The sequence below is a fragment of the Lonchura striata genome, chromosome 12 (assembly GCF_050655825.1).
Source record: "Lonchura striata isolate lonStrDom1 chromosome 12, ASM5065582v1, whole genome shotgun sequence".
Taxonomy (NCBI): Eukaryota; Metazoa; Chordata; class Aves; order Passeriformes; family Estrildidae; genus Lonchura; species Lonchura striata.
Genome location: NC_140714.1, coordinates 1,680,947 through 2,257,662, shown reverse-complemented (window position 1 = coordinate 2,257,662; position 576,716 = coordinate 1,680,947). Strand labels below are relative to the sequence as shown.

General features: G+C 44.7%; 4 protein-coding genes and 3 long non-coding RNA genes across 22 annotated transcripts; 4 read left to right on the top strand and 3 right to left on the bottom strand.

Moving 5' to 3' along the window:
* Positions 1–103,303: 103,303 nt before the first annotated feature.
* Positions 103,304–379,780, top strand: LOC110469855 (contactin-4). 7 transcript variants are annotated; one of them, XM_085590263.1, is made up of 25 exons: positions 103,842–103,913; positions 130,288–130,366; positions 143,529–143,573; positions 246,508–246,642; positions 276,319–276,445; positions 277,746–277,921; positions 293,958–294,053; positions 311,501–311,704; positions 315,663–315,765; positions 316,366–316,550; positions 326,643–326,779; positions 328,550–328,679; positions 332,670–332,820; positions 348,070–348,197; positions 365,860–366,035; positions 367,053–367,173; positions 368,309–368,467; positions 369,782–369,931; positions 370,296–370,366; positions 372,372–372,606; positions 373,998–374,113; positions 374,593–374,779; positions 375,261–375,373; positions 376,946–377,114; positions 378,031–379,780. In XM_085590263.1, exons 4-25 carry the CDS (start codon positions 246,588–246,590, stop codon positions 378,129–378,131), a joined length of 3,090 nt encoding a protein of 1,029 aa, XP_085446389.1. In that variant the 5' UTR covers positions 103,842–103,913; positions 130,288–130,366; positions 143,529–143,573; positions 246,508–246,587; the 3' UTR covers positions 378,132–379,780. The 7 variants fall into 7 exon arrangements, with proteins under 7 accessions (XP_021384686.3, XP_021384691.3, XP_021384685.3 ...); XM_021529011.3 differs by lacking the exons at positions 103,842–103,913; positions 130,288–130,366 and adding an exon at positions 103,304–103,405; XM_021529016.3 differs by lacking the exon at positions 130,288–130,366 and having other exon boundaries at positions 103,785–103,913; positions 367,056–367,173.
* On the bottom strand, positions 376,663–401,053 carry IL5RA (interleukin 5 receptor subunit alpha). Of its 5 annotated transcripts, none has more exons than XM_085590271.1 (11): positions 398,600–401,052; positions 396,194–396,327; positions 394,919–395,064; positions 394,161–394,299; positions 393,198–393,330; positions 392,932–393,122; positions 391,810–391,955; positions 391,280–391,418; positions 389,902–389,998; positions 385,049–385,130; positions 376,663–382,813 (listed from the first exon to the last, which is right to left on the bottom strand). In XM_085590271.1, the coding sequence occupies exons 2-11, from the start codon at positions 396,261–396,263 to the stop codon at positions 382,721–382,723; spliced, it is 1,236 nt and encodes a 411-aa protein (XP_085446397.1). In that variant the 5' UTR covers positions 396,264–396,327; positions 398,600–401,052; the 3' UTR covers positions 376,663–382,720. The 5 variants fall into 5 exon arrangements, with proteins under 5 accessions (XP_085446397.1, XP_085446398.1, XP_085446399.1 ...); XM_085590272.1 differs by having other exon boundaries at positions 398,475–398,608; XM_085590273.1 differs by lacking the exons at positions 376,663–382,813; positions 385,049–385,130 and adding an exon at positions 385,390–388,057 and having other exon boundaries at positions 398,600–401,053.
* Positions 388,010–391,816, top strand: LOC146766219 (uncharacterized). Its single transcript, XR_014958095.1, has 3 exons — positions 388,010–388,536; positions 388,831–391,522; positions 391,621–391,816. It is a non-coding gene; the product is annotated as an uncharacterized LOC146766219 (long non-coding RNA).
* Positions 401,054–401,611: 558 nt separating the features above from the next.
* On the top strand, positions 401,612–406,335 carry TRNT1 (tRNA nucleotidyl transferase 1). Its single transcript, XM_021529009.4, has 7 exons — positions 401,612–401,786; positions 402,516–402,709; positions 403,244–403,382; positions 403,589–403,715; positions 403,894–404,087; positions 404,256–404,506; positions 405,200–406,335. The coding sequence occupies exons 1-7, from the start codon at positions 401,648–401,650 to the stop codon at positions 405,446–405,448; spliced, it is 1,293 nt and encodes a 430-aa protein (XP_021384684.3). The 5' UTR covers positions 401,612–401,647; the 3' UTR covers positions 405,449–406,335.
* A 692-nt stretch (positions 406,336–407,027) lies between these two features.
* CRBN (cereblon) lies at positions 407,028–449,660 on the bottom strand. Of its 6 annotated transcripts, none has more exons than XM_085590270.1 (11): positions 449,518–449,660; positions 422,562–422,674; positions 421,387–421,589; positions 420,394–420,543; positions 418,870–419,032; positions 417,508–417,570; positions 417,008–417,092; positions 416,743–416,858; positions 413,670–413,734; positions 412,380–412,511; positions 407,028–410,824 (listed from the first exon to the last, which is right to left on the bottom strand). In XM_085590270.1, the coding sequence occupies exons 2-11, from the start codon at positions 422,643–422,645 to the stop codon at positions 410,641–410,643; spliced, it is 1,245 nt and encodes a 414-aa protein (XP_085446396.1). In that variant the 5' UTR covers positions 422,646–422,674; positions 449,518–449,660; the 3' UTR covers positions 407,028–410,640. The 6 variants fall into 6 exon arrangements, with proteins under 6 accessions (XP_085446396.1, XP_085446392.1, XP_085446393.1 ...); XM_085590266.1 differs by lacking the exon at positions 449,518–449,660 and adding an exon at positions 425,850–426,024; XM_085590267.1 differs by lacking the exon at positions 449,518–449,660 and adding an exon at positions 425,850–426,024 and having other exon boundaries at positions 422,562–422,671.
* On the top strand, positions 431,346–436,895 carry LOC144246985 (uncharacterized). The gene is made up of 2 exons (XR_013340702.2): positions 431,346–434,987; positions 435,923–436,895. It is a non-coding gene; the product is annotated as an uncharacterized LOC144246985 (long non-coding RNA).
* Positions 449,661–458,560: 8,900 nt separating the features above from the next.
* LOC144247000 (uncharacterized) lies at positions 458,561–576,007 on the bottom strand. The gene is made up of 15 exons (XR_013340719.2): positions 575,119–576,007; positions 536,437–536,591; positions 513,126–513,256; positions 512,114–512,278; positions 499,343–499,654; positions 498,289–498,427; positions 497,836–497,950; positions 484,430–484,534; positions 476,660–482,900; positions 471,125–471,246; positions 469,439–469,653; positions 467,193–467,433; positions 466,152–466,316; positions 465,293–465,390; positions 458,561–463,790 (listed from the first exon to the last, which is right to left on the bottom strand). It is a non-coding gene; the product is annotated as an uncharacterized LOC144247000 (long non-coding RNA).
* Between the last annotated feature and the right edge of the window lie 709 nt (positions 576,008–576,716).

Here is a 576,716-nt window from a genome sequence, read left to right as displayed (position 1 = left end):
TCAGAACTGCAAGAGATTGCAGAGTGAAAAAATCCCCTTTGAATAAGATTTAAAATAATATTTTTCATTTTTAACTGTTGCCCAAAAGAGGCACAAGGAGTCCAGCCCTTGTGGCTTTGGCTCCAACAGCTTGTGGAGCTTCCCACTCCAATCCTGCAGGCTGATCTGAGCATTAAACTTCACGTCCGTGAACTCTTTCTCCAGATGCAGGTTTTTCCCCTGGCAAACCTCCCTTTTTCTTCCTCTCACATTAAATCTGGGATTTTCTGGATGTAAAAGGGAAGCTAAAGTTCCTTAACCTGCAGCTGGCAGCAGCTAGGGAGGAGTATTTGCAGGAGGAAGGAGGCAAACCTGGAATAAACCACACACAGATTTAAAAAAACCCTCAAATCTGCATTTTGAGAGGGAGCAGCATCCCCCCCCACCAAGGATGGAGCATCAAACTCATGTCTAATTTACCACAAAAATTCAGGAAGTCTCCTGCTGTACATCAATAAGGGATGGTGTTGGCTTTTTGTCTACCTATCCTGTCCCACTGCTCCCGAGTCTGAGACTTGCAGGAACCAAGGAACCATTTACCAGTTTCTTTAACCTGCAAATATATTAATGCCTGCTGTTTTTATACCCTCATTATCCATTTATTGCGAGGTGAACCACTCCGAGTTCATTAGGATAAGCTGTCTAAACTATTTCTGAGCTGCTGCGGATGCTTTAATGGCTTTTGTTGAGTTCATCCATTATCCTTTGTGCTTTATAAACATGAGCTCCCTCTGTGAAACTCTCTCCTGCTCTCTCTCCCCCTGCCCTGATGTCTGTGTGTGTGTATTTGGCTGATTTGCCAGCTCTGCTTTCAGCTGGCCTAATGGCTAAATCAGACACAGAACCGAGGGGTGGAAGCCACAGTTATGTTCTTCCTTTTAAAGCCAGTTCAACTCGAATAAACATCAAATCTACCTGACTGCATCTGCCTGTCAAGTAGGTGAACGTCTAAAACCCAGAGCCTCCACGTATGAAGTGCTGAGACTCAAAATCAGCAATCTGGGCAACAGCTCTTCAAAAACTCCCTTGACACGAGGTCTGTGCAGCAGAACTGTGGGAAACGCAGGGGAAAAAATATTAACAATTGCAAAGAATGAGATGCTACCACACTTTAGAATGTCCTTCACTCTCCCAGTCCTCACCCGGCAGCAGCAGATTGCTCTCAGAAATTCCATCCCATCGCAGTGAAATAAATAACGCTCTCTTCTCCGAGTTTCTTACCCCAAATGCCCGGGATAGGTCAGCAGCAGCAAAGTGCCCCCAGCCCCTGCTGCCAGTGAATGAAAGCTCTGCCAGCAGCCAAGTTAGCACCACAGCTGATCTGATTTGGGGTGAGGCAGCAGCCCTGGCCCCGAGCAGCAGGACCCAGTTTAATGTCACCACTCCGGCGCAGCCACTGTTGCGAGTTCCTCAGCACAGTACAGAACAAGCCCTGCAGAAAGGCAGTGGCAGCAGCAATCTGTCAGCTATTTACTGAGCCTTTCCCTAATTCCCTCCCTCGCTGCTGTCCCTGGCATCTGTCCGTGGAATATGGATTTGGGCTCTGCTATACCCACGTACAGGGCTTCCCTCCTTTTCTATCCTATAGAAAGAGATTTTCTCAGCTCCCAGGCTTCCTTTGCGTGCTGAGCACCCCCTGATCTCCAAAAGAAATACTGAGATCAAGCTGAGGGGAAAAGAAAGTCACTAAACTGTGTTTATTTCTGTTTCTGTGTACAAAAAGCTGCTTTTCTGAGCTGGCTTTGAGGACTTGGATGTGCAATCTGGCTCACCTGAGCACCTCATTGCTTACATCTCCTATGGCAAAATCAGGAGGCACGTCCTCAAAATGGACATTTCATGGTGATTCAATTGAAGTTAGGAGCTGAAAGTGTTGTTTTTATGTGGAATATTCAGAGTCCTAAATAACCAAAAGGGAGATGGGGCTGATCTGAGTAAACATGATTTTTCAGCCCTTACCTAAGACAGCTGTCAAATGGCAAAAGGATCTATTGGCAATATGGCCACTGTTGAGTTAGCTACAATATTCCTCTCTCCCTATAATTTTCCTTTTCACCTGCCAAACCTACCCATTTATATGCTTATATCCTGTTATTATATAAAATCCAGATGACAAATCGTGTGTCTGCAGCCCTCTTTGTTCCCATTCTCCAGCCCAGTGAACACTCCTGGTGTACATCAGTTTTATGTGAATGCAGGATGTTTGGGGTTTGTGAAAAATGTTGCTCTGCATGATTCATTTTACTGCAGCTAATGCCAGGGAAAAGAAAAAAAAAAATATACACACAACACCTCTATTGAAAATAATGGCCTGCTTCTTGGACTTTGCACATATATTTCTTTTGTCTGCTTGTTCTTTTGTTTAAGCCACTATCCAGGTGGAATAATCAGGTCTCTGCAAGCAGGAGCCTATCAGCTCTGGCATTATAGATCATGGTTCCCAAGCATCAGCCTCTGGTGTCAGCCCAGGCTCTGATTTATTTTCAGGTTCCCAAAGCTGAGCCCATCCAGGGGCTGCTTTGGAGTGCAGAGGGGTCACAGGTGTTGGAACTCTGCTCAATGAGAATTTCAGACTTTCTGTGCTGCCAGGCACTGACCCCCAGGAGAACTCTCCAATGACCTGAGGCCGTGGAGAAGCTTCCAAAATGGAACGGCAAAACTGGGATTGTGGCTGTGGAGTTTGAATAAAAGTGTGTGATATCACAGGGTGAGAAACTTAGGGTTTAAAGTTTTAGAATGTAGTAATTAATATATATAAGGCAAGACAGGCTCTAGGGCAGAGGCTGATCCTTCTTCTTCACCTCCTTCTCCATGGGCTTGGGTGGTTTTGTGTTATGGGATAAAAAATTCCACATGGTAGGCACAAGTTATTGGGTTAAAAGTGAAAATAATTTAGGTGTCATTTCTTAATTGGACAGTTTATCCTTAGAAGGCCTTGTGGAGAGAGAGATGGGGCTCCATTTTTAATTTGAGTGAAGTGCAGTAGAACTCAGGGTTTGTGAGACTGTGACGTAGAAAAGAACGGATAAACAACTGAGTCCCACCAAGAAATTCCATCTCACGCATTTAATCCTTGGAAGGAAAAAGCAGCAGAGGATCAGCACACAGGGTGGGCTCTGAGGAGGAGGCAGAGCAGGGTCCTTGCACTCATCCCCTCGCAGTGCCACGGGAGGGGCTGGAGCCCTCAGCCCGAGCTCAGCCTCAGCAGCAGCTGTAAAAAAGAGGAGATGAAACCTTGGTTCCACTCGCGTCGGGCGTAAAACTCTCATCGACTCCAGCGGGGACAGGGTTTTATTCCTGATATGAATTTTCTCTGTCAGACAATTTAAAGATGCTTTTACGAGGAAAGGAATCTCGCCATCTAAAATAGCATGTTTGCAATTCTGGAAATGTCTGACATATGTTTTAAGAGTGTGTCATATTTCCTACCAGGAGACTTTACGATCCCATCGTTTTGTTGGGAGATACCTTCACAGGGGCTGTGATAAAGCAGCTGAGATATTCTGTGGTGCTGCTGGAGGTCATTTTAAAGTTACAGCTTTTTCTTTTTTAGCCAACTTCCTAAACCTCACTGTGGTGTGAAAGTACCAAGAAATAAAAACGACCCAAAAAATTATTGATGTTTTACTTTAGGCCTCTTTCAGTCAGATTTGGTGCTGAGAGTAGCTGTACTTGGCTTTTCATTGTCATAGAATTCCAGAATTGTTTGGGTTGGAAAGGGAATGAAAGATTTTGTTTTACTCCTTTGCCATGGGCAGGGATACCTCCCACTGTCCTGGGCTTCTCCAAAGCCCTGTCCAGCCTGACCTTGGACAATTCCAGGGATCCAGGGGCAGCCCCAGCTGCTCTGGGAATCTATGCCAGGACCTCCCCACCCTCTCAGGGAACAATTCCTTCCCAATATCCCATCTAAGCCTCCTTTCATTCAGTTTGAAGCCATTTTCTCTTGTCCTGTCACTACAATGCCTGTTGATTTTTGTGACTATTTTATTTTATTACTTCAATAACACACCAAACACCTGATCCAAAATCCTTTCAAAGCAGTACATGGATTTCTCTTTGCTTTCAGAGGAGCCTGAATCATTAACACGAAGAATAAATGCTTTTTTATTTTTGTTTGCAAGTGCCACAAGTATTCACGTGCTCCTACATCTTTGTCTGTAATTGAAAAGAGCCCACTTTACATCAGCTTTGTTTCTTTGCTGAAGTTCCCCTGTCGTGTTCCAAGTGTGCAGTTATCAGCAGAATCCCATGCAGGATTTTGTGGGAACACGGTGCCTATCTCGTGTCACTGCTCTCCGTGAGTTTAGCACAAAATATAACCCTATTAAAATTACAATGCATTTATCACCTCACTCAGTTCAAAGAACTCACGAGCTGCAAAGAATTTAATTAAAACATGATGATTTAATAGGCAGGCTCCATCTATTGTTTACTCAGGAGGTTGAGATTCTGTTTAAAATTAGTTCCCAAATTAAATTTAGGCTTCCACCAACCTTGTCATAGAAATGAGACTCCTGGAGAAGTTGCAGACAGTGAAAGCAAAACAGTTTGGAAACTTGAAGATGATGGGGTCTGTATTTCTTTCCTATGAGGATCATGAGGAAAAAAAGAAGGCTCTGAGGAACAAAGTGCTTTTTTTTATAGGATCATAGAATGGTTTGTTCAGGAAGGGAACTTAAATCTCATTTCATTATCCCCCTGCCACTTTCCACTATCCCAGGTTTCTCCAAGCGCCATCCCTCATGCACCCAAGGATTCACAAAGATATTTTCTCACCTGCTTATCATCACCACAGAGGTTGGTATAACCCTGCCCACAGTCCCATTGCTTTAGTTTTATTTTTCAATCATGCAAAGCAGCCAGGAGTGGGCAGCTAGGCCTGTAGGATGGCACAGGGTTTGGGGGCAGCACGTTTCACACTCTCCTCTTTCCAAGGCAAACCCGCCTTGATCCAGATGGATCTTGGTGTGACTCAAGCAAGATCTTGTACAAGATTTCTATACAGAGAAAGAAAAAAATAAAGTACAAATCCTTCCACAAAATGCATGATTTAATGTATATATAAGAAAAGGCACGGTGCCAGGTTCTCAGTTTCTGTCACAGTTTTAATGAAAAGTGATTTCAGCATTTGAAAAACCTCAAAAGATGTCCCAGCTAAATGCCATGTTTCTATATATTCTAAGCTGTACATCTGAAATTGAGTAGGATAGTCCTTACAGCAATTTATAAAAGCAGCATTTAATAACTCCTCACTACAAAATTAATTCTTATTTATTGTAGCCACAGCTATACAATGAAACATTTTAGGGAAATTTCCTCTATGTAGCAAAATGATCCATGGGAAAAAGATCTTAATTCAGTTTCTTTGCACAAAACCATCATGTACTCCTTGCTAATGCACTGCAATTTTAATTCAGTGGATCCAGAATCTGCTTGGATAGTCAGGACATGTGTTTTCTCACCAGAGAGCCCAGCTTTACCAGCCATACCTTGACTCTGAGCAGAAAATTGAAGCTGCAATGCCTGCTGTGTTTTGCATATCAGCAACCCAGATTATTCAAACTCCCAGCTCTGCAGCAACCAGTGCCCATCTGGCTTTGGAAAATCGAGGATTCTGCCCTGCCCTGGGAGCAGGGAGGGTTCTGGTCTGACACACCCAGGCTGGGGGTGCTCCTGGGGGCTGGCTGGGGTGTGGAGGTGCCCACATTTGGGGCTATCTTTGGGGTAAAAGATTCTTTCCTCATGTTCAAAAAGCTCCATTTTTTACCCGTGAGCTTGGCTGGTGACCCCACAGCCACCACGCAGCAGCTCCTGAGCATCACAGCCTGCCCAGGTGTTCTCATCACCCCCAGGCTCAGATCTCAAATTTCCTGTCACCAGCGGGTTTTACCACTGTCTGTAGGGTTTCACTGTGATTTTAGCAGAACTTGGCCAGGTCTTGCTGCCTCAGCCTTGCTGGGCCCTGCTCTGCTGAGAATTGCAGCCTGTTCCTGCTGAGCAGAGCCATAAATTATTGACGTTGCCTTCATATAGCAACTTATTGACTACAGCATTGTAAAGTACCCTATTAATGTTTTAAGCATTTCACTTTATTTTAATACAAGTAAATTATTTAGGAAATGTTAAAATGCTTTATGCTTTGACTAATGAGAGTGAAAAGTGTACACAGCATCTTATTTTAATTGGATGTTTACCCTATCCTGTAGAAATCAGGCATTTATTATTTCATCCTTAATTAACTGAGCGTGCAATCCCTGATGGATACACGTTCAGTTTCTTCCACATGATCGAGTAATTAAGAGGCATAAATGTGCAGATTATTTTTTTATTTGGAAATATGAATTCTGGTTTTCAGTTTCCTTGGTTGCCCTGTAAAGAAGCAGTTGCTCCACACAGGGATGTGTTGGTTGCCTAAATTAATGTGAGCGCCGTACATGAAATTTGGGATAATGTAAATTGATTCGAGAGGTGCAAAAGCCAGCCAGCCTGAAAGGAGGGATGGCTTTGAGCCTCTCTTTTATCTTTGTTAGCACAGCAATAGTCTGCAAGATCATTTCTGTTATGTCATAGTGCATTAGAGTAATTTTTAGGAATAGTGCAGAGCTGTGTGTGGAAGGAGCGTTTATGGTATTTCTAAATTTTCTGGATGAGGACATGGAACATCCACTTTTGTTCTAGGCTATGTCTTTGCATGACAAACAGGGCACATCTGTATGTTTAGGTGGGATAAAGAGCCTAGCAATACACTCAATTTTGTTTTATCCCCCACCTCACCACAGGAGGTTTTCTTTAGAGCAATCAGACTTAAATCTGTGAAAAAAAACAGCAGAATCACTTAAAAAATTGCCCCTACCCTATTCTGAGGACAAAGCAGCCCGTGGCTGGAGGCAAAACTCACTTTTAGCTTGATTTTGTTATTTCTCTTCCCCCTGTTTCTATTTTGTGCCGTAGCTCTGAAAAGTCCTGATTAACAGAGATTTAAGCTGATGCCTGATCCTGAGCCAGCCTGGGAGTCAGGAGCAGCTGAGTGCTGGGAGTGTTTGAGGCCAGGCCTTTGACAGACAAGCCCTGTAATGTGCTGTAATGTTGTACCACAGCAGAGGAGCCTTGGCTGATGACTCCAGGAAAAAACAGAGCTATAAGAGAGCAGGCAGCAGATTCTTCCTTATGTATATTTGATCAGCCAGCTGTTGTGGCTGAGCTTTCTTACAGTGGTCATGTTTTCTTCTAAAATAAAGCACTTCAGCCTTCAGCTGCAGCAGAGGCTGATCAGCAAGAGCAGGTGGAAGAAAAAGGAAAAGGAAAAGTGTAATAGGAAGGTGTCAGTGAGGCAGAACTGCTGAGGAAGCATCCATGGATTGTGAGGATGAGGATTGCAGAAAACTTCCACAGAAAACCAGTGATGGTCCATGCAGTGAGGATGGAGTTGCTGTGGATTTGTATTTGAATTGAACTGTAATAGATTTCCAGGCTGGTTTGGGCTGAAAGGGACCTTAAAACTCATCCCATCCCACCCTTGCCGTGGCAGGGACACTTTCCACTGTCCCAGGATTCTCCAGCCTGGTCTTGGACACTTCCAGGCAGCCACAGCTCTTCTGGGCGTCCATCCATCCCTCCATTCATCCATCCATCCCTCCATCCATCATCCATCCATCCATCCATCATCCATCCATCCATCCATCCATCCATCCATCCATCATCCCTCCATCCATCATCCATCCATCCATCCATCCATCCATCCATCCATCCATCCATCCATCCCTGCCCTCTGGCAGTGGAAGCCATTCCCTGTGTCCTGTCCCTCCATCCTTTGTCCCCAGTCCCTCTCCATCTCTCTTGGAGCCCCTTCAGGCCCTTGGAAGGTCCCTGGAGCCTTCTCCTCTCCAGAAGAACATTCCCAGCTCTCTCAGCCTGGCTTCAGAGCAGAGGAGCTCCTGTCTGAGCATCAAAACCAGCAGGGATAAAACAAAGTGATTTTCTCTGATTTTCCAGCCATTAAGCACCACCCATCAGATCATCACCCATCAGATCACTCCATGCTCAGATGAAGGGGAGGTCAAGGCAGTAAGAGCAATTCCACAATGTTGGGTCACAGAAATTAAAACAAATGAGTTTTCCCCAGCCTGCAATACCACAGCAATATTCTTCACACCATCCTTTTAAGAAGTTATCACAGACACTCCATGAACAATTACAAGAGTGCAAACAAACCCCATCGCTGATGAGCTAATTCCCCTCCAAGCTCCTGAACTTTTGGGTTGCCTTTGTGGTGCAAAACTGAGGCTCGGGAGTGATTACTGCTGCAACTTTTACTCGTGTGCAAATTGTAAATGCGCCACTTCTTGTCTGTCTGTAACCAATTCTGTCCCCGTGGTAGCTGAGTTTTAGAAGTCTCCCAGATATTTCCAAATATTCTACTTTTTTTTTCTGTGGAGAAACACATTTCTCCTTCTGAGCAGTTATGAAATATGCTATTAGCCCAGATAGCATTGTTGGCAATAAGGCCTCCTGCAGAGCTTTCAGCACCAGTTTGATAGGAAGAAATGCATGCCTGTGATAAAGACTAAAATAAAAAGCTACATGGAGTGTTTAGCTCAGAAAGAGAGGACAGATATTTCCGTGCTAGCAACCTGTTTATTCCAGAGGTGAAGCTGGAAAAACCCTGCACTGAACACTGGTACAGTGGGATAAACTTGGCTGCTCATTTCGTGCCTTTCAGCAGGAGAAAATGGGGATTTTGTGAGGCCTGTATGAGGAGATGCTGAAATAAGAATGTTTCTAGTTAAATACTAGACTGAAAGAGGGGAGATGTAGGTTGGATGTTGGGAAGGAATCGTTCCCTGTGAGGATGGAATTCCCAGAATAGCTGTGGCTGCCCCTGGATCCCAGGCTGGACAGGGCTTGGAGCAGCCTGGGATGGTAGAAGGTGTCCCCAGATGATCTTTAGTCTCCACCTCACACCAGTCTGGGATTCCATAGCATTTCTACTTCTTTCATTTGCATTTCAGGACTTTTGATCCCTCTTGTGCCTCTGGATTCATCGCTTCCCTGCCTCTTCACATTCCGTGGGTAAATAAGCCTGAAAATGCATTAATTGTGCATGAACCCTTCCAATGGCCCTCTCCCACCCCACTGATTTCCTGGTGTGCAGGAGGCAGGGAGACATCCAGCTTTCAGAATCGTTCCTAACTCATTTTTACACCCTTGTAAAGCTGCTGCAGGGTAAAGAATCACATCTCTGTTCTGCTGTATTGGCCCTTTGCAGGCAGCTCCTCCAAGCAGCATTCCATGCTACAGATACCATGGAAAAGGTGCCAAGAGGAAAACTGCTCCCTTTCTACAGATGGAAATAAAAGTCATGCTCAGCTGGGATGAGCTCTTCTCTCCTGTTCTCTTTTGTTGGGGATTTCCCCCCCCAACAAAATGCAGATTTATTGTTAGAACTCTGTTCCAGACCTGAGCTTCTTTCCTTCTCATCCACAAAATAACATCCCAGAATTTCTGTGCAGCCAAAACTTTTCCTGATCTCACCCAGGCAACTTCTGAAAGAGCCTTCCTGTTTGTTTTCAGAAATACTGAAAAATGGAGACATAAAGAAAAGAACATATTATCTGTTTTTATCGCTTAAGCCATTTCAGTCCAAACTGACTTTTTGGAGATGAAAACCCAGCAATGGAGATACAGATGGATAAGGAAAAAAAAAACCCCTCTGCCCCAGCAATTCTTTATGTATTGAGATGTCAACAGGTTTATCATCCCTGCTGGGGATGGAGTGCCCTGAAATAAGAAGGGAAAAGGGTTTCCTCAAAGAGTCACAGAATTATGGCTGAGATACTTCATCAAGATCACTGCAACTGCAGCAAATGCTGGCAGAGGGGTCTCAAAAAGCCATTTATTTCCTATCCCAAAGATAGGATTAACCACGTCATCCCTATCCTTAGAAATTTCCACTGGTAGAGATACCACAGCTTGAGAATGGGAATATTATATTGCTTAATGGGTTTCCCTGTTAAAATATCTTTCTTTTTTTTTTTTTTTTTTTCTTTTCCTTTTGTTCATCCTTCATCTTTCTCCCAGATATTTCTATGGCAGAGTGACGAAGAATTTGTCTTTGAAGTCTGCCAATGCCTTAAGTCTGTTCTTCCTTATTTACACCCCAACAAGACCGGGTTTCTAGTTGGAAATGTCATTTTAGATTGATAAAATTGGTGAAATCCTCCATTGTGGATTGCATTTTTTCCTGTTTCTAATAGGTGCTTTTATACATAAACCAAAACCAAAAAAAAGGGATGGGAGGACATTCACATTATTTATAGCAACATATATACACAAAGGTTTAATTATTTATAATGGTGAAGACACCCAATTCTGTTCATTATAATGTCATTTTCAGGAGCTATTTTTTACAGCAGCCATATGGAGCTGTGAGGGATGGCTGAGCTGGCTGCCTTGTTCACAGTTTACCATGGAAGTGCTGCAGATTCTGGATTTTACAGGGAAAAAAGCTCCCTCTGGGTGGAGGCAGGGCAGAGCTGCTGGCTGGTGCCCCTCTGGATGCCCCTTTGGACAGGACACAGAGGGGAGGAGAACATGGATGGATGAGGCAGAGGGAAAAACCCCTGGGAAGGGCTCTGGGTGTGCTGGCAGGAGGGAGGAGGTTGGTGCAGATGGGACAGAAGCAGGTTGGGGTTTGCAGGGCCTGGGGTGGGTTCTGGGAGCTGGTTGGAGCCAGAAGCTGTGAAATTGCTGGGTGGCAAGGCAAGGATGCAGGGAACCAGCAGGACCTCACTCAGCACTCTGGGTTTTCCTTGATGCCTCAGGTTTTAGCTTTATATTTTTCAGGTTCTGTGCTGCTTTAGTGTGTGGGTCTGGGATTTATACCAGGGCACGGTGAGCTCTCTGCACAGAGCAGGGAGACAAAACAATTCCTGCTCCAGCTGGGCACCAAGGACAAATGATCCAAACCTCAGCCCAGGAGCACAAACAGCGTGGGCTGGAGAGAGAAAAACCAGCAGGATGGGACTGATGGGCTGGAGCTGGAATGGGACAATGAACTCCAAGGTGCCAATGGAGCAGAACTGATCCCAGGGAGAGCCCCGGGAGCGCTCGTGCATTTTGGGACCATTTTGGTTCATTTGGGTTCATTTTGGGACCATTTTGGTTCATCTTTGGTGCAGCCCTGGCTGGGCTCTGGTGCTGCCCAAGGTGGATCCATGGAGGAGATCCTTGAATAAATCCCTGCTTTATTCTGTGACTCTGCCCAGCCTCTGCTCTAGGGCAGCCTGCACAAGGCATCATCCTCAGTTCTAGAACTCCTCGCTGCTCTCTGAAAAGTAACCCATCCAAAATTTCGGTGCCCCTCAGCACCCTGAGCATTTATCAGGAGTTTCTGTGCAGAGAACATGGAGGTAAGGAAGGAGAAAGAGGGAGGACAGGGCAGGCCCAAATCCCAAATCCATCTTAAAACCTCTGACCCCCATGTACAAAACCAAAACCCCCCTGTACAGCACTCAAAAATTCTTCCCTCTACTTTGTGACTACTTCTACTCTAATATCTAAACTTTTGTGACTTCTTGTTATCCCTGCAAGGTTGGTAAATCATTCCATGGTTCAAACCCAAAATCACAGCTGTTTGCAGCTGCCTCCAGGGTCTCAAATGCTTCTGACCTGGGCCCGGAACCTCCAAAAATGTCTGAGGGACATTTTGAGTTCCGACACCCTCAGAGCAGCCTTTGGGAACCCTAAACTGATTTCAGAAGTGTCTCCTTTGAAGGAGAAAGTGCCTCAGAGCATGTTTTACACAGCGAGCAGAGCCGAGCGCAGACACAGCTCCAGACGAAGGAAATGAGTGCTTTGTTTATGACAGATTTCTGTTTTTATTCCCAAGGTTCAGAAGTAAATTACTACAAAAATGCAGACAGAACCTGCAATGTTTGGCTCGGCATTATTCATCCAGCAATCTGGGAGCTGCAGATCAGTGTGTGAGAGACAGCAGCTAAAATATGGGGCTGCTCCAGCCTCTTCTGCACTGGTGTAAATCAAGAGTAACTCTCAGCAAAACCAATGGAGCATAAAATTGGTGTAAGTGAGAATCAGTACTATCTCCTGTACCTATACGTCAGGGAATCTATTTGTTTAAAGTGTTTATAGACCCTGCTAGCATAAATAGCTTATTTTCTTACACATTAAAAAGATCAAAGGTAGCCAGAGTAATTTTCTAGCACGAGTAAAACAAACATGTATATTTATTGCCACATAACTTGCGGGAGTCACACTCTCGTTGAGTCTGAAGCCAAAAATAGTGATTGATTTTTTTTTTCCCTGGGTTTAATAAAAGGCATCACGGCACTCTATGAAAACATGCATTCATTTCATTTGATTGGCACCTTCAATTTTGGATGTATATCCTAACTAATGGAATGAATATTGCCGTGCACGAATCAATTATATTTGTTCAGTTGTCAGGTTTGTAAAGTGAGAAGTGTTCAAATTATATATCATCCAGCTGTCTATACATTAGGCTGTCTTTACAGACAATACTATCATCAATACATTTGTTTTAATGAGGAGCTTATCAGCATCCCCAGCTCATCTCTCAGCCACTGCTATTTAAGGAAGCAATGGAGTTTTAGCCTCAAAATAAAACATTTCTCACTTAAACACCAGCAGAATACAGCTGATGAAGGAAGATTTGCTGCTGTAATTAACATCACTTATCATTACTGAAATCACTGGTTTACAGCCCTTACTATTTATAATATTTTCACAGAGTATTTTGCTGTAGATTTTAGGCAATATTCTCAAAATACTCAAGTCTTAATGCTGGTTAAACTCCAAAATTATTTTAGTATGGACTTAAAGCACCCTAGCAATCATTTTGAGACTGTAATTCAGCAAAGGAATGGCCCTTTGAGGAATCAGGACTAGGAACAATATTGCAGACTTGCATTTGATATAATTTTCCCCTTTCTTGACCTTTCCTATGATTTAGCAATTTGATATTTATTAAGTGTTTAGAAAGAATTAGCTGGTGAAGCAAGAATTGGCTGCAGAAGTCATTAGCCAAACAAGGAATCCATGTTTCCTTCTAAAAAGTGAAAGGATACATCAACTGGTATTTTACAGGAGTAGTATTCAATATTTTTATTAAGTATCTGGATGGTTGAATACAAAACTTCCAAATTTGTATATTTGGAAGAACTGGCACTACTTTGAAGGATAAAAGTTGAATTTGAGATTACCTTGATTTCATACTCAGCCTTTATTTTCTGAAATTGTATTATGGCCTGTATGTATTTATCTTTCTTTTTTTTTTTTTTTTTTTTTCAGATTACGTTAACCATTTCTATAATGCAAATAATGAAAATGGCAAAAGCATTACCAATCAGCCCAAGAAATATCTTCAAGAAGCTGGGTAAGTTCTCAGTTCTGTAATTAGAGTTACTTCCGATTCGCAGAGGATTTGAAGAACTGAATTTGGTAGAAAAAGGATGAATTTTTGTTTGGAAAGAGTTTGAAAAGTCTGCTGGAAGTTGGAACTAGATGGCCTTTAAGGTCCCTTCCACCTTTATCATGTAGCACTTATAATTCACAGATCACAGAGCACTTATTGCTCCTAAAAGATCAGGAAAAAAAAAATGAAACTAACATTCTCTTAGTGCTCAGGCTGGGGCTGTTTCCCCTTTTCCAGTCCTTGTCACCATCCCTCTTGTTACTATCGGACATGTGAAAGTGTGATGTGAATTGTTGTTATGGTAAAGGTGAAAAAGATGAAGTTTATTTTCTTGACTTTAGTATTTATACTTTTCTAAAGGTGACAGTGGATTGGAGGGTGAATGTGCCACATCTCCAATGACACTGGACAAACTATTAGTACATTAAATTTCTCTGCTTCTGTGGAGGAATGCAAAATAATAGATAGTTTATAGAAAGTTGTGTGAGAAAGTTCTCTATAAGAATGTAAACTTAGAAGTTTAGAACTTAGAATGTAAACTTTAGAAAATCTTAAGAATCAGGACAACACCCTCTGTCCCTGACACTAAATCTACTCTGAACCTTCAATCAAGGTTCTGCCAGCGGGGCTGAAATAGGATAATTCCTAGAGTATAAACTTCCCTGGTAATCAGCCTCTAATTCCAGCAGAAAAGAGGGATATTGCCATGGGAGCACGCCCTCCTGGCACCTGGAAACACATTTTGCCAGGTTTTGTTCTGGTCTCTGCCATGGAGGGGACATGGGGGGATTTGAAACGTGGATGAAAAATCAAACCCCACAGTTACAATAAAGATTTGTAGGGAATGGGTTTGTTTATTCAGACGCAGGTCGGGACTCATTGCCCTTCAATGGACATGCGTTCCTCTGAGAACTCCCGATGCTTTTTTATTACCCTGACTAATTTCCATATGCATAGAATTTCACAGTAAGTTGATGCATATTCTTTCTGCTGATTTCACATTACACCTACAGCTAGTTGCACTTGTACTCAGTTTTTGTCATAAAGTACAGAAAGAACTCCTGGGTCACTCTGCCCTGTCTGTTTTAAGGTCCAAAGAATCTTTCTTATCTCTTATCTTTCAGTGTGGAAATTTGCATTCTTTCTCCTTAGCTGGGTTAGTTCTGCTAGGGCTGCAGTCACCCGATTAAACAACATATTTAACAAGCTCAAAGTGGCACATTTTACCTAAATCCAAATGGATTCTATCCTGTTAAATTTTCACTCTGTCTCAGATTGGCCCCTTGGCAGATCCTGTGCTTGGAAGCACATTCAGAGCCCCTTTTCCAGCTGGAAAACGCTGCACTCTGGGCTCAGGGTTCCCCTTGCAGGACCCAGATGTGGAAAATGGATTTATAGAAGATTCTCCAAGCCTGACAGAATGCTCACACAGTGTGTGCATCTGTATGCAAACCTTGAGATGAGAAATGCTGATTTAGAAATGCCATGGGACAGGACGGACATGACTGAGGAAGAAATAGAACTAGAAATGAGTTTCAAAGAGTAGCCTTACAAATAAGAGTAGATACTTTGGAGAAGTAGAACTAGGAAAGATGCACTGTAGTGGGAGTCACGAGGGGTAATTTTGGATTATTGGCTTTAAGGCATTAGCAGCATGGTGTGGCTAAAGCTGATAAACCAAGAAACACTTACAATGTTTTGTAATTAGGAAATAGCTGGCTCCTGATTGGATGGCGTGAATTATAACACCTGTATTGTCTCACCCTGCTCATGAGACTGAAAATGGAATAAAAGTTTTTGTAACAGCTCCCAGTTGCCCCATGTCTGGGTCAGAAAAGGACTTAATCCAGCACCCAGATCTGCTCACAGGGATGGGGACAGGATGGGGACCCAGCCCTGCCTCCCTGGCTCTGCACTCCTGCAGCACCTCATAACCACAGCATCCAAAGGGACCTGTGCTCTCTGTTCCCTGGGATCAGCTGCTCTCCAGGGAGCCCAGGGCAGGAGTGTCCGTGCTGCTGTGCCACCAGCCACTCGTTTTAACTCTGCTGGAAGTCTGAGGAAATGTTCTTTTCTGAGGCACGGGCTGCTGTCTGAACTCAGCCTGCTCCGTGGCTGGGAATGTTAATTCACACGTGAGGGACTCCTGTGACTGATTCAAAGCCTTTCCTAAACCTGCAGGTGCCCAAGAGAGCTGAAGTGATGTTTGTGGAGGGGAAAATATGCAGGAATTATGCTGGAAATGCCTTTTTTTTGTAACACTGCCACTTTTTCACTTTGGGAACTCACAAATGGAAGAGGAACATTCATCTGTCTTGAGGTTGAGGGGGTTTTTTTCACTCCTGTGATGGTCTTGACAGTATTCTCAGGATACTATTTTGTTATTTTTAATGATAATTCTCTGTCCACATGAGAACAGACATAGATCACACCCAGCCACGCACATACACTGCACTTGCCTGCATCAAATATTTATGCATCATTATTGGCATTAGGGATATCTGAAACCCAAATTTGTAGGAGGCAATTTTGTAGAAAATGAAATTATGGAATATTTATTCACCCAGTAAGCTGCCCTGAGCCTGTGTCTCCTGCAGAATTAGGGAGTTATTTATTTATGAGCTGCTCTCCTGCTCTCTCCCTCAAAGAGAGCCCAGGTTGAGCAGGATGTTTGTTTACAAATTGGCCAGAGAGAGCATTGTTCTCGGCTTGATTTGTGATGACTAATGAGCAACGTTATTTTTAATCACAGCTTTTCCAGCCTGCCACGCTGACAGGCACGTCCTGCCTCAGTGGCACAGCACGGGCAGGCTGGGGGAGCAAAAAGCACTGGGAGACAGATCAGTGTTCCAGGAGAGAAAACACTTTCCCAGCGAGCATTTTTCATTGCAGGGTTTCCCAGGGTGTGTTTTTAGCCTGTGTGTGCAGCAAATGTGGGTCCTCAGGTCGGGCTGCGGAAGGAAATCAGTTTGTCTGAGCTAATGAATCAAAGCCTGGCAGTCACCAGGGGTAAATAGAGCATGAGATCTCAGCATGGGGAGTTCTGCAGGAGGGCTCTGGAGACGCCCCTGCCTCTACAACAGGGCAAGGCTGGAAGCAAATTGACGTTGACAAAGCTTTTAAGATTCCTCTCGCCGTGGGCTGGGAGCTGGACATGACAGATGCTCATGGGTTCTGCCACCTTCTGCAGAGAGAGCCTGGCTGTGACCCCTTCTTCTGCATCCCAGGGGATCCCAGGGGTGCCTGGAGAAGCTCCCTGGAACAGAGAATGGGCAGAGTTAAAGGAATGAAGTGGGATTTATTAACAGGCCTTCAAAGGATGCACCTTGGGCAGAACAAGAGCCCAGCCGTGGCTACACCCAAGATGAACCCCAAGATGGGTGACAGGTCATGAGTTTTGACATTTTTATAAGTTTTAGTCCATTTCCATATTGGGTTCATTGTCCAATTCCAGCTCCAGGTGCTGCAGTCCCACCCTCCCAGGTTGCTTTCCTCCATTCCCTGTTTGCACTTTTTGGGTTGAAGCTGCAGCAGTGTCCTTGGTTCTGGGCTGGAAAAGGATTGTTCTGTGTGCCTGAGCTGGTTCAGGGCTGGAAAAGGATTGTTCTGTGTGCCTGAGCTGTGAGGAGAGCTGCTGGCACTTTATCTGGAGTTCAGAGTCACACCAGTGCAGTGCAGAACTGGGAAATATGAAAGCTCAAACTGAAGGCATCTCCAGGAACTGCTCTGCCTGAGGATGCCCAGATTTTCACAACATCTCCAAACCAGCCGCCTCAAGGAGCTTGGCAACCTCCCCCTTCCCTCCCTGGAATCTAGAATCACCAAAACTGACTTCAGCTCCCACATCCAAAAATGGATTTTGGAAGGTGAAAAATGGGAGAGGATAGGGCAGAACAAGGGTGCCAAAACACATCCTCAGCAGGTCCGAGTGCCAACACTGGGCTTGTCCCCTTCCTGTGTGTGTGTCCCCCGTGTCCCCTGCCTGCCTGTGCAGCCTCGGGGGTCCCCTCTTGTCACCCTCAAAGAGTTATTATTAATAATAATAACAATATCCAGATAGATACACACCATTCTTCCCTGATAAACCCGTGTTTGAGTGAACATTAAGGTGGTTTCTCTAACACCCAGATAACAAAGCCCTTCCAAACGAGCTGTTTTGGCTTGAAAGGGCTTTTTATCCACTTTTTTTCCTAGTAACAAAGAGCCTCTTTAAAGTGGAGATGACTCTGATAGCACCGGAGATATTAACACATGTTGTTGCCGCAACCCCTTTAACACTTCCCGGAATTAAATTTTAATTAATTACTTTGTAGTGAGAAGGGAGAAAGTGAGAAACGGATCACCTGCTTTTCTGGGGAAGAAAAGCAAAGTTCGAGGCTTCTCGAAAGACTTAGTGAAAGGGAAAACAAGACTGCTACATTTTCTGCTGCGGATTTAAGGCTGGAAGATACTTTGCATCACATTATCAGCTCATTTTTGCATTTTAATCTCCATAAATCCCAGCGGCGTGTGCCAAGTGCTGCGAGTGCTCCTCTGCTGCCACTTCTCTGACCATGGACCACAGGAAAATTTCCCTGCTATGGCAGCAAACCAAGAATATGGAATAACGACACGGGATTCAGCCAGGAGCCCTCATAAGGCAAAATTAAAGGTGTACCAGCTAAAAACTTGGGGTTTAAATGGGCTGGGTGTCCTCGTTTTGGCAGCTTTAATGGAGGAGGGCTGTAATGGTTTTTGACACGTGTTAATGGTGTGTGTCACGTTCTTTATCTTTTTACGAGGACACGGCTAATTTCTGACGGCATGTGTCACATTGCATATGTTGGTGAAATATAGGTCACAAGCTAAAAATATGCACAACATTAACAAAATCTATATGATAACGACTGCGTAGATGTCCCTTATCGCAGCAGCCACGACTGATCAGGAATCTGACTCTGGGAAAATGGGTTTTAAGCTCTGTCTTGGAAGATGATGTTGAACAGTGAGGCTTTGGTGGGGCTGCAGCTGAGGAGAAGGAGGAATTCTGAATCTCTGGAGATGTTCCCAGAGATGGGGGCAGGAAGCTGAGAAATGCTGATCTGTGCATGTGGCAGCCGCTGATTTATGTGTTTTGGCAAAGGCTGGGAGCAGCTCCTGGGGGAAGGGCGATGGGAGAGCCCCGTTTGTGGATATCCTCGGGAAAAGCTGCTGGGAATTCTCCTGCCCTCCTGCCACCCCACTGGCACCTCCAGGGAGGAGCAGCAGCAGCAAGGACCCACTCTCCAGGTCCTACAGGACTGTGACACACAGCCAGAGCTGCTGCAGAGGCAGCAGGCGACCATCCCTGGGCTTGTTGTCCCCTTAATTAATTAATTTTTGTGATTAACTAATCTTGCTTTCCTCACCTGACAGGCAAAAATGTCAGGTAGTACCTTCAAGTGAGTCTTGATACTTGGTACTTGAAGGTACCAAGTGCCCTCACGTGAGTCTTACAGTGCCCAGTCCAAATTCTTCCAACATTCCAATTTAATGCTTTGCCTCACTAGCCCAATCTGACAGCACATCTTGATCTTGGGGCATTTTTCTTTGCAAAAAATAAAATTGACAGAAGGAATAAATGAATCCTAAATAGTCTTCATATAGAAGTATATTAATTTATGGGCAGGATGATGGGCACGTATCTTTTAATAAGAGATGATCTGATATTCTCATTTGAGAAAGCTCATGGTTACTTTTCTTTTGGCAACTACAAAACAAGGTTGTGTTGCTTTTCTAGCATTCAAATTCCACTCTGCTTCTCCACAACTGCTTTTATTGTAATGAAATAAAACTTCTCCAGGTGAAGCTGTGGGACTGGTGTGAGCTGAGTGATGCTGTCAGTGTGAGTGGGAGGGAAATGGGAGTTCAGCTTGCTTTTCCTGGCTAAGGAGAATTAGATACCCTAATGGACTCACGAGTGGTACCGAGAAATGAATATGAAAAATAGATAAAGTCAGCTCTAAAAGCCAGGTGATGGAGATCTAGAGATGGAGAGAGACAGAATATCTGCATGTCCAGTGCAGCCAAGCTTTGAGTGAAGGAAATATGAGAAGAGATTGGAAGGAAAACCATTTCATCCCAGTCAGTGCCCATCTAATCCCACTTTAATTTGATGGTCAACAATTGGAAATGAAATAGGATCCTTGCAAACAGCTGAGCCTTCAAAGGGCTTCTACAATTTCACCTTGATTCCATCAGAAATGAGGCATCAGGGAAGAAAGTTCATCTCAGCCAAGACACTTCCTGAACTTGGATATTTTACTCCAAAAGAGTTTTAAGTTATGAATCGTTTAAATTACAACCCTCCTCATGTCTTACCTGCTTCTGCCTGTGCCTGCACCACCTCAGCTCTGGCCAACACCTCCTGGTTTGCTCCAGCTGGTAATTTTTCTGGGTATTCCAGGGATTAGGCTTTGCTCTCCCACCCATCAGCTCCAGCATTCCCTCCGTGCTCCCTCCCACTGTGTCAGCTCCTCCTGTGGGAAAAGCCCATTTTTCCACGGGTGTTTGCCAACCTTTGAGAGGGGAATTTCTGGCTGAGGGTTGCTGCACCAAAGGCAATTAAAATCTGCAGCTTTTGCATGATGAAATAGACTCCGTAATCCTCCCTGAAATGAAGATGTCACTAAGAACAGCCCATGAGGATGCTGAGCCACAGGAAGCATGACAATAGATAATTTCAAATCCAGCCAAGCTTGAAGGAAGCTCCACCTTCCCTGAAGTTCAGGAGAAAGAGCTGTAAAATCTCCTCACCTGAGCAAACAGCCCTCACTCCACTCTGTGCTAGCCTCAGTTTTACACCACTCATGAGAGAACATTTTGTTCAGTTTGAGATACAGCAATTATTAATCAGCTAATAATGAAGAGAGAGAAGATACCTGCACTATGGACTAACAAAGAGTTTCCTCTTCTGCCCTATTTCTACAGGAATAATGTCCCAGTGCCATCATGGGAAGAAAAATAATAAATCACTGCTGAGAAATCAGAGTCACATCCTCTAAACTATTTCACTGATAGCATGGAGTTCTGTTTTATCTGAAGGTATTGATACATTTTCCCCTTAAAGGTCAGATGATTTCAAGAGGAAAATGCTGAAGACATTGTGTTTAAATATCTTCTTGGCTTTTGTAAGTTCTGGATGAGTGACATGAAGGATGTTTTGTTTCTACTACATAAAGTTATCTGTGATCAAGACAAAGAATTCAGGAGTTTGTTTCCTATTCCTCTGCAATATTTTGGACATGATTGATGCACTTTTTGCATCGATCCCACAAATCACATTTTGCCTGTAAAGCAGAATGGGGGACAGGAGATTCCTGTGTGAATGTTGCTACGAGGTTTATTTGTGTAAGGAGAAGCTGCTAAAACCTGGATGGGGTCGCTGGGAGGATAAAGGAGGAGCACAGACCATTGCAGGGAGGTGTCAAACCCAGGCAGGAGAAAGCAGGGGCTGGGTTGTCCTGTCACTGTTGGACATGAAATGAGTACACAGAAGTTTGGTAAGTTCAAAGGAGAAAAAAAGCCAATTTTATGTCTGACCTTGCAATATATAGAGTTCCAAAAGTGACAGATGGCATTGCCACCTCTCCAACCACACTGGTCAAACCAACAGTCCATCAGTTCTCTCCTCCCACAAAGAAGAATGCAAAACAATCATTATTTACATGAACAGTGAGTGAGAACTCCAGCAGAAATATGTAAACATCAGCAGGCATAGAAAACTTCTTAAAGAACTTTAAAACTTTCAAAAGAACTATAAAAGAAAACTTAACACTTTTAAAAATCAGAGCAACATTGTCCCTGCCTGGGGTCCCTTTGTGACATCACTGCTGTTCTGCCTCGTTCCTTCTTCACCTGTGGATGAGGCTGAAGGACACCCCAGGACAGTCCTCCTCATGTTCTGGAACTACTGTGCAGGTTTTATGTCAGATAAGCTCTGCTTTATGTCAGTAATGTTGAGACAGAGAGCATTGCCTTAAGGGGGAAGAAAAATCCAACCCCACATGAGAAAATAAGAAAAAAAAAATGCAGACTATAAGAAGCCTGGGAAACCTGAGGTTTTATTTTACTAGGGAGCCATCAACACAAACAAAAGAAACTAATTATTTTCAAAAGTTCAGATATTGAACTCAGGAAGCAACTCCAAACTGCTTTCCCTGCTGTTCTTTTCAATATTCCGTTCGTGTTTGATTTGGAAGGTAGATTCATCCCCACTCTGAGATGTGCTCCACTTTTATCTGAAGTGTTGCTGGCTCCAAAGGAACAAAGACTATTTCTTATCGGCGTCTTCCGGCTGCACTTCCTAATGCATTTCATTCCCAGCTATTAACCTGCAGCTCTGTGCTCACAATCACTTTGTGGTTTCCCAGACCCTTCAGGTTTAGGGAAGTGTGTGGACATTCTTATAAAGATTATGGCTTTGTTTTGTACTCAGCAGTTTGCCAATATCCTCTTGGCTCGTGGCTGGGAGAGCGGCGAGTCAAGCCCCGGCACAGCTCCTTGTTCTGCTTGCAGCTCTGGTTGTGCTCAGTGAACCCCTCAAAATGCAGAGTTTTGGTCATTTGAAAGCAGAAATATCACTGTGTTGTCCTCACACCAACAGAGATATTCACAAGGAGTTATTAAAATATTCTGGTGAATATAAAATCATTAAGGTTGGAAAAGAGCTGTAAGATTGTTGAGTCCAAGCCTTAACCCCTATAATTGCAAATAATTGCCAGGATTCTCTCAAATCCTTCTGTGTAATAGGCATATTTTTCTCTCTTTTAGGATTCTTTATAGAGGAGCACAGAGGAAAGAAAGATAAAACAATTTCTATTTCGGCTCCTTGTTTTTCCCTATGTGGAATGTGTCTGGAGAATTGTTTCCCTGGGGTGATGGCTTGGTTGGATTCTGGCAAGGATTGTTTGAGCTGATGGCCAACCCAACCCACCTGGGGCTGGACTTGGGAAAGAGTTACAAGTTGTGAGTGAGTTAGATATGGTAGTTAGAAAAAGTAGGTTTGTAGTTTTAGTTTCTCCTTTAAATAATATATTAATGTATTATAGTATAGGTACAATAAACTGGAGTCAGACGTCATCATTTCTTCCCACCGGGTTCACCTGATTTACAATGAAACTGATTTAGAAGTAAAAGCTCTCCTGATTCTCCTGAGTCATGTCTGAAACCTGCTGGAATTAGTGGTGCCATGGTGGGAGTGGGGTCAGAGCCCAACCAAACGCCCTCAGGAAGGACAATTGGGTCATAAGAATGGCTGGATTTGGGGACCATAAATCCTGGAGCCAGCCCAGAGCCCCAGCTCCCCCTGCTCTCCACAACATCCCCCCAGTGCTTCTGGAAACTTCAGTTAAGACTAGAATATTTCAAGTAAAAGTTGGTAAAGGCTGCTTTTCTGTCACAAGCTAATTCACATCTTGTTTCAAACCATTTGCAAAGTTCATTATGAACTTTAAAATCACATTTCAGTGCTTTCTTTGAACTGGTAAATCATCAGTTTAATGGAATGGTGTTCCTTTGCTTTTTTCAACCACTCATCTCAAATATCCGTGGACTAAAGAAACTTTGTGTCATAAAAGTTTATTTATCTATTAGCACACTCACAGACCAAACACATTTGGGATTTGAGGGAGTCTCTCTTTCTTGGTACATGGGTTTAGATTAAATTTCTGATTGTTTCCCCCATAAATATCGTTACAATCCTTTAGTAAACCTTGGAATCCTGGCAAAGCATTCAGTAAACTTTAGAATCTGAAAATTGGGCAACAAGTACCCCCAGCCTCATTTGGAGTGCATCTATTGAAACTGGCACAATTCCAATCAGCTTATTAGCTTTATAGGTTTGAATTCTCCAGGTACAATATCAGAAATACCTCAAAGTTTCACACCTAGCAGCATTTCTGCCTAGAGGTAGTCAATCAAGTCATCATTTGCATTTAAAACTGGTATAAATATCCACATTTTCTTCTTCCAGATCCCTGCCTCTGTGCATTAGTGCCTTTTATGCATAACTTGCATGAACTCTCTGTGCACAATCATGTGAAGATTATGTTTAAATCAATGAGGAAAATATGTGAAACATCTGGAAGTGTTCACATTCCCATAAAAATCCTTTATCTGCACAGCCCATTATGTTGAAACCACGGGAAAAGTAATTTACCTCTCCAGCTATTAAGTCTGTACAGTTCTAAAACCTTATCAAAAGAAAAAGTCCATTTTCTTATCTACAGAAATTCCATAAGCAGCCCATAATTATTTACCATATTTTGCTGTTATTAGCATTTGCAATAGAAAAATAAAGAATATTCTGGGTTAATTACTTTATGTCTAATTTTCTGTTGCTAAATACAGGCTGGCCTACAATGAATGCTGGGCTGTGGGAAGCTGAGAGGAAGGAAGGAGAATTCTTTCAGCACATCTGATTTCTGCTGCTCTTGGCACCACGTGGAGGACCCTGGGTGGCTGCACACACCTTGTCCTTAGGTTTAAGAAGTGGAAAAAGAAATTTTCCTCTGCCCATCATTCCCCTGACACCCCCTGGGTTTCTCTGTCCTGGACTGTGGCTGTGATTTGGGGTTTTGTGACTATTGGGAAAAGTTTCCTCATGGAAAGGGGGGTCAGGCTCTGACACAGCTGCCCAGGGCAGTGGGGACCCATCCCTGGAAGTGTCCAAAGGGGAGTGGATTTGGCACTGGGATGAACATTAAAGACTGGGCTCAATCTCAGAGCTCTTTTCCACCCTTGATGGTTCCATGGCCCTGCAAAACTTCAGGAGCAGCTCTGAGAATTGCCCTCACTGGTTTTCTCGCCCTTCTGCACTCACAGATTTGGGGCAAACCCCCCCTGTTTAATTAATGATTTAATAATTAATTCCCTGATGGGAATTAATGTCCCATTAACCCCCCACATAGTTCAGTCCTTTACTAATTATTGCTTTTCTTTCCCAGGGGCAGTGGCAGATGAAGAATTCCCCATGATGGGAGCTGTGCAAGGAGCACCCAGCTACAGGAAAGTGCATCTTTGACCAAAAATCTTCTTTCCTGACACAGCCAACAGGCACATCCTGACTGGAAGCACAGGGAAGGGTACAGGTAAGTTGAGCAGCAGCTCAGCACATGGGATGCCTGATCTGGAGCCTGTTTCCTTCTGTTTTCTGGAGTGCAACCCACAAACCAAGCTGGAGATCCTCAGCAGCATTAAATAAACACACAGCAAGACACTCAGACAATCCTGCCCTCCCTGGGCTGTTCTGAGAGAGCATTTCTCCCTCTTATATCTATATCTCTATATCTATATCTATATTTATATATATATCATATATCTATATCTAATCTATATCTATATCTATATCTATATCATCTATATCTATCTATATCTATATCTATATCTATATCTATATCTATATCTATATCTATATCTATATCTATATCTATATCTATATCTATCTATATAATTTCTATCTATCTCTTATATTTTTATTCTCTATGTTTATTTCTCCAGGTGTGTGGTTCCTCACAGCAACTCCATTCACACACAAAATCCCTTTCCTGACAGCATTAGGAGCATCAGCAGGAGCAAACAGCAAACTCAAGTTTGTGCTCAGTTCCTGTCAGGAGAAACACTTGAAGCGAGGCCAAAATTTGTTCCCCAACACTTTCAAGCGGGGAGAAATCTGTTTTCACCTGTTGGAACAGAAAAAATCCCCCCAAATCCTCCCTGTGCCTGGTTTGGGAACGACTTCAGCAGCTGCACTGCTGAAAAATGCTCTCGGTGTGCTGCTGGAAGATTAGTGGCCACTTTCCCCAGTGTGAAAAATGCATATTTTATGATTGGTTTTTCACAAATATTACTATGAATATTATATGTGTAATGTTAGAAAGTTATGCTGTATTAATTCTCTTAAGTAGTGTGTTAAATGTAGTTTTAAGTTATAACATAATGTTAAAATAAAGACTATGGATGTGGGGGAAGTTTTTTTATAGGAATGAGATACTCACTTTGAGGAACACCTAAATCTTCCAAAGGAGAGGAATTTATGGATTCTTATCAGAAGAAGCTAATTTCTTCAGGCCTTGCTCAGACTCGAAGACCCCATGGGGATTAAAGGAAACAGTTGACATACAACAGAGTGTCTTGTTTTAAATAGAATGTATGCATAACCATGAAGGATATATGAATATGCAACAAGTGTATTGGTTTAAGGGTGATTCCTTTGTTCACCAGGGATGCTTTTTGTGACTGAGTGTCCAAGAGCATCCGGACATCCATAATTCTTTGCTTTTTATTGTCTTGTAATTGTCCTAATCCTAAACTTCATTACTCGAATTGCATTACTATTGTTAGAACCATTTGATTATTATTAAACTTTTAACATTTTTAAAAACCAAGCGACTGGCGTTTTTCACACCCAGCCTGTGAACTCCAGATAAATCCCAGAAGAGCAGCAGGAAGGAAGCAACATAAGCTGCAGCAGAAGGTCTCCGTTTATTGGAACTCCTCCTCGGGCAGCTCCAGGGTGACAAACTGCTCCACCTGCCTCCCCAAAGCTGCAGCATCACCAAAGCAGCTGCTGCCCTCGCCTCCCTGCACTGCATTTGTGCTGCTCTGCTGCTTTGGAGCTAGCTGTGCCCCAGCTGTACCGCTGTGGCGAGCACATTTCTCTCCCTCTCAGGATTTTTCATAGAGGTGCACAGTCCTCCCATCAACAGAGATATTCACAAGGAGTTATTAAAATATTCTGGTGAATATAAAATCATAAAATCATTAAGGTTGGAAAAAAGCTGTAGGATTGCTGTGTCCAAGCCTTAACCCCTATAATTGCAAATAATTGCCAGAATTCTCTCAAATCCTTCTGTGTAGTAGGCACATTTTTCTCTCTTTTAGCATTTTTCATAGAGGAGCACAGAGAGAAATGAAAGAGAAAACAATTTCTATTTCTGCTCCTTGCTTTTCCCATATGGAATGTATTTGGAGAATTGTTTCCCTGGGGTGTTGCTTGGTTGGATTCTGGTGAGGATTGTTTGAGCTGGTGGCCAATCCAACCCACCTGGGGCTGGACTCAGAGAGGGTCACGAGCTGTGTTAAAGAAAGTAGTATGTAGTTTTAGTATCCTCCTTTTATATAGTATATGAATGTATTTTAGCATAGTTATAATAAAAAAATCATTCGGCCTTCTGAGTTGAGTCAGACATCATAATTTCTTCCCATTGGGTTCACCTGCATTTACAATACACACTGCATTTATTATTCCTCTTTAATCCCGTTGCTTGTCTGTGGTTGGGGATTCTGTCAGATTTCAGTGTTCTTGTATTCCCATTATAGGAAGCTGGAATTTCTTAGCAATTTTTTAATTTTTTAGCATTTAAGAAAAGAATTTTTTTAGCATTAATTTTTAGCATTTAGCATTTTTAGTATTAAGAATTTTTTAGTGTTAGGAAAATAATTTTAGCATTAAGATTTAAGCATTAAGATAATTTAAGCATTAAGAGAAAATAATTTTAGCATTAAGAAAATAGAATTTTTTAGCATTAAGAAAAAAAATTCTTAATTTTTTAGCAGCTGGGACCTGCTGCTGGTGTCACTGGTCTCCACTTCCAGTCCAAAGGTAGCCCAGATCTTCCCAACACCCCCAGTGGAAATTTTGGCACAGCCTGGACATGCATTTATTCCACACTACTTATCAAGGTGTCTTAAATAATAATAATAATAATAATAATAATAATAATAATAATAATAATAATAATAATAATAATAATAATAATAATAAAATAATAATAAGAAAAATAAGAATAAGAATAAGAATAAGAATAAGAATAAGAATAAGAATAAGAATAAGAATAAGAATAGTATTGTTGTTGTTATCATCATTGTTATCATCATTATTATTACTATTATTATTATTATTATTTTGTCATTTTTAAATTATTTTATAATTTTTTATTATTTTATTGTTTTATTATTTTATTATTTTTAAGCCAGGCTAGGAGGGAATGGAAGAAGCAGGGAGCTGTGGGTTCAGGGAGCTGCCAGTGTGGTTTTGATTTTCAGAGTTAGGAGGGAGTGTCCCCTCCTCCACAGCCTGGCCTGATCTCTTTGGGGACATTTGTGGGCTGCAGAATTCAGCCAAATTTCCAAGAAATTTGGGCTGCAAAGGAAAGTTTTATCTGTGTTTTATCACTTCCTTCTGATCCTGATACAGATACAGCCCTGAAAAGTGATTATGCCTCAACACTGCCCAATACCTGGAAAAAATTCCCACAAAATCTTGACAGATCAGAACCTGAGCCCTGTCCCTGGCCAGAATTGATTTCACCCCCTGATTTTAAATCTCCTTCCAGCCCATCAAAGGCACCCACTCAGGATGCACCTAAATTATTTCAGTTCAAAGCTGTATTTTCAGGAGACCTTTCCAAGGTCTCTGATGTCCTGGCCAAAATTTCTCCACCCCTGCCCTGCTGCTCTGTGTCAATGGCCATGAGTGTGCTCTGTCCATCTCCTGAATCTTAAAATTCCATGGACTCCTAAACACTAAAACTTCATTATTTAACACAGCCCAGTTCCGCCATCATGAAAACACATATTCTTTACTCAGATATTTTAAAAATATTTATGTGCACCTCTGCAATTTTCTTCATTGGAAACACTACATATTTTGAATATTTTTATTTTTCTTATTTTCTTCATATTTTGATTTTTTTTTTTTTTATTTTTCCTTGTAGCAATTCTCTGGTTGTAAAGATTGTTTCTTAGGAAGATGAATGATATCTGTGAAGACACTGGTTCCTCCATTCATTAGGATTTCCTATTTTAAAGTCATCTTGAAAACAAAATGCTTTAAGAAACCAGTGGCAGAAAATTGGATGTTTTTTACTGGGTTAACTTCCTTTACTAAAAATTGCTGTAAAAATGGCTTCACTCTTTTATAAATGATACAGCTGCTGACACAAGAGACCTGTGCACAGGCTCAAATTAAATGCTGTAAAATTGAAGCAATCAAAATAAGACATCAATCACATTAAGATGTTAATTAGCAGACCTTGATATTTTCAACCTTACATTTAGCTGGCTTACAGAGGGTAAAAGGATCAGCTAACACATATTAAATAATACAGTGCCTGAAACGTGGATTCCAGGTGATTTATATTTTTGTCACATTTAAGAAACTTCAGGAATGATCCATCCATTACCAACACTGAGAGTGCGACTCCATTGAAAGGGAACGAGTTCAGGGATAGCGAAAAGTGGCTCCTTGTTCTCAGAAATGCTCCTTTGGAAAGGATTTGTACCAATCCTTTCCAAAACCACACGTTCATGAGCCTCTGTCCTATCTGCCTGTGCTATCAGGGCATTTCTTCTTCCCTTTGGCTTATCAGCTTCCACGGGGTTGGTTTAGATTTCTGATTTTACAAGACAACTGATGTAAGAGATAAACATCTCCTGTGTCTTTACCTAACGTGTAATTAGACCAGCAAGGGTCTGAGTCTTACAACAAAGCCTTAAAAGTGATAACTTGCTTCCCAGTATGTGACTGAGAGATTTAAATCTTCTCTTGAGGGAAAGTGGAAAGTACCAGTCCAGATATTTGAAGATGAACAGCATGAAAATACGTCAAATTCACTCAGGTAAGGTGCAGGGATTGTGCTGTTATTAATTTTCAAACCTGCAATGGGACTTCTATAACGATAAATTCAGGACAAAAGAGGCCAGCTATCAAACTTCCACAGGTTAGCAAAGCTCTCTTTGGGAGGCAGTGGGAGGATTAGAGATGTGTCTGGAAAAAAAATAAAAAGAGCTGAAGGAAGGCTTGGAAACATAATTTTATTTTTATTATTTCCCCCATGCTATTCTTTTTCCTGTTGCTTTTCCTTATTTATTGATAAGCTCAGATTCTTGTGCAAAAGAATTGAGGTTTTTTTCTCAATCTTTCTTGTCCAGACAGGAGGAAGGAGGGGAGGTAAATCCTAGAGGGAGTGTAGGAATTCACAATGAGAGCAGACACAAAAGTGGGATGGATCCTGAGCTCCACATTTTCTGAACCCACTCCTGGGATTGCAGGAAGGGATTTATTGGTGCCATTGAAAAGTTGGACCTGTGAACACATCAGGATCAAATTCTGCAGCTGGGACCCTGCCCGGGGCTGCTTCTTGCCCCAGTTCTTTGTGGGGTTACAAATTCCACTTGGATTGAGCCAGAAACCTGCAGCAACTTCCAAACACACCAGTTTGGAAAAACACACATCCCCTGCTGCTATCCCAGGAACCAGGGAATTTTCTGAGTGCAGTCAAAAATGACTCCACAAAATTGGCTAATGATGGATTTGCTGCTCCCGAGCCAGGCCACCCCACAGGAGCTGCAAGGTCAGTGACTTCCACGCGATTTTGGTTCCAATTCCAGGTGCTGCTGCATGAGCTTGATGAATTCTGGTCTCAGTTGCAGAGCAGAACCAGCCCCCTGCAATTTTCTGGGCAGCTCAGAACCCAGAGCTGCCCAGCAGAGCCAGAGGCAGAGCGGAGTCAGAAATCACAGGAGGAGAGTCTGTTCTGCACTTTTCCTGCTCTCTGTTGGCACAGAAAGTTCATTAATTGTGTGTCGTGCCAGGCTCTTCATCCTGCCCATGACAGCCTTTTCTTTCCCATGTGGCTCAGTGTGTTTGTCCCAATCAATTCATTATTCAGCCCCCAAAATTGGACATGCAGCAGAGGGGTGCTTCAGGAGGAATTCAGTGCATTGTGACAAAGTATTTTTTGTGCATTGCTGGGAAATATCCCAAAGTTACTAGAAATATAAAAATAAATTAAAAATAAATATAGAAATAAAAATAAATTAAAAATAAATATAAAACCAAATATAAATATATAAATATATAAATATATAAATATATAAATATATAATGAATATTAAAAAATAAAAATAAAAATAAAAATAAAAATAAATATAAATAATAGAAATATAAAACCATAGATATAATGATAAATACAAACATAAATTAAATTATAACTATACATATCTATAAGTATATTTATAAAAATATATGTATATATACATACGTATTTCCAGTCTCTGAGCTTTAACAATGCTTTTGTATTGGCAAAAACACCCCAAAATCAAAGCTTCTGCTGGTCATGATGGCACAAAGGAGGACATTCCCTCCCTTCATCTTTCCATGTAGGAATTCAGATAGACAATAAACAGCAGCAACATAAATTTACCTTGGTATTTTAAATATTTCTGTGTATATATATAAAAAAATTGACTTTTCCATTTATCATCTTAGTTTGAAGATGCTGAAAACAGGAGCTGGAGGCTGAGCTTTTATCTGTTCTTCTGAGATCTCTGGCTTGGCTCTTGAACTCCTGCTCCCTTCTGTTCAGACAAGGGCCAAGATTTCTCCTGCCTGCCATGGGAACAGGGCTGGGCAGTGGATGTGTGTTTGACACAGCAAAGCACACTAATTGAAGTAAAAATGGTTCGAGAGGCCTGGTTGGGTTGATTTTAATGAGGATTTTTAAAGCTGTCATCCTTCTCATGTGGTTGTTTTTTTTGTTTTTTTTTTTCATTCTGGGAGTTTTTTCCTTAGCAGCGATGCGAGTTATAAAGTGTTTAACCAGCCTTTTGTGTTTCCCCAACAGCACAGAATCTGTGCAGCTCACCAACTCTAAAAATAAATACAAATGAAAGCCAAACCCTTTCTCTTTCCCTTCCTTTAATCACATCCCTCCACGAGCAGGGAGTGCACTTTGCCCAGCTGAATTTCCCTTCCTTCTAAACCCCATGAAAAGCAAACAGTGGTGGAGATGCATCTCCATGGCACACAGGACTCACTTTGAAATTCAAGTGACTGCACACAGCATTTTTTTTTTTTTTTTCAGGTCTCTTTTGCAGCAGCAAGGCAGCTTTTAAATGGCATCAGTGGCAACTGTTCAATAACCGAAATTACAACGGCCAAATTCCATTCTGATAATTGCAAAATGAACTCGTGTCGCTGTTTCAAGAGGGTGTTTCCCCCTGGGAAGAGGGCTGAGCCAGGTATGGGCATCTAGACCACCTTTCATTTAGCAGAATATATCAGTTTGATTAAAGTTAATAAAGCAAGAAGAGATTTAGCAAATGGAACTAATGTTCGGAGAGCATTTCAGTTGGAATAAATGAACAAGAGATGGGGAGAAGTAATTACAGGAATTTGCTGAAGACCTCTAGGGTGAAATGCACATGGCCACAGCACATTGTGTGAGGGAACAGAATAAAAACTAAACACAGCAATAGGATCCTTCAGTTATCCAGAAGGAAATTGGGAATAGGCCGTGGTGATGCTGCCACTGGGTTTGGAAGAATGCAGAGGATTTGAGAGAACCTGGGGGTGAGATTTTGGGGGGAAATCCAGGAGAAGAGTTATTGCCACGGTCACTCTGCTCCTCACACAAAGCTGGAGCAGCAAATTTGATTTTCTGAGGGAGAGATCACCCAACACCAATACTGATCCAGTCACAGAATGGAATCCCACAGTCCTTAAGGTGGGAAAACTCCCCCAGGACCAAGTCCAACCTTTCACCCATCACTACCTTGTCAGCACTAAAAACCACGTGCAGTCATGGAGAACTTGCTGCACCTCTTGTGGTTTTACTTCATTTCCTAGAATACTGAATTAATTTGCCTCTAGAGTTGTTTTTTAGAAGGAAAAAATGATGATAAGCAGAAGGGGTTTATGCCATAAAGCAATTTTTTTAACTTTTACTCCTATTTGGCTGCTGTGGGTTACGACACAGTGGCACTTGTTTACTCTGATGAACTCTGACTTTGAAAGACTCTGACAGGACTTAGCTGCACTCTTTTAATCTAAGAGCATAACCTGTAATCAATAAGCAAGGCTTTTAAAACCATCAATAATTTATTCAAAATTATTCCGTTTTCCAGCCTTCCAGGAACACCGCTCGCGCCCCGACGTCATCCCCGCATAAATAACACGTTAATTTTACCCTTCCCCAACGCCAACGTGGTTGCAGCAGTATGAATTAATCCTGAAAAGCCACAATTCATTGTGCTGGATGAAATATTCAGAGCCTGCTGGATGTTGAGCGCTGCTCGTGGCACTTTGGCAGGTTCTGGGGCAGCTCTGACCCAGCAGCTCTCAGCACATCCCCTGCAGGAAGGGGCTCCCTGCAGATTTTGCAGCTCCTGAGCTCTGGGAAATGCTGCTCTCACCTGGAAAGGGGCTGTGAGAAGCTGTGGGCGCTGAGGTTTGTGTCTGGCTGGTGCCTGAACAGATATGCTCAATTTGTAATTCAAGGTTGTTCCCTCCACAGCCACACTCAGCAAATTCAGCCTCAGATCGGTGCTTCAGGCTCATTCCTTCCATCCTCATTTCAATCCTTCTTTTCACTGCTTTACCTACATTCACACACGCGCTCAGATGTATTTTTATACCTTAAAAAAAAAAAAAAAATCTTTGTGTTTCCAACAAGAGTTGCTGTGGTTAATTTACAAAGCAGGATCCAGCTGCAAGGAATCACTGCAAATTTCCCATGTACAGGGAATTTCTGTAGATCCAGCATTATTTTAGCAAGGTTCATTTGTCTGGCTGACATTTTAAAATAGATGTATAAGCAGATATCATGGGCTACTCTTGTAACAAGCATAAAAAAATCTATTCTGTACTTAGTAGGAACTTGATTAAAAATAGAAGGGAATATAGCCAGGTGAGTGGAGAACTGCTGTGTGAACACACATGGAAGGTGATGTCCTCAAAGGAGCAGGTGAGCACTAAAGCACAAAATTCCTTAATTTTTATGCTGTGGATGCTGGTCTGATAAATCTTGGTCACAATAGCAGTATCTGAGTAAGAAGCACAGGTGGCTGCCTCTCTTTCCAGTACTGGCCTCTTTTGACACCGTTTCACCTTAAGGCTGCATTTTCACCCCACTCTTCAGCTAAAATAAAAATATCGGATGGGTTGCAACATTTTGGGGCGAACCCAAGCTCAGTGCTCTGCAGGATGTCACTCCTGCTTTGGTGCCACCAAACCTCAGCCCACCCAACAGGCTCAGCAAGGACTGAAATCCATTTCCTCTGCTGGGAGCTGGGGTTGCTGTGGCCATCCTGCTGGTGCTGAGCCCTGGGGCTGCTCTTGTCCTGCTGCTGCTGGTGGATTTACACCTCTGGTGCTGCTGGCAGGGCTGGAGCTCCCCAGCACCTCAAACCCTGTGGGAGTCCAGAGCTTCCCTCTGGCTGCCCTGGGACCCTGGCAGGGGTCAGGAACCCCCCTGGACAGAGCCCCCAGAGACACTGGCTGTGATCTCTGCCCATGGAAAAGAGTTTTCAATCTTACAGGATGAATTACCAGCTCTGAGTGTTTGATATGAGTAATAATTAAGTGTGGCACAGGTGCAAAAGTAAAATTTTAGGATTCTAGATGAGGGGTCCAAAGGGGACAAGATGGAGGAAATTGGGTGTGCCTTGTCCTTTTTCTCCTTCTTCATGCCCTCCATGTCTCACTGTGGTGTTGGCATTTTTCTGTTGGTTCAGGCTGGGGACACACTGTCCAACGTAGGTGACAGATATTGGCACGTTCTTGTAAATCCAGCCCAGGGAGTTTCTGGTATTTAATGTTTGTCACATCCCACTGAGGGCAGAGCCCCACACGCTGCCCTGCAGGACAGAGCTGGGCAGGGCAGCAGAACATGTGAGAGATAAACAGAATAAACAACCTGGAAACCAGCACAGACCAATTATGGCTTCTGCTTTGGCAGTGGGGTGACAGACAGAGACTTTTTACAATCTTGGGATCACCAATACCACAGATTCCAACAAAACCCCACCTGGAAAAACACCCCAGCCAGGGATCCTCCTCCCTGCAGGCCACATCTGCTCCTGCACCACCAAATCCAGTCAAGGACAGGGGGCAGGAGCTTTAGTCCCAAAATATCAGACAAAACTGAGCTCACAGATACAACCACAGCAAGTTTTCCTTCCCCAGGGGCTGCAGTGAGAACAGTGATCTGTGTAAAAGGGAATTTTGGGGGATTTTAGCTTGCTATTGTCTTCTTGTTTTGCTTTAACCTGCAAAACTTCTCTGCTTTCTTCTTTCTCTTGTGTGGATTACACAATTAAGTGACAAAGGCATGTTTTTGACATCTGTCTGATTTCCATGACAACAGATTATGAAACCAGGTGTAGTGAGCATGCGAGAGAAAACCTGAGAAAAATGATGAAGCTAAATGAAGATTTAATCAATGTGAAGAGCATCAACAAAGCAGGAGGGGGAGGAAAGACAAAAGTATTTCTTTTACGGAAGATATGTATTTTTATATTTCCTTTATAAAATAAATGTATTTTTCTATCTCCTTTCTGCTATCCAAACATTATAGGATAAAGGAACAACCTGTACTCATTAGGGAAAGGCAACTGGAGCATATTTTGGAAGGAAAGGATCAACCTGTGCCTTTACTGAGCAGGCCTGGGTCCTTCCTGCAGGAAGGGGACGATGGTGCCAACCACCAAAATTTTCCTTCCTCCTCTTCCTCTTATGGAAAACAGGACAGATGGAAAGAACCAGGAGCTTTTTGGTCAGGATGAGTTTCAAAAGGCTAAAATGTAATTTCTGGGAGGAGGTTAGGCTGCTTTCCCTGCCTGCTGTGGGCTGGACAAAGCAGCCATGAACCCAAATTCAATCAGAGTTATTTATGTTTTTAAGGAAAAAATCTCTATATTTTGGAAAGGCGGTTGCTGGGAAAAAAGGTGCAAAGGGAATTTGTGGACTCTCCATAACAGCAGATAAGAACAGGTCAGGGAAGCACCTGTCCAGCCTGGTCCAGGGAGAGCTGCTCCTCCCTGGGGATGGGAAGGATTCCATGGCTTTCCCAAATCTCTCCAAGCCTGCTTTTCTGCTGTGCTCAGCCCACGAGCTCTGAAAACCCCTCAGTTGTTCAGGCCCTGATTTCAGCTCCAGCAGCTTGTAGCACTGGCTTAAGTTCATAAACCATGTCATAACAGGCTAAGCTGGACATCTTGAAGGACTGCCAGAAAAAAAAGGGCAAGCAAAGAAAATAACTGTAATCCACAGCTTTTTGAAAAGAAGAGGCATAAATAAGTTTTAAAGCCATGAGCACACAGAGGAAGAAATCATAGGAAGAGCCCTGAGTGACTGAGCAAAGAATTGGTATTTAGGCTCTGTGTTGGCATTCCAGAGGCAGACAGTGAATAATAAGGGAGATACTGATGCTGCCTGATTTTTAAGGATAGCTCACATCTGTTTCCATGAGCACACCTGGATTTCCTGCTGGAATTCTCTTTCTGCAGGTGAGGGGGTGGCTCGGCAGGGCTGGAAGCAGCTCTGGGAAGTGTAATTCACTGGCTTGACTTGCAGTGGGGACTGGGAGAGCGGTCAGGGAGAAATCCATGGGAATTTTGGAGCATTTGTCAACAGTGTTAGGAGTTCAATTTGGCACAGGCAGGGACATAATAATGCTGGAGTTACTTTGGGGCCCTTGCAGGTTGCAGCATAAATCTTACAGTAGCTCGATTTGTGTTCATTTTATGTGTGAAACATTAATAGATTTTTAATATACTGGCACAAGATAAAATGAACTTCAGTGACATCAAAAAGAAAAATCGACTTTGCACAATGCACAGGGAAATACACTGGTGGTGTTTTACACTCTGCTGGGAAGTTGTGTGAGGGTCAGGGTGGGTGAAACACAGGTTACACAGCCTTGAAGATTTGTTAGCTGTAGTAAAAGGTTGTTTAGAGGAGTAGACACCAAGAAGTGCAGGTTTATGTGCAGCTGAAACATGCCAGGGCTTCCAAAGCACCTTAAAACCAGCCTGCACTGACTACATTCGTTCTGTCTCCAGCATTTAATCCAAATTAATTCCAAATCTCCCATTTTCTATGCTGGGTTATTGTTGTAGCTAACTGGGAAGTTAAAACCATCAGCTGAGTCACTCAGCTTGATTTTTAAAGGTCTGAAATCCCTCCCAAAATTGGAGATGGGGAATGGTCTCCTGGAACCTGCTGTAAACTTTGTCCATCAATGGGGAATTGACAGAGGGGAAGATTTCCTCCATAGGGAGAGGTGTGCTTATGGACTGTGAAAATCTATAGGACCTGTGGACAAAATTAAAGGTGAAAACTGGATATTGGAGCACTGGATCTGGGCACTTTCCATTAGCTGGATAGTCAGCTGAGTCCCAGATTTATCTGGATAAACAAAAGAGGGGTTTCTCCATGTTTCTTCTCCTACCACTGCCATCACTTGGCTCATAAATATTTCACATTTTTTGTCTGCAAGCTCCACTCTCTTGGTTTCTACGCTGCCCAACCAACTCTCCGTCCCGAGGGCTGATGCTGAAATATTAAAAAGCTGAAGTTCTCTGCTCTTCCCAGTGCCCAGGAGCTGCTCCCACCTCTGGAAGAGCAGGAGCAGCAGGGCCACGGCTCGGGGTTCACTCCCGGCCCCAGCGTTATTTTGGTGCTTCACATGCAAAGCGCATCGCAAACGTTACATGGAGTTATAAAGTTAATATCAAAAGCAGATGGAGAGGAATTAAAAGAGATAGTCAGGGGAGAAGAGATGAGATATAAAAATAGATGGAACTGGTGAAGCATGGAAGTTGCAGAAAAGCTGTTCCAGATGCCAGGAACTACTCCAGAGAGGTCTCGTCCAGTGACAGGGAGTGGTTGGGAAGCACACTGAGCAATTTAAGGGATAAAGGGAAGAATATGCAAAAGTCCTTTCACTTTTGCCTCAAAAACTGTCAAATACTGCTTTGAATTCTCATGTCTCATGAATTATCTCACAAACTTGAAAGAAGCAAGTTTGTGAGATAATTCAATATCAGCTCTCTCAACTGCTCAATATCAGCAGTTGGACTAAAGTTGGACTAAATTTAAATTGAACTAAATTTCACACCTTATTTATTAATATTTTATCTGGGAAATATAGAAAAGTATTTGTAATTTAAAGTCAGCAAGCAAAAGGTGTACGTACTTCATTCTGCACCCAGAGAAGCTCTTTAAATTTGATTAATTTGTTAAAGGCTTAGCACATACCCAAGTTTATCTCAGAATCCATTGATTTGGCCAGCTCTGGGGTTAAATTGTGTGGTCCCTGCATTGCACCTGCTGAGTGAAGCACTCTCCCTGCAGAACTTCTGGATGGAAAAACAAGGCTCCGTGCTTTGATACAAACATTAATTCCATTATTATTTTTATCCACATTTCCTGTCAGAATCTGAGGTATTGATGATTCTGAGATTGTAGAAAGTCTCTGTCTGTCAGCCCCCTGCCAAAGCAGAAGCCATAATTGGTCTGTGCTGGTTTCCAGGTTGTTTATTCTGTTGATCTCTCACATGTTCTGCTGCCCTGCCCAGCTCTGTCCTGCAGGGCAGCGTGTGGGGCTCTGCCCTCAGTGGGATGTGACAAACATTAAATACCAGAAACTCCCTGGGCTGCATTTACAAGAACGTGCCAATATCTGTCACCTACGTTGGACAGTGTGTCCCCAGCCTGAACCAACAGAAAAATGCCAACACCACAGTGAGACATGGAGGGCATGAAGAAGGAGAAAAAGGACAAGACACACCCAATTTCCTCCAGCTTGTCCCCTTTGGACCCCTCATCTAGAATCCTAAAATTTTACTTTTGCACCCGTGCCACACTTAATTATTACTGATATCAAACACTCAGAGCTCATAATTCATCCTGTAAGATTGAAAACTCTTTTCTATGGCCAGAGATCACAGCCAGTGTCTCTGGGGGCTCTGTCCAGGTGGTTCCTGACCCTGCCAGGGTCCCAGGGCAGCCAGAGGGATGCTCTGGATTCCCACAATTTCCAACCCTCCTCTCTAGCAGAAGTGGTTAGTGAGGGTGGGACAGGGAAATGTGTCATTCTCCTCCCAGCTCGTTGGTGACACTGATGAGCACAACTTCATTAGGGGGAGCAGATGCTGTTATACACCCCGGAGCTGTCTCTGACAAGGAATGTCACTGTCAGAATTTGCTGACAAATATTATCCAACTTTTCAGCCTCAGCACCAGCCTCGTGCTCTCTCTCTCAGTCCTGAGCCTGCCTGTGATCTCAGCACTGTCCCTGTCACAGCTCGAGCCACCTCAGCTTCACCAGCTCCACAAACCCTTCTGGGGTTTGTCTCTCCTTCAGGGCTTTGCAGCACGAGGTGATCGCAGGGAATGTGTTGGGTTGGAGAGTGTTACTTTGATTTTTAAAAGTGCTAAGTTTTCTTTTATAGCTCTTTTGAAAGTTTTAAAGTTCTCATAAAACTTCTTTAACCTTCTAATAATGTTTACATATTTCTACTAAAGTTCTCACACACTGTTCATATAAACAATGATTGTTTTGCATTCTTCTTTGTGAGAAGAGAGAATTGATGGGCTGTTGGTTTGACCAGTGTGGTTGGAGAGGTAATAATTTCATCCTCCAATCCAGTATCGCTTTTGGAATTCTATACATTACAAAGTCTGAAATTAAATTGAGTCTTTTTCTCTCTTGAACTCACCAAATTTCTGTGTACTCATTTTGTATCTAATAACGACAGGAGGGACCTTAAAGCTCATCCCACCCCATCCATGGCAGGGACACCTCCCACTGTCCCAGGTGTCCCCAAGCCCTGTCCAGCCTGACCTTGGACACTTCAGGGATCCAGGGGCAGCCCCAGCTGCTCTGGGCTCCCTGTGCCAGGGCTGCCCACCGTGCCAGGGAACAATTCCTGCCCAGTATCCCATCTAAATCTACCCTTTTCCACCTTACAGCCATCCCCCCTTGTTCTATCACTCCACACCCTTCTGCAAAGTCCCTCTCCATCTTTCTTGCAATCCCCTTTCCCTACTGGAAGGCAGATATCCTGCCTGGAATGCTTCATTTCCAGGCTGAGATGTGGTACATTCCTTGGGAGCCAAATTGCTTCCCAGAAGATTTTTTAGGCTGGAGAGGCTCTCTGGAGCAGTCTCCCCATCAATACCAGGCTCAGACAAAGCAAGAATGTAGCAATTAGATGACATTTGTGGCCATTACCATCAAAGAACAGTATATTAATGATGTTCTACACAACCATTTCCCAGTATTTCCTTAGAAACTCTTGTTGGGTCTACCCATAAATGTCTCATAAAAGCTATAAATATTCAAGAAAGGAAGTCAGTTACATATAAAGACCTCTAATAGGCACTATGAATGAGTTCTGAACCGTATAATAGCCAGGCACCTGTGAAAAATGGCAAGAGGATGTGATCTATACATTATATATGAGGCACTTTGCTACAGCTGCGAAGATTTCGAGTTATTCAGCGGGGCTAGAAAATTAAAACAAGAGAATAGAACAAGAAAGGCATTTGAATTAAGTCTTGTGCAGTGCTGCTTCTTACTCAGCCATCATTATAATAATTTGTTTTGCACCAAATAGATTTATAAAAGCTCATAAATTCTGCTTAAATGCAAATTCGCGTTGCTGGTATTTATTTAACTTTCTGCAAGTTGCTCACAATGGGTTTGTGACCAGAGTAGAGGAATCACTCCAGTCAAATGCAACAGGCAGAGCTGGACACTGAGATATCACTGAGCCATATTTTGGTTATTTTGTGTGCATTTTTAATACACAGCAAATAAAATCACTGCAAAAATGTATTTAACATACTGAACTTTTGAGGTTTTTCTCTTCTTCTACCATTCTTTTCCTTTTAATCAGCAGCCTCAGCCAAACTTGCTGCAGGTCCTGGGCTTCCATGGACACCAATAAAAAATTGTCATGAGCACTGAGGAAAGAAATTCCTGGCTGGAAAGGGCTGGGTGTGGGGGGAGCTGCCTGACATAACCTGCAGATTTACAGGATATTGGGGCACAGGGAGCCTTTCGGGGCTGAGGAACCCACAGAAAATCACCCAGACTGAAAACAGGCCTCCTGAACAAGAGGTTTGCTCAGGGGTGACACAAGATCTGCAGGTGAGGAACCACCTGGAGCAGCTCCTTGCTGGAGCTCGTTGCTCAGGGCCTCCAGGAATGGAGCTGCACAAAAAAAGGGCTGATCCATCCCGGTGGGATGCTCCAATTTTGGGATTCTGTGACACTCCAGGGAGCAGCCACCCCCTGAGCCAGCTGTGCATGGACATGGAGCAATCCCTGCTGGGCAGCTGGTGAAGCTTCAGCCTGCAAAATATGCCTGGGAAGATAAAAATGGGGACTGCATTTTCTTCCTTTCTCTCCCAGATCTGCCCTAGGTAGGCTGAGAAAAAGCAGCTGTGAGAAAGTCTGTTCTCCACTCCACAACAGCGTGCCAGCGCTGAGAGTGAAATTCCACAATCAAAGCAGAGAAGCAGCTGGAGATTCCACACTTCTCTGGGCATTTCCCTTAAAGCCTGACATGACATCTCTGTAAGAAGCTTCGGTCCCTGCTGTGCCTGGGTAGACTCGAGGCACCTGAGGTGTCTCTGGCCAGAGCAGTGACCAGACAAGTTCCTTGTCCTGCAGCAGCTCCCACTGTGTGGCACAAACCCCTCCTGCCCTCCTGGCCACTGGTGCCTCTCTGTCACAGGCACACTCTTCTCCCTCTCAGGATTTTTCATAGAGGAGCACAGAGAGAAATGAAAGAGAAAACAATTTCTATTTCTGCTCCTTGTTTTCCCATGTGGAATGTGTTTGGAGAATTGTTTACCTGGGGTGATGCTTGGTTGGATTCTGGTGAGGATTGTTTGAGCTGGTGGCCAATCCAACCCACCTGGGGCTGGACTCAGAGAGGGTCAGGAGTTGTGAGGAGTTAGATATGGGAGTTAGAACAAGTAGGTTTGTAGTTTTAGTATCTCCTTTCAATAGTATATTAATGTATTTTAGCATAGTTATAATAAAGAAATCATTCAGCCTTCTGAACTGGAGTCAGACATCAGCATTTCTTCTCACTGGGTTAACCTGCATTTACAATACCTCTCTTTTTGGGAGATCCCTGGGATTTCTCTTGGAGGAATCCTTGTGCAGCTCTTCCTACACTCGAGCATTGACTGAGTGGGAGAAAAGCTCTGAGCACCCTCAGAATTCACTTCAGCATCAATGAGAATTCCAGCACTTGCTACGGAGCCTTCCACTTCCTCAGAAGTGCTGGATTGGTTTTATTCATTGGTGTTTTCAGCCCTTCTCACCTGGCAGGGTGGGATTTTGCAGAGATGAGGAGGATATCCCATTTATATGCTCTGGAGGTACGAGGAAACCGTGTAGCAGCACTGGGAAACAAGAGCCACAAGCAGAGGTCACAGTCATCAGGGTGTGTTTGAGTCGTGCCTAATGAGTAATTCTCCTTGCTAAAATAAATAATTAACGCATGCATTTATTGAAGGCAAACGCTGTCATGATCTTCAGGCACCGAAGCTGAAAAAACTACACAAGAGGATGTGAGCAGAGCATCGTTAAAAATGTTCTTTCAAATGTTTGTGCCACTGGAAGCAACAGCTGCATGCAAACAGTGCTGGGCTTTTTGGTGGTGAAGAGACTTCCCAAAACATCAGCTCCTTTTTCACCCTTTGGGAATGAAAGATTTTCTTTTATTATTGCAAGAATCTGTGGGTCTGCATGGGCACAAGTTACCTACAAAAACTGCCCGTGACCAGGAAAAACATTTTCATTTCCAGTGCACCTGAATAATTTCCACAGTTTGGCTTTTCTGGATGCCTCAGTGACTCAGAGTGGCCCCTTGGCTGTTCTTGTTCTTTCTTAATAGATTATTCATCTGCCTTGCAATCTGAGCAGAAGCACAACTGCATCAGAGCTGCTCCACCAGACCCTTCACCAGCCACAGACACACAGCATTGCCCAAGGACCACCCTCTGTGGAGAAAGAAATAAAAACCCACTGCAAAACATGAATATTTATCGTATTTCCATCTCTTCTTCTATTGCTGAACTAAAAAAGGGCCAATAATTCCCTTCTCGTGCCAGTGGGAAGAACATGCACTGGTGGAAGCTCTGGATTCACCCCAAGGAGCAGCACTGGGAGTTGAAGTTCTGGGGAAACCCTCTGCGGGATTTCTGGGGTGGCACCTGGGGTCAATCCTCACCTTGAGGAGTCCCCAGCAGCCCAGGAACCAAGCTGAAGCCTTGGCTGGTGTAAATCAGCTGAAATTTGCTCGGATTGGAGCCCCTGTGGCTGAGAATGCAGCAGAGTGTGGCAGCCTGGCCTTGGGAAGGTCCCTCCAGGCTGTGGAGATGTTTCTCCACGCTTTGGAGAGGAGTAACGAGCGCTCGGGGAGGAATAGAAGGAGAGCTGAGTTCATTTTCAGATTTGCAGGAGTCCTTTATCATCCAAACTCGGATGGAAATGATCTCCTGAAAGAGTGCAGCACTCAGACAGAAGCCAGGCACGGCCTGGCTCTTAATCGCTCTCCAAATTGATATAAAATACAGTGCAGGAGCTACAATATTAAAAATAAAAAGCTTCATAAGAAGCTCATTCTTAAGCATTTTCAGCTTTGATGTAAGGAAGATATTTTATGTGTCAAAAGAGTCTCCAGTGCTGGCTCTTGGCAGCAGCTTTGAGGGAAGGGATTATTCCATGGCTGTGGTTGTACATCACCTGCTGAAGGGAAGACCAAAGCTATAATTAGGTCTCTCCCAGTGCCATCATGTTGGGTATCTTTGGATAATTGTTGCAGCCCACATGCCTGTCCATATGTTTTTCCGTGGAGGATGATTAATTCTCCTCTTCTTCAACACAATATGTGCTTTGTGCAGGGGATATATCTTCACGAGCAGGAGAATTCCTATGTAACAGGAAAATAAAGCTCCTAATCCTGCCATTCCCCTGGGGGAAATCCAGCCCAGCAAATGGCATCGAGGTCTTAATTCTCAGGAGTTGTTTATGGTGAGAGGAGCACCCCAGATAAGGCAGGGCTGCTCAACATCTGCCACTGGCCAGGCAGCAGAGCCTGGCTTGGGAAGTTTTAAACTGGCATTGTTTTAAAACCTGGATTTTCCCTCGTGCATTAATACATTTTGGAGAGAGAGAACATCCCCCAGTTGCTGTGGGCACTGCACACAGAGCCTGGCAAAAAAAACTGGCACAGCTCTGCCAGAAGCACCTGAGAATTCAGGACTGGGAAGGTGGGGAAAGAATTCCCAGTGTTCTTTAAGTAGGGGAGCACAGGAGCAACCTCTAACTTATTGAGTCCTCCAAAGCTGTGTTTGCTCCTGAGGGATGCACAAATCGCTTGTTTAAAACCTCAGCCTGTTCTTTCTGAGGTGACAATTCTGTGCTCTCCCTGACCAGCCCACACCTCCACCTGCCCCGATGTTTCTCCAGCAGGGAAAACAGCTAAAAATTACAGTTATTAGTCAGTATTCTCCCCTTCTTCTGAGTCATTAACATCAATTACTAACCACTGCATTGTCAATTAAGACTATCACTTGCTGCTATTCACTGCTAATGTGTTAATTGTCATCAATTTACTGCCTCAATTATGTGGTCATACACTTGCCTCGAGGTATAGAGATGTGATATAAGGATCTGGGGGAGAAACGAGCAGGTTTTAACGCAGATAGGAAATCTGAACGTGGATGGAGTTGCAGAATTCTCCTAGAGAAAAATTATTCTAACACACACATGATGGGAAGGGAAACAAAAGCTGCAATTTAAGCTGAGTGTTTTACAAGACCCCTTTTTTATTCCTGACCCTTCCACTGAAAATGTGACATTATTTCCCCCGCAATGGATTTGTGGATCATGTTCACTCTGTAATCATGTATATATTTTTGCCTAATTATATCTGATTGCTTACTGCATGTTGTACTTTCTAATGAGCATTGAATTATTAATCTGCTGCCGAGCCTTTCTCAGCATACAAAAGGGAAAGATGTCTGGTGTCATTGAACACAGCCTATTGTGTTCCCTTCAAGCAGCAGCAGCAGCAAACTTTAGGATTCAGCAGTGTGCCAGATTCTCACTACAGACACAGCCGAGTTCTCTTTGACAGGTTTTAAATAATATGTTTTTGGTATGCTTTATCTGACACTAAGCTGCCCTGAAAATAGTAGAGAAAGTCTGCTAGTGAGAATAAAATCAGACAAACCCCTAAAAAAAAAAAAAATCCCTCCTGCCTCTATTTTTCAGTCCTTAGGCAAATAACCTTGTAGGCTGTATGGAAGGGTTTGATTTCTTTCATGCAGTTGCTCAGCAAACCAAGGAAATAAAGCAGAGATGCTTATCCAGAGCAAGGGTCCAGGGAAAATGATGGATCTTTTTCCCGGCAAAGGAATTGGGATTTTTATTTTTTGCCTAAAATCGTGATGGGCACTTGCTTTCCATGTGCAATATTTATCTGTGATGGGGTGCTGGGGGTGAAATATTTCAAATCTTCCTGGATCCCTGGCAGTGCCCAAGGCCAGGTTGGACAGGGCTTGGAGCAGCCTGGGACAGTGGAAGATGTCCCTGCCATGGCAGGGAGGAAAAGATGAACTTTAAGGTCCCTTCCCACCCAACCCATTCCATAATTGCAGGATGAATCTATAATTTGATCCCAATAAACCCTCTCTTTGCAGGTGCTGTGCCCCACACCGAGGGCACCCACCTGTGGGCAGGTAGGTCCCAAAGGAGGGGTCTTGGATGGAGGGGGGACACACCCAGGGCAGACTTTGGGCTGAAATCCTTTTAAAATGGTGTTCCCTGCAGAGCAGTGTCCCCCAGCTGAGGTTTGGGGGTTCTCCTGCTCCTCCCGGGGTGAAATCAAGTAAAATTTAACAGGGTAGAAAATTCATCTAGATTTAAGTAAGGTGTACTGCGTAGTAGCTTGCTAACATGAGTGAAATATGCAGTTTAGTCTGTTAACTCTGCTGTGCTTGTAAAACTGTCCCAGCCAAGGAAAAAAGAATATAATCTCTAAGGTGAAGAGATAAAAACGGCCCCTTGAACTCTGAAACTAAGAAAAGAAAAAGCCTGCAAGAATAAACAAAGGGATTAGAGAGGTCTCTGTACAAAAGGCCAACTATATATTATAACTCGAAATCAACAAAATGAATATGCATGAACCTGTTGTAAGATTTTATACACAGGACAGGGGGAACGCTGGCCATTTGTCCTAGGCCAGGCTCTCCTCAGCTCTGTGAAACCTCTGGGCTTCTCTCCCTCGTGGCATCAGCTCCTCTGGCATCTCCTGCCCTTCCCTTCCCAGCTGGATTCCTGCTCTGTGTGTGCTCAAACCTTGCAGCATCTCCTTGGCTGTGCTGGGGTGTGCAAGCCCAACCTCAGCTGGTGTTTTATTAGGTGTGAGAGTGTGGGGATCCTTAAAATCAGAGGGTTTTGGGAAAGCTTCAAAAGGCAGACCTTAGGAACAGCAGAACTGTGATCAGAGCTAAGCAGTTGCCATAAGATTTGTCAGCAGAAATTTTATACAAGAAGTAGGAGAGTAAGGACAAATAGAACAATGGTCTGTGTATTAGTGCTTGGCCAGAATAACACCCTAAATTATATAAAAGCATATCTAGTGAGATATTAGGAAGTTCTAAGCTTAATAATGGAGCTGTGTGCATTGTGTTTTAAGGCTTACAAGCAGGTATTGTATTGGAAAGAAGCGAGCGTTGTTTTAACCAAAGGTATTTGTGCTTAAAGGGATTGGATAAATCTACTGTCAATAATCTTTTGCTTTGTGTGAGTGGTCAAAAAGCTTTTAAAGTGAGTTGTAGCATCAAGTTCTTGGTCTGCTGCCGGGGATGGGAGCTGCTGGCACCTTCCCATTGTCACAACCATGGAACGAGGCTGATGCTGGAAAATAAAACAGCTGGAGCTGCGTTCCTCAGCAGCCCCGTCCTGTGGGTGGTTTGTACATGGAGCCTTGGCTGGCACTATGAGAGGAGGGCTTTGCTTTTGAAGGTTGAAATCTTTTATTTGCTCCCTAAATCCCTTAACCCCTGCTCGTGCTGGACAGTGCAAGTGGCAGCTTTGGCAGTCGGCATCGTGGCTCTCTGGTGATTGTTCCTATCTGATGCTAAAGCTGATTTTTGTCTCTGAAGATATTCCAGGCTCAGTGCATTAACTTAGATTTTGACAAAAAGTAATGAAACCAATGTAAGAAATTAATATTTGTGTTAGTTTGTTTAGAAACTTTTTAGATCAGCTTGAGGAAAATTCAGGGAAGAGAGATGAGGTTCAAATGGTTCATAATTTTGGGGTGAAACATTTCTTTGGCTCTGTCTGACTGAAATATTGGCTTCATTTGATCAGGGTGGCATCAATTTGGGGTATTTTTTCCATACCTAGATTTTTCTTTTGGTTTTGCTTCTTTATTCTCTTATTTTTGCTCCCTGACAAAAATTTCTGGAGAAGAACAACCCAACAGAGGCTGCAGCTTCCACACATTTTAACTGCTGCTTGTTGAAATTAGTTTAATACAATAATTACTTCTTTTTCCAAATATGCTCTTTATGTGAAGTGATTCAGGAATGCAGTTGTCAAAGGGGAGGTGGGGAGGAGGAGGAGGAGGGAATCACTGAATAATGAGGTGGGAATGAGTCAGTGTGTGAGGGCAGCACTCCCAATCTCCCCTGTGCCCCCCAGTCACACAGTGCCAATAAAAATGCTCATCCCAGTGTCCTTGTCCCAGCTGGGGTGGTGGTGATGAGCTGGGACATCAGGACAGGCTCCAACCTTGAAAATGCAGCTTAGAAAGTCAAAGCAGAGCAGCCTGGCACAGCCCAAGGGAACTTCCCAGATCTTTAACAAGAATTAAAGACTTTGTTGATGTATAAACATCTCCCAGACTCCCTAAACTGACTCTGTAAAATTTCATGGCTGTGGTCTGAATTCTCACTTTCTGGCACTGGGGAGAATCCCAGAATGGTTTGGGTGGAAAGGGACCTTAAATCCCACCCAGTGCCACCCCTGCCATGGCAGGGACACTTCCACTGTCCCAGGCTGCTCCAAACCCCATCCAACCTGGCCTTGAGCACTGCCAGGGATCCAGGAGCTTCTCTGGGCACTCTGTGCCAGGCCTGCCACCCTCCCAGGGAAAAATTCCTTCCTAATACTTTCAAATCCTTCATGGCTGGATGCAGGGAATTGCAGCCAGCTGAGGTGGCAGGGTGTGTTTCAGCGTGACAAATCTCCAGACATCAGTTCTCCTCCTGATTTTGCTCTCCCAGCTGTAAAGTCCTGCTCCAGGTGTAAGAGAGCTCCTCCTTTCCACCCCCACCTGAATGCCAATGAAGATGTTGATTTATTGGAACTGTAGCAATAAAAGTGGTGGCACTCCTTTATTAATGCCAGGCAAGGGGAGAGATAAGCAGCTCATAAATTACATCAGCATCAGATGCTCAGTGGGAAACTTTGGGTAGATCTCGAAAGACAGAGGGAAAATCAGCTACTGTGGTTAAAAAGGAGCTGGGAATTGCTGGTTAATTCAGACACATAAATAATAAAAAGTTGCCAAAGTCCAAGCTTAGTTTTTGGGTTTAGTTTGACGGTTTTTTTGTGGGGAGGGAGAGCTTTTCATCCTCAAACCACCTGCTCTAGACCTAGAAAATACTTCAAGAAGTTGAATACATCTCTTTTTCCTCTTGAAAACTTCCATCCAGTTTTATTATTTGGGTAGGTAATACCACAAATACAGATGGCATTTACCCTTGCCTTGTCTCCTCCCAATCTGTTCTCTTTTCTGGGTTAATACCTTCTCCCACTCTGCTCTTCTATTTCAATGCAGTGTTTAAAAATAAAATGGCAGATTTCTCTTTGCTTTTCCTCTCTGTTTCTTCACATTTATATTTTGACTTTGTTACCTTTGGCTCACCTCATCTGCCTACATAAAAAGCTTTTTTTGTTTGTTTGTCAAATTCTTCTACATAACTTTTCCTAAAACTCAGAGTAAGCCCTGCTTAAAGAACAACTTTCATGCCTCATGCCTTTCAACCCAATTCATTTTCTCTTAGTACATTTTATTCTTTATAATTTCAAGATTTATGATTTACAAACATCACAGAAGTGAGGAGTTAAGGGAGACAAAAACAGAAGTGAGGGGAAAATAAAATCCGTATTTTAGTTTGGGTTTCTGCCTAAAAGGATGACACTGGGTCCATTTTTCTCCAATACAATGGAAGGTATTGAATTTGGAGATTCATGCATGAACTAAAAATTGGCAGGAAAAAAATCAGTTTAGTGAAATTCAAAGCAAGTTCCTACAATGAAACTGTGTGGGGAGTGGGGGTGTCAGGATGAACTTTAATAGAAATTTTTCCCTTGAATTTTTTATGACAGTATTTTATTAAAACCCTACAAGCATTTCAAGAAGAAAATATTGTTCACAGTGTAAAAGTTTGAACGTAGCACTTTGAAAACAGGAGTGAAACTCTTCTGTCTCCTTCCACACATCATCCTTCATTTTGGAAGTGCTCCAAAAGAAATCATCTCAGCCTTTCAAATCGACTTGTTTCACTTTCTTCTTGTTCTAAAGCCATTCTTTAAGCCAGGCTCTATTTTGAACACCTTCATTCTCCCTAATAATCCTCTCCTTGATGGCTTTACCACAACTAGAGGAAAATACACAATTTTCAGCTGCAATTGTGATGCTTCCCTGTCCCAAGAACATAAAGAAAGGTTCCTGCCAACCCGTGCTGTCATTTGCAAACTCTTTGTCACATTTTGTCACAGCAGGGATCAATATTTGCCACGGTGCCAAGGCAGTAGCTCCATATGCTGCCTCTTTTCGAGGAGGACATGCCAAAAATAACACTGTGGTGCAGCTCCTGGGGGAGGTGGTGCCGTGGACATGGACAAATGGAGCTGATCTCCTGTTAAAGCATCCATGGTCACACTTCTGTTGGTCCAAGAGGCAGCCAGAGCTTTGCCGGGGCGATTTGGGCTGCGAGGACGCGCTGTGGGTCTCGGCAGGAACTGGGTGTGTGTTTGGGTGCTTAACACCACTCCAGCATTTCTGCAGGCTGATTAATCCACAGCAAGCTTGTAATTATCCCAGTGTTTCCCTCTGGACTCCTTAGCATGTGTTGGTGTCTGGCTGTCTGTTTGTAGCACATTCTCCCTCTCCAAACCCATCCCGGAGCGCGTCCGCGGGGTCGGGGCCACGCAGCCACTGAGGCCCTGCAATGTGGCCTCTGCTCATCCTGGTGCTGGGTGAGTTGCGGGGTGACAGTGCCATGGCAACAGGAGGCTGTGCACGCACTGATTACCAGACAACATTTGCTAATTAAAGACAGCTCGGCGCTCATCTCTCACCGCTTTGGCAGCGCAGAGGCGAGAGGCGCGGTGCGGGTTTGTCACCGAGGTGTGGCAGGAGATGCTCGGTGCTCCTGCTGCTCCGTTCCACTGCTGTCACCCTTCCAGCTGTCCTTTCACCCTTCTGAGGACCCAAAATGAGGCACAAGCACTCCCCGTGACCCAAGGAATCTCATGCACCTGTATATCTCGAAAAAAGATATACACCATTGTGACCAGAAAGGAATTTTATTCACGTACCAGTTGGCACAAGGTGTTTTCTCGTGGCTGTGGGTGCTGCTTTGATTTCTACCCACTAATTTAAAAGAATATTGAATTTCCAACTGCAGCTATTTTCTTGTATTGAAAGAATCTGAGGTGTTCATGTTCTGATGAAGTTTTGGGTTCTTTTTTTGACAGACAGTTGCCGGCTTCTTCTCTTCCTTAGACCATTTTGATGACCTTGTGACACTTTTGGAAATTACCCCAGTCACGGCATATCTATAAAATGTCTTTTCTTTCTCTCCTTTCCACACCCTGTGATTCTCAATAAGATGTGGTCAGACTTGGCTTCCCAGCCAACCACACACATCCAGCCACAGCATCCTCCAGGGAAGGACTTTTCTCCTTGGGTCCCTCATGGACCATGATTTTCCTAGGAGCAGAGGACAGGATTCTATAGGAATTCCATAGAAGGGAGCTGAGAACTGTGGTTGGTAGGTTCTGAACACAACCCATCCCTCCTTATTGCTGCAGCACATCTCCTCTGTCCCTCACGACTTCCTTTTCCTCCTTAAAGAAGGTGCCAAATGTGCACAAGCAGAGCCAAGAGCTGAATTCCTCACCCCAAAACTCCTTGGAGAGCAGATTGTCCTGGGAGCTGTTCCCCTTGGGAATGGGGTTTAGCTCTTCCCAGGCAAAGGAGGAAAGAATTGATGGTGATTCTCATACTGAGGGCAGGATCTCACCAAGTCATCATTTCCCTTCTATATATTTGTGGTTCCAACCTTTAGCTTTCTCAACCTTTTTCCTTATAAAGTGTTTTTCACCGTATATTGTTTTATATCCCAAATATACTTCATTTTCTCTATAATAACTTCCCAGCTTTCCACAAAGCAGTGGTCTGAGAATCTTTGACCTCTGGAAATCCCTTCAGGAGAGATTATTCTGCAATTGTAAGCTGGGATCCAGAGCCAAACCTCTCTGTGCACGCAGGGAGCTGCATCATCTGTGATGTATTTGATGTGATTTGATGCCATCATTTAAGCAACTGGAGATGCAGATGTGGAAGAATACGTGCAGACAGAAAATTAAATTGTATAGATCATGAGCATCTCAGGGTTGATTAAATGAAATGAGAGTGCATTTCCTCTTTCATACGGAAAGAGGCTTAACATTAAAAAAAAAAACCTTAATCTTTTCTAAGATAAAGTTCATTAACACAATGATTATTCATTTGGCTTTTATAATGATACTGCTGCTTAATCACCAGAACATTGCTTCCTGTGCTCTAGGAGAACCAGCAGGAAGCATTTGAAGAGACAGAGCTGGTGCTAATGCAGCAGCAGCCAGGATGGAATCTCAGTGCCTTTCATTTGAAAAGTGAATTCCTGCTCAGGTTTCTAAAACCCCACCCATCAAACAGCAGGAGCTTTAAACCCAGCATTAAATTTATACAGCAATGAAGCCTCAGGTTTCCTGTTTCTACACAGTTAACATCTAAGTTTCCTCCTGGGTCCATTTCCATTATTTATTATATTATTTGCCTAGAGTAGCACCCCAGAGGAGCATTGTAATCAGGAACTGAGCTTGTGTTGGGAGAAATACAGTGCAGTCACTCCAGAGCTGGCCTGGCCTCTTGAGTTTATAATCCTAATAAACAAGGCAAACAGTAATAGAGATAGATAAACAAATGCTGGAGGAAGCTGTCTGCTTAATGACTTCCTCTCCCTGCAGCTTCCATCACCACCTCATACTCCTGCACGGTTCCAAACCTTTCTCCCACACTCTGAAACTCCAGAGTTCCTTCCTCTCCTGCTGCAGGGCTTTATTTCACCTTTCCCCTCACCTTTGTTCACCGTTCCTGCTTTTTGTTGTTGTCTTCCTCTGTGGGAATCCAGAGCATCCCTCTGGCTGCCCTGGCAGGTCTGGGACCCTGGCAGGGGTCAGGAACCCCCCTGGACAGAGCCCCCAGAGACACTGGCTGTGATCTCTGGCCATGGAAAAGAGTTTTTAATCTTACAGGATCAATTACCAGCTCTGAGTGTTTGATAGAATTAATAATTAAGTGTGGCACGGGTGCAAAAGTAAAATTTTAGGATTCTAGATGAGGGGTCCAAAGGGGACAAGCTGGAGGAAATTGGGTGTGCCTTGTCCTTTTTCTCCTTCTTCATGCCCTCCATGTCTCACTGTGGTGTTGGCATTTTTCTGTTGGTTCAGGCTGGGGACACACTGTCCAACGCAGGTGACAGATATTGGCACGTTACTGTAAATGCAGCCCAGGGAGTTTCTGGTATTTAATGTTTGTCACATCCCACTGAGGGCAGAGCCCCACACGCTGCCCTGCAGGACAGAGCTGGGCAGGGCAGCAGAACATGTGAGAGATAAACAGAATAAACAACCTGGAAACCAGTACAGACCAATTATGGCTTCTGCTTTGGCAGGGGGCTGACAGACAGAGACTTTCTACAATCTCAGAATCATCAATAGCTCAGATTCTGACATTCCTCCACCTCCCTCTCCCAGCAGCTCCTCTGTGCTGGTGACCAGGCTGTGACGGTCCCTGTGGCATCAGGGTCAGGCTGATCTCCTGATGCCACCTCAGATGCCACCAGGCAGTGGCACTGCCTCTTCTCCTACCTGGCAATGTTTGAGGGCAGGAATTGGAATCACTGAACCCCTCTGTCTTTTCCTGGAGTATTTTTCCTCTAAGAAACAGGGTGGAGTGTGTGTGGGAGTGTGGAGGAATGAAGGAAGGAATTGGGGGATGCCGCCAAAGAAAGAGTGAATATTTGGGAGGCAGTCACAGGGGGTTTTAGGATCTGTTGATGTTGAAAATGTTGGGCACTTTAATTTCTACCCATTAATTTAAATTAATATTGAATTTTCAACTGCAGCTATTTTCTTGTATTGAAGCCACGTTGGAATCTGAGGTGTTCATGTTCTGGTGAAGTTTTTTTGGGTTCTTTTTTCCTGACAAGAAATGAAGGACAGATGTTTGCTGGATTCTTCTGCTCCTTAGACCACTTTGATGACCTTGTGTTTTCACTTTTGTCCCTGCATATCTATATATATTTTTTTTATAACAATGTTTGCAGGCAGCCCTTTTGTCCACAGTGAAAGCAAATGCCCCAGGAGTCAGCACAGGCTTCCACTCACCAGCAGCAGGGTTCAGAAAACACTCTGTTGTTCTTCAGGCTGCTGCTCACGGGCATTTGTTCCCTTAATTTTCACTTCTGCAAGGAAGGGAAGTCCTAGAGAGAGCATCATTCTTGTTCACAAATCCAGGGATGGGGAACACGGAACAGACCTGAGCATCTGCACCTTGCTGAGAGGGCTGGAGAGGAGAAGCTCCCTGGGCAGCCCTGCCCAGCCTGGCATGCTCTGAGCAGGCTCCCAGGCTGCCTTCTGCTTGATCATCTTCTTTTTGGCCAAGAGCAAGAGCTCACCAAGCTTCCCCAAGCCCCTGATTAGTGCTGAGCTGTCTCTGGGCTGCTCAGCGCTGCTCTGATGCAGGGTGGGACAGACAAAATCCCTTCTCATCAATCTGGGGTCCTGCTGCTTTCCTCAAGAGTCTGTTGGATGTAGCATGCACCAGAAGGGGGGTTAGGAAGGGGTTGGTTTTGCCTAAAAATTTCTAAAGCAACTCACATCCCGTCTGTGCCATCCACCCTTAATTCCCTGGGGATAATTTTGTTGGTCTCAGAAGGAGCAGCGAGTCCTTTTCTTTCTCCTGCCTGCTCAGTGCAGCAGAGGGAAACCTGGATAAAAACAATCAGCGAAAATATAGCAACACTTCTGCTCTAGCAGGAGCTGTTCTGATCCAAATTAGGTGATAAAAGCATTCTTGAGAGTGATTTGGGATTGAAGCCCACAAAAAAATGGTGAAAAGGTTATATCTGAAAACAGAACTTTTGAGTACAAATTGTTGCTGCAGAACTGCATCTGGGAAGATCAGGTTTAACACTCTGCCTTGTTCTTCCCATTTCTCTCTCAGATCCTTTAGTATCCATCTTTTAAAGTGTCAAAGGAATGTGGCAGCATTTTCAAATTAAGCTCAGGTGTGCAAACAGCTCTGATCCTTCTGCCAGGAACATGCATAAAGAAATGGGAAAAAAAAATATTTACTAAAGGTCATTGTTTCTGCATTTAATTTTGTATTTATTTGTTTGATAAGACTCCCCAGTCAGATGCTCTGGGCACTCCTGGCTATTAATTGCAAACTCAGCATGCCATGCAATTAAGGGAAACAAAACAAGACTGAAAAGCTTAAGAAAATAGGAAAATCATGACAGCAAATAGGAAAATCACAATGTCTGTCTACAAAACCTGCAGAAGTCACCACACTCGTGTGTTGGCACAGGAGGTGAGCTGTGAGGGCAGGATGGGGCAGGGAGGACACTCCTTCCTCAGGGCAAGAGGAGGAAGGAGAGGGGAGCAGGCAGCACCAAAGCACAAATGTTCTCCCAACCCAAACAACCCGCTCTCAGCTTCAATGAGAATTTTGCTCACAGGCAACATTCGCTCCCAAGACATCTCTTCCATAGTTCTTACAGCATAAATAGCCCCTCATTGTTCAGTTTTAAAGGAAATAAATGATGCTTTCAGCCCAGTCCTTTTCATTGCCTGTGACTGATATCAGCGAAGCACTGGTGCTGGTTATGTCTATGGAGATAGAGCCTTGCAGTGCAGATGTGTTATTTAAATTACAATGCTGGGAATACATTTGTGTCAGTAGCTTTCCATCTCCTGCACGGAGCATTGAAGTTCTGAGGGGAAGAAAGCCCTGTTTTTTCCTGAGCACCACTGTATTTTCCTCTTTTCACAAGTCAGTTTGTTACATCTGAAGAGCTTACTCATGCATCCCCATCCAGTTCATTTTTATTACAGCTCTGTGTTCGTTATAGATAAGCTCCAAGGATGCAGCTGAAAGCTGGGCTCTTTCCAGTTTCCATGTATTTTTTTTTCCTCCCAAGGTTTTAATCGTTATATAACATTGTGTTATGACACAACCTCCCTCTCGCTGAAGGAAAATTGCTAAACTCGGTTTATCGAATGTTTCAAGGGTACAAAGTTCAGACAAGAAAAGTTGAGATAGTCATCACAAATGTCAGTGAGAATTATAAGTTTCTGGAAGTATAAAAGGGTGTTTCTTATACTTCTTTCCTCTTTTCCTCCTTTTTCCTTACAGTATTCCTTTTTCCCAAATACTCAATATTTGGGGAAATCTCTTTTTCATGGACTGTTCCTCTTTTCCATCCCTTTTAAGGTAAAACCTGGCAGGTTCATGTTCTGTAGGAGCAGCCAGTGGTCATTTTTTGAGTGGCAATTTTTTGCACCTGCCCTTGGTGGCAGCTCCTGAGTGCCCCAGTTTGAGTTTCTTGCAGAAGACAAGGAATGCTTGGCCCAGCAGCCTGGTGAGTGACACCAGAGCACAAGGGCAGGTTCCTTTCTCGGAGGCACAGACCCAAAGGGAAGCCAAAAAAAGCCACAGGGAAATGCTTGTTAAATATTAGGGGGAAAACAACCTTTGCAATGAAGGTATTGTGCACTAGGACAGGCTGCCTCGAGGGGATGTGAGCATTCTGCAGCTAAAAATGATCAGAATTCAGCCCAAACTCAAGCTGGCCCTTCTCTGTGTGGTTGGGATGGACCAGAAGACCCCAAGGTCCCTTTCAACCAAAATTACCCCACGGTTTTAATGCCTGGTGGGTTTCTCTCCAATTATTTAGCACCCACAGAACACAATATTGCTAATTTCAATCCCTTTTTTCCTCCTTCTGCACCTTTTTCATCTACACAGTCATTCTTTCAGATCAATCATGTCTTGTTGTCACAGGAGACAATCATTGTAATCATTTACAGAAAGAATCAGCATAATTCTGAATGTTTCACACCCTAAAAAAGGGGAGGATGACAAAGTTGTTCTTCTGTCCTAGGATTGAACTGCCACTCTTGCCAAATCTCACCCACGGGCAATTAAGGATTCATCAAACACTCACATTCCTTTGGGGTTCGAAGTGAATTAGTAAAATGTGGATGTCATGGTGCCTGTCAAAGATGGGAGAAGGGATTGTGGGATTATGGGTGAGTGATGGAATCAAGAACCAGTTCTTCAGAATTTCCCTCCTGCTGATTAACTGGATTATCCCTGGTGCCACTCTGTGGGATGGTGGCACTGAAATGGTCTCAGGATACGCTGGAAGAAAAGCTCAGGTGCTCAGAAGGGATGAAGGAAAAAAGGTTTGAGGTGATATTCCCCAGCTGGTCTCATCCACTGGGTGTTACAGCCAAAAAAACATCCAAAGGGCCAGACAGCAAATGTCCTGTGTGCTGGAAATCTTCATTTCTCTGCATGTGATGAGATTGTTGGCAAAATCTCCTGGATCAGATACACTGATTGCATTTACTTAGCCTGCAGGGGTCAGCCAGAAAACAGGAAAATAGGGAACAAAATCTGCAGGTGGTTGTGGACACCCCTCAGATCCCATCCCTTTCACTGAGCAGTTGGAATGTAAATGCTGGGATTCCTTAGACAGGTATTTTTTTTAAATTACAAGTAGCCAAGGAATGGATGTAATTATGCCTAGATATCTGATATTTTACTGGAATGCCACTGTCCAAGCTGGTTGTTCATCAGCAGGGAGGAGTGATGGCTAAAATTTGGTGCCAGACTTTGAGCCAGAGAAGGAATTCTCTGAATGTGACCCCCTGGATATTTTAGCCCTCCCAGTCTGACTTCTGTAGTGTAACAGGACCAAGTGAAAGGCCAAGAAATGGATATATCAATATTTCCTTACTGCCATGCTCATTTTAGCCAGGACAACACTAAATTTTGGCTTTCTTCTTCTCATCCCAGCTTCTTCTATGTTTTACTCCTTTTCCTCCTCTTTCTTTTCTTTGTTGAGTCTAAGAGGATGAATAAAAGATAGGTGAGAAGAAGGAAAAGGAGAATTATCCCATAATATCAAGACATTCTGAGACTCTGTGACTTTGGTTCCTATTTTCACCCTTTGTAGTCTGCAATCCAGTGGTTGAAACCCAGCTGAAGAACAGAATTCAAGGAGAAGCTGAGATTATTCCTGTTCTTCTTCTATTATTCATGAATTCTTCAGTGGTAAATTGACTGAAAAAATGGGTAAAACAAATTTGATAATTATAAGTTAATAAAACCTCCACGCTGCTTACCCAGAAGTTGGTAACCATAGATCTGCTCTGTTTAAGCAGTTTAAACACATAAAACTGTTAATTACTAATGCAAATTCATAGTGGAGGAAATGATGTTGCACTCACACCGGGAGAATAAACGTTACATTTCTCCTGCAAATAATTTTAGTTCTGTAATTTTAAGAAAGTCCAATTTTGAGCTGTGCAAAGTCATTATGGGGGTCTTTTGTATGTAGAGTTGAGAGCTGAAAACCAGTTATGTAAAGATTTTTTTGGACTGGAAAGGAGGATTAATTAGAGCCTTAATAAGGCACAGGGTGAGAATTGTGACAAATTACCAGAAAAATTGCACTGAGCCCTGAGGCAGAGGCTAAAGCAGGCTCAAGACACATATTTATTTTTAATGGATATTGAAATTTTTCATATATACTTAATATATTTATTCTTAGATATATATTTTATAGATATAGAAGAATAAATAAATAAATAAATAAATAAATAAATATATATATATATATATATATATATATATATATAAGAATAAATAAATTGGTTTTCCAGGTGACTTGAGGATGAACTTAAAATATCTTGGTGGTCGAGGATCAGAGGCAAGCATTTGCTCTATCATAAAAAGTGGGGCTGGAATCTCTGCAGACAGGAGAACAAATTCCTGCAGCTCCTCAATTCTCCCCTAAATCTTGCTCAGATTTCAGGGTGATATCCCAAATCTGCCTCCCAGCCTCACTGCATTTCACCGAGTTTACACACAGCCAAAATTAAAATGTTACAAGAGGATGAAAGAAACAAAGTGAACTTCTAGGCCTGAATATTTGATATCCTAATATTCATTAAGAGGCAGTAATTATCTGATTGCATCTATTAATTCTGGCACATTACATTGCTTCAGTCTTTAAACTCTACATAAATTTTATGCCAATTAATTAAAATAAAAGGAAATGGATTTTATACACCTTCTTTATTCTTAATCCTTTGTTCCTCCTACCTGAGTGTGTCCCTTTCAGGCAGGGGGCTGTGAATTATTTTGAATCAGGCAACTCCCAAGTTGGATGAACTCTTGGGAAAATGAGCCAAAAAAAAAATAAACAGAAAATGAAAATATGACATGTCTCCCTTTCATCTTCAGTGTGCTGATATTAATAAGTGAGCTCCAAAAAAGAAACACCTGCATCCTGAAATTAAGGATTTGAGGCATCTCTGATAATCCAGGTCACCTGTGGTAGGAAGTGGAAAGGAAAAGGCAGCTTGGAAATGATCCTGGAGAGATTTCTTCAGTTCATGATGTTGTCTTTGAACCAGGAGAATCCAAAGAAAAGCAAATGAAAGTCAGGGTTTCCCAGGGAAACCGCTGCAAACTGGATTCAACTCTGTGCAAAACCAATGTGGAACATTTCAACCAAAATATTTATAATAATTATATGTATGAATGTAGATGTCTATAAATCCCTGCACATAATGATTCATTTCAGACTAATTAGTTCATATAGAAAGATCTGAGATTTCTGGTCTGAGTTCCCACATGGATTAAACAGGGATAATAATTCTTTTGTGCTAATTGTAGCGAGCATTGGAAGAGAGCCATGGAATTGTGAGTTATTATTTATTATTTTCTAGGAATCTTGGCTGTCCCTGAAGTTCAGCCACCAAAGGGGCAGAAATGTGGTGGGAAACATTTTTTTGTCTTCAGCTCTACCTGACACATTTCAGATAAGGGCAAGGCATCCAAAAAAACATCCTCATTTTCCTGTTAAACCTCAGGGGGAAAAATAGATAAGAAAACTGTCAGATCTGTGTTTATCAAGGGCTAAATGTGATTGCTGTCCTTACATATAATTTGTTCCTTTATGTCACAACCTGCTGGACAAATATGTAATTTCATTTCATATTATCGTTGTCACATACATTGAATAGGTCTCAATAATTTAGCATTTTTGCAAGGTCTCTATATATTTTATTTATATATTTATTTATACATTTATGTATATATTTGTTTATATATTTATTTTATTAATTTATTTTAATGTTTTATTTACATGTTTTATTTATATCTTAGAAATTACAGAATGGGTCAGTGAAAAATCTCTGAAAGGGAGATGTAATCTGTGCTCTAATATTTATATCAGAATCAGGAAATCAGCTTCACTTTCAGAAATACTTTGGATGTCTTTTTGAACACAGGTGAAGTGATAATCAGTGAATTTTATTTCCAAGATCTGTGAGCTTTAGTGAGCTGAATTCCAACTGTGTCCATGTGTACACTGCCTGGGTTGGGCTCCAATTTGGATTGCTTGGCAGCAGCTCATTTTTAATTCATTTGCTCTTTGTTCTGACTAAAAATCCTTACAAATATTCATATTTACAGTGGAATTTAGGACTCACAGTGAAGGAGTAATACCAGATCTGCTTGCCAGCCAATGGAACCCCATGGAAGGAAATCCTGCCACATCAGAGCTTTTTTTTTTTTTTGCCTTGCTCTTTCAGCTACAAACCTGCTGTGTAGCCCTTCCAGTGGAAAAGCAGGAAATAACCTTTTTATGGGAATGTTTTTAGGAGTTGCCCATCAAAAAGATGGAGAGAAGGAGGATTATAACAAACCTCCCCTGGCACTTAAATCCAAACAGAGCTGTGGTTAAGTCAGTCAATAACACTTGGAAAGAACAAGAGGAAACCTCCCTGGAAGGAGCATTAATCCCCCTGGAAGTGACCCTGTTTTGCCATTTATTTTTCGATTTGGAGATTAAACATGAGAACACCCAAACAGATAAAATTGAGACAAAGAGAACAGGGAGGAAAGAGAGCAGGAAAGAGAGGCAGGGGTGTGAGGGGAGCACCACGTAGCTCATTCCCTTTGTTTGCACAAGTCAATTCTTTCCCTTTCCAACTGCACACAAAAGAAGTCGCAGGAGCCTTAAATTACTTTCCCAGTCTTTACAGAGCACCTCTGCAAAAGCAAAATGAATGAGGTCTGCTGGGCAGCCAAAAGGAAAAGCCCATCTCAACACGTTTTGTTCTGCTCAAGACAAAATACCCTGATCCCAACTCAACCCTTGGGCAGTGCTGCTCCAGCCTGGCAGGAGATTTAGAGCTGAGAGAGGGAGAGGATGGGTGTGGGAACTCAAAATGTCCCTCAGACATTTTTGGATGTTCTGGACCCAGGACAGAAGCATTTGAGACCCTGGCAGGCAGCTGCAAACAGCTGTGATTTTGGGTTTGAACATGGAATGATTTACCAACCTTGCAGGGAGAACAAGAAGTCACAAAAGTTTAGATATTAGAGTAGAAGTAGTCACAAAGTAAAGGGAAGAATTTGTGAGTGCTGTACAGGGGGGTTTGATTTTGTACATGGGGGTCAGAGGTTTTAAGATGGATTTGGGATTTGGGCCTGCCCTGTCCTCCCTCTTTCTCCTTCCTCACCTCCATGTTCTTGGTGATGTTGGCACTCCCAGATTGGTTTAGAGTAGAAAGGCACCATTTAATATAGGTAATAGGCATTGTGGAAAAACTGCAAACATGGAACACGTAATGTACCATATAAAAGATAGAAAATCACCATTTAATATAGGCAATAGGCATTGGGGAAAATCTGTAAATATGTAACACGTAATGTACCATATAAAAGATAGAAAATCACCATTTAATATAGGTAACAGGCATTGCAAAAAACTGTAAACATGTAAAACATGCAGCAGCCCTGGGTGGGAGAGAAGAAGCAGTCGGGGTCAGAGAGGATGTCAGGGTGTGTGTGTGCCTCTGCCTGAGCTGTGAGCAAACCACAGCAGCCCCAGGAGAAAATCTTTGAGATAACTTGCAATAAACTGCCTTGAGACTGGACAACAGAAGACTGCTGAGCTTTTTTTTTGGAAAGGAGGAGAGACTTTTCCAGCACACGGAGCCACCCCCAACCTGGGTGAGCTCCAGCAGCTCGGCAGCTCCTGGGGAAAGCAGGCCAGGCTGGGCTTTGGGAAGGAGCAGCTGGTGGGAAAAATGGGATTCTGGCTCCAGCTGCAGGGGATCCTCACCCCAGTGCAACCCAAGGTGTCAAGGGCGATGGATTCGCTCTCAACTTATGATGGACAGTCACAGGGGAAAACAAAATTGATCCAAACAGAGAGGAGTGAGTTGGGTGGGCAACAGTGAAATCCTGTAAGCCCTGCCTTTTTCTTTCCTGTTAGAATCCATGCTGTCTTGGTCTGGCAGCTCAGTTTAGAGCATTGCATAAACAGCCAGACTTGCGTTAATGGTTTTGAATCTTAATCTGTAAAAAAAAAAATTAAAAATCTAAAGCAACCAAAAAACCCCCACCAAAACTCAACAAAAATCCCCACTCCAAACAGCACATTTCTGAATGGATGGACCAGATTCACAATCATTTTTATTGGATTTGTTTCAATTTTCTTCAAAGACCAACTAAACTCAGCTGTAGTACCTCTGGGCTTCAGAAGCCCAAACAAGAAGTCCAAAGAATCACTGGTATAACAACTCAGAAGTCACCAAAACCCAGGTTTCTGTGACCTCAAATACACCCACATCCAAGAAGTCCTCTGAGAGACAGTGACAAAGGTGCCACTTTAAAATTTAAAACAATCTATGATTTTCTGATTCTCAAATCAAAAGACAAGTGACCTCATTGCTGCTGACTTTTCCCCCAAGGGTGAAACCATCACTAAATGGTTTCTAGAGGTGTGGCTGGAAGCTCAGGAAGGTCAGCTGCCAGGTCAGGAAAGCACAATTTCCCTTAGAAAATAAAAATTTTGCTGAGTACTGCTGTGCACTGAGAAGGACAAGTCCATACAACTAAAAGTAGTGCAGTGAGACAGTCCAGGCAGAACTCAATGAAATAAAGATGAGCTGAGCTGCAGTTACTCATTTTTACTGGAGGCTTCAGAAATAGGACCTCATCTAGAGAACAAATCAACTTTCTGCATGAATTTTAGATTAAATTTTATCAATTAATGACATTTCTTTTTTTTCCTTATTTTGCCAAGGACCAACTGAGCGGAATTTTACAGGAGTCCCCAAGCTACCTTTTTAATCCTGTAGAAATAGAGAAAATCAGGAAACACGGGCTTCTTTTAATTGTTAAGCAACACTTTTAAAGGCACAGAAGTGGCTGAATGGGAGGTATTTCATCTCTTCCAAATCCAGTGTGTAATTCCTTATCCTAAGGCTCAGTATCCTTGGACTGGTCAGCTCAGAGCAGCCAGGGGAGGCAGTGCAGTTCCAATAATTGCTTCTTTGAGTGAAGCTGGTGGCTGGGAATCTTTAACTTGCCATTTAGAGAACAGATAAAACCATTCCTGCACAGCTCCCGCTCTCTAATCTGCTCCATTTCCGTGCTGGCTCCTGGTTTTTCAGCTGAGCCTTTGAACCTGGGTGTGAGAGGGACAGAAAGTGCCCTGTGCAGGGATGCTCTGCTGGCAAGGAGGAGGGACAGGGCTGATTCCTTTTCTTTCCATCCTTTGAGTGTGGGATGCTCTGTGCTGACCTTGCTGGTCCTCCCTCAGTCTGGGATTCCCATGGCAGGACATGATCCCTGTGGTGCTCCCGATTCCTGCTCAGCCCTGCCCATCAAATGTGGAGATTCTGTGAGGATGAGAGAGTGGTTTCCATGGAGGAAAGCATTCCCTGGAAGGCAGGGACTGGAGCTGAGGTGAAATCAGGGCAGGGCCAGGACTGCTGGGGATGAGCTGCTGGAACCTCTCTCCAACCTTGCCGGAACTCACCCTGGATCAGGGTGGCTCCGTGTGCTGGAAAAGTCTCTCCTCCAACCCGAGCTTCCAAAGAAAGACTCAGTATTCTTCTGTTGTCTGGTCTCAAGGCAGTTTATTGCAAGTTATCTCAAAGATTTTCTCCTGGGGCTGCTGTGGTTTGCTCACAGCTCAGGCAGAGGCACACACACACCCTGACATCCTCTCTGACCCCGACTGCTTCTTCTCTCCCCGCCAGGGCTGCTGCTGTCTTTGATATGGGACATTACGTGTGACATGGTTACAGTTTTCCCCAATGCCTATTACCTATATTAAATGGTGATTTTCTATCTTTTATATGGTACATTACGTGTTACATGTTTACAGTTTTTCCCAATGCCTATTACCTATATTAAATGGTGATTTTATATCTTTTATATGGTACATTACGTGTTACATGGTTACAGTTTTTCCCCAATGCCTATTACCTATATTAAATGGTGATTTTCTATCTTTTCTATGGTACATTACGTGTTACATGTTCACAGTTTTCCCCAATGCCTATTACCTATATTAAATGGTGCCTTTCTACTCTAAACCAATCTGGGAGTGCCAACATCACCAAGAACATGGAGGTAAGGAAGGAGAAAGAGGGAGGACAGGGCAGGCCCAAATCCCAAATTCATCTTAAAACCTCTGACCCCCATGTACAAAACCAAAACCCCTGTACAGCACTCAGAAATTCTTCCCTATACTTTGTGACTACTTCTACTCTAATATCTAAACTTTTGTGACTTCTTGTTCTCCCTGCAAGATTGGTAAATCATTCCATGGTTCAAACCCAAAATCACAGCTGTTTGCAGCTGCCTGCCAGGGCCTCAAATGCTTCTGACCTGGGCCTGGAACATCCAAAAATGTCTGAGGGACATTTTGAGTTCCGACACAACTCCAGCACCTGAAGGAGAGTTTGGGGACCCGAGAGTTTTGGGACCCAAGTGTCTGATGTGATGACAAAGTGACCACTTCCCACATGGCTGTGATGCTCTCAGTTTGAGCTTTCATATTTCCCAGTTCTGCACTGCACTGGTGTGACTCTGAACTCCAGATAAAGTGCCAGCAGCTCTCCTCACAGCTCAGGCACACAGAACAATCCTGAACCAGCCCCAGAACCAAGGACACTGCTGCAGCTTCAGCCCAAAAAGTGCAAACAGGGAATGGAGGAAAGCAACCTGGGAGGGTGGGACTGCATCACCTGGAACTGGAATTGGACAATGAACCCAATATGGAAAATGACTAAAACTTATAAAAGTGTGAGAACTCGTGACTCTGAGTCCTCCTTGGGTGTAGCCACAGCCAGGCTCTTGTGCTGCCCAAGGTGCATCCTTTGAGGCCTTTTAATAAATCCCCACTTTATTCCTTTAATTCTGCCCATTCTCTGTTCCAGGGAGCCTCTCAGGGCATAATTTGTGCCTGTCATTTCCACCTGCAAAATTTTTATAGAGTTTCATGAGGGTTTTTTCCCCTAAATGTAATAATTCATGGTCTGCTTGCCTAGGTCAGGTGGAACAATACACCAAAATACCCCAGAATCTCAAGGGGAAAAAAAAAATCAGTAACATTTCAACCTGCTCTTCAAATATCTCTCCATCTTCTTACTTCCCTTGGATTGGATAATTCTGATTTTCATACAAGACAAATTTGGTTCTCACCATGAGGATCATGGAAAAAGCTCTTCTACAGAGGGGTTTTAGTTTTGGAAGGAAACACAAGGAGTTGTGACAACTGTCAAAGGTCCATGCAGAGAGACAGATGCTTTCAATTCAGTTGCTCTGAATTTTTTATATTTCCCTTTCACTGCTTCAGGTGCCTGGATGGAAGGCACTTTTCCCACTGGAGTTTTGGTGCCAATGTGATAAAAACATTGGCACCAAAATGACTGATCATGTACACTTTCCTCATCATTTATTTATAACCACTTAATTAAGTTATTATGGACTCTTCTTTTTTCTTGCTGGCAGTGAGGTTGAAATTAATTTTCTTAGCCTTTCCTGTGTAGCCAGGATCTCTGACTTACCATTTCTCTGCTAAAACTGCTCTTTTTCAAAGGGCATTGTATTATCCACAAGAAATTCTGGGATGACCAATTCAAAACCCACCTCAGGTAAAGCTGCACCTGTAACAAAGCTTCTTTTTTTAATTTATATTAAATTCCTCTGGCAATATCCCTGCTGTATGTCCTTGCTGCTTCTCCTTTATGTATTGCAAGACAGGAAAAAAAACCAAACAAACTCATTTTTTGTTTTTGCTTTCTTTTCCTTGTGTGTCTCTTACCTGTATTAAGTCTCCCTTTAAGACTTTTTCTCCCAAGATCTTTTTCCTAATTATTGCCAATTATGGATCAAAAAGTAAAGGAGGCACCTCCTCTGCCAAAAAAACTGTCTTGAGAATGACAGAAACCCTTGGATTTGCTTCTTTGGACTCCCCTACCCACATGGAAAACATCATCCAGCAGCTAAATATGATAAAAAAAAGAGAAACATCTGAGTTCTGGAGAAAACAGGAGAGTTACCATTCACACAATACTTTAATGCCTCATTTATTCTGAATAAGACTCCTCAGACACTGCCAAGAAAGATTTCCAGGTTTTTGGGCTAATATTTACAGGTTTTCCATTTCCTTTCCACAGTATTTATCTAAAAGCAAGGATTCCCTCTGGGTTTCCCAGATTTCTCCATCCATTTGCTCTCTGTTACATCATTCCACCCACCTCAGTGTGGTTCTGTTTTCCTCCCTTGCCCCAGCTGGGCTCAGATTAAGCCATCCATCAGTTTATGTTCTGTTTGGCAAAACCACCAGGCTTCTTAAAATATTTGTTCAATACCACAGCAAGAGGAGGTTCATAATCCTCTGACCTGCCTTGTGAAATATTAATAAGAGAAATCACTTTGTAAAGGGTGAAAGCTGTTTTTTTTTATTTTTTTTTTTTTTTTCACTCAGTGAGGTCTCCCAAGAACAGCAGAAAATAGAAATTTCGTCTCTCCCAACCTGACAAAACCCAGCAACCAGCAGGGACCTTTTTTCCTGCAAAACACTCAGAATTCATCCACCTACAGCAAATAAAGTAACAACAAGTGTCTTGCAAATAGAGTGTTTAAACCCTTCAAGTACAGAGAGCATAAAGCCAGTTCCCACTGCCTCGTTTGGAAATTCTGCTTTGGTTGGAAAGCCAGACTAAAACACTCCAGATTATCAAAGTAACAGACACTCCTATTATTTAATTTCCTGTAATCTCAGCTCTGTGTGTTCAGTTTATTTTCCCCACAACCTCTTTTTTATTTTCTCCTCAATCTCAAGTTCATAAATAGATTTTTACCTCTGCAGGTCTTGTGGATGTTAAATGCCTCAAGGTGATGCCACCATAACTTAACACTTGATTTTAAAAGTAGGATTGTGCTTAAAAGTAATCTTGATCATTGTTTTCATTGAAAATATACAAGTATTAATGAAAAATACACTTAGTGAAAATATTTAACACTGAAACACTGGAAATGAGATGTTGAATGAACGGCAAATGTCTATTTTTTTTTTTAATTCAAATATGTTTGCTGAGTTTCTACAAAATATATTTATTGGCCAAACCTCCCTTTCCACATGTTGCCAGGTCACCAGAATCCTGCTGCTTCCCCTGGTGCTGTTTTGGGGAGATACACCCAAAAAAACCCCAAAAATTCTCAGCAGAGAAGGAACAAGGGGAAAGGTTTCCTTACAACTCACTGTGGGCTTTGCAGGCTGATTGCCTTAATGGCACTCTCAGGAAAAGTTCTTTCTGGGAAATGCTGTTTTCCTCCTTTTTTGGAATTCTCTGCATTAATAATTAGCAGCTCCTTTGGAAAGTTATTTATGGGAAGTGTTGCTCTGCTGTCACTCCACGCCAGACAAGACAGAAGTGCTCCACATGTGTATGCAGTGAGATTTTATTTTTATTATCCTTTAATAATAAAAAATAAAGAATGAAATCCCAGATAAATGCCAGAATTCCAGCAGTGAAATGAGTGACACTGGCTGTACCTGAGTGCAGGAAGGGAATTCTCCTCCCAGGCTTTCAGAGTTTTCCTGAATCTCGGAAAAAACTCTCTGACCTCTCCCCATCCTGCAAAAAAGCTTTGTTTTCCTGCACAGTTGGTCTGGCCTCTTTCTTTAAGCACAAATGAATATAAAAATTAAAAATATGAGGTTTAGCTCATTAAGCTGGTGCCAGGAGAAGGAGAAGGAGAAGGAGAAGGAGAAGGAGAAGGAGAAGGAGAAGGAGAAGGAGAAGGAAAAGGAAAAGGAAAAGGAAAAGGAAAAGGAAAAGGAAAAGGAAAAGGAAAAGGAAAAGGAAAAGGAAAAGGAAAAGGAAAAGGAAAAGGAAAAGGAAAAGGAAAAGGAAAGGGAAAGACACAAAAGCTTTTAATTCCATCCTGAAAGAGGCCAAGGTGCTTCCAGGGGAGCAACCTCTGTGCCTCCTCCTAGACACAGTCACACAGAACAAAGAGAAGGAAGAGCTTGATAATAATAAGTAATTATAATTATAATTAGCACATATTTAGTGCTTTTCATTTCCAAGGCACTGTACAAATATTAGCTAATGAATATTTGGTAAGTAAACATGTTGAGCTTCTGGAAGGATTATTAGAAACCATGAAGAAAATACTTTACAATATTTGGCTGGCTTTTTTTCCCTGCTACATTTGCAAGTTTATTATTTGCTACACCTGTAACTTAATCATGGCAAGACATTTTTTTATTAGGTTTTTATATAGTATTTAAATCCTGGTGTCTCTGATTAGACTTTAAGAATTTGGAGGGTGCAGAAATAAGCTCTTTAAAGCATTTTTACAAGAAATTAGTGTGAGCAATGTGGACAACACATTGATTTTGTGGGGGCAGATATTTTGCCTACACTTTCCCCATTTGTTTTAGTGGGAATATGACCAGCTTTGGGTCTGGACTGATCCCCTCATGTTGTGCTTGTGCTTCCCTGTGGAATAACCAATATCCTGATGTTTTGCCTCAGGGGTCTCCAATCAATCCCATATTTGGCAATTTTGGGGATGCTGAGCAGCCATTTAGGGCACCTGCTTTGGTTAGAGAGCCCATCCCGTGGTTGGATTCCTGGGATTCCCACTGGGAGGCTGCAAAAGGTGGAATGGACCCATTCAAAGCAGATATTTGTAGAGATATCCCAAATCTTGGGGCAGATACTTCTCTTTTATCATGGATGGAATTGTTTGTGCTCCACGGTGCTGGTGATGCACAGGCACAGTGACTGCACCCAAACCTCTCAGAAGATCCAAGAGCTCTTTGAAGCTCAACCACCAAGTGTTCCCTAAGCCAAACCCTCAGATTTAAACACTGCTGTGTACAGCCAAGCCCTTCTAATGAGCTTTTCTTGATGCCTGTAATTGGTCCCATCCTTCCTTGTCTTTGTCCTTGACTTTGAAGTTTGAAGCCATCACCTCCTGCAAATTCTCTTTTGCAACACAATTCCACGCCAGAGATTCCTGTTTGTACCCACAGTGCCTTTGTAAAGCTCACACACTCTTATCTTTTGATAATCAATTTCCAAATATCCCCACTTTTGGCATTGCAAACGTTCCTCACACGAAGTCATTTGTGTTCAGCTCTCTCTCTTTCTTCCCTCACCTTGTCAGCTCTAGTTTGTGCTTTCAGCAGCAGCTGGCCACTGGATGTACCTTGCTCCTCAAATTCTGCAGATTTTGTGTGATCCCTGTATTAGTTTCCCTTCCAATTGCTTCTCCTTGCACAATATGCACTCAGCAGCTGCTTCTGCCACTGCCTCTGAAGGCAGAAGTGATTTCTCCTGCCAATTTTCCACTTTCCTCTCCTCTCAAGGCTTGATCTTGTTGTGTGCTTTAAAGTCAGTAATAATACAGTGCGTGTGGCACGTCACTGAACTGGGGATGAAACGAGGAACACGGAGAGAGCAGCCAAAATATTTAAGAACAAACTGTAATATGCACTGGGCTTGGCAGCCCAGGGAAATCCACACTGCTGGAAACAACACCCAGCTCTGCCAAGAGGCACTCCAGGCAGAAAGGGATTGGATGTGGAACCAAGCACAGAGGTGGATCTAGTTTTGTGACTTTTCACAATTTTTTCTGGTTGACCAGAAGTTTGGTTATCGGCAATTACCACTGCATAGAAAAGTGATTTCCACATATTTTTAATAGAAAATCTGTTCTAAATTGCAGGGATGTTTGATATTAGAAAATTCAGTGCCTTGGATCTTTGCTTCCCATCTCACAGGGGTTTGACACATTTGGAGCGGACAGTTGAAATATTTTAACTCCTGTTTAGAGTGGAAACTTTTCTGACTGGGACAGCTTCTACTCCTCATGGGGAAAACCAAGAATCCATTGGGATTTATGTTATTTAATGGCAATATGTAGGTTTAGAGTAGATTTTAAAGAAATTCTTCCCTGTGAGGATGGGTAGCCCTGGCACAGGTGCCCAGAGCAGCTGGGGCTGCCCCTGGATCCCTGGAAGTGCCCAAGGCCAGGTCGGACCAACCTGGGGTAGTGGCAGGGGTGGAATGGAATGAGTTTTGAGATCCCTTCCAACCCAATCCATTCTCAATTCTATATTGTGTAAAGACAAGGCACACATAGGATGGGAACTGATTTTCTCTCTGACTTGACTCTACATTTAAGGTTTACCTCATAGAAAAATTAGTTTATTCAGTGCCTGGCATAGCGAATCCCCAGTTTGATGTAAAAGCTTTCAGGCTCTATACTGCTACAAATAATCTGTCACAAACAACTGAACAATTTATTTTCTATAGGGATAGAACTGAATGTGAACAAAAAAAATGTAGCTAACCAAAAATCAGAGTGAAAAATCAAACCTAAGTGGTGTGTGTGGCTTTTATGGCTGTTTTAACACACAGATTAATATTTCTCAATATTGTCCTTTTCCTGGATGTCATGAATGTCCACACTATGCAAAAAGGTCAACCGAAATTAAAGCAGGGATCATCCTTGCTGTATTTCCAGTTCATGGGGAATATAAAGCACTGTGTGTTGCAGAATTTCTGAGAGAGAGAGGGCATGATTTATGTCTGGATTGAGAATTGAGCTACCCCTCAGACTGGGCCCCTGATGAGCAGCTTTGGTGGGGCCTAGGAGCCTTTGACACAGTAAGAATTTATTTGTGGCGCAGTTAGAAATGATGTTAAGGTAACTACAAAGTAATGAGCTGAGTGTGAATTAGGGTAGAGCTGCAGTGTGAAAATACTGATCACCTTAAGGCAAAGGTAAACAATGTTAGCTTGCCAATCAGAGTGCCTTTGTAAACTGTAAACTATATAGAAGTGTATATAAAAACTGCCATCTTATCATGAATAAAGGGAGAACGTTGCATTAACCATATTGGTTGGATGTGCATTCTGTCCTGTCCAGCTTTCCCATCTTATGAGGTTCCCGGTCGCAACTGTGAGTGTGAGAGCTTAATCAAAAGAGACTTTTCTGAGTGACTTTTGGAGGTCTTGAGGAGCTCTGCAAGTTCCCAGCTCCTGAGAGCTCCGTGTCTGCAGCTTCACTCCCCACCCAGCAGCAGCAGCTCCGGGTGATGACAGCTTCCCGCAGGATCCCAAAGGATCTGTGCTCCAAGGGCTGGGAGTGGAAACCCAGGGAGAGCCACACATGGCAAACAGATTTCCTTCCTTCTGCCAGGAGCCGGGGGCAGGTTCAGCCTGGAGCCTTTCAGAACCTGACAAAAAGGCAAACTTGATTCTTGAACCTGCTGAAAAAGTCCTAAACTGTTTAGATGGTGGGGATCATCAGGCTGCTGCTCAGCAGGGAGCTCTGATTCATCAGCATCAGGGTTTCCCCTCAGCTTTCTGCCTACATCTTCTACTTAGCTTGGCAGGGACATTGTCAGAGAATAAAAGGCTTCTTCCTCGTGTCAAAGGGCTGGCATTCATCAAAATGATAATACTTTTTACCTAGAGCACCTTTTAGATGAGGTTCATGAAGCCTGTAAAGATGATGATAAAGAGAAAAATGTTGCAGGATTTTTTATTATATTTTCGGCACTAAAACTGCTGCTACATGAAATGGGAGATTTTTCTTTTGTAAGTCTCCTTTGGCTTTAACTTTATAAATATTTCTTGGTTAAGTCAGTGGACTGCTTTTCACACAAAGCCTAATCCAAAGCTTGCTAAGGTCAACAGAAAGCTGCTTATTAATTTCAGCAGACTTTTGAATCAAGCTCCAAGTGCAAAACTTGCTCCCTGAATCAAACAAAAAGTTTCTGGAACACAAAAGAGAAATTCATACCTTCTAGGATCAAGCAGTTCATTATGAGGGTAGTTTAAATTCCAGTAAATCTTCTGGGAATTTATCTACTGATTTTGGAAATGTGGTGTGTCCAGTCTGAAATATTGAGGCTTTTCTCTGACCAGTGCTGGGCCCTTTCACCTCCAGGGAAAATGGGAAAGGTGTGATACCCTAAAAAGGGGAATCCCCAACCCTCCTGGGATCACTCCACATCCTAATGCTGGAGTGATTAATTGCAGAAAGAACAGAGAGCGAAGTTTAGGCACAGCTGAACTTGTTCCACTGCCTGGAAGCAGCCACCAGAGAGAGCAGAAGAAATTTTGGATGGTGGTGGAGGCAGCAAGAGCCAGTAGTGCTCAAACCAAGCTGTTCTGGAGAATGACCCTGAATTTCCTAGCAGGGAGCAGGGTGGGTGCCAAGGCCAGGAGATGGAGGGTGGGAGGGGCTGGAGCTGCACCCCAGCCCATGGATTTGGGGTCTGAGGACAGATGGGAGATTTTCCTTCAACATCCTGGTCAGGTGCATTCCAGGCTGATTCAGGGAAAGCTGGAGAGCTTCTGGTTGGGCTCAGTTATTCATATTTTTCAGTGGCAAGCATGTAAACATTGCTCCAGAAAAAACCCAGCCTAAAAAAAAACATAGATTTATAGGGAAGCTTTGACAAAGGGGGGAAAGTGATGTGCAGGAAAGATTAATTTTTCCAATATTTTTCACTGGTAAAGGTGTTCATTTCTCAGCAGCAGGGAGAAAGCTCATGGAATATCTCTGCCAAACTGGACAGGGCTGGCTGAGTCCTCTCCATTGGGCAAGAGCAGCAACAGAAAGAGAAATTAGGGGTTTTCAGTGATTTCTGCCCCACCTGTGCTCCCAGATCTGCTACTCCTGCTGCAATCCAACACATCCCCTCTTCCATCCACTCCTCCTCCTTGCATGGCCAAGATAATGAGAACTTGGACTTTCTAAATGAGCAGAGATTTCAATGAGGGTTTAGAGGGCAGCAAAACCTTTCATGGGCAAATGTCTCATTTGCATTTTCTAAGCTCACCTCAGAACCTTGGATCTCTGCTCTCTGCAGGCCAAAGCCACAAAGCAGAGCAGGGGGTCGCTGGATGCCAAAATGCACAGAATTGTCAATTATCCAACTGTGGCTCACAAGTTTGGTGTCCACACAAGCCCCTGAATCGCTCTCCCTGGGCTTGCTGTAAATATAATTCCCCATGAAGCTGGTTTGTAAACCCCAGGGAGGTTGGAATTGAGATGATCTTTAAGGTCCCTTCCAACCCAAACTATTCTCTGATTCCATAATCCCCACAGTCACTGGGATTCACTCCTGGCCCATCCCATCCTAAAAAGCACAACCTTGCAGGGACAATATTGGGAAAGCTGATTAAAACACCCATTAGCTTAAACTTCCTTAAATACAGAGCTGTTTGCTTTTAATTAGCTCTTTGTATGCCTGCCCACATTTGCAAAGACACAGAGGGCAGTGTCTGCTGAGGTTTTGAAAAATGGCACAAAAATAAAGAATAAAAGACACAATTAGTCCCACTAAAGATGGATCTCGTGCCCCAGCTCCTGCCTGTGAGCTCCCCAAGCTCTCCCAGGCTGTGTGGGGAAGGGATGTGCTCTGAAAGTGAGGATTTCCAGGGAATATGTCCTTACCAGCTGAAGGAATGAGTTCATCCTTCCCAAAGACAAGAATTGCTTCTCAGCAGAAGGTGGAGGACACTAATAAATAACACCAAAGGAACACTAATAAATAACAGCAAAAGAGCCACAGTTGGAGTGTGCAGAACTCTCTTCCTTGAAAAACACCTGGGGAATCCAGGAGTTGGAGAGCATAAAGCTGGTCTGAAGTTTATCCTGTAGTTTATCCCCCAAACCTTGTCCTCCAGAGGGAAAAACCTGTGATAGAATTACCTGGATGAGCTCCTTGATCTTTCTTGGCTTCCTTCAGCACAGCCTTGTGAACCTTGGCTAAGACTGCCAAGGGAACAGCATGAGAGAGGGCTCAGCTTCTCTAAGGGGAAGTATATCTGCATTTCCTTCGCTTCTAAATCATTCAGGAAAGGCAAATTATCTGCTCTGTCACATATCTCCCACTCTTCATGAGGAGATATTCACGCAAAAGTATTTTAAAATTTAATTTTTCAGTTGCTTTCTTTAATACAGCTTAGAACTACAAATATTTGTTGCTTCACTCACTCCACTCAGCGTCTGACATTTTTCCTGCAGTTTTGTTTTTCTGACTTCCCTGCTTCTCCCAACCCAGCCTGTCACTGGGCAGCCAGTGAAAATCATGGGATAAAGTGAAATAAAGTGAAATGCAGTGCTGTTGTTTGGGGAAGGAAGCTTAAAAGCTTTCCAAACCCAGCAGCCCGGTGCCTCGGCGGATGAACGCTGGCATTTGGCACTTTGTAATGGGTTAGGAGCCTCGAAATTTATTGTAAACTTAATGCTGGTTTACAGCCTATCTTCAAAACATTTACACAGACAGTAAAAGATGATGGATATTTTCAGAGCACTCCTCTTCCCCAGCAGTTCCTGTTGCTGTAACCCTGCAGGAGCAGCTGTGATTTGAAATATGTTATTGATGTATCTTTGAAGATTTGCTATCTGATCCCTCATGTTTATTGCTGTGATGCAACTGGCTCCTAAGTGTCCTCTTCTTGAGGCAGGGGTGAGGAGATAGGATCAGGGTGATTGTTATTTGTGTTATTTGTGTTATTGGTGTTGTGGTGGAAGAGGCAGCAGCCCAGCAGGGCTCCATTGATTCAGATCCCAGACAAAGGCTCAGGATAACAGAGTAGCTGCTCTTTGCATTTTACTTTTTAAGTAAAACAGGGAAGCAAGAGCAGAAAGAAAGCGATACAGGAGATAAACAAGCAGCAGAGAATGAGGCTGGGGAGAGATAGATGTGTGTCTGTACCTGTAGAGATAATGAGAACCATACTTTGCATTTAATGGCAGCCTCTCAATTGACTCCTCAGTGATGGAAGGTTGGAGAGGTGAATGAAGAGCCACGTAATTAGATACCCGTGCAGAAATCCAGCTTGGGAAGGTGGGCAGAGTTACAGGAAGGTTGTATCTTTTATGACTATTGGATCCTGGATGTTTTGCTACTCCACACCTTCAATCTGGTTTCACCCAAAATGTGTTTTATGGATTATGCAGGCAGACGCTCTGACCTTATTTATTCCCCCTAAAGCCAAGAGCTGGATCAACCTCCAGTGCAAAGCAGTGTGGGTTTGCTGTTAGTGCTGGTTTTAGCAGAAGCCCAGGGTGTTCCCCCAGCCCAGCTGGAGGTGAGCAGGCTTTACCCCTGCAGGGGCTGCTGAGGGACAGCAGAGTGAGAACAGAACAGATCCTCTCATCCCAGAATGAGCTGCGAGAAGGAGACCCCCGAAATGCTCGGAGAGAGCAGCCAGAGCAGGGGCTGCTGCCTTTGCATGGAAAAAATCTCAATTCTGCCTTTGCAAGGCAACTCCACGGGAGAGGGCGACTTTACAAAGCCAGCGGATCCAGCTGATCCGTCCCAATTTTCTTGCTCATTCTGGAGAGTTCTTCACGCCCCCAAACTCTACCTGTGCTTTCAGCTCTTGCCAATTTGCTCAGCAGTCCTCAATTCAGGCAATTTCCAGCACTTAGTGCAGGTGCAGGAGCAGCTTTCAGCACCCTGAACTGCTGGAGACGCTCACTGGAGCAGCTCAGCACTGGCCCAGCCCATCCACAGCCCCGTGCTGGAAATCAGACAAATTCCAAAAAGCAGTTCTGTGCCTTGTCTGCACCTGCAGAGCTGCAAATATGATGAGAACAGGACATGCTCAGCTTTCACAGGGAGCTCTGCTCAGCAGGGAAATAAATTCTTTCATAGAAAAAAATAATGCATCTAAGGTTAATAAATAAATGGTTAAACCATTAACCTTATTAACCTGAAAATTTAAGGCCAATAAATTATATTAATAAAAAATTAATAAATGTTAATTAAAATGTTAATTAAAAACATTAATAAATGTATTTTTTGTTTGTCCCCATCCCTTGAAGTGCCCAAAGCCGGACAGGGCTTGGAGAAACCTGGGACAGTGGAAGGTGTCCCTGCCATGGCTGCGGGTGGAACAAAATGTTTTTCAATGTCCCTTCTAACCCAAACAATTTTATGATTCTGAGATCCTCGTCTATTGGGAGTATCTGCTGTATTTATGTGCAGAAATGCACTGTCATGTTTTCCAACCCTCTGTGCAGTGCAGGCCACAGTAAGGCTCCTTGGAGCTCTCCCTCAGGCTTTCCACAGCATTTCCAGCCCTTCTCCTCGCTGTAGGTTTCTATATTTATCAGCATTTCAAAGCATGGGCATTACAAATCTCAGACATCCCAAAACGATGCTGCAGCCTTTATGTTCCCAGACATAGATTAATCATACCTATATATAACCTGAATTATATCTGGGTAGGATATATATATTTATATATATATATAGGTATATCTGACAATGCTCTGTGTTAAAATTAAAAAGCCCTTCATTTTATGATTCCTTAGAAGAGTTTGGGTTGGGAGGGACCTTAAATCCCACCCAGTGCCACCCCTGCCATGGCAGGGACACCTCCCACTGTCCCAGTCTGCTCCAAACCCTGTCCAGCCTGGCCTTGGGCACTGCCAGGGATCCAGGGCTGCTCTGGGCACCTGTGCCAGGGCTGCCCACCCTCCCAGGGAACAATTCCTTCCCAAAATCCCATCTAAAGCCACTCTCTGTCAATTTGAACCCCTTCTCCCTTGTCCTGTCACTCCAGATCTTGATGAACACTCTCCTCCAGCTGCCTTGTAGCTCCCTTTCAAATCCTGGAATGCTGCCACTCCTTCCTTTATTACATTTTGTCATTTCTTTTTTATACATTCACATCTTTAGAACCAATACCAAACATCTCCGCTTCTGGGCATTTTTATTCTATTTACCCCCAAGAGGTGACATTTGAATTTTGGCTTTAATTGTGGCCCTTTGTGCTCTCAGAGCTGCCAGGGTTCCTGGCTGAGCTGCACAGGCCACCATGCTCCACCAACACCCCAGAGCTGTCAGGACACACCTGGATTTTGCAGAAAATCACTTTTCAGGCACAGCAATCACACCCTCAGGCTTTGGGATACTTGGAATTTAATTCACAAATTGGAATTTAGTTCAGGCCACAACCACGTGCCTAATAAATATATTTATGTTGGAGATTACTACCACAAGGTGATACATTAAAATAATAATCACACAAGAAATTAAAATTCAGTCTGGTTCTATACATTTGCAGGGTGGAATCCATAAGCTTGTATGCAGATCTGTTTGTGCATAAATTCTGTCCCAAATTAGATCTGATTTTCAGCATGTCTTTACCATTCCTGGGCTATTTTTAGCTCACTGAGTGCTGTAGAAATAGGGATGCATTTAAAATATGATGTTAAAAACTGCAATTATGCCTTAGCCACCATCGAAGTTCATAATTTTTTTCTAATTGCTTTGAATTTTAGAAAAATATTTAATGTTCAGTGGTGGAGCAGATGGAGCTGTGAACACTTTGCTTCACAATAATACACTTTGGTTCTGGCTGATGCTGGTGCTTTGTTTCTTTGTTATCTCATTAAACAAACCTCAGGCTGGAAAAAAAAAGAACTTTACTATTTTCCAAGAATTTCAGGCTCTGAGGCAGGCTAAGCACTATTCAGGGACAGGTGTAGAGGAATTATGGACAATCTGGGATTATTCTGCAGTGCTGTTTTAAGGAATAATGCCTGACATGAGCAATGGGTTTGAAATTCAAAGTCACCTAAAAGTAGATTTTCTATTTGGTCCTATTTTTCTTGTTGGTGAGTACAGAGAGTTTTGCTAATTTTGTATTAAATCTGGGAATTTTTTATTGAGAAAAGACAGTTAAGATCACCTAACTTGATTTTTATTTCAAATAACAATGGCTGTGGTTACTTTAATGTCATTACCTGGGCAATTTTTATCCTCTTTTGCAAGTCTGGTAATTCCTATGGTACCTACTGGGCCTCTGCACGTTTGAATGCATGAAATTCAAATTAAAAAAAAAATCATAGGATGCCATAAAATACACCAGAACACTGTTTCTCATAAGCCATTGATCTATGGCAGAGGACTTTGTGTGTTTATTTAAAACTCCTCAACAGTTATGAATTTCTGCCACAAATTCCTGCCAGGAGCTCTGTGGAGACAAGAGACAGAGATTTTCATCTACCAACTGGACGAGTTTCTTTATCCCATTCCACGGATTTCGGAAATAAGGGAAACATTTCCAAGTGTGAGCTTCAGTTTTAGGGATAAAAGCATCGATTACCCACCAGATGGGCACTGGTTTGGTTTTAAACTGGGAAGAAAACCTGTGGATAAATTTGCTTTTGTTTCTCCCAGTAGAAACTTTGGGCTGTTTAATTAAAGGCCTCATTGCCCCATCATTAAATTCAAAGAAGCAGATCTAATGCAAGCACTTAAATGTAATGTCACTTATTAGTCTTTAATGACAAGAAACATCCTTTCTCCAAAGAACAGCTGTAGGAATAGTGCCCATGTCACCCACAAAATTATAGATTATGGAGAGCAATAGTGTGCATTTAATGACTGTGAAAATATTCCTTTCTGGAAAGGGCTGTGTTCTTCCTTGTTCAGCTCCACTCGTGAGGGAGGTTAATTAAAGCCAGAACATCACAAAATTCTGTAGCACTCCAGGTCATTCATCTGTACCAAAGTGGAACAGAATTCTGCAAAATCTCCCTGCCAGGGATGACATAAAACTGTCTGCTCCACTGCCTGGGAGAGATCCTGGGCTGGGAGCTCTGCTCAGGCTGGCAGGATCCAAATCTCCAATTAGACATGAGGTTTATCAAACCTTTTCCAGATTATTCTTTGTAAATATATCTATATATGTAGATAGAGATATAGGAAGAGTTTCTGTGTTGCTGGGGATGAAAAAGAACTGTGAGATGGCCAAGCAACCACAATTTGGAGATTTTTGGGGCCCCTCGGGTGGGTGGCAAAACATCCCAAAGGTCAGAGAACAAAGGGAGAGCTGGGCTGGCCAAGGGATGGGGGAAACCAAAGGAAATGCAGCAACTTCCATTTCTGGGTTATTTTGTGAATCAAAGATGGCCACAAATTCAAAGCAAGTTCTCACTCACAGTGCCCTGCGAAGAGCTTTGAGGTTTATGAATGGAAAATATTAAATAAAGCTAAATAATACATATTTTAATATGGATATATATTTAGACAATATGGAAATGAGGGGGGAGAGTAGAAAATGTGACGGCTGAGCAGATAAACACGGACTTGTGTTTTCATTTCCAAAGACCTCTGGTATATAAATGCTAATTTTTGCTTGTGTTGTGAGGCTGTGAATTCCAAAGAGAGATTTCAGCAGTCTGGTGGATTATCCCAGTGTCTTAATGGGCTGTGTCAAGTGTTTCCACAGACAGCTGCACATCCCAGAGCTGCCCAGCTCACCTGAGATGCCAAGTGGCATCAACCAGGGCATCCCCAGGCAGCACTGGACACAATCCCCAGCACACCATGACCTCACAAGCCAGGATTGTTTTATCACAGGTGAACAAATCTGTTTCCTCCACGATATTCCCATCAAAATCCAGGATTGCAACCATTCTTATTTTATTTACCTCCATAAAAGCTTGCCTGAAGTGGAGTTGTAAAGGCTGCAGTGTTTGCTAAAGCAGCTGTACCCTACTAAAGACACATCAAGGGGCTTACAGCTTCTTGTAGCTCATTCCTTTCTGTTCTTTTCTTACCTGCAGCTTTTCTTAAATCACTGCTGGGAAAGAAAGGCCCTGAGAAAAAAGTTCTAGGGATGGATGGATGGATGGATGGATGGATGGATGGATGGATGATGGATGGATGGATGGATGGATGGATGGATGGATGGATGGATGGATGGATGGATGGATAGATGGATAGATGGATGGATGGATTCATGGATTCATGGATTCATGGATTCATGGATTCATGGATTCATGGATTCATGGATGAATGGATGGATGATGGATGGATGGATGGATGGATGGATGGATGGATGATGGGTGGATGGAGCAGGGGTGCAACATTTCCTCTCCCCCTGGATTATGTTGGGATCACACACAGGGACAGAGTGCAGGACACTCAGAGGGGACATTTATACCTCACACCAAATGGGACAGACACATTGCAGCTCTTTGTCAATGGAAGTTCTTCTTTTCCCTTTTTCCCCATTGCCAAATTTCCCCCGTCTCTTTTATTTAAATTCAATTTTGTTTACATCTTTGTGTGTCTCGTATCTTAAGTGAGCAATGAAAGCACAAAGTTGTCAGGCAGGATATGAGCTACTGAAATAAAGGGTTTTCTTAGGGAAAACCCAATGTGCAAAGCCAGTCTCCCTGGAATTCCTCCTTCCTTAGGCAGCTCTGATGGATGAAGAGGAATGGATGTCAGTCATTATTTGGCTTTTGAATATTTAAGTGGAGCAGGAAGAGCAGGGTTTGCTCCTGAATGAAGGAAATCCCCACTTTCCTGGATGTTGTCTCACAATCTGTGCAGCTGCCCCAGGCCTGCAGAGCTGGTGCTTGGCTCTGCCCAGGATTCCCTGCCTGGAAATGCCAGGGAGTGATGACATCATGGATTGGAACAAATCCTGCGGTTCAGAATGGATTTGGCTGATCCCAAAGCCCTCTCAGTGATGTTATCAGACCCAAAACTCTCCCTCTGCCCTGCAGACTCAGCCCTCAGGCTCTGGGAAGAACTTCAGTGGCTGCAATAATGCCACTGATCACCTTTCTCTTTTCAGCGCTTTCAGTTCCGTGGGTTTTTTGTGATGTAAAATTAAAAGAAGGTTTTCAACATCTGCTCATAAAAAGCCCTCTGGGTCTGTTCTGGCTTCTGCAGGAGTGTGACTGAAGGCTTATTTTTCCACTCTGTTATATCACTCCCTCTCTAAAACCTCTTCCCCAAAATTTCTCATTTTTGTCTCATCCTTACCCTGCTTTACTCATCTTTAAAATTCATTCTGTATAAGCCTTTCTGCCAGTCCCCACTCTGGATTTTTGCCTTGTGCCTGATCCCTCAATAACTTCTTGGGTTATGAGAGTTTTCTTTGCTCATCTGTTGGCTTTTAATTGTGGATTCAGAGAGAGCAATAATGAGGTGCTGCCTCTGAACTACCCAGTGGTGAGTTCATCAGCTGCTTTCCTGATGTCCTGGAGGGTGTTTGCATTCAGCATTTTCCACGTTGTAAAACTCAGCCCTGGTTAATAGGAAAATTGTGTCTCGAGTTGTAGAGCTGCTAATGGAAATGGCATCGCTTGCCACGAGATATTCTAATTTATGACTCTCTTTAAAGAACATACTTGCCAATTAGTGTCTTTATTAGAATACTTACTTTTATCATTTGAAAATATGGCTCTTAATTGGGACCAGCTTTGCCTAAGGGAGAAACAATTGTTAATAAATAAATGAATAAACCAACCCTCTCCATCAGTAGCCGTGGAGGGGACCAGCTCATCCCATATAGGCACACTTATAGATCACATTACTGATTATTCCTAAACTCCTTCAATTATTGAGAAAGACAATTTCATCTAACTTTATATTGTCTTCCTGGGAAAAATATAGGCAGGATATTGGAATCTGCTTGTTTATTAAAGCAAGTAGCTCATTAGGCATAATTAAGACCGAATAAACAAGAGCATTAAATTTTTATACCACACCATCAGCCCAATAGCTCTAGGAAAGGCAAAAGCACCAGAGCTGCTCCATGAGTAAATTGATCAGGTCAGTGTAATTAAGGTGCCAATTTTGTTAAATCTGAACAGAAGATGAGGATGTTAAGTTGGTTTTCACTTCAAAAATGTAGTAAGGAAACTGATTAAGAAATAGAATTGAACAGGACTGAAAAGGCCCCTGTTGAGTGAAGGGACAGATCTGAACCAGGGTAGTAAAGTGGGGACATGAGTGTCCTGTGCTTGTCACATTGTCAGCATTCAGGAACACACACAATCACAGGATATGATTATCTGCAGGTGCAGATAATCTGACTCCGACATGGCTTTCGACCTGAACATATTTTATATTCTCATTATTTATATTATCATTATATAACTTACATATTAATTATTAAACATATATTGTTCTATTGTATACATTGACATGAGTTTCTCATGATCTTTCTTAGGCCCCTGACCACAGTTTCTCATGATTATTCTTACAATTAAACAGTAATTATATTTTATTAGTAAACAATCATCACGTCTAACAATTATATCATTTATCATGTACTAGCTACACAGGTGCAGTTCTAACAAGGTACAAGGTCTTCATGTACTTAGGGTATTTATTTTTCTTTTCAGGGTCCACTAAGCTTAATTTTCCTTTTAACCCTAAATCCCCATGATTTTAAAACCCTTTTACTATCCACATCTCTGTCATTGTCACTCCTTCACCAGTGGATGGTGACAAGCCAGAGCAGGGGAGTTACAGCAAAATAAAGAGAATAAAGTGAGGGGTTGTCCTGATGTGTGCTGGACTCACCTCGAGTCCTGGAGCACCCCAATAAAAGATCTAAAGCTGAGGGTTGGGTGCAGAGGAGGGACACGGTGTTTAACCACAAACACCTGTTTGCCTGACACCCAAAGCTGGCTATTTGAAAAAAAGGAATAAATAAAAGCCAGCAAATTCGGTGAGCAGTCAGAGTCACCACAGCAGCAGCGCTGGTTTCTGAGCACAGGGCTTTGTGCCTCCCAAATTATCTCCCAGTCCCAGCTGCTCTCATCTCTCCAGCCCTGCCATCCTCCCTCCCGTGATTGCTCCACAGAAAAGAAACAGATGGGACAGAGGAAAATCCAGAGGAATAAATGGGGTAGAAAGTGCCTCCAGCCTTTTTGAGCAGCATCAGGGCATCCTTTCTCTTTTCAAGGATTTTCCTTTTTCCCCTGTTTGAAAAATAAACCTGCTGGAACACGAGATGTGAGCGGGATTAATTCCCAGCTCCAGGAAAACACAAATATGCTCCAGATGCTTTTGGGCAGAGGCTCAGCTCCTTTGCTGCTGCTTTTAATCTGCTAATTGCCTGATCAATATCACTATTTGAAACTTATATGAAAATGCAGGGAACTTTCTCCACGTAGGGAACGTATGGCTCCTTTTGCTGTGCTGCAGGACTCGGCAGCAGTAATTTCAGTAATTAGGCTGCTTTTCAAATAAAGGCCAGTTCCATGGATACAGGACTAAGATAAATTATGCCCAGGACAAGCTTATATTTTGCTGTGTGCACTTGCCCTTTCTGTGCTGGTGTAAGGAAAGCCTGAATAAACATCTTTTCTCCTCCTCCTCCCACCCCATGACACATCTGCATCCTCTCTAAAGCTCTTCCCTTCCCTTAGCACTCCATCCCCTCCATCAGAGGTGACCTTACTTTTGTCCTTTGGAAATTACTTTCTTCTTGTCGATGCTTTTCTTCATTTGTGGATTAGTTTACAGAATGAAATTAGGCAAAAAAAGCAGAGGAAAAAAAAAATCATGATTTTCCAGTGAATGTAATCCCCCAGAAAGCAAGATATGAATAAAAGCAAGCAATATCAAGAAAAGAATGCCCTTGAATTTATTTTTTAGCCTTTTCAGTTATTTTAGAACATCTTATTAGAGCTTATTCTAATAATTTCTTGTCAATGAAGAGAAAGAGAATACAGAAAAATGAAGGATTTATTTATGATATAATTACGTGGCTATCTCAAAAAAGCACCATCGCTGCCAGAGATATGCAGCTCATCAGCAGGAATTTGAGCAGAGAAATGGAATATTTTTATATTTTTTGTGGACTTGGGTGCCAGCAGAGCCCACGTCATTGACTTTAGGCTTGCCAGTGCCATGGCTGAACTTGGGCAACAAAATCTGAGTCACACCAAGCATGGAAAATTGTCCCAGGATCAGCTCCGTGAGGGGCACAAGGAGGGGCAGGCAGGGAGCTGAAGTTTTGCCTCTCATCTGCCTGCAGCTGGGTCAGCAATTGTGACAGGGGGAAAATCCCAGAGATCTTGTGCAGGATGAGGCACAAAATCCTTGTGTTGGTTTTGGGAGAGCCCCTGTGGGCAAAGGGACAGGGCAGGGACAGGGCTTGGAGCAGCTGGGACTGTGGAAGGTGGCACTGGATGGTCCTGGAGGTCCTGGAGGGCCTGGAGGTCCTGAAGGTCCTGAAGGTCCTGGAGGTCCTGAAAATCTTGGAGGTCCTGAAGGTCCTGGAAGTCCTGGAGATCCTGGATATCCTGAAGGTCCTGAAGGTCCTGGGGGTCCTGGAGGTCCTGGAGGTCCTGAAAGTCCTGGAGGTCCTGGAGGTTCTGGAGGTCCTGAAGGTCCTGGAGATCCTTAAAGTCATGGAGGTCCTGAAGGTCCTGGAGGTCCTGGAGGTTCTGGAGGTCCTGGAGATCCTGAAGGTCCTGGAGGTCCTGGAGGTCCTGAAGGTCCTGGAGGTCCTGGAGGTTCTGGAGGTCCTGAAGATCCTGGATGTCCTGAAGGTCCTGAAGGTCCTGGAGGTCCTGGAGGTCCTTCCCACCCCATCCCATCCTGTGAGAGTCTGGTTTTTACTGAGGAGCTGTCACAGTATCCTGGGGCTGGAAGTTGTGCTGACATGGAGATGTTTGGCTCCTTCTGCTCCCCAGCTGAGCCCAAAGCAAGCTCAGCGTGCAAAAACCCCCAAAGCTCTCCTGCTTGTCACCAAATTGCCACCACAAACAGTGGAAAGTGTGCTGGGAAAGTTTAACTCGGAAATCAGGGGGAGGCTCACCTGGAGGTTCAGCTGAATATTCAGCAGCAATCAGTGCTGCTGACAAAATTCCACATGAAGATCTGCCTGGAGAAAAAAAATTCCCAATTTCCTGGGAATTGGGTGGAGCCCAGCCCTGTCTCTGTCTCTTCAGGCTCCTCCTGTTCATGTGCTTTTTTTTCATAAATATTATTTAATACAAACCGCATATATACATATAATTTAATATATACAAACCACATTCGTACATATAATTTAATACCAACCGCATTCATAAATATAATTCAGCACAAACCACAAAAATCCTCGATAGAGACACTCATGGGCTTTGTTTTAAAAATCAGTTTCCTACACTTGCTCATAATCCTTGTTGCTTTATGTTTTCCATAAAATATCAAGTTTCAGGGAGAGAAAGGAGTGGTTATGACGGGGTCTGACCACTGTGTGTGACCAGAGATTCAGTACAGGTGAATGCATGAGGGTCTCAGTCTTACAGTGAGGGTCTCACAGTTCCCAAAATCCCTTTAATTTCAAAATATGCCAAATATTTCCTTTTATTGGAGATCTTTATATCTGAATTTTTTGTTGTTGTTGCTTTCTATTTTAACCCCATGACTTTATGGAATGAGTCTTTTCGAAATAAACCCCAGAAAAATGAGTGAAAGCTAAAAGTGACAAATGATGTTGATCCTTTTCAGCTTTCAAGGGTTTGAATCAGAAGCTGCCACACAGCTCTGTTCAAGGTCCAGCTGTATTTTTGATAGGAAATGTGTTTTGGTTCGGGAATTATTTGTAGGCTTCATTAAAATGTAAATTGCACCATGAAGAAATCCAAAAGAGATTGAGTCCAAAGATATGTAAATATTCAAATGTAATTGGGGTTCAAACCCTACATCTCTATTTCTGCCTGAACAGTTCAAACAGAGAAGAAGGTTTTCCATCCTTCTCCTTGAAATCCAGCAAAATTTCTCACAGACTCCTTGAATGGTTTGGGTTGGAAGGGACCTAAAAGATCATCCAACCCCCCTGGGTTTGCCTCCAAAGCAGTCCTGAGGCATGAAATTCAAGAAATCATCCTAAATTAGCAGGCTTGGAGGACTGGAAGAGCAGGGATAGGAGGAATAGATTCAGATAAATCAAGATATAAATCAAGATGTGCTTTTATGGACCCATCCCCAGTGCCTGCTGGGCTAAAGGAACATTTGTGAGGTTCCTTCTCTTTGTGCCCATCTCCAGAGGCAGGATTGCCAACCTGGGCTGGTCCCTGCTCTCCCCATGCCATCCCTGCAGCTCAGATGCCACCAGAGCAGCAGGGATGGAGGCTTTGGCACCCAGGATCCCTTCCTGCCTCCCTTCCCCAGCTGAACCTTTGCAAATTATTTCAAATGCTGCCTTTCAATTCCCCATCTGTACGCTGGGCAGAAATACTCCTTGCAGGGATGGATAAAAAGGGTCTGTGTAAAAAGAGTCTTCATGGTTGGGGTGTGTTTGGACACATTCCTGCCAGCAGAAATGGCCTGGTGGAAGATGTATCTCCTTCTAAATTGCTTCTCTGACTGTTGGATGTGAAATCCCAGGCACAGCCCCTCAGTCCCTGCCTGCAGCAGCTCCCAGGGCCAGCCCAGCGTGGATGGACACAGAAAAACCCACTGCCATCCTTGGAAATCTGCTCCAGACTTCTGTAACACAGTGACACATGTTACACATGTTGTTTAGTAGCTTCTGAATGATTTTCAGCTGTTTCTAGTCTCGTGTATCAGTAATTTCCTGTTATTAATGTGTGATGAATCCAGCGCTGGAAGGTGAAATCCACGCAATCCAAACAGGAGCTGTTTCATCCTGCACAGCGCTGTCACTTCTACAACATAAAAAATATCTGAGTAATTATAAAACATAAATTAATATAATGACAGGTCTTGCTTATAGCCAGGATACTATTGAGGAACAGACTTCCAATAATCACCTTTTACACAGTGCTTTCCCCAGAAATATCTTATGAGCTTAATCAGGGCAGGCAGTGAAAAGATCACCTCCAATCCATTGCAGAAACATGAAAGATCAATAAAGGGGTTGTTGTTTGAACTCCTCCATCACCACCTGAGCCTTCCAGATGAGCACCACCCCCCTCCTAAGGTGCACCAAATCAACACTTCAGGGGGAGCCTGAGAGAAAGCAGAGTTGTGCTGGGAGAACAACCTGCCCTCTAAGAGCAGGGAGCTGCTGCTAAAATAATAATAATAATAATAAGGCAGTGTTGTAACGCTTCTTGCAGTGCCTGGAGAGTGGGGGAATGAGTTGCCCAGGTGAAGTGGTGACAGGCTGCTGTCAGGTGCCAGGGCTGCTGCTCTGATGGAGCCACTGCAGCTCCCTGTGATGCTCCAACCCCCCCAGCCAGCCAAGGTCACTCAGCCCTTGGGTTATGTGCTGAGGAAGTGCTGGTGGAGCAAACAAAAGGAGTTTGGAGTGCGTTCACCAGATGCACCCCATTTATCTTGGAGTTCTGCACCTTCCCTCCCGAGCGCTGCGCTTTGGGGACACCTTGGAACAGGAGGAATTCCCAGCAAGGCAGGTGCAAGGGAGAGCTGCTGGGAGGGGAGGAAGGAGCCTGGGAGAGGAAACTCAGAGAGCAAACTGTGCTTGGATGTCGGAGCCCACCCTAGTTCAGGGCGACTCCATGTGCTGGAAAAGTCTCTCCTCTAGCCCGAGCTTCCAAAGAAAGGCTCAGCAGTCTCTGTTGTTGGTCTCAAGGCAGTTTATTGCAAGTTATCTCAAAGATTTTTTCCTGGGGCTGCTGTGGTTTGCTCACAGCTCAGGCAGAGGCACACACACACCCTGACATCCTCTCTGACCCCGACTGCTTCTTCTCTCCCCACCAGGGCTGCTGCTGTCTTTTGTATGGGACATTACATGTTACATGTTTGCAGTTTTCCCCCAATGCCTATTACGTATATTAAATGGGGATTTTCTATCTTTTATATGGTACATTACGTGTTACATGTTTACAGTTTTTCCCCAATGCCTATTACCTATATTAAATGGTGATTTTCTACTCTAAACCAATCTGTGAGTGCCAACAGCACCAAGAACATGGAGGTGAGGAAGGAGAAAGAGGGAGGACAGGGCAGGCCCAAATCCCAAATCCATCTTAAAACCTCTGACCCCCATGTACAAAACCAAAACGCCCCGTACAGCACTCAAAAATTCTTCCCTCTACTTTGTGACTACTTCTACTCTAATATCTAAACTTTTGTGACTTCTTGTTCTCCCTGCAAGGTTGGTAAATCGTTCCATGGTTCAAACCCAAAATCACAGCTGTTTGCAGCTGCCTGCCAGGGTCTCAAATGCTTCTGACCTGGGCCCGGAACATCCAAAAATGTCTGAGGGACATTTTGAGTTCCAACATTTGGATAACTAAAGAAAGGCTGGACACACTGGTGAAGCTGCTTTCTCTGCAAAACCCAGAATGGGGAGGTTCTTGAGCCAGGGAATTACCTGGGTGTGTATTTGTCAGCAAGGAAATCAGGCTGGGGATTAGAAGGCACCTAAGCTTTGTAGGAACGAGGTTCTGGGGCAATCAGGGATGAGATCCACCTGATTTCCAGGAAAACCACAGTGTGAGGAGGTTCCTGGGGGTGTCAGAGCTGAGGAAGCCACAGCAGAGGAAGGTTCCAAGGCTCCTTCCTGCCCCAGAGCTCAAGAGGAACCACAGAAAGGCAAAGCCATGCAGGGAAGTTAATGAGAAGCCAAGGCAGTGGCTTTCCCAACAAGTCTGAAGTAGAATTTGAGTATTTGGTGGCAGAAGAGAACAGGATTTTGATGGTCCTGCTGGAGAGGAAAAGCAAAGGCTGATGTGGAAAATGGTAACAGGGAAAATTTGATTGTCCACTTTCCTACCTGGTACCTGGAGCTGTTGCAAAGGCTGCAAAGAGTCCCTGTAGGGTGAAAAATGGGCAAAACACCCTCTCAAAGAGACTTCATAGAGACTTGGACCATCCAGGACATTCTAAACTTGTCTGTCCATTTTTCAGAAAGCTTTCCCTAATTCCATTACGAGATATTCATAGGGACATTAAAAATAGATATCACTCCCTGAAGAAGGAGATTCTTCAGGTGAGGTCTCTCTGTCTCCAAAGCCTGTCTACAGCAGGTCATTCCTTTATCACCTCATCTTAAATTTCAAATTTAAAATATTTTAAATAATTTTAAAACACCTGCACACGCCCAGCCTGCCCAGGACAGTGCAGGCAACAATTTCAGCCCTCGGGGCTGCGTGAGGAGAACACCCAAATGAAAAAAGGATAATGAGGTCTGAAACAAAGTGCTGGCAGCTCCTTGTTAATTGCAGCTAATTTTAGGGGCATTGTTTGGATGCTGATCGGAGGCTGTAACTCTGCTGTTGTTAACTGATGTGTCAGCCCTCCAGAGCTGCACATTGCCATTATTTTATTAATCACCACCAATAAACTGAATTTCTGTGGGATTTAATTACTGGTGCCATTTGTTTTCTTTACTCGTGTTTGGGGGGCAAGGTTTTTGAGGAGGATGAGAGTTGTTCGTTACTCATGGCATATGTTTTTCTTTAGGATCGGAATTGGGCAAATTTCATTAGAGCATTGTTGCAGTATTCACGTCAATCAAGTTTCCACTTAGACTGAATTAAATTGTCATTGTGTGGGTCTTTGGGTTTTATAAAGAAATCGGGTAAAATTCACTAATTTGATGGAATTTTTTAAGGAGACAGTGGGGAGAGGAGCAAGAAATTCCGCATAAAATGCAAGGGAGAATCAAAACAAAAGCTTGGCTATGTGTCTTTGATATGTTGACAATTCCCATAGCTCAAGGTAACCTTTCTCTGCAACACTCCAGGGTTTCCCTTTATTACTGTCTTTTTTAATACAAGACCAGTTTTATGCTTCAAGTGCCTTTTCTGGTGAGCAAAAACACAAAGAGCAAAAGAAACGAAGGAATATAATGAGCTGGGGAAAGACAAGCAGCAAAAAGCAGATCCTCCCACCACGATGGAGACCCAAGGAAGGTGACAGTGGCACTGAAGCCCTGCCTGGGGTTATCCAGGCTGGCATTCCAAGCTGGGTGATGGACAGGAAGGGATTTGCTCTTTCCCAGCAGTTGTATTCTCTGGCTGTGTCAAGTTTCTATGGAGATACTTGGGCTGCCATTTTGATATTTTAGTGTCTGGATTCCCCTTGCTTGGCCTGAAAACCAAATCTGTATTTTACACCCAGAAATGTCCATGCTAATCCATTCTTGATGCACCAAGCAGGTCAGTTGGAAGGCCTAGAGGATTTAATCTCATGACTGCCCACATCTCAAAATAAATAGTGTTCAGGTTTATTAGGAAGTTTCCAAGGAGAGGTTGGTCAGGCTGGAAATACCCTGGGACAGTGGAAGGTGTCCCTGCCCATGGCAGGGGTGGCACTGGGTGGGTTTAAGGTCCTTCCCAACCCAAAACATTCAGTGATTCTATGAATAGCAACCAGAACCACCAAGAGGAGGTTGAAAGACTTGGAACAAAGCCATGAGCCCTCTGTTTCCCAGCTTTCTGGACTCCTTGCACTCCATGGAGTTCTTGACTGTTCTGACTCTTAGCTGGTTTATTTTTACAGCCCAAACTTCCCCCACATTTTTAGGAGGCATTTGCAGACAGACCAAGGAACTTGTAGCTGCTCTCAGTGTAATAAATCGTTCCCAGGTACTCCGGACACAATCGACTTCTGACAGAGACAGATTGGTTTCTTGGATTTTAGGAGGCAGGGGGATTTTTGTTCCAGTGCAGAGCAAAAGCAGGTCTTGAAAGGTTTGCAAGGCAGAAGTGTTGCCAGCTGAGCACCTGAAGGGGTTTTGTTTCAACTGCAGTGACTTTGTAAGGTTTGGCCATACAAACACAGCCACAGGTGATGGGCAGGTGAGCATGGAAACAATGCCTGCCTGGCCTTTCTGTTTTGTTTTTGTGCTGTCTCTGGGCTGATGCCTTTTAACAAAGTAAAAAACAAAACCCAAAACCAATAGATGTTACCAATAAAAACAGCAGCAGCAGCTGAAAGGAGAAATATCCTCACCCAGGCTTTGAGCTCAGAATTCCTGTGCCAATCCAGGTAAAGAATTTTGGAGGTGTTGTTCCCAGAGTCACTGGTGTGCTGGCCCCTGTGTCACAGATACAGATAATCCAAAGCTCAACAGTCCTTGCAGTAATGGCAGGGTTTGCTGTGCTCACTGACCCTCACTACTTCTTGTTTCTGGCTGATGGTGTGACAGTGGGAAGTGGGTCCAGTGAGCTGAAGTGGAAAAGCTGGGAAGGTACTAATTCAGGACCCTAAAAGGTGTCCTAGGAAATGTAAAATCAACAGAAAATAATTCCCAAAGGAATGCAGCCTTCCTGTTTCCCTTGTATCTCTTCCCTTTACTGCTGTATGTTCTGCTCAAAGCATAAAGCAGAGCAAACATATGTTGAGAGATGCTGCCTATTTATAAAGTAAACACTGACAACAAGCAGAAAACAAAAGATAAATGAAGAACATGTGTTGCACACTAATCAAGTTGTCTTAGTTGAGAAAGTGGAGAATAGACAGCAGCACAAAGTTTTTTAAGGTCCAGCCAAGGTATAGGAAGGGGATTCTGCCCCTCCCAGGTGAGCCCCACCTGCAGAGCTGCCCCAGCCCTGCCCAGCCCAGGGAGGAGCTGGAGCTGCTGGAGGAGCCCAGAGGAGGCTCCAGGGGATCAGAGGATGGAGCAGCTCTGCTGGCAGGAAAGGCTGGCACAGCTGGGATTGTTCACCTGGGCAGGAGAAGCTTTGGGGTGACCCCAGGGTGGATTTCCAGAACCTGAAGGGGCTGCAGGAAACATGGAGAGAGACAAATGACAAGGAATGAGGGATAGGACAGAGGGAATGGTTTAAACTGGCAGAGGGCAGGGCTGGACGGGATATTGGGAATAAATCCTTCCCTGGGAGGGTGGCACAGGGTGCCAGAGCAGCTGGGGCTGCCCCTGGATCCCTGGCAGTGCCCCGGGTCAGGTTGGACACTGGGGCTGGAGCAGCCTGGGACAGTGGGAGGTGTCCCTGCCATGGCAGGGGTGGCCCTGGGTGGGATTTAAGATCCCTCCCAGCCCAAACCATTGTGTAATTCCATTATTCAATTGTTCCCCACATTTCAAATATCTCTGTATTATTGCTCCAGACACATCTTGGGAGAGGACCTAGCACAGTTTTTAATGTTGGTACCTGAACTGAAAAACAAGGCATCACTAGAGAAAAGAAAAGGCATTAGCACCTTCCCAGAAAATCCAGTTTTAACTTGAAATAAGTCTTTAATAAAACAAAGTGAGCAGTGTCCATGCATATTGCTGGGCACACTTTAAGCCAGCCTAGTGATTCAGAGCAGCTTGAGCAAAACACTCATTCGTGGAGGTCACCCCAGGCTCAGCCGACGTGTCAGGGAGGTTAGAGATGAAAAGTTCTCTTCATCTGCTTTCTTCACTCCAATTACAAATATCAGCAGTGCTGGAATTCACCTTTGGCTGCACACCTCCTGCTGCCTCGCCGCTGTGGCAGGAGGGTTCACAGGCAGTGTCACCACCGTGGATGTGTGTCATCAAAAATGAAAGCCCCTGAAATGCAGCCCTGGCTGAGGTGCTTATTTCAGCGAGATATCCTTCTTCAAATAGGGCTCTCAATAAAAATACTACAGATAGTAGTTTAAATTCCACTGCTGTTTGGAGTGTGTGCTGGGCAAAATGACAGGAGAGATCCGAGCTGTTCTGATCTGATTGTGAATATCAGGCTGTAAAAGTCGGGAGATATGAGAGAGTGACATGGCTCTCTTATTTTATTTTGCCTTCATTGAGACAGCTTCACTTTCACTTGTGGGAGGTTATTGTTGAAGGCACAACAGCAGATTCCAAGTGGGGGAAGTCAGACTTTCCCAAGGATTACTCCTCCTTATGAATTCCTAGGGCATCCATGGGGGAAGGAAGAGTGGAGATGAGCCAGAGCAGCCCTGCTGACCTCCCTGTGTGAGCAGAGAGCAGCGTGTGGCTCCTGAGCTCTGCACAGCCAGGAGTGAGCCCAGCTCAACAGCCCAGCTCAGCCCAGCCCAGCACAACTCAGCCCAGCTCAGCTCAGCCCAGCCCAATCCAGCCCAGCCCAGACCAGCCCAGCCCAGCCCAGCCCAGTCAAACCCAGCCCAGCCCAGCCAAACCCAGCGTGGAAAAGGAAAATCTTCCAGGGCTGTGAAATCTCTGCAGCTCGGGGTGAGGGGGTGGAAGTGAAGATGTACAATATGTTGTCAGCAAGTGGCGTTATTTTTTTTAGTCCCAGCCCCTCCTGTCCTGCTCTGTTTCATAAATCCACAATGCTTAAAAATACCAGGGTGAGTGCCTGTGTCTGCACCCCCAGGGTTAAGTGGAGCAGAGCTGACCTGGGACTGCACTGACTGACTTCAATTCCATTTAAAACATAGCTGGTTGGGGTTATTTTATTTCATTTAATTTCATTTTTTTTTATACTGCTTGCCACCCATAAGTGTTCAGTTGTTCACAAGTGTTGTATTTCTATAGAATCATAAATGCCAAAATCGTCTGGGTTGGAAGAGACCTTAAAGCTCATCCAAGCCAGGGCAGGGACACCTCCCACTGTCCCAGGTGCTCCAGCCCCATCCAGCCTGGCCTTGGGCACTGCCAGGGATCCAGGGGCAGCCCCAGATGTGCCAGGGCCTGCCCACCCTCCTTCCCAAAATCCCACCTAAAGCTGCCTTCAAGCAATTTAAAGCCAGCTTGGAGACATTTCACTGATTCAGCTTCCCAGTCTAAAGCTCAAAAATAGGATATGGTCCTTCACTGGCTTTTGGACTGGGAATAAATTATTTCCATGGAATGCAATGCATGGTTTTTACTCATTTATGGTCTCTGCCTCTCTCCATGTGAAACAAAGCCTCTGTGATGTGCTTACAGCAAAGGTACATTATTAAAGCCCGTGTAAGTGGTAGTTGGGGAAGAGTGTAAACAGGTTTTGACACTGATTTCCAACAGATTAACATGCAGGAATAAGAAGGAAAGGGAGAGGGAGGAAGGAAAGCCAGGCTGATGTGACAGCCATAACTGAGCCATAATTGCCTGTAAAATCAGAAGGGAGTTGAGTTTCGAGACAAATGTCATGAATATTACCAAAGCATTAAAAAATATCCAGCTGCTCGCCTTGTCTGCAGCCTGCCCGTGCTCAGGTGCACCTGGGCTCCACGTGATGGGTGCCAGGTGGACGTTCCATGGGAACATCCAGAACTTGGGAGACTTGTGGAAAGCTCAGGAGGATGGGGTTGTTCAATATGAGAAAAATCATCCCTGTATCAAACAGCACTGGACTCTCATTCATGTAAAATTCTTATCTCTATGGGATTCTTTTACTTGGTGCCTGTTCCTGAATCCCTGGCAGTGCCCAAGGCCAGGTTGGGCAGGGTTTGGAGCAGCCTGGGGCAGTGGAAGGTGTCCCTGCCATGGCAGGGGTGGCACTGGGTGGGTTTTGCCCTTCCAACCCAGACCATTCTGTGATTCTATGGCAGCAAATTAATTATCACTGAATTTATCCCCATCAATACCACAGGGCAGCAAATACTTATTAAAGAGACCCATGACTGCAGCTGGGGCTGCAGGCAGCACAGTGCCTGTGTGTAAAAATAAAATTGAAACCTGCTCAGGTTACCCAAACAAAGGATGGAGTCCCAGATCAGAGCTGGGTTTGTGGCACAAGCCAAGCCCTGCTGGAGCTCAGCCTCCAGCAAGCCAGAAAGACAACTTGAGAATGCCTGGTAAAGAACAACCCCAGCTAGGCACAGCTAATTGCTGAGCATTCCTCAGATCTAAAAATAATCCAGAGAGGAAGATGCCAGAGAGACAAACCACACTGAGCTACGCAGGAGGCACAGCAAAGGAGCCTGCAGCAGGCATCAAACATTCCTACAAGGCTGAATCAGCTGGGTGGCTCTGCAGGAGAGGAAAGGCTGGCATCCTTTGTTCCTGCAGCCTTCTTTCCCTCTTCCTTCCCTTTAGTTATCATCTGTCATTTTCCACCAAGACAAGGAGCAGGTATCCCAAAAGGAGTGAAGGACACTCATTCTTCACCCCGAATGCCTCCCGGACACAGCACAGGGATCAGCTCTCCCTGTCACATTGAGGCACACGTCAAGACAGGGATGTTCAGAAGGGAAAGCTCCTCTCTGATAAGGATGCCTTGGATCAGCTCTTTTGTGCCATCTTTTGTCTCCCTGCAGGGGTTCTGCTGAAGGTGGAGAGAACAGGAAACCCTGCTTTGTTCAGGCAGGATTTAACTGGTGTAAAACCCAGCCAGGACCTTTCTCCTGGGACTGTTTGAGCTCCGAATCCCACAAGCACCGAGTTTCAGAATCAGAAAGTTCTGATCAGCCAAGACAACATCCTTTTTGTTCCCTGGGCTGAGCTGACCCGGGTGGCACAGCCTGAGCCCTGGCACACTCCCAGCCCCTCAGGGGAGTCTCTCCCAGAACACTGGAGATGTCCCCTGTGCCCTTCCCAAGCGCTTGGTGAGCAGGCAGAGCAGTCCCGAGGAGTTTTGGCAGATAATGGCTCTGAGGGAGGAGCCCTGGGGTGGCACTCAGGGACTCCTTCTCCTTGGGGAAAAACGAGTTCTTGGGGGGGATGGATGTGCAAATCAAGCCCAGCCCCCATTTTACAATTAAACAGCCAGCCTTGGAGGAGATGTTTCTCCAGAGACCCCAGGATTATCACATCCTTGCACATGGGGATGTTTCTCCAGAGACCCTAGGATTATCACATCCTTGCACAGCTCCTCTCTGAGAGGATCAGTGGTGCCAGCCCCTGGCAGGGAGGGGATGGGAGAGGAGTTTCCTTCAGCACCTCAGCACAGAGGTTTGCTGATCCTACACTTCCCTCTCTTGGGATGTCTGAGCTTCCACAATGCTGCTTGCTCCCACTGATCACCAGATCCAGGCTTCTTCCCACACCTCAGGAGGAACTGGTGTGCTGGGATGACAGATTTCCTCTTTGCTTCAGAAAAACTGGGATTGAGCACAGTGATCATCAACAGAACCATTCCCATTTGGAGTTCCCACCCCTGTGCCCAACGCAGCAGAATGCTGCCCTATTTCTGATGTCAGAATCATAGAATTTGGGGTTGGAAGTTCATCTTCTTCCAATCCTATGTCATCCACATTTCCATTATCCCAGGTTGCTCCGAGCACCTTCCAACCTGGTCCTGGACACTTCCAGGGATTCAGGGGCAGCTCCAGCTGCTCTGAGCAATCTGTGACAGCTTCTCTCTGCCCTGCAGGTCAGATACAAGCCTGTTCTTCTCTCAGAGAGAGCATCCTCAAAGCCAAACCCCACCACAGTTCAAGGAGCAGTGCAGGTATTTAAAGGGCAGCTCCTCATCCTGACAGGAAGCTTTCCCTGGTCCCTGACTCCCTGCCCTGGGCTACCCCTGGAATTTCTCTGCCTCCTGATGAGCTGCTGCTCTAAATCTGTCGAGATGCAGCACAAAAGGGTTTTTTACTAATGTGCAACCCCTCTGTTTGTCGTGGCCAGTGCTATCCATCTTCCCTCACCCCTGTGCATTAGCTGGCGATCATTTCCACGGGCTGGAGCTCCCACTTGGGGCTTTAAAGCCTCTCCCTTGGTGCTGCTGCCTCCTTCTCAGCAGGCTTGATGCTCCATAGATCACATTCCTATGGCTGCAGAGGGGCTCAATCTCCTCGTTCAGCACCAAGGTGCTTTTCTGTTTTCCACACTCATGTGGGCGTGCTTGAATTATTCACTCCGTTTCTCAGAAGCAGGCATTAAGAATGTAATCTTCTGTTCATAAATCCATTGGAAGACTCTTAATAATGTAAGCCTTGGTGGAACCTCCCAGCCCTGCAAAAGGAGGAGAGAGCTTTTCCTCAGGGTTTCCAGTCGCCTCCCCTGTGGCAGAGAGAAATCCGTTCCCCAGAGGGAAAACAACTCTGAGCTTTTGAAAGATTTCAAATGTTCTCTTCTTCTTCTTCCTTGTAATGAATGATCAGCCCTGTGTCACTGCAGGAAGGTTCACAAAGCTTGCAGAATGCACAAAAGCCAAATTCAGGACCATTTATGCTCATCAGTTAACAGTAATGCATAGCCTGATCCCCATGCAAAGAAGTTTTTATTCAAGAACTCTCTGGACAGCACAGGGGTTAATTTTGATGAGATATGTGATTACAGAACTACTTATTTTTGCGACAAAAATCATATTTATAAACTACTAGAATTCCAGCAAATTGTTAGTTCAACAAATGGCAACATTTCAGGTGGTATCTCTCCACCATCAGGCAGCAGAAGACATTAATAGTCTGCTCTAATTTGGGTGGTTAGAGCAGCTCCACAACTCCTCCTTTACAAGTAGTTCAACAAGTGATGGTGATTCCCCACAAGTGAAGGAAATGAAGTGTCATTTACAAGTTTGGGAGGTATGGAGGTGTAGATTAGTAAAATAAACCTTAGGACCTATGGAATGTCTCATGGACTTGGTGGTCCAGCACTTTGAACCCTCTACAAGGTGTTAACACTGATCTGAATTTTTCTGGCCTCATCACAGATCTAAAACCTCTCCTGTGTTTATATAAATATCATAAATACATTTGGGCCTGAGCTGTTTGGGTTTGTTTTCTCCCTCAGGATGGATCCAATTCAGGATATTGTTCTCAGAAAATGACTTAAATAGAAATATTCGTGCTCCTCCACTGCTAACACGGCTTCCATAATAACTTGATCCTTTTTAGAAATTATATATGCACAATCTGTGCCTCGGTGACTGCTGTGTAAAGCTAAAACTCCAAAAGTGACAGTTAATAACTTATCTGTCCAACGTACCCAACTGTCCTCAGGAAAAAAATAATTGTTTCAATTAAAAAAAAAATAAGAGTCAGCTTTGTTTTATTCTTCTAACAGCCATGAAAGTATTTGTCTTTATCTTTATTATTGGCAGGCCACTATTCTTCAAATACAAACGTACCCTATCATTACTGGAATAAACTTTATCTGTTATTCATAAGCTGCAGAGAGATGTTTTCCCTCACCCTCTTTTTTTTTGCCACTCTCTGCTGTTTTTAATGGATTTCTATAGAAATCTTTCAAATAAAAATTTGTATGACTTTCTCCTTCCTCGGCACAAATATATTTCCCCCCGTATTTCTGTGCTGAAATTAATACAGTTCTATTTTTGGCCTTCCTTATCTGTACATTAACAATAGGCTGTGTCTTGCTCAGAATTGTCTCCGTGGCTCCCATTCTGGTGGAAATCTTAAAGCCTTTCCTGTTCTCATTACTGGGAAGAGCAATTCCTATTTTGAAGGGGTTTTCATGAGCTCCCAGTGACTTTCATCCAGCCCAAGCCCCACAGGTGGTGTTTGGAGAGATCACATCAAGCCCACGCCGCTGCTCCGGAACCGGCGGCTCCGCTGTGGCAGGGGCAGCTCTTCCCTGTGTTTGTGGCAGATAAAAGTACAAAAGTGCCATTGCAGTTCCTGAATTTGGGAGTTTTAATCTAACAGATGTTGCAAAAAGTTTCCTCTGGGCGGTTATTCCCAAAAGTTCTCCCATTCCCTGGTGCCATGGCGGTGCTGCTGGCAGTGGGGTTCATGGGCTGACACAAAAGGATCAAATCTCATACTCTTGGATTTCTGCCTTCCCCATGTCCCAGAAGAAGGAGACAATTCTCACTCCTTTCCCTGGAATAAGTCCTGACAACCATGATTTCAGGCAAGATGTTGGATAAGCCAGACCAGGGTTTGATTTGATAACTCTTGTCTCGTGACGTTAACTCCTGAATGCCTCGAGTTGATTTTCTCGGGATACTCGGAATTTTATCTGGCTTGGAGAGCCTGTCTTCCCTGAGAGGGAAAGCTGTCACTTATTCCCAGATCACATCTCATGGAGGATCATGCAGAGGTTTCTTGGAATATGTGGGGCTGATTGAAGCTGGAGTGGCTTCATTGTAAAAACACGGAATCCTGGGATGGTTTGGGTGGGAAAAGACCCTAAAGGTTGTCTCATTCCACCCCCTCCCATGGCAGGGACACCTTCCACTGTCCCAGGTGCTCCAAGCCCCATCCAGCCTGGCCTTGGGCACTGCCAGGGATCCAGGAGCACCGACAAATTCTCTGGGCACCCTGTGCCAGGGCTGCCCACCCTCACAGGGAAGAATTCCTTTCCAATATCCCATAAAAACCTACTCCCACTGTTGAAGCTTGAAGTGCAGATTCTTCCCCAAAAGCCAAAGTTTTCAGAGAAATATTTACAGCAGAGAGCACCTGGGAGTGCTTGGGAATCCTGGGTACCTTTGGAAGAAGAATCAGCCCCACAGCTGATGAGGCCACAGATTGAGGTTCCTCCATCCAAAATCCATTGTGGTCTTTAGGAAGATCCTGCCTGAACACAACCAAAATTATTGTTATAAAGTCCTGCCTAAAGGATCTGAGGGAATGTTGGAGTTATCGGCACCAAGTGCCATCTTTTGAAGGACTCCAAAAGGCAACAGGGAGGGCATTTTATTCCATGTTTATCAGGTGATGGATGATTAATAGGTCTGAGCACACAATGAATGTGTATCTCCCTTCACATGCTAATCACATGGCATTTATAAATGTCACCACCTTATCGTGGAGACACACTCGGAATTCTGGGGGCTCTCAAAGTATTTATTCTTACCATTTTTAATGTGGGCATTATTAAGGTTGTGTCATTGGAAACGTCCCTTTGGCCGTGCTTGAGGAATATGGAGTGATTTTATTTGGATTTTGGAGGTAATTGAATTATTGCATTTTAAATCTACTCGCAAAAATATTCACTGCAGATAAGCTTATCTTGTGTTTCTTCAACTACTAAAATGTAGCAGCGCCTATCACCTTAGAATTTTAATAACCAAAAAAATAATTTATAATTATTAGACTGAGAAGCTTCAGGCTTCTCCTATTCTGCTTTTTCTTTGCTTTGCAACCTAAGGCCTTAATTTAGAGTTATAAATTACTATTTTACCATTGGGGAATCACATAATTTTCATTTAAAAAATTCCGAATTCCACAATTTGGTCATAAAAAATGTGCATTATTATTAACTGTTATTAGGAAGTTTGAGCCTTAAGGAAATTCTATAAAGGTTCAGAAAGAGTTTGGGTACAGAAAGTCCAAGGAAAAACATGGAAAGATTCTGGACTCAGTCTCTACTTAAACTGAGTTTTTTAAACTATGAAAGACTTTCCCAGCTATGATGTTTAGGTCCTTTGCTGCGCTCCTTGATTCAGACAGAACTGCTGTTGTCATCCAGAGACTTTATAGACCAGAAGAATTTGGAATTAAACTAAAGAAATTAAGATACCTTTAGGAATCTGTGCCTTAAAAGCTGTTTTTTGTGCTTGGACGGTGAAGTTTGTGAGTTTAGATCTTTGCTTCTCAATTATTTGTCAGTGCTAAATATCCATATTTTCAAAATATCCTGTTGAAATTAGCACTAGCTGGAATATTTGGCCAAAAAGGGAGGAGCAAATACGGAATGTGGAGCTCTGAAACAGTCACTGATTTATGCTGGCACAACACCAAGGGTTTGCTTCAGTTTTTTCTCTGCTCCCAAGCAGGACATCAGCCTTCAGGGCCATTTATGCACCACTTTTCCACTTCAACCTTGTGGAAAGGATTTATTTCCCTACAAATCCCCACCTGTGGTGTCACAAAGCTGTGGACTCAAGATTATTTACAGATCCCACCCACAAATAATTCTCAACCGTTTGCTGATGACACTTTTCTTACTGCATCACATACAAAATTACCAATTTGATGCATTGTCCTAAAATGAAACTCATACAATGCAAAGCTGGTGATGATAAAAAAAGGGCAGATTTCTCCAAAATTCCTTGTGAGCTGCATTGCTCCCTGAGATATCACCGAGATACAAGCAGGACTTCGACAAAACCTCAGAGGACTTTACAAATAGCCATCACCAAGTGAAAAGAGCCTTGGTATTTTAATTAAAGGTCAGACAAAACCCCAGTGCAAGCCTTGGGGATGTTTTGCAGCAGTCATTTAAAGCAGAATTGCTTACCAAACTCTTACTGTATCAGTAACACCGTGCCCAAACCTTTCCTAAGATTTACACAAACTGCAGCCTAAACACAGGAGCCTCTGCCAAGTTCAGGCTGCGAGTTCAGCAGCCATAAATCACAGCCTGTGCCTGCTCCACCTCTACTCCTGGTTGTAGCAGCGCTGCAGGGCTGTGCAGGGCTGTGTTTACTCCTCTGTGCAGGCACACATGGGGTTCAGCCTGGGGGAAGCCTATTTGGGATTGCCTAAAAACAGAGGCCAGACAAAATTAAGGGAATAAAAAGTTGTTCTATTTATTGAAGGGTTTCAGGTACATTTAGGATAGCCCCAGGGGCTACACCCAGGGTTTTCACACTTTTATAAATTTGGTCCATTTGGATATTGGGGGTGAATCTGCCAATTCCAGCTGCAGGTAATGAAGTCACTGACCCCAGGTTTGCTCCCCCAACTCACTTTTGTTCCCATCTCTCTGGCCTGAGGCAGTGAGGGGTCCTTGACTGCCAGGCCTGGAGAGGAATTGTTGTGTCTGCCCCAAATGGGGAAGCAGCAGCTCACACTGAGTGTGGAGTTTGGAGTTACACCCTGAAGAACCGCAGGGTGACAAATAGATGGAAAATAGAAAAGCTGAAATTTTAAGGCACCATGGGGACTCTCCGTGATGGTGTCCCAGGGCAGGACTTGGGGCCAGCTCTGCCTCCTGCGTGGCTCTGTGCACACACACACACACCAAACACACACGTGGCAGCCTCCACGGCAATTCAGAGTGGTTTGTTTGTGCCTAATTAACACGGGCGTGCTAAATGTCCCGGTGATGCTCCTGCTGTCAGTCACGTCGGGGCAAGAGTTTCTGAAGGTCGCTCTGTAAGGCTTGATTCAAAGTGTCAGCTCTGCTGCTCCAACCCAGCTTAAAAACCCGCCAGGCACTTTTCCTTGCCAGATATATGAAGTATTTGAGATTATTTGTTCAAGAGAATATGTCTGAATTTTCAACGGGAGGCGTTGATTGCTGACTCTTATACCTTTGGCCTTATTTGCAGATTTGTTGGGGATAAAAAAAATCAAAAAGCCGGTGACCTGGTTTGCTTGTTCACTCAAGGGTGAGTTAAAGGTGTGCAGGGAAGGTGGCACAAGCAAAAGGCTTTCCAGGGAAGCCATCTGTCTGCTCCCACCGCCGCCCTGCCTTCACCTTTCAGCTCTCATTTGCTGGCTTGCCACCCAGCCGAGGGTGGGAGATGTTTCTCCCCGCTGCCTGCGAGGACGTTGCACGCTCAGCTGGGTTGTGATGATGATGGTGATGCATTCAATGCATGCTCCCTTTGACAAATTCGGCAGCGTTTCCAGCCTGATTTCCCTCCAGAGCCATTACACCCCACGCAGATTGGCAGCGCCGTGCCACGGCGCCGGGATTGATGAGGTGACCTTGGAGACACAGGCGCTCCCAAATTGAAAACACTTGGCGCTCAACTTTATTTTGGATTGCTGAGCAGGCTCCCCTCCTGTATAAATCAGGAGGAGATTACACAAATAATACACAACATTTATATAGCATTTCAAACCACCAGGGGATTCCTCCATGCGTGGCTCAAGTGCAGCACTCCTGCCTCCTCTAGACTTCGATTCGCTCTTGGGCCCAGCCTGAAACTCTCAGTAGGACCCAGCAAAGGCAGCACCAGCCCCTCCTGCTCTCTCCAGGAGCACTGAGCTGTGTGGAGGGCCATCCTCCATCACCAAGGTTGGATGATCTTGGAGGTCCATCCTAACCATGATTCCATGACAAAGGAGCTGAGCATTCCCAGGACAACAGAGGTACCCAAGGACTGCTCAGGATTGTGCCAGCCACAGCTGGTCCATCAGCCTGGAGGTGCTCCAGGTGCTCTCACAGCTCCACGAAGGGCTCACAGCCCCTTGGACCTGCAGAGCTGACCCTTGTGTGAGGTTCAGCCTCACTCCTGAGCTGCCCAAAGAGGCTCTGATAGGTGGTGAGGAATCACCCGAGTGCAGGCACGTCAAGGAGGAACCTGTGAGCAGCAGCAAACCCCAACCCAACTGCACTAACGTTAATTGTCATTCCGTTTCTATCGACATGCAGTTTATTAAACCATAAAGCAAGGCAGCAAGCACAGAGAGCAACTCCAGAGATAATTAAACATAATAAGGGTTTCACTTAATCCCTCAAAACCCAGGGGAGGCACAGTTAAGACTGAATACGCTCTTTGCACTGCGAGGCTTTTTTTTGCACAGGCATTTAAGAGTGCTTCCCAGGACAGGATTTTGGGACGGGGGAAAGGTAGGTCCCACATTCACTTCTGAATATTTTTTTTCCCCCCTTTCTGTGCGCCTTCACATTATGCTGCTTATTAAGCCTGAACTCATGACTTTCAAAGCAGTTTGTGGCTCATCGTTTGCACTGCAGCAGCAAGCAGAGACCCCGATGAGGGATCCTGAGGAAGGTGTGGGAGCATCCCTGGGCACAGGGAGGTCAGCAGAGCTTGGGAGCAGCCGGGCTGGTACCCAGGTGTGCTGTGCTCCTCATCTCCCTGCACTGCACACGCATTTCTTGGACGAGGAGGAGCGGGAAGGGGATGGAAGGAGACGGTGAGGGCTGAGCGAGAGGCTGGCAGAGCAGGCGGGTGAGGAGAGGCTCCCTGTAAAGAGCGAAATAATTACGGCAAATCTGGGATTAAAGCCGGAGGGTAACGCGCCTAGGGGGAAGTAAATAAATAAACAAAAGCCGCGAGCGGAAATTTGGACTTCTGTGGTCTCCTTTAGGGGGACCAGGGCTGGTCGGGGATGGGGAAAAGCGGCGAGCGCGACTGGAACGGGCTCGGAGCTGCCCGGGGTGCGGGTGGAGCCGCACCTGGGCTGCAGCAAAGCGAGCCGGGGGCAGGGCAGGGGATGGGGCTGAGCACCGAGCGCTGCCGCATCCCTGAGTGGGAGCCGGAGCATCCCTGGGTCAGAGCGGGCACATCCCTGAGTGAGTGCGGGCACATCCCTGAGTGGGAGCCGGAGCATCCCTGGGTCAGAGCGGACACATCCCTGAGTGAGTGCGGGCACATCCCTGAGTGAGTGCGGGCACATCCCTGAATGAGAGCAGGAGCATCCCTGAGTCAGAGCGGACACATCCCTGAGTGAGTGCGGGCACATCCCTGAGTGGGAGCCGGAGCATCCCTGTGTCAGAGCGGGCACATCCCTGAGTGAGTGCGGGCACATCCCTGAGTGAGTGCGGGCACATCCCTGAGTGGGAGCAGGAGCATCCCTGAGTAAGTGTGGGCACATCCCTGAGTGGGAGCCGGAGCATCCCTGAATGAGAGCGGCCACATCCCTGAGTCAGAGCGGGCGCATCCCCGAGTGAGTGCGGGCACATCCCTGAGTGGGAGCCGGAGCATCCCTGAGTAAGTGCGGGCACATCCCTGAGTGGGAGCCGGAGCATCCCTGAGTAAGTGCGGGCACATTCCTGAGTGGGAGCCGGAGCATCCCTGAGTAAGTGCAGGCACATCCCTGAATGAGAGCAGGAGCATCCCTGAGTAAGTGCAGGCACATCCCTGAATGAGAGCAGGAGCATCCCTGAGTAAGTGCGGGCGCATCCCTGAGTGAGATCCGGAGCATCCCCGAGTAGGAGCCGGAGCATCCCGGCAGGCGGATGCGGGGATGCTCCCCCCAGGCTGCTCCAGGCGCACCGGGCGGCCACCGGCGGGGCAGGAAGGGTTAAAGCGGCCGCCGCCGCTCCGCCGCCCGCCCCCCGCGCACGGCGGGGCCGGGGGTGGGGTCTGCGCGGAGCCCGCCCGGCTCCCGCCGCTGCCGCTCAATGCTGCGGCCGCGGGGCTGCGGAGCCGCGCTCGGGGCTGCGCCCGCACCCGCGGAGCCGCGCCGGGCCGGGCATGTCCCCCCCTCCCCGCCCAGGTAAGCGCGGCTCGGCACGGCACGGAGAGGAGGGAGGCAGGTTTAAAACGGGGGGGAAAAAAGAAAAATAAAAAAAAAAAAAAAGAGAAATGGGGAGTAAATAAGGGATTTTTAAGCAAGGCTGCGGCGCGGGGGAAGGAGAGCGCGGGCGGGATGCGGAGCCGGCAGAAGGGAGCGCGGTGCCCGCCGGGGTCCCCCCGGTGCCCTCGGAGCGCGGAGCTGCCGCGGGGCGCGGAGCGGTGCGCGGGGTCGCGCAGAGCCCCCCGGGTGGGGTGGCCGCGGAGCACCGGACCCAGAGCGGGCGCATCCCTGAGTGGGAGCCGGAGCATCCCTGAGTGGGAGCCGGAGCATCCCTCAGCCCGAGCATCCCCGAGTGGGAGCCCGAGCATCCCCGAGTGGGAGCCGGAGCATCCCTCAGCCGGAGCATCCCTGGGTGGGAGCCGGAGCATCCCTGAGTGGGAGCCGGAGCATCCCTCAGCCGGAGCATCCCTGAGTGGGAGCCGGAGCATCCCCGAGTGGGAGCCGGAGCATCCCCGAGTGGGAGCCGGGGCATCCCTGAGTGGGAGCCGGAGCATCCCTGGGTGAGAGCCGGAGCATCCCTGAGTGGGAGCCGGAGCATCCCTCAGCCGGAGCATCCCTGAGTGGGAGCCGGAGCATCCCCGAGTGGGAGCCGGAGCATCCCTGAGTGGAACCCGGAGCATCCCCGAGTGAGAGCGGGCGCATCCCGGAACGCGGACGCAGGGATGCTCCCTCTAGGCTGCTCCAGGCGCTCGCAGAACTTTTTGCCGGCTCCAGCCGCGTTCCCGGCTGGAGTTGAAGCTCCTTTTGCTTTCCCCAGGCTGCTGCTGCTCCCGTGTCGTGAGCAACATACCGCAGCGTGTTGTTTTATTTATCCCAGACAGGAACGGCTTGCGCTCGAAACTACAAATTAAAGGATGCTGCTTGCATAACAAGTGGCAATAGTTTGTATCTTACATACTAATTACCCGTCACCTTAATTTAGGCTAAGCCAAAGAAGGGTTTTTTCCCCGAGGAGGGCTCGTTCGATAGAGCAGCCTGGTGTCGTGGAGCCACGTATTCCTCTCCCCTGGCTGGATGAATAATGTGGGCAGAGGATTAAGAGCCAGCACGCTGATGAGGCACCCTGGGGTGCGGGGAAGAAGGGGGCGTTTGGCTGGAGGCAGAAGTCAGTTTTTGTGGCTGTGTTCGTCCATCCTCCGGTTTCCATGGCTCGGTTCGGGACCTGCATCCCAGCGGTCAAACCACCGAGGTGGGAGCGGGGACTGGTGGCAGCTCCTCTTGCGATGGTCGCGATGCTCCGGAGCTCCTTTCCGACATCCAGCACCCCCTGCCCCGCAGTGGGTGGGTGGCTGGCTGTGCCCCCGTGCTGGCAGCGTGCCCAGGGGTGCCGTGACCCATCCCCGTGGCTGTCGGAGCCCCTTCCCTGTCCCTGTGGCTCCCGCAGCAGCTCCAGCCCAGGTGTGCAGGTCATGCTGCAGCCGGGCTCCACAGCCAGCACCGAGCGTGGGGAGCAGGATGATGGTGGGGGGCTGCACTTAACGGGGTCCCCTAGAAGCTTTTTCTGGCTGGGAAACTGAATTTTGCTTCTTTTCTGGACCTGAGGGAGCTGCGTTTTTACCCTGCGTTTGTAAGTCCCTGAAAACTGCTTAAATGGCTCTTGAATAATCCTTCAAAGTCACCTCCCCTCTTTAATCTAATACCAAAAGGACTTCGTTTACAGGGCTAATCCCTCTTTCCTTGCTGTACAGCCTCATTTAGAGGTGTGCACACTGCTAATTTCCCCTTGGCAGCCTGCTGGAGACAATGGCTTCCACTGGCGAGCAGCAACCTCTCCCTCCCGTGCTGAACTCTGGGCACAGCTGAACCCCTCTGACAAGAATTTAGGGGATTTTAGGAAGCCTCCCTTCGCGGGAAGCCACCCCAAACTCTGGGTGTGTTTCTCAACACCACTGAGGTGTTTAGAGGCTCTGAGGGTCTCCTGCCTCAAAACCCCACAGTGCTGGGTGGTGGGAGTGGAGCGGGGTGTGCCTGCAGGTAGTTGGAGTTGAATGATCCTGGCAAACCTCTGGAACTGGAAGGATTTTCCCATCCTTTTGCAGTGGAGCTGAGCTCTCTCCCAGCCCGTCTGGCGCTCCCAGAATTTTAAGCTCGTTCTGCTCTGCACAATGACAAAACGTGTGTAGGGAATGTGAATGACAGCAGAGGAGCAGCTCACCTGTGCAGGCAGCCTCCTGGAAAACGGGCTGAGACGCTGCAGCCTCCAAAGCCTGGCTCTCCATGGGTTAACAGGGATGCCTGAGCTCACCCGGGATGCTGAGGAGGGCAGGCGTGCCTGGGAGGGGTGAGTGTCCTCTGCCCTGGGCCACAAGGACACGTCTGCCCCTGGGGTGGTTCCCTGAGACCTCAGCCATCCTCCCCCAGGGGTCCTGCCTTGATTTTCCAGTGTTAATCCCTGCAGTGCTTGATTCCTGAGTGCTGATTTCCAGCCCTTGGCTGAGGAGCTTTGTTCCAGAGGGAAGGACAGCAGCCAGCGAGCAGAGCCCACCTTGGGTCCCAAACTTGGATCTCTTCATGCATGAAAGGCTTTCTTGTTACTGTCCAGGTCTTTATTTACTGGAATTAACATTTCCTTGGTTTCAAACTCACTCCTGTGTTGCCCCATCAGGGACAGCTGGAAATCAGGAGTGAGCTCACATAAAATTTCTCCCAGAGATGCAAAATTTCAGAGTAACTTTGTAAATATTCTGATGCCACCTGATTTATTTACCTTGGCTTCAGGAGTTGACTTTGCCTGACAGTTCTGTGGAGTTGATTTAAAAAAAAAAATATATTTGAAACTCAGGGGTAAAGATGAGGCAGAGTGAAGGAAGGATAATACCCATGAGACAAATAGAACACTGCCTTTTTATTTGCTCTTGTGGTCTTGTTTAATTCTGTTTGGTGAGCATCCTGGAGGGGCTGGTTCCCATCAGGGCAGGGTGGACACAGCCCTGGCGCCGAGCAGGCAGCTCCCGGGATGCAGACGGAGCAGGAGAAACTGCTGCTGCTTAAAAACCCTCTGCTGCCTTTGAAAGTTCATAAATCATCACAGGTCTATTTTTAGCCCTGTTAGAATAGAGCAAGTCTGGGGTTTCTTCCCACAGCCGCCCTGTGTGGCCTGGAGTGACCTGGGGAAGTCTCTGCAGGAGCAGTTCTCTCTCTGCTCTGATGTGCTGCTGACCCGGGGCTCACACGGAGGGTTCAGCTCTCTTTGAAGAGCCTTTGGTGCAACAAGTGGGAATTTTCCTTCCTTTTGGGAGCCCGTGCTGCTTGCTGGGTGAGAGATGTGCAGCCCCTGGCAGGGAGGTAACCACAAGCACAGCGAAGTGCCGTGAATCACCCTGTTATAAATGAAAATTTGTCCAGCCAAATTAATGTGAAAAAGTAAAATATTTATTTTGCAACCAAATTCTATCCAGCCAGCCACAAGGAAAGAACAGAGCCGAGCCCGGGGTCGGCCCTGGGTGTGCAACGAGGAGTCAGCCTCAGCAGAGGTTTTCCTCTATGCCCACACACCTCCATCCCGGCACAAGCAGTTTTTATAGGGAAAATTCCACCTGAGGCCAAGATTTCAGCAGTCAGTCTTTTCTTCCATTCAGAGTCCATAGGTTAATGACATTTTCTTTTTTGGTGATTAAGAAGAACAATTCAGTGTCTGGAGTTGGTGAATCTCTTGATGAAGTTTACAGGAACGCTTCATTCACATGTATCTGACCGAGGACTTCCATGATATCCATCTCAGGTCCATGATATCCATCCCAGGTCCATGATATCCATCTCAGGTCCATGATATCCATCCCGGGTCCATGAGATCCATCCCAGGTCCATGATATCCATCTCGGGTCCATGATATCCATCTCAGGTCCATGAGATCCATCCCAGGTCCATGATATCCATCTCGGGTTGTTCACAAGATGATCAGGCCTGGGGTCCTGTATCTCTCCAGCCATGGCCCATCTCCTGGTGTCCCCATATCTCATGTTCCATCTCCTGGTGTCCCTGTTTCTCTCCAGCCATGGCCCATCTCCTGGTGTCCCTGTATCTCATGTTCCATCTCCTGGTGTCCCTGTTTCTCTCCAGCCATGGCCCATCTCCTGGTGTCCCCATATCTCATGTTCCATCTCCTGGTGTCCCTGTTTCTCTCCAGCCATGGTCCATCTCCTGACCCAGCCATATCCTTTTACATGTAAATCGGGTTTTAACATACACCAGTTTTCGCCTGCGAGGGTGGGGGCGAGTCCTAATACAAACGTGTATACTCCAACAAATATTCAATATCACATCTATCATACTAGAAATGGTGTAAATTATATCTACTACACATAACAACCCCAAATCCACAAATGTCAGCTGCCAGCCGCCGGGGCCGAGCCTTGCGCTCGTCTTCACCACGCTCTGCCACTGCGGTTACTTGAGTGCAGATATGGAGATCATGGCAGGAGTGATTCATTCCTTTGATTATTAGCCAAGCAAATCCATAATGATGGCACCCTGCTGATTTAGTGCTTCACGCCAGTGCACAACTCTCCCCTGCCTCCTCCTCCCTGCAGCCACCAAATCTGGGGATGCTCGAAGGAAATGTGTCAAATCTGTGTCAAATCTGCTTCTCTTCCTAACACAAATGAGCTTCACACTCCTTATCAACCAAGAGAGCAGTGTTTCCTGCACTAAACAGGGTTCTGAATGTGTGGATGTTGGGAAATAACTCCATTCTTTGCTATTCCCTGGGTGCACTCTCAGATTGAGATTTTATCTCGATCTGCAGGGTAAAGATCTATCCCGACCCAGCACCAAGAAAAAGAACGAGTTGTTGGGGTGTCTTTAATTGCTGGGTTAAATCAATGAAAATCCAGGCCTCAGAAAACTCAGGGTCAAAGCATTTTGAAAACAATCTGGTGGCTGTCACGGGCAGAGTTCAGCTTTAGGAGGGTGGAGCAGAAAGGGGAAGTTTTTCCCTCTGCAACATAAATTGGGATTTTTGCTTGGGGTCATCATCACAGCACAGATGTATCAGCATGTGGCCTCCAGTGAGGTAAGTGATGTACTTATTGCACTTCAGAAGGACTCAAAAAAAAAAAAAATCATCTGCAGTCAAATTTTCAAAATTGCAGAGATTTATTTAAAAAATTGTGTTAAAGGTTTAAAAAACAAGGTTCTGCCACGTTTGTTGCTTCTATTAATCCTTCCTCAAGCTGGAAGCAGCTTAGTTGTTCAGCTGTTGATGCTGCATTCCTTGAGGACTTGCTGGAGATGCCTCAGATCTGGCCAGACATCCTCATTCATGTTCTGATCTAGCCAGTACCCAGTTCTGCTGAGATAAGTGATAATAACGACAAAAGAAAAGCACCAGGATGGTTCTTCCCCACCTTTTGTCCTCTTTGGGTTTTGGATTCAATGACACTCAACCCTCTCTTGTGGACTTTCCCCAATTCTTGTTGAGAGCAAGACGTGCTTGAAAGGCCCAACAGTTCATCTTGGTTTTCTCCAGATTTCCAGGAGACCCTGAGCTGAGCTGCTCCTAGCTCCAGACTGATCTGCTTTTCCAGCAGTTCTGACAGTGTTGTATCTTTGTTGGCCTCAGGCGAAATCCGTGTTTATCATTTATTTATATAAATGTTTAGCCGGGGAAGGGATGTGGTGTTTAAGGCCAATTTACATTAGGCTTAGAAGGGCATTGCATTTGATTAGAGCCTAAGAAGGGAACAAAGGACATCCCGAGTGATCGTGGTGCAAAAACCTCTCTTGTGGAGGGTGATTTAATGTCAGTGGTGCTGCAGCAATGACCTACCTGATTTTAACCCGTCTGTAAGTGTATTGTTTATTAAACTCCTTTTATTCAGACCACAGGGAACACTTCCAGACAACAAAACACATTTGTATCTCTGTGCTCCCAGTGATGGGAGTGTGGAGACCCAAAAAGCCATCGGGGAGAGCCCCAGGGCTGCTGGGGCTGCTCAGGGCAGAGCTTTTCCCTTTTAACAGCTCCTGTTAATGATTCATATCGCTCATTTTTGCTCATTTTGGCACCTTTCCAGCTAGAGCTGGAGCAAAGATCTCTGTCCAGGTGGATCCATGGCCATGGTTTGGGTGATCTCTGCAGAGTGCAGGGGGTTCTTCACCTCACACAAACAGCACTGATAAGCAAATAAGAACTTTTTATTCACTGCTACTTTGCTCAGTGGTCAAAGCTCTCTCCTCTTGTCATGAATGAATGGATGAATCTTTTTGGGTTTTGTCTCCCAGTCCTGAAAAATAAGAAAAAAAAAGAAACCCCCTCTGAACAGCACTCAGCTCCCAGCTTTTTAGAGGTTTACTTAGCAGAAGAGCAGAACATTTGCCTAAGAGGGTTTCAGTCTAAGAACGACTTTTCATATTTAATTGATCTGTATTGTTCAATTAGGGAGATGTATCATGCCCTCTGTTGTGCATGTATAGCTGGAAGCAGAAATGAATGAAATATGAAGCACAGGAGTGATTTCAGCCTGGATGTGCTGTTAGTGATGCACAGAGCAGGATTTCCACCCGGCCTGGATCTGTGTGAGTAAACAGGGATTGTGTCAATTCATCAGTTACCTTTGCCTTACAAATGAGCCTGAATCGTAACATCTGTTCTTATTCTGCTCAGAACTCAGTCACCTCTTTGTTCTAAATCCTATTTATAAACATCCCCAGCTCCTGAATTAGCTGTCAGGATTATCCCGGTGCGTTGTGCTTGTCTGGGAGCAGCTGGATTGCTCCTCTGAGCCCTGCCAGCTCCCCAGGCTCAGGTGTGTGCTGAGTGGAGGGACACGGGACCCACAGGGTGGCAGCACAGCCCACAGCGCGGATCCCACGGAGCATCCCGGGGCTCTGGGCAGGGCTCCGTGGGCTGGGGAAAGGCAGGAATCAGGGAACACCCTGATCCATGGGCTGGGGTAAGGCAGTGCCCAGGAAAACCCTGATTCATGGGATGGGGTAAGGCAGGAATCAGGAACACCCTGATTCATGGGCTGGGGTAAGGCAAGGCTCAGGGAACACCCTACTCCATCCCCTGGGATAAGTCAGGACTTGGAGAACATCCTGATCCACGGTCTGGGATAAGGCAGAGCCCAGGAACACCCTGCTCCATCCCCTGGGATAAAGCAGAGCCCAGGAACACCCTGATCCATCCCCTGGGATAAGGCAGAGCCCAGGAACACCCTGCTCCATCCCCTGGGATAAGGCAGAGCCCAGGAACACCCTGCTCCATCCCCTGGAATAAGGCAGAGCCCAGGAACACCCTACTCCATCCCCTGGGATAAGGCAGAGCCCAGGAACACCCTGCTCCATCCCCTGGGATAAGGCAGGACTCAGGAACACCCTGCTCCATCCCCTGGAATAAGGCAGAGCCCAGGAACACCCTGCTCCATCCCCTGGGATAAGGCAGAGCCCAGGAACACCCTGCTCCATCCCCTGGAATAAGGCAGGACTCAGGAACACCCTGCTCCATCCCCTGGAATAAGGCAGGAGAAGACTTTAGCTGGGATGGGGATTTAACACCTCTAACCCCAATTGCTGCACTATAATTTTCTCAGCGTTTCTAATTCTGAGGAATTGACACAAAAATTCATCTAAATTCTCCTTGGGATACTGTCGTTGGCAGGCTCAGTGTCCCCCTTGCTTCCCCCGGGCTGTTTTCCCTCTTTCCTGCTGCTCCCAGGTTTGGCTGGCAGGTCTGGCTGGCTCAGCATCACCCTCTGCCTGCTCCTCCCCAGCTCCTTTGATTTCCTCACAAAATGAACCAGAGGATTCCCGTGCTGCACCCAGCACATTCCAAGTCACTGGCAGAAAGTGCTGAGGAATGACTTTAACCCCTGCAGGGCTGCCTGTCCTGGGAGTTCTTGGCACAAGGGATCACTGCTCCGTGCCACTCTGCTGCCTGGGGACATGAAAAAACTTCCTAGGGGTGTACACTTGTCTTAGAAGGGGAGCTTGGTGTTAATCCAGTTCCTAAATCCACGTGCTGAGTTTTGTGGGTCAGGCTGTGGGCAGGGATGATGGGAGGAACTGAGCATCCTTCCCTCTCTGCCCCGGGGCCCTCAGCACAGAAAAGCCATGGAGCTGCTGCAGCAAATCCAGAGGAGGTCATGGAGCTGCTGGAGCCCCTCTGGAGCCAGGCTGGGAGAGCTGGGGGTGCTCCCCTGGAGGGGAGAAGCTCCAGGGAGAGGGACTGGGGACAAGGCATGGAGGGACAGGACACAGGGAATGGCTCCCACTGCCAGAGGGCAGGGATGGATGGGATACTGGGAATAAATCTGAGGGGTGGGGAGGGGCTGGAATTCCCAGAGAAGCTGTGGCTGCCCTGGAAGTCTCCAAGGAGCAGGCTGTGACAGTGGAAGGTGTCCCTGCCCAGAGCAGGGGTGGGATGGCATGAGATTTAATGCCCCTTTCAAGCCAAACAATTCCATGATTCCATGATGATCTCTGCTGCCACAACAAAATTTCCATGTTGTTTCCCAACCCTTCCCACAGAATATGAAATGATCACATCCCACATTGTTCCCTTGTGGGAAAAGCAGGTGTGGAGCAACACCAGGAGCGAGGCTGGGGCTCTCCCAGGGAGCAGCAGCCAGGAGCTGGATGAGCCAAAGAATTCCTTGGGTGAAATCAGTGCTTAATGGGTCTCTTCTAATTGCAGATTTAGGAAAGAAACACTGCTCAAATACATCTGAGAAGGGAGAGTGCAGGACATGGCTTGACTCAATATTTTCTCTAGTCAAGTGGAAAAAAGGAAGCCTCATATGAAAAAGCTGGAAAGGTCAAACTAATTTGTACTTGTGTGATAATGGGTAATACCTCTATTGTTTATGAAGCCTGCAGAACCCTTCCCGTGCTAAGCACTGTCATCTATCTGATGGTGATTTGGAGAAATTAAAAATGAAGTAGCAATTGTTCCACCCTCTGCGTCCCTTAATCTGCTTTGGGCGAGGATTCCTTTGAACAGTTCCGTGCTCTTTATAAACGAGTTGAGGTGGGATTTGCTCACTTCTTTTGACTGCTGTGGCTCAAGGAAGGGGATGGTTTCAAACAACAAAAAAATAAAAAACCAAAAAACCCAAAAAGATTGATACTGAGGTTGAGAAGAGCCAGACTGAAACCCAGCCTGTGTCTTGCTGCTTAAGCATTCTGCCCATGTTCCCCTGGTTCTTTATTTTGCTGCAGTGTTTTCTGTTTATTTACTAGGGTAAGTGGGAATTTGATATGCATGTCCATCTCCTGCTATTAAAACTGGGATTGGTGAGCTCCTAATGCCCCACAGTGCCGCCTCGCTTATCCAGGTGGATTTGCAGCTCCTTGTAGCAGCCACTGGAAGTCGTGTGAATTTTCCTGGGATTCTGGTTCCTTTCCAGGGATAATTTCCTGGAAATTGCATCATTTCCCGGGGAGCTGTGAGGGGAGTCCCTCCTGCCTCGTGCTCTGCACCAAGTGTAAGCTCCAGAGGAATTCATTTGCCAGGCTTATCGCTGAGACATTTAATATCTGGGATGATTTAGGAGATCAAATTCTGGAGTTCTGGGCTGGCTGTAGCTGCATCTGTCATTGTTGCAGAACCTTGACAGTGAACAAAAGGTGCTGCAGGGAACCATAACTCACCCAGCAAATTAATGGGTTCCCAGCCTTGCTTGCTCAGCTAAATGGAGCTTGGGAGCTGTGTGGTCTCACTGGCCAAGGGTTTTCCACAAGAACTGTGTGGCTTTGGAGCAGGAATTCCAGAGGGATGGAGAGAGCACAGCCCTCCTGCCAGCTGGCTGGGATTGCTGCTTTCCACTCCTGCTGAAAGTGGGGATAAAACCCTTGCAGCTCCCTGTCAGCTCTTCTGAGAACATGATGCAATTGTTTGAAAGGAATTTTTTTCATGGGGGTCCACAAAAAAAGGGTTTGGTTGAGGAAATGTCATCAGATTTGATGGTGTCACGCTGTGAGGGATGCTCACAGGTCACCAACCACCAGTGGTCGTTTTTGCCACTGGGAAGGAAGATGCACTGTGAGGAGATGTTTGATCACCTTCCAATTAGCAGCAAGGGCTGGAACATCCCTGGAGGGGTTTAAAAGCTGTGTGGATGTGGCACTTGGGGACAGGGGTGAGTGGTGGCCTTGGCTGTACTGGGATATGGTTGGACTTTGTGGTTTTGGAGGGTTTTTCCAAGTGGAATTCCATGGTAGGTCATCTCCCTGGCCAGCATTTTGCTCTTACTCTTTTTTCCTGATCCTGCCTCTCTTGCTGGAGGATGATCCCAGCTCCTGAGAAGGTTCCAGTCCTCTCTGAGTTGCCAAATTCCTTGGCCTGGAGGTGGGCAGGGCATAGCTGAGGAATTTGGGATGAGGAGAGATGATGCTCTGGCCTCACACTTGGGCTGGCAGGGTGACCTTATTTACCAGCAGCTCCTGGAACTTGGATTTTGGGAATTATTACCAAGCCCTTCATGGTGTAATTGGTACATTTGGTAATTGGCCTGATCACCCTGCAGGGCTTGGAGGTTAAAGGGGTGGGTGGGGTCCCCAGGGGGTTGGAGGCACCAAAAGGGGTCCAGAAAATGTGCAGAGCTGCTCAGCACCACCCTGCAGGGTTTGGCCACATCAGCAGCTCTGTGAGCCCTGGACTCACACTTCTGGAGCTTAAAATGCCTCTGCAGCACTTGGCAGACCCAGGCCTGGAGAAGTCAGGAAGTTCAGAGGTTTCTGGTGTAAATCTGTAATTCTGTGGCCCAGCCAATGCTCCCAGTCATTCCCGGTTTATCCCCAGACTGCTCCCATAGCCAGCCTGCCATCAGCACTCACTCTATCTCAGAGCCTTTTTATTATTAAGATTATTATTGTATTTTCGAACCATTACCTAAAATATGGAACCACCGCCCCTAGAAAAGTGGATTATCCTTTCCTCGATAACTAATTTTATTTCACTCAGGAAAATCTGATTCAGATTTCTGAAACATTGCCACTAAGCAGCTTTCTAAGCAGAGTTGCAGTGCATGACCGAATTAAATCCGTGTAGGGAGAAGGGAAATGTTGTTGTTGCAAGTGTCCAAAGGGGTTGGAATGAAAAATAATCTTATAGATCAAACTTAAATTGAGTTGAGATATTATGGAGGGAGCTCAGCTCTCTACCTGGAAAATCCCATCTGCCAAAAATGAACTTTGGGGTCACATTTTAAAATGGCATTTCTAGTGCTGGACCATGGAGCTGCTCTCCCTGGGATGCCAGCCCTGCGTGAGGCACAGATCTTGCACAGGAGTTTAAACTGTGTGAATCTGCTCCATAAAAACAAACAAAACCATTTGAAAAGAAGGTGGGGGAATGCTCTTTGGGGATTTATAAATCCCTCCCCAAGCTGCACCAGCCTGAGGGGGCAGATCCTGACTCTGAGTGAATTTTTGGCCTAAATTCTGTCCAAACTCAGAGTCTCCAGGAGAAAACAGCGTGGGAATTCTGCAGTTTGAGGCAGCAGCAGTTGGAAGCAAATGGAGAATGGTTTGACCCTTACTGTAGGCTCCGAATGAACTTTAAATTCCAGGTTTTGATGGCCCCTGTGGAGTTCTGAGCTGGTTCTGTGCTGTTCTCCTGCAATAAAGAACTGAGCTGCACAGGAGACACCGAGAGATTGAAGTACTGGAATTTCTAGAAAGTTCTACCCAAATTCTTTGGGTTTTAGGGTACTGAGCAATTGGAAGAAATAAGTTTATGGCAGAGGAGGAATTTCAGCACTGACTTCTTTCCTTCTCCCCTGCGGATTGCATCATAACTCTGATGCTTAAAAGATTTAATTATTTTTGCACCTGTGGTTTTGCTTTAGATCAGCCTTTCCCAACTCATGGGATTCAGGGTCTCACTGAATTCTTCCTTTCAAATAACAAATATCTAGGACTGAAAGTGTTTTGTTTTTTTTTAATGCAATCAAATATGATTTAGCTGACTAAAACATTATGAATAGACCCAAGCATTCACACAGAAATACTTGACAATATCTGTACGAAGGTAATGTCATCCATTAGCATTGTGTGAAATATAAAATATCACCCAATATTTAAATCCAACTGCAGTGAATCCTCTGTAACTTTACTGACAGAACCTAAATTTAGGAACTAATTAAATTCCATGGAACAGAAGAATGCATTTCTCCCCTTCTTGTAAGGACAAAGATTTGGAGTGTTAGCTATACTTCTATTTTTATATCATTGAGTAGACTTTTATATAGACATAACCATATACCTGGGGTTTTACTTTAAATTTCTACATCTGTATTTCAGGATCTCTGCTGAGAAGGCCCCAGAGTCCAGCTCAGACCCCTCAGTGAGGGAGCTGCTGATGGAGGTGGTTGAGCTCAGGGAGTGAAGGGATAATTCCCTGCCCAGCCAGCTCTGGATCCACCCCCACCATCTGCTCAACACATCCAAAATAACTCATTTCACCCCAAAAGTCAATCCAGGCCTTTTCTTTCCCAGCCATTTCCCTGTCCCAGCCTCTAGCTGTAGAAGATTCCAGCTTTAAGGCTGTGGTGAAATTAAGTGTGGAGCCAGGATCAGGGCCAAACACTTTAAATAATTGATGGACAGCTTGATTTCTTTAGCCTTGCTAAAGTAAACCGAGTTTCAGATGAACAGGAGCTGACTTAGGTGTTTAGTTGTGGGGAAAAAGCCTTTTGAATTCCACTGATTTCCCCCAGGATTAACTCAGCACTAGGAAAGATGACTTGAGAGGATCTCAGAATGGTTTGTGTTGAACTGGACCATAAAGATCATCTGATTTCAGGGACAGGCCCATGGCAGGGACACCTCCCACTGCCCCAGCCTGCTCCAACCTGGCCTTGGGCACTGCCAGGGATCCAGGGGCAGCCCCAGCTGCTCTGGGAATTCCAGCCCAGCCCCTCCCCACCCTCAGAGGGAAGGATTCCATCCCAAAATCCCATCTCCTGCTGCCCTCTGGCAGTGGGAAACCATTCCCCCTTGTCCTGCCAATCCAAGCCCTTTTTATTCTGTTCAAGATTTTTGGATTCTTTTCTAGGCTAAAAAAGAGGAATCTGTCTTTAATGAAATTCACAATCTGAAAAGGAGAAAGCAGGAAAGTTGTCATGTGAGCTGAAGGTGGTCAAGTATCCAAAGGCTGTTTGGACTTTTGTGTCACTTTTGTAAAATTTTATAAATAAATTACACGACTGGAATAGCTGCACTTCCCATAACACCTGCCAGGGTGTGTGAGACAATGCAAGAGACAAAGAATTCCAAGTTGCTGACCCAAAAAATGTGCAAGTTGAAAAAAAAAGGCAAAGAGAGACCAAACAAGCAAACAGCAGAAGGAGAAGCAGCTAATGAGCATCCATGGTTTGATTGCTTAATGGGGCTGTGGTCTGAGGCTGGTGTGGAGGAAGGATGTCCTTGGGACAGGCAGGATGTGCAGGGAAGTGGAATTAGTGCTGCAGGAGGAGCAGGAAATCAGGAAATCAGGAAATGTGTCTGTGCTGGAGGGCTCCTCATGTTCCACTCCTGCAAACGGCTCCATCTATTAGCTGGAAATTGCAGCGTGGCAGAGTTAGGCTGGGCTTAGCAGGGATGTGCTGGACTCCAGAGGAATTTTCAGCTTTCTGGAAACCTCCCGTGGAGCAGTTCCTTTCGTTGGTGGAATATCAGTGAAACAGGACACTCCTGAGAATTCATTTATGGGACTGTTTGTTTTCACTAATGACACAAGATACCAGATTCTTAAAAATTCTCAGAGCTACGAAAGCGGTCAGAGCAGCAAATATGCTTTGATCCCAAATGCCTTTTCCCCCTTCTCTCTATTTTTTATAATCCTTTTGCTCATATTACAAATTTAAACACTTCCTTATCCTTTTCTGGATCTGAACTTGTTTAGAAATCATAAAACTGCCTTTGAGGTGGCTCTGATGGCTTTGGGGGTGATGCTGTGGCGCTGGAATGGCTGGGCTGGCTCCAGGGGAGCCTTTCCAGCTCCCAAACCCGCTGGCAAAATTGGCACCAGCCCCTGGGAATCCTTCAAACCCCTCCTGGTGCTCCCAGCTAGCAGAAACACAAAAGCACGGGGAGGGTTTTTTTTCCAAGCCCGATATTCCTGGCTGGAAATGAATTGCTGCTGTTGTCACCTCATTCATTATCCTCTTCATGAAGGAAGAGGTGATGCAGCTCCTGCTCCCAAGGTCCCCGCTGTGCTCATCTCCTCAGCCACTGTCACTCATCCCCTTCCTTTCTGAACCTTATCATTCTGCATTCCAGGTGCTGGGTTTGATCCATCCATCACCTGCCAGGGACTTGTCACAGACCCTGGGCACTTCCAGATGCATTTTCCGTGCAGGTCCTGCCAGAGGAGACGAATATTAAGCAGGGAGGGTTGGGCAAATCACACACTTGCTCTGTTTTTTGCTGTACTTCATCTTCAGGTTTGCCCTTTTTCAGCGTTTCCCCCCGCCCAAAAGAGAAGCTGGGAATTTGTAATGGGTGATTTGGGATTTGTGAGGAGTTTGTGGGTTTATTCCTGCGGATTGACAACCACTCCTGTCTCACACTTTTAAAAAAACACTCAGGGAGAGCTCTGCCCCCATTATCCAGATAAAAGGAGGGTAAAACTTTGCACACTTCTTCAGTTGAACTTGATCGAGCTCAGAGAGAGGTTTCCATGGTGCACAGTTTCCTTTTTCCAAGGAAAACTGTTTCCCTTTGTGTAATTGCTGCTATTGTGTTTAATGGTCACTGTTGTGCAGGTTTAACAGTCGCTCCCCGCACCTTGGAGCTTGTGAATGAATTTGCATATCTTAAATCAACATTAGCAGGGAAAAATCCAGTATTTGCTCAAGGCTGTTTATGATTTTTTTTTCATTTTTTAATACTGAAATGCAGGTTTGCTGCAGGATCTGGTCTGTTCTAGCAGTCAGCTGTGTTGTTTGATTACTTGGGTATTGATTCCTTACATCACCTGCTCCTTATTCACTGATTATATTTCATTTCTGTTCCCTCTTCTTTTGTAGAAGTGCAAAATGAAAACCTGGTAGCAGTTTCTGGCTTTATTAATTTTCCTCTTCCCTGGTGGAGCCTCATGGATTACATTCCTTGTCTGTTTACCAAGCACTTTTTTCTATGCCTTTCTTCTTGAACAGGAAGATTCGGACTTGGAAAAGCTGAACTTTTAGTGGGGATTATTTAATAATTTAATAAGGCCACACTTGTTGCTCCATCCCTGGAAGTGCCCAAGGCCAGGCTTGGAACACCCTGGGTTGGTGGGAGATGTTCCCTGCCCATGGCAGGAGGTGGAATGACACAGCCTTTAAGATCCCTTCCAACGCAAACCATCCCATAATCCCACGACCTATTAAATGGTGCCTTTCTACTCTAAACCAATCTGGGAGTGCCAACATCACCAAGAACATGGAGGTGAGGAAGGAGAAAGAGGGAGGACAGGGCAGGCCCAAATCCCAAATCCATCTTAAACCCTCTGACCCCCATGTACAAAACCAAACCCCCTGTACAGCACTCAGAAATTCTTCCCTCTACTTGTGACTACTTCTACTCTAATATCTAAACTTTTGTGACTTCTTTTTCTTCCTGCAAGGTTGGTAAATCATTCCATGGTTCAAACCCAAATCACAGCTGTTTCCAGCTGCCTGCCAGGGTCTCAAATGCTTCTGACCTGGGCCCGGAACATCCAAAAATGTCTGAGGGACATTTTGAGTTCTGACACCTGCCAGGATCCACCTCCTCCCAGTTTGGCACCTTGTCCTTTCCATTCCCTCAGGAGGGAGAAGGTCAGGGTGTCATCCCAAAATCCTGTTCCTCCTCCAAGACTCCTCCAGGTCATTTCTGGGAGATTGAGCCCAAGGATCTGCTCCTCCCTGACCCTCACTGCTCTCCACTCCTTCTGGAACGCCCTCAATTATTGCTTCTTGCATTGTTTCATTTTTGCCCTGTGCTGAAATCCTCCTCTCTTCTTCTATCTGAAGTAATTAATTAGTCCAATTTCCATTTTTACATTTAACTCGAGCTCAGGAAAAAAAATTTTCCAGCCCTGCCAAAGTGCTGACATGTGTTTTATCAGAGATTTGTTAGGGAAGTCTTTAAAAATAATTCCCAGATAAAAGTCAAGTGCAGTGAACGAAATGCTCGGGAAAAATCTGAAGTGGCCCTGAATATTTAGTTTGTGTCAATGAATAATGGAGAACGTGTTCTGGAAGGAAACAAGATGCAAGATTATTATTATTTATTATTGTTAATTTTCCTTAAACCTCTTGGGTTTGGCCTTGCTGCAGGAGATGCTTAACATCTCTCAAAGCAGTGAGGTCTGGAGGTGAGATTTTGTTAAACATCTCAGCTCCTGGTGACCTCACACCTTTGCTGAGCTGGCACCTCAGGGGATGTCACCCCTGGAGAGGGCACAGGTCACTGACCATGGGTTTATCCACTTACATCACCACTTGCTGTGGCGAAATAAGGGAAAAGTGTGAAAGATCAAGAAGGAAATGACATTCCCAACCTCTGTGTTTAATCTGTAGGTGGCTCCATCCAGAGTCCTTCCACGCTGGCCTCGTTAGAGCTGTCCCTTTAAATGACTGTCACAATGCCCTGACAACACTTCAACCATTGCCTCGTTAAAAATTGCCTGCTTAAAACACATCTCGGGGTGATGTGACAAATGGCTTTCTTCAGTTTAATGTGGAAGAGGAGCTAAATGAGTTAGGAAATGTTAATGTGGCCATGTTCTTCCCAGATAACCAGTTGCCCTTGGGACAGTATCAATAAGTGGCATTTATGGGATATTATGGATGTGTTAATTATGCGTAGACAAAGTAATGAGTAAGCAAAGGTCAAGGACAAACTCAGCTCCCCCAGAAACACGCATCAAAGAGCTTCTAATATTTAAGTCATTTCCATTATTGAATATTCAGTGTCATTTAAATTATGTGCATCTTTTTCACTGCTTATTTTTCAGGCCACAAACTGAGCAACTTCAAGGGCTGCGCAAATGTTTTGTGCCAAAACTCAGCACAAATCCAGCAGTAGCTGGGCTGGTTTCCTCCATAGCCTGGTGAACTGCCAGGTGGAATTTGGGATTGATTTCCTTTTGGAGATGTAACCTAGTGATGCTTTGTGCTCGAAATTTGAAATGAAGGAAATGAAAATGTGGCCGTGCTGGCTGTTAAACTGTTGAACCTTGAAACTCGATGCAAATCAAAACAAAATGCTCTGGAGACTGTAAATACCCAACTTTGCCCCAGTTCACTGCTCTGCTCCTTATCAATGTGCTTTAAAAAAGAATGGGCTGCAGAGTTCACCCTTTGCTTTTTACCCCCAGCCAGGTGGATAAAGCACTTTTTTGCAGGGAATCTTCTGAAATGCAGTGGGTTTTGTGACATGAGGCAAAGCTGAACTTAGCTGATCAATACAGCCATGAATTACAATTAAAGGCTCAGCCATGATTTTTACTTTTACATATTGACATCTGGCAAAACAGTTAAAAAGCCAATAAGGGTCTAAAAGTTACTCTCAGGTTACTCAGTGAGGAACAGCAGTGAAGCCTCCTCCATCTCCCACAGGTGTCTGGAAAAATCTCCCTCCCAAACAAGATGCTGTTCATGTATGAAATATTCATGTTATGACATCAAACCATACTGCACATTATTTCGGTGCAGTAGGCCAAAATTAGATTCACATTTTATTTTACTTATAAATGCCTGTCAGAGTTGCTAAATCAGTTTGTCTTTGCTGTCTTGAAATGATGTCAGTTTGAATTTCCTTCACGCTGCATATTGTTTTGGGCAAAGGCAAAATTCCTTCTCCATCCGAGATAGAGTGCCTTGTGCTCTTGAAAGAAAGCTGGGAAAGCCCAGTAATTAAGATTATTTTTAAAAACCCTCTCTGGGGTGGCAGCTTGACCTTTTGTAAGGTGATAGAGAAGCTACCAAATGCTGATGCATTGTGATATTTGATTTTCCCCATGTGCAAGTAGCACTTTCTGGGTTATTTAATGGTTGTAGGGTATATAACAGGGCATCCTGGACTCTTGCACTGATGCAAGTGGAGAAAAGCTTTGAGCAGCAGATTCTGAGTTCCTCAGTGCAGCTGAGGAAGAGTCAGACGATTCAGTGGTTGTAACTACGCTGGTCCAGGGGGGATCTGCATCCTTCAGGCTGGACCAGTGGGGCTGAGGAGGAATTAGGGCAGGACGGAGGAATTAGGGATTTGTCTGAGCTGTCTTAAGGTACAAACCCCAGTGAGCAGCCCTCAGCTGGGACCTCATCCTTTAACTCAGCAGGCAGGGGAATTCATTCACTCTTATCTTTTTTGGGGCTGTGATATCTCATTCATGCATAAATAATCTCATTTTAGTTATCCTGACGCTAAACAAAAAAAAAATTTAAAAGCTGCAGTCCCCAGTCTGTCAGATATTTACATTAGAAATATCCCACCAGAGGAGCTGGAAACATCCATTATTTCCCCCCTGTCCCCTGGGTTCCTGTCTCCAGCCTGTGCCTGAGGCTCCATCCCTGCAGGCAGCTCTCCCAGCTGTGCCCCAGCTGCTCCAGCCCCAGGGTCTGCCATGGAAGGAGCACAGATCCCCTCACCAACCACTTGGGTGGATGTTTACACATTTCCTATTATTTAAAACCACCTTGTGAAACTTTACCCTTCCTGCTTTTCTGCTCTAGCCTAGTGTGCTGCTGAAGGTTTGCACGCAAAAGCACCGCTGCCTTGTGGTGTTTTTGATTTCCCTGGATTTCCCTTGGTCTTTTAGCAGAATTCTCTTGAGTTAATACCAGCAGATTTGGTGAAGTAGGGGTAAATAGTTTGTGTAAAGTAAAGGTGTGTTGTTTGTGTCAAGTAGGAGTGCAAGGTTTGCTGATGCTGCTGCTTTCATACTTTGAATAACATCACTATAATCCATAATATAACTATGTATAATTGATTTCATGGCATATGATCCAAACAAATGTAGTAACTGGGGTATAAATCCTTGGGGTTACCCTCAGCAGAGGCTGGGGATGTCCTGCAGGTCCAGCAAGGAGCAGAGGCTGGATGAGCGCTGCTCCACAGCAGGAACTGCTGAGGAGCTGCAGCTCCTGCACCCCTGCTCAGCTCAGCTCTCCTCCTCTGCCTCCTCCTTTGGAGATGCCTGAAGTGCCCCTATGCCTCCTTGACGTGCTCCCAGTTGTTTTCCAGGACCTGTTTTTAAGCTAAAATCTCTCTGCAAAGCTCCCCCAACCCCAGCCAAGCCCCTGCAGCTCCTCCCGAAAAACAAGGACTTTGTGATGAGCTCCTGCATTTTCCATTAGGAAAAACCTTCCAAAAAGACTTTTTTTCCTGAGCGATTTCTTGATAGCTGGCAATCTCCTGAATCATTTCTTACACAGAAATTTTTCTTGGAGGTGTTTTGCTCTGGTAGCAGCAGCCCTGGAGCAGGTTTGTCACCATTTCCAGCCTGAGGGCTGGTGTTGCATTTCTTGCTCAGGTCACCTCCTTTTTTGTGTGTCTCTGCATTCTCCTGCCTGCCTTTGTGGGTTTTTTTGGTCTATTCCTTTGGGGTTTGAGAGTCTTTGAGCTTGAACAACATGACTGATCTGAGCTGTGTTTTAATCCAATGATAAATAGTTAATTTTGGAGGCTTAAGTTGACAGCAAAGCCACCTTGGAGTGTCAGGCTGTGAGACTTCAGTTTCCTTCTCTGATCAGATAAGGAGCAGATATTTCCTGTAAATCCTCCCCCAGTGCTCCACTCCTGCCATTAGAGCATTAAGTCAGATACACGACACCCAATTTCACAGTAATTCCTGAGGAAAAAAGCACATTATATTTTTTTAATGGGCTTCCCAGGACTTACTTTGTTTCTTCCTGATGAATATGAATTCCAGCAAGTTCACCGAATTCTGACCTTCAGATGCCCAAAGGTCTGGGGCTTCTGACACCAGAATATGGTCTTTAAAATTGTGTGTTCTGCTGTCTTCTGTTCCCATGAAATCCCTGTGGAGTGCAGGGATAAAACTGCTTGAAGTGCTCCAAAATTCATCCGTGTGTTTATTACAAGCCACTTACAGCTCGTAGAAATAGTATTTGTGTCGACATGACCTGTGCCAACCTTTTCCTCTCCAAATGCCTTTGTTTGGATTGTGTGCTGCCTGTAGGATCATCGCTTCCCTTCATCTCCTTTCCTTCTGATTGCCAAGAAACGCCAGGCAGATCCCAGAAACTTCTCCTAATGTGCTGTTCCAGGCCTTCCCAAGCAACCTGGCTGAATAAATATCCATTGAATAACTGGAGAATGCATTCAGATCCTTTTTATTTTGATTTATGTTCTATCTTCCTACCTGTGCATCTCCCAGAGTAATTGCCAGTTTTCACCTCCTACAGAGAGATATAATAGAGCTGAAGAATGAGGAAAATGTGCTCTGTTTCTCTCTCTCTCTCCCTTTTGTAAGGGAGCCTTTATATTCTCACGCTCACAATTTGCAAACTGAAAATCAGCACCTCTCTCCCAGCTGGCCTTGCTGGAAGGAGCTGTTTGGGTGCCTCCTGTGTCCCCTGTCCTGGTGCCACTGCCAGCACAGGGACACGTGGGCACGCAGCTCAGTCCCCCGTGTGGCATCTGTGTGTCCCAAATGAACAGGGAGCTGGGAGCCAGTGTGCTCCCCATCCCATGGCTGGTGTCCCCTGTCCCTGAGCTTGTGTTCCTTGTCCTGATCTCTTGTCCTGCATCCCAGAACTGTCCCAGAGCTGGTGTCCCCTGTCCCTGAGCTCATGTCCCCTGTCCTGAACTGGTGTCCTCTGTCCCTGAGCTCGTGTCTGCTGTCTCAGAGCTGTCCCAGAGCTCATGTCCCCTATCCCAGGCCCTCTGTCCCCTGTCCCAGACCTGGTGTCCCCTGTCTCTGAGCTGGTGTCCCCTGTCTCAGAGCTGTCCCAGAGCTCATGTCCCCTATCCCAGAGCTCATGTTCCCTGTCTCAGAGCTGTCCTAGAGCTCCTGTCCCCTATCCCAGAGCTCATGTTCCCTGTCCCAGAACTGGTGTCCCCTCTCTCAGAACTGGTGTCCCCTGTCCCACAGCTGTCCCAGAGCTCATGTCCCCTATCCCAGACCTGGTGTTCCCTGTCCCAGAGCTGTCCCAGGGCTCCTGTCCCCTGTCCTAGAGCTGTCCCAGAGCTGTCCAAGAGCTGGTGTCCCCTGTCCCGGAGCTGGTGTTGCCATGCTGTGCCAGCAGCCCCGGTCACTGCCAGCACTCAGCTCCCCCCGATCACGGTGCCGTGTCCCTGGGATGGGTGGCAGGGTCCCCTCTGTCACCTGGCAGGGGGTGCAGGGTGGTGGCTGCTGTGTGGAGCAGCTCAGTGTGCTGGGGAAGGGCTGTGTGAGATCTGAGAGCCTCCTGAAGCGCTGCTGTCACTGCTCTGCAGGGACCTTTGCTTAATCCCAACAATAATAATGTCACCGGGATGCAACGGGAGCTTTCCATCAATTAGTGCAGTCATGCTTCTAACGAGCCATGGCTAATCACACGTGTTTAACCCCCAGGTGACACAGCCCATCTAGCTGTGTGACCTGCAGGTCCCAGACACAATCCTGTTGCATTTTGTAAGCAAAAAATGTAATATTAATAGACACTTCCAGTCGAGTGGCCCTGTCTTCTGCACTCGGGTTCTTCCCTGGGTCGAAAAATTGCACAAGGACAGCGCTGGAGGTCTGCAGTGTCTGGGTAGGAGGGGACTTTCAAGCCCCTCCAGTGCCACCCCTGCCATGGGCAGGGACACCTTCCATTGTCCCAGGCTGCTCCAAGCCCTGTCCAGCCTGGCCCTCATCTTCCAGCTGATCCCTCTGGTGCCTCAGGGTTTAGCTTTTATATTCTTCAGGTTCTGTGCTGCTTTAGTGTGTGAGTCTGGGCTTCATATCAAGGTATGGTGAGCTCTGTGCACAGAGCAGGGAGACAAAACAATTCCTGCTCCAGCTGGGCACCAAGGACAAATGATCCAAACCTCAGCCCAGGAGCACAAACACCGTGGGCTGGAGAGAGAAAAACAAGCAGGATGGGACTGATGGGCTGGAGCTGGAATGGGACAATGAACTCCAAGGTGCCAATGGAGCAGAAACTATAAAGTTCTTATAAAAGTGAGATTGGTTGTGACTGGTTGTCCATTTTGGGACCATTTTGGTTCATCTTGGATTCATTTTGTGCCATTTTGGTTCATTTGGGTGCAGCCCTGGCTGGGCTCTGGTGCTGCCCAAGGTGGATCCATGGAGGAGATCCTTGAATAAATCCCTGCTTTATTCTGTGACTCTGCCCAGCCTTTGCTCTAGGGCAGCCTTCACCTCAAGGAAATCAGACTTTTTCTTGTGATCCTTCCCTTCCTATTGGAGCAAAACTCAAGCTCCAGTTGAGCTCTTGTGCTGCTCATTTTGGGGTTCCTCAAATCTCTCCTTCCCTGTGGTCATGACCACGGGCTGGGGACTCTCACTGCCATGTCTGTGACCCCTCTCTCTCTGCTGGGTTAGTTTAGACTTTGAATTTAATCTCAGTTCAGTCCTCTGCAGTATCAAGACCCAGCCTGAGCTGTGCACCTTTGATGACCCTTCCAGCTAAGGAAGTTCTGTGAAGATCCCCCAGGCTTAGGCTGGGAAGAGTGTGGTGGTAAAACACAGGGAATACACAGAGAAAAACACATAAATGGCACATAAATACACAGGGGAAAGTATTCACATGCCAGAAAAGATTTTTAAAGCTACTGGAGTGTTTGGTTTGGATTTATAAATTACTGACAAAAAAAGAGAAAAACAAAAAAGAGTAATACGGTTATAAGTTTGAAATAATAACTTTTCTCCTGCCAAAATGGCATGTTATGTGAGCCCACGATAATCCTGCATCATTGTGGCTCCCAGCAGGAAAAAAATTACTTATAAAATTACCATTCTGCTTGAAATTCACTCTCTGAACATCCTGAAAATCCTCAAGATCTCATGTAGGGATGCATCCAGTGCTGCTTGAGAGAGATTCCTCAAGGTTGTCCAGTCTTTGAGCACTTTCCATTGGATCTATCTGTATGTCATTGCAAGGTGTAAAAACCTCAGAAACAATTAAGACCTCTGTTTCTAATAAACCTTCTGGCACCATTTATACCTTTATCAAGGAAATAATAAAAAAAATAGCCATTTAGGCTACCAAATTGGCCTCTTTTTGCACGGTGCAGCTGTAGTTTTAGTCAGTACATGCCTTTACAACCCTAGGAGGAATTCATTATTTCTGTAGCCACAGCATGGTGTCCTTTCTCCTGCCACTTAGACTACATTTCTTGCCATTTTGAGGATAAAGTTTGAGCAGTTTAATTATGGAATGAAAAAAAAAGGGTCATAAAGCAGAAAGAAAAAAAAAAAAACCCTCAAGTCTTGCAGATTTATGTTATAAATGGTGGAGGATGGCCACGATGTTCTGAGGGATTGTATGAAGGGACAAGATGCTGCTCTCTTCCTGCATTGTACTGCCACATAAGTGCCTAATTTGGCATTAATTAAGTGTTAATTTCTCTGCAGGAGATTTGGCTTTTAGGTCAGGTGCATTTAAGCCAAACTCTCCCCTCATCAGTGGTGACAGCAGAGCTCAAACCAAGCCTTGAGTCAGGATTAGTGACCACAAAGCCGAGCCTAGGAACTGCTCCACATCATCCCAAATCAGCCCGAGAGCCACGGAATGAGTAATAAAACCCATCCTCAATGCCAGGAGAAACAAACATCATCACAAGGTCAGCGCTGCTAAATTGCTCTCCTCGCTGTATTATCAGAAAGTAATGAGAAGCACCTTCAGCCACAGAGAGGAGTCAATAGGAAATCAGCAAGCAGCCACTGCAGACATCCTTTTATTCCAGTTTTTATTCCAGCGGCAGCCAGGGACGAGCTCCGGGATATCCCAAACCCCCCCAGGCACGCACAACCTTTGGGGAAAGGACAAACACAACCCAGCCACCAGCCAAGCCACCCACTGCTGTTATGAATAGATGGTAGATTTGCCTTCTGCGTGTTGGTGAAACAATGAAAAAAAACCCCAGGATCTGGAAGGCGTAAAATTGCAGAACATTTCTGCTCCCAGCCGAGGCGGCCGCACCAGGGGCGGATGGAGCTCCAAGGAGAGGGAGTGAGGAACGGAGAGAAGGGTGTGGAAATCCCTCTCTCCAGAGCTACTCACAACTCCCTGTCCTGTTCCCAGCAGCAGGGAGAGTGTTCCAGGATGGGAGTGAGAGGATAACGATGCTGGAAATTGTCGGAACTCAAAATGTCCCTCAGACAGTTTTGGATGTTCCTGGCCCAGGTCAGAAGCATTTGAGACCCTGGCAGGCAGCTGCAAACAGCTGTGATTTTGGGTTTGAGCCATGGAACGATTTACCAACCTTGCAGGAGGAACAAGAAGTCACAAAAGTTTAGATATTAGAGTAGAAGTAGTCACAAAGTAAAGGGAAGAATTTCTGAGTGCTGTACAGGGGGGTTTTGGTTTTGTACATGGGGGTCAGAGGGTTTAAGATGGATTTGGGATTTGGGCCTGCCCTGTCCTCCCTCTTTCTCCTTCCTTACCTCCATGTTCTTGGTGATGTTGGCACACACAGATTGGTTTAGAGTAGAAAGGCACCATTTAATATAGGTAATAGGCATTGGGGAAAAACTGTAAACATGTAACACGTAATGTCCCATATAAAAGATAGAAAATCACCATTTAATATAGGTAATAGGCATTGGGAAAAACTGTAACCATGTAACACGTAATGTACCATATAAAAGATAGAAAATCACCATTTAATATAGGTAATAGGCATTGGGAAAAACTGTGAACATGTCACACGTAATGTACCATATCAAAGAGAGCAGCAGCCCTGGGTGGGAGAGAAGAAGCAGTCGGGGTCAGAGAGGATGTCAGGGTGTGTGTGTGCCTCTGCCTGAGCTCTGAGCAAACCACAGCAGCCCCAGGAGAAAATCTTTGAGATAACTTGCAATAAACTGCCTTGAGACCAACAACAGAGACTGCTGAGCCTTTCTGTGGAAGCTCGGGTTGGAGGAGAGACTTTTCCAGCACACGGAGCCTCTGAAGCAGGCCTGGGCTCCGTCAGGAAATCACAGCCAAGGAGGCGTGTGGAGAAGAGGAGGCTCAGGGGTGACCTCAGTGCTCTCCACCACTCCCTAAGGGAGGTTCAGACAGGTGGGGTTGGTCTCTTCCATCAGGCAGCGCTGACAGAACCAGAGGACACAGTCTCAGCTACGGCAGGGAAGGTTTAGGTTGGATATTAGTGTCAGCATTCAGGAACACACATAATCCTGGGATATGATTATCTGCAGGTGCTTTTATTGAGAACTTGGGGAATCAGGGGTACAGACCCAAATTTGACTCCAACATGGCTTTTGAGCTGAATGTATTTTATATTCTCTCTTTATATAACTTACATATTCATTATGAAATTTATATTGTTCTATTGTATACACTGACTTTATTCAAGCATGAGTTTCTCATGATCTTTCTTAGGCCCCTGACCACAGTTTCTCATGATTATTCTTACAATCAAACAGTAACTATATTTAATTACTAAACAATCATCACATCTTACAATTATCATTTACCATGTACTAGTTACACATGTGTAATTCTAGGAAGGTACAAAGCCTGCATGTACCCAGGGTATTCTTCTTTTTTAGGGCCTACTAAGCTTAATTTTCCTTTTAACCCTAAATCCCTATGATCTTAAAACCCTTTTACTATCATTAGGAAAAAAATGTAGCCAAAACAATAATGAAGCACTTGAATTGTCTTCCAGCCCTGAATGTGTTTAAAAAAAGACTGGACATGGCACTTGGTGCTATAGTCTCGTTGAGGTGTTAGGGTAGAGGTTGGACTTGATGATCTTAGAGGTCTCTTCCAACCTCATTATTCTGTGATTCTGTGATTCTGTGATTCTGTAATTCTGTAATTCTGTGATTCTGTGATTCTGTGACTCTCTGTGCTGCCTCAGAGTGCTGTCACCCCCTGCCATCTCACACAGAGCTTTACCCACTGATGAGGGGGAAAACTCGGGGATTAACTCTTGGCCAATCGAGCATTCCAAGTGTAATCGCCCTAATTTGCAATGGTAAACCTCCTGTTATCCATTAATTTACATTGTACAAAGAACTATCTGATTATCTTTGCGCAGCGCTGTATTTACGCTCGAGATTTGATTGAGTAATTAGCTCGTAATTGCGGAGGGTTATTTATAGCCAAGAAAGGGGTACATTTATGTATACTTAAAATAATTGCAGCCTTTTGAGAGTGAATCTTTTGACTTTTTTCCTCCTTTTGGATGTGTCTAACAGTTTATCTGGCCAAAATTGTTGTCTGGGCTGTCGCTATAGGACACGTGAAAGCACAACGCAAGCCACTGCTATTTGCAAGGTAAAGAAGAAGAAGCTTTATTTTCTGACTCTAACTTTTATACTTTTCTAAAGGTGACAGTGGATTGGAGACTGAATGCACTACTTCTTCAAAGACATTGGACAAACTACTAGTACATCAAGTTTCTCCGCCCCTATGAAGGAATGCAAAACAATATGTTTATAGAAAATTGTGTGAGAAAGTTTTCTAACAGAATGTAAACTCAGAAGGTTTTAGAAAATCTTAAGAATCAGGGTGACACTGGGCGAAGCTGGCACTGCTTGGGTTGGGTTTGCTTAACTTACATTTACCATTTAAAAACATTTCCTCAGCCTCCCAATCACAAACTTCTTTAAGAAGGGGATTTAAGCAGGGCTGGGTGTGTGTGGAGGATAAATCCCGGTGAGCCGGTGACCTCCGTGCCTGGCATGGATGAACGCTCCCCGTGTAGCAGCTCCAGCACAAAATATTACCCCATTAGAGTAATTCCTGCTCGGGCTGTGCTTTATGAATGCCATCAAGGGCAATGGGGGCTTTCATGTCCAGCGCTGGTGATGATGGTTTTATTCCCCTTGCTGCCATCCTCAGCCCTCCATCACCCTCTTAGGCTCCACTTCACAGCCACAGCTTTGTCCTGCTAAAAGAAATGCGGTTTTTTTCTGTGCTAGTATTGCAGAGGAGCTCTGATTTCCAGCCCAGGGGTTCTGTCCTCGCTGGGAAAGGCTGTGGTGTGTCTGCTGGGGAGGGATGGGATGGAGATGCCTCAGGATTTCAGCTTTTCTATTTTCCATCTGTTTGTAACCTTGCAGTTCTTTAGGGTGTAACTCCAAACTCCACACTCAGTGTGAGCTGCTGCTTCCCCATTTGGAGCAGACACAACAATTCCTCTCCAGGCCTGGCAATCAAGGACCCCTCACTGCCTCAGGCCAGAGAGATGGGAACAAAAGTGAGTTGGGGGAGCAAACCTGGGGTCAGTGACTTCATTACCTGCAGCTGGAATTGGCAGATTCACCCCCAATATACAAACAGTCCAAAACTTATCAAAACGTGCAAACCTGTGACCCATCATCCATTTTTGGGTGCAGCCCCTGGGGCTGTTCTAAATGTACCTGAAAGCCCTTCAATAAATAAACTGCTTTTTATTCCCTTCATTCTGTCTGGCCTCTGCTTTAGGAAGCCCCAGAAAAAGGTTAAATCAGAGAAGGGAGATGTCCCATGCTGCTGCCTGCTCCAGGGCACTCCATCTGTAGTTGGGGCTCTCTAATGGGAAGATCTGGGAGGATATTTGGGATTCTGAGTAGCACCAAGGAGCTCTCGTGGGATAGTCCCTGTCTCTTGTTTGGGGTCTGGGTTAGGAGGGGCTTTGCTATGCTGAGACCCCAGAACTCAGGAGGATTTCCTCTCTGGTCTAACAAGAGCATCTTTGCACTGCTCACTGCTGCTCCTGCATTCAGCAGGAGAGCCCCAGGCACGGCACTGGCAGATTTGTGCAGATTTGGGATGCCATGGGATCATCTCCTTGGAGCTGAGGGAGCAGCTCTGGGAGCTCTCCCATCCCACCCCAGCCACCAGTGGGAATCAAAGCCACATCTCCACTCGTTTTGTTCCTCATGGAGCTTTTCCCTGCCCCAGCATTTCCCAGCCAGGTGCTATGGGTTGTTCATGGTGCAGCTGGGCAGGGCTGGGGGGGCGGGCACCCACCTGGGCCAGGGGAGGAGCTGGGGCTGCAGGTGCTCCTTATGGGAGGTGCAGGTGGAGAACCCCAAACTCTGCTGGGCTGAGCCCTGGGGTGGAGCAGAAAGGGCTCCCAGGACCTGTCCCTGCCTTGGTGAGTTGAAGGCACCTCTCAGGAGGTGCTGGGTGGCTTTAGGGAGTTGAGGAAGGTGGTGGAGTGAGAATTTTGCTTGAAGAGAGCACCTTTCTGAGGAATAGGGCTGGATAATTGTTCAGAGGGTCAGGCTCTGTGATTGTTTGTGCCTCTGGTGAGCTCTGTGTTTATTTTCCCTACCCTGATGCCTCCTGTGCTTCACCTCCCTTGGTAAAACTCATGTTATTATGTAGAAAATACTTTGGTTTCTTGAAAGTGAGGCTCCTGTGGAACATCTTTGTGTGCTGTTGGCCCCTGAAAGGTGACTCTAATGTCTACTGGTTTTCTTGTGGTTGAAAATAATAAGGATTATTTTGTATTGAGAACCATCTTGGGTCTGGCTAAGTGGGAACAGCTTTAGGATTTATTTGCAAACCATGAGTAGCCCATAGTGGTCAGCTCAGTTTTAAAGCTGGTCAGAACCCTGGAGGATATTTTAGTGAGCTCCTGATCAAACTACAGAAACACAATGAGGTGTTTTCCATTGCTGGGCTGTAGAAGCTGTACCTAAAGAAGATTTATCCTATGCCATGCAGCTTTACATTGTTTTTCCTTGGAGCTTTTGCTCCATATGTCGTTCCTGTATCTCCCTTTTGTGGTGTTTACTGGTTAATTCCTTCCATTCTATTCCATATATTTATGTATTTATATTTTTATATTTCTATGCATTTTATTAAGCCTATGAAAAGAGCACTGAAAAGAAAAAAGAGCAGCTTATCTTTCTTAAATAGCAACTTCTTTTAGACACTGGAGCTGTTTCCTGTGACTTGATCTGTTGCTCAGAGCTCTGGGGATGATGAGCCAGGAGCTTTTTCCCCAAAGAATCCCTGACACTCCGACTTGGAGAGGGCCCAACCTAAACCATGAGCTGCTCTGCCCGTGAGGCTTGAGCAACACCCCTAACATGGTGCAGAATTGATCCAATTCGAGTTACCAGTGCTTTTACACAGATGTGTAAACAGCGTGTGGGGGAAAATTTGGGGTTTGCTCATCAGAACAGGCCGAAAATGGTCACAAATGGAGCTGAGCCTCGGGCTGGTGGCTCCGAGCAGAGCCCGTGTGAATCCCCGAGTGCTGGCTCAGGCTGAGCTCTCTGCGTATTATTAGGGAGTTTATGACCCGTATAAAAACGTCAAGTCAAACAGCTGCCTGCTAAATAATTCAGCATATTGATAGAATGATGACTTTGAAGATGGGGATGTTGGAATTAACTCTTTCAGGAGGGGCACTTGGCTGGGTCCTGGCAGGAGCTCTGTTGTTTCCAGGCACCTTTGAGCAGGAGGTTCAAGGAGAGCTAAAAGAGATAAAACAGACTTGACACTGATGGGAATTTAAAATTAGAAGTATTTTTTTTAGTAGAACTGGTTAAAGGACCTCAAAATCCTAGGGAAAAAAAAAAAAAAACAAGGGTTTGCTTGCCAGATCCTCTAACTTTTTAGCTTTGAAAAGGAAAAATCAAAACCAACTGATTTTTTTTTGGGTAAAGCAAAAACACTTGTAAAAATCTTGAAGAATTTATCAATCTCCAAAATCTTGAATCTTGGCGATTTTATCAGTCTTCATTCTCCTTAAGACATTTGTAGAAATATATTGAGCTGCCTTGTTTTTTTTTTTTTTTTCTCTTGACCACTTTTTAGCCAGCTTTGTTACAGTAATAGAGACTTCAGACCTAAAGTCAATCTGATTTATTTAGATGTAACAAAAGTGTTTGAGGATTTTCTGCTTTACCTCGAAGCTTCACTTGACCCCAGGCTTTAGTTAAATATGTTATTAAAAAATAAAAGGGACAAAGGGGAAAAAACCTTAATTATTGGAAGTTTCCAGTGTCTGAGTGTTTTTCTTGATAGAGCTGAATGTCTCAGCTTATTTAATGTGGGACATTATATATTTATTTATATATATTTATAAAGATATACACAACACATTTATACTTGTGAAATATAAAAAATAGATTTATACCATCTCATTGCTTTATGAAACAACTTATTTGCTTAACTGCATTCTTGGATAAGCTTATACTTTCTGTAGACCCCTTGAACAGCAGAATTCCTCTTTCTTAGTAAGAAATAAATTTCAACTTTGTGCTAAAACAAGCAGCTTTGAAGTTTGGTTGTTTTAATTTGGATTTTTTTTTTTTTTAATTGGTTTCCTTTATTTTGAGAACCCTGGTGTTTTGCCAGTATTGACAGCCCTGTAAGGTGATTTCTATGGGCAGCTTGGATCCCCTGGACATCAGTGGGAATTTTGGAATCGGTTTTGGGGTGGAGCAGGTCCAGAAGGTTTTGGGGTGGAGCAGCTCCAGAAGGTTTTGGGGTGGAGCCGCCCCAGAAGGTTTTGGAACCACTACAGAAGGTTTGGGCATGAGCTGCACCTGAAGGTTTTGGGGTGGAGCCGCTCCAGAAGGTCCCTTCCAGCCCAGCCCATCCTGTGTTCCTGTGCTCAGGTTTCTCCTGGAGGAACTCTTGCCCACACAATGAGGTTGGCTGAGTCTTTTATCCTCATTTTTGGACTCTCAGTTGCCAAGTTTCCATTCTGACCTCCACGAGTGGGATTTTGGCTGCTCTGGAGGGGTTTTTGTGATCCTCAAACAAATCTGGGTGTGATTCCCAGCCCTGTTCCTTCCCTGTGATCCCAGGGAAGCTGCAGGGAGCATCACCCCAGCAAAGTGAAGCTGCCGAGAGCCTTGGCAGAGCCTGGCACCCTCATTGTGTTCTTCCTGCTGAAATTGTTGAGTTTCAGCACTGGGTGCCAGAGGGTCAAGGCAGGAGTGCCAGGCACTGGAAACAGAAAGGAGCTGAGCAGCTAAAAACCCAAAAATCCTGGGCTTCTAAAATGGCTTTAAATGGTGTAGTGCTAAAACAAGCTGAGGATTTGGAATTGTGGAAATCCTGAGGTGGAAGGGAGAGTGAGGATCATCAAATCCAACTCCTGAAGAAGCCCAGGAATGTCCCAGCCTGGTTCCTCTGCAGCAGCTTTAGCCCCATGGGAGGTGCTGATTTAGCCCCTCAGAGTGCAAACACACCTGGGCTCCTTCCAAATAATCCAAATAATCCCAAAGAATCTCTGTCCCTATGGCCAAACCCAAGGGGAAATTGTTGACCTGATCTCTCGGTGAAACACAATGAAGGGGGAAAAGAGTAATTTATACATATATTAAAAAAAAGAAAAAGAAAAAAAAGGAAGGGATTTTGGCAAATCCTATGCTAATTATATTCCACCTTTATTTTCTCAAATTTTCCCTGAAAATAATGCTTCTTATTCATGATGCTGTTGCAATAATTGAACTCCTGGAGGGAGAGGAGTGGGGGAAAAATCTCCCCATACAAATTATTGCTTGAGACCTGTTTTGTTTTGACAGATGTCAGGGCTGGGGAGCTGAGCTTGGTCTGGAAGGGCTCAGAATCACTGGGGTGCAGGTGCTGTGCCTCTCAAAGTGGACAGATTACATTCCAACCCAGTTTTTTCTTGATTTTTTCCTTCCCCTAGTCATAACCTACTCGTTCTGATGGAATAAATAGGGAAAATATTTTATTCCTCATCCCTGGTTCTTCTGCAATGTTGCTGCAGGAGTGGGAATTGAAACGAGGGAACTTCCTGCAGGACAAAAATTCCTCCAGGTATTTCAGTGTTCCTGTGGAAATTCAGGAGAACAATGAGTTAAATTAGAAGAAATGTGAAGGGAGCAATTGAAGCTCCTCTAATTTTACAGTTTATAATATTTAATAACTATAATATTTAAACATTTAAATAATATTTAACTGTTAATATTAACTTACAGTTAATATTTAGAGTATGCTGTTGTGGGTGATAAATACACGTGGCCTTCACTAAAATGTCTTGACTTTAGTGAGTGTTTACAAAGTATTTTAGACTCATTGTTCAGGATTGGCCTATTTTTTGTAAAATTATGGGATTTGTGCATTAAATAGATGGTGCTAAACTATATAAATTGATTTTTTTGTCCTGATGTGCTGCTTACACTTGTCACACATGGGGGGCAGTCCCATCTTTATGGCTTATTTCAGTTAGGGTGGTGGAAATAACAGAGAAAAAAAACTTCCTTTTTGGGTTTTTTCCTCCTTGTTGGGCTTGAACTCACTGTTAGTTGCTGTCTGTTGCTCCTAAATAATGAGATTTTTGGATGTATCAATGACTTAATTTATAAACCATAATTCAGAAGGAACTTACCTTAGAAAAGGTTGTATTTCATTGCCAGTTTTTCAATATTTTTGGGCGTTTTATGAATCTTCTGGAAGAAATATTTGACTGAGACCAAATTTCCTAGCATGGATTGCTGATTAGTGATGGAATTGCTGTGCCCAAGAAGCCCTGGATGTATTTTGCAGAGAAGGGAAGTTTATTGTACCCCTGTCACTATTGACATTCTCCTGCTTTTGGGAATGTTTTTGGGAAGCTTTTGCTGATGCCATGCCAATTTTATTATACTTGCTTGCTTTCCTTTTTGTTCACTGCCTCGAGCAGCTGAATACGGGGAAAATATTGATATTTTTGGTAGTTCATGTATGATTTTCCTGGTCTCAAAATCCTGGGTTTTATCACTTTTTCCAGCTGGCTCTTAATGCCAAAGTGGCTTTTTTCCAGGTTTCCTTAGTGACATCCAGGACTTGCTAAATAATTGTCTTAAAAATGATAATGCAACAGTCCTGTTAAGGTATAATTCAGAATTTTTAACAATAAGAGTTTTTTCCAAGTTGGAGTAGAGGTTTTCTTGGATATCCACTGCCTTTCCAGGGGGACATTTCCTCTCCTGGCTGTACCCAGGGGTCTCACCAAGAGCAGGAGCAGAGTTCGTGTGGCTCTGCTGGTTTTCAGAGCATGAATAAATAGGAATACAACAGTGAAACTTCAGCTCCACCCCTTTGTTCCCCAAGATGATGGGTTAAAAATATATAAAACTTAAAAAGAAAAACGCTGCTTGTGTTGAGGCATTGTTGGTGTGAGCAGGCTCAGCTGGCCCCAGGTTATGCTGAGAACCTGCAAATCTTTGGGACTTTCTCTCCAGCATTTCAAGCTTTGCTTTTCATATTTTTGGTGTTATCATTGTCACATCTCTGCTTTTTGATCCATGCTGGTGGAACAGAGCAACACAAAATGACACCTCTTACCCATCCTGTTGCTTTTTCCATGTGAAAGAGTGGGGGGTGAGCACCTGGAAATGTCTTTTTTTTTTTTTTGTGGCTGATGTGGCCACATGAAACTTCAAACCCCTCTGCAGCCTCCTGTGTCTCTGCACTGCCTGACCTACTTGTGCAACTTCTTAGCAATTCCTCAAAGAAAGCAGCTTGGAAGGCAGAAGACCTTGTTTTTCTGGAGAGCATGGTGCTGAGGGAGGGTGTGGGCGATCTGAAATGTCTTCGGGTTTGCAAGGACAAGGAACAAATTAAGAAGAAGCAAAACAAACAATTTAATGGTGATGGAGCTGTAGCTCCAGCGAGGAGAGGCCGTGGGCGTGCATCCATTTTATCTCGCTGCACAAGATGATTCCTCACCACAGAAGGTCATAAAAAACCTCACTGCTCAGTGCTGGAAGATAGTTTTACTAAAAGTTGGAAATGTTTGATTAGCAGTAAATATTTAAGGCCTTTGTTTGCAGCAAGTCCATACCTTGGCAAATAAGCGCTGAATTGTGACCTCAGATAAAAACCAATGGTAGAGCACTGGCAATGAATTCTCAGGGCTGGTAATTATGATGTGTTGTGCAGACATTCATTACTCACTGCCTGATTTGGTTTTTTATCGGTGACCTTTGCTGTTTGGTGCTTTGTAATTGGTTGCAGGTGATTAGGGAGCTTTCTGATCACCCACAATTTTTGCTTCTGGCACTGCAATTCCAGTAGGAAAACATTTAATATAATGGAGTGGTGGGAATGAGGAATGAAGGGGAGCTGGTGGTGCCCTCCCTGCCCTGGCAGGTGTAGCTGGTTGAGTTGTGCTGAAGCTCTCATGCCAAAATGTGACATGGGGCTCTCCTGCTCTGTGCCATCAGCTGAGACAGACTTTGTCCCAGTAGAAAGTGCAGGAAAACAGAAATTTTAGGAGATCCCATCAGTTTTTGTCGAGCTATGGTGGGATTGTCTCAGAGCATGAGCTTGGGGAGCTCACAAAGCCTCAGCTCCCTGAGTGAAGTTGGGTTTTGTGCATCTTTAGGGCTGCTCCACTGACACTTCATTAAAATTAGGATTATAAACCTGCAGTTTATGGTGATGGTGACTGAAATGTGTTTGTTTCCTTGAGAGGAGCTGGTACAACCCATCCCCTTGTGCTGCTTGGAGAATGAAATGAAGATGTTTCATGTTGGTAGGGAGAAGCCACAAGCCCAAAATGCGACTGTGTCAGAATTGTGCCTTTGTGTCACCAAAGCCTGACAGATTCAGCTGCAATAACCTCTGGGAATTTGATGGGCTCTATGCAAATTTGAGGAGGATCTCTTAATCAGCAGTTTGGAGAGACAGAGGCATCACTCAGACAAGGAAAACCAATTTAATTTGTGTCATTACTTTGCATTTCAAGTAGGAAGGCGATGAACACTTCATCCCCTCCCAGTGCAGCTCCTGGAGCCATCCTGGGCTTTTTCCTGACCCATGGACTCTCCACCTGAATCCCTGTGGGAAAACACCTTTGGGAGAACATCCTTCAAACAGGAGCTTCTTCTCTGTGTAGTCAGCAAAAGTTATTTTACAGTCAAAGTTTTTTTGATGGAGCAGGAAAACCCATTTTAAGAAGCAGAGACAATTTTAAGGGTTATGAACCTTACAAGTTCAATTGAGGAATCAGAATCCCTTTGACCTGCATGGCTGCATATTGATACTCTCTCCCAACAATTGTTGTGACTATATTTATTATCAGAGAAAATTCAGCGTTTTTTTCATTTGTGAAGCAAATGACAACCAACAAATAGAATTGTAAACCTGAAAATCCAATATAAATTTGTAACGCTCATCCCCACTTGATGAGACCAAATAAGAGTTTGACTTTTTTTTTTTTTTTTGGCACTTCTTTTTAGTTAGAATAAATCACATGAGCTCTCTATTCTTGACAGCATTTTGCTTGGAAGTGAAAACCCTCAGTCCCTGGGAGAGCTGTGCTGGGGATTAGGCTGCTGGAGCTTTTCCTTCAGGAGACAGATGACACTTGCAGAATGATTTTGGCTGACTCACTAAACAGTGTTTAAATGCACAGGAAATGCTTCTGCACATGGGATTTATATTTCAGCTCCAGAAAACTCTGTCTGCTCCTTTGAGCTCCCACAATCAATCCAGAGCTGAAATTGGTGAGCAGGAGGAAGGCCAGGGGTGCTGGGCTGTGGCTGGGGGGTGATGCTGATCCAGGTGGTGAAAATTCAGAGTTCACACCCTCTGGCTTTGTTTGGAGAAGCAGCAGAGGCAGGATTAGGGCAGAGCTGGGTGGGAATGGATTTTGTCCAGGGAATATCCTCTTGGAGGAGGAATAGGAGTGGGAACAGAGCAGATTTCCTCCTGAGGGCTGCTGGAAATGAAGACGAGCAAGAGCAGCTTCAGGTACACTTGATTATTTATTAATGAGCCCATAGTCCACAGATTTGTGGTTCTCATGCTTCTTTAGCCTAACTGAGGAATATTGTGGGGAAGGTTTGGAAGCTCATGTTAGAAAACAGGAGCAGGAAAATGTCTTTGCATTGTACAGGGGGGTTGAGATAAAGACAAATCTTCAGTCTGAGGGCTCCTGGAGCATCTAGTTTGAGATTAGAGTGAAGCAAAGATGCAAAATCTCATAGTTTTATTTAATCTCGGTTAAAAACAGAATTTGGAAGATGGGACAAGTCTATGGTTTGGCAGGTGATGCAAAACAGTGCCAGAGGAGGCTGATTCCATAAACCTAAACCCACAACAGTGCCAGGGACAGGAAAAAAAGATAAAAATAATCAGCAAATGAGTTACTGTGTGCTTGCAGTGACCAAGGGAGAATTCTGGGGTGAGGAATCAGCCTGGTGCTCAGCAATGTCCCTGTGCTGGGCCAGGTTTGATTTCCTCCCCTGGGGAAACACCCTCACCCCTTCCCTGCAGCCTGGTCTCCAGGTGCTCTGAGGAAAGATGCATTAGGAGTGGCAGGATCTGCAAATTATGCTACAAAACTTCCAGGTGGCAAATGCCCCTTGGGTTTCCCTGGGAGTGCTGCTTTCAGCCCTGTCTGCATCAGTTTGTGTCAGTATAAACTCGGGGAAATGTATGGATTTCTGCTGGCAGCAGATGAGATCAGCACTTCTCCAGGCTCTCATCAGTGCTCCCTCTTGCCAGCTCCCAGAGAACTGCCTCCACAAAAAAAAAAGTGGATTTTTTCTGTGCAAATACACAGTATTACTGTGAAATGAATCCTCTCTATTTTTATTTTCTCTCCTTAAGTCGTTTTTTTCTCCCTCTTGAAGGATGTGCTGTTCCTTTACATGAAATGAGGCTTGCACAAAACTGAGTTTCTTCTTGGGTTTTTTTGGAAGCTACAGCTTCAAAAATGACTGCAGTGGTGACTGGGGAGCTGCACTAAAAGAGTTTGTTGCCTTTTCCTTTGGAGACAACTTCCTCTCCATGTTCTGAAGTTTTTTTTTTCAAAGGCTTCTGTTGACAAGGGATGCAGAAAATACTGAACCTGCTAAATTCAGATTTTGGTGTGCTGTCTTCATAGTGTCACCTGAGGGAGCGAGCACAGTCTGTGCCCCTCAGTTCCTGCTCCAGGTTGTTTTTCACCTGGGATGAAGGTGTGGGTTTGAATTCCTGGCCAAACCTTCCAGGCTAGGGGAGGTTTCTTTATTATTTATCAAAATTGCTTGGGCTCTGCTGATGTTTGGGGGGAATATAATTGAAAATATTTAGGTTTTCCAGACTGGAAGTTCAGGTTCAGTGCAGCTGGTGAGGATAATGTACAATTAATTTAATCACCATCTCCATTTAAAGGTGGGAAAAGCCCTCTGAGAGGAGTCCAAACATTAACCCAGCACTGCCATGTCACCACCTGAGCACCAAATCTGCAGGTTTTATCAGGAGTATCTTGCAGTTCCTGTGGGGTTAAATCCTGTGCTGAAAGAGAATATTCTGAACATGCCTCCTCCCTGGTTTGAGTCAACATCTCTCTGCCAAGGCAGAGTGTTTAAGAAATTGCCCATGGAAGTGTTCCTGTTGTTGGAACCTGCAATTTCTGAAGGGTTTGAGTGGATGAATGCTGCTGGCTTGAGCTGCTCAGCAGACAGAATCAAAATGCAGAGGTTTTTCAACCAGTCACCTGTTCCTTCTGGCCCAAAATGAAGTATCCCAAGTGCTGGATGGGCATATGGGAGGTGAGGTTTGGTCCCCAGTGAGTTCCCACCCGACATGAGCAGCTCCAGCAGGAGAAAGCAGTAATGAGCTTTATAGTAACTGCACTTGCTGGGGGTGTGGGGGAAGAGGAAAAAAATGAAGATTTCATCCAGAGTCTCCCACGTAAGCTCCAAAAAAAGCCACCCGCGCTTGGTTCTGCGCTCAGGCGTGACGGGGATGGAGAAACAAAAGCCCAAAGCGTGGTGAGGTGCAGCTCTGGAGGTTGGTGTGGCAGGTGTTCTGTGAGACACCTCTTGTGCCTTGGCTCCAGGCCCTGCGTGCCCACGGGGTTCAGGGGTGTCTGGGAGCCTGGTGGCAGCTCCAAATCTCGCTGTACTAAGCCAAAACTGCAGGGTTTGTTTTTTTTTTTTGCTTTGTTTTCAGCAGCCACGGCTTTGTAGCGTCTAAAAATACGCGGCGACGTTGGTGGTGGAACGTTGCTTAACTTGTGCGAGTTGTTCTCCCAAACTTTGCCTGAGTGAAGTGATAAGTTGAACAGTTACAGTAAATAGAGTAATATTTTGATGGGTACAGAAACTTTCATTTCTTCTCTGTGTCTAATTAGCGTAGCTCTGAATGTCAAATATTTACCCGCTCTCCCCAGTGCTGTGCTCACTTCGGTGGGCTCCATCTGGCTCTGCCTGCCTCGAGCCTGCTCCTCATGGAAAAGCTTCCCCAGACCCAGGGCTGGTGCTGGATCCCACCTGTTCCCCTGGACTGGGAGGGAGCTCTTCCCTCCAGCAAATTCAGGTGGATTTGCTGTATTTCAGGAAAACAGAGCTGTGGAAGCTGCTGGTCCATGATGGGAGATGTCAGGCCACGTCCTTGCTGAAAGCTGCTGAGGGATGGGAGTGGTACATCCATGGTAAAGGAAGGCAAAATATCCCTTTAGGCTACCAGGGGTGCAATTCCCCAGTGCAGAATGGGGTTAGCAGCTTTTTCTATCTATAGAATCCCAGAAAGGTTTGGGTTGGAAGGGATTTTAAAGCCCATCCAGTGCCACCCCTGCCATGGGCACACAATGGGCCCCAAATTCCAATGTCCAACCTGGCCTTGGACACTTCCAGGGATCCAGGGGCAGCCACAGCTGTTCTAGGAATTCCATGCCAGCCCCTCCCCACCCTCACAGGGAGGAATTTCTTCTCAATATCTAATTTTCAGGGACTCTCAGGGGCTTCAGTAGCAATCCCATTACAGGAGCAGGGCTGTCCTCTGGCTCTGACTTCTCATATCGAATTGGAATTGGAGCTACAGCCCAGGAGATGGGTGCTTATCTTCAGGCAAAATGTCAGACTTCTTTTTCTGCCTCTCCTATCTGGGATGTGTTGATAGTGCAAAAAAAAAAAAAAGCTTATATTTCCTTATATTATACAATTTTTTCTGCATTTCTGGTGCCCACTGAGTTCTAGTTTCATAAACATCATCTCCATTTGCCATATGTTCTCTGTGTGACCCGTACCTTGCTACCAAACATGTGAAGCTTTAGGTTTAAACCATGTGCTGAACAAATTTCCTGTTTGCTTTTTTTTTATTTTTTCAAATTTTATTAGCATGTGGTTTGGATGATCTAATGGGGCATGGCTCTGCTTCAGCCTCTTTCTGTGGGATTTAGGTTGGTTTGTTGTCAGCTGAGAGCTGCACTGAGTTATCAGTGGAAGTGTTTCAGCCTTTAGTGAAGTCAGAGGTGGAAAAATTAAGGTTGAAAGGTGGAAAGGTTGAACCCCAGGGCAGTGTTTAGGGTTTGGGGGTATTGGAGGAGAGACATCATGGACTGGGGGAAGCTGAATCAAGCACTGGAAAGGACTGAGCAAGTTACTGCTGTTGTCTCATGGCACTTTGAAAATAGCAAAAAAAAAAAAAAATCATCCAAGACAGCCTCTCTTTCTGCAAAACAAATTGACAATAACAAGAATTAATTTAGTGTCTTAAAATATCAGCATAACTAACATTCCATTTGAATTTCTTCTTTCAGATATTGGAAATTTGACTGAAGGCTACATATCATGCACTGGAGAAGGTAACAGTTCTTTAATCCTAATTCTGATGTGTTGGTGTTAATTTCTCTTTATTCTTAACATCATTGCATTGAATGTCAGAGTCTCCTTTGTGTTGTTTGTGCTTTAAAGAATTTGCCCTGGAGTTTCTCTGTGCCCTGACAGGGGGTTTTGATTTCCCTTTTTAAAAGAACATATAAATCTGCATTTAAGTTCCTAGGTATGTATATGTTGCATTTTTGCAATTCTACATTGGAAGGTTTACAGGAAATGTGAAACAGTTTGCCTTCAGCTATTATTGCAAATAGAAATTTGTAAATGATGTATATTTAACAGGATGTATGGAAGCTATAGAATGAGTCTTTTTCAAAAGGATATTGATATTTTGCTATCGATAATGTTTCAGCTGGTTTTTTCTCTGGTTAGGCTCTTATTGTTCTTGTCAAGAGATTTTTAGAATTGGTGTTTAATTAATCATTGAATGATTGACTCTGCAATTGGATTAGTCAAAAAAACCTGTGGTGTTTCTGAAACTCAAATTTTCTTAATGGCCTCTCAGTTTGCATGTCAAAGGGAATCAATCTTGTTAGTGGAAAGGTGGGTTTTGTTCTACAGACCCTGAAATTATCTTGAGGGGGTTTTTCCCAACATGCTTTTAAGTCTGATTTATGTTGTTTCCAAAGGAGAACAAGATGTTTTCAGAGCTTACAATTATTTGGAAAATGAATGTTGTCTTAGTTTTAGATGTTACTACTGTATCTGTTCAGAGAGACTACAGATGGTTTCTGACAAAAATATTTAATTTCTTAATTCTTGGGAGTTTCTCCTTAGTCCTGGGTGGTGTTCACAATGGAAACTGGAGATGGAGATCAAGCAAATATTCTCATTCAGCCCGGCTCTTTTGGAATGTGCTGTCTTGGTGTGAGGTTTTCAAAGCCAGCATGATAAATCCTGTGATAGATCACTTTCTAGTCTTTCTAGTGCTCTGAAAGGAAAAGCTTATTTCTTAATATGAAAGATAACTTTGAATAATGGACTCCTCATCCCTTTGGACAGTACTCCTAAATTAGCCTGAGAGCTCCTTCTCAGGTGAAATCTCATTTCCAGGTTCCCCACAGTAAAAAGGAGACGCTGATCCCCATTTCATGTGGGAAGTGTTTTCAATCTGCTGATGAAAAGTACTTCTGAAGAGTTAGGCAACCTTGATTAATTGAGCCTGAATAAGAAGTGCAGGATCAAATCTCAGGATATTATTTTTAGGCTGCAGCCTTGTGTTCTGCATTCCAAATCCTTAAATGCCAGTGTGATAGGAAGTGTGGAGGACTGGAGCAGACAGTTCTGGGCAGGCTGGTAATGGTTTGCAAATGCTGACACCACCCCAGCCAGGAGGATGGAAATTGCTTTGTGTTTACAGAGCCTTTAACTCTTGGGTAAACACTCCTCATTAGTGAGGATGTGACTGGAATTTGGGTTAAAGGCCTCCATTCTGGTGATGCCTTAGGATTTCAGTTTTTCTATTTTCCATCTGTTTGTCACCCTGCGGTTCTTCAGTGTGTAACTCCAAACTCCACACTCAGTGTGAGCTGCTGCTTCCCCATTTGGGGCAGACACAACAATTCCTCTCCAGGCCTGGCAGTCAAGGACCCCTCACTGCCTCAGGCCAGAGAGATGGGAACAAAAGTGAGTTGGGGGAGCAAACCTGGGGTCAGTGACTTCATTACCTGCAACTGGAATTGGCAGATTCACCCTCAATAGTCAAATGGACCAAAATTATCAAAATGTGAAAACCTGTGACCCATCATCCATTTTTGGGTGTAGCCCCTGGGGGGTTTCATCTGCCCTAAATGTACCTGAAACCCTTCAATAAATAGAACAGCTTTTTATTCCCTTAATTCTGTCTGGCCTCTGTTTTTAGATGGCCCAAAAGGCATTAGTGGCTTTGGGAGTGAAAGGGTATTTGAAATAAAACTGGTGTGGGGAAACATTTGGTGAACGTGAGCCATTAGAAAGTCAGCAGTGCCCTGTGGGGTGTTTTGGTCTGGGAATGGCCCCACAAGGCAGAATTGGGTTTTTGGGGAGTGGGAACAGCAGTGTCAAACAAGCTGCTGAGATATCCTGAAAAGTGAATTTTGTGTGCCCAAAGTCTGTCCCTGCCCCAGTGGCAGCGAGCCTCGGGATGCAGGGCCGTGCTCTCCAGGAGCAAGCACAGCGTGGTTTTTAGGGAAAAGTGGTCACACACTCTGCTGTACTCGACAAAATGACACATTTGAGGACTGCAGATTCAGCTTTTCTACATATTTCATCTCTGGGGGAGGGCAGGAGTTTCTATCCCGCGCTCCTCAGCAGCACATCAGCCCTGCTGAGTCAAAGCCAGGCCTGAGGGAGCCAAGTTTGGGCTTTTGCTTCTGGTCTTGTGGCTCAAACCTGGCTGTGGTTGACCAAAGTGACTCCAGAAGTAGGGATCTGAAAGGAAACATTTGTGCTCTGTAGTGGTATAATTACAAAATTCTACTTGATTACCTGTCAAGCTAATTAAAACAGTGACAGGCCAGCAGTCCTCTTAGAATTTGTAGCATCTGTGCTTTGTATCCCACAACCAGGCTTAGTGTAAATTTAATTAGTATTATTACCAGCAGACAATGCAGAGTTTTGCTGGAGAAATGTCCTAAAACTGAATGCTCTGGGAAAGGAGATTGTGGTGGGCAGAGTCTGAAGAGCAGCTGGTTTTGGGGCATGGTTTGACAAGATTGGGACTGGTTTTGTCCACTGGCAGCTTCCCCTTTGCCTGGTGTGTCACTGTTTGTGCCTGGCAGCTCTTGGCTCAGCTGGAAGTGCTGGGGGTCAGGGTGTAAGAGGATTACTTGGATGGACACTGAACTGCCTCCAACAGGCAATTTTTAGATCCCTCCTTCAAAGAAAAGGGTTGTTTGTGATCTCCAGGCATCCTTCTGCTTCCCAGGATCTGTCCTCCTTCCCTGGCTCCTCACTGTCAGATGTGTTTGCCACCATGCCCTCCTACTCTTCTCCTAATTCTGTGAAAATCTGCTGTGTCCTTTCTTTTCCTCTTTATTATCTCCTGCTTCCAGCCCGATTCCCTTCTCCTGCTTTTCACCTTCTGTGCCTCTCTGCCATCCCTTTCCTTGGCTGCTTCCTTCTCCCCTTATCACTTGGGTTCCTCGTGCCACACAAAAACCCCCAAAAATTAAAACAGGGTCAGTTGTTCTAAAGTAATTTGATTAAACTGAATCACCAACACTGCCACTTTATGGTGCATTATTGTGATTTTTAGAGGATGAGCTGGGAGGGAACACCCTGACTTTGCAGCAGAGTGAAATGGCAGCTTTTTAATACAACCCTGCTTGTAAGGAGTTATTGCAGAGTCTGCATTTTGCTTGAAATTTGGAGTATTTTTCTTTTTTTAACTTGAGTAATATTTAGGATAGAGTCCTCATGACTTGACTTTTCACCCTAAAATGATGATAAATACTTGAACAGAACTTAGGCTGAAGTTGTGTTCAGCCACAGGTACCTGGCCAGAGCTTTTCCTCACAAAGAGATTTTGGAAGAACAGGTGATAGCTCAAGGGAAGTGCTTCATTCCAGCATTTCAGAGTATTTTCTTTCACAATATGTGTGAGATGTGCTGTCTGTGTTCCCTGAGTGGGAATATGGGGCTGCAATGACACCAAGGAATGTCTGGAAAGGCAATAAGGCTGTTAAATCCAAAATCTGTCACAAGGCATATTTTGGCACAAAGCAAGTCTGCCCTTCTGCACCTTTTTGATATTATAAAAGAGATTATTGTGGCCTTACAAGAAGGTTAAGATGTCATGAAGTTTAATCTACTCTGGAAATAGTCCTGCTAAAGCCACTGCTGCTCGTGATTGATGAGGCAGGTTATGATGGGAGCTCTCAATCTCGTGTTTGTGTGTGCAAATTGCCATTTCCCAGCCTTTTCAAGGTTGCTAACTTTATCTTGTGGTGCAGCCCATATTTAAGGATTTCATGTTGAATTAGCCTTTGATTAAGGGCAAAGGAGCTTTGATGATAAAATGCCACTACCAGTGGTTCTGTGGACTGGCTTGGAATAACTTATCAATCACTCCATGACTGAGAACACGTTGTGGACATGAGGGTCACCCTTTGAGGATTAATTTTTCTGAGATAAACAGCTCATGGCTGTTGGATGATTATGGTCAGAAGCAATTATGGTGGCTTTAAACTGCTCGTTACTACAATAAAGAATTACTAGACTGAGTTTTGAGCCTCTGCCTAAATAGCTGGGTCAAGATGTGTCAGCCTGGATTCCAAGGTGTTATTAAATGATAGGAGTTGCTGGGAGTTCTGGCACTGGGGGGTCCTGGCAGTTTGTTTTCCCTATTATTTTTTCCCTATTAACTGAATTTCTGCACTTTTTAGGTGAGTAACTCAAACAGGTAGCTGGCAGTTCTGTGGAGTCCCCTGTAAATAGCAAACATGTATTTTCCAGGTATTCTGAAGAGTGTTTCACAGCTGGTTTAGGTTCCAGGTGTCACTGCCTGTTTCTGATCCTCTGAGCTCCAGATTTCCATGTTTCTGTTTCTTTTTTAAATTCCTGCAAAGCTGTCATCAGCTCAGCTGAGAGACTGGATGAGTGCAGTGTGAGAAGCAGCAGGACATGAGGTTTCTCATGGCTGGAAAAGTGGTGGGGCCTGAAAGCCAAAGCGTGTCTGAGATAAATTCCTGTTTAATTAAAAAAAAAAGAGAGAGCCCCAAACACCGGCGATATGGGAAGCTGCTGTCATGAGCACGGCTTGAAAGGGATGAGAAACTGTCTTATGGAGGGATTAGTGTAGTGAGGAATAAACTGCTGAATCACTGGGAGCAAGGAGGAAATAGAGAGTGGAGAGGCTGTGGAAAAAAAATAAAATGGCTGCTGGAATTCAATTAAAATCACAGTAGGATTTGCTGCTGGAGATGGAACATCCATCAGCCTGGATCTGGTGGTGGCTGCTGCCTCGAGGGGTGCTTAAGTGAGTGTAGAGCTCCTGAAAAATGCTGGAGTGGCAGTGCTGCAGCAGGAGAGTCCCCATTTCCTCCCAGACGGATGTGTTTTCCCCAGCACAACTCGCAGTTTGGATTGCTGCTCACTCCTCAGCCTCTGACACTTTGCCATAGATTATCCGAGGCCAGAGTTGGAGTTTATCCCACAGGCTGGAAGAGCAGCTCCCTGTGGGAATGCTCCTTGGGCTGCGGGGCTGCAAATCAATTTGGGCATTTATGATGGTTTTTTTCTTGAAATTATTTTGATTATTTAATAATTTTGGTTATTTGAGGATGATTATTTAAGGATGTGCTCATGAGGAGCTGAGTGGCTTGAGTCTTCATCATCAGTAATGTCCACACTGCAAATCCAAAAAACCCTAAAATACTCCTAAAAGCAGCTCTGTCCTTGAGTGAAGGACACAAAATCAGGTTGTAGATGGTTGGATTTTAGTCAGATTAATTTCCCCTATTTCACTTAGTTTTCAGTGACTGTTTCCTCCTGCAGGTGGGACAGGAGGGATGGCTGTGGCTCTGATTATTACTGAAATGGCTCCTTTGCTATCAAATCTTGTGTTAATCATTTGAAATGCCTTCAATGTGCCCTCAGCGATTTGAAATAGCATCAATTAACATTTAGGAAATTAATTTCCGACTCCTGGAATATTAAACATTTACTTTACAGATGGAAATGAGGTGTACTGACTGTGCATCTCTCGTGCCCCTTTTAACCCACAGCCTCATAACGTAAAAAAATTGCTAAATTGGCAAACACAAAGGTTTGGTTTGGTGCTGGAATTGTGGCACGTGGAATTATTGCTGCCAGGTTTGATACTGCACCAGTGGCATTAAATTCTTTGCTCGGATTCCAGGCCAGGTTGGACAGGGCTTGGAGCAATCTGGGATAGTGGAAGATGCCAGGGGTGGAACTGAATGAGCTCTAAGGTCCCTCCCAACCCAAACTAGTCTGGAATTCTGAGAAATGTGACTAAAACCCCCAAACTAAAGCAAAGTCTGCATGAAACACATGATGCTGCCAACCCCTCGTGGCTCACTGGCACACTTTGATTTTACTCCTCCTTTTTGAAATAATTAATACCTCAAAATAAGCAACTCAAACAGAAACAAAGGTTCTTCAGGAAATCTATAATTCAGATTAATCTTTGTGGATACAAATATTCAGTCTAATCTTTGCTAGAACTGATTTTGTCACCTTTTTAGTTATCAGTAAAAATATTATAGATCTGATTCTGCACAAAGGTGTTGGAGTGTGAGTCACTCAAGAAGTTTTTCCCTGGTTTCTCTGTCTTTATGTTGGTCCTGGGTGAAAATTTGCATCCCCTGGAAGTGTTTGGCAAAATGGATTCCTTGCTTCGAAGCATCAATCTGCGAACTGAAGGGAGGAGAAATACTCCTTAGGGTCAGTTTTGAACTTTTGTCCTTTGCATTTGGATCTTAGTTTCTCAGGTTGACAGTTGTCCTTATTGAGAAGGAAAACAAGATGGTTTTCGTTTATTTAATTCGTTCAAATTGATCATTGCTCCTGTTTATACCATTTTAATAACAGCATCTTTATCACCTTACTTGCAAATACATATTTTGTTTGATTTCTCCTAATGTTCTTTTTAAATGAATAATCTGCCTATACCATGTTGCAAATTCTGGTGGTTTTAGTTTGATTTGGAAGGGGTCTGTAGAGGTGAAGTAGTGCAACATCCCTGCTCAAAGTTTTGTAGTAAAATGTTATTTTAGGATTTATTGAGTGGCAGGTGTCCTCAATACACCATGTGGCACAAAGGAGGAGTTGGAATATGACTCACTTTTTGTCTCCAGTCTGTAATTCCTTCTGCTCTTTCCTTATCACTTCACCTCCCTCACCACTTCTGAATCTTTTAGGAGTTATCACTTCAGTCTCTCAGCCACTGTTCTCATTCCTCCTCACACCAAAGAGCTCCTGGCCATCAGTTCTTCCCTGTGTGCCTGCTCCTATTAAATCTGTATTTTCCTTTGTGCTGCTGACTCACTGCCAGCTCTGAGCGTGTCCCTGCCTGTAGTCTCTGCATTTCCAGAGTTTAACTGCCCACTATTGGAATCTCCAGAACATGGAGCCATGCAGGCAGTAAACTGCATTTCATGCACTGCTGAAGTTAATGGGAATTTGGATCAGCTTTTTGGTGCCCTATTTCAAAGCAGTTCAAAGATCTCTTATTTCTTCATTTTCCTCTTAATCTTTGTTCCTCTCATTCCACAAGAATTATCACAATTCTACTGTATCACCTGCTTTGATACAGGAGATCTTATCTTCAGCACAGTCCTTGAAATCTTTTTTCTTCCATAGGAAACAGACGGGGGAAAAAAATGTTTTCATGCTGAACAGATGTGTCCTGATTCTCTTTGTTTTTATTTAGGCTTTGCCACAGTCTGTTATCCTAGAATTAAAGCACCTCGTCAGAAGATGATGATTAGAGCCACCTTTGGTTTTTCCCCCTGCTTTAAAATGTCACTGGAGCATCTCTTTCACTTTTTCTTAGTGACTCCTTTGGCAGCCCCGAAGCTGCAGTGGGTTGTGCTTTGTTACACCCCTGAACTCGAGCCCCAGCTATTGACAATCTCATATTGGAAATTCCTTTTGGTACAGCTACAGGAATTTATTGTTCATAATTTCTTTCTATGCATCAAGACTTTAAACTGTCTGACCTTCAGCTTTCCAGCATTCCAAATGCCTTGGGTGTGCTTGGGGCTGCCTGGCTCTGATGTCAGTGGAAGATTGGTCGATTAGGGAGAAATTCTTCTCTGTGAGGATGGTGAGGCCCTGGCACTGAGGAAATGGGGCTGCTCCTGGATCCCTGAAGTGCCCAAGGCCAGGTTGGACTGGGCTTGGAGCAGTCTGGGAAGTGGAAGGTGTCCCTGCCATGGCACTGGGTGACTGGGTGACCTTTGAGGTCCCTTCCAACCCAAACCTTTCTGCAGGTGTTGTCCAGATGCTGTTGCCTGATTACATTTCACCTGCTGGTTTTCAATTAATTATTTTAGTCTGAACTCTATTGCAAACCAAGGTGTAAGTGGTTTATTTCAGAGGGTCTCTGCCCATATTTCTGTCCCGAGTTGTGAACCTGGGCTCTCTCTGAGCTGCCAGCAGCTCAGGACCACGAGGCAGCATCACCACCAGCCTCAGGCAGGTGCTGAGCTGTTTGTCTCTCACGGAGAGCTCCCAGCTCTGGGCTTTGCTGTGGTTCTGAGCTGGGCTCAGCCTGGCTCCCTGTGCTGTGCTCTGTGCAGTCCCAGCTCTGTGTGGCTCTCACACCCAGCACAGGGCTCGCTGGCTTTGGGCTTTGCACAGGAATCTGCCCAGGAGCTCCTCTCGTCTCTCCTTTCCATCTCTCTGTCTTCAGAGTTTCCTGCAACTTGCTGCAAATCACAAATTGTCTCTGCTGGTTATGCTGCCTCTGGCCAGGGTCCTGCACTTTGGGTTGGCTTTTGTGACCTTTCTCCCCGCTTCTCCTCACACCCTCTGTTTACCATTTCAATACATTTCAAGTATTTTTATAACACTTCATACCATTTTTTCAGCTTGGTTAATTGCACTAAAGTTGGCTTTCTGCAATAATACAAAATGCTTGCAGTCTTTTTTGTTCCGTTCCAGCCTGTAGCAGGAAAAATCACCCATTTGCAGATGACTTTCATTTTCCTTCCTAAGCCATTTTCGTGTAATTCCGCATTCCGACGCGCTCTCGGCACTAAAGCTCTTTATGCTGTGGTGTATTTTTAACTAATGATGTGTCACTGTACCAGCTTGGCTTTTCTTGTATCTATTCTGTAAACAACTAAAGTTCCTTTTGAGGGGGAGGAGGAGGAGAAGAAACGGTGCCAGAGAGTTGCAAGTCGTGCTCCTCTTCGTGCAAGCACAAGAGATCAGACTGGCCTAGGACCAAATTAATTAAATGTTCCATTTAGTGGAAGATGTCAGTGAGGAATAGATAATTCTTCCCATCTGAAGTGCTTGGCTGGAGATGAGGAACATCGCTGTGTGAGCAAGAGGCCTCTGAATGTTACACAAATGTCAAAGCAGGAGGAGGAAAAGTTCTAAGGTTGAGCCTCTGTTGGGGAATTTTGTCTCCTGGCTGGGTTTTCAGCTCCCACATCGCCTTTACGAGGGGCAGCAGCAGGACTGGGGCTTGCAGGAGCCAAAAGGACCAGAGCATCAGAGGAGTTATTCCTGTTAGAGGATTGCAGTGCCAGGTCCAGCAGGGATGGGAGAACATATGGATTTAAAGGATAAATGGACAGACTTGCTGGTATATTTGTATTTCATGAGCTGCTAATTTGAGGGGAGAAGGGTAAACCCTCTGAGATTAAAGGGACTTGGTCAAAGTAAAAAAATATGCATTGACAAGAAGGTTTTTTATTCTTAGCAAAGTGTAGGAGGAGGCTGCAGTGTTCTCCTGTCTATAATTTTCTGTCGTAATTGAATATAGCTGTAGTTTCAGAAACTTTATATATCCATAAAATCAGTTACCTGGAATATGTCTGTTAAATTGCAGTGCTGTAATCTCACATGCTGTGGAGCAGGTAACTTTAATAACCATTTCCTGATGTAATACTGCCCTCTGCTTAAAGAATGCCAAACTTCATTGCAACTTCATTGTACATTTAAACCTAAACATACCTGAGCAAAAAATATACGTGGTTTTTATCCAGGATTTTGTGTTATTGGGCCTGGAAGGGATTTGTGGGATGCCAAATGTGAGCACTCACTGGAGCAACCCAGGTGTATCATTTTACACCATTTCTGGTGGTATAGGATTCTCATTAGAGCTGTAAAAATATTGTGATTTTTTTTTTTTCGCTATTCTGCTGTAAAATGTTTCTGTGAATTTCACTTATTATCAGGATCTTGAATAGTGATTGTTTGATAAGAGCTAAACTAATTTAGGTAGCCATGAAAATCAAAATGGGGCATTTTGATTAATCTGCTTGAAATAAATGCCTGAAAGGTGAAAAATTATTTGCTTGTCATGTGAAGTGACTTAGTGCACTTCATCCTGCCACTGTACATCAGACATGGCTTTGCTCACAGCCCCTGTAAGCATATTTCCTGTGGGACAGCAGTATCTTAAATTACTCTTCTCACAGAGGATGCAGGGAAGCAGTTGCCCATTTCACTTGATTTCTTTATCAGTTTATGGTCCACTTCACAGACTGGTTTACACTGATCTTGGCTATCTACACAGCACTGCTTTAAGTCGATATTTTGGTTGGGATTTAACTGTACAAACCTCAGCACAGTTAAACCTTCCCAGGATTTGACCACCTTGATGGTGCTTTCTGTGATGCTCTTGGCACGTGGGGCAGCCAAAACTTGACAGAATAAATACAGGGGAGATGCCTCAAGTAGGTTATAAATGCAGAGGGAGGGCTTGAAGCACAATCACCACAGCACAGGAGATGTCTGGCAGGGTTTCTGCTTCCCAACATGAGTGAGAAATATCCACAGCACAAACGTCATCAGCAGTTTTGGGTTGTTTTTTTCTCTCAGATCACCACATCACTCTCGGCTCCCTTGGTGGAGCCTCAGCTTGTGAGCACTCAGGCATGAATCAGCCTTAACCAAGGAATGAAACCAGCTGGGCTGGGAGAGATCAAAATATTAACAAGAGAATAATCAAGATATTGAGTACCTGACAGCTGTCTGATACAGGTTATCACCTCCTGCCCGCAGAGGGGAAGGGGCTGCTCTGGGCAGGAGATGGGTGAGATCACAGAGCCTCATCATGCAGGAGACATTTAAATTGGATGTTGGGCAAGAATTATTCCCTGGGAAGGTGGGCAAGCCCTGGCACAGGTGCCCAGAGCAGCTGTGGCTGCCTCTGGATCCCTGGAAGTATCCAAGTCCAGGCTGGATGGGGCTTGGAGAACCATGGGATGGTGGAACATGTCCCTGCTGATTCCAAATTCCTTTCTCAAACTCTGGAGTTGGTGACACAACACTCAAAGCTTGGCCTTCTACATAAATATTAGATGTGATGTGTTCTGCTTTATTAAGGAAATCTGTTTGGCATTCTGGTACAGGGGAACTAATTGGGTCCATAGTGAGTGCATAAATTAGTGCTGCCGTATGCAGCACAACTAATTTATGCACACGGAGGTTTGAAAATGTTCTAGACACCTTGTGAGAAGAGTTGTGTGGTTTTGGTAAGTTAAAAAATGGCAAAATAACTAAAGAATGCACATCTATTGGAATCTTCTTCCCAGAGGATTCCATGCAATTGTACTGCAAGTAGAATACTGAGAAATATGAAGTATTTAAGGTCAAGAGTACTTCAAGCTCTCATCTGTCAGACCTGACCAGATAATTCACAGTTTGTAATTACTGAGCTAATTTAGCAAGATTCCCTTATAATGGAATGTGTGAGGATTAATATCTGGTATTTTCAAAATAAATTGGTGAACATTTGTCTCCATAAAGATACAAAAGAAAGCAGTGAGATGTGAAAAGGTGCCAGGGGCGAGTGTGATGTCCTGTCCTCTGGAATACAGAAAGGATAACACGGAATTGGTGTGTACCAAGTGTATGAGGATGACTGCTAATGGAGTCTGGGACCAAAAGGTTTATTTTTATTTCCACTGAAGTGATATCAGCCAAGTAAGATGCCAAGACTGCCAGTTTTGTAGTCTGGGTGGGATTTATTTGGGGTGCCCCAACTGCTCATGTTTGAAGCACTTTTTTTTTCAGGGAGCAGAGCTGTAGATGGATTTGGAACTTCCACACCAAGTCTCAGTGACTGCCTCCAAGGCATGCTGTTCTCTAGACTGATTTGAACTGGGGAATTAATGCTTCCATCATCTATGAGCACTCTTTTTTTCCCACAAACATAGTTTAGGTTTACAGAGGTGTTCTCAATATATAATAACAGCATGTCTAAAACACACCCTTTAATTAAAAGAAAGCAGCTTGAGAAGAATGAAATAAATCCACCTCTAAAATGAGTAAGTGCTCACAAGGCTTCCATTTAATCAATAGCAATGTCGGCAGTGATTGCGAAAACTTGAGCGCCGTGTTTTAATCAGGGATGTTTTTCCTGGCACGGGGGTGGAAAATACACTGATTAATTAATTTCTATTCCTGGAACGAGCCAGCCTCCCAGCAGAGCTAACCTGAGCAGCTTGGTGAATAGGGCAGGACACACAGAAAATGTAAAAATTAAGAGGTGCCTGTGTTGATGCCGTCAGAGCCGAGGCAGAACCCACGGCCAGAGCTGATTAACGACTCCAAAAGAACAAGTAGCAAAACTTGAGTGCTGGGATAACCCGGTGCTGCTTTTGATGTGGAGGGTTTATTCAACTTTTCTTTTTTATTTTGCCTGGCTGGGAGCTATTTTACAACTCTTCCAAGGAGTGGTTTTGATGTTGGGGCTGCTGTAGACTAAGGAGTTTTGCTGTTTGGTTTGTGGCTCCGCAGCCTGTCCTTGGCTCAGCACAGGATCCTGGTTTGCTGTGCCCACAGGAGATGGGAAAGGTAACCAGCTTCCTTCTAGGAGCTATTGATGCACTAGTTGCATATAATTAGGGATGTTAACAAGGGCATTATTGTGCTAATTATTATGCCTAATTACAGGGAAAAAACTAGAAAATTTCATGGCCACTTTCTGCTAGACAGAACTTAGAAGCTTTCCAGAGACTAAATACATTAATTAATCTACTGTGCTTGTTTAAATAGAAGAATGTACTAAAATATTTTCTGTTTCTTGGGGGAAAAAGGAGAAATAAGAGTAAGTGACCTTTCTGGAGAAGCAACCTATTTAAATAAGTAAAGCTAAATAAATATCATCAGAGAAATGTTGTTTTTAATGATCCACTTGATGAAACAGCCCAACAAAAACTGCTGTAGGAAAATAGGATCTGAATTGGAATATAGGGAAGAAGAATGAAGAGGGGGAGAGGAGACAGAAGGATTTTGTATTGGCTTTGGTGGCAAAACATTTTTTGTGTTGGCTTTTTGTGGCTGATTTTGGAACTCTGAGGTGTACAAGGGTGGGCTGGGAAGGACTCAGAAACCACCCTTGGAATATCCCATGGAGAGAAGTTCCCCTGGCACTTTGTGTTGAGAGGTGGCCAATTCCAGAGTGCCAGGGCTGAAACCACTCAGCAGGAATTTAGGTGAGGGGGATGATGCCTACGGAGCATCCCCCAGGGTCTGTGTGTGGTTAGAACCTGTTAGGGACCTCTGGGGTCTGATCCCAAATTTTCACACTGCCAGAGGGTGTACTGGCACGAAGTTCCACTGCTAAAGTGAAGGTGTCTGAAAGCCCCCAAAATCTCCCTAAACCAGTTCAGCACTTTGCTGGAACCAGATGTTTGGTACCGTCGCTTGACATGCTGAGGATTTTGTGGGGTGCACAAACAGAAATGCTTTTGTTGGACAGCTGCAGTTTGCCCTTTAGTCATTAAAACCCAGGGATGGATGCTGTGATCCACTGAGAGTGAGAGGAGCTGTGAAGAGCTTCCACTGTGGGACCTGGTTATTGCAAACTCTGACTCTGCTTCCCCTTAGCGCCGCTCCCGATGTCGCCGGGTTCACGACTTCACCATGCTGTGAATCAAGGCAGATTTAAGAGGACAAGAACTCCTTAATTTCTTTTTCTCTGCGTTTATTTGCACAAGAGGGTAAGAGTTCCAGCCTGTCTGTATTATTTGAAGGAGTTGGAACAGTTGGATCATTTATTTGATGGGAACTTTGAGCGGTGTCATTGAAGTAAGAACAATTTGTACTTCACAGAGCTACTCCGGGTAGAACTTCACCCATTTCCACCCTTTTCAGCCCTGTCAGGATTGCTGTTTTCCAAGAGATCAGTGCTGTGTATTGCAGGGAAATCATCGAGTCGAGAAGATCCTGTGCACCAGCCGCCTCCAAAGCTGAGCACTCCAATCACTTTGCTCAAATATTCATTAGGAGAGCAAACCCCTGCTGATTGTAATGAGAATTTTGTCTGCAGAAAGCTTTTGTGACTTGGTCTCGAGTGGTGCTTTAGACTTCTGAAGAGTCTTTCAGAATCTTGGCTTTAAGATAATCTTTCCTAAAAATAATGCAAATTGCTCTAAAAATCTCCTTCCAAATTGGTGGTATTTTTTCAGCGGGTCAAATGGACTTTGGACCAAGACAGGAAACTTTATTTTCTAAGGGTTTTTTTTTAGGATAAATACATTTTTGTATTTGCAGCTGTACTGCATAAATAGTCTTTGAATCATGCAGGATTAATTAGGGCAGCCATGTTCTGACTAAATTAATTGGATCGCCTAAAAATTTACCCCTTTTTCTTGAAAGCCATTCCGAAAAAGTAGAGTTTGCAGAATATGTAATTCAGTCTGGAGGCAAAACGTTGCACAGAGAGAGGGAGGCTGCAGTGAGCACTTTCTTGTTTGACTGCCTTAGAAAAGCTGTCACTTAAAAGGCCCAGAAGCTGCCAAGAAAAGTTTGTGGAATCTCCAGTCTCACTTTTTTTTTTGTCTCAAAAAGGGCTTTGAATAAGCCTTAACTTTTTCTGACAGTGACATTTTTGTGACTGTGACATTTTCTGGGAGCTCTTCTGGAGTGAATCTCCCCAAGGGATGGGTGAGCACCCGGGGACAAGACCAAAGGCTAATGATGCAGATCATAATTAGAGCTAATTAGAGAGTGGGACTGCAGATGAAGGAAAGAAGAGAAGCTAAAAATTTGGGGGTTGTGTCTATCTCAAAATCCCAATGAAGTCAAAGGTCTGGAAGAGGCAGGAATGACCCCTGGGGCTCCCACCTCCACATCTCGGTGGCACTGTGGGGAAATGTTGCTAAAAATAATAATAATTATAATAATTGCGCTGGTTGTGATAAAAAGTGTAGGAATGGTGGTCGTTGTCCGTGCCAGCAATCTCCATTTTTAGCTTGAAAAAAAGATAATTGGCACTGCCAGGATGTTCCTGTCGATTGCAAGGTTTTGAAAGGAAGTGGAAGTTTTCATTGCTGAACAGAAATAATAAAATTTCTGGAATAAGAGAATTCCTACATGTGAGATGTGTTTCACCTACTGGGAATAGTGTTGGGCTCCCCAGGACTGGATATTTCTCCTGGCTGATAATCTGGGACTGTGTTCATGGACTGGAGCCTTGCTGAAAGAAGCAAAATTTCCAACTGGCCTCTTTGTAATATTTGGTTTGCAAGTTAAAATAGGACATTTTGAGTTTTATTTTGGCTTTGGAAAAGCTCAGCAACTGCTAAAACTCATGGCATTAAGGGCCTGAAATGTTTCTTTGCTAATGTATTTTAAGACTAATGCCTGGAAATGTCTGTAATTCTGTGATAAGTTTTAAAGGAAATGAAGGTATTAACAAAAAAAAAAAAAAAAAGGGAAAGCAGTGTCCTTTACTTGTATAATGCAGAAGTGTCAATTAAAAAATGGCAGCTTCTGGAATGAGAATGACATTGCCAAGAATTTTTATAACTTACTGTATTAGTGAGGGCTCAGAAAGCATTTGTCTAAAAACGATGAGCTGTACATGAAAGCTTTCTGGGAAACGTGAGGCTTTTCCATTCTATTAAATACCTTTTAGAAGGGATGAGTGCCTCGAAATGTTTGTCCTCTCAGTGCTTAAAAGGCTCAGCACATCCCATAAGTTGCTGTGTTTTATGTTATTTGTGTGTGTGCATCCCTCTCTCTGCTTTTCCTGAAATTATGCCTATTTGTGTCCATAAACCTCTGCTGCACTTGTGCTCTAATGAACAAAAAACTTCATGCAGTGCTCCATGAGTTAGAAAATCCCCTTTTTAGTCAATTATCATAGCAAGGGTTTGATGTGGTTTTTTTTTCTGGTTTTTTTTTTTTTTTTTTTTTTGTTGTTGTTTCTTTATTAGTTACAGAAATGCATTTGCAATGGCTTGAAAATAAAATATTAATCCATTTTCTTTTAAACCTGTAGCCCTCTAGTCTGGTGCAGCCCAACGTTCATTACTAATAATTTGGATATAAATGGGATTGTACCAGAATTCAGCTCAGAGCAGTAATTACAAATAAAAGCTTTGGTTACACTCAGTGCTGGAGCAGTTGTTAAAACCAGAGCGTTGCCAATCCCCAGCATTAGCAGGGATATTATTAAAGCACATTAAAGTTTATTTCAAGGAAGTTCTGGCTCAAGACCGAGATCTGGAAACAGCAATGAAAAGGCTGAACTTGAATTATTCAGAATGAAGAGCAGGGAGAAAAAACCTAATATTTGACAGGATTTTTTCAGGAGGGTTTGTTAAAAATGAGGCAAAAAGGACAAAAATTTCTTGGCATCACTATGGGTTTGTAGTTTATATATATTTATATCTGTGTGTTTTGTATTTTTATATTATTTTGTATTAAATTAATTTATTATATTTTTATAGTATTTTTTATATTTTTTTGTCTCTATACTTAGAATTTTGCTTCGATAGCAGAGTATATTTGTAATCCAGCATGTGAAGAAGTGAGGAAAGGAAATAATCCAGTTTTTTGTATATATTTGTGCACACGGACCAAACACTGAACCATCCAAAGTAGTTTATTGACACAGCTGGAAGAAGCCAATAAATAGTTTAAATTTTGTGCCTATTGAGCAAAAATTCTGAGTCACTCTCTGGAAATACTTCATAAAAATGTGGAAAATAGAGACTGTCACTCCCATCAGTGCTTCCAGGCTTGTTCCAGCATGCTTTAATGTGCATTTTTCTTATTTAAAGTTATTTTCTTGAACTTAAAATAGAGCCTTTTTCCCCTGTTTATCACCATTCCAGCCCAGGCAAATCTTCACTCTGAATTTTGGTATTTATGGCCATTGTTTCGGCAAGTAGCAGGGTTGTATTCCCAAAAGAATCTGCAAAGGATCTTTGGAGAAGCCTTTATCCTTCCATTTTGGGGCATAAAAGTTCACAGAGGAGATAACGCTGCGCCTGAACTCAATTCTGGGCTGTATTTTCACAGGGAAAGAAAATCTGTGTAAATAAGCACTAATTACCCCCCTGACAGGCAGAAAACCCCAAATCTGTATCCATTTAGGCTTTCTGTAAGCTGTTTTTTTTCTGAATAATCCATTTTCCGCATTTATTAACCTATAAATACATTTTTATAAATCTTGATGACATTTGGGTATTTTATTAACCACAATAAATGCCAGGGAAAATTGAATTAAGAAAGCTTGTAATGTGCTTTACTACCAGTTTTCAAATTTTGCTGAGCTGTAAATGGTCCTGCTTTATATCCAGGATAAATCTGTTTGAGGACTACAGGAATAATTCTCTTTGTTGCCAGAGGCCCTGACCTTTAGGTTGATGGGTGGTTTTTTAACAGCTTCACCTCTGTCTTATTTTCTCTGATTGTGGAGTAATTTGATTATCTGCCTCCAGCAGTGTCCCAGCAGATGTGAAACACTTTAGGTGATGGTACAAAATATCTCGGAGTGCTTGGAGGGTGTTGGACAAAGCTGGGACCACCATGGTCCCACAAACACCTTGCAAAACACAGATTTTTCCCTTGTGTTTATCCTGTTCTTTCAACCACAATCTCAAAACAGATATTAATTGTCCCCAAAATGTGGGGAGGAGACAATATCTGGTCCCAAAAGTTGGATTTCCTCCAGGTGGGAACCTTCCCTTTCATTTGCGGAATAAAGTTTTTAATTTGAACAATTTGCAGTGGATGGATGAAACCAAATTTTTCTGGGTGAAGTTCTGGTTTGCTCTGTGCTTGCTGAAGATGCTGCTCCAGGAGTTCCTTCTTTCCTCTTCATCCTCCTTTCTTACATCTCCTGCCCAGCTCTGAGCTTGCACTGTTTGTTTTCATGGCTCCCATGCTCTTGGCTGCTAGGGATGGTGTTCCCTTCCTTAAGTGTATTTTTTTCCCCCCAAATATTTGATTATCAGAAAGGCAAAGCTGGGCTTACCACAGTGTGGCTTTTCTTGTGAACCCAATTAATTTATTCTCACTTAATGAAGTACAATAACCTCATTATTTCAGAAAACCACTCCATTTTTAGGGTAGCAAAACCAGTGCCTGAGTTGTAATTAAAATTGGTGGAGCATCTTTCTTTCTGAAGGCACTGATTTAACTAATTCTGGATTAACTTTTGGTTCCACGATCCCTCCTTGGGCTTAATCACATGGCTAAAGCACCTTTTTCCTCTGGGTTGGGCTGGAGGAGATGAGGAGCTCTGTGAAGCTGAGAGCAGAATGGTAATTTTGTGCTCTAGAGGTGTTCCATGGTGGTCCAGGGGGGCTTTTCTGGTGTTCCTGCTGCTTCCAGGTGCAGCTGCAGGATGCTCAGGCTCTGGGTCCCACTCAGAGACCAGATCAGCCCTGAGCATCAGCTCAACAGGAAGAGGAATAAAGAGTGTTCAGGTGAATTCATCATGTGGGGTCCAAAATGTAGAGTGGAAAGCACTCTAAGCGATTATTAGTGAAAAATCTAGGTGTTTTTTCTTTCTTTTTTGCCCAGATCCCAGGGCACACCAGGAGCCTCTGCAGTGACTGGGACACCATGAGCAGCAGCTCCAGTAAACCAGAACAGCTCCATTGATCTGCAAGTGTTCATAAATACAGACTGCAGGCAATTAAGCAGGCCAGGAGGATGGGAGAGGCAAGGGCTCAGAATAAAAATATCTGGATTCATTCATTTATATATTTATCTTTGTCTCTGAAGTACAGAAAGGCCACGCCATTTGTTTGTATTGACTTAAAGGTCTCATCTGAGGAGGCACTGACCACCTCATTCATTTATAAATCCTTCTTTATCTGTTATTTCCCATGGGTGGGGGAGAAATAATGCATTTAACAGCAAGATCAGTGGCACTGAACATCCTGGGAGAGGGAGCTGTTCAGAGCTCCACTGGATTGTTCTGTTGGTTAGGAATAGTGCAAATGGAGTTTATTTGCATTAAATATTTTCCCTGCTATTTACTGGGCTGGAAGGTGGGCCAAGGGTTGGAAATAGCCTCTTGCTTTTTATTACAGCAGAATTTAACTCTTGCAGGAGTGGCCCTGGCAGCTGGGGAAATGTGAGCTGGTGAAGCCAGGCATGATTTGACCCGTAGAATTATCTTGTGTGACATTTTGATGTGTTTGCAGAGAAACGTGCTGGGGAGGGGTTGTGTTTGGAGATCAGCTTGGAATAAAGACCCTCCTTAGAATGCCCAGAGCTCTCAATATTGATGCCTTTCTCCAGGGAGTCTTCCCCATTTATTTAGAGCATTTGCATGGAAAAGCAGAGAATGAAAAGCCATTTCATAAAGGCACTGCAGCTCCAGGGCAGTTTTAGGACTGTTTTCTTGTTTGGAGAACCTGGGTTATCTCCTTAAAGATCTGAACAATGAGGGATGACAGCAAACAGCCCGGGTGTGTTTGCTGTGTGTTTTATTTTGGGCTGAGGAGGAGGCTGGCTGCAGACAGACACATCTGTCATCTCAGTTCTGGTGAGCACACATGAACTTCTTAGCCTAAAAACGTGGTTTGTCTTGTCTTATTTTATGAGTCTTCTCAGAAGTGTTGTAGGTGTGAGGAGCTTATTTTGGTTTAAGCACTTATGCTGCTCCGCAGAGCAGTTCAGCAAAGAAATCACCTTCGTTCCTGGCAGGACGTGGCATGTCCATCATTCAGCATTGCTGTGAGTAATGTCCTCGATGATTTAAAATGCTTTTATAGGCACATTTATCTCCAGGAAAGAGCAGCCATTGACCACTTGCATACTGCATTGCCCCAGAAACCAAAGAACAGCTGAATGTTCTTGTCAGACTCTGTTTTATTGGTTTATTTTTTTATTTTTAGAGACATGACTGACAGGACCTCCCTAACATTTGCCATTCCTTCTGTCTTTCCCCTGCCCCTGGTGTTGGTAGCACTCACCAGTCTCGTTCTGCTGAGCAGCAGAATCTCTTCAGAGCACTTTCATGTTCCAGGATTTATTCAGAGGGAGAATAGAGCAGAGGCAGTGTGAGTGAAGTTTGCTTTATGGATGTACGTGCTCATCTTGAAATGAGATTGCTCTGGGATTTTCAAAGAGTCCTTTTGGCTTTGAACCCCTCGTGGGAGGAATCCCAGCACCTGCCTGTTTGGAGCCATGCAGGAGGGAAATCCTCTAAATGCTGCTGCAGGCCAGTCTCCAACACCATGGCATTTTCAACGGAAGATTTAAAGGGCTTAAGGAAAAAAAAAATCAGCTCCAATTGAAGGTCAGAACAACTGAAATGGAAGTACTTTGAGTGTGATAATCTCTGCTGGTATTTTATGAACTGTAGCTTTGTATCCCCGGGTCACTGTTTTCTAGCATTGATCACTGTAATCCGAAATCATTTCCCTTCTATAAAATGTGCTGCCTGTCTGGAGTGCTGATCCTGGCAGGGAGAGACCAGAGGGAGGCATGCAGGAGCATCCCCAGCCCTCTCTGAGGGCAGAGATCCCTCCCTACCTGGGCCAGGTGTCCACCCTGCCCTGTCCCCCCGTGCACACCAGCTGAGCTCATGAAATACTTCAGCTCCCATCAGACAACTTGTAAGACTTCAAAAGAAAAAATGCTTCTGGGCTAATCCAACACACTTTGATTGGAAATAATTGCTTTCCTGGTAGTTTTTGTAATGTTCATCATGCTCTTATTCTATCTTCCTTACTCCCCCGGCCTATAATTATGTTTTGAAACAGACAATTTGTACCAAGACGACGAGTACAAGTGTACAGCTGTTCCTTTAGTCCCTAAATCTATGGAACACCATTTATTGAGCTGCACCCTCATTAGCAGAGCTGCTGGTGTGAGTGCTGGGCCCAGTGCAGACTGGTTCAGCTCCATTTTGTTGGTTTGTTTGGAGCAGTGAAAGCAGCAGGAAACGGGGACAGATTCCAGCAGCCACTTGAGGTTTGCAGAAATTATTGACTGAAGCACGGGAGATCTGTGAATGCTTGCAGCTGACTTTGCTTGCTTCCATTTACGTGCAGTGCTGATATCCCTCCTTGGAATCACTTGGTGGGTAATGAGTGGCCCAGAGAAGCTGTGGCTGCTCTGGAATGTCCCACACCAGGTTGGGCAGGGCTTGGAGCACCCTGGGACAGTGGAAGGTGTCCTTGCCCATGGCAGGGGGTAGAATGAAATGAGCTTTAAGGTCCTTTCCAACCCAAACCATTCTGTGATTATAGGAAAAGCTAGAAATAAGGTGGTGAGCTGAAAATATCCACAAAGATGTTGTGTAATTGTTAACACCACCCAAAGAGCTCCATGAAACCCATCCAGGCCATGGGAGATGCTGAATTACCTTCCTGTGACCACTCCTGGTAAAGGGTTGGCACTGCAGGGGTGCACAGCAGTGATGTGGGGGGAACTAGAAATGGGAGAAGAATTTTCAGTGTGAAACCAAAAGCAGCCTTGCTTCTAAAATGAAAGTCTGACTGGAATTGAGGACAAACAGGGATTTCTCCTGCATTCCCCTCTGTTCTCTCTTGCAGCTTGAATGAGCCACAAGCAGTGCTTGAAGCCAGAGATAACTCAGGGTTTTGTTAATTATAAATTGTATGTTTGATTTGAACCACTCTTGCCTTTCTCATCTAAAATCAGCTGCTTAACATTACTTGGAGTATTCAGTTTGTACAGACCAGGGTGCTCTATCTAATGTATAATTGAAGTATTTGAACATTCTACAAGTTGCTGAGCCTTTGTGAGGTGCAGGTTAACTTCCAAATGCTGTTCTGCTCCCTCACCTCTCCCTTATTTACGACACAGAAATTAATCTTTTCTTTACAATTAAGAAATCTCATTATTTAGGAAAAAACCTGAACACTCCAGGCAAAAGAGAGAACCTCGAAAGTCAGTTGTTGGATTAATATTTGTGATTCAGTGTGGGATTGGGAGTCTCCCTGCTGGCTTGGAGGGCTGAAGTATGGAAGGTTTCTCCTCTTTCTGCTGCCTTGTAAAAGTCAAATCCCTGGGAGGTTTGGAGCACCTCTTCCCTCAAAAGATGCTGTGGTTTGACTCTGGTGTTTACTTTGCTAATGAAGGACCGGAGTCTTCCCAGAAATTGGAGTGACCAGGACTTGGGCTCAGTTTGGAGCTGTAGAAATGCAGCTGGTTCATTAAAATACCCATTTTGCCTGTGCTTGGAAGAGCTGTGCTGCCCAGCCAGGCCTTTGGAATGGCCCTGGAGCTCTTGTCCCACCCGTTTCCAGAAGACATCAGAGCTTTCTCCACCTGCCTCTGTCAGGGCTCCCAAAAATCACTGGTTTAGTCACTGCTTTTTTATAAAGGGCTGATGAAATCACACTTTTTGGCAATTTCACAGGAATGGAGCCTACAAATGGATTATTACAATTTTTATCCCAATGACTAAATTATGAGCTGTTAAAAAACCCATTTTTATGTTATCTTCAATTTAATGCAGGCTGAAGTTGCAAATCTTGATGGAGAGAGCTGTTTACAAAGGCATGTAGCAACAGGACAAGTGGGGATGGCTTCCCACTGACAGAGAGCAGGGTTAGGTGGAATATTGGGATGAAATTTTTCCCTAAGAGGGTGGGGAGGCCCTGGCACATGGGACCCAGAGCAGCTTGGGCTGCCCCGGATCCCTGGAAGTGTCCAGGTTGGACATTGGGTCTTGGAGCAGCCTGGGACAGTGGAAGGTGTCCCTGCCCATGGGACCCATGGCACCGGATTGTCAGAACTCGGAATGTCCCTCAGACATTTTTGGATGTTCCGGGCCCAGGTCAGAAGCATTTGAGACCCTGGCAGGCAGCTGCAAACAGCTGTGATTTTGGGTTTGAACCATGGAATGATTTACCAACCTTGCAGGGAGAACAAGAAGTCACAAAAGTTTCGATATTAGAGTAGAAGTAGTCACAAAGTAGAGGGAAGAATTTCTGAGTGCTGTACAGGGGGGTTTGGTTTTGTACATGGGGGTCAGAGGTTTTAAGATGGATTTGGGATTTGGGCCTGCCCTGTCCTCCCTCTTTCTCCTTCCTCACCTCCATGTTCTTGGTGATGTTGGCACTCCCAGATTGGTTTAGAGTAGAAAGGCACCATTTAATATAGGTAATAGGCATTGGGGAAAAACTGTAACCATGTAACACGTAATGTACCATATAAAAGATAGAAAATCACCATTTAATATAGGTAATAGGCATTGGGAAAAACTGTAAACATGTAACACGTAATGTACCATATAAAAGATAGAAAATCACCATTTAATATAGGTAATAGGCATTGGGAAAAACTGTAAACATGTAACACGTAGTGTACCATATAAAAGATAGAAAAGCACCATTTAATATAGGTAATAGGCATTGGGAAAAACTGTAACCATGTCACACGTAATGTACCATATAAAAGACAGCAGCAGCCCTGGGTGGGAGAGAAGAAGCAGTCGGGGTCAGAGAGGATGTCAGGGTGTGTGTGTGCCTCTGCCTGAGCTGTGAGCAAACCACAGCAGCCCCAGGAGAAAATCTTTTAGATAACTTGCAATTAACTGCCTTGAGACCAACAGCAGAGACTGCTGAGCCTTTCTCTGGAAGCTCGGGTTGGAGGAGAGACTTTGCCACAACACAGAGCCACCCCGAACTAGAATGAGCTCCGGCACTGGATGGGCTTTGAGGTCCTTTCCAGCCCAAATCAATCTTGGATTCTATGGTATCCCATTCTGGAATTCTGGATTCTCAGTGTGGGGGATGACCAAGCATTTCTTTTTTCATAAACAAACCATAAAACCCTTTTATCTTGTCATCTCTTGCCAACCCACCAGAGCGCACTGGAGCAGCGGTGGGGCACGTTCTGCTGAGCCTGGAAGAATTCTGCGATGAGTTTAAAATGTTTGAGACATCAATTTGTCCTTTTAATGAAGGCAGAGCAAGACAAATAAGGCGTGTATGCAGATGTCAGTGGCACTTAGGCATGTGCATGTCAGCGTTGATAAAGCACTGAACTTCCAGGGCTGGGGCTGGGTTAGCGCCCGTCTCCTCAGCCGAGCGAGGGCCTCATTTAGCACAGCATCATCAATTTTTGTTAGGGCCAGATATGGTTTTTTTGGGGTTTTTTTGCCTTCTTGAAGCTGGTTGGGCTTGAGAATTCATCAAAATAGAAGTGCCCACAGCCCAAAGAAATTCAATGTGTTTGTTCTCTCCGTGGCACTTGTAGTTCGGGTGGGGAGGCAGGAGGGTTAAGTGAGCTGCAGGAGTGCTTTCGGCTGAGGGAAAAAATTGCTTTTTTTGCTTTTTTTTTTTTAAAGTGTATTATAATGAAATGGACTCTTGTTGCATTTGATCACAAAAGCGCTTCTTAACACGATACTCAGGAACATCATTTTCTTCTCTGGGGCAGCCATAGTTCACAGTTGCTTTGGCAGCTACATTCTATTTAATCTGTCAATTCTTCTCACATGGTGTAGCTGCTGTGAGAGAAATTGGAGCTGTTATAGTCTGTGCTTTGATACAGTCTGGGAAACGCAAGGTGGGAGACAGCAAAGCAAACACAGCACGCCAGTAATTCCCTGAAAATCGCTGCTGTTCCAGCACGGCCATTTCCCATCCTGGGGAGCTGTCACTGCTCCTCCTGCAAGGAGATGCCGTTGTTTGGATCCTTCTTTTTAATTTGTTTTGGTGCTGCCTATTAAATGTGCTCCACAGGGCTTGCAGTTTTTCCCCAGGTTTTTTGGGGTGTTTTTTTTTGTTTTTGGGAGTTTTTTGGGTTGTTTTGTTGTTTTTTTTTTTTTTTTGTTGTTGTTTGGGGTTTTTTGTTGGTTTTTTTGTTCTTTTTTAATGATTCTCTGTTCTGTTTCTAATGATACTTTCTGACCTCCACATCCTGATTTTGAGCATCCTGTTGTATGGAAGGTGTTTGAGCACCCATGGAGGGGTGGAACTGGATAAGCTTTAGGGTCTTCTCCATCCCAAACCATTCTGATTTGGATGAAATCACAAATCAAACTCCTCTCTTCAAATCAAACAGCTTCCATTGATCTTGGAGATATTCCTGATGTCTGGATGGAGCCCTTAAAGTATTTCTGGGTGACAGCAAATTCTCTTTAATTCTCTAAATGAAAGCAAAAATGAGGCAAGGAGCTGCCTCATTCCATGATTCTGAAGGGTTTTCATCCCACAGATGAGAATATCTCTTCATAGAATATTTATTTCCTGTTCTCTTTCTCCAAAAAGCAACTCAGTGAACCAAAAATGGTTCCTCTATGGAAGTGTGAAGTGACTTAAGCAGGGAAAGGTGATGGCCACTCGTGGCCATTGGATTTCAAGGAGAAATAGGATTTTCAGATGGTCTTTTGGAGGACTTGCTTATATTTTTAAGAAATTTCAGTGATGGAATAATAGAAGAATAGGTATATATAACATAGATAGTGGTTTATATTTTAGGAAACACTTGGTTGCTTTTTAGAATAATTAATAAACCTGCTTTACTTTAAACACATTTAGTATTGTAATTTTTCCTGTGCTTCCAAATCCAAAAAAAGTGACTTTTGCAACAACTCAGTAAAAATGTGGTAAAACCAAGGCAGCAGCAAGCAGTAAATCCTGTGCATTTATTCAGGGTACATTGCACAGAACTGGTGCCAAATTCAGCATCTCTGGTGGAGCCTGATGCAATTTCCCTGAAGTTAATGGGATTACCCAGGTCAGGATCTCACTTCTGCTCTCTCTCTGTGACCCCTTGCTTGTCTTTGCTCCAAAACTTCCCCACTGCTGTTTCCAGGTGATTTCACATGTCTGAAACTGGGGTGGATCCAGGGATTTTTGGGTCTTGCTGCTGACCTTCCCAGTGCACTTCTGTTGATGTCCTGAAGTGTAGTGGTAGGTTAATTGGATGCAAATTCTATTTCTAATTTGCAGTATTATTATCTGTTAGTATTACACTCCTCCTGTAGCACCTACTGGCATAAATCACACCGAAGCAATTAGCAGTAGGAATTCAGCTGTGCTCACACCACAGTCTTTTCAAATTGTCAGTGAAGAAATTGGCACTTAATTTGCCCTTTTTGCAGGATATTCTGGGTGTGCTTTTATTAAAAGGGCACTAAACATCCCCGCTGACTAGACAAGATCATGATCTACTGACTTGTCCTGCAGGAATGGGAGGTTTTCCCCTCCTTAAAGGGGGCACAAAGAAGGGTCAGGATAACATTGAAAGATTTACAAAACCAGATAGATGAAAACTTTTGCCTGTTTAAGTTGCAGCATATTTGGGCCAGGTAAACCAGTCTGTAATTACATATTTTCTGTGGACTTGTCACTTTGGATATTCCTGCTGTGCAAGCTCTGCTTGTGTTCGTGTTCTCACAAGGGTTGCTCCAGCTAGGTTTGGAGCTTGAGATTTTGTATTGTTTTATTCTGCTGCTGCCACATTCCAACAGGTTTAATTTGTACCTGATCTGGAGTGGGGAGAGCAGAGAGGGCAAGAAATGCCCTGAGCTCAGAGGGGAGGGTGAGGCTGAAGGCAGGAATCAGATCCCAGGGGATGCCAGCACATTTTGCCTCCCATCCCCTCTGTGGCTCAGGAGTGGCTGCTGCTCTGGGCTGGGCAGCTCTTCTGGAAGCTCCAGTGGCTGTCAGGAAGAGCAGTGTGCAGGGGAAATCAGATTTTCTGTTCTGACCTCACATCAGGCTGTGATTATTCCAGCTGAGGGGCTGGTGAGAGCAGCCCCAGCAGCGCTGGCTGGGCCCCAGCTCCAGGAGGAAGGGGCAGAGTGAGCACAGAAGCAAATGCAGAGTGTCTGAATGAGGCTGCTGTGATGCCTCCTCACCCTGAGGAGCTCCTCAGCGTGGCTGAGGAGAGGAGAAGGGCTCTGCTGCTGCCCACTGCTCCTTTCAGCACTTTTCTCCAAACCCACGAGGCATTTTCCATGGGTGGTCACAGGAGGATGGCACCAGGTTGTCCCCAGGGACCCCAGCAGCCTCAGGTTCCCAAGGACCTCTGCTGCAAGTGGAGCTCTGGTCCTTGGTTTGCACAGCGTGGATTAAAGGGATTAAAAGGAATGTTGGGATATGGGCTGCAGCTGTTGAGAGGGAAGTTTAAAGGTCCCCATATGGAAATTTTGTGGTCCCAGTGTGACATGTAATCCTCCTACTCTCACACGTATTAAATTGTCGTCAGGCACGGATTGATCCCGGCTGCTGGGGGTTTAATCTTGGCATTTACATGGAATTCTTTGTGCTGTTTATGCCATAATGTCCCCAGATCCTCGCAGATTCCTCCATGGAATGCTGCTCATCATCTCCTGCCACCATGGGAGCTTTTGTGCATTTTCACTTCTAACACAATATTAAGATCTATATAATCAGGAAATATTGTCTATTCTTCTCTTAAGCCCTTCTTTCTAAAGGAGAGAAGTGATATCCAGGGTTGCAGGATAAAGGAACTGGTCCTGATGAATTGAATTTTAATTTGTAGTTCCCTGATAATGATCTTGTGAAGAGCTACTGATACACTTCTGGTATAATATCTATAATAAAAGCTCCAAGAAAGAAGTCATTTGATGCATATCCAGGCAGCCCTGTTACAATGCTCCAAGTCCCAGGATGTTTCAAATAAATAAATAAATAAATAAACTCCAAGATGAATCTATTAAGTGAAATGAATTCAGCACAGAAGGAGTTGCTGCACACCCTGGGCCTGCTCGCTCTGTTACAGCTGTGACATGGCTTCCCAGATGGCACAATTATCTTCCTAAAATATTGTGGAAAACTTCCATTTGTCATTTGGATTAGTGCAGTGAGCTTTCCCTAAACACAGGCAGAGAGCTCTGCCTCTCTGTGTTCTTCATGGCAGTAATTAGCAATAATTCACTTGGAATCAGAAAAACACTTTACAGGAACAGGGAACAAGCCAACTTCTTGCATTTCCATTTCTGAAATCGCTGTCCTGCGTGGCTGTATCTCAAATCTTTGACATCAAACCAGACCTTTACATGGTTTTCCTTTCCTGAGGAGTATTTTATGTTCTCCTAATTGGACTGTCGAGGATTTCAGATGGTGAGCATGTTTTCAACGTGCACTGGGCTGCAATATTTGCACTAATCTGGGATGATAAAAATAAGGCTGTTTATTCTTTTATCAATCAGGCAACTGTAGGAGATGATATACCTATAGTACAGCCAGCATCAGGCTTCTTTTGGATGTTATTTATGAAATTATAGAGATGTCTAGTCATGCCTGAAGTATAAATGATGTTCCAATCCTAAAATATTAAGCTGTTTACATTTTTTGAAGGAGGGGAAAAAAAGTGCTGAAAATAAAGGTGTAGGGCTAGAAAAAGCTTCCTTTTAGGAAGAGATTAAAAAATCTCTTCCTAAAGAGAATCAAAAAAAATCAATTAATTTGAGATAATAATAAGAGAATCAAAAAATCAGTTTGTTTGTTGTTTTATCAAATCTACTATATATATATATATTTTTTTTTTCAGACTTAATCCTTGCAAACCTAAATTTGAGGAAAGAAAAAAAAATCTATAATAATGGAGCATTGAATGATAATCTGGCAAGTGATCCTTAGGAGGAATTTGGGGTTTGTTGAAATTTGCTTGCTACCTGTTGAAAAAAATCAAGCTGTTTTTTTGTTACATGATTATTATTGCTCAATTATCGTGTCCCCAATTAAAACATCTCCATAACTGTGGGAAGTGATGTCTTCCCACATCCAGCAGTGATGTGACAAAAAAGTGTGGGAGAAAATAGGCTATGAATTTAAGGCCTTTTATTTAGAGAGACTCTGCTGATGAATGGAATCTGGTTTTGCTTTTCTTCTGTATTTTTAGGAATAAAAAAGTCTCCCTGCAGCTACAGGAGGGGATGTCAGGATGGTGGGTTTATTATTGGAGGGATAAATATATATATTTATATATTTTTTATACATTATGTTTTTATCTATTTATATATATATAAAGACAAATAAAATAAAGCATTTGTAACTAAGAGGAAAGTCAGTCCCAGCAGAGCTCTGGGAAGGGAATGAACCCTCTGGGAGAGAGGAGAGAGGGCAGAGCTCTGCAGGGAATTCTGCCTCTGGACAGGCAGGAGCTCGAGTGCTGAGGAGAGGAGATGATGAAGCAGAATCCTCTTGACCAGATAGACACACTTGACATTTTGTTGAGTAAAATAGAGCTGGTAGGACAAAATAGCACCCACTGTGTCGGAGTTATCCAATCCTTAAATTTGATTTTGAGTCTGGCAAGGAACTGAAGGCACTGAATTAGGTTGTTTTCTTTCTGTGCTGAGCCTGGAATCACAAGGGGAGAGAAAAGGCCTGGCTGAATGTTGCATAAAGGTAAAGATATTATAAAAGGAAAGCCTTATAAAATATAGTTTAAGCGCTACTACTCTTGCTAAACTAGCAGCTAGCTTGTAAATTCCCATGTGAAAAAATGACAGAATAAAAAACAGCACAACAAACTATTCTAGTAACAGAACTATACACACCTACAAAACCAAGAAAACTATCCCATGAGAATCAGTAAAAAAAAAGTCAACAGTCTAGAAATTGAGAGATTTAATAAATTTGCAAAATGCCATTTACCTACCAATGAACTAAGTGCCAATATATTATTAACCAGTTAAATCTAACACGGTGCCTTCTAAAAATCCTATAAAATATGAGCTATGTAAATAAAAAAAATTAGTTTTTCTGCATCAAGAATCAAAATTCTCATCTGTTTGTATTAAGACAACTGAACGCCTCAATTTATACTTGAATATCTGGGACTGGGAACTCTTTGGGAGTGTTTTTCATTTAGAAAAACAAATTAATCAATATGAAATTACTTCCTCCCCTCCCTCAGCACACATACTTTGGTTTTCAGTGGGAAAAATATTTTTGAAGGATATTAAAGAATGGCTGGAACTGGTGAAGACCCTCAGAGATCTTCCAGTCAGAGCTGGGGCAGGGTGGCCAGGCTGTGTCCAGTGGGAGTTGAGCATCTCCAAGGATGGAGAGCCACAGTCTCTCTGGGCAGCCTCTTCCAGTGCTGTGCCAGCCCTGGCCAGGCTCTTTGCTGGCCTTGAGCCCCTGTTTCCACCTCCATGCAAAGTTCTTTGGGTTAATCAGGAGCAAAAGCTGCATGAATGTGGGATTCTGGAACAGATAACCTTCATTCACTGGCAGGAACCTTCCTGGAGGGGAAGGTCGTCCCAAGGCAGGCTGGGTTTATTTTTGGAGCCTGGGGATGTGTTGGTAGGAGTTGGTTCCTTTTGGAACTGGACAGGAAAACCATTCCACATCCAAACTTATTTATATCCTGATTGCAGGAGGGTTAGGAAATGACACCCTTGCAAAGACCTCTGAGTCAAATATGGTGATAAAATTTGTGAGGACTTAATTTTTCCTTATCCACGAGGCCATCCTTTATTCCTATCATTCTTTTTTTTTTGCTGGATTTTTTTTTCTTTTTGATGATCTGATACAACTTCATCCTCCCTGCAAGTGGTTCTATCTCAACCAATTAGTGGAGCTCATGGGAAGAGGAGATTAAATGTTGTGCCAGCTCATTTCTCTGTGTCCTGGGCAGTTTTAGCTTTGGGGGGGTCACTTCAGTGTCCAGGTGGTCACCCCAAGAACACGTGTCATGAGCTCACCCCCTGCTTTGCCACACACAGCTCTCAGCTGCCAATTCCACACTCAGGAACAATAAACACAGGTTTTTCATCCCTGTAATGAGTTTCCTGCAGCAGAGTGCAAACTCCAGGGTTTCTTGTTATCAGCAGATAATCATATTCTGGCAGTGGTTCTTATCTCACACGATAGATAAATGTCCTGAGGATGTGATTATCTCCTGATACCTCTCCAGCCTGCTCAGCTTTGTTGTTTCCTCACAGAGCAGGCAGTCCCTGAGGTTGATTTTATCGTGGCACTGAAGGAATTAAAGTGACCATTTACTTGTTGGAATCAGGCAGCTGCATTAAAGCCCCAAACACCTTGAACCAGGTATTGCAGAAAAGTGAGTGTATTTAAAAGCCTTCTCCTTCAGCTTGTGTTTCAATAGCTCCCAGGGTGCAGGTGGAGTGAGGCAAAGCTAGCAGGAATTCTGGAAGAAAAAAGACTTTATTTATATCCAAATAATCTCTCCTTCCCATTGAAAACTTAGATTGGTTCTTTTAAACCTTTATGACACCACTGGATTTCCTGAAGGTGCCTGGAATTTAAGGTGACAATGGAGTTTTAACAGCTCCATGAAAAGTTGTGTGCTTGAGTAATTAATTGCATTTCCAGATTATCTTTGAGAAAATTTGGGTCTCACTGAGCTGGCTGTGACTAATGACAGTGTGTTAATTACTCTATGATGAACAGTTTAAAAAAAAACATTCGAGGATTAAGCTCAGTCTAAGGGTGGATGCACAGTGCTTGGCAAAGCACAAAAATACAGTGGTCAGCAGTATGGAAATTTGGGGTTATGCTGGAGAAAGACAGTTATTTTTTAGAGAAAAGGATAGGAAAAAAGTTGTGAAAGTCATGCAGCAATTGGTGGTTGCAGTAAATGAAATTTAATGTATATTCAATGTATATTCAAGCATACACATGTATATAGAAACTGATGTGTTGAGTCAATAAATTATTAATACTTTTGGATAGCCATAAATGTGCAAATGCTGCAGAGGAGTGCATGGAGGGTTAACATGTTCATTTTTAGAGGGGTTAGAGAGGTTTTTGTGCAGGAAGTTTAGGTTTGGGACACTCTCATCTCTCTGTTTTGTGCACTGTATCAATATAAAGTGGGTAGAGGCAATGAGAAGTTTAACCTCCAGCATGTATGAGATGTATTTGAATAACACAAGCACTGAAGTGATGAAATTTCAATCACTTAAAGAACATTGTTTGAAGGAGAAAAGTGTAGACATTTCCTCATTACACTAAACAGATTTTTTATTCATTCCATAAGAAGCCATTCTGTGCTCAAAATATCACTTTTTAAAATTGTTCATTTTATTGTTCTCAACATGAGGTTTGATGTCCAGATCTGGGGACATAAAGGCCTGGCCACAGTTTTAGAAAACAGAGGTTAGCTCTTCTTGCCAACATTTATTTTTTGGCTTCTCAGACCTTTTTGCTGAGGCAGCACATTCCCTGCTGAGTTGTTGAGATCTCTGATAAATACCTGGTCCTCGGGGCTTCCTTGAAGGTCAGCCCACATGTGGAATTTGTTGTGCATGGAACCTGCTTGGTTACGGGGTAGGAAAAGTCACCTGCTCCCTCTGGGACCTTCCCCAGGGATGGGAATTGTTGCTTGGAAGAACCTGGATCCCAAATAACGCTGCTGTGCTGCAGGATTTATGGGATTGACATCCAGGTTTATGGGATGTAGCAGGCAAACCCATCCGTGTGTTGTTTGGAAAGGAGCTCCTGTGCTGGTGTTGGGAGGGGTGGAAGCAAAGTATAGCCAGAAAAAGTGAATTTTAGCTTGAAGATCCCCACCACTGGAAGACTTAATGACAAAAATATCAACTGGCCAGAAAGATCAAAGTCATCAGGCTTTGTCATCAGCGAAAGAATTAGTTAATGAACCAGGGTGATCAGGGATGGGTGATCTTTGGAGATAACACCTCCCCAGGATCAGCTCAAACCCTTTTCCTTTTGACCAAAGACCCAGCTTTGAAAGTGAGATCAGATTCTGTGCACATACAAAATGGGGAGGGAGCTCTATTAAATCTACCCAGGTATTCGGTGTGTAAAACAAATAATAAAAAAGAAATCAATAGTTGGAGCTGTCTCTCCTTTGGCAGACAGGGGTTCTTATTACCAGAGATGCCGTGGATCAGACGTCAGCTGGGGCAGGGAGGGGGATGAAGAAGATGCTCTGCTGTCAGAGGAGACCTTGTGCTTTTAAGCTTCAATTCTATTATTGATTACAACATCTCTGTAATAAATCAGGTACAAGTTTGCATTTAATTTTCAAAGCCTGCAGATTCCGTTTGTTCTACAACTTCTGAGTGACAGAAATCTTTTAATGAATGTTAAAAGAATTGTTTCTTGGGTAGTAACCACTCATTCTTAATTGTCCACGGAATTCATTTGTGTTTAGAACATATCTTGGGTTGGATTAATATAAATTTCTCAGTTGTCAATATTTTTTTTCCACACGTTTTTCTTTTTTTTTAACCAAGATGTAGAAAAACTGATTCAAAGTTTTATTAAGTGCTTGTTTGTCATAGTGGGCACCTTATCCTGGCGTTGTTTTATAGACTGGGGGGATTTACAGAACAGTCAACCTGGATTTCCAAACTGGTTGAGAAGACTTCTCTAGCTGCATTTGATAGAAGAAAAAATGCCTGATTTTCTTCTACCTCATTGTGCATTTTGATGGAGTAGGCTTGTATCCATTGGTGCATTTTGATTGGAGAAACCAAGTGGCCAAAACCAATGTGTCCACCCGTCCTCTTTCCATAAAATTCTGGGGAGAAATAAAACTTGCTAGGTAGTACATCCTTGCAGGACACACCCATCCCATGGATCCTGTGGGAAGGGTGACCTGGTGCTCAGGCCCAGGGAGTTCAGCTGTGGTGTGTAGAGGAAGCAGTGGATGTTCCAGTAGCAGGAGACACAATTCCAGTTGTGTGGGTTGGGAAAGGAGCTCCCAGCCTCCCTCACTTCTGCTCAGAGCTGATGTGTGGTGGAGTGGGAACGTGTTGGGAACGAAGCTCAGTGTTTAAAATGAGATGGAGCTCTAATTGTTCTTCCAATTATTCCTCACTCTGAAAAGAGCTTGTTACCTTTCATAACTGAAAAAAGAGATATTTAAATTTTTCACTGTTTATTTTTCTTCTTCATCATCTACTTCATCTTCTTCATCCACTCTTTGATGGAGCAGGAGGCATCACAAGGGTCTTCCAAAATATCTCATAATGGGTAAACAATGGAACTGGAGCTCTAGATTCCCTTTTCTAGAGGAGCTTCTTGGCTCCTGTGAAGTTAAATGTCCATCTTCTTTAATTAATGCCATCTTTGCCCCACAGTGATTGCTTCAACTGCACCTTGTTTGTCACCGAGCCTCACGTTTGGGAAGTGCCTGATGATGTGATAGCAGAGCCTTTTTAATGAATGCCACTTAACGGGGTGAAGCAGTTTGGGCTAGGCATGATTAAGTTTGTGATCAAGAGCTTGACGAAGAATTTGATAGTTGATGTTGATTAAGAATATTGGATGGTAATTAATGCATAACTCCTGTCTTTTACGTGTCTGGAGAATCAAAGCAGCTGAGAGCAGCAATGGGGATCAGTGGCACTGCCAGCTCATGTGGGGCTTTTAGCAATTTATCCCACTCCTAAATTGCCTGTGGACAGCAGCAGGAGAGGGGTCCGTTGGTTAAGTCCATCTCTGTTAATTATCACAGGGGCCAGAAATCCCAGGAGGCTGAGGTGGCTCAAACGTCTCCAGGATTCAATTTATTTCTTGAATAAATATTATAATGCAACACTTCAACAACCTCTTCTCTCTGTAATTTCTAGTACTGGCAGAGCAAAAGTTTGGGATCACAATGTGTCTCTTGTCACTTCCAGTTGGCACTTGAGGTCTGCAGTGTAATTAAACTTGAGTTCCTTCAGGATCTTCATTTAATTTTAGAGAGAAAGGACCTTGCTCCATATCCCTGGTATAGATGAAAACAGCCCTTGGAGTTAAGAGAGTTTAGATAATGCATCTTTTGGGGTTTATTTTGTCTAATCTTTTTAATTTAAAACATATCCCATTCTTATTTCCACCACAGAAGAAAAGGAGTAACATGAGACCTACAGAAATACTGAACAGATTTCAAGTGACTGTTTGCCCAAAGAGTCTAAGTTTAAAATAGTGTAAATTAAGTATTTGAAAAAGAAGCAGATTTCCATTGTAAGGGAAATTCTGGCAGTCCAAATTCTTGCTTTTCAACTAAATGAAACCAAATCTGAAATAACTCTTAACATAAGAGTTCTCCACATGGCTGCAGAAGCTTCATATTTTTTCCTCTAGATAAATTAAAAATACAAAGCCTTATTATGTGTTGCACTAAAGAGGAATGAAAACAATATTTTATGCAAATGTAAAGCTGACATAATTGAAGTGAAATAACTACAGACATTAATTTTACTCTGTTTTAATTTCACAGAAATCACACTTATCAAAACCATACACTTTGAAACAATGAACCTCTTCTATCAAATTAAAAATGAACAGCTTTTACATAGCACCAAGTCACTTGATTTGGCTCCAAGGCAAGAGTTCATAGCTGAAGAGGGGAGAAAACAATGTATTTTTAAAATCAGAAGCTTGTAGGGATTTTTGTGGAGAGGGGAATGAATCCACAGTTGTGTTTTTATGGAGAAGGGAATGACTCTATAGAGATGTGCTAAAGCACCCTGTGAGCACAGTGCCTGCTGGCTTAGTCCATGCCCAAGTAACAGTTTGGTGAGGTGAGTTGGGGGGCAAACGATCCCAAATCTCCTCTAAAATAACACTGGAATGATGTAATCATTGAATCATTAAATGGTTTGGGTTGGAAGGGGTTTTAAATACCATCTTGCCCCACGCCCATGTGTGAGGACACCTTCCACCAGACCAGGAAATGGGATCAGCCCTGGTGTTTGCTCCACAGCCAAGGAGGATGGTGCTGGTCTGCCAGGCGTGAGGCCAGCTCCATTCCCTGTGCCACACCTGCTCGTTCCCAGCTGGATATCAGCAGGACTGGGAGATGGGTGCTCAGAGAGCTCCCCCTCTCTCTGGGGAGCCCAAATCTGTCACCTCCATATTCAGCAGGGAGATGACAGAGAGGAGAGCGATGAGCAGTGAAAGGTGAAAACAAAGCCGTGGCCTGGCTGCTCCCATAGGGCAGGAACATGGAGTTATTCCCAGTTAGCTGTTAGTTATTCCCAGTTAGTTATTCCCAGTTATTCCACACTTCCTGGCACGCAGCCTCCCAGTGCCCTGCCCTGGGTCCGTGCTGCTGCCTCCTCCCCGCTGCTGTCTGGGGGATGTTACAGCAGAGTGAGAATTGATGTGGCATCCTGAATGCATAAAGAGCTCTTGAGACACATCCAAAGATCATTTTCCTGGGCCTGCTCTGGGGCTGACTTTGGCTCTTGGCACAGAAGATGTCCCTGGCATGACTCGTGTCCTGCCGGGCTTAGCGTGACTTGTGTGGAAAGGCAGGGAGGGATGTTTGACACGGGTCTGACATGACAGGGCATGGCTTCCCACTGACAGATGGGATTTTGGAAGGAATTGTTCCCTGTGGGGGTGATGAGGGAATTCCCAGAGAAGCTGTGGTTGCCCTTTTATCCCTGAAGTGTCCAAGGTCAGGTTGGACAGGGCTTGGAGCACCTGGGATAGTGGAAGGTGTCCCTGCCATGGCAGGGGTGAAATGGGATGGGCTTTAAGGTCCTCCCAACCAAAACCAGTCTGGGAGGAATCTTTGTGTAGTCTCAGATAAGGTACAAATTAAAATGCCCTTGAGTTCTCCACTGCTGAGAACTCTGAACCTCTGATATTGCAGAGGAATTTTCTCTCCAATCTTTAAGTCTCCAATTCTGTATTTTTTTCCCCCCTCTGGATTGTAAGGACTGTAAAACCACCATATAAAGTATATAAAATGTCAGAGCAGTATTGCCACCTCACAAAGCAGCCTTGATGCTGATGAACCATATGCTCCTTGCCCTGATTTTCTCATATTTGTCTACAACAAATTTACATATGGAGCCTTTGAGAGGAAATGAGGACCAAAAACATTGTGCAAGTTGATTGTGTAGAAGTTCAGCTTTCTGAGGCTTTCATGTATTCCTGACTACTCTGAAACATCAAGTGTTGGAAGTACAAGATTGGTGCTTTTGTGGCCTAATCAACAGCTGTGTATTCCCCCTCCCCTTATTTTCCTCTCTCCCTTTAGACTTATGAATTAGTTTTCCCCTTCAGCAGATTGTTTTTTCTTTATCTTGCCTACTTAGATACTGTAAAAAGTAATTAAGATAATCTTATCAAAGGAACATGAAACAGAAATTTAACTGATTAAATTTCAGACCAATTAGTCATACAGACGCCTTTGTGTAGACCTTCTGTGGATTTTGCATCGCTTGTACTTTCCATTTCCTATTTTACAACCGCATGAAGTTAGGAAATTGCATTCCATGGAGATGGTAATTAACTTTGGTAATTAAAATACCACCTTCGTAGCAGATAACCAGTCAGCTTCAGGTCAATGACAATTTTTGATGTGACACATTTAATCTTATGGAAGATTGAAATGTAAGAAATAACAGGAGTAATTTTTGGGGGGAAGGAGAGGGGGCATCTCTTCATGACGAAGTACCCTACAACTTCACCAAAATGGTGGAACAGAGGAAAAGGGGAGTTGAATTTCTGTCTAGGATTTATTAGGTAGATCTGGAATATTGTATTTTAATCTGCCAAAAAGAGCTTGGGAGGGGGACCTTGTGGCTCTGCGCAACTCTATGACAGGAGAGGGGGTCAGGCTCTGCTCCCAGGGGACAGGAGGAGAAGGAACAGCCTCAGGCTGGGCTGGGGAGTCTCAGGGCACCAGCAGGATTTTCCTCATTGGAAAGGTGATCAGGAATTGGAATTCCCCAGGGAGGTTTGGAGTGCACATCCCTGGAGGTGTCCAAGGAATTCCTGGATGTGGCACTCAGTGCCCTGGGGTGGGGACAAGGTGGGGGTCAAGCACAACTTGGACTCGATAACAAGTTCCTGTTCTAATACCACAAATATTGCAGGGTGAAAGAAAAACTTGTCCCAGTATGGCGAAGTGGTAAAAAAAAAGTCAGAGTGAAATAAAATGGAAAAAAAATCTGAAAAAATCTTTCAACTCCATGATGTAGAGGATTTTTTGTCAGCAGGCACAGAGAAATGGTGAGGAGGGGTAAAGGGTCTGCTGAACATTAATATCAGCATGGATCTGTAGTTATTTGGGAGTCAGACTAAAACTTTTCATATAAAAATTGCAATTAAATATTTTCTCAGATGTCATTATTTTCTACAGATGTCTGCTCACTCTCTAACTTTAGAGCCTCCTTTGAAATAAAAGAGAGATTAGTAATGAGATGAAAGTTGACTTTAAAATAAAAAGGAAGATTAGTAATGAGATGAAAGTTGGCTTTAACTAAAAAGAAATTAGGCCCTTAAAAGGAGATTATTAATTACAGCTGTCTTCAAATAAGACAGAAACAAGCCTTGAGGAAGCAGATTATCAGTGTTTGTAATAACTGAGCCCAAGGTATGTGCACAAAGCTTTCAAAGCCCTGCAAACCAAGTGCTGGAAGAGCAGGTGGGGTGATGCAGCTGGGGAATAATCCTCTTAACCTCATCAATACTCACCCAGGGTACAAATGAGGGCAGGGGGGATGAAAGCCAGTGTTGTCAATGGCAATGGAACAAAAGGAGATCAAAGCTGCTGGAGCTGGAAGTTGGAAGTTGGCTGTGCCCAGTGCAAACAGCTCTGCTCCCGAAATTAGTTGAGAGATTCACTGGAATGTCTTGATCAGGGCAGAATAAGGAATGAGCAGATTATTCAATATTTTAAGGGACAAAATATTTAGACTGTGGTTCAAAGGTTTTTTTTATCAGTGCTAAATCAGCAGGGACTGGAAGTTCAGAGTGTGATTTGTCATCCAGGAGAGGCTGAGTGGAATTCTATCCCTGCTCAGCGCCTGGGATAGGCACTCGGGAAAAACATGGCTTGGAAAGGAGCTGGATTTAGTCTCTGGTGAAGCAGCGTGTCCTCATCAGAAGGACCCTTTGGGGCAGTGGGGGAAGAGCAGCTGGATGATGCACAGCATCCTGGGGATCTGGGCTCTCATCCCAGGCCGTGTCCTGCCTGGATGCACCCCTGGATCTCTGCAGGCAGCACATCCTCATCCCACCCTGGACCTGGCACTGCAGGGCCAGGCCAGTCAAACAAATCCATTTTTAGGCTGATGTCCCTAAATATAGAACACTACTGGGCTCGTGCCAGTTTCTTCCCTCCAAGCCCAAATAATTTTTTTTTCCCCTAATCTTTGCTAACAAATTACTTCACCTCCAGAAAGAAATACAATTTTCTGACTCCACTGGAGGAGAGCTGTCAACGACACTTATTCCCATCTGCTTTTCATCTCCCTTCAAACGCTTACGACCTGTTTGAGTGGGACGTTTTAATCGGAGTAACTCGTGACTGGATTTTTTTGAACCTTGGGTTCCTGCTGTGAGGAGCCCTCTCTGGAAGGGGGGTTACCTGCTCCCAGGTGTTTGGGGAAAGAAGCTTCAGTGTGAAACCCTGCCTGCTCTGGCAAAAGGAGTCAGACTTCAAAGGCAGCTGCTGCTTGATTTATGTTCAGAGCTGAACTTTTCCTTGCTGATGCCCCACAGGAGTTCCTGGCCATCCCTAGAAGGAGGGTAAAATCCCAAATTGGGCAAACCTGGAATGGCACACTCCTACCTCACCTTTCTCACTTTTAAAGATGCTTTCTTCCAATGAAAGGCGTGGGATTGCATGGACAGTGCTTTCATACCACTTCTCTGCTGAGTTTCTGCTCTGCACAAAAGTTATCTGTTATGAAAAATAGGGAAGGAAATTGCAATTAGTGGCCAGATGAATGAGGGATTTGACTCGTGCTTATTACCCAGACAGGGTTCAAGGTAAATGACGTAGCCCAAGACAAGGAGAAAAGTTAAGCTGAATACAAGTCATTGTGACAAAATCAAGAGGTTTTAGAAAATTATTAAACCTTTCTGCAAGTGGAAGTTCGGGGCTGTCACAGTGAATATTAATGTCTCCCATAAAAGAGGTTTTTGTTCGTCAAGTCCAAGATCATACAATCAGCAGAAATTCAAAATTAATCTTTATAGTATGATAAAGGACCAAGGGAAGATAAAAGAAGGGATGTATCTGAAGGGAAAAGTCAGCCAGGGAAATAATGCTATCATATAAAAATATTCAAATATCTACGGCCCCTGCTGAAATCTGCTCTCTGTATAATGTTTTACTTACCAGGATTGGGAGGGGGTTTATGATTTTTATTTGGTGAATAGAAATGCATGGAATCCTTAATGATGGTTTCCCTTGTTTTCCTTGCACGTGGCCTTGACCCACAGTAGAGAGTTTGCAAACCTCAAGTCATGGAATGATTTGGGGGTATCAAACAGACAAGTCAGGTTAAATAATGAAGTCATTGGGGATGATTTCAGAGTGAACCTGGACGGTCCAGAGCCCAAATAAAACATTGAGTAACATTAGGAATCTCACAGTGATGTTCCCCTGGCTTGGTGCTCTCTCAGCCATCACCAAGCCACCCCGGCAGTTTTCTGGGTGCTTTCATACTTTTTGTGGGGGTCTTTTCCCTTCCTTTCTAGGTCCAAACCCCCCAGATGACTTCTGATCTTTCTGGCTTTGTGCCTAGAAATGTCCATCCTGGTGCCATTATGTGCCATCACAGCCTCCTGGTCCAATGGTCCCTGTTTTGGCATGGAAATTCCCATATCCCAGATGAGTTTCAGCTTCCTCAGCAGGCAGCAGCAATGCCTTGATCTCAGAGTTTTATTTTTCCAAACCTATCCAAGCTCTTCTGATGGGAATATGTCCAGAAAAATTGGCACCAATAAATATCAGCATAGCAGGGTGAGGTGGATCCTGATGATCAGCATCTCCTGAAAACAGCAAATATATTTGTTCTTAATTCTGTACTTGAGCTCTCAAGCTGGTAACACCACAACAGATTATTTATTTGCAGTGCTGGGTGATCAATCCCTTCCAGCCTGGCCTGATAAAGAGGGGAGGGAGTTTGAGCAGTGGAGTAGAGCTCCCAGAAACAATCCGTTCTGTACCATTTAATTTGGTAATAACCAGTAATTTACAGCTGGGCTCTATTGCCTTAATAGGAATCCTAATGAAATGGAGGCTCTTCTGGCTGAATTTAGGAAGGTCACTGCTGAGAGTTTTGCTATCAAGTGCCTACTCTGTGTTTTTGGCGGGGATGATGTCAATAAACTTAGGATGGACTTTTTATTAGTCTGGTCTGAAGTTCAAACTAATGTAGGTTGTACTTCATATATTGCTTACAAAGCTTCTGGACAAATCCTCCTGCATAGATGTAGAATGTTTTGAATCATGTTGTGATGAAATGACTCTGGATGAATCCTGGCAGCAGATTTCATGGCAGTGAAGAACTGAATCTGGCCTTGTGGGTTTTTTTGTTTCCCCTACTTGTTTGCACTGGCTGAAAATTCAGCCTGAATTAATGTTTTGATGTAACTGAAGCAGAGTTCAGTAGTAAGAAACCTCCTTTCACACCATAATGTTTTCATATTTGAACTCCAGAAATTTATTTTCTTCTTTTTCATATTTTGCAACCTGATAATTTTTTAAATGTGGACAGTTTTCCTTCCCCAGCCACTTGAGCTTAGGGCTCTTCCAAATCTAATGGGGTGTTTTGGGGTGTTCAGGAGCAAAGGGAGAGACCTTAGAAATACCTACTCACCCCATCACCTGCAGAGCTGAAAACATTAAAACACTAAAAGCAAAGTATTTTTCATGATTTGTAAAACAATTTTTGCAGGTAAAACATAAAAAAATCAGGGAAAAACTCCAATTCTGCAGCGTTGTAGTTGTGTTTCCAACCAGAATCAACTGGATAACTTAGAATAAAACAGCTTTGCCCTCCTCCATCTTACCGTAAATCACAAATAAGTCTCTGAGGAGCCCCATCTGACTGTGAGAGCACTCTCCATGTGCTTCCAGAAAATCCCTCGTGGGAGCCTTTGGTGGCCGTGGCCTCCGGGAGAAGGCCGGGAGTGAAACAGCTGGATTGTTTCCAGCTGCCTCCATTCCCGTCCCTGTGGCTGTGTGAGGGAAGCCTTGGGGAGAGGCAGCTGGAGGAAGAGGAGAATGTAATCATCTGTGCCCACGGGAGGTGGGAGAGCAAAGAGCTCGGGGCCAGCGAGGTGCCACGGAGACAACGCCGCATTTGTCCTCCTCGAACAATTCCCCGCATCCAGGTTTTTGTAGTGAGCAGTAGGTGCAGGAAGGGTTATTTACTGGAACAGTGATAATCCAGCAGGATGGGTGTTTAATGAAGGGCGTTCCTCCGTGTGGAGTTGAGGGCTCGTGGATTATTCAACTCGTGTGCCAAAGGCCGCGTGTGGTACCAGAATGAGCGGCACGGTCCCTCGGGATGGGATGTTCAGCCAGCCTTTGTTTCTCCCTGGAAAAGTCTCTGAAAAAATGATAAAACATAATTGAGATGTGCACATGTCTAATGTAGGGCCAGAGCACACACACAGCACTAAAACTACTTATAGTGCAGCTCTGTCTTTGTGGAGATGAAAATCCCAGCCCCTGTACACAAATTTCTGTGCCTAGATGAGGTCCAAGTCTGCTGGGAAGTGAGGATATCTGCATGGCATTCCCTCTTTGGAGTTTTGTTCAGACCTCTTAATCTAACATTATACAATCAACCTTTTTTTTTTGTTAAATGCTTGGTGAAAACTCGAGGTGCTGTTGTGTCCAAGTGCCAGAGCTGATCTGGTAATGTGGTTGTTGGTCCTTCCTGAAATAATCCCCATGTGAAAATGAGCACAGAAGGGTCAATGAATAAATATGAGAATGATCACATGGGTTTTCTTGCATTTTTTTTTAAGACATGGAGATCTCATCCCTCTGATATTCTGGCCAGACTTCCAGAAAAAATTGTGTGCTGTGGGTGTAAGGAGAAAAAAATAAAAAGGAATAAATAAATAAAAAGGAAGATCTGGGATGTAAGAGTTAAGTGCCTACCATGGCAGGGCTGTCAGGTAGGGCAGAGATAGGTGAAGTCCAGATGGTTTAGAATGTAACAAATCCAGCATCAATTTCATGCTGCTTTCCACAGCAAAAATAGCCCAGCTGTTTCTCTTTAGATTTTGCACAGATTTCAGCCATAAACTTGGTAGAAATCCTTCTGAAAAATTAAACACAGGAATAGTAATTTTGCTGTGAGTGAATGCCTCATGTAATTATTGTTTATTAATATGAAACCAGTGCAGTAATGGTGCTAACAAGTCATACACCTGAGTTAGCTGCAGGGAGACATTGGATGAGTGATGTGGGAGAGACTAGTGCAGCATCTGGAGAGAAATGGGTAATTTTTATTTAGATTTTTATGAATTCCTGAGCATCTTCCTTGGTGATGAGAGCTGAGGGCTGTTGTCACCTCTCAGGACCGAGTCCTGTGTACCCATGAGCGAGCTCTTTCCGAGCAGATTAGTGCAAATCTTGCAGCCCTGAACATCACGGGTCAGGAGCACAGCAGATGCTGTGATGTTCAGATATGTTCCAATATAGTCACTTCTAATGACATTTGAAAGAGATAAGTGGTCCGAGGACACGATGGGGTGACATATGGCACAGCAGATATGGTTTTACCTCCCACAGCTTGTCTTCGTCTTTGACCTGAGCAGAGGAGAAGGGAACCTGCCTGGGAGGAACATTTGAGTCTGTCTTTTTGCATTTTCATTTCATCTGGGGACAGCATTTTCTTAGAGTGCTGATCCCTGCTGAAAATTGTTATTTTTTTTAAATGTCATTGGAGCAACAGTGTTGGGAATAAACCTTGAGTTGTGAATAACTCAATGTGTGAGATGCTCAGCACCAGTCCTTATCTGAAGGTTTGAATCCAAACTCTGCCCAGAACATGAGAGGATTTGAAGGCAAGAAGCACTGCCAGTGTTTCTGTTGATACTTACCCCTTTTACAATAAACAACGGAAATTGTGAGGAAATTTTATCTGGTATCTTTATTCATATATAGAATCACAGAATCCCAGAATGGTTTGGGTTGGAAGGGACATAATTCCCATCCTGTTCCACCCCCCTGCCATGGGCAGGGACACTTTCCACCATCCCTGGCTGCTCCAATCCCTGTCCAACCTGGCCTTGGACACTTCCAGGGATGGTGGAAAAGTTCAGCTAGCCCAACCTCCAGTATTAATATCATTGTCTAATTATGCACTCATTTTAATGAAGTAATGGAAATTGGAAACTGGAGATCCTAATTACATCTGAGTCTCTGCTGAGGAATGTGTGCTGCTCTGTGTGTGGAAGGGGGATCATGAGGATTCTGGCTCCTGGCAAAAATATCACGGCTGAAGAACGGCATCCTGGAGAAAGCATAAATTCTGGAGGCTTTTAGTTTCTCAGTGATAACCTGTAAACACGTATGAAAACTCTGTCTGTGTATACATTTCCAAAATTGGCCTTTCCCCCCCTCCCCCCACATCTTTTTCCATTATAAAAAGCTGTAAAAAGCTGATGGAAAAGCCGGATGACAGCAAATAACCAATTCTCAATATCACTTTATGTTGCTGTAACACCCAGACACCAAAGGAGCTGTATAAACACCTCGGAAAGCACAATCTGTCTTGAACAGCTTACAAGTAAAAGGGGATTTTTTTTTTTAAAGACATAAAAGGTAAATTGGTGTTCTGCTCTTGCCGAAAATCACCGAGCGCCTCGATTGTCGAAAATCCCACCCAAAGCCCCTCTCACTTTGTGTGAAACAACTGAAATGTGCAGTAAAATATCTGACAGCTCCTTTTCCCCAACTGTTTTCTTTATAAGTCACTAATCTGCCTTCTTAAAGATTATATGTGATACTGAAAACATATTAGTGGGTGGGTCACAGACCAGAGGACTTGTAAAAAAAGAAGGAAAAGGGGAAAAGGCTGCGGCCGGCTGGTTTCCATCTCCTCCCTGGCTGAATGAAGAAAGATGTTTTTCTCCCCACTGCTCCTCTATCTCCCTCCTTTCCATTTTCTGCATTATGTTTCCTCCTCCAGACTGTGGCAATGGAGCTGAATGCTGATGAGACCATCGGCAGCCTGTCCCCAGACAGAACTTTTGAAGGTCATTTCTCCTGGTTCTCAATTGCTTGACCTGCTCATTCCTCTTCCCCAACCATGGGAGGCTGCCCAATTACACACTGTTATTTTTACGATACTTGCTTTTCCTTCCCAGCCTTAATCTTCCTTTATTGCCAGGAACACTCACAGTCTCTGTAGTCCAGTTAGAGCTAAAGTTGGTAAGGGAGAGGTTTTAAATTGACAGTTTCAAATGAACTGGAGGAGGTTTTCTGTGGTGAAAGCAAGTGATGAGCTGCTCCGTGTGCAGGTGAGCACAGCTGGCAGAGCTGGAGGATTCCTTGGGATGAGAGTGACCTTTGGAAGGGAAGGCTGCACGTACCTGCATGTAGCTGTCAGCCTGGGCAGGGCTCTGTTGGGTTTATAATGCTGAAGCTGTGTGTACAAGGAATATTTTTAAGGCTCAGCCTCTTGTTTGCTTGTTCTTCATTGCAGAAAAGGTCTGGTGTTTGTTAGTGTGTGTTGTTCATTTTATTCCAAATTCTACGGCCCTTCTGGACACAGTCACTTGCTGAAGTTCATCAATTATTTATTGTCTGGCTGGTCACAGGGATTGTGCAGTGGTCACTTGGAAGAAGAGGTGGAGGCAGAGATGGCAGCCCTGAGCATTGAAACATGAGCTCTGTTATCCTCTGACGTGGGAGGTCCACACTCTGTGAAACAGCATCATAAACTGCTGAAATAAATTCCCTCAGCTCAAATTCACTTCCTTGTTCCAGCAAGGACAAGCTCAACATCAATAAAAGGAAATTGCTCTGAGAGACAATCTGCAAGTTATCTGTGTGGATGTGTTAGTGTTCTGCAGGGTGAGATTGGACGTTAGGATGAAATTCTTTCCTGTGTGAGGGTGGTGAGGGGCTGGGATGGAATTCCCCTGGATCCCTGGCAGTGCCCAAGGCCAGGCTGGACAGGGCTTGGAGCACCTGGGACAGTGAAAGGTGTCCCTGCCATGGGAGCTTTAAGGTCCCTTCTATCCCAAACTATTTTGTCATTCTGTGAACTTCCCCTCTGCTGCTGCAGCGATGCCCCTTCAGCCCCATTTCCCATTTGCTCATCCCAATTAGCCCTTGCTGCAGCTCCTGCTGGATTTCACAGCCCTTCCAAAGCGCAGCCAAGCTCCAAATCCCCCCCAGGCCTCCGAGGAGGCAGAAGGGATGAAATTCCTCCAAGGCCTGGCTGGCCTGGTCCCAGCAGAGCTGCAGGACCGGTGGAATTGGCCCCAGCTCTGTGTTTCGAAGCTTTCAGCAAACAGGAATGTGAATGAATCAGACTTTAAGTATTTACAATTCTCAAATGCCTGAGAAGCTTTTTAAAGGTCAATCTAATTAAGACAAAGTTTGTTTGTACCAATATAAAGTAGGTACTATTATTGGAAATTCATTCCAAGGCAATATATGGCATTTTACTTACAGTTTAATTTTTAGTTTTCTATTCTTAATTTGGAAAGAGCAGAAATGGTCTTTTGGTTCCATAATGTCTTACTTAAAATGACATTTTAATCTATAATGATTTTTTTTTGCTACAATTAAAAAGAGATTCTTTCTTCCTGATGCAAAATAATTAATCAAAGTTTTTGCATAAGTAGGATTCTTTTGTATTGGAAGCAAAATTGCCCAGACTCATAGCAGCCACATTATTTAGTGGGTCTGGTTTTGATTGCCATCTTATGGGAACAAAAGCCTTTTTTCTATAATTTAAGGATGCATTTAAATTCAGTTTGAAAGACTGAATTTCATGATGTGTTGCCCTTAAAGGCTATAAAAACTGAGATCTATTTGTGTGTCTCCATAAGAATATCAAAGTGAGAAGTAAATCAGTTTTTCTTTGAGTTTCTTTTCATATTTGAGTAGTTCTGCCCTTGTGTCTCCTTCAGACAACTCTGCTTTCCTAAACTTTGTCCGAGTGAGGGAAACACAGAGTTTCCAGTCCTTAGCAGGCTAAGTGTCTTAATTTTTAGAAGATATGAAAGGAGGGAAGGAGACAGGGAGGAGATAATCACTATTATTCCATAGACTGCTTCCTTTTTAATGGTTGTCTTGTAATCCAAAAACTCAGAGTCAATTGTTCAAAACATGAGTGAATTTTGTGCTCTTGTTGAGTGGGCAAGGGGGAAACTGGGGCAAAGTATTTACAGTTAAAAAAACCCAAACAAATCCAACCCTCGCCAGTCGAGTGTTGCCAGGATTTTTTCCAGTGTGGGGAGATGCCTCACTCTGCTGTTGTCCTACACAGGAGGAGCTGCTGCCTCCTCATAAATCATAAAAAATCATGGAATGGCCCAGGGTTGGAAGGGACATCAAAGTTTCTCCAGCTCCAACCTCCAGCTGCCCATTTTTGTTATGTGCTCCGCTCTAAGAACTTTGATGGATGGACTATATAAGTTTATTCCTATTTGTAAGCCCATGTTCAGTGATTCCATCATTTTAAAAACAACAATAATAAATAAATCTCCTTTAAAATACCTAAGACTTGGAGATGTCAGATATTTTCCTGTCAGTGTTTCATCCGGCAGAGCTGGAGTGACTCAAAAACTCAGATTCCAGATCTGCTCTGTCGCAGGCATTACAGAGCAGATAAAGATTACACGGAGCAGATAAAGATCCCCCGATAGCTGCGTTATCTGATAGGCACCAAATGGGGCTGCTGCCCTTATCAGAGCATCAGGGACACCAACACCGCTGTGAGGAGCACAAAGGACACTAATGGGATGCTGAGTGTCTGTTCAAAGCCATCCTACTGTGTTTGCGAGGTCTGAAGTGAGGGTTTTGCTCCAAATTCCACCCCAGGACCAGCTAGGATCCTGTGCAGCCCCAAGAATTGGGAATTAAACCCATGGCACCTTGCTGAATGAACACCCAGCCTAAGGAGCCCCATGTAAATCTGGCTCCTGTGAATGGAGCATCATCAGATGCATAAAATAGGTCAGAAATAATCATAGGGGAGCTCAGAGCTATTGCCTTTGTTAGCTTGTGTAGCTTCTGAAAGAGTAAGTGCTGTGTGGATTGTAGTACAAGAGTAAAAGTGCTGTTGAAAGGCTCTTTGTCACTGGTAACTTGTTTGTTGTTAATTTACTTCGTTTTGACACTGATGTGAGGGAGGTTTGTGCAAGAAAATCCAATTCCTGTGTGTCTGCTGTCCTGGAGGGCTGCTGGGCAGGGATGGGAGTGGGAACAGCCCCAGTGCTGGCATTTGCAGCAGCAGTTTGTGTGCAGCTGCTGCTAGCAAGCTTCCTCTCATTTCAGAGAGACTGACCATGGCACACAACCCAGGATCTCTTCCTGACATCCCAAATTCTGTCTCCTGCAGCAGAGGGAAGTCTGGGGAACAGAATATACTCCCTGCAATGGCTCTGGAGAGAAGGAAGAGGCTTGAGAAGGCTCTAGAGAGAACTTAAGAGTATTTCCCATTGCCTAAAGGGGCTCCAAGAGAGCTGGAGAGGGGCTTGGGACAAGGCATGGAGGGGCAGGACACAGGGGGTGGCTCCCACTGCCAGGGGCAGGATGGATGGGAGATTGGGAATTGTTCCATGTGAGCGTGGTGAGGGGCTGGAATGGAATTCCCAGAGCAGCTGTGGCTGCCCCTGGATCCCTGGCAGTGCCCAAGGCCAGGTCAGGGCTTGGAGCAGCCTGGGACAGTGGAAGATGTCCCTGCCCATGGCAGGGTGGGATGAGATGAGCTTTAAGGTCCCTTCCAACATTCTGTGATACTGGTTCAGATAAACCATTTCTGTCTGAAGCATTTCCTCATAATGATGTTAATCACCCAAACAAGAATATGAGTTCAAAACCCTTAATGTTTAAAAGAAGCATCAGAAGATCTGTACTAATTTCTGTCAGTGTCCTGATTTTCTGATCAAGTGCACAGAAAGGAAGGAATTGCTTTCCTGTAGCAGGGCCCTGGTTTCCAAAACACTCTGCAGCAGGGACGATGACAGGAATTGCTTTTGAGTTGTTCTGGTAATAATGACTGGAGATCAAATTATAATAAGGTCAATCTCTCAACCATTTCACTTTAAAAAAATCAAAATGAAATCCACTTTTCTCTTTGGACATACGTTTCAGCTCTGTGGCATGGCATTTATGTGGAAAATGATACAAGGTAAGACATGGAGTGCTGTTTAGAGGAAACATTGGAGATTATAAATAGATTAAAGATTCATCTGACAGAGGAAATTTTCAGTGCACATTTCAAACTGGATGTGGCTTTTTGCCAGTCTGCCTAATGCTCTCTGAGCACTAGCGGAGTCAACTGACGGACAGCTCTACCTGGATTTTTAGAGTTTATGCTCAAGATGCTACTGGAGGCTTCTTAGACTTGGAGCAAAGCAAAAACTGGGAGTTAGCAGCAACTTTGAGCAATTGGTACACATGCAAAAATATCTGGGTTCAGGGAGCAAAGTTACAGCAGTGCAGCTGCACCTCTGCCAGAGCCTGCAGCTGGAAAAGATGTGCCGCTTGTCGTGTCCTTACTCTAAAAGAGCTAAGTTTTATTTCAGCTGGAGATTTGAGGGACTTTTGAGCAAGCTGGCCTCAGGGAAGGTGTGTGTGGATGTTAACGGGCCTTATGGGTTTCCTCCTGTCTTCATTTTTCTGCACTATTCTGTTTTCATAGGGAAAAGACAAAAAAACCACATTTTAATGGTTTGAGGAATGTCAGCTGTGTTTTAAAATTGACATCTTTTTTTTTTTTTTTTTTTTTTTTTTTTTTGCATTCCCTCTTCTGACTTTGCTTTTACATTCTTACTGAAAATGAATATTATTGCTCTGGTTTGCTGCGCTGATTTATTTAGCCAATACAAACAACAATTGTGTTAGAGCAAGATTTTTTTTAAGCTTAAATAATAATTCATTTGAAAATGATCAGAGATTTGTCACAACTGTTGCAGAAAGTACAAAACCCTATTTCCAGAAGTTTCTGATGGCATTTTAAACTGCAGTTTTAATGGTGTGATTTATGGCAATACCTGTAAGCTACTGAAGTTGTTTTAGGGGGCTGGCATTTACATACGTTGTATTTGTTATTTAGGATGTTCTTTTTCATGCTGAGAGCCTTGCTTGGTTTTAGTGCTGGCTTTTAAGACTTTGGGATAAATTAAAATAACTGGATGACACCAGAAATGTTCAGAGGTGCTTCAGCACAGCGGAGGGTTCTGTCAAGTGATTTTTGGGCTGCTCAGGTGCTTCTTGGGAGCTCAATGAGAGCCTAACAGCTTGGAAAAAATTAATTTTTTAAAATGGAAATGTTTGTTTTTAACTTCCAGATCATGTGTCTGGCTCATCTTGAGGAGAGGCTTCTTTTATGTGACTGGTGGATTAAGAAATTGTGCACAGTCCAAGGCGCAGGGTGTTTGTACAGGCTGATCAAATCAAAGGCTTAGATGTGGGAATCCAGAGCATCCCTCTGGCTGCCCTGGGACCCTGGCAGGGGTCAGGAACCCCCTGGACAGAGCCCCCAGAGACACTGGCTGTGATCTCTGGCCATGGAAAAGAGTTTTCAATCTTACAGGATGAATTACCAGCTCTGAGTGTTTGATATCAGTAATAATTAAGTGTGGCATGGGTGCAAAAGTAAAATTTTAGGATTCTAGATGAGGGGTCCAAAGGGGACAAGCTGGAGGAAATTGGGTGTGCCTTGTCCTTTTTCTCCTTCTTCATGCCCTCCATGTCTCACTGTGGTGTTGGCATTTTTCTGTTGGTTCAGGCTGGGGACACACTGTCCAACGTAGGTGACAGATATTGGCACGTTATTGTAAATCCAGCCCAGGGAGTTTCTGGTGTTTAATGTTTGTCACATCCCACTGAGGGCAGAGCCCCACACGCTGCCCTGCAGGACAGAGCTGGGCAGGGCAGCAGAACATGTGAGAGATAAACAGAATAAACAACCTGGAAACAGCACAGACCAATTCTGGCTTCTGCTTTGGCAGGGGGCAGACAGACAGAGACTTTTACAATCTCAGAATCATCAATACCCCAGATTCTGACACTTAGAGATGCTCTTAACCCACACAGCTGCATCTTTGCAGTGATCCTTTGTGCATCTTTCATCCCACTGAGCGGGGCCAAGTGCAGTTGCAAAGCTCCTGATCAGGGCCCTGAGAAGCGAGAGCGCGGCCGGCCTCGAGTGCGCGGCAGAAAAAACAGGGATAAACAAAACTGCCAGCGAAAAGAAACAGCCTTTGATAGAATTCTGCATCAAAATTCACCTCGGATTACAGTGGTTGAGGCTCGGGTGGCTGGAGCTCAGTGAAGGAGGGGTTTCTGCCATTCCTCTTGTGAAAAATGCCAATCGCTTGGTTTTTTTAGAATTTTAAAAGCTTAATAATAATAAAATGGTTATAAAAATAATAATATCATTAGAGTAATAAAGTTTAGAGTTAGGACAATTACAAGACAATAAAAAGCAAAGAATTGCAGACATCCAGATGCTCTCGGACACTGAGTCATGAAAAGCATCCCTGGTGAACAAAGGAATCACCCTTAAACCAACACACTTGTTGAATATTCATATATCCTTCATGGTTATGCATACATTCTATTTAAAATAAGAAACTCTGTCTGTTGTATGTCAGCTGTTTCCTTTAATCCCCTGGTATCTTCGAGTCTGAGTAAGGCTTGAAGAAATTAGCTTCTTCTGATAAGAAAACCATAAATTCTTTTTTTTTTTGGAAGATTTAGGTGCTCCTCAAAGTGAGTATCTCATTCCAAAAAAAACCTCCCCCCCACATATATAGTCTCTATTTTAACATTATATTGGAACCTAAAACTATATGTAACACACTACTTAAGAGAATTAATACAGCATAACTTTCTAACATTACACATATAATATTAATTGTAATATTTGCGAAAAGCCAATCATAAAATATGCATTTTTCACACTCTCTATCAGAACTCTCTCCATTAAACTGTGCTTTGAGCCTTTCCAGGAGACACCAACGAGGTCTCAGCTTCCTCAGGAGTAAATAAACAGGGCTGATTTTCAAGCTGCTTTGTGGCAAGTGAGCACTTGGCCAGCTGCTCTCCGGAGCGGCTCTCTGGTGTGAGCAGAGCAGTCCCTGGCTGGCCAAACAGGGCGTGGGGATTTCATTCAACAGCTTGATCTGTTCACTGAAGTGCCCCGGAGTGCTGAATATTTCCAGGAGCTGAAAGTTGTTGACTCGTCTTAGTGTCAACAAACAATTTCCATTTGAAATGTACCTTTTAGCGACAAATCAAATGGTTTGCTATCAAAATAATAGCTCCAAGAGAGAACTTAAGCTCTTTGAATGAACTCCTCACAGTCTCACTTGTTTGTTTTTAACACAAAACAATGTCTGTGACATCCACTTCTGCTCATTCCCACTTCCAGACTCTAACATTTGGAGTTTACACGCCTGTTTTGCTGTTAAAATCATAAAATAATGTTGCTGGAGGGAATCTGGATGTCATCTGCTCCATCTTCCTGTTCCAAGCAGGACAGGTTGCTCAGACACTTTTCCATTTTGAGTTTGGAGCATCCTCAAGGACTCCACAACCTCTATGGACAACCCACTGCAGGATTTTACCATCCACTGTGGCAAATAAAAACAAAAAACAAAAGTAAAAATATTAATCAGTCTAGTACAATAATTAGTCAACCTTGGAGAGGATTCAGAGATTGGGATTGTTCAGGCTGGGGAAGAGAAGCTTTGGAGTCAATTAATGCAGCTTTTCCAGGACTTTAAGGGAGGTGACAAGAAACAGGGAGAGAGACTTCACAAGTGCCAGGACAAGGGGGAAAGGCAGAGTTAGATGGGATATTGGGAAGAAATTCTTCCTGTGAGGGTGGCAAGGGCCTGGGATGGAATTCCCAGAGCAGCTGTGGTTCCTCTTGGATCCCTGGAAGTGCCCAAGGCCAGGCTGGCTGGGTAGTGGAAGGTGCCCCTGCCATGGCAGGGGTGGCACTGGATGGGATTTAAAGATCCCAACTCATTCCATGGCACTCCAAATAATGTTCTCATGCTCTCATCTTCAGTGTAAAGTGGAGTAAATTATTATCAGGGTTAACACCTGGAGCAGTTGTCTCTGGTAGATCCTCAGAGTTGTCTTCCAAGACATCATTTTGGAGTATTTTGGATCATTTTGCTTTGCAGCAGAACAATCTGCTGGGATACCTTTTAGCTGCTGTTTGCATTGAAGGAGACTTGTGGGTGTAAATATTTCTGTGTAATGTGGCCAACCATGGGCAGCTCCAAAATCCTGCATTATCTGCTTAAATAACTTCCTATCACGAGATGTTGGAGCTGAAGTAAGATGCAATTAGATAGTGGTAATGAAAAACTGCTAGATTATCATGTGTGATACGGAATGAACAATTTTCAAAGTAACTTAGGCTTTTAGGAAGCTCAACTTCAATTTAAGACCTAATTATTTCCACAGTTATGAAAATTTTGCCCTTACACATTTTCCTGAAAACCAAAGCAAATAAGTTTCTTTCTTCTTGGCACCATTAAAAAAAAAATTGTTTTATTCTTTAAAAGATGAAACAGTCTAGCTACATTAATTAAGGTTTTCTGAGGTTTTTATTTGGGTTATGCAATAGTAAGGAATTCCACGGCCCCTCTGAGTATGGCCATCTCCTCAGCTGCTGTCTCAGGATGAAATGTTTTAAATAAAAAGTCAATTAAAGGCCACATTGGACTAAAAACTTCTGAAAGCCCCTGGATATTCCTGTACCTGTAGATTACTCCTCTATTTGTGTTTTTTGGAGCTGTGTCCTTATCCTGTAGAACATTTTGAAGCCCTTTTGAAAACATCAGCTTAGGTTGTGCTTGGCAAATTGAGAAATAAATTGTTTTGTGAATCATCTTTTGGTTTTTATTTTTTTCTTCCCCCTGGAAGAAATAACAAAACTGGATTCCTTTACTGATCCTTGTCTTTAGGTGGATCTTGTTCTGTACATGGATCAATAAAAATGTCTTTAACAATGAGAGGATAAAGCTACAAGGGGCAGAAAAATGAGTCCATTCATCAAGGGCAGCATGGAAGGAGGGCTGCTCTAAAGATGTTACAAATATTAATGTGTTGTGTTGCACTCCCAGGGCACTCAAGTCCCATTAGTGATAAATATTTCCAGTTTTAAATATCACCAATTTTAGTAGCTGCAGAAGCTATTTTTATATCATAAAATGAATGTATGTTCAGAAATGTTCTCCATGTTCTCGTCTCCCAAGAAGCATTTTTATATCCTGCTCCATCCATCTTTTCTGAGTACAGAACAGTTTAATTTGCAACCTGAAGTGTTAAGTTTTAATTTTTTCCCTTTGCTCAGTCTCCTACTTAGTTATACATAAATCAGAGGAATTTGAAAGAACTGGTAAAAATGGCTGGATCCTTCTTGAGCTGTAATTTGGCTCCATGAATTATTAATTACCAGCCCAGGATAGCACCAGCTTTTTCAGAAGTCACTTTAAATGTACAAGACTCACCTTATCAGCCAAGATCTAAGCAGTGGCAGTAATGCAATTCTCCCCATTTAGCACTTTGTGGTACGTTGAGAAGGAATTGGATATTAGATCATTTAAACTCTCTGAAATACAACACAAAGCAAGGAAGTGGATTGGTTTTTTTCTCCTTTTTTCTTTTCTTTTCTTTTTTTTTTGGCCCCTGTGACAATTTCAAAGCAATGAACACACGTGGATTTCTCAGGGGCTTGGGCTGCTGGAGATGTTGAAGCTGCATCACTGTGAGGGAGACCAGCAGCTCAAAGAGCTTGGAAGGGAAAGGTTTTAGAAGAACAGAAGGAATCTGTGGTGGCTTGAAACTAAACTCAAATGGATGCAAGGTAGCATTGGCCAAATACAAAGGAAGCTGGCATTGTAAGTAAATTTTATTTCCTAAATAACAGAGCTCTCCAGGTACTTATTGCAGCACCACTTAAACCAGGTTTTAATTTATTTGACGACCCTCATCTTTTCCCCTAATTTAGCTTCTCTCTCCAAATAAAAACTAGTATTTTTGTCCCTTGTCTTAAATGATTTCATGTTTGACGTAGTGCTAAAGGTTCTTTTTACAACTTTGCCCTTCTCTGATTTAATCTGCCTTTGGCAATTGCAGAGTCGAGGGTGGCAGCTGATTTAATTGAATCCCATCTTGCAAAATTTAAGGGTATGCAATGGAAAGTTGAAATATTTCAGGACTTTGCTAATTCTGAAATTTCGTTGGAACGTTTTTAGTATTTTGGCAGTGCCGTTCTCCGTCCCTGAAGATAAGTTATTAAAATAAGGAGTGTCTCTTGCAATATATCATCTATTTTTAAAGATATTTTTAGACTTCTAAACAAATGAGGAGAGGGTGTGAAGGAAGTGATTAGATCTCATTTTGTGTGGAAGTTTTTAGGAACCATTACACTGCAAAATTGATGTAAAGCAATATTTCAGGGAGAAATCCTAACGAGATTCTAATGTGAGCTGTACCTGAGATTGTTTCCCAGAACTGAGATAATCTCGCTGCTGTCACTGGGCTCTGATTTACAGAAGTCATTTTGCTCCCATCTGTTGATGTGCCAGACAAGGCAGGGTTAGGAATGAGCAGTTCAGCGACTCTGCTTGCAGGAAAGTAATTAGTCTAAAAAAAGTCAGATTAAATGTGGCAATTCCCACCCTGGTTCTTCTTTTGGTGCCCAAGGCAAGGAATTTGGTTGGTGACACTGCAAAACAAAGTTGGAAACCTTCCCTTAATTTTCTTCTTCCTTTTTGCTGTCGTTTTACCGTGGAAAACAAGTGGATGTGGCACTGCCCAAAGTGGTTCAGTGGGCACGGGGGATTCAAAGGATGGATTTCATGATCTTGGAGGTCTTTTCCAACCTCATTGAGTCAGATTCTGCACATGGAGCTCAGCAGTGAGGGAGCAAGGCCTCGTTTGATCAGCATGGGTTGGGTAAAAGGTGGCTGCTTTTCATGCTAAGCTTTATCACATCCACTTTTTGGCTGGGTTTTGAAGCTTTCCTGTAAAATCTGGCACCTGAGGGGGTTTGTAACCAAGCCTGGGAGCTGGGGGTGGAGCAGGGCAGTGAGGAGGGAGGAATGGGTGCTTAGGGGGTCACCAAGTGCACCTACAAGTGAAAACATGACAAATAATTGTGCTTAGATGGATGTTAAACCCCACCGATCAAACATTTCAGGCAGGTCTTGCTGTAGTCTCAGGTTTGCAGTCTTATTCTGCATTTGGAGCTAGAAGTTCATATTTCAAGTGGCACAAAACGTGACAAAACACTTATTGCTGGGAGTGGAAGTACAACAGGAAATATATGGCCATTACCCAGCTGCAAGTTTCTCCATTTAAATGCAAACAAAACAGGAAAATGAAATGCAATTTTTAGTTTAATCAACTTTCATGAGTCTTCTGGGAAGCCCAGAAGGATCTGAAAGGAGCCGCTGGGACCTGTTGGCTTTAAATATGAATTTTTGCTCGGTAATAGGGGGTTATACTGGGCTTGGCTTAAAAATTAAGTTTTGCCAGTGACAGCTGGGCCTAACTGGGGGCAAAGCCAGTCAAATTAACTTTCATTTCAAAGGGGGATTAAACCATTATTTTGCTAAAAATGTGTCTGATGTAACAACTCTGTTCTACAAATAATAACAAATTTATCCACTGTATTTGCACTCATTCTCTTTATTTTAGTACAGGAGAGATTATAAAAATACACAACTGGCTCCAGTACTGGAGAGTTCCCCCACAGGAGAGCTTGCAAAAAGTTAAACTCCATGAAAATGCGTCTTGTTATTCTGCCCTTAAAAATAATTAAAGGTGGGAGGGATTAGTAGTTATTTAAGTATTTGATATCACCACATCAAACACCTGATACAGCTGTTACACCCATAAGAAAATACAAAAAGTGTGTGTTACAATAATTTAAAAAAAAAAATCAGTGTTAGAACTGAGGAGTGCAAGAGGCTGAGTGAACTGGATTTTTTTAATTTTTTCCAGTCACTGGGGCGTTTCTGCATCGATGTCCTCAGTGTTAGGTTTCTCTGGAGACCAATTACAATGGTTCACAAGGTTGTTTTTATTTTCCTTGCTCTTGATGTCTTTTTAATGAGGCCTCCTAGTAAACAGCAAGCATTATGCTTTCCTGTTGGATTCCTGTCTGCCGCCTTGAAACATTTATTACTAATACATGTGGGAAATGATGTATAAATTAAATATTAGGAAAATGTACTTTTAAAAAACAGAAGTACTTGGGGGGAGATATCTTATAATTGTCACTGGAGGAGTGGGAGAGGAAGTCGTGCCAATATTTTGCTAATGGAAGCAGAGTGAAAGGGACTGTTAAAGCATCCTTGTGGTTTTATGTAATAAATAGAGCTGATAGATGCATGGAGCTCTCAGTGCTCGTCTCTGGGCTTGTGGGTTGGTGTGAGAGAATCTGAAGGATGGGAAAAAACATTTTTTAAAAGGCTGTTCTGCTCTGCTCCAGCCCTGCCACATCCTGGTGCCCGCAGCATCCCCTCGGATCGCTCCTGCCGGCACCAGCTCCTGCCCTGCACCTCCCTCTGCTGCTTCACCTCGTCAGCCACTGGATCTTCCAGATTCAAGTGATGCTCACAAAATATTCTCTAATCACCAACACCAGCTAATCAAGCTTAATACCAAATTATTGTGAGCGACAGAGCCCTGTGTGGAGTCTGCACCGCGCTGAACGCTCTGTTGGGACTCTGCCTGCTGCAGTATTGCTGCCTTAGAAACACCCAAGTCAAGTACAAATTCCATAATTGCTTAAAGATGTTGTATCTCTGAATTTTTGCTGGATGCTTAGTTCCTATATTGGCAAAGGCTGCTTGCTTTAAATCCTGACTTTGAATCCTTGCTGGGACACCAGGATTTTTTCACCGGGGTTTGGAGAACCTGTCCTGCTCTTCCATGCTCTGGTGCCAGATTGGCAGCAAGGTTTGTGGTGAGCAGATGCAAATCTGGACTTGGTTTGGGTTTTTTTTTTTTTTTTTTTTTGGTGTTTGATTGGGTTTTTTGGAGGGGTGGGCTGCATTGGGGGTTTTTTGGCAGAACTCCTGGCATTTTCTCTTCTCCAGGTGGGCTGCTGTGGGTGATGTCTGCTGATTCCCAGGGGCTGCATCTCACCCATCCTCCTTCCACACTTTTCACATCTCTGGTAGCTTTTGTGGGGGGAAATAGATGAGTACATTGGTAAAGCTCCTCTGTGTCCATGTGTGTGTGGATATGTGCATCAATCCAAAATTTGTCGCAGTAACCGATGCATTTCTGGCAGGTTTGTGTTTGGGCAGGTTTCTCACCATTTCCTGGTCCTCTCCTTGCTCTGGTGGCTCAGAGCAGGGTTGGAAGGTGAGGATGAGGATGCAGATGTTCAAGGACTCGTTTCAATCCTACTTTCGATTCCTCTGGGTCTGGAAGTTGGTTGTGGGTACTCCAAGGAGAGGGGTGCAGAAAGCGCTTACTCAGCGTGTTCCTCAGTGTCTCTTTAACAGATTTTTTGCTGCTTTTCTTGAATTTGCATCTGCGATTGCAACCACTCCTGTGTGCTGCAAATGCAGCTCCTTCCTCCCATTCCACCCTTGGAGTGTCTGCTGAATCCTCATGTGGGTGGGAGCTGGCACTCGCTCCCGGAGCCCTGGCACATCCCTGGAGGCACACAGGGAATTCAGCTGTGAATTCGCTGTCTCTCAGCTACATCATCCCTCCAAAAAGCCTGGAAAGGCTTTTTGGAGGGATGATGTAGCTGAGAGACAGCAAAAAAAAATTCTTTCCAGGCTTTTTCCTCTGTTGGAGGAGAGGCTCACTTGTCCTTTCCTGCTGCACTGGAAGGTGTTTACTTCCCGGGAGTGTCAGGCTGGTGGCACTTCTCTAAAAGAAACGTTCAGAGAATATGAAACAGGACTTTGATGGCTTTCATCTTTTATCTTTTAAGTAGCTGATTTCATTCTTGCATGGAGGCAGTTGGCTCGGAGAGCTAATCAGGCTGCATAATGATGAAAAGGTCAAAATGAAATGGGGGGGAACTACCATGATTCACAGCAAAGGCTGGGTTCAGACCATTGTCAGAGCACAAACTCATCTCTATTTTACAAAAAGAAACTTGGTTCCTGCTTTTTCCTGTCCTTTTTCACTGTGAAATCATGTTCTTACCCAGGGGTAAGAAGAAAAAATAAGAGGAGTGTCCAGAGAAAAATAAGAAGAGTGAGTAGCTGATACCTCCTGTGAGGAAAAATTACCCTGAGAACAGAGAGGTCTCCAATTATATTGAAGTAAAGCTGCAAGGGGGATGTGCTCCAGAGCAGTTTTCCATTCTCCAGGCAAGGCTGGCACCAGCCTGGCCAGAATGCAAACTGTCTTCAGATTTCATTTTGCAAGGGGATTGTGGTGTCACATCCATCTGAACCCACCACATCAGGTAGTGAAAATAGAAAATGAATCACATTAATCCTTGCTGGATGGTTTATTCTCTTTACAGTGACCCTTTTGAGCCATTTGGAAGATCTTCTGTTGTATCTCCTGTGATCTGTGATGATGATGATGGATGTGGTGCCCCTGCTTGAAGCAGGAGGTTGGAACTTGGTCTTTAAGGTCCCTTCCGACACAAATATTCTGATTTTAGAAACCCCTGTCCAAGGTGCTGAGCTGGTGCTCGGGGAGTTAAAGCAAGCACTGGGCTGGAGTGGATGCCCCTCTGAAAAGTCCAGTCTGGAACGAGAAGTGCCTTGGCTGAGCTGGGATCTCCCCAGACTCTTCAGAGATGTGGGGCTGGCATCAGCCAGGTGCTCACAGGGACCTGTGCTAGAGTTTATTTGGCAAGGCATTTATCTTTTGCTTCTGCTGGTGGGATTTCTTTTTAGTGTAACTAATCAAATGAGTGCAGAATGAACCTTTTCAGGAGCAGAAGTAGCTTGATTTATTAAGTGGAATCGTAATCCAACATGAAGCATTTGATTACTCCTCGCATGCACTAATCCTTTTTTTATGAGATCAATTTGCCCCAAATATCTGTACATGGTATTTTTTTGGCAGCCTTTTTCCTTAAGACCTCAAAATGGTATAAATGATGAGCTCCAGCTGTTTCTCATTGTGTGGTTTATTTTCTGACACACAAGGTACTGGATTTTAAGCTTCTCAGATTTTTCCCCAGTAAGTATTATTTAATAGCTATTGCTGCATGAACATTGATTATAATTTTACCAGAATAAGTGCATTAAAATGTTTACAAGTTGTTATTTATTACCAGCTGCTTCACGAACACTGGAGCTGGTGGTTTTATTTATTTCTGGCTATGGCATAATTAACTCCCCGTGCTTATCTGGAGACTTTCTTGTCAGTTATTCATAGCCTGACTACTTTGTCTGCAATCTTCAAACCATTTACTCTGTGATGTGAAATATTTCAGGGTGTTCTTGCTTTAATATTTAGAATAATGCCTGGTGGTATTTATAGCAGCTGCTGCACCACCTTTTATCCTCAGCCTAGGGAAGATTGGCTTTATTCACCTTGGGGAATCAGTTTAACTCACCCCCCTGCCATGGTGGTCTCGTAAATACAACAAAAAGTTGCATATCATGAATTATGTATCTGGTGAAATGAATTTGCCCCAATTGTGGGTGTATCTGTGTGTGGGTATCTCCTTGGTGTGAGTGAGAACATGCTCCATCTCCATGCTGAGGTTGGGTTATGAAAGCTCAAAATTAAATCAAAATTATTTAAAGTCAGCAAAAGACTTTTTTCAGCTTGGTCCTTATATGTGCTTACAGTTTATAATTGAGTATGTGGCAATTCCACTGTTTAATCCATTTCTGCACGGATATCAGCCACTTCAGATATTTTGGAGTTTATCAAAATCATTGTGTATCCACCTTAAAGTATTTCCAACAAGGAGAAGAAAAAAGAAATACCACAGTTCACTGCTGATTATTTTTTCTTATTTCTTGATTGTTGCCAGTACTTGTCATACATTAACCAAATGAAGAAATGAAATGAAACCTGGGGAAATCAGTTTCTTTAGCACTGAAGAGAATCCTGTTTAGGATCCATCCTTTCCTCCCGAGCCAGGTTCCTCCCCGGGTTTACCCCAGCCCTGTGCAGCACAGGCATGCAGCACACAGATGTTTTTCTGTCTCATGCATTCCCAAACATCCCCAAGAAGTTTAATTCTCAAAATTCAAGGCCAGCAGGGTTTGAGCAGCCTGAGCTGAGCCTGAGCAGAGCCCACAGGGTTTGTCCATCACCATCTCCAGCTGCTGATCAAGGTAATGAGCTGGGACAGCACCGAGGGCATCCCAAGCTCAGCTGGGAGGGAGGAAAGGCCTCCCAGCCCTGCCTCAAGGAAATTCGATTAATGACATGGACAGTCAGACTTCAGAAAGGCTGAAAAGAACAAATCAAACCTTCTCCCTTCAGCTGTTGTAGGGAGGGGGAGATATTTCCCCCTGCTGTGTCCAAACACCCCATGGCAAACCCCACCAGCTGCTTTCCCTGTGCTTGAGGATTCTTTCCCAAATCCCAAATATGGGTCATTTTCTGTGTGTTTGTTTGGGTTTTGGTTTTTGGTTTTTTTTTTGCAATTAGAAGATGTTTTGAGATGTCACGGCAGTTTGAGCTGGTTTTTCATGTAGGAGTAGTGAGAGGAAACTTGTTGGTGCATGTTTTGATCTGCTTTGCTTCCTCCCTAAAATGAAACTTGGCAATGTGATACTTGGAGCTGATGGGAAAGAAATTCCTTCTGGTTATTCTAATCCATTGTGCAGACTGTGAGGAATGTCCTACCAGGATTCCCTCACGCTTTTGACGTCATAACAGAGAAAAATGCTCCCCGAGAAAACTTGTCACCCCAAAATCTACCTCAGTGGTAAATATTATAAAAATACATGAAAACTTTCAAGTGAATTTCAGAGGAATTCAGGGGCAGGGATCATCCAGGGAAGGAGGTTGTGGGATAACCTGAAATGCCTTTGGAGAAGCCTTCCAGAAGGATTTGTCTCTCTGAGACCAATCCTAAAGCTTGCATTGATCCTTCTCTCATGGAGAAGGGCACCACACCCACACACCTGTAAAAATTCAGGAAATCATGTCCTAGAAAGTGTATTCCATCCTGAGTGCTGGGATTTTCTGGGATTGGATGGGATTTTAGCAGGGGGTGAGCAGCACCTGGATTCTCTCTCCTGTTCTAGAACTGGGGGCTGGATTCAGGTGTGCTTCCCATGGGATGCTGTCCCACCAAAGCAATGCCTGTTTCTTCATCTACTTACTGAAAGAAAGACACAAATGTGATTTTATTTCATATTTCTGATGAATTAATGTAGTTAAGCAGTGGTTCCAGCTCACACAAGCATTCCCACTCAGAAGAATTTCCTGCCTGGCATTTCTTTCATAACTCTGTTCCAAAGCCACCTTACTGAGAAGGTTATTCTGGTAATTTCTTTTCTTTCTCTTTTTTTTTTTCTTTTTTTTTTTTCCTTCTGCAAATAAACTATTTCTGAAAAACAGCTCCTTCCTAAGGGCAGCCAAGTGTCAAAGGCAGAGTTATGGATGGTGTCAGCTGCGTGTGGAAGCACACGCTCCATTTCCTCATTCCAGCTGTGGGAGCTTGGCTGTGCAAACGCCGGGTGCTGCTCGTGTACCTGTCACTGCAGAGCTTTTAATGAACATTGATCATGTTCAGCCAGACGTTGATTTGAATCAAGTGGATGGAAAGTCATTTTTAAAAGCACGCCGTGAAGTTTTTGTGTTCTAGTGGTGTAGAGTGTTTAGGATGAACCTGAAAAAAAAACCAAAAAACATCATCCCGGCTTTGAAAAGTTATTGCTGGATGAGAGAGGATCTGCACATTCAGCTTGGTCATCTCAGAAGGTTCATTTATAATTTAAAGTAATTTTTCAGCACAGTGTGTATTTATATTTACTTTTACAGAGAGAATTATTAAGGTTGGAAAAGACCTCCAAGATCAAGACCAAGACTTTTAATTAGTTTTATAAACCCAGCAGTTTAAAATTGCCTTTAAATATTCCCTTTGGGAAAACAGCTCTGGTTGTTTATGCAGAACTGGGTTACATAATTTGGGGAAATAACCTTTATCTCCTTGCTTGGCTGAGCAGCCTGGCCCACCAGACTCCTCCTGCTGCTGCAGGTGATGGAAAATGTGAAATGCAGAAGTTCTGGGCTGCCAAATTCCTCCTGGGAGGGCTGGATCTGGAGAGTTGTGCCCTGGAGCACTGGGAGGAGACAGATGGGACCCATTTAATGCCCAGCACGGTTCCACCTCCCAGGAGCTGCTCCCTCCTTTGTAGGGCACAGTTGGCTCCAGGTGTCCCATGGGAAGGACAAAGTGACCCCAGGGTGGGACCACAGCAGAGATTTTGGGAAACCCACAGCCAACAAGTGATTTTTGGGAATCCCAGGGAGAAGGAATCCATTGTATGGTGTAAAATTGCCATGTTTATTTTGGGGTTCATTTCATTAAATGTCCATATCTGTGTGGGCTGTTTGGGTGAAAGTGCCTAAAATAGAAGTGGTTGCTTAAAAGCCTTATTTTATTGCAGTTATAGAGAAAAAAAAAAAAAAAACCATAAATAAAATCTTTCTAACCAAAGTCAGTGCTAGTTTCTTAATTGAAAGAAACACCTTATTGCAGAAGGGGGAAAATATTGAGTATTTTTATTGTAGTCAAAACTTCACAACGCTTAGCTTAAAACAAAGACTCCGGTGAAGTCTGCAAGCAAACAAATTGATCTGCAGGCTTGGCAATTGTGGTGAGCAGAGTAAAAAGAAAGAAATCCATAGGTCATTTCTGTAAGAATAAAGCTAATATTAGCCTAGGAGTCACTCTTAAATGTTGTTTACATAATGATCTTGGAAGGTGCTGAGCTTTACAATTGTGCATTTGAAGGTAGAATCCTTACAAAATAGATGGTTCCATTTAGGGACAAAGAATACAATGTAAGAGAGTCTAAGCTTGGGGGTTTTCCCCCCTCATTTTCCTTTTCAAATTATTTTAACAATAATCCTTTGACTCTGGAATGTGTGGAAGACAGGGAATATCAAAGAAGAGCAATCAGGTGATAATCCTGCCTAACCAACCTTTGACTTGCAGCATCTGCTGTATTTTTAGTCTGATAGGAGCAGAATTATCATTCCCAGTAATTTGATAAGTGTTGTCATTTTCCTTTGAAGAGCTTATTTTAATATTTTTTTTATCAGCACACCTGCTCCCTCGAGAGTAAACCAGCAAGTAATTTATGCAGTGCAAATCCTTGCCAGTTTTTAAGTGAGAATAAATATTTCTGAGATGCTCATGGTTATAAAACTTGATGGTTTGCCCACAGATCTCCTCTTTTCACTGTTGTGCAGTGGTGTCAGTTTGAGATGTGATAGCCGGATCTTTGGGATTTTTCCAAAGAATCCTTAACAAAAGTTCAGCAAATTGAAGTTCAGCTCTTCCTTAGTTTTGAGCTGTTGTTGTGTGGGTTTTTGGGCTCCCATTGCTGATGGGAAAAGCAGGATAAAGCTGCCCTGGTGCTGGTCATGCCCGAGATCACTGGAGTGGGGAATCTTCCCAGTTCCAGGAGACACCTCATGGAATGTTGTGGGGATGTGTGGAAATCCTGTCCTGCTTCAGAGCCTTTGGTTTCCACCTGGGAACTCAGCACAGCAGTTTCTTGTCCTTTCTTTGCTTTCCCTTTGTTCCATAATAATTCCTGAATGCCTTCAGCAACCCCCACACAAAAGTGAGGGGCAAAAGTCCCCTGAGAGTCTCTTGCAGTAGTGATTATCTGATCTCTGAGGATGACCAACCAAATCTACAGCTTTTTAATTCTGACAAAAAAAAACCCACTTTATTTTTGTGCTCATTTGCTTTGCTGCCATGAGAACGAGCTGCCCTTCCCCTTTGGGGGACAGATTTATGGAAAGGTTTTTTGACAGAACCAGTGCTGCGAAGGAGAATTTCATCCCTGGAATGTTCTGTGTCGGAAACCCACGTGGAGCTATTTGTGTGAAGGAAGCCAGCAGGGAGGGGCAGGATCTGAAATGGTCTCTGGGAAGGGGATGGCTGCTCAGTGAGGCAGAGAATTGCAGGTTATCCATGGGTTGGTGGCACAGGTGAGGACTGAGAACATCAGGCTTGAGTTGGGCTGTGTGTGGAGCAAAATCCCTGCTGCAGGCAGAGGGGTCTGCTCAAAGCATCCCCCAGTGCAGGCAGAGAACGGTGCTTGCTCAGGAATGTGAAGTTTTTACTGTCCTTTTCCTCTTCTATTTTCTATTCCTTATTCTCTTTCCTCCTCTCCCCCCCATCCATGAAATCTGTTAATGCCATGCTGGATTTTTTGTGTCTTTGGAAACAAGAAGCTGTGCCCACAACTTCCCTGAAATGCCCTACAAATCATAACCACAGCAATCACTTCAGCCTCTCTCCTCACGGCATTTCCAAATTCAAATTATCTTGCAGAACTGTTATTTAACGTGGAATTTGGGCAGTTATTTAACATGGAATTTGGCACTGTAGGATGTCCCCGAGTGGGAAGCCAGGGGAGAGGAGGAGGTTGGATGGGTTTTGTCTCCTGCAGTGGTGCAGCTGATTAAGGGTTTTGTCATCCCCAAAAACCCCTGGGGCTCAGACTGACAGGGCTTGGCTTGTTTTGTGTTCTGCTCCTCTGCACTCGTGTGTTCCTCCCCTGGTTATATTCAGTGAGAGAGAAGAATATTAAACATCAAAAAAATGAGCTGGGCCACGTGTGCGGTGTTCAACACACAGATTTTTGAGGGAAAGCTTTGTTGTTATATAAAATAAAAGTAAATATTCTGCCCAACTCTCCAGATTTTCCCAGAAGGTTGGAAGGGAGGCAGAGATCAATCATTGATAAAGATGGCCTGTGGCAGTGGGTAGATGGGACTGTCAAAGCAATAAAACACACAAAACTGCTAAAATATTGTCATTCTTGGAGATTTCTGCTTAAAAATCTTTGATTTCTGAACCCTCAGGCTTCTAGTTCTTCTGTAGCCCGGAGAGGTCTCAGACCCTGAGAGCATTTTTTAATGCCTTGTAGTTTTTTGTAGAAAACAGGTTGGGAAAAGAGCCTGTGAAGAGGAAGAACCTTCCCTTTCTTCTTCCTTGACTTTCTGTGCCTGTTGCCAGAGGGGAAAGGGCTTTTAGGAAGATCCTATAGCAGTGGGTAAATGAAATTATCAATAAAGTATAGAGCAAAGTACATTCAAATATTTAATATTGGATTCATGAGGATTGAAATCACGTTTTCCTCCCAAAACGTGATTTTTTTGTGGTTGGGATTGGAAGAATGCAGGGGTGCTCAGCTGGCCTGAGCAGCACCACAGCCAGGGCCTTAAAAAAGAGAAATTCCCAGGTTTCCTTTGCCTTGCTGGGAATTTCAGGAGTCTCGTGGAGAGCTGCAGAACCAATTGCCCAGATGATGTGTCCATGTGTGAGATATTCCATGTGGCATTCCTTACCTGACCAACAGAGAGCTGAGAGAGCCCTGAAATGTAAATAAGATTTTGGGTGTCCTCCCAAGTCCCCAGATGTTCGTGGGGGTATCCCTGAAGTTCACAACACAGGGTTTATTTTCTGTTTGATTTTCTTCCTAAATCCCAAAGGAATTAAAAGCTACCCCACTGCTAAGACGAATGGGGAGTCACCAGTGCAGGCACCACGTGAAATACAATTTTTATTTAAATGTTTTCCTCCAATGAGCTGCTGAAGCAATTTATTTGCCTAAGTTATAAAGCAGTGGAAATAGAAATGACAAACTATTGGTACAGCACAGAGCAAATGTTATTTTGGAGTCCTCCACTTCCTAGAGTTGATTTATGGGCTCCTTTCTGGCTACTGGGGTGGCCCATCCTAAAGACAGGAGGAAATGGTCCAAGAAATGGTTGAATTTGTAACAGGAGCCTGAAATTTCTATGATATCCTACTCCCAACCATCCATCCTTCTCTCCCCTCCACTGAGTTTTTGGAGTAGGGAAGGAATTTGGAGAGACAAAATTCGGAGGTAAATGATGATTTTACAAACTCCCTGTGTGATGCTTAAGTGGTGCTTCTTGTACTTAAAAATGAAATGGTGCAGTGAGGAGCTGGCTTCAAGAGAAATAATAAATCAAAGTAAATAAAAAAATTAAACTGCCTTATGCCTGGCTGTCAAAAGTTTTGAGTGAATAAATCAGTTTTAATATCGTTAAATGCAGTTCATGGCATCTTTCCTGTGAAGTGCTGCTTAAAACAAACAGTTTTTCACTGACGGCACAAAAATTGTTTCCCTAACATGCCCAGAGGTGAAATGACTGCCTGGAGGAAATAAAGCTGGCAGATTTTTTCTCTCCAAGTGCAGAAAGTCTTGGGGCTGTAAAAGCTGTTGTGTGGTTTAACTAATTTCCTTTAAACTGACAGGAACAGCAAAGCAGAGGATGTATTTTCCCTGGTGAGCTGGTATTTGGGGTTGTTTATGAGCTCCTGCAAATTGTCACTTCAGGAAAGCAAAACAGGAGGAGGACGTGCAGGGGAGCAGAGATCAGCTGGGTGTGTAAACTGCATTTTGTAGGGCCTAAAAATACTTGTAAGGCAGTGTGGGAGTGGCATTTTTGCTAGGGCTGAATGAACTATCCCAAAAAAAAAAAAAATAAAAAAAGAAAAAAGCCATCCTTGAGCTCTTTCTCTTTCCTGCTCTTTGCTCCATCCCTGGAGCGTTTTCCCTCCTCTCTGCAGCAGCACCAGGTGAGGTTCTCGTGGTGAACAAGTGAGGGAGGGATTTTTATTTCCCCAGGTGCCAGCAGGAATTAGAATTGGAAATCAGTGAACAACGAGAGACCAGACTCTCCCGAATGAGTAAAACCAGAACCCAGAAAATACCCAAAATACCCAAATATCCCAAGAGCTGCCCTGTTCATCCTTCCTCTGCTTGAATGGAGAGGGGCTGATGTTGAACTTGCACCCAGGAGTGTGACCCTGATTAAAAAAGAAGTGGGAATTATTAATTCTTGGCTGCAGCATCTGCCTGGATCCTGCTCCCTGAGCTGGACCAGGGGAGGAAGGGCAGAGCATTCCCACCCTCCTCGTTCCTTAACCCCTGTCTGAAATCTCTTTTATCACTTTGGCATGAGATCTGGGTGTTTGGAGGTCATTAAGGGAGGTGACACAACTTCAGAAGTCACCCTGATCTTTTTCTTGAGCTGCTGGTGAATGGTCTTGGACAGGAGAAAAAGGAATTTAAGGTCTGGTGGTCTTTATAGGGATTTAACATGAGGATTGTGTGTTCCCAAGGAATATTGAGGAGGTGAAGGCTGGAGCTCTGTGAATCCAAGAGAATTTGGGAATTTGGTGTGCTGTGGCAGCACTGAAATAATCAGTGAGGAGAATCAGCAGTGTTCTGCTGGGAGAATATTCTGGGAGGATGCTTAATCTCAGGAATGACCACTGAATAATTTATTCACCTGATTTACAAATATTTGTATGGAAAACACTTGAGGTTTTAATCAGGCACTCCATAAACAATTTGTGTGTCCCAGTGCTGAGGAGTTTAATGGAAATCTGGGCATTTGGGAATATTTTATTCACATTTAGGAGCTATTTCCACTCTTTGAGCACCTGCACTGCTGCTGGGAAAGGAAAGTGGGGACCCCCCCTGCCTGACCCCTTTTTCTTCATGGAGAGCTTGAAGTGGATATTTATTTTAAATTTTATTTAAATCACTGTTGAGATTCTGTGTGTTTGAACATGGCACAATCTTAATGGGGTGTTCTGACATTACTTGATTCTTAAACGCATTTCCAAATTTTAAAGGATTTTTAAAACCTTTCCAGAAGGTTTTAGATGCAATGCAGGTGATCCTGCCTGAGGTTGTCCATTCCCTGCTCTTCCAAGAGTTTTCAGTCTTCCCAAAGAAACCAAAGTTTCAGTGAAGTAAATCCCCAGTTTCCAAGGAACTGCTCCAAAATTCTCTTTATTGTTTGTTCTGCCTCTCCCAACACACACTGGTAGGTGCTATATAAATGCACAGTTATCTTTGCCAATGAGGGAAAACAAAATCAGTTTGTTGGAATTTGTGGAGAAAAATAATTGTATAGAAATAAAATATTACCCTCAGATAATTTTTTTTTCCCTTTCCCCTTCCATAGCATCTTTTTTTTTTTCTCCTGGTCTTCCATGCAAGAGAATAATTGGGATTTGAGATGAGTTGTGACTGTGTTGTTCCATTCTGGATTTTCATTTAGGTATCTCATAAAATCCCTGTAGGTTGTTCCAGTTTCTTGCCCTTTTCTATGCTAATAATAGGAGGGGAGAAAATAAACAATTAAGACAAATGAATTAATTCCTGTCTCAATACTGTGTACTAGGAAAACAGTTCAGGGGAACAAATGTACATAGATTTGAAATTTTGAATAAATATTAATAATAGTTACAGCAACAATAAAGAAAAAACCGAGAGTAAGGGAATTAAAGTGACCTTGAATGCAGGTAGATTATTACTGTATGGACACTGATTTTAATTTGTATTAATGTAGATAATGGCTTACATGGGCCTTATGGCTGCATTACCAGTGCTCTAAAATTTAATTAGATTTTTAGAGCAGCTGTTAATGTCTTCTCTAGGATTATATCATTCCGGGGAGTGTCAGAAAACTTCAGCCATTTCTTTAGGCTCAGAAGAAACTGAAATGAGGTATTTTGCCCACAAAACTACCCTGAATTCCTGAGTCTTTCTCATAACAAGCCATTGAAATTGCATTTATTTTATCCTTGCACTGCAGGGGATGGATAACACACTGAACCACAGAGAGAAAAAGGCTGGCTGGGAAATATTATAAAAAGGTTTTTAGGATTTGGAGGTTTGCTTCTCGCTTTGGCAGACCCAAGATTCAGAGTCAGTGATAATAACGTGGAAGAAGCCCATTTTTAAATGAACACAAGGCAGGAATAAATGTCCCCACCACGGTGGAATGTAAATGAAAGTGTTTTATTTTCATGACCAAAGAAAGAAAGAAAGAGTTGTGATTTTTTATTGTTCTGTCCACCAAAAATATAATTAAGAAAGAAATGCAGCAGGATCTGTATTTTTGTAGCTAACTCCAAGAGAAGAAAGAGAACAATGTGCCTGCCACAGCTTGGTTCTCACATCATTCCACGTGGAGGCTTTGACTCTGCCAAGGAATTTATCCTTTAAAAAACGTTGAATCAACCACCTGAGATGCCCAAGGCATTGGGAGAGGTGGGGACAGAAATGTTGTGTTCATTCCGAGGCGAGTGCAGCAATGTGAGCTGCTCCTCCTCACTTAGGGTTGACAGATTCATTGAATAATTCTTAAAAATTTAATCTCCAGTGCTTGGAAAATCGGGAATTTCTTGGATACTTTTGCTTTAGGTACTCATGGATTTTCATTTTCTGTGACCACCCCCAGCTGAGCCTGAGGAGGTTTGGTGTAAATGGATTAAGGGATTTCTGTAGCTGCAGGGTGAGCCCCGTCCATAAATAGATCCAACACCTCTGGAAAGGGTCCCTCACCCCTGAGGGCCTTTCCTGCATTTCAAATGTAAATAAAAATCACTTTAAAATCAAAGAATTCTTCTCTGTAGTTAGCAGAATTTCCAAAAACATGGTTAATCCAAAAGAGCTTTTCTATTTGATGTTTAATAGAGCTGAGTTAATAATTCATAATTTAATGTATCTGATTAATTTTGCCTCTTTTTCTCAGAATGTCTTCAAAGCACATAACAATTATCTCAAATGTACTTATTCAAAATGACTCGGTGACCTCTCTTTCTAGATCACTTATTCCTGATTCAATTTCTCATAGCAGTGCACAATTCCTATTGGCTATCATTCATTATTTCTCCGCTAATTGAGTAATCACAAATCCAGTTAAAAAAATAAATAAGGAACAACCCTCTGGCAAGAAGAAATACTAAAAATTGATTAAAAATTCCTTTTGTCCAAGGCCTTGCTGCCTTGGTAAAACCTTCCTCCAGCTGAGGAAGACCCAGTGTTCATTTAAGAAAAACAACTGATGAAATCCAGGTGTCCTGGGAATTTGCAGTGCTTTTTTTATCCAAGTGATGATCTAACTCTATAAACTGTATAAAGATAATTAACCTGTGCCAGCAGATGCAAAGCTCTTAATATCTTAATAGATTTGCATAATATATTGCTAAGTGCATGTGTTTATTTCAGTAAAGTTCAGGAATTACACTGGAATTACACCAGGGCTGAGCTGTCCAACAGTGCCTGTGACTCATTAGGGGCAGATTTTTCCCTTTTATTTCAGAGTTATTCTTATTTTTAAAATATAAAAAAAAACCCTTAGTAGTTAACTAGAGGCTTTAATGTGCTGGATTCATTAAAATTAAGGATTTTATTTGGCTGTTATCTCCCTTCCCCTCTCCCTGCCAGCCTGTGGTGTCATTTGAGGTGGCCATGCCAGCCCAGCAAAGCACTTTGTTAATGAATTCCCCACAAATTAATTTCCTCCATTACCACAGCCTCGATAAACATGAGCAATTATTTAATGTGGACCAAAAATAAAAGAGATAATAAGAACTTACTGGACTTCAGTTTGTGGAATTAAAAGTACTTGTCTTTTGACCTTTTTGCATTAGGGGCTCTTCTAAATTATTGCAAATAAAGGAATGGGGGACAGCAGGAATTGCTGGATACAGCAATTTTAGGGAGTAAAGGAAGGGGGGAAAGCAGAATTGCCAGATACAGCAATTTTAGATTTTGGCTGCTGATTTATCCTAATTTTGCTCCCACATAACACTGAATTTTGTTGTATTAGATCTATTGATATCTTTAGGTGGCTTTTTTCCCTGGTTCTTTGTAGTCACATATTAATATTTTTTTCCAAAAAGAAGCTTTTTGTCTCCAAGTGAAGCAACTCAAAGGTATCAGCACCAAATCTGATAAATGAATACCCCATGGGTCAGGAAATTATATTGGCTTAATACCTCAGGCAAGTGAGATGCAATCTCAGCAACAGAATCCACAAGGAGCAGGATTAACATTTGAGGAAAAAAGGGATTAACACTTTTCCTGTAGTTCTTGGGGGCATAGAATTTTCTTCAGTGCCTTTATGGAGGTTCAAAACCCTGTGTGAGGTGGTTTTTTTTTTAGTGTGCATTTCAGGAATATTTTTTATTTATAGAAATTAATAGAGTCAAAGTTTATTAGTTCATGTGGCTTTAAGGGAAAATTTGGATCATGGAATCACAGAATGCTTTGGGTTGGAAGGGAATTTAAATGTCAGGGACATCCTCCACTATTCCAGGTTATTCCAAACCCTGTCCAGACTGGCCTTGGGCACTGCCAGGATCCAGGGGCAGCCACAGCTGCTCTGGGCACCCTGTACCAGCTTAAATCTCTATTTTTGTCAGCTTCCCCAAGGTTTTACACAGTGGCAGAGGTAGAGTGATTCTTCCTAGGAATTTTAATTTGGTTTTAATTTAACAACCTTCAGAATGTAACAGTAAATAAAAAGACAAACTTGGTGGCTGAGCTTTATCTGTGGATTTTAGGTTGGGTATTAATGGATGTAGGAAGAATCAGGGAATCACAGAATCAGAATGGTTTGGGTTGGAAGGGTCCCTAAAGGTAATTTATTTCCAACCCTATCCATGGCAGGGACACCTCCCACTGTCCCAGGTGTCCCCAAGCCCTGTCCAGCCTGGCCTTGGACACTTCAGGGATCCAGGGCTGCTCTGGGCTCCTGTGCCAGGGCTGCCCACCCTGCCAGGGAACAATTCCTGCCCAAAATCCCAGCCAGCCCTGCCCTAGAAGTGATGAAGTGCTGGGTAGAGCAGCCCGGGCTGTCTTTGCCTGCCTTGTTCAGGTGTTTGGCTCTGGTGCTGTGTGTTTGGTGTCACAAATCCACAACGTCCCTCGTGCTCTGCTGGGAGCTGTGGCAGCACTTGGAGTGACCTGTGGACCTTGGGCACTGTCCCCACGGCCACCCCTGTCCAGGATTTTGGGATGTCCCTGCCCAGAGGAGAGAGCAGTGCCTTCTGCTGAGCCCCAGCCCTGCTCTCCTGCCTCTGCTGCACAAAGAATACAGGTTTTGAGCACAGAATTTGGAATATTAACCCCAAAGACATGTAGATCTAGAAATAACCCCCCCTCTTTCCTCTGTGTGATTTTGAGAAATATAAGAAATTCCATAAGGGATCATAAAGCTATTTTTACATTAAATCTAACTGCAATAACTTCAGGTGTAATTGGATCATCTGCCGAAGGACTTCTTGGTGTTGTTTTTATTTATTTTAGGCAGCCTTCTTTAGGAAATGCTGTTCACAAAAGGCAGTGTCACGTAATGTTAAACAGAAAATAAATTTTCTGCGTTCACCTTGAGGGATTTTGGAAGTTCCAAATTATAAAAGCTGTAATAACTTCCATTTAGAAGGCTTTTGACAGGAGGGAAATGAAAAACGAGGAATGCTTCCACAGAAAGTTATTCCGGCTCATTTTTATAAACAAAACACACCAACTGTGTAAACCAGAAATAGCAACGTTTTCTTTGACTGCTTTTTCTGAGTGCCTGGCTTCAAAATAATGAAGGACTTGTGGAGATGATATGCTCAAAGAAATTCCAGGAGCCCACACAGCTCCCATCTGCTTGGAGCAGAAGCACAGCCTGCATCAGACATTAATAACAATGTTTAGCTGGGGGGAAGAAGGGAGGATATTTTGGGCCAGTTTAGGCTGAAACTGTGGCTTAATTTGGCACTGAGTGTGAATTTGGTTATTTGGAAAAATTTCTGGCTGGTGAAAAGTGAATTTTGCTTTGAGTGGGATATTTTTTTTTTTTTTTTTTGGCGGGGAGGTTGGTTTGGTTTTTATTTTTGGTTGTTGCTGTTTTGTTTTGGGGCTTTTTGTTGTTTTCTGTTTGTTTTTTTGGAGGGGGCGAGATTTGAGGCTTTTTTTGGGTGCATTTAAAGAAATTATTTGTGATACTTTCATTCCAGTAGAGCCAGAGTAAGTGGGATAGAAGGATTTAAAGCAACTAGTATATGTTTAAGAGGCTAATTACAATAATCCTACTGTAAACTTCCTAATACTCTTTGGAGGGAGGAGTTTTCTGCCTTTTTGCTGCAAACTTTCACCATTTGAGAGTGCCTCAGCCCATCAGCCCCGATATTGTTCTGGGCAAGGTCAGGAGCATCAAGTGTGCAGGTAGTTTGTAATTGGCTGTCTGCAGAAAACAGCAGGGAATTCAATCTATTCCCTGCACTTGGATGAGCTAAACCAACACTCCACGGAGCCACTGGAGCATGGAAAGGTTGCTAATTTCTCTGCAGTAATTATTGCAGGTGTGCCCCGCTCCTATCAGAGGGGACACTCGGCGCTTGATGAACTTAAATGTTGCTAATGGCTTTTTTCCCCGATTAATAAACCCCATTTTGACATCCAGAGACTTTGCTTTACACCAGGGGGAGGACAGCTTGGAAAATCTCAACAAAGTTATTCTGATAATCAGTGGTGTTCTTGGGAGCTGGGGAATTCCAGCAAAACTGCCTGAAATGTGTCAGGTTTGTTCAGGGTAGTTGTGCTCTTACCCTGTCGGTGGGAGAGGGAGTAAAGACGTGGACAGCTGCAAATCCAGAGTTTGAAGGTGCTTGGAATTCATGTGGTTTGAGAGAAAGAGTCACTTCCACTCTGCTAATAGAAAATGATTGCTCCTGAGAAACTGAAATGCCAGAGAATTCAGATTTTGGTGCATGAGGAGGAGAGGGAAGCCGAGGCACAGCGTTGTCTCTTTTGGGATTAATTTTTAATCTGCTAGCCATCATTTCCTGGGTGAAATCTCTTCCCTCAAACCATTGTTTCTAATTTTCAGAGTACTTTGCATTTGATACTCTGGTAATACCCCTCTTTCCTTCCTACAGATGACACTATCAATTCCATCAAGTTATATTGAATCATGGCAAATTCTCTCCATCCCAGGCATAAATTAATGGCTGTATTTTCCTCATGTAATGGAACATAAAGAGGAAATCAGCTGTAATCTACTTATGTGATGTAACCTGTTCAGAGGTCTTGCTTTTTTATACATATTTTCAGATAAACCAGTGGCAGCTGATGAACTGGAATTGCTGTCCTGAGATTTTGTCGTCTACACCAGCTCCATTACCTGAAAAATATTCATTAACTGTGACTTTGCATCTTTGAGTTCTTCTTTTAGGTGTAGAACATCAAATTGAGAGACCTTTACACACTTCAGCAAATAGAGACAAGGAGATGTTTTGTGCTTTGTGGGGTGTGTTTAGGTGGGATTTGTGTTGGTTCCTCAGTTTATCCAGGCTTAAATGTGGTTTCCAGAAGTTCCAAGGGCTGGCAGCTCCCTGGCTTTGTGCTCCCTGTCCAGGGCCAGGCAGGTGACAGAGGTGACACAGTTTGCCCTGAAATAATCTGGTTTCTTGGTGTTTGAGGTTCAGACATGTAATAAAACTATTTAAAATGCTTGGCAGTGTAGTATTAGAACATGCTCAGTGCCCTTAATGTGGCAGCAGCTCTGGCTGTGTTTGTAACTCACGGCTGCTTTAACTGACTTTATTTTGTGTTGGAGAAACTGTGGGCAGGGCAAGATCTAAAACAGCTTTCAGGAAGCTTTCTCAGCCTCTGGAAGGGGTTAATTCTCCGTGGCCTTTGCACAAGGACTGAGCATTGCTGGTTCTTAGCTCCCCACCAACATTTCTATCAGAGCTCCACTGCTTTCCTTGGAGCCTCCGAGGTGTCCCTTGGCAACCTGCAAAATGAGCTCTGGAGGGGCTGGGAGTGGGTGGTGGCACGGGGTGAGTGTAGCTGGGGAAAAAAGCTGTGAAAATTCACAGCAGGAGCAGCCTGGAGGTACCAGAAATCCTAATTTGAGCCGTGTGCTTGTGTAGCCCAAGCTGCTGATCCTGGCCTGGCTCAGGGGGTTAAACCCAGACTCAAGAGGCTTCATCTGGGTCTGAAGCCCCAAGCCACGCAGGTGAAGTTTGACCTAAGGCTGTGACAAGAATTACCATAATTTAACCCCAAAATAATGTTTTTAGCATCTATTTATAGCCTGGTTTAGTGTTACCAGGTTTAAACCACTGATGCTTCCACAGGGAATCAGCTTCAAGGTGAGAATTTCAGCTCTGCCACAGGCAAAAAGTGACCAAGGCTCAAAATCTTTTCTGAGTCATTGGCTGCAAACAAAATGTCCAGGTAGGACAAGTGAGAAATCGCTGTGCTGTTTGATGTCAAAAGGCACAAGCAGGGAGTGTCTGAGTGGTGCTGGCTGGGATTTCATGCTTTGTTGTTCCTCAGCCTGCTGAGTTTCCAGGGAAAATGTGGGAGCCCAGCACATCCCCCTGGCTGTCCCCAGACCCTGGCAGGGGGCTCGGAGACCCTGGCACCAAGTCACAAACACCTGTGGCTTCAATTCTAACCTATGGAAAAAGCTGCCAACTCTGTGTGAGGAATTACAAACCACAATGGTTTGAGCAGTGTGGGAGTTGAGTTAACACAGGGTAAAAAAGTAGAATTTTGGGGTTTTTAGAATGGGATTCAGGGGATAAGATGGAGGGATTTGGGTGTGTCCTGACCTTCTTCTCCTTCTCCTTGCCCTCCCTGCCTTGCTGTGCTGGTGACACTTTTCTGTTGGTTTAAGGCACAGACACACTGTCCAACAGAAATGACAGATATTGGCACGTTATTGCAAACATGGCACAGGCAGTTTTTGGTATAAAATGCAAACACCCCTGAGGGCAGACAGAATGCCATGGCCGAGCTGCTGGCCAGAGCTCAGCAGGGCAGAGAGAGAATGTTCTGGAGAAGGGAAAATGAACAGCTTGAGAAGCTGATCCTGCACACTCAGACTGCTCCTCTGGCTGCAGGGCTGGGAGAAGGAGGATTTCACACTCCTGGGGTCATCCCAACACCCAGACCCCAAGAGAAAAAGGCACTTTCCATTCTCCTTAGCTCTGCCAATGCTCCGAGCTCCAGCTGGGACCTCTCTGGTGTCTCCACTTCCATCAGCAATAAAGAATCCACAGGGCAAAGCCAACCTTAGTTCCACCTGGGAGCCCCCTGGGGTGCCAGGGGTTCCAGGCAGCCCCTCTGACCCTCAGGACAGGAGAGCTGCAGGCTGGGAAAGGCTCCATGGAGCCTGGGACAGAGAGGAGGAGAGCTGAGCAGGATGTGCAAAATGTGGCAGTGGAGGAGAGAGATTTTGGAGAATGAGATGTGCAGGACCACAGGATGTTACCTCGAGGAAGGGAGACAGGTCCAGTGCTTGGGTATTTTCAGGGAAAGACTGGTAAGGAGTTGCCACCCATCATAGCTGGAGATAATTGAGGGATTTGGGGAGTAATGATTGGGGAAATGGCCACAGGCTTACAACATTTGAGATTTTACTTTTTTTAAAAAATAGGACAGCTCTTTGTTCCCCTTTGTTTGGTGTTCCCACAGGATATTCCAACATTCCTGCAGCTCATCAGAAGTGCAGCAGGATAAATCCTAAGTTATATCCCCTGTCCCATCCCAGTAATTCAACACAATTTACCTCACGTCTTCTCCAGCTGCAATTCCTGCAGCTTTGCATCATCCCACTGGGATAAAATCAGGAGAACCGAGCATGCACTTTGTAACACTTCCATCAGCCCTGAACGTGTTCCTTCATTACAAATCTCAGTATTACAATGCAAATTAGCACCGTAATTAGTTTTGTTATGTGTGTCTCTGGCAAACAGAGAAACAAAAAAATAGAACCTGGAAACATATTTATAAATTGAAATTGTGAGCTGATATGGTTTTTTTAAATGCTAAATTTTTTCACAAGATCCACTTTGTGCTCTGGGTGATTAAAGGTTATTTTGCAGCAAGTCCAGTGATGTATTTCATCAGCAGAATTTTATTTATTTATTTCATTTCCTTTCCCTTTGCCACTGGGGAGGAAGGCTCAGAAAGGAGAGGGATGTGCAAACCAGTCTGAGGGATTTCTGCACGGTTCCCTCTCTGTGGGTAAAAGGAGAATTTGTGTTTCACATCTGCCAATCTGACTTATTTCAGGAGCTTTAAATATCTCTAATAACTTCTGGGGATGGGAGATTTGTGGATTTTTATGAGTACTAGGAGAGAGTTGTCTGAATCAATGACAAAGGCAGCTCCAGCTGCTCTCTGGACTTGTTTCAGGAGGCAAACTCTGTAATTTTTACTCCAAATTTGTTGCTGTTTAGGAAAACTTGCAGGTGTGGATGCTCTGCAGGCTGTTGCTTTTCCACACTGCCCTGACTCCAAGCCGTAGGTCTGGGAACTTCCCTTCCCAGAGGATTCAAGGCAGGGCCAGAGGAGGTGACCATGGCTCAGTGGCAATGTCCCTGCAGGAATTCACCTCTGCAGAGCACACAGGGCTGCAAAGAACACACACAGGAGTGCTTTCCCAGGAATTTCTCCCCTGCAAAGAGGAGCTGTGGAGATAGGCACAGGTCAGGTCTTTGGAGATGTCACCTCCTTTTATCCTGCTGTGGTCCCTAAGGAATGACCCCAAAACACAGAGAGGCAACTCAGGCGTGGAATTTTAGAGGCTTCAGTTCCCTCCTCACCCCTGGACTTTGGCAATGCAAAGACCTGAAGCAATTAAAGTGTCTGTAATTACCCACAATAGCACATGGAGCAATCACTTACCCCTCAAACACTGCAATCAGCAATTTCCTCGTGTGCAGAGGCTGAACAATTCATGTCCCAAGGTCTTGTTGGCCTGGAAAAGTGAGCAGAAGCTGTTCCATAGGAGGTCACCATGGACCAGTTCACAGTCCCTGCACAGCCCTGGTGGGTGGGGGGCAGCAGCAATCCTGGCTGTGACCCCAGGGCTTTAACAGCAGCTTCCCTGGAAATGCCTTTTAGGGGTGATGGAACACCTGAGTGTCACAATATCATAGGAGTGGGGCGTGGGCACCACCTCTGGGAATTGATAGCTTGGGATTCTTGGAGAAAAAGGCACAATCAATAATAGAAAAGGGACCAATCATTCAAATTTCACGTTTTGAGGTTTGCTGGCTTGCAGGAGCTGTTCCTTTGGCTTTGCACAGCTCATTTATTCTCTGTTCTGAAATATTTGCAGACTGACAAACTGCACTGTTTGGTGTGGTGGAGTGATGAACCTGTTCTCCCAGCAGTTCAATATTTTGTGATCATCTCAGGAATGTGTTTTGTTGGGGTTTTAATGGCAGAGAAATACAGGCAGCATTAAGAGGATGAGCTGCACTGAGCATCCCTGCTCTGCCTTTGATGACTGATCCATTTGGGAAGTCAACAAAGATGGAAGAGAGAATAAATCTGCCCTTCCATGGCCGTCTTTATACAGTCTAAAATAACACATAGGGTAATTTTCCTTCTTTTTCTGAAGCTAAGTGCTTTTTTGTGGATCTCCAGCCTGAGTTTTTCACTCCTGCAGTACATACTTGGAGCTGATAGCTCTCATCTTTTATGGCAGAAATTGCTGAAGCTGAGTAATTAAAGTTATTCTTGACTTCTCTTATTTACTGGAAACGACTGAGCTGAATCATAAAAGACTGAGGATTGTACTTTCAATGGTTTCCTGGATACTTTGCTCCTAGCAAGTAATTCCTTAATGGCAAATCCACAACAACAACAACAACAACAAATGTTCTGGAATGGAATCTGACACTTGTGCTCTTTATTCCCTGCAGTGATCCCTGGTGGATGCACACCAAGGAAGTGCTGCTTTGCCAGGGTGCTGTCCAAACCTTTTCCACCTATTTGGTTTTCTAAATATTATTTAAAATCTACTTTTGTCATTTTAAAAAAATAGAGTTTTGCCTTCTGTAACCACCTCATCCTCCTTTTTTTTTTTTTTCTTTTTTTTTGTGCACTCCACAGCTTCACCTTCCCATCTTTTGCAGGCTGGAGGAGGTGCAGTGTGAGAGCATCACCTAACAGGCAGCACAGTCATTCCCTGGGGTGGCAGATACGAAATGAAATTCACAAATATGGGTGACTAAATTAAAAAAAAATATATATTTTCCTGAAGTGGGGTCCCTCCAAACTGTCCCCCTCATTTTGGCTGAGGTGGCTTAGTTTGTGTCCAAGAAATAAAGGAGCTTATTGTTGAAAAAAAAAAAAAAAAAAAAAAAAGATATTTTCTGTCCAAACTGAACTTTTGTGAAAAACCAGTTTTCTGTGAGCTCATCCTGGAGGATGTTGAGCCATTTAGAAAAGCACAACCACAGATTGTGATGCTCTGTATAATTTATTAATCACAGAGGTGTTTTATTTTTTTCCGCACTTATTTTTCAGACTCTCAGAAGGGTTTGGGTTGGAAGGGACCTTAAAGATTATTGAGTTCCAACTGGATATACACCAAGTCCCAGACTGGTGTCATTTATTAATCACAGAATCAGCTTTTCCTCACCTGGATTCCTTAATTATTTTTGTTTTAATTTCCTCACTGTAAGAGTTTCCAGGAGTACAGGCTCCTTCAGGCAAGGACAGAAATGTCACTGCAAAGCTGATTTGCTCCCAACTGGAAAATCTACCCTTGATCACGGAGACAAAAACTGAAAAACAAGAATTTGGAAAAACACGACAGTTTTAGCAAAGTTTGCTGTTTGTAAAGTTGCTTTTAGGGGAGGGTTTTACTTTTAGGAAAGGAATTATTTTGCTTTATACAGGAGGGGTGTGGGAGGGAGCACACCCAGGGTGATGCTGCCCAGAGAAAGAAGCAGCTCCTTGAGAGCTGTCCCCAGTTTCGTGGTGTTTGTGTTAATATAAATAATTCCTGTCTCCCTCTCAGCCTCCCCAGGCATTGCCACAGTTCTCCAATATTGGGAACATCCATTGTTTTTACCCAGCTTTACAAAATAAGGACTTTAAAACGTTGTTAGATGAGATTGCTGTGGTTTGTTCAGTGGCTTCAGCGTTTCCTTTTGCATCCCTTAATGCAGTTTTTTCCCTGTTTTCTCCCTCCTCTCACAGTGTTCTCTATCACAGGATCCATCAGCTCCCATTTTGGTGATGGTCTTTATACATATGGAATGATTTATTGATGACTCCCTGCTCTCTTTGCAATAACATCTCCTGAATTCCACCTTAAAGGAGCCATTGAGACATCACACCATTTAAAGGTCCATGTTTTCCTGCCTTTGATGGGCTGTTTCCAGGGGGATCCATCCCACCAGGGACAGACAGAGCTGGAAGGAATCCTGTTTGCTAATTACTGCCACCATTGAGAAACAAATCCGAGTCACAGGGCAGCACAGTGAGTCCAACCCAAGGAACAATAAAATCTCAGTCTCTGGAATTGCTAAGGAAATGAAGACTGAGTAGAACTTGAAGGCAATTAAAGCTTTTATTTCCATTTTATTATGGAATAAATACTCCAGGATATTTTCATTTGCTTCACTTTTTGTTTGCTCACGGGCTGTGCTTGTTAATGTGACTGGGATGTATGAGAACTCCTTAATTAACCTGTTTTTGTGGGCATCTCATGGTTTCTATGAAATGTGTGTGCTGACAGCTCTGGAACAATAGTCCAAATAGAAATGACAGATTTGTAAGCATCGGCCAACTAAAAACTGTTCAAGAAATGCAGTTTTTGAATTATTGGACCAGGCTTCTCTGCAAATTGGAATTCAATTCAGTTAATTGAATTTACTGGATCTATGGCAATTTGCATAAAGTTATAATAACAGCGTGGTTATCATTGTAAAAGCTGCAGTTTTGGAATCCTACATTAAAAATGGAATAATAGAAATTTTTATTTTGTAATAGCCAAACGCAGAAATATCTAAATGACATGGGGACAAAACTGAAATACATATTTTGCTCTCAATTACAAAGAAGCTCATATTCAACAGTCCTGGGCAGCCCCTTGTGGAGGCTGTGGATTGGATGGAGGTGGGATGTTGCTCTGTTGGTCCATCACACTCACTCCTGTCCTGTAGCTTTGCTTTATTCCAGTTTATGTTGCATAAAGTAAAGAGAGCTTTTGCTGAAGGCCTGGAAGCAATTCTTAAAGCAGGGATTTCCTCTGTGCTGAGTCTGGGATCCGTGTCCTTGGGCATCCTCTGGATTGGGGATGAGCTCTGCAGGTGTTCTGCGGGTATTTCCTGCAGCAAACCCCCTGCCAGACCTTTCCTCCCCCATTTCTCCTGCCTGATGAAGCTGTTGGGGCACATCCATGGCAATAAACTCAGTGCCTCCACTCCCAGTGCTTTGTGTCACTCCTGGGGCTGTGCAGGGGTTCACAAGGACCCCGGGGAAAGAATCTGTTTGCTTAAAGATAAAATATTTGTTATTAAATATTTGTTACGTTGACCTTAGGAACTGATGAATGTGATAAATGTCTGTACAGCAATAAACATGCAGGCTAGGGAGGAGGAAACATTTGTACATCTGCCCTCACTACAAGAAAACCCTGAGAAAATGGTTTCTGTTGGGGTCTTTGAAGTGGAGACTTCAAGAAGAGACTGCTCTACAAAGTTTAAACAGAGATGAAGTAAAGGTTTAGGCAGAGGGAGACAAGGTGATGTATTGGAGTCCAGCACATCCCTCTGGCTGCCCTGGCTGTCCCCAGACCCTGGCAGGGGCTCAGAGACCCTGGCACAAAGTCACAAACACCTGTGCCTTCCATTTTAGCCTGTGGAAAAAGCTGCCAACTTTGTGTGAGGAATTACAAGCCACAAGGGTTTGAGTAGTGTGGTAGTTGAGTTAACACAGGGTGGAAAAGTAGAATTTTGGGGTTTTTAGAATGGGGTTCAGGGGATAAGATGGAGGGGTTTGGGTGTGTCCTGACCTTCTCATTCTTCTCGCCCTCCATGTCTTGCTGTGATGGTGACACTTTTCTGTTGGTTCAAGGTAGAGATTCACTCTAACATAGATGATGGGAATTGGTGAATAATTGTAAACACAGACACGTAGTTTTGAGTCTATAAGGTGGGAGCTGCCCAAGGCTCACAGCAGAATGCCATGGCCTCCTTGCTAGCCAGAGCTCAGCAGGTCACAGAAAGAATGTTCAGATAAGAAGAAATAAGCAACCTTGAAAGCACAATTGGAGCATTCCAGGCTCCTTCTTTGGCTGCATTCGGGCTAGGGAAGCAAAGACTTTTTTCAGTCTCAGGGTTACCCTGACCTTCTGAACCCCGAGAGAGAAACCCACGGTGGTGCTTCAGTTCCAGCCCTGCTTCCCTGGGCAGCCCTCAGCACAGGCAGCATCCTGCTTCATGGCAGGCTTCTCCACCCATCTCCTGTGGAGCCAGGAAAGGAGGCTGTGAGCAGGGCCCCTTCTGCCCTTTGCCTTCCCTGGGTGTTGGTGCCTGGCAGTGAGGATGCTCCCCTTGGCAGGAGGTGCTGCTCCCTCCCTCCAGCACGGCTCAGCTGCTGCTGCTGCTCCCCAGGGATGCAGGGAGAAGCCTCCTGCACATCCCAGCTGAGGGCACAGCAGCAGGGACGTGCAGGCAGCAGCTCCTGCATCCCTGGTGCCACCCAAGGGGTTCTGCTGTCTCTCAGAGCATCCCTGGACACCCCAACTCTCCTCCCCTGGCTGCTCCTGGCATTCTGTCCTCTCTCTGCTGCTGAGACAGAATCCTCTGCTCAGAGCTCAGCAGTTCTGGGCTTTTCTTTTAGAGGCACAGCATTGATTCTTTAAGGAAATTGCCTCTCCTTGGGACCAAACCGTTTGTGCAGGAGTCAAAGATCTCCCCGTGCAGGATGGCACAGCGTCACCTCGGAGCCAAGCAGCAGTAAAACTCTCCAGGAGGAGCAGGAGCAGCTCAGCCAGGTATAGCAGGGACAAAAAGAGGAAAAACTATCTGGCATAAATAGAATTTATCTGGCTAGTTAATTGTCTGGTAGAATATAGAAATTATTTGTGGAGAGAGCAGCTTTCATTAATGGGTGGGACAGTGCCTGATGCCTTTCACCGTGCTTTCAAACTTGTGAGCTTTGTGGCTTTAATATTAATTTCTTTCATTTAAATGCTGACAAGTGAGTTCAGAGAAGGATGTGCTTTGCCCAGGAAGACTTTTCACATTGCTTCCTTGGAGTGTTATGAAAGCAGAAATCAGAGTTGTGGGTTAAATGGTTGAAACCTTTAAGTATTTGCTTTTATTCTTAAAAATACTTCAAAAATCGATGTCTGGGGGCTGCAGCACTCCCTTCTCCCTTGATCCACATGCTGATCCTTCCTGCAGCCTCCTGGATCCCTCTGGCCAGGAGCAGCAGTCGATAGCTCTAAAACCAGCCTCACATTTTGGGTCTTGCCCTGGTTTTTGCAAGGCCTTGCAGTTCCTGAGTGCTTGCTGTGACATTGAGGATTGATAACAGTGAGAATTCGGGGCAATGGATTTTTGGGGACATTGTGTGGCCTTGGGAAATGCCACTCTGCAGTTCCATGTGCCTGTCACTCACTGGGTTCAACGCTCTGTCCCTGGATTTTGGGCTCTTCTGGCTAAAGCTCAAAACCTTGGAGCTGGAATTGCTTTGATTTGAGGAGCAGGGGAGCTGCACGAGCTGCAGGAAATCCTGCAGATGATTTCTCTGCAGGCAGTTTTTGTCCTGGGCAGGCACTAGGTGAAAGCAGAGAAAAGCACAGCATGGCAACGTCCCAGGGTGAGGTCAGGAAATGTTCTCCTTGGGTTTGGCTGGGGAGAGCATCCCAGGAAAAAAGAACAGCAATGACTTTTGTGCTTCCAATGTTCTGAGGGGTGGAATGAGGGAGATTGAGCAGAGATGGTGGAATTTCCATGGATTGTCTCACCTGGGCCTCAGGACTGGGCACCCTGCCCTGCCCAGGCACCTGGGGGTGGAGGGGAAGCTCTCAGAGTTAGTGGGAGCCATAAGAGGCAGGTTTTTTCCAGAGTTTTTTTCCCTCCTGGAAAGCAGAATTTGCCCTCATTTCAGAATAAAAGACATCCCCAGTGAGCACCAGTGAAAGGGCTGATAGGAGCACTATGGAAATAATTAATATTCTTAGGAATGTTGTAATTTCAGAGTTTCTGTAATGATCAGAGGTAGGGCTTCAGCACAAATCACGGTACCAAAACCCAGGGTTCTCAGTAAGGCTTCTGAAAATATACACATTTTCCTTTCAAATGATAAATATCTATGTATTTAAATATACATATCTCTTTTCCCTGAAAATAATAAACCCACACTGAGGTCTTGCTTCTACATTAAGAGCTCCACAGCTCTTAAATTAAGAGGAGTTTTTATCTTTTTTGCTGAAACTTGACCCCACTGCCAAACTCTCCTAGCCCCACTAAGCAAAACTTGACCACTGTAATATGAATTTCCTAAATAATGTTTTTATGCTTGCCAAAATCCAACCTGGCCTTGGGCACTTCCAGGGGCAGCCACAGCTGCTCTGGGCACCCTGTGCCTCATGAACTCCACAGGGAGAATTTTAAAACAACAACAACAATAATAATAATAATAACTACTATTATTATTTTATTGTTGTTGTTGTTATAAATAGTAATAATCTGAACCCATTCCCCCTTTCCCTGCCATTCCAAGCCCTCGTAAATAGTCTCTCTCCATCTCTCTTCTTTTTCAGTGGCAGAGGGGAGAGGTGGGGACAGGAGCCCCCAGCAGGTGGAATAAAATAGCAGATTATCAGCTTTACTCTCACAGAGCTGTAAAAATTATTAAATGAAAGGTTTCTTTACCAATTTCATAAAGAAATCCCTGGTATTCTTAAACCCCTGAGGAATGTAGCAGAAAACAGTATTTTCTGTATCCTTTAAATGCTTTATTGCACATCATTTGAAGCCCTTTATTGCTGAGCGCAACAGATACCACCTCAGATTTTCCCTGCTTTACTTTTGGTAATGTCATTTCTGATTAAACTTGGAGGGTTTTGTATATTGAACCATGAAATAGTTAAATTTTTTATGAGAGTGATGAAAATCCTATTGCTTTTGGGTTTCAGAGTATCAATAGCCTGAGCTGAACAAGTCAGACCTCATTCCCAGAAGCACCAGTGCAGGATCTGCCCTTCTCTGTGGTGTCTTTCCCATCCTGGGAAAGGCTGAAGGATAGCTTTATTAAAACTATGCTATATTACATTAATATACTATTTAAAGAGATAATATCCTCTTCTACATACTTCTTATTTACCCACCTGACTAACTCAAACTTTCCCATCCTGGGAAAGCAGGTTCCTTTTAAAGAAAAGCATCTTTGCACCTTTCCAGCCACCCAGGCTCTGGGGCCATGGTGGGAACTTGGATTTCTTGGAGCTGTTAATTCCTGAGCTGCAGTTTTACCTCTTGGCTCCAGCAACGCCGTGCATTTGGCTCAGAACCAGGAATAAATCAGAATTTGGACAGTTCAGCTCAGCAGTGCTCAGTCCACAGTGGTGCAGCAGAAGTTCTGTGGCACAGGAAGAGCCCAGCTCTGCATCCCAGGTAAGATTTGCCTGAATTTATTGCCCTGAAAAGCTTTCTTAGAGCTCTGCTACCACAATTAAAAGCTCCATATTCTCAAGGAGCCCATAAAGCCATTCTCTTACACAGCAAAGGGCTGCACCATTACCAACCTGGATTTGAGCATGGAAAAATGGTGATTTAAACTCAGAGAGAAGCATCAGGAGGAGACCAAAGGAATAAAGTGTCTCATGGCAAGATACCAAATGCAGCAGTGCAGATTTTTAAGGAGAGGGCAGAATGAGTGTCCCAGGCAGTTGGCAAATGGACTGAAGAAAGCAAATTTAGGGCTTGCCAGAAGGAAACTCTGTGCCAGGGGATGGAATTCGAGTGCTCTGCAAAGGAAATGTAAATAAGGCAACCTGGGTCCACAGGAGCAGCTTCGTGCTGAGGATGTGGATGTGTCGTGTGTGGGGAAATATCAAGTGTGAGGCCACTGGGAGGAATTTGGGAACAGCTGCCACATGCACTGGTGAGTTACTGTGGAAAGGATTATAAAACCTCAGTGGTTTATAGTGAGATGTTTAAGAGGAAATTAATTGCCTTTAGCTGCTTTTTGGTGTTTAAATGTGTTTAAAACTATCTGTATAAGCTAAAAACTAGACTAAAAAGTAGATCCTGCAGGCTGGAGATGAGAGGTACCATTCCAAAGGTGTGGGGGAGTTTGCCTGTGGAAAGGGCTGGATCTTGGCTGCTTTCTGGGCAGCCTTTGGTGGAGATCAGTGAGAAAAAATGATGCACATGAAGTACACAGTGGATGTTACGGGGATTTTTGAAGGAATTTTGAATGAGTTAAGAGACAGGACCTCTGAGTTTTTTAGATGATGCAGTTTATTGTTCTTATCTTCTACACAGGCAGGAAGGGTGAGTTCTGCTCACATCTCACAGCATGGTTCAGAAGGCCACATGACCCTTAGTTACACGACCTTTTAAGGGTTTATTTACCAGTAAAACCCTGCTAACAAGGATATTTGTGCTTTTTGACTCGATCATTAAATATTTCATCTTATGGACCTGTGCTACAGTGGGTAGCCAATCTTAGCCAATCATGCTTTGACACACAAACCTCCAGTACTGCATTTTAAACTTCTTGTTTACCTCTGTAACTACTTTTATTTTTTTCTGTATCTTAAGATCTAAAACTCTAAACTTTCCCCTTCTTACCTTAACATGTCTCTGCTTTAGGCTACAAATCCACATTCTGGCTTTTAGCACCTCAGTTTAGAAGCCTTTTCCAAGGTCTCAGATCTAATCCTGTGCTTAATTCTAAGCTTTGGCTTACAAGCCCAAAGTTCTGAGAGTTCCTTACACTTTGGATTCCAATGAATGTGAGGGATGTGTGGAGTCCTTTTAGGGGAGAAGGGCTTGGTGGTGTGGGTGATGCCCTCACAGATTGGGGTAAATGTCTTTAGTGACGAGACCTTGTGCTTCAGTAGAGCCCAAACTATCTAATTATCTTTCTGGGAGCTGTGGGCAATGTGTTTAATGCCAGGTTTCTCCTGCAGCAGGTACCTGATCAGCTCTAGTGCATCAGAAATCAGGCGACCCCAACAGGGAGAATTGATGATGTCTGGTTCTAGATCAGAAGGCTGAATGATAGCTTTATTAAAACTATGCTGTATTACATTAATATACTATTTAAAGAGATACTATACTATTCTACATACTTCTTTTACCCATATATCTAACTCAAACTTATGACTGTGCTGAGAGCCCGAGCCACAGCTGGACTCATTGGTCACTGACCCCAAACAGCTTCACCAGAATCCAGCCCAGCATCACTGCAGGTGAACAATCTCTGGTTATTGACCCCAAACAACTTCACCAGAATCCAGCCCAGCATCCCTGCAGGTGAACAATCCCCACACCACATTGCACATGGGCAGAACCAAGGAGCAGAGATAAAGATTGTTTCTTCTTCTTCTCTCTGTGCTTCTCCTGAGAGACAGAATTGTGTCTCTCTGCCCAAAGAACGTGGCTGTCACAGCAGTGCTGGTGAAGCCATGCCCTGGCAGCTCTGCTGGAGGTGCAGATGTGCTGGAGTGCTGTTTGTGCCAGCTCTGGGCTGGGATGTTTGTGCCAGCTCTGGGCTGTTACTGGGACAGGAGCTGGGATGCTCAGGGGATGCTGGGGAGGCACCTGCTGTGCCCTGTTCCCTCAGGGAAACATGGCCTGTTGTTGTTTCAAGCCTTTTCCAAAGAAAACACCTGCTGTGCCAAGCTCAGGGAGTACCAAAGTACCAAACCCCTCAAAATAAACACATTTTGCAGGTGAAATCGTGCTACTGAGGGGAAAAGCAAACTGGTATTAAAGTAATGAAAAGCCACACGAGCTACATCTCAACAAACAGCTCTGAGAGCAGGTGTCATGTTGCATTTGTGCTAAGAGATGTTATAAAACTACTCTGGCTCTCTGCAGCTTTCATCTGTATGGATTATTGTGTGAGATTTGTGACAAAACTCAAGTCCCAGCTGAGATTTTCCTCAGGAACCTGAGTACAGATATTGCTGTCCTGGAACTTGTGGCAGAGCAGAACTGGTGTCCTGCCTAGATAAAATCCCTGAATTCTCTGCCTGGTGAAACCAAGCCGCTGCAGTTCACAAAAACCTCTGGGTTGTGCCACAATTTCTTGGGAGTGTTTGTGACATTGCAGGGGGCAGGAGGGGACAGCAGCTGAGCTGGGCAGGGGCAGCAGCACCTTGAGCATCTCTGCTTTGGGCAGGAAAAGAAAACTCGAGCCAAAAACCAGGCTGGATTAGGCTACACTGATAATTCTTCATGTGTTAAAAAGCTGAGTTGAAATGACTGTGAACTGTGGGATTTAGGCAGCATGGGAATTGAAACTTAGGTTGTGTCACGTGTTTATTTAAACACAATTTCATTTATCTTCCTAACGTGACAGGTGCACTGATTTGGGCAGGAAGCTTCTATTTTTAGCTAAAAAGCCAGGGGATGTGGCTCAGTGAATTGCTCTGATGCCTGTTATGTGTTACATGCTAATTGTTATGATGCTCTGGGATGCTGAGTTTATTTGCTATAGCCCTTCAACTGTGAAGTTAATTTGTCCAGTCTTCCTGAAGGTGTATAAAAGGATTATTTGACAGTTTTTCCAAAGCTGAGCTTTGAAAAAATTAATCTATTAAAGAGCAAAGGGCTGCACACAGTGCTTCGGTTTGGCACAAGTTGGTTTCAGGTTCAGTTCCTGGGCACCAATTTAAAATACTACTTGTTTAGAACTTTCTTCACCTCTCACGGATTTCATAAATAATTCTGGAAGGATCTCTGAAGTCTTGCAAGTGGGGCATGAGAAGCTAATGAGGTTAGGTGGCTGATGAACCTCCTTGCCCATAAATTATGGATTTGAGGAGATGTGATGAAGTTGTGTGTCTCTGTGTGTGTGTGTGTGTGTGCTCACCATCTGCTCCCAGGAGAGGGAGGGTGGAGGAGCATTAAACCATAATGGGGTTTAGTAGGGTGGAAGCAGCAGAGACAGCTTGGTGACCACATCCCAGATGGAAGGAACAGGAAACAATTATTTTTTTTTTTAAACCCTCTGCAGAGCTGGGAGGGCTGAACACCACAGGGAGCAGCTCCTAATGCAGGGATGTGCTGCAGCCTCAGAGGAAAACAGCTGGAGAAATCAGGAATATTATATATAATATAATATTATATAATAACTGTAAAAGTTATTTCTCATTTGACACCTTCCAGCTTCCTGTGGATGAGCAAGAGAGGCAAGGAGGCCAGGGAGAAATCCCCAGCTGGTTTATGAGAGTTGGGATTGCAGCCTGTACTGTTTAATATGAAAATGCACTGTATGGCTGGTTCTTAGTAGGTTAAAAACTCCTGATTATACTGAAAATCTCCTTCCCAGTATCAAATAGAGGCAGCATTTTCAAGTTAAAGACCGATACAAGGGGGTTAACAAGGTTTTTGCATTTTCCAGACATGCTAACACTGTTGCAGCCTTAAATGTCAATTGATTTAGAATATCTTTTAACCTTATGTCAATACTGGGGTTTAGTGTAATTTTCCCACAAGAAATCTCCAGAGGGATCTCTGTGCTTGCTATTAGAGTTTCCTTTGAGCCTGTTACTGCCTTAAATGCTGGTTTTTGCCAGGCACTGCCCGGGTGTTACACGTGTGGAGTTGTGTAAGCACCGGCACTGTCGCTTTTCATTGCGAGCTGCTGTGCAGCATCACTCTCCGAGCAGCAGCCAGCACGTCAGGAAACATCTTTGAAGCCTTTTTCCTCTGGCACTACAACCAAAAACTTGTATTTCCTACCCCTTTATAGCAAATTACTTGGATCTGTCCCCAGGCTGAGGCTGGTGATTATAGCTGAGCGTTGTGACAGGTTTGAGTGGGCTGCTCCGGGCCGTGCTCTGGAAATGAACATTTTTTGGGAAATGCATCGAGGCAGACTCTCAGGATGGTTGTATTCAGTTCCTTTCTGTTTGAAAGGTGTGTTTGGGGTCACGTCTGGGCTGAGCATTGGAGGCATCTCCAGCTCTGCAGCCCCAAAATATCAAGAGGTGCTTGAGAGAGTCCAGGAGAGACCACGGAGGTGCTCCAAGGGCTGGAGCCAGGCTGGGGGAGCTGGGGGTGGAGAGGAGAAGCTCCAGGGAGACCTCTGAGACCTTCCAGGACCTAAAGGGGCTCCAGGAGAGCTGGAGAGGGACTGGGGACAAGGGATGGAGGGACAGGACACAGGAAATGGCTTTAAACTTAAGGAGAGTTTAGATGGAGTATTTAGGAAAAAGGTATTTATTGCAAGGGTGGGCAGGCTGTGGCACAGAGCAGCTGGGGCTGCCCTGGATCCCTGGCAGTGCCCAAGGCCAGGCTGGAGCAGCCTGGGACAGTGGAAGGTGTCCTTGCCCATGGCTGGGGTGGCACTGGATGAGCTCTAAGGTCTTTTCCAGCTCCATCATTCCGAGGTGATTCCCAGCATCAGAGATGTGCCAGTTCCCCCAGGCCTGGCACGAGCAGTGACTGTCACAGCAGCCCCCCGTGCTCCTGAGCCACCACCTCAGCCCAGACCCCAGCCAGCTGCTCCAGGCAGGAGGCAATCTTCCTGATGGAGTTTTTGCAATAATTTTCAAATGTAGGTCAGGATTCGTGGAAATTGCCTGAATTTTTAACTGCATTCAAATTAACCCCCATGTGGATTTTTTAACGGTGCCTCTGAACTTCCTGCTTAGCTGGAGGAACATTTCTCTGAAGGAAAATGTGGGAACAGCCAATGGTCACGTCCTCATCAGAATAAAATGGAATCGTTTCACATCTGGGTTTAAAGGCAGACTGAGCTTTCTAAAAGTAATTGATCTTTGTATAAAGTTTAATATCTTTACAACCTCCGAGTCTGAGGGCTGCTGGGCTTGAGAACTTGTGCAGAAGGGAGCAGGCAGAAGGAACAGACAGATAAACTGAGGGACATTTAAAACCCAGCAACTTTGTAGGCTGAAATTAAACATTTTTATGTCTCCCAACTCAAAACAATTCAGTTTTCACTGCCTGCTGTGCCTTTACTGGGAGGTTCTCTCTTGTGCAGTGATTTAAAAAGATAATTAAGAGGAAGAAATAATTCTCTCAATGAAAGACTTGTTTTTCCTTTTTTATCTATAACTTCCTGCTTACTTTGGGTATTTTATGGAGTTCCCCTTGATAAAGTGGCAGTCATAAAATACAGGGGAATGTAATCATTGTGCTTTAATTAAAATAAAATTTTAAAAGGGCTTCTGGTTAAATGTTGGCCAAGGTTTATCACGTGTGTAGTTCTTTTTCAATGGGTATTCTAACCCTAGTATTGATTTAACTGATAAATTACATGATGCGGATATTGATAAGTTGGGGGATTTTTTTGTCCATCTGGTGATATTTCTATTATTTCCAGTATGGTCTAATCCAAAGCCCCTTGGAATTAATAGGGGCCATAAATTGGGTGATTTCTGCTCTCTGGTTTAGCTCCCAGTCATTGCTTTAACTGTGTGAACAGGACATAAATTAACACACTACTGCTGTAACTTCAATTGTACAATCGAAGTTTTACTGCATGCAGTAAATTCTTACCTAGCCAGCCAAAAATTCCCTGTAATTCCATGGCAGGGGATGACTGTGACTGGGTGTGGGGCTGTTCCCCTTGTTCCCAGCTGGAATCTCACTCCACCCCCTGGTGCCTTTGGAGTCTCCTGGCAGCTGTAGGGTGGCAAACTCTTATTTTATCTTCAATACAAGATGTTACAATTAAAAAAGAAAGAAAGAAAGAAAGAAATTGTCCCAGAATCACCCATACATCACGAAGAAATTTTGCCAAATATTTGATGTATTAAACTTGAGCTGACAGCTCCATCTATGCAGAAGGAAAAGTGGAAAATACCAACATGGCCGGAAATAAGTTGGCATCTAAAGTTAAGATGCAGATAGGAGTTGAAATGTTGGCAATTAGCATTTTTAGGGGTATTAAAATGGGGTTGAACTGGCTGGTTTGACCCAGCTCTGGGACGTGTGGCTTTGATGGCTGGAAGCTGTGCCTCTCTGCAGCCTGGATGGGGATGAATTCCCAAAATCAAGAATGGTTTGGGTTGGAAGGGACCTTAAAGCTCAGCTCCTTTCAGCTTCTCTTGACTTGGTTGCTCCAAGCCCAATTTGGCCTTGGGCACTTCCAAGGATGGAGCATCCAAAGCCTCTCTGGGCACCCTGTGCCAGGTCCTCCCCACCCTGGAGCCAAGAATTCCTGCTCAGCTTTGGAGAACTGGCTGAATTTAATGTGAACTCCCCTCTTTATCCATCCAGACTCAACCCATGCAAGGTGGGAGAAGAATCTGCTGCTGAATCAGGGCTTTAAGCAGGGAAGGACTTTAAAAATCCACAGGTGGCTTTGGTGCTGGTGCACATCCAGACCAAACTCAGGACACTCCTGGCTCCTCTCCTCTCCTCCTGTGCCTTTTGAGGAGCTGTTGGCAGCTCCTGGGCTGGCAGAGGCAGCAGGAGCAGGCTCTGCTCATCCCACCCCATGCCAGGCTCTGCTGCTCACAGGGTGGAGGGACAGGCAGAGCCCTCAGCCAGGGCTAACAGCAGAAAACCTTTCTGTTCACACCTTTTGAAGCCGTTACACACAAATCAATGTTTGCAAGCCTTGTTTCCTTTCATCTGCTGTCTATCATAAGCAAACCAAGGGCTTCATGTGATCTCTCAATAAATCCTGGTGCAGCCATCCCTGAGATGCCGTGGAGCTGGGCTCATTATCTGCTGTGGAGATGATCCTTGTTTTGTCTGGCCAGGGGCTTGATTCCTTCAATAATTGATATTCCAGATTGAAAACAAAGCTGTGTGCAGCACCCCTTCCTTGGCTACCTCTGCCAGCTGCTCAGCACATTCCAGCTGGAGAGCCCCTGGCAATGAAGGAGCTCACAGGAGCTTTATTTATTTATTTTTCCTACGCTTAGTTGCAAGGATGTTTTAAAAAAATACACTCCTTCTATAAAAGATGGCAGAGGCAGGAAGAGGCAGTAATTTCATGTAATCTGCATAGTCAGTGTGGGGAAATGCCAGTTTTCCTCTAACAGGGGTTGTAAACAGGCAGTTTATGGTGCTCTGCTGGAGAACCACTCCCATCAATTACACCCAGAGCAATTTCTTTGTTTTCATCCCCAAATTTGATTTCCTTTTATGTTTAGTAATTAAATCAGAGCGGGAGGATTGTGTTGCGTGCTCCAAACAGCAGCAGGGATTACAGGGAGGTGGCACCAGAGTCACTTTGTTGTGCTGTCAGTCACAGGTCATGGCACGGGGATGGGTCACCTCCCCTGGGACAGCCAGGAGCTCCTGCCCTGCTCCCATCTCAGAGGCTCCAGCCACAGGTTTCAAACCATTTCTCACACAGATTTGTTGGCCCAGCATCTCCAAGGAGCTCCCAGGTGCAAAGCCCCCGTGGCCATGGGCAGGTGGCTCTTGGTGGCCAAAATCTGCCGCTGCTGTGCCCGTGGCAGCCTCCAGCTGCAGTTCTGAGGGTGTGGAGCTGCTGACAAAGGTGCTGTGTGCTCAGACACCAGGTTGTGCTCTGCTGGAGCCTATTTATGCCCTGAATGCCAACCCAGAATAACCCAAAGCACATCACTGCCTGAGCAGCAGAGCTGCTTCTCTTTCCACACCAAACCCCAAAAAATCTGCTGCTCTGTCTGAGCTGCACTCAAGGGAGCAGATGCCTCCACTGGCATCTGTTGGCTGCTTGGCTTCATTTTGGAGGATTTGCTCTCCCAGTGGGAGGGAAAACTTTGTGTTCAGGCCACGCTGAAGACTTGAGCAGCTCAGTGAACTGATGTCAGGGCTAAATGAATCTGTTCTGGAGGGCCATGGTCAAGGCTAGACCTCCACAGCATTGATTCCCTATCAGTTTTTGTGGGGATATTTAATCAAAATAACACATTTAAGTGCAAACCCAGACTATTTCACAGCAAAATATCACCAACTGGATCTTGACTCAGCTGTGTCTTTAGTTTAGATTTGCTAGGAAACAGTGACCTCACCATTTGTGCAGTCAGAAAAACCCCAGAGGATGCTCGAGAGCGGCGCTGCGCCTTCACTTGAAATCCCAGGAGTGATCCTGGCCTCACTGCTGGAAATAATCCACAGATAATGGGAGGAAAAGCAGGCTGGGAGCCTGAACATTCTGTGTTTGGCTGTGCTGTCTCCCTGGGTGGGTTCTGCAGTTTCACAGCAGCAGCTGAGCTGATGGGCTTTGCACCGTGAGCTGCTCCAGCTCCGCGTGGAAGTGGAGAGAGATGAGAACCCAGAGCAGGCTGTGGGCAGGAGAGCTGCTGAGAGCAGCAGGGCTGGAGGCAGGGACCTTCCAGCACGCACAAAAAAAGGGATTTAATTGTAAAGAGGATGGCAGGCAGGTGGGAGGTGTGGCTGGGAGTGGTCTGAGCTTTTCCTGGGCAACCTGTGTGTCAGAATCTGTGGTATTGATGATTCTGAGATTCCCTGCTCCTCTCCTCGCTCAGCCTCCCCAGCTCCCTCAGTTCCAGGCAATCTTTGAAGGGGAAACAAAACACTAAATAATCACATAACAGGGATATCAAAATGATTGGTGAGGGTCATTTTTTCCCCTCCCTAGATGATTTTTGGATTTAACAAAGCAGTTAAAAACATTTGAGGTCCAAGCATCTCAATTATCTGGGTTGGAAGCTTTCTGCCAGTAATAGGTGATGAGGGAATTGTTGTTTTGATAGCCTCTGTTCCCAGGAATACACAGAGAGCTGGGTTCTCACCAGCTTTTCAAAGTTAATAAACTCGCTTGTTGTTTTTCTTCTCCAAGTTCCATTTTATGCTCTTAAGAAAGCTCCAATTTGTACCTCTGAAGGAAGGCAAAGCATTCTTCAGTGTAAGTGTGTGTGTGTGTCCTCTGGACTGGGAACTCCCTGAAGAGCTCCTGTGGAGAAAACTCTCCTTTTGTCTTTGAAATCAGAGGGATTATTCTGTAAACTCCAGAAGTGAAAGGTAAAATGTCATTAAGATGCTGATTTTGGAGATGATATGGAAACATCTTCAACATTTTCACATCATATTTTTTTTTGTCTCCTGGACAAGATGCTGCTGTCTGATAATGTGGATTTTGGGAACTGGACTTATCCAAAAGGGAATGATAGCTTTGAATGTTGCTTATCTAAATTTGTTTGGAGATTTGACTTGATTCCTTATCTGAAAGCAGTGATTTAGGGATAACAGGAGCTCCCTTGGCAGAGTCCTGGGAGCTTGTGGTGCAGCATTCTCTCCAAGTGAGACAGAGCTGAATTAACCCTTATTTCTGCAGGAAATGTCTGCTCAAAAGTCAGCTGGAGTTTGATATTCCAGTCTGACAACTTCTTTTTGCATTCAGGGGATTGCCAGTGTGGCTGTGCTCTCAGAGGCTGCTTGGAGACCAGGAGGGGCTGGGCTGGCTGAGCTCTGGTTCACAGCTCTCTGCTGGCAGAAAAAAAGCAAAATTTGACATATAATTATCTTCTGCTGATGGTGGACTGGTGATGATGTGGTTAGGAGAGAAGAAGTGGACGTAGGAAATACCAACTCAAATATTTTTTGCTGTTTTGATTTGAGTTACTCTCCCCAAAGCTGGTTTCTTTTGAGGTTTATAATTTATTGCTTGGCTATAAATAGCCCCTCGTTTTAATCTCCCAAAACACTGCACTGAAAATGTCACTTGGTGTGAAGGTGGAAATTGGCTTTAAATTGGTGAGTTTTAAGGTAACTGATCCAGACACTCTTTAGTAAAAGTCTCTCTAAAAGAGGATAAATTCTAATTTGTGGAAAAGGCCAGGCTAGGAAGTACCACTGCTTGTAGTTTTTTATTATGATAATGTTGCTCCTTCTTGGAATGAAGCTCCTCAGAATTTGTGGCTGTTTGTGTGTGGATGCTCTCTGAGAGCTGCTGCCTCAGGTGAGCATCTCCCAATTCATCCCTTGATGGAGGTTGAACAATAAACAGTGAGCCCTAATTAACACCCACAGCCTTAATTTAGACTTGTGTCCAGCCACCCTCTCTCCTTGCATGATGATTTATCCTTGCATTATCCAGGTTTTCCAGGGCAATTCTGAGTTTCCTGAGGGTGAGAGACACAGAGTGAGGGGTGTGATGGTGCAGTTAGTGGCTGGTGATTAAAAACATTTAATTACTATTTTTTTTCCTGTGGAAAACTGTGATTCAAGGAACTTGTGGCTCAGCTAGAAATATCAGTATTTAGGGTGGATTGCTGCTTCCAAGGAGCTTTCAGTAGTGACCCAGGTGTGCAGGTGACACTGGATGTTAAAGGTATAATCCAGTCCCTCTAAATCAGGTTTTAAGCTGTGGTTTTAGGTTCTGCATAAAGATAAACTGGGAATGTTGCTTCCAGAGCGAGTCAGCAAGGGAAGGTGTTGCTGAGAGGGATTTCCATCTGTAATTCCAGCAGCAGAGAAGCCTCTCCCTGTGTGCCCCACTGCTGGCAGAGCTGCCCCACAGCTGGGTTATTGGGAATATGTGGGGTGAGCATGAATCAGGCAGCACTTACACCCAAAAAACCCTCATGGAACAAACAGAATTTAAACTGCAGAGGCTGTGATTGGTGGCAGTGGCGCTTCCTGAATGATTCCATCAGGAATCCTTGCTCGTGCTGCTGGAATTCCGTCTGTTGGGTGGGATGGATGCAGCTGTGTGGCAGCCAGGACGTGGCTGGGGCACAGCTCACCAAAGGCCTGACAAGTACAAATGGCTGGGCTGAGCTGGGAAATTCTGTCTGTGGAGCTGCTGGAACTTCCCTGCTCTGGGGAAATGAGATCTCTATCCAGGGAATGGGAATGAGAGCCCAGAGGGGAGCACAGTGTAAAATCTCACTTTGTTTTCTCAGACAATTAATTTCTGGGGCAACCAGACTGGATTTTGCCTGGAATTCAGAATGGCAGGGGAAGCCCAGAATGGATTTTACCATTTGGAAAACACTCTTGGGGACAGAGTGGGATTACTGGGGCCTTGGTGATCCTTGTGGGTCCCTTCCAGCTCGGGATATTTTGTGATTCCCATTTATCCAGGCACCTGCTGCATGTGTGCTGCTGTTTTATCAGGCACAGTGTGCCTGTACCTTTCCCACAGTGTGGGAATTGTGTGCAGGCACAACTCCAGGAGGGATCATTTCAGATCTGAGCTAGACCAGGATCTGACATGTGCTGTGAGAGTGAGGAGAGCTCAGGGGGAGCTGCCCTTCATCTCTCCCACCTTTCTTTTCAAAATCCCCTTTGGTTTTTTTGGTTTTTTTCCTTACACAAAAGAGAAAGTTATTTTTTATCTAAGAAGTTACAACCACCAAAGGAAAAAAAAAAAAAAACCACAAAAATGAACACAAAAAAACCCCAAAAACCAGAACTCCCACAGAAAAAAAACAAAAAAAACAAGATTTTTTTTTTTTTGAGTGCTGAAAAAAAAAGAAAAATCAATGTGTATGCATCAAAGAAGTATTGCTGTGAATTTTGCAATTCTGGGGACACTTCTTTCAGGCAATTTCTATTTTTGGCTGCTCAGTTGGAGGGTCACTGATGGCAGGTGCTGGAGAGAGCCTGGGCCTCTCCTGGCGCAGGCCCGGATCTGGGTTAGAAAGCTGCTCTCCCTTCTGCAGCCAAGCCTGAAGATTATTTTTATGATTCTCCACTCCTGTTTCAAAAGCTGGATGCTGCCAAGGAGGTTTTGGCAGCATGGATGAATGTCAGCTGGAGGGAAGCCGTGAATTCCTGCTCCTGCCCTCACCTCCAGCATCACCTCCAGCCTCACAAGTGCCCCATTAGTGCCCAGTGCTTTGTGCTCTCCCCCAGCTCCTCCTCGGCCGAGGTGATTAAAAGATGCCTGTTGGTTCTGTGTGTGCAGCACGCTTCATTAGCAGTGATTTATTTGGGGGCTGAGCAGGGCTGCAGCACACCAGTGGGCAGCAGCAAAATGGGAGCTGAGTGCTAAGGATGCTCCTTGCTGCTGCTGCTGCTCTTCAGGGGTTGTGGAAAACGCCAATCACTTGGTTTTTAAAAATGTTAAATGTTTAATAATAATCAAATGGTTAATACAATTAGAGGAATAAAGTTTAGAGTTTGGATAATTACAAGACAAGAAAAAGCAAAAAATTATGGACATCCAGATGCTCTCAGACACTGAGTCATGAAAAGCATCCCTGGTGAACAAAGGAATCACCCTTAAACCAACACACTTGTTGCATATCCATATATCCTTCATAGTTATGCATACATTCTATTTAAAACAAGAAACTCTCTCTGTTGTATGTCAACTGTTTCCTTTAATCCCCATGGGGTCTTTGAGTCTGAGCAAGGCCTGAAGAAATCAGTTTATTCTGATAAGAATCCATAAATTCCTCTCCTTTGGAAGATTTAGGTGCTCCTCGAAGCGAGTATCTCATTCCAAAAAAAAAAAAAAAAAACTTCCACCACATCCATAGTCTCTATTTTAACATTATGTTGGAACCTAAAACTGCATTTAACACACTATGTAAGAGAATTAATACAGCATAACTTTCTAACATTACACATATAATATTCATTGTAATATTTGCAAAAAGCCAATCATAAAATATGCATTTTTCACAGTGGTCTTGATGCCTTTTTGGGATTATCTAAAAACAGAGGTGAAACAAAATTAAGAGAATAAAAAGCTGTTCTATTTATTGAAGGGCCTTCAGGTACATTTAGGGAAGTTTAAACTCCCCCAGGGGCTATACCCAAAAATGGATGATGGGTCATGGGTTTTCACACTTTGATAAGTTTGGTTCATTTGCATATTGGGGGTGAATCTGCCAATTCCAGCTGCAGGTAATGAAGTCACTGACCCCAGGTTTGCTCCCCCAACTCACTTTTGTTCCCATCTCTCTGTCCTGAGGCAGTGAGGGGTCCTTGACTGCCAGGCCTGGAGAGGAATTGTTGTGTCTGCCCCAAATGGGGAAGCAGCAGCTCACACTGAGTGTGGAGTTTGGAGTTACACACTAAAGAACTGAAGGAGTACAAACAGATGGAAAATATCAAAGCTGAAATCCTAAGGCATCAACCTCAGGTGTGTTCTGCAGCTTTTCCTTCAGAATATTCACAAAACTGAGAGGTCACGTGGTGCAAATTTATCTTAAAAAGTATTTTTCACATTCTGAATGCACCCATAGATATATCAGCCTCAGGATTTTAATTTCTATTTTGCTCTTACAGAAGTTCTAATCATGAAACACCCAAGCAAAATTACTCACACATCCATGCCCACAAATGCAGAAAAATTCACAAATATTTCTATTCCACGCTTTTTTTTCCCCCCTCCTACCTACCTGCAGTCAGAGCTCTTGGAGTCAAGTTTCTTTGGCAGAATCCAATTAGGAGCAAAGGTGCCTTTCAAAAGAATTTGCAATGGCTGCATTGCCAGAAGTGAAGTTAAAAAGACATCTGCACACGTGTGGTGGCACTGGGGTTTCTAATGGGCTGCGCTTCCAGACTGAAGCTCAGCAATCTCATTTTCATCTCGAAAAAATAACCTGTGTTCTGCTGAAACTGCCTCTGCTTCCTTCTGGAAATGAAATATTAAACTTTGTGAGTTTTCAGGCCTTCAGCAGCAGCAGCACAAAGTCCCCTGGGATTTTGTAGTCAGGAAACATTTAGGGTTGGGAAGGATCTTTTCAATTATGCACCTTTTGCTCGTGCACAAATGTTGCTTTTCCTAAAGCTGTTGCCATAAAAAGTCGATGTGTTTGAACAGTTCTTGCAGAGCTCTGAACAAAGGCCCTGCTGATGTGAACAGCAGAAATATTTACAGGGAAACATTTGGAGAATTGGACTCATTCACATGTGAAATAGGGAACTATCACGAGAAATGGAATTGCGGCCGTGGCTTGAGAGCCACCATCATTTAACCTTAGAAAAATATTGAGTGGTAATCATCTAATTTGCTTTTCAGAGCTGTTTATGCCAAGACAGGCATCATTTCTCTTTGGGGGGAACTTTCTGTCCTGCATTGCCCTGTGCAGACATCAGGGAGTGGAAACTTTGCTTTGAGGCATGCACACCTCTGGTGTCTGCTGCTTCTCTGGAACAGCTGCTGAATAACTGAATAACAAAAAATTTCAGCTTTTTCACTGGAGTTAAAATATATTTATTGCCCAGAGCAGCTGTGGCTGCCCCTGGATCCCTGGCAGTGCCCAAGGCCAGGTTGGACACTGGGGCTGGAGCACCTGGGACAGTGGGAGGTGTTCCTGCCATGGCAGGGGTAGCACTGGGTGGGATTCAAGGTCCCTTCCAACCCAAACCATTCTACAATTCTATATTTTTAGCATAAATTGTGCTTTTGACTGGAATTGAGAACCAGTGATTGTGTCAAAACTTGATGGAAGAACAGAGCTTGCTACTTTTAATATCTTTGTAAGCTAGAAATTAATTTACATTAGTCACTTTGAAATGCTTTGTATCAGTGTTTAAAATGCTGAGAGAAGAATTATTTCCTGAGTAGAAAAAAAACCAAAATGAGTTTGCAAACCCTCACAGCAGCCAGAACTTTCCCCACATGGGTCAGGGAATCCATTTCCCACAGCTGGGTCAGGGCAGCTGTGGCAAGAGCTGAAGTTTTTTTTTTAAATTTATGGAAAAGAAGGGAATGTTGTTTTGCTTTGTTTTGTTTTTTTGTTAGTCCTTTGTGCACTCTAGCAGATCCCTGTCCGTGGGTGATTCCCAGGAGCTCCTGGCAGTAGGTTAAGTTGATAAATGCTTATCAACCTCTTGTGTTTTTAATGAGGTATCAAATACTTTGAGTGATTGCTCTGCTCATTGCAGGAAGAGAGGGAAATAATTGCAAAGCATCTCCGGGCAGGGTAAGGAAGAGAAAATTTGTAGGGCTTTATTGATGAGGATGATTAGTGGGAAAACAAGAACAGGGAAGAGTTTCAACAGCTGCTGAAATCCAAGATTTATCTCAAATGTCATTTAAATTGGTGTAAAATTCGTAGAAATCCCTTGTGTAGCTGCTGTTATAATCAAGAGAATTTGGTACTTGGAGGAAAATTAATATTTTTCCACAGGTCAAGACTCTTTAGGGTGAAAAAAAAAAAACATTTCTGGAGTTCACTATAAACAGTGTAACTTCTTCACCATGTCAATCAATATAGACATTTTCCTTCCAAAATTAATAATTAATACTCTAATCATTGCCTTAAATAGTTTAGTATTCATTGATTGGCCATTCCTGCTGCCCCCAGCACACCCCATCAGTCTGTGTGAGAACAGACAAATTTATGCAATTAATCTCTTCCTGCTTCAAAGCTGCATCTTCAGATCAGAGGCTAAAGATCCTCAACCTTCCCAGCGCATTGAACCTGACTTTATTAAAAGAATTCTCCCAGTTTTAGCTCACAAAAGCAGGCAGAGATCTCTCTTGTTATTACTCACACAGTTTGTCTTGTAAGCACGAAGGCCCCTGAACTTCCAGTCCTCACCGAGATGAATAAATTATAAGAATGTGTGTCTGACCTGATTTATTTATTTTTAATATTTAAATGCCTGCTCTGGAACGGTTCCTTTCATAAATGAAGGCATTTTTTCCCCCTTGGGTTGCATGGAGGGGGATGGTGGAAGTTCGCAGTGATCAGCTGAGGAAGTCTCAAATATCTCTCAAATTCCAATTATTTACAGGTTGTAATAGGGGGCAAGGGGAAGATCAGGTTTTGCCTGCAGATGTTGTAAGGTGGATTTTTAAACAGAATTTTAGAGCTGTGAGGGTGGAGGTGGAATGGGGAAAAAAAAATCCCCTTCCTTGAGCAGTGTGGGAAGCTTTCCTGCAAAGTGTTGCCTTGCAGAGATGGTGTCCTTTGTGTGCTGGATGATGTTTGCACAGAAAAGTTACAGAATAGAGAATTATTCTAATTGTCACTTTAATCTACAGAGTTCACTCATTACACCAGCTCACCCCAGGGAGGAAAGGAGTGAATTTCCTGAGGGCAAAATTAGGAGACAGCAGAAGTTCCACAGCTCCAGGTTACAACTCTTAATCCTCACCTGCCACCCAGACACCTGAAATGGTCACAAATCACTGCTGGGAATGATTTGAAAGTCAATATTTACAGAAGTTTCTTTGCTGATCCTCAGATACATCTCTGCTGGAAAGGGAGAACAAGCTGTCAGGAGCAGCAAGCCTAAATGTCCTTGCAATGTGTTTTGTTTTACAGATTGAAGCTGGCCTGAGGTCTCCAAGGAGCCCCGTTCTGCTCTGCAATCCCTGGGCTGGTCTCTGCCCCCAGAGCTGAAGATGAGGTTGCTATGGGAGCTGCTGGTGCTGCACTCGGTCATGCTGTGCCTGGCAGGTGAGGTGCCCTCTTCACATTTGGGAATTCACACCCCCCTGCTTTTCCCACTGATGCCCCATGGTTCATGTGCCAGGATGAAATGCCCACATCAATCCCTGCATGTGCCAGGGATGAAATGTTCACATCAATCTCTGCTTTTCCCAGTGATGCCACAGTGCCCAGGGTTCATGTCCTAGGGATGAAATGCCCATGTCAATCCCTCCATGTGCCAGGGATGAAATGCCCACATCAATCCCTGCATGTGCCAGGGATGCCACAGTGCCCCATGGTTCATGTTCCAGGGATGAAATGCCCACATCAATCCCTGTTTGTGGCCATTGTTACTGATGAAATGCCCACATCAATCCCTCCGTGTGCCAGGGATGAAATGCCCACATCAATCCCTGTTCGTGGCTGTTGTTACTGAACTCATCAAGGTGAAGCTCATTTTATTCTTGATCTGTGTCTCCCAGCCCAAGCAGAGTTTCTCAGAGGTCTGCTCTGCTCCTTTCCTCTTCAAAGCTGCTGGTGGTGGAAGTTGTTTTCCCTCATTCTGTGTTAAGCTTTCCCTGCTCAATTAAACCTTCGTGGAGTGGAGCTTTAAATCCCATTAAAGTGGTGTTGTGTTACAGCTGAGCCCTCGCTCCATTTAACAAATAATTAGAATAACATATTCCAGCCATACAACCATCTCCTGCAAGTGCCCTTGTTTAACCTTTCCAGCCCAAGCTGCGATGTTCAGAGCATTCCTGGAGAAATTCCCAGAGATTTTTTGAGGGATGTGCCTTTTTCCTGGAGCTGAAACTGTTCTTGAGAGCATTTTGGGTTTGCAGAGGCTCAGCAGAGCTGGTTCCAAAGCCTGCCTGGTCAGTGGTTGTAGGAGCCCCTGTCCTGGAGCACACCAGGACTGCCCAGGGCTGTCCTGAGTCTCTCTCTCTGCCAAATCCTTGATTAATCCCTCCTTACCCTGCCATGATTTTTCTCTCACATGTGTATTGTTCTGGGGGAGGGTGTCAGCCTTTAATTAATGTTTGTGTCACCCTGGTGTTAGCCTAGATTGCTCTAATTTACCTGCTGCTCGCTCAGACTGGTTTACTGTCTTATTTATTAACTTGATTTCTCCCCTTTTCTTTGTGTTCACTGTCAGGTTATCTTTCCAGCATTTTAGATAATAACAAAGTACTTAGAGCAGTGCTCACTTTTTTTCTGCTTAGCTCTACTGAACACAAAGCGACTTTTCTTCCGGTTCTTAGGGGTACCTATTTTTGAAATTTGGTTCCAAGTCTTTCTAAATGTGCTTTGACAGTTTCTGAGCTGGCAGAAAATTGGATGCAGAGAGATTCTGCAATGCAGAGCCCCCACGTGTTTTGGGAATTGCAACCCCAGGGAAGCTGGGCTGGGGGAACACAGCGAGGATGAGCCTTTATTTCAAGCAAATAAATAAAAGACTGGAAAAACAAAGCATGGAAAATATTTTTACTGTAATTTCTCTTCTTGAAATACCTATTGCAAACTGCGTAGGGTCAGCAAAATAAAGTTTCAGGGGGATGTGTTTGGGGGGGTTGCCTTGATCAGTGTTTAATGAAAATACATCTCTGCAGCACTGGCTTCCCCCCATTATTCTGCAGCAGCATTTCCCCCACTCTTTATTTTTTATATTTATTTAACTCTATTTATTATATAAATGCAGTGCACTGCATTTCCTCAGGTCTCAGATTCTCTGTCCTGCTGAGGGAGATTTAACAGATGTGTGGGGAGAGCAGTGCCACAAGTTTTGTGTGAGTTTTCGAGCAGGTGCTGAGTGAGGAAATGGTTTCTTTAGGCTGCAGGACACACTCTGGGCCGGTTTCTTTGGGCAGGTTTTAAATCTGGAATTTTCTGCGGCTGCCTGCAGCATTGTCTGAACTGGCTGGAGGCAGGGAAGTGCTTGTGCTGTGGGAATGTTGGTGTTGCCGTGAGCAGGGCTCCCTCATTTGGGCTCTTTTTAAGGGATGCACTTGGATTGCTTCCCAGAGCCGTGGGAGTGTTTTGTGTCGTGCTCTGGTGTTATGAACACACGCACAGGTGGCTGTTCAATATTCTGAAGTGAAGGGGGAAATTTGCATTTTCATGTTGAGCAAACCATTTTCCACCCTTGTGAAAGAAAAATATTAATAACTGAGTTATAAAATAGTAAAAAAAAAGTAGTCTGCAGAAAGTTGTCTACCAACCCTCCACAGTGCCTTGTGGACTAGGAAAGTTAAGCTCAATTCTTCCACCTGAAGATGGACTTTTTGGGCTGAAGTTGCAGAGGTGTCCTTGGTTCTGGGCTGGAAAAGGATTGTTCTGTGTGCCTGAGCTGTGAGGAGAGCTGCTGGCACTTTTTGTGGAGTTCAGAGTTCAGTGCAGAACTGGGAAATATGAAAGCTGAAACTGAGGGCATCAGTGGAAACAAAAGGCATTGGTTGCACGGGGTGAGCCAAAGGGAGATGTGACTTTGTGTGCCTGCAATGCTCTGGGCAAGTCTGAAAGTTGAATTTTCTGTGTTTCTGGGACTTCTGTGCCGTCCTCTGCCTCATTAACCTCCTGCAGCAGAGAGTTTCTCTGCTGAAGTTGTATTTGCATATTAATGAGCTGCAGTGGCACCGACATATTAATGTCTGAGTGTCCATATGCATATTTTATGGTGGGATTTAACTATTCACCTTCTGGCTGTGCTGTGGGTTAAACCCAGTTTAGCCCACCCAGCTTCTCACTCACCTGCCTCCACCCCAGTGCAATGGGGAGGAGAACCAAAATTAAAACATGCAGGTCAAGATAGGAACAATTTAATAATTGAAATAAAATAAAATATAATAATAAATATAATGATAAGCATAATCTTATGCTAAATAATATAAAGTAAATAACAGTATTAGTTACTTTATAATATTAATAGTAAATAATAATATAAAGTAATAAACCAAGTGATGCACAATAAAACTGTTCAACACCCACTGACCCATGGCAGATCCTGCCCTGAATCCTGACCAGCCCCTTCCAGCTGCAAACACCACACAAATACAGGAGCTTTAAGAGATTAATTTTTCCTGGAGTTTGGTTTGGTTTGGTTTTGTTGTTTTGGTTTGGTTTTGTTTGGGTTTTTTGTCTTGCTTCATTTTGGAGTTTTTGTTTGGTTGTTTGAGTTTTTTGTTTGGTTTGGTTGGGTTTTTTGTTTGTTTGTTTTTCCTGTAGCTGTTTTTTTTGGTTGTTTTGTTGTTTTTTTTTTTTTAGTGGTGGTTTTGGGGTTTTCCCCAAAACATTTTTTAACAGGAAAATATTCTCAGAAACGCCTGTCCAGGCATTCTCTATCCTTTGATCTCATGCTGACCCAGCACAGCAATACCCCAGCAGTGCTTCAGACCAGAGTGTTTAGAGCACAGCTGTGCAACTCAGGGGAGGGGAAAAAATGCAATAAAGAGTCAAATGTTTCCCACTGTGAGGCAAACCCCCCATCATTTATATCAATACATTCCAGTGAAATCAGGCACCCAGCTCTGTTAAAAATCAAACCTCAGAATTCACAGAGAGATGAAGATTTGAATTCATGCTGCTCTCCAAGCAGCTGCAGGTTTCGTACCAGAGAAATTCAGCTAATTTCATGTCTGAATATAAATAATTAAAGCTGGGAGCCCTGTTGTACATATTAAATTATGGTCTCCTCTAAACGAGGCCGCAGTTCAATTTGTTCAGTGTGGCTCTTTTTCCTTTTTTTCTGCTGCTGTGTAGCTCCCTCTGCACTTTGATGTGAGCAGGAAGCTGGGAAATGATTCATCTCCTGTGGCCCCACAATTAATTAATTAATATTTTGGTCAGCTCTGCAGCACTTTGCATTTCTGGTTGCTTAATTTATGTTTGCACAGCAGAGGAGGCAGGGAGTGACTCCTGATACTCCTCAAACACTGGGCACCACTGGAGAAGGGTTTGCAAATCAGATATGCCTTGCCTTCATACTTTAAGTGGGATTATTATTATTATTATTATTATTATTATTATTATTATTATTATCATCATCATCATTATTATTATTATTATTATGTGACTTTTCATTTCATTTCCAACTCCTGGATTTGGAAATCCCTCAGGAAGAGGTGTGTCCCCCCTCCCAGCAGCAGCATCTTGCAGGCGAGTTTTGAGTGAGTAGGACTTGGATCCACATCTCTTGACTGAGATGAGAATGGTTAAACCTGGACAAAATTTACTTTAAACTGAAGCTGATGCCTCAGGTTTGAGCTTTTATATTTTTCAGGTTCTGTGCTGCTTTAGTGTGTGGGTCTGGGATTTATATCAGGGGATGGTGAGCTCTGTGCACAGAGCAGGGACACAAAACAATTCCTGCTCCAGCTGGGCACCAAGGACAAATGATCCAAACCTCAGCCAGGAGCACAAACACCGTGGGCTGGAGAGAGAAAAACAAGCAGGGTGGGACTGATGGGCTGGAGCTGGAATGGGACAATGAACTCCAAGGTGCCAATGGAGCAGAACTGATCCCAGGGAGAGCCCCGGGAGCGCTCGTGCATTTTGGGACCATTTTGGTTCATCTTGGGTTCATTTTGTGCCATTTTGGTTCATTTGGGTGCAGCCCTGGCTGGGCTCTGGTGCTGCCCAAGGTGGATCCATGGAGGAGATCCTTGAATAAATCCCTGCTTTATTCTGTGACTCTGCCCAGCCTCTGCTCTAGGACAGCCTGCACAAGGCAGCAAAGCCAGAAGACTTTTGGCTGCCCAGGTGGGGCTCTGCAGCATTGCTCAGCTGTACAGAAAGGAGAGCTAAAAAAATGTAATTTATGCTTATTTAGAGATTATGTGGCATGTTTTTCTGTGATTGAAGAAGATTTGAGTCAGCCTCAGTACCCATTTCCCTTCCTGATCTGCCAGCAGCCCTTGCTGGATGTGACCTGATTGATTTAGGCCATCAATTCCCAAATTAGGAAATCAGAGGCCATATCAATGCCATCTCCTCATTTTTTCTATACAGATGATTAGGTATATGATGTTTTTCTCTGTTTAACTCTCAAGTCCATCTGGGCAAATTGAATTGCCTCCTTCTCAAAAGTTAAGAAGGTGAGATGGTGCACTTTAAATAAACCAGGGAGTAGACAGACATTTTTCTAAGCAGATGTTCCAACTCTCTGGCTGTGTATTGATCCCCTGTGTGTTTTATGTGATGCCCCTTTTCAATTTAGCTCCTTTGCATTTGAATTAGTGTGTAGGTATTGAAATTAAATCTCATTTAGGGACTTACAGAAATACCCACTTTTCCACGCATCTATCAAATTAGGGAGGATATGGACCCAAACTGATTATTTATTGCCAGTAAAAATGGGTTTTATGGCAAAATTGGAGGTGATTAGTGGGATGTTTTACAGGTAAAACACTGTGTGATGCTTAGAAAATCTAAATGTTATTGGAAGGGGGCTTAATTTTGTAAAGCTTGGGTGGTCATGGGGAAGAAGAGGAGGTGAGGGATGTGGTGCAGTGGGAATCCTGCTGGGAGCTCGTGTTGGGTGCAGGGCAAAGCCTGGCTTAGCTGGTCAAAAACCTTCTGGTGGGGATTTCCTCCCTGCCAGGGCACAAAATCTCTGCTCCTTCTCCCCACGCTTTGGAATTTTCATCCTTTAGGACACGGGGGGAACCAGAAGTTCCCAGAGAGATTTTTGGGGTGAAATCCCTGGGTTTTGCTGCAGCCCTTGGAGCTGACATGGCTGGAAATGCTGTTGGCAGCGATCATTTTCACTTGGGAAAGGAATAAAATTCAATCCAGGCTGGATGACAAAGTGCCAGGAATGAGGGCAGCCCCAGAATCATTGCACATGGGCTGGCCATGAAAAAAATTATTGCACATGGGCTGGCCACAGAAAATGAGTCTCCTCACCACCCCAGCCTGATTTTGTAGGGTAAAATATAATTATAAATACAATAACATTATCATAAAGAACATAGTAAATAATACTATAAAGTAAATAATACTATTCTTTACTTTATAATAATACCAGTAAATAATAATATAAAGTAATAAACCAAGTGATGCACAATAAAACTGTTCAACACCCACTGACCCATGGCAGGTCCTGCCTTGAATCCTGACCAGTCCCTTCCAGCTGCAAACACCACACAAATACAGGAGCTTTAAGAGATTAATTTCTCCTGGAGCACATGGTTTGGAAAACATTATATAAACACTCTACTATTTATACTATTTTATATATTATTATATAATACATATAAATGTATATTAAATTATTAGATAATATAATATAATATAATATAATATAATATAATATAATATAATATAATATAATATAATATAATATAATATAATATAATATATTTATCATATTTTATATATCAGATATTATATATTTATTATATATATTATAAATGTTATAATATATATTATTTTATTTATATTTTATATATTATATCTTTTATAATATATATATTCTGTTCTATTCTATTCCATTCTATTCTATTATAGTATAGTATATGACAGTATATTATATTATATTATAGTATATTATATGACAGTATATTATATTACAGTATATTATAATATTTAGTATAATATATATTATACTATAATATATTATATTATACTGTAGTATATTGAAACATTATATTATATTCAAACACTATATTATTTATTCTAATATTATTTTATTTATAATTATATTTTACCCCACCTCCCAGAAATTCCTGCTCCCTCCTTCAGCCAGACCTGCTTGCCACGAGGACTGCAGTTTTCCAGGGTTGGGGCCATTAAACAGAAGAGGTGCTGATGTGTTTTTGCAGTTCATGCTCAAAGTCAGTCCATGGCAAATCCACGGCTGCTCCCAGTTAAATGCTGTGACAGGTCGTGCTCTGAAATTAAGAAAATGCTACTTCCAGGCTGCACTGACTCATTACTGCAAGTTTTAGGAAAGATTTCCTGTGCATTCCAATGAAAAAAACAAAATTTTCCTGTTGTCCCCCCAGTGCTTCAGCCTGATGTGGTGTGCCTGATGCGTTTGGGTTTTTTATTTTGCAGTAAAATACACATATTCAGCTTCATAAATCAAGCTAAAACACCATTGTTAAATAGTCTATATCATATTAATTACTGTGTAAAGCAAGGCAAGCATTGCAACCATTTATAATCCACTACTGGAGAAGCTGCTAATGAATGAGACAGGTAACTAATTAGCCAGCCAGCAGCCAGCATCTCCAGCTGAAGCTGGCGACTTTAAACTTCATTAAACTTCCCAGGTGTTGGGGAAAGTATGAAAAATACAGCTGTCTTAATAGGTTGATGTGTCTTAATTCCAATTTTCTGAGTTGAAATGGCTGAAGGTTGCATCTGTTTTAAGGGATGTTGTAATTTATAAAGATTCCCATGGCTGTCTTGCACGGCTGAAAAGAAAATAAGCAGTTTGTGTGAGAAAGTTTTGAGTTTGTCCAGTGCATGTTGGGAACAGCATAGACTGAGATGTGGCTAAAATTCCTCTTATCCAAATAATTTGTACATTTGTACCTTCTTAATTTGTACTTTTTAAATTTGTACCTCCTGCCTTGCCCTTAATATATAAGGTGGGGTTTTTTTCTGATTATTTAGGGGGTGCTTTTTATATTAATTTCCATTTCCTGGATTTAGAATCTGCAATGTAGATCCCTGACAGAATTCTGAATACGATCATTGTTTTTATTTATGAAACAGGGATAATGCAATGGATGATCAGTGAGACTTGGAAGAAACTATTTTTTTTCTTTTTCTTTTTTTTTTTTCTTTTCTCTCTGTCTGGATTTCATCATCCCTTTGAATGCCTAACACAGATCTGATGCCCATTTTGTGCATCCAGGTTTCCAGCCTGCTTTTTTTGGTTGGTTTGTGACCAAACTCAAAAAAAAAACCAGTACAGGCAACTCTGAAACTGTAGATATTATTGTAATGGATGAAACTTAGTGCAATTCAAATTTAAAAAGGAGGAAGAGAGACAAGCTTTGGCCTTGTGCTTTTCTTCCTGAGGGAAGGAGCAGCTTTGGGAAGAGATGTGGGAGCAGAGCTCAGGCAGAGTGTTGGATCTGCCAGCATGGAAATGGTGACTAAGGAATAATGGAAAGAGACTCCCAAAAAATCTCTTCTGGACCTCAAAAAGAGGAGAGCTGGAGCAGGGAGGGCCTGAGGAGGCCGTGAAGGACAGCAGGAGAAGTGACCTGATGGGTGAGAGGGATCTGGAAATGCTTTTGCCATTGGGGGTGTTTGGTGTCTCCAGCCCCCGTGGGTTGGGCACATGGAAGCATTTAAGGAGAGGAACAAGTTTGAGAGGTGGAGCAGCTCCTGACCAGGCTGTTAGTGGAAGATTCATTCCTCAGCTGGCTCTGAGGAATAAAAAGCTCTCTGTGGCAATCTCGTGGTGCCTCTTTTGAGCTGGGAAGCCCAGCCATGGTTCTCCAGTCAAGTGGCCAAGAATTGTTATCAGGAATGGCTGCATCTCATTTTAGGAACTGGGAAAACTCTGCTGGCTTGTCGGAATCTGTGGTATTGAGATGATTCTGAGATTGTGGAAAGTCTCTCTCTTTCTGCCCCCTGCCAAAGCAGAAGCCATAATTGGTCTGTGCTGGTTTCCAGGTTGTTTATTCTGTTTATCTCTCACATGTTCTGCTGCCCTGCCCAGCTCTGTCCTGCAGGGCAGCGTGTGGGGCTCTGCCCTCAGTGGGATGTGACAAACATTAAATACCAGAAACTCCCTGGGCTGGATTTACAATAACGTGCCAATATCTGTCACCTACGTTGGACAGTGTGTCCCCAGCCTGAACCAACAGAAAAATGCCAACACCACAGTGAGACATGGAGGGCATGAAGAAGGAGAAAAAGGACAAGACACACCCAATTTCCTCCAGCTTGTCCCCTTTGGACCCCTCATCTAGAATCATGAAATTTTACTTTTGCACCCGAGCCACACTTAATTATTCCTTATATCAAACACTCAGAGCTGGTAATTGATCCTGTAAGATTGAAAACTCTTTTCCATGGACAGAGATCACAGCCAGTGTCTCTGGGGGCTCTGTCCAGGGGGGTTCCTGACCCCTGCCAGGGTCCCAGGGCAGCCAGAGGGAAGCCCTGGATTCCCACACTGGCTCTCAGTTTTTTCGTAGCTGATATTAAATAATAGTACTGGGTGGTGGGGGGTGTGCTGGGCTCCCCACTCCCTTCCCAGACAGGCAGGACAAGCTCTGGCTCCTCAGTAACCTCACAAAAGGGAGATGGCCATTGCAAACAGGGTCATGAATTCCCCCCATGTCTCACGTACACCTGCCAGGCATTGCCTTGTCTTCCTTACAGCACTGAAATAATGTGGGGTTATTTAAATAGGCTCTAAAGGCTGTGTCCTTTTTCCTCTGTGAAAAGCAGAGCTTCCCTGAGTGTTTTCCCACTTGTTATAAAATAACACTCTACAAACAACTCATTGCTAAATAATCTGCAATGAATTTCCAGTATTTATCCATACTGACTTTGTTTTATCAAGTGTAGCAGTCACATTTATTGACCTCTGCTGCATTCCTGAGCAAACTTGAATGCTCTCTTTTTTTGTGTGTGGTTTTTTTTTTTTTTTTGGAATTTGTTGGTATATTAGGATGGACTATGGAATTTATCCCCTAATGAAAGGCGGGGGAGAGATGCCATCAGTCAGTGGGAGGAGAGAGAACCCAGTGCTCTCCCATGTAAATTATGTGAGTTCTGGAAGGGAGCCAGGCATTCATTTTGTTAAAATGGGGTCTGATAATTGAAACTAATTTAACATCGACCCCATTAAGTTGCATTTTATTGCTCATTTAATCCGCTTGTCTCACGAGCTCCCAGGACTGGGAAGAGGCTTTGGAATGGTTTTGGTTCATCAAAGCTGCAGTGAGTGCTGAGCTTGTCCTGTGGGGTCAGCACCGGGGTGGGGTCAGCACTGGGGTGGGGGTTCAGCTTTGGGCAGGTTTTTTGGGAAGATGCTTTGTCTGGAGTGCAGCTCATGGATGGTCCCTCCTCAGCCCTGTGGCCTGGCAGAGCCTTTCCCTGCAGAATTCTGCATCCCTCTGTGTGATCCTGCATCACACCTTGTAACAAATCATCCCAGCCCTGCACCAGTGCAGCTCAAAATCACGGAATGGGTTGGGTTGGAAGGGACTTTAAAAATCATCCAGTGCCACCCCTGCCATGGCAGGGACACTTCCCACTGTCCCAGCTCCAAGCCCCAATGTCCAACCTGGACTTGGGCTCTGCCAGGGATCCAGGGGCAGCCCCAGCTGCTCTGAGCAGCCTGTTTTAGAGCACATTTATTTATTTCTGTCAAAAATCTCCATTTTAAGCTGCCAAGGAAATGGATCCATTAGTTTTTAATTACAAGGGATTCCCATCTTCTCCTGCCCTGCTTGTGCTTTCCTCTGTCTCACTGTTGTTTCACACGATCTCTCTATTTCACCCGTGCTGCTTATGACTCATTAAATAATCTCATAATTGGTTCTCAGCCTCTGGGTGCTAATTGCAGCGAGGCACTGGGTGATGGTTGCAGACACAGAGCTGCATTTATCCAAAATCAGGGAGCAGGAGAAGGTGCAAGGACAAGGAGGTGCAGCCACGGTGGGTGTTTGTTTGCAAACACCTTCTCCTGGGGCTGCTACTGTGGGGATGGGGAATTGCTGGAGCTCTCCCTTGGGAAGAGGCAGCAGGAGAGGAGCAGGTGAGGAGCAGGCTAAGAGTGTGCCTGGCTTGCATCAGGGGCCCTGGGGACAGGGAGCTGCACCCTGCTCTTCCTGGGCATGCTGCAGTCCTGACCAGAGGGGCTGGGAAGGGCAGTGCAGGTAAAAAGTGCAGTTTAAACCACTCCAGGAATCACAGAGTCACACAGGGTCACAGAATCAGAGAATAAGAGAATCACATAATCACTGAATCCCAGAATCACAGGGTCACAGAATCAGAGAATCACATAATCACTGAATCCCAGAACCACAGAGTCACAGAGTCACAGAATCACTGAATCCCAGAATTACTGAATCACAGGGTCACAGAATCACTGAATCCCAGAATTACTGAATCACAGGGTCACAGAATCACTGAATCACAGAGTTACAGAATCTCTAGGCTGGAAGAGACCTTTATGATCATCCAACCCAGCCCTGACACCTCAACTAAACCCTGGCACCCAGTGCCACATCCAGTCTTGTTTTAAACACATCCCCAGGCAGAACATTCCAGAACTTTTTCAGGTGTGTTGTACAAACCAGGAGGGAATGTCTAGAACTATTGAAAGTTGAATCCATGGCTGAGAAGCACAAGGAAAATCCAACAGGAGTTCGAATTCAGTGATCCCTGTGGGTGCTTTCCCATTCAGGATTGATTCTACACTGATTTAGCTGCTGATTCAGGATGCAGATCATATTTTGACACATGGGTAATGGCTTTGTTTTTAAATCTATACACACATGAACGTGAAGAGAAAGAACATAAAATGTGTTCTTTCAAACCCAGCTCTCACCCATCTTGAATCAGCATCACTTCAGGCATTGCTCAACACAGAACCTACAAATTAAAATTTAAAATTAAAACACTACAGAGAGCAGGAAAGGGCAACCTTTGCCTTTTATACTGGTGAAGGATTTACAGCTGCTTTGTACAACCAAAAAGCTTCTGGGGCAGGAGTTGACACAGAGAATTGACTGAATTTTGGTGCTGGATTGCTGAGTCTTCTCACCATCCTGTTCCCATCCCTGGTCAGGGACACCTTCCCCATGGCCAGGCTGCCCAGGGGCTGTTCAGCACTGCTTGGAAACTTTGGGAAAATCAGGAACTGCCCAACCAAGCTGAAAAAAAAGCACAGGAGATGGGAACCTGACCTGGGAATCCAGCACGAGAAATCTCCCCCTTAACCTTGGGATAGTGGGAGTAATTCCTGGAACAACCATGTCACTGCAGTAATGGTCTGAATGCTGTGTCCTCCCTTTTTTTTTTGTTTGTTTGTTGGTTGGTTGGTCGGGGTTTGTTTGTTTGTTGGTTGGTTTTTTGTTGTTTTTTTTTTATTTTGGGGTTTTTTTTTGTTTGTTTGCGTCACTATTGGACACAAAATGAGTACACAGAAGCTTGGTAAGTTCAAAAGAGAAAAAAAGCCAGTTTTATTCCAACATCTGGTATTTACATAATTCTAAAGGTGGCTGTGGATTGGAGGATGGAATTACAACCTCTCCAACCACACTGGTCGAAGATCAATCAATCCTTTCTCTCCACCCACAGAGAAATATGTAAACTATTCTATTTATACATGAAATTGTGTGGGAACTCTGACTCTCAAATATATAGACATTATCAGAAGGCTAAAGAAGTTTTATGAGAACTTTAAGATTTTCAAAAGAACTATAAAAGAAAACACTTTTAAAAATCAGAGCAACATGTTGGTTGTTTTTTGTTTGGTTGGTTGCTTGCTTTTTGAGCAGTATATCAAACTTTAAAAACGTTACACAATTTCAGTGTGTTCCCACACAGAAATTCAGGGTTTTAAGCTCGGGTGTGGCTGTGCTGGTTTGGAAAGTGCTGGCTGGGTAGAAAATGTGCTTACAGCGTGGGTTTTTTTGGGGGGTGCAGCGCAATGTGCCTGTCAGGGCTGAGCAGGATGGATCCGTGCGAGGCTGTGAGCTCTGACACCTCCTGCAAGGTGCTGTGTTCTTCCAAAACTCCTCAAAATCTTCTTTATCGTGACTTTCTCTAACATCAATTTCTCTCTCTCTCAATTACCGCTAAAACTTCACCTCCCCTTCTTATTTTTTAAGTGGAGGCATTCTCTGGCATTTTGCTGCTGTCTTTTAAAAGCGTTTAGGGGATGTATGAAAACGAAGCAGTGAGCAAGGGTTTTGGTATTCAAAAGATGTCATAATAGCTTTTGGGTTTTTTTTTTTTAAAGCTCATTTTTAAGGTGTGTCAGCTGATAAAACCGTCACTCCCAATCAGTGAGGTGAGGGTTGACACAAGAATAAATTCCAGCTAGAAAAACCCCTTCCCATGCACTGGTTTGCACCTGAGAGCTCCCTTGGTGGAGGAAAAGAGAGAAATTTTTGAGAAATTTAGAGAAAAGAACACCAAATTTTCCACCAGTTGCTCAGTGGTGCTGGAGGACAGCAAAAAAAGCATTACTGATGTGTTTGTCCCTTCCAATCATGTTTTTTTTTTTTTTTTCAGCAAGCAGGAGTTTAAAAACTTTAAGTTGTTCCTGAAGATGTCAGATCTCCTATAAATTCAGGAGTTACTGTGCAGCTGCCCAGAGAGCATTTAAAATAAAACCAAAAATGGATCGGTTTGAGTGTACAAATGTATTGGCAGCCAGTCTGGCCTTAAAGAAAAAACAGATTTGCTAAACCTTATAAAGTGTCACCAGTGACTCTGGAGATGTGGAATTCTCACCTTGAGCTATCCCCCAGTCAATCTAAAATATACAATAAAGGCTGCAAATAAATCCCACTACAGAGTTTAAGTGACAAAAATCCCTCCTCTGTGTGCAGCAATTTTCTGCATTTCTTTTCAGTATATATTTCAATGTATAAAGTGCAAGGGTAATGCACCTCTTTCTTTATTAATACAATTTAAAATAGGCAGTAAAGGCTGCAAAACCTCTTTATATACAGACTAAAAGTGACAAAAAACCTCCTCTGTGTTCACCAAATTTCTGCCTCTGGTGCACATTTAATTTTTTAACAACTTTTCAATGTTTTTCAGGTTTTTTTTCATGTAGGTCGAATTTAATTTTCTGTAATAACAACACCTTGCTTTCCGTAAGCTGACCTCAATACTTGCTTGCTGTACATTAACATTACATTGGAACACATTTTTCATGCTTTTTGCTCTGGATTGTTTTGCCCAATGTGAACCCAGGAACCAGATTTAGATGATAAAATTCAACGTACAGTCAGCGAAAATGAGTGATTGGGGTCCTTTATCAAGGATGGCACATGGACACTAATTATGGTCTCAGCTGTTCTGTATCTTAATCAATTCCAGTGATCTTGTTTGTAATTTTTACTGCTCCTGACAAGGAGCTGCTCAAAGAAATAAATTGGCCATCAGTGTAATTTGCTTCTTGGACACAAAAAGCTCCCAGATTAACAGGCTTTTTCCCCCTGGAGAGATCTCCCTCATCCACTCTTGGCTTGTGCTAATTATTCCTTTGTCCCTTTTTGTTTTCTAAAGGGCTGGGGATGTGCAGGCAGCAGCTCCCAGAGCCCACTGCTGCTGTGACCCAGCACATCCTCTGCTTCTCTGGGCTCAGGCAGGAGAATAACCCTGGACCAGCTCAAAAAAGTCAGGATTTGTGACCAGCATCACCTCATCTTCCCAGGACCCAGCCTGTTTTGTTTGTTCCTGGGGTAAAAACAGAGGCAGTGTTTGAAAACTTCTAATGAAATTTGGGGAGGCAGGGAACAGAGCAGGGTGCCCATGGCAAAGGGATCTTGATAAAATCTTCAAAACATCTCGTTTGATTAGTGCTGAAACCAGCACCTCCTCCAGATCCAGCCCTTCCCCTTTGTTGTGCTACAGGTGGTTTTGAAAACAATTTACAAAGAGGCTTTTTTGTCTTTTTCATGCTGTTAAAGCAAATTGGTATGTAATTAGATTTATATAGTGAATAATCTTATTTGCATATCCAATTAATTCTTCCTGTTTTAATTTGCTAGGGTTGGATTCACATTGGTAGTAAAAAAATAACACTTAAATTATCAAGCATTCAAATTTTCTTCTGCTGTTATTTTGTTCAAGGTCTTCCATTAAAATTTGGTTCTGGGCATCGTCTTCCTTTTAAAAGCTGTTAAATAATATGGAAATAGGCCATAAAAAACCCAACTGACGTGACTTGTGCTGTAAAAACATTAAGGGTCTCTTTAAGCTGGTCAGGGGGAATGCAGTGTGAATTTAGACTTTTCAAGTATCTTTTTAACATAGAATATTTTGGGTAGGCCTCAGGTTTGAGCTTTTATATTTTTCAGATTCTGAGCTGCTTTAGTGTGTGGGTCTGGGATTTATATCAGGGGATGCTGAGCTCTGTGCACAGAGCAGGGAGACAAAACAATTCCTGCTCCAGCTGGGCACCAAGGACAAATGATCCAAACCTCAGCCCAGGAGCACAAACACCGTGGGCTGGAGAGAGAAAAACAAGCAGGGTGGGACTGATGGGCTGGAGCTGGAATGGGACAATGAACTCCAAGGTGCCAATGGAGCAGAACTGATCCCAGGGAGAGCCCCGGGAGCGCTCGTGCATTTTGGGACCATTTTGGTTCATCTTGGGTTCATTTTGTGCCATTTTGGTTCATTTGGGTGCAGCCCTGGCTGGGCTCTGGTGCTGCCCAAGGTGGATCCATGGAGGAGATCCTTGAATAAATCCCTGCTTTATTCTGTGACTCTGCCCAGCCTCTGCTCTAGGCCAGCCTGCACAAGGCATCAGGAAGGGACCTCAAAGATGATCCAGTCCCATGGCAGGGACACCTCCCACTGTCCCAGGCTGCTCCAACCTGGCCTTGGACATTCCCGTGGATCCAGGGGAATTCCATCCCAGCCCCTCCCCAGTCTCACAGCCAGGATTTCCTTCTCCATCTCCACCCCTGATTCTAGGGATGGATTTTACAGGGGCTGAACGGTTCGTTCAGGAGGCTTTAGCAAAAATGGTGCCAGGGAAAGGGAGATGGACTGACAATGGATGTTCTCATGTAGGTCCATGGAGCTGCTTCAAAGTGAGCAGAGGACACTGTGGAGGGAGAGGTTAAGAGCTGAAAATTAAAACAGCAATATCTTTAAAAAATTTAATAAATGAGGCAAATGCGTTGCATAATTGTGTCGCAATCATTTGAAATAGGTCCTAAGGAAAATTGCTTTGAATCCTAATTAGTAACTAATGGTTATTAGCTAAATCCAGTGCCGGAGAGGAAATAAATAGGTGAAATAAATAGGAAGGTATTGCTTCCACCTCCAGCCACCACAGCTGTTGTCCCAATTTTGGGCTATTTTTACCTAAAAGCTGAAGTGGCTGCAGCAGATCCCATGCAGGTCCCCGAGAACACCTGGGCTGTGTTGCTGCCAGCCAGGATGAAGTACAAATGAGGTGAAAATTGGTGGCAAAGCAATTTCTGTGGACAGGTTTTATCTCCTGAGCAACAACCGTGCTGTTCCGTTTAGTCAGAAAAATAAACTGTGCTGGGTCCTGTGCCCCGAGGAGCTCTCTGTGGTTTGAGGTGGGAATAGGTGTTCAGGTAATGCATTCCCACTCTCTTTTCTCTTGGATTCATCCTCTGCCTGCTTTGTAAACTGTTCTGCACCGAGCTCCAATCTGCTTTTAGCTTCCCAGGGCAGGAAAAGACACTGCACGTCCCAGAGTGTCAGAAAACTCAGGGAAAATGACCTCCAGCTCTCAGGCACTTATTGCAAACCTATTTTAAATTGAATACACAAGCCAAGATAATACAGGCTGTTTGATAAGAAACATTAGAGAAATCCATAACACGAGGCTTTTTATTATGGGTTTATTACATCAATCTCTCCAGTGGGTAATGGAACTTGTAAATATACTCTTATGTAGGAGTCTCCTTGCGGGCTTTTTATTCATGCTGAAGTAAGCACAGCAAACTTATTTGCTGTCAGGGTACATTGAATTTAAGATTAGTATTTATTTTGGTTCTAAAGAGGTTCTGCTTTTGTGGATTGGAAGTCGGAGCAGCTGTAAGAGAGGAGGTGGGAGCTGCAGGGGGGCTTTGGGGGGAAAATGAGTTTTTCCAGGCAAACTGCTGGTCCCTGTATGGGATACATGGAATGTGCCCATTAAGGGCTGTGGGTCGTGTGCTCAGAGCTCCTTCAGGAGGGAAAACTCGCTTTGTTTAAGCAGGAGCTTGCTGTGTGTTCATTGACTAAGCCCAGCAAGATGAAAAATCATCCATGGGATTAGAGAAATATTTAAGGGTTATATTGCCTGCATTACTGTGCAGTACAAACATGGGCACGGCGCTCTCTGCACTGTAAACATTTGTTCTTTACTGGGAAAATGCTTGTAATTCTCTTCCAGAGGTAAACAAAGTAATGCTGCTGCAGCAGGAACCCAGCAGGTTTTTTGCTTACTTGGGAGAAGCTGAGGGGACGTTTGTGGGGACGTTTGTGCTGAGTAAAGAGTCAAGGAAAAGTTTACAGAGAAGTTCAAAAAGGAGTTCAAATCGTGGCACTGCTGACAAAAGCCAAGAACGGCTCACAATTTTTGAGTAGATTTGTTGGAGGACTTAATATAGGAAAAACAATCCTTAATTAGAGGATGTTAATTGGACAGACAGACCAGAAGCCTGCTGAGGTGACAGCAAAGTTGGCTTTAACTCAGGATTTTAACAGGTTTTTTAGGGTTCCCCATCCCTGGCAGTGTCCAAGGCCAGGTTGGACATTGGGGCTTGGAGAGTGGAAGGTGTCCCTGCCCTGGTGGCACTGGATGGGGTTAAGGTCCATTCTGGATGGGGTTAAGGTCCATTCTGGATGGGGTTAAGGTCCACTCCCACCCAAACCCCAGAACAAAGCAGGCAGGATGTACCTTACACTGCAGAATAATCACAACCAGGATCGAGTGATGTCTGCATTTCCAACAATGACAAAACGCTTTTCTGCTGCTTGAGACCAATGATGAGTGAAGAATGAAGGACGTGCGTGTTCATTTAAGGTCTGAGGGTCACAAATGAGCCATAAAACCACACCTGTGTCAAACCCACCTGAAAGAAACCACCCTTCACCTGCCTGGGCACTTCCTCCTGGGCTGGGGCAGCTCCTCGAATGCATCAGCAGAAAGCTCAGCACTAATTGTGATGTCTGTTCTCCCATGTGTTAATTACATAATATCATCTCCATCCCTTGCACCTTAAAAAAGACAAGTTTTTAAGAAAGATATTTGTTCTCATGTCTTTATGTTTCTTTTTATGTCTTCATGTTTGTTTTCTTGTTTTTATGTATCTTTGTTTTCATGTCTTTATGGTTATTTTCACGTCTCCATGTGTGTTTCCATGTCTTTATGTTGTTTTCATATTTTTCTGTATGTTTGTTTTCATGTCTGTATGTTTATTTCCATGTTTATGTTTATTTTCATGTCTTCATGTTTGCTTTCATGTCTTTATGTTTCTTTTTATGTCTTCATGTTTGTTTTCATGTCTTTCTGTATGTTTCTTTTCATGTGTTTGTTTTCATGTCCTTATGTTTGTTTTATTATATTTCTATGTTTGTTTTCATGTCTTTAAGTTTGTTTCATATCTTTATGATTGTTTTCATGATTTTATGTTTGTTTTCAGCTCTTTATGACTGTTTCCATGTCTTTATGTATATTTTCACATCTTCAAGTTTATTTTCATGTATTTATGGTTGGTTTCATATTTTTCTGTATGTTTGTTTCCATGTCTTTATGTTTGTTTCCATGTGTTTATGTATGTTTTCCTATCTTTGGGTATGTTTGCTTTAATGTCTTTATGGTTATTTTCATATCTTTCTGTATGTTTGTTTTCATGTCTTTATTTTCATGTCTTTATGTTTCTTTTTATGTCTTCATGCTTGTTTTCATGTCTTTCTGTGTTTCTCTTCATGTGTTTATTTTCATGTCTTCAGGTTTGTTTCCCTATCTTTCTATTTATTTGTTTTTATGTATTTATGTATGTTTTCATGTCTTTATGTTTATTTTCATATCTTCACATTTGTTTTCATGTATTTGTTTTCATATCTTTCTGTATGTTTGTTTTCGTGTGTTTATGTATGTTTTCATATCTTTATGTTTGTTTTCATGTCTTTATGTTTGTTTTCACGTGTTTATATTTGTTTTAATCTCTTTCTGTATGTCTGTTTTCATGTATGTTTGTTTTCATGTCTTTGAGCTGCTTTTGGCCACTTCCTCCGTGCTATTACAAACCTCCCTGCAGCCACAGGGTGCTGAAACTCTCTCAGAAATGATGGCTGGAGCAGCAAATGCCTCAGGAGGAGCTTTGTGGCTTTGAATTCTTGCTGCCTGCAGAACAACGCCCTGCCCAGACAGCAGTGATCCATAAAGAATTATTCCCTGTTTAATTACTGTGCCTGCACTTTTCTCCTTATGGAGTGTGCTGCTGTGCTTACTGGAGAAAAGTTAAAGCCCAAACTCTCTGTCCCAGATAAAAGACTGCTTAGAGAAATTTTTATTTGTCTTTGAGGCTTCTGGAAATAAAAATAATTAGGTTTTTAGTGTGTTCTCAATCCAGTATAATCCTTAATTTTCAAAACCCAGAAAGCCTTTTTTTTTTTTGCAATTGTAATGAAAAAATTGCTGAAGCAGTGCACATTATTTCGATTGCCCATTAAGCCTTCTCTGCTCTAGAATGAAATTACGTGATTTTTGTTAATTTTCTTGCTTTTAACTTCTGACTTGTAATTTACCAAAAAGAGAAAAACAAACCACTGCAACTCTGCTGGTCTCTCATTACTCCCAAAACAAATAATGCAATCAGCTCCTATTTTGGCACCTTTCTGATATTTTGGACTTTTCATACTAAAATACTGGCAGGAGGAACATTTAATTTGCCCCATGGTTCTGATCTATGACTTCCATAAGGCTTCAGCATTATATTGGCTTGGCACAAATGGACTTTGCATAGTGAGTGATTTGTTTCACTTTATTTCATTTCATGTTGATCATATCAACTCAGTAAACCATAATTTCTTGGTGAACAATGAAATAAATTTGGGTTTTAATTATAAAGTAGTAAGTCTTTATCAGAGGAAGAAAATACATGTGATCCCCCTCAATTTAGCTCTTGCCTCACTCTCCTCATCAATCTTGCATTTGCATTTTGCATAATGTTGCATCTCATTGCTCTCTAGGTGAGGAACCAAAGCCTTCATAAGTAAAGAAAAAACTAAATTTTACCCTTGCAAAGGCTCTGTTGGGAAACTGAGGCTCTTGGATGTCACAGAATCATGGAATTGTTGAGGAAAAGCCCTCTGAGAGCATTGAGTCCTGTCATTCCCCAGCACTGCCAAACCCACCTCCACCATGTCCCCAAATGTCACATCCACACCCTCCTGAACACTCCAGGGGTGGTGACTCCCCTGCAGAGCCTGTTCCAATGCCTGACCACCCTTTCAGTGAAGATATTTTCCCAAATATCCCATCCAAACCTGCCCTGGCACAACTTAAGGCCATTTCCTTGTCTTGCATTCAAGATTCTCCTTCCAGGAGCAGCTTTCTCCTGGTATTGAAACACCACAAAAAGGAGCTTTTCTTCCCAGAGCTGAGCTGGGCTGGGCAGTTTGAAATGAACCACTGGAGGTGAATTCTGCCTCTGGGGCATCCCCATCGTGCTGCTCTTTAGAGGTGAGCCAGGAGTGTGTGAAAGCTTCACCTGCTGGTGTGACACCAGGGGGAAGAAAGGCTCTCCTGACAAATGCCATCCCTCAAGCAGGCTTGGAGAGTGCTAAATTGCAGTGTCACAAGTCATAAGTCAGGGTTTTGACAGCTATTACTGATCTCTTTTCCCTGCTGTGTTGCCTGAAAGTTCATAACGTTTAAAGAAATTAAAGGAATGCATGTTATCCGTGGGCAGATTGTACAACCTGAACTCCTGGCTGCTCCTTTGATGCTTTGCTGATTGAACTCTGAGAACTTTTATTTAAGTCTCTCTCAGTCTGGCATTTGGTGGCGTTGATTTTAAGGCTGGGTTTGTGTGTTTGTGCATCTGTGTTTGCACAGAGGGTCTGGTTCACTCTGCAGGGATGAGCCAGCAGAGAAATGGGGATAAATGGGGACTTTTTAGGGTTGGGGAGTGCCCGTGGTGGGGTGGGCAGTGCTGGTGTGTCCCAGCTTCCACAGCCACAGCAGGAACCCTGTGTTCTCCAATTTCCCACTGGGTACTGGGATTAGTTTTGTTCCTGCTCTGCTGAGATTTGTAGAAACATTTTGAAGAAAACTGAAGGGCAACTCCTCAAATGTGCCCTGAATTGGAGCAATTCCAGCCACTCCAACGAAGTTACAGAGAGTGAGAGCAGCTGAGCTGCCAGCCCAGTGCCCGACAGCAGACTTCAAATGCCTTAAATCCATTTATGGAACAGAACCACCTGCAGATTACAGCCTTGGATCCTGTTTGCAGGATTATTAAACACTTTCTTGCTTTAGCAGCAGTGAAAAGTGAGGGAGGTTTTCCTGTCCAGGGTCAGGAGCCTGCCCAGCTTTGGACTGGGCAGTGCCTGACAAGGAAGGGCTTGGATTTACCTCTCTATGTAACTCCAAACTCTCTTTTCCTAAATATCTTGATTAATTTTAAACCTCAGAATGCCAGCAGTCTTGCATTGGAAGCTGATGCTTAAACTTTTTCACTAAAAATGTAAATTTGTAACATGATAAACATGAGGTTTCCTTCCTCACCATTCTTTCAGTTACCTTTTAATTTCTTACATTGAAATATTGTCCTTTCTTCTTAAGGCAAGGGCTGACCAATTTCAAAACAGGAAGAAAATTGCAGAGGGTAATATTTGTAATGGGGCAGATGCTTAAAACTTGCCTGTGCCAGTGCTCTGTGATAGACAGGAATGTCTTTGTAGTTTAATTCTACTTGGATTTTTTTTTTCCCAAAATAAGGAGAAAACAAACATCCATCAGGTGGAGATGACAAAATTTTGTCACACATGTCCAGTTGCAGCATTGTCTCAGGGACATGGAAATGTTCCAGAATTGCCAAAACCAAACAGCCAAGGAGAAATTCCCTGCTGTGGACTGAGGTGTTTTATTCTCTGCTTTGTGCAGAGAATAAAGCATGCAAATAATAAACAGCTCTTTGTTTGTGCACAGAATAAACCGTGTGTGGTTTGGAAGTTCTGTGCCCATTGGTTGGAATTCCTGATGGATTTTTCCTGTGCCCAGCCCTTGCCTTAATTGCAGATTGTGTGCAGATTTCCCCTTGGCAGGCTGAACCACCCCAGTGCCATGGTGTAAATTACCTTAGAGGTTTTGGCTCTGTCAGGAAAATTAACCCACAAACATCAGAGCTTTATGTCCAAAAAGGAGACAGAGGAGTCTTTTTATGTTTTTTGAATAAGGGGAGAGGCCATTGCCCATTTCCCTGGGGTCTCTCCAATTTTTGGAGCACGCAGCCTCCTTTATATCCCAATTTCCCGGCCATATTTCCCTTCTCTCTTTCCCCCTTGCCTGAGGGACTTGAGAGGTTCAGACGTCCTGATACCAAAGATTTCCCTCTAATGTATAACCCTCCCTTTAACTTTTAATTTTTACAGGACTTAGAGTTTTTCCCCATTGTTTCTTTCATCTTTCAATGTCTAATTTAATTTAGCAGCAAACTTTGTAAAAGCAAACAAACTTTATCCATTCATCAATCAATGGAAACCTTCCCATTGTTTCTTTTATCTCTCAGTGCTGGTTTTATCCACCAGCAGACCCCCAGCTTGTTTGGAAAGACAAATTCCTCTCAGCTCTGAGTGTGCCAGGCTGATCATCACTTCCCCTTCCCAGCGAGCTCCTCAGCCCCTGGTAATTCCATCTGCTTATTCACAAATATTTGAGAGGGGAATCCATGGCCTAAACCGCTCTGTAAATAGATGGATAATAATAAAAATAAAAAAAAAAAATTAAAAAAAAAAAAAAAAAGCTGGCAGGGATCAGCTGTCCTTTGGCAGTGGCTGATGTACCTAAAGCTGGGGAGAGAAAAGAAGCTTCACCTTGAAGCCAGGCAGCAGAGAGCTCCTTTCACCTTGAAGCTTTCTGCAGGGTTTGGCTCCTCAATCAGCTGAGAGCCCGGACAGCTGCCAGAGCTGTCTTTGTTTTTGCAGCAAGAGATGAGGCAGAGATTATAGATTACTGCCCCAGGGACTTGTCCTTTCTGAGGTTTTGGGATTTTGGAGGAAAGAGGATTTTTCACTGCATAACTCTGCCTGTCTGCTGCTGGATGGGGAGGGTGGCATTTGTGAACCTGGCTTTTCCACACCTTCCTGATTGCATCAGAGATTCAGATCAATTGAAGGCCAGGGAGGTGCTGTGGGAAGGAAATATGTGGCTTTAAAATATGCACATGTAACCAACTACTTCTGCTTTTTTGATATATCCACTTTACAGTCCCTGTTATACTCAAGACAGCTGAAAGTTTTACAATAATGATGTGTATTCCTGGCAGACAGCACCTTACATTTTACTAATAAATCAATAAATAATTAGCACAGGTCTTGGAAACATTTCTATTCCTAAATAGTTCTATGCAAGAACACCCAGCACTGGTGGTATAGCACCATTAGCACTGCATTAATCTGATTTTTACTAAAGTTTTACACTCACAGCTCTGTCCTAGGTTGATATTGTCCTCAATAGGGCACTGTGAGTTCCTCTGTTTATTTTCCTGCTACTGGCTGTGGTGACTCAGGGAAGAGGCTGCGGGGTGAGGAAATCTGTGATTTCCTGCAGTACTGGAGCAATGTGCTTTTGTGGGATACTGAAGGGGACAAGTGTGATGATGATCAGGTTGTTGACCTGCTAGGAGAACACAAATTGCATCCTGGTAAATGAGGGTTTTGTTGGAGGACAGGTCACCCTTGTGCTGTGATGGGAATGGCCTCTGCCAGTGGTCTGGAGCCAGGAGAGGAGGCCCAGGGAAAATCCACCTTTGTGTGTAGGATATCCACATGTGAATATCCACATTTGTGTGTATGGTATTCACATACAAATATCCACATTTGTGTGTAGGATATCCACATACAAATGTCCACATTTGTGTGTATGGTATTCACATATGAATATCCACATTTGTGTGTATGATATCCACATACAAATATCCACATTTGTGTGTAGGATATCCACATGTGAATATCCACATTTGTGTGTATGATATCAGCATTTGTGTGTAGGATATCCACGTGTGAATATCTACATTTGTGTGTAGGATATCCACACCTGAATATCCACATTTGTGTTTAGGACATCCACATACGAATATCCACATTTGTGCGTATGGTATTCACATACAAATATCCACATTTGTGTGTAAGATAGCCACATACAAATATCCACATTTATATGTAGGATATCAACATTTGTGTGTAGGATATCCACATACAAATACCCACATTTGTGTGTATGGTATTCACACCTGAATATCAACATTTGTGTGTAGGATATCCACATACAAATATCCACAATTGTGCCTATGACATCCCTACACAAATTTCCACATTTGTGTGTCTGATCAGAGCTCAGGACACACTGCTGAGTTTAACCCTGCCTTTCATGCTCCAGAGCCCCAGGCCACTCCTCAGTGGAGCTGTCAGAATCCATCTTCAATGCTGGAGCTCTTCCACCCCTGCCTTTACCAGAGGGGAGATTTTTTCCTTCCTTGGCTTCCTCCTGGGCTCCTGTGGTCTCTGGGGAATATCTGACCCTGCTTTGGTGTGGCACCTCACAGGCAGGGCTGTACCCTGGGCTTGGGACAGGAGGAGAAAAGGGGACAACAGGAGAAAATGGGACAGCAGGAGGCTCACAGCACCTGTTGGGCACCTGTAGGTACCACAAAAGAAGCCCAGACTTGTATTAAGGTGCTGTCCCCAAAGATGCAGAGCTACGAGGCCCTTCCCTGGAAAACAGCACTTCATTCACTTTTACAATATCTGGATTTTATCCTTTTTTTTTTTTTTCATTTCCTTTTGGACAGTAAGCACCCTTAGTGGGTCTTGCTCATTGAGAAGTCTACAGAATTAGTCACATATGGTGTAAAATATCCTCCGTTTGAATTCCAAAGCCAAGTGCAGTTGATGTGAGCAGGAGTGAGAGGTGAAAATGAAGGAGTGAGGCGTGCAGTGGAGCCCTTTCATGCTCAGGAGGATGGAGTGCAGCTGCTCACCTTGCAGAGCAGGCTGCTGTGCAGCCTGCCCTTGAGCTGTCCCATCCATTCCACTTCCCCCTTTTCTGAAGAGCTGCTCTTCCCAAGGTGCAGTTTTGTCTTGAAGAAATACCAGCTTGTGGCAGTGTATGAAACCAGCCCAGCACTCAGAGCAGGGAGCAATTCCCTCAGCAGCAAACAAGGAAAGGATTTCTCTCATTTACCCTGGATATACTCCAAGAATTCTCTGTTCAGTTTAGTTATTATCTTTCCCTACGGTGTGGAATATTCAATTAAACTTTCTCTCAAATTGGCCATAACTTTCAATGGAAATTAAAGCAGTTCTATTTAGGTACCATATTTGTCACCAGGCTTAATGTTCAGAGAGAATAGGAGTGGTTCCACCTGTTTGGTGTGAATTAACCTCAGCTGACATTCCTCATGTTTCAAGTCCTCAAAAGCAGGGGAAGATGACAGAATTTAGCATCCAACTGCATGTGCTGGCTCTCAGCTTTGGGGTACTGGAGGGACACAGCAAATATACTCTTCATTTGGAATGTATTCCAATTAATCTGGCTTTTTTTTTTTTTCTTTTAATAGGTTTTGTAATTCACGAAGGGGAAAAATATACATCGAGCAGAATGTTCTTTGAAATGATCTATCACTTTCCATCCAACACCATATGGACACACACCTCCTTCTGTGGTTAAAATGCTTCTTTTATTGTCAGATCCACTGAAATTTCCTAGATCCTGCCTCTAACTGAAAGAAACACACTTCTGTCAGAGGAGGCAGACCCAGAGCAGGAGTACATTTGTTTTATCTGACAAGGAGGGGGAAAAATGTTTTTTGGAAGCCAATCTTGTTTGCAGGTTGTCTTAAGCTGAGGGCGGCTCGTGTTCGTTCTGGTTTTACTCATTTTTGGGCTCTTCAAAAGAAATGTTACTCAGAAAAATAAAATCTGCCCCTGGGAGTGTCTCACCAGTGAGTTTGGCTGGGAAGGTTATTTATTTTATTGCCCTGGGGCAGTGGGAAATGTGTGAGGAGTGGCAGCAGCTGCTGAATGGTGTAAAAGGGAAGTGGGCTAAAATAACTGAGCACTTCCAGGTGTGTGCACACAGATATGCACTGCTTCTTGTTCTGTTTTTGATGAAATGACCAAAAAAGAGTCTATTAGACACAATCTGATGAGAAGGGTGAGGGAAAAAGCCTCTAAGCACAGCAAAGAGCCTCCTCCTGGCCTCAGTGGTTTCTGGGGATTGAGCTGCTCAAAGTGTTCACCAGTGATAAGCCAAAATTGTGTTATCACTGTTGGAGTGCACGTCCCTGGACAGTGCTGCGACAGAAAGAATGTTACCACTTTGAATGTATTAAAAAAAGTGTACAATTTGCATTTCAGAGTTATCCAAACAGCAAAACTTTGCTCCCACAAAAGCAGACACTTCAGTGGAGCAAACGCCTTTGGCTGTGCTGACAATAAACATCTGAGTAACACATCTTAGTCAAAAATGGGCTTTTTTTTTTTTTTTCTGGTGCAGGCACTTGTAGTTTCCTGTCTGCAAGAATCTAGATGGCAGCTTGTTTTATTTACTAGTGACTCTTTAGTGCTCTGTGAAGCAAATCCTCCTCCTGTGTCAGGTTCTGTGGCTCAGCCCTTATCACCCAGGGCTGGGATCTGGGCTGCAGTGATTTCAATCACACAATGATTTCAATCTCACATTAAGGCTGCAGCAAAGCAGCTCCACGGGATGAAGATTAAATAGTTTGGACTCGCTTATCTTGGTTATACACAGGCTGCAATAAGAGGAAGAAGAAAGACACTCAAAATAATTTTATCTAGGCAGTGTTGAGAGGTTTTTCCTGCTCCCCTGTTCCCCTGACAGGCTGCAGCTGCTTCACAGCTTCTCCCTCTGCTTGAAAATCGCTCCAGGATTTTTCCCCTTGCTGCCCAACAGGAAGGGCAGGGGTTTTTTTTGCCATATAAAAGTTAAATTGAACGGTGTCAGTGGCAGGTGGAATATTTGGAAGTGTTTTCATTGGATCTTTCATGAGTTTCTACTTGAGCTTGAGTAAATTGAATATTCAGCAGAGAAATGCAGCGTTTTCACCTATTTGTCACTATTTCTACCTTTAGTTCTCTATCTCCAATCTGTGCTTTTTAAGTTGTTAATTGCTCACTAATTAATTACACAGACAGGATGGGATGGTTCCAGCTTGGTGCAGGCCAGTTTCATTAACCCTTGAAGACCAGGATGCTGCAGGCTCACCTCTGCCCCTGCAGCCAGGTGATGTCCTGGAGGTGTGGGGACACTTTTGGAGCCTCAGATTTGTTCCTGTTTCCCACCTCAAGCAGCTGAACCGTTCACTTTTAATGCAAGCTGCATTTTTCTGGGATGGGAGGAGGACCAGAGTCAGACCTCTGGTGTGATGTGATATAAATTGACATTCTCTAATTGAAGTAACAGCAGATGACAGCCCAGAGAGGGGTGTGAGGCAGGTGACAGAAGCAATCCAACACATCCCTGAGTCAGCAGCTCCTTAACTGGATTATCTGGGATGCTCTGGCTCCTGCCACCACCAGGCTCTGTGCTCCTGGGATTTGAAGCAACTCTTACACAGGACCTGAGCACTTGTGTGTTTTCCAGTGAGAAAACTGGATAAATTCAAATATATTTTAAATCTCTTGCTTTCAAAGCCACTCGTACACTTCTCAGAGCTATAATCCTTCTGGGCCAGGCTATAATATCCTTTCTTAGGGTGAATGAGGCTGCTCAGGGAGTGCAGGGTCTCAGGAACAAGTTTGGATGCCATAATCCAGTCCCTTATGCTTTATGGTTATGATTATCTTTTCCCACCAGCAACATGAGTTGCACACAGGTGTAATTTAAAGCTAGAGATGATGTGAAATGTGTTGTGAATAACAGATGAGCTTCAGTCAGGTATTGTTAACATATAATTAAAAATAAAGATAAATACAAGGGCTGTGACTGTGCTTGTGATGGGGCCTGAAGGAGGGGACATAGGGGAGAGGCAGTTCCTTTCTAATCTTCCTGGAGAGTCTCTGTGAAATAATTCCGTGGAGATGACAGAATTTGCTCTGAAGTGTTGTTCTGTCCTTAGTAAATCCAGCTGATTTCCCAGAGTCAGGCTATGTCAGGGTTATTCCCATTCATTCTCACCTTCCTTCCATCTGGAAGATCCATCATCTTCTGTTCATTCTTTTTTTTTTTTCCCCTACATTTTTTGTACATCCCATCATCTCTAAATTTTATTTATTCATTTTCCCTTGACCTCCTATACCCACAAATTTCCTGTATCCCCATCTGGGTGGGCTTCCAGCAGCCTGACTAAAGTGAATTCCTTGTTCACATCCCTGCAAGTCCCTGCACGCTGAAAGAACAGAGTCAGCAGGGCAGCAAAAGATTGGAAAATGATTTAAAAATGTTAAATCAAGGTTCCTTCCAGTCAGCTGGAAGATTTTCTGACTGTGAGCACTTCCACCGTGTCCTTACTTACTCTGAACTCAGAGGAGCAGCCAGACATTGACACTGATGAGAGGAAAAGTCTCGGTGAAATCAAGATAGCTGATCTTTTCAGGCAGGAAAAGTTGGTTTCTTTTGTGTTCTGAACAGCCACTGTGGAGATAAAACTGATACAAACGGGATGGAGAGCAGGGAATTTGGTCAGGGCTTTCTGTGGGTGTTTTGAGCAGGGTCAGTGAATTCCCTGAAATTCTCTGCTCGCTGCAGAGCGGTGGGCAGGGAAGAGCTGAGCAGAGATGGGCTTTGAGCATCTCCCAGGTCTGAGAGAGGAGAAGTTGATAAGGTGAAAGCAGAAAGTGGCTGAGGAGAGAGTGTGGCAAGCACATTTCTTTCCCTCTGAGGATTTTTCATAGAGGTGCACAGAGAGAAATGAAAGAGAAAACAATTTCTATTTCTGCTCCTTGTTTTTCCCATGTGGAATGTGTTTGGAGAATTGTTTACCTGGGGTGATGCTTGGTTGGATTCTGGTGAGGATTGTTTGAGCTGGTGGCCAATCCAACCCACCTGGGGCTGGGCTCTCGGAGAGGGTCACGAGTTGTGTTAGAGTCAGAGAAAGTAGTATGTAGTTTTAGTATCCTCCCTTTATATAGGATATTAATGTATTTTAGCATAGCTATAATAAAGAAATAATTCAGCCTTCTGACTTGAGTCAGACATCGTCATTTCTTCCCATTGAGTTCGCCTGCATTAACAATAAGAGAGGAAAGGAGAAAGGGAGGACTTAACAGCTCAAAAAACCAAAGTGTATTTTTAAAATGAAGGAGGAAAGTCAGCACAAGGGAGGCTCCCGTCAGTAATCACCAACCTCAGAGTGCTGGACTGCTGGGAAATGACTCCTGAGCTCCTTGAAGGTCGTGTCAGCTTGTTTTGCCAAAATATTTTCCCTCTTCTACCTATACCTAGTGTGGGTTTTTAATGCTCTGAAGGGCACAAGAGGGGAATGTCCTTGTCAGGGCTGGGAGCCTCATTCCTGGGGAGGTGTGGGGCTGGTGCCAGGGCATTGTGGTTTGAACTGAGCTTTGCTGTGACAGCAGAGTCTGTTCCCACTGTTTGAGCATTGGGTGAGATTTCATTCCCTGTTCAGTGTAGGACATTTTCATGACTCCGTGTGAGGTTCAGTGGCTTTTGGGGGAAAAAAAAATCTGCTGTTATAAACTAGATAAAGTGACACCAGGTCTTCTCGAAGGTGAATGGCACACAGCCTCTTGCTGCTGAGACTCTGGTTTGTATTTTAAGGCTGGAGGATGGAGATTCCATGAGTGACCTGTCCCTTTTCCCTGTCCCTGCAGATGACAACACCCTGCACGGGCCGGTGTTCCTCCAGGAGCCTGACAGCCTCATCTTCCCCTTGGGCTCGGAGGAGAAGAAAGTGAAGCTGAGCTGTGAAGTGAAAGGAAATCCCAGACCAACCATTGGGTTTGTTCAGTGTTTGATTGTTCTTGGAGCCACCACACATGAGCCTTTCTGTTGTGTGTATGTCATGTCCCTGGAGGCTTCCACAGCACTGATCCCAAAATAATCCACAGGGGCAGCTCTGATCCCTGCTCTGTCACCAGGGACAGCATCCAGGGAGGGGCTGGAGCTGGGCCAGGGAGGTTCAGCTTGGATTTTAGGGAAAGGTTCTTCCCCCAGAGGGTGCTGGCACTGCCCAGGCTCCCCAGGGAATGGGCACAGAGGCTGCCAGAGCTCCAGGAGGGTTTGGAAATCCCTCCCAGGGATGCCCAGGGTGGGATTTGGGGTGTCCCAGCCAGGAGCTGGACTTTGATGGTCCTTGTGGGTCCCTTCCAGCTCAGGATGTTCTGTGATCCTGGGGCGTTAGGAACAGAGGGAATGATATCAGGAAATCTCCAGGTATTGCAACTCAATTCCAAAACTTGGACAGGAGCTCTGAAATGTTACAAAAGGATTATAAATAGCCCTGGCTCTCAGGTTAACCATCCTTTCCCATCAACGTGGACAAAACTCCTCATTCTCTTCAGCTTTAGTAGCTGCTTTGGGATCCTTGGAGGAAGGTGCTGTCCTCCTGCAGTGGTGCTGCTGCTGTAAATCATTGGTGCTGCTCTTCTCTTCCCTTTTATTTATTCATTTTCCCCTGGAAATCGTTGGTGCTGCTCTTCTCTTCCCTTTGGTGCCTCTCACTCTGCTCACCAGTAAATGCCACTCTGAAACCAGTTAGAGCCACCAGGCCTCTGGCTCCTGGCACAGCCAGCTCTTTAGTGCCATGAAAGCCACGGGTTCATGGTGCAAGCACAGCTCCAGAGTGCACAGAGAAACTGGGAGGAGCTGGAATTCCGCAGTGCCCCACCTTGTGACAACATCTGCTGGGAGGGAATTTTCTTAAATTTATAAACCAACAAGCAGCAAGTCAGGAGAGGAGAAAAAAAAATATCCTCAGTGGAGTTGAATGGGTTAGAGATCCTGTCCCAGGGACTTCCCCTTGCCAAGTGATTAATTCCAAAGAGCAGCAACACCAGCAACTACAGAAGCATTAATCATTTCAGAGACTGAAATATATGTCAAGGATATTGCTCTTTCAGTTAAATACTGGAATATTTCAATACCGCTCAGGAAATTTGCATTTTTGCACCATCTTTTCTTTTATTATTTTATTTTTAATAAGTAGCCAGAGCTGTTCTAAATCTTTACTTACTTCACGCTGTGTTTTCAACCACACAGGAGCATCAGCAGAGTTTAACTTTGGCATTCTGTGCTCCAGGTGGAAGTTAAATGGAAGCAGTATCGACGTGGGCATGGATTACCGCTACAGCCTGCTGGAAGGAGACCTGCTGATCAATAATCCCAATAAAAGCCAGGATGCTGGGATGTACCAGTGTGTAGCAACAAACCCCTTCGGAACCATTGTCAGCAGAGAAGCACAGCTGCAGTTTGCCTGTGAGTAAGAAGGCAGCCTCTGTTCCTGTGCTGGAAAAATTGGGAGCTGGGTGTGTTCTCCCAACTTTTCCTGGTGGGTTATGGGGTGTTCTCATAATTCATGGAGAGAGGGAAAGGGGAAATGTGAATAAGGAATACAGGTCTTGAATTATCAATATTTAGCTGGAATTGTATGGATTATATGGGATAAAATGTCCTATTTCTTGAGGAAGAGGTAACCTAGGAAAGGATCTGCCAAATGGATCTCACCATTGATCCATTCCTTGGGGAATTAAAGCTTCCCAATGTTCAAAAGGAGCATAATCTCCACAAGGGGTGAATTCATAGTGATGGATTTCACAAGTCCTGGGTTTCAGTGGTACATCAGGTGTGGGCACTCTGAGGGAAAAAAGGCAAAATGGGCAGCTCTGTGTTTATTTTGGGTTAAAGCAGAGTTGCAGCCAATATCTGTCACCTACGTTGGACAGTGTGTCCCCAGCCTGAACCAACAGAAAAATGCCAACACCACAGTGAGACATGGAGGGCGTGAAGAAGGAGAAAAAGGACAAGGCACACCCAATTTCCTCCATCTTGTCCCCTTTGGACCCCTCATCTAGAATCCTAAAATTTTACTTTTGCACCTGTGCCACACTTAATTATTATTTATATCAAACACTCAGAGCTGGTAATTCATCCTGTAAGATTGAAAACTCTTTTCCATGGGCAGAGATCACAGGCAGTGTCTCTGGGGGCTCTGTCCAGGGGTTCCTGACCCCTGCCAGGCTCCCAGACCTGCCAGGGCAGCCAGAGGGAAGCTTTGGATTCCCACACTGGCTCTGACTGGTTCCTGCCTGGGAAAACTGGATTTAAAAACAAAGCTTGCTCCTTTCCAGTAATGGTGGGGAACTCAGATAAATGGATACATTTTTGACTCCTGGATTACATTTATTTTGCTAAAACAGCATGATCAGCTTAGAAACATTTGGAGTAAAGAAAAAAAAATATAAGGTTTCTCAAGGTGGGCTTTGACAAAACAATTTTTTTGTCTTCTCTAATCAAAGGGATTGCAAGCAGAATTAGCTGAACTAGGAAACACAGAGTGATTTAACTTTACTACAAAGGCTCTGCCTCTAAGAAACTAAAAAAGAGCATGTGAAGCTTCACCCTTCATCTGAGCAATCCCTTGCTTTCCATCCTTACCTTGTGTTGTGTGGTTTTAGTTTTATCTCATTTTTATTTCTGAGGAAATGACTGTTGGCGGTTTTTTTGAGACTGATGGGTGAGATTTGAGGGTTTTTTCTCCCCTCCTTTCAAGAGTTAAATTGTGAGTCTTGGGGCATCAGTAAAGTGTGTTGTTCTTCAAGGGCTGTGATATTCTTCTGTAGCCTTTTCAGGGAAGATTAAGCTGTGATTGAGCCATTCAGCCTCCTGTGGAGGGCAGACAGGGTCAGCAATTTCTTCCTTGAAATATGTATTTAGGTTACAAACTCATTATGATAAAAGTGCTAATATTTCCCCCGAATACTTGCTTTTTGATATGGCATTTTCATTTCAGGTTTGTCCTTTTTTATTTTTTCTTCCTCCCTCTTTTTCCCTTTCTCTTCCCCCCCTTTTTATCTTTTATTTTCCACGCTAGTTGTCTCTAAAATTGAACATATTTTCACCGAGTGAGGAATCTGCTGTGCCACAGTAACAGAATATGGATTAATGATACCCTAAGCCCTGTGCTTATAGCAACACAGGCTTTCAGGAAATAAAAAAGCTTTAAACTCTTGAGTATGGATCTAATAATGGCTTTTCCACAAAGATCTACAGAAACACAGCTGAACTAGATTAAATGATGGGCTTTTTATTTTATAGGCTGGGGCATAGCTTGATGATTTTATTCACTGTGCTATGGTTTCTGCTGGGGAATAACCCTGGAATCAAGCAGGAGTAGTGGCTGGGAGGCGACACTTTGGGGCTGAGCCCACCCCTTCCAACACGTGACCCAAGTTGGTTTTTGTGGCCCGGATCCTGAGGATGGAGATAAAGCTCCCATTGATTTCCAGTGGCACCAGAGTTGGCCCACAGCCCGCCCAAAGTGATGAATTTGCAGCTTTTTCCTCCTGCTCAGCTCCTGTCCCCTTGGCAGGACAGGGAGGATGAGCTCCCAGCGTGTCCTTGCCAAAGGATTAAATCACAGAATCCCAGAGCCACACAATCCCAGGATCAGTGGGTTGGAAAAGACCTTCAGGATCGAGTCCAGCCCAGCCCCAACACCTCAACTCAGCCCTGGCACCCAGAGCCACATCCAGGGTCTGTTAAACACACCCAGGGATGGGGACTCCACCACCTCCCTGGGCAGAGCATTCCAGAACTTTATCACCTTTCTGTAAAAAACCTTTTCCCAATATCCAACCTAAATTTCTCTTGGTGCAGCTCAAGGCTTTGTGGTCTGGTTCTGTCAGTGCTGCCTGGAGAAAGAGCCCAACCCCACCTGACTACAACAACCCTTCAGGAGCTGTGGGGAGTGACAAGGTCACCCCTGAGTCTCCTTTTCTCCAGGCTGGACATCCCCAGCTCCCTCAGGGGTTCCTCACAGGATTTGTGTTCCCAGCCCTCTCCAGCCTTGCTGCCTCCTCTGGACACACTCAAGCTGACCATGGAATATTTACAGAATGGAACATCTCACAGGTGCTGGCAGTTGTTCTGTCACTCTCCAAAATTCCCTGGAGGGAGGTGGTGGCAAGGTGAGGGTTGGTCTCTTCTCTGAGGAAACAAGTGGTAGGACAAAAGGAAATGGCCTCAAGTTGTGGCAGGGGAGGATATCAGGAAAAGTTTCCTTGCTGAAGTGTGGTTAAGCATTGGAAGAGGCTGCCCAGGGCAGTGGTGGAGTCCCCATCCCTGGAATTGCTCAGATGTGAGCAGATGTGGCACTTTGTGACATGGTTTGTGGCTCTGGTGTCTTCCCAAAGGTTGGGCTTGATCTTGGGGGTTGTTTCCAACCTTAATGTCTGATTTATATTTATACCCGCACCTCCATAGTCATCAGATCACCATGGAAAGTTCTCAAAATCACCCCTGGAGAAGCTCCTGCTGTGCCCAGCCCTTGCAAACCCTTCTCAGGGCTGGGCATTTGGAGATCTGGGTATTCAGATTTATTTTCATTTGGTGGTGCTGATCTTCCAGCCTGTTCCAGCTGGGCAGCACTGCTGGCAGGGGCTCCAGAGGAAATGGGACAGTGCAGGGTTTCCCTCTGGTTTAACTCTTGGATGTCCAGGTTGTTTATGATCACAGTGGGGTGATCAGAGCGAGGCAGGACAATTCCTGCTGATTGATGAGCTCCTACAGGGCAGCATCTCTAATTAGAGAGAACTCTGGATTTATTTTACCTTGCTGAGGCTGCAGTTTGTGTTTTACTGCCAAAGCTTTGGAACCAAATCTCCATTACCCCCCACCCCAGGGGTCTCCAGGCTGTGTTTGCTCCATCTCCACCAGCAGCAGCAGGCACAGGACCAAGCCTCTCCCAAGAGATGACCCCTCTCTCCTCTCATGGAGCCATCCCCAATGCTCACAGATGAAATATTCTCTCCCTGCTGTGATAACTTGACTCAATTTAGCCCTAAACTCCTCAGCAAGATTTAGTTTAACGTGAAAATTCACAAAGCTGCTGCCAGCTGCAGGATGCTGGTTTGGAAATGAACCCTCTGGGAGCTGTGCAGGAGCTGCTGCCTTTCTCCTCAGCACTGCTGTTTGTCACACGCTGTTGATTTGGAAATGGGCATCCAAAGAGGAAAATCAAGTTTGAATCAGAGCTGGTTTTCAGTCATATCATTGTTTTGCCCCCTGTTGTTACAAAACTGCCTGAAAATGATGTCTGTGAAACAGGAGTTGTTAGAGAAATGGGATCTACTTTTCAGGAGGTTTTATTTGTGGGCCCCCATGGGGGCAGGATGGCTGATGACCTTCCCTCTGCTCTGTGCTCAGAGGCCTCTCTGAAATTCCCTTTCCAACCCATGGCCATTTCCCAGGAAGGAGTTTCCCTTGAATCTCTAATTTAGCAGATCCATGCTGATGCTGTGGATGTTTTCTGCAGTTAGCCAAAATGTCCAGGGGGCTGAGGGCCCAATTTCAGACCAGAAATGAGGCCCCAGGGGGCAGAGGATAATGAGTCTGAAGGGAGATCTCCTCTGAGGATGCTGGAGCTGGGCTGGAGCATCACTGTGCTGCCCCAGGAGGTTAAAAAGAAGGGGAAAGATCTCCTTGTTCTCTTCCTCCTCCTCCTCATACTGCAGATGTCCCCAGACAGGTGAAATGTCTGATTTTCTGGGTGGAATTGAGCCTGAACTGGTTCACTGTGTCCTCAGTGCCCAAAGAATGGGGTTGGAGGTTGGCTGTTTCCACCTCTGAGCAGGGCAGCAGCCCCACCTTGCCTTTGGTACCTTTCCCATTGGATTACTTGTCTCTGTCGAGGCAGGACAGGAATGAGAAGACTGATCAGAAGCTGCTGAGAGTAAAACTCCAATTTATTCAAAATACACTGCTCTTTTATCAGAGCTTCGTGAGGACCAACTCCATTGGTTCTGAAGTGAAAACAACCCACAGCATTGGTGCAAAGTGCTTGACGCACAGTGATAGAACTTAACTATAAACAGTGTGAAAAACAAGAAAGACAGAGAATTATTTACATTCTTCTCCAGCTCTTTCCCAGGCTTCTGCCTGGCTAAAAACTCGCATTTCTCTCTTTGACTGAATCTGAGTCCCACATTACTCATGAGGGTTGATCCCTGGGGGTCCCTTCCTGCTCAGGATATTCTGATTCTATTCTAGGAACTCTTTACTTTCTTCCCTGTTACCATGAACCTCCTCTGAAGTGAAGGGAATCATGCTGTTGTTTCTAAAAACTCTTCCCTACACGCACTTTATTAAAATAATTCATTTTATAGAAAGGTTGTTTTTTTTTTTTCCTTCAAAAATAATTATTAAACATGAATTAGCATCCAGGACCCAGCACTGCACAGGGCAAAGAGTGGCAGAAAATCCTGCAATAATGTGGTTGCAATGAGAATACTTTGGAGCTTTGACCTACCATCCCAAAATAATTTCACTGTGGTGGTAGAAAGAGAAAATTACTCCCAGCATCCTACTGAAAAGGGCTTTTTTCCAATATCCCCATTGCCAGAATGTTTGCTGTTATATCTTTTACACAAGTAAATCCCATAATTTTCACTGTTAGTTGCTAAGGAACACATTGTAATGGCTGCTCAAAGTCTTTACTGGTGAACCCTCATTGCCCTCCAATGCATTCATTTTATCTTTTGGAGACTAAATTGTCAAGGAAGTCACTCTTTCAAGAACAATTAATAATGAAAATGTTTTTTGTTTTGTTTTGTTTTTTTTGGCGGGGGGGGGGGGGGGAGGGGGGTGGTCTACTGAATTCCAAACAACCAAAACCACAATCCCAGAGATTGATCCATGTGTTCAGCAGGCAAATGGAAAAAATTCCACAGGGATCACTGAAATCTGAGGGGTTGATAAGAGATGATGTGTTTTAAACCTTCTGGAAATGCAGGAGCCAGAGGGTTTGAAATGGAAATTCAGGAGCCAGAGGGTTTGAGCTGGAAATGTAGGAGCCAGATGCCCCTTCTGTTTTTTCACAACCTGGACTTCAAATCCCCAGCTTTTCCCACATTTTCTTTCCCTTTTTCCCTTTCTTTCCCTTTTCCCTGGCATGTCCTGGTGTGGCTGCCTCCCAGGCAGAACCACAGTTCAGAGATAACACTGCCAGCCAGCCATGGCAGCTTGATGACACCAAGGGCACACAAATCTGCTTTAAATCATTTCATTTTCTTAGCTTTTCTTACATCTTACAGCAATTGATTTTTTAACATGACCCAATTTCCCCTGCATCCCCCACCTCACTCTTTTTCTCACCGAAGCCTCTGTGCATTTGAAGGGTTTTGTTGTGACATGAAACTCTGTAAACAAACATCATTTTGGAGCTGGAACATCCAGTTCTTCCCCCTGCAAAGACCCCGTTGTCCCAGGTGTCCCCAAGGGAAAAATGGGAATTTCATCCCTGTTTTTCTCCTGCAGCTGCCAGCTGGTGAGAGCAGCCTGGCTGGGGTGCTCCCAGTTCTTAAATTGGGTGGTTTCCTACCAAGTGTCAAACCCCTGATTCCTCCTCTATTGTAAATGCAGGTGAACCCAATGGGAAGAAATTATGATGTCTGACTCAACTCAGAAGGCTGAATGATTTCTTTATTATAACTATGCTAAAACACATTAATATATATAATATATATTCAATATATATCCATATATAATTATTAATATATAATATATTAATATTATCTATAAATATTATAGATAAATAAATATTTATATATATATAATTATTAATATATATAATACATAAAAGGAGGACACTAAAACTACATACTACTTTCTCTGACTCTAACACAACTCATGACCCTCTCTGAGAGTCCAGCCCCAGGTGGGTTGGATTGGCCACCAGCTCAAACAATCCTCACAGAATCCAACCAAGAACTCATGCCAAGTAAACAATTCTCCAAACATATTCCACATGGAAAAACAAGGAGCAGAAATAGAAATTGTTTTCTCTTTCTTTCCTCTGTGCCCCTCTATGAATAACCTTGAGAGGGAGAGAAATGTGCTTGCCACATTCCTCCAGTGCCTTTTCAAGGAAAAATGCCATTTATATCAACCTCAGCCTTGCTGCCTTACCCAAAATCAGCCTCTCCACCTGCCTACCCCCCAGGACTGGGGCTGGTGTGACCTTAACTCAGGAATGAGGGCGTTTATTTGCATTTTCCCACATGTTCCCACACCCCAGGGCTTCTCTTTGCTGAAATCCTGGCTGAGCTGTGCACAGGCCATCAGTGTTAGCGATGAGCTCCCAACCTCTGCTCCTTCCCCACAGTCCCTGCTGGGTGGAAAACTAGGCTAAGCCTCACGTAAGCTCCTCTTTTTTCCCTTTCCTTTCCTTTTTTATTTTTTTTTTATTATTCTTGATGAATAGGACCAACAGGGAGTTCACAGCAGAGGATGGATCTATAACCTACTTTACTTTCATCTGGGATAGGAGGATCCTGAAGTCAGAGCAGAAATGGAGGTTTTTTACCTGCTTTGTTTCCCCCCCAGGGTTATAAATAAGCTGAATTCATTATTACTTAAAGCAGTGGCACTTGGAAATTATCAATGCACGTTGGCCTAAAGCTGGGAATCTCCTAAGCCTGCAGTGTTTCTTGGGAAATTATTTTGCTTTCTGGCTGGAAGGAGTTCTGGAGAGGGCAGGGAGTTGCATGGGAGGTGTTGGAGCCAGCTGAGGTCACTCACAAGACCACAGTTCCTCTTCTGCTTGAGAAATTCAGGAAAAAGCAAGACACAGGCTTGACATTTCCCCCCATCTCTCTTCCTATTTATTCATTTTGCCTTTAATATGAAAAAAAAATATTTAAAATGCAGATATTTATTTTATCTAGGGGCTTTACTCTTAAAAACTATATGATGATGTAGGTGTTTGTTGTTTTTTTTTTTTTTTAATGGATTTACAAATCTATTGTAAAAACTGATTTTAGAGTAGTAAACATCTGCAGAGCTGTTGAGCTGTGTTTTCATGGAATGTTCTAATCAGTTTTCATGGTTTGTGTGGCTGGAGAACAGCACAAGAAACCAGGAGGTTGTGTTATTTGCTGTGTAATTAGGAAACTTCTCGTGACACCTCTCCTTTTGCCTCTAAACCTCCTGGTCTGTGACTGAAATAATGCTCTTGACCTAGCTGAAGAAATAATTCTGCTCCTTAGATGCTCCCTAGGGGTTCTGTATCAATGCAAATCAGTATTTTCCCTAAATGTGTGGAAGTAGCAGTTCCAGGACCCAAGCACAGACCTGGCAAAGGCCAGGGCTGGATTCTGCAGGAAAATTTCTGTTTCTGTTGATGGGATGCAAGGGCAGCGCAGAACAACTTTATCCCAGCGGCTGCTTTATCTTTATTTGGGTTTTTCTTTCCTGCTTTCCCTCTGGAAAGCAAAGCCAGGAGTCAGCATTGGCATGTGGAGGATGGAGGAGGTTTAAATGTGTTTGTGGAAAGCTGACCCACGTTGGTGTCCCTGTCTGCAGAAACATGACTGGCATTTCATCCTTCATCAGACTGAGAGGGGAGCAGAAAGGGAAAATGTCGGAACTCAAAATGTCCCTCAGACATTTTTGGATGTTCCTGGCCCAGGTCAGGAGCATTTGAGACCCTGGCAGGCAGCTGCAAACAGCTGTGATTTTGGATTTGAGCCATGGAACGATTTACCAACCTTGCAGGGAGAACAAGAAGTCACAAAAGTTTAGATATTACAGTAGAAGTAGTCACAAAGTAGAGGGAAGAATTTTTGAGTGCTGTACAGGGGGTTTTGGTTTTGTACATGGGGGTCAGAGGGTTTAAGATGAATTTGGGATTTGGGCCTGCCCTGTCCTCCCTCTTTCTCCTTCCTCACCTCCATGTTCTTGGTGATGTTGGCACTCACAGATTGGTTTAGAGTAGAAAATCACCATTTAATATAGGTAATAGGCATTGGGAAAAACTGTAACCATGTAACACGTAATGTACCATATAAAAGATAGAAAATCACCATTTAATATAGGTAATAGGCATTGGGAAAAACTGTGAACATGTAACACGTAATGTACCATATAAAAGACAGCAGCAGCCCTGGGTGGGAGAGAAGAAGCAGTCGGGGTCAGAGAGGATGTCAGGGTGTGTGTGTGCCTCTGCCTGAGCTGTGAGCAAACCACAGCAGCCCCAGGAGAAAATCTTTTAGATAACTCACAATAAACTGCCTTGAGACCAACAACAGAGACTGCTGAGCCTTTCTTGAGAAGCTCAGGCTGGAGGAGAGACTTTTCCACCACACGGAGCCACCCCAACCTAGGGGTGAGCTCTGGCAGGAAAATATCAGCACTCTGAAATGCTGCTGAGCCCCAAAATGTGAATTTCCACAGGGAGATGGAACCAGCAGGCACCTCTGACGGTCAGGAGTGGGTTTTTAGCAAGTAAAGGGAAATTTTCCTTTGAAACTTCCTGCTGAGTGAGCTTGAGTCACGTTATCCCGAAAATCTGGGGCTGCCCCTGGATCCCTGTCAGTGCCCAAGGCCAGGCTGGATTTTGGGGCTGGCAGCAGCCTGGGACAGTGGGAGGTGTCCCTGCCATGGGACTGGATGGGCTTTAATGAATTCTGTGGCTCAGTGATTGTATTTTACATTACTTTGGGTCTGAATTTGCATTCCTGCCACTGCCCAGAGTGGGAAGGGGCAGAAGGGCACATGGGGAATACATGAGGCACCTGCAATGCCCAGACATCCCCTGAAAGAGGGGTGAAACACCCCCTGTGCCCATAGAAACTGCTCTCTGCTCACTGCAAAGTCATCTGTGCTGCAAGAAAGTGCAAACAGAGCTCTTTTTTTTTTTTTTTTTTTTTTTTCCATCTAGGAAAAGATAAAAAACTTCTGAGAGTGAAATAACCCTATTCGAGCCAACCCAAGGGGAAATGTCTACCCAGATTTTCTAGATTAAAGTAATAAAATTTTCAGAGTCCTCAGCATTTTGTCTCAAGCAGAGGAGCTGCTTCAAAATAAATGTTTGAAATATTTGCTGTCGAAAGAAGGCAAACTTTTTTATGAAGTGGAACATGAAGACAAGGAGGATTTTTTTTTTTCATAATGTCATAGAGAAGAGTGGTTTGATTTGGAAAATAAAAATGGGTGGCTTGCAGGAATCTCTCAGAGCTCCTGCTTCCCTGTAAGATCAGTGGTGTGAAGGAAGGCAGAATTGCCCTGGGGCTGCCTTGCAGCCGGTTTGGAAGCAAGGATCAAACCCCAGTGAGGTGGAATTTCAGCCATGTGGGTTCAGAAATCAGCCTGGCTTTAACAGATGGGGTCAGAAAGACTTGGGGAAAATCCAAAGAGTCTCAACACAGAACTCACACAGAGATGTCCAGGATGAGAGATCAGAGATGGGGCTGGTAAAGTTGATGCCTTGTCAATGGCCACAGTAATGAAGTCCAAGGGAAAATATTTTCCAACAGGAATAGGGGTGGGGGGAATGCCAAGATATTTACCTCTAAAACTTCTTTTTCCTTTATTTTCTCCTCGGCAAAGTAGAAATCCCAGTGAAATTTCTGCTCTAAAGGTCAAATTAGAAAGCTTTCATCCCCAGACTTGTAAACTATTTCTCAAATCAGTGACTCTCAAAATTATTCATTAGAACACCAGCTCTTAAACTAAAATTCTATTAAGCTCTGTATCAAAGGGGTTTTATTCCAACCCACACAGCTCTCTGGGTAGTCCTGACACACCAGCAAGGACACAGCCTGAAGAACTCCATCTCTGTGAGTTGGTGAAAGGGATGGCAGAAAACCAGCTCTGAAAATCAGGTGCACTTTTATAGAGACACTGTTTGGGGATGGTGGGGCCATAAATATCAGCAGGCAAATCTTGTTTGTTGTGGGTGCCAGTTAGGAGCTTCCTTCCTCCTTTCCCTTTCCCTTTCCCTTTCCCTTTCCCTTTCCCTTTCCCTTTCCCTTTCCCTTTCCCTTTCCCTTTCCCTTTCCCTTTCCCTTCCCTCTTCTCCCTTCTCCCTTCCTTTTTTTCATCCCCCTTCCACTTTCCCTCATGGATTGACATGCACTGGAATCCCCTCTCCAAGACTGGTTTTGTATTTTTAATTCTTTTTCATATATTTTTAAACACCCACAGCTTGTAGCCAACAGCCAGTGGAGTGGGATTATCTTGCCAATGCCTCCCCTGTCCACTTGGCTGTGAGTTTTGTCCACGACACCAGCCTAATCAGATTCCCCTGGGATGAGTGGTGTGCTCTTTAATAAAGGCAATAATCTCATAGTCTTCAATGCAAGGACTGCATATGACCTTAAACATCACCCTAAATTTTAGATTGCTGGGATTATTTTAAAATTATAGAAGGGGTTTGAGAAGGCAAAGCCCATTATGATCTGTAAATCTCTTTAAATCATGCTTAAAAATTGGCTTTGGGTGTTTTGGCTGTACCCAAGGGGACTGGGCATTTCACATATAAGAAAGGTAATTACTCCTTACCTATATCATTATTTCCTGTTGTGTGGGTGCTTTAAAGTTCATTTAATATTAGTAAAGGTGGTATTTTGTTCACTTCAGAATACTCAAAATTGCCGGCGAATGTGTGTTAGCTTTCTAATTTATCAGTTCCTAAATTATCATTTATTTTTAACCATTCTGTTTTCCTGTGCTCAAGTACAACCAAGTCTTAGGGTTAACTACCAATCCAACCCCCTCATAAAACACAGACTTGCTAAAAGAACTCCTGAAGTGCTGATCCAAGGATTTGTTGTTCATCTAAGTGAAATAAGAGTGCCCAAAATTTATCATTAGTACAGTGGGAATGGCACTAAGGCAGTGCTAATACCCAGAAATTCCCAGATTTTTCTGTAAAACTCTGCCTTAATGTTCAGTGCCACAACATGGGCAGGTACTGGGAAGTGATGCCACAGATCCCAGATCCCCCAAAATTTGCTCTAAAGCCCAGCAGCAGCTGTCAGCCCACCAGCTCCTCACTTTGGGCAGGGGTTTATTGTGTTTTGGGGTTTAATAAAAGCTTCAGCAATCTGAAATAACCCACACCCCCTCCAGACTGAGTCGTTTGTCTCAATAAATGGCATTTGGAAACTTTAATCAAACCCATATGGCTTTGCACAGATGTGTGGGTATCACCCACCCTGCTCCCTCCCTGTGCTGCTGCTGGGCACAAACTCTGGGTTCCCCCTGCCCAGGCCCCTTGGATGTCTCATTTTGTAGGAATATTGATCCCGAGGGATGCTGCTCCTGTGCTCTGGGGGCTCCTTGCCGATAACACCAACTCAGCTGAGTGATATCAACGATGTGTTATCAAATTTGCTTTGCAAAACTCTCTAGACAAAGACTTTTTAGTAAAACCCACTGACATTTTTTGTTTTTCTGAGCCTATTAGCCGTGCTTTTCTTTGGCAATTAAAACCCACTGATGTATAAAGCAGTGATTGATGTGTGTACATTTTTGTTGGAATATAGGAGAAGCAGAAATCATTTCATACCAGTTAAACAGGAATAATAGGTGAAAATAGCACTGACACTGCTTTTCTAATCATTAGGAAAAGAATCCCTGAACTGTAATGACAAAGGGCTCACTAATGGTGAGGTTTTGACAGCATGTCATTCAAGGCACTTCACAGCAGAGCTGCCTCCCACACGACACAGACACAGAAATTTGCTTTCCAAAGGACATGCAGACACCTGCCACCACCAATCTGCATCACTGACTCTTCATCTCATTTTCTAAGATATTTTTTGGGTGGTTTTTAATAGCTCTTGCACAGAGGGGTCTCTCCTAATTGCAGCACTGGTGTAATTACGAAGCATTTTGTGTTCTAAAAATAGGCACGTGTGGAAAAAAATCAAAGCAAAACATGGGAAGGCTCCTCGGGCAAAGAAAGCCAGCAAAACAGAGCTCAGCTTTCACAAAAAATAGGGATCTCTGTCACATCCCCAGTGCCCTTAGACTGGCAGGCTCCTGAGGGAAGTCTTGCTGTTCCAGTCGGGTTCCTGGGGCATGCTGAGTTCAGGAATTCTGTTATTTCCATATTTTCTGTTATTCCCATTATTTATTTCTGTTATTCCCATTATTTATTACTGATATTCTCATAATTTCTGTTATTCTCATAATTTCTGTTATTCCCATTATTTCTATTATTCCCTTCATTTCTGTTATTCCCATTGTTTATTTCTGTTATTCCAATTATTTCCGTTATTTCCATCATTTCTGTTATTCCCATCATTTCTGTTATTCCCATTATTTCTGTTATTTCTATAATTTCTGTTATTCCCATTATTTATTTCTGCTATTCCCATCATTTCTGTTATTCCCATTATTTGTTATTCCCATTATTCCTGTTATTTCCATTATTTATTTATTTCTGTTATTCCCATTCTTTATTTCTGTTATTCCCATCATTCCTGCTGTTGCTGCAGCCGTTGATGGGAGCAGAGGGGCTCTGCTGGGGTAGAATCCCACCACAGGGACCATCAGTGGAGCTGGAAATGATGAGGGATGTAAATACAGAAATCTGAGGCCCAATTTCACACTGACCCCAGCAGCAGCAGCTGATGGGACTTTGTTTGTTTGCCCATCCTTTGGTGCCACCCAGGGAATATTTTTAAATATCTTTAAACCTTTGCCTAGGAGTCACTTAGAAAAAGAATTGCCACATTTCATAAAGTCCAAACCCAAGCAGGTCCTAAGAAGGGAGAAAAGGCTGCAGTTCCTTTTGTTTTGTTTATAATTGAATCTTCTTTGCTATAAAGATTGATTTTTATAGGCAATATTTGGGGAAAACTTTCATTACTCTGGACAACTTGGGTAATTGTTGGTATGCAAAGCCATATGGGTTTGATTAAAGTTTCCAAATGCCATTTACTGAGACAAACAACCCAGTCTGGAGGGGCTGTGGATCATTTCAGATTTCTTAATCTTTTATTAAACCACAAAACAGGTCATTCCACACAATAAACCCTGCCCAAAGTGAGGAGCTGGTGGGCTGACAGCTGCTGCTGGGCTTTGGAGCAATTTTTGGGGATCTGGGATCTGTGGCATCACCTCCCAGTACCTGCCCATGTTGTGGCACTGAACATTAAGGCAGAGTTTTGCAGAAAAAATCTCATTATGCCAGCAAAGCCATTCAAGTCCCCATTAAGGGCTGGGTGTTGGTGTGTGCATTGCACTCCAGTGCATTTCAGAAGCAGATGTCAAGGCTCTGTGCAAATATTAGCTAATTAAACCTCTTCTGAGAGACACAGCTGAAGGACTTGTCCTCAGAGATGTGCAAACTTTGTCACCGAGAGCTGAAGTGACTTTCCCAAAGTCATGCAGCTGCTTTTAAATACATCCAGCTGAAATTAAATAATGCATGCAACTTTCTGTGAGTCTGTGCAGCTTGATTTAGAATTGATACTGTCCAAAAAGTGTTTAAAAGGCACCTTAACTCATTAAATGAGGTGCAAGTAGCTGTTACTCACAATAACCTGTCTCCATTCCTATTACACCCCCCTGTTGTGTTCTCTTCTTGAAATCATTACTAATTGCTAATTACTAATCTTTATTTAATGCTGGGGCTACTTCATCTCACACAATATTTTTCTATGCTCATTGGAGCCCTTGGTTGGTATTGTGAGAATTGCTGGCAGCACACTGATCTCCGGAATTGCAAGTGTTAATATTTTCTTCCTCAGTTTTTCCTTTTAATCTGGTGGGTTTGTTTGTTGGGTTTGGGTTTTTTTATGGGCAAATAAGAACAAAAATCCTCCTCTGCTGCCCAGGGTTTTTAGGTTTGAGGACAAAGGGAGGTGGAATTCGGTGGTGTTGTCACCATGAGGCTGAACCCTCCACTCTGCAATTCCAAGATTGCAAGGTGGATCCTAAATGAAGCTCCCTCACTAATAAAATTTCATTATATCGTTGTTCATTCCAATTTAGGTGTTGCAAAAATAAATCTGTGGCCTTCAGAAAGCGCAATCAGCCTGATGGCTTTGATGAGGCCTTTCTTATAATTATCTCAGTCTTGTTATTTTACTCAGAAACAGATTTGAAGTGCTTGCATGAGGCTTTGCAGAACCTGATGGTTTGCAGTGCAAGCAACAGTGATGAATGCTCTGCTTTATTCGCTGATTTTGACCATCCTTGCAGCATTTCCTAGATGTTCACTCAAGCAGAGTCTGCTTTTCCTGGTAGCAATACTTTCCTTGTCAATATTGATGTAAAAAATAGCTCATTTATTCCTGCAGGCATTCTTTGGGCTTTAGGCTGTTACTCCTCCTGCAGCTGTCCTCAGAGAGGATGGGATCCAGCCTTGTGTCCATGTGCAGTCAAAATATATAAAAATCTGTGCACTGGCAGGTGGCCAGAGGAATGTTACAGTGATTCTTGTACAATTAAAAAAAAAAATAAATAAAAACAAACTAAAAAAAAAAAACTTGTAAATTTTATAGAATTTAGGAATGAAAAATTGTATCTCTCTAATTGATATTTTTTCCTGTTTTCATTTTGTCCTAAATCAGAAGAGAGAAAAGCCCATAGAGGTTTCTTTCCTAAAGAGGAAAATGAAGCAGTGACAACTTTGGATTTTATTTATTTAAATTTTTCTTAATTATGTGTGCAGAAAACATTTTTAAGAGAGGATAAAAACCAAGGCTCAGTTTTCCATCCTCGTAACCTCATAATGATGCTCCTACCAGTTCCTGCTGATAAATATTTATCACCTCTGTGTTTTCTCTGGTGCCCAACTGCACTGACAACAGGTTTGTGATTGCCAAACCAAGGCTCAGCTACACTGGGAACAAGGGAAAAACATGAAAATTGAAATGCAGGGAATTGTTAAAGATCAGAGGCTGCCAAAGTGATTCCATGTCTTGGTGCTCCCACGAAGCAGCTGCTGGTGACAGTCCTGGTGCCACTGCTCAGCTCAGAGTCACCTCCTCACTTCACTGAAAATCTCCTGAATTCCGTGTGCAAGGAGAGCAGGGGGAGTTGTATTTTTGCAGTGCACAGGCCCTGAGGAGAGGAAAAAAAAGAGAGGTGGAAGGAGGAATTGAATTGAATTTAATTTAATTAAAGCACTCTGTGGCTAAACATGCAGCTGGTGCAAGAGGCTTCCACGTGGGGAAGGAAGGGTCTCCACACATGGGATGGGAGGGCAGCAGCAGTGAGGGAAAACAGCCTGGAATTGCTTATTTAAGGCAGTAATTCTTCCTGAATTCATACAACAAGCATTACAGGTGCTGGGGTTTTCTCCAGCTGTGTCAGCCTCTGTGGGTGAGGCAGCACCTTCTCCCCCTTTCCAGCCTGGGGAAAGCATTTCCCAATCCTTTTGTTGATGCTCCTGCTGCCTCACAGATCCCACCGGCCCACCCTCCAAGCTGATATTTGCTTTATTTCATCATTCTCCTTTAGTGATCAGCCTTTAACTGAATTCTTTCTCTCCTGGCAGACCTTGAGAACTTCAAGACCAGGACGAGGAGCACGGTGTCCGTCCGCCAGGGCCAGGGCATGGTGCTGCTCTGTGGGCCCCCGCCCCACTCCGGAGGTAAAGAGCTTTCCTCCTCTTGATTTCAGTGCCTGTGGGATATCAGAATCTGTGGCATTGATGATTCTGAGATTGTAAAAGTCTCTGTCTGTCAGCCCCGCTGCCAAAGCAGAAGCCCTAATTGGTCTGTGCTGGTTTCCAGGTTGTTTATTCTGTTTTTCTCTCACATGTTCTGCTGCCCTGCCCAGCTCTGTCCTGCAGGGCAGCGTGTGGGGCTCTGCCCTCAGTGGGATGTGACAAACATTAAATACCAGAAACTCCCTGGGCTGCATTTACAAGAACGTGCCAATATCTGTCACCTACGTTGGACAGTGTGTCCCCAGCCTGAACCAACAGAAAAATGCCAACACCACAGTGAGACATGGAGGGCATGAAGAAGGAGAAAAAGGACAAGGCACACCCAATTTCCTCCATCTTGTCCCCTTTGGACCTCTCATCTAGAATCCTAAAATTTTACTTTTGCACCCGTGCCACACTTAATTATTACTCATATCAAACACTCAGAGCTGGTAATTCATCCTGTAAGATTGAAAACTCTTTTCCATGGCCAGAGATCACAGCCAGTGTCTCTGGGGGCTCTGTCCAGGGGGGTTCCTGACCCCTGCCAGGGTCCCAGGGCAGCCAGAGGGATGCTCTGGATTCCCACAGTGGGGTTTCCCTTCTCAGGGAAGAGAATTCTCAGGATTCTCAGGAAGTTTGAAGCAGTCACCTGCAAGGACAGGGCTGTGGCAGGGCCACCCTGGTTGAGAGAGTCCTGGTGACTGGGGAAGCTCCAGTGGAGGACAAATGCAGAGAAAGAGATTTTATTAATATGAGCATAAAATTCAGAGATGAACTGATGCAAACTAAAGCAATGTGTTCATATCCTGAAGGTGTGGCCAAGACCTTGTGCAGCCTTTCTGGTTTGTGGCCTGGGTGTGTCTCCTGATAAAAAGTTGAAGCTTTTTGACAGAGCCACTTTTGTGCATCACCTTTTCATTATCTTCTCTTTTTCAAACACTGTTGGCACTATTTTTTTGTATCCTGGGTACTCAGGATGTGTGCAGATGTCACAGGGCTTGCTGTTTGCTTCAAAGAGGGCGGTATAAATGTTTAGAAAACAGTCAACAATTCTTTCAGTTTAGCACAACCTCATTTTAACTGTGCCAGTTTGTGGCTTCCTGAGCGTGTGTGTTGCCCTGCTCTGTTTAAAATCTGTTGGAGAGGGAGTGGTTCTGTGAGAATCCCTGCTGGGACTCTCGGTGTGCCTGACAAGCCCCATGTGTGTGTCCCTCCCCACCAGGACCCACACCAGCCACTGCAGCTGGCTCTTCATCCGGAGCTGCTCGCTCCGTCAAAACAACCCAACGTCTTCCACAGATCTGCGGCCCTTTTAAAGAAATTTGCAATCCTGCTTTGAGGTCTGTCTGGCCTCATCAGCTGGATGGGAATTGCCCCGTGGACCATGTGCTGTCGGGCTGAGCTTATTGCTGGGCTCGTGGCAGAGCAGCTGGCAGAGCTGCCCAGGGGCTTTGTGCCACTGGGACCCTTCCCAGCCAGCAGCACCGACCCCACAGCACTGCCCACTCATGGGGATGATGCCTCAGCTTCATAAAAGCTTTTAAAAAGCTTTTTTTTTGAGCTTTTATGTTTTTCACATTCTGTGCTCCTTTAGTGTGTGGGTCTGAGCTTCATATCAGGGCATGGTGAGCTCTCTGCACAGAGCAGGGAGACAAAACAATTCCTTCTCCAGCTGGGCACCAAATGACCCAAATCTCAGCCCCAAGAGCACAAACAATTTGGGGGAAGCTGCTGCTCATTGGGAAGTGCCACATTCCGCAGGCAGCCCCATCCCAGGGCCCTGGCAGTGTTGGCAAAGCTGAGCTGGGGGATCAGCTCCCTGCAGCCCCCCAGAGTAACACTGCCCGTGTTTAACTGTGGTGCAACAGGAAAAGCCTCCTCGGCTTCCAAGTGAAAAATAATCCAGCTCATTGGAAGCGCGAGTGGTAATAAGGGGAGAAAATGCAATTACTTATTTGAGAATCTGATTAGGGCAGCGAACCCAACTTCGTCATCCTTGCAAAAAGTGCCTGGTGGCATTAATGACCACTGCTGCGACATAGGACTAATTGTGGGGAAAAAATACACTTTTGCGTTTTTTTGTTTTTTTTTTTTTGTTACTTAGTTTCATACATGCATTGAGAATGAAATCTGAAAAAGCAGAACTATTCAATCTGAGAACTGTTGCTTTGCTGATGAGGGTATTCACTGGAATAGTAGAAGCCTGAAAAAAACATCCTGGCCAGGCGCTGAGATTTTTGGGAAAAGAAAAACAGTAAATGGGAAAGGAATTATTTCCTGTCAGCCATTGTGTCACTGGTTGTCTTGGGCTTAAAAATTGTGACATTATTAAAAAGATGCTGATTAGAGTCCAGACCATTAACCTTTTATCTGTTGTTCACTCTAATACTTTGCCACTTGGAAATATCCCTTTTTGAGGAGCTGTCAGCTAAAAGTGAAGTTATGTTGGCCTACATACATTAGTTGTTGAGGCTTTCTTTTTATTTTTTCCTGTTAATGATGCCCAATAAAGAGTTTCCTACTGTTCAAACGTTACAGGAAATTCATCCTGAAAATGAGTCCACATGATGAACAAGTCCTTCCAGCATCAACAAATGGGCTGTGTACAGCTCGCACGGAACAGTTTGGGCATTGCCGTGCATTGTCCCAGTTTTTGGTTGGAAATGAGGTGGAAATTCAGGCACATGGATCTCAGCCCATCCCCCAGACCCCAAATGGAGACGGAAGGCGCGCTCCGTGCGGCGGGGAGCCGCTGTTTGTCAGGTCACTGCCTTGTGCTGGTACATTCTGTTAAGCAGCATAATGATGTGATGGCCTCCTCTGATGAAGTGCATGCTGAGTGCTGGAGATTTGGAAAATAAATGTTCATCTGCGGCTCGGGAAGTGGCTGGGCTGGAAAGCGGAATAAATGCAAATCAAACATTTGCTTCTGCCGCGTTTTCCGCGCTTGCAGCAGCGGATTCCCAACCCCCCGAGGCCAGTTCTGCTGTATTGATGACCCCTTTGTCTGCTAGAAGTTCCAGTTCTTTTCCTCTCCTTTTTTATTTTGCCATCTCCATTTGTTCCTAATGGACTGGTAGAAACCTGCCTTCGTTGTTAGGATTTTTCTGTGATAATTACCCTGTGTGTGAAGGGTGTTCCCTCATTATTTCTGCAGCTTGTTCAATCAAAAGCCCAGCAATTGTCTTGTGTCAACCACTCTGCCCTGAAACTCCACAGGAGAAATCACTGAAGAGTAAATATTGCTCTGGGAACGTGGCACTGGGGCCTGGGTAACAGCATGATGAGCTGCTGTTGGTGTTTAAGTGGACAAGAGGAAATAGTCAAAAATCCTAAAAGTGTGGAGCTTACATTTGGCTTTGGTTTTGGTGCAGAACACTGGGGGCCTCATTGTGGCCACGTTATGAACTGGGCAGTGCCCAGTGATGGAGTTAGAAACTGGTTTGGACATTGTGGTGGCATCAAAGAGCTCCTGTGACTTCTTTGTTGAGTCTCATTTAGGTGCCCCAGCCTGTCTTAGGATGAGTTCTGGAATTTGGACAGAAGACAAAGCTCTCCTGCTTTGTATTTTCAGAGCCCTGTGAGATCAACCATTGGCTCACAGAATGGTTTGGGTGGGCACGGACCACCCAGTGCCACCCCTGCCATGGCAGGGACAGCTCCCACTGTCCCAGGTGTTCCCAAACCCTGTCCAGCCTGGCTTTGGCACTGCCAGGATCCAGGGACAGCCACAGCCACCCCTGTGCCAGGGCTGCCCACCCTGCCAGGAACAATTCCTGCCCAAAATCCTATCCATCCCTGCCCTTGGGCAGTGCTCAGGGTGAGCTGTCACGGGAGCAGAGGGGAAGAATCCCCTACCTTCACCATCTGGAGCATTTCGAGCCTCAACAGGGAAAATATCACCAAAACAATCTTTGTTTTTTCATTCTGTTGCATTTTTAAGCCATTTAGAAGCCATAAACAGTTTCAAAGTGTACAATAGTGTTCAAGCTAAGCTCTTCATGGAAATGTTTTCCTTCTGAGGAGCTCTGCAGGGGGAAACACCTTTCCTTGTTTGCTTTTCTTGGTGTTGTTAATCAAATTTGGCAAGATACATTTCTTGTTGAGATAAACCTAATTGAAACAAACAGAAAGCTCCAAAATCCAAAGCAAACACTCACTTGTGTTTCTCAGGGCTTTGAATCTAAGCTGTGTTCCAAAGGGGATATGCCTGGGAAGTATTTGGAGGTCACTGTCCCTTTAACTTTATCTCCAAATTTTAAGATAAAATATTCTTTTGTGCCAAATAGTCTTTTAATTTAACTTCGTGGGAGCTGAGACATTCAGCTGCCACTTTTATTAGATTTATTTGATAGTCGGGGCAGGGTTAGTTAATATTTTAACAACTACAGTTTTCAAATTCCTTCTAACATCCCTGGCATTTTATTGTGAGTCCAGAGGCTAAAATAATACAGACTTAGAAAGGATTTTCTACTTGACAGGCTGGTAGCACACCCTTCCTCATGCAGAACAAACGGATCTGGAAATCCTTCCCCTCCCTTCTCTGGGAAGATAAATGAACTTGTCTTTAGGATTTCTCTCCCCCCTCTTCCTGTGAGTTTCTCGTGGTTCATCTTTAGAGGGATCTATAACCATGTTCTCATGACATTTGCCTTGCAGCCCTCGTGGGAAAAGCCTGTGGAGATGGAGCTCTCCAAGTGCTGTGAGAAATGCTGAGTGTTCACAGAGGGCTGCTGAAAATGATCTCTCCATCACTTGATTATTTGAATTCCGTGCTGTCGCTGCAGTCCCTGGTGGTGTGTCCTGTTCTGAGAGCGCTCTGTGCTCCTCTCACCACAGCTGGAGCACATCTGTTCTCACTCCCAATCTAGCTCAGGAATCTGGGCAAGAAATCAGCCAGCTGATGGCTTTTTTAGACAGCAAAGTGCTCAGCTGGGCAGGTGGAGCCCACTGGTGTTCTGTAGGATGTGTCTGCTCCTGTAGACACATCCTCAAAAGTTCCTGCTGACCCTGGAAATGAATCTCCCAACAATTCCTCACTCTGAACCTCGATTCCTCAGCCACTTTGTCCCTCTGCTCCTTTCTGGCCTTCCTGGGCATCTGGGAGCTGTGTCCCCTTGAGTGAACAAAGGCAGGATTTCAAGGAAAATCCGTTTTCTGTCTCTGCAGTGCCCACGTTCTCAATGCGCTTGGAAAATTCCATTTTCCTGAAGAGGAGGAGATTCATTAAAGCTCAGTTGTTCCCATAATTCTTTCCTATCTGATGCCATCACTCCTGATGGAAACACAGCCATGGATGGGAACACATCCGTGTCCGTGAGCTGAGCTGTTGACAGAGAATTATTCCCAAATCTTTTCACAGATTGGGTGCATTCAGGTTTTCTCATTCTCTCCTGCCTTTCTTTCCCTGCCAGTATCCAGGAAAAGTTTTAGTTCTGTTGCACAGCTTAATCAAGTAGAACTAACTAAATTTTAGCATTTGACAGAGGAGATGGCAATTCTGATCCCATCTCAATCTCAGCCTTTCATGCTGCACGGACAGGAGTGAAGTGTGGACCCCAAACGTGTTTGCAGAAAGCATTTTACAAATCCCAGTGCTGCTAAAACCACTCCTGGGCACAAAATCATTAGTGGCTGCTCACTTTTTCTCTCCTTTTATTATTATTTTTTTGAAGAGATGACGGACACTTCATGGGCTGGGAGCAGTGAGGATTTTTGGGCTGTCGGTGTGGCTGATGGCCTCTGGTGGGATGAATGGTTTGGGGGGTTTGTCTTGTAAATAATCCATCCCACAAGTCATGTCTCATGCTTGTACAGCCCCCACCAGGCAGTGCAGCGAGGAAGGGGAGCAAACCTGGGAAAAAATCAGGAGGAAAAAGGCAATTATCAGGCATTTTTATACCATGATCAGCAAATGGAGCATAGCAGGAATCCCAGAGCTTTTAATGTCCTCACTCCACTACAGTAACTTTAACACTCAGCCTTTATTTTCCTGTTTCTTTCAGTGGGGGATGCTTAGAGCTTTTGAGAAATGTGAATTTTATAGAACCTCTATTCCCAGTTCCCCCTTGCCAGGCAGGTTGTCAAAGGGCTGAGCTACCCCTGTTATTCCTTATTAAAGAATTGATAGTTTCTCCTCTTTCTCTCCTGTCTTAATGTCTTTGGAAGCCTTTGCTGCTTGGTCAGATTTGGTTCCAATTAATGAGGAGCTAATTTAGAGAGAAGCCTCGCACACATGGGTGGGCACCACGGTTGTAAAAGTTCCATTTCCCCAGGAAACCAAGCAAAAAATCTGCTAAGCTGGTTGGAAGTTGGTTCAGCTATTTGTCAGGAGGCTGCAGGGTTACTGAGCAGCCTGTCATGGATCACTCCCAAGGCTGGAGGGAAAATCTGAGCAGGTAAACTCTCCCTTGGGGCTGGGAAAAGCAAAGAAAAAGGAGGCAGGGAAATATTTTCCCATTAGGGACAGTCACTGATGGATTTTGATGTACTGGACTGTGATTTTGGGGTGGTGTTGGCAGACCTGGAGCATCAGGAGGGGTTGCAAACTTGCCTGGGTTGTGGGGCAGGTGTTAAAATTTGTTTTCCATGGATAATTCTGCTTGGAGGATGCAGGGAAGGACAGAGGGCAGGCTCAGTTTCCAAACAGGGAAATGCCCCAGCAGGGTTTTCTGGGGCAAAAAACAACCAGTTTCCATGAGCTGGGGCTCCACAGCTCACAGCTGACTTTCCTGGAATGGGAAGAGGTGAAATTCCAGCAGGATTTTCAGGAATTCCCAGGAGATGGATGTAGGATGAGTGCTGGAGATGTGTGGGAGATGGAGGAGACCATGAGGAGAGCAAAGGATGCAGAAAAATACCTGAATTTGTACCAGTTTTTCCTCTTAATAGTTACTTCCACTCCCATGTCCCCAAAAGCAGGAAAATTCCCCTGTCAGAAGTGTCAGCATCCTAAAAGTGTTTTCCAGAGCATGAACAGCTGAGCTCAAAAACCCTTTAAGTGATTGATCTCAGGCCAAGATCCAGAAAACAACTTCCCAAAGCTTCCAACAAACTGCTGCAGTTTGTCTCCTGCTCCTCAAAGCTGCATCTGAGCAGCCTGGCAGCATTTCTGCCAAAAAATTCCCTCAAAATTCAGCCCAAGTTTCCCTCCAGGTGTCTCCTTCCATCACAGGGAGTAGGTGAATCACACACTGGGTTTCTGTAATTCGTCTGTGTCTGGCTCCATGTGATGGAGATTATTACAGTTCAGCAAAAATGGGGTTCATTAAACTTAAAATCAGGCATATGAAACTCTCATTTAAATAAAAAGTGATTGAGAATGGTAACTTCCATTTAAAGTGCATCTCCCATCATTTATTTTTTATGCTCTGCCACAGTCACCGTTTAAATTATTAAAAGCAAGAAGTAAAAAGTTTCTCAGGAGATAGAAATGGATTAGATTAAAATTAATCTGACATAATCCTTTCTGTGAAACTGCTGATTCAGTTTGTGCACAAGTTTATCAACATATTTGAGGATGAAGGATAAGGATAAATTCTCCTCTCATTTGGGAGTGCTTTGGCTTGATATTTCTGACAGCACAGGGAACACACAGAGCTCTCTTAATTGAGAGATTTATGAAATTACAGATATTTCTTACAGCACAAATGCCAAGCTCATCACAGATTTACCCTCATTTAAGCACCTGAGGGGGTGAGTGTGATCTGCCTCATTGCAGCTGGGATGAATTTTGAGGTGCAAAAACCAGGGGCTCGGACAAGAACAGCCCCAGATTTTCAGCTGGCACGTGTCACTTGTCCCCTGCAGCATCAGCACCCCCAGCATTCCTGTTTTTGTGCCCCAGGTGGGTGGCAAGGACACAGGAGGAGCTCTGGGGTCTGTAGCTGGAAGGGAAGAGGCTCAGCCCTGCACTAAAGGCTTTGGAAACAGTGGAATAATAAGGAACACGATGTTAATGGATTTTTTATTTATCAGTGACAGCTCGTGACATCTTTAAAAAGAAATCATCTACGAGGCAGTGGTGTGGTTTATTCCCTCTTTGGCTGCAGTCAGCACTAAATGAAGATTGAAATGGGATTGAGAGAGGGTAGGGCCGGCAGGGTTTGGCTAAAGATGAGTGAAACCTGTCGTCTGACAGAACCCAGTCAATAGCATTTATGGGGAGCTGGAACATCTTGTGATGTCTTTATGAACTAAATTAGAGAGCAGAGTCCTGCTCCCAGGCTCTGCTAACCCTTTCCCTCCACATCCAGCTCTGCTGGCCTCTGCCAAGCCCTCGGAAGCAGCAGGGTACAGAATGTGTGCAGTGACACAAACGCAGCCCTGATGTGTCAAATTTGGGGTTCCACAGCCCTGGGTGCACATTCTGCTTTGTTCAAGTCAGCAGTCCTGGCTCTGGGAGCTCCCATTCCTATGGGGCTGATGTTTTGTTGTTGAAAAATCAATAGGGGTATTGGCTTGGGCATTTCCTGTTGCCTCATGCTCATGGTCGCACCTAAAAATGTAACCATGGTGTGTTTAAATATAATAAATGTGCAACCATGATGATGTTTTCAGGTGGTAGGTATCAAAGAACTTTGTTATGACACTAAACACTGATTATCTATCAAATAAACCAAGATAATATTTCCTTACTGTGTGCTACAGGCAAGTGCCCTGCAGGCCATACCCCCTCAGGCTGTTTGGGCAGGTATTTCAGCCTTGGATTGGATCATAATTTTAATTCCTTGCAGTAAGAAAATTCCTCTGCAACCAACTTTTTTTTTTTTTTTTTTAGAGGTTTGATCTAATCTCTTACAACTACAGATCAAAGGTAGTGAAAGCTGGTATTAAAGGATTAGCTAGGTCACATTGAAATATGTTTTAAAACAAGCCCAGGGACCTTTAACTTTTCTGAAGCAAGTGCACACACTAAAAAGGATTTTTAGGCTAACTCTCTGTGACTTTAAACAGAAAACAAACGGATGGATTAAATCTGTGAGTCATTCCTTCAGGTGATGGGGGGAGCACTTTATGTAACACAAGCCTGGAGAACATCAGCAGTGACTGAATCTCTCACAGCACAAATCCAGAGCAGAGGTTAAATTCAGTGTAGTGCACGTGCCCAGCTTCCCGTGTTTTTATTCTCTTTGGATGATTGCTCATAAGAAATTATCAGCTTCAGCCCAGGCTCCTTTTTATCCTTTTCTCTGGCTGATCTCTCCTGTTCCCATGTGGCACAGGGCTGCTTTCTCTCTGGCTGTCAGGTGAAGATGAGTGCTCCTTTGCAAAGATGTTGAGGCCAATCTCTGGATCTTATCAAGCCATTATTCCTTATTTAGGACCAGAATTTCCTCACTGAAATGAGAGATCCACTCTCTGGATCTTATCAAGCCATTATTCCTTTTTTTAGGACCAGAATTTCCTCACTGAAATGAGAGATCCACTCTCTGGATCTTATCAAGCCATTATTCCTTTTTTTAGGACCAGAATTTCCTCACTGAAATGAGAGATCCACTCTCTGGATCTTATCAAGCCATTATTCCTTTTTTTAGGACCAGAATTTCCTCACTGAAATGAACTTAGAAAGAGAATCACCCAGCTGATCACTGCTGGGGTGAGCCTGACTCCAGAAATTTCATTTTAAATGAGAAGGGCTTGGAAGCATCATCAAATCCAGTCCTGAGTGAGCACCAAACCTGCTCCAGGAGGTATCAGAGTGATAAACTCAGCTTGGCTTGGTGGGTGGCTTTTCCTTCCAGGCAAGACTGGCTGGAAATGTCTGCAGGAGAAATTTGAAAAGCCTGTCAGACCAAAACCATCAAGTTTCTCCCCAAAGCAGCCAGGCTGTCTCGATGGGAGGATGTCAGTGCCCAGCTGATGCTGTTGAAATAGTTTTGGTATTGAAGTGGAGCAAATGCCCCCAGTGCAGGACCTCATCTGATGATGTTTTCTGTTCAGCACAGATAAAGATTTGTGTGGATTTTCCCCTTTTTGGGTTCAGATTGCCCAGTGCAGTCATGGTTGGTGCTCAGAGCCATCCACGGGGGCTGAGCTGCTGGCAGAGATAAGCCAGGCCAGCTGTGTGCACCCAAATATTTAATTGCTTTACACACCCACAGGCTGGAGATGCACCAGATACAGGGGATATTGATTAGGCTTCAGCTAATGAACACCTCTTGCCCTTTTAATTACCCAGAGCTGGGCAGTCAAGGGGCTGGGAGGCAAACACAGCACTGAAAATTGTTGTGAGAATGAATCTAACACGGAAATTGGGTAATTTTGTGCATTTTTCTTGTTTTTATAAACTTCTGACAGCACATTTCTCTGTTGCCTGGCTGCTGAGTAACTGTGACCTCAGATTTGGCATAGCTGAGGGTTCATCCAAACGTGTTTTATTAAATTTAGATTAATCTTGTTCATAATTTATCATTCTTTTTATTAAAACCTGCATTTGAGGCCCAGAGATGTGGTGTGATGTAGCTGGGCAGCAGAGCTCAGGCTCCAAAGGAGAATTACCAGGTGATACTTTTGTCCAGGCTGATTTCCTTAAATTGTTCTGTAATTATTTAAGACTGGAAGATAAAAAATTGATCCAGTGGTGCAGGCAGGGCAATGGAACTGTCTGTAGGCCCACAGAAACAAAAGGGGCAGTGCATAATTCATGAAGCTTTAACATTAAAATAAAAGTGTGAAAGAGAAAAATGGCAAAAATGGCCAAAGCTCAGGAATTGCAGAGGACTGGTGTGTGTGGAGAGGAGCCTGGCAGGGCTGGGCAGGGCCATGACCATGGAGTGTCGTGCCAGGGGTTTGTCTTTCCTGGATAATTCCCTTTTTTCCTTTCCCAGGCCACTCTGCCAGGCTCTGGTTCATGGGTGTTGGCTGCTGAATCAAATCACAGTGAAATTTGCACTTATGAAATTGGAATTATGAATATCCCCTACAAGCAGCTGGCAGATTTTAATAAGCAAATTAAGAATACAGCTCAGGTTCACAGGACACTCCTCAGATAATCACTTCAGCTTTAGTTTGCCCAAATTTGCTGTAACCTTCACTTATGAGCAGTTTGAACAGCAAGGAATGGAAGCAGTCAGAGAAAAAAAAAACCCAGCAGTCTGCAAATTATCCACCAAAAATCACTTTTCTATGAAGTTTATACAACAACACTGGGTATCGCTGGGGGCTGTACCACAAAATGTTATTATAGCATTTGGATATAATTAAAAAAAAAGAGTAGGTGGGAATGTTTGGCACAGGAACACACCCAGAGCCAAGAAGTTTGTCAGTGCTAAATCGCCAAAAATCAAAGTACTGGGTGCATTTCCTCCTGACCATCACCTGCACTGCAAAGGTTGAGGGAACAGCTTCTCTCCAGGAAAAACTTCACTGCTGCTGTTGGCTCTGCCTGGGAATGGCAAAGAGCAAAATATACAGAAAAACTCCAGCACTTCCCATCCCGCAAAAAAGAAATTAATTTTGAAAAAAAATTAAAACAGCCATAAATTTACAAAAGTGCCAACCAAAAACTCGGAGCTGTGTTCACTCCATCTGGATTTGAATTGTTTATAGCAGGGGATGAGCCTCACCTCTCCTTTCAAATTGTCTGAAAATTAATTAATGTTTCAGTTATAGTTGGGGTTGTTTGGGACAGTTTAAAGGGAGGATTTCATAATTTCCTTAATTTGATATTTTTCTCTTAGAATTTGTAATGAAATGTCATTTTTTGTGCATCATGATTTACAGAAAACCTTCTCATTTTCACTGAAAATCTGTTCCCACCTGTCCAGCTTGAGAGTGACAGAGTGGGTGATAAGGTAGGAATTATAGCAATCATTGAAGATTGGATTAATCTCTGCAACTTTCAGCAAAGCCTATAAAAATAATAGTGTATTGTACCCACACTGTTCTTATTAAAAATGATAAATGACCCCCATTTTTTTGGCTAATACTGATCCCAAAATTTCACCCTTCTTCTCAGCTTAATGGCTGCCATAATCTTGATATTTTAATAGCTTTTCCCGTAATAGCTCCAAAGACCCTTTTAAGTGGCAGCCCTGATTTTATGGAAGTGACTTAAAAAAAAAAAAAAATCAAGAAGAGTTTCTTCTGCTTAAAGGCAGAACCAAAATATCTGCACGTCCCAAGAGGGGAAAGCAGAGAAATGTTATTTTGGCAAACCACAGGCCTAAGTTAATAATTATTCAGAATTTCTGTGCAGTTTTCACTATAGAAGAGATAATGGAAATGAAGAAAAATAAGTCTGAATAAAATGGGTCTGTGCAGGGGATGACCAGGCAGGTGCTCAGGGGCTGCTCTGGGATTGACACTCGTGGAGTTTCTCCTTTCCTTTAAAATCAGCAAATACAGGTCAGAAATTCAGAAATTGAGTCATATTCTGTGTTTGAGAGATCTGCTTTAAAGGGAAAATGAACAGCATGGGAAATTAGGCAAAAATCACATGGAAAGGTGTCGGAATTCAAAATGTCCCTCAGACAGTTTTGGATGTTCCAGGCCCAGGTCAGAAGCATTTGAGACCCTGGCAGGCAGCTGCAAACAGCTGTGATTTTGGGTTTGAACCATGGAATGATTTACCAACCTTGCAGGGAGAACAAGAAGTCACAAAAGTTTAGATATTAGAGTAGAAGTAGTCACAAAGTAAAGGGAAGAATTTCTGAGTGCTGTACAGGGGGTTTTGGTTTTGTACATGGGGGTCAGAGGTTTTAAGATGGATTTGGGATTTGGGCCTGCCCTGTCCTCCCTCTTTCTCCTTCCTCACCTCCATGTTCTTGGTGATGTTGGCACTCCCAGATTGGTTTAGAGTAGAAAAGCACCATTTAATATAGGTAATAGGCATTGGGAAAAACTGTGAACATGTAAATGTAATGTACCATATAAAAGATAGAAAATCACCATTTAATATAGGTAATAGGCATTGGGGAAAACTGCAAACATGTAACACGTAATGTACCATATAAAAGATAGAAAATCACCATTTAATATAGGTAATAGGCATTGGGATAAACTGTAACCATGTAACACATAATGTACCATATAAAAGATAGAAAAGCACCATTTAATATAGGTAATAGGCATTGGGAAAAACTGTAACCATGTCACACGTAATGTCCCATATAAAAGACAGCAGCAGCCCTGGGTGGGAGAGAAGAAGCAGTCGGGGTCAGAGAGGATGTCAGGGTGTGTGTGTGCCTCTGCCTGAGCTGTGAGCAAACCACAGCAGCCCCAGGAGAAAATCTTTGAGATAACTTGCAATAAACTGCCTTGAGACCAACAACAGAGACTGCTGAGCCTTTCTGTGGAAGCTCGGGCTGGAGGAGAGACTTTTCCAGCACACGGAGCCACCCTGAGCCAGGGTGGTCTTCGACAGAAAGAGCCCTGAATTAGACAGGAGACATTTGTCATGAATCCCTCAAGGAATCAGAGCCTGGTGTGTGATTAGAGAAGCACGGATTGCCTGTTGCTGCTGCTTCCTTGTGCTCCAAGGCTCGTGTTGGTGACTTTGGGAAACGCTTCCATCACCAGGAGCCGCCCCGGGCTGTGTTTGAAGTGTCTGCTGGCTCAGGAGCTACGAATTGCCTGTGGGGTGTGAGCTGCCTGTCACTTCCAGAGCAATTAGAGAGGCAGACCTTATCAAAAGGAATCCTTCAGCTTGGAGAAGCCATAAATATTGCACCAGGATCTTGCAGGAAATCAAAGGCAGATGGAGGGAGCATTTATTTACATGCTGCTACACAGCAGAACCACTTTGAGATGCTCCAGTCTGTGCTGCTCCCTGGGCTCCATATCCCATTAGTCCCGTGAGGTTGGGGAGAGGGAGAGAGAAAAAATTAGCCAGTTTTAAATGTTACAGAGCAATAATGGACTGTAAAAAATTAATATCCAATTCTGTGCATTTTGGGCAGCTGGTTTTCTCTGGCATTGATAGGAAGGCAGAGCTGCATCTTCAAATCTTTACTGGGTTCCAAATTAACAGAGTTTGAAGGTGGCTTTGGGGGAGGTTTGAATGTTTTGCCCTCTAGAAATGGGTCTCCTTCAGTCCCCCCTGCACTGGAGGGATTTTTGGAGGGATCCCAACTCATCCATTGGCTCCTGTCTTTGATCAGATCTCTTCCTCCTGCCCAGCCTCCTGTGCCCTGCTTACCCAGGGCTTCCAACCCTTCAATATTATATTGCAGTATATTTTAAAGGTCTTTAAATTTTCTGTGGCAATAATGGACTGCTCCTAATGTCCAATTCTGTGTCATTTGGGCAGCTGGATCTCCCTGGCACTGATAGGAAGGCAGAGCTGCAGCTTCAGATCTTTACTGTGTCCCTGAGTTTTATGCAGCCAAATTAACAGAGTTTGAAGGTGGCTGTGGGGGGTGATTTTCAATGTTTTGCCCTCTAGAAATGGGTCTCATTCAATTCCTTCCACCATTTTGGAGGGATTCCAGCTCATCCTTTTGCTTCTCTTTTTGGTCAGACCTCTTCTTCTTGCCCAGCCTCCTCTTCTTGCCCAGCTCCCAGCCTGGCCCTCAGCTCCAGTGACAGAATTATCCCAGACTTTTCAACTGAGGCAGAGCCTGGGGAAAGCTCCTACCACGATTATAGGGTTGGAAAGTCTTGAAAATGCCAGCACAAGGGCTCTCAATGGCTCTCACCAGCAAAGAGATGAGAACTCCTTAAGCCAAAAGCATCATTAGCCCACAAGCACAGAATCATGGACCACAATGAAAATATTTAACCTGGAAATTAGAAGGGTTTTAGCAATTAAAGTGATGCTGCCTCACAGAGAATAGCAGGAGCCCTTGCTGGGGTGCAATTATACCTATGAGACCTCCTGGGGGAGGGTGGGAGGGACAGGGATTGATCCAGGAATTCCCTCCCCACTGTTTGTCTGTGGCCAGGTCACCATTCCCACAGTCAGAGCAGAACTCAGAGCTCAGGGCTCTGGTGGAAACCTTGGTGTGAAGAGTCACTCCAATTTCAACAGCTCTGTGCATCCCAGGGCAGGGATGTTTATTTGCCTGGTGCTGGCTGGTTCTGCAGGAGGAAGATAATTGTTCACTGAGAATAAATTAAAAAAAAACAAACAAACAAAAAAAAAAAAAAAAAACAAAACAAAAAAAAAAAAACAACAAACTTAACTACTTGCAGAAAATAATAAGCTAGCTGAGAAGTGGTACCTTGTTTGCTCTGAGTATCCTCTTGACATCAGCATGAGGTTCCTTCTAATGAGATGCACATGTGCAAATATGATGATTAGATATTCCCTCATAAACAGAATTATCATATTTTCCTAGAAGCCTAAGCAGGCATTTTCCTGTTGTTACAAATAAATAAATAAAGGCCAAAAGGCTGCATTCAGCCTCTTCTGGCTGGGAACAGTGGGACGTGAGGGCAGAATGTATTTTCCAAAGTACCTAATGGTAGTTGAGGTCAATAACAGACACAACTCATTAGAGTATTAGAATAAGAAGGTGATTTTTAGTATAATTAGTGTTCCTTTAGAAAACTGCAGCAGTCTTGTATCCACTTCAGGCTCTTTGAGTGTGTTTGGGCATTTGGCTCAGGCAGATATAACAGGGTTAGGCTGCATTAACCTCACTCACAGCCTCTGCAACATCTCTCACTTCTTCTTTATGGCTCAAATAACTTCCAAAGACGCTTTATAAAACACAGAGCCCTGTCTAATTAGTCACAGAGAAGATTACAGCTGCTTAATTTAGTGTTCAGTTTTCTGCTGATTCAGAAATTCCTGAGGAATTAAGAATCCAGTGGGTGATAACACAACTCGGCAGATCCTTCTCACAACTGGCTTTAAGGGGGGAAAAAAATTAATTAGTGGGGATGAAAGCAAAGCCACGGGCAGGCTGGAATGATCACGGCAAAAAGGTGAGATTCCTGTGAAATTCATTTTATTCTGGATGAAGCTGAAGGAGTAGCAGGAATATCAGATCCAAGTGTGGGATTAGAAGCATCACAGGTGGAAATTTGCATTTGGAGTGATGCCTTTTTCTCTGATCCTAAAAATATGAGCCAGACACAGTTAGGGTGATAAAAGGAGCACCTTTATGAAAGGACCCTTAAATGCATGAATTTTCCAGGTGGAAAAGGCTGAGGATGCACCCTGCTCATGATTTATGTACAATTTTTATAGATTCTGCAAATTAGCATATCTGACAAGAACGCCCCAATTAGGAACCTGCCCAGAAAATTAATCCCCCCAGTTCTGGTACCTTCTAAATTCTCCCTCCTCAGATGAGATCCAGGACCTGTTTACAAAAATATGTTTTGAAAAGGCTGTTTTCAGCCTTGGTTTCTAAGGAGAGCCAAGACAGCAGAGGGATCCTGGAATTTGTTTTGTCTTTCTGCCTAGGAAAATGTTGAAGCTAAGCTATGATAAAAAACTAAAAATATAGAGAATACAGAGAATATAGGAAAGAAAAAAAGGTAGAAAACAAAATGGCATAAGAGAATATATGAAGGAAAAAAAGTTAAAAACCAAAAGGGCAATAGAGAATGTAAAGAAGAAAAAAAGGTAAAAACCAAAAGGGCATTAGAGAATATATGAAGGAAAAAAAGGTAAAACCTAAAACAGAGCATATAAAAAAACCAAACCCAAAACCAAACATATATATCAGAGAATATATAAAAGAAAAAAGGTAAAAAACCAAAAGGGCATCAGGGTATACAGAGAAGATAAAAGGGTAACACCATCAGGGAATATAGAGAGGAAAAAAAGGCAAAAACCAAAATGGCAACAGGGTATGTAGAGAAGATAAAAAGGTAAAAACCAAAATGGCATCAGAGAATATATGAAGGGAAAAAAGGTAAAAACCAAAATGGCATCGGGGAATGCAGAGAAGAAAAAGGGTAAAAACCAAAATGTCATCAGAGAATATATGAAGGGAAAAAAGGTAAAAACCAAAAATGGCATCAGGGAATATATGAAGGGAAAAAAGGTAAAAACCAAAATTGCATCAGGGAATATAGAGAAGATAAAAAGGTAAAAACCAAAATGGCATCAGGGAATATAGAGAAGATAAAAAGGTAAAAACCAAAACAGCATCAGGGAATACAGAGAAGAAAAAAAGCAAAAACCAAAATGGCATCAGGGTATGTAGAAAAGATAAAAAGGTAAAAATCAAAATTACAACAGGGAATATAGAGAAGAAAAAAGGGTAAAACCAAAATGGCATCAGGGAATATAGAGAAGAAAAAAGGGTAAAACCAAAATGGCATCAGGGAATCTAGAGAAGATGAGAAGGTAAAACCAAAATGGCATCAGGGAATACAGAGAAGATGAGAAGGTAAAACCCAGCAGGGCATCAGCAGCCGTGGGGCCACCCCAGGGGCTGTGACATCTCCATTTTCCCCTGCTGACAGCGGGTCCCCTGTGCTTGCAGAGCTGACCTACGCCTGGATCTTCAACGAGTACCCGTCGTTCGTGCACCAGGACAGCCGGCGCTTCGTGTCGCAGGAGACGGGCAACCTGTACATCGCCAAGGTGGAGACCTCGGACGTGGGCAACTACACCTGCGTGGTGACCAACACCGTCACCAACAGCAAGGTCCTGGGGCCACCCACGCCCCTCGTCCTCAGGAACGACGGTAGGAGCCTCCCAAGCTGCCCTTTGCTGTGTTTGCGTGGCTGGATGTTGCCCAAAAAAGTAAAAAGTGGGTGAAATGTTTCTTTTAGAGCGAAGGGTTTTTTGGAGATGCTAGAGCTGGGGTTCAAACTCATGGACAGGCAAAGTCGCTCTCGCCACTGCTGCAGCGACTCTGAGAGTCAGGCAGTAATTACAAAAGAAAAATCCACTGGGAGCTGGGCAAAGACAGGAAACAAAATAGATTTTAGAGCCTGGACGTAGCAGTTTTTCTCATTTTCTGCAGCCCAAAAGTGAACAAAGGCACTTTGTTGTTTCGGTAAGTGTTAGCTCAGCCTGTGTTTCCCAGCAGAATTAGTGCTATTATTAGTGGTCTGTGGAATAACACAAAAAAGGGAAGAATAAAGCAGAAGAGGATTTCTAAATTTATACAGACAATTGATCTGTACCCGTCGTCATTTTGGAGCAGATAAGAAAAATGCATTTACATGTTAATTTCCAACTAAAATTAATTAAAACATCTCTGTTTAAAGGCTAATAGTTGGGACATTTGTTCCAGGAATAGAAAGGCAATGTTAACAACTTTTCTTGGATGAAGATCCACTTTCACCTCCTGGGATTTGACAAAAATTCCTTGCTTGGAAAATGCAGGCTCCTTTCTGCAGCCTCCTGCCCATCAGCTTGACACAAGCCCTGTGGAAGGAGTGGGAAATGCTGCTTGTGAAAAACACCAGTCACTTGGATTTTAAAATTTTAAAAGTTTAATAATAATAAAATGGTTATAAAAATAATAATACAATTAGATTAATAAAGTTTAGAGTTAGGACAATTACAAGACAATAAAAAGCAAAAAATTATGGACATCTGGATGCTCTCAGACACTGAGTCACGAAAAGCATCCCTTGTGAACAAAGGAATCACCCTTAAAAAAATACACTTGTTGCATATCCATATATCCTTCATGGTTATGCATACATTCTATTTAAAACAAGAAACTCTCTCTGTTGTATGTCAGCTATTTCCTTTAATCCCCATGGGGTCTTTGAGTCTGAGCAAGGCCTGAAGAAATTAGTTTCTTCTGATAAGAATCCATAAATTCCTCTCCTTTGGAAGATTTAGGTGTTCCTCAAAGTGAGTATCTCATCCCTAAAAAAACAAAAACTCCCCCCACATCCATAGTCTTTATTTTAACATTATGTTGGAACCTAAAACTACATTTAACACAATACGTAACAATTAATACAGCATAACTTTCTAACATTACACATATAATATTCATTGTAATAGTTGTGAAAAGCCAATCATAAAATACGCATTTTTCACACTGCTGGTGATGAGGAATTGTCACAGCTGGGCTGGAAGGGGTGGAGGTGCTGCTTTTCCAGCTGTGCCCCATACCTGCCCTCCCTTTTGGGGAATTCTGTGTTCCCATAAACACAGCAGCAGCAAATCCATCCCTCGGCGTGCACAGGGAGTCGTGGCACGGATGACAAAGAGCAAAGCTTAAATTTCCCTCGTGCTGACAATTGCAGTGCTGAAATAACCTTTTTAAATATTCCAATAACAGGATTTTTTTTTTTTTTACAAACCCCACTGGAAGATGTTGAGAGGGACTTGGTAGAAGGGTGTGCAGTGGTGGAACAAGGGGCTTTAAGCTGATGGGGCAGGGATAAATAGGGAAGGAATTGTTCTCTGTGAGGGTGGGGAGGTTCTGGCACAGTTGTGGCTGCCCCATCCCACTCCAAAGCCTGCTGGGACCATCCAGGTGTTGAGAGCTACTGCTTCCCTATTTCTCTTTAAAATGTGGGATTTGCCATGCCAGGATTGAAGCAGTAACAGTGGGAAAGGACCAAAATAGTCCTGGAATAAAATTGCCATCAGCAGCAGCTGTATGGGCCAATTAAACTGCAATGTTTCACAGGTGTTGTCAGGAAATGCATATCAAATCCTCAGACAAATTAGCCTCCTCCTGAATTCCTGGGATTTTCAGCCCAAAAATCGTTTTTAAGCTTTGAAATTGGAAGAAAGACACAAAAGCCTCTGAAATGCCACCACGTGGAACATCTGATGTGCCCTGACACTGGGACTGCTCTCCAAGCCACAAACACAGGGTCTCTTTTAATCCTTTATTTCCTCCTCCATCCCTGCCACCTGCACAGCTAAGTCAGATGTTAAATCACCCAGGAACAGCAGGAAAAATGAGGATTTTCTGCGTGGAAATGATCTTGGATTCAGGATGGAGATGTCTCAGCTGCTTGGATGTTGTTCCTATAAAGAGGAGACAGCAGGACTCACTTCACACCCTGTATGTATTTATGGAGATAGGCAGGGTGGCATTGCAGCAGGAGCCTTGTGGCTTTTCCAGGTGCAAATCCTGATTTTTCCAGGTACAAATCTTGTTTTTTTTGGTGGTTGGAGCTCTCAGTGAGGCTGGGAGAGGCCAGAGCTTCAGGGCTAAGGGGGGTGGTGGCTGTAGCTGATGTCCCACAGCCCCAGGGAAACATTCCCACCCCACTGGGGGGTTTTATCCCACTGGAATTTCATCTCTCCAGGCCCAGCCCAAGACAAAGAAATGGGAATAAATAAAAACTGAGTGAAGAGAAGGAGGAAAAGATCTCCACAAATTCTATCAGCTGCTGCTTTGGAGACCACGGGGCTGCTCTTGGCTTGATTGAAGCTCACTCAGCAAATATTCAGCACAGATTTTGGAGAAATTTAGGCAAGATTGCAAAGATTTGGCAGGTCCCAGGAGGGAAAACAGGATTTTGAGCTTTTGGAGGGTGTATTGTTAACATGCAGAGGGCTAATGAGTGACATGCCACGTCATTCTTGTTTGTATGGTTTGTAAATGCTGGAATGTCATCAGGGAATCCCAGATTTCCTGTTTCATGTACCAGGCAGGGCACAAATATGAGGAGAGTATCCATGTTTTTAATAAGTGCATTTAATTTTGACAACTGGGGCCGTGCAGCAGCTTTGTTGAACATTTATTTGCAATAATGTGCTGGAAGAAAGATGGCATAACCTGCTGCTGCATCAGAGCAGGTCAGCAAGCAGAGGTGGACGTGGTGTCAGCCTCACACTGAGCATTTCCAGCTTTATCACTGGAAAACTGAAGGAAAAAACAAGATTTTCTTGCATCCAATGTGAAAAGCAAGAGCAGGGAGCAATCACAGACCAACCTCAGCAGCTCTGATGTGCCCCAATGTCACTGCAGGCTCCTGCTGGCTCATTTCTGTATTTTTGGGATTCTCCAGGGCTGACCCAGCTCCTCTCCTGCCTTGGCCACAGTCCAGGAAGTGCTGCACTGTTGAGTTTGGAACTGCAATCATCAATTAGCTGATAATCACTATTGGTGGAATTATATGTGCTGGGTTTAAGACGGTGCAGTGGCTGGAAACGGAGCCATTTGTCAGGGGTATAATGGCCTTTTTATGTGCACAAATTTTTAAACACAATTTCATAAAGAGGCTGCCACGCTCCGTGATTTACTGGGGCAGTAAAAAATAAAGAAATTACCGAGGAGTGGAAGATCTCTGTGCATTGAAATCCTGGAAGTTAATAGAAATATCTCTGTTAACTCCAGGGATTTTAAAACTTTTTCCTAATGGCTGTTTGTTGCACGTTTCATTTGTAGAAGATGCTGAACCTCCCTGATTATTGCTCCCCTTATCTCACAAGTTACCTGCAAAAATCCTGCATATTCAAAAGCAAAAAGTAACAGGGCCATGAAGAGATTTTAATCTTTGGCAGATGGTGTGGAGAGTTGGTTCAGCTTCTCCTCTGGCAGTAAATGGGAAAAGAGCCCACACTCCACGGCTGTTAGGAACAAGCCGTGTTTAAAATGAATGGATTAATTGGGCAAGTAATGATGTATAGAACAGCTCTGTGCTAGCACAGGAGCACTTGTGAATTTACTGCTGAAATTCAACCAAACCTTAGCATCTCCTTTATGTTCCCAGGGGTGATGGGAGAGTATGAGCCCAAAATAGAAGTGCAGTTCCCAGAAACTGTTCCATCTGCGAAAGGAACCACGGTGAAACTGGAGTGCTTTGCCTTGGGCAAGTAAGTTTGGATCCATTATTGTCATTAATTATCATTCCTGCAGCTTCTCAGGTTCGTGGTGCTGGGTTTGCAGCAGTTCCTGATGATCCACTTCCCTCAGCAGGAGTTACCTGTGGCCAGTTTTCAGAGCAGCCACAAGGCTTGGGGACTCTGGTTTCTGGAGTAAACACTGGCAACACTTCCAAAATGTTGGGACTGGTAGGAAAATCATCACAAAATGGATTATTTGGGTTGGAAGGGACCTTGAATCCCATCCAGTGCCACCCCTGCTGTGGGCAGGGACACCTTCCACCATCCCAGGGTGCTCCAAGCCCTGATTTTTGGACACTTTTAGAGCAGCCACAGCTTCTCTGCACAACCTCTGCCAGGGCCTCCCCACCTTAAAAGGGATGTGTTTTTACCCCAGATTCAGCTGGGTCCAAACAGCATTTTAATAATAAAATGTCTCCTATTTATACGCCGCGATAAACACATTTAGATTTATATTCCACATAACCCACCCGTAATAAAACTCCTCTGGACCCTGTGCCAGGCTCCTCACGCTGACCATGCCTTCCTCTGCCACTTTTTTGGTGTTATTATTTCCTTTCCCTTTCTCAGCCCAGTGCCCACGATCAGCTGGAGGAGGGCGGATGGGAAGCAGCTGCCCAGGAAAGCCCGGAGGCACCGATCCAGCGGGCTCCTCGAAATCCCCAATTTCCAGCAGGAGGATGCTGGACTCTATGAATGCGTGGCTGAAAATGTGAGAGGGAAAAACGTGGCACGAGGACAACTGACATTTTATGGTAAGCAGGCTGCCTGCTTTCAGGGCTTTTTTTTTTTTTTTTTTTATTGCAGTCGGTGCAATCTGCAGTAAATATTTTGTGAGGACGTAATTTTGCGAGGATATTTTTTGAAATGACTTTCTTTTCAAACGGCACATCTCTTGAAATAAAACCTGGCTGAATGGTGCATATTAATTGAGAATCAGAGCAGCTGGAACAAAAACACATCCGCAGAAGGACATTGGCATGGAAACGTGCTGGAAACATGTTTGGAAAAGTCTTTTTTCCTTCTTGTGGCTGGGAGGGTAAGGCAGGAAATCTGAGGGAGCATCCTCTCGTGCTACAGCTTGGGATTTGTGATGTATGGGTTGCCCCAGCTTTTGGGGATAAGTGTTAATTGCTGATAACCAATTAAGAAGAGCTTTCAGGAGGATCAGTGATTAAGCAATGAGGGGAGTTGGGATTTAAAGTGTCAGGGCAGAGCCCTCTCCCCTCAAAGGCTTTCTGCTCCTGCTCTTCCCTCATGCAATCACAGTCCTTGAGCCAGGCACTGCGAAATGTCAAATTTCAGCTTCCTGGGCCTGCTCTGTTAAATAGAAGATGCATTTATCCCTCTGATCCCTGCATTTCTGCTGGGAACAGCCCCAGAGAGCAAAGTGAAAGAGTGGCTTTACCTGTGTGCAGGTGAGTGAGAGCTGCAGGGAGGGGATTTAGGGGCACAAGGGGATGGCTTTGGTACCAAGGTTCTGTTGGAGATGTTTTGGAGAGGAGAATCTGCAGGTTCCACCTGCTGTGCAGAGACCTCCACAGCATCAAAAAAATCCTGGTTTTGTTGGCTCCCCTGTTCCCATCCCATGTTGTTTTCAGAGAAAATACGGACAAAAATTCAGAGTTTTCTCCTCCATATATTTCTGAGGGCTCAGCTCCTGTCAGCAGGGAAGACTGGGTTGAGCTCCAGAGATTAGGAGAATGGTTTTTGATTTATAATAATTCTGCCACAGAAAAAGAGTTTGGGAACCAACCCTTCTGGCAAAACTGAATTGAGTTTGGTGAGCAATGTAGGGTTTTTTTTAAAGTAGGGATGCTTTCAAATTGGAAATATTTCTGAAAGACATTTCATTTAGAGATCACAACTTTGGGGGCTTCCATTTCAAATGAACATTTCTCCTTTTAAAACTGAGGGGAAATATATAATGAGTAAACATGAAAAAGGAGTGAAAGAGCAAGAACAAAGTGAAATCTTTCATGTTAAGGAAAGAATCTGGGGTTGATTTGAACAGGTTTTAATTTTTTTATTCAATGATTTAAAGATTCTTTTTTTCTGTGTTGTTTCTCCTGATTTTTCCCATATGAAGAATAAATTAAAAGACTCATCAGTTGTGCAGTTTTGCTGTACCCACAGCCAAGGCTGCCTTCCTTGGAAAGCAGTAAATGGAGCCTTTGGAACGCTCCCACCATAGCATATATTGAGTTATAATCTCATTATTGTAATGAATGTACTGCTCTGGATCCTACACAAAAGCTGCCACGGTGGCTCGTGCTGCTTTTCACACCCATCGTGGCATTCCAGCAGAGAAGCTCAAGGTTTTTTAGGAAGAGGAGTGTCCTGCTGTCAGTCTGTCATGCTGGGAACTCTTTCCATCTCTTCCCTGGGAGTGGAGGAATTCCCAGTGGAGAGGTGGCAGACAGGCGCCTCCCCTGCTGCAGGTTTTAAAGATAATTCACTAAAATATCATCCTTGTTGTCTTGAGGATGGTGATTTTCCAAGGAACTGGTTGGGTTTTTTAGGGTAACTTGTGTTTTGCAGCCAGTACTTAAAATAGAGCTCTTAAAAAAAATAAAAGAAATAAAAAAACCAACCTGCATTCTGTACTCTGGGCTCTGGAGTTTTGCGTGGCACCAAAATTTTACAGGTGAAAGTAACTTACTGTAAACTTTTATATAAATAGTTGGGAAAATGAATATAATTTTCCTTAATAATTGGGGTTTTTTTAAAGCTGAGAAATGTTGTTTCATTACTGAAATATATCTGTAGTGGTGTCAGAGCTTCCAAGTTGCTTTTGGAAGGTCAGGGCTGGTGCTTGGAGAGGGAAACGCCCTGGAGGTGCAGGTTTGAATGGATTTGAGGAAGAAATTTTTTATCATCAGAGTGGGCAGCCCTGGCACAGGTGCCCAGGGCCAGGTTGGAATTTGGGGTTTGGAGCAGCTGGGACAGTGAGAGGTGTCCCTGCCATGGCAGGGGTGACACTGATGGGATTTGGGGTCCCTTCAGCCCAAGGTGGTGCTCAGTGTGCTCTGGGCTGTCAGAGGTGCTGCCCACGTGCTCTGCAGGTCACAGTGAGGCTCTGGCAGCTCCACTCCTTTAAACCCAGTTATCAGCCTCTGTGCATGGCATAAAATAAGAAAATAGAAGAAAAAGAAATTCAAATTTGCCTGCTTGTTGTAGATAACCCAGCCTTGTCAGCTTCTCTGGGTGCTGCTGGAAGCTGTCAGGGAGGGTTGACTTCTGCCGTGTTTCACTCTTGTATCAGTGTTTATTTTCTCCTCCGTTGGCATATCAGTGACACTGAGGTTGTTTGACACCCTTGTTGCAGCAGAAAAGGTTAATTAAACGTGCAGGATCCATCCTTGCTGCCTTTCCTGTGCTCTGAGCCCCTCCCTGCACCAGGCTGTGTTTCCCTGCTCTCCACAAACCCTTCTGCCAGGGCTGGGTCCCCCTTGATGGATCGACCTTCCCATGGAAACGTGCTCCTGTTAATGCAATTACAGCAGCCAACTCCTGCTTCCTTGGCTGATGGAACTCTGAATGACACATTTCCTTGCTGATGGAACTCTGAATGACACATTTCTCTTGTTCTCCCTGCTGTCCCAGCCTCAGGTTAATTCCTGCAAAAGCTCCTGCTGGGATTCTTGGGGCGGTCCCATGCAGGGCCAACAGCTGCGCTTGATCCTTGTGGGTTTCTACCAACTCAGAATATTCCCTGATCCTGAATTATCAAATTAGACTGCACAGCCTCTTCTTTTCCACCTTTTAGCAGCTCAGAGTGCTGGTGCTGCCTTCCTGAGCTGGCAGCTTGTTCCCTGTGCCAGCTGAATCCCGTGGCTGAGGCAGGTGAGGTCCCCAGCAGGACACAGGGTTCCCTTCTCCCAGTTTCTCCCAGTTTCTCCGGGGCCCTCCACACCCTCAGCTGTGTGTTTTGGGATGCACTCCTATTGACCTGATTGTATTTTTAATCTGGCTGCTCATAAATTTTACATTTGCTAACCCTCCGCAGGGCTAAGATTTATATCCTGAGCAAACAGCAATGCCAACAATTATTTTTTTCCTGGCAGAAGTACAGTAAACAGATTACCTTAACCAGCTAATTTAGAAAGAAATTGCCTTTTTTTGTTCATAAAGCCAGCATCGAGGAGACGCTTATTTATTATTGATGTTTAATTCGTGGCAACTTTAGATGCTGTTTCAGCCCAATCTTCTTTTGTTGATATTTGAGACCCCAAGGCTGCTCATCCCTGGGTTTGAGCTCCTTGGGCTCTGCTTCCCTATGTTGACTCTGATCAGTCAATGCAACATCTTGATGTCCCCCTTCCCAACAAAATATTTCACCTGAATAACAGAAAATATGAAAAATAGCTGCTGGTTGAGGTGATATGGACGTGCTCAGTGGGGCTGGGAGTGACAGCACAGGGAGCTGCACCACCACTGAGAACATTGTACTGAGAACGTTTGTGTGCTGGGATTTGACACAAAACCTGGGATTTGTCCCTGCTTTTCCAGTCAGATCCACACTGGGAAATATCCAAGCCCCAAAGCAGCTCCCAGCACTGTGCAGGTGCTGCCTCAGCATCACCTGTGTTGCTCCAGCATCTCCCATCCTCTCCTGCTCTGGCAAGCCAAGGAAAGGAGGAAAAATTTGCAGCTCAAATGCTTTCCAAAAGTGTCAGCACAGCAGCATCTGCATTAGCAGACAGACAGACTTCTCTGTCACTAATTACAGTTCTGTGAGATATTCAGCAAAACCCATTTAATTGTCTGGGCCCCTTTTCAGATTAAATCCTTCTCAAATCTAAGGAATTTGTGAGGCTCCTTAATTTTGCAGTGAAAAGAGTCCTCCTTTCATCAGCAAGCCTGTGTTTTATTTGGGAAAAATCTACTTTATGCCACTCTGTAAAACAGCCTCAGATGTAAATCAGATTATTCTCTTCATTATGGCCAGAGGTCTAAAAAGGAAGTTTGCACAAGTGAAAATAAGGCAGTTTTATGTCTGCTCAGTTTAGGTCCCAAATCACAAATAATTTGCTGAAAATTTGAATAAAGTGAGTTTCTGGACTGATAAAAAAGACAAGAAAATTTCTGTACATAGGGCAAGTGCATGATGGTATTATTACTATATTATTATTAATTATCTTTCACATCACTCACTAGAAAACCCTGTTGTCACCTTTTACACAGGTAAAAGTTAATACAGTGAGGAGTAACTCTGAGTTTTGAGTTCTTTTCTGCCCAAGGGAGCTCTTGCATCCAGAGCAACTTCCTGCACAGAGCACAGACATGCTTCTCATCAGCTTTTCCTTTTCCAAGGGATTGCTGGAACCCTGCTTACAGAGAAACCCAATTTTTGGAGATTCAGAAAAAGTCTCGTGTTATTATCATTGTTGCTTGGAGAATCATCTCTCCAGCAGGAGAAGCAAAAATACAAATAGGGTGAAACACAAATAGGAATTAAATGAGTGAAGGCTGCTCATGGAACACCCTACACCTCCCTTACACCCCTGAGCAGCTGCAGTTTAGTGCCAGGATAAAAAAGCAACTAAACCCAGGAGGATGGGTCCCTGTGGGTGTGCCTGTAACACCCACAGCCTACAAAAATTGGGAACAAAATCCTGCAGTGGTACAGAACATGAGGTAAATGTGAGGAAGGGATGACTGAAGTGGTTTTATCAGCTGGGTTAAGTCCTTCAGATTTTTCTCTGTTTCTTTTCCTCTGGTGTTTAATATTTTAGTGCCAAGCAGAACTGCCAGGCTGGGTTAGTAAGGTCAGTCTCGTAGAGTTTCCAAAGACTCAGCCAAATGGAGATTTATTTATTTTTTTTTTAGGCACAGCATTCCAGCAGATTGGTTTGGTGCAGGATTTGCACACCTTGAGGTTGTACAGGTATCAAACAGTCCTTGACTGGCAGCAGAGGTCAGGAGGGAGGACAGGAAGAGAGAGGAGAAGGGGCAATCCCACACTGGAGGTCTGGTTCCACACCCCTGTGATCTTTGGGAAGAAACAAATCCGGATCTGTGGGGTTTGTGCACAGGAGCTGTGTCCCCATTCGGGGCAGGATGGGCACATTTCTGCACAAGCCTTACACACTGCCTGCACTCTTTATTTCCAGTTACTCATCTGCTTTTCCCATCTGGTTGTTTTTATTTTTTTTCTTTTTTTACTTCTTACACTTGGATTTCTGGTCTTTAGACCGCTCTGATCCTGGGCTCAGTCTCAATCTCCTTAGAATAGAGATGGTAATGGACAACTCATTCAGCCTTTCATCTGCCATTAATGATGAATTACACAGCCTGCACCAGGTCATCAGCTGCTAGAAATTGGCTTAGGAACACTGAAATCAATACACAGCAGCTGAGAATTGGATTCTGGATATGTATTAGCACCTCATTTGCTTGAGCCTTTTTGGTTGTTTTGAACTCACAGATGATTGCAGTGTCCTACAGGTTTATTTCTTGTTTATTTCTGATATTTCTCCTTTACTTCTGGGGGTTTGTTACTCATTTCTGAGGTGATGCATCATCACCTGCCACATGATTTCATTTTCAAATATCTTTTAGGACATGATTTCCAGTTCCTATTTTTGCCTTTTAATTTATTACAGTGAAGGACAGACTGCCCCTGGACTTTTTTGTCTTAGAGAAGTAGGAATATATTTGGGCACATTTACCTGGTTTTAACTGTCCCACTTTGTGCTGGTGAAGACTGAAAGGTGATCAAAGGTAAACAGGGTTTCTTTCTCACTATTTCCATCACTTTTCTTCAGTCTCCCTGAGTACAAACTCCAGAAATCTCCTAGGAGGGGAAGATTTTTCTTTAAAGCAATCCTTATGTAAGAGTCATGCTTATATCTATTAGCTTTTTCTTTCACTTTATAGATTTAGCATATGAATTTTGCTTGCAACTCAGATGAATTCTTAATCAGCTTCCAGATTTTTCCTCCAGGATGTTTCCAAGGCCAGTACTATCTTAAGTACTCCAAGCAGGACCAAAATATCTCCTGTAAAATAATTTCTCTTTGGTCAGCGTCGCTGAAACAATCCAAAGGACATTTTTTTAGACCAGTCACGAATTAAACCTTGTCATTATCTCCAAGAACATCACTACACCAGAAAATGTTGCAGAGAGGAGCTGGTTTCATCCCATTATCCGAATTATTTTAATTATCATGCCTGAAATCTCGTGTCCTGTTACCTTGGCCTGATCCCCAGTGGGCGCCTGTCAAACTCCATTAGGTTGTGGCCACTCTGCTTTGGTGGCTCACCGATATTTGCAGCGTGAGCCAACCCCTGAGTATTCCCCAAGATGAAGCCAAGAGCTTCTCTCTGCACTGAACTGTTGAGAGGAGAGCTTGACCTAATTAGAAAAAGCTCCCAAAGAGCAGCAGAGAACGAATTCCTGCCGAACAAACGGCTCAGAGCTTTTCACCGAGATGATTTCCTGACCTGTGCTGCTCGCTCTGTGACAGAGCCCAGGCCTGGTTCGGGGCTCCGTGTGCTGGAAAAATCCTTACTCCAGCCCGAGCTTCCACAGAAAGGCTCAGCAGTCTCTGTTGTTGGTCTCAAGGCAGTTTATTGCAAGTTATCTCAAAGATTTTCTCCTGGGGCTGCTGTGGTTTGCTCACAGCTCAGGCAGAGGCACACACACACCCTGACATCCTCTCTGACCCCGACTGCTTCTTCTCTCCCACCCAGGGCTGCTGCTGTCTTTGATATGGGACATTACGTGTGACATGGTTACAGTTTATCCCAATGCCTATTACCTATATTAAATGGTGATTTTTCTATCTTTTATATGGTACATTACGTGTTACATGGTTACAGTTTCCCCCCAATGCCTATTACCTATATTAAATGGTTCCTTTCTACTCTAAACCAATCTGGGAGTGCCAACATCACCAAGAACATGGAGGTGAGGAAGGAGAAAGAGGGAGGACAGGGCAGGCCCAAATCCCAAATCCATCTTAAAACCTCTGACCCCCATGTACAAAACCAAAACCCCCTGTACAGCACTCAAAAATTCTTCCCTCTACTTTGTGACTACTTCTACTCTAATATCTAAACTTTTGTGACTTCTGGTTCTCCCTGCAAGGTTGGTAAATCATTCCATGGCTCAAACCCAAAATCACAGCTGTTTGCAGCTGCCTGCCAGGGTCTCAAATGCTTCTGACCTGGGCCCAGAACATCCAAAAATGTCTGAGGGACATTTTGAGTTCCGACAGCTCTGGAGTTGTGTGCACCATAAATGGCTTTGGAATTTGGAATTTTAACCAGTTCAGATCTCTGGAGGGGGTTAGGGTGGTGTGGGGTGGGGGCTGTGGCTCGTGGGTGCTGCACCCCAGAGGGTGACGTGAATTTGGGGTGGCAGCTTCCAGCACTGCACGTCTCAGTCTCAGCACTCAGGGCAGGAGCTGGGATGAACAACCCACAAACCACCCCCAAAAATGCCTTTTGGAAAGAATTTCCGTATTTGGGGAAAATTATTATTTCCCTTATTTGGGGAGTCTGTATGAAATGAGGATGAATTCTGAATTTTCTCTCCTCCTCTCCACGGGAGTTATCTTTGTTTTTCCATAGCACACACTCAGGTTATAGAGCTCAGCTTACCATTCATGGCTTTTCTTGATTTGCAGACTAATTCCAGTTGTTTTGTCTGGGTGGGTTTTTTTTTGTTTAGATTTGTTTTCATGTGGGAAATCTGTAAAACAGCGCAGCAAAAATAAAAAAGGCAAATGCATGTGTGTGGGTTTTATAGAGCTCCTTTCATGGGATCATAAAATTCCCTTCAAAATGATGAGTTAGATGCTGTTAGAATAGTAAATATGTAAATTCATGGGTAATTTGCAAATGTCCTTGAGCCACTGAACCCATTGCAATTGCTCAGCTCGATGGAATTGTTCAAGTTCTTACTCCAGATGACAGAACTGACTTTCATCTTCCTATATTTAAAGGCTTTCCCTTTCCTGTCTCTTTAGATACTGACAATAAACAAGCTTAAAATTTTACAGGGGCAGGAGGGGCAGCCAGAGAAATAAACACCATTCACTTTTCCTTTCCCTTCTGCATTGCCAGGATGCTCAGTTCACCTTTTGTTTTTTTTTTTTTGGAATTCCCTTGGAGCTGAGGTGCTGTGGAAAACTCTCCACCTCATCTCTGCTTTGTAGGCACGTTCAGGGTGCCAGGGGTGGGGTTAAACACAACCCGAGCTCTCTGAATTTGGATTTCCAGCATCCCATCATCACAGACATACCCCTCTTTTGGGTTTAATCCTATCAATTTGCCCTTTTGATGTGGTATTTTAAAATTTAGCCTTTCAAGCCAATCTCTGGGCCCCGTCCCCATCCAAAGATGTGTAAAGTTGTTACCTGGCTTTGAGGAATCTTTTTTTTTTTTTCTTTTATCTGATTACACAGGGAAAAGTATTAATCAGGTTCTTGGAGACCTCTGCTGGTAATACCATCCTGCTAAGTCAGATGCTCTTGTATCAAAATAGGGTAAATGCCCATTAAAAAATCAGAAATCTATTGTTTACTGGGACTTTCTGGAAAGTATTATAGATATAATATTTTAATATACTATTACTAATAAGATCTTAAATAGACAGCATTGCATATTGTAAATATATGTGGATAACAACAACAAAAGGCAAGTCTTAAGTCTGTGGTTTTGGGTGGTCTTCAAAACCATGTGGCAATTTTAGTGGAATTTAGTGGAATCTGGCTAAACTCAAATTCTATTAAGAAAAAAGCCAACAAACTGATAAAATTATGTGAAACGCCATTAAAAATACAATCCCACAAGTGATTTGAAACTGCCAGTGCTAGTTTTCACCAAATTCTACCAAAACGTGTCTCCAATATCTGCTTGTGGCCCTTCTGGATTTATTAAGTGTCATTAACACAATAATTGGGTCCAAAGATTTTTCTTTTCTGTGGCAATATATGGAGATCTGGCCTTAATCAAGACGGAGAGCCTGGACCTGAAGTAGTGCCTGTAACCATGCAGAGTAACTGGAATAACCTCAATTTCAATGCAGAACTAGTTCTAAATTACATGTTTTGAATTCTGCAGCTAAATTTTAGAGCTTTGAAGCCTAAGTTTATTGAGACCCTGAGGAGGGAAAAGTCTCTATTTGAAAGACCAGGTGCATAACTACTGCTTTGTTTTTGCAGGATGAGCAGGGCTTCTGAAGCTACTCTTTTTCTTTAAGGGTTTTTACTACAAATAAAATAAAAGTAGCTTCTGATCTTGGCCTGTGCCACCTTCAGAAAGCAGCACTGGACTCAAGGAAGAACAGTAATTATTGGCAGTTCTTATGATGCCTTTTTGGGGCTACTTAAAAACAGAGGCCAGGCAGAATTAAGGGAATAAAAAGCTGTTCTATTTATTGAAGGGCCTTCAGGTACATTTAGGGTAGACAAAGCCCCCAGGTGCTACACCCAAAAATGGATGATGGGTCACAGGTTTGCACACTTTGATAAGTTTGGTCCATTTGTATATTGGGGGTGAATCTTCCAGCTGCAGGTAATGAAGTCACTGACCCCAGGTTTGCTCCCCCAACTCACTTTTGTTCCCATCTCTCTGGCCTGAGGCAGTGAGGGGTCCTTGACTGCCAGGCCTGGAGAGGAATTGTTGTGTCTGCCCCAAATGGGGAAGCAGCAGCTCACACTGTGTGTGGAGTTTGGAGTTACACCCTGAAGAACCGCAGGGTGACAAATAGACGGGAAATAGTAAATCTAAAACCCCAATGTTGCCAAGCTCCATGTTCTGCTAAGAAACGTCTGCTTGGCAGCACAGAGCTGCTGCTCCCAGGCTCGAGGCTTGCCTCCCTGCTTGCCTTGCAGCCCAGCCCAGCTGGACGCAGCAGATCAGCGACGTGCACACGGCCATCGAGGAGCGCGTGTCCTGGGAGTGCCGCGCCAGCGGCCGCCCCAAGCCCTCCTACCGCTGGCTCAAGGACGGGGAGCCCCTGCAGCCACAGGTAGGCACTGCTGGAACCCCCTGGGGATGGGAGCTGGGGGTGCTGGGCTGTTCTGCCAGCTCCCTGATCTCTGGGCGTTGGTTTTGGGGTGGGGAGGATGGAGGTGCTGTGGAATCACGGAATTGGGTTGGAAGGGACCTTCAAGATCATCTCCTTCCACCCCCTGCCACCTCCCACTGTCCCAGGCTGCTCCAAGCTTTGTCCAGCCTGGTCTTGGACACTGCCAGGGATCCAGGGGCAGCCACAGCTGCTCTGGGCACCCTGTGCCACCCCTGTTGCTTCCTGTGCCTGGTGGCACCTCCCTACAGCTCCAGGAGCTGCTGCCAGGGACAAGCAGGACACACAACAGCTCTACGTTCAGAGCTCTCCTCCCCAACATGAAGAATCCACAATGCAAACCTAAGGCTAGAAAGAAGGAGGAATGGCTGAATGGGGCTTTGGATCAGTCACTAGAGAATGATCATCCTAAAACAATTATTTTAATTTAGGATGTTTAGGTGAACTTCAGGTGATAATGAAACCTCGTGATCCCTGCTGGTGTTTGATGGATTTCCTACTCCTCCTGCTGAGCTGTGTCCCTGTGCAGGAGCTGTGGAACTACACCCTCCCACCAGCCCAACCTCTCCTGGGGGGGTCATCACCCAGTCCATGATCCCACCTTGCCACCACAAGCTCTGCCAAGTCACCAAAGCTTTGGTTTCACAGTAGCCAGCACTTCTTCCCCTTCACTTATTGTGAAAGAACATGGCAGCCCCAATTTGATCAAACCCTGATAAAAATTGCACAAACATTAAATTTCTGCCCTAAGGCCAAGTAGAAAACCAAAAGCTCTTTATTTTAGATTTTTTTTTTTTAATGTCAAACTCCTGGGGAGGGAGGGAACACTTTGCTGGACTTATTAGAATTGATAACTCGAGCTCCATATCCTCAGGCTGACAAATGATAGCCTGGTCTTTCACTCCACACACTAATTCTGGTTGCTTCACGCTGGTCACTGGCAGATGGTCTTATTCTTAAATCATGTTAGTGGCTGATACGAAGTAAAGGATCATTAAATTATTGTCATTTACATTGTTTTCAGTAAACCGCAGAAGATTTTGAATGTTTCTCTCTGTGCTGGCTGAGATGGCAACCAGTCTTAGCAGCCTGCATTGGCAAATCACTCCAAATGGCCTCAAGATGTGCCAGGAGAGGGTCAGGTTGGGCATCAGGAGGAATTTCTCCATGGAAAGGGTGAATTTCTCCATTGGAACTGCCAAGGGAGGTGTCCAAGAAACATCTGCATGTGCTGTAGCTCAGTTGCTATGGTGGTGTTTGGTCAAAGGTTGGACACAGTGATGCTGGAGGTCTTTTTCAACCTTAATGACTCTGTGATTCCATGGAAATGCCATTGTTCTAAATGTTTCTGAGGATGGGCTTGGCTGTGATGTGCCACTGTGGAACAGAAGTACATTTCTTGCTTCAAGCTTATCTCCTTGAAAGGGATATTAATCTAAATGCTTTGGGTATTAAATCAATGAGGGGTCAAGGGAAAGTCCTCCAATTTAAATTGCATTTACCAGCTCCTATATTGGTTTCACCATTTAGTCTCTAGCCTGACATAAATTTGGCTGGCAGACAAATAAATCGCAGCATGCAAATTCCTCCCGTTGCCGCTACTTCGTTTTGCCCACCTTGCTATAAAATACAGCAGGACAACCTCTGGGTGCTGTCCTGAGGAGGCTCGTTGGTGTTCTCGTTCATTTTGGAGTTTGTTTCGCTGTTCCCCAGGGCAGGCTGCAGCTGGAGCAGGGTTCTCTCACCATTCCCAACGTGAGCCTCTCGGACGCGGGGATGTACCAGTGCGTGGCGGAGAACAGGCACGGCGTCATCTTCGCCAGCGCGGAGCTCAGTGTCATCGGTGAGTGTCGCCCTGATTCTTAAGATTTTCTAAAGCCTGCTGAGTTTACATTCTCTCAGAGAACTTTCTCACACAACTTTCTGTGAACAACCTATTGTTTTGCATTCCTTCATAGAGGCGGAGAAACTAGTGGTTTGTCCAATGTCATTGGAGAGGTGGCACGTTCACCCTCCAATCCACTGGCACCTTTGGAAAAGTATAAATGCTGGAGTCAGAAAAGAAACTCTCTGTTTTTCACCTTGCAATAGCAGTGACTCGTGTCGTGCTTTCACGTGTCCTATAGCGACAGGTGAGTGCACGTCCCCTGCACTGCCAACCTCCCAAATCCACAGCAGCCCCTGCCCGAGCTCCCTCTGCCAAGCAGAAGAGCATCTTTGACCATTTGTTCCTAAGGAAGGTGTGAAATGAAAACTTGAAGCAGTGGAGAGCAGAGAACAGATGTTTTTTACTTCATCCCACATTCCCACCTTCCTCCAGGAGCTGGCAGGTCCATTCACTCTCCCGCTGCTTAAAGTTATTTCTGGAGAAACCTGAGCATTCAGAACATCCAGGGCTATAAGTGCCCGGTCCTGGCTGCAGAGGTGACTCTGCTCAGGACACGGTGACAAACCTCCTGGCTGAAGAGGCCATTCAGCAATCTAACTGCAAACAAAATTCCCCCATCCCAAAGAAAAGCATCTTCCACCCCACAGCTCTGTGCACAGCTGCTCTGCTCCTCCCAGATAAAATCAGAAGAAGCTCATGTGAATCTGAGTGGGGAAACACCTGAGGGGAGGGAACGGAGATTACAGAGCCAGGATCTTCTCAGAGGTGCCCGTGCCAGGACAGGAGGCAATGGCCACAAACTGAAACATGGAAATACCACTTAAAATAAGAAAAACTTTATTTTAAGGTTGGTTGGACACTAGAATTGTCCAGATATATGGTGGCATCCTTGTCCTTGGAGATGCTCAACATCCAACTGGCCACGGCTCTGGGCAGCCTCCTGTGGCTGCTCTGGGTGAGCAGGGGTGGGGTGGGACCATCCCAGATGTCCCTGCCAGCTTTAACTCAATCCCAAACCATGTTCTTGAATGAAAGGCAGCCCTGCTCAGCATAGGGATGTATTTTCAAAGGGTTCAACACAATTCCTGATTACAAAATAAGTTTCATTGCTCTCAAACCAAAAGTTCACTAGCTGCGTTCTCTGATTTATCTTGAAGAACAAAGTATGAGGTTTTTTCCAGCTATGGGATTTTCAATTATTGGTCATTTTTTATCATTAGTGATAGATGCCTGCATAGAAAAAAAATTCATTTGAAGGATTGTCTGTGTTGCTGTTGGAGAAAAGTACAATAATGCTCAATAAATTAGGCTTCACAATGCTGAGATTTATTGGACATGAAAGAAATCGAAATAAACCCATTGATGCTTTTCTTGTCTACTTAAAACCTGGTAAAAATTGAAGGAGGAAGATGTTTGGGAAGGAGGAAGATGTTTTCAGAGGAGAGAGGTTTAATCCTTGGTGGGGACTCCCAGGGTGTCCCCATGCCCAGCAGCTCCTCGTGTCGACACAAAAACCAAATTTTGGAGTGTCTGGTGTGAGAAACCTGGCAAGGAATATTTATTTGGCCAATTTCTCACTTGGGTTCTGCAGCTCTGTTTCTGTCTGTCACAGGAAAAGCACCCAAATGGTGTCCTGCAGATAAATTCCTGTGCATCTGTGATTTAACTTGGCACATTTTGAAAGGAAAGCAGCAGGTTTGCCTTTTCACTGGAGTTTCAAAGCAGGGCAACATTCTGAGCCCTCCCTGGGAAATTTTAGCTTTTAACCAGATCTGAGTGTTAAAATGGTTGTTTTAAAAGGTCCTGAAGTTAAGCACTTGCTACTGATGTTGTTTAATCATCTCAAGTGAGACTTACACCAAAATTAAGTGAAAGGGAGAAATGGAAAATTACAGACCGAGCTTTTCTCAGAGTGATTCTTCTCAATTATTGTTGCCAATTATCTTGCCCGGAGTAATTAAATAAAAGCATAATCCAGTGGTGCTGGACGTTGTAGAAGACATGTTTCGAGATGCAGTCTTGTCTTAGAGAGTTTTCAGGCTAAATGTTTAAAAAACAAATTGGAAAAATGAAATGTGGGCTAGAGTGGGAAACAAAGTTCATTAAAATCCCCGCTTGACAAACAAAAGGTGTGAATAAATTCATTACTCCTGAAGTGGCCCAGGGAAGCTGTGGCAGTGCTGAGAAATGAGCCCAGAGTTTCTAAATGTCAAATGACGACATTTTGAACGTCACAGAACAAAACCCGTGGTGTGTCTCACACAGGAGCAAGAAAATTCAGCAAATGACTCACAAAAAAGCAGTCTAAACTGTTTATTACAGAGGTGGGAGTAACAGGATTATTCAAAAAACCTCTTTTGCTTATAAATTTGGGACAATCATCTGAGAAATTTGTTTCAGAAGTGATGATATATTAATAATGATATAAATAATAATGCATTAGGCTCTGAATGCATTGGTCAGAAATGTCTTCAGGATGTCTCCTTTAATTCTGGAGTGTTTTACAAAGCCAGTGCTGGTTTCAGGGCTCTTTTAATTTTAATATCACACCTGTGTTTCTGAGTGCCACAATTAAGTCCCTGCCTGTGATTAGACATGGAAAACAAAACAGCTCAGAGATCACTGAACTCTGCTGCAGGAACTTGAAGCACTATTGGATGATAAAGCCCATCCCATTTTCAGTGTGGGGTTGTGATTTATTCACCTCTTGGGCAGCAGGAATGATAGCTAAAAAGGGTTAAAAAAAAAGGAGAAAAAAGGAATTTGCTGGGTTTTGTCTCCCACCTCTCCTGCAGGTGAGTTTTGGATCCTGCCATGGGGCATCGAGGTGATGCAGAGCAGGGAGATCTCAGCTCTGATCTCCCAGGGGCAGCAATGAGGGAGCCAAGGACAGTGCAGAGAGCTGAGGGATCCAGGGATGGAGCAGGAGGGATCCAGGGATGGAGCAGGAGGGATCCAGGGATGGAACAGGAGGGATGTCAGGATGGAGCAGGAGGGATCCGGGGATGGAGCAGGAGGGATCCAGGGATGGAGCAGGAGGGATCTGGGAATGGAGCAGGGAGGATGGAGAGAGCAGACATTGCTGCCACTCTTCCCATCAGCAGGAGTTGTTCCTAAGCCCTTCAGCTGCCTCACCTTTTGCTCTGGGCTGCCTACCTTAAGAAAATGAATGGTTCTGTTTGGTATCAGTGAAACTCCTGGTTGTCTCGGGGGGTTTCGGTGCCAGAGCTGCCTCAGAGCCCAGCAAAGGGATCACAAAAAAGCCTTTGAGGCAGGAATCAGAAGCCCAGGCATCTCCTGGCTCCCCGGGCTGCAGAGAGGCTGCAGGGCTTTGGGGGTCACCTCAGTGGATATCTGAGTGTTTGTCACAAAACAAGGAGTGTGCCCTGGGGGCAGGAAAAGATGATTCTTTGTGCCCTGGAGCCAACAAGTCTTGCTTGGTTCAGGACCTGGCTGTGTCAGTGTCTCCCACCTTTATAGAATTTAAATAAATAACCCAGTTTATGCAATAATAATGAATAGGAAGCATAAAAGCGTCAACTTTTCTGGAAATATGAACATTTCTGATTAATTATATGGCTTCTGTGTTTGTGAGAACCTCCCTGCCTGAGAGAAGGATGATCCTGACACAGAAAAGGAAACACTTTATACTCCTCATGCACGAGGTTCCAGTGCTGTCCCAGTAAGATGTGCATGGTGGCGTTACTGGTTTCTCAGGTTTTTAGCTGAACACACATTTTTTAACAAATCAAGTATTGTTTTTTTGCAGTGAAAGAAGCACTCAGGTGCCTTTTCACCCCATCCAGACTTCACTAGTTCATAAAGTCCAATCATTTAGGAACTGTAAGTGAGAAACAACCCTGGGATTTTGTAAGGTTCAAATGAATCTGGCTTTGTTTTTTCCTGAGGGAATTCTGATCTGGTTTGTGTCGATTTTGCTTTCAGCCATCGGGCCAGACTTTTCCAAAACCCTGCTGAAGAAGTTAACTCTTGTTAAAGTGGGTGGTGAAGTCATCATTGAGTGCAAGCCCAAAGCCTCCCCCAGACCTACTTATTCTTGGAAGAAAGGAAAAGACATCCTGAGAGAAAATGAGAGGTAATGTCTTGAAGTAACCATTTCTTTCATTAACTAACCCAGGGACTTTCAGCAATCAAAGCTAAATTTGTCATTAATAGCTTTGCAAAATTGACTTGCAAATACATGAGGAAACAGCCTGTGTTCAATCCCAAGGAGCTGGAGGTGAGATTCCTATTCCCATGGTGCCCATCCCATCTCTGTCTGCTATTAAATCATCCCTGCCAAGAAGCTGATAAAGATGCACACACACAAAAAAAAAAAAAAAAAAGACAAATATATTCCCAGGAGATAAAAGTCTGCACTGCAAAATGCACAGCTCTGGTACATTACTCAGTGTCCTGCAAGCAGGAATTATGTGGGGGCAATAATTTATTTGACAGTTCAGTTTGGAGTCCAGCTCCAATATCTTCCTACACCCCCAGCTGTGTGTGGACTTCAAACAAAAACTTTTTTGGCTGTTGGGAAAAAAATCTGTTGAAACCTAGGAAGAAAGATGCCAGGAAAAGCTGCTGCTGGCATCTCTTCATCTAGGACAAGACACAGAACTTTTAGACAGGTGTGGGAGAAGAAACTTAAATGAAATCTCTGCTTAAATTGACGTTCAAGGGTCCTGTGAGTGCCAGAAGGCACCTGAACATCTGGATCCTGCAGGCTGATCACGTGAAGGTTAATCAATATAGATGATCCTTCCAATTCCAGGTGGAGTTAAAAGCAGCACTGTGTCAGGGCTTGCTTTGAATGCTGATGCTCAGCCTGTTGGCTGCCATGGCAATCACTTCAGAGTTTCTCCTGGGGCTTTTGTGGCTTTTCAGCCGGTGTGTGATGTTCAATTCCTTGCTGGAGACACCATGCATGGGTTTTGCTACTGAGACTCCAGCTCTGGAGGCTCCTACTGTCCAGGAGGCAAAACAAAATGTGTTCTTCAATGTTTGCCCGGAGAGCAGAGACTACCACAGTGAAAAAGAAAAAAAGAAAAAAAAAAAAAAAAAAAAGGAGCTTTATCGGTTTAGGTTTCACTTTCTTCTCTGGAGGCTGAGGTAATGTGTGCTGCACCTCTAATGAATCACACGGCCTGAGGGCATCTCTTACTGGTGGTTGAGAACTGTGCAATTGTGTTATTAGGAATTCGCCCTGGGGTACAATTATATTATTGCAGTCATTAAAGGCACTTCATCTCCATAATAATGGAAATCCTGCCTTGGAGGCCTAACTGAGTCAAAATGATGTTGGGGGCCTGACTGCAGAAGGTAAATTTTATATAGGAACAGCTCTAGCACAGATATAGATGAATTGCAAACGCTGTTTGGAAACAAAGACTTGTTTCTGTGTGTGGAAAGTGCAGGGATCATTTTCCATCCTTGATGTTCCACTCACATTCCAGTGCCAAGTGCTCCCCTCCCTGGGAAAGATCTTTACTCCTGGCAATGCTGAGCCACTGGGAGAGCAGGAACAGGTGAGACAATCAAAATCCATCTATTCCCAGGAAAGCCTGGCTTGGGAGCAGGGGGTGCCTTTCTGGTGGCCCCTGGGTTTGCCATAGCCCACCAGTGAGGAAGGTTGGTGTCCCAGCAAACCCCCAGGGCTTGGCTGTGGGAGCACAGGGGTTTCTCACCTGGGCTGGTGTGGAATCCCTGTGCCAACAAACCGGGGCTTTCTGCCCCTCCCCTGCACAGAGGGAAGTGGCTTTCAGTAACTTGGCACCAGAGGCTGTTCAGATAGAGCATCTTAAGGAGATTCCTCATGGAATTGGTCAAGGGGTGTGTGTTCCTTGTTGGTGTGGAGTGATTTTGCCGGAGCAGCCTGGGCGTACTCCTGAATCGTGCACTCTAGGGGGACCTGCCTGAGCAGGGGGGTTGGATGTGATGACCTGCAGAGATCCTTTCCAGCCTGAGCCATTCTGGGAGCAGTGTTGGAAGGGGCTGCTCAGCCCTGCAGGGTCTGCATCGCTTCCCCTGCCCGTCTGCCCTCTTCTCTCAGGTCTTGCTTTGGGTCTAGGCAAAGGGGTTTTCATTTTTCATGTAATAATCACAATAATTCCACTTATTATTCCTCACAGAGTGAGACAGGGACATTTCTCAGAGGTAAAGCTGTAGCATTGTGTGGTTCAAGAGCAGAATCCCATTTCTCTTGTTCCTCCACAGCTTCCCACTTTTCCCCTTCTCCTTGACTCCCCAACAGCAAAAAAGAGTGCAGGAAAAGCAAGAAAACTTTTATTTAAAACATGTACACAAACAGTCTTAATTCCTAATGTTCTCCAAGAGCTACTGGAAGTCATATTTACCCTGCCAGCAGAAACGTGCTCAGGCTGGGACAGAAAAATAATTGTACTTTTAAGCCCCAAAACAAATTGCTCTTCTCTCATTCTTCTTCATTTAAAGCCCCTACATCATTAGAGCTGTTTCTTTTCCAGGAAAGTACAATGCCTGCATTGTTTATAAAGTTTAATTGTAAAGAAAAAAATGCATAAAAGAACAAATGATGTTCTGTGCTGGTAGCAAAGAATATGAAAGTGTCCAATTAAACAACCATTGCCTATGACTTGTGTAATGGCAACATCTGTTATCCTAATGAAACAAGTTTGTGTATAAAGGGACCCTCTTGGTGCACTTTGTTGGAGCAGGATCTGACCCAGATACTCCAGGCACGCTCAGGATCCTCGTGGAAATCCTCCCAGCTGGTGCCATTGATGTGTGAGCTTGCACACGCACGGCCAGAGCGCTTCCAGCAGGAACATTGCTCTTTTTTGTAGCTGAAAGCCAACAAAAGCACAGGAAGGCAGCACATGGTGCCACTTTTCCAGCAAGTTCAGCCACGGAAGGGTTTGGAAGTGTGAGGAGTGCCTGGCGAACTCAGTCCGTGTCAAACAACGCTGGGGACAGAGAACTGCACCCCCAAGAGCTGCTGTGGTTTGTTACCCAAACTGCCCTGTCTGCTCCAAGATTTCAGTACTTTGGTCCAGATTTTCCCAGCTATTTCACTGTTCTCTCCACCACAGGACAGTCCAGGAGGATAATTCAGTTTGCAAAGTCCTGAATCCCAGAATGGTTTGGTTTGGAAGAGACCTTAAAACTCATCTGGTGTGGATGCCGTGGGCAGGGACACCTTTCACTATCCCAGGGTGCTCCAAGGCCAATCCAGCCTGGCCTTGGACATTCCCAGGGATGTCAGGCAGCCACAGGTGATGTCCTGAACAGAAGGTGAGGGCTTGAGACTGGCAGGGAGCAGCAGGAATGGGACAGAGCTCGGGGCTGTTCACCCTTCCCTCAGTGCAAACCCAGCCAGAGCTCCCCGAAATCCCAGCCTCCTCGGGAGGAAGGACACCAGGCAGCTGGAGCTGGGAAGCCTCTTGGATATGTTAATTCACAGCTGTGCCTCCAGGCCCATTAATTTGGCAGGGAATGTTAATTTGTTGGTAAAGAAGAGCATCATCCAGCACCTGCAGCTGCTTTGGAGAGGAGCTGAGGGGACTCCGAGCTGCTCCCTCCTGTCCTCGGAGCCACTGGGAACCACCAGGCAGAGCTGAAGCTGTGATTCCCTTCTCCAGGAGCTGGAGTGATTCTGGCCAAGGAAAAGCAGAAAACTCTCACCTGATTTTTTTGCTGTCCTCTGCACTTCAAAGCTGTTCAGTAACTCTTGTCTCCCTGAAAGAGTTCAGCCACGGTTTTCTCCAGAGTTCGTCCTCAGGACCTCCTCACAAAGGTTGTCCAGTTATGGATCTCCTCCTACAGATAATATTTTATAATAGGAATTTTAAAGTATCCATGTTGATGCTGCATCATTTTGAGCAGGAAAAATGATAAAATCAAACCAGAAAATCTTCCCCCCCCCATTCTTCCAGTATGTCTTGAGTACAAAAAGTTGTATAAATTCCAGTTTTATATTTGTTGCTCAAACTTTCTAATTAGTGCTTAATTACTTTAAACAGCCAGAAAGAAACAGCAAGAGGACAGACAGCACATCTTTCTTTCCCAGGCTGGTGCCAGGGTACAAACCCTGGTGATATTTTTATCCTGATTACTTGAGAGATGAATTGCCAGCAGTGTCTTTTGGACACACAGCCTAGTGACACTTCAGCAGAAAAGAAAACCTCAAAGGATGCTTCCCATCATTGCTTCGCATTAATTGTGTTGACTCTTTGTATTTCTTTTTTTACATAAAGCACCTGGGCAATTTCTTGAAGGCAGACAGGTAACCAAACCATCAATAACTTGTCGGGTTTTCATTACATCCTGCCCGGGCAAAATGAAAAATGACACCCTGCAAATGGCTTTCTGAAGTTTGGATCGACAGCGCAGCATTCATCTCACTTTGCAAAGACTGTGGCATGAGATGGCTCTACTTCATTGCAACATCTGAAAGAACTGACTTGTCCACTCATTTTAAACAATTTTCTGCAGAAAGAGAAGAAAATGAACCAGGCAGCCCCTGGATTTGGTGGTCAGAAGCCTTGGAAATCCGTTGTCCTTGATGGCCTCCTGTTCATAAGCTGTTTGCCATCAGGGCTGGCTGCAGCTCTGTGTTGATCTGGAAGTGCCCAAGGCCAGGCTGGATTGGGATTTGGAGCACCCTGGACTAGGGAAGGTGTCCCTGCCCACAGGAGGTGGGACTGGATGAGCTTTAGGGTCCTTCCCACCCCGACCCATCCTGTGATTTCATGATCACACTGTGTTTTAGCACTGGAAGGGCTGCCCAGCCCAGGGCAGTGGTGGAGTCCCCATCCCTGGAGGATTAAAAAGATGTGGCACTTGGGGACAGGGGCTAGTGGTGGCCTTGGCAGTGCCAGGTTAACAGTTGGAGTCAATGTTCTTCGAGGGCATTACCTAAAAATGATTTTATGATTCTATAAATGTTTCCAGCTGAAGGTTACCTGAGGAGGATTAGAGACTTGTGTAGAATCCAGGTTTGGTGCTGGTTTATTTTGTATGCATCAGTAATTAGGCTGATCCCTAAAATTTCCATTCCATCCATCTGCTCCCGTAGAAGCAGGAAACAATTCCCTGTTCCCAGCCACAAACTGCTGCCGAATGCTCTGACGAGTGCAGTCCCAGCCTGTGCCAAGTTTCAGCTGGCAGACCTGGAATGAGCCTCTCCCTCATGCCGTGGCACAGCCTCCTGGAACATCAGCAATCTGTTCCTGTGTCCCCAGCAGATTATTTGCAGCGTGGTGGTGTTGTAGTGCTCTGTGAAACACGTGTAGGACATCCCTGCTGCCTGTGCTGCTGCTGGAGCTGGCTCAGAACCGTGCTGGGCCAAACCTGCAGGGCTGCTGTGCCCCAAGGGCTAAGAGAAGTCAAAGGGCTTTCACTTGATGACCATGTGTTAATTTTAAAAGCACAGCTCTGCTTGCAGATGTGGAGAGGGTGAAGTATCCAGAGCTCTGGATCTGACCTCCAGAGCACAGTGAGATGTGTCCTGTTAAAAGCAAGATGAAGATATCCTAAAGAGAAATGTGTCACAGGGGGCCAAGAGCAATCATCAGGCTTTCACCTCGGTGCTTGTGGATTAATTTTAAAAGCAGAGCTCTGCTTGCAGAGGTAGAGAGGGTGAAGGATCCAGAGCTCTGTCCCAGAGGCATCTGACCTGTGGAGTGCAGCCAGACGCATCCTGTGTTGACATCCTTAAAAGCAGGATGAAGATATCCTAAGAGAAACCTGTCACAAGGGGTCAAGAGCAATCATCAGGCTTTCACCTCGGTGCTTGTGGATTAATTTTAAAAGCAGCATTCTGCTTGCAGAGGTGGAGGGGGTGAAGGATCCAGAGCTCTGTCCCTGAGGCATCCAACCTCCGCATCACAGCCAGACGTGTCCCATGTTGGCATCCTTAAAAGAAATGTGTCACTCGCTGCTGTTCCTGCTTGAGGTTTCTCATGGCTTCACGATTATTAAATTCATCTCTGGGTGCTGAACACACAGCTACAAATTGTTCCTCCCTCTGTGTAAAGCTGCCCCAGGAAGGAGCCAGTCCCTCCCCACAGTGTCGGAGGGAGCAGGATGGGGTTTGCTCCGTGGTGAGCACACGCTGCAGCCACTGCTTCCCAAGGAAATGCCTGGCATCACCCTCCTCAATGCACTTTGGAATTGGTGTGCAGCTTCCTGCTTCTCCTCCAGCTGAAGAAAGCAGTGATAATGATTTTAGTTTGCCTGTAGCATTTTGAAGGAAAAAATTATGATCAGATGTTTCTTCTCTTGGGTGTTTTTATGGTGAAGAGCAAGCAGGCAATGATTTTACAGTTAGGGCCATGCTTTGAGATGCACTTTTAGAACCCAAGGAAATCATTACACGTCTAAAGGGGAAGAAGCATTCTTAATGAACATTTCAGATTTGGTGATATTTTTGATGGCTACTCAAACATCATTTTGAAGTGATGTAATTGTGTCCTTGGATCTCACAAACCTGTTAATGTCCATTACAAGCCAAGTGAGTAATTTCTCTTTGTACTTTGGGCATTTTTTGTTGGAACCAGAGGGAAAGATGTGTTATCTTTGAAAGGCTGTGCCTTTGGGCTTGAATTCGGGTGGTATCAGCTGGAACAAATGAGCTGAGAATGCATTTGCTGCCTCTGCTCTGATATCACAAACGCTCCCAGAAACGCTTTGTGTCAGCAGCTGATGCACTGAAAATCTTGCATGGATCTTTTTTTCTCATAAGAGAATAATTTTTACGAGCTCCAGTGGAGTTCCTGTTGATTGTTATTCTCTACAAACCTCCACAGTGTTTGCTGTAGGTAGAGAGTGGTGGCTTGTCCTTTTCAGGAAGGCGTTTTTGGCTGGATGCTGCACTCCAAACACGATTCCTTGGATTTCCACTGTCCCTCTCCATGGACTGGAAGTCATTTCATTCCCATGCCTTGGGCTATAGCCAGTGCCCTGGAAGAATGAGCACAGCAAATATTTCACTGAACATTAGCTAGAGTGAGAGCAGGGGTGGCTTTGCAGCCTCTGCTGCTGCCCAGACAGGATTTTCCTCGCTTGCGAGCGCAGGAGGATGAGTGTGGGGAGCTGTGTCTCTGCTGGCTAATTGTGCAGAAAGGGAGGCTTCAGCTTCTCATGAGATGCTTCTCAGTGTGATTTACCCCTCCACTGCCACCAGAAGAGCTGGTCCATGTCCTGAGCCTTTTGTTTGGGGTGTGGAGCGTGCCTGTCCCTCGTGGTGCCATCACAGTGTTTGTGGCTTAGCAGATAGGTTTGTCTGCAAACAAACTGCCAGTTGGAGGGGCTGTGGCAAAAGGGCCATTTCCCTGGGGGATGGTCTTCAATTCCCACCAAAAACAATGGAAAATTGGCTTTTTGCACTGTCAGACCCTTCTGGATTTGCAGAATCTTCCCATATCAAATTGTCACTGCCTCACATCTCAGGAATGAAAGCTGTTGCAAAAACAAAGCTTTCCTTTGCTTTACTCAAATCTGCTTGCTCAAATATTTATTTTGATGGCATGGGCTTTCTGACTGTATTTATTTTAATTTTGTGCGTAGTAAAAAAGAAAAAGTGCTTGGAGAGAGAAAGCAAAAATGTTTCTATTATTTGAAATTCTCCACAACCCCCTCGCTCCCTTCAGGGTCCCTCACAGTTCTTGTGTTTGGTTTTCATTTGTTTCCTCCCATTACCAGCATCCCTTAAGAAAGATATTTTCCAGAGAACTGTTCTTCTTAGATAACCTAAGGATATTTTTGTATTTGAATTACAACTCCAGGCATCTCTGAACAATCTACATGAAGTCTCTCATAGCTATAAATGCTCCCTTCCTTTCCTCCTGCCTCCCTGCTCCATCAGGATGAGGAGGTTCTGTCACTTCAGACTTCTCTTAAGTATGCACAGACTGAAGGGAAGATGATGACAAACCACAGCTTTTGTGTTTATAGATATTAATAATGGCTGGATGCAGCATTATTGCTTTGGACTGCTCCGTCACTGCAGATAAACAATTGGTGGAAAAAGAAAATTGTGGGCAAACGGAGGATGCCAGCTCCATGCTGGTTTAAGCTGATGCTGAATTCAGTGGTGGTGTGCTGTTGGATATTTCCAAAGAGGCCAGTACTATAATATCAAAACTGGTTATCTGAGCAAAAGATTTTCTCTTTTTTCTTTCTCTTTAGAATATTATTTAGAGGTTTTTATGGTCAGTACTAAAAGAGGGGGAGTGACTTTTTCCATGGACAGGCAGTGCCAGGACAAGAGGGAATGGCTTCGCACATTGGGAAGTGGGAGATGTTCTACCAAACTCAATGCAACAGGATTTTACCTCAGTTTATTTAGAGCAAATATAGTTCTTACCTGGAAATTAATTATAGAGGGGCTGCTGTTAAGAGGCCTGTCAGTTGTCATGGATAAGGCAGGAGTTATCTACTGCTGCCTTCACTGAGAGAGAGACGTGCACTAAATTAAATGGGCTTTGACGGAGGCTCTGAATTATCTCAGGCTCTTCTGTGAACCATGAAAAGACAGGTCCTTACAGACAAATAAACACTGGAGCAGCTCTGGGGGTTGGGTGAGGCACAGCCAGCAGGGCAGGAAGGTGCAGCTGTGCAGGAGGCAGCGTGCACAGCAGGAGAGTCCACTCAGGTGGGAGTTTAGATGGAAATCAAATGGAAAACTTGTGCTGCTCCAGCAGGTGGGATCATCCTGCCTTTCCCTTGGATTTACCCTGACAGCTCTAGAACAGACCCAACTTGTCTCCTCCTTGCTCACTATTGGACATGAAATGAGTGCACAGAAGCTCGGTAAGTTCAAAAGAGAAAAAGAGCCAGTTTTATTCCAACATCTGATATTTATAGAATTCCAAAGGTGACCGTGGTTTGGAGGATGGAATTACCACCTCTCCAACCACACTGGTCCAAAGATCAATCAATCATTTCTCTCCACCCACAGAGAAATATGTAAACTATTCTATTTATACATGAAATTGTGTGGGAACTCTGACTCTCAAATATATAAACATTAACAGAAGGCTAAAGAAGTTTTATGAGAACTTAAAACTTTCGAAAGAACTACAAAGAAAAGTAACACGTTTAAATCTCAGGGCAACGCTCAGGTTGTTGTTCTGAGCCCTCAGGCTGTGTCGATGTCCCACCCTGGTGGTGGTGTGGACACCATCCCTTTCTCCTCCCTGCTCAGGAACATCTGAGGAGCCAGGACAAGGATGAAGCCCCAGCCTGGAAAGCCCTGCCTGCCTGCTGAGGGTTTGGGCTGGTGTTGGTGAAGGGTGGGAAGTCCCAGTGAGGTGACAGGGTGCTGGGTGGGGTTTAGGGTCAGGGCTCTCTCCAAATGTGCACCGTCAGAGCTGTGAGCCCCAGGAGCCTGGCTTGGACCCCGGGGTGTTTGAATGGAGATGAAGGTAGGAACAGAACACTCTGACCTGGCTGTTGGTTATTTATGCAACACAAAGGTGGAGTCAAACTGGGGACAACATCCCAGGGCCACAGGAGTTATTACCTGTGGGCTATACCCTGAACCAACCCATTCTTCAAGTGATGAGCAGGTACTCATGAGCTGTGTCCCTGATTTTGGGTGGGCTGTGCTCTGAGCAGTAAAACCTGTGAGGTTTTACTTCACTGTTTACCCAAAATAGCCTAATGGCCAGGACCACATCCATGAGATCATTTTAATAACCCCCACTGCATGGCAAGCATTATTTAAAAGGTGATGGACGGCTACAAAGATGTCTGATAGAAATAGAAATAATTTGATAAATAATGCAATTGCCCAGAGCTGTGGCATGAGGCAAAGTTGCTGTTAGGCTAAAAATTGCTCTAGATATTCCTGCTAAGGAACTCTGGGAAAAGAGGGAACAAATACACTGCTGAGACTGCAGTCAGGGCTGCCTGGTGCTTCTGCTTCCAGCCCCCCAGCCCAGGCAGGCCAGCGAGGATAACAATAGGCCATTCATCATGTCAGCTGAAATACACTGTTTTTCACAGGTACGTTTAACCTAAATCCTCTCTCAGAAGACGGATTATCTCTTAGAAGAACTCTGGCACCAGTGTCTCTTTTCAATAGCCACGTCACCACTGCCACAAAGGCTGTACATGAAGGGATCAATGGTAGTTTTATCTGAAATTGCACTCAGTGTGTGTTTCTTCCAGCTGACATTCATTTAAATGCTTGCTCTAAGACATCTTTTCTCCCTGTAATAGAAAAAGGATCGGACATCCTAAGCATTGTTTTGCAGGGGGAAGGATATTTAAAATATTCACTTGGCTAAGCATGAAATATTTAATCTACGTGTGTTTAATCAAGAGTGAAAGCAAGCGTAGTTATGCTTGTATTTCATAAATTAAAATGCTAAAATGATTAGATAAGAAAACAAAATACCTCATGCCATTGCAGCAGTGCTAATGAAACCATTTTGGGGGGGTGGTGGGCAAGGAAAGCTAAAAGTGACTTTGTCATTCTTTTGCTCCGAAGAGGCACGGAGCTGCAATCTGCAGCCCTCGGGAAGGGGATGCACGCCCAGGCTGCCAGATGCACTGCATTTGTACTCCATTCATATTCCATTCATATTCCATTCTTATCCCACGTGTTCCCACCTGCTGAACAGAAAAACAGAGGGCAAGCTGTGAGGAATGCATTGAGGGATAGCTCCCCGGTGGTGCTGCAGGACTGGGGAATTGTTCCTGCTGGGAAGGTCGGGGCTGGCCCTGCTCCTCACCCTGCCCAGGTGCAGCTGAGCTCCAAGCACCCCGGGCTCTGCAGTGCTGCTGCTTTGCTCCTGGAGCCACAGGGGTTTTCTTAATTAAACTCCAGAGCAAGATGTTCTGGTGGATGCTCGAAGTCTGGGATTTTAAGCTCTGCTTTCTGTCAAAGCTCAGCAGCAGGCACATTTTGGGGGATGCAGGTGATGCAGCCAAGCACCCAGAGGTGAGATTTCCATGGAGGTGCTTACTGACACTCCAGGACTTGGGCAGATTTCCTGATTTCCTCTCTCTATTCCAAGTAAGGGCTTGATCTCATTTTCACAAAGTCATGATAAAACTCTTCCTGAGCTCGACAGGACAATTTCTATCTCTATGCATATGTTACTGCCTGAGGAATATTTATCTGCTCCTGGGAGTGCTGCAGTGGGCTCCATGAATGACACCTGGGGTGGAGGTAACACACTTGTGCTGGGGGATTTCCAGATCTGGCAGGGGGATCATGAGCTGGGAATAAGCACCAACAGATCAGAGCACAGGGATTCTGCACTGCTCCTCCTCCTGACACTGCCCAGGTGTGCCTGAACTGTGAATCTCTGCCTTAAACCAACAGAAAAGTGTCACCAGCACAGCAAGACATGGAGGGCAAGGAGAAGGAGAAGAAGGTCAGGACATGCCCAAATCCCTCCATCTTGTCCCCTTGAATCCCATTCTAAAAATCCCAAAATTCTACTTTTTCACCCTCTGTTACTTCAAATATCACACTACTCAAGCCCTTGTGGTTTGTAATTCCTCATATACAATTGACAGCTCTTTCCACAGGCTAAAATCAAAGCCACAGGTGTTTTTGACTTTGTGCCAAGGTCTCTGAGCCCCTGCCAGGGTCTGGGGACAGCCAGGGCAGCCAGAGGGATGTGCTGGACAATCTCTCCCATTTGCTGCTGCAGTGGCAATGGAAGTGGCTGAGGCAGGCTGCATTTCTAGATGTTCTTTGCAGGATTTCTGGAGTTCCTTTGTCCCCAGCAGAGTTTTGATCAGAACACTGACAAGGTCAGCTCTTGCAGCAGTAGAACCCAGTGCTTCAGTTTAGGAAACGAGCAATGCTTTTATCTCCTAATCTCAGACCTGAAATCTCCAGCTGACAACACAGACCTCTTAAACAAATGCTTTGTTTAAGACAGATGACCTTTCTTCCTATAAGGATGCTAAACTATCTTAAATTGCCTTTTTTTTTTCTTTTCCAGATGGATATTTTTATCTTCTTTGATTTTTCTCTGATTAGCAGTGACGCTAGCAGCAGAACAGTTCATTAACCTGTGCAAGAAGATATCTATATTTTTATTTATTGTTACCACTGCTGTTAGTAGAGTCAGGGAACCCAGAACATTTAATAGCAAGTCAGCAGCTCCTTTTTTGAGTTTGTAGTGGTCTGAAGAGGTGCAGCAGCCAACACTTTGTTTGATGTGCGTGTTTATGGGAAATGTGGTTTGGTTTTATGTCTTCCCAGGCATCTGGTTAGAAAACATTTTGAGTGTGTATTTCAGAGGAGAGAGCACACTGAGCAGTGCTTCGTTCACTTTGAACTTTGTGTCTTGGAAGAACTTTTTCACCCAAACTGCTGCAAGTTGTGGCTGAAGAGTTGTTTGATTTCCAGGCAATTAGCAGTTTGAGAACCTCAGTGGCCTGAAATGAGCCTCTCAACTCATTTAATGCAGATAGGTCTGCAAAGAAAATTTGGGAAGTGGCAATATCAGTGAGAGGCCTTCCTCCTTTCTCAACTAACTGTAACAAATTTCCAAGTGTTCAAATAATTATTTGTTAACTTTTGGCACATCGGATTCAGATTAGAGGACAAAACATTCACTGCAGAAAAGCAGCTTCAGCAAAAAGAGCCACATAACCATAAGGCCTCCTAATCAATGAGTCGCAGAGAGGTTTTAATGGTCTGATTTATTTGGAAAAAAACAGTTAACTTGTACAGTTATCTGTCACTTTTAATGCTGCTGGTTTCCAGGAGTGTGGAGGGAGTTTCTGAGAGACCAGATGAGGATTAAACATTCCTGGGGGATCTCTGGGGAAGGGCTTTGGAGAACTCAGGGCAGGTCCCCCCTGAGCTCTTTGCAAACCTTCCTGGGGCTAAAGGATGTCCGTGGGCTCAGGCTGTAAAGCCTGGGAGCACGGTCTCAGCTTAGGAAGGGATGGAAATAAAGACAGCACAGGCTCCCTGAGGTGTGCCAGAGCTGGATTGTCTGTCCTGATCCAAAGGTGTCCCCAGGGCTTTCCAGTCCTCATCAACTAAAAACCAGTCTGACACTGGCAACAAAGACAACTGAGAAGGAAACCAATAGCAGGAGAAAGACAGAGACAGAAAAGGCATTAGAATTTGAAATTAAATCCAGCCTCATCAACAGACACAATTAAAATGATCCATGGAAGAGATTAGCCAGTAAATAGCTTTCAGCCATATGGCTGAAAATAAAGCCTAAATAACTAAAAATAAAACCTCAACTGTACAGAAATAATCTAAAACCCCACTTTTTCTGCATTTCCTGGGGTGGCAGAAGTGGAGGGAGGGAGGGAAGGAGGGCAGAGCCTGGTGGGGCAGTGCTGGAGCGCCGTGGTCCTTGAGCTGGAGCACAACGCTGAGCTTGTCTCAGTTTACACTGATTGGAATTTTAATGCTTGCCAAGGGCACCTTCAGCTTTCAGAAAGGCCCCGTTGTTCCTGAAGATCTGGAATTGATAAGAGCAGCAAATAATTCCTGGGGAGCTGCTGGTGCTGCCCAGCTCCTGCTGGAGGCCAAGGTGGCCACTCCAGCCCTGGTTTGATGCAGCACGAGCACTGATCTGTGCCCACGGAGTGCTGGAGATGAGAGAAGCCTCTCTCCACTCTCTCCACTGCTCCCTTCCAATTACTGAGCTGCAGCCACTGCCACAGAAGCAAATCCGTGGCACTGGAGTCCCTCAGAAATAAATGACAGCAGTGAGCGTTACTGACTGCAGCAATTTGGAGACCATGAGGCAGCTGAGAAGCTCCTATTAATATCACTGCTGCTGATGGGTGAAATATCACCCCTGTCCCCTGGCAGATGCTCTCTGCCAGCTGGCCTCTGGCTTTTGGGCTGCTGCAGGGACAGGTCAGGCAGAGGTGAGCCAGGACAGAGACGGGTGACTGTTCTCAGAGCATCCTCCTCCTCCTCGCTTGGCACAGCCACTCAAACTGTGCCATGTGTGGAAGCAGGTCTGTGAATGGGGGCTCTGTAGCTCGTGTGTGCCCACCAAGAGCCTGTGGAATGGCAAAGGTGACCCTCAGCAGCTCCCTGGGCCAGCTGAGCCCTCCTGAGCGTCACTGGACACCTCGCCCAACCAACTGGTTGGTCTCCAGCTGGTCCCACTGGGGACCAACCCCGTGGCTGCAGCTGGCAGGAGCCAGGGAGCTCCAGGGTGGTTGAGTTTGTGCCCTGGCTCAAGCTGGGCCTTTGTTCAGCTGTGCCAAGGCTCCAGGTGATTCCCTAAAGCCTCAGGAGGGAAGTGCCTCCTGAGCCCTCCTGCAGTGCTGCTGCTGCTGAGGTTCTTTCCTCCTGATTTCTCAGTCCACCTGTGCAGAGCTCTGCTGGCATTAAGGATGCAGGAAGGCTTCTTCTTTTTAGCGAAACTGGGAAATAACTGAGCAGGGCAAGGCAGGAATTAATACAAGATTTTCCGTGCAGCTCTGCAAGTGGATGAAGGTGAGAAGGCAGATTGTGCTGCAGGATGTGATTCTGAGGAGGAAAAATGTTGTGAAAAGAGGTGATTTTAGGGTGGGAGAAAGGCTTTTCTGGAGTCTCCTTAGGGTGGTGCCTCCACAGGGCAGAAGTCATTCATGTTCCAATGGGATTTACTGGGCAAAATCAGGTTTTCTATGTTCACCGACTTAGAGCAGAAAAAATAACAACCATAACAGGAGGAAAAGCTCACTGAGAGAACATGGGGGACCTGAAGTGCTCTTGTGCAATAGGGTCAGGAGCCCCCAGAGACACTGGCTGTGATCTCTGTCCATGGAAAAGAGTTTCCAATCCTACAGGATGAATTACCAGCTCTGAGTGTTTGATATAAGGAATAATTAAGTGTGGCACGGGTGCAAAAGTAAAATTTTACGATTCTAGATGAGGGGTCCAAAGGGGACAGGATGGAGGAAATTGGGTGTGCCTTGTCCTTTTTCTCCTTCTTCATGCCCTCCATGTCTCACTGTGGTGTTGGCATTTTTCTGTTGGTTCAGGCTGGGGACACACTGTCCAACGTAGGTGACAGATATTGGCACGTTCTTGTAAATCCAGCCCAGGGAGTTTCTGGTATTTAATGTTTGTCACATCCCACTGAGGGCAGAGCCCCACACGCTGCCCTGCAGGACAGAGCTGGGCAGGGCAGCAGAACATGTGAGAGATAAACAGAATAAACAACCTGGAAACCAGCACAATTATACCAGAACCAATTATGGCTTCTTCATCAATAGCTCAGATTCCGACAGCGCGTTGCCTCGGCTCCCATGTGGGGCAGGGCTGGCTGCTGCTGCACCATCCACAACTGGTGCACGCCCAGCAGGGTTTGATGGAGGCTTCAAAGAAAGGGAGGTAAAGCTCCTGTGCCTGCTGTCTTTGCAGAATCACCGTTCTGGATGACGGGAGCCTGCGGATCGTCAACGTCACCAAGTCGGACGCGGGAAGTTACACCTGCGTGGCCACCAACCACTTTGGGACAGCGAGCAGCACGGGCAGCCTGGTGGTGAAAGGTGACTAAAACCATTCTTGTTGTGGCTGGCTGGGGCACAAGCTCCCATTTCTTTTCATTATTCCTCCCCCAGGGCCGAATTTCAGCATTTCAGGGATTCCAAGTGTCTTTTCACGTTCTGTCAAATGTTGTTTTCAAAAGTAAAAGCTGTAGTTGGACCAATATATTTAAAGGAATAACCTGACAAAGTTATTTAAAGGAATAATTTGATAAACAATGAGATGAACTGACAAATGTGTTGGATTAATTTTTGCCCTGCTGATGAGTAGTCCAGTGTCTGATTAATTATTATAGGCCACAAACACAGATTATTACCCTTACACTCACTCTCTATCTCTTTCTTATTTGGGGAAAAATCTATATTGGCTAGCAAATCAAGAAACATTGATTACAAAGTAATAGATCAATCAAAAATCTCTAATGCTGTCAGTTTTAATTCTCCCACACATTTGCATTGATGGGTCATACTCAGAGGCTCTCCTTATCAATTGTGTCTGTGGCATACAAGAAATGCTTTAAATGTTTCAATGTGGGTTTTAATCCGTGTTTTTTATCATTGGAACATATCCAGATGTCCCTTTTAACCCTAACCAGTCTGGGATTTTCTGATCCTTGTAGGGAAGCATGTGGACCCCAACAATTCTTCAAGTCTGGGGTTGTTTTGAGTCCTTTGTGTGGCATTTGCCAATGTCGATCCCTGAAAACAAGAACAGAGACAAGATAAGACCAGAGCTAGGTCTTTCTAGGAGATTAATCTCTTTTTTCCTAATCTGGGTTGTCCTAAAAGGCATCTGCAGCAAACAACCAGGAAAGGGCTGTTCAGGGATTAAAGATTTTATCCATTACCAAAATTATGGAAGGGACCTTAAAGCCCATCCTATCCCACCCCCTGCTATGGGCAGGGAGATCTTCCACCATCCCAGGGTGTTCCAAACCCCGTCCAGCCTGTCCTTGAACAGGGATCCAGGGGCATTCCCTGGGCAGCCTGTGATCGGCCTCTGTCTGTCCCAGGGCAAAACTGGGGAGAAAAATGGAAAATCCAGCCCCAATCCCTTCCCAGGGATGGCAGCAGGGTGGGATTCCAGCCCCAGGGATGGCAGCAGGGTGGGATTCCAGCCCCAGGGATGGCAGCAGGGTGGGGTTCCAGCCCCAATCCCTTCCCAGGGATGGCAGCAGGGTGGGATTCCAGCCCCAGGGATGGCAGCAGGGTGGGGTTCCAGCTGTCCAGCTCCAGCTTGGCCTCATCTGGGGCTGTCCTGGTTTTCCATGGTTTTCCTGCTTTTCTCCCCAGGGGGAGAATCAGGAGCTGCAGTTCAGGGACAGCTTCTCCCACCATAAAAAAGCCAATTGTTGGAAGCAGGAGTGACTGGGCTCTGTTATTCCAGAGTCTTGGTTTTGTAGCTCCTGGCTTATCCTTCCTCCCTCCCAGGGCACAAGGAATATCCTGCAACTCACAGGAAAACCTTGGCATTATTGTACCTGATCTCTGCGTTCCTGTGCTCCACAAATCACTCTTCTTCCCACTGAGGCTATAAAGGATTAGTGAGGGCTTTTTCCCCCTCAGTGCTCTGTTTTGACTCCATTCCATTTGCATTAATGGCAGCGACACATGTGCATGAAGCAGAGAATAAACTCTTTAGCCCGAGATGTGGATATTAACAGCAAACTGAGAAATGCAATTTCGAAGTCTGGCCCATAAAAAGTATAAAAGAGCAGAAACTATTCTGAACTCCAAATGAACTGTGTAAAATATTGTATTATAGAGTGAAATGCTTGAGTCTCTCTGCCCTAAGTAAAACACATGGGAGTTTGGACAGAAATATATGTGAATTCCTTATTTTAACTCAATTTTGTGGTGTACAAAAAGACTAATTTAACAGCTGATGTGGTTTTTGACTTTAAGATATGCTTGCATTCTTTTCTAACTCTTCTTATGTCACTGAGTAAAAAACTGTGAAGGTCAAGACATTTTTTCTAACCTTCCTGTGTTCTTCCATTAATATTGCAGGCTATCCTTATTTTTTTTTTTTTTTAATTTCCTTTCTCAGGGAGAGATGCCTACAGTGTCAGAGACAGTGCAGGCAAGGATGGGAGGAGGAGGGGAACATGTTACACCAGAAGCAAGGAGCTTAAAATAACTCCCTGGCAAACAACCAGAGAAAGATGAATAAATATTCATTTTATGCATGAGTAGACAGTTTAAAAAATATCAAATCCTGACAGGTGCCCATAGGGCTGGGTATTAACATTCTGTTGTCAGGCTGGGTGAACCCCAGTGGTTTTCTGAACCAGTGCAGTTGTGCTTTGGGTTTGTTCTGTTGGCTGATGTTAAATGAGAACCTCTTGGCCTCCAAAACCTGAAATCTTAGAAACTTGCTTGTACAGCTTGACCTTTAAATTAAAAAGCAGGATTGAGTTTGTAAGGCTGGAGAAGCAGCTTCTTCTAAGGCAGTGTTCAGAGCTCTGTAAAACACGGAGTGTGTTTCCATGTATTATAGAAATATTAATTTTCCATCTTGTTCCCTCAATTCTTCCTGCACTTGAGGCGAAATGTTCAATTCTTGCAACGCACAGAAAGATTAGAGGCTGTCTGAGTAGCAGGGAATTAAATGACAAACAGAGCAAACAGGCACAGTACAATATGAGTTTATTTGTATTTAATGCAGAGAGATCAACAGGCTGGTACAGGAGCAGGGAGCCCATTGCAGGCATTGCAAGAAAAGCTGCGGGTTGGGAAGCAGCAGGAGAGGCTCCTGTGCTGAGAGCCCAGCTGCAGCAGGCGGGGTGGTGTCCAAGACCACCCTGGTTTGGGGTGGCTCCGTGTGATGGAAAAGTCTCTCCTCCAGCCCAAGCTTCCACAGAAAGGCTCAGCAGTCTCTGTTGTTGGTCTCAAGGCAGTTTATTGCAAGTTATCTCAAAGATTTTCTCCTTGGGCTGCTGTGGTTTGCTCACAGCTCAGGCAGAGGCACACACACACCCTGACATCCTCTCTGACCCCGACTGCTTCTTCTCTCCCACCCAGGGCTGCTGCTGTCTTTGATATGGGACATTACGTGTGACATGGTTACAGTTTTTCCCCAATGCCTATTACCTATATTAAATGGTGATTTTTCTATCTTTTATATGGTACATTACGTGTTACATGGTTACAGTTTCCCCCCAATGCCTATTACCTATATTAAATGGTGATTTTTCTATCTTTTATATGGTACATTACGTGTTACATGGTTACAGTTTTTCCCAATGCCTATTACCTATATTAAATGGTGATTTTCTACTCTAAACCAATCTGGGAGTGCCAACATCACCAAGAACATGGAGGTGAGGAAGGAGAAAGAGGGAGGACAGGGCAGGCCCAAATCCCAAATCCATCTTAAAACCTCTGACCCCCATGTACAAAACCAAAACCCCCTGTACAGCACTCAAAAATTCTTCCCTCTACTTTGTGACTACTTCTACTCTAATATCTAAACTTTTGTGACTTCTTGTTCTCCCTGCAAGGTTGGTAAATCGTTCCATGGCTCAAACCCAAAATCACAGCTGTTTGCAGCTGCCTGCCAGGGTCTCAAATGCTTCTGACCTGGGCCTGGAACATCCAAAAATGTCTGAGGGATGTTTTGAGTTCCCACAAGTGTTGGCACCCCTTCCCAAACATCTGCTTTGGGCTCAGCTGGAAATCCATCTCTAGGTCTAAAGACATAGATTTAAATACATTTCAATTGAAATTGATCTCTGAATGCTTGGTAGAGTTGGTGCCTGGCTGCTCCCCTTGGGGAGTGCAGCAATTCTGGTCACGTTGGTGCATCCCTGACAAGGGCAGCTTCCAATGGCTTTATTTGCCTCTTTAATTATGATGCACCTTTAACATTTTCCTGCTGCTGTGAGCTCCTCTCATTTGGGCTGTCACGGGAGGGCTCAAGGCAGTAAAAGCAGGAGAACTTTTGCTGGCTCGAATCTGTATCATTTTAGCAGGAAAAGAACACAAAGATAATGTCAGGAGGTTATTTTTCCCTCATGCTTGAATAGACTGATAGTCTTGATTTTGTCCAGCACAGTGATTCAAATTATTTCTTATAAAAAAACCACATTTTTCATTCCCAGCCTATTCCTCTGTGTGAAAGTAGAAGTGCTGCATTGCAGTTAAAATTGATTAAATACTGTAAATTCTGGCCCATTAGCGAGTAACTTTTCAGAGACTTCAGATGTTGCTGCCTTTAAATCTGGAATTCTTGCTGTGTTTGCTCCAGTCCTTTGGGACACAGCATTTGCCATCTGCAGAAAGTGGCAGTGGGGTGTGATGGTCCCCTCTTGCCACCCGTGGTTGTCTCTGTTTCAACATCACTCAATCAGAATTGAAATTTCATTGTTTGGAATTTGTGTTGTGCTTGCCTCGTGTCCGTGGGGTTCGGTTTAGGTTTTGGGGTTTTTCATCAGTGAATTCAGTAAATGTGAATTCTACCAGCTGTTCTCAGTTCTGTTTGCAGTGACTTTGGAGTAAGTGGGATATCAATTCCTTGGAGCAGGGCTTTAACTTTTTCCCAAGAGGAAGAATAAACCACACATTAAGATGCTGAGGGTTTTTTTTGTTTTTTTTTTTTTAACATGAACCAAGGGACAATTACAGCAGCTACTGAAATCTATTGACCTGTTTCAGCACTGTCCACATTCCCAGACCTCCCTGATCTCCCCCTTTTGCTGCTGCTTTGCTCCTGTGGAAAAGATGTCCCAGAAAGGTGCTGCAGGCATTTTCCATCCCACCCACCCATATTCTGGGTTTAGTGCTTTATTCTGGGTCATTTTGCAACACGAGTGGTCCCTCTGTCTCTCAACTCTGCCTTCTTCCTGCAGTGTTTAAGGGCATGCAAATTCTTTATTTTTTATCTCCTTACCATTCCACACAATCCTAAATTCATGTTGGTTACGCCTCAGGCCTTAAAAAAGGGACCTGGTTAAGCGATACCTGCTGTTGAAAGCACAAAATATAATTTAAAAAAGAAAGGCAGAGTTTGAAGGAATAATCCAGGAGCAGCACTGGAGGGTTGTCCATATTTTCTGGGCTGTTTATAATTTTCCTGGGTAGCACATGAGGTTTGTGTTCAGCTGGTGTCAAAACCAAGATAAAGACTCAACTCTGAAACCATCAGAAGAAATTTCCTTATTCTTAAATTTTGTTTTAGCATTTGCTGAACACAATTTTTATATGTAGTTCAGCCATGAATGACTATTCCTTATCAGGTGTAATGTGTTTCTTTTTTTTTAAATTTCATGGAAGAAAAGTCAATTTAGAGTATGAACTTGTACTCTAGAATCTCTAAATCAGGAACTCGCAGGCAAAAAAAGCTCAGAGAGTGCCATGGAGTTATGCAGGCTCTGATTTATTCATGAGAACATGTTATGCATGCTCATGTGTAAGAAACAAAACTTATTTCTAAGTTAGGGAAAACCTTTCTTGACTCCTGAGTCACAACCAGCAGCGAAGGCTTGATTTCCACAATTGACAAGCAAAGCCGTAATCTTTGCCCGTGAAATTGCAAAGGGAAATATTCCTCTCTAATTGGACTATTTCCACTGACACCAATTATTTCTAGGACACAATTAAGGCTCTTTTGCTGGGTTTAAGTGAAATGATGACCCAGAGCACTGGGAAAGGCTCGGTTATAGATGGGAGCTGTGCCTGCCCCTCCCTGCCTCAGCCCTGGCAGGGCTTCAGCTGCACTTCCCTGCATCTCCTTCTCTTCTTAACTCCTTCTCCCTGGCTGGGAAATCCCAAAGCAGAGGCTGAAGATGGAATCCAGCAGCTCCCTCGGGGTCCTGGCAGCCTGCAAGAGCTCTTCTCCACGTGGCACTTGGAACACAAGTTTTAATCAAGGCTTTTAGACTTTGGGGCAGCTTCCCTGTCCATTCTGCCAGGCAGACGAGGTTGCTGTGTGGTGCTGACCTGTGGCAAGCACATTTCTCTCCCTCTCAGGATTTTTCATAGAGGTGCACAGAGAGAAATGAAAGAGAAAACAATTTCTATTTCTGCTCCTTGTTTTTCCTATGTAGAATTTGGAGAATTGTTTACCTGGGGTGAGTACTTGATTGAATTCACAGAATCACAGAATAATGAGGTTGGAAGAGACCTCTGAGATCATCAAGTCCACCCTGTGCCCTGACACCTCATCTAGACCATAGCACCAAGTGCCAGGTCCAGTCTTTCTTTAAACATATCCAGAGATGGTGATTCCACCACCTCCCTGGGAAGGCAATTCCAGTATTTTATTATTCTTTCAGTGAAAAAAAATTTCCTAATATCCAACCTAAACCTTCCCTGATGTAGCTTGAGACTGGTGAGGATTGTTTGAGCTGTTGGCCAATCCAACCCACCTGGGGCTGGGCTCAGAGAGGGTTGTGTTAGAGTCAGAGAAAGTAGTATGTAGTTTTAGTATCCTCCTTTTATATAGTATATTAATGTATTTTAGCATAGTTATAATAAAGAAATCATTCAGCCTTGTGAATTGAGTCAGACATCAGCATTTTTCCCATTAGGTTTGCCTACATTTACAATACTGACCCACATCCCCCTGTGCAGCTGGGAGGGGCTCGGGTTGATTTTCAGCCCTGGCAGGTTCATCCCCTCCAAGCTGTTATACCTAGGACTGGGAAAGTCTGGTTTTCCTCCCAGCCCTGCTCAGGTGAGGACCTGAGGTCATCAGAACAATCATGTCAGCCCCAGAGCACCCCAAGGAAGATGAAATTGTTGTGAATCCTATCAGCATCCCTGTTTTTCTGACAGTTAACTGGAGCAAAAAGGTTGTGATTATTCTGAGGTGACAGAAGTGGCAAAATGAGAAGCAGATGCTTCCTGTGCTGTTGAGCTTTCCCCAAAGCCTCCCCTCCCTGAGCTGCTCAGAGGCAAGACTGGCTTCTGATTTTCTGCATGTGAGCTTGTCAAACTCAGCTGATCCCTGCTCTGTGACAGGGACAGGACCCAGGGAACGGCTGGAGCTGGGCCAGGGAGGTTCAGCTTGGATTTTAGGGAAAGGTTCTTCCCCCAGAGGGTGCTGGCACTGCCCAGGCTCCCCAGGGAATGGGCACAAAGGCTGCCAGAGCTCCAGGAGAGTTTGGAAATCCCTCCCAGGGATGCCCAGGGAGGGATTTGGGGTGTCCCAGCCCGTGGGTCCCTTCAGCTCAGGGTGTTCCATGGCTCTGTGGCTCCAGAGCTGCTGTGATCCGTGAGCAGGGAAGGGTCGGTGACACCCTGAGGATGAGGATGAGGATGATGCTGAGGGTCAGAGTGAGCAGCCCTGGCCCCTCTGGGGACGTGTCCTGTCACAGCTTTGTGGCCAAACAGTGGAGCAGGACTCGATCTGTGAATGAACAGCACAGCCAGAGCTCTCAGCTTTGTACTGGGGAAAGAAAAAACCCAGTCAGCTGCTAAGGACAGAACCAGTGAGAGGCAGAGAGATGTAAATGAAATCAAATCCACTAATAAAATCAAACACCAGTGGGTTGCTCTTAGGGCTGCCTGAATGAAGTCAGTTCAGAGTTTCTCTTGTAAGCACTTACTGCTCATAACAAATAAAACTTGTAAACATAACACAAGTGTTAAGCTTCATTAAATTTGCAGCAGACAATTAATTTTTTTTTTTTCAGGCAATTCAGAGGTTCTTCTGTAGTACTGATTTAGTTTAATTGAACATATTACCACAAGCAGACAATAAGAAATATATTGAAGATATCCATCTGGCTCCCACTGCAAACCTCGTGTGTCGTTTGCTGGGGCTGTCACAGCCCTTACTAATTGCCTCATTTTGGCTCTTTCACAATCAGTGTGATTTAGCCATTAACATGATAGAAGTCGTCTTGGTGAAGAGCTTGATATTAAAAAGCATAGATCTCCTGCCTTGCTCTGGTGCCAGTTGTGGACTAATCTCCAGCCTTATTGGAGTGATATTTTTCAAAGCAGAAATTCAAATTCCCACGGAGCAGCTTCTCCAGGTACTGTGTGCTTGGGATGGGAGGGGTGCAGCTGTTTGAAATGTTCCCTCTGGATTTGGGAAATGCCTCTCACCACCTTCTCCTTCCCCCTCACTGTCCCTCCAAGCCCCAGCCAACCTTCAGGCACATCAAGGCTCTTAGAACTGATAATTGCTCAGGTAAGTAATGGAATCAACACTACAGCAAGTGCTGGTGCTTATGGGTACACCTGATTCAGCACACAAAGTGGGAAAAAATTGTATTTTTAGAAAAGTTCAACCATTTTGTCTGAATAAACTGTAGAGAAAAAAAAAAAACAGTATTTTTGTTCTGTATGGTTATCTTAAACCCACAATATATTGCAGGGTCAGCATTATTGCAACCTCTCCCACCACAGGAAAAAAAAAAAATAAGAATAATGCCTTTATAAGCTCAGCACTTTTGTTTTAGGAAATTTTCTGACCTCTCCCAAAGAAGCAGGCAGTTCAGGAGTTCTCCATCATCAATAAAAGACTGGGTTGTTTGGCTCATCACTGAAGATCAGATCATACATCAGCTGGGAGAGGAGACGACCTATGGGTTAAACACAGACTCTTAATGAGAAAAAAGCAGGTTAATTAACAGTTTTCATCAACTTGCTTCTATTTATTTTAACATGCTGCATTTCAGAAAGGTTAAAATATTTGTCAGTTTCTGAAAACAAATGAAAGCCCAGTGTGGCTAAAACAAAGCCATAGATCACATTTAAATTTGAGTAAATGCAGTGTGTTTGACTGAGTTTGTGTGTGTCATTGGACATAAATCATAATTAACAAATTATTTTGCAGCGAGGCCCTGGCACAGGGTGCCCAGAGAAGCTGTGGATGCTCCATTCCTGGAAGTGGATTGATTTTGCCAGAATTTACATTTTACAATTGTCTCTTTTTTTGCCAGAATTTACAGTATTTAATCAATTTAAACTGCATTGCAGCACTTCAGCGTTCACACTGAGGCAAAGGCTGGGATTGAAAACTGTGCTATTTTATAAGAAATATAAAATTTTTGATTTGGCTGGACAAAATCAAGACCAAGGCCAGGTTGGACAGGGCTGGGAGCAAAGTGGGACAGTGGAAGGTGATCCCTTCCCACTCAGGATTATGGCCAGCCCTGGTACTTGAGAGATCAGGGACAAATCCGAGTTCCTGCAGCTCTGTGTGCCTCTGCAGGGGAGTCACCAGGAATTTCAGGCAGTGCAAGGTCTGTCTCCTTGAGTTTTGGTTCCTTGGAGCTCCTCTGGTTGGCAGAAAATGGAACATGACAGTTGCACTGAACATTTTAAGCTGAGTTTAGGCTTACAGGGGATGCAGTCCCATGTCCCCTCCTGGCTTCTGAGCCTGCACCGTGCACTGAGGGATGAATTTGGCTTTTATCCCTGAGGAAGGCACAGAGAGCTTGTCCTTCTTCCAAAGCATGCTTTGGGAAAAATATTTTCACCCAAAGAATAATAAATTACTGGAATTGTCTTCCCAGGGAGGTGGTGGAATCACCATCTCTGGATTTAAAAGAAGACTGGACATGGCACTTGGTGCTATGGTCTATTGAGGTGTGAGGGCATGGGTTGGACTTGATGATCTCAGAGGTCTCTTCCAACCTCATAATTCTGTAACTCTGTGATTTAGTGATTCAGTGATTCTGTGATTCAGGGATTCTGTGATTCACGTATGAGCTTCCAGGCAGGATTTCCATGGGAAAACAAACCCTGGGTGAATCAGGGGGATGCTCAAAGGCAAAGGAGTTCAGGGTGACTGGGATGGGGGAGATGATGATCTGAACATGGCTGGAGAGCTCTGCTTCAGGTGGGGATTGTGGGAATCCAGGGCTTCCCTCTGGCTGCCCTGGCAGGTCTGGGACCCTGGCAGGGGTCAGGAACCCCCTGGACAGAGCCCCCAGAGACACTGGCTGTGATCTCTGGCCATGGAAAAGAGTTTTCAATCTTACAGGATCAATTACCAGCTCTGAGTGTTTGATATCAGTAATAATTAAGTGTGGCACGGGTGCAAAAGTAAAATTTTAGGATTCTAGATTAGGGGTCCAAAGGGGACAAGATGGAGGAAATTGGGTGTGCCTTGTCCTTTTTCTCCTTCTTCATGCCCTCCATGTCTCACTGTGGTGTTGGCATTTTTCTGTTGGTTCAGGCTGGGGACACACTGTCCAACGTAGGTGACAGATATTGGCACCTTATTGTAAATGCAGCCCAGGGAGTTTCTGGTATTTAATGTTTGTCACATCCCACTGAGGGCAGAGCCCCACACGCTGCCCTGCAGGACAGAGCTGGGCAGGGCAGCAGAACATGTGAGAGATAAACAGAATAAACAACCTGGAAACCAGCACAGACCAATTATGGCTTCTGCTTTGGCAGGGGGCTGACAGACAGAGACTTTCTACAATCTTGGGATCATCAATACCTCAGATTCTGACAAGGATGAAGGAAGCAGCGTGGGAGGATAAAGAAAAGGAAATTTATACCCTTGAAATCAGTGGCTCAGAGCAGACTAGCCTGAGGGTGATGTTTTTAACATCAAAGGGACAGAGGAAGTGTTTAGAGAGCACATTTTCTGTGCTAGGTGGAGGAAGTGTGAGAGGGTTGCAGGCAAGAATCTGGGACAGTGTTTGGGGAAATCCCAGTCCTGTTGTGCATTTTCTCAGGAGCACTTTTGGAAGCAGCTTAGCAGAGCCAAACACCCGAAGATTTGAGGTGATGGGAGTTTTCTCCCTGAGCCTGGATTGCCAACAGGTTACCCAGATGGTTATTATTAGCTGATAATAACCATCAGAATTATTATCAGGTAATTAAAGCCAGGGGACACCTAGAAAAGGACTGGCAGATCAGGGGGCATCTCCTGAAAGAGAGGGAGGAGGTGCTTCAACATTAGGGACTCCTGCCACCTGAATTTGCTTTTTTTTTTAGGCAAGATTTGAGCAATCCCATCAGAGATCACGTGCAGACAGGAGTCTCTTGCCTTTATCCCAAAATACCAATGTTCCTGACTCAGAAGCAGGTGAACTCTGAAATACGTGGAATTTTGTCACTGAACTGGCTTGCCATGGCTTGGGTTGGTTGTCTCTGTCAGTCACACACACACCTTGAGTATGAATTTTGCTTTCATTTTGAAGTTTTTAAGTGGGCCATGAAGAACCAATCCAATTTGTAGGGTTTAGCATTGTTTTCTTCCTGGTTCATTGTGACTATATATGAATACAGAGTTTATTTAGGAAATCAGCAGCATTTCAGCAGTGAAAATTTCAGTTCCCATCCTAGGGGCACAGTAAAAAGCCTCTGTGAAAATCCATTAGTGCTGGGAGCTAAACTGAGCAGTTGACAATGAAATCATTCCCTGCAGGAGAGAGCCACGAGTGGAAATGTTTGGGAGAAAACTCCAGGCAGTGACTGAAGCCAGGCTGAAAGGAGAGGTGGAGCTGCTGCTCCTCCACTTCCCTGTGTGTGTGTCTTTGCAGGCTGGATCTCCATCCTGGCCTTGGAATTATTTATATAAGAAAAAATTTGTGGCTAATTTGAGGCAAAATGCCATGGAATAAAATGTCAGGGACGCTTTTTAATGATGCTCTGCGGGGAAGGTTTAGTCAGCAGAGGAGACGCTGAGGATTCGGAGCAAGTTCTAATGAGGAATGGTCTTGGGGGCTGTTATTTTCATTTCACCTGTGCTCCTGCCCCTGACATCAGCACCAGGCAGCAAAGCAGGAGCACAGCCCTCAGAAAGTCAGGTTTGTCTTCTCTGTGTGCCACTAATTAGAATGAGTCACTTCCTTAGGAGGGAGCACAGGGCACCCTGAGCCAATCTCATCTTCGCCAGGAAACAAATGAGACCTTTTTGGCCCAGGGAATTTGGTTGCTCAGTGTTTGTTTGGTTGGTTCTGCTCTCCCTGTCATGGGGTTTGTTCAGTAATGGGTGTTTGGGCGTCAGGCTTGCTCACGCCGCTGTGAGCAAGTAGAAGTTCATCTTAAATAAAAATATCTGCTGTGCACTGTGGTACAGGGAGACAAAACAGTTTCTAATGAAGGCCTGATCCATTTTATAGGCTGGGCAAATAAGGCAGCAGAGACTTTTAATGACTTGCTCAAGGTCAGACAGAAAGTGAGGAGGAAAACTCATTTTGTTCCCAATTACTCCAAGTCTGTGCCCACGCTGGAGCAACCTTCCTCTTCATTTGGTGCTCTTCCTCCTCTTTTGCTTATCTAATTCTCTTTTTGGTGGAGCTGTTGAGCTTAATTGTTGCCATCTGGCTGAGACTCAAAGTCTCAATGTTCAGACTGGTGTTTGAGGGGCTGGGTCCCTGCTGTGCTCCCCGTGGGCAGCTGGGACACACTCCCTGTGGGCACAGAGCTAAAATCACCCCCTGCTTTTGCTTTCTGTGCCTGGCTCAGCTCCTTGGAGCATCCTGAGGTTTGCAGCTCTTGTGCTTCCTTTGACTTTAACTCTTTGATAATGCGTATTTGTCACGAGTGAAAAGGGAATAGAAAAAAAAACAGTAGGAAAATAATAAAACTTGTCCTGTTTTTAGGTGCTCCCCTCCAGTTCCCATTCCACAATGGCACATGGGAAGATGAATGTCTTGGGCTTGATCAATGTCCTGGGCACCAAACCTGGCTTTTCCCAAGGCAGGGATGACACAGCCAAGCCTTGATCTGCATGACATTAAGGATGGTTAAGCTGTGGATCATTCACTGGGAAGCTGGAAAGTCCAGCCAGGGATTTTCTGGCTGCTCCCTAAGTTTGACATCTCAAGAGGCATCTGCTCCTAATGACTCTTAATTTGGGATTTATTCTGGCACGACAGCTAATTCCAAATATCTTGGTGCTGATGAGGAGGGTGGGTAAGAGGCAGAGAATTCACGTGGGAAAGGCCTAAAAAACACACTTGTGCCTTAAAAACGCAAAGACTGTGGCAGTCACTCTGTGATTTTGCAGTTTGAGTGCCTGGATGTATTTCAGCTGCTCTGCTGCCTCCTGAAGTTTTTATCACCATTAAAAACCTGTAAAAACACCATAAACCAGCCAGCTCCAGAGGGTGAGCTGCTCCAGGGGGCACAACGTTGTTGGGCTCCGTGTCCATGGGCACTGTGGAATTACATCTGCACAATTCCCCTGGTTCAAGGAGAGCAGTGACTGATCCCTGAGCGACTTGCAATTGATCTCAGATTAGACTTGATTTCTGCTGTATCTGATTAACCTTCTCTGCCATCATTTCTGCAATGACAGTAGATTATTCCATACTTGAAAAGACGGATATCAGCTCGTCGCAATCGATAGCCCACAAAAGGTGACACCCTGAATTCCCCAGGTTACCCACAAAGATTGTCACCAGCACCTGGATCGTTTGTCAGAGATCTCACTTGAGGCAGCTCTGGAGTGAAGTGGGTTTTATTTTAGTCTGCAGAGCAGGAGAAGGATGTTTGAAGTTCCTGCCGTAATCAGGCTCTGTTGCATCCTGCTGCAAAGAGCAAGAACAAATTTCCCTGAGTGAGGGATTTGATTGTCATCTCCAGAGCCCATTACGTGTGATTTGCTTGGTGACAATTGTATGGAGAGAGCCTGATTTGATCAGATTGCATTGCACTGGGTAAAATGGAGGGTAAAGTGGAGTATTGGGTGCTCTCGTCACTCCCTGCACTCTCACTGGAGTGCATGTATTTTCAGATGTTTTGTCTTTGAATTTGCTCTAATGGCACTCCTTTCTCCAGCATCCCCCTGTGCAGTTCCATTCTTAATGTGCTTTGATTTAAATTAACCTCCATTTATTATTCAGCCACGCAAAAATGCAGATTGGGGTGTGCAGAACGCTATCCCCTGACTGAGTGCCCGCTCCCTTCTGGGCACTGGGAGCATTCAATCCTGCCATCAGCCTTGGAGAGTTTTCCTTCTGTGGGAAGTTCTCCAGTGGAGCTGAGGAGGAAACTGCTGCTCTTGGAAGGGGCAGATCACAGGGAGCACCAGCCAAAGTCTCCTCTTGTCCATCCTCACAGAAAATTCCTGACAAAGGGGCTCAGGCTCCCAGCTAAAAGCAGCCCCATGTGCCCACACTGCTGTGGGGAGATTTCAGCCAAACAAGTGGCAAGATAAGGATCCTCCTTCAGCAAAGCAATTTTGGCATGAATGGAGCCTGTGCCCTGCCAGGAAAGGTCAGATGCTCCCCTGATCCCTGCTGAATACAGGCCAAGGCTCACTGCAGACATCACTGCCTGATGGCATGGAAAGCTCTAATCACTAATCACAAATATTTCTGAAATCAGAGCTAAGTGACTTTAGTCCCAGGTCTAAAGTCCCTTTTCAAAACTGATAGTGTCTCCTTTTAATAGGATTATATTTTATTAGGCTGAACTGCCATAATACCCACCAGAGGGTGGAAATGCTGCAGAATCTTCTGTTAAGGATGTGTGTAATAGGTGATTGCAGAGGAAAAAAGGGATCAATTGGCATAAAAGCCAAGTGCCTGCTCCTGAAAGCATCCGTGTGACTCATCACAGCTCACAGGTGGGATATTTTAAAGACCAAATACTGTAAATACTTAACCTTTTTCCCCAATTCTTTTTCATCTCAATTTTGGCCATGCCCCATGAAGTACTCAGTCCATTCAGCTGTAATTTGCTCTGCTAATTCCTCTATGTGTTCAGTCATTCACTGGGTTTTAATCTCTTTAATTCAGAGTTGTATTTTCCTCTCTCCTGCACTCTTTTCCTCTTTCCTCTCTCAGATGACAGAGCACTCAAAGCTCCCAAAAGTTTCACCAGTCAGGTCTCAGAGGCTTTTGACTTTATGGTCCTGGATAAATATTTCATTCACAAACAGAAAGGAAAAAAAGAGAGCACATTTATGTATTTTCATGTATTGGACTTTGATTCTTTGGTTGCTCATAGAAACCACCTCCTCCAGGATTGATTTTTATTATCTCCAGACATGATTTGCCTTGGAATCAATACAATAATGTAAAATGTCATTGCAAATAGAGGACATTGATCTGAGATGCATTTATTAACTCCTGCTGATAAAAGCCAAAATGGAATTGGTACACATGCTGGTATTCAAAAAAAAAAAAAAAAAGATGCTTGAGTTAGGTTAGAGTTCATCCACAAGAAAAACACAAATTAAAATCTTCTACAGGAAAGGATTTATGCAGATAAGGAGAAATCTATCTGGATCTTTAACACTGTAATACTAATCTGAAAGAATTAGGTAATTAGCTGGTTAATCAAACTGGAATTTGCTGCTGTGGTTTGCTCCAGCTGGGACCATCCCTAGGAGCTCTCGGGCTGCTCCGAGCCTCTGGAAAAACCAGGGAAAATTGGGAAGTGCTGCCTCTGTCCCACAGAGAGCATCTTGTGTGGAAGGCAGGCAGGGAAGGAGCTCTGCTGTTCCCGAGCCTTCAGTGACACCTACAGACTGTGTTTATCAATTCTAGGATTATATAAATCCTAGAATTCCATTATATTTAACACTCTCTGTGCTTATGTAAACCTATATTATTCTAACTATATTATAGAATATAAATATTCCATAAAGAATATTTAATATAAATCTGTTAGATATAATTCTATAAAGATAAAATTCTATAAGTGTAACTGTATAGAATTCTGGAATACAAATTACATACAAGAATTCTACATTCTAGAATCTTACCTATATTCTAAAATTCTGTACAATTATATCTTCTATTCTATATATTTATAGTCCTTATATTCTTCATTCCTTTCATGTTTATAAACACCTGAGAAATATTTAATGTATTAATTAATTGATTAATTGTCATAACAGTTATTCTAAGAGTTCCTCTGCTTGGTCAGAATTGAACACAAAATACAGATGAATTAAATTGCTTGAAGATAATACAGCCAAGTCCCTGAGGACCTGATCTGAAATCTCTACAGACAGCAACAAAATCTTTCTCACCACCTCCTGTAGATTTTGATAAGGCTGAAAATCCAGGAACAGCTTTGCATCCCCTGGATTTCCGTGAGCAGTTCTGCCCCGTCCATATCTGTGCTGCTCTATCTTTATGATTTCAGCAGAGAATTAAGCAGTAATAGGCAACAGGCTCAGGAAGAAGTTGTTAAGATTTTGGTGTCATGTACCAGAAACTGAATAATGCTGGTATTATTTTAGCAGGACGGCCGTGCAGAATAGATTTTTTGGAATAAGCAAAAATATCTATCTCTGTATGATTTTCAGACTTTTGGTCTCATTGTTAAGCAATATTTTTTCTCCTTTTCATTTCCTCTGAGGCTCTGTAGAAAAAATCGCTGCGTTTTTGTCAACAGAAATGGAAGAGAAATGTTAACTTTAGAGGCAGAGGGAATTCACAGGCACAGAGGAGCTGGAGTCTGCATAATGTGTCGTGGCTCATCTCTCTGTGCCACCACTCTGCTCACACTGAGGTGAAAAATAAGACAATTAAAGCAGTGGGGAAGGAGCTGTGCAGCTCCAGAGAAGGGGATGAGCTCTGGATGAGGGTGGAGCTGCTGCCTGTGTTTGACAGGGATTCTGCTATTTGGGGCTTCCCTTTGGAAATGTCCTGGTATTCAAAAAAAAAAAAAAAAAAAAAAGGAAAAATGAGTCCCAGATGCTCGAGTTAGAGTTCATCTACAAGAAAAACACATCTTAAAATCTCGTGCAGGAAATGGTTTATGCAGATAAGGAGAAATAGTTTAGGGCACCCCCTTCTGCTCCAGCTCCCAGGAATGCTCCTCACAGAGGGTTTGGGTTCCGTGCTGGGCCAGGTTCTGTTGGCACCACTCATCATTTATCTGTGCTCTCTGTGGGGCTCTCCTTGCCCAAGGAAAGGGTTTGAGATGTGAAGCATCTGTCACCCTGTTCTTTAAAAAGTTTTAAAGTTATTTTAAAGTTATTTTAAAGTTTTCTATGCTTTCTGGTGTTTACATGTTTCTACTGCAGTTTTCACACATGTTCATGTAAGTGATTGTTTTGCATTCTTCTTTGTAAGGAGAGAGAATTGATGGGCTGTTGGTTTGACCAGAGTGGTTGGAGAGGTGGCAATTCCATCCTCCAATCCACTGTCACTTTTAGAATTCTATCTATTGCAAAGTCAGAAATAAAAGTTGCTTCTTTTTCTTCTTTTAGATTTTAGAATACATTAGTTATTTCATGTTGTAGTATGACATCCATCCATCAGAGAGTGTGGCCAGTTCTCAGTAAATATAATAACAATAATCTCAGCCTGATCTTTGCCTTTCCAGGTATGGCCAGATCAAAAAATCCTGGTTCTAATACATCCTTTTTATTCCAGTTTTGGGGGTTTTACATTTAATTTAGGAACAACAGAACAGTTTAACCATGGTGAGCAATGTATGTGCGAAACAACTCTTTGAAGTGAGAAGATTCAAATAAGAGAATCTCTGATAAAAAGTTTTAATCGAGCCTTTCAGATCTGCTGCACTCTTTTCCAGCCTTTTCTTTTCTCCTTCTTCAGCAGGATGGTGACTGGAAGGGGATTCTGGAGGGTTTATTAAGTGTTTTAATCCAGCAACTAGAGAAAGGATAAACCCAAACATGGAATAATTCACTTGTTGATTTAAGGACCTCCTTAAAGGATCACTGTTTGGGATCTCTCTCAGCCCTACAATGTCTCTGCTCCTCAGGAGAGCAAGAACAATCTTTTTTCTTTTTTTTTTCCCTTTTCTTTGTTGTTTGTAGATCCAACCCGGGTCATGGTGTCCCCTTTCAGCATGGATGTCACAGTTGGAGAGAGCATTGTCCTGCCTTGCCAGGTGTCCCACGACCACTCCCTGGACATCGTGTTCACCTGGTCATTCAACGGGCACCTGATAGACTTTGAGAAAGATGGGGATCACTTTGAAAGGGTTGGAGGGGTAAGTATTAAATCTGACAAAGTGGGTCATGCCGAAAAGGCTGCCAACAGAAGGAATTGGATGGAGGCAGCAAGAAGAAGGAGGAAAGAAATGCAAAATTTTCAGCAGAGGTAGAAAACTGGGAAGGGTTTTTGCATGTTGCTCTGAGTGAGGTTTTAGAGAGCATGGTGACAGTTCTTGTTGACATTTGTCAGGAGTGAAATTTAATGCTGAAAGGAAAAGCAAATACAATTTCCAAGCCTTGCTCTTATCCCTTAAAAAAAAAAAAATCATTAAAAAATGAACTCTGATGCACAGGGCTCACAGCAGCAGCAATGGCTTTTTGGGGTGACTGCTCCTGGTTTGGCCCACAGAGCTAAAATTACAAACTTCATTAATATTCCTCCGTCCAAAGGCCACAACCACGAGGTTTCTCTGAGATTTCCAATGTATTGAATGCTTTGTGTCTGGAGAGAAATTGAGAGAGGTTCTCAGCATCCAATGCATCCAGAAACCTAATTAGTTCTATTCAACAGTTAATCAGACATGCAATTGGCGTTTGGAAAACAAATTATTGCTGCTGTGTGATGCAAGATTTCCTCAGAGAGTGCTGTTCTCGTGATCTTTAGCACAAACACCCTGAAACTACTGCTGATATCTCCAAATTTGGGCTGGGCTTGCCTTGCAGGAGAGATGGAGACACCACCTGGGCCTCTGGATGGCAGAGAGGGTAAAACTGGGATATCCAGAGAGAAAAAGGAGCAATCAGAGAGAACCTGTCCTGCATTCTCACGCTGTTTTAATGGAGAAATGCTTAACAGCCCCCAACTCGGTCCTTGGAGGAACCAGAATTTTAGGAATGCTCCCTCTCTTACCTTCCAGGCAAACTCCCATCATTTCAACAAGCCATGGCTTGTATTGCTGATGTTTTCACCAGCCAGCATAAAGTAAATCCATTAGTCACAGTGTCCTTCATGTGATAATGATGTTTAGGGCTCATTAAAAAGTAATTGTAACCACTTTTCCCTACTCTATCAGCAGGATTCAGCTGGTGATTTGATGATCAGGAGCATCCAGCTGAAGCATGCAGGGAAATACGTCTGCATGGTGCAAACAAGTGTGGACAAGCTCTCAGCTGCTGCAGACCTGATTGTAAGAGGTATTTGAATTTTGCTACTGTTGTTGGTGATGTTGTAGAATTTATTTTTTTTTTCTCTGCCTCCTTCAGTCCCTGGGCTCAGAGACAGCCCAGCATCTTGTAATTAATCTGAGAAAAAAGCTCTGAGTGCACGCTGGGGTGCAGATGCTCCCAGAACAGACCCAGCCCACACAGCCCTGGAACCTGTTCATGTCCTGAATGAACCCCCTGAGCTCCTTTGTGCAGCAGGAGCAGCATCCAGCTATTGGCAGCATTTCTGCCAAGCAACGTTATTCTTTTTTAGAATAAACATGATTTAGTGGCTTCACTGATATATTGAGATCTCTTCATTGCCACGCACAGGTGATGTGTAAGTTTGACTTTAACTGAGCTGTAATGAATTACCCTGAGTCTGTGTCCTTATGAGAAATATGATTTATATTTTCCTGCTTGTTAACTATGGGGAAGGCAAACTTGGGTGCTGCTCTGTCCCTGCTACCCTTGGTTCTCATAAACAGGAGGAATATTAAATTCTCACAGGGAAATGACTCTTGATGGTGATAAAAGTATTGATCCTGTCACTCCCTAAAAACACCAGGGGTGCTCCCTGCAGAGCTGCAGGGTTCCAAACACCCCAACATCCTGCTCTGTCCCCCCAGTGCATCCCCCAGTGCCTCCCATCCCGGCCAGGCCAGCAGAGCTGCAGGGTTCCAAACACCCTGACTCTGTTGAGGCAGGATGGGAATGAAATGGCTCTGTTCAGAAGGCTGTAAATAGAACTCTGATTTATTTCAAAATTGATGTTTTATACAGAGCTTCATTCAGGCCAACTCTAATGGTCCTGAAGTGAAAACACCTCAAACTATTGGTGTGCAGTGAATGACGCACAGTAGCAAAACCTAACTATAAACAGTGTGAACAACAAGAGATAAAGAACATTCTTCTCAACAGTTTCTGCCTGTTTAGAAACTTTCCATTTTCTCTTTGACTGAATCTGAGACCCACAACATCCTGCTCTGTGCCCCCAGTGCATCCCCCCAGTGCCTCCCATCCCCTCCAGGCCAGCAGAGCTGCAGCTGCCCCGGCTGCTCTGTCCCCTCCGTGCCCAGGACCTTGAACCTCCTGCAGTCACTCGGATTCTCCTGCAACCCCGCAGGTCCCCCGGGTCCCCCCGAGGCCGTGACCATCGAGGAGGTGACGGAGAGCACGGCCCAGCTGTCCTGGAGGCCGGGGGCAGACAACCACAGCCCCATCACCATGTACGTGGTGCAGGCTCGCACGCCCTTCTCGGTGGGCTGGCAGGCTGTGAGCACAGGTAAGGGGGCTCCAGGGGACAAAGCCACCCTGGGGGTCACTGCACAGGGGACGGCACGCTGCTTCTCGGCGTAGGACAGGTGAATTGTTATTCCTTTTGTTCCTATCCATAGGAATGGAGGTGTTGTGTTGGAATCTGGCTGGCTAATAGTCTCTCGAAATTCAGTTTATTGCTTGGTAATGGGTAGGGTACGTTGTGGGATGATAATCTGCAACAGTACATGTTTATCAAAGTTTTCTCCTTTTAGATAGTTTTTTTTTTTTTTTTTTTTGTGGTTTTGTTTCACAGATTCTCACTTTTAATTTTTATAGGGGTAAATTTCATAGGAATAGATTGTTTCTTTCTATTTCTATATTTTCCTATTTTTTTGTTTCTATCTCTATTGTTTCTCTCTATTTCTATTGTTTCTTTTATTTTATAAGAATAGATTGTCATGTAAACTGATCTTCATTTTTATAATTTTTTTTCATAAGGGAACAAGCAGATTTTCACTGTTAGAGGAGTCTATTCTTATGAAAGCTGACAGGTTTCTCACAGGAACTCATCAGGCTATTAGCTCAGCCAAAGTAATAAGGCCTGATTTTACAAGGCCTTTCTTTTAGAAGATTTTTACCTAGATGTAACACCTCAGCACCCACCCAGGGCTGCTTTGGCCAGCTCTGGCCCCTGATGTGGAAAGCAATTTCCCTGGCTGCAGAGCACTGCTCTTATTAACAAGTTTCAGGTTTGGCAACCCAAAGATTTAGGGTGCAGTCAGTGCCATTACTCACCCATTTTTCTCATGAATGTTTAAGGGAAAACAGAATGAATTCCTATCTCTTGTTGCCTTGCTGGAGATATACAACAGTAATTGTGGTCTATAAAGACATCCCTCAGGGACAGGCCGTGTCATCCAGCTTGTCTTTAAGGAGAATTATTTTCCTGATAGAGGGAAAAATGCCATGATGTAATTGCTCATTCCATCAGAGGTTAATTTTGTTCCAGTAACCATGAAACAGAGACAACAGTGTGTTTGAAAAAGAGAAAAATAAAGACCCTCCAAACCCATTGTCCTGCGCTTTGTTTCCAAACTGCGACAATTCTGGAGAAACTCTTTAATGGCAGGATTTTCTGGGCTAAATAAAAGCAGAGGCGTTTCATGCTGCCTCTTTCACTTCTTTGCAGCTGGCAAAATGTTAGAAAGATGAGAAAATTCATCAGTCCTTCTCGGTGCTTAGGTTAAGCCCTCACCTTTAAGGAAATGAGATTTCCCCGTGCCTCTCTCCCAGCAGTATTTTAATATTTTAACACCCCGCGGGTCTCCTTGCATGCCAGTTCCAGAGATCATCGACGGCAGGACGTTCACGGCCACCGTGGTGGGGCTGAACCCGTGGGTGGAGTACGAGTTCAGGGTGGTGGCCGCCAACCTGATCGGCATCGGGGAGCCCAGCAGCCCTTCCGAGAAGAGGAGAACTGAGGAGGCTCGTAAGTGGGGCCGAGGGGGAAATCTTTGTGGAATAGATGCCAAGAGATCCCTCAGCTGTGGGGAAGCTCTGGGAGGTGGCTCCTCTGTTCCACAGAAGAACCGAGTATGAAACAGAAAAATAAATAAAAGGCCTTTTTGAATGGAGAACAAATGTTTAAACTGAACAATTAGAGACTGAATACGCAAGATAATTGATGTACTTTTAATATACTATTATTGACATATTTTAATGTGCTGTTTGCCATGGAAAATTAGTCATTTTAACAGTTGCTGGCCCCAGCACTGTCCAGCTCTGTTCCATCTCCATGTGGGTTTTAGGTCTCAAAGCTGTCACATCCATCTTCTGTATTTATCTTTTTGCAGTCCCTGAGGTGACCCCAGCTAATGTCAGTGGAGGTGGAGGCAGCAAGTCTGAGCTGGTCATTACCTGGGAGGTGAGTCTCATTCCAGCCCCCAGTGAGCCTTCCATGGATTTCAAAGGGTTTGGCAGTGAAAAAGCCCAGATTATGTGATAAAAACAGCCCAGCTGGTCAGATGGAGCCAAAGGATGGACCCACCCCAGCCCCAGGGAAGTGGGAAGCAGGGACCATGGGGAGCAGGATTTGCCACCAGCTCAGCTCCCCCTGACTCCCAACATATCCACATGGCAAAATGTGGATGGCCAGGAGCCACCCAAGGGATAAAACAGGCTTGGAACATCCTGACCTGGTGGGGAATTGCTGTGCTGGCTCCCAGCTTCCTCCCTCCTCCTGTCTGGGATACGAGGCAGCAAACAGCACAAGGCATGCTGGCTTTCATTGCTGCTGATGGCAGCCAGCGAGAGGAGATGCAGAGATGAGAAATGTTTAATATTCCTTAAGGCAGACAGGGTTAGAACTTTAGTCATTTGTCTGCTCATATTTTTGTGTTGTGATGCGATGCAGCTGGCATATTTCTCCTAATAATGAACTCCACTAGACATGCTAACGCTTCCATTTAGCACTATTTCTGACCAAGCTGGCAGAATGAATCGCCAGAGATATTTCTGAGGTCATTAAAAACCTATAAATGGGTTTTTGTCCTCACCACACAGCTCAATGTGCTAAATTTCCTCCTCTGTTGGACTAATTAGTTACGCTGTGTCTCCTAAAGATACTGCAATATGTTTCAGAAACACACATGGCCAGAACATCAGCCATTGGTTCGAGATGCAATTTGCACAAAATATCATTTTTGTTTTGATAGAAGAGTGGTTTTACTGTTTTAAATGTCCAGAGGCCTTTTCTTTATGTGAGCCATCCAAGACAGAGTAGGATGCAGTCAGCACCAGTAACCCGTGCTGAAGCTCCATGGACATCTCAGGGAGGGTGCCCCATAATTATGGATTATTTTAATACTGGAACCTTTGGGTTTAGTACAGCTTTTTTAGGGGGCTGCAAGCCTCAGAGCAGGAAGTGTCAATGTGTCCAGGGTGTGTTCTTTGGGGCTTCACCTGTGGTCCCAATGGTGTGAGAGCAGCTGACGTGTGTTGGGAAAGCAGGAACTGTGTCCTTGCTCCACCCCAGCAAACCTCAGGCTCTTCACAAAGCCTAAAATTGCCTCAGCAAAGGGGGCCCCATCTAGACAGGGAGGGAAGGGAAATAAGCTTTAGGAGAAGTGTCTTCTGGAGGTGCTGCTTCCTGTTTCATGGAGCAGAGGCTCTGGTGCAGGTAGGATGGGATGAATTCAAGGTTGGATGTGAGGCAGGACCTCCTGCACCTCCATCTCCAGTGCTGTGCACAGAATCCCAGATCACAGTATTGCCAAATCCCAGAATCCCAGAATCACAAATCATACAATCCCAGAATCATGCAATGACACATACAATCCCAGAATCACAGAATCCCAGAGTCACACAATTATACAATCCCAGAATCCCACAATCACATAATCACACAATCACAGAATCATACAACTCCAGAATCACACAAACATACAATTGCAGAATCCTAGAATCACACAATGCCAGAATCCCAGAATCACACAATCCCAGAATCCCAGAATCATACAATCATACAACCCCAGGATCACAGAATCATACAGTTCCAGAATCCTAGAATCACACAATCACACAATCACACAATCATACAATCCCAGAATCCCAGAATCACACAATCATACAATCCCAGGATCACAGAATCATACAATCCCAGGATCACAGAATCATACAATCCCAGAATCACACAATCATACCATTCCAGAATCCTAGAATCACACAACCCCACAATCCCACAATCACACCGCCACAAAACCCCAGAATGCCAGAATCCCAGAATGCCAGAATCCCAGAATTGACTAGTTTGGCAAAGACCTCTGAGGTCACCAAGCCCACCCAAGGAGCGAAGAGGACCAAGAGGACTCCATGGGGCGCAGCCGGGGAGGTCCGCGTGCGCTGACGGCGCCGTTTGTCCCTGCCCACAGACGGTGCCCGAGGAGCTGCAGAACGGGGGTGGCTTTGGCTACGTGGTGGCCTTCCGGCCCCTGGGCACGGTCAGCTGGATGCAGACGGTGGTGGCCTCGCCGGACGCCGCGCGCTACGTGTTCCGCAACGAGAGCCTGCCGCCCTTCTCGCCCTACGAGGTCAAAGTGGGCGTCTACAACAACAAGGGGGAAGGCTCCTTCAGCCCCATCACCGTCGTCTACTCGGCAGAGGAAGGTAGAGGTGACCCTCCCCACCTCCTCTCCCTCCCCCCATTGTTGGTTTTCTTAGTTTTTACGGAGACGGGGAAGTGAGAGGCGTTTTCGAAGATTTATTATCAGTCTTGATGAAGGGTGAGACATAAGAGATGTAAAATTTAATGCTATTCTATTAAAAGCTAACCTGTTTCTTGGTTACAATACTTTATAAATGTTTTTCAGCCTATCGGCTTTTGCCACACAATGTTGCTATTACTTCTAATACTAATCACCTGTATTTTTATTCCACGTGGCCTTGCTAGCTCTTTCACAGTTCTAATTCTCTAAAACAGTTCTAATTCTCTAAAACGTGGTCTTTTTGCAAGGCCATATTTTGAAACTTGTTGAAACTTGTTTTTAGTTTAATCTCTCTCTTTCTCAACAATGTTATCTCTATCCTATGGTCTTCCCAAGTCAGCACAACTTGTCTCAGTGTTTGCATGCAGATGTACAAGACTGTGTAAACTTTTAAAAATTCTTTACAAATCCATTTCTCACACCCATGCTGCAGGGTCTTGTTTTAGTAAAGCAGACAGGGCTCACCTTCTTCATGCAGGAAAAACAAATCTTTATTGCACAGTTCATATTTTTATGGGATTATCAGAAGGCACCGTGTTAGACCTAACAATTGACTGACAATACGTTGACACTCAGGTCATTGGTCAGTAAATGGTATTTTGCATATCTATCAAACTTCTTTATTTTTGGTTAGTTTACATATTTTTTCCACTGATTCTCATGGGAGAGGCTTCTTGTTTATGCAGGTGAAAACTGTTCTTACTAAAACAGGTTCTGTTAACTGCTTCTCATTCCTTTAATTCTTTCTTATGGGAACTAGCAGGGTAACTGCACCTAGCTGAAGTAGCAGGCCTAAACCACAATTTTATAAGGCCTTTCTTTAATAATATCTTTACTTGTATGTAACAGGGTCTGAAAGGGTTTGGTTTCCACCTTGACACATCCTTTGATACCTCAGCCTTGCTCTGATTTATAATAAATGGCGAACCGTGATTAATTCTTTTCAATAGTCATTAAAATAACATTAATCATAATGAAATCTTTTTATATTAATGGAAAAGTAATATGTAATCTGGGAAGAATTCTGTGGAGATTTAGTATGAATTAATGTCCACTGATTAGAAAATGTTCCCACTTGTCCTAATTACAGTACATGGTATCCTGGGTTGAGTTTAGTAATGACATCTTATTATTTCTGAGGAAGAGGCCCAGCACAGCCTGACAGGCCATCAGTTTGAAACGTGGACATTTGTTTGCTTCTTTCCCTGTGCAATGAGGAAAATAAATCCCCTGACGTTTGGGACTAATTGAACATAGAATTGAAACGTTTTACTTCTATTTTTAACTGCCCAGAGCCAACAAGAGCCCCAACCACTGTTTTGGCCAGAAGCATTTCAGCCTCAGATGTCGAAGTTTCCTGGGCTCCCCCGTTGGAGAACCAGCACAAAGGAAGAATACAGGGATATGAGGTATGGGAAGCACTGCAGGATCCTTTCAGCAGCCAGCCTTAGGGGACACAGCGATGTCCTCATGCTGGTCCTCCTACCATGGGTGTGTTCCTGAAGTGGATTTGCTTCTCTTTGTCTCTTTAGTGTACAGGGATTTCTCTCACATGGTTAAAAACTCCACCATTCTATCACATGGTTAAAAATTCCACTATTCTCTCCCAAGGTTAAAAACTCCCCTATTCTCTCACATGGTTAAAAATTCCACTATTCTCTGCCAAGGTTAAAAATGCCACCTTTCTGTTTGGGATCTGTCTGGAAGCGCAGCCCTCCCTGAAGGCGCTGCCATGGCCAGGCTTGGGGAGGGAATGCTGACGCTGGGCTGGTCCCCAGCAGGGCCAGGGCTGGTGGCAGGGAGCAGGAGCTGTCCCTGGGAGCAGATCTGGGGTGGTGACAGGAACAAGGGGGTGCTGCCAGCCCCAAAGCCCTGCTCTGCCTCCCAGGTGCGCTGCTGGCGGCACGACGAGAAGGAGGAAAACGCCAAAAGGATCCGGACGGTCGGGAACCAAACATCCACAAAAGTCAGCAACCTGAGGGGCAATGCCCTCTACCACCTGGCAGTCAGAGCCTACAACACGGCTGGCACCGGCCCCTCCAGCGCCGCTGTCAATGTCACCACCAAAAAGCCACGTGAGTGCCAGCAGGGATGCCCTGGCAGGTCCAGCCACTGCTCCCCTGCCTCATTTTCCAGCTCTCTTGAGTCTCAAGGAGCTGTCAGACTTCTCCTTGCCAGGTTTCTGTGCAGATTTGCCAGGCTCAGCCTTTTTATTTCATTTTATTCGTGAGGTTCTTCCCACAGTTAAGTAAGCAGAGCATGCAAAACTGAAATCACAGCTGTGCAGGCAAATTAAATATTTATCTCGGTGTTCAAGAGGGCTTTTTTCCTCTGGTCTCAGGCATGTTGAGCAACTGACTGAATCCCTTTTTCATTTAAAGCCTCATGTCGTGTCACACCTCCCATGACCTTGAGGACACAGATCAGTGGAGCAGCTCGTTAGCTTTCCAGAGGGACAGGGCTCTGGGCAGGCTGGAAGCCCCAGTGGCACTGGAAGGGATCCAGCTGGGAATTGATTCTCCTCAGTAACGTGGTGCTGTCTGTTTTTTGGTGTAGCACCGAGTCAGCCCCCCGGGAACATCGTGTGGAATTCATCCGACTCCAAGATCATCCTGAACTGGGACCAGGTGAAAGCCTTGGACAACGAGTCAGAAGTGAGAGGCTACAAAGTGAGTATTTCCATGGTGCATTCATGATTTCCCAGGTCAGATCTGGGGAATTCCTCCAAAACCAGATCCAGGTCTGTGTATGGGAGCACATTTTTCTGCAGCTCCCACCTGCAGAATTTCCTTCCGTGGAAACTTCCCAAAGGCTGCAGTTGGCTCCTTAATTGCAGATAAATAAAATGCTTTTTTAATAGCTCCCATTTCCTTCAGAAAGTCAAGCCAAGAGGAGAAGAAAGAGAATCCTCATTAGAAGCAGTTTTAATAGGACATAATTTAGCTAGAGAGAAACCTTGGGAAGAATTCAGCTCCATCACCTTCCACAAGGGTTTCATTCAGCCCAAAATTACGTTACCCTGGGCTTGGAGTTGTGAAAACATTTCCCACCAGAGCCTGAACCATGCTCCATGTTTTATTCCCAGTCTGGAATTCCAGCAGCTTGGAGAGCCTGTGCCAGCTCCCCTCAATTCCTGCACCAACCTTTAAGTGTCTTTGGTGCCTTGTATGGGCTCATCAAAAATAAGTAATTCCTCGGGGTTTTTAGTCCAAACCTCAGATGAACCTCAGCAATCTGGACCAGATTTTCACTACATACTTTAGGTCTGAAATGCAAATTGAGTCAGTTGAAAGAGGGAGAGAAAGACTCATCACCCTGGAAAAGCATCCAGACAGTTTCTAAAACATTCTCCTTTAACTTACTGTAATAATAGCACAACCACATGGATTTATTTCCTGAATCATAGCAAAACATTGCCTATTTTTCTTCTTGCCTAGAAATCTTGTATTTTATGTCACAATTTATGATATAAATTAGTAGAACTCCCACAGCTCAGAAGGCTGTTCACAGAAGTCACTTATTCTGGGAAACCATTGTTGGCACTGTATCAAATATCCCAACTCACTTTCCAGAAGCAGCATAATAAGGAGTTTCTGACCTCTGTCAAGAAGTTTTTACTTCTAGAGGGGTTTATTTTAGCCTGACCAAGGCAAGGGTTTCTCAGAGGGGCTCTACTAGGTATCAGTGCTGTGCTGAGTGCTGCTGATCAGCATCATCCTCCTGCCAGTGCCACTCCCTGCCCAGGCACTGCCATGTCCGTGCTGGTGTCCCCAACAAATCCCACATGTCCCCTGTGTCACCAGACCATGTCTGAGCATCAGGGTCAGGAAAAGAGCAGCAGCACCTCTGGACACCCTGAGGTGGACAGCTCTGAGCACAACGGGCAGCTCTGCCTCTGCCTCCTGTTCTCTCTTTCTTTGTCACTGTCGAGACAAGATGGGAATAAAATGATTCCATGTTCAGAAGGCAAAGAATGAACCATTTATTAACAAGTACATCTCTCTTTTATAGAGCACATCATGAAGACTAATTTCATTGGTCTTTAAGTAAAAACATTTCTCACCATTGGTGCACTATGAATAGCACGTGGTGGTAGAACATTTCTATAAACAATGTGAACAGAAAGAGAGATAATAGATAGTTTACATTCCTCTCAGACTTTTTCCCAGGCTTAGCCTGGTAGAAGTCTCTCTCCTTTTCTCTCTGACTGAACTGAGAATATCCATATCCCTTGGCCGCAGGTTTTGTACAGGTGGAACAGGGAGAGCAGCACGTCTGTCATAGAAACAAATAAAACCTCAGTGGAGCTGTCCCTGCCCTTTGATAAGGATTACATCATCGAGATCAAACCCTTCAGCGACGGCGGCGACGGCAGCAGCAGCGAGCAAATCCGAATCCCAAAGATCTCCAGTAAGGATGGGAGGGACTGGGCTCTGTGCCACAGGGTCCCACCAGCAGATAGCCCGGTCCCTAATTCTGATTTCACCCCAAAAGCAAGATCCAGCCATAAGAAACACCACCCTAAGTAGTTCTATTTGTATTTAAGGTTTCCAGATGCTTTTTCCTCTCTGTTACATGCATTAAATGGATTGTTTCACTGCAATTCACTATAACCAAATACAGGATGCAGAGAATTCTAAATCTATAAGGTTACTGCACAGCCATATCCTGTTGTGTGCTGGATGCATAAATATTTATTTAGGGAAATGAAGTGGTGTAGAAGAACAAACACAAAGAGTATTTTATTACACAACATGGCTTTTGCAAAATCTCCATGTCCCATCTTCCCTTAATAATGTCCCAGTTTATAAGCTGCATTAAATCAGGAGCCTCTGCAATGCAGGAATATGGCATTAAAATCACAGCCATGTAAAAAAAACCCTGGGTGAGAGCAGAGCCCTCCCCAGCGTGGCTGTGTAAACCATGCAGAGGAATTTAATCAGCAGCACAGGAGAGGGAAGGGGAACTGTGACATGCCAGCTCCCATTTGGCTCCAGGCCAGAGGTCACAGAGCAGGTACGTGGCTCCTCCAGGATGGGAGGCACAAGGACAAGCTGGAATATGGTGCAATTGTGAAAAAAATACCAAATAATGATAACCAGGCAGCGTGTGAAATAATAGAACTGTGAGAGGAGCCTCAACACAACGGGGGCAGGAATTGAAATGAAACGAAAAATGGAGTTAGAGAGGTGACTGTGAAGAGGAGGAGGGGGCTGTGCTTTATCCCAGGAAAGAGAATGTAAACCTTGGGTGAGGTGGGTTGAGGGAGAGGTCAGGGATTGTTCTCTGCTCACCTCTGGCTCCTTTTTGCCCTTTCCCCTCTCAGATGCCTACGCCAGAGGCTCGGGCTCGTCGACCTCCAGCGCCTGCACCCTGTCAGCCCTCAGCACAATCATGATCTCCCTCACAGCCCGCTCCAGTTTATGACAACAATGACATCGAGGACTTCTTCTTTATAATATAAGCAACATTTAGCTAGTTGTTTTGGAGACACCCAGTACTAAGTAATATTGTGGTTTGAGTACATCTTACTACTGGAAAAACAATGTTTATGCTTCTTTAGGAATGGCATTATACAGTACTTCCTCAAAGCAAATATAGCTTTGTCTGAAGTTTCCTTGGAAACTCTGCAATGCACTGAAAACATCTGTAATATGATGTTACCAAAGCAGTTTACATATGTCCTTATATGCATATTTTTTATTATATATTTAGTGTTTTATAGAATTTTTTAAAGTTAACATATGATGTAGATATTAATTTTTTTCCTCTGCTACAAAATGCTACGGACGACATTATCACGAAAATATTGTTTGGGATTTTTTCCTTTACGACGGAGAGGTCCAAGTTGTTCTTGGCAAACTGGCTGGAATTGACTGTACAGTTTTACAGGGCAGAACTGATCCAGGCCCGGATTGTAACAGGCTGAGATTCACTGGCAGTTCCAGCGACTCCTGTGCTGAACCCAGTGCTTCTAACACACGTATCATCCAGAGCTCTGAGCAGGACAACCTTGAAACACTCCGAAGAGCAGAATTTTGGAAAAAACCACGTGCTTTTTGGTTGGTTGTGGACTACAGGACACGTAGCCAAGATTCCGGCATCGTGCAGCGAGGAGGGGCTGTGAAATTGCTTTGCCTTGATCATAATTAGCATCAAATTGGGTGGGGAGATGAAGATCCTGCAGAGCCGTGACCTCTGCCTGCGGTGACACAGCGGGACGGCCACCGGTCTCGCGTTGGGTGCACACCCAGCTCAACCCTTTGGAGATCTAATTCCAAGGAAATTCCTCACGTTCGGGGATTAATTCCAAGGAAATCAGAAAGCTGCTCTGGGCTTGTTCTTTGGGACACATCCTTGGTAACTCCACCCTCCAAACAGCGCTTGGGAATCCGGCCCGGGGTGGGAGCGGTGCTGCCCCAGCTCCGGGTTATCCATGGAAAAGTGGGAATCTCCCGGAGATCCCCGCTGGAAGTTTGCCTTTCCTTAGACACTCTTCCCAGACGCCTGGAGGCAGAACAGAGTCACACCAGAAAACGACAATATCCACACTGGAATAATTCTTCTCAAGAGAAGGACTGTTTGTTACTACGGGGAATTTTGTAAGTTCAGACGGGATAACGCTGGAAAAGGCAATGGAATTTTCTATACAATTTTCAACTTTCAATGCGCTGCAGTGGTATTTTTTTTTTTCCTCCTGATAGCTTGAATTTGCCTGTAACTTGTCTCTTTTGCTTACAAAATAATACAGTTAACTTTTAAACCTTCTAAATATATTTATTCAGTAACTCATAATCAGGATTCCACTTGTGTAAAAGTCAGGGTTGTTGACCAGAGAAATATTGTCAGTATTTCAAGCTGTGTTCCTTTCTTAGTTTGATATGGTTACTTCTATGTAAAAAAATAAATAAAATAAGAAAAAACTAAAAAAAAAAATCCACAAAACCAAGAAAAATGAAACAAAAAAAAAAGCTTCTGTAGTTTTCTCCCCGGTGTAAATGATATTTATCAGTGATCTAGCAGATGTAATCTTTTTTTAAAGGTATTGGTAATAAATATTCTGTCATTTGTAAAGATACCTGTCTTCCAGGAGCCTTTTTCCTCCACTTTTTGTTCTGCCCAGTGAGAAATTTCCCCTCAGAGCCTGCTGAGACTGTCACTGATGTGAAGGTACAAGAGATGGTTTAAATCAAAACTTGGTGAAGGCAGAAAAAAAAATATCTATTTATACACCTCTGGTTTATAAATCTGTTCATAAAAATCACTTTATACACCTCTGTAGACCTCTGCTTTCAAAACTGATGAACAAACATGAGCAGGTGAATTTTGGGTTTGCTCTGTAGAGCTGTGAGCTGTCCAAGCTGATGGGGATGGTGCTGTTGGAGCGTCTCTGACGCTGTGGCTGGAGCAAAGCCCTTCCAGGCTCTGCCTATCCTGGGGATTCCTGAGGATTTTGGGAGCATGGTTTGGATCCACCGAGTGCACAGCAGCCACATTCCGAGTGCTTTCAGGGGTGGGAGTTGCGTGGTGCTGGCTGCATTCCAGCAGAGCAATTCTGCATTTCTCTGGAGACCTGTGAGCCTGCTAGGGGACTTTAACCTCGCCCATGATTAACATGCTGTCAATCAACGCCAGAGCCACGCCCCCTGTTTGCCCATTGGCTGTCTAACCGCCTCTTAACCATATATGGTCACGGTTCTAGCAATTTCTTTGTTCTTTGTGCTCTCATTGGTCCACACCCCTGTCTGTTTACCCTTCTGTTTTCCTATTGGTCACTGTAGTCCTTTTCCCGCCCATGCCATCAGGTGATTGGTTGTTGCTGTTAGCTCCGCCCCTTTGTATCAGTATAAAAACCTGCGCCCTGCAGCTCTCCCTGTCTTTGGCTCTGGGTCCTTGCTGTGTGTGGGTGACATAAATCACCCCTGGGAATGTGTTCAGAAATAGATTTAAATAACCAGCTGTGCCAGAGAGCAGCTGCTGCTGCTGTGGGGTTTGCTGTGTGCTTGGTGGGGCTCTCTCCTTGCAGGGACACCTCAGGAACGCTGCAGCACACCCCACAACGAAGCAGGAAAATAAACGGGCCCCGTAGCACAATTCTGTTTGTAAAAAGAAAAATAAAATTGCCATTTCCAGAGGAGCAGCACCTGGGGCTGCTGTCCTGGTAGCAGCAGGGCAGCAGCAACGAGGGGGTTGGGAGCTGGGTTTGAAGGGATGGAAATGAGGATTGAATAATTCTGTGCTGTGAGCGTTTGGGGCTGGAGATCTGCCGTGGTGTGCCAAAACCTGACACAGCCCTGGGTGTGGCCAGAGATCCTGGACAAATTCCTTTTTCCATCGTGCTGCCTGGAATGAAGATTTTCATCCAGGAATCATGAACCATGAGGAAGAGCTCAGCCAGGAATTTTCCTCATCCTGCACCCTTGGCTTTTCAGGGCGTGAGATCCCACCACTGAAGAAGTGAGAAGAAGAAGTGAAGAAGTGAGATCCCTGCACTAAAGGTGAGCTGGCTGCACCTGCAGCCTGGCTGGGGAAATGCAGCTACTCCTGCTTTACCCCAGGTTGGATTTGTTTACCAGCATGAGTAGAGGTGTGGCTGCTGGCTCTCCAAGCCATCCAGCCCTGCCTGTCCCCGAGAGCACTCATCCTGGAAATACCGAGGGCCTGACATGCAAAATATATCTAAATATATTGCATTCATGTCTGCATTAGCTTGCCATTAATGGGAATGGAATTATATGCAGAAATTTATTTATTAGGCCACTTGAAGGCATGATAAACAATACATTCCAATAAGTGAATTCTCTTTAGTCTCATTTTTAGGATTTTACTCATGAATTTCTGATTTTAGAGTGTTAAAGTTGGGCTCCTCAAATCCAATAAAAGCACATGCAGGAGAGACATTGGAGGCACCAACGTTATATTAATGAGCTACATTACTTTTGATGGAGAAATGCTGCTTCACCCAGATGAGACTGCTTCATTTATTATAATTATTTTTAGTCTATAGTTCCTTGGAACTCCATTTCTTTAGTTACCTTCCAAAGACCTTATTGGCTGGATCAAATCTTTATTTTTATTCTTTAACATGTTTAATCTAGCTCCATGGACAGGAGGTTTCTTGGAATTAGAAGGAATTCTGCAAGACCAGGAGGACTTCAAGGCCCATGAAGTAGTCAGGCTCTAACTGTACATCAGGTGCACAAGCAAATGAATTTTTGTCTTAAATAATCTAAAAAAACTGGAAGTTTTTGGTGTTTTATAAAGTCCTGAGACAGATCAGAGAATCAGAATATTCTGAGTGGGACAGATCCCACAAGAATTGAGTCCAATGGTCCCTACAGGGATGAAACCACAACCTTGGTGTGATCAGCACCATGCTCTGGGTGGCTGAGCTGATCCCAGGTGTTCCCCTCCATCCCAAAATGCTGCTGTGTCACCTGCAAGGCGAGGTTGGGTGCCTTTGGGCAGTGCAGGGGACACTGGCCATGCACTGTCCCCACACAGCGTGGTCTGGCTGCACAGGCACACCTGCCCTGACCCAGGAACTGCATTTCCATGGATGTTTTTCAGGTGGAAATTCATATTTTCATTGCAAAGGCCAGGTGAGTGTCCCTGCTCTCATGGTGGCCTTGCTGTGCAGCACTGGGTGCTTCACAACTTTTTTCTTCTCCTCCCAGTGCTTGACCCCTCTTGGTCACTGTCAGGACCACCTTGCTGCATCCACAGGGCCATGCCAAACCCAGTTTGCATCTCCAGTTGTCAGAGCAAGGTAAAACAAACATGTAAAAGATTAAGGTGCCAACAACAAAAAATGAATCCATTAGCTCTTTTCCAAGCTTTTTTTTTAAACCCTACACAGCCCTTGTGCCATGAACTTCAATCCTTGTTTGAGCTGGAACTTCCTGTTTGGTAACAAGGCACCTGGTGGAGGCAAATTCTCATCCCCACTGGGCACAGGGACACAGAGAGGTGGCACAGAGCCTCGTCAGCGTTGGTGGGTGACGTTGTGGAGCGTCTCAGAACACGGAGTCATCGAGGACGCTGCAGGAGAGGCCTTCAGCCAGGCTGCACACCTCGGTCTCCGTGGAGCTGGCGCAGGTCCGTGCTCTCTGCAAAGCAAACACCCCTTGGAGCTGGGAGCTGGGGGGTGGCTTGGGATGGGGGAGAGCTAAGAGTTCAAATTGGTGCATTTAGAGAGGGATTAACCCAAAACGTTTCATGGTTGAGGAGCTCAGGAGCATTGGGTTCAACAGGAGGACTTTCAGCCTCTGGCTGAAGCTCTCACAGAGCTGCTCATCCTCTGTCTCTCCAGCACTGCACCCCCAAACTCCCCATTTCCCAAATTCTCCCGCAGTGGCCACCCATCTGTAGCAAAGGACAAGGAGCCCAGAAGGAGCTGGAGGGCACAGAATCATGAAATCAGCAAGGATGGAAAAGATCTCCCAAGATCATCAAGTCCAACCTTCAGTCAGGTCCCACCTCACCCGCTAAATCCCATCCCAAAGGGCCACATCCAAAAGCCAAGTGGTTTTTGAGCTCTTCAGGGATGGTGACTCCAGCACTGCCCCGGGGAGCCTCCTCCAGGGCCTGGCCACTCCTGCAGGGAGGGCTCAGGTGTGAGGCACAGGAATTGTTCTGAATCCAGGGCAGCGAAGCCATTCCTGGGGCCACATCCTGGCTGAGCTGCACCCAGAGGTGTGCAGCGCTGCAGAGCTGCAGGAGGAAGCAGCAGCCGTGGCTGAGCTGCTGGGAAGCCCTGCAGGGTGGCAGGTGACGCTGCAGGGACGAGCAGGTTCCCCCGGGCCACCACCCGCAGGGCTTTCATCACCTCAGCCCCGTTTGCACCGAGTTTGGGGACTGAGTGTCCCAAACCAACAACTTCCCTGTCCCTGGGGGCCTCAGCAGGGAGCTGGGTCATGTCCTCACCCCTCCCTGCCAGTGCCACCAGCCTCGTGGCCGTGGTGGCAGCAGAAGGCCTCTGGCTGGTGTCCCCAGCGCCCTTGGAGCGAGGAGGCTGAAACCAAGGCAGGGCTGCTGCAGAGAATGGGACCCGCCTTGGCCAGCTCGCCTTTCCAGCTGCAGCACTGGTATCTGCTGCTTCTCCTCTTCTGTGGTGGGATGCCCAAGCCGTGGGATTTCACACCACTCCACTAAAAACAAACATGAACTAAAGCAGCTCTGCAGGAGCCACCTACAGCTTGTACGGCTGGGGAGAGGCTGCATTTCCTGCAGAGCGAGGCTGGGGAGAGGCTGCATTTCCTGCACAGGAGGCTGGGGAGAGGCTGCATTTCCTGCACATAGAGGCTGCATTTCCTGCACAGGAGGCTGGGGAGAGGCTGCATTTCCTGCACAGGAGGCTGGGGAGAGGCTGCATTTCCTGCAGAGCGAGGCTGGGGAGAGGCTGCATTTCCTGCAGAGCAAGGCTGGGGAGAGGCTGCATTTCCTGCACATAGAGGCTGCATTTCCTGCACAGGAGGCTGGGGAGAGGCTGCATTTCCTGCACAGGGGGGCTGGGGAGAGGCTGCATATCCTGCACAGGAGGCTGGGGAGAGGCTGCATTTCCTGCAGAGCGAGGCTGGGGAGAGGCTGCATTTCCTGCAGAGCAAGGCTGGGGAGAGGCTGCATTTCCTGCACATAGAGGCTGCATTTCCTGCACAGGAGGCTGGGGAGAGGCTGCATTTCCTGCACAGGGGGAGCCAAGGCTGAGCCCAAAATGCAGCGTGGGGAACAGGGAACCCGGAGTGGAGTACGGAATGGAGCCGGGAAAGGGGAAAACCGGAACGGATTTCAGGTGGAATCTGGAATGGATTCGGCAAAATGGAAAACCCGGACCGGATTTTGACGGAACTCCAGAATGGAGTTGGTAAAATGGAAAACCTGGACCGAATTTTGGCGAGAGTCCGGAATGGAGTTGGCAAAAGGGAAAACCCGACTGGATTTTGGCCAGAGTCAGGAATGGAGTTGGCAAATGGAAAAACCCAGACAATAGCAATTAACCCTTCTGTTAATTTTTCACCCTTCCCAGAGCACAACCTCTGCAAGCAGAGCCAGACCCAGAGCTGCAGCAGACTGGGACCTGTCCTGGGCAAAGGAAGCGGCCACACAGCGAGGTGAGAATTTCCCACAGCAGGGAGGATGGCAAAAACAGCCTCAGGAATTGCTAAATTCAATGGTTTAGTGGCCATGGGGTTGAACTTAATGGTCTTGGAGATCTTTTTGAGATTTAATGATTTTTATGACCCTCGTTGCTCTCAGCCTTACCGGGGAAAAGCAGCACAAAACCAAAAGCATTCCTTTTAATTTAAATATTAAAAAAAAAAAAAAAAAAGAAAAAGTTATTTTACCTCATAATCAATTGGGAAAGGGTCTCGGAATTTGTTGCTGGGTGCTGGGATCGGTGGGAACAGTTTACTCCAAACGTGGTTTCTGTAAGAAACAGCAGTGGAGGGATGGGAAGAGTTGCTGTTCTTGGGGATGAGGGGCTCAAGCAGCAGCACGTGCTCAGCCCCAGAAGCAGCCAGCTCTGCCTGCAGCACTTCCAGTCAGGGATAATTGCTGGAACTCTAACTGCTAAGTTAAAGCTTAAGTGATATAATACACTTTTATTTAAATTATATAGTTTATAATTTTAGGTTTATTGTCACTACAGGACACGTGAAAACACGACGCAAGCTGCTGCTATTGCAAAGGTGAAAAAGAGGAAGTTTATTTTCTGACTCCAGCATTTATACTTTTCCAAAGATGCCAGTGGATTGGAGGGTGAATGTGCCACCTCTCCAATGACATTGGACAAACCACTAGTACATCAAGTCTCTCTGCCTCTATGGAGGAAAGCAAAACAATAGATTGTTTACAGAAAGTTGTGTGAGAAAGTTCTCTACAAGAATGTAAACTCAGAAGGCTTTAGAAAATCTTAAGAATCAGGGCAACAGTTTATTATTTAATTTTGGAAGTTTTTTTTATGGTTTCAGGTTAAATGTAGTGGTTTTTTAAAATTAATGTTTCTTAGCACTGAAAGTTTAAAATTCTTAGCAGTTTGATAATGCTAAAAGATAATGGTCCCCCCTGGGGCTTGGCAGCTGTGCCACTCCTCACAGGACACCTCTGGGCTCTGGGGACAGACAGGTGACAGGAGGAGGTGGCTGAGGCTGTCCCCAGCCTCTCCCTCTCCCTCTGCAGCCGTTCCCATCCAGTGCCAGGGATTTGGGGCTGTCTGGAGAGAAATGAACTGCTCTGATCTGTCTGTTCATGCTGCTGCTCCTCCCAAGGGCTCTGCTGTCAGGGACCTCGTTTGGACAGCCAAGACAAGCTGCCTCATGCTCAGATTTTGGTGTCTGACATAAAGTGCCAGTGCCTCGTGGCAGGAGAGCAGCCACAAATAATTGTGTGCCCAGGGAGCCGGGAGCGGGCAGGGGAAGGCACCAGGGACAGCTGACAGCAAATGGTTCTGTCAGTGCTGTGCTACCTCATCCTATCACACCTCTGAGACCTCCTTCCCTGCTGACACCCCCTGGCCTGGCTGGGCTCGCAGCACAGGGCTTTTGTGACAGCAGAGGGAACTTCTCCTTGTCTGTGATACACGCCAGAGCTCAGCTCTCACATTCCAGGTGCTGAAACACGCTCGCTGCCTCCAGCCCTGGATAGCTCCACATCCAAAAGGAACAGGTTTTAATGGGAACTTGGCCTGAGTGAGGACTGCTCAGCCCAGAATTGGTTTCCAGGCTCTGTTCTGGAGGAGATGTGTTCAGGTACCAAGGGCAGATCTGTTCCTCTGCCCCCTTTATTTTGTGACAATCCCTCTGGCTGATGTCTGCTCAGTTCAGTGCTTATGTTCTTAGGACTATTCTTCTTCCAGAAGCTTTCTGAGTTCTGTCAAGTTTACCTTTATCCTATTACTATTCTCCTGGTGAGGAGGAATAATATTTTCTGTCTGTCAGCTTGGAGCTAAACCTTCCTGGCTGAGCTGCTGCTGCCTTGAAGGTGACATTGATGCTTCACTAATGATCAGGGGAAGGGAAGGGCCACACCACTGCTCGCCCCACAGACACGAGCTGTGGGATGCCTCCCCTCTGCTGCACAGGAGGAGGCTTTGGGAGGGAATTGTACAGCCACAAACGGGAATATGGGGAGGAAAAACAGGGTGTGAGGTGTTTTTGGGGAAACAGTTCTGCTTTTTTTGTTGAAATGCTGGACACAGCAGAGCCACTGCTGGGTGCAAAGGAACAGCCAAGCTGTTTCTCCCCACCAGTGGGGTGGGACAGGAAAGTGGCTGCTGTTGGAGCTCAGGAATGGGGCAGGATGAGTGCCAATATTGTTTTTGCAGCACCTCCATCACCTCCACTCTTCCCAGCTGTCCTGGTTCCAGCTCTCCTCCTAAGGGTCAGGCCTCTGTGCCCTTACCCAGGGCAGCTTTGCACTGTTGACTTCACAGCTGCTACACCTCACCCGCTCTCACAAACTCCTCAAAAGACCACAGCATTCCACCTGGAATTTCAGCTCTGATTTATGCCACTGCTGGGCAAAGTACCCAGCAAGAGTTGGTTTTATTTGGGATTGGTATGTTCCTCATCGTGCTGTTGGCCAAGAAAAGATTTTGATGGAGCCACATCAAAATTATTTATTAAGGCAGCAAAAAGCATAAATTACATGTCACTTCTGGAAGGGGAGCACTTAAGGGAGGTGCACAAATGCCCACGAGAAATGAGGCAGAAGTGTGTCCACGGGGGCTGTTTTGCCCCTCAGGTCTTTGCAGGGAGGAGTTGCTGGGGTGGTGCCCTCAGAATGGTTCTGTTCTTTTTTGGAGGTTACTGAAAAGTCAGAGTTATGTGATTAAAGGTCTTGTCACAAAAAGCATCCCAGGTATCTCTGTCTGCACAGGTTAAGGCACAGCCTTTTTCCATTGTCACTGCTTGGACCTTCAGGCCTTGGACACACCCCACAGCACCCTTGTGCCTTCAATCAGCATTTCAGGGTCTCCAGGTTTTGTGCTGTGTCTGCCTTTCTGAAATTTCCACTCTTCCCACAGGCTGTGGCATGAAAAGCCTGGGGATAAACAAAGAGAAACAAGCAGGAGAACAAGCTCTCCTGCTCTGTGATGAGATTGAGGAAATATTTGTTTTAACTCTATGTCAGAGTGCCTCCCCTGAGATTCCCTGTGGAGTTTTTCAAAGCTGGCTGGTGACTGCTGCTCGTGGGCTGCTGAGGGGTGCAGAAGAGGGGGATGACCACACTGGTTTTGGGGTGTGGAGGGCACTGAGTGCTCTCATGCCAGAGCAAGTTACTGACTCCATCCTCTGGGGGCTCACCTCCAGGAGAAAATGTTATTCCTAGGGAAGTAGAGAAGCTGCTCACTCCTAAAGGCAGAGAGCAAACCAGGAGAACATTCAATTGTGGTTTTTATCAAGACTCTAACCCCATCAGCCTCTGCAAGTGAGAGAAGGGAAAAGCCTGCCCAAACAGTCCCAGAGGGCCCCTTTGCCTTACAGCACTCCTCCCAAATGCTGGGCTTTAACCCTGATGCCTGCAAGTACAGAGAAAAATTTATAGACCTCTTTGCTGCAATGAAATTCCTTATAATGGCTGCAAATCACATAAAATTTGAAACGATTCCGTGGCTTGAATCGCAGAGTGCACTTCATGAATTTTCAAGAGCAGTAAAAACAGAGAGTACTAATGAAACTGTGATCTAGGAAACCTGCTCGATTTTTCTTTTTTTTAATATCTGCAGGTACAATCCTGTGTTTCATCTTCCTACACTTCCCCGTCCTCCCAGGGCAGGCTGGGGATTAGAGAAGGAGAAGGAGCAAGGAGCAGCAGGGAAGGGTGGAATAAGGTGAGCAGCTCTGTGAAATTCAGAGTAGCAGAGAGGTAAAAATTTCATCATGTTGGCAAAGAGAAAAAGTAATAAACCTTTGGGTGTTGGGGAATTTTATACTGGAGATAAACTCCTGGGAACAACCAGGGTAGCAGCGAGCAGCTGAGCCTGGAAAAGCTCCTTGAAATTTGGATTAAAATCATACAATGCATTCATACAAGTTGAGTAGAATTGTACCCTGGATTTATTTCTCCCCCTGTGTGTGTTCCAGGATCTCCAAAGAGGGTAAATGTAACATTCAAATGTTTGTAGAACCCCACAGGAAAATGTGAGCAGTGTGACTGCTGCTAACTGGTGTTGGTTCTGCTGTCCCAAAGAGAGAGGAGAGAGGGGAGGATCTCCAGCTCAATCCATAACAGAATCATGTAAGTAAGACAAATTTGGGGATTTTCAGCAAGACATCAAGGCTGCATAGCTGAGGACAAGTGTGTGACACAGGGAGAAACTCCCTGGGCTGTTTCTGCCAGAACTTTTCTGAGCAGAGTTCTGTGTTCAGAGAGTTTCTGTGTTCATTCAGCTGCCCTGAGAACAGGTCCCAGGGGCAGAGTTAATCTCAGTTATCCTCTTGGAGCATCCCTGTACACAACACCTTTATTGGATAAAGGAAACACAGCACAGAGAGGAAAACAGCCAGGGATGCATCAGGATGATCAATAAATAAAAAGGCACTACAGAAATTAATAAGGAATTAGCACTTCCATTAAGGGGAGCTGTGTTTATTGTGGACTGGTAATTGCTGCTTTCTGCATGTTTCAGGGAGAAATTTCTAATTACATGGAGCCTTTAATTCAACACTTATGATTTGACTGACACAGACACAAATCCAAAGTGTAGCTGGGCTTCCTCACTGCACATCTGGGGAGTTTTGGCCTTTACTATATAGTATCCAGAGCCTCTGTACAATTAAAAATAAACTCAATATTTCAAATACTCAAAGCAAACCCCAGGGGTCTGGGATTTTTGATGCCCTGAGCATTCTCTTTCACCAGGGATAAATAAAGATTCCTGGGGAAATCACCAACTAAATCAGGTACATTTAAGTGAAGAAATGAGATAAGGACAAACAGATTTTAACAAATTTTAACAAATTCACCTCATTCAATATATGGGTTTGTTGTATAAGGTTAAATTGAATAACCCTCTTAGCCCACCAATTTTGCTGAATGTTATTGCTGATAATTAATGAGGCTGATTATTTTTGCTTTGTGTATTTAGGCAAACTTAGTTTTTGCTCAGAATTAAGCAAAGCTTGTGACATCCCTCCACACTTGTTGAATACCTGCTCCTTGGTTGTATTGTAATAAAAAAAATGCTAATACTTACATTTGGCATATTATAGCAACAAGCAGCAATGTGCAGGACGTGGACACACAGAGCAGAGTTACAATCCAGGCTATGGAATTGTCCAGTTTATTTTCCCCTGAATTTCAAGGGAAAAAAAAAAAAGAAATTAAATGTATTCTTTTAGTACAGATTATTCAAAATGTGTTTATAATTTAAATACTGCAAATATTTCATTAACTGTTTAATGTGGTTGTATTCGGATCACAAATTAACATGCAGTATTGAAAACTTGATACATAGAATAAGAAATTAAATTAAGAGCTTCCATGGCACTGAATTTCTGATTTCAATAATTATTTTATTTTATTTTGAAATAAAGGAGAGAACCCCTTTTGAATAAAGCTGAGAAAGTGGCACGAACCTGTATTGTGCCAATCAACTGCCTCTAAAAATTCCTTTCCATGAGAAAAACTGGATTAAGTGGTCCTGCCCTTGGATATTGTTGAGATTTAAATAAATTTTTAGGGAAGACCAGTTTTGTTTTGGCATCAGAGTGGATTTTCCACGTTTGCTGTGTGAGCCAGGTGGGGAGGTCAAGGGGATGTCTTGGAGAAAGGAGGCAAAACACTGAAAATGTGAATTCATGATACAGGAGGGGAAATGTAGTAAACAGGAATGTAACAGAGTATTTTTTAAGTGAAAACAAGGAAGTTGAGAAACTCCAAAGATAAGAGCAAAGGAGGATGTCTAAGAACAAACAGTTGATAACGTGCAGTGATAAAGGAACTGTTATTTCCAGAGCAACATATTCAGCAAGCAGGAGATGCAAAACAGCGTGGGACAAATGATCAGGCTCCAAAGATGCTAAAATCAAATTTTTTTTTTTTCTCCCAGTATTTAAGGGGTGAGATAGCTTCAGTAAATTAAATTCAAATCTCTGTTTTCCTGTTTCCCATTAGAATTTTGTGATGTTGGACATGCTCCTGATTAGGCAGCATTTGCTCCCCAGCAATGGGGATGCTAAAATATGCTAAAAGAATGCTCTTTTTTTCCCTCAGTATTGAAGGAGTGAGATAATTTCAGTGAATCAATGGTTGATGTGCTTTCTCATATTTATTTCTAGCATGAACAATCACAATGAGGACAGGAAAACACCTGAAAGAAACTGCAGTGATGCAAGAAAAGGCCTTGAGTTTAAAGCAATCTCTGGAATTATTCACAAAGCGTTGCCTAAAACCAATCCTCTTGCAAACAGTTTATTTTTAAAGGAATGGATTAAAATCCCTTTGGCATTAACAACTCAGATTTTTCCTTCAAATCCCTGTTTTCCTGTTTCCTATTAGAATTCAGGGGTGTTGCACACGCTCCTGGTTAGGCAGCATTGGCTCCCCAGCAGTGGAATGTTGGGAATTCTTACCAACATAAATGATTTCACTCCAGTCACTCCAGAACCCTCTGGCACGGCAGATGTGGTTGTGGTTGGCCCTGATCCTGATGGAATATCTGCTGCTGCCATCGATCCGCAGCTGGAAACTGTTGGAGGAGATCTTCAGGATCTGTCAGGAAAACAATTTGTGCTGTCAGAGACTGACTCAGCCACTCAGAAAACAAATTTAAACTGTGTTTTTATTAACTGCGAGCTGCTGGTCTTGGTTTGGAGGTAAGAGCACCATTTTTATAAGTGTAACTTCTCCTAACACACCAATATTCCAGGGAAAATTCCTGGGGAAATGCCTCATTTCTCCATTCTTCCTCCAGATTCTCCATGCAGCATTTTCAAGATGGTAAAAGCTGTTCTGAACCCAGATGCATAAGCTGAATAAATCCAATTTTGTCCTGCTTTCCCAAGTTCCTTGGGGATGGTTTGTTGCAGATTTGAAAGGCATTGAGGAAAAGAGGAAGGCAAATTCCAGCTGTAGAGGACAGGAATGTTAGAGGAGCAATTACCTGCTTGTTACCTGACTTCAGGTTGATGAGATAAAATTCATATTCAAAACATTCCTCATGGAAAGGAGAAATTGGCTTCTCCCACATGGCCAGGAGATCATTTTGCTCCAGGGATATACTGATATTTCTGGGAATATTCACTTTCTCTGCAAAAAGAAAACCATACTGGTAAGTTATTTATAGACACAAGTTTAAATACTAAAACCTGGAGCATTTTATAACCTGATAGTGTTTCCAATTATTATAGGACCTAAAATTATTGAATTTATTTCCCTTTTTGGACTGAAAAGATAAGGATTTAGGAGGAATAACTACATTGCTGGTAATAGTTATAGGAAAACAGTTTGGAAAATCCACTTAAAAGTTTTGGAAAATTAGGTAACTGGGGAAAGAGGAATTTATTAAATTAATTTTTACAGAAGCATTAAATTAATAATAGAATAGTTAGAAAAAAATTATTTCCAGGAAAAAGAAAATGGAGATATAGCTAGGAAAGTTATTGAAGAATGGAAAAATTCAAAGGAATTCAGCTGCTGTTATAGGGATGACTTCTAAGAAGAAAATATGTGAATTTTTTCTCTTAGTGAAGTCATGAAAAAGAGAACTGTTATCTGTTTACCAAAAAAAGAAAAAGGGAAGGAACTAATGCAGGAAAGTAAATTATTTGTGTGGATGAAAGATGAAAGACAATCATGGCTGATACTGCCTTTTATTCCATACTCTAATGCCTTCCTTTACAGGACAGGGTTAACTTGAACACCACGTATCTTATTCCTTTTAAAGAAAGGCTGCAAAATTAAGGGTAATAAAAACAGTGTTTTAAGGTATATTGAATAAATCAACTGAAAATTAATATTGGAAATAATGATTTGGCTAACAAACAGAATAACTAATTGCCTTTGCTAGCTTTTAGTTCTGCTATTCTGTAATTTAAAATAGATTATTAAAATCAAATTTAGCTAAAACAATCCAGTTATTTCTTCCAATTCCCTTAAGATGATTATACAAAATCAACACATCCTTTCACCTGCATCAAGAACCACTCAATCCAAAAGAATTTCCTCACATTCTGGCAATCCTGCTAGACATTTTTGATATTTTTTAAAATGCATTCCTACTCACCGATGGCATTTTGGTTAAATAACTGCTGGAAAGGCTTGATTGCAGCACGTTTGCTGGAGCCATTAATGTGAATTACAATGAGGCTGTCAATCTCACCGGGTTTAATCTGAGTACTTGAAAATCTGCACTCAGTATTCCTGTTCCACTTGTCTTGGGTGTAAGTGGAACATTCCTCTGTGTGTGTCTCATACCTAAATTAAAATGCTGGTGAGACAAGGTGTAGTTAAAGAAATTCACTGCTGGCTGGACAAGCAGCAAACACCAACCTGTAAAACAGGAAATATTTGGTGTCTTCTGGAGCCCCTTGGCCAGGGAGCCAAGTGCAGCGGAGAGAGACATTGCCAGAGATGGTGACATGAGTGATGCAGGACAAGTTGGTGACAGAGGTCTCTGCAGCACCTGGGGAGGCAGGGAATTGCAGAGCAGAAAGAAAACCTCACTGCAAAAATCATAACAAGTTCCTGCTGCTAAAACACTTTGGATCCAGTTTGGGCCCTTATAGCTGTGTCTGTTTCATCTAATTATTTTCATTTTTGATTCTAGTTTGGGCCATTGTAGCTATGTCTCTTGCATCTAATTTTCTTTGTTTTTTATTCCAGTTTGGGCCATTATATCTGTGTCTCTTGCATCCAATTCTCTTCACTTTTGCTTCCAGTTTGGGCCATTATAGCTGTGTCTGTTTCATCCAGTTCTCCTTTTTTATTCCAATTTTGGCCTTTACAGCTATGTCTGTTGCATCCAATTCTCCTTCTTTTTGATTCCAGTTTGGGCCATTATAGCTGTGTCTGTTTCATCCAGTTCTCCCCTTTTTGATTCCAGTTTGGGCCATTATAGTTGTATCTGTTTATTCCAATTCCCCTCCTCATCACACAGCTCTGTGGCTTGGGAAGGATTCAGATTCCCAAGCAGAGTGAGTAGAGCTGTGCCACACAGCACCGTGTATTTCATGTGGAACAAGGCAACCATACCCTCAGGTGCACCATGCTAGGTTAACTCAGCCTTAGCAAGGCATTGTTAGAAAATTTTATAGGTGTTATTGACATTTTGCACCTCCAGATTGTACTCCAGGCTCCACTGCAGTAGGGAAAGGTCTGGACTAAATCCTTTTGTAGCAGGTAGAGCGGGAAATGCTGTATTTTTATTTGAAAGAACTACACCTGTCTCCTTTTAATGTTTTATCCACAGACTGGGGCAGGACACAAAAGGCAGCCCTTCCCTGGGTTTGTTACCTGGCAGAGGTGGGAGGTTTCTCTGCACCCAGTGGCTGCTCATCTGGAGGTGCTCCTGGAGGAGCAGGGTGCGCACGCGGGCGGAGAAGCCGTTGTGCAGCGCCGCCGTTCGCACGCTCCGAGTCCTCTCGGTGTCATACTTGAAATAGAAAATATCAAATAACCACAGGGGGTGGGAGGCAAAAGAAGGGATCTATGGATATTCTCAGTTCAGTCAGAGAGAAAAAGAGATTTCTGCCAGGCTAAGCCTGGGAAAGAGTCCGAGAGGAATGTAAGCAATCTGTTATCTCTCTTTCTGCTCATATTGTTTATAGATATGTTCTACCACCATGTGCTATTCATAGTGCACCAGTGGTGTAGAAAGTTTTCACTTTGAAACCAATCATATTTCACCTCAGTGATCCTAGTTATAAAAGAGGAACGCTAGTTGTTAAAAAAGTTTCATTCTTTGCCTTGTGATCTTGGAGTCATGTTCATTCCTGTCCCTGCCTCAGCAGCGACAGGGACCTGCAAAGACTGAGCCAGACACTGGGGTGAGTTCAGTGAGCTGAGCTGAATGGGGAGCCAGCACTTAAAGCCAGTACTTAAATCCATCCTCCCCTCAAGGGAAAACTGCAATTCCCAAGGCTCATCCCAGCAGAGATGTGTCCCTAAGGATGGCTGAGGGAATCTCTGCAGTTCCCAAAGCATGGGTTTAGATCAAAGGGAACAGCAGGGATTTAGCCTTCCTAGGATCCTTGATTTATTTTTTCTCTTACCTCTTCGGGCACAGGGCTCAGGATTTTCACATCGTATCTAATGGTGGAGTTGTTTTGTTCCTGAGCAGGGTTTGGCTCCCAGTGTAACAGCACTTGTGCTAATGCAGAGACTGTGAGGGTGAAGTTAACAGGTGGCAAAACCTGAACTGGAAAGGAGAAAACAGAAATATCCATCCATGTCCAATCCAGTGAATTGTTTAGAACAATACCTGTTTGCAAGCAGTGAGCAATACAAGCAAATAATTTCATCCTCAACAGCTCCTTGTAAAATATTTCTAATATTTGACAAAAAAAAAAAAACTTTAAATAACCAAAACCCCATCAAATAAGAGTTTATTAAAACTTAGCTTAAAAAATGAAACTTTTAAAATAGTTTCAACTTGAAAATTACTGTGATATATTACATTTGGCTTGTTAATTAGGTTCAGAGTTTTTATCTTGGTCCTCATTGTCAAAGATACACATAATGAGTGATCAAGTGCATGAGCAATTCTCACCCACATCAGCTTGCTGGAGAGGGCAATGTGGGGGGGCTTTCAAAGAGAACGTTGACAACCACAAGAAGTTGCATGTGAGAGTGGAACCAAAATGAAGAACAGAGGAATTAAGCACAAATGGAAGAAAACACAGAAGGATGGGAAGGATAATTTAAAATGACAGGGCAAGAAGGATTCCTGGAGCTCTCTTGGAAATGAGGAGGATCTCCTGCTGGGGGACATGTTAGCATATAAATAGCAGGGCAGTGAAATAATCAATCTGCTCCCCTCCAGTTCTTCAGAGCCTGCTCTCCCTTATTTGCCAAACCCCAGGCAGCTGAGGGCCACCAGCACCCCTGGAGGGGCTGGTTGCCAGGTTGGATGTGACTCTGATGGGACAGTGGAAGGTGTCCCTGCCCACTGGATGGGCTTTAAGGTCCCTTCCAACCCAAACCATTCTGGGATTCCATGATCAGCCCCCACTTCTCTTCTCTTCCAACCTTTGATGCTCAGGAGTTCACATTGCATCAGGAAAACTGCCCCATAAAGGCTCAGAAAACCCCAACACAAGTTGTGTCGCCATGACTGGAGATTCTTTCCTCCCTCAGCAAACCAGGCACCAGCTGGGAACAATCTGGGACAGGGCACAGTCCCAGGAAGCAGGACAGCAATGGTCACCCCTGCTCCTGGGCCATGGCACACCAGGGACTGCTTTATCCACCTGTAGAACAGTGCCCAGCACAAAGAGGGACCTTGGGTGCCCACCAAAGCTCTGCCCTGGCAACTGGAAACTCCTCACCTCCTGCACCTTGAGGTGTGTTTGTTGTCCAGAGGAGGAGCAGGAAAACTGGCATCCCACTGGCATTCATCTTTGGGTGGTGGGTGGGCACAGCCAGGCATCAGCACAGCAGCCTTGGCACCATTTTACAGGAGCTAAAAATGAACACAGGACCAAGGGTTAAACACCCAAACCATGGATCATGATCCATCCCCATGATCAAAGGAGTGAAACTGCTGCCTTGCAGGGATAGACTCTTCTTTTCTTGCAGGAAATGGCTTCTTGTGGGAGCTAAATTTAATATAGGTACCACTGAGCACATTTCATCTTGCTCCCTTTGCCAGCCCTCTCCGACAAGCTGCTGCTTTCAAACCTTCATGTGGGAATGTGCAGGGCATCCATGGAATTAGAGCATTTCTCCATGGAAAGTGAGTCAGGTTCAGGTAGCCTGGCTTTGGGGAGAGTCCCATTTCCTCCAGGAACAGAATTGACCATATTTTCAGCTCCCACTCTATATAAAATAGCTGCTTACTGGGATTTACTGTCTAGTTACTCCTCCAATAAAGCTCTCTAAAGACATAGTCACTGCTCACCTCAAGGCTAATTCTCCACCGTTAATTATTTGCTGTAAGAAAAACTGCTTTGTTTGTTTCTTATTTCAATGAACAACAATTTTTAATGCTTAAACCCAGTATTTTCCTATGGACTGTTTCATGAATTACTGGGAGAAAAAAAAAAAAATCTCTGTGTAATCATTCATGTATAACCTAATATAAAAATGGGCATTCAGAACAGCAGCTCTCCAAAATGTTCTTCTTGAAGAGAAATGCACCCCCCCAGCCCAATCTCAGCACCTCCCTGGGGCACTACAGCAATTGCTCACATGGAAAACATAATATTTTCCAATGGTAATGAGCAGGAATAACCCAGGGACTGGAAGCACTCCCACTGATCACAGTTGGAATAATTTTGCTGTACAGTAACTATTTTTCAAAATGCAGGCTGAGTGCTGAGTTCATTAAAATGACACATCATCTACAGTAGAGTGTGTTTTTAATGTCCAAGTCCCCTCATTATCTATATTCACATTTTGTGCCTCTCTGCTTTCCTGACAGCCCAAATGTGCACAAGGCCAGCTGAAACTCGGGAGTTTGCTAATGGATTATTCCTGGGGAGCCAGGGTTGGATTTTGTGTACGCTGGGTTATGGAATGACATCCTGGCCAGGCATTTTGGTTCTCCCAAATTGTAGCGAGTCAGGCTTTCTTTGCTGCTTCAAGAAACATCCTTTCATTTACCTGATGAGACTGGTAAATACTCTAATCACTTTTCTATCTGTTTAGAAGTAAAAATTCATTATCCTTGCATCCTTGAAAATAAAAAAAACAACTTTGGGAAAGAAGCCTCATTAGTTTCACTGCTGAGAGTGTTCAGTCTTTTTTTTTTTTTTCCTTAAAAAAAAAGCAATAAATTCAGTACATTATTTTTTAAAAAATCTTTTAAATGCCTAATGTTTTGCAAGTGCTTAACATTCACAGCTACTTGAATAATATCTGTGTGTTGTTTCAGGCATTATCATAGCTACAACAGCTGAGTCTCCCTTGGGTTTATTTAAAGTGAATTTGGCTACCTGTGGATTTTTTTTTTTAATCACAAAAAGTTGAGGGTTCTGATTTTTTTCCCCTATGCTTTGAGAAAGATCCTAAAGATTTTTTTTTTTCTACCTAAAAGCTTGCATGTATTAGATTTTTCTGTGCAGCAGAAAATGTAACATCTAATACATGAACTGAACTGGATATAAAATGTTTCTGTAATTCAGATGAGTCCTAAATTATTATCCTGTTCTTTTCCATTTATTTTTTCTTGCTTTGTTTTCCAAAATGCTATTTATCTTTTTCTTGCTGCCAGACTAGGATTGAAAGCACACCTTTTGGAAGCTGTATTTCTGCAGGTGTGTAAGACCACAACCCCTGAGAACAAACTGCAGTTTGTGGTACCCTGTTTCATGGGAGAAGTTGCTGAAAAGAGAATTAAAATAAGTGTATGCAAGCAAAGATGGTAACTAGAAGGCTACAGGGGGATTGTGCTCCTCACCAAAAGTGGATATGGTAAGTTTTCAGGACAAAGTTTGATTATATCATCAAATATTATATATAAAGTTTTGGTTATATAATAAGCAGAGGGTAAAGGGGATATTCCCTTTGTGCAAGGAATTAACTCCTTTCAGAAGGACAGTAGAAATCCAAAGCACAAAAAACAGCCTCCTAAAAGTAATGATTTTCTCCCTTAATGTGTCCCAATACCTCACAAGCAACAAAGAAGCAGCAGATTCCAGGTGCTTTTCCCAGTGTTGGGAAAGCAGGACCTTTGCAGTCTTCACAGCAAGCAGAAGGCAGAGCCAAAGCACTCAGACACCCCGGGAGGTTACCTGGGCATCTCAGAGTCCTGTGAAGGGTTGGGTGTGTTTGTTCCCCGTCCTCTGGCTGTTCTCCCTGGAGGGTGAAGGGTTGGGTGTGTTTGTTCCCCGTCCTCTGGCTCTTCTCCCTGGAGGGTTGCTTTTAAAATTGCTGCCTTCCAAGTACCAACAGGGCTGGTACCTCACAAGAGATGGCAGAGGACAAGCGAGATAAGCACGCCTTGAAAAAGGGAACTGTGGATTTAACCACAGGGTGGAAGGCTCCATACAGGCACAGAAATGGGTTTATTTATTAGTGTTAATTATAATTATATACAATGGTCTGAGGGTTCGCTGGTGACTTTTCAAGAGCAGGAACGTGATGACTGACAGCAAAGAAATAATCTACAGCCACACTGTTGATATCCCAATGTGTTCATCCCGTAGAAAATCAAACCCAGACATTGCTGGAAAACTGTGAATGTTTTGTCCAGGTTTTTTTTTTAATGCCATCTTGTCCAAAGCTCTGGCCATACAGCCATACACCAGCAGCATTTTGGGAAGTCACCGGTACCGGAGTAAAACCACCTTCCTAATAATGTGCTGAGAGCTTTGAGCTGAGGTCTGTGGGGTTGGATAATTTCTGCATTGCCCCGAAAAGCTGTGGATGCCCCATGCCTGGAAGTGTTCAGGTTTCAGAAACAGGACGGGACCTTGACTGGTTGCAGACTTAGTATTTATTATCTGTCCATATCATACAAGCAAAAAGCAAGAGACACAGAGAAAAGAACAACATCCAGGCAAATCCAGATCAGAGACAAGATGGCAGCTCATGCAAAGCCTTTTTCTACATATTCTTTGAACTAATAATGTAAAAGAAAATGTGTAAAATTATTATACTCTAACTAATAAGAAAAATACCTACATAGGTTTAACATTAACAACAGTGCTGGGGAGCAGCTGGACTTGATGATCTCAGAGAGCTTTTCCAAAATGATGACTTTGTGATTTCAATGATTCAAACATTTAAATGCTACCGAATTCCTTCTCATCGGGGGGAGAAGAAACTCATCAGTTCCATCCCAGTTATTTTGCCATTACCAAATTATGTATTTTTTTTCCCTGCTATAAGTCATTTTCCTGTTGTAATTTCTTTTCTCTAAACCAAGACAAAGCCACGGTAAATATTTTATGTCTTGTATTGAGTGCTGTGTTCCTCAGTTTGGGAAGGACGTTGAGACACTCGAGTTCATCCAGAGGAAGAAACGAGGCTGGAGAGGGGATGGGAACACAAACCCTGTGAGGAACGGCTGAGGGAGCTGGGGTGTCACAGGGACATTCTTCTCTCTTTCAGGATTTTTTGCAGAGAAGCAGAGGAAAAAATTTCTATTTCTGCTCCTTGTTTTTCCTATGTGGAATGTGAAGAATTATTTGCCGGGGTAATTGCTTGGTTGGTTTCTGGTGAGGATTGTTTGAGCTGATGGCCAATCCAACTGTGGCTGGGCTCTCAGAGAAGGTCACAAGTTGTTAGTTAGATATGGTAGTTAGAAAAAGTAGGTTTGTAGTTTTAGTATCTGCTTTACATAGTATATTAATGTATTATAGTATAGTTATAATAAAGAAATCATTCAGCCTTCTGAGCTGGAGTCAGACATCAGCATTTCTTCCCACTGGGTTCACCTGCATTTACAATACTGGGGGTGCTCAGCCTGGAGAAAAGGACACTCAGATGTGACCTCAGCACTCCCCACAGCTCCTGAAATTGGCTGTGCTCAGCTGGGGCTGGGCTCTCTGTCCAGGCAGCACTGACAGAACCAGAGCACACAGCCTCGAGCTGCTCCAAGGGAAATTTAGGTTGGATATTGGGAAAAGGTTTTTTACAGAAAGGTGATAAAGTTCTGGAATGGCTGCCCGGGGAGGTGGTGGAGTCCCCATCCCTGGGTGTGTTTAACAAAGCCTGGATGTGGCTCTGGGTGCCAGGGCTGAGTTGAGGTGTCGGGGCTGGGTTGGACTCGATGATCTTGAAGGTCTCTTCCAAACCAGTGATTCTGTGAAGGTTTGCTATTGCTGTAAAAGAATAAAAGAATTAGGAATGAACTCCTCCCCAGTGTTCCCAGAACACTTATCAACTTCGAGCTGCACCAAGGGAAATTTAGGCTGGAGAACGTTTTTTACAGAAAGAGTGATAAAGTTCTTTTTTTACTGAAAGAGTGATAAAGTTCTGGAATGTTCTGCCCAGGGAGGTGGTGGAGTCACCATCCCTGGGTGTGTTTAACAAAGCCTGGATGTGTCTCTGGATGCCAGGGTTTAGCTGAGGTGTGGCGACTGAATTGAACTCGATGCTCTTGAAAGCCTTTTCCAGCCGTGGAAGTGATTCTGTGAGGCTTTTTAGGAATCCCTGCGGGCTGAGCGCAGGCGGGGCGGTGAAGGGGCCGCCCCTGAGGGCTGAGGGAGCGGGGGCGGCGCCGCCTCACCGAGCCCGGCCCGGGGCGGGCGGTGCCGCCTCACGGAGCCCAGACCAAGGCGGGCGGTGCCGCCTCACCGAGCCCAGACCAAGGCGGGCGGTGCCGCCTCACGGAGCCCGCCCCGGGGCGGTGCCGCCTCACCGAGCCCGGACCAAGGCGGGCGGAGCCGCCTCACGGAGCCCGGCCCGGGGCGGTGCCGCCTCACGGAGCCCGGCCCGGGCGGAACCGCCTCACGGAGCCCGGCACCGCCCCCGCCTCACGGAGCCCGGCCCGGGGCGGTGCCGCCTCACGGAGCCCGGCCCGGGCGGAACCGCCTCACCGAGCCCGGCCCCAGGCGGGCGGTGCCGCCTCACGGAGCCCGCCCCGGGGCGGAGCCGCCTCACGGAGCCCGGCACCGCCCCCGCCTCACGGAGCCCGGCCCGGGGCGGAGCCGCCTCACCGATCCCAGACCAAGGCGGGCGGTGCCGCCTCACCGAGCCCGCCCCGGGGCGGTGCCGCCTCACGGAGCCCGCCCCGGGGCGGAGCCGCTCCCCGGTCCCGGCGCCGCTCTGATCTCATCGCCGCTCTGAGCTCATCGCCCGGCGCCGCCGGTGCGGGAGCGGGGCCGTGCCCGCGGATGTGGGCTGGGCTCCTGGCCGTGCCCCGCAGGGCCGGGCTGCGGCTGCTGCTGCGGCGGCAGGGAGGCGGCGGCGCCATGAGGCTGCAGGCGCCGCAGTTCCAGGCGCTCTTCACGCCGGGGCTGCGCAGCGTGGCCGGTGAGTGCCGGGGAGAGGCGCCGAAAATGTCCCTGGGCGTGGTGGTTCGGCTTGGAGGGAGCTCACAAACCACCCAGTGCCGTGGCAAGGGACACCTCCCACTGTCCCGGGTGCTCCCAGCCTGGCCTTGGGCACACAGCTGCTCTGGAATTCCCATCCCAATCCCTCACCACCCTCACTCCCAAACCCACCTTCCCTCCCCGTACTGCGTTCCTCGTGGCCCTGTCACTCCACGCCCTGGTGAAAAAGAGCGTTTTTCTGCTCCCAGAGCCTCCTCCGGGCCGGACAGCCTCAGCCAGTCTCCAGGGACAGGTCAGAGCTGGCTTCCCCCTTTGTGGGCCGATTCCATGATGCTCGCGTGTCCCTGGAGAAATTCGGGCTCATGGCTCACTGTTCTCTGCTGTAAATAATCTGAATTTTTCTCCCTTGTCAGCCCCTGACTGTTTAAAATGATCCCCAGCCCAGAGTCCCCACGACCAATTAGAGACCTGCCAATAGTTACGTTTTCAAAAAAGCTCAGAAAAATAAATCAGATGTACAAGGAAAATACCTGTGGGTGCTCAGCTGTGCCACGAATTAGTGCATTTTGCATGAAGCTGTGAGTTATTTGCTGCTTCCTGCACATTTGGGTGTTTATTCCTACATCTATGATCTTAATTTTGTGAGAAGGCAGGATATGGCTGATTGTGTGATGGGTTTGTTACTGTTTGGTTTTCTTTCTCTTCCCAGAACTGTTTGAGAAGAAGAACTACGAGCTGAGAATAGCAGGGGGGGCCGTGAGGGATTTACTGAGCGGAGTGACACCACAAGACATCGATTTTGCCACCACAGCTACTCCAGCAGAGATGAAAGAAATGTTCACAGCAGCTGGGGTTCGTCTGATCAATAACAAAGGAGAAAAACACGGAACCATCACTGCCAGGGTTGGTTTGGGATTTGTTTGGATCTTTTCTACCTATCTGTGGATGTCTAGTAGAAAATTTGCTCCTTATTTGTTAAAGTATCACAGTAAGAGTTTAAATGAGATCCTGCTTTAAAGTGTGGAGTGATTTTTTTTTTTTAATTATTCATTGTATAATGCATATTTTAATGCATGTAGCATGTTCATGCTGCTGTGTCATCACCAGGAAAAATAATGTTGCCTGCCCACACATGATCCTAATGTTTCCTGCTCCTGATTTCCTCTCCAGTTCTGTTTCCTCTACCTTGCTCTTAGTCCATCTCCTGCAGGAAGATTTCTGCATGCTCTGTAGAAAATAAGTAATGTCAGGATTATTTTCAGAAGTTCCTATTTCTCAACTCTGTACGAAAACCCTGCACACATTGCTGTGTATGTGTCCCCCCACTGCACACAAGCACAGGGTTGAAAAAACGAGCAGCTTTTGCATTTAATTTCATTTATTTTATTTCCTGGTTTCATGGTTGTGCTGAAGTAACGGTGTCTGTGGGATTTGCAGCTCCATGAACAGAATTTTGAAATCACCACTCTCCGAATAGATGTCATCACCGACGGAAGGCACGCAGAGGTGGAGTTCACCACTGACTGGCACAAGGATGCTGAGAGGAGGGACCTCACTGTCAACTCCATGTTTTTAGGTAAATTTGGAAAACTGTTACGTAGATGAAGCAGTGGATTTGAGTTTTGCCACCAAGTTCTGTTCCTGTGTCAAAGGTCTGTATGAATACATGAGATGATCCGACAGACCAGCTCAAACCACGCAACTTCTCATTTCCAAGTAAGAGTGGTGCATTGTGGCAGCCACATTTGTACATCAGTATTCTGGTTTTTCATTGTTTTCTAGGTTTGGATGGGACGCTGTACGATTTCTTTAATGGCTATGAAGACTTGAAAAACAAGAAAATCAGGTTTGTGGGGAAGGCAGCTGAGAGGATACAAGAAGATTATTTAAGAATCCTGAGGTACTTCAGGTAAGAGGTTTTGCTTTTCTTTGATAAATAAACTGTATAAAGTTTCAAAAATGTGCAAAAAGATACTAGTGATGTAAAAAGAGTTGTAGTTGTCATATTTCCCTTCCAACCTAAATTGGTTTTATGATTGTTAGTGGAATAGTTTTCTAATCTAACATCCAGGGGTTTTATTTGACAGATTTTATGGAAGAATTGCAGAGAAGCCTGGAGATCATGAAGCTAATACACTGCAAGCAATTAAAGAAAATGCCAAAGGCTTGGCTGGAATATCAGGAGAAAGAATTTGGGTGGAACTGAAAAAAATTCTTCTTGGAAACCATGTCAATCATTTGGTTCAGCTTATGTATGAGCTGGATATTGCCCAGTACATAGGTAAAGTGAAATGAAGTTTGATTTCCTACTCCTGTATCTTATACAGACAGAATTTTGTGACAGATTGAGATCAAACCTGGGTTTACACAGAAATCAGATTTTATTTTTATGCTGTGCTAACACCTACTTTCTTATTAACACTTCTTTGCACTTTTTGTGTGTTTTTAGGGCTACCACTTGATGGGAATTTAGAGGAATTTGCCAGAGTCAGTAAAAACATCCAAAATCTGTCTCCAAAACCCATGACTGTCCTGACATCCTTGTTCAAGGGGAAGGATGATGTCACAAACCTGGACCTGAGGCTGAAAATCTCCAAGGAAGAAAAAAACCTTGGCCTTTTCTTGATGAAGCACAGGCAGGAGTTAACCAAAGGCCCGGGGCCAGAACCACTTAGACCATACCAGGACTTCCTGATGGATGTGAGTGTAATTCACATTGCTCCATTTGGGGCTTCACAGTGAACTGAATTCACTTTAAGATGTTTCTAAAAAACAAACCTACTATATTTTAGCAGTTCTGAGCACCCCGTGCTCTGGAGCAGTTTTTGGACTGATTTAAAAGTCAGTCAGGCTGAAGAATGTCACATTCAGTTTCTTGTGATCTTACCTGGGACTGGCAGTTTGCTGTGCTGTCCTGTTGAAATGTGAAACAGGAGTTGGACCTCAAGGAGAATTCTGCTTTTTCTCTGTGAAATTCAGCTCTGAATTGTGAATGGAAAATCAGTGCAGTTCCTGGTGTTCTCCCTAAGGCCCACTGCTCCTTAGCCACCCTGGGATGTTCTTCCACAGCACAGGGAGGTCATTTCCAGCTGAATGCTGCTGATAATTCAGAGCAAGGACCAGTCCCCAGGGCCAGGCCTGTTTCCCACAGGAAAGGTGATGGATTGGGATTACAGCTATTACCTGGGATTCAGGGAGTCTCCAGGGATCTCCCAGCACCTGCAGGACTGTTTTAACACCTGTGAGGCAGGAGAGCTCCTTGCTTCCATAGTCCCAGCTTGGCCAAGATGTTGCCTAGCAAGGAGTAATGGGAACAGCACAATGCTGAGCACACTTGGAGCTGGTTCTGCTCTTTCATACTGAAGCCTCTCTTTATTCCTTTTTTTCTCCTAGTCTAGGGAAGCTAACACCAACTCCAAGATCTTTGAGCTCCTGAAGTACCAAGGAGAGGAACAGCTTTTGAAAGAAATGCAGGAATGGACTGTGCCCTCTTTCCCTGTCAGTGGCCACGATCTCAGGAAGATGGGGGTGTCCTCTGGGAAGGAAATTGGGACAGCACTGCAGCAGCTGAGGGATGAGTGGAAAAAGAGTGGATACCACATGGATAAAGAGGAACTGCTGAGCTGCCTGAAGAAGGTGTAAAGTGAATAATAACAGAACTGTTTGTGCCCTGATCCCAGTGGAACTGAGCTCCCAGGAAACTGAGCCTCTCACAGCCAGCTGAGCATTTGTCACATTTAACATTTTCATTACTAATTCCTAACTTCTGCAAGGAGAGGTTTCATTTTGTAATAATGTAAAACATTGTTTGCCAAATTCCACCTTTTCAACCTCTCTCTGCTGCTCTTAGTGATAAATATTTACTATTTTATCATGACTTAGGGCACGAGAGATGATGGCAAGATTTCTTTCCTTCTCACCGTCTAGATCCAAAAAAAAATATCCCGAAATCCCTACAAAAAGGTTGTTTGCATCCTCTAGATCAAATCAAGGGGTTTTTATGTGCCTAGGAGAATGTGTGGAAATAATGGGCTCTACTTGAACTCTTTTTTACTTAAAGCTGGATAACAGATGGAAATACTCACTCCAGCATCTCCCAACAGTTTTGCCATGGAAAACCAGGCTGTTTTCTGGGACTATTTTTATTTTCCAGAATTCCAGAATCAGTTTTAGGTTAAAAGGATGAGCTGGCTAAGTGAGTATCATGAATTTTCAGTAGCTTTTCAGCAACTTATCACTGAGTAACTAAATCCACAGCAAACTGGTGAAGGTTCTACATTGTATTTTCAACTTCAGGTGTGAGACAAACTATTAATTAACATTAACAAGGGGAGATGCAGCTCCTTCTCTTGGGAATTTGGGGATTTGGAGCAGAGCTATTCCTGGTCTTTCCGAATGTCTTCCTACCCGAGGTTTTTGGTGTGCTGTTAAAAAGTCTCTGGGAGCAGCTCTTGTGTGTATAAACCTTACTGCAGGTTGAAGTTTTTTCCTACAGAACCATGGTAACAAATAAAATCCTTTGGATTTCATTTACTTTGGATATCATTTTGCAGCACTAGATGGCAACACTGGAGCAACGCTGGAAAAAAATCAGCATTTTAGGCTTTCACACAACTTCCCGGCTGCCTTTCCTGGGATGTATGATCCTTAAATTAAATTATCCTGAAGGTGCCTGGGAATCTGTGGGAGCCAGCAAGGGAAGAGGGGAAGTGCTGTTTGTTAGCGAGGCAAATCTCACAAGAACAGGATGGTGCTTAATTTAATGAGGTGATTAAATTGAAGCCTCCTTTGTGTAATTTCTGGAACTACTGAAATCTTGGGAGGGATAGTGACAAAACTCAGGGCAGTAGAGAGTCCTTTCAAGATTTCACCAAAGTGCAGCTTTAGGGCAGTGGGTGTGGAGGTGGAAAATATTAACACTTTTATCCAAAATTGCTGTCAGGGTCCAACTCCCCTCAGAAAAAGGATTTAAAGGAGAAAAACTTGAAATTTATGATCTTTGCATGGACCAAATGGATACTCTGGACAAAGGTGAGCAGGGAGAGTTTCCCATGAGTGCTGAGCTCCAATGTCCAGCCCCGAGAGGGGCAGGGTGTGCCTGGATCCAATCCTGCTCCCAGATTTAATCACTGGTTTATGTCTAAAGGGTTGTTCAGCTGTCAGGGAACCTTTGCACAACTTTGTGCCCCAGGATTAAGGATGACAACCAAAATTATCCATCTGAACAGCAAGGAATGATTTATTCAAATTGATGCTGGTAATGATTAGCCTGAAAAGACTTTAATCAGAATTATTTACTACACAGTATAGAGAGTTACAGCTGCTGTAGAGTGCACTATTAAATCAATCATTTCAAAGCCTGCTTAATTATTAGTAAGTATAAATTGATAGGTTTAATTGGAGATTATTTGGCCAAGCTGGTCCCTAAAAGCAGGGGGAGCCGCATTTCCTCCATCCCTCACTGGTAACAGAGGATCCTGTTAAAAAGCTCCAGGGCTCACAAAAACAGCAAAACCAGATTATTCCACAAGCACCTTCATGAACAGCACCTGTGTTCCAACAACTCTTTAAACATCAGCCCCTGCTTGAGGTTTCCCATTGGTCTATTGAGCATTTCTGATTAACTTCAAGAAAAATTAACCCCTAGAAAATGAAAGGTATGAAAGGAAAAAAAATATTCACGTATTTTAGGCAAGCATTTATTTAAGCTTGGGCTCTGGAAAAATGCTGGGTTTAAATAAAACTCTCCTTTAGAGTATGGGCCATTTAAATAGCAAATGGGGAGAGAAGAGATGAAGAAGTCTGATATATATATATATATGGTCAAGTAAAGCTCTCCAAGAGATTGCTTGACTAATTAAATAATATTCACGATGGGTTTTAATTACCTCTCCCGCTTCTCATGTATATTCCTTATCTTCTCTGCCTTGGGCCAGTTGAGCCAGCACAGATTTGGAAGTGAAACTTTTACTTTTTTGCAGCTAAAAATTCATCATGAACACAAAGATTTCGTTTTCCCACCCCGACAATCAGCAACACCGGGTGAGTTTTGAAACAAATTTAATTTTATTCTTTGCAAATATTTGCAAGCCACAAGATTTGTCAGAAAAGTTGTCCCAAAAGGCAGAGAGAAGGAAGAGTTAAAGCAGAGACTGGGCTACCCCTGGAGCAGTTCACAGAGCAATTAAAGGTGACAAAGAGAGGAACAAATCAACTGCAGCACATCCAAGAAGAGCATTAATAAAAAACAAGTGAGTATCTGAAATATTTTAAACCCAGTGTACAAGTGGTTCTACCTATTTGTCAAAATGAACCTAAAATTTAATGAAAACTTGCAAAGTTACAGGCTCTGGCTGGGGTGTTGGTGATGCTGCAATGATGGCTTGAAAATGAGTCTGTGCTGTAAATCCTGTGATCCCTCAGTCGTGCCCATTGGATTAATTAATTCCTGCAGGAAATTACTCAGCCAATCAATGGGGTAAATGTAGAAAATTTTCATCAAATCTGGCTTCCTTTGATTAGCTCTCCTCAGTAGTTGCTGTCGGTATTTTTCCATACTGATGTTCCAAATTTTCCCTAATTCCCACCAATAGTTTTCCTCTTCAAAACGGACAAAAGCATGGAAAATATGAAGCAGTGTAAGGAACCATCCCTAGCTCCACACCCTGGATATTCTGACAGCTCCCAGTAAGGACTGGATTCACCACAGGACTCAACCTGGAAAGTGTCATGGACTCAATATTGCAAACACTGCACAGGTTTAGCACATGGAACAGCATCATCAAATGAAATTTAATTAGTGTTAATTTACTCCTGACTTAACTCGATTATGTTAGTTTACATTTGACTATATACACAAAACACCAAAAATATGCTTATTCTGGATTCAAACATTGCAATTTTTAATTGAGAATCCAAAAGACTCGGCCAAAACCCCAAAGAATTGAACCTTTAGAAGTTCAGTGACAGCTGAGAAAATCCCTTTGAAATTTCCCTTCCCAGCCCCCAGTGAATGCTCACACCAAGGCAGCAGAAGGTGCTGGGAGCACCCTCCCAACTTCTTGCCACCACCAAGCCCCACTGAGGGCCACAGGAATAAGAGTCAGGAGGGACTTTGAGGGGAAAAGGAACAAAATAACCCAAATGTAGAGCCCAGATGTAATTTGTGTAATTTTTGTAAATTCTGTGTGTGCAGGGGTGAGGGAGAGCCAGGCCTGGTTCAGTGGATTCACAAACACAGAGCATCCAGTCTCCCTCTCACACCAGTGCCTGGCTTTCCAAGCTTAGGATGAATCATTATCAACATCCAGAAAGTTTTCTGGATGAAAATGAGCCATCATCACCCTCTGTTTGCTCAGAGCCACATCCCAAATACTGCTTTTCACAGGTCACTGCCAGGCCAGGGCTCTGCACATGGAACTGAGCACGGAATTAAAGGTGTCTAAGAACAGAAGCAGCACAGAGGTAGAAAGTTTCAAAGAACTAAACCTGAGTTACACAATTAATCTCTACATACCTGCCATGACAAATACCCAGCAGCAAGTCCACGGTTTGGGGTGTTTTTCCAGCTGGAGGTACCACACTGCCATGGGAATCAGCTCCTGTGTGCCAGGCTTGGCCTCAGCTGAAGTGATCTGTCCTTGCTACACCTGCCTGCAGCCTGACAAGAACAACCAACCAGTGGCTCATGTCTTAGACTTGACTAGCTTAACATCACTGTGAAGAAATGAAGAGTGAGTGATAAAAGCTTCACAAGAAAAACGAGTGTTTATGTGCACAAGCACTAAAAAAAAAAAAATCTTCATTGTCATCAACAAAGTGCATTCCGAGAGGAAAAAAAACCAATAAATTGGTGGCAAAAGCTGGCCCAGATTGGCACCCAATTTGTGGAGCACAGACAAAATAAAAACCAAATCAAAACCCAAGAAACCTCCCCACAAAAAAAGCACTACCTGTATTCCTGTTTTATTTGGAAACTTTTGCTCTTTATAAAGTGATAATGTGAAATTTTACTTTATGATCTAAAAGTTACAATGAAATAATTAAAAGAGATTTTTCCTTCCGTTTGTCACAACAAGTGCTACTTAAAAATCACCTCGGTGGGTTGTTTTAGAGTCCTTCCCAAATCCCTGGACACCTCCACTGGTAAATTAACCAGGAGTAATTTGGGGAAGTAATTGAAGCATACTGAACAGAACATGACAATGCTGTTTACCCTCTGGGACTGACCTGTGCACTTCTTATCAACAGTTTAAAATTTATGACTTCTAAAGTCAAATGGACTAAACAGATGAGACAACTTCTAAGGAATAGACACTTCTCCACGGGGTCCATCCTGGGAGGCAGCTGCAAGTCCAACTTTTGCACATTCCAGCAGTCAGAAACTCTCAGGCTGCTTCTCTCTTCCACGGTTATTCAGCAAAAAGCAGCACAAGCAGCAAACCTGAGGGACTTCAGAGTTAGAAACGGGGATTTTCAGCACACCACGTGTAAGTGTGTTATGGCAAACACTCCACAGCAGGTCACTGCTATCTACCATCCCAGGAATATTGCATCAATCAGACTCTGCTTATTGGGATTTTAGTTTGGTTGTAGTTTCCATCCCCCTTCCTTCACTGCAAGTGGGAATTACACAAGTCCAGTCTCAAGGCGTGTCCACGTGGATCAGACATTTCCTGGTGTCCCACGTGGCCCTTCATTCATTCCCGGTGTCCCCTGGCAGCCCCTCTGGCAGGAAGAGCACAGGGTGAGGCTGGTTCCCTGGGGATGGGAGCGTGATTCCCGGGATTCCTGGGCTGAGGAAGCAGGAGCAGCACTGAGCAGTGCCTGGGGTGTCACAGGCACAGCAGCGGCGAGCGGCCGCGCTCTGAGTCCTCGGCGTCCTCGGGCATGCGGGGCAGCAGCGCCGAGCGCGTCAGCCCCCAGAACTTGGGCGGGGACAGCTCCTTCCTGGTGGCCGTGAACTTCCAGCCCATGTGGCTCCCGCAGATCCTGCACTGGGCTATGGTCCAGGCGTACCTGCCCCGGGCACAGCAAAGCCTCGGTGAGGGAAAAGCCCTTTGGAAAATGCTCCAGCATTCAGCAGGTAACAGGCCCCAGCTCGGCTTGGGCAACAACTCCAAACTGCATTTGGATACCAATCCCCAGCTGGATTTGGGTAACAATCCCAAACTGCATTTGGATACCAATCCCCAGCTGGATTTGGATACCAATCCTAAACTGCATTTGGATACCAATCCCCAGCTGAATTTGGGTAACAATCCCAAACTGCATTTGGATACCAATCCCCAGCTGGATTTGGATACCAATCCTAAACTGCATTTGGATACCAATCCCCAGCTGGATTTGGATACCAATCCTAAACTGCATTTGGATACCAATCCCCAGCTGGATTTGGATACCAATCCCAAACTGTATTTGGGTACCAATCCCCAGATGCATTTGGGTAACAACCCTAAACTGCATTTGAGTACCAATCCCCAGCTGAATTTAGATACCAATCCCAAACTGTATTTGGGTACCAATCCCCAGCTGGATTTGCAAAGAATCCTCAGGAATCCCAGCTCCCATCTAAAACCCTGCAGAGTTTCAAAAAATGAAGACAAAACCCCCACCAACATCCCACCCCCAAAGCCCTCTGTTGCCTCTTCAAAGAGAGAAAGCAAGCAAAGCTTTTTATTGTGCCAGAAATGCTGAGAACCCTAAAGAGGGGTCACAAAACTTCTCAGAGTAAATTATTAAATGGCAATTAAAGTAATTTTTGCCCTGCTTTTCAAATAACAGGGTGCTGCCATGCACCTCCCACGGCAGCAGAGCTTTTCTCTAACAGTTTTATGAGGTGGAACATGAATATTTCAAAACCATCATAGAAGAGCTGAGAAAACACAGAAGGATGAGCAATATTAACTCCAGATATTAAAAGTCTCAAATTTTCTTTATGGAATGTTTAAAACATGTGGCAGGAGTGCCAGAACCCTCCAAATCATTGCTCAGGTCTCTGTGATATTCCAGGAAAAAAAATCCTGAATGCAAGACCTGTTATTTATTAAGCAAACTTTTAAATGTAAACACTTAATTCTGTTACTGTCTCAGAAAGGCAGACTCATTATTAATTATTTATTATTAAAATAATCAGATCAATACAAATGTTAAAGAGTTTTTGTTTCATGTAACATTTATTCCATTTTTAGATATAAAAATGTATTTCAGTAGATTAAGTGTATTTATATATTCTGGTTTTCACTTGCACTAAAGCCGTGTGAAAACAATTCTGGAAGCAGCTGTACTTTAAACAAAACTACACACAAATTTCCAGACAACATGGTTTAAACAGTTTAGATTCCAGACTGTGTTTTAAAATCTTAATATTTCCCCATTTAAAAATATTAAATTCTGCAATATTTTATGTGATTTTTCCATTTTATGCTGTATTTTTAATAAGTCTAAATTTAGTTCCTTATTTTTTACATGAGCGAAATGATGATGTGTGCCTAAAAACCACAGTATTTATTATTCCACTCTCTCAGAAATAACCAATTTGGGTAATTTTCTATTAAAATGTTGCTGCTCTTACCCAGGGAACCAGCTGTGCTCTGTGGAGGGCCGTCCACTGAGACTCAGGTTGGAGGCTTTGTACACAGTGAGGGTTTCATGGATGTATCCATGGGGATTCACATAGGCTGCCATGGGCCCACACAAGGATAAGCTACAACACACAAAGAATTTTGTCAGAAAGCAAGGAAAAATCAAAATAAACCAGCCCCAAAGGGTGGCAACTGGAAACAGAGGAAAAACTGCCAGCAAAGCTTCAAATATTTCAACCGAGTAAAAAATCCTCACTTTTTGTAGGGGGAAAAAAAGTGACTTGAATTGTAGCATTAAAAACTGAAAGAAAATAGATGCTGATTTAAAATATCATTGCTCAAATTTCCCTAGAATTGCAGGAAAGTACATGATAGACTCATCCTGTGTATTACTTTATGCATGAAGTTCCAAGAAAAGCAGGGAAAATGTAACTTCAGAAGTAAGCAAAAATGTTCATTTATTGCACCAACTTCCCAGCATCTTCTGTTAAAATTCATCATATTGACACAGCAGGAATTGTGGTGTCTGCAATCCATTATTTGATTAGAAGATAAGAAATGGCTTTTAATTACTCCATCAGCTGCTTATCACACTGATAAAGAAAAACTGTGGGGAGTCTTTGTTAACCCAAATCATCTTTTAACCTTCCCATTATCAGAGGGGACAGGCTGATGGGAGTTAATCAAGATTTAAAGCAGTGACAAGGCTGACAGAAACAGCAATTATGAGGGAAATGTAATTGTTGTTAAACATGGGAAATATTGTATAGGGCAAATAAGGAATGGGGCCAGTTATCAGGAATAACCTTAAATTCTTCAAAGGAAAAAGGGATCACAACATTTACTGGCTTAAATAGGAACCTTCCCTGAATGCCAGCATCCTGGGAGCCTGTCTATATCCCCTAATTAGTGCATTTTAATTGGCTCTTATTGCCTGTTGACACATAAATGAAGTGCTGAGAAATAAAATTTGGGATATCAAAAACTTTATTCAGAAATACCAGGATGAAAAAGTCTTTATGTGACACATTTATATTTAAAATTATTCAGTGCAAGGTGCTGGGGGTGTGGCAGAACACCAATTTCTCTTCCAATATACCTGGAAATGCTGAGATTCCCAAACTTTTTATTAAAAAAGCTCAAATATAAACTGTCTATAAATATTTACTTAAATTTTATTGGAGCTGTGGCAAACCCAGCAGTTTTAAGACTTATCCCAGCTTAATCTGCTTTGCTGGGCCCATGTTTCTGACCTAGGAGCTGAAGAGTAATAAACTCACCTGAATATTTCATTCTTGGTAGTTATTTCTGTGTCTTGGCATTGCTTACAACAGAGAGATGTGCACTGGGAAAGAGAAACAAAGAGAGAAATTTCATTAATTTCCAGATGCTTGTCAGCAGTGGGAAATAAAAAAAGTCTCTCCATCATAACAGACTTTGGACCAATTGTTTTGTTCAGCAGTCACTGATGTGGGCTATTTTTTCTATGCATTTTGCTTATTTAAACATGAATTATTATCTAAAAGACATAATAACTTTCATATCATCCCCTCATAAAAAGATCCACACACAGCGAATTGGATCTGACTCCACAAAGATAATAAATGAGCCAACCTTTTAAGGTCTCTAAAGGCTAATTCAGAAAAAACAACCTTTGCTCTTCTGCAATACAGCACAGAAAAGGCAGATGAGACAAATGCAATCATTAAGTCTTTCTTAAATTTGAGGGTACTGTAGATCAATGGGTTTAATTTTCTCACAAAAATAGGTAAAACATATTGATCTCTCTTGTGGAGATTAGAACAGATTAATCCATCTTCCACAATTTCTACAAAGTAGAACTAAACAATTCATCACTGACACTGCCCAGAAAAGAAGCATTTAAATCAGCTCAGCAGAACACTCCCATTCATTTTCAGCACGTGCATTACCTGTACTTCTTTTTAAGGGTAATGCCTGTGAAATTCCCCCAAAATGAGGATTTTGGAATAAAGTGCTGCACACAGGGACAGGGACAAACCACTCCCTCCTCTCTTCCCTGCTCCCTTCAGAGGTTTTTGTTGGCTTTTAGCTGCTCCAGCTCCTCTCCTGGAGGTGCCCCTGCTCCTGCCCCACTCTCGATTTTTTGGGGTTCTGAAGGTCAGGGTGACCCCAAGATCATAAGAGTCTTTGTTCCCTTAGCAGCCAAAGAAGGAGTCTTGAATGTGTCCAATTGTGCTTTTAAGGTTGTTTATTCTTTCTTATCTAAACATTCTTTCTCAGACCTGCTGAGCTCTGTCTAGAAAGGCCATGGAATTCTGCCCTCAAGCCTCAGGTGGTTCTTATTTTATATACTCAAAACTACATGTGTATGTTTACAATTTATTACCAACTGTTTTCACCTATGTTAGATTGTGAATCTCTACTTTGAACTTATAGAAAAGTGTCACTATCACACTAAGACATGGAGGATAAGAAGGAAAAGAAGGCTAGGACACATACAAATTCCTCTATTTTGACCCCCTGAATTATATTCTAAAAATCTCCAAATTCTACTTTTTTACTCTGTGCTAATTCAAATATCACACTACTCAAACCCTTGTGGCTTATAATTCTTCATATAAAATTGGCAGCTTTTCTCACAGGCTAAAATCAAAGCCTCAGGTGGTTTTAACCTCATGCCAGAATCTTGAGACAGCCAGGGCAGCCAGAGGGATGTGCTGGACTCTGACACCACTCTGCTCACTGGAGATGAGGAAGGACAAAAGCTCAACTCCTCAGATCCTCTTCAGCCCCTCTGGAAGCTTCCAGGCTCTCTCCTGCCAGGAACCTTCCCCACTTCACTCACAGGTTGCACTCCAATGCTCACTCAGAGTCCAATCCAGCCACTCTCATTGCATGGCTCCACTTCCAATCCTCTCTGATGACTGCAATTAGCACTCCCAAGTGGAATTCACAGTGCTACACCTGGGAGTCAGCACATTCCTTTCAACAAGCATTGGGAAAGCTGATAAAAGTACAACATCATTCACTGGCATCAAAGGAAAATGGATCAGCTCTCAGGATCAGTTTTATTATTGGAAATTACATCCTGAACAAGCCAGGGCATCCTAAAGAACTCTGGATAAAAAGGACTGGGTTGGATAAAAATGCTGCTAAATAAGCTGCAAAAAGCCATAATGCACTCCCCATTCTGACACTAACACAGAACACTTAAACACATTTAGAGACCAAAATGTCACATGATGATGAAGAAAACACCTCTTGGCGATAGGCTAAAAAGCAACTTTAACTTGAATTTATGAGGCTAATTAAAGTTCTCCTGCCTCTTTGGAATTTATGGAAAACACATAATTACTGAACAGGAACAGTTCTCAGGAGCACCTGAGTATCAGGGTGTTTTCAGACTTTCAACTCAGAAAAGACAAGCGAAATTTAGTCTGACTACAGCCTCAGGCAAACACCTGCCCATTTTGTCTCAGCATTTGGAAGAGATGTTTTCTGTCTCCTTTCTTTAAATTTCTGGTGCATGAATTTGGGAAGAGGATCACTATTAAAATGACCCTCAGGTTCACTTTTCCCCAGAAACAGGCAAGAATTTAATGACACTACTTTTTAGACAAACAGCAAAATTCCCACTGCTCTGTGTCCATCAGACAAACACAGTACTGTTATTTAGAAAATATATATTATTACCAAAACTGTACTACACAAAAATAGAATATTTAGAAAATTACAAGGCCATGGCAATGGAAAGAAGGGAACGGAAACAAGTTTTTCAACATCTTAACAAGGAATTGCCTATGAAATAAATGTCTTTTACAAAATAAAAAATCTGTTTAGTCCAATCTTTAGATTTATGCTCAATACTACAAAGATTTTGTTACAAAATCCAAAACATTCCATGGTGTCAGTGTGGGGCTGTGATGGTTGCTAACAACACTGAACTTCTAGCACCACCTCTTGGCTAAAAAAGTGCTGTGCCACACTGGAATACTTCTAACAAAAGCAAATATAATTCTATATTATAGATAATATACATAATATATATTTTTATATGTTATATGCTCAATATAGTATGTTATATTCTATATTACATATTTTATATATATTATATATTATATATGTGTATTATATTATTATATTATGTATTATATATACTATATTATACATCATATGTTTTTTCTTGCTTCCAAACATAATCCAGTACTGAGACATTGTTTTCTTCTCGAGCAAACTTTTGAAGAAATAACAGAACACCCAAATTCATCCTCTGGAAGATTTAGCTGGAAATTCCAACGTTTCTGGAAGAGATTCTAACAGTAATTCCTACTTTTTTGGCAATCTGATGGCAAATAAAGGAGAATCACTCACTTTGTTCATGATATCTAGCTCACAGCGCAGCCTCTGCACAGCACTGCCTATTTTGAGCAACTGGATACGTAAAGCATCATCAATGGGCAGGCAGGCAGCAACTCTGTAAGAAAAATCTAGAAATGAGAAAGCAGCAGGTCTGTTAGAATTAACAGAGAAAAAAATCCAACTATTTCTATTTACTCTGCCACAGGTAATTATGTAAGCTGTGGTCTCTTAAGAAATTTTTTAAAAAATTAAAATGTGGGTTCAGAAAAGCTTGTACCTATTGGGTTTGATGGAAGAGATTCATCTTTAAGGTTTTCATCCCACTCATGGAGCTGCCTCTTGACTCTCTCCATCAAGGTTTCCTTTTGTTAGAAGAAAAGCCTAATTTAAATACACAGGTATTGCTGTTTTCTTCTTAGAAAAAAAACAAATGGGAAGCAAAATGTAGAGTAAGCTCTTTTCCCTAATTGGACAGTAGTTTTTAATTAAAGAATAATTAAAGAATCACTTTGTTCCTGCATATTTTAACTGGTTTTGCTCTGAGACAACACAGAAGGAACCAGAATCTCTGCTATCCCTCCCAGATATTTGGTCTAGGAAGGAGGGAATAACCACAGTGGGGGAAGCCCTCCCTGATCTTTTCACACTACTCTGAATATAAAATGCTTTAAAATGGAAATTATGAGCCAATGAAATTAAAGCTTTTCTATTATCCCATACTCAGATATTACAACTATAAAGCTCTCTGCAGGTTATTTGGTTTAAGGGGGCACTTACAGCATCATAGAGAGAGTAGAGCCAGGGGGGCCAAGATGTCAAGCTTGCACAGTGGAACTTCCTCTGAAACCAAACCCACAAATATTTATTCTTTAACAAAGGCAGACTTTAGGGACAGCTTTTTTGAAACAAATAAAACAGGGAAGACACACCTGATTATTTAAAGATACAAGGAATTATCCCCATCAGGACCAGCACCTCACTGTGAAGCTTCCAAACCCATTTTCAGATGCACTGAGGGCTAAGCCTTCTGAACAGGACAATACATGGATTTTGTCACAAAACCTGTCTCTGCATTAGAGGGATTTCTGATGTTTAGTAATAAAAAATGATGTCTTTCAAAAGTGTGTCTTTCTGAAATGGAGACAGTTGAAAATTTAAGTGCTGTTAACAGTGCATCTGTTCCTAAGTCTCCACCAGCTGTCCCTGGAACCACCAAATTTCCACCAGTGTAATGTCATTTGTTTAATTAACCAATTTTCTCCAGTGATTTCTGGACACAGAAATTGAGAGCTTTAGTTAATAAAAGTCTAAAAAGCAGCACACAACCCAGCTACGTTGCTTTTCGAAAGAGGAGCTCATATTGCACTGCAAATACGTACAAACTCAATTTTCATCTCCCCCTTGAGGGCCACTCTCCTCATTTACAATGGCACCAGTAGGAAGAGGGAGGTCAACAGGACAATCACCCTGCTCTGCATCTGCATCCCAGGCTTTTCCTACAGTGGGTTCACTTCATTTCAGCTTCACCTGACAAAATCAGCCTTGGAAAGGGATTCCAAGCCCAGAATTTCTGAGCTCATTAACTCACATGAACTTGGTCAGGAACTCTGAGAATCAAGAGCTCTTTGTTATTAAGCAGTTTTTAATTTGATTTTGAGGATACAAGAGTTCAAAACCATTAAAGAAAAAAGCAAATTCAAACATCAGTCGAGTAACTAGCATTCTGTATTAATTTCTGGAGGTAGTTCCAAAGATCTCTACAGAGACATAAGATTTCAAGCTAACTTCTCTGTGTCAATGACCAAAACAATAGAATAAATAATAAACACAGATATAACTGGCACAGGTTGCCCAGAGAGGTTGTGGCCTCCCCATCCTTGGAAGTGTCCAAGGCCAGAATGGAGGGGGCTTGGAGCACCCTGGAATAGTGGAAGGTGTCCCTGCCCTTGGGATGGATGGGCTTTAAGGCCCTTTCCAACCCAAACCATTGCGTGATTCCATGAAAAGCAGGAGGTTGGAACCTGCCTTCCCTGTTGTGCCTCCTCCTCTACAGATGGATACCGATTCTCAAGATGCCATCAGAAATTAAGACAGAAAATACAAAACCACAATAACCAGAGCTGCAGAACAACTTCTCACCTTCTGGTACTTCTGCCACCACTGCCTGATGGCTCTGTCCTGCCAGGACGTGGGCTTGGAAGAGGGAAGTACGTGGCACCTGCTGAGAGACTGCAGCTGCACTGCTGCCATGGTGGGAGGCAGCACTCGCTCAGGCAGGATTTGTACTTTGGCCTGCTGGATTCTGAGAAAGGAAACAAAAAGATGAGGTGTACACATATTTTTATGTGTTTTTTTTTCTAATACATGCTTTTTAAAAAATGGATTTTACTGCCTAAGGGAACACAGGCTGGTGCAATGGATTAATCACTGCACAGTACTAGGGAACTTAACAACCCATTCCATCAGAACTCCTTTTTATTTTAGAGCACTACAGATCTGTTGGGATTGTGGTGGACAGAAGTACAGACAGACTGGCACTGGCAACACAGCTGAATGTTCCACAGTCTCAGCACTATAGATGTAGATTTTTGTCTCCTCAAGTTACTTTTGGTACAAATAATCAGATCTTCCATCTCATTGCCTCAGTTTAGCTGAAATGCACTTTGCTATCTTCAAACCACTAAAGCTTCTGTGCTCAGCTAGAGGTCAGAATCAGCAGAAATAGGATACAGACTCTGATCAGATTTTAATATCCCAGCATCAAAGGTCACCTCTTCCACAAAGACCTCAGCATAAGCTGTCCAGCAGGAAAGACTTCATGTTTTATCAGGATTATGCAGCAGAAATCCTGAAATATTGAGGGGTGTGTCATTAATTACAATTTTTGAGGGCTGTATCATTAGAAAATTTCTAATTTTCTCACAGGGACAGCACTGAACTGGTAGCTTACAATAAATTATAAGATTATGTTGTGCCAAAAGCACTCAGGAATCAGAATCACCAAGAATTATGGAAATGTTCTTCTTGCTAAGGAGCTCTGGACAGTGAATTCCAGTAACAAAGCTGCTGCTGCTGCAGCTGTCCAAGCACTGCCACCATGTGTCCAAGCAGGGCTTCTCCTAAGCTGTAACATTCGGAGTGTGTTATTTGGAACCAAATGTTAAGAGAGCAAACAGCACAAGTATTCCTCATTTCTTCAGCTGCAGGTCACAAAACCACAGAAATGCTGCTCCCAGGCCTCTTTCTACAGCAATGCCTCTATGCTGAATTGCAGGATACAGGTGAGTAGCTCTAGATTTACAGATTTGGAGTAATATTTCCCAAGCCTTGCAGAAAATATGACAGAAGCTCTAGCAATTGTGCTCAGAATTATCACATGCTCCCAGATCAATGCTGGAGCCTGGACCTCTGGCCAGTGACACTGCCATGGTGCAGGGCACGATGCCAAGGAGTTGAAAATGAGGGAAGACTCAGCACGTTCTTACTGGATCTTCAGGATTTTGATCACTTTTAGAAATGGAAAAAGGCATTAATTACGTAATATTTTAAAACTAGTCAGAAGAGCCTCTAAATATCACAGCTATCAAACTGGGATATGGAAAATAAAAGCATACTGCTAGGAAAGTTGACTTGAGTACAGAATTAACTCCATAATTTTCTTACCCATCTGACTGAGTTCGTATTTCAAGCACCTTGAACCTCTGTCTTCCTATTGCTTTCACCTTGACTGTTTCAACTCCGTATTCCTGCTCTTCTCTGTAAGCATAGATTTCTGCTGTCGTTCCAAAATGTGCTTCCCTCTCATGTGCATTGCTAAGAGGACAAAATTAAAGGATTAATTAATTAACCCATGCCAAACAGCACTGCTCATTCAGACTCCAGTCTGCCTGCACTGACTGTACATGATTGGTCTGATCAAAAAAGCAATTTTTGGTAAAATACATTCAATTAATCACAATAATAATTTTTCCATTATAAAGCAATTTCTGTTGTTTTGGTTGGTTGATTTGTTTTGCCAGGTGATTTGATTTTATTTTAGGGTCTAGATGTGACATTCTGGGAGCACAGGGATCACCAGTGTGTCAGCACTTCAAATGCAGACACTGAAAGCACTGAAAGCAAGCACTCTTTGGATTGACTTTGTAACAGGAACTGTTCCCACCTCCCACACAATTAATCCATAGTAAATTGCAGGGGGAAGAGGGAGGAACATTCCCAACTTCTTCTGGCACCGATCAGCTTTTCTGTTCTCCACTTTTCTATCACCTCCTGTGTCTCAACTCCACTGGGAAACATTTGCCAGCGCTTGTTAGCTCACACACAAAACAAGCAACAATACAGCTCTCAAAACAAGAATGTGACTTCGACATTTCAGGTCAAGGCTTATTCTTTAACAAGATGGAACAAACAGTCACTGAAAAGAAGAGGCTTCTCAAACAAGGACGCAGATCAACGCTTGCTGTTTCTCCACACAAACACGAGATGCTGTCAAGCACCTACACTGCCATTACATATCGGAAGACAACTTCTGTTAAAACAATTTCAGCTCGTTATCGAGCACAGATCTGACGCAACCATCTGCTTTTGCTTTAGTATCCACAGAAACCGTGCTAAAAAACATGCTGCACACACCAGCGACCCGCCCGTGGCTTTTACCTGTATGCAAGGACAGCAAAGGTTCTGTCTTTCTGAATTAAATTCCGCACCATGCTAACCTCTTGCGGGCGGAAGAGCTGCAGCGGCAGCGTCTGGCCGGGGATCAGCATCACCATCAGCCGGGGCAGCACGGGGATCAGCTGGCAGCTGTCGTCGTCGTGCACCGTCCTGCCGTGGAACTCCTCCATGTCCGAGCCCAGGTACTGCCGAGGGCAAGCGGGGCTCAGGGGGGCGGGCACAGCAGGGGCACGGAGCTGCTCTGGATTCCTGTTCCCATTCCCAGTCTTCCATTTCCTGTTCCCATTCGCCATCCCAATTCCCTGTTTCCCATTCTCAGTTCCTATTCCCAGTTCCCATCCCAATTCCGTTTCCCATTCCCAGTTTCCCTTTCTCAGTTCGTATTCCCAGTTCCCAGTTCCCATCCCAACTCCCTGTTTCCCATTCCCAGTTCCCATTCCCAGTTTCCCAGTTCCCATCCCCATTCCCAGTTTTCTGATCCCAGCTCCTATTTCCATTCACAGTTTTCCATTCCCGGTTTCCCATTCCCAGTTGCCAATTCCCCGTTCCCAGTCTTCCATTCCCAGTTTCTCATTCTCATCCCCATCCCCAGTTCCCATCCCCATTTTCATCCCCATTCCCAGTTCCAAACCCATTTTCATCCCCATTCCCAGTTTCCCATTCCCAGTTCCCATCCCCATTTTCATCCCCATTCCCAGTTTCCCATTCCCAGTTCCCCATTCCCAGTTCCGTATCCCAGTGTCCCATTCCCAGCTCCCCATTCCCTATTCCCAGGTTTTCAGTTTTCCATTCCCAGTTCCCAATTCCCCATTCCCAGTTTCCCATTCCCAGCTGCCATCCCCATTTTCATCCCCATTCCCAGTTCCCAACTCCCCATTCCCAGTTTTCCATTCCCAGTTCCTTATCCCGGTTTCCAATTCCCAGTTCCCAACGTGGCCTTTCAGTATCTGAAGGAGCTCCAGGGGAGATGAACAGAGACGCTTTCCAAAGCATGGAGTGCCAGGACACAGGGAATGGCTCCCCACTGCCAGAGGGCAGGGATGGATGGGATATTGGGAAGGAATTGCTCCCTGGGAGGGTGGGCAGGCCCTGGCACAGGCTGCCCCCCATTCGAACCTTTTCAGCATATATTTAACAGCCAATATAGAAAAACATACCATATGTGATGTGGGCAAACTGGTGTCAAAATTAATGATGTTTGGCTTCTCAGCTTCTTTACTATCTTGGTCTTCCACTTCCATTTCATTGTCATCCTCTTCCTCGCTCTCTACTAAGAAGCACATACAGAATATTTTATAGGAATCAATCAGCAAAGACTGAGATACTGAGAAAAATCTGAGAATCAGGGAAATGCATTCAATATTCCCAGGCTACAGCTTTGCACAGGGAAATAAACCAGAGGAAAACAATTTTCTGGTTGTTACAACAAAATCATGGTTCTATAGATAGGGTCAAAAGCTGGTAATTTATTTCTGAAAGCCCAAAGAACAACTCTCCTTGGAAGAAAACAATAAACAAAGGCTGTCAGTTCAGGTTTTCACTACAGTGGTGCTTCCTTAGCTCAGCTCTAAAGGTTTTCTGTCTGCACAGCAGGATGCCAGATCACTCCTTGCAGGATGCTGAGTAAAGAGTCTGAACTGCACAAACCTCACCAGCCAAACTGCAAGTGAGTAAGAAGCAATGGGAGTGTTCACACAGAGACTCTTGCTGGTATTTTAGACAATTTAATTGCTGTCAGCCTCTGCTGTGTGTACACCAAACACAAACCCAGCAAAGGCAACTCCTGAGGAAGCCAAACACAAGACTCCACAGGATTTCAGATACAAAATAGTATTTTAAAAACTACTGCTTCCTTCCTGTTTTTCTCAGCCAATCCTAAAGTAATTTTCAGGCAAGGGGACAATCAAATTATCAGTCACTGCATTAAGTGACCCTATTTCTTTGAACACAAACATGATTTATACAGCTTGTTATGCCTAAACTACACATTAGCATAAACCAGTCTCCAGCATTCTTACACCAAGAGCTGCTGGGTAATGGATAATCCCAGTGGTGCTGAAAAACATCATTTAGACCTTGAAAGCTATACCAAGATGGAAATAAAGATTTTTACAATAGCCAGTCTAGCTGTCTGCCTTTGCAATTAATATCTTCTTAAAAAATAGTCCAGAGTTGAAAATATAAAAGGTAGAGGGGTTCTCTCATCCTGAAGGATTCTGCAGGGAAATCTCAAAAAAGGAAAATGTTGCAGAAGTAAAGAATTTTCCTTCAGAAATGGGAGCACCACCAATTTCACTATTTCTGAGAGTAGGAGTACAAAAGAACAGTGAAGAAGACATTAAAAGCTGGTATTAGAAAACCTTTTTTCCCCTCTTTACCCTTCAGACACATTTGTTAAATGCTCCCACAAAATGTTCAGTCACTGGTCTTATTTCTGCTTCACCTCACTTATTTTTTTTCTAATACCTCACACTTTACAGAACCTGCTTTTACAGATCCATCCTCTGTTGAATTTATCTCAGCAAGAAATGATCCAGCACGACAGCAAAGGAGGTTACAGACTCTCTTTGGTATTGTACCTAATTACAGTCCTTCCAGCAATGAGACACCATCTGCCTAATGACTGTTAAAAATACTCCACATCCATATGAAATTTCTTATATTCAATTAGCAACCCTAACCACGAACAATTACAAAATGTTTAAGGTGTCCAAAGCAACCATTATTTTACTTAGTTTGATGGAGGGAAAGAGCAGGAAGTTTTTGTTTGGTTCTGGGGCATCACTGCTGCACGGCGGAGGGGAAAAAAATAAAATATTCTGATTTTTCCACGTGCTCCCATCCAGCTGCACCCATCATTAGCAGTTTTAACAGGGAGAGGCTGTCCCACTTGCTTTTCTGAGCACAGAAGGAATTAGCAGCAGTTGATTGGAAAGAATTGTGCCCTGCAAACTTTTGCTGGCTGTTGCCAAAAGCGCACAGTGGCTGCTGTGTGGTGCTGGCCGAGGGACCGTGATGACTCATTTCACTGCAGCAGCACCAGCCAGCCCAAAACACAGAAAATCCCGGCGCCTTCCCTCTCCTCCTCCCTCTCAGCTGGCAAAACAAGCTGAAGCTTTTACACCTCCAACTACGGGGGTTTATCTTTAAATTCCAGGATTAGCAGCACCTCCAGCACGCGGGAAAGGGGGAAAAGCAAGCGTTGAAGGCTCCCCTGCATAACAAAAATCACATTTTCCTCACGCTGGTTCACTAACACAACCCAACCCACTCTCAATTTCTTTGTGCAGAAATGAGGAAATATGAACCTCATTTAAGGAAAAGGGACAAGGTTAAATATAGGTCATATTAAGGTTATATTAAAGCTGTATTTCCTCAAATATTCAGGAAATAGCTTATTATGGTGATATTAAATCTGTATTTCCTCAAATATTCAGGAAATAGCTTATATTAAGGCTGGAAATAACTTAAGGTGATATTAAAGCTGTATTTCCTCAAATATTCAGGAAAAATTACATTAATTATTACATTGTAATTATTATACTGTAATAATTACAATATATTACGGTGATATTAAGGCTGTATTTCCTAAAGGATTCAGGAAATAATTTCTTATTATTTAAAACATACAGGCCTAAAGAGCTCACAGAACGTCCTGCCATGGGAAACGCCACTGGCTCCTGGCAGGATTTCCTGCTCCCTTCTCCCCTGCACGCTTATTCTGAAATAATGCTTCTTTTCAGCGAAGCACAAGCTGCATCCCAACCCGTTCGGTCTCCTGTCAGTGCGGCATGCAGAAAAACACATTATTATGCAATAATTATGCAATAATTCCACGAGTGAGGAGTCGCTCTGGTGCGTGTGAGAGATAAGCCGGGCAGCACACGGCATCCAGCGCTGCTCTCCATCCAGGGCTGCTCTCCATCCCTGCTTATTTTCACTGGAAAGCAGAGCAGAAACCCCCTAGACCAGCCGGAATTCCGCTGGGACTCTGGGTTTCAGAGAGGTCTCGGTGCACACAAGAGAAGCGCCCGCTTTGCTCGCTCTGCTGCGCCTCAGCCCAGCGGGGCAGCCCTCGGCGCCGCACATCCGCGGCATTTGCTGTCTCCGTGGGACACCTATGGCCTCGAAGGGACATTTACTACCTCGAAGGGACACCTATGGCCTCGAAGGGACATTTACTACCTCGAAGGGACATTTACGGCCCCGAAGGGACATTTACAGCCCCGAAGGATTTGTAGGAGCCCAGAGCAGAGGCCCGCGGCCCCAGGCCCTCAGCGCTCCCCACACGCCCGGGGGCTCTCCCCGCCTGCCCTTCGCTTTGCTTCGCTTTCCTTTCCCCTTCCCCTTCTCTCCGCCTCCACTTCCTTTTCCTTTCCTTTCCTCTCCTTTCCCTTTCCTTTCCTTTCCCTTCTCCTCTCCGTCTCCCTTCTCCTCTCCCTCACCTTTTGTCTTTTCCTTTTCCCCTTCCCCGGCCCGGCGCCTCCCCCGTGGGTTCCCCCGGCCCGGCCCGGCCCGGCCCGACCCGGCCCGGCCCTCACCGGGCAGCAGCTGGAGGTGGTTCCCCATGTTCTCCCGGGGCTCTCGGCCTCGCTCCTCGGCGGCCATCGCTGTTTACCCGGAGAGCAGGCTGGGAAGGCGGCGGGGCGGCGGCGGGAGGCGGGCGGAGGTGGGGCCGGGGCAGCGCCGGGAGCTGCGCCGCAGCCGGAGCGGCGTGCCCGGCCCGGGCTCCGGGCTCGGTCCGGGAGCTCCGTGCTCGGCTCCGGGAGCTCTGCCGCAGCCGGAGCTCCGTGCTCAGCCCGGGCTCCGTGCTGGGCTCCGTGCTCGGCCCCGGCTCCGTGCTCAGCCCGGGCTCCGTGCTCGGCTTGGGCTCCGTGCTGGGCTCCGTGCTCAGCCCGGCTCCGTGCTCAGCCCCGGCTCCGTGCTCAGTCCGGGCTCCGTGCTCGGCCCCGGCTCCGTGCTCAGCCCGGCTCCGTGCCCGGCCCCGGCTCCGGGCTCAGCCCGGGCTCCGGGCTCAGCTCCGGGAGCTCCGGGCTCGGCCCCGGCTCCGTGCTCGGCCCGGGCTCCGGGCTCGGCTCGGGCTCCGTGCTCAGCCCGGGCTCCGTGCTCAGCCCGGGCTCCGTGCTCAGCCCGGCTCCGTGCTCAGCCCGGCTCCGTGCTCGGCCCGGCTCCGTGATCAGCTCCGGGAGCTCCGTGCTCAGCCCCGGCTCCGTGCTCGGCTCCAGGAGCTCCGTGCTCGGTCCGGGCTCCGTGCTCGGTCCGGGCTCCGTGCTGGGCTCCGTGTTCAGCCCCGGCTCCGTGCTCGGCCCCGGCTCCGTGCTCGGCCCCGGCTCCGTGCTCAGCCCGGGCTCCGTGCTCAGCCCGGGCTCCGTGCTCGGTCCGGGCTCCGTGCTCGGCCCCGGCTCCGTGCTCAGCCCCGGCTCCGCGCTCACCACCGGGGCTCGCAACGTGTGCCCGGTGTGAAAAACGCCAATCGCTTGTTTGTTGTTTTTTTTTGGGTTTTTTTTAAATATTAAAAGTTTAATAATAATCAAACGGTTATCAAAATAGTAATGCAATTAAGAGTAATAAAGCTTAGAGTTAGGACAATTACAAGGCAATAAAAGGCAAATAATTGTTTATGAGGTAATACATTCTGCATAGGAAAAGCAAGGAGCAGAAATAGATATTGCTTTCTCTTTCATTTCTCTCTGTGTACTTCTATGAAAAATCCTGAGAGTGAGAGAAAAGTGCTTGCTACACATCATTTTGGTACATCCCATTCCTCATTTCATACGCTAATCACTCCTAAAGCCATTCAGCACGCTTGGTTTGTTCCTTGAAATGGGTCGGTGTCCCTTCCATGGGGAGGGGTCCCAAAATGAGGAAGCCAATGAAGTCTTCCTCCTTCTGACCTTTCTACCTTTTCAATGCAAATATGACAAATGAACTCTTGGTGGAACTCCCATTCCTTGTCTTCAGTTGGTTTCATAACAGAGGAGGCCACAATTGTCTGATGTTCCTAAAAGCTCTTTGTCAGTTTGTGTATTCTTCATTATAAACCCAGCTAACTAAACATTGTGCTGACAAGCAATCAGTTATTAGTTAACTACTAATTCTTAACTTCATCAAGGCCTACACATTTATTTTAATTAACTCTAGTAAGGCTTATCTCTAACTAAAAGCTGCTCTAAAATCTCTAAATTCCATAAAGTTTACATTTCAGGGCCGAGGGCACTGGAGCATCTCTGCTGTGAGGGAAGCCTGAGCTGGGGTACTTTGACCCCGAGAAGAGATGGCTGGAAGGGGATTTTATCCTGCACACACATTTTAGTAATTTAATTAAATTTATTAGTTACGGTGCCAAGAGAATGAAGCTAGACTCCTCTTGATGATGCCCAGCCATGGGACAGGAGGAGTGGGCAGAAAGTGATGTTCCACCTGGACATGGAACTGATGTTCCATTGCAGGGGAACAGTCTCCTCCCCGGGGATATTCAGACCTGCTGAGACAAATCCTGTGCCCCGTGCTCCTGGAACTTGCCAGCAGCATCCTGCCCTGCTGTGAGGTTGGTGGCATCACCAGAAGTGGTCCATGGGATGCAAACCAGCTGATACACCCCAAAAAATTCAGTGCAGCTGCCTCTGCACTGCCCAACTCTCACACAAACTCTGTCTCATCATTTATTGTCATTTTCTTCCCCTTTAAAAACCCTCAAAAAAGCCATATCATGGCCCTGGGATTTCTCTCTAATAAAACGTTCTATTTTTATTGCTGAAATTTTTATTGCATTCTTTGTTATAAATCACTAAGCCCACACTGTGTTCCTGAGCACTTCACAATTCCTCTCTCATCTCAGCCCTAATTGTTGTTTTCTCCTTAAAAAGGCTTTTTTTTTGTGGTTATTCAGAGAAAAATTCTGCACTTTCTGCTTTTTACTATCTCCCATTTCAGTTCAGCAGTAATATTCTCCCTACATCAGTGACAGAGCAAACCAATGATTAGCCAGCAAGCAAAACACTAATTTTTAGGGTTTTTTTAATCAGAATTAAAGTGGTTTAGAGAATCACATTTAAAAGACAAATAGCACTGTAATTTCTGTACGATCATGGGTGGAAAATTCCCAAGCAATCATTATCTATACTGACCTGAATGAGCCTTTAGAGCAACAATCAATACCACATTTGCCAAAAGAGCACAAACATGCCCATGATGATACATTAAACATTTATAAAATACAATAATCACTTAAATGATTAAGTTATGATTCCATAACTTTTTCTGCATTGTCTCAGTGTAATACACATAATTGCAGGGTATTGTATCTGATAGTTTACCATAATAATAATAATAGAAAAAGAAATGTTTTTCTTGTCAGGCTGGCCAACTGAACAATAAAACAATTATGAGCCCCTCCTCCAAAACCTGGGATTTTATTAAGATATATTATGCTAAATATTCTTAATTATTTTGATAGGCTAAAATATTTCTATTTCTGTTGATTTTTTACTAAATTGCTGGGGGTGTATTTGAGTCACACTTTTATGCTTGTTTCTGCACTCTTGAGGGATAGATTTTCTTTTTTGATGGCTCCTGGGATTCTCCAAAAACTCACATGACCCAAGGAGCTGAGGTTTCTTTTAGGAAACCCTAAATTCAATAATAATCATAATAAAATGATAAGTAGTGAGGACTCTGGGAGTAGTTTGGATGCTGTTGCAGCTCTTTATCACCCTAACTCTGCTAACAGCTCTGTCTATGAGCACTGTAATTCCATCAAGTGCTTTAAATCTAAATTTAACCCCCAGATTGGGCATTAACTCTAATTTCAACTCTATAATTTACAGACATCACTATCCACATGCTTTTTCTACAGGGCTGTAGTGAAAGCACTGAGGATTTTGGGTGAAGACATTTTTGAGATAAGTGACTTTTGTTAAGTTCCCCATCATCATCAGGACATTTACTAAATGCTTTAAGGTATAATTAATTTTAAGGGTTTTCAATTCAACCTGCTAGAAAACACGTTTAACATATAAATATTGATATCCATTAGCACAAAAAGATTAGTTTGATCATTTATCTTGCTCCCAGCACAAGGTGTGTTCCCAAACTCAAACTGGGAGCACTGGAAATTGTTTCCTAGTGGGGCTTCATCCCTGAATTCATCTCCAGTGGCTGGTTGGGAATAATTGCAAAGTTCTTCTTGGTTAATCATTGAGTAGTTTGGAGTCAGAGGATGTTAAATCACCTCTCCAGAAGAAAAAGAAACAAAGGGACAGGAATGTAAAGCATATTAAAATGCAGCTCCGTTTAGAATTTAATGTTAATTTAGTCTTCATGCTGGGTGGTACTCGGGATGAGGAGAGCAGAGGATGGAGTGCTTGCTGCCCGATTCAACACAAGCAGCTTGCAAACCAGCCCCAGCCTCCTCCTGGTCATTCACTGAACACATCTACCAAAAACACAACTCTGCCTCCCCAGAATACTCCTTCAGCCAGGTTCTTATTTAATTTTCTTCCCATTTTCCTGCTCCTGCATCCACTTCCTGACTTCCTGATCCTCAGGAGGAAAGCTGTGTGACTGGGGAGAAGATGAAATAAGAACAGGAACTGGCTTGCAGGAGCTCACCCTGGCTCAGGGTGGCTCCGTGTGGTGGAAAAGTCTTCCACAGAAAGGCTCAGCAGTCTCTGGTGTTGGTCTCAAGGCAGTTTATTGCAAGTTATCTAAAAGATTTTCTCCTGGGGCTGCTGTGGTTTGCTCACAGCTCAGGCAGAGGCACACACACACCCTGACATCCTCTCTGACCCCGACTGCTTCTTCTCTCCCACCCAGGGCTGCTGCTCTCTTTTATATGGGACATTACGTGTGACATGGTTACAGTTTATCCCAATGCCTATTACCTATATTAAATGGTGATTTTCTATCTTTTATATGGTACATTACGTGTTACATGGTTACAGTTTTTCCCCAATGCCTATTACCTATATTAAATGGTGATTTTCTATCTTTTATATGGTACATTACGTGTTACATGGTTACAGTTTTTCCCAATGCCTATTACCTATATTAAATGGTGATTTTCTATCTTTTATATGGTACATTACGTGTTACATGGTTACAGTTTTTCCCCAATGCCTATTACCTATATTAAATGGTGCTTTTCTATCTTTTATATGGTACATTACGTGTTACATGTTTACAGTTTTTCCCAATGCCTATTACCTATATTAAATGGTGCCTTTCTACTCTAAACCAATCTGCGAGTGCCAACATCACCAAGAACATGGAGGTGAGGAAGGAGAAAGAGGGAGGACAGGGCAGGCCCAAATCCCAAATCCATCTTAAACCCTCTGACCCCCATGTACAAAACCAAACCCCCTGTACAGCACTCAGAAATTCTTCCCTCTACTTTGTGACTACTTCTACTCTAATATCTAAACTTTTGTGACTTCTATTTCTCCCTGCAAGGTTGGTAAATCATTCCATGGCTCAAACCCAAAATCACAGCTGTTTGCAGCTGCCTGCCAGGGTCTCAAATGCTTCTGACCTGGGCCTGGAACATCCAAAAATGTCTGAGGGACATTTTGAGTTCTGACACTAGGTCTGCAGACAAAATCTTCCCGTGTGAAATTCCAAAGCTCCTTCCCATCCCTCACCTCCCTTCTCTCTCCACACTGGTTGAGAAAAGAAGTTGTCAATGCCTAAGCAGCCAATGCACTCCCTCCTCCCCACCTACATCCTTGAATGAAGTGGAAAATTCAAAAATTCCCGATATTGCCGGGAGGAGAGGCACTAGATGGTGCTGTAACATTCCCTTTTGCAGCTTTGCTCCGGCAGAATTATTCAGCTTCGAGCTTTGGGGCTTCTTCTGCTTTTAGGGGATTCACTGCAAACAATGGAAAAGTTTGATCCACAAGGTTATCCTTTTAAATGAAGAGGTTTTCATTTAAAAGGATAACCTTGTGGATCAAACTTTTCTGTTTCTGACACGTGCTGGTTTGACTGGGCTGTTTAAAAAGGAGTCTGGATGGTCTAATTAAACTGGTAAAAGTTCTGTGTTCTTGTGCCATTGATTTCTGCCCTGCCAACAAATTGGCTCATTATCCACCCAAACCCGCTATTCCAGGCAGAACCAAGCAATCTCTGCAAGTATTCCAAAATTAAAAGTGACTCCCCCACCTCCCCACCTGTAGATAATTCATTAAACACTAGAAAGCAGCTATAGGAATAAAGAAAATCTGTACTTCAGACATGAAAAAAAAAAAAAAAAAAAAAAACAGTTATAAAAAAATACATGAAGCCACTTTTTACCAATAGGCAGGCAGCCCCAGCACTGAAGATACTTGTCATGTCCACATGGCCATGGGAATTCCTGGCTTTTCAAGTGACCAGCTGGACTTGCCACTCCCTTTGTCACCACTTCATTGCACAAATTAAGGAGATGTGTTAGCTGCCAGTCCCCAGCAAACAGGAAATTCCTTTTTTACCTGTTCAAGCAGGCCAGCTCTGAGCTGCCTCACCACCTTATCAGCTTTGCCATCCCAAACCCACCAGGGCTGCCCATGCCAATATAAAAGATACTCTAAGGGGGACACAAACCACAGAGGAAGGTGACTCCAAAAAATCAGGAATGGGCAGAATTGTTCTAGAATAAAAGCCTGAGGAAGTGCTGGGCAGTTCCAGAGCAGCAGAGGAGCAGTTTATGCCAGGAAGCTGATTGGCATCCCAGTGAGAACGGGGCATATTTACAATTCCTGTTAATATTTGCAGCCCGGTCGGGCTGGTGACAAAGGAGCAGCTCTGAACATGCAGGAGGCCCCAGACAAAGGGCCCATTAGCCAAACGTGGCCATTACTATGCAGAGAGGCAAATTCTCCTGCCAGACAGCCCTCGCCAAGCCACAGAACTATTTGGCAAGTGTGCAAAACCCATATTCCACACAAGTGACAGACAGCATAGCAGGGAAAGCAAATGGGGCTAAAACCACAAATTTGGTTCAATAAAGGGAACAAAAAGTGAGGGGGAAACTCTGTAAAACTTTCTGGAAGGGGACACCAAGGCAAAGGGAGCCTTGAGGAATATTCCTGTAAATCCAGGGCTGCCAGACCCTGCTCCCAGATCAGCTGTGTCTGTAGCTTTGAGGTGCAGGTTAGCACAGACCTCATGCATCCATTGCAAAGAAGATTGGCCAGAGATAAGAGTTTGGCATTTCCTTTTACTTTTCTATCACAAAATTTTTGGTCATTTTCGTGTTGATGGTGTCCCAAATTTTTAACCAGCATAAACTAGAATGATTCCATTGAGTCTTACAAGCTATAACACTGCTTTTTCCTTCTCCATTGTTCCTGCTGGAGTAAGTTCAATGTATTTATAGCTCAATTCTGGACATTATTTCCCAAGAAGATCCAAGTAACCCTGTCTGAATGGGAATTTATGCAGAGCTCATTGCAGTCATCCCTACTCACAGAGCAAACAGTGTTGGTTTTATCCCTGTGCATAGTGCCCAACAAACTCTTCCCATATATTATGTAAAATCATGTAAATGGGTGTGTATACATTTAGGTAGAGGGAGCTTGCTCATAAATCTCACTTCAGTTTAAAATACAGAGCACTAAGTATGAGCTAGAAATACTGCTTTTCTTTCACTGTGGATTTAGAGCAGGCTTCTTCCATTATCCATGCAGGAAAACCACTCAGAACTCAGGGAGCTTAAGAATAGTTAATACAGCCACACTTACAACAATATTGTCCTTATTCCTGGGAATTTATCCTGGAAGTTTACCTGCAGTTTGTCCTGGGGAGGAAGTCCAGTAACCTCTGCAGATGATGGCAATGAAAAGCTATCACTGAGTCAGGGAGGGAAAGAACACAGAACAGCTTGGAAATCAAGACCTTTTTAGGTTTTTTCCCATCATAACTTATAAAATATAGTAGAGACTGAGCACGCTGTGTTTGCAGGCTGCTTAGTTAGGGTTTCTCCATTTCTTGGGCTGAAAGATAACAATTGTTAACATTATTCCCCAACTCTTTAATAGTGGCACTGAGTATTGCATCACTCCAATCCAAAGGTGGGTGCAAAGATGGGGGGAAAAAATACGTGCTAAAATGGAATGGCCATCAACTGCATGTAATGATCATAAATAGCAAAGCCTGCTGGATTTCTGCCTCAGGCAGCAGAGGAATGCACTCCCTACATGTGCTCTCAAGCTTTTGAAGTTTTCATAGAAGCATAACATGGTTCAGTTGGAAGGAACATTAAAAATCCTCTCATTCCACCCCCTGCCATGGGCAGGGACACCTTCCACCAGCCCAGGTTTCCCCAAGCCCTGCCCAGCCTGGCCCTGATGTCCCACACATCCCAGCCCTGCAGATCCACGACCTTCCCACTCCTCCCTGTGGCCTTTCCCAGCAGCAGAGCTGAATCTCCATGTCCTGCCTCCTAGAGGAACCCCTTTGGAGGTTTCCTCCCAAATTTGCCCTAAACCAGGACACTCCATCCCCTTGGGACAGCCCAAACTCTTTGGGAGCTCAAGAAAGCTGTTGGAATCTGAGCTATTGATGATTCCCAGATTGTAAAAGTCTCTGTCTGTCAGCCCCCTGCCAAAGCAGAAGCCATCATTGGTCTGTGCTGGTTTCCAGGTTGTTTATTCTGTTGATCTCTCACATGTTCTGCTGCCCTGCCCAGCTCTGTCCTGCAGGGCAGCGTGTGGGGCTCTGCCCTCAGTGGGATGTGACAAACATTAAATACCAGAAACTCCCTGGGCTGCATTTACAAGAACGTGCCAATATCTGTCACCTACGTTGGACAGTGTGTCCCCAGCCTGAACCAACAGAAAAATGCCAACACCACAGTGAGACATGGAGGGCATGAAGAAGGAGAAAAAGGACAAGGCACACCCAATTTCCTCCATCGTGTCCCCTTTGGACCCCTCATCTAGAATCCTAAAATTTTACTTTTGCACCCGTGCCACACTTAATTATTACTGATATCAAACACTCAGAGCTGGTAATTCATCCTGTAAGATTGAAAACTCTTTTCCATGGACAGAGATCACAGCCAGTGTCTCTGCGGCTCTGTCCAGGGGGTTCCTGACCCCTGCCAGGGTCCCAGGGCAGCCAGAGGGATGCTCTGGATTCCCACAAAAAGCCTTGGAAGTGTTAAGATTCCTCAGCTCTCCCACATTTCAAATCCTTCCAGCTGCCAGGTTTGTGTCTGCTGGCAGGAAAAAAGGATCTTGCTGCGAGGGAACCTCTGTCAGATCACCTCTCTCAGGTACAAATCTGCTCTCAGAGTTGTATTTTCTCTTTACCAGCATAACCAGCACATCAAGAGGATTCCCCTACCTGAGAGAACGTCCCAGTGAAACTCTGAACTCACTAACAGCTTGAGAGGGCCTTGGAAAAAGCAACAGTGAGAACCTCCGCTGGGAATGGCAGGAAAATACACATTTAGAAATGTGTATTTCACATGGAAATTCTCACTCTGCACAAGATGTTTCGGATATTTGATTTCCACTGCCTTCAGAGGACTACCTGAATATTTAACTGGCATCAAATCAGCTCTCAACAGAGAGTTTGCTTGTGCCTGTGCATTCTGAGAGGTAAAAAATAACTCAGTAATCAGATTTTAAGCTGTTATCTAATTGCAGAGAAGGTAGCACTGCAGAAAAACCTCAGTAATTCATTCCTTAAGAGTTCTCACACCAAATTTTCACTTTGTTTAAGGGCAGATGTGCACAGATTCCAGAAGGAAGCAGATGTTTTCATCCCATCTGAGCTCCTTCATGGGGGTAATTGCCTGTAAATAGTGAGGTTATTAAGCTATTAGTTGAATATCACTACCCACCAAGCATGACAAATTCATCAAAGCAGAAGTTCTACTGCAGAAGTCCCACTTCAAGTTCATTTCCTCCAATGGCTGAGTGTTTAAGGAGATTTTCAGCAATAGATCATATTTTGTGGGCCATTCACCCAACAGGTGATTTCCTGCAATGTTCTGAATCATTGGAAACTCTCCCTTTTTCAACACTAATACTGCCCTAAAATTTGTCATTGATTTCACACCTCACAAGTTTTAAGACCCTAAAGAAGCCAACAAACTATTCCACAAGAAGCTGACCTTCATTTAATGACCTGCCATGATCAGTGGAAATAAGAATAGTAACAACCAAACTGAGATATAGATTTTACCCCCTTTTCATTCATTCTATTCCGTATCATTTAAATATTGTAGGTTCTTAAAGAGTTTAAAAATATAGATTGTCTAAATATGTATTATACAGCTATGCATGTTTTCTTCAGAGTGTTTTTTAAATAATGTATATTGTACATGTAATTTTTTTTGGCATTTAGGTACACTAGAATGGAGGCCAGTTCATTTGGCCTTTGCCTAAATTTCTGAAAATTCAATCAGTCTATTAATCTTTTATAACTAATATGGACATACAAACAATTTACTAAATGTTCTAGAAGGTCGTGGCTGGATGGAGAATTGGATGTATTCTCTCATTTGAAATCTCCTATTGTTTTGTTACAGAATCTCACCACCCATTCCGTGTTATGGAAGGTAAATCCCAGGCACAAAAGGGGTGAGACTGCTGGGAATTCATTTCCAAAGTCAGGTAAAATGTCATCCCATTGTTCTTTTGTAAATCATCCCCCCAGCACCTGTAGCACGAGGAAATGAAAAATGGGACAGACTATTAAGCTAAATGGCTTTTGGAAAGCTGGAGTGAAAGCTTTACAGATGATGTATTGTGGGAGGGCAGCTCAGTCTTTTCTGTGGTTTCTTTATGGGTTGTTCTTCCCCCAGATAAGCTGGGATTGAAATGAGAGGCCTGACCAGACATGTTTTCACTGCCTCCATCATTAGGGCCTGACATTGGAAGAAGACCAACCATTTTCTCAAATGTAAAACACAGTAATTCCCTTTTAATGCCCTATTTACTGGGAGCTGGAGAAGGAGCCTGGTGTCCCCTGAGTGCCTCTCCTTGTGCAGGCAGAGGGACCAGGATCAGCTCCTAACCCTGCCCCATCCCAGGGACCTTTACAGCTCCCAAGGAAAAGGCAATTCCTGCAGAACTGAGGTGCCACAATGGGATTTTAACCCTGCTATCCAGGAATGCTGCTCCAGAAAGTTTCTCCTGCTTTAATATCCCACTCCTACCCATCCCCAACTGTCCAGACCTCCAGCCCTACAAACCTCACCTCCCCAAACTGCCAGTGCTCAGAAAAGCTTTGGCTCAGCAATTCTCCTGAACCAAATTCCATCCATTTCAAGGCATAAATGCCTTCCAGCATAACTCACAGGTTTCCCTGCTGGAAACACTCCAAGTGTGCTGTGGCTGATTTACTCCAAATCCAGTGCTTCGTGCCCTAAGAGCCACTGGGACAACTGGTCTGAGCATAAATGCTTCAGTGCTTTCCTACTGCATCCACCCTCTTGCTCTTTCCAACCATTATTGGGAATACATTTGCAACATCTCTCAATAAAGCTTCTAAATGCAGTGGATTCAGGGATATTTTTAAAGATGAGTTTCTTTCATTTTCAAACCCAAGAGATCTCCTTCCATCTTCTCAGAATGGGTCAGAAAGGGACAAATTGTACCTGGCACAGCTTTCCTGATCTTAAGGCATCTGGGAGCTGATTTCCAGGGGAAATTCCAGCTGGCAACTGCTGCAGGAGTCTGTGTTCAGCCATACAAGGGGGTTGAAAACAAGATGAAAATGGTAGTCCAATGTTATTTAAATTCAGCCAAAAGAATGCAGTGCCTTAATGAATTCAGTGTATCCTCTCCTCACCCCCTGGCACTTGCTGGGAGCTGAGCACAAAAAACAAACCTGCACTTCCCTGGGAGTGGCAGAAGTCAGGTCCAGCCAGGAAAACTGCCCCGTGCAGTTTTGTGTTACCCCTGAGACCCCCTGGCTGCCAGAACATCCAGGGAACGCTGCAGAGCTCCCTCCTCACTGAAGGGGAGGTTTGCTTAATTACAAAACACCTGAGGGATGCTGCCATTTAACTCAGACATTAATTCAGATTATTGTAGAGCTCTCCCAGAGCTGCTCTCCAGAGAAAATCCTGAGTGCAGCCCTGTCCCTCCAGCCTGGAGGAGGCTCAGCATCGGCCAGGGTGCAGAGATTGTTTTATTTCTATAATTCTGGTGCTAATTTAATTGTAATCCTTTGCTGGGGAGGTACCAGAGCAGCTGGGGCTGCCTCTGGATCCCTGGAAGTGTCCAAGGCCAGGCTGGACAGGGCTGGGAGTGTCCCAATCCCAGGGAGCTGGGATGGGATGATCTCCGAGCTCCCTTCCCACCCAAACCATCCCACGGTTCCAAGAGATCCCTGCCCAGGCTGAAGGAACATCCTGACCTGGATTTACCAAACATTCCACCTGCAAAACGCAGTGCTTGGGAAGGAATCATCCCTTCCAGACCTCAGGCTGGGACTGACCAGGAGGAAAATCCCTCCCTGAGGATGCCCTGGGCAAAATTTTATCCTTGGACCAACTGAGTCACCTGAATAAAAAGGATTCAGCCTAAGAACTGTCTGGATCTCCTGAAGCAGAATCAAAAGCAAAGAATCTATTCCATTGACAAAATAATTAAACCATTAATAACTGCACGCATATAACTTTGGGGACTGAATGATATCAATTAAATTCAATTAACATCAGCACAATGCTTTGAGGACATAAAATGTCATGTAACTCCAAAGAAATTTTAGAATTAATCCTATTAATCCTATTTTTAGGATTTATTAATCCCAGAATGGTTTCTGCTGCATTAGCACACTGCTAAATGTGGAATTCACTAGAAGCAAAGGCAGGGGTGCTCCAGAGATTTAGGGAGGTTGGTAATCCCTTTGCATTAAAAAGTCAGTTTTTTTTACCTGAAATCAAGTTCCAGCTGAAACTGGCAGTTGCAGGTGAATCAATATTGATGCCATTTAAAAATAACCATATTCCTTGTATAGCTATTGATTCTAGCAGGAGTGACTAAAGGAAGGATATACATAAATATACCAAAAAAAAGAGAAGAGAAAAGTTGGATATTAATGTCATCTTTTATCATCGGAGGCACTAATATGGCTGGAAAGTATTGATTACCTTAAAAGCCCCTCATAACTAAAGAACTATTGACTTAATATTTTCTCTAATCCTCCATGAAATTTTACAGTAAGTCCTGATGTATTTTCTGTTAAGAGTTTTAGGGCTCAGCTATATCATGTACTTATCTGGAGTGTCAGCCCTGGGGCTTACACTGCAGCTGATGAGAGCTCTGCTAAAGGTGAGGAATAACTGCCAAGATTTAAGTCTGGTTTCAGGGATTTGGGAAATAGATACATCTGCTAATGTCTATTATTCTATAGCTTTTGTCTTTTAAATAGTCTTTATCATTAGGGAATAATCTAATATACATTTTTTTTCAGTGGAAACAAGGGTTCTGCTCATAATTACTCAACTACAGCTGTTCTGAAAATCCCCTCAGCGTTGGATAAGTGTCTCAACAGCCTTTTTTTATTGCTTCCTATTTTTCTGGCACACTCACAGCCTGGCTTCCTAAAGCTCCAACGGGTGACACTTATCCAAGTGAAATAAGGGACTGGTGAATGGGAACTTACCCAAACACCTGAATTCTTCAATCCTCACAGTGAGTGGATCCTCTCCTTCCACCCCTGCCATGGCAGGGACAGCTCCCACTGTCCCAGGTTATTCCAAGCCCTGTCCAGCCTGGCCCTGGGCACTGCCAGGGATCCAGGGGCAGCCCCAGCTGCTCTGGGCACCTGTGCCAGGGCTGCCCACCCTGCCAGGGAAGGATTTCCTCCATTTATCCAAGGAAACTCCACCCTCCTTCAGCTTACAGCCACTCCCCTGGTCCTGTTTGGCTCCTGGCCCCTCAGATTGCCATGGAGCAAACAGAGAGGTTTTCACTTGGATTCACATTTGGTTTCAGTTCAAACCCAACAGCTGACAGGTTTCCATCCCCCCTGGGTGCAACCACCTTTGCATTGTGGTCCTACTGCCCTGGCTCTAATATCCCATTCCTACCCATCCCCAACTGTCCAGACCTCCAGCCCCACAAACCTCACCTCCCCAAACTGCCAATGCTCAGGAAAGCTTTGGCTCAGCAAAACTCCTGAGACAAATTCCATCCATTTCAAGCCTGTTTACAGAAATACCTTCCAGATCTTGCTACCAAACACCAGAATAGCAGGAATATCTCTGTTTTTTCCAAAAAGATTAAAGACTTTTAGATAAGAACTGGTTACAGAAACAATATTAAAAGAGAAGTGCAGTTCTAGAGCTCCCTGTGCCTGACATCCCTCCCCTCCCCTGAGCAGCATCACTGGCTTAACTCCTATTTTCCAAGACCTCTTTATAGAGTGAAGGGGATACATAATGGGATCCATCAAAGAGCAGGCTTTTTTCCCTTGCCTCCAGTAAAACCAAGGGCTTCTCTTGATCCCATGAGTCCCATCTAATCCTTGTGATTGGTTTTGGCTCAGCCCTGTAATCACTTATTTATGGCACTCTCTGTATCACAGGAGCAGCCTCATTAAAACACACGGGGCAGGTTTTCATCTGCTCCTTCAGGGCCAGGGCCCCTCAAAGCCATTTAAGCCCCCAGGTTTTCCTTTAAGCTGGGCCTTCCCCTGGGTGCCCCAGGCCTTGGGCAGGCTCAGCATCATCCCCATGCCAGGCTGAGGAGGGAGCTCAGCCCTCACTCCCACCCAGGGCAGCTCTGTCCTCAGAGGAGGCAGAGCACAGCACTCATTATTTTAATGCTTGGAAATGAACTGCGAATTTCTTAAGAGCCATCGAAGCAAAACACTTGGAGTCAATCTCCCCACATTAATAGCAGAGTGCTGGAGATTGCTCACATCTTTGAGATGATGAAGTACATCTGCTGGATTTCCCCAGCTAATAGTAGGCCAAGTGTTAAAACATCCAACTTTCCCTCGCATCCTTCTGATGAAATAAAGAAACCCCACACAGCACCTTCCACTTGAGCCCTGCTGAGCTGGAGTGCTCGTGTCCATCAGGGCATCCCATCCCCAGGGACACCTGGCAGGGAATGGGCAGGGCCACCCTGCTCCTCTGGCAGCACCCACCTGGCACTGGGATCCCCTGGGGGGCTCGGAATGCTCTGAGGGATGCAGGATGCTCTGAGGGATGCAGGTATGGGATGCAGGATGTTCTGTGTGATGCAGGTTGCTCTGAGGGATGCAGGATGCTCTGAGGGATGCAGGTATGGGATGCAGGATGTTCTGTGTGATGCAGGTTGCTCTGAGGGATGCAGGATGCTCTGAGGGATGCGGGAATGCTCTGAGGGATGCAGGATGCTCCGAGGGATGCAGGATGCCCTGTGGGATGCAGGAGTGCTCTAAGAGATGCTCTGAGGGATGCAGGATGCTCTGAGGGATGCAGGAATGCTCTGTAGGATGCAGGATGCTCTGAGTTATTCAGAAATGCTCTGAGGGATGCAGGATGCTCTGAGTTATTCAGAAATGCTCTGAAGGATGCAGAAATGCTCTGAGGGATGCAGGAATGCTCTGTAGGATGCAGGATGCTCTGAGTTATTCAGAAATGCTCTGAGGGGTGCAGAAATGCTCTGAGGGATGCAGAAATGCTCTATAGAATGCAGGATGCTCCGAGGGATGCAGAAATGCTCTGAGGGATGCAGGATGCCCTGCTGCACAGGGCCTGCATGCGTGGCTGGCTCTGCAGGGGGCCATCTCCACACCAGCAGTTATTCCTCTATCCCTGTTTGCTTATTCCTGCTCTAACTGTGCTGCTCATTGCTGATTTGCTTTTTCTTTGTATATCCAAGGAAATGCAAATATGGGATTTAATCAGGAGGATGAGCCACAACAGCCAGTGTTTGCCAAACAGTTTAGTGAGCGTGAGCACCTCCATTAGAGACAGAAGTTGCAGCAGCTTTAAGAGACAATGTTCAGGCAGCTCTGAGCATGCAAGCAGAAAGAAATCACCTAAAATCCATTTTTTACAACGCTGCCTGAGCTTGAGTCCCTCAAAAATAAAAACGTCATTACTAATTCAGGGAAGTTTTCAGTCAGTCCCAAATGCTGGTGCACACAGGCAGGGAACAGATCTCAGCCCTCAGCCCTGGGCTGGGTCAGAGCTGTCTCCAGAGTGCCCTGGAAGAGCAGCCTGGACACGAGGAGAGCTCGTCCAGCCTCTCCTGGAGGGACAGAGCCATCCAGTGCCATTAACTGCTCCTGCTCTCTGTGGAGGCAGCATAATGTGCCTCAGATTGCAAATGGAGCTGAGATTAAACACAGCTCTTAATGGCTCTGCAAACACATCTGGGGAAAAAACAGCAGAGCATTCACCACTAAATTAACTCCTCATTTTTGCCAATATTGCCCTGCTTGCATTCCACTGCAGCCTGGCCTCTGCAGATGCCTTCCCTCAGCTGGGGCAGGGCTGGAGTTCCTTAATTCAGGAATAAATGCTCCTTTTTGCTGTCAGGCATAAAATGGAGCAGAAGGATTTCCACAGTGCTCAGCCCAGTGCTTCTGATCCAGAGTGATGCCAACCAGAACCTTCCACCTCAGAGCCTGGGGTGCACACACCACAGCCCAGCTCCAGGCCAGTAATTAGCAAAGAGCTCAAGGAACCCAATCTTTTTTCTTCCCTGCTCCAGGAATCCTTTGAGGAGATTGTCTCCCTCAAAGCCACTCATTATTGGAATGGATTTAGCCCATTTCGTTTCACAGGCTGGGCTGGAAAAGGCCACAGAAGCTGAAATTCCAGACTTGAGTGCCATCAGTTTAAAAACTGGTTTGGAACAGGGTCCCAGAGCAGCTGGGGCTGCCCCTGGATCCCTGGAAGTGTCCAAGGCCAGGCTGGACAGGGCTGGGAGTATTGTAAATGCAGGTGAACCCAATGGGAAGAAATGCTGATGTCTGACTCAGTTCAGAAGGCTGAATGATTTCTTTATTATAACTATGCTAAAATACATTAATATACTATATAAAAAGGAAAATACTAAAACTACATACTACTTTCTCTAACTCTAGTACAACTCATGACCCTCTCTGAGCCCAGCCCCAGGTGGGTTGGATTTGCCATCAGCTCAAAAAATCCCCACCAGAATCCAACCAAACAACCACCCCAGGTAAACAATTCTCCAAACACATTCCACATGGGAAAACAAGGAGCAGAAATAGAAATTGTTTTCTCTTCCTTTCCTCTGTGCTCCTCTATGAAAAATCCTGAGAGGGAAAGAAATGTGCTTGCCACATTGGAGCAGCCTGGGATAGTGGAAGGTGTCCCTGCCATGGCAGGGGTGGGATGGGATGAGTTTTAATGTCCCTCTCAACTCAAACCTCTCTCTGATTCTGTTGACACCGCACTCTTTCTCCTCCCTGACTACACATCTGCTCAAACTCTCCTGGAGACAACATCCAAAAGGAAAAACCAGGCCCAATGCCAGTTCCTCACTGGTAAAATTCCCTTTCCACCAGCACCGAGCCCTGTCCCACAGTGGCTGTGCAGGACCTGCCCCTGTGAGCACCCAGAGCCCTCCGCAGTGCCAGCAGCAGAATAATTCACTTTTTACAAGGTGCTTGGAAGCAGGGCCAGCTGTACAAACCTGCCCCTTTCAGCAGAACCCTCCGTGGGGTCTTTGTCCTGCTGCTGCCCTGAGCTGGGACACCAGCACCAGAACTCTGCCCCTTCAGCCACATCCTCAGCTTTGAAACACTGAATAATTTACCAGCACGGTCCTGTGACTGCAGGATTGCTCAGCTCACATTGCTCTCATGGCTCTTATTCCTTACATTTAGCTGAGCCCTCTGCACATGCCCCTGCTTGATCCAGGAGCACTGAGTCCTCCAGCCCCTGTCCCAGCATCCCTGCCTTGTCTCTGTGGTGGAAATAATCACATTTCATAGCCACCACTACATCCCTGCCTCCTCTGGGCTGCTGAGCCTCCAGCTGACCCCTGCAGTGCCTTTGCTTAGGCAGCCAAAAACCCCAGGGTTTGGAGCAGCAGTGCCACACTTTCTCCATGGAAATATTGCTGAGAGCAGCTCACTCCCTGGCCTTGCCCATGGCTCCCAGGGTGAGCTGAGAAACCAAACCCACGAGGAATTCTCGCCAGTAATTTTCCTCTTGCCCATTACCTCGTGCTCAGTACACCAGAAGTGCACTTTTCTGCGTGGCTTGGAGAGAAATAATTGTTTAGATGTTATTAAACAACAGAGTTGAATGAAATCAGTCCCATTATGTTGTCTGGAGGATGGAAGTTAATTGGAAGACAGAATGATTTACTCCAGTTTGAAATACCAAGTGGGGTTTGGAGTAAGTTAATGACAACGAGGATCAGAATGAGAGTGTGGAAAATGGCAATTTTATTTTAATTTCTACTGAAGTACTTTTGTAAATGAGTGTGCTCTCACCTCACTGTGAGAGGTTCCTCCCAGCTTGCTTTGCTGTTCCACATTTAAATGTTATCCCAGGGTTAAACACCATCACGGGACACTGTACAGCAACTTAATTCTCTAACTAAAACACCAGAGAGGAGCCAGAGTGGCAACTGGGGGAATCTCCTGGACACAGAAGATCCAGAAAAATGAGTGCTGGGAAGCTGAGGAGCAGGGACACCCCACCCCTCTCTGTGCTCCCCAAGGCACTCCCGCAATGATTTGGATCCTGTCAATCCAAAATGTCACCACTGCCATTTGGGAAAAGCCAGAGTGGCATTTCCAGAGTGTTTCCACCTCTGCCTGTTGTGCCTGTGCTAATTTCTGCTGCTGAGGGGGATTTTTTTTTGGTAGAAGAGGCACATCTGCAGCAAATGCCAAGCCTTTATTCCCTAGAATAAAGACAAATAACAGGAAGGGCTCCAAATGCTCCCAGCAGCAGTGGAATGACTGCACAGCAGCCCACAGAGAAGATCTCACAGAGCTGAAGTGGGATTTGTACTGCACAAGGCAGAGATGGGAATGGGACCATTACCAGGAGAGCTGCAGTCAGGGGAGGGAGGGAAATGGGGCTTTTCCCACCAAAATGCTTTGGAGGGGATTGCCAAGAGCCTGGAATACCAAGGTCAGGCACCAGCAGATGTGTGGGGGCACCTCCAGGGCCTGGGGCTCCTGGAAGGACAGAGGCTCCCAGAAATTGGGAGCACTGTTGGGAAATGGAAGAGAGAAAATGGAAAAGGAAAAGGAAAAGGAAAAGGAAAAGGAAAAGGAAAAGGAAAAGGAAAAGGAAAAGGAAAAGGAAAAGGAAAAGGAAAAGGAAAAGGAAAAGGAAAAGGAAAAGGAAAAGGAAAAGGAAAAGGAAAAAAGGAAAAGGGATGCTGTTTATTTTCAGTGTCCTGAGAGCATGTCCTGCAGTGGAGGTGGAGGGCAATGACAAGGGAAGGAAAGCAGCTCCAGGGAGCTGTTCCACACCTCACCAGGGTGGAGGCAGAGCAGGGATGCTCCACTCACCTCATCCTGCCTCCAAGGACCCTAAAGCCACGCCTGTGCTATTCCCATTCCTCTCTGAGGGCACAGAACTCCCTCAGCTCTCCTGACTTACTCTGAACCAGGATTAAATGGAATTTTGTGCAAGGATATTTTTGTTGCTATCGAGGGATGGTCAAATTCCCCCATCACATCATGCCAGGAAATCCAATGGTTTCCTCAGCAACTTTCCATCCTCCTCCTCTCCCATGGGAGAATCAAACTCCTCCCTCCTCCTCCTCCTCCTCCTCTTCCATGAAAGACAAGGCACCAGCTGGCATTAGGAAAAAAAACCCACATTTTCTTCTCTCCTCCTCCCCACCAAAACATTTTTAAGTTTCAGTTTAACTCGTGTTTCCCACCACCAGTTTGGAGCAGCTGCTGGCTTGCCCTGAGTGTGCCACCTGCCCCAGGAGCTGGGGACAGTCCCATGAGCCACTGATCCCTGATGGCACAGAGCTTAATCCCACTGCCACAGCCTGACCACATCCTCTCAGAAATTCATTAAAACCTTTTCTTCTCCCCACTTTAATTTCTTTTTACAGCTCTCAATCCCGGCCTTGAGCAGTTTTCATTGTTTATCTAAACATCTCCTGCCATTGCTTGATATTCCCTTGCAGCTCTCCTCAAACTTTTGGCTTCTCCTGCCCTTCCTTAGCTTCAACCAGCCCAGGACCAAATCCCCTGCAGTCCTTTCAGTTTAACACCTGCTTTGGTTACTCCAGTTGCTCTCCCATAAATTATTTCCAAACAAACTTGTAGCTCCAGTATTTTGCTCCACTAACAAACCTGGAGCTCCCACAGAGCTCTTCTGGAGGCATCTGAGTCCACCACAGGTTTAAAGATCACCTTTCCAGAAGCTCTTACACCACTGGAAATTAAAACTATTAACATGGTTTGGATTATTTTGTCTGCAGGCAAAAGCAGATTGCTGTTGCAAAGGAATTATTCCTGAGATATTGCTCTCTGCTTGTTCCTTCACAAGGACAGAGTTATAAAAAATTATGCAATGCCATAAGCTTAAAATATGTGGAAAAGAGAAAAATAACAAGTCTGCAACATTTGCAAGTGAAAAAATCCCATGCAATTCAAATCCCTCTGGAATTTACAAAACAGAGGAGTTGTCAAGTGTCAGTCCAAGTTTCTCCTGACAGCCTGTGTTTGTCACCCCCCCAACCCTCCCCCAAATTCCCAGCTCAGTGAGAATCCCTCTCCAGCACAAGCCAGCCCCCTCCTGCAGTGTCCAAAAGTGGGGAGATCCTCTCCAGCTAAAGCTCATCCAGTGTCACCCCTGACACCTTCCACCATCCCAGGCTGTTCCAGGGCTTATCCAACCTGGCCTGGACAGTGCAGGGGCAGCCACAGCTTCTGTGGAATCTTATAGTTCCTTTTGCACATCAAATATCTCCTTTCTGATTTTCCTAACTGTCCAACACCAACCAACGAAGACACCCAGCATTAAAACACTTTGGTCATCACCTTTGGAGGGCTGTGCCCCTCTGCAGACACCATCTTCTGCTTCGGCATAGAGGAGCAGGGGGTGCTGAGGCTGAGCTGGGTGGCAGTGGCAGAGGACAGAGAGCTGGAGATGGAGACATCTGAGGAGCCGAGGGAGGTGCAGGGCACAAAGAGCTGGCTGCTCCAGAAGAGCCCTGTGCAAGGGTGGAGATGCTGGCAATGCCTGGTGGAGTCCTGGGGCTTGAGGGGAAATTGCTGAGGGAGGTTCCTTGTTCCCTGCTGTATTGGCTTAGATTCCTGTCAATCCCTGGATTTATCTCCAGGAAAAGATACTGCGCTGCTTTTTCAGAGCACACACTGGAGAAAAGGTGTTTTCCATGTCAAGCAGGCCCTTTCTCAATTAGAGCCCTTTGAATACAGTTTAGCAGCCGAGATAGGAAATCAACACGGATGCAGCCACAAAGATCATCCATCCACTCCTGATTAGTTCCACAATACCTCCCATCCGTGCCACCGCTTCAGCTGGAACGTTCTGCCTTTCCCTGCCTCCTGGACTCTGTTTATCTGAAGAAATATTGAGTGAGACAGCAGGATGCAGCAGGGTATTTGTCAGCGCATCGATCGGGATTTGCATGGCGCAGCCTGTTCCTCCCCAGCGTTAACCACGCTGTGAATTCCTGGGAAAATTATGGCCCTGTGTCCCGGCTTGTAAGATAAGCATGGATTCTATTGCCATCTGTTGGAGGTGGGGCAGTTTTCTTATCTCTTCCAAGAACAATGTCTCCCTCCGGGGAGATATCTTCTGTTAATGGGCCATGGAATGACTCAGTGCATGACTGGGAAAGTTCCATCATCCCATGGTGAGATGCTCCGCCCAGAGGGAGGAGCCAAGCATTCCTACCTGCATAAAATCAGCATTTTTGGGACATCAGGGCAGCCCCTTCACTGGATTCCCAGAGGAGCAGCTTCTTCCCTGCTGGATTCCCAGAGGAAGACCAGGCCCAGCTACTCCATCCCCAGACCTTCAGAGAAAACTCCACCCTTCTCCAGATCCCTGCTCCAGCAGCATTTCATCTGCCCCTCCAGGAGGAGCAGCCACCATTTCACTGGACTATTCCCAACACCCCAACTCCTCAGGGTGTCAGCTTTCTGACTCCATCACTAGTTTTATTATGGGCTGTCCTTGGGGTGAAGCAAAACCATCTGAGGAACAGAAGGAGCAGGGCAGCTCCTGACTGAAAATAGACATCCCTTTAAAAATAGATGAAAGCAACATTTAATTTAGTTGAAAGGTGGAAATGAACCATTAAGAAATCCAGGCTCGTCAAAATACCTGCTTGTCATGTATATTTAATTGTTTTCATTTCCATTTGGATTGTGCTCTGCACTTACACAATGGCCACAGCTTGTCCTCAAGTGTCTGAGCACAGGGAGGGATTTGAGAGGATTCTGAAAGGGAGAAGGATGAGGAGACTTCTGGGCAAAAATTGATGCCAAACCCACCCAAAAGGCTGTTTTGAAGAATTATTAGTCGGTCCTTGATAAAAAGATGCAAAAGCAGGGGTAAGTAGCAGGACAAATCCACATTACAAATACATCAGCCATAAAAAAAACTGCCGCTTGAAAAAGTCTGGTAGAGCAAATCACCATTTTCCTTCTTTTCTTCCAAACCAGGACAAAAGTGGAAAGTATTGCTCCAAACCACTTCACTAATATCAGATCAGCTGCAAAAGATATTTTAGAAGCAGCTAATTACCAAACCTCTGATCAATGTGCAGTGGGATGAAGGTTGTACTTCCTGCAGGTTCCAGACCTCAGCTCCAAAGGTGTCCTTCAGAGTCCTTGAAAAATTCATTTTCTTCACAAGTCCCCTCGTTACTTATTAATGACTGTTATTCTGAATTCTGGATCACCATCATTTCCTCAAGCAGGAACATGATTTTTCCTTCTGTTATCAAAACAGAGTTGGGAACTCGAGTACCTGCCCCTGGGGTTTGAGTGTTCCCCCTTTTCTCCAAGCCAGGAGCCCTCATATCCAGAACTTACATGGATCCAGCAGGAATTTATGTGAGACCCTCAGAGTCTTCAATGTTTTCTCTTTAGAAATTCCTGCCAAGGGCGTTTGGTTTCAGCTGAGATAATGACATTCACAGGGATCACGACCTGGCCATGCAGAGGAGGTGTTTTGTCCTTTAACCACCAGGACATTTTTTCTGCACATCCACAATTCCAGAGGGATTCCGTGCTCCCAGGGCTGGTCAAGGATCTGACTGGAGCTGCCTGATTTTCCCAGCAGCTGTGGCCAGAGTTCCTCTGGCAGCTTTGCCATCAGAGCTGTGTCAATTAGGGGCATGGAAATTCATCCCACTGGGTGCCTTCCTTATGGAAACAAGTTATTACACGGAGGTTCAGCTAATGTGAGCATAAAAAATGATCTCTTCCCTCAGAGAGAGGACAGATGGTTCTCCCTCCTTGTGAAGGGCTGGTTTTTCAACACAAGCTGCCTCTCCAGTGGAGAGGAGGGGGAATCATCTCTTAATTACTGCTCCGCTGGCTGAAAGCACATTCTTGGAGCAGAAGGTATTAGATGGAGTTTTCTTACACCTAAGTCAGACATAAAAAAGAAATCACAGAACTGTTTTGGTTAACGGGAGGAAAATTTATATTAAAAAACCCCACTAGAACTGTGTGATTTTTTCCCCACTTTACACAGAACAACCTGAATCAAGGCCAGAGTCTGTTTTCTTAGGAGATGAAACACAAACATCCAAAGAATTAAGTGACATTTCCTTCATGTTCCTGAGTTATGGATTAGAAAAATCGTCTCAGCAGCACTGATCAATGGGAACTTCAAAGAGAAACACAGCCCATCCATTACAGTTCCTCCCAATTACATCCTTCTGCTGAGAACTGCATTTTATGTTCCTTCCAGGCTTCCAAAAAAGAGGGAGCAGGATTTTTAAAAACAGCTTCTAAGTGAGTTTTACCTTTTTATTGAATTTAAACACCACAGGACTGGTTAAATTGGGAGTAAATTCCATACCTCTGAAATGGAAGCACCGTTTTCAAACCAAAACCAGAAACATCTCAAAGCTATTGGTTTTTTTCATCATTTTCTTTCCTTTTTGTTGAGATTTCTTCAACAAATTTTGTCTAAATCCACAAATCATTTTGAGTAAGCTGAAAATAATTTACCTGATTTGGTTGCGTGAGCTGTGGTTCTTCATCAGGTTATTTCAACCTCCTGAGCTCCCTGAGTTTGGGACAGGAGTTTGGGATTGTTCCCTCCTCTTCTCCAGAGAAATGTGACTCCATCCTTTTCCCTCCATCAGCCAAAGGCTTCATTAAAGTGGAGACTCCCACCTGAAGCCAGGAAAACCCTACAACATTTATAGATAATAACCTTCAATAATGAGTGTTGATAAGACCAAGCAAAGTTAAGTTTCACTACATTTAGGTCAAAGTACTCTTAAGTTACATTTTATCACTTTGGTATTCTGTTAAAATTTATTATACTTGCCATCAGAGTTCATCATTCCAAGTTTAAGTGTTGTTTAATATAAAGTACCCTAAGTTTTGTTAAAAATCATTTGTCTAAACTTTAAGATACCTAGTTTATATTGTGTTGGATAGAATAGAATAGAATAGATGGATATTGCCATCCCCTTCCAGTGCCACCCTCGGGCAGCTGTGGGTCCTCTGGAGTGCCAGGCCACAAAGCTGGCAGCTCCCCAGGAGAGCAGGGAATAGTTTTCCCCTTCTATATTTTTGTACTTACTAAGATATAACCTTATTCTTGAAAAAAAACTCTTAGTCCATGAGTTATTCCTGCAGGTAGAAAAAAATACTTTTTTTTTTTCTAAAAATAAACCAGCCTGACAGAAATTCATAAGTTTATCAAATTTCTGAGGGACTGAAAAACTCTTAAACTTAACTTAGGATCCAGTTTTCCCGTGGCAGTTTCTCAGCCCTGGTAGAAGCTGGAGATATTGGAGTGTGGAACAGAGATATTCCCAGATTTATTGTGAGCCTGACAATGATTATGTAGCCCATTGAGATGGAGTGGTGTGATTTAGTGGTTTGGAGGCATTTGTCAGGGTTGATGAATGCATCTGGTGATTCAGGCAATGAAAATGTGAGATTTCCAGCTGCTGGCAGATAAAGGATGCTGCCTGATACACGGGGTTATGGCAGGGGCTAGGGAAGGGGATAAAATTTTTATTTGTTTCTCATTTAGAGTTTTAAAGGGAGATGGGAAGGAAGATAAACTTCCTTCAGCTGAAGAGGCTGTGCAGAGGGTGTTTCCTAATGAATATTTGGCTTTCTTGTGTCCCTGGTTTCTCACCTGCACAGGGCATCCAGGTGGGTGCCCTCAGGGACACCTCGTGGGGATCTCCAGGCTCCCCAGCGTTCCCAGCTCTGCAGAAAGATGTGGAAATACTGATTTTCTCATTTGCCTGCTGCAGAGCACACTAAGCTTTGATACAAAGCCAGCTGGAAATGAGGAATTGCCTTTAGATGGGTCCAAAATATGGGCATTTTCTTAGACAAAATGAGTTAAACAAAATTCCAGCCATATCCGGACAATTTACAGCTCATTTTGGCTTCAAGCTCACAGATAGAAACAGGTTCTTAGGAAAACAAGGTATTTTTGAGATGTGCTTTATACTGAATTTGTACAAAAATCCCAGAATCCTGAAATGCTTTGGATTGGAAGAGACTTTAAACCTCACCCCATCCCACCCTGCCATGGCAGGGACACCTCCCACTGTCCCAGGCTGCTCCAGCCTGGCCTTGGGCACTGCCAGGGATCCAGGGGCAGCCCCAGCTGTGCCAGGGCCTCGAGAAAAATATTTCCCATAATTGAATCAGGTATGAAACGCCAGGCAAAGAGAACCCAGCTCAGAGGCTGATTAAGGCAAAAAGGAAGAAAATTGAGGATCCTGTTGCTTCGGGAGGAGTGAAGAAAAAGCCTTACTGCTCTAATGGACATTTCTGAGTCATTTCGTGCCACTGCTGGTCCATTTTCCTGGAATGTTTTATTCTGAAGCTTTCAGATGAAAATGCTTTATTTTAACTAAGATATATAACTATATATTTTTTACCTTATATTATTTAGGGTTTCCAAGGAAAATGCATTCCATTCATACTCAGCAGAAGCAAACCCATGCTCTGCTTTGAATCCCAAGCTCAGCTCTCACTAAACAAAACCAGCCTGAGCTGTGCTAGAGCATCAATCCATAGAGAAGTACTTAGAAGGAATAAATTGATTTTCTCATTGCTCTATGTTGGCTAAAAATTATTTGATTATGTATTTAGCTGCTAATGGAAACTCATTAGTAGATTTTCATTTCATGCTTGTTTGCACCTGCAATCCATTTTTCCCTGTCCAAAGCACTGTTTCATTTCAGTTCCGTGCTATAAATTTCCTTGCATATAAACTGATAAGCGTCAGCCAAAATTCGGTGTACGCGGTCTGAAATAGCTCAGGGCCATCGCTTTCACAACAGCATCATTAAAGCAGCAGATCCCCGGTGATTCAGGGGGCTCGTTAACTCTGCATTTGATGGCCTAACTTGGCTCATTGTTTACTCATTAACTTTGTTATCCTCGTTAGTGTCAGCTCCTTGACGTGGTCCTGTTGGCTCTGGGCTCCCGAGCATCTTTTTCACCCAAAATGGGACATCCCCAACTTCAGGGCGCCCTCGCTGCCATCCCTGCTGTTCTTTGGGATGGAAATTCCACGGTGCTCAATCAAACCAAGCTCGGTGGCCTCTGGCTGGAGTTTGGAGGGAGATTTTACAGCGCCCTGCTCCAGCCAAATCCAACCCAACCAGGCTGAATTTCTCCTCCCTATGTAAGAGACACAACATCCATGCAAATCCAGGTCAGAGACAAGATGGTAGCCCATGCAAAGCCTTTTTCTATATATTCTTTGATCCAATAGCATAAGATAAAAGGTGTAAACTCATTATACTTTAAACAATAAGAAAAGGACCCACATGGGTTTAACATTAATAAAAGGACCTCTATGAAACTCAAAGAATACACAATAATTCATTATTTAAGAATGAAACTTTTTCTGTCTTTGCAACGCATATGTCTAGGACTTTTCACATCTTGAACTATCAATAAATGCTTGTTCCTTTTGATAAATATAAATGTATTCACTTGGTTCTTAGCTTCCCCTGAGAAGGTTTAGAAATTTCCCAGCCTTTCTCAGCTTTATATTTACTTTCTGGAGCCTTTTTGTCCTTTCTAAAGTCTTTTACCTTTTTTATATTCCTACAATTTTGCTTCCTGATGGGTTTGTGCCTCGGGATCTGCAGGAGATGCAGCCCAAGGAATCTGGTTTGTGTTCCTGGGATCTGCTCCCACCTCCCAGCCAGAAACCCTGCCCAGTTTAGGCTCAGCTCTGCCCTTTCATCTCCCTGGTGGCAGCCAGAGCCCACCCAAGGGGAAAGCAGAGCAGTCACCCCGGCTCACCCATCCAATATCCCCTCAAGCATTCCCAGCTTCATCCCAGCCCACCCTGGGCTGCAGCCCTGGCTGGGTTGGGAAGGCTCCTGCTGGGATGAGGAGTGCACAGAGCAGAGGTGCAGGAACCACCAGAGCCTGCTCACTACGAGCTGCTGGGCATTTTATTTCAGAGTAACCCAATTGATAGCAAAGGGTTTTCAAATCATGGGGATTTAGGGTTAAAAGGAAAATTAAGCTTTGTAGGCCCTGAAAAGAAAATAAATACCCTAAGTATTTATTACTTACCCTAAGGAAAGCCTTGTACCTTGCTAGAACTGCACCTGTGTAGCTAGTACATGATAAATGGTATAATTGTTAGATGTGATGATTGTTTAGTAATTAAATATAATTACTGTTTAATCGTAAGAATAATCATGAGAAACTGTGGTCAGAAGCTGAAGAAAGCTCAGGAGAAACTCATGCTTGAATAAAGTCAATGTATACAATAGAACAATATAAGTTTAATAATTAATGTGTAAGTTATATAAGGATAGAATATAAAATACGTTCAGCTCAAAAGCCATGTCGGAGTCAGATTTGGGTCTGCACCCCTGATTCCCAGAGCTCTCAATAAAAGCACCTGCAGATAATCACATCCTGGGATTCTGTGTGTTCCTGAATGCTGACAACATCCAGGTTAGCGAAGCAGAATCTGATCGTAATAATTATGTCACTTTTTGTTTTCATAGGAAGAAATTAATAAGTTGTTCAACTTCAGCAGAATTGCTCTGAATTGATCCAAATATGAGAACTGACTCTCGGTGTCATGTACTAGTGCAGCCCCCACAGAGAAAAATGCATTTGCTGTAAAAATATCTATTTTATCAGGTAGCTCAAGCCTCTGGGGTCTGCCTGCATTCCCCACCCGAGTAACTGAGAGCAGGAACAGCTCTGAATGTGCTTGTTAAGTGGGCCTGATCAATACAAATCTATTTCTCAATTAAGTAGAAGATCCTGGTGTATGTGTATTGCCTGCAGGCCAAAAGAGTTCAGAGGGAAACTGGATTCCAGAATACAAAGTTGTGTTGTTTTTGCTCTGTCTTTTAAATGAGCTTTACCAGCATGCAACTGCAATCCTTGTGAACTCTGCAGATTAAATTTCCTTGCAGTAATGACCACTAGGAATTAGTGAAATGTTAATCTTCCCACCTGCTGTGTATGATTATACACGAGTCTAATCAACTTGATTACAAAAGAAAGTAATTTCTGCTTTTACAGGGTTTTTGTTGTTGTTGTCTGCTTTAGTTCTTCCTGAGGAGCTGTGAAATTCCTTACCCTGTATTTTAAATCGAAAATAATGATTAAATTAAAATGTGTAAAGGGGAGCAATGGAGGCTGATAGTAATTGCTTTACAAGAGATACAGTAATTGATGCTCTGAGGATTTATTTGAAAGCATGGAAGTGAATTAGGAACCTGCTTTATCTGGATTTGCATTGCTCTGATGAAGTCACTGCTGCATCTTTGTGTCTTGGTTTTCAGCTAAACTCTTCTTAATGAGAATGCTAATAATTACAGTGACACTAAATTGTTTTAGGGACACAGGAGGATGGGAGCCACATTTTAATGTCCTTTAAAGCCACAGTCACCTTTCTGCTGCCAGCCCTGAAGGAGGAAATGCACCTGAATCCATCAGAGACTGGATCCATCCAACTCCTTGAAAATTCCAGCCATATCCAGACACATGTGTGATTGTAAAAACAGGATCAAATGCTACATCTGGTTGTATTTCTTGGCTTAAAGCTTTGTTAAGGCTGGGCCCACCCACCTCGGGAGCAGGTACTGCATCACAGAGAGGCTTTCCAAGTCAGAAATCCAGGAAAATGAGCGTACAGGTACCTGGAAATACAAGGAACGTGGGGTAAGCCACAGCAAATATTATCCTGCTTCATGCAGCAATCAAAGCCAGTTTCCTGAGCAGCCACACACCCCAGAACACCTGAACTCCACCCCCTGCTTGCCCACTGGGCATGGAGACCCCTGGAATAATCCCTGGATTCCAAATCATCATCTCCATCCATCTGATCAATATACGGCTGCCTCTCACCCAAAACCATTCCAGGCCCCACGAGCATCCCTGCACAGGCAGGTTTGGCATTCCCAGAGCAAGGAGATGCCAAATGTGCCCCCAGTGTCCCCAGCAGTGCTGGGGATCTCCATGGTGACAGCGTGTGCCCTGTCCCTGAGCTACCTGAGCGAGCACTGCCATCCTTTCATCTGATCCTCACTTTTCATCTCCGAGTGCACTGGGCTCCTAATGGAGAGGAACTGCCAAACACCCTCATATTCCTTAGAGGAAAAGCAATTTTTTTTCTCATCTACACTTCTGCAACTTAATTCAAGTAGCAGCTTTTGGAGCTGCCTGTGGAAGTCAGGAATTTGCCTTGGACACACACACAGAGCCAGCTGTAACCTGGGCTGGAGAACGGCAAAAACACCTTGCTAAAAACATCCCCAAAAACCTCTGAAGAAGCCCCTTCCTCCAAAGCTGATGCTGGGGCAGTCCCAGCTCTCCCACACCCCCAGTTCTTCCCAGACCAGAAATCCCAGAGATAACCCCAGCTCTTCCTCATTTCTGGTTGTGGCACAGAAAAGGAATGTGGCTGAATCCAGGCCTTTCAGGAGCTGCAGTCTGGAGCAAAATCCTTCTGGGATGTCCAAGCAGCGTGTCACCCTGTGGCAGGAGCTGTGGATGTTGATTTTGGAGGGTGCCACAGCCACAGCACAGCCAGAATCACCTGCACTGCGCCGTGGTTCCTCCCTCTCCCTCCTCCTCGTGCTAACTCTGCCTCTTTGAAAAGCTGAACATTTCCAGCTTGGCTCGTTAAAATCTTCAACACCTTAAACAATCTGGGCTCTCTCAGGCTTTGGGTTGTACAGGAATATCCTTGGGAGAGGAACCCTGAGGCTGGGAAGGGAATCTTGGAGATTGGAGACTTGTGGGTCTCAGATTCAGTCAAAGAAAGAAACTGAGAGTTTCTAGCCAGGCAAAAAGCCTGGGAAAGAGCTGGGAAATAATGTAAATAATTCTTTATCTCTCTTGTTTTTCACATTGTTTATAGTTAAATTCTATCACTGTGTGTCAAGCACTCTGTACCAATGCTATGGGTTGTTTGCACTTCAGGACCAATGGATTTGGTCCTTGCAGAGCTCTTTATAAAAGAGCAGTGTATTTTGAATAAATCAGAGTTTTACTCTCAGCAGCCTTCTGATCAGAGTCTCCTCATTCCCATCCTGCCCCGACAGCAACAGAGACTGATCTCCCAACCAGGGCCCCCATGCAGGCTCAGCAGTGTGAGAGAGACACTGTGGTTGTGGCAGAGATAAAAACCATTCAGCGGGGATATCAGCTGTAAAACTGAATAAAAAAGCTCCTGAGACACCCTCCCGAGGGAGGCCAGCCTCAGGGAGTGTGACATCAGGGGGGACAGGACGGATTGCTGCACACCCACCCCCCCATTGCCTGCATTTTGGGGTTTAATCTTTCTTTTTGGAGAAATAAATCCAATAGATCACTGAAGTGCTGTTCCCAGCACTCTGCAGTGCTCTGCTCCCCCTCCCAGCACAGCCCCTGTTATCTAACACCTGGGAGGGGATTTAAAAGGAACTCTTCATCTCATCTCATACATTAGTGCTAAGTTTAGCTGCTGTAGGTAACAATTTCTGTTTGAACTAATAAAGAGGTATGTTTAGAATCTCAGGGGCACACTCTCTGCTCATTGGAAACAAATGAAGATTATGTAAGGAGGAACGGGAGCTACAAATAGGATTCATAAAATTAATTGGCTCTAAAGCTGCAGCAGCGTGGAGCCATTCAAAGTGACAAGTGGCCACAGCGTGTCCTTCCCCCTGGACAGCCCTGGGGACAGCAGGGCCAGGCTGGAGCACTCAGGGCTCAGCTCCTGCACTGCCACGCTCCCCAAGCTCCCCAGTGCTGCCCTGATTTTTAAAATTGTTAAGTTTTCTTTTATAGTTCTTCTGAAAGTCTTAAAGTTCTTCTAAAAGTTTTCTATGCCTTCTGATGTTTACATATTTCTACTGCAGTTCTCGTGCACTGTTCATGTAAATAATGATTGTTTTGCATTCTCCTTTGAGGGAGGAGAGAATTGATGGGCTGTTGGTTTGACCAGTGTGGTTGGAGAGGTGGCAATTCCATCCTCCAATCCATGGTCACCTCTGGAATTGTATAAATACCAAATAAAACACTCTCTTTTTCTCCTTTGAACTCACCAAGCCTTTGTGTACTTACTTCGTGTCCAGGAGCTCCACCTTGTCCCATCTCTGCCTCTCACAAGGGGCAGGGATGCTGCAGGCAGAGCCTGGCGGTTCTGCACCCTGCAGAAAACCCCACACCACCCCGCAGAAAACCCCACACCACCCTCAAAAAACCCCACACCACCCTCAAAAAACCCCACACCACCCCGCAGAAAACCCCACACCACCCCGCAGAAAACCCCACACCACCCTCAAAAAACCCCACACCACCCTGCAGAAAACCCCACACCATCCTGCAGAAAACCCCACACCACCCCGCAGAAAACCCCACAGGGCTGCTGCTGGAGCCCAGAGCCTCAGCTCTGCCTCAGCTGAGTGCAAACCACAATTTATTTGGCCACCAGGGCCAGCCCAGCTGCCAGAATTCTGTGCACAAACCCAGGGCAGCCTGCTCCCCCTGCTCCTTCCAGCCCAGCAAACAGTGCTCCATGTGCTGATCCTCAAGGCTCAAATCCAACTCGGTGCTGCCAAATCCATCTCGGGATTCCCTGCAGGAGCCTGTCTGATCCTGGGATGCTCCAGGGCAGGAGCAGGGACAGATTTCTCCACTCACCCCCTTGCTGCAGGACCACTTCCAGCTGCCACACTGGAATGCCCTAATGCAGAACCTGGAGCTGAATCCCTGGAATTCCATTTAAAGCACCCTCTATTTTTGTACATGGAAATCTTCTGGAATAGCTTCCACATGTTCTCCCACCCCAGAGTTGCCTTCAGCCCAAGAGCACTGAGCTAAGAGCATTAAATTCAGTCCCCACCACAAAACCCAACCTGAATTAAGCTCTGAGTGTCCTTTCAATTGCAAAGCATTGTAAAAACTCACCCTAAGAAGTGCCATATAAACAGAAAATATAGAAATATTAATATAGATATTTTCTATGTATATTTATATATAAATATATATTATATAAATATATAATTATAGACAATAAATAAAATATATAAATATATAAAAATATATTTTAAAATCTATAAAAATATGAATTATAAATAGCTCCAGGAAGCTGCTGCAGGAGCTCTGCAGGACCTCCTGCACAGCTCTGAACAGGCAGCCCTGGATGGGCTCTCCTGGATGTGTCTGGAACATCCCAGCTGAGACCCGAGGAGCTGACACACACACACACAGAGAGAGACTCCAGAAACAGCCAGCATTTCAAATAAATGGAAATAAAACTTCCCCTGCACTAATTAATCCCAGTCTTATAGGAAGGCAACTCCTGTTGTTTCTGAGGGTGTCCCTGCATTCCCCCACACCGGGTGGTGCTTGAGGAGCCACCAGAGCCACCCACCCTGCCTGGGCTCCCTGGGGCTGTTCACACCCAGATTTAGGAGCAGGAGCGACCATTTAATACCTTTTCCAAAGGAACTGGGCCGTGCAGGTGTTTTTTAGGTTATCCCACAGCACGAGCCGAGATTAAAATCTCCCTCTCGATTTCCCGTGTCTGGAGTCTCGCAGCTCTCCAGACACGGCTTCTATTTACAGAAAACTTTCTCCCTGTGGATGGTGTTCTATTCTCAGGTGTCACCTGCTCCTCAGAGCCACCCCCACGTGGAGTGAGCATTGTAAATCAGGTGAACCCAGTGGGAAGAATTGATGATGTCTGACTCCAGTTCAGAAGGCTGAATTATAACTATACTATAATACATGAATATACTATTTAAAGGAGATACTAAAACTATAAACCTACTTTTCTTAATTATCATATTTAACTAACTCCCAGCTCCTGACCCTCTCTGAGAGTCCAGCCCCAGGTGGGTTGGATTGGCCATCAGCTCAAACAATCCTCACCAGAATCCAACCAAGCATCACCCCAGGGAAACAATTCTCCAAACACATTCCACATGGGAAAACAAGGAGCAGAAATAGAAATGGTTTTCTCTTTTTATTTTTTTCTTCTGTGCTGCTCTATGAAAAATCCTGAGAGAGAGGCATGTGCCAGCCACCAGGGAGAGTTTGGGGGATCCCAAGAGCAGGGAAGGAGGAGCTGCAGGGTCAGAAACCAGTGTGGCACCCACTGCTGTCACTGGCACTCCCCCCTCGTGCAGCTTTGGGTCATGGCTGTCAAAACAGGCATTTCTTTATGGGGCTGATACCATAAAATCAGCCAAAATCACTTCTTCCCCTGTAGTAAAAATATTCTCCTATCGAAGTTTTTCCATTTTTCAAACGCTATTTTTGGCGGGTGTTACAAAAGAAGGGAGTGACGTTGTGATACTTTATACAGAGCCATATCTGCCTAAAGGTGAGCAGAGCCATGGAACCTCTCCTCCTGCCCCCTGGCACCCTCCCTGAGGGTTTGGAGAGCCCAGGATGCAGGTTCTGCTCCCACACACAAAGCCCTGCTCAAACACATTTCTCACATTTCTGGGTTCTGAACGTGTTCCTTCAGCTGGAACCTCAGAGCCAAGCACAGGGGTTTTATCTGGGGCTAACAAAAGCCTCGTGGCATTTCCTAGATAGAATGAAGCCCGAGTTTAGCAATTATTCATAGCCTTACACACATTCTTGCAGGCAGTGCAGCTGACTTGGCAGACTGGAGCTAATTGGGTTTACAGGAGAATGAAGCTTTGATTGAAGTGCCTCGCTTAAAAAAAAAAATCCCACATCCCCCCCACCCCTGCTAACATTACTCTGAAGCATGTAAAACAACCACCCCACATCTCAGCAAAGCAGAAATGCAGGGATTTTTATTGCTTTACCAAGCAAAGACCCACAAGTGAATAATCCTGAATGTTTGATGTGCTGCATTCTGATCCATAATTCAGCTGCGTGTGCCTGACGCTCCTGGCTGCTTTTGAAGTTCATGAAACCCCTGCAGTCACCAAGGGGAGGGATCCTGCTCGGGGAGCCAAGGTGGGCACTGAACAAAAGGTGGGAAGAAAAAGGTTCCAAAGCTAATGCACAAAAACCTTGGTGAATGTAAATGAATGTAGCCTCGAGTTTACCGAGTAAATAATTCAAATTCTACCATGGTGACTTATGAAAATAAAAGGACATATTTAATCAGCCCAGCAGGCAGCAGGTGCTTCTACTTTAACATGTTAAAGGCAAAAATCAAAAGGCAGAAGCTTTTTCCTGTTTCATGGTCACAGTTTAAAATAAAAGCTCTTCCCTGTGCTTCAGGGATGTGCTGTGCTCAGCAGTTTTGCTGCTCCAAGGAGGGTCCTTTGAATGCTCCCATCACCAATTTCCACAGAGCCACCTGGAGAACCTTCTGGGCAGATCTGGGCAGAGACACCTTCAACCATCCCAGGGCACCACACCAGCCTGGCCTTGGGCACTGCCAGGGATCCAGGGCAGCCCCAGCTGCTCTGGGCACCTGTGCCAGTGAGGGATTCGTGTCTGGCTCATGTAGGGCTGAACCAAGACCTTAAAATGAGCGAAATTACCTTGTGGGGTTATTGAGTGCAGGGACAAGGGAGGTAGAGGGACATGGCCAAGGTGATTCTCCCTGGAGACCTTCCCCAGGTGGCTCTGTGGAAATTGGTGATGGGAGCATTCAAAGGACCCTCCTTGGAGCAGCAAAACTTACCATATCTTTTATATGGTACATTATGTGTTACATGTTTACAGTTTTTCCCAATGCCTATTACCTATATTAAATGGTGATTTTCTATCTTTTATATGGTACATTACGTGTTACATGGTTACAGTTTTTCCCAATGCCTATTACCTATATTAAATGGTGATTTTCTATCTTTTTTATGGTACATTACGTGTTACATGGTTACAGTTTTTCCTCAATGCCTATTACCTATATTAAATGGTGATTTTCTACTCTAAACCAATCTGTGAGTGCCAACATCACCAAGAACATGGAGGTGAGGAAGGAGAAAGAGGGAGGACAGGGCAGGCCCAAATCCCAAATCCATCTTCAAACCTCTGACCCCCATGTACAAAACCAAAACCCCCCTGTACAGCGCTCAAAAATTCTTCCCTCTACTTTGTGACTACTTCTACTCTAATATCTAAACTTTTGTGACTTCTTGTCCCTCCTGCAAGGTTGGTAAATCGTTCCATGGCTCAAACCCAAAATCACAGCTGTTTGCAGCTGCCTGCCAGGGTCTCAAATGCTTCTGACCTGGGCCCGGAACATCCAAAAATGTCTGAGGGTGTTTTAAGTTCCGACACTCCACCAGCCCGGGGGAAGGCAGGAGCTGTTTCCCCCAGCTGTGAATTCCCACTCCCCAGGGCATTCTGCAGCAGAGGAAATCAGCCCTGCAGCCCCTCACCGCTGTGTCCCACCCCAGTGAGCCCCCTGCCCGACCTGGTGCTGCACTGGGAGGTGGCAGAGGCAGGAGCTCCCTGGGCAGGGGACAGGGCATCCCTCACCTGGGACATCCCCGACTCCAGGGATTCACGGCCACCGCCGTGTGTCACCCACAGCTGCTGCCCTGGCAACTGGGAAGCATTAAAAAGAAATAAACTCGTTTTTATGACACAGCTCATAGAGTGCCTGGCTTCTGCCAGGGGTTTAAATTTGGCCTGTTTGGCTAATTTGATGGGATGCCAGGAGTGAGGGCCTGATTTGAAACCACAAGTCATTTTTCTCCTTGGAAGAGTGGATAACTGAGTCTATTAATCCAACAATACGTTTAAAGCTGAGTTATTGTGACAAGGGACTTCCATTATCCATTTCATCGAGTTGCAAACTGTCAGAATAAATCTCAGGGGGTTCAGGAAAAAAGCTGCCTGCCTTTGTTGGCTGTTTTTATATGCCACAACAGTTTAATTTGGTTCACTTTAACTCATGATACTGTACAACTATACAGGAGAAAGCTCACGGAGAACCTACTACAGAAAATGGCAACCTTATGGTCATCAAGGTTTTTTTTAAAAAAGCAGCCAGGACAGTAAAGTTTGACCACCTTGACATTGACTTCAATGACCTTTTTCCTCATACATTTCAGGTTTTAACTATAAATAGTTCTCCCTTTGGAATGAACATTTGCAAATTAAAAAGTGCTTTCTAAAAGCTCTGGTTTTTATCTTGCAAAACAAATTGACTTAACCAATTAAAACTCATATGACCAGAAATAAATCAACATAAAGCATAAAATGGAAGCAAGAGTATCCAGCTTCAGATGTCCAACTGGAATTCAGAAGGTGGGATTCGATTTTAGGGCTCTACCAGTGACTTAACTGCAAAGGCAATTCCTTCTCCCACCAGTTCTGCAGATGATGGTAATTCTTAATTATTCTTTATTTGCTTGGTTTTGTCATTAAAGCTGTTCTGGAAGAAAATGATTAATTGATGTAACTGGGAACTGGCCATGAAGTTGGGAGGGCAGAAAGGTTGAAGTTGCAAAGGAGGAGAAGAGGAAGGAGGAGAGGAAGGAGAAGAGGAAGGAGAAGGAGAAGGAGAAGGAGAAGGAGAAGGAGAAGGAGAAGGAGAAGGAGAAGAGAAGGAGAAGGAGAAGGAGAAGGAGAAGGAGAAGGAGAAGGAGAAGGAGAAGGAGAAGGAGAAGGAGAAGGAGAAGGAGAAGGAGAAGGAGAAGGAGAAGGAGAAGGAGAAGGAGAAGGAGAAGGAGAAGGAGAAGGAGAAGGAGAAGGAGAAGGAGAAGGAGAAGGAGGAGAGAAGAGAAAGGAGGAGAAGAGAAAGGAGGAGAAGAGAAAGGAGGAGAAGAGAAAGGAGGAGAAGAGGAGGAAGGAGCCAGTACCACTCAGGGCATGAAAAGCAGAGATGGAAAATTCCCAGTGAATTCCAAGCCCCGTGTGCTCACACCCAGCAGTGGAGGAGGAGGTGACACCATGCCAAGAGCTACCTGGGGAGTTTGTTTTCCATCTGTCCCCACAGCTGCAGCCCTGGCCAGTCCCCACGGGCTGGGACCTTTGAGGTTTCTCCTGCAGCACTGACACTTTAACCCCAGTCCAGCACTTGGGGTTGATTATTCACAGTTCTTCCCCTCAAGTTTCATTTCAAAGCCTCTGTGAGCTGCAGGAAGCCCAGAGAGAGGCAGCTACATGCACAGCAACACCCCCCACACTCTAATTACAGCCTTTACAGATAAATATTAGTCTTGAGAAGTGGATTTTAAAGGTTTTTAAGCAGTGCTCAACACTGGCTGTGCTCCCATGCAGAAGTTCAACACCCAAGTGCACTGGAGGGGAAGAACAAGGAAGCCAAACTCAAGAGTTCCTGGAGGGCAGATAAAAGCCTGGCAGCAGAGCCCCAGCTCTGGATCTGCAGTGCAGGTGGCATTAATGGCACTGGGGAGGCTCTGCCAGGGATTTTCTGGGGATTTCCTCTGATTTTCAGCAGCTGCAGCTCCCTGAGCCAGGGACCCCAGCCTGGAAGGACACGCAGACCTGTGGCTTGCAGCCTTGGAAAGGAAAAGGGGTTCTACTCTGGGTTGGGTTGAAATCAGTATTTTTACCAGTCCCAGTGCATAAAATATTTCACTTCATGCGCCCTGGGGCAAGGACAAGGAAAAAAAATCTGTCTTAAAGTCCTTTACATCTTGGATTGATTTCTGTAAAGAGGATTCGCTAAGAAATAAACATTGTGACTTCAACTGCTTTTAATTCCACCCTCTCAGCACTATTGCTGTGAAACAATGAAAACTCTAATTCCTGCTCTTCCCCAAAGTCGTCATTTGGTCTCAGGAGGTGGTCGGCAGCTCAGAACAAAATGTCAGTGTCACAACTTCACAGCTCCAGCCCGCTTTTGATCAGATCTGGGGAGTGAGAAGAGATGCAATATGCTCCTTCCTTTACTGTCACACCAGAGTATTCATTAGCTTTAATTATTTTTTAGGTTCTAGGGGGACCCATTAAAAAAATTAATCACAAATGGAAGAAGCAACAGCCGTATGTGGCCATAAAAAGACAATAAAGCATTTTAGGATCCACATTTGTTATGATTTACACTCCAAACAGGACCAGAGGTAGCATATGGTGATTGCCATAAAGGAGCATTTATTATAAAAACACAGAGATTTATCTCCCAGCTTGGTTGGATACACGAAGTTACATTAACAGATATTCAAACTGTTGTAATACCAGAACTGGGGGGAAGGTTGTACCACGCCAAACCTCAGCTTGTTTTTCCTACAAATGCATCCTTTAGCAGACTGTTTTCCACTGCTCCAGCTGAGCTGCTCGCAGCCCTGGATGCAGGAGGGGCTGGGACACAGGTCAGCTCCTGCTCGGGGGCACCCACGGTGTCACCACTGTGTCACAGCCCATCTGTGGCTACCAGAAGGGGCCACCTCTGACTCCAGCACTGGGCTCCACGTCCCCAAAAAATGCCCTCCCATCAGCTCAAGGTTTGCTTTAATTTCAGCATCTCATGCCTAGTCAAATATCTAATTAATAACTACAAACAGAGTGTTGTTTTTACTCTAAATAAGAGAAATAATACATTACATTATCCTCTCTGTTTGTTATTGCTGGCTGAATGCTGGGAGGAACATCAGAAAAAAGCAGGAATTTACAGCAGAGACACACCTCCAAGAAGAGGACACAACTATGGGGTGTTCCTATTTAAATCTGGATTAAAATAATGAAATTTTAACACCTTGAGGAACAGGACACACCCATTGGGGGAGAGGTGACACAGGGCTGGCTGGATGCCATGCACAACATCAGTCCCTGCTGCATTTCCATCCTGACACCCACCAGGGAAGAGGCTCTGGGGGCACGGCCAAGTTCTGCTCCCAGGGGCTCTGAGGGGAATTTTGAACTCAGCACTAAAGGACTCAATATGGAACTGCCTCAATAAATAACCAGAAATAAAGGAGTTCTGGATGGCAGTGACCTCTCCTCTTTTATTTACTGTCCAATTCAATATTTTTAATTCTCCCAATCCAATCCAGAGCAACCTACACCAATATCCCTAAATGTCAGCACAGGCACAATCCCTGCTGGCAGGAGGATGCTGCTGGGGTAGGGCTGGTTCTGAGAGCAGGGACAGGGAATGTCTCACCCCTGCCTGTGGTTCAGCATTAAACCATCACACTTTCCTGCTCTGAGAAGTTCCAGTGCTGCCCCTGCTGCTCCTCCTGGCTCTGCAGCCTCCTCCTTTGCCTCTCCAGTCTGATCGTGTTTGAAGTCTGGGAGGCAAAAAGGTCAAAGCTGTGAAATAACTGTGGTCTCCACCTCCTTCCCTTCCCTGCAGCTCAAGGGAAATGCAAGGAGCTTCCAGTTCCTCTAAAGGATGGGTAATTGTTCTGCTCACCCTTTCCAGAGGGGCAGGAGCCACAATCCCATCTCCACAGCCTCCCCTTTCCTCGTCCTGCACTGAACTTATTCGTGCTCAGCTCTGCTGACACTCAGCTGCAGACAGAGATAAAAACCCATCACTCATCGGGTCCAACCATCAGCCCAGCTCAGCACCAAACAACGTCCTCAGGTCCCACCTTCAGGTTGTTGAAAACACTTCCAAGGAAGGTGACTCCACATCTGCCCTGTTCCAATGCCTGACAACCCTTTCCACGAGGAAATTTCCCCTCATACCCAATCTGAACCTCCCCTAAAAAAGAGGGGAGCTAAAAAAACATCACTTTTAGCCTTTCCTCCAAAAAAAAACCAAAAAAACCTTCACAGACAGACAAACCAACAAAACCTTCCTTAAAAATGGTGCAAATTAACATCAGGAAGAGCTGAGGATGACCAGCACTTCCTTCAGAGCACACCGAGCTGCTCCTGTGAGTGCTGTGATGCTCCTGCCTGCTGCCAGCTCGGATCCAGCACTGGAACACCCAGAGCAGAGCCCAGGCTGACAGGAATCCCTGTCTCCAGTGGAATTCCAGTGGCTGGGGAGAGTCGGGAGTGACAGGATTGGGGTATTTATTTCAATTAAGTAGTATAAAGCATCGGATCTAAACAGAGCTGAAGGCAAGGGATTTGGTTATTCAGAATTATCCTGCCTTGGAATTACACTGGCTCTATAGTTCTATATTGTACTCAGACATTATATGGAATTAGTCACAACAGGGAGAAAGAATCAATCAGTCCTGGCTAAGGAATTGAGATAATAATGACTCATTTGACGAGATTGCTCTGGAAAATTAATAATGACGGCGGTAATTACTAACCTGGGATGGCTGCAGTGCTCATTATTCTCCTTTTGCTCCATTGAATGTTAAGTATTATGAAGACATTTGCTGGGGAGTTCTGTCTGCAGCTTTTCACCACGGCAAGGGCTCAGAAGTCCGAGGTGCTCCACTCCCTGGGACCCCAAACCCACGGCAATGTTTGATCTGTGGCACAGAAATATTGGTCATTAAGGGTTAATGTCTGACCTGGGGCACTGTCAGGGTCCAGCACATCCCTGTGGCTGCCCTTGGCTGGCTCCAGACCCTGGCACAAAATCACAAACACCTGTGGCTTTGATTTTAGCCCGTGGAAAAAGCTGCCAACTTTGTGTGAGGAATTACAAGCCACAAGGGTTTGAGTAGTGTGATATTTGAACTAACACAGGGTGGAAAAGTAGAAATTTGGGATTTTTAGAATATAATTCAGGAAGTCAAGATGGAAGGATTTGGGCATGTCCTGGCCTTCTTCTTGCCCTCCATGTGTTGGTGTGATGGTGACACTTTTCTATTGGTTCAAGGTAGAGATTCACAGTCTAACATGGGTGATAGGAATTGGTAAAGAAATTGTAAACACAGACACATAGTTTTGAGTTCATAATGTGGGAGCTACCCAAGGCTTGAGGGCAGACTGCCATGGCCTCCTTTCTCAGCAGGTCAGAGAAAGAATCTTCTAGATAAGAAAGAATAAACAACTTTCAAAGCTCCATCGGACACATTCCAGGTTCCTTCTATGCCTGGATGGGCTAAGGGAATGAGGACTCTCACAACCTCAAAGCCTTTTTACCTTCTCTTGGAGTCACCCTGACCTTCAGAACCCCGAGAGAAATCGGCAGGGCACCTCTGCAGCCTTTGCTCACCTGCACCCAGGAGCTGCCCTGGATCCCAAAGCTTTCTCCTTTGGGAAGTGCTGACACATCGCAAAGACCTCCCAGTTTCATGAACTGCTTTATTGCCCCAGTGCCAAAGCTCCACCCTGCTGCTGAAAGCAGCTGAAATTGGCCCCTTCTGCAGCCATCAAACCCTCCTCCATCAGGGACACACCTCAGGGCAGCATCTCCTCCCCAGGACACATCTCCAGCTCATCCAGGGCACCTCGAGGGTAGGAAATGGTCTTTGAGACAGCCACGGAGAGAGATTGGCTCTAAATAGCCAGGAGTGAGTAAAAAGGAGCAGCTGTGCTCTCAACCAGCTGCTGCCCACCCCCAGAGGGCCTGCAGGACTCATTTGTGTTTGAAGAGGCTCTACACAGGGTTCCCCTTCTGTTGAGCAGCAAGGCAAGGTCCTGGAACAGGCAGGAGAAGGAAAAAGAAGTTCTTATTAATGTTAAAGGGAAATAAATTTATAGTTTTCTGAACAAGGCTGAGGTTTCTCATCCCCTGGACTGAGGAGTTTTGAACCCTTCTTCAGCTTTACCAATTATTCCCATTTCTCTGCCAAATTCTTTTTCTCCAAACTGCTTTTGGCCTGGCCCATCACTGCACCTGAAACAGCCTGGATGACAAAAATCCAACCCCACAATGATGTGAGCAATACAATTCCACTTTAAATCCCAGTTTTGATTTTGAAGCTCTTTTTCCCCATTGCCAGAACAGGTTGTGTTTCCTGGATTATACAGGAATCCATCCCCCAGAGGAAGTGGGATTTGGACTGTGGCCCCCAGGGTGGGTGCCTCACAATCCAGTGGTTTTATTAATTTATTTAATTAATGCAGGAGTGAAGCCATACACACACAGACTACATTTACTGTCCACTGCCTGAATATTTTAATATAACCACAACTAGAGCTCACCTTTAGCATTTCTCAGAAGATTTCACAGTATTTAAGATATAAGGTCAATGAAATTAAATGAGATGCATCAACTCAACAGAAACTCAAGAATTACAAAGATTTTAACACCTTTAACCCAGCAGCACAACGTGAACAGAGACCTGTTCCCAGAGCTCTGATTCCAGCCCCACAGGAAACCACTGCATTCCCTGAAGGATTCAGAGTTTTCCCAAAGAATTTGGGACACCACCCTGCTGCATGTTGAGCTGTTTTGAGCTTCGGGATGGAGCTTCCTCTTACCAAACACCACTCACCATCAGTGCTCCCAGCAGGAGGGGATTTATTGTGCTGAATGCTGAAAAGAACCCAAGGAGGTGGGAAATCCATCTGTGTGAGGCCAGGTGTGGGAATCCAGAGCATCCCTCTGGCTGCCCTGGCAGGTCTGGGACCCTGGCAGGGGTCAGGAACCCCCCTGGACAGAGCCCCCAGAGACACTGGCTGTGATCTCTGGCCATGGAAAAGAGTTTTCAATCTCACAGGATCAATTACCAGCACTGAGCGTTTGATATCAGTAATAATTAAGTGTGGCATGAGTGCAAAACTAAAATTTTAGGATTCTAGATGAGGGGTCCAAAGGGGACAAGCTGGAGGAAATTTGGTGTGCCTTGTCCTTTTTCTCCTTCTTCATGCCCTCCATGTCTCACTGTGGTGTTGTCATTTTTCTGTGGGTTCAGGCTGGGGACACACTGTCCAACGTAGGTGACAGATATTGGCACGTTCTTGTAAATGCAGCCCAGGGAGTTTCTGGTATTTAATGTTTGTCACATCCCACTGAGGGCAGAGCCCCACACGCTGCCCTGCAGGACAGAGCTGGGCAGGGCAGCAGAACATGGGAGAGATCAACAGAATAAACAACCTGGAAACCAGCACAGACCAATGATGGCTTCTGCTTTGGCAGGGGGCTGACAGACAGAGACTTTTACAATCTCAGAATCATCTAAATACCACAGATTCTGACAGGCAGGGATGCAGAGCTGCTCTGCAGCACAGGTGCCTCTCCCAGCAACACACTAAATCTCAGCTGTGCTCAGCCAGGACTAAAACAGTCACTGACAGAGTCCCCTCCACCTGGGGATGTCACCTGTGAGCACATTGCAGCAGCAAGCCCAAATTTAATGCCCTTGCCATCCTGCCTGGCTCCAGCACTCCAAATGATCCATGTCTGCTCCTGCATTGCCTTCTCAGAGTAAACAGAGGCACCAAATTTCTGTTCACAAGTGCAGGCAGGCTTCGAGAGTTAATTATTTTAATCACCCATTGAACAGACTCCGAATGTTAATCTATTATAAAGTGGCCTGTTAATTGGTGTTAAACTGCCATTAACCTGCCATTTCCCGTGTTTTCAGGCCGACCTGGAGCACAGCACCGTGGAAAACACAATCCCTTTCTCATTCCTGGCAATCACCAAGTGCCAATTTGCAGCAGAATTAGAAAAAAAAAAATTAAAAATTCTACATACCTGGAATTGGAATTATTGCAACAATGGGAAACATCATTCTGCTGCTTTGGATTCCAGTCTTTGATAGTGTAGGAGTCCAGTTGTCCACGGTTTTCCATGGAATGCCTTGTGCCATGTTCCCTCTGCAGTGCCTGGGGTCTCTGCAGGAATTGGGCTCTGCCAGGCTGGACTGGCACCACCAGTGATGCCCTGTGCAGGCTGGCCTGGAGCAGAGGCTGGGCAGAGTCACAGAATAAAGCAGGGATTTATTCAAGGATCTCCTCATGGATCCACCTTGGGCAGCACCAGAGCCCAGCCAGGGCTGCACCCAAATGAACCAAAATGGTCCCAAAATGAACCCAAATGACCCAAAATGGTCCCAAAATGCACGAGCGCTCCCGGGGGCTCTCCCTGGGATCAGTTCTGCTCCATTGGCACCTTGGAGTTCATTGTCCCATTCCAGCTCCAGCCCATCAGTCCCATCCTGCTTGTTTTTCTCTCTCCAGCCCACGGTGTTTGTGCTCCTGGGCTGAGGTTTGGATCATTTGTCCTTGGTGCCCAGCTGGAGCAGGAATTGTTTTGTCTCCCTGCTCTGTGCACAGAGCTCAGCATACCCTGATATAAATCCCAGACCCACACACTAAAGCAGCACAGAACCTGAAAAATATAAAATATAAAACCTGAGGCATCACCATCAGGGCACTGACTCTGTTCCTGAGCTGCAAAGCTGCAGGTGGAGCAGATTCCCTCTGGATCCAAGGCCTGCTCCACCATGGAGTGTCCCCCAAGCTCAGCCGTGGTGCCAGGGGGCTCCAGACCTGCTCCTGCAGAGTCTCAACATCCAAACCCAGCAGGGCCAGCAAACATCCCCAACCTGAACCACTTCAGAGTCATCCAGAGCTGCCCCTGAGGAGATCCTGGAAAACCAGGGCAGGTATCAGTCTGCCTTCTCCACTCCTGCCTTCCAGCTCACCTGTGCCTGTCTGGGCTTTAATTTGCAGCAGTGGAGACAAAAGGTTGGCTCAGGTACTTCTCAGAGGTCAGTTATAAAATCCAGGTGCCCACCAGGGCAGTGAACTTCCACTTAAATCTGCTGCAAGCGGGAGAGCTGGAATTTCCATTTCAGACACCCATCAGGGGAGGCAGCTCTGCTGACTGGCCTCTTCCCAAAAACTGTCACTGAAGTGGCTTGACCTGCCAGAGCCTTTGTGAGGTTATCTCACCCGGCTGACAGTTATCTAGACGAAGAGTTCTCTCTTTTCATTTTATATAACCAACTATAAAAGTTATGGGGAACTTCAAGTGACCTTTAGAAAGTCCCAAAATTATTCATTTCCTGAGAAATTCACCATTACTCAGCAGCACACTGCCTCCCTCTCCGTGTGAGATCCCACTGCACCCACTTCAGCAGCCCTCACCAGAGGATACAGGACAGAATTTCCCAATTTAAAAGATGTGCAAGAGTTTACAAAGAGTTTGAAGAGAATGAAGACTTTGGAGAGGGCAGCAGTGAATTTTTAATGTGCTAATCCAAACCTCTTGGTGTTCAGTCACCTTTAAAATCAGGTCTAGGATACTGGAGAAGGGGGAAAAAAAAGGGTCAATTAACCAGAAATCCCATGGAAACAGATTTATCCTGCCCTGAGACTCTTTCCCTGATGTTTTAGTGGTAACTAGGAAAACAAAGCCTTCCTCATTTGGGATTACCTCCAGTTGGACTCCTTGCCAGAGCAGGGCTGTTGTTGCAGCTCATTTATGTCATTTTTCACTTTCCTTCCAGAATCCTTCCATCACCTGCCTTGGCATGTTGAATTCCTAACCAGATTGTACTGGAAAGCACAAAAAGCAAAGAAATAAAACCTGCAGTGCCATCAATAATAAAAACAGGGAGCTTCTAGAGGTGAGAATCCATCTCATTCAATGTCTTCTGCTGTTGATGGTTATTATTCCTCCATTCAGGCTTTTCCAAGACATCCATTTATCACTTCTTTCCTGGCACTGGCTGCTTGCCTAAGTCCACCTGCACGAGCCTCCTGTCTCCTCTTCCTCAAAAAAATGTGCAGATCTTCTTTTTGATACCATTTACTGCCACTCAGATGCTCACCCACAGGAAATTCTCATTTATTTGACTCCACAGAGTCCCTGTTACATTGACAAACTGATCCCTGTGGCAAGAATCCCTTCCTTTTCATTTGGAGCAGATGAGCTGAGGCCAACAACACCTCTGGGCAGAAAACATAACCCCAAAAGTGTCGGAACCCAGAATGTCCCTCAGACATTTTTGGATGTTCTGAATCCAGGTCAGAAGCATTTGAGACCCTGGCAGGCAGCTGCAAACAGCTGTGATTTTGGGTTTGAGCCATGGAATGATTTACCAACCTTGCAGGAAGAACAAGAAGTCACAAAAGTTTAGATATTAGAGTAGAAGTAGTCACAAAGTAGAGGGAAGAATTTCTGAGTGCTGTACAGGGGGTTTTGGTTTTGTACATGGGGGTCAGAGGTTTGAAGATGGATTTGGGATTTGGGCCTGCCCTGTCCTCCCTCTTTCTCCTTCCTCACCTCCATGTTCTTGGTGATGTTGGCACTCACAGATTGGTTTAGAGTAGAAAATCACCATTTAATATAGGTAATAGGCATTGGGAAAAAACTGTGAACATGTAACACGTAATGTACCATATAAAAGATAGAAAAGCACCATTTAATATAGGTAATAGGCATTGGGAAAAACTGTAAACATGTAACATGCAATGTACAATATAAAAGATAGAAAATCACCATTTAATATAGGTAATAGGCATTGGGATAAACTGTAAACATGTAACACGTAATGTCCCATATAAAAGACAGCAGCAGCCCTGGGTGGGAGAGAAGAAGCAGTCGGGGTCAGAGAGGATGTCAGGGTGTGTGTGTGCCTCTGCCTGAGCTCTGAGCAAACCACAGCAGCCCAAGGACAAAATCTTTTAGATAACTTGCAATAAACTGCCTTGAGACCAACACCAGAGACTGCTGAGCCTTTCTTTGGAAGCTCGGGCTGGAGGAGAGACTTTTCCAGCACACGGAGACACCCTGACCCAGGGTGAGCTCTGGCACAGAAGTGCCCAGCAGCAGTGTCAGCACTTGCACCTGAGCTGGGAGTGAAGTTAATTCTCAGTTCTCTGGGTGTCAGCTCCCATCCTGGCAATGATGCTCCTAGAACCCACGTACCTGTGTGTGCCTCACACCTCCCAGCTGACACTGTGCTGACCAAGGATTTTGGCAGCAGATCAGAGAGCTGTCGCTCCCCAGCTCTCTCAGCCGGCCCTATCTCACACAGAATTTATTGTTGCTGGGATACTGTCAGCCCTGGACGTTTTGCTTTGCTTATCTTTTACTCTTCAGTGTTACATATTCCCAATCTCTTCTCAAACTCCCTCATTGCTATTCCATCCACTCCTCACACCTGCACAGTCCCTCCAGTTTCCCTCGTGTGCTCTCGCTGCCTTATTTTCTGCCAGTGACTTCAAATTCTGCTTGAGTGCACGTTCCTCTTACAGCAAGAAAGGAAAGGAAGCCTATCCAGATAGGAAGCTACCTCTTCTGCTCAGGAAAATGAACTCTGCAGGCTTTGCATGGCAGGAATTACCTGGTTGGGCTCAGGGAGGATGGACAAGTATGATCATAAAAATCCCCAAAAGGTTTGGACTGGAAAAGAAAAATCTCATTTTGTTAAAGCTCATTTTGTTCCACCCCACAGCAGGGACACCTTGCATTATCCCAGGGTGCTCCAAGTCCTGTCCAACCTGGCCTTGGACTCTGCCAGTCTGGCACCCAGGGCCTGGGTACGCTCACAGGGAACAATTCTGTTGTTATAGGATACGTGAAAGCACAACGTGAGCTGTTGCTATTGTAAGGTGAAAGAGAGAGTTTATTTTTTGATTTTAGTATTTATATTTTTTTAAAGGTGATAGTGGATTGGAGCTTGAATGTGTCACCTCTCCAAAGACATTGGATAAACTATTAGTATATTAAGTTTTTTACTTCTATAAAAAAATGTAAAACAATAAGTTGTTTACAAAAAATTATATACAAATTCTCTAACAAAATGTAAACTTAAAACATTTTTAATTTTTTTAAAAATCAAAACAACACAATTCCTTCCCAATATTCCATCAAATGGCACTATAAAGCCTTTCCCCTTGTCCACTATGATGTCAAGGACAGCTGTCAAAATCCAAAATGCCCACTGGAGCTTCCTCTACACTTAATCCCACTTGCTTTTATTTCACCATGGTCCAAAATGGATGTCGAGACTGAGCAAAGGATTTACTCATCACACTTGTTCAAGAGATTCGCTCCTCAGAGCACCTTCTTTTCTAGAGAAGTAAAGAAAAACCTCATTGCATCCATCTGGAATATTTCCTTAATTACTTTAGGGTTGAAATCCAAATGCAAAGATTTCCATAATATCCTTCAGAAATTGGTTGAGTACAATGAAAGGAATTAAAAACTGTTCTTCATATCTTGGGCCTCAATGCCTCATTGCTAATGACTTTCCCTAAGCTGACAGTGATATTTCCAGGAAGAAGGGAGGCTGGAGAATGCCATGAAATGGCATTTCAGCGTTGTTTCTATGCTGTAATCCACCCAGGATGTACGGCCCCAGCAGGAGTGCAGGAAGCAGAGGGATCTCTCAGCTGGGTTTTCAGGGCTGTGTGTCCTGCTCAGGATGATTGTCCTTCCCTGCTTGCTAACAGCCCCTCAGGCACTCCCAAACTCACTCTCTGCTGCTTTGCTGCTCCCATTTGCCCTGGCAAAGGGCTGGGTGCTAATTTAAACCCGAGCTTGGCTTTTCCAGGGCTGTGTGGGCCGGGAGCCGTCTGCTCGCAGAGGCACGCGAGGCTGCAGCAACATTTTCTGCTTTTTAAATAAACCCCCAAAGGCCCACTGGCCCCTTCCATCCATGTCAATACTGCAGAGAGGACTCCAAATAATGATTGTGCCTCAGCTCCTGCTGAGGGTGATGGCAAAATTCCTGAAGCCACGTTGGTTTGTGACGTACTTCCCAAACCACATCTCAGAGCAGCATCATTGCCTGAAGGCATCTGGAGCAGCCCCATCTGTGCCCCAGCTGTGGCACTTGCCAGATAATTAATGATTTCTGGCTGTAGTTAATTATTTCAGGCCCTGCTTTGCTTTATTACAGGGGTGCCATGACTTTTCTGTCACATATGAAATGTGATGTCTGAAATGATGCACTTTGTGTGCCCTAAGGATCTGCAAGAGCCATGGCAGGGGGCTGGAATGAGATGATCTGTATGAGATGAGATGATCTGTAAGGTCCCTTCCAACCCAAACCAGTCCATGATTTTAATCCATTCCTCTCTAACCTGGCTGTTCCTGCTGTTTAATACTCCACACCAGGATCAGACTGGGCAAGTGAGTTCCTTCAGAGAGTCAGGGAATATCCTGAGCTGGAAGGGCCCCACAAGGATCAGGGTCCAGCTCCTGCACAGACACCCCAAATCCCACCCTGTGCATCCCTGGCAGTGCTGTCCAAACACCCCTGGAGCTCTGGCAGCCTTGGGAATGTTCCCATTCCCTGGAGAGGCTGGGCAGTGCCAGCACCCTCCTTTTCCCTGACCTTTTCCTGATCCCAGCCTGACCCTCCCCTGCCACAGCTCAGTGCCAGGGGCTAACTCACCAGTGACCTTCTCAGGGTTTTGTGTGCATGGAGAGCAACCAAAAGCCTGCATTTCAAGAGTGCTGCTCTGTCAGAATCTGTGGTATTGATGATTCCCAGATTGTAGAAAGTCTCTGTCTTTCTGCCCCCTGCCAAAGAAGAAATCATAATTGGTCTGTGCTGGTTTCCAGGTTGTTTATTCTGTTTAACATGTTCTGCTGCCCTGCCCAGCTCTGTCCTGCAGGGCAGCGTGTGGGGCTCTGCCCTCAGTGGGATGTTGCAAACATTCAATACCAGAAACTCCCTGGGCTGCATTTACAATGACGTGCCAATATCTGTCACCTACGTTGGACAGTGTGTCCCCAGCCTGAACCAACAGAAAAATGCCAACACCACAGTGAGACATGGAGGGCATGAAGAAGGAGAAAAAGGACAAGGCACACCCAATTTCCTCCAGCTTGTTGGACCCCTCATCTAGAATCCTAAAATTTTACTTTTGCACCCGTGCCACACTTAATTATTACTTACACCAAACAGAGCTGGTAATTCATCCTGTAAGGTTGAAAACTCTTTTCCATGGGCAGAGATCACAGCCAGTGTCTCTGGGGGCTCTGTCCAGGGGGGCTCCTGACCCCTGCCAGGGTCCCAGGGCAGCCAGAGGGAAGCTCTGGGTTCCCACACTGCTCCTCAGCAGAAATTCCCTTCATGGATGCTCCCAGGACACCCATGGACAGCAAGGTCCTTCCCTCAGGTTCATGCCCTGCTCCTATCAGCAGGAATAGCTTTCCCTGCCACCTGCAAAGACAGCAGAACCAGCCAAGGGCCTTGGGGGCTGCAGGAAATTACCTTCTAAAGGCCCTCCTCCTGTTTTTTCCTTCTGTTTTTTGCTCAGCCCCCTCATTAAAGGCTCGGTGAGGCTCTGCACCTCCACCTGAGGAGCAGAGGTGGTGGCAGGACCTCCCAGGCTGAGCCTGTGCCCGGGGCTGCGGGGACAAGGGCAGCCCCAAGGCAGGGGGCGAGGAGCTGGGGATGGCCAGGAGTCAATCAGCAGCTCCACTAATTGCTAAATTCACTCATTTTCCCACGGCACAAGGAGGAAGGAACCCGAGTAAATTGCTGGGGCGGGTTGTGTGTAACCCTTGGCTCAGGGCAGGTCATGAATCTACAGGCTGGCTTTCACAACTCTCTGACCTCCCCATTTATATTTTTTTTCAAGCAGTAATTTCCTAATTAACGACTTCTCCCCTTTGAAGCCTCGAGCTGCATTTTCTCCTATTCTGATAGCAGCAAAATTATTTATCCCATTTCCTCACGTAGATTTTCACGTTCTGTCCCCCTGAACAAGGGTAAGAACAGAACAATACAGGGAAATACTCAGTTACCCCCTGCCCAGATCAGAGAGGAATTTCTTATCTTTGACACCTGCTGGCAATTAATCCTCTGCATGCTTGAATTTACAATTAGGAGCCCTCCTGTAACAGGATTCAAGCCTGGATCCCAGCTGCCCCCTGCCTCCCCAGGAGCTGCAAGGGGCCAAATCCTGCTCTTATTTTAGGGCATTTAAGGAGGAATTTCTCTCTTACCTCTGGAGCATCCCAGGAGGAATTTCTCCCACTGCAATCGCCATTAAGGGGACACTTGTGCACCCTCAGGGGAACCTCTGATTTTACACACCTTGGGTTTGACAGGAAGATGCTTTTTTGTCCCTGGAGAGACATGAATTTTCCTAAAAAAGCATTTGGATTTGGGGCCGTGTCAGTCCCTCAGTGTCTCTGCAGCAGCCCCACATCAGGCATCCCTCAGAACATCCTTTCCAGCTGATTGTATTTTGAGTTTGTGCTGGAATCTGGAAGGCCAAGCAACCTTCTGCACCATCAAATTAACTCCTGCCCTCCCAAGTGCTCAGTACAGGTTTTCAGCCCAGGCTTTTGTGGGGATATAACAATACCTTGGTTTTGCCCATTTGAAAATATTTCTGTGCCCTATACAGAGTGCCCAGCCTTGCAGAGTGCAGAAAATTGAATAGAAATTCTGCAAAGAACACTGTTCTTTCAAGTGCCAGTGGCATTAGGAGGCCATTTAGTGCTTTAAAGAACACCATTTTATTAAGTATTTCAAAGCAGCTTCCGAGCTATTCTTTCTTATTTTGCTGTTTAAACCTGTAAGTTTGAAAATTAATCATTATAGGACCTTTGATGCAAAAATCTATGAGTAAAATAAATTCTGAGGGCTACTTTCACACTAAGTTATATTAAAACACTCCTTCATGCAACTTACTAATTTAATGCACATCTCAGAAAGTATCTTAAATATCAGCAATAACATTCCACTAAATAAGCCAAACCTCCTGTGGCTTCTCGATTTTTCCACTTTTCACATCTAAGATATTTCTCATGGCTTTCCAGTGACCTTTAAATAAACTTGTGGGGCTATTAATTAGCATGGTGAACAATAGATTCCCATTTCATGGGCAATTTCATGGCCATGGCCCACCAGAGCCAGGCTCTCTGCCATGTGCAGAGTGTCTCCAGCAGAGGCACCTTCCCTGAGAGCACCTCTGGGAGCACCGCTCAGGATGGTTTTCCTCAATTCCTGAGGGCTGAGCTGAATTCTGGCATTGCCATGGGTGAGATCTTGGAGGAAGGGTCTCACCCAGAAGGGGAAAAACACATTTGAAATGTTCACAAGGACAGCAACAAGTCCCCCAGTGCCCGTGGGGACATTTGGGGTGGCACAGGAACCATGGCCCCACCATCCCAGGGAATTCCTCACCTCCCTGTTCCAAGGGTGAGCTCCTCTGATCTCTTCTCAGTTACACTTCCTTTGGGTTTAGAGCAGAATTTCATTTCAAGCAGTCGCTTTGCAGATGGGTCAAAGCAGTTTTTTATCTCTTTTTTTAGGTTTCAAGCAAGGGAAGATGAAATGATGCCCAGGATTGTATTTAAAAATGGACCCTGTTGGTCTGGCATGGGAGATCCCCACAGGGTGGGCAGCCCTGGCACAGGGGTGGCTGTGGCTGCCCCTGGATCCCTGGCAGTGCCCAAGGCCAGGCTGGACAGGGCTTTGGGACACCTGGGACAGTGGGAGGTGTCCCTGCCATGGCAGGTGGCACTGGGTGGGATTTGGGGTCCTTCCAACCCAAACCTCTCTGGGATTTGGAGAGGCTGTATCCCCACAGCTCCCTGGGATGGGAGGAGCAGGGGATGGAAAAGCAGCAGGAAGAGGAGGGCAGGGGGTCAGGGCAATAAACACTTGCTGTTAGTCCAGGAGAGCATTTCTAGGCTCAGTTTTGCCCTGATCTCAGGGGAGGACTTAACTTAGGGACCACAGAAAATATTTAAACAGCAACAACACAAAGAAAGAGGGAAATCGTGAAAGAAGGGTCCATTTGGCAAAAATCCCCAACAAGCCAAGTAGGTAGAAGCTGGGGGCACGGGGCAGGTGCCAGGCAGTTGCCATAGAAACCCATCACTGCAGAGCTCTGGGGCCCAAACACTGCAGCAGGCAGTGATGCCAAGCCTCAGGAAGGGCTGCCCTTCCCACTCCAGCTCAGGAACTGAGTGCAGCTGCCTGGATGGTGCTGCCATTCCTGATTTTCAGTGATTTACAGCCCAGCTTTCATTTGATATCCATATGCTCGCATTTGAGATAACATTATGTGCATCATTTTCTGGGAATACACTTACACCACAGTGCGTTGCATAAAGCAAATAGGGTATTGATGGGAAAGAAATAACAGAATATTAAAGCAAAATCAATAAATGCCTTCAAATCTCATCTCTCAGCCTTGCTTAACTTTGTTTAGGGAGGCAGGGAAGTTCCCAGGAGCTGTGGAGCTGGCCATGCTCCCAGCTGGAACGAGGAGCAGGAAACCTTGGAGAGACAGCAGCACCTTCCTGGTGCATGGGGAAAAAAATAAAACCTAAAGAGAGAAACGGGATTATAACCCAGGGCTATATTAATCAACAATTAGCATTCAGCTGAGCACCTCCACACCAACCAGCTGCTGCCAGCTGTGACACAGCTCAGGCTGGAGGGCAGGCAGAGCAACCACCAACACTGTGCTAATTGTTCAGATAAAAACCTCAGCTCCTTTTGCTTTTTATCAACAGGATTATTAAGTGTCATCTCCCTTTTCCAGGTGGGGAGTGCTGGGCTGGGGGCATACCAGGCTCCTGCTCATTTGAGGTGCAGGAGAAGGTGCTGATGTGAAATATTTTTATATAGGCCAATCCTCTGCCAAAAGTGGGTCCAGAATTAGGTTAGTAAGTCGGTATTTCCACACAAGATGATGTGCCCTGCTTTTCCAAAGTGCTGAGTATCCAGCTCAGAAGTTCCCTTGTGGGGCTTGAAACTTTATTTTTGGCACCTGGTTTTGTTGAGAGACCATCTGTGACAGCCAGCACTCGCTGCCACGTAATTAATGCCAAGTTACATAAGCCATTCATGAATAAGCATTATTTTCCATATATTAAGCTTGCAGAGACAGGCTTCAGAATTGAACTGGTATTTAGCAAGGTAGGCCTCCAAAATTGTCAATTAATGCTCCTTGACATTTTCTAAGTATGTTAATTTATATTAAACCACTGCAGCCAACTCTGCATAAGATAACTCCGAGCCTCAGCCATAAACTAAGAAGAAATATGCAGTTGAGGAGCATTATGGCTGCTCTTTGTCATCTCCCTGACATAATGCACATTGTGTATGCAATGCAGGGAAGATAAACACATATATAAAGCAGGCAATTACCTCAGCTCACACGGACTATCATATTTATGGCCATTTGCAGGGTTGGATGTAATTCATTGACTTTAGGTGCTGGAGTAAATACATCACTCTAACCCCACGGGCCAGGCTATGAAATGCAGGTATCAAGATTTGCTGCCATTTGCTAAGCCACAGAAATCTCCACCCTCCTTCCAAAGTGCTGGTCAGGGAGAGGAATGATGAGAAGAGCTGGGATCAGAGCTGCTGGCTGCCAAGGAACGGCTGGGAATGCAGGCAGGACACAGCAAGGAGAGGGTTAAGTGTGGTAAATCCACAGATTAAAAGTCTTGTTCCTATGAAAGGCAGGTTGAGTGGCACTTGGAGAGGATTATGGCAGGGTCACAGTCTGATCAGCCCGGGGTGGCAGCACAGTCAGAACAGTGCTGCTGTGTGGTGGGACTCGATGATCTTAAAGAGCTTTTCCAACCCAAAGCATTCCATGGTTCCGTGCTTTTGCAAGGAGATGGCCTGGGCTGAGTGCTTTGCTCAGGATCAGGTGCCCACCAGGGGCTCGAGAGGACAGAGCCAAATTCCACATGGATGTGAACACAGCAAGAACAAGGTGGCTCAGCCTGGAGTAGAGAAGGATCCAGAGAGACCTTAGAGCTCCTGAAGGGGCTCCAGGAGAGCTGCAGAGGGACTGGGGACAAGGGATGGAGGGACAGGGCACGAGGAATGGTTCCCACTGCCTGAGGGCAGGGATGGATGGGAGATTGGGAATTGTTCCCTGGCAGGGTGGACAGGTCCTGGCACAGCTGGGGCTGCCCCTGGATCCCTGGTAGTGCCAAGGACAGGCTGGACACTGGGGCTGGAGCACCTGGGACAGGGGAAGGTGTCCCTGCCATGGCAGGGGTGGCACTGGGTGGGCTTTGAGGTCCCTCCAAACTCAAACAGTTCTGGGATTCTCTGATCACGCTCACCTGAGCCCAGCCAAGGGGCAGAGCTTGCAGGGCCACAGACCTGGCAGGAATTGGGCACTTTGGTGCCCTGAGTCAGAGCCACTTCCAGCCTGGGATAAGGACAGGGCCTGCATTTCTCAGACTCTTTGCCCATTAAAATTGCCACTCCTATTGTACAGAGCATATGACTAACGAGGGGCAATTAAAGCCCAATTCCTCTTCCCCCCACCCCGTGCTCGCTGCAGGCGCTCAGCACACAAATGTGCCACTTGCATTTGCTGCCATTTCACAGCCGGTTTCATCTGATGTGAAATGGGGAAGGCAGTAAAGAATCAAATCAGAAAAACCATTTAACCTCCCAGATTATGAGAGGATATATCACTCAAAATGCAGCACTTCCCAGATCCTCAGTTAAACCAGAATCAGCCAGGATGACTTGAATCCCAAAGACATCCAGGCTGTAGAGACACGGAGCTGTGACCTGACAGCACAGGGAGCTGGAGATGGATGTTCAGTAAATGTAGTTTTCAAAGGATATTCCCAGAAATTGGAAACATTTTGCAGTTATATCTCCAACAATCACAGTCTATTCTATTCCATAACCAATATGAGCGATTACTTGAGGATATATAACAAATGCAAAATGCTTTAAAAAAAGATTTTGAGAGTGATAAAAAGATGAATTACACAAGCACAGCAAAAAAAAACAAAAAGAGAAGGGCTGCTCTACAGGAAACAGAGCCGATCCCTTCCTGTTTTATTGCTTTGGGAAAGGAAAAAGGGGGGATAAATTAAGCACTTCATTCTGTAAGTAAGTTTTAAGGTAATCTGATTACAACAGCTCCCAGTAGCACCATTCCAGAGCAGCAAAGGATAAAATCAATAATGAACATCAACATTTCCATTTTGTTTAGTGGCTCTGTAATTGAGCCATGAGAATCTGCCTTTCACTCAGGGCTTGGCCGAGGGAGGGCCAGGACTACCCCAAGTGGGATTGCTCCAGGAATTACTCATTTACTGCTGAACAAAGAACACCACGGCTCCAAAGGTGATACAGGTTGGGATCCTGTCCCATCCATGTAGAAATTTCAGGAATAAGGATTTCCATGGGATCCTGCCCTATCCAACCCTCCAGCAATGAGGATTTTCATGGGAGCCTGTCCCATCCATGTTGCAACTTTCAGGAATGAGGATTTCCATGGGATCCTGCCCCATCTGTGTCCAACCCTCCAGGAATGAGGATTTCCATGGGATCCTGCCCTATCCATGTCCAATCCTCAGAAATGAGGATTTCCATGGGATCCTGCCCTATCCATGTCCAATCCTCAGGAATGAGGATTTCCATGGGATCTTGCCCTATCCATGTCCAACCCTCCAGCAATGAAGATTTCCATGGGATCCTGTCCCATCCATGTCCAACCCTTCAGAAATGAGGATTTCCATGGGATCCTGCCCTGTCCAACCCTCCAGGAATGAGGATTTCCATGGATCCTGTCCATCCATGTCCAACACTCCAGGAATGAGGATTTCCATGGGATCCTGCCCTGTCCAACCCTCCAGCAATGAAGATTTCCATGGGATCCTGTCCATCCATGTCCAACCCTTCAGGAATGAGGATTTCCATGGGATCCTGCCCGTGGGAGAGGAGGGAAGGGCTGTGTGACAGCAGAGCCATCAGGAGGGACAGATCACAACAGGCAGCAGTCTGGAGGCTGTAAAAATGAATGAGTTGTTTCACTGGGTCTGATGTGGTCGTATCATCTGTAAATTATCTACCCAGCCATTTTTCCAGTTAGCCATTATTCTGTCAGGCCAAGGGCTGCCAATTCCATCCCTCCCAACCATATGCATGGCTGTAAACCTTAAAAGCAGCTGTCTCCAAAGCAAGCCGGTTCGGGAAGAATAGGAAAACAAATTACATAAAAGCAGATTAACTTCTCTTTAACTTCCTTTAAAATATTTCTTCCCCATGGCTTTGGTAATCCCATTTTTTAAGGGAATTTGGTCTCTTTATTTGTTATTCTTATCAGTGTGACTTGAATTTAAAGCTTTATGCTTCGTGTTTCTGCCCAGGGACCTGTTGTGATGATAATCCTCAGGCTTTTCCACGGTGGGAATGGCTCTTTGAGCAGTTTTCCGTCTCCTGCACTGATATTTCCTATGAGACAAAGCCAGGGAATGCTTGGTACCTTCAGCTGAAGCTCCTCAGTGGACAGCAGCAATTTTTGGAGGTTCTTGGGGGTTTTATTGTTTCCTCTTTTAACTTTGGACTGCTTGGATATGTGGCGTTCACCTGCCCAGAGGAGCTGTGGCTGCCCCTGGATCCCTGGCAGTGCCCAAGGCCAGGTTGGACAGGGACTGGAGCAGCTGGGACAGAGCCAGGTGTCCCTGCCATGGCCAGAGTGGAACTGGATGAGGTTTAAGGTCCTTCCAGCTAAAATCAGTGTGGGATCCTGTGATCCCCAGCCCACAGATGGGCAGCTGAGGCACCAAACGGGCACCACGGGCTTGATGGAGCAGGATCAGCCCTGTGTGGTACCCAAGGGCAGCGTGACCACCTCAGTGGGCAGCTGTGGCTGCTGTTCCACTGCCAAAATCCCACTGGGAAGGGCTCTGCAGAGCACAGGAGCCTTGAGCAAGGAGCCAGGAACCCACCCTGGGAAAATCGTGTGTGGCGTGGGAGGAGAGGCAGATTGGTCCTTGGGGACAGCAAGAGATCAGAGAATTAAAACTGAATGAGCTCCCTGTGCCCTCTGCAATTAAAGGGGACTTGAAAGAGTTTCAATTTGGTGATATCATTAATTTCCCCTGCTCCTCCTCGCTCCCACTGCAGTTCAGAAGAGTCCTCCACTGTTTATTGACTGAGTGATGAAAGACTGAGCTGAAGAGACCCAAGAAAAGGAAAGTTTAAAAAGTTTTCAGCCCTTTCATCAGTTCTTTAAACAATGTTCAGAAAAACATGAGAGACAGGCTGTGCTTGAGAGAAATGTTGTAATGAAAGCTGCGTGCAGTGGGCTTTGCTGTCCAAATGTGACTCGAATACTCGCAGCCCGATGGCGTGTGAAGATTTACTTGGCAATTTTGTCACAAACAAGGCTGTTAAGAAACACATTTATACTTGCCCGGCTCTTTCCCTTATTTGCTAAGGAGAAAAACTGCTCTGGTGCACCAGCCAGGTAGGAAATGCTGCATATGAGTTTAAAAATTAATGTATGTGCACACATATCTGGCAGGAGTGCAAGGATCTCAGTGAGTATGGGTCCTATGTGTCAAGCACCTCCTAAATAAAACCTGCTGCAGAGCACCCCACACTCAAATATTTCCACAGATTTCTTCCCTGTGTTTCTTCTTTTGTAATTCCTTGCACTCTTGTCCTGTAGCTGGAAGGAAACTGAGTCTTGATCACCCCCAGGATGGTCCTGTAGGTGATGGGAGCAGCAGAGGGATGGGGTTCCACACCAACAGCCCAGCTGGTGTAAAATGTCCTTGTCTGGAATTGCTGCCAAGTCTGATTTTCCACAAAATCCCAGAATGTTTTGGGTTGGGAGGGACCTTAAAGATAATCCAGTTCCAACTCCTGCCAGGAACTAAAAGGATGATTGGGATCCTTGGTGCAGGAAGGGTTAACATGAGAATCCAATTAGAATGAAATCCTAATTATTTCAGCAATCAAAAGCAGTGACTCACCTTATGATGGAGCCAACAGATGCCATCAGCACAGACATTTTCCTTGTTTATTTTCTTGTCTTCTCAGACTGGGAGGAGAACGTGGGGGATCCCATTCCTGGCCATCTGGCATTAGTGTGAAAAATACAGTGTGAGATACTCCACAGTTGTCTCAGCAACTCCCTTCTGGATGACAAATTCCCATGTTCTTGTGACAGCTTTGGTTTTTTCCAGGCTCTGCCCACCCGTGACAAAACCTCAGGAGATCTGTCCATTTACAACCCCAGCCTCAATCAGCCCATACTGAGACCCAAGAAAAGGCTCTGCCTTATGAAAACTGAATAATTGTTGGTCAGAACTGAGAATTCCAAGCACTGGGGTCGCAGGTGGTGAGGCTGGTGCTGATGACGGGCTCGCTGAGGGCTGCCCCGTGGGACTCCGGTGCTGGCAGGCGATGCTGTGATGATCCCTGACCATCAGGGACAAGCCCAGATTTGGCTGGCTGTGCTGCCTTTTTGCACCTTCCCAGGCAGAACAAACTCGGCCCCAGTGTGGTGTCAGCACACGGAGACCCCACTCTCTGCAGAGTGAAAGCTGGGTGACCGAGGCGCTGAGTGACCGAGGCCAGCCCGAGGTGACGTTTCAGGCACCATGCTCCCCTTGGGCCTGCAGCTGCCTCCAGGACACTCTGCATTTATCTCAGAAAGACTGAAGAATGAGAAGCAGCTCCCATCCCAATTCCCTTCTCCTTGTCTCCCTCAAAGCTGCCCTGGACACCGAGGAGGCAGCTGTGGGAGCCTGACGAGCCCCGCGTGCCCAAGAGCTGTCTCCTAGCAATAGGGAAGATGTAAAAGCCTCAAAACAACTCCTCCTTCCATTTCTTGTCAGTGACTCACGCTGTATTTGGGGTTGGGTTAGGATTTTTGTCCTGGCTGTCTTACAGCAAACCCACTCAGCCTGCACATGTGGGGTGAAACGAGGGTTGGAAATTTGAGAGCCCAGGAACATCCCAGGTGCTCCCACAACCTGGGAGCAGCTCGCAGCCTGCTGGCACATGAGAAGAAGCTGTGGCAGCTGTGAGGATTTGCAGTTACGAGGTGTTTTGTACAACCTGAGCAGGGAAACCACCAACTCTGCTCGCTCTGTCCCACCAACACTCAGCAGATGCTTTGCAAAACAGAGGGAAAATGGTTTTGGATGTGTTTAGTGTGTGGAAATTGGGAATAACCACATTCAGGGTGATGGAGTGATACGGTCTGAAATGATGGAAGGTGCTGTCTGGCCTGACAGGGGTTTTAGCAGCAGTGCTGAATAAAAAAGGAGCAGGTTTCCTGTTCTGCTGTTGGATTTACACCATCCCACCACCAAGCTGTCATGAAGGACTGTGGAATTGTCCAGGACATAAATATTTAAAACCAAACACACAGCTAAATGGCCAGATCCCAGCCCTAGAAGTACCTAGACATCTTTCTAATCTCCCCCATTATTTTCTTATCTTTTTCTTTTCCTGAATAATCCTCGCCCTCGACTTCTGATTGAAAAAATACCTAAAAATAGTTGTGGAGAAGAACTCTAATGAATTATGCAATGGACATATGCTCTCACATCAAATCTTGATGTTTACTTTATCTGATGTCATGCAGAAGACGGAAGGCTGGGACTGTGCTGGGAATGATCCCAGCTCTGCAGTGGGATTCTAGGTCACACCCCTCCATCCCTGCTCAGGCGTGGGAGCACCTGGGAGAGCAGATGGCTGGACAATGTAGCTGTGGCTGGTGGTTTAATTTTCCTGGATTAAGGAGCAAGGACTGTGCAAGGAGTTTGATTTGCTAAAGATGCAGCAGCAACCCTGGCACAGGAAAACCTTCCCCAGCTCCGAGGCTGAGCCGCCTTCTCACAGAGATTCTGGTAGTACTGCAAATCTCCAGGCAACTCATCCACCAGTCACTTCTAGTTATTGCCATTTTTATTGCTTATCTCTAAGAAATATCCAGCCAAAAAAAGAGAAAATTTAAAATCTACCTTCCAGCCACGCAAAGCGTGAAGCGCCTTGTCCTGAAGTGACTGTAAAAAGGGGGAGAACAAAGAAACAAAGATCCTTCCTTTGTTTTGTAATTCCATCTGACTGCTTCTCCTCACCACTGTGAATCAGCAGATTTCAGACCTGCTGGCTCCAAACCAAGGCTGCTTCCAGAACATCTTCATCCAGCATGGCCCGATGCAGCAGGAACCTGCAGCTCCTGCTGCTGCTCTGGCCCAGGTGAGCTGGCTGCCAGCCACCTCAGCAGCTCCTGCTCCCAGCCCTGCTCCCAGACACAGCTGGAGCTCCTCAGCAGCTCACAGCTGGCAGCACCAAGCCCTAAGAACCCTTAATCACGACAACCATCTCCCACCAGGAGTTTTTGAGGCTGAACTTGGACAAATCTTGTCCTGAGCAGTAAATAAAGAATAAGTGTGGTACTGGAGAAAGAATTGCTAACTTTAACAGCTTCAGTCTGGCAGGGATTAATTAGCCAACAACAATAAAAAAAACCCAACTATTTCAGAGATGGGGGGAAATTAATTCCAAGTATAACTGCATTGCCTTCCACTGAAATCCATTAGGAGGGGATTTAGCCCAGCGTGGGTGCACAACATATCACTACAAACTCATCCCTAAACCCACATGGACAGATGTGAAGATTACCACGAGGGGTCTGAGATTTAGAATTCATAAATGAATTTCTTGTTTCTCTATAGAGGGGCATAGCAGGATTATGTGGAGAAAATTACACATTCTTGTATTGAATTTTAGTTAGGAGCAGCTTCGAGATAAAATTAACCAGAGTAGTGAATGGATTATAATAAAACAACACTGATACTAAAATAAAAAGGAAATTACTCTCTTACTTTCACACCTATCAAATTTAGAGGAAGGAGAAACCTACGGAAGCACTGTGTGTATTATCAGGACAGTCAATGAGACATGAAACAAGGACGAACTCCATTTGCCTGGGCAAAAAGCCCAGCTTGGAAGTAATTGCTGTAGTGGTGTAGCAGCTGCAGATATAGCCAGATCAAATCCAAAGATCAAACGCTTATTTCATTTTGATAAAAGTCATTAAACCACAAATCAACTCACTCTGGAGTACAGTCAGGAAATAGCTCTGTATATACCATCTGCACATAACTCTCCCTAATAAATTAAAGCAGTGACAACAGATTTCTTTTGTGAAATCCTCAAACTTATATTTCATTAAGTATCAACATTTCTCATTTGGATTTTGTTCAGGAGATAAGCCCCTGCACCGTGTTTCCAAGCAGAGCAGAGGATTTCTGGGCTGTGCTGGGTCCTGGCAGCTCAGGGCCAGGCTCAGAGCACGACTCAGCCCTTGGCCTCTGCGCCTGGAGGAAGGCACAAATTGAAATATTCTTCTGAAAACTAATATAAGGGCACAACTGTTGGACTTTCCTAATAAAACCCAATCACACTGAATTCCTATATATTAATGGATTCTCTGTCTGTGCTATGCCTGGAGATGTTCTTACTTCAAGTAAAGAAGGGAGTCAGTCCCTCAGGAGACTGAGGCAAAGTCAGGCTACCACAGGTGATGATATGAAAAATGACATTTATGCTGCAGGAATTTAATTAGACTGAGAAAGAACTTGTAGTAAAGATGTCACAATAACTCAAGACAAAATGAAAATCAGTCCAAAGACCTTCAATCCCTAATTAGTTTGGGAATAGTAGATTAAAGATAAACTTAGAAAAATTGGTGGAGTGACTGGCTATTAGAGGCCACGAGAATGGAGGATGTCACCTTAGATTTTTCATTTTTTGATGCTTTTCATAAAGACCAAGTGTAGAAAAGAAAATCTAAAATCCAGGAGCTGATTTATTTCTTCAAGAGATCAAACACTTTTGTTTTTAATGAACCCAATGGCAGCCACAAGCCTTGGTTGTTGACACTGATTTTTTTTCCCTGAAATAATGAGCTGCGTGACACCTTGGTTATATATGGAAAACAGCAACTCTGTGTACGAACAACATTCAACTTCTGTGTACTGCTGTTTGAAAAGCAAGGGAAAAAAGGTCTTTCTGATCATCCACAATAAGTTATTTTCTCCGTGCTGGCTTGTTCTGTTCAAGACAAATGAAAGGAATAACAAAGCAGGATGTTCACAAAAGAACCAGGAAGATTTTTGAGCTTGGTGATTGATCTGGATGTGTTCACATTTAGGCAGGAAGAAAGAAAAGGAGTTTATGCAAAACATTTTGCAGTCGCCACTAAATAGATTTTAAAGCTTTTGTGATTCTGGTGGAGTTTTTCCAGCTGAGCCCTCATGTCCTACCTGGCTTTGGGGTGCTGATGTCCTTTGTGTCAGGGGTATCTGGCTGTTTCACCCCCTCTGTGCCAGCAGCAAATTCCTGCTGATTTCCAGCTCCCAGCACAGCCATGGAATCATGGCATGCTTTGGGTTGGAAGGTGTGACATTCACATGAGAATTATTCACACAATTCTGTCTCTCAGGAGAAGCACAGAGAGAAGAAGAGGAAACAATCTTTATCTCTGCTCCTTGGTTCTGCCCATGTGGAGATTGTTCACCTGCAGTGATGCTGGGCTGGATTCTGGGGAAGTTGTTTGGGGTCAATAACCAGAGATTGTTCACCTGCAGGGATGGCTGGGCTGGATTCTGGTGAAGTTGTTTGGGGTCAGTGACCAATAGGATCCAGCTGGGTTGGACTCTCAGCAGAGTCACGAGTTTGAGTTAAATAAATGGGTAAGTAAGAAGTGAATGTGTAGAATAGGATAGTATCTCTTTAAATAGTATATTAATGTAATATAGCATAGTTTTAATAAAGCTATCCTTCAGCCTTCTGATCTGGAGCAGACATCATAATTTCTTCCCTGGGTCCAGGGTTTGTCACATTTTCCTATAGGAAGGGTCCTTAAAGGTCATGTCATTCCATCCCCCTGCCACCTCCCAGGCTGCTCCAAGCCCCATCCAACCTGGCCTTGAGTATTTCCAATATATTGACCAAGCAAAAATAAAAGGCACACACGTGGGTCATTCAAAACCCTCATTTTATGCTCCTGTTAAAGGAAAAGACCTGAAGGAGGAAGCAGATGGAAATCCTGGGAAGAGGCCATCCTGACCAGGGGATTTTCTCTCTGTGGCTCTCTGAATTCTCCCTAATTCCCATGAATTCTCTCCCTGACTTAGGCAAGAAAAGCAAGTCAGGGAACTGGCCCATCCTTCATTCTTCAGATGTATTCACTTGAACAAAAAGAAAGGAAAACAAAACACAGGAAAGACAGCCATGTCCTGTCTGCCTGGCTTGGAGAAGGTGCCTCACCCTGCACCCCACATGTTGTTAAATCTATCACACACTGCATCTTCTTCTATTTTATCCCAAGTGAAACAGACCCAGCCAATCAGGGAAACTCAAAACTGGGAAGAAAATACATCTACGAGGAAAAGAAGTATCATTACATAGCTTGTACACATGGTAACAGCATTAACAGAGGCTGTTTTGTGTTGTCATTCAGCTGCATCCCTGCTTGAAATAATTCCTTCAAACACAACCTAGAACATGGATATAGTGCATAGAGGAAAACAGGAGCTATCCAAAACCTGCATCCCGAGTGCCAAATTTATTGAGTTGCTTTTTATTTTAAATTTCATGCAACCCTATCAATCCTCATTTCTGCTCTAAAGCATTTCCCACGGCTGTGCCAGAGCCCTTCCTGCACATCGTGTCCCTGAGAACACCCTCAGTGCCTCATCACCACAAACCCACCGTGCTTGAAACAAAATCCTGCGCTCTAGAGCTGCCCATCTTCCAAAATTCCTCTCTTTGACCTTCCTCAAGGGCAAGGCTGTTCCCCCCATGTGCAGGGCAGTGTGAGATGCTGCTCTCAGCCTTGCAGAGCATATGGTGCTCCCCACGCCGTGCCCAGGACCAGGGCCCTGGCTGGCCTCGGGCTGTCTGGGCAGGTGCAGCACAGGCTGCTGCTCTGCTGCTGATTCCTGCTCGTTAGTCACTCTCCCCATCCCCTCCTCGGCTCCAGGCATGCTGTTCTCCTCTTTGCTGGAGTGTTAAACCCACGTAGGAAAGGCATCCTTCAAAACGTTCAATCTGTCAGGCTTTGCTTTCGACCTTCTGCAGGGTCATTGAATAGTTTGGGTTTGAAGGGACTTCTGAAGTCATCTACCCAACCACCAAAATAGGTCAAAATAGGTTTTTGAAAGTTTATCCAAACATTTTTCATTATGAAGGAGGGGTAAATTGCATTACACACAACAGCAGGCTGAAAATCTGCTTGAATTTTTTGAGTCCGATTCCCACAGGCAGGGAGAAGAGGGATTTTTATCTCACCAGCACTTCAGGCTGATGACACTTCCTTTAAATCTCACTTAGTTCGGTTTCTTCATTAGAACAAGAGAGATTTCTGAGTGGGGAGTGAGCGACACCCAGGTCAGGGCTCCCCAGCAGCCTGCTGCCAGTGGCAGGAGGGGATGGGCTGTGCAGGAAGCTCAGCAGGATGGAGAAAACCACAATTCTTGCATGGGGAGCAGGCAGGGAAGAGGGCAACCACGGCAGATGGCAGAGCTGAGGCAGCACCCATGGCTCGTGCTGCATGACAAGCTGTCAGCATCTCTGGGAACAGCAACCCTATAATTACACACACACATCCCTCAGCACGGCTCCCTGCCTGGAGAATCCCTCCCCACAGCCCCCTCAGAGGCTCAAAAAGAAGGGTGTCACACTGCTGCCTTGATGGGCTTACCTAAAAACAGAGCCTAAACAAAATCAAGGGAATAAAAAGCAGGTTTTTTGGTTTTGGTTTTTTTTAAGGATATTCAGGGCATGCAAAGCCCTGCAGGGGCTACACCCAAAAATGTACCACGGGTCATGGGTTTTTATTATTTTATAAGTTTGGTCCATTTGCATATTGGGGGTGAATCTCTCAATTCCAGCTGCAGGTAATGAAGTCACTGACCCCAGGTTTGCTCCCCCAACTCACTTTTGTTCCCATCTCTGGCCTTGACTGCCAGGCCTGGAGAGGAATTGTTGTGTCTGCCCCAAATGGGGAAGCAGCAGCTCACACTGAGTGTGGAGTTTGGAGTTACACACTGAAGAACTGCAGGAGTACAAACAGATAGAAAATAGAAAAGCCGAAATCCTGAGGCATCAACACCACCGAGGTGCACTGGGCAAAGCTCTGAGAGGGGAGAGGAGCTTGTGCTGGGCTGGCCAGACCAGCCCTGCCCCGTCCCTGCCTGGACCCAGGGGCTCTGCCCTGCCACCTCCCTCACCCCATCTCATCACTCAGCCAACACCGAGAGCACCTCTGAAAGCCCAGCACACACAGATCTTCTATTTTAACGTCAAGGTCCGAGTCAGAGCAGAGAGTTTAGAGTTTACTCTATTTAAGATCTATAAAATTAATTACTGGTCGCTTGATAAAATAAATTGACCCTATAATAAGGTTTCTAAAAATGCAATTGGTGTAGTTTGTTGAATTACATTTGTACACAAGTAGCAAGTTCTTCCCTGCCTTACACCTTCCCTAATGCTCTCCTCAGTGAGTATAAGGCTGGCAGAATTTAACCTCTAATATAAAAGTGGCATGCACTTATTTCCCTGGGGAACTGACCCAATCCAGAGCCTATTTATAGCCTATTTATAGCACTTTCAAAAATAAATCCTGAGGCAAGAGAGTAAAATGCTGTTAGGAAAGGCTATATTTGTTGATAAAACTATGAAAAAAAAAAAAAAGTAATATAGCTGTGTGTTCCCATCCAAAGTTACTTTCAGTGGGTGTTGTAAATTTTATATTGTTACTAAAACTGTGTAACTCGGAAGTAAAGTGGGCCTGAAATCCCAGAACTGTTTGGGTGGGAAGGGACCTTAAATCCCACCCAGTGCCACCCCTGCCATGGCAGGGACACCTCCCGCTGTCCCAGGTGGCTCCAAGCCCTGTCCAGCCTGGCCCTTGGCACTGCCAGGGATCCAGGAGCTTCTCTGGGCACCTGTGCCAGGGCTGCCACCCTCCCAGGGAATAATTCCTGCCCAAAATCCATTCCCCTTTGTCCTGTCCCTCCGTGCCCTTGTGGAATGCTGCACAAGCTCCCTGCTGGACCAGCCCAGCCCTGAGCTTTCCCTCCCTCTGTGACCTGCAGGACTGGAGGCCACGGCTCAGGACCCGCTCTGATGGCCCCAAGGCAATCCTGCAGAGGGTGGTGGCTCCGAGCCAGCTGGGATGGCAGCAGGGATGTTTCCCAGAGCCGTGACACAGCAGGAGGAGGATGGGGACACACTCTGCATCTGTGACAGCAGCCCTGCAGAAGTCCCTGTTGGGGGGAAGGAGCTGGCTCGCTCCAAGCCAGCAGCCAGCACGGACAGTCAGGCAGCAACAACAGAGTGAAGTTATTTGGCAACACAGATGGGCCCTGAGTCATTTCTTGGATCTGTCTCCAAACACAGTGTGACAGTCAGAGCTACAGTCGGGCTTTGGAAGAGCTTGGCAAGGAGCAGACAGTGATAAATGTGCCAAATATCCTCTGACCTTCTAACTGTCCCGTTTTCCCATGGCTGTGTCCTGCCTGTGGCTGCAGTTGCCATCAGCTGAGCCCACAGCGCAGCAGAGATCACTTCAGTTACTGGTCTGGAGTGGTTTTATTCCAAAAAATCTAGGATACTTGAGGAAAGCTCACTTGGAGCTGACTCACTGAATAATCTTTCAGAATCACATCCGCGTTTGGCCTGGAGCAGAGGAAAGATTAGAAATTCCCCATCTCTGATTCTCATGAATACAGATTTCCATGCATTCATCAGTGCCCATGGCACTGCTCTGCCCGTGCCACGCTGCAGCTGGAAGTGCAGGAGGAGGGATCACAGGGAATGTTTGCCCATTATGGGAACCCCTGGCCTGGTTCAGGGGTCCCATATGGTGGAAAAGTCTCTCCTCTAGCCCGAGCTTCCACAGAAAGGCTCAGCAGTCTCTGTTGTTGGTCTCAAGGCAGTTTATTGCAAGTTATCTCAAAGATTTTCTTCTGGGGCTGCTGTGGTTTGCTCAGAGCTCAGGCAGAGGCACACACACACCCTGACATCCTCTCTGACCCCGACTGCTTCTTCTCTCCCACCCAGGGCTGCTGCTGTCTTTGATATGGGACATTACGTGTTACATGGGTACAGTTTTCCCCAATGCCTATTACCTATATTAAATGGTGATTTTCTATCTTTTATATGTACATTACGTGTGACATGGTTACAGTTTATCCCAATGCCTATTACCTATATTAAATGGTGATTTTCTATCTTTTATATGGTACATTACGTGTTACATGTTCACAGTTTTTCCCAATGCCTATTACCTATATTAAATGGTGCTTTTCTATCTTTTCTATGGTACATTACGTGTTACATGTTTACAGTTTCTCCCCAATACCTCCTACCTATGTTACAAAGTGCTTTTCTACTCTAAACCAATCCATAAGTGCCAGCATCACCAAGAACATGGAGGTGAGGAAGAAGAAAGAGGAAGAACAGGATCAGCCCACTTTCCTCCATCATAGAACTTCTGAACCCCATGTACAAAGTAAAAACCCCCCTGTACAAGTGCTAAAAGCCCCCCGTACAATACTAAAAAATTTTCCCTTCTACTTTGTAACTATTTCTACTATAATATCTAACCCTTTGTGACTGCTTGTTCCACCTTCAAAGTTGGTAACTCATTCCATGGCTCAAACCCAAAATCACAGCTGTTTCCAGCTGCTTGCCAGAGTCTCAAATGCTTCTGACCAAGGCCTGGAACCACTAAAAATGTCTGAGGGACATTCTGAGTTCCTACAGCCCGTGGGAAGCATCCCAGCCTCAGGAGCCAGTCACGGGGGACACGGGATGGGGACAGCCAGGAGGGAAGAGACGTCCTTTCAGAAAGAACCACAATCCTTTCATTCTCTGCCTGTTTCTCTGGAGAGCTGGGAGTGTTTGTCCCCTTTCATTCTCCCTGCTAACTTTTATCAGCAGAGAAAAGCAGGCAGGAGTGACACCGGAGCAGAGCAGCTTCTCTGTGCCAGCAAAGCGAGACTCAAAGTCATGGCGCCGACTTCCTGTGATGAAATATTGATCCAAGACTCTGTCACACAAGAAGTGCTTTAAAATCACCCTGTTCTTATGTACAAATCTTTTTTTTTTTTTTTCAACTGCAGCCTAGCGCTACCAGATCAATTCTGTAAGTTACATATGAAGAAAACTGACTTTTAAGAAAAGGCAAATATACCTTGTGAGGAATTTCAAGATGAATTATTGTGTTCAGCTTGAAATTCTTAAAATTCATTGTCATTTTCAGCAGCAGTGAAACAAAAGGAAGTTCTTTTTCTTATTCTGTAGACATTATAACTTATCAACCCTCTCTTCTTTATCCTTTGGCAAAAAGGACAAGAAAATAAATTGGAAGAAGAATTTTCTTGCAGCAAAGTTACCCAAAACCATGATCAATGTTCTCCAAGCAGGAAAATCTAAAGGAATCAAGGGCTTCATGAAACATTCATGGCAACAATATGCTGACAAATAGTTTCTCAGTCAAAACTTTTCTCTGCCTCTACTTAACATGGCCTGTGTGAACTCATTCCTGGAGCAGCAGAAGGCCAGAGGGGTTTAGCTCATCTAGCTGGGTTTTTTTTCCAAACAAACTCCACAAATCCCTTGAGGTCACTTGATGGAGCTAAATAAACCCTCTGCTTCTCCTGGATGTGCTGACTCAACTCCCATCACAGCCTAGGCCCACACAGGGTCCTGGGCTGAAGGACAACGGGCAGGAGCTGCCAGGCCTCCAGGTATCCATGAGAAATCCCTCCATGACCAGAAATCCCATTTGGAGCCAGCCCAGCACACCCAGCCAAGGCTCCAGCCCCGTCCCCCTCTGCTTCACAGACCTTCCAAACCTGGGGTTTGCCTCACATCTACTGGTTGGATGAATTGTGAAATGATTGCCTGCTGATCATTAGAAAAACTTGCTGCAACAAGGCAAAAACCGGGATGAAAGAAATCAGGTGGCATCCCAGGAGCCATCACTAATTATTTGGTACCTAATGAATGACACAATTCGCTTGTTGACCTTGTCAATCTATGCACAGTTCTAACTAATTAATAAAAAACTGAAACTACCAAAGGTCTGAGATGTTTTTGGTCGACTTTGACCCAGAGTGACACCTACACTGATCCTGGAATGTTGTTAGATCTCAGTGACACAGGGCAGGAGGCACCAGAACACCAAATGCTGCTCAGATGAACTTGGCAAGATTCTGTGAGTACAATTTCATGGCCTGAAGCTGTGCCACTTTGCTGGGATAGCATCCAATGTCTCCTGTCAAGCTCCATAAACCAGGGTAATGAGTGAGGAGCACCTGGCTGGCCCAGGCAGGGCTCTGATTGCCAGCACAGGGCTCTGCTGTCACCTGGGCAGGGCCACACCAAGTCCTCACCAAGAAGGGACAATTGGCCTTTGCAGGAGGGGCAAAACCCAAGCGACAGCTACAACAGGAAAGCCAAAATCATTCCTGGTGCTGTTGTGGGAGGTTTTCAGTCATGGCTTTTCATGGTGTGAGCATCGCTCAGAGACTCAAGAGCCCTTTGGGGCTCTTCAGGAATAAATGAAAGCCTGTGAAAGCTTCCAAAGTGTTTCAAGTGAACACAACTTGGGTGTACAACTACACCCTTGAGCCTGGAATCAAGTGGAGACAAAGGGCTGCCACAATGGAAGACACCTTCCTCAGAGAATGTACTCACTTCTTTCCTTGAACTCTCTCTTTCTCAATTCCACCTTTTATTGATAGATGCAAAGTAAGACTAATGAACTATTGATAACCCTGGCACAAAGGATTATTAGACAAAGCAATTTCATTTGGGGGGCATTGATTTATATGTCACAACCAGAGTACAAATGAAGATGGTAGTTAGGAAGGATGAAGTTGAATGCTAAACAGGTTGGCATCCTGTTTATTCCTAACTCCTGCCTTAAATGCTCATAGACACATTTACTTGTACCTCTGGATATCCTATATATATCCTATATATTTAAAGATATGTTTGCAGATTTTCTTGTAATTAATGGTATTTGGAGAGATACCTGAAGCAACCCAAACATTCAAACAGGGCTGATGTTTTGAAGGGCCTGAACCGTGACAAGACACCAGACTGGACAGTTGGGTTTGAACCAGGATTCCCAAAAACACACCAAAAAGATGTCCAGGCACAGAGGGAATCCACAGGTGAAAGCAGGTGAAAAGAAGGGGTTTGTCCTAAAAAGCAAAGTCTGAAATGTGCCTGAGATGGAGAGGCAGGAGCAGAAGGATGGGTTTTACCATGGCACACTGCAGTGCCCTGTCTCCCCACAGCCTCTCAGAGAGCTGGAGCCAGCCAGAGCCACAGAGCTGCTGAGCATCTCAGCACCTCTGGTCCTGAGGCCCAGGAAGACACTGCTGCCAAATTTTAATTCTCTTTGTCTGTGGTGTTCACCTGACATTTATTGTGATGCCAACTGCTGTGTTGTTGTGAAACCAGGAGTGAGAGTTGTCCTCTTTCAGTGAAACCAAAAGGAAATTTCAAAGTCTAAGATACAGCCACCTGATTTTGTGGGCTGCAAAAAGGCAGCCAGCCCCCATTTCTGTCTTTAAAAGCTTTCTCCAGCTTTTAAAAGGTACTGCCATGGCCTCTCCCCAGCACAAGGAGTCCCTCCAAGTCCCAAGCTCAGATAAAACAATAGAAGGGCAGTGCCCAGGTGATCTGACAGTGCTAAGGCAAAACCAATATCCCAGGATTTCCAGAGGGCTGCTCCACTTGTGATTTCAGTGTGGAAAATGGTAAAATAAAACTGAACTTTAATGAACTTTCAGAGGAAAAAGGTTTCTTTGTTTTAATACAAGCCACAACAACAGGACGTTGCCCTGCCTTAGGCTCTGACACTCAAAACCCATCTCCAATACTTTAGGGATTAAATTATTTTCTGAAAGTCGACTCATTCCCACCATTATTACTGCTATAAAGCTGTGAGATTTTTTGCTGCCCCCCTCCTGTTTTTTTTCCAAGGCTAGAAATAGATTGAACTGGCACTTCAGGATGCTGAGCTGCAGTTTCAGTTGAGCTCTGTGCTTCACAGAGATTTATCAAAAATGACAAGATTCAACATCTAGGAGACGTCTTGTAGTGCCCAGGAGCTCAAAGAAGATGCAGCAGTTACAACAGTAACCAGAGAGAAATAAGAAAAATGATAGAAAAAGAAACACGTGGTGCTCAAAAATCAAAGCTCTGGCAGGAATGGGCACTTGTGCTGGTCAGCACTGGCCATTAGTGAGCAAAGAGTCACTGCCTGCCTCCTCCAAATGAAAAACCAGGGAAATCAGCCCTTCATTTCAGCTATAAACTGCCTGGCAGGTACCTGTCAGAGGCCACAAGCTGCAGAGGTTTTCCCCTGTTCCAGTTGCAAGCAGCGTGGAATTGGGTGGAAGTGAGGAGTGTGTGTCTGTGATCTCTTCTTCTGAGCTGAGCCATCCCTGCAATAAAACATAGCACCCCATAAGTTCAGGTCTTTTTCACCCACGTGCATGTAATGCAAATTATATGTGAAAAAGGCTCGGGAAAAACGGGAATATCTGGGCAGTAAATGTGTGTGAAGTGTAAAAGCATCTCCCGGGCATGGTCAGCCTTTGCCAGGATAACCCAAGAAACCTGAGCAAACACTGGTGGCTGAGAAGCACCCTGCAGGCAGACCCCAGCATCCCCCTGCAATGGAATCAGGCACTGATGGAGGCTGGATCCCAGCATGCAGAAGCAGCAGCATCCTTCAGCAGTGCTCAGAGCAGGACCAGGAAATAAAACAGAGATAAAATACCTGGGGGCTGTTTCCAAGTCCTGCAGTGAGTCAGGCAGGTCTCTGCAGAGCTGGAGAGAAGAGCAGTGAGGGAAACCTCAGCAAGAAATGAGCACACCCAGGTTTCTTCTCACAAATAATATTGTAAATGCAGGTGAACCTGGTGGGAAGAAATGCTGATGTCTGACTCCAGTTCAGAAGGCTGAATGATTTCTTTATTATAACTATACTATAATATATTAGTATACTATTTAAAGGAGATATTAAAACTACAAACTACAACCTACTTGTTCTAACTCCCATATCTAACTCACAACTGGTGACCCTCTCTTGAGTCCAGCCCCAGGTGGGTTGGATTGGCCATCAGCTCAAACAATCCTCACCAGAATCCAACCAAGCAGCACCCCAGGGAAACAATTCTCCAAACACATTGCACATGGGAAAACAAGGAGCAGAAATAGAAATTGTTTTCTCTTTCTTTCCTCTGTGCTCCTCTATGAAAAAATCCTGAGAGAGTAAAGAATGTGTTTACCACAAAATAATGGTTCTAATAAAAGCCTGCAAGAGATAACACTGCCAAACAAAAAGTTTGCATAACAAAAAGGGATCTGAAAAAGAAACCTCCACAGTAAGAGTCAGGGAGGAGGTTGTAGGTCTCCTAATTGTTTTACAGAGGTCAAAGGCAAATTCCTCCATGAAGAACCACACACTGACCATGCTCCCCTCCCCTCCCTGAGCCAGGACCTTGTCCTGTAGACATGTAGAAACAGCCTGAAGGAGTTAGGCTAATCCAGGCAGAGGCAAAATGGAAATAACTCCCACAAGACCGCTGGGAAAACTTAATCCAATCTTCCCTTGTGAAGCAGATATTATTCCCCTTTTAGTTGCCTTCAGTGGTGATAAAGTGCAGACAAAGGAGATAAGGGACTCGCACACCTCACATTTCACCACTCACAGTAAATACACTCCTCGCTTTCACTTATCTTTCAGCCTGGTATGGATTTCCTTTTAGTAACCTCCTGAATTACAATCAAATTATACTTTCAGAGCCATTGAATTGCATGGCTTGCAGTACCTTAATGGGTTCTGTTCTGGCTGCTCAGGAAGGACTTGTAATCCCTGTCTTCTTCTATATTTCAGGGAGCCTTAAGGACGTGTTTCAGTGCCAGGAAAAACAGCCCAGGCCTTCACTCACCAGAGAAAATGCCACACAAAAGTGCAGGGGCAAGTGAGACACATCCTGGAGGAAAAAGATCAGTACTGAATGCTTCTTCTTTTCCCTTGCAGTGCCAGCCAGGGTTTGGGTGGCACAGGAATCCCAAAACTCTCTCAGACACGAGTTCTGTGTGATTTAATGGTACGGTCGATACCCCAGGTGCCGACTGGTCTGCAAAATATTTGAAAATAAATGGAAGTTTTAATGCTCAGGAAATGGTGCAGAGTGCCACCTTCCTCCGGACAGCCTATCTCTTAGATGGGCTTTTATCCTGCAATAAAGAAGTTGTTTCTTTGTTAGTTATGGGCTCTGCAGCAAACAAAACTCAGAGTGTGGTCGGGAGCTTTGCCGGGCTGAAATCAATTTTTGAATTATACAAACATTTAGGTAATTGAAATGGAGAGGGAGAATAAACACAGGCTGAAAGCCTAACGAGACCTCTTGTTCTGGAGAGGATCTGGAAGGATCTGAAGGATGCAAAATGTCCCTCCTGCACCTGAGAGCACCAAACCATTCCCAGGGAATCCCTCTGATCCCCCAGTCCATAAATGCTCAGAGGGGAAGTGGGGACACTCTGGGGGAAGAACATCTGTGCCTTCAAGGGGGAAAGAATACAAAGACCACAGAAAACAGCAAATTCTGCATTGCCACAGCACAGGGGACAGTGCCAGGCCCAGGGGACAGTGGGGACCTGCCACGACCTTGTGGAGCCACCAGCCCGTGACACTCAATGCTTTCCAGCTAAATCAGCAGGTTCACTGAGAAAAACTGCACACTGGAGATAATCAGAGTAGGAACTGCCCCTGTCTGCAGCTAATGGAGGGGAGATAAAAAATCTCCCTCCTCCCTTTATTCATCCCGCTGTTTGCCAAACCTTATCATGTTTTTTCCAATTGTATTCCCAATAAGCCACAAGGTAAGAAATAGTGTTTGCCAGCCCTGAAGAGAGGTAATCTTTGTTGGAAACATTTCTCAGGGAAAAAAAAACCGTTCAAATAAGATGTGGGAGGAAATTTCCCCCTCAGACAATTGGAGGAGCTGTCGACAGGCAGCAGATGAAAGGCGAGGAGCGCTGGGTGCCGCGGGCCGTGCAGGGAACACGGGCAATGGCTTCAGCAGCTCTGGGTTCAAATAGAAAATTAATTTCTTTCTGAGGGGATCCAAAGTGCTGTTCATGCTGCCCTTCCTCTAAACACTTGGTGATTTAATTTTGCTGAGCGCAGAGAGGGATGAGAAGCAAGTCACTAAAGGAGGGAGCTCAGCCCCAGCTCCTGAGGCAGCTCTGGGGTCACGGTGACCCTCCCAAAATCTGTGTTTGGCCACAATATTCACTATTTCTGCCCTTCACTTGGAGCAGGAATCAGCCTCCACAAATCAGGACTTTATTAAGGCAGGCAGCAGGATTTCTGCTGGCCAGTTTCAGGGTGGAACGAGATGATCTCTAAGGTCCCTTCCAACCCAACCCATTTGATCACTCTGTGATCAATTTTGCACTGCTTTTCCCCAGCATTAATATTTCTGATGAGAAAATAAACTGTGACAGATGTGTTCTACCTTAAAAGTGACATGCTGCCTTAACAAGAGGAGAAAAATGGATGAATATGAAAATGGGCATAATGAATATTCAGATACATTTGCAAATTAAGAGACTTCAACTGTGTCTTTGTCCTTTGTGCGTTTTCCACAAATATTGAGAGGGGAACTCTCCTGGGAGAAGCGTTCACCAGCACAGCAAGTTTTGAAGAAGGAACCCACTCAATCTACAGCAAATATTCACAACATGAACATTGTGTGTATTCACAGGAGAAAGATAATTCTGGGAACCTCCAATTAGGCAGCAGCAGCTTTTCCTATGGTCTCAGGAAAGAACTAAAGAAAAAGGCTTATTTTGATAATTTTTTCAACATAGATTTTTGAAATGGGAAATACAAACATGAGAAAAAGACAGACTTCACCCATTAATTGTTCCCTCAGAATTGTGAGGGGGGGAATGCCCCCCTGGGCCAGGCTGGGAGCAGCAGCTACCCTAAGTCAAGTGTGTTGTTACCCATGTGCAGGGGCAGCTGAACCTGTGTGTGCTGACCTGCCTGACAGCCCTGGCTCAGGAATCTGCCTAATTAATTTTTAATAACCCAACCTTCATCTCTGCCTGCAGCCTGACCTGCTCTGGGGTGTGCTCAGTCATCACCTCCTCCAGCCACCCCGGTGCCACCTCTGCCTGAGGGAGCTGCATCCTTGTCTTAAAATCCCATAACCGTCCCCTTTTCCCTTCCATTAGCACTGCAGAGGATGCTGCTGCTGTGGCAGTGTCTCTGATAAGACACCCCAAACCCCAACAGAACCCAAAGCAGCAGCAACATCCCGTATTTACCCCTTCAGTTGAATCACCACAGTGAAGGGACATGAAAACCTCTCCCTGTAATTCCACCTGGAGGCTTTCTCCCACACTGAAACATTGCACATTGCCCAGTTTTGTTAGATTTCCCTCAGAGATACCCAATAACCTTCAAACAAACCCAATTCGTAACACCACCAGATGTGCTCATTTTGCTTTTCATGGCAATATGCTGTGAGAGGTCTCTGGGTGGGAGGTAACAACCCAAACAAGAACAATTTCTGTTTTGCTGGTTTGAAAGCGGAGCTTTCAATATCCTGGCCTGTCTCTGAGTTTTTATTTAAACTCAGGGGAGTTTTAACTTGGGGAATTTTTCAGTTTACAAAATGGCCCGACAAGGATAATTAGGGTAGAAACATGCCTGACAATTCCAAATGCTCCCTGTCAAGCATATGGGCTAACACCTATTTTTTATTAATTCCCTGGTTTTCAAAGGGTGATACAGTTGTATTAGAAGCAATGTGTAGGTGGCTCATTTTTCCCTCCTCACATTCCCTTTGACAGTAGTTTGAAATAACATTCATCAAACAGTGTAAAAGAAGTCGAATGAAATTAATTAAGCAACCTAGAAGGAAAAATAAGACGTCTTTCCAAGAGGACTTGCATTATTCAGGTTTATAGTGCTGCAAGTGCAATTTTCTGGGAAGAAAAGGCAGGATAATGGTGTAACCCTGCTCCACTATGAAACAGCATGTTTGGAGCATCACTGGTGATAAGGAAGTTCTGAAACTGGGAGTTTCCTATTGAAGATTTGCTCTCAATAGCATGCAATATATACATGCATAAATATCTATTTGCTCATCTATCATTGCTGGCACCTGCCCCAGAAGGAATTGGAGATTTCTGATCCTCTCCCTGCCTTTTGGCACTCAGGGTTGGGGCATAGATGGCAATGCCATGTTTAATTCCATCTTGTCAAGTGAACAAAAGCCCGCTTTTTGAAAGTCCCTGTTGTTCAAGGGTGTTCAAACAAACATTGCCCAGGTTTTGCCCAGTAGCCACACGTGGCACTGCAGGGCTGGATTCCAGGTCCCCAGCTGGAATGAGGATTATCCATGGGCTGCACACTTCATGGCACACACTCCCATTCCACTCCCTGTGCTGCTCCAGCTCTCCCAGCCTCACTGAGCAGCTCTCCCCATCCCAAATTCTGATTGAATCCAACCAGCAACACCACAGGGAGCTCATCTGCAGCCTCTCCAGGCACAGCCCTGGTGAGAAGTCATCCAGCCATTCTCTGTCGCTGTCGGGGCAGGACAGGAATGAGAAGACTGAATCAGAAGGCTGTGAGAGTAAAACCCTGGTTTATTCAAAATACACTGCTCTTTTATACTGAGCTCTGCGAGGACCAAATCCATTGGTCCTGAAGTGAAAACAACCCACAGCATTGGTGCAGAGTGCTTGACGCACAGTGATAGAACTTAACTATAAACAGTGTGAAAAACAAGAGAGATAAAGAATTATTTACATTCTTCTCCAGCTCTTTCCAAGGCTTCTGCCTGCCTAGAAACTCTCATTTCTCTCTTTGACTGAATCTGAGACCCACACTCCTCCACTGAGCTGCTGCCAGCTCTGGCTTGGTCACAGGGCTTAGGGACACAAAATTCCAGCTATCCTGCTCTGCTCCCAAGGCTTGGCCTCAGCACTGCCCTTCCTGCATCCAGCCAAAACAGCCGGAGTGCACCTGACATCCCATCAGCCCCCAGCTCTAAAGGAATCCTGATTTAACAGGAGATCACTCACCAGAAGGATTTCCAACTATCTAAACCAAGTACCCACCGAAATCCAAAAAACTGGTTATGAAAACATGGATGTAAAGAGCTCAGGATCTCGTTGTGACTCCTGGCAGCCTCCCAGCTGCTTTATTCAACACAATCCTCAGGTGATTCCTAATTTCATGTTCACATTATCAGCTGCTCAGGGTAATTTTGCCCTGATTTCTAAAAGTGTTAAATTTTCTTTTATAGTTCTTTTGAAAGTTTTAAAGTTCTCACAAAACTTCTTTAGCCTTCTGATAATGTTTACATATTTGAGAGTCAAAGTTCCCACACAATTTCATGGATAAATAGAATAGTTTACATACTTCTCTGTAAGGAGAGAGAAATAATTAATTAATCTTTAGTCCAGTGTGGTTGGAGAGGTGGTAATTCCATCCTCCAATCCACAGCCACCTTTAGAATTCTATAAATACCAGATGTTTGAATAAAATTAGCTTTTTTTCTCTTTTAAATTTACCAAGCTTCTGTGTACTCATTTTGTGTCCAATAGCCAGGAAAGGCCATGGATGTCACAGCACCAGGTTCTGTCACTCCCAACGAACCAGCTGGGTAGAGGGAGCCACAGGGAAGGGAGTAACTGTGATTGATGCAAGAAACTTCCCAACACATCCTTAATCTTGCTCATCAGATGCTGATTTTACCTGAGCAACGATTCCAGCTTTTCTTCTCTTCTTCTGTCCAGGTTGGTTCTTCCACCAACCTGGACAGACTCAGGGCTGCCAGCAGCAGGTCTCCAGCCCAGATAAACCCAGCTTGCACCCCAGGACAGGGCTGAACTTGGATTCTCCTTTAGTGCCCAAATTCCCCCGGGCAAGTCTCCTAAAGCACCATCCCCTGTGCACATGGCAGGGCTGGTGCTGCCCAGTCCTGCCCACCAGGGCTGATCCTCCTCCCCGGAAGGAGAAATTAAAATATTAATTTCTCCTTCCCTCTGAAAGCTCCATGGGAAGGCTCCTTCCAAGAGCCTCTGGAAGGCTTCGGCTGTAATTGCTTGTAAACCACTTAGGCAGTAAGTGATACAGAAATCCAAGTGGTAATTGTAGCAGAGGCTTGAGATTAATCTATTTTTGGCTTGTCAGACGTCCTTATGGACCTGGTTCAAGGCAGTCACTGAAAGCTGTAAAGTGTCCAAAAAGTGACAGGAAAAAATAGTTTGATTAAAACCATTCCAGAGGCAAATCCAATCTTCAAGACACTCTCTGAAACTTATTGGTGTAGCCTGCAGATGAGGCACCCGTGAACATCATCTGGCCAGAGACCTGGCGAGAGCCACAAAAAGCATTATGTCAAAAAAAAAAAGGTGCTCTAATTTTGGATTCCCAAAGCAGAGCTGTGCAGGGAAAGTCAGTGAAAAAATATAACAGGGTCTGCCAAGAGGGGATAAGCTGCTTGTCCTGACCCAGGAATTCAGGGCTCTGCTGACTGAAGAACATGCCACAGGTTCTGTTTTGCTCACTTGTCCTCAGGTAACACCGTGAGATGGATGGACATCTGGGCTTGATGGCCTTAAAGGTCTTTTCCAGCTGTAATGACCCCAAAATTCTCTGACTGCCAGATGCACTGTTGGGTGTGACTGAAGAACCCCAAACCCTTGGTTTATCTCTTTAGCTCCCAGAGGTGGGAGCACCAGTTCATTATTAGGAACTGGAAACAGCTTCTTTCCCCACAGAGCTGCAACATCTCCAAACTTTCCACCAACTTCCATTTTCTATAACCTCAAGGTCAAGATTACCCTTTATTATTTTTTTTCCATCATTTCCTTCCCATTTACTTTGGATTAGTGGATGTTCTGTCAATAAGGACTAATGAAATTCCACGCCAATATAAACTCTATCTGCTCCATGAATGGTTCTTTTTTCACACAGACTTTCTATGAAATAAAAAGTGACTGATGCCACAATATGCTTTAATTATTTTCTTCATAAACTATCAAATTAAATTTTAAGAAGCTGGAGATGTCTCTTATTAAACTGGGACTGAACTCAGAGATGTAACTCTTAATGAAACCTCTCACACCAGAAAGCTTTTTTGTAATGTTAATAATTTTCAGCAGCCTGCCATATGCAATATCTTACCAGAGCTTATGATTTTCACATTCCACCCCCTGCCATGGGCTGGGACACCTTCCCCTATCCCAGGTTGCTCCAAGCTCCATCCAGCCTGGCCTAGACACTTCTGGGACTTTCTAAGCCACAACATTATGCAGAGCCTTCCATATTTTAGCTGGGATTTTCCACTCACTGTATCAGGAAGTTTATCCAAAAAGCAGCGCTGAGTATCCCAATGAATATCCCACAGCAGCACCAGGTGAGTCACAGCACACCTGGAAAACACAGGCATTCATCAACACCAGCTTCAAGGGAAAAGTATTTAATCTAAGCAGCAAGAACATCTCCAATTATCCAAGGAAAAAGCAGAGAAAAGCTGGTGTGTGATGGAATCATGGAATGATTAAGGCTGGAAAAGCCCTCCAAGGTCATGGAGTCCAACCATTGTCCAACACCATTAAATCATGCCCCAAAGAACCACATCTACACATTTTTGAACACCTCCAGGGCTGGAGATTCCACCACCTCCCTGAGCAGCCTGTTCCACTGGCTGACCACCCTTTCAGGGAAGGAATTTTCCCTGATATCCAATGCAAACCTCCCCTGGTGCAACTTGAGGTCATTTCTTCTCGTCCTGTCACTTGTTACCTGGGAGCAGAGACCAATCCCTGCCTGGCTACAATGTCCAGTTTGCTCTGGAAAACACAGGGATCAAAATGTGGCACATTCTGGGGCCAACCAGCAAAACACAAAACCCGCAGAAGTCACTGGATCGTATTTTTGGATCCTGCCTTAAGGGACAAAGAACAGAGTGAGAGAGGAAAATGCGGCAGCTGGTAAAAAATCATTAAAAAGAATAAGGCAGAGATGAGGAAATACTGAAACTGCCGGGAGAAAAAAAAAGAAAAGGAACAAAGACATGGAAAAAAGACTCTCAGTCTGCCAAAGTTTACACAATTTCATAAAGTGTACAAAAGAAGCAGAGAGAAAGGGAAAAAAGCAAACCAAGGAGCTCCTGGCTGGGCTGGGGGTGCAGCTCATTCCCAGCTCTGGGGGTCGGTGTGCCCAGCACAGCGTGTCCTGCCCACCCTCCCAGGCTCCCTGTGCAGTTCATTCCAGCTCAGCTGCTGGCCAATTCCTTCTGGTCACACAGTGACAGTCCCAAGGGCTTCATATCCATGCCCCCCTTTGGCCAAGAACACCTGAATCCCGCCACAAAAAAACCATCACTCGTCCCCTCATGGACATAAATGGACAGTCGTGGACAGAAACACTGATTTTTCCAAATGGAAATTTCTCTGTTGTTGATGATGTTTCACTGCTGTACTTCCTCTTTTTTTTTTTTTTTCTGTTTAATTTTATTCACGAGCTGAAGTGACTTTGGGCAGTCACAAACCGATTTTTCACTGTGTTCTGAACAGATGGTTGTTCCAAGAATACCAGCATCCTGGCAGTGTCAAACAGCCTTGACCTTCCCAAGCAGCGCTGCAGACTTTTTGTTAGAAGGAAAGAAATAAAGAACCGCTCACATCGTCCCAATTTTTTTTATGGATTGTTAAACACAGTGAACAACGCAGGCATAAACTGGGCTCAAGGAAAACCTGAGATTCAGCCTCAGAGAAGCAGGAATGGCTTCTGGAATCACTGGTGGTGCACAGACAACTCCAAGGTCACATCAGACCCCCCTGGCAGCAGCAGAAGAGTGAAGAGATGTGAGCCCCTCACATCATCTCCAGCTCTTCCAGCCCTGAGGAGCTGCTGTCATGGGCTGTGCAAAGCCCAGAGAAAAAAACCACAAAATATCCCAATCCTCAAGTTCAGGCTTTATCCAGCAAGGTTCCAGTTACAATTTCCCAGTTATAAATAGCTGGAGTTCATTGTGAGCCTTCAGCAACCGTGGGCTGGCACAGCTTTGGGGACCTTTGCAGCCAGAGCCTTCAGAAGGAAGGCAGCTCATTTTGTTCTGCTTTTGAATTTTTTTAGGAGATATAATCCTATTTTTAAGATCATTTAAATATCATCTGTGCTTAGTTCTCTAGAAGCCACATTTAAAAAAAAAAAAATCCAAGTCAATTTTACTGCAGTTAAATCCCCACATCCCTAATCTCCAGGAAGAGAGAGGCCGGGTTCCTTCCTGGAGACAATCCTGCTTTTTTAGCACACGTGAATTATTTTGTACCTGATTGGTGTCTATCCAGATATAAAAATTTGGGGGCAGCACCTAGGGAGCAGCTCCTGTCACGAGATCAATACCTCACTATGGATTAAACATAAAAGTTAAGCCGTCCTCAGTTCCCAGCTGACAAAGAGAGGCATAAAATTCCAGGCTGGCATTTGGGGGATTTTGTGCAAATTACTCCAATGACCTCCTGCTAAGAGCAGGTGAGGAGCTGTCACCCTTCCAGCCAGCACTGCCTCGGAGCTCTGAAGTGCCACAGAGGGATTTGGGAAGGAGCCCAGGGTTAGCCAGAGGGAGGGAGCCCAATAATCCCAGCTGGCATCCCCTGGATGGCAGGAGAGGATTCCAAGGCCGACGCTCCGCTGCCTCCTGAAGACGACGGCGTGTGAGGAACCAGCTGGCAGCTGAAGCACTGCTCTGGAGCAGGAGGCAATTACAGATGGATCGAGCCTGAGCGCTTCGGAGCGAAATCCCTTCCATTCTGAGGCGTCTGAAGTGACGGAAGATCTCGGGAAAAGGCAAATCCAGCTCTTTAGAGCAGAGCGTGTTCCTTGATGCTGGCTGCCCTGGGTGCTCTCTGCCTTTTAATGCTGTTGAGAACCACTCATTACTCCTCTGACTCAGAGGTTTAGCTAATTCCCAGCAAAGCTTTGTACCCAGGGAGAAGAAAGCTCTGCTCAGAGGGCCAGCACTGAGCCTCCAGCAGAACGTGGGCAAGGGAACCAGGTGGCTCCTCTTTTACATATGGGACAAAATGGAAAAACCAAAGGCTGAGAGGTTGTGGGAGCGCAGGAAAAAGCCCAGAATTTAGATTCAGAAATGCTTAGGATGCCAAACAGTGGAAGAGTCTTGTTCTGAAAACAATGGTGTGCCCCTAACCACGACAGAAATATGGGGTCTCCTGGTTCATGCCACTGATGACAAAGGACAGGGCCTCCAGCTGTGCCAGGGAAGGTTCAGGTTGGATATCGGGAAGAATTATTCACTGCAAGAGTGGTTAAGCATTGGGATGGGCTCCCCAGAGAAGTGGAGGAGTCACCATCCCTAGAAGTGCTGAAAAAACCAAGCAGAGGTGGCACTTGGTGATATGGCTCAGGTGCATGGTGGTCAAAGGCTGGAACTGTTGGCCTTGGAGCTCTTTTCCAGCCCTACTGATTCAATGATTTTATGTGTCCAGCTTGGAGAGAAAGATCCAAGACAGTAAAAATGCAGCCCAGCACATGCAGCACCAATATTCCATGTGCAGCTGAAAACCCAGCAATCTTCCTGCACTGGTGTCCCCAGTTTCCCATCATTTCCCACTGCTAATTTCATCTCTTAATTGTTTAATGATTTGTGGAAAATAGGAGGAATGATGAACCTCTCTTCCCTCTCAGCATGTGAGAAAATGAAACCATCCAAGCAACGATCCAAACTCCACTAAGTGGAAATTTGGCCCTGCAAAAATTCATCCTGGGTTTTTTCTGCCTTCACCATCTTCCTTCAGCTGTCAGAGCAGCAAGATGAAATAACATCCTGTATTCCTAGTGCCATCTGCATTCCAAAATCTCCTACTGATCAATGCAAGTGTCCAAAGAACACTTCCAATTTGTCACAATAACCTTCAAAACTTGACAGAAAATCATGCAAGTTATTTCTTTCGGCTCTCTCTGTATCTTGTGATTATTTATACTTTGCCAGTACAATTCTAAACATTTTCCTTTGCATTTCTCATATTTCTCAGAAGAACTCAGAGGTTAAAGCCAGCAATGGGTTTATTTTCCTCTCTGTGCTCATGTTTTGTATTTCTGGACATTTAAGAAACACTGGAATGACTGCATTTGGAGCAGGACCAAAAATGTGCTTGAAAAGGCTTCAAACTGACACATCTCAGAATATCAATAATCAGGCTGCTTTGCTCAATTCCACTTGCTCTGGTTTTCTCTTTTATAACATATTTTAGATTTTAGTGGGAATGATTTCACTAAAAAAGTGGGGTTTAAGCATCAAGCACAAGAATCTTGTTTTAAAACTTTCATTTTAGCCTTTAAAAAAGTGGAGGGAAAATGAAAAAAATGAAATGCCAGAGCTCTGAATTCCCTGAATGAGGTGCTCAGTGAGTTTAGGAGTCAGGGGAGACTCTCCCCAGCTGTTCCCTTGGGTGTTGTTGCTGGCACTGAGCTCGTGTGTGACAGTCACGTTCTCTGGGCAGAGAGACACAATTCTGTCCCTCAGGAGAAGCACAGAGAGAAGAAGAGGAAACAATCTTTACCTCTGCTCCTTGGTTCTGCCCATGTGGAGATTGTTCACCTGCAGTGATGCTGGGCTGGATTCTGGTGAAGCTGTTTGGGGTCAATAACCAGAGATTGTTCACCTGCAGGGATGGCTGGGCTGGATTCTGGTGAAGATGTTTGGGGTCAATAACCAGAGATTGTTCACCTGCAGGGATGTCTGGGCTGGATTCTGGTGAAGCTGTTTGGGGTCAATAACCAGAGATTGTTCACCTGCAGGGATGGCTGGGCTGGATTCTGGTGAAGCTGTTTGTGGTCAGTGACCAATGGATCCAGATGGGTTGGACTCTCAGCAGAGTCACAAGTTTGAGTTAGATAGATGGGTAAGTAAGAAGTGAGTATGTAGAACAGTATAGTATCTCTTTAAATAGAATATTAATGTAAAATAGCACAGTTTTAATGAAGCCAATCCTTCAGCCTTCTGATCTGGAGCCAGACATCACCATTTCTTCCCTGATCCAGGGATCTCTGCATTTTTACTGTCCTGGTGGGTGAAGCCCACCCTGTGTGGTGCCACCTCTCCTTCTCGTGCACATCTGGCCAGCTGTGAGTGGCCCAGCTGTGGGCACCTGCTGGGGCAGCCCAGTGCTGCTCTGGCCACTTCCATCCTTTCAGTGAACCCCAACGGGGTGAGGAGGCCTCAAAGCTGATGGGAGAAATACATTTTCTCATTGAGTATTTCTCAAAGATTCTCAGATTCTCAAAGAAATGCATTACACAGTGGGACACCTGTGAGCAGCCCCTGCAGCTGCATCCAGCAGGAGCCCAGGGAGGAGCCTGATCTGCTGAGATCTGCTGGGAACAGGGACCACAGAGCTTTGTGAGGCTGGGGACAGCTCCCCGAGCTCCCAAACCAAGGCAATGAGCCTGACACACAGCACGTCTGACATGCAGATTGCACTGCAAGGCCATAAAACACTCCTGTGAAACAGCAACTCCAGAGCTTTACCAGGGACACATTTCTGGGACACTGGGCAGAGCCCTGGGCTGAGCTTGTAAAGGTCGAGCCATAAGCAACTGTCTGTACAAATTTTATGGCTGGGAGATAATAAAGAAAAAAGTGTAGGAAGTAGTCAATAGCCATTACCAACCACAAAAACAGATTCCTGCAAAAAAGAACTCAACAAATCAGTGGTGGCTGTGCTAAGAAACCCATCAGAGCATTCATGGAACTTGGAGAGTGAATCCAGTGGCTGCTGCTTTAAATTCTGCATTTGCATTAAAAATTCATCAGAGTATTTATAGCCAAGTTAAAATAAACCAGCAAAACACGAACCTGTTGGTGCTGACAACCTGTTACACTGGGGAGGGGAGGGGAAGGGAGGGGAGGGGAGGGGAGGGGAGGGGAGGGGAGGGGAGGGGAGGGGAGGGGAGGGGAGGGGAGGGAAGGGAAGGGAAGGGAAGGGAAGGGAAGGGAAGGGAAGGGAAGGGAAGGGAAGGGAAGGGAAGGGAAGGGAAGGGAAGGGAAGGGAAGGGAAGGGAAGGGAAGGGAAGGGAAGGGAAGGGAAGGGAAGGGAAGGGAAGGGAAGGGAAGGGAAGGGAAGGGAAGGGAAGGGAAGGGAAGGGAAGGCTTTTAGGTCCCTCTCAACCCAAACCCGTCTGGGATTCTGTGACCCAGAGCTCCCACTCCCAGTGAAAATGTCAAATTGAGAAGATAAAGCAGCCATTTATTCAAAGACAGTACACAAAGAAGGAAAGGTGGCACCCAGGCAGGCAGCTGGGGGGGGGGGCAAAAACTGACTGTAACTTGCTGTGACTGCCTGATTTCTCATTTATTTACTGAGAGGATTAAAAAGCCCAGAGCAGAGTTCTGTGAACCAGGAGGGCCACACCCCCTGAATTTCAGAGTTCTGTTAGTTCTGGTTGACTCCTCCCAGAGCATCCCTACATTTATTCATTTCTTTGTTGTTATAACTGAATGCTAATGACAACAGTTTGATAGGAAGAGGCTAAAGCTCACCCAAACACCGGGACAAAAACATCCATTCCCAGCTCTAGCCATTGCACAGCAGTGCTGTCCTTTGACTGCAAGGACTCTCGGGCTGAAATTCAGCTTCTCCAGAGCAAAACTGCACAAAATTATTCCAGCCAGAAGAACCCACACATCTTCCTTGCCCAAGCAGACCTGCAGCACAGAAATGCAGCAGAGCAGCTCAATTACCAACAGTTAAAGCACAGCAGGATCCACAGTTTTCTAATTGAATACACTCAGTTACAAGCAATAAATAAAATAAAGAGAACATTTTGAATGAATAAAAACATACCTTTGAATAAAAAATATTCTCATTAGGAGAAATGATGACTGCTACCAAAAATATCACCGAGCTACTTCTGTGACAGGCAATTTTTAATCAAAGACAGTTCCATGCAAATTAGGGAAAGCAAATCTCTAAAGGAATTATAGTCTGCCTTAATAGTCCTATCCTTTTTCCTGCTATGGAAGCTGTGTTATAATTGGTGCTATATGCTGTCCTTCCAAGCTTGGGGCATATTTTTCAAAGCAAGAATGTAAAATTTTTTTAAAAAATTAAAAATTAGAAAATTTTGATTTTGAGGCAGTCCATAGAATGACATTCCAAGTTTATATATATATATATATACACATACATATATATATATTAGGGGATTAAAACTGTAGGCTCCTACCATTGTACGTAAAATTTTCAGGGCTCTGTTGGTAACAAGGGTCTGCATTCAGAGTCTGTGCTGATCTCACAACTCCTGCCATCCATTGCAGCTCCACCCCACCTTTTACAACCCCTCACTCAGGCTGAGCAGAGCAAGAATTTCTCCCAGAAAAATCCAAGTATTTTGTGGGGACTGAGGTGTCCCAGGATGAGCCAAACCCTGAATTTCTGCTGTACCACAGCTCCACACATCCTGTCATGTATAAAATGCATAAAAACATGTATAAAATCAACATGGAGATTTATTCTCCAGCTGCCACAAGCACTAATGAATTTAGCACCCACCTGGAAATTAAGTGTGGAGCTCCAGGGTCTCAGGCACAGGCAGTTCTTGGCGTGGGGAAGGATTAATCTTTATTTTACAGCTCACCAGGCTCATTGAAATCATGGTGGCACTTCACTGCTGCCTGTGGGACCTGGGGGAAGCAAGGAAAATATTTGCAGGTTTTTGTTTTTTTTTCAAGTTCACCTTAAAGTTTTAGAAAATTTCTGGTTTTCTTCACTGGGAAATAACTCAGAATTTTAGGGGAAATATTCCACAGTGATCCCCAGCTCATAAAAAATTCAGGTTGGAAAAGGCCTTGAAGATCATCCAGTCCAATCATGAACTTGCTAAGATTGAGATGTTGGGAGCAGAGGGTGTACAACCTGCTCAATAAAAATTAATTTTAATAATTAATAATGGCTGAGGAGTTCAAAAAGAGGTTTGTTTATTTTTTTCCTGTTCTAAACAAAGTTTTGCCTGATTGATGGTGTTACCTGGGAGGAGACGACAAGCTTTATTTATTTTATTCTTCAGCTGCCTCCAAAGTGGTGTCAAATCTTATCTGTGAAACAGCAATCAGCTGCTCCATTATTGGCACAGATGGCTGCTCATCACCACATCCTTATCAGAACAAGGCAAACTGAAAAATATTGAAAAGAGACCCAGTAAAGCACTTGAGAAAACCCTCAGTGCAGGTTGGGACAGGGAATTCAAACCTTCCTTGGATTTGCCCTCCAATTTACTGTAAAGTTGATTTTAAAGTTAACAGTCTATTTGGAGTTATGATGAATGCTTTAGAAAGGGCTTTTCTTTTTCAGCTGCTCCTCCCAACAAAGGATTTAGAATTAATTCACAACATCCAACTTCTTCCTTAATGGATTTTTAAGGTCCACTGCAAAGAATCAATCAACGGGAGGCTGAAAGCTCTGGTGTGTCATGCATCCAGCCCCACCACAGCAGGGCAATGATCTTCAGCTGCATTTTTTGGAATTATTTGCAGTGATTAAGAGAAGCAGAATAATCATTTACATTCACTCAATTCAGGGCACAAAGAAAGCGACTCGAGAAGTACCAAAAGTTTGATTTTTTTTTTTTTTTTTTTGTGTGTGTTTTAAGATGATTTTGTGACTCTTCCCTTAGAAATGTACATGCTGCTGCACTGAATGTGTTCCTGTCAGGGAACATCTCATTTCCAGGGCACTATTTTCAGGACAAAGTGACTTTTGCAGGTTAATTTTGTACCTGGAATGACTGCAAAAAGCACTCCTGGAAGTGGCAAAGAGAACAAGGAAATTCAAGCATTGCCATGTATTTTCTCCACTTTTTTTCTTCTATTATTTGTTTTCTTTTATTAATAACAATTAAAGGAAAATAACATTCTTTTAAACTCAATTTCATTATTTTTTTCCTAAATCAAATGAAAATTTAAAAAAAAAAAAAACAGCCCTGTGTGCACAGAAAAGCTGCCACTGACTGAGCTGGAATGGGGTCAGGGCAGGGATGAAGATTTTTGGGAATGACACCAGAAAGAGTTGGACAAGCTGGAAAAGCCTTTTTACAACACCAATCCTTTGGAAACAGAGCGTTTTTAAATTTTTCAGTTATCAAAAGAAATGAGTTCACTATGCAGGATAAAACCAGAAATCTGTAACACTCTAAAAAATAAACAGGTTCTAAAATAACAAAAAATTGGAGAATTCTTGAAATAAAAAATATTAATTTCTCCTTCCATTTTGATTTTAAAGGCTGCTTTCCATTGATTCCATTGCTTCCAGCAAGCACAAACATCAAGCTGCAAAATCACACATTCAAATTCGGGCCACAAAAATCCAAGAGTCTTATTTATTTTTTTTCCTCTGATTCTCTAAAGATGCAACAACTCCACAATTTTTAGTGCCAACACCTTTTATGGGGAAAACTCCTATTAAAAAATAGCTGTGCCCTGAAAGATACATTGAATTCCCGATCTTGAAAGTCCTGGAGAGGGCAAAGAACAGCTGTGCCATGTCCAAGGAATCAAAAAATAGCATCAGATATTTCATGTGAGCAATATCCAAAATTTATCACTTGCAGCAACAATAAAATAGGCTGAGATGTGGATGGGATCGAGCGAAAGGTCTGAGCTGAAAAATACAAACCTTTAGGGGACAGCAGGAAAAAAATGGAATTATTGCAAGAATTAGTTCCTTCTGGAAACAGAGTCAGCGTGTGCAAAGATGAGGTTTTGCTGTAACATCCTGGAGTTTGTTCCTGTTATTGCTCAAGGACTTTCAGGTGAAATTCAATCAATGGACAAGCAAATATCTTCTCCCTGCTCAGGAACACACAAGTCCTGCTTTGTGCTCTGAAAACCACCAGCATTTCCTCCCTGCTCAGGCAACAGCTTGAGAAAGAGGGTTTTTGGCCAAAGCTGCTGTATCTGCAAAGATTTACACAACAGCCCTGCTCTCCAAATATTTACAGCATCTAAATATCCTTTAATTGGCTCCTTTTCTCTGCTGACCTGCCTGGTTGCTCACTTGGTACAATTCATTATCTGTGGAGCACAATTAGGTTTTTTGGGAGGAATGGAACAAAAAAAAGGGCTTTTCCCTGGCTATCTGCATTTGCCCTCTGCCCACCCAGGCTGCACCTCCCTCTCCTTTGTCCATAAGACATAAAAACCTGCAGGTCAGGAGGCTGCTCAGCAGAGTGTAGGTGGGTAATCCATCAGGAGCACAATAAACTCTGAAACCCAAAAGATGCTTATCCAGCAGGGCTAATCCTGACACTGGAGCTCCATTTTCCATCCAGAGCTCCCTCATGGATGCTGCGGCGTTGCTCTAAAAGATTTTGTGGTAAATCACAGAACATTTCACAGGGGGGGAGGTGAGACAAATAATCCTGCAATAAAAATGCAGCAGGTTTTGCTACCTGGGCTATTCCTCTTTCTCTGACACAGCTTTCACCCCAATCCAAATGAAAATGAGAATCCACACATGGGCTTTCACTGAAAGGATCATAGAGCATAAAATTCCACTTAAAATAAGGAATGGTCCATTTTCCTGCTGTTTGTACTTATCTCTGGAACAGATCTTCATTAAAGCACCCTGGGATGGGCTGTCCCACAGGGAGGTGTCCCTGGGCATTCTGGAATTCTGTACTGGATCCTTTACAGGAGATTAACTGGTTCGTGTTTATGGAAATAGGGAAGCCAAAATTCCTGTGCATCCTTCTCCATAAATGAAAAACAATGCTTTCCTGCAGTTATGGCTGTAAAGGGGAAATAGACCTTGACTGGATGTAATGAGGCATTTGTGTTTGCAGTAACCAGAATTTACTGTTACTGCTCCAAGAACCATCACTCCTTGTTTAGGCTCTTAAGTGACAATAAGTGTGGCTAAAATAAATTTTAATGAACACTCCTGGGTCACCTTACTGAATTTATGGGGCATAATCCAGCATTATTTGAAATAACCGTGGTCTTTGGGGCTGTGGGGAGCAGTTCCAGCTACTGATTGATTCCCTCAGGTCAGATGCAGGTGCAGACACACCAGTTCCCGAGGGGAGTTGGAAAAGGTGACCTGCAGCTGAGCTTTGGCTCTCTGGGAAGGCCAAAAAAGGAAATTTGAGTGGTGGCAGATGGAGCATGGAGCTGCTGCTCTGTTTGTCTCAGAGAAGGGTTCTGGATAATGCTGGAGCTGAGTGGGAGCTGCAGGGTCCCAACCTCACTGGATTCTCCCCAAGGATTCTCCTCTACAATCCTTAGGGGTGCTGGGATGACCCCAGGAGTGTGAAATCCTCCTTCTCCCAGCCCTGCAGCCAGAGGAGCAGTCTGAGTGTGCAGGATCAGCTTCTCAAGGCTGTTCATTTTCCCTTCTCCAGAACATTCTCTCTCTGCCCTGCTGAGCTCTGGCCAGCAGCTCGGCCATGGCATTCTCTCTGCCCTCAGGGGGTGTTTGCATTTTATACCAAAAACTGCCTGTGCCATGTTTGCAATAACGTGCCAATATCTGTCATTTCTGTTGGGCAGTGTGTCTGTGCCTTAAACCAACAGAAAAGTGTCACCAGCACAGCAAGGCAGGGAGGGCAAGGAGAAGGAGAAGAAGGTCAGGACATGCCCAAATCCATCCATTTTGTCCCTTGTACCCCATTCTAAAAACCCCAAATTCTACTTTTTCAGGCTGTGTTAACTCAACTACCACACTGCTCAAACCCTTGTGGTTTGTAATTCCTCATGCAGAGTTGGCAGCTTTTTCCACGGGCTAAAATCAAAGCCACAGGTGTTTGTGACGTTGTGCCAGGGTCTGGAGCCAGCCAGGGCAGCCAGAGGGATGTGCTGGACCCTGACACCCTCCCAGCAAACAGGTTTTTGGTAGATCCTAAATTCCAGTTCTCTCCAAAGACTGAGCTGCAGTTCCTCTCCCAAACACTGAGCAGTGGAGGAGGGCACAGATGGGCAGGGAAGGAACAGAACCCCCTCAGATCCCAGAGCTGAGAGTGAAATCCAAAGTTTAAATTAAATAAGTCAAGGAATCCTGTTGACTGCAAGGAGGCAAGCTAATCCCTGCAGGGAGACAATGGCAAGCCCTCAGTTTTCCCATTCCCTCACAATCCATGAGGGAAGCACTCCCAAAAAAAGGTGAGGACGTTTTCCTTTTCAATTAAAGTATTGCAATTACATAACATTCCTGCTTTTCACTCTATTGTGCCTGGTCTTCCCTTCAGGAGCTTATCTGTGTGATCCAGGTTTCTTTATCCACCTTTGTATCTCATTCCAAGGGAGCTGGACAGAATTTCAATGCAGGACCTGAGTGGTTTTTAGAAAAGCTTCCCAGCCCCATTATCTATCTGAGCAGTGGGTACGAGGTGCAGGCCATTGTCATGCTGCCCTCCTTCATCTTCCTGAAGTGAAAAATAGAAAAATGCTTGAGTTTTTAACCTATTTTTCAGGAAAATAAAAGCCTGACCTCTATACAGTACCTAAAGTCTAAGCTTGAAATAATGAGTTATTATTTAATTCTTCCGTAGTTAAGTGCCATGGGATATTACACAAAGAAATGTGCTCTTCTATTTATTAAAAATAACATTAACACTGCTGCCTATTTATTTAATGCTTTTCCTCTTCAGAGCCCTTATTAGGCATTAGTTAATTAATGTAATGACTTGGGATATTTCAAGGGTCTCTCCTCGGCAGAGCTGAGGGAGGGCTCTGTTCAGGGCAAGGAAAAGAGATTTTATTCGTGCACTGTGCTCTTTCCCAGGCAGGCCCACATCTCCAGCTCCTCTGGCCTCTTCAGAGGGGTCAGGCTGAGGCCAGGGCTGTTTTGGCAAATAGAACAAGGAAATTGTAGAATTTCCATGTATTTCCCAACTTTTTTTTTTTTTCCTCCTATTGATTGTTTTCTTTTCTTGATAACAATTAAAGAAAATTAACATTTTTTAACTGGCTGGTGTGACAGAGGGAAGGCAGTGCTGAAAAGCTGGTTCATGTGGGGCAGCTGGATTAAAATTCCCAAACTCAGGGCTCAGCACATGTGACACTGCAATCAATCTTTGGAAAACCAAACCACCCTCACCTGTGCTGCTAAAAACAAGGTGACATTTATGAAACTCATCACCTCTTCACTCATTATGCCTTCCTGCAATTCCTCAAACATCAGCTCTGTGATTTATTCACTCAGCAAAACCCCCGGGTCCATTCATCACACCAGGTCTGGGCACAATTTAAAATTTTAGGTGCAAAGAAAAAGCTTTTTCCAATTTGCCTTATATGTTAGAAAAGGGAAAACTTTCCTTTAAACCACAGCCCAGTTAATAAACCAAAAACTGGGTGTGTTTTAGGAGCTGGATTCAATGCCCAGTTTGTTGAATATAAAGCTTTTTTCTGGGAGAGCCCTTGGAATGGAAATTGGAATTATCATGAGCTTGGTCTAACTCTGTCCTTGTGCTCCCTGGTGTCATAGGGACATTCTTCTTTCTATCAGGATTTTTCATGGAGCAGCACAAAGGAAAGAAAGAGAAAACAATTTCTATTTCTGCTCCTTGTTTTCCCATGTGGAATATATTTGGAGAATTGTTTCCCTGGGGTGATGCTTGGTTGGATTCTGGTGAGGATTGTTTGAGCTGGTGGCCAATCCAACCCACCTGGGGCTGGGCTCAGAGAGGGGGGCACAATTTGTGAGGAGTTAGATATGGGAGTTAGAAAAGTAAGTTTGTAGTTTATCTCCTTTAAATAGTATATTAATGTATTATAGTATAGTTATAATAAAGAAATCATTCAGCCTTCTGAACTGGAGTCAGGCACCAGCATTTCACCTGACTTACAATAGATGCTGTAAGTTCAGCTGGAATTTCAGCGTGCTGGTCCTTCTCCCAGTGAGACAGAGACAGCAGCAGGACCTAAGGGAGCCTTGCTGCTTCCTCCTCTCTGAGTTAACCCAATGGAAATATTCCAGCTGGCTTCTGTCCAGGAGCATTTCACTCCTAAACAGACTTTCTCCCTTGAAAACATTTTTTTTTTTTTTTCTGAAGGGAAATAAAATAAAATGAGGCACTTCTAGCACATAACTACCTAACTTCATCTATTTTCCTTATTGTTCCCAGCTGGAATCAGCAACCCAAGTGAAAAATCTGCCTTTCCAAACAGCATCCTGCAACTCCTAAATGCTCAGAGCATCCCTCCTCTCCCCAGCTCCCCTGAGAGCAGCAAGGGGAAAAACCCCAAAGATTCTCTCTTCAAAATGTGGGTTTGTGGGTTACTTCCAGTCTCTGGGTTTTAAAGAGGAACATTTTGGTTGCTTCAAAATGTCTTGCTATTGCAATTATTTAGGGAATGTTCAGCTTTGGGGTTTCTTTAAATTCTTTCTTCCAGTCTCTTTATTTTTGCCTTCACTAAAACTTCACTCGCAGAGCAGGAGGACAGAGACCAGCACAGTATATTTGTATAAAGTGTACAAACATTTTCACCTACATCTACATAATTAACAATAATTAACAAAATATGGGACCACAGCTCTGCAAAATGCATCTACAGATCACCTTCTGAAGCCCCCCCCCTTTTTTTTTTTTGCAGTATTATTTTCTCCCCAAACCTGACTTTGTGCCTTGAAACAAAACAAGTGAATTCCAGCTCTTCAGAGCAGCACTGACACCAGCACCACTTTCCAGCATCATTTCCTTGGAATCTTCTGGCACCTGCACACTTTTTATTCCACATATCTTAATTTACACTAATCAGGCCCTTCCAGCAGGATCCTGGAAGATTCACCAAATCGTGCCAATATAATCTCTGCGTGATCAAAACCCTCAAACACCAAACTTCCAACATAGCCTGCAGCTCTGGGGAAGGCAGCTACAAAACCCATGCTGCAATTAATTCCTCGTGGCCCTGGCTCTGTAGTCAGTAACTGGGAGCAAGATCCCCCAGAACATGAAAGAGATTATTTGGGATTAGCAGGAGAGGCTGCGCTGCCCCTTGGCCCCGGTGAATATTAAACATGAGAGCTGCCATGCAGATTAAAATGTTCATTTTAAGCAGCCTGGTTTGGGGCCTGCTGGGATGTGGATCTCTTACTCTCCCTGCTTTGGGTTGGGAATTGTTCTTTTCCACTATGGAAACTCCATCAGATGAAGACCCAAGTTAATTTTTTAAACCTTCTTTGAAGCCACACGTTTCTGCTTCAGGATTTTACCAGTGTGTTCCTGGACTTTGATTATTTTGGGCACCTCCACCATGTCAGTAACACAGAAATCATCATTTTCAGGCCTCTGCCATAATGAACAACCACTGCCCTGAAATGAAGAGCACACCAGGGAAAAGGCACTCAGCTCATCAGGGATGTTCTGATGCCTGTTGCTACGACTTCCAACTGAAAGGAAACAAAGCCAGCCTTCAACAATCCAGGGAAAACACCAGCCAGGGAAGGAATTAGATCATGAGACAAAATAATTTTGCTCAATTTTCCTTCACGAGTGACTAATGAGATTTTGTGTCCTCAGAACAGCCCCTCAGCTGGGATCTCTCTCCTCGTTTCCTAAGTTTCAAGGAGGTTTTAACCTTTGATTCCCTAACTCCGTGGAGATGGAAGCCAGCTGGGATCAGCAGAGCTGCTGGGACCCTGCAGCCCAGGATGGGTTAAGGAATCCCCCACCATGTCCCACCCTGTCGAAGAGCACCCTAGGTTGTAGGGCAGCTTCGTGTGGTGGAAAAATTTCTCTTTTAATTCATGTTTCTAAAGAAAGGCTTAGTAGTCCCTTGTTGTTTGGTTTTATGGTTGTTTATTGTAAGTTATTTAAAATATTGTTTTCTTGGGCTGCTGAGGTTTGTTCAGCAGCTTAGGCAAAGGCACACACACACCCTGACATCATCTCTGACTCCTGTCTTTTTCTTCTTTCTTTTTGCTTAGGGTTGGTGTTATCTTTTATATGGTATATTATGTGTTATATGTTTATATATATTTTTTTAATACTTACTACTTATATTAAATGGTGCTTTTTTGTTTTAAACTAATTAGTGAGTGCTAATATAATTAAAAACATGGAGGTAAGGAAGAAGAAAGAGGGATGATAGGACAGGCCTAGATCTTTCTATCTTAAAACTTCTGACCCTCATGTGCAAAACAGAAACCCCCCTGTATAATTATTAAAACCCCCCTGTAGAGCACTCAAAAAATTCTTCCCTCTACTTTGTGACTACTTCTACTCTAATATCTAAACTTTTGTGACTTCTTGTTCTCCCTGCAAGGTTGGTAAATCGTTCCATGGTTCAAACCCAAAATCACAGCTGTGTCCAGCTGCCTGCCAGGGTCTCAAATGCTTCTGACCTGGGCCTGGAACATCCAAAAATGTCTGAGGCACATTTTGAGTTCCCACACTACCCCAGGTGAGGGTCTGATCATCCCCCTGCAGCCTCAGCAGAGGGGCACAAAGCTCCCGGGGTGAGGAGGAATATAAAATGTAAAAGACTTTAGAAAATATAAAAAGGCCCCAGAAAGTAAACATAAAGCAAAGGAAGGCTAGCAAATTTCAAAACCTTCTCATAGGAAGCTGAGAAGTTAAGAACCAAGTTAAAAACCATTTATATTTATCATAAGGAACAAGAACGAACAGGAATTTATTGATACTTTGAGATGTGAAAAGTCCTAGATATATGCTTTGCAAAGATTGAATGTTTTTCTATCTTATATAATGATTTACTGTGTATTCTTTGAGGTTCATAGAGGTCCTTTTGTTAATGTTAAACCCACGTGGGGCCTTTTCTTATTGGTTAGAGTAAAATAACTTTGCACCTTTTATTTTATGCTATTAGTTCACAGAATATGTAGAAAAAGCCTTTGCATGAGTTGCCATCTTTTCTCTGATCTGGATTTGCATGGATGTTGTTCTTTCCCTGTGTCTCTTGCTTTTTGCTTGTATGATACAGACAGAAGAGAAAATAAATCCTAAGTCTGCAACCAGCCAGGGTCCCATCCCGTTTTTGAGACATGGATGGGTCCAACAAAAGTGGTGCCCCAGCTGGAACATCTGGAGCAGCAGATGCTCTGCAGCCCCTGGTGACACCCCATCCCTAAATCCCGAGGGCTCTGCTCTCCTTGGGAAGCTCCAGAGCTGTCCTTGGGAAGTTTCAGAGCAGAATGTGCTGAAGAAAGGCTGCAGCCTCCCCCAGGGGCTCAGCATGCCCTTCTCCCACAGAGTGCTGAGCTAACTAATTGCTAATTGCTCATTACTGAGGATGGATGGAAACTGAGGACGCACAAACCCCGTGTGGCCACACAAATCCTGCTTTGTAACCACATCTCTGAGAATCCGAGATGATATTTGCATCCAAAAAGTTTGTCCCCTCTGTAACAAGTGTGTGGAAAGTTTGTTTAGTGGATTATAATGGATAATCCCTCCTGCCCCAAAAATATCTGCAGTTCTCGGTCACCAGAATTTCCAAACTCTTTGGGAATACTTTACTCTGGTTACAAAGCAAAAAAAGATATGGGGGAAAAAAACCCCAAAATGCCTCCCAAGCAGACAAAAAGAGCAATTCTCTCCAAAGGAAGCAGCAAGCCACGATGCAGCTCCTGGAAATCCTCCCCAGGAGCAGGGTGTGGGGAAGGGAGCCCCAGCAGCTGGAGGAACATCTGGAGCCAGATGTTCCTCCAGAACATTCCCTTGATCCAGAGCTTGTGGCAAGGACCAAGCTGGAAAGGAGGTGCTGGAAGGGAGGAAGGGTCCAGCTGCCAGTCCTGCTCCAGAGATTCCCTCCAGGGCTTTTATCCCTTCTCAAGGAACATGAGTCAGTCTTTTCTCTGTAAAATTCAGCTCCACTCCAAACCCATGTGCCACTCCCCCTCCCAGTGTTGATACTGATCTAAAAATATTTAAATTGAAAAATAATATAATTACGCTCCTTTCTTGTTCTCCGTGTTTGTATTTGGAGGCTTTTAGAGGAAATTTTTAGATCTATCAAAGTATCTGGAAATGCACTAATTATTTCAATGATGGTAGGATCCCAAGTGGCAAAGTAAACATAATTACCCATGTTAATAGAAAACAAAATCAGCAACACTTCAAGGCTCTGTGGGCTTCAGATGGCAAATATTGTCACAGTCAAACATTCACCACAAAAGGACATTTATTATGATTTTAAGTAAAACCCCACCAATTTAACCAGGAATCTCAATGACCTTGTCTCTCAGGATCTCCCTTAGTGGGAAAACCTCAGTGTGAATGAAAAGCTCCCAGATTTTATAGTTGGATTATTTTGACTTGGTTGTGCCCTGCTTTAAAACCCTGCAGCTGTGTTTTCTTTTCTTAACTTTTCAAGCAAGTTCTGGGTGTCAGAAACCTCGGGTATGGTTGTTAAAAAGCTAAGAAAGAAAGTGAAAGGATTTCACTGATTTCACTTTCTGCTGAAAATCCTCCTTTTCAGGGAACTGAAGGGATATCACTGGATCTTTTGTCACTTTTGTGAGCCTGTAAAGGTTTGCTTTAAGAAATATAACAAAAAGAAAATAAAAAAGAATACCAAAACACACAGGCTGATGCCTAAACCAAGATTTCTCCCTCTCTCCTCTCTCCAGGAGCTGTTCCGTGTTTCAGGCTGTATTCACCTCTGGCTTTGAAGCTCGGGGAGATTTCCCCTCCATTCAGGGAACTTTTGGTTGTGAAACAGCAGCGCTGGGACAGGAATGTCCCAGGGATGGGGGAGCTGCTCCGGGCAAGGGACAATCCCTGGGTCCAGCCCTGGGGACACGAGGGGAGGCAGAAGGATGGAGCAGCCCCACGGCTGCCACTGCCAGCTGAAATTTAGAGCAGAACATTTCCTTCAGCCTGGCAAGAACTGGCAGGGAGCCATTCCCTGCCCAGGATGAAGTGGGAAAACCCAGGATGAAGTGGGAAAACCCAGGATGAAGTGGGAAGCAGGAGGCACCTGCTGGGTGACAAACTCCAGTGCTGGAGCAAGGACCTGACCCACCTGCCCAGGCTCTGTCACCACGCTGGTGGTGACTCCCCAGGACACAGAATTGCCCAAAAAAAACCCCAAAAAACCCAAGAACTTGCTCTTTTGCTGCTACTATAGTTTCTTTCCCACAATTCTTCCCCTTTTGGCTCTGGAAAGGGTTGGGTGGCCATGGCAGTCAGCAGACATCACACACCACCTTTACCCACTCTGTGCTTCCCAAGGGCCAGAGTCAGTGCTGGAATTAGCACCTCATCACCTGGCAGGACTGCTTATCTACCTTATTCCTGGAGGTAAAATGCAATTAGAAGTTTAAATGATAATTAAATGGAAACCTTTTAAATCTTGATTTGCGTATTCCCAATTTTTGCCTTCCTTCCCTGTGCCTCTCTGCTCAGCTGTCTCTGCCAGGGCCTCTCCTTGCAGTCTGCTTTGGGCTTAGCATTAGGTGATGAAGCATAAAATGATATTTAAATACTATAATTTCAAGAGCAAGCAAAGAACATCACATTTATCTTCACTAACCTTGAATATGCCTGTCCCATCTAATGAAAAAAGTGATTGAAGGGACTTATTTCAGCTTACTGTCCCAAGGCCCCCATAAAAGCTGAATGGTAATTTAATTAGTTTCCTTTCTGGTGATTAACTAGGAATTTCTGATCATTTAATCTGAGTGCACTTTGATTCATTAAGTATCTGTTTCCATTCTTTTATGAGGTGATTAAATAGCCCAGCCCAGGTACTGCTGTCATTGGGGCTGCTCTGGACTTTGAGACAAGCAGGTAGGAAACGTGCAGGGTGGGAGCTGCATTTCCAAATCTTTCTGGGAAAGGGAGAAGCTGATAAATCAGCAGTCAGTTCAGCCTGGCAGAACTCTCAAAGCACAGCTCAGAGCCAGGGTGAGGGAGGGAGGTGCAGATCTCCTGTGACAGTCTCAAGCTACGTCAGGGAAGGTTTAGGTTGGATATTAGGAAAAAAAAAATTCACTGAAAGAATAATAAAATACTGGAATTGTCTTCCTAGGGAGGTGGTGGAATCACAATCTCTGGATGTGTTTAAAAGAAGACTGGACATAGCACTTGGTGCTATGGTCTATTGAGGTGTTAGGGGATGGGTTGGACTTGATGATCTCAGAGGTCTCTTCCAACCCCATTATTCTGGGATTCTGTGACTCTGGGATTCTGGGATTCTGCCTCCATCCCAGGCAGAGGAGCAGCAGCAGCTGAAACCAGCCAGGGCTGGGCACTGATGGCACACTGGGCTCATTCAGGGGCACATTTCCCCTCTGCCCTCCTGACAGTGACATTTCTCCTGAGCACAGCAAGTCACTCACTCTGCTGCTAAATCCCCCCTCGCTACCAGCAGGGCTGTAACTGCTGGCCTGGCTCATAAAGGATGATTAAATAAATCTACTCTACTGCTCTGAAGACTGAGAGTGCTATATACTTAACTTTTTATTTAGATTTAAAGCTTATTATAAAGGATCTACGTACTCTCCAGACACCCATACCAAAAAGGAAACTCACAATCCATTAAAATGTTGCTTAGCACCATAATGTAATAAGGGAAGTTAAATTATCACACAGCTGATACTGCAGCAAAATACACTTCATCAACTCCACCCTGAGAGAAAATCTGAGTACCTGTATGAGGCAAAAGATGCCAGACTGGGTTTCTGAGCACAAATAACCTGTGGTTTATTTTAATCATTAAGCCAGAATGGTAAAATGGGATTTGATTCTTTGTATGAAAAGAAAAAAAAAAATAAAATCCAGCAAGTGAATGGTGCCTCAATTCTATTTTCATTTATTTTGACTCCCAGATCAGATGGATATAAAGAACATTTCCCTCTCCAGTGCTGGAATCAGACAAATCTACATTAAGCACAAAGAAAAAGTGACAACAAATTAGGAAAGTATCCTACTTCTCCAGCCTGACATACAGCCCAACCTGCCAGCAAAATCTGCCTCCCAAATAATTCATCTGTGCCACGCCACTTGCCAGAATATTGTTATTTCAGAGGAAGCCTGGCTTTTTAATTATATAGAATGCTGTAAAAGGTGTTGCAATTCTAATTGTGCATTAAGAAAGTGTCGTGATAGTAAAGATGTATCAGGTGATATTCAGGAGAACAATGCCAAGATGGGAGCGTGGAGGAAAGGCTGCAATTATTCCATGTAAGCTGGGATAGTTAATCATTGTGTTGGACTGGAGGAAGTTTCTGGTTTGCATTTTTAAACAAGTTCTTGTCTCTCCTTTTGGCAAAGTGTCATTTTGCAGGAAGAGAGCCACAAGTTATTCTCACGGGCACTGCAAATGAAGTTAAAACAAGGACAAATCCAAGGCCACTGCCCCAGCAGGAGCTGGCAGGGCACAGCCAGGTCCCCAAGGACAGCTCACGCTGCTGCTGGGAGGGCTCAGCAACGGGGTAACACTGATGTTTATGAACTTTTAGGAGGTAAAACTTCATAAACCTGAGGTTTAGGAAGTAAATCCTCCTATCCACTGAGTTCAGTGCAGAACAAGCTGTTCTTACTGACTCAATAAAAACCCAAACCCAAACAAACGGAATCTAAAGCAGCCTCACTTGAGAGGCAGCAGCCTCAGCCCCTGTGAAGAGACAATTTGAGCAATCTCTGAGGAGACAGGTTTTGAAGGTGAGCAAGAAAACAAACTGCAGGATTAGGTCCAGGCAGGCTCCAGTCCTGAGGCTCAGGTGGGTTCTGACCCTGGCTGGAGGGAGGAATAACCCGACTGCCACGTTCAATAATGCAACATTAAATTCATTTTCTAAGCACACACACCTGCACAAAGGTGCCTCAGCAGTGGTGTCTGCAGGACAAAGTGATCCAGAGGTGAAATTGGTACTGCTGAGGAATTTGATTTAGTCACAGAGGAGGGAAATGATTGCCTGGCCCTCAGTGGCCATGGTGGGCCAGCACGAAGCCAGCCCAGCCCTGGGGTGCCTGCAGGAGCACTGGGCAGTGCCACCCCAGCAGGGCACTGGGAACAGCTCAGGAGCTGTTCAGCTCCCCATGGAGACACTCAGCCTCACAAGGACAAACCCTCTCCCTGAAGCTGCCCTCCTTGGGATTTGGGTTCTGGCAGCACCAGGACCATGGGGAGTGGGTCAGAGGAACCCAGGTTTGTCACTCTGATTCTTAAGATTTCCTAAAGCCTTCTGAGTTTACATTCTGTTGGAGAACTTTCCCACACAATTTCTATGAACAACATATTGTTTTGCATTCTTTTATGGGGGTGGAGAAACTTGATGTACTGGTGGTTTGTCCAACGTCTTTGGAGAGGTGGCCCATTCACTCTCCAACCCAATGTCACCTTTGGGAAAGTATACAAGTTGGAGAATAAACTTCCTTGCAAATAGCAGGTGGCTCGTGTTGTGCTTTCACATGTCCTGTAGCAACACAAGTTTATCCTAACAGGGGCCCGTTGGCCACTCTGCTCTGTGGACAGTGTAACAAGGACCAAAATAAACCCCAATGCTCCCCACACCTCCCCTTCCCAGCAGGGATTCCTCCCAAGCAGCTGTGCCCCAGCTGCTCCACAAAATCACCCAGCTGGGAAGGGAGCACTGCACTGCTTCTTCTGCACTCAGGCACCATTCCCTGGTTCCTCCCATTCACACACACCCAGCAGCACCCACTCTTCACCCAGACTGAGGATTCACCCTGGCAGCACCAGCAGTGCCTCTGGTGAAGCTCCTGCTGAAGCACAGGAGCCTCCAGGAGCAGAGCTGCTGGAAATGATGCTCCAGAACAGCCCAGCGTGGAGTTACGTGAGGATACAGCAGGAGAAGATGAAGATGAGAAAGAAATTACAGCAGGGACACTTTGTTCCACAGCCCTGAATCCCTTCTGGGTCATAGTCCACTTGCTGCTACGGGATGCTCATTACTGGAGCCCACGTGAGGAAGTGCAGGAAGGAGATTAAAATGTTCAATCATCTGCAAGGGCTCCCCCGATGAACAGCAGCGAGTGCTGGAAGAGCAGCTCCAACACAAAACACTGCACTGGGCTCTCGTCGTGCTGGGAACACGAAATGAATTCCAGGCATGGATGCAGCCAGGGCTACCCGGCTAAGGAGGATGTTCCTGGAGCCAGATCCTGTGGGCACTGCCCCAGCAGTGCCCAGGCGCCACGTGTGGCCTTGGCGTGGTCCCACAGGGCTTGGAGGAACAGCCAAAGAGCACCTGAACCACCAGAACCCTCAGGAACCACCTGATCACTCAGGAACAGCCAAACCACATCTGAACCCTCAGGAACAGCCGAAGTACACCTGAACCACCTGAACCCTCAGGAACAGCCAAAGCACATGTGAACCATCAACAGCCAAACCACATCTGATCCCTCAGAAACAGCCAAACCACTCCTGAACCCTCAGGTACAGCCAAAGCACACCTGAGCAGACCTGACCATCAACAGCCAAAGCTCACCTGAACACACCTGAACCCTCAGGAACAGCCAAAGCACACCTGAACACACCTGAACCCTCAGGAACAGCCAAAGCTCACCTGAACCCTCACACCTGAACACACCTGCCCTGTCAGGAGCCACCCCTGTCCAGAGCCTGGGCTGGGCAGGGCCCACGTGGCCACAGCACAGCAGAGGTGTCCCACAGACAGAGCCAAAAGCCTCATTAGTGTAACAAGATGAAACATCATCAGCCTCAGGTGGAAAGTTTCCTTGGAAAATTCTGCCCTGAAACCTCTGGCAGCTGCCAAAGAGGAAAATCAAAGCAACTGTGGCCAGCAGAACCCTCTTCCCTTACAAGAAGTCAGCATAACACCCTGGCATCCAGAAATGCTCCAAAATGCACAAAACCTCTTCCAAATCAATTCCCCCACACGCAACAGGTCCCTGCCCTCCATGTGCTTTTCCTTTTTATCCCCAGAGAGAGGAGTGGGAGTGGTAAACCAAAAAAAAAACCCTAAATTTAAAACACTTTGAGTGTATAAAGCAGAACTTTTTCCTGGTGGCTGCCAGCACACATCAATCATTGATGTCAGTCCAACTCAACAGCACAGCCACAGCACTCAGTCCTTGAGGGCCCCTTCCAATTCCAGATATTCCACGATCCACCAAACCAAACCAAAGTCACCTCACAGCAACTTTAAGAAGATTTATGGCACTTCCCCATTTTCCATGGTAAGGGATGCAGCAAATTTAAATTATTTAACCCACATCTGTTGAGTCAGAGGTGGCTCCTGCAAGCTTGGTTAACTTGAAATGCCATTGCAGCTTTTGGCTGGCTTTTCCCACTCTCCCACTCACAGTATGGCAGGGAGAACAACATCCTCCCACGCCTGGGAGGGACAGGACCTGCCACACTCCTTCCACACACAGGCAAGAGGCTGGCAAAGGCTTTGGCAGACAGCTTTGGGCTGTTTGCTGCAAAAAAAGATCCCAGAGAAGGGGCTGAGCACCCAGAGCGTGGCATCCCCAGCCTCAGAATTCCTTAAATTCTACTTTAAGAAACACAATGAATATGCAGGAAACAACTTCCTCCAGCTCTTTTACTGAATTGCTTGGTTTTTACCCATGAAATCACTTTCTCATTAAGACAACTTCTGTGTATTTAAAAATAGGAGACTGGAGAAATGTAGAAATGCTCTAAAGGAGCTACATGGATTAGGATTAGGAAGAACAAAAGTCCTGCAGAGCTTCACCACAGAGGAGGAAGCTGAAACCCTGGAACCCTCAGCCTGTATTGCCCATCCCTGTTTTACAGATCTCTGTAATTTCCCCCCACAATTCCCTTTTTATTGTTATCACAGAATAGTTTGGGCTGGAAGGGACCTTAAATCCCACCCAGTGCCACCCCTGCCATGGCAGGGACACTTCCACTGTCCCAGTTTGCTCCAAACCTCATCCAACCTGGCCTTGGGCACTGCCAGGGATGGGCCACACCCAGAACACCAAATCCAGATTTCAGCATCAAGAAAACATACATGTCTTTAATTTCCAGTACTTTCTACAGGTAGGTGTTTGAGGCCACGGGAGGTTTTCTTACTCCATATCAATGCTCCCAGGGAGGCAGTTGCACCACTGTCATGTCATTTCTAACAAGTTTACATTGGGTGGGAAATCCTAAACGACCTTGCTCGGGCGCCTGCCTGATCCCAACCTGCTGAAGAGCTCTCCTGGCATGAGCTGCAGGTTATTCATCTTTTATCCAGGTGCATGCACACAGCCCTGACTCATGCACCACCAACAGATGGGAGGAATCTTGTATTTATGAGCTGCCACCTTTTTTTTTTTTTTTTTCTTTTCCCTAGAAATTAATTTTTCATTAAATCTCTTTGAAAAACCTTTGAATTAACAGAGTAACTCCATTCAAGGAGAAAACCTAGAAAGGGTAGTTTTTAACATATTTGTGCTTAATCAATTAAGCAAATTGACCCTCTGGATTTTGGACAAAACACTCAGGGCAGGTGTGGCATTATCCCTTCTGCTTAAAGCCAGTTTTCCATGTCTCTGGGAATTCCTGTGGATATAATCACCATGAGTGTTAATTAAAAACAGGCAGAGGTGTCACAGGGAAGGTGTGAGAGCAAAAAGGGGACAAGCCCAGGAGCAGCTCCTGTGCCTCTGCACCCTGAGAAATTTGCAGATTATAGATGATGCACAAAGAACAACTTAGTGGTGGGTGTTTTGTCAAAAGATTTACAGGTTTGGAGTGGCTCAGGTATTTAATTGTTCACTTGATGGGAGCTTCAGTTGCCTGGGAAGAGCTGGGAGCACAGCAGGAACCCCAGAGGTTCAGGGAGAAACCTCTTGTATTATATTATCATGTGTATAATAATTAGTATAGAATACAAAAATATATAAATAAGTGCCACTTGATGGGAACTTCAACTGCCTGGGAATATCTGGGAGCAGAGTCCCCAGCTGGTCACAACAGAGTGCTGGGAGAAATCCTCCTGCATTATTTTATCATACACATAATAGTCTATTTACTAATTAATATAGTCCCATATAATTAATGGGAACATTAGTTATATTGTTATATATATTATATATATAACATATGTAGATATGTATATATTGTATATATATTGTTCTATTAGTGAATAGAACAATAGAGATAATATTTCTGTTTGGCTTATTGTTTCATCTAGCATATAAATAAAAGATCTCTTGAAAGAACCAACTGAAAGATGCATTAATAAAACTCTTAGCAATTCCTTCAAAGGAGATGAGTTTGGCCCAGTCCCACCCTGGCACTTGTGGGAACAGAGAGGGGTTGGTGCCACCATCAGGGTGGTGACAATGCCACGGCTGGTGGCACCATCAGGGTGGTGACACTGCCAGGGCTGGTGGCACCATCAGGGTGGTGACACTGCCAGGGCTGGTGCCACCATCAGGGTGGTGACAATGCCAGGGTTGGTGCCACCATCAGGGTGGTGACACTGCCAGGGTTGGTGCCCCCGTCAGGGTGGTGACACTGCCAGGGCTGGTGGCACCATCAGGGTGGTGACAATGCCACGGCTGGTGGCACCCAGGGCTGGTCTGGATGCACCCCCAGCCCCTGCTCCCAGCCCCAGCCCCCAGGGGATGAGCCAAGCCCTCTCCTGCTGTTCCAAACACTAAGCTGAGCTTTTCCAAGCCGTGTACAAATAACCACCCACAGCAAAAGCACTGCTGGAGCACCTGGTTTACACAGCAAAGGCAGGAAATTAAGAAATGCCCAAGCTGAAACAGCTGCCCCCACTGGGGCTTGGCACAGACATCGGAATTTCGGGGCAGCTCCTGCCCTTGGTCAGCTCTGGTTCACTGGGGATGTGGTTCACCCCAAATCCTGACATTTCCACAGGCACTGCTCAGGTCAGAACACACTCCCACACAAGTGGGGAGGATAAACCAGGCACAAGTGACACATGAGGACAGGCCTGGGGACAGCTGGCAGCACATCTGGATGTCCTGGGGACAGACAAACCCCACAGCTGGCCTGTGGCAAACCATCTCAGCTGTTGAACTCCACACATGCAAGCAGAAGGGGGCCAGAGGAAACAATTTAGCCCTAAATATCTTCCCTGTTGCCTTCCCACCCTTGTGGGAGCCCTGATATTTATATGCATGAATGATTTATTCCTCTATTACCAGTTACCTCCTTTGATTAAATATATCAGGGCCTTTTAAGTTATTTCAAGGCTACAATCATTTTAAAATTAAATGATCCTTTGAGTACCCTTTGGGAGCTGAATGCTAAACTGACAGTTCCATAATGCAAAAAAAATGGTAGTTGTGCTCATTTTATTTAATTAAACTGTACCCTTGATCTAGCAAACCAAATGGGAGAATATTAACCTTATTTTTTACTTCTAGAAAAGAAGTAAAATAAAAAACTGGACATTCTGTTGTCATGGTCACACGCTGTCTTTGTTCAGCTGACACCTAAACTGTTGTGTCACGCAGCTGTAATTTCATTCATCAAAGGCCCCCAAAAGAAGATTTCTGCGTTTTACCCTGCTACTGATCGATTATGTCCAAGTAGGAAACACTTTAAAAACTTTTCTCCCTTCAAGCTTTGCAAAAGATCTGAATTTAAATGGCACTTTTAAGGCTCTTTGGAGCCCAAGTACAACAGCAGCCCGGCTTTTGAAGAGCGCACAAAAATACTTCTGGCCCGAAAGAAAGGAATGAAGTGACAAAAAGAGGAAGATAAAAGCAATTCCAAGTCCCAAACCTACAGAATCCCCTCAGTCTTGGCCTATTCTTTAGAACTAAACCTCATTTTGCAAATCAAAGGACCAGCTGCTAAACTTGCCTTAAAAAAAAAAGAGGTAAGTCCTGAATGCAGGGCTGAGAGAGTCCTGCTGCCATCAATCAGTCCCTGAGGTCCCCCTGCTCCCACCAGGGGTGTCCCCATCCCTGGACCCCAAATCCTGGGGTTCCAATGCCCAGGGATGTTCTCCCATCACTGAGTCAGTTCCTGGAAAAGAAACTTTCAGTGAGGCATCTGGTGGGCTTCACCTTCAGGAGGTGGCTCAGCTCCATCAGGGCTGCACGAATGTTGTACCAAAAAAAGCCAAATGTCACTATTCAGAGACAGCAGTGTGGATCCTCACATATGGAATATGGTGGTACTGGGAAAGGGACAAAAGAAAGGGGAAAAAAAAAAAAAAAATCTTTCTTTGGACAAAACTTAAAAATCCCGAATTTCACACAGAAGCCTTCAAAGTCGATTAAAAACAATTCTTAAAACAACTCCCAGCTTTCACTAGTGCTTAACAATGTGTTTCCCTCAGTGAAGAGGCACTTCAAATTGGATTTGCAGTTCTGTCTGGATGTTTTATTTCCCTTTGTGGTCTAAGTGATCACTGCTTTGTAAGATTCATCCTGGGCAATTAATATATCAAGCAGAGAATCACACCAGGGATTTCTCCAAAGAGATTTTGGGAGCTCCTGCCCATAGATCCCAACCCTCTGGAAGATATAAAGCAGCACAAGGATGTCACAAAATTAAAGTCACTCAGTTAAAATGAACATGGCACCTCGTGCACCCTACTTGTGTTCCACCTGATAAAAATCTCAGCTCTGCAGCCCCAAACAACAGGTGCTGGGTGATAAAAGTCAAGACAAAAGTGCTAAAGCCTCTCACATACTTTCCCCAATTTCTACAGCAACAGAGCTGTGACAGAGGGCTCCTGACTGCTCAATTTGATGGCCAGGCAGACTTATAAAAGCTGAGTTTCCTAGGGGAAGGCATAATGAAATCAATGCACTCATGAATATGGATGATGGGCCGGGGCCATCTGTTCGCCACCAACATCTTTTCTTAAAACAAGTTTCAAATATTTCACCAGAGACGTCTGGTATCTTTATTTCCACGGATAAAATTAGACCTTGGATTTTCACCATCTCCGGTCATTAAGTGCTATTGTTATGGAAATGTGGAGGGGTTTTTTTCCCTCCACTGATAATCAGAAGATGGAGTGATAAAACAGTTTGACAAAGTTCAGGTGGAGATTTCATCGGTCTGCGGAGGAGCTTCACAATATTGACAGTCAGGGCACGCTGTGTGTAATGTAAATATAATTCCACTGTCCTCCCCAGGGAACAGAAGCCTGGGATGTCCTGCCCTCATTTGTACCCTACATCCACCTGATTCCCTTTGGTTCCCAGAGAAAACATCATAAAGCATTTTTATCCCACGTTCATGAGGCTGGCGCTGCTTTACATGTGAGGAGAGGGGCACGGGTGGAGGAGCTGCTGCTGGGTGGGGATGGGAGAGAGCCAGGACTGTTGGAACTCAAAATGTCCCTCAGACATTTTTGGATGTTCCGAGCCCAGGTCAGAAGCATTTGAGACCCTGGCAGGCAGCTGCAAACAGCTGTGATTTTGGGTTTGAGCCATGGAACGATTTACCAACCTTGCAGGGAGAACAAGAAGTCACAAAAGTTTAGATATTAGAGTAGAAGTAGTCACAAAGTAGAGGGAAGAATTTTTGAGTGCTGTACAGGGGGTTTTGGTTTTGTACATGGGGCTCAGAGGGTTTAAGATGGATTTGGGATTTGGGCCTGCCCTGTCCTCCCTCTTTCTCCTTCCTTACCTCCATGTTCTTGTTGATGTTGGCACTCACAGATTAGTTTAGAGTAGAAAAGCACCATTTAATATAGGTAATAGGTATTGGGAAAAACTGTAACCATGTAACACGTAATGTACCATATAAAAGATAGAAAATCACCATTTAATGTAGGTAATAGGCATTGGGGGAAAACTGTAAACATGTAACACGTAATGTACCATATAAAAGATAGAAAATCACCATTTAATATAGGCAATAGGCATTGGGAAAAACTGTAACCATGTCACACGTAATGTCCCATATAAAAGATAGAAAATCACCATTTAATATAGGTAATAGGCATTGGGAAAAACTGTAACCATGTAACACGTAATGTACCATATAAAAGACAGCAGCAGCCCTGGCGGGGAGAGAAGAAGCAGTTGGGGTCAGAGAGGATGTCAGGGTGTGTGTGTGCCTCTGCCTGAGCTGTGAGCAAACCACAGCAGCCCAAGGAGAAAATCTTTTAGATAACTTGCAATAAACTGCCTTGAGACCAACAACAGAGACTGCTGAGCCTTTCTGTGGAAGCTCGGGCTAGAGGAGAGACTTTTCCACCACCCTTGACCTAGGGTGAGCTCCGGCACAGGATCTCCTGGGATTTTCAAGGGATTCCTGCCAGACCCTGGGCTGTGTCCCTGCACTGGGGGAAGCTGAGCCTGAACCAGGCAGGGCTGGCCCAGCCCCAGGTGGCAATCACAGAGCTCCTGAGTGCCAAAGCCAAGACTGGGGATGGAAAACCCAAACCACAGTGGGAACAGAAAATCCAAACCCTGGAGAAGGGAGACTGAGGGTGATTTTATCACCACACAAATATTTTAAGGGCAGGTGCCAAAGAGGAGGGGGAAAATTCTCAGTGGTGCCCAGCCACAGCACAAGTGACAACCTGAAACACGGGAAGTTCCAGCTGAACACGTGGAAAAAAACACATTATTTTGTGGATGGCAGAGCCCTGGAGCAGATGCCCAGATTGTGGAGTGCCCTTCCTTGAGATATCCAAACCCACCTGGACTTTTCTGGGTGAGCCCACTGAGCAGGGGTTGGACCTGGTGCTCTCCAGAGGCCCCTTCCAACCCCAGCCCCAATCCCAACCCCAACCAGCTCGGGTTCTGGGGGTCCCCAGCTCTGGGGCAGCAGGAGCAGAGCTGAAATCTCTCACAATAACAATCTGTCTAAAGCAGGCTGCTCTCAGTTGCTGTGTTCAGTGTTAATTAATAATCAGCTCCTGGTTACTCAGAGCAACCAGGAAGCTGAGACAGCCCAGATGAACAGAATTCCAATGGCTCCTGAAGAAATGAATCTAAGGACACACTCACAGCAAGGGAATTGGCTCAGGGTTCTCCTCCTGGGGTCCCACCAGCCTGGCCAACATCAGCACCTGCTCCAGCCCCACGGGCTCCAGCAGTCCTACATTTGATGGCACACTCAGTTCCAAACCAGAGCAGATACATGAGCAGTCCTATGGTGAACTCTGAAAAAAAAAAAAAATCCAAAAACCCAAAAAAGAAATTAATTTAGGTATTGAACATTTCAGTTTTACAATATTCCTCTCCATTTCAGCCTATTGATAGTATTTATGTGGCTGTTAAAAAAAAATTCCAAATAAACCTTAGTGAAAAAGATATGGGAGTAAAAACATTAAAATTGAATATTATCAAAATAGTCAGAATTATATAAATAAACCTCAAAATATCAATACTTGCCCAAACCTTTTGGTTTCAATGAAGTGAGGTTTTGGTCAAAAAAGTGCCCCAAGTGGGATCACCCAGGGATGCTCAGCCCTGGGGATGGAGAACAGCCTGGGCTCATTTCCCAGAGGAATTTCTGCAGCTGATCCGAAGCATGGACAACCTGGGCAGGTTATGCCATAACAGCTTTTCCATTTGCATCCAAATTTGGGGCATTATGCTCAGCCTGCTCATCCACTTCCACTCAAAGGTGCAGCTTGCTCAATTTGCATAATAACTATCTCCAGCTAATTATCCCCATTTGTTCATGGAAGCAGCCACTTTCTGTAGGGCTTAAAATTACCATAAACTGTGCATAAGATCAAGACAACACCGATTTATCTTATTAACAGCGAGGAGTTTGTGTGTTAATTAGCAGGGGATTACTTTGGAAATGCATTCAGATGTTCTCAGGACCGGTTCACCTGCCAAGCCCCGAGCACCTCTCAGCATCTGCAGCTCAGGGCTGATGCAGAGGAGAGCCAGAAGCTCCAAGAGGCCAGGGAAGCACCCAGGGAGTCACAAAACTTGGAATTCCTGTTTGGAAAACAGCCACACGCTGTGTTGGCACTGCAAAGGTGTAGGAACCTCTGGGACGTTATTTATGTGGGAGAGTTGGAGGAAAGTGAGTTAAAAGTGCTTGCAGCAGTGTGTAGGTAAGCTCAGCAAGCTCCTGCACACAGTAAAATTTGTTTTCTGCATTTTTTTGGATGGCATTTTGGACAAATTGTTACTAAAGGTGCAAAACTCAGTGCCTCGCTGATATTCTCCTTCTCTGCTTCATGAGCAGCTGCTCCAGCCTCCCCCTTGCAGCAGCTGTCAGAGCACTTCCCATAATATTCATGGGTGCTCCACCTTTTCCAGCAGCAGGTGGTACAATTTCTGTATCTGCAAATGATCAGCATTCAAACCCAGATTTTCCTCCCGAATAGCTACTACACAGCTACAAAGTGTTATCTTTCCTACACATGTTTTTAATACCCCCAGTAAAAGCTGAAGTGAGGACTTGTATTTAAGGGAAAGATGTTCCCATGAAACTTTAAGTGAGAATTTCACACTGGGAAAAGATTAGAATAATACAGCCTCTCAAGTACAGAGCCATTTACTCTCCATTTTTCCTGTGCCCCAGAAATAACCTCCTTAATTTTCACTCCAGGGTTCCCACAGGCACCCATGTGGATGCTGGGAATTGGACAAACTCCTTACACAACCAAAGGAACTCACAGGACACAAAGAACAAAAGAAAAGCAGCTTGCACTAAACAGTTTTCATTTTAAAGACCCCAAACCCTTTAAAAAGAACTGCAATGTGAAACTCAAGCTAAAATAATTATTCACTGCTTTTCCATCAAAGCCAATGTTGATATTTAATGGAAATGGGCAGTTTTCAAGCCCATACTCATGTGCTGCACTAAATTTCCACAGAAAATGGGTCCTCTGTCTGTCTTCTCAAAAATCCATGGAATTTGAGCACAATCCCTTCCCTGGTAAAGCCATGAGACACAGAATGTGGTTCCCATAAACGGCATGGCCATAAATCTTTATTTCCTGGTGGCATGATGGATTTCATAAGACAATGGATTTAACAATCCCTTTTTGCCAACCAGTTCCCTAATTGCTTAGGAAACCCTTTCTGGGTTTAAGGAACTAATTTTCCACCGTGATCCTGAAAAGAGCTGGAGTGTAATTGCCAGGGAGTTAATGCAGTCATTGTGCATATTTTTGTTCTTCATTTTCCTAAGAACAATCTGAACCTTCCAGAGAGATAACAGAGACTATCAAAGGCATCTTTTACATCAGGTGAGGCTCTCATCACACACCAACCCATGCAGCTAAAAATTCAATGGCAAAACCTGCATCAGCTGCTCTCCAAAATTGTTTTCCATGTCAATAAAGAAGCAAGGCAGAAATAAATAATAACACAATGGCCAGAGGTGCTGCTGCTTTTCAGCAACCTGCTGGAATTACTGGCCTGGCTGTATGTGAGGGCACAAAACTGAGAATTATTCCTTCCCTAGCCATGCCAGGGGGCTGGAACTAGAATCATTTATATTGGAAAACATCTCCAAGGTCATCGAGTCCCAGCTGTGCCTGATCCCCTCCTTGTCCCCAGCCCAGGGCACCTGGAGTGCCACCTCCAGGAATTCCTTGGACACCTGCAGGGATGGGCACTCCAAACCTCCCTGGGCAGCTCTTTCCAAGGCCTGAGCACCCATTCCATGGAGAAATTCCTTCTGCTGTCCAAGCCAGCCCTCCCCAGCACAGCCTGATGCCGTTCCCTCTTCTCCTGAGGGATCTGATGATTTCTGAGGTCCCTTCCAAAGAGAACCATTTATGTTTCTGAACACATCCCTCCCTTTCATCCCCAGCTTCCTGGAAATGGAGTCCACTCATCTCATCCCTGCAGCACGTCCTGCCAGGCACAGACACTGCCACCACCACCATCATCATCATCATCAGGCATCATTTTGTGCTGGGAGCTCCCAAAAAACACCCCCCTGACAGCAACACAGCCCTGCACAGGCTCTGTTATCATCATACACACCAGCCCAAACACCAACGAGCCAAGTGCAGCGCCAGCTCTTTGATTCTCATGCAAAGAAAAAGGTTTTTTAAAATTCCAACCAGGCACTCATGCCATCTTCCTTGGGCAGAGTGCACCACAGGGAGAGGGGGAGAGGGGAGAAGAGGGGAGAGGGGAGAAGAAGGAGAAGGGAGAGGGGAGAAGAAGGAGAAGGGAGAGGGGAGAAGAAGGAGAAGGGAGAGGGGAGAAGAAGGAGAAGGGAGAGGGGAGAAGAAGGAGAAGGGAGAGGGGAGAAGAAGGAGAAGGGAGAGGGGAGAAGAAGGAGAAGGGAGAGGGGAGAAGGAGAAGGGAGAGGGGAGAAGAAGGAGAAGGGAGAGGGGAGAAGAAGGAGAAGGGAGAGGGGAGAAGAAGGAGAAGGGAGAGGGGAGAAGAAGGAGAAGGGAGAGGGGAGAAGAAGGAGAAGGGAGAGGGGAGAAGAAGGAGAAGGGAGAGGGGAGAAGAAGGAGAAGGGAGAGGGGAGAAGAAGGGAGAGGGGAGAGGGGAGAAGAAGGGAGAGGGGAGAAGAAGGGAGAGGGGAGAAGAAGGGAGAGGGGAGAAGAAGGGAGAGGGGAGAAGAAGGGAGAGGGGAGAAGAAGGGAGAGGGGAGCTCACCCAGCCTTCTCTGGGGTTGGCAGGCTAGCTGACACAGATAAGAAAACCCAACTATTTCCCACAGATGGCCCAGCACTTCCTGCAAAGAATGTTTTAGGCACAAGGCTGATTTTGATCTTAAAGACTAAAGAAACATCAAAGGGAAATACCTGTGGGTATGCAGCAGTGCTCCAGAACAAGCAGGGGCTCGTGAATACCAATTGATAAATATTCTGTATAAAAATCAAACCTCTGGGTGCAGGTTCCACTGAGAGCACACCTGAGCCCTGCCCTGCAGCCCCAGGGATGCTGTGACCACCTGGCCTTGGCTTTCAGCAGAGCCCAGGCTGCACCTGAGCTTCAGATCCAGCTCCTGGCCCATCCCAGGGCTCTCCCTGTGCCCACCTGGGATTTTGCTCCTGGCTTCAGGCTGGGCTGGGCTGCAGGTGGGATTTTAGGTGCTGATGGTAAAATCAAGATCCAGCAAAAACGAGCATGGACCTCGACTGAAACCAAAAGGACAGTCATCAAAAATGGCCAGATTTCACCTGATTTCTCAGCAAAACGAGCAGCAAAAAGCACAAGGCTTTGCACAGCTTCCCAGCAAGGACTTCCCACAGCCCACAAAATTCATTTTGATTTATCTTCTGCACTGCTGTTTTCAGCTGCAGCTGAGGAGCAGAGGGGGGTGCATGATTTCATTTAGAGCTCTGCTGTTTCAGCCTGGCACTCCCCAGCTCTGAACAGCTCTTTGCAGTTGCCTTCACAGGCCAGCATCATTGCTATTCTCACCCTGAGCAAACACTTGTAAATCTGCTAAATGACTCAAATTTACAGATTTCTCCCTCTCAGTTTGCTGGATCACTGTCTCAAACAGTTTCTCTGCCCAGTCAGATTTTCAAAGCAAGTTTATAAAACCAGCATCTGTTGATAATCTAATACGTCTGGAAAGAAAATATTTCTCTTTTCCACACAATGCTGGGAAAACCTTGAAACTTGTAAACAAGCAAGGGATGTGACAGCAGCAATTGGTTTCTGTTAACAGCAAAATAGGAAGGAAGGAAAATATGAGTAGAAAAAGCATCTCTGTGCATATTTAATATCGTTTTTGTAGCAAGGCACTTTCATGAAGTTTGACTCAGTGTTGTAATTAAAATGTTCTGTAACGGTGGTAATTACCCCATCAGGTAAGGCACAATGGATGGCAGAGCAAACCTACAATATAATGATTATTTCCAAGTTGCATCTCAATTTTTGTGCATTTTAAACACCTTCCCTGTGCCTGGGAAAGGGATTTTTAACAGGGTCCTACATGTGACAGCGCAGCCCCAGCCTGGCACAGTGGGATTTTTGTTATCTTTGTTTTTCCTTTTTAATAAACTACATCTTTTTGAAGAGAACTAATTATAACAGATCCAGTGATGAAATATAATCCAATTAAACCCCACCTGAGCACACCTTGATGGTGCAGAGCGAGGTGAGAGCAGAGGCTTCTCCCAGTTCTCCCCACCACTGAGCATCTCTGCCTCCAGGAGCTGAAAAACCCTGGAAACTTCTGGAAACCCACCCAGAACATCCAAAATGTCACAGAAATTATAAAGCCCTTTCACTTTGCAAACGGTTTTGAGGAACATTGACCTTGGGGTCAAATTCCCTTTTTTAGGGGAGGAGTGGTGTGTTCAGCCCCATATTAAACCAAGGTAACATAAAGCAGCAGAGTACTCCTGCAATTCAGGGGTTTGGAGCCTTCACAAAGCATTTTGAGTGCTGCAGGAAGATGAATTATCTCCCATTTCTTGCATCAAACCCTGATGTCATGTCTGGAAAAACACTAAACCCTGTCAATTATTTGTCTTCCCAGGTTCCATCCGTCCTTTGCAGGCTCGTCCAGCAAGAAAATAACCCCTTTCACTTTGGAAAGGGGCAATAAAGATGATGGATGCTTTTTGGAGTTTATTTTTGCTGTGTCCATAAACATTCCCCTAATAGCTCATCACAGCTGACGAGGAGCTTGGCGGAGCCAACTGCTGTTGACTGAAAATATCTGACAATTTTTTTTCTCCCAAGCCTGCTGTACAGAAGCAATTATTATTTATATTTGAATAGCACTTTCCTGTGATCAGGAAATATATATATATATTTGTTATAATTAACACAGGGCCCCGCCACGCAGGCTCCATTATTGAGCTTTTATTAAAATATCCTATTTTAGCCCCTCTCACTCCAGGGGAACCATGAGAGGCCTGAGATTTTTATCTGGCACATTTCATTTTCCCCTACACACCAAGAAAATTAAATCACTGAACCAAATTCAAGGCAAGAGCTGAGGAATCATCTCTTCGATTTTCTTTTTGGTCCCCAGAATGCTCCAAAAGGCAGAAGAAAATCCCAGAATGGTTTGGGTTGGAAGGGACCTTAAAACTCATCCAGTTCCAGCAGGGACACCTTCCTCCATCCCAATTTTTCAGCCCTGAATTCCTGCTCTCCTTGCTAAAGATCATTGGGATGATGCCAAAGGACTTTAACAAAACTGCTTTTGGATCATTATTTTTTGATTATTATTGAATTTTTAAATGGCCATTTTTATCTGTCTACCCTTAGAGAAAAATCACAGCAAAGGAAATGAGACCCACCCAAATGCTGAGGTATTGGAGACACTCTGGAGGGAGGAATAAGTGCAGCTTTTTAAAACACTAGCATTTCTAGTGATACCTGGATTTGTGGGAGTGAAGAAAAGATGAAAAACATCTTTGAGCAGCTCCCACCACAAGCTGTACATTCAGAGGGGACAGACAAGAGCATGGCCTGATAAAAATGGGATCTCCCAGCTTTGCCCTCTGGAATCTGGAAAAAGCCATGGTCATGGGCCCACCACCCTTCCTGCCCTCGATATGGGACAAAATGTGCATTTCTTGGCCATAAATGAGGATAATGTATTTAAGAGCTGGCGCTCTGGGCTCCATCCTGCCTTTAACCATTGCTGGCCTGGCTCTGGAAGCAGCTGAGGTGAGTAACGTGCAAGGCAAGCACACTGCAGTCACTTAGCAACCTAAAACAGGGCTTGGAGCAAAGATCTTCATTTCTGGAACCATTTAACAGCCGTGGCCGGGCAGGGCTGAGGCTTTGGGCATGGCACAACCCCAGCCCCTCCTGCTGCTCCTCTCCAGGGCTGCCGCTGCAGCTTTTCAGCCTCACCTAAACCTCCTAAACTTTCTGGCAAAGAGCAGGAAGAAAATCAATAAATGAGGCCAATTGGCATTATTTTGTGGCTGCTCCAGCCAGCTGATTCCAGTGTGCCCACAGCTGAGGGCTAGAGCAGAGAACAGCTCACTTTGTGCCCATACAGATCCCACCAGCTGCTCTGCCTTTATATATCAACAATCAGGCGACCCTCAATGGGGAGAAATGATGATGTCTGGTTCTAGATCAGAAGGTTGAAGGATAGTTTTATTAAAACTATACTATATTATATTAATATACTATTTAAAGAGATACTATTTTATATATTTATTTTTTACTTATCTAACTAGAAATTTGTGACTCTCTGCTGAGAGCCCGAGCCACAGCTGGGTCCATTGGTCACTGACCCCAAACAACTTCACCAGAATCCAGCCCAGCCATCACTGCAGGTGAACAATCTCTGGTTATTGACCCCAAACAGCTTCACCAGAATCCAGCCCAGCATCCCTGCAGGTGAACAATCTCCACACCACATTCCACATGGGGAGAACCAAGGAGCAGAGATAAAGATTGTTTCCTCTTCTTCTCTCTGTGCTTCTCCTGAGAGACAGAATTGCATCCCTCTGTCCAGACAATGTGAATGTCACATTTAAAAGGGATCCTGGGATTTACAATGGATCCTGGAATCTCTTCCTCTCCCTGCCCTGGTGGCAGTGCCCAAGGCCAGGGCAGCAGATCCTGAAGCAGGAGGAGCTGGAGCAGGTCCCTCCTGTCCCATCAGCTCTGAGCCCACCCAAAGCCCTGGAGGGGACCTGGAGATGCTCAGCACTGAGGTGTGAGTGCCCTGGGGGACAGGGCAGCTCTACCACCCCACAGCTCCTTCCTCACCAGCTGAGAGAGCCAAGAGCCTCTGCTGATTGCTCTGCTTCTTCCTCTTGCCTGGGCCAGGCGTGCTTAATTACTGCCAGCTTTAATTACTGTCCCAGGCTCCCAGAGGGCTTGAATTCTCTCAGATTTCACATCTCATCCCTACTCCATCCCTGCAGCAGCTCCAGGATACCTCTGGGCTGGAGCAAACTGAGAGTTCACATTAAGAGAATGAACCTGGTTAAACTGGAGATTTGGGGGTGCTGCTTGCTCTCCACCACAGGTCAAACCTGCTTTAAGGGGCAATTTAAAACCAAGCATCCACCAGAAATTTGTCACTTATCATGTTCTATACATAAATGCTGCTGCCCACTGCTCACCCTTCTCTACTTGAATCCTCCCATATACATGAGGGGAACTAACTTAGATATATCCCTGGTAAACCAAAATGGAAAATGGAAGTAAAGAATCCATAGCCATTATAATGCCTAAAAATCCAGATCTACCTGCTAAATATTCCTTTTCAAGGCAACACTCAGGACCACTTTTACCTCTTAAATCCCATTTACCAAAGTGAACAATTCAAACACCAATGAGAAAAGGTAGAATAAATGCTATAATGCGGCACAGCAACCCTGTGAGCTCTAACTGCAAAGCACTGCCTCTAATCAAATCTTAATATTCTAATTCAAACTATTATTATTACTACTGCTGTGTTTCTGTCATGGTGAAAAAACATTTATTCTTATGTGTTTTTAACAATTTTAGCCATTTCTTCTTATGTATTTTTAACAATTCAATTGCTAAAGACAAAAATGCCATATGTGTTCAATGATTTATAAAAATTAAGCCTGAGTTTGTGTTTAAAATCATGTCTCTGTGAAGCATCAGTTCACTGCATTTTGCCAAGTCACAATAAAGATGAATTTTAAGATGAAGTTTTCCCACACAAATATCTGGATACACTTCATGGGGAATGAAAAAATTTGTTGTTGGCCTCATTTTATAATGAAACAGAGTCAGATACGAGCTACCCAAAACACAGAGCTCTGACAGCAATTTACAGGCTTTATATGCAAGTGGAGCTAATCCTCTGAGTAGACTTCTAAGTCCTGCAGGAGACAGGAATTAGGTGGCATTTGAGTTCATGTGAGAAATGTGGAGCTGTCTGGCTGCACTGTGAATAAAGGCAGGGAGGTTTGGGGTGAAACAGCAGAAGTGCATCAACACCTCCCTGCTAAATCCCACTGCAACACAAGCCCAGCAGCTTTGGAGGTGGCCAAATCCTGCCAGCGCTGTCCTGGGAACAAGCAGATTTCAGCAGCATGGTGAAAATCCTGAATTCACCAGGATTTTTTACCAGGATGGAAAAACCTGCCTGATTTCAGCTCCACAGGAGCAGTTCCCAGCCCCTGGCCATTAGAGATCTCCTGAAAGCACGAGCCAGCCCCATGGAGAATTGACCCTTCTTGGACGATTTCCACCAGGACCTGTCAAGGTTTTAGCTTTGCCTGCAGTGGGCCTGGAAACTGCCCTTGTTAAACTTGGGATTCAGGAAATTTCAATGTAAAAGCCAAATAGGAAAAAGGTTCTGAGTGAAGTACTTGGAGCAGAAGCTGGAAAGAGGCAGCAGAGCAGGACACAACCACAAACCAAATATGGAGCACAGCACAAATGAGCAAAATTATTGACAGAAACATTAACAGGCCATGCCCAAATGCTATTTTCCTTTTGCAATCACAATTTATGGGTTGGGTTTTACCCATCAGATGGGCAGAGGGTTGTGCCACCCTCTGAGGTGCTGTGCCACACATCCAGGTGACCAAGTGCAAGGAGAGCTTTCCTTGGAACCAGCATTGATCACAAAACACACAGCAAGAAGCACTTTACAACAACACCAGTCAGGCCATGTGCAAGTTGTCTTCAGTGAAATTAAATAAGATTCAGATCTTTTGGAAATCAATAGGAGCCCTTCCACTGCCTGTGGTGGGTGTGGGATGAGGCTCATGCTGCTGCCACACCAACACTGAGGGAAATGGGCTCTCATCCAGCCAATTTATATTGCTTAAATTAATTTGCCACACCTTAGCTATGAAGCTCTGCAAAGAACTCTACTCCTTCCTGTCCTCTTTAAACTCTCTACATATTTTCCCTGGCTAAAATATGTGAAACACTTGGCAGGCTCAGCCAAATCCCAATCTGGCAACACCCTACAGGTTCACCCATGGTCTCCTGGCACCACTGTTCAAAAACTCCCTCAACACAATGTCTGAAAAAAACCACAGGTCAAAAATTAGACAGCTTACAATTTATCCTTACCTCCTATTCACTTTTGCCCTTCAAAAGAACTCAGCCCTGGGGAACTGACAAATAAAGATAAATTACCACTCTGCAGTGTTCTCTCTAACTAAGCCATTGTGGTGATTAAATGAACCTTAGAAGTCAAATTCAGCGTTGATAGCTGAAATTGGGGGGAATATTTTGCATCTTTACAAATACAAAGCTCACAGCTTCCTGGGAGGAAGAGCTGGAGACAAGAAATTTCCTGGGTTAGCATTTTGGGGCAGTTACACAAATTCTTCACAATGGCTCAGTCATGTGTGGTAGGTGCTGAGGAAATTTAGGGATGGATCTCTAAATGTGGAATAACATCTGGAAGTGTCCACGGTTGGACAGGGCTTGGAGAAACTTGGGATAGTGGGAGATGTTCCTGCCCATGGGACAAAGGATGGGACTGGGGTCCCTTCCAACCCAAACCACTTTGGGATTTCTTTGGGATAAAAGCCCGTTGAGGTCTCCCCCTCTCCAAGGCAAACTCTCTTCAGGGAGGGGACCTGTCACAGCAGCCAGGACACCACCACAGCATGGCACTGATTCCTCTTCCTCACTGCTTAAAAAGAAACCCGGGAAGAACAACTGAAAATACAAAAAAAAAAAAAAATTTTAGAGAAACACTGAAAAATGCTCAAGCGACTTTAGCAGGAAGACTGAGAGATGGCTTGATTATATGGGCTTGATTATTTTTAGGGAAAAAAATCAGTGCTGGAGGGTTCTCCAATCTCACGCTGGAAGTTGCAAGGGGAATAAATGGCTGGATGCTGGAAAAATTCAAATGAGAACCTCCAAGTGAACTCAATCAGCACAGACATCACCAAGCTGAGGAGAATTGACTGCACCAGCACCGGCTGTGTTGGAGCCAAGCCTGGGAGCCTCCAGTTTTAAACCTGTCATTTCTCTACAAGAAATGCATTTCTATGCATTAAAATGAAAGCAAGAGAGGAAAGCATGCAGTTCTGCACACCTATGTATTACATATGCATATTATATTGTATATATACAATATTACATAAATACATAAATTATTAAATACACATTATACATAAATAATATAATATATAATTTATAAATATAATATGCACCATGTGTACATTATAAATATATATATAGATATAATATGCATTATAAATATTATATACATTATAAATAAAATATACAGGAAGAATAAAAATTTTGTACACCCATGTGCTTCATTTCAAAGGAATTGCAGTGAGATTTAGTAAAACAAAGGGGTTCTCATCCTCCAGAAAACTAGAATTCCATCCAAGCAGAGCAAAATAGATGCTGCACTTGCAGTTTAAGGCTTGATACAAGACGAGTGTCATTATCTTACTTTTTAGCCTGAATTCTGTTGTGCTCAAGAGGTACATGGAGAAAAATATATTAAAAAAGAGGATATTAATCCACACACATTTTTGCCCCTTCCAATGACTCTAAGAACTCATTAGGTAAGCTCTGCTGCTCTGGTAATTAGGTTCAGAGTTGATGTCAGTGTTGTAATGGGTTATTGATCACTGAAGTTCTCAAAGAACTTCTTCATGGTTCTGGAAGTTTGGAAAAAAAACCCCAAACCCCATGAAGTGAGTGCTAGCCTTGCTAAATTTGATTTTCATTACATACTACAAGTCTTGTAACACTTCCCAACCTGAAGCTTTCATTTCTCCCCAGCAACAGTTTTATTTTAAGCTTTCCTTCCCCAGACATCTCAGTCGGCCATTTGGGCTGGGGATTAGATTTTTCACCTGTCCCAGGATTATTGGGAAGAGCTATTTTTTATTTTCTCAGGGTTTTTTAAGAAACAGCACGTGCCTGGGGATGCAAAAATAAGCTGTGGGATGGCGTCAGCTGCCAGAGCCACGGTGGTGGTCTGCACTGAGACCACCCTGTTCATGCCATGGATGCAGAGCTGGTCTATAAATATGTCCAGATAGATCTGTGTGGATATATATAAATATATATTTATATATCTCCCCAAAAGCCACATCCACATGATTTAAATCCCTCCAGGAATGGGCAGCCCCTTCCAATACCCTTACAGTGAAGGAATCTTCCCCAGAATCCCCCCTGAGCCTCCCCAGCCCAGCCTGAGGCCATTCCCTCTCCTCCTGTCCCTGGAGCAGATCCCAAATCCCCCCGGCTGTCCCCTCCTGGCAGGAGCTGTGAGAGCCACAAGGTCCCCCTGAGCTCCTTTGCTCCAGGCTGAGCCCCCTCAGCTCCTCAGGAATTCTCCATTCCCTTCCCAGCTCCTCAGGAATTCTCCATTCCCTTCCCAGCTCCCTCAGGAACTCTCCATTCCCTTCCCAGCTCCCTCAGGAACTCTCCATTCCCTTCCCAGCTCCCTCAGGAACTCTCCATTCCCTTCCCAGCTCCCTCAGGAACTCTCCATTCCCTTCCCAGCTCCTCAGGAACTCTCCAGCCCCTTCCCAGATCCCTCAGGATTTCTCCAGCCCCTTCCCAGTTCTGTTCCCTGCCCTGGACTCCTCCAGCCCCTCCGTGTCCTTCCCACATGGGGCCCAAACCCCATCCCAGCATTAAAGGTGTGGCCTCAGTGTCCAGCGCAGCAGGAATCTCCCAATTTCCCACCAATCCAAACCTTGTCATTGCTCCCAAAAGCAAATCCCATCCCAGGAGCTTCTTACACCAGGACTGGGGTCGTGGATCCCTCCCCAGTGCCCATCAATCCCTGCCCACAGCGCACGGGCTTCATTGCAGCCTGTGCCACTGCCAGGTGATCACTATGTTTAATTAATGTATTATAAATTGCCAGGCAATTGTTCTGTGCATCTCTCAACTCGCAGCTCTGTCACTGCTGAAACCCTGAAACCTGATCAGGTTTGATCAGGGTTTGACCCAGGATATGCCACAGTGCCCTTCAGGCCTGGGAGAAGATGCTGCAAGATGCAGAAATCAATTAAATGCTGAAGGGAGACTGCAATAATCACAACTGCAGGGAATAGAATCCCCAGCAAAATTTCAGCAGGCTGAAATGGCCACTTTGCATCCAGGGTGGTGAGGAGAGCCACAGGAGCTGCTTGGTTTGGGGTTTGGGCTCCCACTGCACCAATTCCAATCTGCTTTATTCTAATTGCATCCAATGCCAAAGCTGCTGCCAAGGCAGGAACAAGAGAAGAGCAGAGCAAGTTTGGTACCGGAACCTGGTACCAGAAATTCCAGCCTTGGGCAGGGGGTAACTGTGCATTAAGCAAATTGCAATTTGTTATTCATTTTTGTCAGCTTAATGAACAAGCCAAAGGGCTCTTTGCTCTCTAACACTGCCATGGCCACTGCTGTATTTTAAATGTTATGTAATTTTATCAGCAAGCACATTTAATCTCCCAGTCAGAGCTGGGCCCAGGCTGGGGGGACACAGGCAGGGAATAGTGTCCCAGCCATCCCAGTGGCTCATTCCCTTCTCCCTTCCTGCAGCAGGAACCAGCACTGGGTGCTTGCTGGAATCCCGAGCTGCAAGAAGGTTGAAGCCACATCAGATTTTCCATTTCCCTCTGTGACAGAGAAAAGCAGCTCAGTGTGCCCCCAGGGACAGGCAGCTCCTGGCCACTGCCACCCCTGCCCTGCTGAGGGGAGGACAGGGGTTCATCCCAACCCCATCCCAGGGTTACCCAGCAGATCTGTGCAATCACAAAACCAGAATAATCTTTTCAAAGCACAAGGTGGTAACAGCCATAAATATCAGGCTGTGCTTTCATAGCCAGAGCAGAAATAGGGCAATAAATCTCTTCCCAAATTTGTCCCCTCCATTTTAAACTAAAGAGGACAGCATTAGGTTGGATATTGGGAGGGATACAGGGTGCACAGAGCAGCTGTGGCTGCCCCCGGATCCCTGGCAGTGCCCAAGGCCAGGCTGGACATTCCATTCCAAGGCTCTACAAATATTTTACTCCAAACAAACGATTTTGTACATTTCCTGCAATGCTAAAAAGACCCTGAAGTTGTGGATCTTCTCTAGAAACATCTCCTTGCAAGAAATCAGATCTCCCTTCTCTGAAGTTATCTAGGTGAGTATTTAAGAAGTAAGATTTAAAACACTCATTTACATTTGTTAATTCAGGGTTGTTCAAACTATTATGAACATTTCAAAGAGGAATATGAATTGAATAGCTTAAGAGCATCCTTTGAAAACAGAGATATTACTTGCCTGCAGAATTTTCTTCCCCTAATCAGCCCACATAGAAGAGTTGTCATTTCTATCTAGTTCACTAGCAGATATGCTTTCGTTATTAAATATTAAATCAGAGAGAACAGAGATTCAATTCAGAAAAATATAGTTCAATCTGCCAAATTGCTACTTCCATGAATTATATTGTGAACATATTTTGATAAAAAGGAGGTTATTTAAAGATGCAACCAAGTCTGGTGATAAATGAGACCCTGTTCCAGTTCACGTCTGCACGTTTTAACTGAAGAAATATAAATCTACATAGTGCATTTTCCTTTTCTTTTTTAACTCCTTTTTGTTTTTATTTTTGCCTTCTAGATAGATGTTTGCAATAAGAAACAGCGCTTATTATACTTAGAAATTTTAATATAAAAACCACAGAGGAAGCAGCTATCTGGATGAGCAGAGCAACATGGAAAATTAAGAAATTATTGTAAATCTGTTACTAACAAGGGCTGAGCAAATAACTCATTGTGAATAATTCACTCAAGAAACGGAGCCTCTTTCTATGCTCACAATCTAATTACAAACAAGCTGTGATTTCCTTGTTTTCCTGTCACTTTTTTGACTTAGTTCAGTAACTTCATTCTTCAACAGCAGCAGCTCCAGCAATGGACTGGGGGAGCCCTCCAAGGAATCCAACATTTCATTGGGCTCATTTGAGCAGAAAACCTTGGAGTCAGTGCTTCAAATCCCACCTTGCTGGAATCTGAGGTACTGATGATCCTGAGGTTGTAAAAGTCTCTGTCTGTCACCCCGCTGCCAAAGCAGAAGCCATAATTGGTCTGTGCTGGTTTCCAGGTTGTTTATTCTGTTGATCTCTCACATGTTCTGCTGCCCTGCCCAGCTCTGTCCTGCAGGGCAGCGTGTGGGGCTCTGCCCTCAGTGGGATGTGACAAACATTCAATACCAGAAACTCCCTGGGCTGCATTTACAAGAACGTGCCAATATCTGTCACCTACGTTGGACAGTGTGTCCCCAGCCTGAACCAACAGAAAAATGCCAACACCACAGTGAGACATGGAGGGCATGAAGAAGGAGAAAAAGGACAGGGCACACCCAATTTCCTCCATCTTGCCCCCTTTGGACCCCTCATCTAGAATCCTAAAATTTTATTTTTGCACCCGTGCCACACTTAATTATTACTTATATCAAACACTCAGAGCTTGTAATTCATCCTGTAAGATTGAAAACTCTTTTCCATGGGCAGAGATCACAGCCAGTGTCTCTGGGGGCTCTGTCCAGGGGGGTTCCTGACCCCTGCCAGGGTCCCAGACCTGCCAGGGCAGCCAGAGGGATGCTCTGGACTCCCACACCACCTCTCCTGCTGGGATCAGCCTGGGACAGTGAAGGTGTCCCTGTCCCTGGCAGGGGTGGCACTGGCTGGGATTTAAGGTCCTTCCATCCCAAACCAGCAATTCCAAGTGCCCAGCCAGATGTGGCACAGCCCAACACAAACCATCCAGTCCTTCTGCACAAGGCATCTTCCTGGGCACAAATACAGAATGTGGGGGAGCCAGAGCCCAGCATTCCCATGGGATTGGTGCTGCCAGGGCCGGGTGCCCCACAGGGCCCGGCTGCAGGCAAACTGCACCTGCTTTTCTGCAGGATTTTACCATTCTCTCCACAAAACTAATAGCCCTCACCCCAATAAAAGGGCATTTAACTTTTGGTTTTACCGGGGCTTTTTATGTGCATTACTGCAATCCAATTTAATTCACTCCCTGCTAGTTGAACTGGCACTCATTTCAGGCCAAAGTGATAACACATAATAGCCCCTTTCAGCTGAATTGCTGAATAAAAGCCCAAATCAGCCCCTGTTAGAGCAGCTTTCCCTCTGGATGGTGCTCCACAGCCAAGGAGAACATCCCCACTCAGCCCTCAGCAACGTCATTAAATTCCAAATTGGGGGGTTCATTTCATAAGTTCATCACCAGAATGAAAACGTCCATTTCTCCTAATATTTAACTGCCATCACCACCCTGTGACTTCCAGCCACACTGAATACGAAAACTGAAGTTGCAAACGTCTTCTCTTAATTGGCCAATGCACTGATCATTTCAATTTAATTCCAGTACAGAAGTTAAAAGAGGCATCTCTAATGATTCCAGTTTATTTCAATAAACCCAGGAAACCCATAAATCTCTACTATGAGTCCATTTGTTACTATATATAAATAAATGAAATGTTAACATAGCATTTAAAGGAAAAGGAATGAATTCTGCTTTAATTGCACATTTACCAAAATTCCCATTTTCCAAAGCTCCAATTAAAGAGTAGAGTAGCATTTATATTCTGCTTTGGAGAAAGGAAGGGAATAGGAAAAGTGCTGAAGAATAAATCCAGTGGGAATGGAAGATGAGAATGGATCAGAAGCGGCAGAGAGGCAGACACAGATGCTGGGAACATGAAGATGAGGTGCTGACAGAGCTCGTGCCCCCAGTGCCCAGGAGGTGTGCTCTGCTCTCTTCCCTGCTGCTACTTTGCTCCTCAGCAATCACCAAATGACCACTGTGTGAAAAACAGAACCTTGATTTAAAAACCTAACCCTGCCATGATTAGTGATTATAAACCCTATTGCAAGGCAAGGGTAGCAAGAGCAATCTCAGTGTCCTTCTGCCCCTGTGCCCCCAGCCCCTCTCTCCTTCCTCTCCACCCTTGGCAGAGCCCTGACCTGCAGCTGTCTCTGCCCCTTTTGGAAATGAAAGAATTCCTTGTGGGAAGAGTCCAGTTTGAAATGTTCCCCGTGGCAAGGCTCCAGTTCCAGGGCAGCACCTCTGACAGATGTGGATCCATTAACAATCCCTGGAATTACATTTCAGAATCCTGTGACACCTCTCAGTGATCCCCAGCTGGACTTGCCTGGCAGCTGGATAAAGGCATATTAAGCACTCCAGGCCATTCTCCTGCCTTGGGTATCATAATTCCCATTGCCCTGTGCTCATGTCCATGTAGCAGCTGATCCTTATCCTCACACACAGCTTCATCCTCCTTAAGGAGCTCAGAGCCTGCCCTCAGTCCCTGTCTGGGGAGCAGGCATCAGCGAGGGCTGGGATTGCTCAGCCTGGGGAGGAGAAGGCTCCAGGGAGAGCTCAGAGCCTCTTCCCTGACTAAAAAGGCTCCAGAGTGCTGGAGAAGGGCTGGGGACAAGGGATGGAATTGGGACAGGGGGAACGGCTTCCCACAGATGGGACACTGCAATGCAAACAGTCCAATCTGGCTTTCCGGCTCAGGTGGAAACGTCTCTGGAAAAGTGTCAGAACTCAAAATGTCCCTCAGACATTTTTGGATGTTCCGGGCCCAGGTCAGAAGCATTTGAGACCCTGGCAGGCAGCTGGAAACAGCTGTGATTTTGGGTTTGAACCATGGAACGATTTACCAACCTTGCAGGGAGAACAAGAAGTCACAAAAGTTTAGATACTAGAGTAGAAGTAGTCACAAAGTAGAGGGAAGAATTTTTGAGTGCTGTACAGGGGGGTTTTGGTTTTGTACATGGGGGTCAGAGGTTTTAAGATTGATTTGGAATTTGGGCCTGCCCTGTCCTCCCTCTTTCTCCTTCCTCACCTCCATGTTCTTGGTGATGTTGGCACTCCCAGATTGGTTTAGAGTAGAAAGGCACCATTTAATATAGGTAACAGGCATTGCAAAAAACTGTAACCATGTAACACGTAATGTACCATATAAAAGATAGAACATCACCATTTAATATAGGTAACAGGCATTGGGGAAAAACTGTAAACATGTAACACGTAAAGTCCCATATAAAAGATAGAAAATCACCATTTAATATAGGTAATAGGCATTGGGGAAAAACTGTAACCATGTAACACGTAATGTACCATATAAAAGATAGAACATCACCATTTAATATAGGTAACAGGCATTGGGGAAAAACTGTAAACATGTAACACGTAAAGTCCCATATAAAAGATAGAAAATCACCATTTAATATAGGTAATAGGCATTGGGGAAAAACTGTAACCATGTAACACGTAATGTACCATATAAAAGATAGAAAAGCACCATTTAATATAGGTAATAGGCATTGGGAAAAACTGTAAACATGTCACACGTAATGTCCCATATCAAAGAGAGCAGCAGCCCTGGGTGGGAGAGAAGAAGCAGTCGGGGTCAGAGAGGATGTCAGGGTGTGTGTGTGCCTCTGCCTGAGCTGTGAGCAAACCACAGCAGCCCCAGAAGAAAATCCTTGAGATAACTTGCAATAAACTGCCTTGAGACCAACACCAGAGACTGCTGAGCCTTTCTGTGGAAGCTCGGGCTGGAGGAGAGACTTTTCCACCACATGGAGCCCTGGAACCAAGTTGGGCTCCATCAGAGAAGAAAGGGAATCCAGGCAGCAGGAAAAGAGGGAAAGAGCCACCCCACAAGCCCACAGACAGCAGCAGCTCTGCCCACCACGGGCTGGGCTGGGTCCTGCTCCAGGTGATCCCAGATCAGCTGGGGCAGAACACAAAGAAGAGGCTGAACCTCCTTCCTGAGAGTCCTTCAGCTGCTTCCCTGACAGAGCCAAAGGGCTGGAAACACAAAGCTGATGGAAAGCCCAACACACGTGCAGGAAAAGCTGGAAAACTCTTGACTTACCAATGCCACAGGTCAAAAACAAGCGCTGTTTAATGGGTCTGCTTTGAGACCATTTCTCAGTAAAGCATTAACTTATCCCATAAAACCCACGAGCAAAGAGGATTTGCAAAGGTTATAAAATGGAATATTTCTGACCTAAGCCATTATTCGATTTTCTGTGTTAGTAAGGAGAGCCCCCGAGCACGCAGCTACAAAAAAAAACAGTGGAAGTCAGCAAACAGCCAAGAGCTGCAGAGAAAAAAAATAAAAATAGTCAATAAAAATATTCACTGGGGTCACAGGGATGGTGGGAAAAGCCTCAGAATGAGCTCCCTGCACCTGTAAGCATCTTCTTGAGGCTGGGGCTGCGGAGGAAGCACCATATGGAGGGAATTCAGGCGGGTAAACTCGGGCAGATGCTGGGAGTTCAGCTGAGGTGAGGCAGGCTCTGAGGTCAGCCTGGAGGGCACAAACTGGGGGCTGTAAATGATGCTGGGAGATCACGGGAAGGGGAGATTTAGAGAAGCCTGTGGGAGTTAGTTAATCTGCTGCAGATGGCTCCGAGGAGCTCCGGGCTCAGCCCCTTTGGCATCCCTGGAGTGGGGTCCTCACCTGGAACAAGCCCACAGCCCTGTGGGAATCAGGAAAATCATCTGGAGTGCAGGGGAAAAGCCACTCCAGCAGCAGCCAGGGTGCTCTCTTCACACTTGTCTGGCTGTTTGCAAATTGTCCAGACTGGGCTGATTCTTAGCAGATTAAATTTCATTTGCTGTTTTCCTTCCCCTCCCTGCAGGGCCTGTGTTTTTGCAGGACTGGCATGGGAACATCAGCACCCAAATCTCAAGGGGATGCAACACCAGAGACACATCCCAGAGCCTCTGCTTGCACAGATCAAAGGATTCCCCCTTTTTCCCAGCTGAAAACTGTGTGCACATCCAGAAACTCCTAAATATTTATCCTGAGCCTCCAATATCCCACCATACAAACAAATGCCCAGGGCAGCCGAAGGTAAATAGCCAGGCTAAGTACTGGGAAGAGGAAGTATTTTATTTCAACTTCTTCACTTTAAGTATTTCAGCTGTATTCCCAGTGGCCAAGATGTAGATCTCCATGAGTTTTGACATGAGCTCTTGTTTGGAGAGCTGCTATCAAAGGGCAGCAGATCAGCTCTGGAAGCAGCTCACAGGATCTGAGCAGGTAGAAGGCAGCAGAAAATAGGAAAAAGATGTAGAAAACATGATCAAGATATTGGGAATTCAAACAAGTCAGCACAGTCTGGGAAAGAGTAAAAAGATTTTAAAAAAAGCTTAATGGGAGAAAAATTAAGTAATGGTCACTTAATTTCTTAACATCAACATTTCCAGCTTTAATTAGGATCCAGGGAAATCAAATGTTAGAAGCCCATCTGCTTCCAGGCTCCAGAAAGATGAAAAACTTCAAAAATGCCATAAATAATAAACTCCCAGGCTGGCAGCATTTTATTGAGTTCCTCCCCACAGATTTCAGCATATGCCACTATTGCAGGAATAAAATGCATTTGAAAACACACTTTACAGGAAGTTGGGTTAACTCATTTAGCAATTTAACACCTCAGGGAAGTGGGATTATTTATTAGGAGAGGCGCATTCCTGCTCTCCATGAAGGCTGCACTGGAATGATGGAGGCAACACAGGGACACCCTGCTGGGAGGGGGGCTGTTTAATCCCAGAATTATCCAAAATCTCAGCATTTCCATCCCTGGAAGTGTTCAAAGCCAGCCTGGAGCAACCTGGGACAGAGGGAGGTGTCTCTGTCCATGGCAGGGGGTGGCACTGGATGGGCTTTAAAGGTGTTTTCCAATCCAATTCTGTGAAAAATACACATTTAAAGCTTTTTGCAGTGGAAGCTTTAAAGCACTTACCTGGCTATGCCCCAGAGGCTGATCCCTACCTTTCCCTGAAACCAAATTTAATTAAATACTAAAATACTGAGACTGAAGTTAATACTTTGTTTTGTTAAGTCCCAAGATATGATTTTCAAAGCATGCAGCACTGGGAATATTTCTTCAATTTTTTTTATTAATTCTATTTTAAGTCATTACTTCCACTTGAAAAGAAGAATAAGAAAGAGAAACCACCCACTTTCATTCAATATTATACATTATTCCATATTCCACTGTTTAAACACTTCCAGCAAATGTTCACCGTTCTGCTCCAAGGATGAGGAGACTCTCCATGAGCCACTGTGCCAGGCTGGCTTTGAACACTTCCAGGGATGGAAATGCTGAGATTTTGGATAATTCTGGGATTAAACATCCCCCCCTCCCAGCAGGGTGTCCCTGTGGCACCTCTGTCACTCCAGTGCAGCGTTCATGGAGAGCAGGGATGCCTCTCCTAATAAATAATCCCTGATGTGTTCAATCTCAGCTTCTCCAAGGAAAACCCTGGGAAGAAGGCAGATGCAGGAACAGCCTCCTAAGGAGCCCTGGCAAACACCCCCAGGCCAAAGGAGAGGGTGGCAGCAGTGCCAGACACCCCAGCAGAGTGCAGGTGCTGTTAACTTCTCTCCCTCATTGGAATTCTTCAACCAGCACTCCAAAACAAAACTTACAAAAAAATTCAAGGTGACTTAGAGCTCCAGCATGAGTTATGCTTTCCTATTTCCCTTCACACACCACAAAAATCACCCTTGCCAAGTGCTGGAGGACTCTGTGCTCAGCAAACATCCAGCTGAGAGAGGCTGGAATTCCCAGGGAATTCCCAGGGATCACCCCAGGGCTAAGGAGAACTGCCATCAGAGCAAGGCTCGTTCAGTTAAACACACACCTTGATTTGCTATAGGAAGGATTTGTTAAAAATCAGATTCTTCACTCCCAGTTCCTAAATATTGATGCATTCCCAAACTCTGCTCCCTAATAGCTGGGTTAGCCATGCTCCACAGAACATCCTGGAGGAAACTGCCAACTTTGAACCTCCTGCTTCCTCATACATCATAGGGAGTTTTTCTCCGGGTTTTTTTAAACTGGATTTAATTAAATATTGAGTAAAGTGCCACAGCCATCCATCGTGTGCTTTCGAAGGAGAAATTTGGGGATGCACAATTATTTTGTTCGCTGAGACAAGGAAGAGTCAATATTTAATGTGCCATGAAGGATTTATAAAGAATATATCTTGCAGGAGAAATAAATACGAGGAGACATCTTTATCTCTCTGGGTTGATTCAGTGTCCATCTTTGCAGATTTCAACTTCTTTAATTATGTAGAGAGAACAGGAAGAGCTGAAGCAATGTCAAGGCTCTGGATGAAAATGGTGTGCCAGGACAAATTCCAAGAGCCTCCAAAACTGTCCCAGGGACCACGAAGGAAGTGAAGGAGTTAAGGCAGAGGAATTGTGACAAATTATGGTTAAATGATAACATCACAGGAGCATCAGGAATGGGAAAGGAAGGGCTGGATTTCTCAGTGCAAGGGAAATTTGATCCACTCAGAACCGCTACCAGAATGGAAGTTAATAAGTGCTCTTTAATTATATATATACACACTAAAAGTGTTTTTATAAAAAAAACAGAACAAGCAACTGGAAATTAGAGGGAATTAAGGTAAATCTGTAATTTGCTTAAGGGGCTCTAAATACATTCCAAACTGGGAGAGGACAAGTCAAAAGATTCCAGCAAAGCCTCATGAGGGAGTTTTGCTGCAGGTTCCCCACTCACCTCTTCTGATTACACAATAAACTCCAAAGTTAAAGAATAATTCCACGGGTGCTAAGGAAATGTGCTCACCTTCACTCTTCTCCTGATTTTCCCTCCCTTTGAACACACAGAATTAGTAGAAATATCCTTTATCCTTTTAGCCCATTTCTCAGGGGTTTGGCAATGCTGGAAAACCTCTCTGGGAATCAGTTCCTGACCCAAAAGCTTTTGTCCATCAAAAAATTCCTCATATCCAGATGAGCAGATGTGGTCTGGATGGAGAGCAAACAGTTCTCCTCTGATGAGAGAGCTGAATCAGCATCATTAAACTGTCAGGAGAAATCCTCTGTGCTAATAAATGTATTGCAATGCAAAACTCTGAGCTGCAAATTAAGAGGCACCTGATGCCCAAAGGGACACGAGGCAGTGGGACAAAATCAAGGTCAAAAAGCAGCTTCCCAAGTGACCCCGTGCTGGAATGAACCTGCAGTGGCCAAGAAGAACACAGCACATGGAGAAAATAATGGAATGGTTTGGGATGGGAGGGACTTGGAGCTCATTTAATTCCACCCTGCCGTGGCAGGGACACCTCCCACTGTCCCAGATGCTCCAGCCCCAGTGTCCAGCCTGGCTCTGGGCACTGCCAGGGATCCAGGGGCAGCCCCAGCTGCTCTGGGCACCCTGTGCCAGGGCTGCCCACCTTCACAGGGAGGAATATTTTCTAATGCCTCACCTCAACCTGAAGCCATTCCCTATGTCCTGACCCTCTATGTCTTATCCAAAGTCCCTCTCCAGCTCTCCTGGAACTCCTTTAGGCACTGGAAAGGGCTCTAAGGTCTCCCCTGAGCCTTCTCTTTTTGAAATTTATTATTGCTGTGAGGAAAAAAAAAAAAATCAGTCCAGCTCTGAGCCTTGGGATGGTATGGAAAGAATTTGCAGGGTATCACCCAGAGCCACATGCTCACAGAAGCAGGAGGGCTGATGGGCTGCATTCTGCTCTCCAAGCTCATTGCCTATTAAAAACCTGGATTTTTTATTTTCTGACTGAGCCTAGGAACACAATCTCCAGCAGGGAACAATAATAGCTTTGACTCTCTCTTTATATAGGTCACGTTGGGAGGCAGGCACGCTTCCCTCCGTATGCCAGGAGAAAATAGCACTTTTTGACACACTGCAACAACTTCTGAGGGGAAGAACAGCAGAGCAGCCCCCCCTTCCCTGCTCCCATCAGCCCGAGGCACCGATCCCAGAGCAGCTGTCAGAGGGAAACCCCATTTCTGGAGAGCAACACTTCTTCCTTGTGCTATTTCTGGAGGCAAGCACCTCGGAAAGGCAGCACAGCCAGAGCCACCAGCTGAGCTCAGGAGCCCTCAGCAGCCCACACAAGGGCTGGGCTGCTCTGCTCCAGCACCCGGAATAGTCAGAGATCTCTGCTGCCCACGGGGAGGGAGCAGAGGGTGCTGCAGGGGTGGGCGATGGGTGCTCTGTGATGGGAGCCCCACGCTCTGCCAGGGTAGCACACGAGCAGGCAGGGCAGGGCTGGGCACACTCACACCCCCCCAGTGCCCTGCTGGGTTAGGGATCCCACTGGCACACTGCTCACTGCGTTTTGAAATGTCCTTCTGTTGCACTACAACACGAATTAACTCACACGCTCACACCACGATCAAAAGAGCCACTTCTATTTCTGACCCCAAATGGAATCCCAAATAGAATCCCAAATAGAATCCCAAATAGAATCCCAAATAGAATCCCAAATAGAATCCCAAATAGAATCCCAAATAGAATCCCAAATAGAATCCCAAATAGAATCCCAAATAGAATCCCAAATAGAATCCCAAATAGAATCCCAAATGTGACAGTGGATTGGAGGATGGAATTTCCACCTCTCCAACCACACTGGTCAAACCAACAGCCCATCAATTCTCTCCTCTTACAAAGAAAAATACAAAACAATCATTATTTACATGAACATGTGTGAGAACTGCAGTAGAAATATGTAAACATCAGAAGGCATTGGAAACTTTTAAAATAACAAGACAACATCCTTCTTTCTGCCATATAGTTTAAATCCCTTTAAAGGGACCTTCAAAGTGCAGAGGCCAAGCCTGATCTGCTCAGCTCCCAGTCACACCAGGGAAAGCTGCCACAGGTCTCTCTACACTCAGACATGCCTTGAGTGCAGATGAACACAACCTGCCCCTTCACTTGGTAAAGCTGGATGAGATCATGAAACCAAGATTTAGAAACCTTCCCCTTCACTTGGTAAAGCTGGATGAGATCATGAAAGCAAGGCTCAGAACTAACTCAGATTTCCCCCCAAATGTCCCAAAGCCCAGCACAGCAGGCATGTGCTCACAGCACAGAGCTCAGTACAGAGCTGCAGTCACCAGAATTACACTTCTGTATGTACAAAAATGAACCTAAACCCTACAGACCAGCCCAGGCTCTGCTGCCTCAGACATTTCAAATCATTTCATGGGATTCCTGCAGGGAGCTCGTGGCTTTGGGAAGGGAAAAGAGCTGACATTTCCAGGGGTGGGGCAGCCCCAGCTTCTCTGGAAGCTGTTCCAATGCCCTGTGCTTCTCCTGCTCCAGCCCCATGAGCTCCAAGGCCATCCTGAGAGCAGCCCACCACCATGGGGATTAATTGCCCAAGACTTCACTAATGGTTAAACTTCTTATAAGCCACGATACAGGACCCGAGCCCCCGTGAAATTATCAGATCCAGAAGCAATTACTAAGCTTGTGAATAATTTAGACAAGGAAAATCAATCAATTCTGCCCCACATAATCAGACCTCAGCTGGCAGCACCAGCTCCTGCTCCTTGCTGCTCCAAGTAACCCAGCACTGGAGCCCCAGCAGCCAGAAGCAGTTCATTCATTTTCCTGGCATTTATTAGCCACTTTCTAAAGCAGCCCTGGAGCACTACCACAGGAGAACATTCTTGGACCTCCCAAAAACCAAGCAGACTTATGTTGTAAGCACATTCTTCTTTCTTTCGGGATTTTTTTACAGAGGAACGCAGAGGAAAGAAAAAGAAAACAATTTCTATTTCTGCTCCTTGTTTTCCCATGTGGAATGTGTTTGGAGAATTGCTTCCCTGGGGTGAGTGCTTGGTTGGATTCTGGTGAGGATTGTTTGAGCTGATGGCCAATCCAATCCACCTGGGGCTGGACTCAGAGAGGGCCATGAGTTGGGAGTGAGTTGGATATGGGAGTTAGAGCAAGTAGGTTTGTAGTTTGAGTATCTCCTTTAAATAGTATATTAATGTATTATAGTATAGTTATAATAAAGAAATCATTCAGCCTTCTGAGCTGGAGCCAGACATCAGCATTTTTTCCCACCAGCTTCACCTGCATTTACAACAGACTTGGGTTTTTCATGGTCCCTTCCCTTGCATTTTGTATCAGCCCGGCTGCAGGTTCCCTGCCCCTGAGGAGCTCCCAGCCTGGGAGCTTCTCACCTCCCCTGTGGTTTTGTAGTGCCCAGCTGAGCAGGAACATTCCAATCTGCCTTTCACTGCTACCCGTGGTGTTCAGCAGGGAGGAAAGCCTGTTGGACCCCACCTGGAAATAAAAAGGGTTCCTGTCCCACTGCACTCCTGGCTGGCATGACAGACTTGCACATGAAAGGAAAGTTGGGGAAAGGAAGCACAAAGAGTCTCAGCAAAAGGAAAGTTGGGGAAAGGAAGCACAAAGAATCTCAGCAAAAGGAAAGTTGGGGAAAGGAAGCACAAAGAATCTCAGCAAAAGGAAAGGTGGGGAAAGGAAGCCCAAGGAGCCTCAGCAAGCTGCTCAAAGTCTCGCTGGGAGACTGGAGAAGAGCTGCAAGCCAAGCCAAGCCCAGCTCAGCTCAGCAGCCCAGGGGCAGCCCTGGCTCTGCTCCTCCTGGCCCTGGGAACAAGCCTTGGGCCAGCCAAGACATTGTCCCCATCTCCAGTTAACATCCAAGGCATGGCAACTCACACTGCCCACACCAAACCGTGTCTCCTGCTGGACACAGGCAAGGAAGAACACTAAAATCAACAAAAATACAGCTTTTTGGGCTGAGACTGTGACATCTGAGCATTCCCTGAGTGCTCCCTGGGAAAAAGCAGAGCTGTCTGAACTACACAGGGCTGTCGGATGGAGGAGATTCCTCTGCTCCCAGCACTGCTGATAAGGGGATCGAGCTCCACATCCTGAGGGAATATCAATATCTGTCCTTCACAAAAAAAAAAAAAAAAAAGTGAATGATAACTCTTTGCCTGATGCCTGCATGATGAATTTGTGACCCAAAAGCCCTTTGAGAAGAAGGATTGGTCTCAAGTGGGCCATTAATATCAGAGCATTGCAGCTGTGTCAGATGTTACACTATTTAAATGAATAGAATATCACTCCTACTTGACCAAAATGATCCTGTACACACAGAGCATGGATGGGGCTGCACAGAGATTATCCTTTTAGGGACAGGCCAGCCAGGCAGGGCACAACCCCTCTGCTCCCCAGGGCAGGGGTGGGGGATCCAGAGCAGAGAACAGGCACCTGCAGCACAGGGCTTTCAGCTACAATTCCACTTGGGACCTAAAAGTCCCTTCAAGGAGCTACTAAAGCAGAAAATTGTAATGATCTGACAGTGTTACAGCACAATACCCCTTCATTTGCATGAAATCCTTGGTAATAATGTACTTACTTCCAGCACATCAAGGCACAGGTCCCTATAAAGTTCTGCATGGCAGCACAAGTTTGATAACACCAGGTTATCTACGGCTCCTTGACATCCACTGGAGGGAGGGCTGGGAGCTCCATGGATGTCTGGAGCACATTATTAATAGCACAACAATTCAGGAGCTGCAAGGAGCACAGCAGATTCCCTGTAGCTATTTTTAATGTCTTTCTAGGCATCCCCCTCACCGCCAGCAAAAAGACAAACTTGTTTTACTTATCATCATCAGCGGAATCACAATGACCTTCAGGGCTCCACGCCTTACCTGAAGCACACCAGCAACTCCCTGCTCCTGCAGAGGCAGCACTCAACATCCCCAGATAGGACAAAAGGCTCCAGGTGCCTCTTAAATGCATCAGCATGCCCAGAGCCAGCAAATAACAAAACCAAGTCCCGCCCATGCCCAGCTGAAGCTGAGGTTGGAGAAATAATTTCTGGGGTTCTACAACCAGCTGGGTGCCTGCCCTGCAGCTCCAGCAGGCAGGTCTGTTGCAGCCAGGTGAGAGAAATAAAGAATCCACTCAGCCCTCAGATCGTTTGGGCCAAAAAAACCCCAGACTGCAGTCAGAACCCCTGGGAGGAACCTCCCAGACAGCATCAAAGCAGGTGCCAGCAGGAGCAGAATCACAAACTGCATCTAAACACACCCAGGCTTATTATAATCTAAAGATCAGCTCGGAACAGGCAGGAATAAGTTAATTTTCACAGACACACAGCCACTAAAGCCCCTGAGGATCCTGCACGTCTGACTCGCTCAGGGATGGCTCTGCAGTCCCTGCTGCTCCTGGGCTGCTCCCACGTGCATCCCCACGAGAAGCAGGGTCAGGAGGTGATGCCAAAGCTCAGCTGAGCTGCAGAGCTGCTCACAGAGTGTCAGAACTCAAAATGTCCCTCAGACATTTTTGGAGGTTCCAGGCCCAGGTCAGAAGCATTTGAGACCCTGGCAGGCAGCTGGAAACAGCTGTGATTTTGGGTTTGAGCCATGGGATGAGTTACCAACCTTGAAGGAAAAACAAGAAGTCACAAAAGTTGAGATATTATAGTAGAAGTAGTCACAAAGTAGAGGGAAGAATTTTTGAGTGAGGCATTCCACACACCTGCCTCCACTCAGCAGCACCTTCCCCCTGGCTGGGGATGTGTGCAGGTGGGGCAGAGCATCCCTGGGGACTCCAGGGAGCTCCTGGGTGATGTGCACATCCATGGTGCTCTCCCTCCTCATGGGTTCCTTACAGAACCACTGCCTGGAAAACTCTGGAGTGTCAAATATGCCATCCTGAACTGCAAAGAGCTGTGAGCCTTCATTTATTCTCTAAAAAGGAGGGGGTTCCTAATGGCCTGGTAATTTTTAAATCGTGTTCTTTAAAGGACAGAGTATCAGAGGTGTTTTGCTGCTCTCCAGTAACCACGGTTATTAACCACCCCATAAAGGCCAGTGATATAAAATACACAATTTCCCAGGATGTTTCCCTTTGGAGCAGAACTCAGGATGTGAACTCAGCTCTGCTCCACCACTGCCAGTGGAGTGCAGATTTTAATTAAGTGCATCGCTTGATGAAAGGCAGGATGCAAAACAACCTTGAGCAAATGTCGTAGTCCTTGGGCAGGCTGGGACACCCTGCTGGGGAGGAGGCCAAAGCAGTGCCTGGAGAGTTATTAGAATAAAAGTTTTAGATGCTAAAATAAGAACAGAATGAAAAGTTCTTCTGGATTAGCCCAGCAGCCTGTCCTGCCTTTGGCAGTGGCAACAGGAGGGGCTATTTAAGGATATCATGAGAGCCAGACCCATTAGAGAGAACCACAGAATCATTTAGGTTCAGAAATCCATCCACAACCAGCGAGCCCAACCTTCCCCCAGCACAGCCCAGGCCACCCCTCACCCCTGTCCCCAAGTGCCACATCCACACAGCTTTTAAATCCCTCCAGGAATGGGGATTCTGCAGCTTCCTGACACAGAAACCAACTCTCAAGATCATTAAAACAACAATTATTCACCTCCACACCCAAAACAAACAAACAAACAAACAAACAAACAAACAAAAAGTGAGAGTATTTTGCTTTGAATCAACCCAGATTGCTTGGGATAAAACGAATGAATGAAAGTTAGAGCTTGCTGGGTAAAAAAAACCCATTTGATTTAAAAGATGCTTTCAAAGTGTGACCCCCACAGCCACCCTGCCTGTGCCTCACCCCAGGCACTGTCCCTGTCACAGCTTTTCGTGGTTTGTTCCACGTGAAAGGGAGTGGATGTGCCATGTTTGATATTCCTGCAGACACAGATGTTCAAGGGAAAATTGTTAAAATGTATTATAACTCAGCAAAGAGACCCAGGGTCAAGGAAGCAACACAAGAATGCAATAAAGTAGAGCGAGAATTCAATTACTCCCAGCAATTTCTGCATCTCAAGAACTGATGTAATGACAAAATCATAGGCATGCACCAGTATTACAGAGAAGTTAAGACTGATAATACATCTTCATCTTTAATTTCTCTTAGATTTACTCATCTAAATGAGCAAACGCTTGGAATTTGGCCCAGACCAGGATTTCAAGCCAAGAAAACCTCAGGCTGTGGAGATCAGTGGCTCTCAGCTGTGCATTTTGCATCGTGCAGGAGACATGGAGGTTGAGAAAGATGAGAAACCCTCCCCCAAAATTCCTTCCAGTCGTCATTCTCAGAGCTCTTCCATTTCCTCCTCCTTTGCTCTCCTCTTCCCCATCTCCCACCCCCAAGTGCCTCTCCTCAAACCAGCACCAAGCCTGGAATGAGCCATCCCTGAGGATGAGGAGCCGTGGGGAGGTGGAAGAGGGATGTTCCTGGTGGGAATTTGGGGCTTGGCTTAGGGCTCCACTCAGAGAGGGCCAAAAGGGGCAGGGGTATCACCCAGCCAGCCATGGGATGTGTTCCAGGAGGAGAAAAGTTATAGGGTGAACTCTAGAGAGAAAACAGACTTAAAATTAGGTTTGGGGTTTCAAGAAGAAGGAGTGGATGAGCTTGTTTTATTGGGTAATATCTGAAAGCCTGCAGGGCTGGAGGGCTAAAATATGTGCTGCTCCTATCCTTGACAAATGGTTCATATTTCCTTCAGAGCTGAGTTTCTGCCAACAGTTCCTGTACCACAGGGTTAAACTTCGAAACACTGAGCAGGAAAAAATGGTTTTTTGGTGATTCCTTGAAGACCTATAAAACACAGGCCAAAATCCACCCATGAATCAAGTTCTTGAGCACTTTGTTCTTCTGAAAATTCATCTAATATCTGCACAAACCTGGGCTTGAACACAGCCAAGGGAACCATTGCTATCATTTGATAACTAATGATAAGCCCTTTCTCCTCAGCAGGGATTGAGAGGATCAAGAGTGAAATGGGTTCCTGAGGATGCTGATTTGAGCCCTAACCTGATACCTGACCCCAGAGCCAAGGAGACCCTGGTGATTTACAGCTCCCAACACTTAGGATGAGCCTTTTGTCTTTGGAGGAACAGGTTTTAATCATAACTGCAGGGTTTTTGGTCAGCCCTGGAAATGGCTCCTAAGCCTGGAGCTGTGATGGTCACATTGTCCCTTGGAGCCACCCCAGGGACTGACACAGCCCATGGGACATCAGCCCTCGTCCTGCACGGCTGAACCCACACCCAGCCCCTCCTGCAGATCCCTGACTGTGACAGCCACGTTCTCTGGGCAGAGAGACACAATTCTGTCCCTCAGGAGAAGCACAGAGAGAGAAGAGGAAACAATCTTTATCTCTGCTCCTTAGTTCTACCCATGTGGAATGTGGTGTGGAGATTGTTCACCTGCAGTGATGCTGGGCTGGATTCTGGTGAAGCTGTTTGGGGTCAATAACCAGAGATTGTTCACCTGCAGTGATGCTGGGCTGGATTCTGGTGAAGCTGTTTGGGGTCAGTGACCAATGGACCCAGCTGTGGCTCGGGCTCTCAGCAGATAGTCAGGGGTTTGAGTTAGTTAGATGGGTAAGTAAGACATAAGAATGTAGAATAGGCTAGTATTGCTTTAAATAGTATATTAATGCAATATAGCATAGTTTTAATAAAATTATCCTTCAGCCTCCTGATCTGGAGCAGACATCATAATTTTCTTCCCCTCGTCCAGGGTTCAACACATTTTTACTATACCTGCCAGCAGAGGTGGGTCTGGTCCTTGAGGTGTCCCCAGCCCTGCCAGGACCCCTGGAGATCAAGGTGCACCCCTTCCATCTCCTCCTGGTCCCTGCCCAGTGGGCCCTGTGTGTCACACACTGACCTAAGCCCTTCCTCCCTGGGACTCCCCAGGCTCCCTCAGCCCAGCTCTGTGCTCCCCCAGGTCCCCATTTTGGAGCCAAATTCCCTCTGACCAAATCTGTGATTCCCTGGCCCACAGCCAGGTCAGAACCTGCTCCCAGCAGCTGCTCCCTCTGCAGACATTCCCAAATTAACCCCTGTGCCCCCAGCACTAAGCATCACCCACTTGTGGGTGACTGTTCCTAAATGAAATGCATCCAAATTCACAGAGCACTCCTCAATAAATGCCTTCCCTGCCTTTGTGGTATTTTTATAACCTGCATCTCAAGTGCCTTTCTAGTGCATCATGCCATATATAATGAAGAAACACCAGACACGGATATAACACTGGAACAGATGCTCCTACCACCCAAATGAATAATTCCAACATTAATTCAAAACTCTTTAGAGCAGTCAGGATGCCAACATGCAGAGGATTATCAGCCAAGGGAAGAGAAATTTAATGTATGCAGGTAAAGGCGAATTTGTTTTTCATCAGCACCACATGAACTGAGTTCCTGTAAGTCAAACCTACAGCAAGTGTTTCTCACATGAAGAAAGGTGGAGGTTTTATCTCAGACTTACATTTTGATATCCAAAGCTAATTCCTGTAAATGCCATTAGTTTTGGTGCCCTAACCAAATTAATCCCAGTTCACATTCAGCAATCAAACCTTTTCAATCAGATGCTGGGAGCTAAATGGGTAATCAAGAGCCATAACTGGCTTGACTGGGGCATTGAAACCATGGAGGATGGAGCCCTGCTGGAGCCAGCCTGGTGCCTGATGGAGGAGCTCCCTGGCTGTTCCCGAAATCCCTCACCAACCCATCTGGGAAGCCCAGGACTGATCTCCTTCCAGCACGCTGCTTCTGCCTCACTCAGCCTTCCCAGAAGATTATCATGCTCAGATTTCTCTGAAGTCATCTCCTTTCCATTCTCCAGATCAGATAAAAAGCCCAGACAGGAATCCAGGATGTGCTGCTTCCAAAGGATGCAAATTTTCCTCTCCTTAATTAACTGCCCATTATCCCAGCACAAAGTCAGAGGGAGAATCCCTGCCAGGTGCTTCAATGGGCTCACCTTAGATCCAGGGAGAAAGGATTCATTAACCCAAAAGGAGGGATTTGGGTTTTCTCCTGGTGTTTTGGCCAAAGGCACAGCCCTTCCACTGCCATCCCCACTGCTTCCCCTCAATTCCAGGCAAGTTCTTCATCCCAGTAATCTGTGGAGTGATCCAAGCTCTGGGGGAGAGTGTGAGGCACAAGGACACTCCCTGCCCTTGGTGTTTGATGGGGATCAGAATTGCAAAAGTGCTTTTGGTTATTGGCTGCTGTCAATCAATGACAGCCCCAATTATAACAACAGCAAAGAGAGCACGTGGCCACCAATAAATTTACAAGGATTGATTTTCACATACCAGCACAGCAATAATACAGACTCCCACTCAAGGAGCCCTTATTAACCAGCCAGGCTATGCAGCAGTAAAACACGAAATTGCACTGAACAGGAATGTAATCCCCACGGACCTTCTCCTTCCCCACTAAATTTTAGTTCAACATCGATTTTTTTATGTTGAACAAACACATCATGAGGCTGAAATCAGATAGGTGGATTCATCTTGAGCCTTTTTCTACTAAAAAAAAAAAAAAAAAAAAAAAGCATCTAGGAACAAGGTGAGACAGCCCTGTAATTACTGCTCCAGGATTCATTTCATTCATTTGCAATGCAGCTCCCTCCTGACCTTCCTCCAACGCTGGCATTCACAGACACACCAGGGCATCAGCTTGGCTTACTCCAGCTCCAGTGGGGCTGCAAGTTCCAGGGTACTGGAATGAACTGGAACTTGAGAACCTGCAGTTTTTATTGCTGGTGTTACCTGGTTTTGCTCAGTATCTCTTGCCTCTTATCTTTCCTCACAGCATCACCACATGAAACAGCTCTTGGCACAGGGGCAGAGGGAGCTGCAGGAAGAAAAGGGCCCTGGTTTCCACCCCCAAAATCCTGGGCAAAAGCTGGAGCAGCACATTTGTCAGCAGTTTTGCACCGTTCTGCTGCAGCACTGAGCTGGGGCTCACAGGTCCTGTCGGGGCAGGGAGGATGAGCCACCTCGCTGGTTCTCAGTGACAACAAAATGCACTCGGGCCCCACTCACTGCCCAGCTCCTGCTCGGCTTTCAAACTGCCCAAAATCACTGGTTACTGAGGGGGAGGAGGGGAGAGTGAAGCCCAAGGAATCCCATGCTCCCAGCACTGCAGCTCCAGCTGCTGCACATCTCCCAGCCCAGACTGATTGCAGCGAGGCAGGTCCCGAGGCTTTTGCTATCATGTTTTATACTCCAGAGAGTAAATTCACCAGGAAGAAGAAAAGCAGCAAACCCTGGAAAGCACCAGACATTTCTAACCTGAGTGACAAACGCTGAGCGCTGCGAGGACTGCGACACAACCAGTGACAGCAGGGACAAAACACAGACGAGCTGCTGGCCCCGGAGCAGCCTCAACGTCCCTGAAGGGTCATCTTGCTGGAGCTGAAATTGGATGGGTTTCAAACCATGTTTCCCTCATTCTGCAGTTCCAATTACTGCCAATTCCAGAGCAGGCAAAGCCCCGTTGTCGTTGCTGCCCAAACACAGCCCAGCTCACCGAGACCAGTCCAACCAGCACAGCCAGCTGGGGAGCAAACACTGCCTGGACGTGGCTCCTGCTCTCCCAGCACATTCCCACCCTGGCCAAGGCAGGAATGATCCCCTCCTGCCCCAGCAGAGCCCCTTCCTGCAGTCTTTGAGGTGTTTGTGGGCACAGTCAGGGTTTTTTCCCCCTCTCAAGCACCTTCAGAATCAAGCCAGGGATCCATCAGACCTCCCCAGCACAGCATCCCTCTGTCGCAGAGGGAACAAACTTTATTTTAACTAGAGCAATCCTTTCTTTTGTCACTGAAGTGGAGTTTTAAAATGTCTCTCTTGTAAATGTGCCAAAAATAAGAGCATAATTTATTCATTTCCTCTATGTGCATTTTGTTCCTGGTTATCTTTCCAACTCCTTGACTGCTGTGAACAGTTAAAAAAGGGTAGAAAAGGAAAAAAGCACCTCTAAAGGTTAAAACTTTGAGCCAATTTCAACTTCTACATACATTAGAGCAGTGTATTTTTCATTCATTCCTCCTGGTGACATTTCAAGCTTTGTTACAAATCAATCAGCATTTCCAAAAGCATTTGGAGAAGCAGGAAACTATAGTGGCTACAAATCCTACAACATCTATTATTCTTGCTATTTCACTCGTTTGGATGAAAAACATTTCAAAGGTTATTTTAAAGGAAGCAAAGATTTGTCTGAAGTTTCAGGACAGACAAAAGATTTCTGTGCCATGTTTCAGCAGCAGAATAAACTTTAGCAATATACACAGAATTTATTTAATCATGAATTTGGTCAAGTATTCAAAAGGAACAGAGGGAAGAGATACAAATAGAACAACTCTGTATGATGTGGAAATACTGGGAAATAGGGAATGTACCTAAAGGTCATAAAATACAGATTTAAAGTGGAGGTTCTGGAAGATTCCTTCAGTGTGGTATTTATCACCCAAGGCCACAGAATCATTAAGGAATGAAAAAGACCTTCAAGATCATCAAATCCAACCCTCCCACCACATCCCAAAGAGCTGCATCTACTTTTTGCATACTTCCAGTGAGGTGACTCCAGCCCTGCCCTGTGCAGCCCATTCCAATGCTCTGCCACTCTTCCAGTGAAGAATTTTTTTCCTGCTATCCCTCCTGAACATCAGTAGTGCCAACTCAAGAGCAATTTCTTTCAGTGCCCAAGGCAGGAGTAGCTCAGCTCCTGACAGCAATGTTGACAGCCCAGTGTTGTGCCAGGGGTGTCCCTAGAAATCAAACCCAGCTGCTTCACCTTCCCAGAGGCACCAGGAGCAGTGGCAGGTGTCCTGTGGGATGTGACTGCCCTTGGTCACTTGGCCGTCCCTGTGGTGCCATGAGGGGCCAGCACAGCCCCCTCCCCATGTCCCAGCCCCTGTCACCCTGGGCAGCCCCACAGTTCCTGGGGTCTGGGTGCTGGGATGACCCCAGGAGTGTAAAATCCTCCTTCTCCCAGCCCTGCAGCCAGAGGAGCAGTCTGAGTGTGCAGGATCAGCTTCTCAAGCTGTTTATTTTCCCTTCTCCAGAACATTCTCTCTCTGCCCTGCTGAGCTCTGGCCAGCAGCTCGGCCATGGCATTCTGTCTGCCCTCAGGGGTGTTTGCATTTTATACCAAAAACTGCCTGTGCCATGTTTGCAATAACGTGCCAATATCTGTCATTTCTGTTGGGCAGTGTGTCTGTGCCTTAAACCAACAGAAAAGTGTCACCAGCACAGCAAGGCAGGGAGGGCAAGGAGAAGGAGAAGAAGGTCAGGACACACCCAAATCCCTCCATCTTGAGCCTCTTAATATTCTAAAAACCCCAAAATTCTACTTTTCCACCCTGTGTTAACTCAACTACCACACCACTCAAACCCTTGTGGTTTGTAATTCCTCACACAGAGTTGGCAGCTTTTTCCATGGGCTAAAATGGAAGCCACAGGTGTTTGTGACTTGGTGCCAGGGTCTGGGGACAGCCAGGGCAGGCACAGGGATGTGCTGGGTTCTGACACACAGCCAGCCCTGTCCCTGCTGCCCATCCCATCCCATCCCATCCCATCCCATCCCATCCCATCCCATCCCATCCCATCCCATCCCATCCCATCCCATCCCATCCCATCCCACAGTGCTGCAACCCCTCGGGAGTGGAAGTTGGGAGGCTGAGCCCCAGGGAGCAGGGAGCAGTGCAGAGGAGTGGCTGTCTCCATTTGCACAGCCTGCCCGGGCTTTCATCAGGGACTCACTGCCACTGTTTGTGTGGGAAACCCAATGGAATCAACCATCAGTCAGGATCAGAGAGGAAATTGTGCCTGGGAGAGGACAAGGAGGAGAAAGAACCCCTCAAACCTGCACCTTGCCAGCCTGGAAATTCCCTGCTTCCATTTACCCATCATTTTGTACCCACTTTGTACCCACCAAGGCTGAGGTTGTGTGGGCAGGGCAAACCCAGCAGCCCTGGAGAACGGGCAAAGCCCTCCCCAAATGACAAATCTCCTGGTTTTCCTCACCTCAAGCAGCTGGAGCCCCTCTGTGCACAGCCTGGCCAGCGGTGCACGGGAGGAGGACAGAGGTGGCCCATGATGGATCTTCTCCAGCTCTTCTGCTGGTTACCATCATGCCAAAGGAGGAGGAAAATCTGGGCCTCAGAGTGACATTATTCTCTGTCTGGAGTCTGGGGAGCACCACGGATGAGGCTGAGAACTCCTTTTCCACGAGTGACAAGCAACTCTTCCTCATCTCCCTCATCTCCCATTTGCTGCTGTGTGTCCCAAGCCAGGCTGGGATAAAGCTGCCTCACCCCAGGTGGAGATGGATAAGGAATTTTAAAGTGCACGAGGTCACAGGGCAGAGCTTTGAGCTGGAAAATGGCAATTCTGGGCATTCTTCAGCCACTGCCCTGGGGTGGTTCTCAAGCTCTCCCTGGGGAGGGAATGCAGACAGACATTGCTGTGGAAATCAGCAGCAGCCAGGTCTGCTTCCAGCATTCTCTAACCTGTCCACAGGGATGCTCTCACGTCCCAGGCTGTCTTTGCCTCTTATCCAAACCCAAATGAGGAAGAAATTCCACTCTGCACCTCATGACTCAACAGGAGGGTCTCCCTGACCCTTTTGGCTCTTTACTCTCTGTGTAAATCACTTGAAATCAATTCCAACTCCATTTTCCTTTGCAGAATTCATCCATGTGTAATGAGTCAGAGTAAAACTTGCCATCAAACTTTGCTCAATCACACTCTGACAAATTTTAATTAAATCCCCTTCTGCTAATACCTTTGCCTATGATTCTTTAAGTGACATAAGTCACTCATCTGTGACACAAGGTATGGGCACAGCTGAAGCAGCTCCACCACCAGCAATGGGTAAAATAATAATAACTCATGGCTGGGAGATAAACTAGAATTTTTAAAACTCTGCACAGCTGCCTCTAGCAGGTTCCTGCTTGTCTTTATGGTTTCATCAGAGCTATTTCTGTTCCAGGATGTTATATTTGTAATATTTTTTTTATTAGGTAGGAAACAGCTTATTTGATCAATTTGCCCTATTTTTCTGTTCATGAATTTAGTGGGAGGTTAATCATTTCCCTGGGTTTACTAGAAATTACCTGCCAGATATAATTGCAGTAAATAAAACTCGCTCTGGAGCTCAGGCTCATGTGGCTCAAAACAAATGCCTGCAATTACTGCGTTTGTGGAGCATGAGCTCAGCAGAGCAGGAACACGGGGAAGGAAATTAGTCTGGGGTCTTACAAGGCACCTGAGCACTGCAAGTGCTGTTCCCTGGCAGCTGGGCAACAAATCCCCAGGGATATTCTGCTAAAGGCTGCCTTGCTGTCCTGGAGGGGCAGCAGTGGCTGTGCTGGGCAGAGTGGCCTGTGCCAGCTCCGTGCTGCTGGGGAGCAGGGATGAGACTCCCAGGCTGCCAAAAAGTGCTCAGCAGTTGCTCAGTGCCCCTTGATCCTTCCCACATGCAGCAAAGTTCTGATATTTCCCTTAAATTGACTCTTTTCTGCATAGCTTGAGCTGCCTCAGAGGTGTTGTTGAGTCAGGTGCCCTCTCCTGCAGTGCTTTGCCACCTGTGAGCTCTGGCTCACACAGACACCTCTGAAAATCCTCAGGTGATGCACAAATCTTGTGTGTGACCTGCAGGGAGGGCTGGGGCAGGGGCTCAGGGCACCCCTGCACCCCAAAATCCGAGGAAAAGCTGCATTTGTGCCACCAGCCTTTGCTGTCCCTCAGGACCCTGAGATCAGCTCTGATGACTGGGGGCAGGAATGGATAATGAGGGATTTTTGCTTATTAAGGAAAAGATTTATTTTGGAAACGTGCCCCTGCATTTCTCTCAACGCTGCACAGTAAAACACACACACGAGGAGGGCAATTTCCTGCAAGTCCCAGTCTGCAATTAAAAAAAATATCCTTTTTAGTGTTATTCCTATACTGCTTTTAGATGCTGAGCAGAATGACTGGGAAATACTCTGTGTTCTTTATTGACTTCCTAAAGCAAAAGCCTCAAAATCTATCCCCCCAGCAAGAGCCATCTCTGAGGTTACACATCCCTGCACTCCCATTGCAATAATCCCTTTCACATTAAAAAATAATGAGCTTCATCTCATTTGCAGATTCTTAAAAGCACCGAATGCTGTGGTCACTTGGCAATAGGAACGCACATCTCATAAATAGTAAATGAAAACAGAGCTCTCTTACCTTCCCCCAGCAGCAGGGCTGAAAGCTGGGCAGTCCCACAGGGAAGCAGATTCCTTCCAGGAGGCTTCCATTCCAGAGTGGCTGAAATTCCTGCCCAGGGAGGCTTGTTTGGGGGAAGACAGAGGATTCTGCTGGACATTAAAAATGTTTGTTTCACTATTCCCATCTTGATAAACCTCTCTATAAATGCAATTCTTTCTTGTAGTGGAGAAGTGCCAGAGCTCCTGGTAAAACCCAAATCAGTCATTTTTATGGGGAACCTGCACAAATGCTTGTTTCACCAAAGAGGAAATTTGGGAAGCATCTACAGTTAAGCAGAACAGAGCAGCTCACTGAAATGGGTGCCTAAAGGCAGCTGCAACCAGAGAAATGAGATCTATAATACAAGGCTTTGCCAAAAAAATAGACTTGTCTGTTTTCCCCCCCATCTTCCTAATATACTTGTGCACTTTCTTTTGTAATAAAACCTCCCTAGAACAGGCAGTCCCTCATTATGGATGTGTGTGTTGTGCCAAAGCCACGGTCCAGCAGTGAGGTTACTGCAATAATGTGCTCAGGACATCAAGGATAAACCTTTTTTTTTTTTTTTTTTTTTTAATAAATCCGTAAGTCTAAAATGCCTTTAAAATGTAGTATATATGAAACCAATTCAATTTTATAGCAGCAGGGTGTATAGAAACTGCTCTTTCAGCCATCTTATCATTCCTCAGCGAGGGATAATGCCCTGTTAAGTTCTAGTAAATGCCTTCAAATACACAAGAAACTCACTGATATTTTACCTTTCTGCTGGGTTTCACCTTGGCCTGTGCTCTGGCATTCCTCATGCACAACCAGGGCTCCTGCTGGCTCCCTTGCATGGAGCTCCAGGTCAGAATAGAGGGGTTTGGTGTAGGATTTTGACAAGCCCGTGTCATGCTTTGACATGGGAAAAAGAATCTTCTTGGTAGGAAGAGGTTAATTAACACTTAATATTAATTATATTAAAAAGTAAATAATTAAGAGCCCAAGTCGTGTCTCACTATAATTTGTTAGCGTTGAGTAGTAGGAAGAGGAATATTTAAAAATATTTTCATTTTATATTTTGTATGCATTTTTCTTTCTTTTTTTTTAATAGTAGTATAATAGTAGTAGCCTAATAAATTATTTTTTTTCCCTTATTATTAAGCTCTTGCAGCATTTCTGAGAGACAGAGGTCACGATTTATGTTTGGAATGAGATTTGAGCTACTCCAGCCAAGGCCTCAGATTTGGGCCTTGTGAGGCCTTCCAGCCTCTGACACAGTTAGAAATTAAGAGTTTGTGGCACAGTTAGAAATTAAGAATTTGTGGCACAGTTAGAAATTAAGAGTTTGTGGCGCAGTTAGAAATTAAGAGTTTGTGACAGTTAGAAATTGTATTAAGGTGTGATGCACTGGGCTGTCTGGGTGTGAATTAGTATGGGTTTCTATTGTGAGGTTTAGGCCACCTTAAGACAAAGATAGACAATGTTAGCTTGCCAATGAGAGTGCCTTTGTAAATTATAAACTATGCAGAAGTGTATAAAAACTGCCATCTTCTCTCAAATAAACGGAGAACGTTGCATTAATCATATTGGTTGGA

Bases quoted from the DNA above. Each gene is read 5' to 3' on its own strand.
- LOC110469855 (XM_021529011.3), top strand. From the start codon at position 246,588: ATGAGGTTGCTATGGGAGCTGCTGGTGCTGCACTCGGTCATGCTGTGC. The intron at 311,705-315,662 runs GTAGGAGCCTCC...TTATGTTCCCAG, and splicing joins CCTCGTCCTCAGGAACGACG to GGGTGATGGGAGAGTATGAG. The intron at 375,374-376,945 runs GTGAGTATTTCC...CCTTGGCCGCAG, and splicing joins CAGAAGTGAGAGGCTACAAA to GTTTTGTACAGGTGGAACAG.
- IL5RA (XM_085590271.1), bottom strand. From the start codon at position 396,263: ATGAATGCCAGTGGGATGCCAGTTTTCCTGCTCCTCCTCTGGACAACA. The intron at 393,331-394,160 runs GTAACAAACCCA...CTGCCTCCCCAG, and splicing joins AAACCTCCCACCTCTGCCAG to GTGCTGCAGAGACCTCTGTC. The intron at 385,131-389,901 runs GTAAGTATTAGC...TGTTTCTTACAG, and splicing joins GTTGCTATAATATGCCAAAT to AAACCACGTTTGGAGTAAAC.
- TRNT1 (XM_021529009.4), top strand. From the start codon at position 401,648: ATGTGGGCTGGGCTCCTGGCCGTGCCCCGCAGGGCCGGGCTGCGGCTG. The intron at 403,716-403,893 runs GTAAGAGGTTTT...TTTATTTGACAG, and splicing joins AGAATCCTGAGGTACTTCAG to ATTTTATGGAAGAATTGCAG. The intron at 404,088-404,255 runs GTAAAGTGAAAT...GTGTGTTTTTAG, and splicing joins GGATATTGCCCAGTACATAG to GGCTACCACTTGATGGGAAT.
- CRBN (XM_085590266.1), bottom strand. From the start codon at position 426,012: ATGGCCGCCGAGGAGCGAGGCCGAGAGCCCCGGGAGAACATGGGGAAC. The intron at 421,590-422,561 runs GTATGTTTTTCT...TGCCCTCGGCAG, and splicing joins GTTTGCCCACATCACATATG to TACCTGGGCTCGGACATGGA. The intron at 417,571-418,869 runs GTGAGAAGTTGT...GTTTGGTTTCAG, and splicing joins GGTGGCAGAAGTACCAGAAG to AGGAAGTTCCACTGTGCAAG.